The sequence below is a fragment of the Trichomycterus rosablanca genome, chromosome 6, assembly GCF_030014385.1.
Source record: "Trichomycterus rosablanca isolate fTriRos1 chromosome 6, fTriRos1.hap1, whole genome shotgun sequence".
Lineage (NCBI taxonomy): Eukaryota > Metazoa > Chordata > Actinopteri > Siluriformes > Trichomycteridae > Trichomycterus > Trichomycterus rosablanca.
Window position 1 is genome coordinate 24,190,242 of NC_085993.1, and position 462,009 is coordinate 24,652,250.

Below are 462,009 nucleotides of genomic sequence, written 5' to 3' on the forward strand. Positions count from 1 at the left end.
ACAAACTGTACGTGCCGAAGGGGGCGTATGTCAGTTGAGAGGCATTCTCAGTCAGCAGTGAAGGGTCGAATCAGTATAGAGGACGCATTCAGGGTAATTGGACACGACTAGATTAGGGGATACAATTGGGGGAAAAAAAGTGGGGAAAATTATTTTTTTAAAAAGAGATACCACGTCCAAAAATGCACGTCAACAAGTAGCGCGCAATCGAAGTTTGTGCGCTGATGTGCAGCGTAAAATCAAGTAGAAAAAATTGTTCTATAGTGAGATAGAGGTTAAAATATTTTTGCAATGCAACGTTGGTGTTATGTTTTGTAGAGAACGATCAGGTCAGAAATACTGTATAAAACGTGTGTGTGTCGACTTATTCTGATATAAACTATATTATGCCCCTGTCCCACCTTTTTACAACTACTCCCCTGCGTTTCCCCTCACCCCGTATCTTGCGTTCTCATTGGCTGTTCGACATAGCGCTGTACATTGCCAGTTGGGCAACTCAGATCCAGATATCTGGCAAGCTAGATATCTCTCTTCGAGTGCTCGACGAGCCGCTCGGATCGAGTTGTTGAGTAGTTCACACGTAGTGATTGAGAGCCGAGTTTCGATCGCAGAGTTTGCCCCCGAGCCGGCAAATCTAGCGCCGACCAGTCGCCAAGCAAAAATAAGGGCATAAATCGTGTAGTGTGAACTAGGCATTACGTGTGCGATAGGCTGTCTTACCCATGACAGCAATGAGGGATATATGTGCAAAGTGTCTTCCCTGGGGCAGATGGGATCTTCCAGCAAGACAATGCGACATGTCACATGGCTAGAAATGTTCGACATTGGTTGGACCTCCAAGTACTACCCAGGCCCCCTAATTCCCCAGACTTGAACTCAATTGAGCATCTGTTGGACCACTTTGATCGTCGAGTTTGCTCTATAGATCCTCCCCCATGCACCTTCCAGCTGCTGTGGGATGCACTGCAGTCAGAATGGCTCCATGTACCTGTGACAACCTACCAGGACCTTACTGAGTCACTTCCAGCCTGTCTAGCAGCTGCTGTCCATGCTGCACACAGCGGTTACTCTGGGTATTAGCTGGTGTTCATAATAATGTGACTCGACTGTGTAACTCTTCAGTTCAGTGTCAGGTTTAGTCGATGTAACAGTAGAGAATATATCACACTACCACCACTGTGTTTGATTGTTGGTATAATGTTCTTATGGTGGAATGTGGTAACAGCTTTACACCAGACCTAACAGGACTCATGTCTCCTAAAAGTTCCACTTTTGACTCATCAGTTCACAGACTATTATCCCAAATGTCTTTATTTAGACAATTTCTGCCAAATGCGAGACAAGACTTTGTCTTCTTTTTGGTCAGGTTTGCACCCTGCAACTTTCCCATGGATGCCATTGTACACAGTGATATTCATAATGTGGAATCATGTACAGTACATTGATTTTAACTGCATTCTTGGTGAAATTTTGGTAGGCTGGCCATTCCTGGGAAGGTTCACCACTCTTCCAACCTTTTTCTATTTGTGGATAATGGCTCTTTCTGTGATTTGCTGGAGCCCCAGAGCCTAAGAAATGGCTTTGTTACCCTTTCAGAATGATAGAATTTAATGACTTTGTTTCAGATATACAGTGGGGGAAATAAGTGTTTGATCCCCTGCTGATTTTGTAAGTGTACCACCTTACAAAGACTTGAACAGTCTATCATTTTTATGGAAGGTTTATTTTAACGGAGAGAGACAGAATATCAACAAAAAATCCAGAAAAAAAACATTAAATAAAAGTTATAAATTAATTTGTATTTAATTAAGGGAAATAAGTATTTGATCCCCTACCAACCAGCAAGAATTCTGACCCCCACAGACCGGTTATGTGCCCATGAGGCACACAAATTAGTCCTGTCCCTGTATAAAAGACTCCTGTCACAGAATCAGTTTCTTCCGTTCAAATCTCTCGACCACCATGGGCAAGACCAAAGAGCTATCAAAGGACGTCAGGGACAAGATTGTAGACCTGCACAAGGCTGGAATGGGCTACAAGACCATCAGCAAGAAGCTTGGTGAGAAAGAGACCACTGTTGGTGCGATCATTCGAAAATGGAAGAAATACAAGATCACAGTCGATCGCCCTCGCTCTGGAGCTCCATGCAAGATCTCACCTGGTGGGGTAAGAATGATTCTGAGAAAGGTGAGGTCAGCCCAGAATTACACGGGAGGAGCTTGTCAATGATCTCAAGGGAGCTGGGAGCAGAGAAATGCTGGATATGACCCCAAGAACACCATCCCCACCGGGCATTTCTTTGCCTCCAAACACGGCAAGTGGAGTTGATGCCAAAGAGCTCAATTTTGGTCTCATCTGACCATATCACATTCTCCCAAGCTTTCTCGGAATCATTCAGGTGTTCATTGGCAAACTTCAGACGGGCCTGTACATGAGCATTCTTGAGCAGAGGGACTTTGCGGGCACTGCAGGATCTCAATCCATTACGGCGAAGTGTGTTACTAATGGTTTTCTTGGTGACTGTGCTCCCAGCTCCCTTGAGATCATTGACAAGCTCCTCCCGTGTAATTCTGGACTGACCTCACCTTTCTCAGAATCATTCTTACCCCACCAGGTGAGATCTTGCATGGAGCTCCAGAGTGAGGGTGATTGACTGTGATCTTGTATTTCTTCCATTTTCGAATGATCGCACCAACAGTGGTCTCTTTCTCACCAAGCTTCTTGCTGATGGTCTTGTAGCCCATTCCAGCCTTGTGCAGGTCTACAATCTTGTCCCTGACGTCCTTTGAAAGCTCTTTGGTCTTGCCCATGGTGGTCGAGAGATTTGAACGGAAGAAACTGATTCTGTGACAGGAGTCTTTTATACAGGGACAGGACTAATTTGTGTGCCTTTTGTGCACATAACCGGTCTGTGGGGGTCAGAATTCTTGCTGGTTGGTAGGGGATCCAATACTTATTTCCCTTAATTAAATACAAATTAATTTATAACTTTTATTTAATGTTTTTTTTTTCTGGATTTTTTCTTCCATAAAAATGATAGACTATTCAAGTCTTTGTAAGGGGGTAAACTTACAAAATCAGCAGGGTATCAAATACTTATTTTCCCCACTGTATATTTGAATCTCTTTAGAATGTGGCATCTTGTGACCATCTAGCAGGCTTCACATTGCCAGACAGGTTCTATTTAAGTGATGTTTAGATTAAACAGGTCTGACTGTAATCATGGGTGTGGCTAGTAAAATAAACCCAACTGTCAATTTGAATTTGATAAACTGGTTAATTTAGTAGCCAAGGGGGTAATTATATTTTCACATAGGGCTAAACAGCATTTTCCTTCAAAAAAGAAAATGTTTAAAAACATTTTGTGTTTACTTGGGTTATCCTTCTCTAATATTAAAAGTATTTTCATTATCTGAAAAATTTTAGTGTGACAAATATCCAGTCACAGCACGGTTTCCAGTTTTTTAGGAAAAATACACCCCCACAACATTACAGACCCACGACCACTCTTAAAATTGGCACCAGGTTCTTTTCAATGTTGAAATCCTTTTTACTCCATTGCCAAAACCACCTCGAGCGTTTATTGCCAGAAAGCTAAATTTTTGTTTCACCTGACCAGACAACATAAGTCCAGTTAAAGTCCTAGTAGCATTAAGCAAACTCCAGACATTTAGTTAGTAGTTAGATGATGGGATATGCTTTTTCCAAACTGTCTGTTGGAATGAAGGTGGTGTTTGATGGTAGATTTGGAATCTTGGTGATCCCAAAATGTTTATATTTTCTGTAACTGTCCAACATTGATTTTTTCGCCTCTCTTCCCATCATCTGCACTGTTCGTGTGGGTAAAACATACTTGGGGGAGCGGCACGGTGGCTAAGTGGGTAGCACTGTCGCCTCACAGCAAGAAGGTCCTGGGTTCGATCCCCAGGTGGGGCGGTCCGGGTCCTTTCTGTGTGGTTTGCATGTTCTCCCCGTGTCTGTGTGGGTTTCCTCCGGGTGCTCCGGTTTCCTCCCACAGTCCAAAGACATGCAAATGAGGTGACTTGGAGATACAAAATTGTCCAAGACTGTGTTTGATATAAACTTGAGAAGTGATGAACCTTGTGTATTGAGTGACTACCGTTCCTGTCATGAATGTAACCAAAAGTGTAAAACATGACGTTAAAATCCTAATAAACAAACAAACAAAACATACTTGGGTCCTCAGTTTCAGTTGATTAGAACGTTTAGTTATTGCCTGTAACTGTAGATGTGGGCATTTTTAGGCAAATAACTATTTTTTAGCCATTCCTTGACTTAAAAAATTCAACACACTTTTTTTTTTGTTTGAATTGAATGTTCTTTTGTCTTTCTCATGTTAAAGAATGACTAATATAATTTAATCTCTGTGTCACCTCATATGTACAATGTTTATAGAAAATCTTCATACCCCTTTGAAATGGTCACTTTTTTGTCTGATAGCCTAAAATTAAAACTCACAAAAATATCTTTCTCCAGCTTTTTCTTAAACATTTTGCCCTGCCAACATTCAGGTAATGTGAAAAAATATACCTGTTTTTAAAAATAATTTAAAAAATGAAAAACTAGAATAACAAGATTAGAAAAGTGATCGGTTCCCTGATTTATTAAAGCTCTTGTGGGGTGTTCCCGGTCTGCAGTGGTCAGTATCTATCAAAAGATTCAACAGACGAGTTACTGTAGCTCAAATTGCTGAAGAAGTTAATGCTGGTTCTGATAGAAAGGTGTCAGAATACACAGTGCATCACAGTTTGTTGTGTATGGAGCTGCATAGCCGCAGACCAGTCAGGATGTCCATGCTGACCCCTGTCCATCGCCGAAAGTGCCAACAATGGGCATGTGAGCATCGGAACTGGACCACGGAGCAATGGAAGAAGGTGGCCTGGTCTGATGAATCTTGTTTTCTTTTACATCACATGGATGGCCGGGTGCGTGTGCGTCGCTGACATGGGGAACACATGGCACCAGGATGCACTGTAGAAAGAAGGCAAGCCGGCGGAGGCAGTGTGATGCTTTGGGCAATGTTCTGCTGGGAAACCTTGGGTCCTGCCAACCATGTGGATGTTACTTTGACACGTACCACCTACCTAAGCATTGTTGCAGACCATGTACATCCTTTCATGGAAACGGTATTCCCTGATGGCTGTGGCCTCTTTCAGCAGAATAATGCGCCCTGCCACAAAGCAAAAATGGTTCAGGAATGGTTTGAGGAGCACAACAACAAGTTTGAGGTGTTGACTTGGCCTTTAAATTCCCCAGATCTCAATCTAATCAAGCGTCTGTGGGATGTGCTGGACAAACAAGTCTGATCCACGGAGGCCCCACCTCACAACTTACAGGAGTTAAAGGATCTGCTGCTAACATCTTGGTGCCAGATACCACAGCACACCTTCAGGGGTTTAGTGGAGTCCATGCCTCGACGGGCTGTTTTGGCAGCAAAATGGGGACCAGCACAATATTAGGAAGGTGGTCATAATGTTATGTCTGATCGGTGTATAAAGAATTGGACAAAGTAACAGATCCCCCAACAATACCAAAAATCCTTGCTTTAGTTGTTTAGGAAATACTGTACTTGTTGGTTGTCAAAGCATTATTTGAGGATGAAAATCCTGTAGTTCTTTAAAGGATTATGGTGAATATCTGCATAGGACTTAATGTTTTAGGTACAGTATATTGTGCTGGTTATTGAAGGTCTAATGCACTTGTCCACCACCGCTGAGACCTGGTTTTAAAATTGAGCTGTGCCACTGGACTGGTCAGGTGCAAGGAAGGGACGGCTGAATGGAAGTCATCCCTTTTCTCTTTTTATCTACTGCCTGGTCAAGGTGCTGTCACAGGTGGAAATCTGCATCACGTCATGCAGCTCGGACAGTTTTGACATGCCATTAAAAAAGTGGGTGGAACCTTTATACATTCATGTGCCCCATATTATGGTTTGCTTTGGCCGCATACTTAGTATTGCACTGCATACTACTATGGTGACCAGTATGCAGTATACAGGATGTAGTAGGCGATTTCAAACACAGCCTGTATGTGCTTTATGCTTGACTTGCTTCAGTAAGCCAGGCCAAGCCAAGTTAATACCTGTTGACCAAGTTTTGAGTTCATATGACCTACAGGTTTGGTTTGTGTATTTAGTTTTAAAAGAATAATAATAATAAAAAAAAAGATTTTAAAAAATCATAACAAAAACCAAAAACAAACTTACTTTTAATATTAGCATCACCGTAACAAAGTGAACCTGAAATTAATTCTCTGTAAATACACCGTTCAGCCATAACATTAAAACCACCTCCATGTTTCTACACTCACTGTCCATTTTATCAGCTCCACTTACCATATAGGAGCACTCTGTAGTTCTGCAATTACTGACTGTAGTCCATCTGTTCCTCTACATGCTTTGTTAGCCCCCTTTCAAGCTGTTCTTCAATGGTCAGGACTCTCCCAGGACCACTAGAGAGTAGGTATTATTTGGGTGGTGGATCATTCTCAGCACAGCAGTGACACTGACATGGTGGTGGTGTGTTAGTGTGTGTTGTGCTGGTATGAGTGAATAAGACACCGCAGTGCTGATGGAATTTTTAAACACCTCACTGTCACTGCTGGACTGAGAATAGTCCACCAACCAAAAATATATCCAGCCAATAGTGCCCCGTGGGCAGCGTCCTGTGACCACTGTTGAAGGTCTAGAAGATGATCAACTCAAACAGCATCAACAGATGAGTGATCGTCTCTGACTTTACATCTACAAGATGGACCAACTAGTTAGGAGTGTTTAATAGAGTGGGCAGTAAGTGCACATGGTATTTAAAAACTCCAGCAGCGATGCTGTGTCTGATCCACTCATACCAGCACAACACACACTAACACACCACCACCATGTCAGTGTCACTGCAGTGCTGAGAATGATCCACCACCTAAATAATACCTGCTCTGTGGTGGTGCTTCTATATGGTAAGTGGAGCTGATAAAATGGACAGTGAGTGTAGAAACAAGGAGGTGGTTTTAATGTTATGGATAATCGGTGTATATACCAGCTCTGTTGTATTTTTTAATAACAACAATGCAAAGGTGCTGTGATGCAATAGTTAAATGAACTAATCTGATCCGTTTTTAAGTTCTAACAACGCTGCAAATCTACACTTATCTTTTGCCTGTATTTTACCTCCTCATCTGCTACACTTTCCTGGCTTCTTGTTCTAAAAGTCTCCAATGCGTGCTGTAAAAGTGATTTTTAAGGATCCTCTAACATGAACACTACTATTTATTTATTAATTGAAGATACTGTCTCAGTATGTCTTATTTGTACACCACCATATTAGCCTGTTATCAAGTTATATTGTTACGTTATTAGTCTGTAGTACCAGAAGAGGGCAGTAGCAGGCAGTTATATTTGTTTTATGTATTACAGTATAGTTCAGAGTTGTTCAGTTACAAAATACTGGAAATCAAAGTGCACAGCATAAAATACAAAAGTAGTATTGATATTATAATTAATTTTTTATTATAATTATTATCTTAATATGAGGAGGATGTTTAGAATACAGTTACTTTACATTTAAAATTAGTTTTTTATTTTTTATAATTTATGGTAATATCAGTAATAATACAAGATCATGTGTGCTAGAAGGTACACATATTTGTATATAAGAACATGAACGTTAGGTCACATATAGACACATTAGGGACCTATTTATCATTTTTAAATCTTTAACAGGGGCGCACGGTGGCTCGGTGGGTAGCACTGCCGCGCGGATCACAGCAAGAAGGTCCTGGGTTTGATCCCCAGGTGGGGCGGTCCGGGTCCTTTCTGTGTGGAGTTTGCATGTTCTCCCTGTGTCTGTGTGGGTTTCCTTTGGGAGCTCCGGTTTCCTCCCACAGTCCAAAGACATGCAAGTGAGGTGAATTGGAGATACAATTGTCCATGACTGTGTTTGATATAACCTTGTGTGAACTGATGAACCTTGTGTAATGAGTAACTACCGTTCCTGTCATGAATGTAACCAAAAGTATAAAAACATGACGTTAAAATCCCAATAAACAAACAAACAAACATAAATCTTTAACAGCAGCAACCATTTTGGTTTTTATTTTATTGAAGTAGTAATGTCAATTATATACTATGCTATTTTTGAATCACAATAGTATGGTAAAAAGCAATACACTATTAATCAAAATATTACAAGTACATACTGTCAAATTATACAGTGCTGTAAACATTTATTTGACCACCTCTTTTGAATTTGTTACACCTATTAACATGTGTGGAATATAAAAAAGAAAGAACTGGGTGTTTTTAGATGACTATTTATTGGAAAAGGTTATGCAAAGTTATTCAACATCTATCTCACTCACAAAATAATTGCCCATAAAACTAAATAACTAGTTTCGCTAGATCAGTTTTTCTAATTGCTGTTTAGAATTTGCAGAACTATAATTAGACACACTGAGGCAAGTGTGAACTGTTTAGGGTCCTGCCACAGCATCTCAATGAGGTTCAAGTCAGGACTTTGAGACAAGACCACTCCACTTTAATTTTGTTTTATTTATGTCATTCAGAGATGTACTTGCTTTTGGTTGTATTGTTGTGAAACAAGTTGTGTTTAAGCTCCAGATCACAGACTGATGACTGGACATCCCTCCTTCAAGTATGTTCTGTCACCCAGCCCCTCAAATAGCAAAACCTTCCCAAACAATATCATTACTCTCCACAATGTTTTACTGTTGGTATTTTGTATTGTTAAATGCTGTTTAAGCCTTATGCCAGATGTAACAGGACCCATTGGACCCAAGGTCAACATCAAGGTCAAATGAAAATGAAATGAAATTAGTTCATGAAAAGCTTCTCACAAGGCTTGGGGTTATCAAGGCAAATGCAAGGTAAGTCTTTAGTTTTCTCTTGCTTATAGCAGCTTGCCTTGCAACTCTTCCATAAATACAATTTTTGCCCTTTCTAATATAATTATTAATATTAACCTTATTTGAAGTTATTTTAAGTATTACAGATATTTAAATGGTTTCTTTTGTGACTTGCTGGATGTGTTGACCTTTTTCTGGAAGAATTTTTTAGGCTTTTAACTATAGTTTTCTGAAGTTTTAGTTGTTTATTTATTAGGATTTTAACATGTTTTACACACTGGTTACATTCATGACAGAAACGGTAGTTACTGGTTACTCAAGATTTATCAGTTCACAAATTTAATGTCAAACACAGTCATGGAAAATTTTGTATCTCCAATTAATCTGACTGCATGTCGTTGACTGTGGGAGGAAACCGAATTACAATACATACAGTAGTGTTAAAAAAAATAGCAGTGATTTTAAAAAAGTGAATAAAGCACAAAATCATTATAATAACTTTTATTTCCATAAATGCAAATGCACTAAAAATACTACACTTTCAATTCTAAATCAAAACATTGACAACATTTAGCCAGTTTGTGTCAATCCTTTACAGAAAGTTAAGAAAAATGAATATTAGGCTGTTCAAAAAAATAGCAGTGCCAGCATTTTTCTTTAAAAACTCAAAAAATTTATCTATAAACTGAAAATGTTTGAGGTTTCACTTTACTTTAAATTACTGAACTAATATTTAGTGGCATAACAATTGTTTCCGAGATCTGTGTTGCATGGAGTTGACCAACTTCTGGCACCTCTGAACAGGTATTCCAGTCCAGGATGATTAGACTACATTCCACAGTTCTTCTGCAATTTTGGGTTTTGCCTCAAAAAAACGCGTTTCAGATATCAGCCCACAAGTTCTCTATGGGATTGAAGTCAGGGAATTGGGCTGGCCACTCTATTACCTCAATCTTGTTTGTCTGTAACCAAGATGTTTTGGGTCATTGTCATGTTAAAACACCCATTTTAAGGGCATTTCTTCTTCGACATAGGGCAGCATGATCTCCTCAAGTATTCTGATATATTTAAACTGATCCATGATCCCTCATATGTGATAAATAGACGTAACACCATGGTATGAAAAACATCCTCATATCATCGTTTTGTACCACCATGCTTTACTGTCTTCACAGTGTACTTTGGCTTGAATTCAGTGCTCAAGGATCATCTGACATACTGTCCACGGCCACTAGACCCAAAAAGAACAATTTTGCTTTCACCAGTCCACAAAATGTTGAGCCATTTCTCTTTGGACCAGTCAATGTGTTCTTTGGGAAATTTGAACCCATTCAGGACACGTCTGTTTCTTAACAACGGGACTTTGCAAGGAGTTCTTGCTGGTAAATTGGCTTCACTTAATCATCTTCTGTACTCACTGCTAACTTCAGATGTTCCTTGATCTTTCTGGAGGTGATCACTGGCTGAACCTTTGCCATTCTGGCTATTCTTTGATCCATTCAAACAGTAGTTCCACGCTTCCTTCTGCGTCTTTCAGGTTTTGGTCACTTTAAAGCATTTGAGATCATTTTAGCTGAGCAGCCTATCATTTGCTGCACTTCTCTGTATGTTTTTTCCCTCTAAAATCAACTTTTTAATCAAAGTACGCTGTTCATCAGAACAATGTCTGGAACAACCCATTTTACCCAGTATTTCAGAAGGAAATGCGCTATGACCAACCTGTGCAACATTTATTACACTTCATTGTCTGCACAATCCAAGGCACTGGTCATAACAAAATAAATAAATAAATACACTGATCAGCGATAACATTAAAACCACCTGTTTCTATACTCACTGTTCATTTTATCAGCTCCACTTACCATATAGAAGCACTATGCAGTTCTACAATTACTGACTGTAATCAATCTGTTTCTCTACATGCTTTTTTTAGCCTGCTTTTACCCTGTTCTTCAATGGTCAGGACCCCCACAAAGCAGATTTTATTTGGCTGGTGGATCATTCTCAGCACTGCAGTGACACTGACATGGTGGTGGTGTGTTAGTGTGTGTTGTGCTGGTATGAGTGGATCAGACACAGCATCACTGCTGGAGTTTTTAAACACCTCACTGTCACTCCTGGACTGAGAATAGTCCACCAACCAAAAAAATATCCAGCCAACAGCCCCGTGGACTACAGTCAGTAATTGTAGAACTACAAAATGCTTCTATATGGTAAGTGGAGCTGATAAAAATGGACAGTGAGTGTAGAAACAAGGAGGTGGTTTTAATGTTATGGCTTATCAGTATGTATGTGCAAAAGAAAACATGTGATTCTTTACATTTTAACCAAACAGAAGCCAGCCTATAACATAGAAATGCTTAGACATTAGACTCTATAGTACATTAAACATCATAAAATTAATTGTGAAGAACAGGTTAAAAATTACATTCATTTCTTAGCTTTAGACTAATTTTCATCTTTCAGTTTAAATTAACAGAACAGGCATTTAACTAAAATTCTGTTTAGGAAATATTTTATTTCTATGTACAATGAAGGCACTGGCTGAAGTATGTTTAAACAGTACACAGATATTAGTTCTTAAACAAGTACAGTAAATGTTATAGCTAAATAACGTACTGGTAGTGTGTTTAAAGTACACACAGACATCCTAAACAACCTGCAATACATAATTGCAAATTATATTGTGATCCTTAAAACATGTTTTGTTTTTAAACAATTATCACTGCAAATTAATAAGAGAATTTATAATAATTTGCATATGCTCAATTTCAGAGGGAAAACATACATAACAAATCAGAATGAGCCACTTCAGCAACAAAAATTCAATATTTATATAACATGGACAAAAAAAGTAATATTTTGCACTAATTAAAGCATCCAATGATTAAGAAACAAAGAATGGTGTGCGAGTTTGATGACATTTAAAAGAACAAAAATGTTAATTATACAGTAAAATTTAGTGTAGATACTACACAGCACAGTGCAATTCTGCATGTTTGCAGCACATAAAACAATGTAAAAATAAACCAAGCACACTGAAATTACACAATTACAATAATCTTAACTGATACAAAATGTTTCAGCTTAACAACAGCCAGAACATGAGACTGTATTTGTACAATTCAAACAAACTCCGACAAATAAAATTGGTTCATTTATAGACGACATTCACACAGCAGAAAATATACATGAGCACCATCTTTGGTTAAATTGTGTATCAATACCTCTTATGTGCTCTTAAATGACTGAGAAAAATGAAGTTCATATCCACAAAGACCTTGAAAGCAAACATACCCCAAATGTTTTGTTGCTAAAAGAAAGTCATGATTCTTGGGTTTAGATCATTGACAAGCTTTTTGCAGATGCAGTGAACATGTTCTTTAAACGTAAAGGATCTGCTACCACATAATTGGGTCTGTGAATATAAAAAACACCTGGAACTGTGACACCATCTGTGACACCATAAAATGTCTCATGAGATGAGTCAGTGACTGGCTCTCTCGCTCACTACATCCTGAAGACGCTTGAGTAACACGTCCTCGCTCTCCTGATTCAGCATTTTGCTGGGAGACTCTGTCTCATCTCCCTCCATTGTAAAAGCTCTCTTCTTGCTCACACATCCCTGACGAATCATCCGGTTTATGTTACTCAGCTCCTAAAGACAAGCAGAGAAACTATTAAGCATAAAAATGACAATAATATGTGTTAGAGCAGGGATTTTTAACCCCCTGGGAAGTGTTTTGTAGAAGCCAAAACAATATATAAATGAATTGTTCAAAAATGTTAGATGTGGGACAGATCGAATTCCATCAACAAGTCTTTCATCAACAAGTGAAAGCTTGGAGATAAATTTTGTTTCAAATTCTAACCTTTACCATGCTATTTGGAAATAGTCAACTAATCTTGTTAACTGTGGTTTGATGTAGTGTCCTATTTATACATGTGCCAGTGTAGTTGCACTGTGTTAATTAGTAATTTAGTAAAGTTTCAGCTCAGCCACAAACATGCAGGTGCATTTTTCCCATGTCATGGTTTTACACTAATCCTTTGTCATGAATATTCTGTATTTACACACAGCAATATATTTAAGAAGTTGCTGTGTGTGGGGCTGGCTGCATAAAGCTGTGTGAATAAGTACTGAGAGCATGAGCAGCCAAGTTATGGTGTCTGCATAATATAAATGTGTAACAAATGTCCTGGTAATAATTTTCTTTACTAGTATGCATCTAGTGAACAATCTTTACAAAGTTACCAGTTTAACTTTCAACCAGTTTAACTTTATGGCCACATATAAAATCCCAATATACACCTCTGTCAATGGTACCTTCACACATTTCCAAATCACTTATGTCATGGGCACTGATTTCAGTTTATTCCAGCACCATTAGGAGGGCGTACACTTCAGCTTTGTGTTTAGGTTGCTCTGTTTGCATGTTTGCTAGCTACTACTGCTGCTGATACTTGGTTCTCAGTTTTAGAACCATCTATGTATATTAGTGAGTGGTATAGGAATCGTTCTCTATTATCAAGGAACTTCCTGTGGCATATGTTTGGGTGAGAGGTCAAGCTGTTGCAGGCAATGTCTAAGATTATGCTTCTTGAAGTTCCATGGCAGGACAAGAGTGGGGAGTGTTATGAAGTCCAAGTCTGTGTTTGGTTCGTATTCCAAAGGGTTGTGTGTGGTTCGGTTTTGCATTGTACATGGAGGGGTACAGTGAAGCATGTCAATTTACTTTTGGGGTTATGTCTGTTAGCCACATTTGCAGAAAGTAATGTTTCATCACCTTTACTCCCCACCAAACTTACATTTTGACAAAGGTCACAAAGCTGCTGACTTTTTGAATCCATTTTATAATTTTACAGTTGAATTAATTCATTTTTAATGTATTTTCTTTTCTTTTTTTTTACAGTTACAGGTACATGTACAGGGGTTGGACAAAATAACTGAAACACCTGGTTTTAGACCACAATAATTTATTAGTATGGTGTAGGGCCTCCTTTTGCGGCCAATACAGCGTCAATTCGTCTTGGAAATGACATATACAAGTCCTGCACAGTGGTCAGAGGGATTTTAAGCCATTCTTCTTGCAGGATAGTGGCCAGGTCACTTCGTGATGCTGGTGGAGGAAAACGTTTCCTGACTCGCTTCTCCAAAACACCCCAAAGTGGCTCAATAATATTTAGATCTGGTGACTGTGCAGGCCATGGGAGATGTTCAACTTCACTTTCATGTTCATCAAACCAATCTTTCACCAGTCTTGCTGTGTGTATTGGTGCATTGTCATCCTGATACACGGCACCGCCATTGGATGCACATGGTCCTCCAGAATGGTTCAGTAGTCCTTGGCAGTGACGCGCCCATCTAGCACAAGTATTGGGCCAAGGGAATGCCATGATATGGCAGCCCAAACCATCACTGATCCACCCCCATGCTTCACTCTGGGCATGCAACAGTCTGGGTGGTACGCTTCTTTGGGGCTTCTCCACACCGTAACTCTCCCGGATGTGGGGAAAACAGTAAAGGTGGACTCATCAGAGAACAAGACATGTTTCACATTGTCCACAGCCCAAGATTTGCGCTCCTTGCACCATTGAAACCGACGTTTGGCATTGGCACGAGTGACCAAAGGTTTGGCTATAGCAGCCCGGCCGTGTATATTGACCCTGTGGAGCTCCCGACGGACAGTTCTGGTGGAAACAGGAGAGTTGAGGTGCACATTTAATTCTGCCGTGATTTGGGCAGCCGTGGTTTTATGTTTTTTGGATACAATCCGGGTTAGCACCCGAACATCCCTTTCAGACAGCTTCCTCTTGCGTCCACAGTTAATCCTGTTGGATGTGGTTTGTCCTTCTTGGTGGTATGCTGACATTACCCTGGATACCGTGGCTCTTGATACATCACAAAGACTTGCTGTCTTGGTCATAGATGCGCCAGCAAGACGTGCACCAACAATTTGTCCTCTTTTGAACTCTGGTATGTCACCCATAATGTTGTGTGCATTGCAATATTTTGAGCAAAACTGTGCTCTTACCCTGCTAATTGAACCTTCACACTCTGCTCTTACTGGTGCAATGTGCAATTAATGAAGATTGGCCACCAGACTGGTCCAATTTAGCCATGAAACCTCCCACACTAAAATGACAGGTGTTTCAGTTATTTTGTCCAACCCCTGTAGTTCTCTCTATTTTATTTATTTGGGTCATTCTAAAAGATTATGCTTTGTTGTGATTGGTGTGATCTTTCGCAGGTTGGAGGATTTTCTGGCGCTGTTATTTGATCAACAGTGAGGTGGATATTTTTCTCTGACTTTCAGAAACGTATCAAAGTATACATCTGGATCTGTACTACATTTCTTTTTATTTATTTCTTTTTCTTATTTTTTCTATGTATGGTTTAGTTCGAATTGTGTTCGAAGTGTGGATTATGTTTTGTTTATTGTTTAGGATTGGCATTAATTTCTTTGCATTGGTTTTAGAATGTCAGCCAGTTAGCTCAGTTAAAACTATTGTAATAACTATAAAACATAATATTAAAGGTAGGAAGAGCTCGTACCTTAGATGGGCTGCCGGTGAACTTGTATGTGTAGGCAGAGTTGGGTGTAAGGCAGGATCCATTTTTGTGAGGAGAAAGATAGATGGAATGTCTTTGAGAGATTCGTCGTGGGGACAGAGGCTGAGATCGTACAGAGGGAAATGGAGATAATGGTGGAGCTTCCATCTGTAAGTAAGAAAGAGATAAGTAAAAATGCATGCCTTTAACACGCCACCATCACACATTACTGTACTGCAGTTATTGCTATTAGAGAGTAAGCTAAGTACTTTGGTTATCAGGCAATTAAAAGAACCAAGTTTTTAAAGCAGTATACATTGCTCAAGAAAGTTAAGGAAATGCTTAAATTACAGATCATTATTCTGAAATTTAACGGACTTGGCATAATACCAAAAATAAGTGTACCTTTCATTTTTTGAGCAGTGTCATTCTTTAAATATTCATAAGTATTTAACAGGAAGTGTGTGCACACAAGAAAATGACTAAATATCTACCATATCACTTTTCTTGTCAAGTGGTGGCTGTTATTACCACAAAGTGGAGGCATTCTATGATTCCCATGGTTAAAGAACAGAATGCCCATAGTAACACATCAAGCAACATCACAAGATTTGACAACAATACATTGCCAAATGGCATGTTGGCACAAGGTTTTACATTTGTGTAAGGCTAACAAACTTAGACAGGCTTAAGAATTTGGGCAGTTGTAGCCTAGCGGGGTTAGGGTACTGGACTAGTAATCGAAAGGTTGCTTGGTTCAAGCCCCACCACTGCCAGGCTGCCACAGTTGGGCCCTCAAGCAGGGCCCTTAAACTTCAATTGCTTAGATAATATATACTGTCACAGTACTGTAAGTCACTTTGGATAAAAAGCGTCTGCTAAATGCCAAAAATGTAAATGTAAATTTCACTTATAGATTAATGGTATACAATTCAATAATAACAATGTGATTTAATAACAAAAGAGAAAGACTTGTATAAACAGTACACAATGCATGCATGTTGTGAAGTCTATAGGAAAACTGCTACAATGCAAACAGAATAAGTAAGTATTGTACACACCCTACTATCAACAGCTGTAAGAGCGTATCTGAGTGCAAATGATTTCATCCTGTGGACGTAAACAGTGTTGTAGAACTGAATGAGGTCACCCCTTTCCTCATCCAAACTGCTGTCAACTTCGGCACTGGCATCATGCTCTGTCCTGTCATTGGCTAAATACCAATAAAAAGGATAAAATATATGATGGATTAGTTACAACAGGAGAAAAAATACTCATATGAAAACAAAACTAAAAATGAAATTGACTTAATAGCATGTTTGTATCATTACAGTGATCTGTTGATGGGTCAACCTCCATGTTCTCATCAGATTGCTGCTCTCTGATTCTCCTCCTTATTAACACACTGCGGTAAACCTTAAAGCATACCAAACAACCAAGACAAACAATCAGAACCAGTTTTCATCATTACAGCGCTGTATTTGCGATGACTTGTTACATACATGACTGCTTGCTTGAGGTTGACTTCGATAGCATTTCATAATGTCCTGGAAGGTGTGCTGCTCTTTTGAGATCTGGAGAAAAAGCAGACAAAACATACACTTAATTTCTAATGAACAAACTTGTAATGTGTTCGTTTTGTTTTTTACATTATCCTACTTAACTTCTGAACAAAACTTTGACATAAATGGGTGGACTAGAAAGAGTAACAATGTAAGAGTGAGAACAGCTCAGTGTAAGTTAGAATAAAATTGTCACTACAAAATTGGTCTTACATGAATGTGCATACATACCTTGGATATGATGTAAACAGCACAGAGCAGAAGCTGGTCCAGGTGTCTGTCCTTCATCATGTCTGAGCAGTAGACCAATGAGTGCTCAAAGCACGTCCAGATTTTACCCCTCAGTTCTGCAGGGATGTCCAACTTGAGGCACAAATCTCTTAAACGCACACTTGCTAAATGATACACCTGTGCCCCCCCCCCAAAAAAAAGATATGTATATTTTGAAAAAAAGAGACACTCTTGAACATCTAAAATTTATACATTTAGAAAGATTACCCAACCCTTTATGCATTCGTCTTTTAGTGAAATGTTAGTCAACAGAAGTCCATATATTGTCTTAGAACTCTACAATGTAGCTTACAAAAGAAAACACTTTTTCCCTAAGTGTTTCTGTTCCATGCGTCACACTGAATGACTTCAGGCCATATACCTAAATGTCCATGATATCATTTATTTTATTTATTTGGGTTTTAATGCTGTGTTTAACACATATGTGTCATCCATTATATCAAAGAGAACAAAGTACAATTATAAGAAACATCACTAAATGTATTTATTATAATTATGAAAACTGTCCCCTCAGTTACTAATCAACCAATTTTACAAATTTAACTGGTAAGCTAATTTTGCCCATTGAATACAGAATATTACAGCCTGCCTGTATAATATAAATCTTATTTATCTTGAACTTTAGCATTGAAGTACAACAGAAATATCACCTTGCAACCTAAGTTTGTTTGACTCTTAATGCAGTGTCAGCTTCTATGGCTATTATCATGGCTGAATAATAGGTTCTGTCCTTAAAAAGTCAAAGAGGTCGATTTGTTTCTTTACTTGTGTACATAGAAATCTTGTATGGCATTAAGTCGTAGTGCATTTAAGCAGTTTTTGGGGGTTTTGGAGGTAAAGATTTTACTGTGAATGTTTGTATTGCAGACTTTTGTTCTGGTGGTGTTCATCTTTTGGCTTGCATAGAGGATGTGTTTGAGGATCTTGATCCACAGAGGGGCAAGTGGGGGACTGAACATATTGCCGAATTCCTTCAAAAACTGTGCAAGTGCTCCTAAAAGAATTGATGCTGTTTTAAAGGCAAAGGGTGGTCACTTTGCAGCATTTTCCACACCTGCCAAAAACTTTTGCACAGTAGTGCATATACTTACCTTTTTTAAAAAATTTTTTATAAAAAAGATGTTAACACTTACCTGATATGGCATTATTGAAAACAATACATAATACTCAAAATTCACTTTTGTATTAAATGTTTTTTGTTTTGAGAATCAAGCTAAGCGTGGAGGTTAAGATAAGATAAGATAACACTGTATTAAATTGCAGAAAGTTAATTTCTTCTGAGTTTGTAATACTTCTCACCTTGCGAAAGAAAAGAGCGAGGGATCCTGTGCGACGTGGTGCGTTTGTGGTCTGTGTACTGCCAAGTCTTGCACCAGTGTTCCTGCTTGGTGAGGCAAGTAGCACCTGTGCTGTTAGGGGGATCAGCTCATTGGTCTGTACCTGGATCACTGTAATGCCACCCACCTCATTCTTCATTACTGCACAAAAATAGGGGGATGTTCTCAAAAAAACATTGCATAATGGTGGGACAGTGTTTCTTTATCCTGGAAAAGACACCTTTCCTTGAACATAATAGTATTTTTCCTGTTCCTAATATTCCTAAGTTAAGTGTTCCAGTTTTTGTTGTAGGAAATAATGCACAACACAAGCAGAGTAGTTTTTTAGGAAGCTCTACAACCAATATTACAACATTTTACATCTGCAGCAAGATTAAGCATTAAATACAGTAATCTAACTTGTGTATTATAATGTAAACTAAAAACCATAGTAGTTTTTATTATAGTAAGAACTTAATTTTAAAACATTACTGGCAGCAAAAAAATGTAAATGACCCAAAGATGCAAAACACTACAAAAATAAAAAAATTACCTGGCAATGGGATGTTGAGCTGCTGGCCATTAGAAGTAGACATTGAGAGGACAGTAGTGGCATGGCTCTGGTCACTGTTTTCTCTGGAGGTTATTTTTATGGGGTTGACCGAGATCCTTTTGACTGGAGAATGAGGCTGAGAATCATCTCCAAACAAACGCCTTTTGGCACTGCCTGCTGCTGGAGAACTGTAGCGGTCATGGAGAGAGATTGGAGATTGAGGGACATCTGAGAAATTTAAATGATAGAGAAATATTGTTACCAAGTATACTTCTTCCTGAAATTAATTACATATACACAAATTACATTATTACGAATTGCTTGTGAAGTGACTATAAAAGGTAAACTAAAAACAACATGTCTGATAAAATGATTTAGGGCATTGTAATTAACAATACTGGCATATTGATTGTTTAATATAAAAAAGCAAATATCCTCAAAAATGAGTGCATATGTACCAACTTGATGAATCTGTGATGTTAAGAGTTTTCTTAAATCTTTATTTAAAGTTAATTTAATGCCTGCAAAACACTCCAACACAATCGGGACAGAGGCACATTTAGCACTGTACTACATCACCTTTCCTATTAATGAGACTTTTTAATAGTTTGGGAACTGAAAACACTAATTGTTGCAGTTGTGCAAGTGGAATTTACTCTCCTTTCTTGCTTGATACAAGACAAAAGTCAGCTGGTCAACAGTCTGTGGTTGCCGTTGTCTGATACGTCAAACATTTTCAATAGAAGGCAAATCTGGGCTGCAGACAAGACAGTCAAGCTGTTGTAGCATGTGCAGAATAAGGCCTGGCATTGGTTTGCTGAAATAATCATAAACTTCCAGAAAATACATCACACGGCAGCATGTATCTCTCCAAAATCCCAATATACACCTCAACCAAAATGGTAATACACACACAAGTAAGTCACTTATGCACCCCATTCCATGACTAATGTTGGCTTTTGCCAACATCTTTCGCTAATCGCCAGTCTGGATGGGCCATTTTCATCATTGCCGTGGAGACCCCATGTTGTTTCTAAAAACAAGCTGAAATGTGGACCACAGCTCACGTTTTCACAGCTCTCTAGTCCTTGCCATTGTGAATAAGAAACAGCTATTAAAACAGGTGCCATTAATTGTGCCCCGACATGGTTTTCACTTTGTTCATTGTTTTCCAATTTTTATTGTTAGCTTTCTGTCTTGTGCTTTTTTTATATCAAACATATGATTTTACAAGTGTGTGGTACTATACCTTTGCGAGCACTGGATCCTAGGCCAGTGCGAACCTCTCGGAGACGAGGGTGCAAAATCGGCGACAGGGCCACCAGTGGGAGGTGATTGGAGCCACCACAACTACTGTTATTGCCAGAATCTAGACTACTAGGGAAATTAACCTACAGACACAAACAAAAACAGATATTGTTACAACAGTTAAGTAATGTATTGGATTAAAATTTAGTTAAAATTCATACTTAGTTTAATAAAAGTGTTAAAAAACAAGCCAGGTAGGTTAAAACGAATATAATAACTGAAAAAGTGACCTGGTCATTATGTGAGAGAATAAAAACAATACTTGATTGTATACCTCCTCTACAGTGGGGACTTTATTATTAGCATGCTGTAAAGATTCCCACAGTACAGAGTCTCTAGTCCAAGCTCTACTCTCCAGCACTTGCTCCTCTAAAGCATTTAGGTGTTTCACCATGTCTCTGGATAGGCCCTCCTCAGATCGGATGAACACCTCGATCACCTGCACATTTTACAGTGGTATTTCCACACATACTCAAACATATTCAGACATAACATACTTCAAATATAAATAATATTTTATGTTTTATTGTATTTTGTGACGTATTAATACATCTTTATGTAACAAATTATAAAATTAGTGAGTCACCAATATTTACTAGCCTACTCTAACGTCAGAAATGTAGGTTTTAAAAAACTAACCTTGTAGAAGTAGAAAGGTCTAAGCTGAAAGGTTTCTAAAATCCAAGGAAATGTTCGCTGTGAACTGTACGCAAACAACACAACCTCCATACAGCAGGCCAAAAGAGAGCAGAGGAACACATCCTGCTCTAACAGCACCTTATTGGGGAAAAAAGTGAAGACACATTAGACATTAAAGCTAAATGAAGACAATATATAAAATACACTCTACAGCAAAGCCTAGAACATTTTGCAGTAGCATAATGTATGCTTTTTAAATGCTTTTCAGCATAAACCATACATCTAAATTTAAACTTTTAAAAAGTGTAATCATTTAAAAAGTAAATGCTTTTTCTTTTGCTGTCACATTAATATATTGTAGAAGTCTGAATAAAAATGATATTATAATTCCAACACTTACAGTCATGTCTTTACCCTGAAGTCTCTTCATCTCCTGAGTTATGACATTTTCCAGTACCTTATAGTACAGGATCTCAGCTAGTTTTAGGCGGTTCTCTGCAAATTCTGTAGTCAACAATGAAAAATGATCATACTGATAATGACACCACCCTCAGTACGTAAAAATATAATTTTATTTATTAAGTAATTCTGAAGCTAGGACAACACTTGTGTCTCAGTGGATTACACACATTTCAATATAGCTGTGTGATAAAATTCAAATGGTCAAATGAAAAACCCAATGTCTGTGCTTGTCTTGACCCTGTAATTAAGTGGATTTTTCCCCCAAAGCAGACACCCAACTACAGGGGTTGGACAATGAAACTGAAACACCTGGTTTTAGACCACAATAATTTATTAGTATGGTGTAGGGCCTCCTTTTGCGGCCAATACAGCATCAATTCGTCTTGGAAATGACATATACAAGTCCTGCACAGTGGTCAGAGGGATTTTAAGCCATTCTTCTTGCAGGATAGTGGCCAGGTCACTACGTGATGCTGGTGGAGGAAAATGTTTCCTGACTCGCTTCTCCAAAACACCCCAAAGTGGCTCAATAATATTTAGATCTGGTGACTGTGCAGGCCATGGGAGATGTTCAACTTCACTTTCATGTTCATCAAACCAATCTTTCACCAGTCTTGCTGTGTGTATTGGTGCATTGTCATCCTGATACACGGCACCGCCTTCAGGATACAATGTTTGAACCATTGGATGCACATGGTCCTCCAGAATGGTTCGGTAGTCCTTGGCAGTGACGCGCCCATCTAGCACAAGTATTGGGCCAAGGGAATGCCATGATATGGCAGCCCAAACCATCACTGATCCACCCCCATGCTTCACTCTGGGCATGCAACAGTCTGGGTGGTACGCTTCTTTGGGGCTTCTCCACACCGTAACTCTCCCGGATGTGGGGAAAACAGTAAAGGTGGACTCATCAGAGAACAATACATGTTTCACATTGTCCACAGCCCAAGATTTGCGCTCCTTGCACCATTGAAACCGACGTTTGGCATTGGCACGAGTGACCAAAGGTTTGGCTATAGCAGCCCGGCCGTGTATATTGACCCTGTGGAGCTCCCGACGGACAGTTCTGGTGGAAACAGGAGAGTTGAGGTGCACATTTAATTCTGCCGTGATTTGGGCAGCCGTGGTTTTATGTTTTTTGGATACAATCCGGGTTAGCACCCGAACATCCCTTTCAGACAGCTTCCTCTTGCGTCCACAGTTAATCCTGTTGGATGTGGTTTGTCCTTCTGGGTGGTATGCTGACATTACCTTGGATACCGTGGCTCTTGATACATCACAAAGACTTGCTGTCTCGGTCACAGATGCGCCAGCAAGACATGCACCAACAATTTGTCCTCTTTTGAACTCTGGTATGTCACCCATAATGTTGTGTGCATTGCAATATTTTGAGCAAAACTGTGCTCTTACCCTGCTAATTGAACCTTCACACTCTGCTCTTACTGGTGCAATGTGCAATTAATGAAGATTGGCCACCAGACTGGTCCAATTTAGCCATGAAACCTCCCACACTAAAATGACAGGTGTTTCAGTTTCATTGTCCAACCCCTGTATGTCAGCCATCCAGCACAGGGCTAAAAAAGTTTTAATCCATGTGAATATAAGAATGGTTTCTTACCTATATGAGGTTCTGGAAAGTCATCTGTTTGTTTAGTGTAGCCCTGCTTAAAAGTATCTCCTAGAGTCTTCACACGATTTATTATGGCTTCAGTAGGGTCACGAGAACAAGACCTATTTGGGGAACAAGCAATAAGACAGAATTAAAATAAGACCATGATTAAAGGCTAGCAAAATGATAACAAAACTTAAAACAGAGTTTAAAAATAATCCACAGTAGTACAATTTTAATGTAAAACGTATAATTGTTAACAGCACTTGACAGGTGGCACAGTGGTCTTATGAGCTAGACCAGTGGTCCCCAACCACCAGGGGTTGTTTATTACTGGGCTGCACAGAAAGAATTAATAATTAGAGATTGCTAGAAAAGCAGTTTTCGTTGCTTCTATTTCGGGTGTTATTGTCTTACTGTCACCCCTAGGTGGGAGCAGTGTCTCGTTGCAGTGAAAAAAGCTAGAATTTAAAATATCAGCTGTGCTATTGACCAGCCATGCGACCAGACACACTATTGGCTGTTTGTGTCTGTTGTGAAATAAGTTGGTGCTGCTATTGCGGCCTCTGTTGACTGGTTAAAGCACCTGCAGGACAGATAATTAATTCACAGAGAGTAGTACGGCACTGCTTTCTGAAAGACCTTGTCAGATGTAATGAGGCGGTCAGTAACTGTGCACATGTTTAAGGGGGCACTTAATAGTTTGCAGCTCTCGTTGGTCAGGATGGGGACCTACTGTGTGCAATTACAATTGAGGAACTGAAATGTCTACATTAAGAGAAAAAGGGGGAAACAAAAAACCCACACCACACATTTCTGTGAAGGTTTTCATGAACTAAAAATGGTTCTTACTTGAAGATCTGGAGCAGGGCATCACTAGGGGAGTTGCGAAGGCCAGACACCATGCTTTGCAGTCGACTCACACTTTGAGTTGCTGAGGACACTGGTGTAATCAACACCTCTTTCTCCTTTAGGTACCTCCGCCCCGTAAGGGGAGTTGAAGGGGCCAAAGACTGAGTCTATAAATAAAAAAAATAAATGATCATAATAACAGTTCAATTCAGATTAAAAATTTGAAGCAAATTTCTAAATAGCTGTCAACGATAAAACACTTTTTGAAACTGAGAGAAAACGTCACTATACCAACAAATAATTAACATGATTACAGCGGTACCTTGAAACTCAACGTCAACTGGTTCTGGGACTGGCGTGGAATTTAAAAGGTGTTGAGTTTAAAAGGCGTTGAGTTTTAAGGTATTTTTTCCCCAGAAAGATGGGTTCCATGGTCCAGTGGAACTGCATAGATTTTAGGCAAATGTGAAATAATGGGGTTGTTTTTAACACTTATACACTGAACATAACACAAATATAATATAAAAACACTAAAATACAATTAAAAAACTGTTAAAAAAAAAATCTATCACAAATACAATAAAACCTGCTCTTTACTTTTACTTCTTTATTGTTTTCTTATGCTTTTTAATTAGTGGAGAGAACAAATAAGCAGTAATAATGAAGAGAGGATTAGTGCTTCTGTCATTCCTTTAATACATTAAGTATGGATGTCCCAATCCGATCTCAAAGATCAGAATCGGGGCCGATCAAGGCATTTTTTAACTGATCGGTATTGGCTTTACTAAGGCCGATCCTAAAGCCCGATCCTTTGTTTTACGTCAGCATGTCCGCTGTGTAGAAATACTTTAAATTGGAAAGTGAAACAAGTCCAACAGCGAAGTGTAATGTCTGCAATGCGAGCGTTTCACGAGTCGGTAGGAGCAGAGCTGCGTTCATTACTGTAGAATTTTACTATTTATATGGTGTGTGAGTCAAGGATCACACCGGTTTACGAAACAATAACTTTTAATCCGAGTATGAAAACTTCAGGACCATAACATACAGCTTTTACGAGTTTACGTGTTACAAGACTGAACGACATCTCAGTCATCGCGTTAGCCAAGCATGCCATTCCATGCACTATGGAAGCCCGAAAGGGTCAAAACTAGGGCTGGGCGATATATCGAGATTTTATAAAATATCGATATATTTTCATACGCGATATAAGATAAGACAATATCGCGTATATCGATATAGATGTTGCGTTCCAGTTACATCAGACAGTTCGTCTTTCTCTTCTCCCAGTTTGTCTCTGCACATGTTCACCTGCCCCGCCCCTCTCCCTCACTGAACACAACTCCCCCCTCCCCACCGCTTCACCAGTATGTCCTGCAGGCAGCGATAGCATGGAGACGGATAAAGACACGACAGAAGCTATCGAAGAGGAGCTGCTTACTAAAAATAAAAATAATGACTCTTTTTGGAATTATTTGGAGACGGTTCGAATTCAAAGTGTCAGATGAGCAGCAGAATAATGTATTTCTGTAGAGAATGTCGAAAACAAGTCCAGACAAAAGGTTCCAGCTCCGTGTACCTTCATTCGTTTTTCACTTCAAATCCCAAAGTTAAAAAACAAGAAAACGAGTCGTTATTTGTTTTAAAAATTAACACAAGCGCATGCACGCGCTGACATGCACGTATTTACTTCACATTAAGTGTTGAGAAAGTAATAATAACGTAGCGGTGCGTCTCCTGTTGTTCTGACTCTTGTGTTTGTATATGTGATGTGCATGTATAGATATTTGCTCTATCTGTAAATACAAACATTATGGTGATTTCTGTACTGGATGTTGTACGTGGTCGTGTTAGTTTATACTGGACGATCGCCCGACGTCCGACACGTCATTTATTTATTTATCTTCTATTATAGTATTACTTGTTGTCGGCCAGTAAACAACCAAACATTATTAAATTGCATGAACTAACTGAGTAAACAAGGAGCAAACAGCAATTAAACAACAAATAAAGCTGTTAAATAATAATAAAGTGCATGAAGAAGAACGCTAATTAAAATGCATTAAATGTTGTAATAGTTACACAGTAACATTAACGTTTAGTTCTGCCTGTATTACAGAACTGAGTTCTATACAGTAAAAGAAAATATGAATGTAAATGTTAATGTTGTGGCGACATATACATAAAATAATGTATAAAGTCCAAACATGGGGGGGTGGGGGGTTAACGAGGGGTTTACTTTAACGGGGTTTTACTTTTAATGTCACACAAGCTCAGCCGGAAAACGGTGTCATTCCAACATCTTCCCTACACACTCGCTCCCTGCGCCCTATAGTACACTTAACATTATTAAAGGGCCAGACAATATATTTGTAATTCACATTAGACGACAGGAGATGCCTTAGAAAACAACTTTTTTTTTTTTTTTTAGAATAGCTCTTTTTTTTTTTTTTTTAAGGAAAAATAATTCTTGTGTGAAGCTTCCCCAGCATGAATATTAATAAAAGTGCCTGTAAAAAAATTGGAACATGTAGCTTTGTCTCAGAAGTGTCTTTTTGTTATTACCTTATGGGATAAAAAAATATCGAGATATATATCGTATATCGCCATTCAGAAAAAAATATCGAGATATAATTTTTGATCCATATCGCCCAGCCCTAGTCAAAACACACTCACTTCGTGTAGAAACGTCCATCAAACCATTGTCACAATACAACCACAGAAAAGTTTGTTACAGTTACAACACACATACAGGTACGGTGGCTCATAAGAAACAAACCAGATGTCATTTAACCAAACGATCTACAATTACTACCAATTGGATACGGCACCTAAAAAATAAACACTCAGTCGAATACAGCGAGTTTATTATATGATGAGAAGAGGAACCGGCTGTCCGCTAACACGGCAGAAATGCTGATTTTCCTTAAAAAGAACCTTCACTTCATTTTGAGTGTTCTAGTTTACTACTACAATGCTGCACTAAGTTTGTTTACTTTTATTTTGTAAAAATAAAAGAACATAAAGCAATAGCTTGGATGCAGCCAATTTTTTTCCTACAGCACTGCAGAGCTATTCAGTTGTTAAACATATACATTGGATTAATCTGAATAACTGTAATGTACTTGAAGTGTGCACTGTGTGAACAGTGTTATCTAGTTCTTATCTAGACAATATCTAGAAAATACAAGTATCGGTTTGAGACTCGGTATCGGATCAGGATCAAAATTAATGATCGGGAACAAAAAAACTTGATCGGGACATCCCTAACATTAAGTTAATTTTTTTTTTTAATGACAAGCATTTTAGACTTTCTTGCAAAAGCACACTCACAATTTCTCAGAACCCCGACTAACACAAGTTTAAAAGTGAAACAAGAGAAACACAGCTAAACACAGATACATGTGGAGCTTTCAGAATTAATTTGGCGGTTGTTCCGCACAAATGCAGATTCGTCTCATATTCACATGACTTTTTAATGGCGTGGCCGATTCGGCACCTTGTGTATATGACTTGATCTATGCGTCGTCCCTGGTAAATTCTTGGTTAAGCAATGATGTTTGGGTGTATTTCACAGAGTTGTTGGTGGTCTGGGCGTTCCATTCATTTTGCCATTTTTCCTTGATGTAGAGATTTATTGATGGTTTTAAATCTGTTGATGGGATTTTAATGTTTGTTGTATTTTGTCTTGTTTTTTTCTCTAGCTAGCTGATCCGCTTTTTCATTCCCTGCAATCCCGCTGTGTCCTGGTACCCAGCATAGTTGTATGTTATATTCCAGTTCTGTTAAATTGCTGATTGTCTTCTGTATGTTATTAATGATGGGGTGGTCTGATGTGCATGATTCTAGCGCATTAAGGCATGATTGAGAGTCTGTGCATATTAAGATTTTGTGTTTTTGTTCTTTTTCTGCATATTTTAGTGCCATAAGTGTGGCATGGGCTTCTGCACTGTAGATGGAGCTGGGTTGGGGTAACTTTTCTTTGTCTGTGTATCTTTTTGTAAATACAGCTGCTGTTGTCTGGTCTGTGGTTTTGGATCCGTCTGTGTAGATTGGTAGGTGGTGGGGGTATTTTTCTTTGACTTTGAGAATATTGTTAAGATATGTTTGGATGTGTGGTTCCTTTCCTCTTGTCTGCAATGTCAAAGATGATGTTGGGTTTTCTGATTTCCCATGGCGGTATGGTATTTTTAGGGTTGTGGGCTATTATACAGTATTTGAACTTAGTTTTAGGTCATCAATGTATGGTCTGATTCGAATCCCAAATGGTTGAATTTTATTTTGTCTGTTGTGTCGGGTTGGGGACGTGATGGGTGTATTATTCTGTATACTGGGTTTCTGGGGTTACCCATGGTTCTGATTGTATATTGTAATACTAGTTTTATTCTTCTGAGTTCAAGTGAGGGTTCTTGTGACTCTATGTAGAGACTTTGGATGGGAGAGGTGCGGTATGCTCCTAGGGCTATTCTGATCCCTAGATGGCGAATTGTGTTCAGGCTCTTGAGGTAGGATTTTTGGGCTGATCCATATAAGAAGCATCCGTAATCTAGTTTTGTTCTAATGTAGTTTTGCAACAGTATATTAAGATCTGCTTCCCATTTAGTACTGTCTAGTACTTTTAGTTTTTTGAAACATTTCTTTAATATGAGGAATGAATGTGAGTCTTTGGTCTAGTGTTAGGCCCAAGTATCGTGTAGTTTCTGCTATTTGTATGGGTTCTGCATCTAAAAAGAGTTTGGGATCCGGGTGTAGTTTTCTGTTCTGGCAGAAATGGATGCATGTTGTTTTACTTTTGGATACTTTAAAACCATTTGTGTTTGACCATTTGTGTATTTTATTGATGCAGGGTTGACGTTTTTGTTGTACTGTTTTTATATCCTGATTCCTATAGCCTATACATAAATCCACATATAAGCTGCAGAAAATGCTGGGTGGTATTTCCTTCGTAATTTTGCTCATTTTGAGATTGAAAAGAGTTACCGATAAAATACATCCGAGTGGGACTCCTGTCTCTTGGATGTGGTCTGTGGAAAAGGTGTTGTTGACTCAGACTCTGAAGTGTCTGTCCTTTAGAAAGTTGTTTATAAAGGTTGGAAGTCGGCCTCTAAGTCCTATTTGGTGTAGATCTTGAATTATTCCATACCTCCAGGTAGTATCGTAGGCCTTTTCGAGGTCAAAGAAAATGACTGCCGTGTGTTCATTTCGGAGGAAAGCTTCCCTTATGTATGTTTCCAGTCTGGTTAGGTTGTCCATGGTGCTCCTGTTTTTCCGAAAGCTGGTTTGGATCTTGCTATGGACGTTGTTTGTTTCCATATACCACACCAGGCGATTGTTGACCATCCTTTCTAGTGTCTTGCTAATGCAGCTTGTCAGGGCTATTGGTCTGTAGTTTTCTGGATTTTGATGATTTTTCCCAGGTTTGGGGATAGGTATTACCGTTGCTTTCTTCCATGCCATTGGGATGTTTCCTGTTTTCCATATGTAATTGTATATTTTAAAGAGTAGTGCTGATGTTGTCGGAGGTAGTTTTTTCAGCATTTCATAGTGTATATTGTCAGGGCCTGTTGTGGTGTTATGTGATTTCTGGAAAGAGTGGTGCAGTTCCGGTGAAGGGCGTTGAGTTTCAAAGAATTAGAGTTTAGGGGACGTTGAGTTCCAAGGTACCACTGTATTTGCAATTCATTTTTCATAACTGCACCTACTAAGTGTAGATCAAATTAACAGTACCTAAAATGCCTTAATATGAATGCCCATTAAACATTCTTAATCAATTGGTCAATATTTTCAAATAAGCAACATGCAAAGGTTTTAAATGATTTAAGTTGAAACAAAGCAGCACTGTTAGATGAGTGGTACCTTTTTAATGTGTTGCTGCAGGTTGCTTTCCACCTGCATGCGGCTGGACAGTTGGCCTGCTGGTGGCTCAGAGGTGATCTTACGAGGCGTGCCAATCTCCTCATCCGCATCAGCTCCCAAAAAAACTCGCTCATCAAAATCTCCCTCAGTCAGGACATACTCTTCATATTCACGATTTATGGCTTTACTTCAGAAAATAAATTACAAATAGATTATAAATAGATAATAAATTATAAAAATAGGGAGTACTCACATACCCCTTTTCCACCAAAAAAAACTTGGTTCTTGAACAGGTTCTGTTCAGGTTTCTCTGAACCTTGGTGTTCTGTAGAGAACTGATGCGCGTTTCCACCAGTTTTTGAGAACCAAGCAGCGTCATCATCGGTGGGCGTTATTACTAAGAGTTAAGAGAAATAATAACATGGCGGAGTGTGTGGATTATGTGCGAGCATTTGTGCTGCTGTTACAGATGTTTGTTTTTATGTAAAAAGCAGCGATCTAACTATCGGTGATAAGACGTGACTTGTTTGTCTCAGTTGTTGTTTTCTTTAGTTTATTGACGTGAGAGGATTTTTGCGCTTCGCTTTCACCGCGACTCTCGGCGCAGATAGCCGATTTGCTCAGCGCTCAGCTTGAGCGGTGAAAGATCACTAAAGTTCCACAACATGAACATTAATCTGTGTGAAATAAACATCAAATCCACTCTAAAATACCACATGTATCTGTGTTTAGCTGGATTTACTTCACGTGTGTTTATGCAGCTCGGGGAGTTGAAAAAGCTTCATGCTTTATTTTTCATTTCATGCGTTTTTCGTTCTGTCCGGGTCACTTTTATCACGTAATATCACACAGTTCATCTTTTTAAAGGCGCTTTGAAAATATAAGCGGCAAACTGGTTCAAAATGTAATCAGGTGAAGTTTAAAAGATAAAAATGCAGCATTAAGCTCCATATGAGACACCAGCTGACGCCATTGTTGCTAACGCTATGCTGTACAACATGACACGCCCACTGACGGACGTCACAGTTCGGGCTGAAAAACCAAGTATTCTGTGGTGCCAGATTGGCCCGCTAGTTCACTGTCTGGAACCTCTTTTTTCCGGTGGAAACACGCGGAACCGGTTCAAAATCAAGTTCGGGAACGGGCTCCGTGCCGCGTCGGTGGAAAAGGGGTAACGGTATAAAAGAATAATTAAAAAAACATCTTACTTATTGTCTTGAAAATTGGACATGTCCAGGAACTCTGTGAGGTTTTCAAAATCTCCCTTCAATATCTGAAAGACATCAAGAGTTATTTCACTAAACAATGATGTAAAGAAAGAATGATTTATGATAATTGGAGAAGCATAATAAAGGCAAGACAAATATGGACATGATTTCTCACTTTTTTCTCCAACAGCCGCCTGATGTAGGGTTTAAAGTAGTGCTCCTTTATCCCTTTTGCTTCAACAACTAGACCATCGTGCAGTTCACACAACTTCACAAGCACACACTGAATATCTTCAGTGCCCCCATGATCCTTTGGCAAACCTGAAGGAAAGTAAGACTGTTGATTTGAGGTCTTTTTGTAATTAAGACAAGAAAGGTGTTGTATTATTGCACATAGCAACATACTGCCAGAAACCAATACTTTAACAAGATTTCAGACCAGATTAACTTTGATGTAGGGCTGCGCGATTTTCACGATTAATTCGGTTAATTCGCATGAACGTTTTCACCCGATGTTAGAATGTGACAATCGCGATGTGTTTACATACTTTTACTTTTATTTTAATTAAAATACCAACATGTCACGAAACAGAAACTGACCAGACGCTCGCGGAATATAAATCAGGGAAAGTTTAATATAAAAAGGGCAAAACAGAGTACAAAATCAGGTAGAGTCCAAAACCAGCGAAAACCAAAACAGTAAACGGAAGACAACAAGGATTATACACGGTAACGGTTAGATTCAGTAATAAGGAGCGCAAACACGATCGGCAAAACGAGACACAAACAGAAGAGTTTAATTAAGATTCACTGAATCAAACACCGCCGAACTGAATAAAAAATACGGAGCCGATGAGCGCGATCAGGATTGGCTGGAAAGTAACGAATTACATTTACTCGCGTTACTGTAATTGAGTCGTTTTTTTTGTGTACTTTTTAGAGTAGATTTTACAGCCTGTAATTTTACTTTTACTTAAGTAAGTTTTGTACTAAGAATTGTAATTCGCTACATTTTAAATAACATCCGTTACTGAGTAAAAAAATCGCGTCTGGGAAACTGCTGCAGTGAATTCTGCGATAGGGAGTCGGATCTTTTGTCTCGGTTCCTTATAAAGAGCCGTATGTATGTAACGACTCCCAAATGCGCGAATCGATTCCTTTATTTTGGCTTACAGGGCCGTTCAATAGAATCGAATCATTCTACGACACATAATAGTGGTTAATACAGTTTGAAAGTTTTATGGGACTAAAATGACACATTACACATCCTTAAATGTTTAAAATGTTGTATCCACCCCCCAAATCACAAGAGGACAAAATCAAAGCTGAGCTGAGTGATCACTTGATGCCCCCCCAATGTAGATACTGACACAGACTCACTCAGTGGTGGAAACAGCACAGTACAGGCTCGTGTTCCTTTTAAGAAATCTGTAAAGAACTTTTTGTAGTTTTTTTCCTAATGTAAGGAGGTTCTGCTGAACATTATTTAAAATAAAAGTTGTTTGTGAGCTATTCTTAGATATAGATAGATAAGGATATAGATAATTTTGATCTATTTTGTTTTAATTATTGTTAATTATTGTGATATCGATATTGTTATAAAGTTTAAGTCCCTTAAAAGGATAATTATAGGTGGTGCTGTTACTATTTTTGCACTTCTGCAGCCTTTAATTACAATGCAAAAAAAGAAATTTGAGTCTTATTTTAATTGCATTATACAAGAACAAAAAAAATCGTAATCGACAATCGGGTATAATTTTAAAATAATAGAGATTTTTTTTTTTTTTATGCAAAATCGCCCAGCCCTACTTTGGTGGTATTTAAAGAAAGCATGTGCAACACAAAAGCCATCAAGCTTCAATAATCTGGAAGCTTTTGCACAAGAAGAATTCCAGAAAAATGTGTTAGAAGCTTGTTAGAACTTACCAAATCAGGATGGTCCACCAAGCACTGAGGCAGGGGTTTGAACAACAGTGCAGATGGACATTTGATAAGAGAACTGAGAGATGCTTGTACGCATCAATAAAATGTTCTTATTCTGTTTACTGAGACCTCCTATTGAATATCATCAAATTCTATACATATCACCGTGATACTTTTTAAGTGGCTGAATATTTCAGATTGCAACTGTATATATACAGTGTATCACAAAAGTGAGTACACCCCTCACATTTCTGCAGATATTGAAGTATATCTTTTCATGGGACAACACTGACAAAATGACACTTTGACACAATGAAAAGTAGTCTGTGTGCAGCTTATATAACAGTGTAAATTTATTCTTCCCTCAAAATAACTCAATATACAGCCATTAATGTCTTAACCACCGGCAACAAAAGTGAGTACACCCCTTAGTGAAAGTTCCTGAAGTGTCAATATTTTGTGTGGCCACCATTATTTCCCAGAACTGCCTTAACTCTCCTGGGCATGGAGTTTACCAGAGCTTCACAGGTTGCCACTGGAATGCTTTTCCACTCCTCCATGACGACATCACGGAGCTGGCGGATATTCGAGACTTTGCGCTCCTCCACCTTCCGCTTGAGGATGCCCCAAAGATGTTCTATTGGGTTTAGGTCTGGAGACATGGTTGGCCAGTCCATCACCTTTACCCTCAGCCTCTTCAATAAAGCAGTGGTCGTCTTAGAGGTGTGTTTGGGGTCATTATCATGCTGGAACACTGCCCTGCGACCCAGTTTCCGGAGGGAGGGGATCATGCTCTGCTTCAGTATTTCACAGTACATATTGGAGTTCATGTGTCCCTCAATGAAATGTAACTCCCCAACACCTGCTACACTCATTTACATTTTCATTTACATTTTCAGCATTTAGCAGACGCTTTTATCCAAAGCGACTTACACAATGAGCAATTGAGGGTTAAGGGCCTTGCTCAGGGACCCAACTGTGGCAACTTGGTGGTGGCGGGGCTTGAACCGGCAACCTTCTGTTTACTAGTCCAGTACCTTAACCACTGAGCGATCACTGGCCCCTTGCAGCCCCAGACCATGGCATTCCCACCACCATGCTTGACTGTAGGCATGACACACTTATCTTTGTACTCCTCACCTGATTGCCGCCACACATGCTTGAGACCATCTGAACCAAACAAATTAATCTTGGTCTCATCAGACCATAGGACATGGTTCCAGTAATCCATGTCCTTTGTTGACATGTCTTCAGCAAACTGTTTGCGGGCTTTCTTGTGTAGAGACTTCAGAAGAGGCTTCCTTCTGGGGTGACAGCCATGCAGACCAATTTGATGTAGTGTGCGGCGTATGGTCTGAGCACTGACAGGCTGACCCCCCAACTTTTCAATCTCTGCAGCAATGCTGACAGCACTCCTGCGCCTATCTTTCAAAGACAGCAGTTGGATGTGACGCTGAGCACGTGCACTCAGCTTCTTTGGACGACCAACGCGAGGTCTGTTCTGAGTGGACCCTGCTCTTTTAAAACGCTGGATGATCTTGGCCACTGTGCTGCAGCTCAGTTTCAGGGTGTTGGCAATCTTCTTGTAGCCTTGGCCATCTTCATGTAGCGCAACAATTCGTCTTTTAAGATCCTCAGATAGTTCTTTGCCATGAGGTGCCATGTTGGAACTTTCAGTGACCAGTATGAGAGAGTGTGAGAGCTGTACTACTAAATTGAACACACCTGCTCCCTATGCACACCTGAGACCTAGTAACACTAACAAATCACATGACATTTTGGAGGGAAAATGACAAGCAGTGCTCAATTTGGACATTTAGGGGTGTAGTCTCTAAGGGGTGTACTCACTTTTGTTGCCGGTGGTTTAGACATTAATGGCTGTATATCGAGTTATTTTGAGTGAAGAATAAATTTACACTGTTATATAAGCTGCACACAGACTACTTTTCATTGTGTCAAAGTGTCATTTTGTCAGTGTTGTCCCATGAAAAGATATACTTAAATATCTGCAGAAATGTGAGGGGTGTACTCACTTTTGTGATACACTGTACATGCACACACACATGCGCAGTATGACCATCAACACCACCACCGTGCATTTTACTACAAGTGTTGTGCCAGAGTGAAACAGCTTTTCCCGAGTTGTAACCCATTACCTTCCCAACAGTTATGTGATTGTGGTGGGCAAATCTAAAGTACTATTTTGTACCTGCAGTCAGCTTTGGACCAAAAAGGCAGCAGCCTGCACAGTAGCTAAAGGTTGAAGAATATAAGCAAAATGTGAAACATTAGAAATTGGTATTTATGTATACATATCTATGTAGCTCCCCATGCACATCTGTGATGTGTTAATTTTAGTATACTTTTGTCAGATAAAGGCTTAAGCAAATTATTTTAATATTTTAGCAATTTAAGTGTATTTGTAAAGATAAATGTTGAATTTAATGACTGCAACTTTACACATTCTACAATATTCAAGTGAAGTGCAAAAATATGGGTCACTTAATGCAAAATTGCAAATGTAGGTCCTTCACCATATACTGTACGTCATATTGTGAAAAGATTTGGGTATCCAGAGAAATCTTAGTCTGTGCAGGGCAAGTCTGAAAACCAGAGTTGAATCTGCATTACTTTTAAAACTCAGACAGCATTGCATAAAAAAACTGTCATGTAACTTTGATAACCATAGCCACATGGGCTCAAAAGTAGTTTAAACAACCATTGTCTGCTGATTTTCAAAATCTACCGATTGATTAAAGGATAAGAAAAATGCAACATAAAAACTATTCTGCAAAGAGAAAGCCTTTAATCAATTCTTCGCAAAAACACAAGTCGATGATTATTTCAGCAAGACGTAGCCAGGCTTCTTTCTACGCATTTTACAACAGCATGGTTTTGTAGACAGTGCGCATGTGCTTGACTGGCATGCCTGCAGTCTAGATCTATCTTCTACTGAAAATGTGTGACGCATCATGAAGAGAATCAGACAACACTGACCACAGACGGTTGCAAAGCTAAAGTCTTCACTTGCAAAATGGCGACAATTATTATTGTTAGTTTCCAAATATTTAAAAAGTGTAATTAACAGGAGAGTTAATGTGTGTTACATTAACTCTCCTGTTAATTACACTTTTTAAATATTTGGAAACTAACAATAATGTTAGTGTTGAACATGCCTCTGTTCCAACTTTGTGTGTTGTATGTGTCAAAATCTAAACTTGTTTATTTGTTAAGTATCTGTCATATGGGGTCATCTGTGGAGTCTGAGCCACATGAGGACAGGCCCCAAAGCCAGTCCAGTGTTGTTTTGGTCATTAAAAAGTAAACTGTCAACACAGTCCAGGCTTGTATATGTTCTAGATGAGGTTTTCTTCAAGAATGTTCCAGTATTTAGTAAGAATTGAGAGACTAATTAATGCAGCCAATCTTTCTTTTCTTGCCACTGAGAAACATCCAAAACTGTAGACTTGGCAGTGCCTGTTTCACCCTGTTGGTGTAAAGTAGAGCATAGCCATAAACCATGCTCATTACACCTGATTTATGGAGTGTTGCAGTGATGGCTGTTTGTCCAAGAAATTCTCAAATTTCTGCACAAGACTTTCTGCTCGTATACAGTGACCGTATATAGTGTTCTTTACAATCTCCTTGACCAAAGCCTTTCTTGGCTGGATGACCAATTTGACTCAACCGCTATGAAATATACAGTCAGTTATGTGGTGTTTATTTAAATTTTAATGTAACTTTATGACTGTGTGCCTTACCTTTAAAATGTGAATTAATGAGTTCTTCCCTGTTGGAGCAGAGTAGAGCATTGCCATAAACCAAGTCCAGACAGCACAAGAGAAGATGGTAAGAGTTGACAAGATCATCTCCAATCATTTTGAAATTACCTGCAATCAAGCATAAACAGGTTTTAATATGCTGGAACTGACAGGATGACTAATTATTTTTAGTTAAGTGGATCTCTTAAAGCACCTAAAATTAATGCTCAGTTGTCAAGGCTTATCTAGTGGTTGATAAGGTGTTGCTAGGTGGTTGCTAGGGTGTTACTATGCCATTGGTAAGGCATATCTGGTAGTTAATAAGGTGTTGCTAGGTGGGTAATAGGATATAGGGAATGGTTGATAGTGTTCTTAGGAAGTTGTTGTGGTAATGGGTTGATTGCTAAGGAGTAGTTTTGCGGTAGCTAAGGTGCACTTAAGTGGGTGTGAATACTTTTACTCAGACTGATGACAGTGCAAGCACACAGTTTGTGGAGGTGTGAATACTTTTACTCTGACAGGTGTTTGTGTGTGGTTGCCAAAGTATTTTAGTTGGTTGCTAGGGTGAATAAAGAATTGTATAGGTGGATGGAGGAATAAGTAAAACGAGAAATAGAAGAGTGTGGGTCAGTGTTTGTAGATTGGAGGTGGACATGAATTTTGGTGGCTATTGTGTAAAGGAAAAATGATGTTTTTACAGGGGCAAAAATGTCAAAACGTCTTTAAATTTGTAGTGGTGGCGGTACCCCGAGATAGCAAATCCAAAACGGTGTCTATCGGTCAAGCAGAAATACATTCGACATATCTTTTAAAAAATAATGGAAGTAAATGGGACAAAACTGTAAATAAAAGCGGGCATGGATGGTGAACGAGTTGCTAGGGTTTTGCTACAGGTGTACAGAGATTGCTAAGCTGTTGCTAGGCAGTTGCCAAGGTGTATCGGGTGTTTGCTATTGTGTTGCTAGGTGGGTAGTAGGATAAAGTGTGAGGTTGCTAAGGTGGTCCCAGGTGGCTGCAGTGATATTTTGTTGATTACTTAGCAAACATATAACTACACCTAAGGCGTAGCTGGTGGTTACACATAGGAAAACTAAGCAATATTACAATTCTTTTGAAATACAACTACATACAAATTTTAAAGAGACAATAATACCCTATCAATACACCCTGTTAAGTACATAAACTGTTTTTTGTTTTTGTTTTTTTGTTTTTTACAATTATCCATTGTAAAATCCATTTATCCATTTTCTTTCATTCATCATTATCTCCCAGTTAATAACACCAGTAAAAGTCATTCCTACCTTTGGTATGCACAAATAGGGTCCAACAGAACTTAAAAACCTCACTGATGTGACATGGAAAACGCCTAGAAAAAAAGCAAACAAAGCATTTTGCTTCATGATATTTAACGGCTTAAACAACACACATGATCTTTTCACAATGAAAATATAATTCAACACATACTGAACAACACTCAATCAGAAATCGATTGTTGCTTCATGCCTTCATTTAGACAAGCATAAGATTAATTTGGGTGGTCAGAAAATAGCTTTGTATTGTAGATTCCGGGAGTTTGGAAATGCTATTATTGAAAGAAACTAAAAATCTTCATTTACTTCTGTAGTGTCTGGTTAGTTTGTTTGTTTGGATTTTAACGCCATGTTTAACACATTTGTGCCATTTAATGGCAACAATAGGTATTACGTATGTCTTTATATTTTGGTCCATTTTATATTTTCATCTTTATTTTTATGGTTGCGAGGTAGGTTAGGACTGTTCTTGTGTTGTCTTGTGTAAGAATTTCTTTTATGGTTTCAGGCATGTGCACTTGTTCTCTTTCCTTGGTGTACTTGGGGCATTCCATCAGAATATGTTTTATTGTTACAGGTGTTTGGCAGATTTCACAGGTTGTAGTTTTTTCTCCTTTTACCAGGTGTTGATGGGTTATTCTGTCGTGGCCAATTCGGCACCTTGTGTATATGACTTGATCTATGCGTCGTCCCTGGTGAATTTGTGGTTTAGCATTGATGTTTGGGTGTATTTCACGGAGTTTGATGGTGGTCTGGGTTTCATTCATTTTGCCATTTTTTCCTTGAGAGATTTGGGATTTTAATGTTCGTTGTATTTTGTCTTGTTTATTCTCTAGCTAGCTGATCTGCCTTTTCATTCCCTGATCCCGCTGCGTCCTGGTACCCAGCATAGCTGTATGTCATATTCCATGTGCACGATTCTAGAGCTTTAAGGCATGATTGAGAGTTGAGAGAGATTAATTTGTTCAAGTTGTCATCAAGTTTGTTCAACGTTTTCTATTTGGTTTGAAAAAGATATTGAATTATTCTCAGTTGTAGCTGTTTTTCCTTCAGTACCCATTTCCTTTCAGTTTGTAGCCATATAAAGGGAATATAAACTGCAGTAGGTGTCTGGTTGAATTGCATTGGTGATACTGTTAATGCTTAGACTTAAGAGAGTAACTGAAGGAATACTCCCTTGTGGGACTCCCACCTCCTAAGGTGTTTACTTGATAGGGTGTTGATAATCCTCATGGAACTCAAGATAGAGAGTTATCCTTTAAAGCCCAGTTGGAGATCTCTTAGGATTCCAAACCTCCATGTGGTGCCATGTGCTTTCTGAAAACTAATACAGCATGTTCATTTCCGATGAAGACAATACTGATGAATGAGGTTTTCCCCTATGGTCTGCATATGGGTAAGTCTACTGTTAAGTCTAACTTAATTGTGAGGGATGTTTGATCTTATTAGGGCTGTTTGGTCATATGGTTGGTGTGCACTCAGGTCATAGTTTTTGTTCATAGTGAAATCTTTATTTGCTGGGTTTTTTAGGCACTTTCTCTCACTTTCACCCTTTTTCTCCCAATTCAGCGCAGCCAATTAGTCTTCCGCTGCTGGGGACCCTGATCGCGTCCGAGGAGGGTATGTATGGTGGATTCGCACAGAGAGTCATGCACTGATTTCCGAATCCTTCTGCTTCTGTACAGATCTGAAAAATCGAACTCAGAGAAAATCCCAGTGCTCTTCTTGGCAGAATATTCTGTTGTGCCACCTAGGCACCCATGATGAAATCTTTTGATGATGGATTTTTGCATGGGGTGAGTTGAATTACCAGAAGGCAAATCGGCTACTGGGATAAGAAACATGACCAGTTGTCGTAGCTCAACAAAACTGTCTTACATGACATGACAGTTCCATTGGATGATGGGGTTTGCTTTCATTTGGGTTGAGATAATAGTACATGGCATACCTTTTGGCAACAAACTCTGGTTGTGGCGCAGTAGGCAGTGCTTCATTTCATTATTTATTATTTGGTCTGATTTGCTTAAGTTGGGTTCTTAATAATTTTTTCTTGGGGTAAGTTTTCTTTTTTTTACTTTGCTACTAGATGAATTATGGTTATTTGTTTGGGTTTGGTCTTAAAGCAGAGCTTTTTTGGCAGGTAATCAGCTGTGGTTAGTCTTTGGCAGCCTGCCAAAAGGAAGTTACATAACTAGACAATCACATTGACGTTACAACATTACATTTGATCTTTCAAACTTGAAGCTAGAGAACTCATTGACCAGTTTTTGTGCCTCCGGGTAGCTCACCTTTTTGGTGTGCATGTTTGTTTATTAGGATTCTTACGTCATGTTTTACACTTGGTTGGTTGGTTACATTCACATAGGTAGGTTACTCATGATTCATCAGCTCAAGTTCGATGTCAAACAGTCACAAACCCACACAGACAAAAGAGGAAAGTGCACACAAAGGACACAGGCCGCTCCACCTGAGAACTTAACCTTTTTGTTGTGAGGCGACAGTGCAACCCACCAAGCCATCCTCCTGGTGCTTTTAATTGTTTGAATCTCCTTCACCCTTGTCCAGAGCGGACATGCTTTCTTAAAGGCTCCTTGTGGGCCTCCCTGACCTGTTCTCATTTATCGCAGGAAATAGACAACAAACTACAAGGTCCTAGTCAGTATCACAATATAACATTTATCTTTTTGGGTTGAGTATGGAATGCATTGTTGTATGTTTAAGGCTCATCTTTCCTATTCCCCCATAGAGTTCTGAGCCCAACAAACAGAAGCACATAGCCGCAGAACTCAAGCAAATGTAGACCATGGATACAGGAAGATACACTCAAACAACAGAAGATAGATACAGCCCAGGGCAAATTTTGATTGGTCAATTCATTGGAATTGGACGTTGGAAGTTGAAATACTGTGTTGGAGCAGTGGTAGAGTAGCAGCAGAAGACTATGTCATGTCCCCAATGTTTCCAAGTACTTGCACATATCAAATAATACAATAGTTTGTAACAAAGTCACAATGGTTTAATTAGTTTGAAAAGAAAATGTGGAGGAAAATAGGAAATAATTACCTTATTATAATAATATAAAAGGGTATTTCCTCTCCTCTGTATTTACGTGCCCCAGACGTTTTTGCTGTACGTCATGGGACCGTCAGCCAATCAGGAACGGGGCTTGGGGATAAACAAGGAAGAGAGTGATTGGGAAAGGATGCATGGTGGCCGGCGTTGCGAACTTCTCCCACTTGCGGAATATACTTTTTTGACTGTCGTTTTTTTTCACGCATAAAAGTGTGCGCACACGCCACTCTTTTGTGGTGGTTTGGAATAGCGTGGACAGACAACAAAGGAACTGAGCGTCACGTTGGGAGCTGCAACGGACCCACACCACGCCAACGGGCTTAAGGTGGTGAGCTACCTGGGTTAAGGAGGGACCGCCGAGTCCCGGTTTAGTTGAATAAACTGTTGCCCTCCCTATCTTACTGGATTTTGCTCTCCTCGGTCCGCAAACTATGTGGTGGCCGCCGGGCCTTTATTAACTTTTGAACTTGGGAATGTGCATGATAACGTAGCTTGGTCTTTGTTTGTATTTGTATTTGTAGTGTATCTGTCAAAAGTGTCAGGTAATCGGGTTAAGAAATAATTTAGCTTAATAAATGCATTGTATAATTGTTAAAACTTTCTTTGTGTGGTGAGCTAGGGGAGAGGGAATTTACGTCACCCCATCCTAAAAGGTGTTTGTACGTACTAGCTTTTTTCCATTCCTTTGAACTAAATATATCAAGGATTAGAATTTAAAGTGTGAACGTTACAAGTTCTCAAGTAGAAAATCTGGCATGTCGAACTAAACAAAAATTATATTTACCTGTGTTTTCTGCCTCGTGGCTGACGTGGAGGTTCACCCCGAGGATTCTGAAACATGTCTGAAAAAATTGTCTCAAATTTGCGGAAGATTACAGTAGACACTTCGAAATTCCTCTCAAGTCGACTTATGCGGTTACAGAAATCCTCTGTAAGGTTTGACATGACTGCCCATTTCTTCATCTTGCTAAAAAACTCGATGAGACTGAAACAAAGTGCACATGTGAACACAAGCATTAATGAGTGATGTACAATATATATTCTGTCCTTTACCAAACTTTAAAACGATTATATATAGCATGTAGGGAACGTCACTATGTGTGCAGCCATCAGGCAACGAGGGGCACTCCACCACCATGCCATTCTTGGTCCCTTTAAAACTATACTTCTCCTTTTTCCTTGATGGTCTGAGAGAGTGTCTGTTTCAGCTTGACCAGAGAGAGCCAGCACCAGAGCAGCATTAATACATTGTCATTTGGGATCACATCAGCTTCTATCGTGATGGTGGTTCGTGACTGGTTTACCAATTACCCAAGATTTCTCAATATCTTTCTGCCTGCATACTCTCCCTTTCTAAACCGCATAATATAGGAGTTTTTTAGGCATGGCAATGGAAAGTGTATGACCGAGAACCTTGCATCTGTGTTCACCTCAAACAGGCCATGGAATAAGATTGTTTAGACATTTTAGTTGACGCGTGCCAGGCTCAGGATCGGGCATGCAGGAGGATTTTTTCCCCTGCTGCCTGGCTAGGGCTAATATTGTCTGTGATGTTGATGACCCAAACCAAAGACCATGTTTGTGTTGTTTAGTGTATTATATTGTACAGTAATTAAAGAAAAATATACAAATTTACACATTTGTTAAGTCTTTTGTTGGAATTATGTTTTCTTGAATTAGCTTCTTAAATACTGCTCAGTTATTTTGAGTATGTGACAAGTTGCAAGCCACGTGTATGCAAGAGATTTTTAAAAGGATTTGAATGCTGAAAAACATTTTTACCTTAATTTGGAGGAGCGCAGTATCCTGGTGAGTGAGACACAGTTGCCCTCAGCCATGCCACTTCCAATGGTGGGAATAGAAGCTTTGCGACAGGCAGCATACAGAGAACAGGCAAGCCAGTGCACAACCTCACCCTGTGAGTGTAAAACAATCAACAGTGTGTATGAATACATGAAATATAGTAAAATTCTGCACACAGAAGAGCCATCAAGAAATCTTATTAGTACAATGAGACATTACCTTGCATTCAAACATGTTTAATATGTTACACTGTTCATGAGGTGCTAAAAGCTATAGCTAGCAATAAGGGACTGCTACCCATCTGCACATACACACAACTCAAAGGACCTTAAAAACTAATCGATGTAAAAGCAATCACCGAAATATAAGTAAGTAAGTAAGTAAGTAAATTTTATTTATAAAGCACTCTTAAAACAACTTACGTTGACCAAAGTGCTGTACATCGAATAAGCATACATAACACAACAATATATTAAAAAAGTAAGAACCAAATAAAAATACAGAGTAAGAGACAAAATAAAACAAATACAAATAGACTAAACAATTAAAATTAACACAGCTCCTCACTGTTCAAATGCCAGCTTATAAAGGTATGTTTTTAGGAGTGATTTAAAAACAGCGGCCGAAGGTGCTTGTCGAATATTAGGAGGTAGAGTGTTCCATAGCCTCGGAGCATAAACTGCAAATGCACGATCACCTTTTAGCTTCAAACGAGCCCTAGGAACAGTCAACAAACTCTGAGTGGCTGATCTTAAAGATCGCTGTGCGGTTGCGGGAGAAAGCATACCACTGAGATAAGCCGGGGCTCGACCATTAAGCGCTTTAAAAACAAATAAAAGCACTTTAAAATGAATCCTGTGCTGAACAGGCAGCCAATGTAGTGAGGCAAGGACTGGTGTAATATGGTTTCTTTTCTTGGTATTAGTCAGTAACCTTGCTGCTGCATTCTGGACTACCTGCAAGCGCCGCAACAGAGACTGACTAATCCCAATATACAGAGAATTACAGTAGTCAATTCTTGCAGAAATGAATGCATGAATAACTTTTTCCAGGTCAGAATAGCAGAGAAAAGGCTTAATCTTCACAATATTTCTGAGCTGGAAGAAGCTATTCCTTACCACAGAGTTGATTTGTTTATCAAATCGGAGGTCAGAGTCAAAGATAACACCAAGATTTCTCACAGATGTTTTGACACATGTAGACAAGTGACCAAGGTTATTGGAGACACTATTGATGTGATGAGGACCCCCAAAAACGATAACCTCTGACTTGCTTTCATTCAGCTGAAGAAAATTGTCAGCCATCCACCTCTTTATGTCCTCAAGACAACTGCTAAGAGATGTTAACGAGCCATTGTCATTCGGTCTAATGGGAAGATAAAGCTGTATGTCATCAGCATACAGGTGAAAGCTGACATTGTGCTTCCTAATTATTTGACCCAATGGCAGCATATAGAGAGAAAAAAGGAGGGGCCCTAGTATGGACCCTTGTGGAACACCACAAGAGACATCAGCAGAAGAAGAGAAATAGCTGCTAATATTCACTGAAAAGGTTCTATTCTTAAAATAAGATATGAACCAATTCAGGGCCTCTCCCTGTAACCCCACCCACTTTTCCACTTTTTTTATAAGAATAACATAACATTTTTAAACTCACAAGCAGTATGTAGGGAGCAATAGTTTTTGCTTGTCTATACTACATAAGTAAAGTCATTTTAAATTCATCTTGTCAGCTTTTAGTGATTTACTAAGAAGTTTCACAACCTCAATTTAGTTTGAAAACTTAAAGAAAAAGTATATCGGATACATTAAAGGGGGTAGGGCTGAGCATTTTATATAAGCATTTTGTATAAGTTTTTACATCATAAATGGCCACAACACAACAAAATTCCTAAAAAAAACAGCTAGACTCAAATTGCATTACCCATTTCCCAATGCGTTCCATAATGAATGCACTAGCAAATCTAGTAAAACAAGCTAGTTTTACTAGCTAGTTGGGGGGACTCCCAGCATCATAAAGAAATAACCAATGCTATCACATAGAACTTGGCTAAATATATGGTGTTGTTTACAACAGAGCTACATTCCATACAGAGTAAGAACCCCACTTAGACAATCTTATCCAAGTACCTCCCCTGTGTTCAATCTGGGTTTAAAGAGTATACTCTTGCTTACTATAACAAACATATCCATTAGCCTTGGAGATATGCCTAAACATTTTAAATGTGCAGTTATTAAACACCTGATCATGAAACCTCATCTATAGGCCAAAACTAAACCTTTGTTTGGTTTACAAGATTCTAGAACAAGCAGCATCATGTTTTCATTTAAAAACAGTACTAAGGAATCATTTTAATCAGGATTTAGACCACACCATAGTACTAAAACTGCAATAATTCGGGTAGTTAACAGATAATGGATGGATCTCTGGTATTACTTTAAGGTGAAACCTTGATGCTTTCTCAGTGGCATCTTGCTTGGTTGTAAATAAATTATAAATAATTCTTTACAACATGGCATCATGTACTGCATTGAGACCTCCCAGCCAGCTTCACATTCCTAGACAGGTTCTAATTAGGCAAGGTGATTCAAAACATTCTGCTGTAATCACACCTCTGAAACTGAACCCAAATAAATTTGGTTAACTGGTTGATTTAGTAGCTAGTAGTTAAATTAGTTTTTTCCACACAGGACCAGGTAGGGCTAAACAACTCTAAACTATTCTAAAGCACTAGATTTTACTTCAACTTAAGCCTCAGTTGACTCACACAGCAAATGCACAAAGAAAATTAATGAAGTAATATTTTAGAGAAGCAAGGAAATTTGTTAATACTGCCATTTCTTTTGTTTAACCCCAACACAATACTGCTTATTTTTTAAGGAGTTATTACAAAAGCTGAGAGATGATTTAATTGCAACAAAAGGGCAATAAGTACAAAATCTTGAACATAACTAGACAGACCATTAGGGATATTATGTGGAAGTTCCGAACTTCCTGGCTATGAAAAAAAGCCCAAAATTTAATTCAAATGCCAAAGCAGAAAAAGCACTGTGTTTCATCAAAAGACTAACATGATAACATGAAAAGACTAGGATAAATACTGTACAACAGTGGCAACAATAAGATCACTAAACAATCAAGGACATCCAAGGCCAGACTTCATGACACACATCACACTTGACCATGAAGCACAGAAAGGGTTGACAAATAAACAGAAGGAATTCGGAAAGGCCAAAGTTCCCAGACACAGTTATATTAAGTGAAAAAACAAAACTGGAAATGTTTGGCCACGTTTGGCCACATCTGGTGCAAGAAAAGACTAGGCTTATGACCAAAAGTATACTATACCCAATATTTGTCACAACATAGAGATGGGTCAGTGATGATGTGGGGATGTTTTCTGCTGCAAGAACTGTCAACTGTCAATATTTGCAGAAATCCCTAGCATTATGATGAGGAATGTTATACCTTAGGTTGGTGACACTTGAAAGTTTCCATCAAGACAATGATCATATGCACACCTGGACAGTTTATCCAATAGCTATAACCAATCCTTTCAAGCTCATTAAGACTGAAATTTTCATTTAAAAACACCTCTGTAATTTTACATTAAAGCAGATTTTATTATTGATGACTGTGTAAGGAACCAGCTTGCATCATAAGGCTAAGTTCACACTACACAATCTTAGCCCTGATTTTCCACTTGCCAACAGGTTGTCGGAATCGCTAGTAATATACACTGATAGATAGATAGATATAGATAGATACTTTATTGATCCCGAAGGAAATTAGTAGCATTGTACAGAGTCCCAGTAGCATTGTACATCAAATCAAATACACACTATAAAGAAAAAAATGACAACAATATAAATTTGAGAGAGAATCAGACATTCGCTGTCCATGTTATCAGCTCCACTTACCATATTGAAGCACTTTGTAGTTCTACAATTACTGACTGTAGTCCATATGTTTCTCTGCATGCTTTGTTAGTCCCCTTTCATGCTGTTCTTCAATGGTCAGGACCTTCCACAGGACCCCCACACAGCAGACATTATTTGGTGGATCATTCTCAGCACTGCAGTGACACTGACATGGTGGTGGTGTGTTAGTGTGTGTTGTGCTGGTATGAGTGGATAAGACACAGCAGCACTGATGGAGTTTTTAAACACCTCACTGTCACTGCTGGACTGAGAATTGTCCACCAACCAAAAATATATCCAGCCAACAGTGCCCAGTGGGCAGCGTCCTGTGACCACTGATGAAGGTCTAGAAGATGACCAACTCAAACAGCAGTAATAGATGAGTGATCGTCTCTGACATTACATCTACAAGGTGAACCAATTAGGTAGGAATGTCTAATAGAGTGGACAGTGAGTGGACACGGTATTGACAAACTCCAGCAGCGCTGCTGTGTCTGATCCACTCATACCAGCACAACACACACTAACACACCACCACCATGTCAGTGTCACTGCAGTGCTGGGAGTGATCCACCACCTAAATAATACCTGCTCTGTGGGGGTCCTGATCATTGAAGAACAGGGTGAAAGCAGGCTAAAAAGTATGTAGAGAAACAGATGGACTACAGTCAGTAATTGTAGAACTACAAAGTGCTTCTTAATGTAAGTGGAGCTGATAAAATGAACAGTGAGTGTAGAAACAAGGAGATGGTTTTAATGTTATGGCTGATCAGTGTATCCTGTATGCTAAATAACTGGATCTATTGGCGAGTCCAAGTCCTGTAGTGTAAAAGTGTTGCGACCGGTTTGTGACCGGTAGTGAGCGCAGCGTCAAGCTACAGCCAATCAGAATGCAAGATACTGAATGAGGGGAAATGGGGCGGGGTGGGCGGTATTCGCTTGTTAAGTGTGACGTCACGCGTCATTTCCGGGGCCAAACGAACCTAATCGCAAACGCAAACAACTATGGCTAAACCTTTTTATATATATATTGTAAGATCAATATTGCACTAATTGTAATGATCTATGTTTATTGTCATAAATATTTTCTGTTTGGTTAAAGAATACTTATTTGAGGTGACTTGGTATTTCAGCTATTGATGATTTTTCCTGGTAATCAGTGTATGCTGTTATTCATTATTCCTCTTCGGTGGAGCCTGCGGGGGGCAGAATTGTACTGACTCTATATACCGACAATATTTATATAAATATACGGAAAGAAAGAGGACGTGGAGCAACAGATTTATGATCGTAGTTTTGTTTGTTATACGCCAATTGCGAACATAGTGAGTTTTTATAAGAAACTTGGATTAACGGATGAGTCAATGTAAGAAGAAAGTTAAAATAAATTCTGTTTGTGGAAAACTTAAGGAACTCGTGTTGCTGTCGTTGGAAATTGGATTTACAAACATTACCCGAGTCATAAATGTCTAGTCCTTCTCAATAGCGGTCTGGACGAGAAAAGGTCTTATTATATACATATATTATATATATATTAGAAACATACATTAAGATACAAATAAGACCAGATGTGCAGTACACTAGTGCACTTCAGGTAATCTGAATATCATGAAAAGTTCATGTCATTATTTCATTTCATGTCACCTCATCAAGAGGTAAGCGGTCATATTTTTAATTCATTACATGAAAACTGACATTTCTAACTCTTTGGTTTTACTTTTAATCAGTATAGCTTATAGCTTATATAGTAAAAATCCAGAATCTCACATTATTATATGAAATAAAAAAAAAAAGCTTGAAACACGTGTAATGAATATACAATGACAGTTTACCTTTTTACATTGAATTATGAACAAAAATATTACTTCATGATATCTAATCGCAAGGAAAGCGGTAATAAGACAGTTGGGTAGTTTTTTCTCGACTCGGACCTGTTGAAGCAGTACGGCACACAGCACTGTGGCTTATTGAAAATACGAGGGACTCGGCCAACTTGGACCCGGATGTGACGTTTCATAAGGTCGACCCGTCACCACTTAACAAGCGGATACAAACATCAACAAGTATGAAGTATCGCTACAGCAACATATAGTTTCTATTAGAGTACATTGGGATACACACACGACCACATAGCCTTTCGCTGATCGGTAATGTAGTGTGCAACTCCGGATAACAAGAGATCAGGCTGTGTGGTGTAAACAGTACATTGATCTGACCACTTTGAAAGTCGTGTAGTGCTATCGTGGCATAAGTCTAACTCAGGGTTATTTGGGTTTTCGTGGAGGGGTTATTTATTAGGTTGGATGGGGTGCAGTATATGAATACTATTAGTACTACAAACGCTGCATTAATCAAGACTATACGTACAGACAACTATCTGTATTAGTGACAAAACAACTATGTACAAAATCACTGTCAGTGCTGCTGTTGCGCTTTTACTGTCCAAATACACTTTCAGGTGCTTTTGTGATTCGGATGCAACCAAGTACACTATTAGAATCTGTACATGATACTGTATATTGGTCACAAATTACAGTTTCATATTTGTTTGTTTATTTGGATTTTAACGTCATGTTTTACACTCTTTGGTTACATTCATGACAGGAACGGTAGTCACTCGTTACACAAGGTTCATCACTTCTCAAGGTTATGTCGAACACAGTCATGGACAATTTTGTATCTCCAAATCACCTCACTTGCATGTCTTTGGACTGTGGGAGGAAACCGGAGCATCCGCAGGAAACCCACGCAGACACGGGGAGAACAGTTTCATGTGGTCTAAAAGACTGAACAAGTGTAAATAACGTGACACTGGCCAAGCAGATAGTTAAGCAAATAGAATGAGCTTTTGTCTGATTCGAAATTAGTATTTAATTAACGAGAGTTAACGTACATGCAGATGATCAAAATTACGCAAGCTTAATACTTAGCTAATGTTTCAGAACAACCCGCTACTTAAGCAGCATTAAGGACCTTATTTATATCACCAATTTAATCCCTAAATTACAGTGTAGTCTAAACTTAGTGTGTTTCAAAAATGTTAATGTTCCAAAACCAAACAAAGCCAGCGTTAGTGAAGAACAGCTGTGTGTTACAGCTAAGCACACGACGTTGCTCACCTCAAGAGTGTATGTGTTCCATACAGAAGTAAAGTTCTGATACGCCTCTGTCGCCGTCTCCTCGTCCATGTTTAATTCCTGACAAAGCATTTCGAGACTTCTCCGGATCAATCCACCATCGTCTGATTTCCCAGACTCAGACTCGGTATCTCCTTTCATGCTTAAATATGTAAATAATTACTATGCCCTCTATCAACAAATAAACGAGTAAGCAGGAGCGTCGTCCTCCAGATAATATCCCACAATGCCCGTAGCTCCGAGTGGCGCGAAATCTGCAGCCTTCCAGCCAATAGAAAAGAGGCGTGGGCGTTAACTTTTTAACACCCCTATCAGTCGTGTAACAACAAACATGGCTGTTGCATGTGTGCGGATGTGTTGGATGTTTGTGGCTGAAGCGCCACTGTAATTAAATATGTATAAATAAAAGTAGTTCTTGTCCTGGGTCTTTCAAATAACATTAATAAAATACTAAATTATAAATTTTAATGTGCAAAAACAGTATATTACATAAGAAGTTGAACAAATACATACTTGGTTTAGGACAAGCTGTAAAGATTATAATTACAGAATTATTACATATTACAAGAAATCAAACCATTGTTTTTATTATAATGGGTTTATGGTATATTTTCATGGCTGCAATCTAAACTTTTATTTCATTTTCATGAACCTCTTCATCCTGGTTAGGATATCAGTGTATCTCAGACAATAGACATAAGGCAAAAGGTGATTGTAGCCTAGTGGTTAAGGTACTGGACTAGTAATCAAAAGACACTGCCAGGTTGCCACTGTTGGGCCCTTAACCTTCAATTGCAAGTCGCTTTGGATAAAAGCGTCTGCTAAACGCTGAAAATGCAAATATACTCTGTACTAAACTCTGTGTAAACTGCAGTTCTAAATCTTTTATTCTCTTAGACCCCTTTCCTAAGGGGCAAATCAAATATGTGTCCATTCTCAAAGACCCAACATAGGCTATAGGTAGTTTAAAATATTTACATTTACTGCATTTTAGCAGACGCTTTTATCCAAAGCGACTTACAGTACTGTGACAGTATACAATCTAAGTAATTGAGGGTTAAGGGCCTTGCCCAACAGTTGCAACCTGGCAGAGGTGGGGCTTGAACCGCCGACCTTCTGATATCTAGTCCAGTATCTTACCCACTAGATAGGGCTACAGCTGCCCTTTCACAACAGAACTATATGACTTCTCAAGAAGTATCCCATTTGCTAATTAGCCTATTGATTTTCCTGTCCCATCAAATGTATAATGTTTTACTCTTCACAGTTAAATGCCCATTGTCTTTTTGCATGGCTGCCCAATCCCAGCATGGATCAGTTTACCATACCTAATGCAAATACAGACCAGAACTGGTTCAGATAGGCCCTGATCATTATTAAATCTGGCCCAGATCCAGCCAAAATCTGAATACATTTTAGACATCAGGCCCAAATGTGGCACAAACTCAATGTTCCATTTTAATATGAAGTGGTCCAGTTTCAACCCAGACTCCAGATGCCAGATCTGGGCATCTTAGCATTTTTTATTCAATTCAGTTCATGCAAAGAACATAGACACATTTAGCAATGTTGTATGCAATTTATTGGCAGGTATAAAGACAAGCTGGTAATGCTAATAGCCTGTTCATTAATCCAATTAACTGGGCAAAAAGGTAGGAAACACCCTGGACCAATCTATCACACGGCACACACACACACACACACACTCAGGGCAAACTCTAGTATATCAAATTGGCCTGACTACATGTCTTTGGACTTGTGGAAGGAAACCGTAGCACCCAAAGGAAACCCACACAGACACAGGGAAAACATGCAAACACATAGGAAGGACCCAGACCCCTCCACATAGGAATCAAACCCAGGACCTTCTTGCTGTGAGCTGACAATGCTCGAAAAAGAGTTATCTTATGTAATTGCAAATGAGACATTCGTAATATCATTAAATTTTTGAGATTCTATTGATGCTTCAACATCCAAAACATTTAATATAATAATATAATATAAAATGCAGAAACATATTATGTGGAGGACCTGAAAATAATGAAAGAGAAAAATAAATTAGTGTTGGGAATAATTTGTGGTCATAACAAATTAACCTCCATCCCCTTGTTTAGCTTTAAGATGTCATAAAATCCAAAGATCAACATTTAATGTCATTGTATGTAACAAGCAACACATAGCACACAGTCTTATTTTTTTTTGCACATTCTTTGGTTGGTATCTACAAAGGAAAGGTTTATATGACTCTGCATGATTAAAAATGTGAAAATTTCTACATGAAGCCTGCAAAGTTGAGAAACCTTAAGCCAAGGTAAACATTTATCATTATAATAATGCTCCTTAACTTTGTGTAATGAATTAGGCTGTGACACCATCTTTCACCAGCAGACAACTAACTGTAGTGGTTCACAAAGAAGTACAGCTCAACCCTGAGTGTTTGTTTAACATGGACACAGCCATTTAGGTAGACGACTGGTAAAATAACTTTGCAAAAAGAGAGATGAAGGAAAGAATATAACCTACTGCTTAAACTCTAATAATTCTAAGCGAATTAAAAATGTAAACCAATCAGTAATGTCAGCTTGTGTTTGTGTTTATTTGTTAAGATTAGTTAAGTCACTTTCTTTCATGTCACAAACTGAAATGGTTCCTTCACTTTTTCTTTCCTGCCTATACCACTCAGTTCATTGGTTTTCCGAGTCTTGTTTTATTGTTACTTTTAAATGACTTAGTTTGTGTGACAGTTCTTTTGGCACCTTCTGTTTAATTTCTGTTCGGCCACTGCACTTGGGTCCAGAATTAACTTGGCAGTGAGTCATTCCACTCCACCCAGTTACAGAAAGACTCAGCCAGCCATGGACCCAGCAGAGTTGGATAGAGTCAAACTAGCCATAAAGCAAGGGGTCATGTTAGGCCAAAATTAGACTGCCAATCCTGAAACTGACATGCCCAGAGCGCCCCCTACCAGTGAGCCTTACTTTGAAATGATTGAGATTAACTCCAACTAAGTGCGAGTACATGTATTTTTGTACTTGCCAATACCAATACCAAAACTACTTCGAATTAATCAAAAACATTATGGAATAGTGTAGCCGTTAGTGTAAAATAGTGCAGTACAACAGTTAACTTGTCTCTTTGGGTACACGCACTGAAGAAAAACATAACATAAACCCAACACGGACCAGTGAATGAATTAGAATTTATTTTAACATACACTCTTAACAAAGTGTCACTCAACCAAATATCAGAAAACATTTATAGCTTTTACAAAGGCTACCACAGTATGAGTAGCCGTAAAGATAAGACTAGGCCTAACAATGCAAACAAAGCCTGAAGTGTTTGTGCTAAGAAATATATAATGCTATTTAATATGTAATTTGTAAAAATGTAATATGTATATGTATGTGTATACTCGTGGAACACTGCTCAGTGACAGAGAAGCATGCTCATTGGCCTTTTAATAAATGGTTCTTGATACTTTTGCTCGTCTATATCTCTGCCAGATCTATACTTCTGTAGCACTGTCGCCTCACAGCAAGAAGGTCCTGGGTTCCAACCCCAGGTGGGGTGGTCCGGGTCCTTTCTGTGTGGAGTTTCCGTGTCCGCGTGGGTTTCCTCCGGGTGCTCCGGTTTCCTCCCACAGTCCAAAGACATGCAAGTGAGGTGAAATGGAGATACAAAATTGTCCAAGACAAGTGTTCAATATAAAACTTGTGAACTGATGAACCTTGTGTAATGAGTAACTACCGTTCCTGTTATGAATGTAACCAAAAAGTGTAAAACATGACATTAAAATCCTAATAAACAAACAAACTATACTTCTGCATCACTCTCTTTGGCATTCTCAGTGGTGCTGGAGCTTGAGAAAAATGATTCTTTTATCTAATCATTAGCAATATGTAACCACTTAAAAGTAAACAATGATTATTATAAAACACTGAGAGGCTAAGTGTAGTTGAAAGAACAAAATTTAAATTCATTATAGGTCTACACAGTCAATAAAAACAGTAGAATAACACCCCTGTTAAATCAGTGAGCATAGAATTTGCACTTGTGGGTCCACACATGTATGCTCATTCTCTATATTGTTAGCTAGCTAATTTTAAATAAAGTGCATTAGCTAGCTATGCTACATTAATTACCTTGGATTGAGTAGCGTTCCATTGTAAAATAGTTTTTTTCCATGTCAGAAAATTGCTTCTGTACAGCATTTTAATATTTTGATGCCATGCTCCTTGTCTGTTGCTTTTAACAGCAGTCTCTGTAGCACAGCAATAGTGGGTATTACATCTGAGGCTTAAGCATCAGAGGAGCTCACTTGTCGAGTCAGCTCTTCGAAGGACGCCAGAATTTTCAAAGCCTTTTCAGGTACTTTTCACTGATTAAGTCTGAGGCTGACAGGGAGCTAATGCTGTGATTTTTTATTATAGGAACTGTAAGTAACCCTGCTCCTTGTGAACATAGAAAACATGCTGGGTTTGTAGTGTACAATAAGTTCACTCAAATACTGTGCAGCCAGGCCATGTAGGATATAAGTTAGTAAAATGATTTTGTAATTAATGTGGAATTTAATTGGCAGCCAGTGTAGAGATGATAAAACAGAGTAATATGATCAAACTTTCTAGTTCTAGTTAGCACTCGAGCTGCTGCATTTTGAACCAAACTGGAGTTTGTTTATAGATCTACCAGAGCATCCAGTGAGAAAAGATTTACAATAATCTTACCGTGAAGTTATAATCGCATGAATCAGGTTTTTAACGTTTTTAACATAGTATATTTCTTATCTTAGAAATACTGTGCAGATGAAAGAAAGCAACTCCAGTAATATTATTAATTTGTGCATTAAAAGAGAGGTCTTAATCTGTTGTGACACCCAAGTTTTTTTTTTTTATTACAACTGGTGCTACATTATCTAAGGTTGTGCAGAATACGGACTCCAAAATTAATGTAGTTTAGTTAGTGAAGTTAGTACTATGGTTGGGTCTAAATCCTGATTGAAATGTTTCAAGAATACTGTTTTTGTGCATATAAGAACATAATTGTTGGGAAACTGCTTGTTCTAAAATTTTGGAAACAAAAGGAAGGTTTAAAATCGGCCTATAATTAGACAGCACGTGGATCAAGATTTGTTTTTTTTAATCAGAGGTTTAATGACAGCACTTTTTAACAATTTAGGTACATATCCAAGGCTAAGGGATGCATTCATTAAGGTAAGCAGGTACTCTACATTGGCAAGGAGTAAATCTTTAAGTAGACGAGTTGGAGCAGGGTCATATGTACATGATGATGACTTCAATGATTTAAGTAATGAAGTTTGGGAGTTTGAATTTTAAGGAATTTAGTTGGATATCCTTGTTAAATAAGTTTTGCACATACTGCTCCAAGTGAATTGCTGCTTAATATTGCCAGGTGGCACATTCTGAATTTAGAGTTGTATTTTTTTCTATCTCATCATTAAAGAACTAGTACAGTTGGGTGGTATATTGTATTCAAATTCTGTGACATTTCTAATAAGTTTGGATACTGTCTCAAAACGAAATATAAGATTATTCTTATTATTCTCTTTTAAAGTGCATGTTGATATTTAGTTAGGGCATCGTTCCATGCTATCTTTTACACTTCCAGTGTAGTGTGCCGCTATTTACACTCCAATTTTTGTGCTCCTTGTTTTAAAACAAGGAGCACAAAAATTGGAGTGTAAATAGCGGCACACTACACTGGAAGTGTAAAAGATAGCATGGAACGATGCCCTAACTAAAATTTAGAGCATGTGTCTGGTCATTATACCATGGAGCAAGCTTTTTCTCCCTAATCAGTTTAGTTTTACTTGGTGCTACATTATCTAAGGTTGTGCAGAATGTGAACTCCAAAAGTTGAGTTGCCTATTCTAGCTCTTCGGGCTCTGGTGGTGACAGTCAGGGTCACAGCTGTTAATTCTGGTAGGCTGTTTATGAATGCAGCTGCAGTTGCAGATGTAATAGTGTGCTTAAATTGATCGTGACATGGTAGTTGAACATCATTAGATAATCATTCTTCATATATTAGGAGAGCGTAATCTAAGAGTGATTTAAGATCAAGTTATTTTATGATAAAACAACATGTTAATACCATAAGTTAATATTAAGTCTAAGGTGTGTTTACAGCAGTGAGTGGGTACTGGTACATTTTGGGTAATACCTATAGATTCTAAAATAGAATCAAATACAGTTTTAAGCTGATGCTTATTTACATAATGAATATTAAAGTCTCCAACAGTTAAATCCTTTTTGGTTCATAGGATTAATTTGGAAAGAAAATCAGCAAATTAACTGTATCCAGGAAGAGCTGTTTCATTAAAACCAGTATTTAGTAGATTTGGAGAGGTATGGCCTCGAGGAGTGGTACTGGGTTCCATCCTGCCATATTCTGGACCCAGAACTGAAGGAATTCCACCTTAATTGAGCAGCAAACCAGGGAACAGTAGGAGCTATCTGCAACAAAGCTACCTGTGACATATTTTTCCACCAGCAGAGGGATGCACAGGACAACTAATAGTAGTAGCGGCGCTAATTGCACTGCTGGTTAATTTAGCATTAAATAGGCCGAATCTGAATTCAGCTTAATATTAAATCAGTTTGGTGGTGACCTATCGCACACCATCTCGTTACATGTTGTGCTATAAATATGAACAATTATGAGACATAGCCTAAGTCAGATATTATTAATGTTGTTTGATTAAAAAATTTTGAGCCAGATTCGAATTGGAATTTCCATCAATGTTTGTCTTTTAATGGCACAGAAGGTCCTTCAAGCTTTTTCTCTCGGTTCATTTACTGCCTGGTTAAAGTTTCCTGTTAAACTCATTTTTAGTCCAATTTGAATATGTGTTAGGTTCCCTAAGATCTGGGTCTTTTTTAGGTTGACTGTCAGGGTCCAGGTCTGAGAGTACTGCTGCAGCAGGTCCAGTTTCTGCTGTAGACCCTGAACGGTGAGGGACAGCAGGACCAGATCATCTGCACACAGCAGGAGTTTAATTTCTGAGTCATGTAGAGTAAGACCAGGCACTGTACTACACTCCAGGCCAGTTAATTAATACAGATGTTAAATAGAGTTGGAATTAAACAGCAGCCCTGTTTTGCTCCATGTTCCTGAGAGATGAAATGTGTTCTCTTATTGCCAATTCCTATTTCCATACTGGTTTGTTCACTATGTTCTCTTTGTTTTAATTTGTTCCAGTTGTCCCAGAACTGATGTGTGTAGATCGATTGTTCAATAAGTGTCAGTTGTCTTTGTCTGTACTGAGCTTTTTTGCTTCTGAGAGTGTGTTTATATTGTTTAAGGGTTTCACAGTAAATAAGTCATATGTTATTGTTGTTTGGATCTCTGTGTTTTTGGTTTAATACTTTTCTGAGTTATTTTCTCAAAAGTTGAGTTGACAGTCTTTGTCAAACCAGCTGTCATCTTTTGTTACTGTAGGTTTTGATGTAGATTTGTTTTTGCCACACACACATACACCCCCCTCCTTCTCCACATACACAATCACCCTTCTCTTTCAAATTCAAAGGAAGGTTTATAGACATGACAGATAAGGACATTCGTATAGTAAGGTGGATTTTTGTAAGGCATGCTGTTTTTTTACTCCAAAGAAAAGATCCTATCAGCTCATCCAAAATTACAAAAGAAAGATTTCATATATATATATATATATATATATATATATATATATATATATATATATATATATATATATATTTATTTTTTTTTAATTAAAAAAAAAAAATTTTTTTTTAATGCATTTTCTCCCCTTTTTCTCCCGACTTTATAGCGTGTCCAATTGCCCGATTGCATCACGCCTCCTCTTCACTATTGCTGACCCCCGCTCTAATTTGAGGAGAACGAAGCTAACCCACGCCCTCTCCGACACATGGGCAGCAGCCGTATGCATTTTGTCACCCACACTAGGCGAGTGCATATATGCGAATCAGCACTGTTTACAGAGACACACCCTGATCCACACCCTTTTCCCCGCCTCTGTCAGCCAGCAGAGGTTGTTGTGCATCAGTTACGAGGAATCCCTATCCGGCTTAATAACCCACCCCTATATGAACAACAAGCCAATCGTTGTTCATGTGGCCGCTCAGCCCAGCCGGATGGCAGAGCTGAGATTCGATATGATGTATTCGAAATCCCAGCTCAAGTGCGCTAATGTGTGTTTTTACCGCTGTGCTTCCTGAGCGGCACAAAAGAAAGATTTCTTAATAAAAGGGGGACATGTTGAAAAAGATCTGGGCAGGATAACCATTTTAATCAGGATCACTTTACCTGTAAGGGACAGTGGGAGGAAGAACCACCTGCAGAAGTCTGATATACTTTGTTTAATTAGTTGAATTTTTTTAATCAAAAAGATCCTTCAAAGAACTAGTGAAGAAAATTACCAACTGAAGACCAATTACCTCATATGAACAACCTCAAGTGAAATAAGGCGGCCCTCACTGCCCTAAAAGCTGCTCCCAACTACGCTCTCCCTTTTTATCCTTACACTTGTGAAGCCTTGAGCCATGGGATCAAGTGTTTGGAAAAATATGCCACAGCACAGTATCCACCCCCCTCCACATGTATTTAAGCCAGTACATCTGCTCAATAATCTGTATAAAACCCTGCCCTGATTGTTCTAATGGTTTGTCTTGTGTGTGTGCTGAACCTAAACGTATTCTCCTGAGTGCAGTAGGAATTAATGTGACTTTTTAGGCAGACATCTCTGATACAGATACTGACCTCTGGGTTGGTCTAGAGCACTGCAATCCAACTTTTATGTCTTACAATAACTGTCGGCCAAACTAGACAGCGCAGAGGGTTAGAAGGCACAGGTGACTGTCAGCTATGAGAAGTCAACATGCTGCTGTATTTATGTGTCCCCAGTTGCCAGTCAAACTAGACCATGCAGAGGGACACTATTCCAAACATGGAGCAGTTTTACACCCATATGTAGGGACACCCTTTATAGCACTGCAACCAATTTTATTGACTGGAGATGGCACCTCCCCATTAGAGGAGTATCTAATTGGGCACTTCATCATGCTTTGTCATCTGTAGGAGTACCCTATACAGCACTGGACCACTTGGGACACTGTAAAGAATGGTCAGCATAGAATATACTTTATAATGACACCTTTTTCTATTGGAAGGGCACGCATTAAGACAAATTATTGTTTCTTTGCTCTACAGGGCAGATTATCATTTTCTTTACTAAACGGACACGCAATTATTTTTTTTCCCATGTGAAGGGTAGCCAATAGGTAGTATGGAGGGCATTTTAGCAATGCTTTTTAAACTGTGGGCCATCCTTCTTCATGTTTGCCAGTGCTAAAATGCTTTTGTAATATAAATAGAACAATTAAATACTGCACAATTGATACTGGTAAAGAATTTTTTTTTCCTTTTTTCTCCCACTTTTAGCGCATCCAATTTCTGCCCATCAATCATCTTCTAACTAATGCTCCTGATTGGTCCCTGCTCCTGATTGAGGAGGACGAGGCTGCTCCACGCCCCCTCCGACACGTGCACAGCAACCGAACATCTTATCACCTACACTTGACGAGTGAAGTGCAGTACAGCGCTGTGTACGGAGAGCCACACCCTCTACAGCACTCCTTTCCCATCTCCGTGCAGGCGCCACCAACCAGCCAGCAGAGGTCGTAATCACACTAGTCTGAGAGAGAGTCCCCATCCGGCTTAATCCCGCCCCTATCTGAACAACAGGCCAATCGTTGTTCATGTGGCCACACATCCTCAGCCGGCAGGCAGAGCAGAGATTGGATATGATGTATTCGAGATCTCAGCTCTGGTGAACAGCGTGTGTTTTTACCACTGCACCACCTGAGCGGCTTGTAAATAATTTTTAATTGCTGTAGTGCACAATTATTGCACAAAAAGAATGATGGGTCTTAAATTAATTTTTTTTTTTTTAATTCAATTTATTTGTTTTTTATATCATTAAAAGACATTAACATGGTCAGTGCTTAAATTACATCTGTAATTAAACTGACTTTTATAAAATTCCACTAATCAGAAAGATTCCACTATTTAATTCTATGAAAGCCACTCAGATTCTTGTTTAGCTTCTAGTCTCTGCACTAATGCAGTTCCCTCCTGGTAGGTCTTTCCATGTCCACTATCAGACTCCTGCAACTGAATACATTGACCTATCTGCTTTTCAGTAAATTCAAACACTGTCACATTACCATACAGCTCCACTCTCTTTACTGGCTTTTTGAAGCTACCCCACAAAACCAAAAAAGAACCAACCCTAATTTACACTAGGAAAACCCCGTTTGGTACCACTTGCCCTTCAAGCCACACGTCTGGCTTGTCTTGATCCACAAATACTAAACTCAAAGAACAAAGGTTTCAGGGCTCTTCTCTGTATTAGCATTCGGGTGGTAGAATGAATCTCCCCTGTCTGTTTGAACAGCTGATTCTTTTGCTGTCTTCAAAATAAGACTCAAGGACTACCTTTGAACACTAACCTGCACTTTTATCTATCTTTCAAAAAATGCTCCTCTATCTATACTTTTTTTTCAAAATAGTTGTGTTTCATGGACTTTGTCTGTACTGCAGTAAGGAAGTGTTTATACTGAGGTAGCACTTCTGTTAGTTGCTTAGGATCAGAGCATCTGCTAAGTGTTGTAAATAAATTACAGAATTTAAATGGCAAAAATGTAAAGGTTCATGTGAGGGGAATGATTATTCATAAAACTGCATTATGTGATGTAAGATAAAACCATGGAACAATGTGATATTGACCTAAAAAGAGGCCTTAATCCTTTGGTTTACTTACTGTTGTTTGGCATTATGGGGTCTAATATCCCCTGTAAGAACTTCTGGTCAGTGTCATATAATATGCTAAATAGGCTTTAAGTGATTTTTTTCAATGTCACAAAGGGATTATTTTAAGTATTTGAATGGATGTATAATCTTTTAAGTGTTTGCTTTTAGTGCATTAGTGGCTCACATCCATGATAATGATCTAAGCTTATTCCCTGTGTCTTTTTACTGCTTTTTCATATACTTGGCATATGTGCTGACCCAGAAAATGTTTTATTGTATTTTGCAGCCATAGTTAACCCTACAGAGCTTAAAGCTTAACCTTTAGAGTGCTGCTGTTATAATAGATTTTAACAGCTTACAAACAATACATATACAGTACATCCTCTTTAACCTACCTGAGCTGCAGAAGTAATAGATATCACAATGACAATCCTGATATTTCATTTCTTTCATTACACAATGCTCTAAGCATAAATGACATAACATTAAATCACAATTTCAGGTACTGTTTTATATTACAGTAGCCTTTTACTGTTTTGCTAAAACATGTCAAATTCCAGTGACCTACACAGAGCCTTGACCATAAGTAACACATTTTGTAATTAATTTAAATGTTTATTGTCCTTGTCCTTGGCTTTCTTAACATATTGCCCTTAATGTCTCAGCCTAACCACAAATTAGTAATTTACTGAAAAAAAACCCCAACACATCCTGTCCCATTTCTTACATCTGTGTTTTGTGGATGCACAATAAATGTCACCCACATCAATATGGACTAGCAATAAAAGATGGATCCTCCTAAAGCTCAGGGTTGTTAATACCTCACACTGGTTTTATCCCTGTTTTTTGTTCTCTCACCTGTTTTTGTTTATATGCACCCATTGTCAGTTTTTTTCCACCTGTATTGTCTGTACACTCATTTTTCATTGATTTTGTTAATGCATTTCACCTGTGTTTTATGTGTTGTTCAGCACAATTTTTTAGCCTGTACTAAGTGGTGTATGTGTATTGATTGCCTCCTTATGGCTTGGTGGGTAGCACTGTCGCCTCACAGCAAGATGGTCCTGGGTTCGATTCCCAGGTGGAGCGCTCCAGGTCCTTTCTGTGTGGAGTTTGCATGTCCATGTGTCTGTGTAAGTTTTCTCCGGGAGCTCCGGTTTCCTCCCACAGTTCAAAGACATGCAGTCAGGTTAATTGGAGATACAAAATTGTGAATGTAACCAAAGTGTGTAAAACATGGTATTTAAATCCTAATAAAAAATGCCTTCTGATCTTGACCATAACCTGCCAATAGAGTGACCTGTGCCCCCGTTCTTAGACCACAAATATTTAAAATTGTGTTGTGTTTACACAGATTGTTAATAAAACCATGCTGGTTTATTACCCCAAAGAAAAGATCCTATTAGCCCGTCCAAAATTACAAAAGAAAGATTTTTTAATACAACCCCAAATCAGAAAAAGTTGGGACAGTATGGAAAATGCAAATAAACTAAAAATGCAGTGTTCCTCACATTTACTTTGACTTTTATTTTATTGCAGACAGTTTGAACCCAAGATATTTTATGTTCTGTCTGCTCAACTTCATTTCATTTGTTAATATACCTCCATTCCTGCATTCAAGGCCTGCAACACATTCCAAAAAAAGTTGGGACGGGGCCAATTTAGGGCTAGTAATGAGGTGTAAACACTGACTTTGGAAGTAATGATGCTGCATGATGAAGCTGTTAACAAAAAATAATTAGCTTTTCTGCTAATTCAGTTTGTAGCCAGAGAGTTTTCCAAAATGCTTTAGGATTTTAAGTATGAGAGGGAGAGAAAAGTTTGGAACGAGAAGTAAAGTAATAACTTCTCTGCATACAGGAAGAGCTTATGAACACAATCACCTCTCAGTATATCCTAAAACTCCTCTGGTTACAGAGTAGCAGAGCAAAAGGCTTGATGGCTAATTAAGGAGGAGTGGCGACAGAGGGCATCCCTGTCGGGTGCCTCGATGTAGAGAAAATGTGAAAGAGCACATGCCGTTTATATAAAAGGAAGCAGTTGAGGAGTTATGTAGAAGAGGAATCCAGTGTATGAAATCAGTGCTAAACCCAAACGTTCTTAAAATAAAGAAATTGTTAATCTGTTCTGACTTTTTCAATGGCCTTTTCTGCATCTATTGACACTAAATTTTTTGGGAAAACCAATAGAGGGAAATATAAGATGTTAAGCAATCATCTTGTGTTAAAAAAAAGAATGCCTTCCTTGAGTGAATCTAACCTGATCAGGTGCGATTATTTTGGGCATTACAGGCTGTAGGTGGCACGCTAGAACTTTAGCTAAAATCTTAACATCTACATTGAAAAGGGACATCGGTCTGTAACTACTACAGAGGCATGTAAAATTCTCCTGTAAAATAATCTGGACCAGGAGAATTGTTACTACACAGGGAACTTTTTGCCTCGCGTACTTCCAGGGTGGTGACAGTGCAGCCCAAATTTCTAGCAAGGGCTTTGTCTACTTTGGGAAAAGTCAGTATATCAAAATAATCATGTAGTACGTGAGAAGAAGGAGGTTTTCCAAGCTATACAAATCCACTCTGAAAGCTCTACATGTATCTGTGCTTAGCTGGATTGTCCTCACTGTTTTACTTTTAAACTTGTGTTATAGCTCGGGGTCCTTTTTTTCTAGAGAGTCTTAAACACTTATCGTTAAAAAAAAGCTTATCGTGAGCTAACCAGTGATGGCATAGTTACCTTGAAAAAGTAATCTGATTACTGATTACTGATTACTCCTTTAAAAAGTAACTTAGTTACTTTATATATTACTTGATTTTAAAAGTAACTAAGTTAGATTACAAGTTACTTTATTAGTTATTTTTATAATGCGGTCCGCTAATGTATCCCATAATGCAACTGGAGCTGCGTAGGCGATTGAAGCGGAATAAGAAACAAGAAAGATAGCGGAAAACGGAGTCCTCTGTTCACAAGTGTAAGTAAGATAAATAAAATAAAACATTTTAAAGACAAATAAATAACAAAAAGACGATAAATATCCTAAATTTTGACGAGTGGGGTTTGTAATGAGTCTGTAACTATGGTGATATTACGTCATCACGTCCTCACGTCATCACTTGACGTTGGTAAGATGTACTTCTTTACCAGCCGAGTAGTGCATACTTCTAAGTGTATACTACTAAGTATGCGATTCCGGACGCAGCCCGTGACTTAGTTGTCGCATAGGACAGACGTCACTCCCCGAGACGCAAGAAGAAAGCAAAAATATATCTTTGTACTAAGGAAAATGACAAAAATAGTAACGCACAGTAACTTGGATAAGTAACTTTAATCTAATTACTGGATTGAAAATAGTAACGCGTTAGATTACTCGTTACTGAAAAATGTGGTCAGATTAGAGTAACGCGTTACTGACCATCAGTGGAGCTAACGTATTAAAAGAATGACATAGAAACACTAAACATCTCTTAATTATTACTGCTCATAAGTTCTCTCCACTACTGCTCGTTTTAATACAATAAGTCACATTAAGCATTTTGCCGCTTCTCATGTGAATGCGCCTTTACTGAACGGAATACGGTATTCCAAGATCAAGCATCAACATGATTAAGAACCATAAGGAAACAATAAAAAAGTAAAGGTAAACTGCAGGATTTTGCTGATTTTTTACTGTTTTCAATTGTATTTCAGTGTTTTTATATCATATTTGTGTTATTTTCAGTATAAGTGTAAAAAACAACCCCATTATTTTACATAAGCCTAAAATATATGCAGTTCGACGGGACCATGGATTGCATTAACAGGTTTCCCATACATCCTTATGGGAAAAAATACTTTAAAACTCAATGCCTTTTAAACTCAACGCCACTCCCAGAAGAGTTTCAAGGTACCTCTGTATTTTATACAGTGGACAGGGGATAGGTGTGAAGCATATTCGGCACCCAGCTCACATAGCTCTTACAAAATCGCATTTATTTGAGATCTCTCTGCTGTCTTAACATGCGATGTATATATATGGTATAATCTGTCCTCGAATAAAAACTTTGAATGCTTCCAAGAGGGTGCCGCTGCTTACTTCTAAATTATAATTAAGGTCACAATATGAACTAATTTGTGTTCTTAGAAAATGCTTTGCCTGTTCATCAGAAATGAATTGAGAGTTAAATCTCTAAGGTCTTAAGGGTGGGTGGCTAAGGATGAAGTTGTCATCTACTGATGTAGGGGCATGATTCGAGATAACAATAGTATGATATTGTAAAGTTCTGACTGGTTGGGTAAGTCTGTTATCAGTTTAAAAAGGGTCAGTATTACTGGCATTCCCTGCAAAGCCTTTGAAACAATTATGTATCTGCCATTTGGGTCTACAATCAAATTTGATGGTTCCAAAATAGTGTTTTTGTCATGAATCAAGCCTCTTTGAGCTCCTGGTTTGTTACGATGTTTACTTGCACGCCCCTCTCTCCAGGAGCACATGTTAGAGGTGTTTTCGTTTAGGTTTGAAGTCAATGCCCCTCTCTATGATTAGTCTCATGCTAAGTATACAAAGCTGCACCTAGTTTGAGAGGTAATGCTTAGGACATTTAAGAGGTAGCTGTGGATCCTGCATGGGAGACTATTTGATTTGGTCGGCCTTGGCCATGTCAGTTTGTTCTAAGCTCATGTTCTTTTGGTTAGTTTGAGATTCTTGCTCCTGTCTGTTTGCTCCTGTTCGTTTGCTAATGTTCATGTTTAGAAGTCTTGTTTAAAGTTAGCCTTGTTCATGTTTTGTTTTTAGTCAGTCAATGTTCTTTGTTAGCTTAGCTTAGGGTTTAGGTTTCTGTTTATGTGTTTAGCTTTGTTCTTGTGTGTTTAGTTAGTTTTAGCATCTAGCTTAGCATAGGTCAAGTGTTTGTATCTGGTCGTGTCTTGTTTAAACCTGTCTTGTGTTGTCTTGTCTTTTTATTATTATTATTATTATTAAACAATTTGTTAGTTAACATCTCTGCATGTGTGTCCGCTCCTCTTGTCACGTCCAGCCCCTATTCGTTACAGTTTCATGGATAACGATTGCAGACTCTCTGGCCCTTTGTGAATATTTAGAATGGATAAGATGGACCATCCATGCCCTTTTGATGTGTGTTTTCCTAAGAACTATAGATAAGTTTGCTGGAGAAAAATAACGTCTCCTTTAAGATTCTTTATGTGCATTAAAGCTTTGCTAATTTTAGTGACATTGTTCATGCCTTTAATGTTCCACAAGACGAATCGCAGTGCCCTGCCTCCAATGCCCTGCCTGCATATAGCACTAATCATTTATAAGTTTTAGTACAAATTAAAACCTTTTTGGCCCACAAGGAAGAAAGATAAACGAGAATGGCTGTACCTAAAAAAAAAGGAGGGGGGGGAGGTTGGGGACCATATACCTGCAACCATACACTGGGTGAAGAAGTATTTTATGAGCCTTCTAGCTCGTTGCAAAGGGCTCCCAGCCATCTGCATTATACATCACAATAATCAGTCCCCTTATAAAGCAATACACATAAAGAGAAATATCCAGTTAATGAGAAACAAGCAATGTCCCTCAGACAATTTATAGAACCTATATAAAACATATCCAAAGAATTCTTTTCTAAGTAAATATGCATGCTTGGCCGATATAATAAAATAAACTAAAATACGTTTGTTGCAGCGACTGTAATAAAGAGCAAAAGAGAGAGAACAGATAAAGAAATCTATTCTCTTTGTGTACAGACTTCCAAACGTTAAAAAAGTAGAGAGAAAGAAAAACGAAAAAAGAACCGAACTTGTTCTCAGAATCTTTCTTATCAAATCGTCCTTTCAAATCGCCAGTAGCACAGAGGTCCACCAGGGCCCGTCGGCCTTGGGACATCAGTAATTCTTTCACTCAGGCCAGCATGAACATTCTTGAAATTCACACATGACGTTTAGAGAGCTTGTATATGATCCTTGACTGAGTTCGCATGATAATATAATAATAATAATATTTTTTTATTATGGTTCATCACCATGGTCTGAATCTGATTAAGTTTAGACTCCACCAAAGCACTCACAGCTTTAAACTCCACAGATACACCGACCAGCCATAACATTATGACCACTGACAGGTGAAGTGAATAACACTGATTATCTCTTCATCACGCCACCTGTTAGTGGGTGGGATATATTAGGCAGCAAGTGAACATTTTATCCTCAAAGTTGATGTGTTAGAAGCATGAAAAATGTACAAGCGTAACAATTTGAGAAGTCTGACAGGGCCAAATTGTGATGGCTAGACGATTAGGTCAGAGCATCTCCAAAACTGCAGCTACTGTGGGGTGTTCCTGGTCTGCAGTGGTCAGTATCTATCAAAAGTGGTCCAAGGAAGGAACAGTGGTAAACCGGCAACAGGGTCATTTATGCATGTGGGGAGCGAAGGCTAGCCTGTGTGGTCCGATTCAACAGACGAGCTACTGTTGCTCAAATTGCTGAAGAAGTTAATGCTGGTTCTAATAGAAAGGTGTCAGAATACACAGTGCATCACAGTTTATTGCATATGGGGCTGCATAACCGCAGACCAGTCAGGGTGCCCATGCTGACCCCTGTCCACCGCCGAAAGCACCAACAATGGGCACATGAGCATCGGAACTGAACCAAGGAGCAAAGGAAGAAGGTGGTCTGATGAATCACGTTTTCTTTTACATCACGTGGATGACCGGGTGCCTGTGCGCCGCTTACCTGGGGAACAGATGGCACCAGGATGCACTATGGGAAGAAGGCAAGCCGGCAGAGGCAGTGCGATTCTTTGAGCAATGTTCTGCTGGGAAACTCTGGGTCCTGCCGAGCATAGTTGCAGACCATGTACACCCTTTCAAGGAAACGCATTCCCTGATTGCTGTGGTCTCTCACTACTCACCACAGGCTATAGGTTTGCCACGCATATTGGGGTTCTAGTGGCTGCAGCAGAACAGTCCAGTATAGATTACTGCACATGCTTGGTTTTCCCTTTGGGTTCCTTCATGCCATGCCACCTCTATTTAAAGGGAAATCCAAGCAAATCCCTTACTCTCCAAAAAATGAAAGCCTCTGAACTAGGGTGACCATACGTCCTCTTTTTAATAAAAACTGTGTCTGGCCGGGGTTTATAATCACCAAAAATGTCCAGGATTCGGATTTTGTAGTCTGTGTGCGCTATTCTTTCCATGTTTTTGCACTGATTTCACGTTTCTCTTTAGATCCCGTCTTTTTGCACTTCTCTTAAAAATGCCCAAGTACAAATTAAAAAATTCACAGACAAATTACAGTAAAAAATCTATGTTTATGTCTTGGTCGTAATCCTTGGGAAGCAGAATGCATAACCTGCAAAGCTGCCACATACGTGTCAGTGTTAAATAAAGATGCCAGCTCAGCAACACACAAAACTGCAGCTAAAGGACAGAGTTCGTCAGGTAAAGACCGAGTAACCCAGAAGATGCTGTTACTACTGCAGAGGGAGTTTTTGCAATTCACACCACAATGCATCACAACATCTATAGATCAATGGACTGCTTGTGTGCCTTATTAAAAAGCCTTTTCCTGATTTTAAAACAGTGTGTACATTTCCAAGAGCGCGTACTAAGATAGAGGCTATTGTCAACGCTGTGATAGCACCACATTTTGTCAAAATAGCTCTACTGATTAACTATTTTATTTGTTATTATTATTGGATTCCCTTTTGTTCTGATTCTTTTCAGCCACTGCACTGGTCCAGAATCAGCTTGGTGGTGAGTCATCTGCACAGTCACTTCTAACCACCCAATAAAGTTTCAGATTTTAGGAACGATTTTATTCAAGGTCACATTTTTTACAATGACACCTCTTCCTCAACACACAATAATCTTGCATTTGGCATTTATGGGATCCTAAAATGATTCATGACTGCTTCAGTTCTAAAGTTTTCATTTCATTGTGGAAGTTGATGGCCCCGATGTAGGGGTCGGTGCAGTCCTATCCAAGGTCCCAATAAAACCTTACATGTCTGTGCCTATTTCATTGCCTAACCTTGGCCAAGAGAAACTATGATGTTGGGATTAGAGAACTACTAGCTAATAAGCTCACTCTGGAGTGTTTCTGGTTTGGATGAACTGCAAATCCCAGGAGTAGTCACACAGCAGCTCTAACTCTCAGCGCCCGATTGCAGGTTTATTAAGGAAATCCCAAATGCCCATACATTGCTGAGACATACTCAGTCAGTAAGATTGTTGGTTTTAGTGTGTTTTCTCTTGTCTTTTTCACTAATAGATCTTTTGGTTTTTATGCTTTCTTAAGCTTGTTTACCTTGCTCTAATTTTTGTATCTTTGCCATTACTTTCCTTAGTGATTTTTTTACCAAGTCAATTTCCTGAATCGACTCCTCACTGCATTTGATTTAAGATCCCTGCTCTGACTGAGGAGAACGAAGCTAACCCATGCCCCCTCCAACACGTGGGCAGCATGCCATATGCAACTTATCACCTACACTTTGACGAGTGCAGAGCAGCTCAGCACTGTGTATGGAGAGACACACCCTCAGAGCACTCTTTTCTCATCTCTGTGCAGGAGCCATCAATCAGCCAGCAGAGCTATGAGTTATGAGAGAGAGACCCTATCCGGCTTAATCCCACCCATATCTGAACAACAGGCCAATCGTTGTTCATGTGGCTGCTTTATTTGTTTATTTGTTTAAACACTTGGTGTACGTTTACAATACGGGCAAACCGAACAGCTCAAAATCAGAAATCAATGTCATCTTTAAAAGCCTGAACTCTATTCCACCGAAGATGCTGCAACCTGAAACTCCCAGCAAAAGAATCATCATCTCATCCATGAATTACTGGAGGTGGCATAAGGAAAGAAAGCAGAAACGGGACAAGAGAGCCTATGCACAACCTAGACTATAGGCTAAACCCCACAAAACAGCCCTGCAGAGTCTCTTTCTCGCCAGCTCCTGGTCAATGGTCAACAAGATGGACAAAATACGACTGAGGATTTTTTCTCACTACAAGGATGGCTGTCTGATGGTAATTACAAAGACTTGGCTGGATAGCAGCATCCCTAGCAGCATTGAGCTAGCGCTGTTGAGGCCGCTGTTTACCAGACAGAAAGGTCTGCCAACTTCGGTAAGAGCAAAGGTGGAGAAGTGTGCATAAACATTAATGTACGGGATACATACATGACTGGTGCACATCTATAGACACTCTTAGGACACACTGCTCCTCTGACATTGACTATCTGGCTTTGAAATGCAGACGTTTCTACACACCAAGAGAGTTTACTGCTATTTTAATCACAGCTGTTTAAATTCCACCACAGGCTAATTCTAAGTTAGCTCAGAAGGAGATGTATGATGCTATTACCAGCCAACTGAATACACATCCAGTGGGAGCTGTGATAATAGAAACTCCACAATAATGTACATTTTCCAACAGAGACAAAAATATCCTTGATCAGGTTTAGACCAATATCTCAGGAGCACATAAAGTTGTGCCATCTCCACATCTTGGCATATCAGTTTACAAATCAATAGAAATTATACCATCATACAGACTTCTAATCTGCAGACATGACCAGTTGTTAAAAAGTGTCCAGGTCTGGAGTAAAGAAAGATGGACTATTTTGTATGTTACCTGAGACTTATTTGCACAGAGCACAGAATACAACTCATTGGTTTTGGCTTACATAGCTTTCTGCACTGACACTGTGCTAACCACCAAGACCATTAAGGTGTTTCCAAACCAAAAGCCATGGATCGACAGAAATGTGTGGTCTCTGCTTAGTGCATGGGACACTGCCTATATGTCAGGGAACAGCATGTAGAAAGTCATTAAAACCATAACAGACTACAAGAGCAGCACCCCACTGACCAGCCATGATGCCACGCTTTCTGACACGTTGAACAAGTTATTCACACGCTTTCACAACCACACTGTGAGACTTCAAACACCACCACCATCCAAGGGGGCGCCTGCACTAGCCTTACAGCACCATCAGGTGTGATCCACTCTGAGAAAGACTGACATCACCAAAGCAGCAAAGCCAGACAAGGTGTCAGAATGCTCACTGAAATCATGTGCTGACCAACTAACAGGGGTGTTCACTAACATCTTTAACCTTTCCCTGCAGCAGGCGGTGGTTGTCACATGCCTCAAATCCACCACTATTGTCCCTGTGCCCAAAAAGCAAGTAGCCAGATGTCTCACTGACTATCGCCCAGTTGCCCTGACACCAATCATTATGAAGTGCTTTGAGAGACTTGTCCTAACACACATCTGAGCCAACATCCACACTAATCTGGACAGCCACCAGTTTGCCTACCATGGAAACAGATCAACAGAGGATGTGGTCTTGATGGCACTCCACACAACCCTGACCCTCCTGGAGCAGTCCAATACACATTATGATGCTATTTGTGGAATTCAGCTTTGTTTTTAATACAATAGCCCCCCATAAACTGGTAGGCAAGCTTAGAAACCTGGGATTAACCGCCACACTCTGTATATGTATTCTGGACTATCTCACTAACAGAACATCAGAGTGGGCAACTGCACATCGTCCAGTGTTACCCTGAACACAGGAGCACCTCACGGCTATGTCCTCATTCCATAGATTTACATATCACCATGTAAATATATGTACTTTTTAAATATATTTTTATCTTGTGTTGTACCTAGACAATAAAGTCTTATCTTGTATATGTATTATAACTATTATATATGTATTATAACTATATTTGGTTCTTTTGCTTTAAATGCCTTTCCAAATGTACTAGAATAAACACATAACATCAACAATGGTCATTCATAGGTGAGCAAAATAAGTGGTAATGAGAAAAGGATAAACATGTAGGAATTATGAGAAATTACATATGATTATCTATAGATAGTTTCTATGAAAAGTGGATCGAATTACAAATGGTGGTGGTGGAACCAAAAAAAAGTTTAGGACCTATTTGAAATGTATGTTACCAATTAAAATGGAATATAGTGAATAAAGCATATGAAGCATGTACCTGTTTGATGATGGAAGGATGGCTTGGAGAGGGTTAACTTGGCGCCTGTTTCAGTGGGGGTGTTGACTTAGTGCCTGCAGCATGCAGGCCAGGGACCTTCACTTAATGACTATTGTCACTTCTGAGGTGTTCCTAGCTGGACTGAAGCACTTCTTTTTCTTTGTCTCTGGAGGTGTGCAGATGCAGAACACAAAAGGTCAATATGCAGTTTGGTGAAGAGGATGGACTCTTTATTCTCAGCCAAATCGTAGTCAAAAACTTTACCTTGGCTGGTGGTAAAGTTTAGATGCTGACAATTTAGTTCGATTCCAAAACTTGACCAGGTACTATCAGTGCAAATAAAAGCGTAATTTGGAAACCTTCTGAAACAGAAGCTTTCACGCTCTGAGTAAAACACGAACTGTGAACTGAACTGAATTTTGAATCTGTGAATTTTGCAAATGACTTGGTGAACTTTGTACCAACTCTGGTTTCTGAAAGCAGGGATACCACTTCTTTTCAACTCAATTTGGTAGGTGTGGCATGCAGTGGATGTAGCCAATGATAAATGGACTTCTCCTAAAATCATGTGGCAAAATCTTTTTGCTTTTCTCTTGTTCCATCATGAAAACTATTTGGGGTTGCTAGATGGTGCTATAAGCTTAGTTTTAACATGAGTATCCTAAAGCAGCTCTAAGAGACGATAATAAAGGCTAATTCCTAGCCTACAATCACTCAAAATGCCAATATATAGATTCAACATGTATAAATATATCATGGAAATCATTGTAACAACAACCATACATATCTACTTTGTACAAAGTACAGTACAGCGTTCTTAATGCAGATACACTATAAGGCATGAAATACAGTTGGTTTTAAATGGTAATTAAACTTCTAACTAGTTAAATTTCTAATGAGCTAAGCAAAGTCATTTGTTCTGGTACTTTGTAATAGTTTATTATCAAATTCTCTGAATAAAACTTTTGTTGATGGTCTCTGAAGAATAAGAAAGTATGTCCAGATGTCTTACCTGTCTGCAGTTACTGAATGAAAGGCATTATAATTTACATGAGAAAAGGTGGAAGACAGGAGATCCCTGCCATTTGCTTTAGCCTTCTCTCTTTTTGGCTGATTAAAGTTGGTCTTGTGAATTGGCTTTCATGTTCCTCTTCCTTTCCAGAGAGGTTGTTAAAGTAGCTGAGGTGTCACTTCTAATGATAGACTGAGGGTGGTTCCAGACTAAAGAAGACATTCTAATGCTTGTGTAAATACTTATATGATTTTAGTCATGGTAAAAGGGATGTAAAACAGAGGATACAAACATTTTTAGGAGTGTAAGGATGGGTTTAAAATTAGTTGTTGAGTTGTTGTAAAATCTTGATGCTAAAGAGTATCTAGGATTAGCCCTTTTTGACCTAGGTGGAATGGGCTCCATTCCGGTTCACGAACCTGATTTTGAACCGTTTCAGCGTGTTTCCACCCAAAAAAAGCTTCCAAACAGCTGGAACCAAAGAAAACTAGGTTTTTTAGCGCAAATTGTGACCCTGTCCATGGGCGTTTAAAGTTGTAGGGGTTAAGGCGCATTTACATTTGCACCAGCAGTGCCATTGTCGCTCTTTTAGTACATTAAGCCATATTAAGCTGATTCTTAGCATTTCTCAGCCTGAGCTGCATAACACAAGTTTAAAAGTGAAACCACTACACAGTGAAGAAAATAAAGGTAAACATAGATACATGTGATGATGCTTTAAGAGTGGATTTGATGGTTATTTCACACAAATGGATATTCGTACCGTGGTACACTTTGATGTTTTACCGCACAGCTCAAGCCTAGCGCTGAGCAAAGCGACAATTTATGCCGAGACTCGAAGCACATATGAATGCACTAGTGAAAGCAACTATGTCGACAAACATGAGGAATGGAGTAACCTTCTACGTCTTCTGATCAATGCTTTTTGTATAAAATGAACATCTGTAACACAGAACAAACGCATGCAGGTAATCTACGAGCTCTGTCACCTTATTAGTGCGGTGTACTTCCGAAAACTGGTGAAAATGTGGGCCGCTTTTCTAAAAAGCGTCAAGGATTGAAGAAGCCCAAACAGAGTTTTTTTGGTCGAAAAGCGCCAGATGGCCCTGGAATGTAAAGGTGTAAAGGGCCTCCGATGTAAATTTACAAATTAGGGAATTAAGGAAATGTACAGATGAAGAGAAAATGAAGATTTATTCCTGGCCGGTGTGTTTTTAGCAGTGTTCCACTACAGATAACCCTAATAGATCACCTCTATGCTGCATTGAAGGGTCATTACCTGTAATATCTGATTATTGCAGTCGCTTGGGCTTGATTAACCTTGGCTTTATTCTGATCTGCATTTTATATTTCCCCGTACACTTTAACTACTTATTATAGTTAAACGTTTACAACAGTTGTTAATCTGGTTGTGTGCAAATGTAAAAGTTTTACTTACAGTCTCTGTACTATGGTATGTGTGTGTATGTGTGTCTGCCCTGCGATGGACTGGCGCCCCGTCCAGGATGCTACTGTGTGCCTTGCGCCCATTGAAAAGCTGGGATAGGCTCCAGCAACACCCCCACCCCCGCGACCCTAATTGGATAAGCGGTTAAGAAAGTGAGTGAGTGAGCTTAATCTTACAAAGTAAAACAATGAGAAAAATCTAACCTGTAATCAAAGTTAACTTATTCTGAGGGAAAAAAACCCTGATCGACAAATAATCATTTTAACAAAACCACATGTGCCACAATTATTGGCACCCCTGTCAAAACACTTCTTAGTTTTCTTTTGCATCTTATAAAGTTGGAGAATACAGAGCAGGGAATTTGGGACCTGGCAGGGACATTGCCCATCACCCAGTGTCCACTAGGGAGGATACTCAGCTTCAAGGGCCCACTGGGGATGTTGTTTTTCGTGTGCCCCCTAAAAAGCTGCTCAAATTCCAGTGCCCACTGAGGAAGCCACCAAGCTCCCACTCCTTACTGGGGAAATAGACCATTCCCCAGTACCCATTTTAAAGGTGGCCCAGTACTCTAAGCATATGAAGAAGAATCTTCCATCTGCTCAGCCACCTGTGAAATCTAAGGAACCCCAGATTCCACAGAATTCCTTAGCCACACCTATGTTTCAGCCAAGTTTAGAGGGGTTCCCTTGATCCTCAGCTTACCCAGGCCTGCTCTTTAATTTAGTCTGTTCCTATGAGTCCTTGTTTGTCTGACCCAGCTATAGCCATGTCTCAGCCTCAGCCAGTTTTAGCTGGCTCCATAGAGAACCTACCTGGTCAGGCCAACTCAACTGGGTCCAGCTGACTCTTCCACTGGTCTGTCTGTCCTAGCCGTGCCTCAGTCTCTAACAATTCTGGTCTGCCTCATAGCTTTTTACTTTGTTCCGACCAGCCTCCATACACTGCCTGTTAACGCTGGTTCTATATATTGATTTTAGCTGCTCAAGTCAGTCCCATGACCCTTTTGGTTTCAGCTGGCCCCCTAGATACTATGCTTCTTCCGGCAAAGACCCAGGCTCTCCTGAAATCAGCTGGTTTCATAGCTCCCCTTTTGGTTCCTGCCAGCCCTCTGTCTCTGCCCAGTCTAGCTGGCTCCCCAGTACTTCTGTTAACATCTGCCAAGCCCTTGACTCTGCCAGACCTAGCAAGCCCTCTGTTTTCAGTATCTTTTCAAGGCAGCTATCAGACTTTGCTTGGTTACTTTAGTTCTCAAACTCCCTCATGGACTCCTCCCCTACTGACTTCCAGGATGCCATGTCACTGCTGCCAAGTTCCTCCAGGGAGGTCATGCCACACTGCTGGGTGGTTCCACGGATGCTAAGTCATTGCTTCCAAGTTTCTCCAGAGAGGTCATGCTGCACTGCTGGGTGGTTCCACGGAAGCTACGTCATTGCTTCCAAGTTCCTGCAGAGAGGTCATGCTGCACTGCTGGACCACTCCATGTATACCACATTTACTTTAGCCATGCCTTAAGGCAGCGTTTCCCAAAGTGTGGCAGAGGCATAACGGGGAGGGGGGGATGGGCGTGTCTGACGGGCGGAGAAATGAAGCGCGGAACCAATGTTTTAACGTCGGAATCTTTTCACGGTGTACAATAAACAAACCGTGCTTTCAGGTTCAAAGTATTCATTCTGACAGAGTCTAGATCAGGGGTGCCCAATACGTCGATCGCGATCTACCAGTCGATCGCACTGTGCACGCTGGTACATCGTGCCTCATTCAAACAGGTCAACGTGACTGACATGAAATGTGGCCACTTTTTGTTTCATTTGCGGTTTGTTATCTGACATTCATATGAAACGCTGCACTTAGGTGAAACAAGCCACTTAAATTACAAATCTACATGAAAAGGTGCTGTAACCATAAAATAATTAGATTGCATCAATTTTGGAACTTCCACATATTTGACTGCCAAATATTTGACAGCTTTTTCGGATCAACCTACTTGTGTGAATCGACCTTTTCCCACATGAAAATTATGAAGTGTAAATATTGGTCCACCCTTACTGATGAAGACCTGAAAAACTGCTTGAGAATCAGTATCAGCAGCTCCTGTCCAGACCACATAAACCTGACTGATACCATTCAGAGCAAATAATCAGAATAAGGTCAGTGTGATTTTTCAGTCACTTGCCCTGTAAAGCTGAATATCAATACAGGAACTGAAGCGCATTTAAAAAGCTTCAAAGCTTTTTTGAAAAATGATGAGGCCAACCTTAAAAAGTAGATGGTGATGACCTGTAGACTGAAACAGTAGATCTCAAGCCATGAAAGTAAGACCTGAACTCTCACAAATCACGTTTTTGGCACAGATTCAACTTTATCTTTTTTGCAAAGTGTTTGCAAAATGTATTACATTTTTTTGATAATAGCAGACTGATTGAAGGAGCAGTTTAGTGATATGTCAAAATGTGGTTTGATAAAGTAAAACAGAAATGAAAGGAACATTCATGATCTTTGAAGTTATTTCAACAAAGTTAAATTTGACCTATTTTTGTCAGCATTTTGTTGGGGAGGGCATGAAAATTTTTCATCTTCCAAAGGGGGGCGTGACAGAAAAAGTTTGAGAACCACTGTCTTAAGGGATTGGGCTCTGTTACAGCTCCAGCCTTGCCCGGCTCACAGAGCACATGGACTTTTGTTTACTATTTGTTTCACGCCTTCTTTGTCTCCTCCACTGCCTCCTGATTTGCCCTCAACTTTATCATGTTAACCTGTTTCATGTTGTACAATTATTGTTATGTGTATAAGTTACCCATACTCCCCTGCACAGGTTGAGGGCTGTTGGTGTAAAATTAGTTTGAAGTTGGATAGTAAAGCTTAGCCTTACCCTTGAGATTTATGTTCTTTGTTATAGTAGCCTTAGACCATGGGCCTTATTCTATCCTCACCTTGTAGCTTAGCTCTAGTTTTACTTTGATGTGCATGTGCCTTGTTATAGCATATATATATATATATATATATATATATATATATATATATATATATATATATATATATATATATATATATATATGTGTGTGTATCACAAAAGTGAGTACACCACTCACATTTCTGCAGATATTTAAGTATATCTTTTCATGGGACAACACCGACAAAATGACACTTTGACACAATGAAAAGTAGTCTGTGTGCAGCTTATATAACAGTGTAAATTTATTCTTCCCTCAAAATAACTCAATATACAGCCATTAATGTCTAAACCACTGGCAACAAAAGTGAGTACACCCCTAAATGTCCAAATTGAGCACTGCTTGTCATTTTCCCTCCAAAATGTCATGTGACTCATTAGTGTTACTAGGTCTCAGGTGTGCATAGGGAGCAGGTGTGTTCAATTTAGTAGTACAGCTCTCACACTCTCTCATACTGGTCACTGAAAGTTCCAACATGGCATCTCATGGCAAAGAACTCTCTGAGGATCTTAAAAGACGAATTGTTGCGCTACATGAAGATGGCCAAGGCTACAAGAAGACTGCCAACACCCTGAAACTGAGCTGCAGCACAGTGGCCAAGATCATCCAGCGTTTTAAAAGAGCAGGGTCCACTCAGAACAGACCTCGCGTTGGTCGTCCAAAGAAGCTGAGTGCACGTGCTCAGCGTCACATCCAACTGCTGTCTTTGAAAGATAGGCGCAGGAGTGCTGTCAGCATTGCTGTAGAGATTGAAAAGGTGGGGGGTCAGCCTGTCAGTGCTCAGACCATACGCCGCACACTACATCAAATTGGTCTGCATGGCTGTCACCCCAGAAGGAAGCCTCTTCTGAAGTCTCTACACAAGAAAGCCCGCAAACAGTTTGCTGAAGACATGTCAACAAAGGACATGGATTACTGGAACCATGTCCTATGGTCTGATGAGACCAAGATTCATTTGTTTGGTTCAGATGGTCTCAAGCATGTGTGGCGGCAATCAGGTGAGGAGTACAAAGATAAGTGTGTCATGCCTACAGTCAAGCATGGTGGTGGGAATGCCATGGTCTGGGGCATGAGTGCAGCAGGTGTTGAGGAGTTACATTTCATTGAGGGACACATGAACTCCAATATGTACTGTGAAATACTTAAGCAGAGCATGATCCCCTCCCTCCGGAAACTGAGTCGCAGGGCAGTGTTCCAGCATGATAATGACCCCAAACACACCTCTAAGACGACCACTGCTTTATTGAAGAGGCTGAGGGTAAAGGTGATGGACTGGCCAAGCATGTCTCCAGACCTAAACCCAATAGAACATCTTTGGGGCATCCTCAAGCGGAAGGTGGAGGAGCGCAAAGTCTCGAATATCCGCCAGCTCCGTGATGTCGTCATGGAGGAGTGGAAAAGCATTCCAGTGGCAACCTGTGAAGCTCTGGTAAACTCCATGCCCAGGAGAGTTAAGGCAGTTCTGGGAAATAATGGTGGCCACACAAAATATTGACACTTTAGGAACTTTTACTAAGGGGTGTACTCACTTTTGTTGCCGGTGGTTAAGACATTAATGGCTGTATATTGAGTTATTTTGAGGGAAGAATAAATTTACACTGTAATATAAGCTGCACACAGACTACTTTTCATTATGTCAAAGTGTCATTTTGTCAGTATTGTCCCATGAAAATATATACTTAAATATCTGCAGAAATGTGAGGGGTGTACTCACTTTTGTGATACACTGTATATATATATACAGTGTATCACAAAAGTGAGTACACCCCTCACATTTCTGCAAATATTTTATTATATCTTTTCATGGGACAACACTATAGAAATAAAACTTGGATATAACTTAGAGTAGTCAGTGTACAACTTGTATAGCAGTGTAGATTTACTGTCCTCTGAAAATAACTCAACACATTAATGTCTAAATGGCTGGCAACATAAGTGAGTACACCCCACAGTGAACATGTCTAAATTGTGCCCAAAGTGTCAATATTTTGTGTGACCACCATTATTATCCAGCACTGCCTTAACCCTTCTGGGCATGGAATTCACCAGAGCTGCACAGGTTGCTACTGGAATCCTCTTCCACTCCTCCATGATGACATCACGGAGCTGGTGGATGTTAGACACCTTGAACTCCTCCACCTTCCACTTGAGGATGTGCCACAGGTGCTCAATTGGGTTCTGTCCATCACCTTTACCTTCAGCTTCCTCAGCAAGGCAGTTGTCATCTTGGAGGTTGTGTTTGGGGTCGTTATCCTGTCGTTATCCCAGTTTTCGAAGGGAGGGGATCATGCTCTGTTTCAGAATGTCACAGTACATGTTGGAATTCATGTTTCCCTCAATGAACTGCAGCTCCCCAGTGCCAGCAACACTCATGCAGCCCAAGACCATGATGCTACCACCACCATGCTTGACTGTAGGCAAGATACAGTTGTCTTGGTACTTCTCACCAGGGCGCCGCCACACATGCTGGACACCATCTGAGCCAAACAAGTTTATCTTGGTCTCGTCAGACCACAGGGCATTCCAGTAATCTATGTTCTTGGACTGCTTGTCTTCAGCAAACTGTTTGCGGGCTTTCTTGTGCGTCAGCTTCCTTCTGGGATGACGACCATGCAGACCGAGTTGATGCAGTGTGCGGCGTATGGTCTGAGCACTGACAGGCTGACCTCCCACGTCTTCAACCTCTGCAGCAATGCTGGCAGCACTCATGTGTCTATTTTTTAAAGCCAACCTCTGGATATGACGCCGAACACGTGGACTCAACTTCTTTGGTCGACCCTGGCGAAGAAACCTGTCCTGGAAAACCGCTGTATGACCTTGGCCACCATGCTGTAGCTCAGTTTCAGGGTGTTAGCAATCTTCTTATAGCCTAGGCCATCTTTGTGGAGAGCAACAATTCTATTTCTCACATCCTCAGAGAGTTCTTTGCCATGAGGTGCCATGTTGAATATCCAGTGGCCAGTATGAGAGAATTGTACCCAAAACACCAAATTTAACAGCCCTGCTCCCCATTTACACCTGGGACCTTGACACATGACACCAGGGAGGGACAACGACACATTTGGGCACAATTTGGACATGTTCACTGTGGGGTGTACTCACTTATGTTGCCAGCTATTTAGACATTAATGGCTGTGTGTTGAGTTATTTTCAGAAGACAGTAAATCTACACTGCTATACAAGTTGTACACTGACTACTCTAAGTTATATCCAAGTTATGTCTATAGTGTTGTCCCATGAAAAGATATAATGAAATATTTGCAGAAATGTGAGGGGTGTACTCACTTTTGTGATACACTGTATATACACTGATCAGCCATAACATTAAAATTATTTTATCAGCTCCACTTACCATATAGAAGCACTTTGAAGTTCTACAATTACTGACTGTAGTCCATCTGTTTCTCTACATACTTTTTTAGCCTGCTTTCACCCTGTTCTTCAATGGTCAGGACCACCACAGGACCACTACAGAGCATGTGTTATTTAGGTGGTGGATGATTCTCAGCACTGCAGTGACAATGCCATGGTGGTGGTGTGTTAGTGTGTGTTGTGCTGGTATGAGTGGATCAGACACAGCAGTGCTGCTGGAATTTTTAAATACTGTGTCCACTCACTGTCCACTCTATTAGACACTCCTACCTAGTTGGTCCACCTTGTAGATTTAAAGTCAGAGACAATCGCTCATCTGTTGCTGCTGTTTGAGTTGGTCATCTTCTAGACCTTCATCAGTGGTCACAGGACGCTGCCCATGGGGCACTGTTGGCTGGATATTTTTGGTTGGTAGACTATTCTCAGTCCAGCAGTGACAGTGAGGTGTTTAAAACTCCAGCAGCGCTTCTGTGTCTTATCCACTCATACCAGCAAAATACACACTAACACACCACCACCATGTCAGTGTCACTGCAGTGCTGAGAATGACCCACCACCTAAATAATACCTTCTCTGTAGTGGTCCTGGGAGAGTCCTGACCATTGAAGAACAGCATGAAAGGGGGCTAACAAAGCATGCAGTGAAACAGATTGACCACTGTCAGTAATTGTAGAACTTCAAAGTGCTTCTATATAAGTGGAGCTGATAAAATGGACAGTGAGTGTAGAAACAATGAGGTGGTTTTAATGTTATTTTTGATCAGTGTGTGTATATATATATATATATATATATATATGTATATATACAGTACAGGCCAAAAGTTTGGACACACCAGCCAAAAGTTTGGACACACCAGCCAAAAGTTTGGACACACCTTCTCTTCAATGTTTTTTCTTGATTATTTTTATTTTCTACATTGTAGATTAATACTGAAGACATCCAAACTATGAAGAATTATGTAGTGAACCAAAAAGTGTTAAACAAACCAGAATATGTTTTATATTTTACCAACTCTACCTCTGCACAACCCAACTGATGGTCTCAAACACATTAAAAAAGCAACAAATTCCAAAAATTCACTCTAGACAAGGCACAAACATTCATTGAAAACCATTCCAGGTGGAAACCTAATTAAGCTGGTTGAGAAAATTTCAAAGAGTGTGCAAATCTGTCATTAAAGCAAAATATGGCTACTTTGAAGAATCTAAAATATAAAACATATTCTGGTTTGTTTAACACTTTTTTGTTTACTACATAATTCCATATGTGTTCCTTCATAGTTTGGATGTCTTTAGTATTAATCTACAATGTAGAAAATTAAAAAAAAATCAAGAAAAACCACAGGAATGAGAAGGTGTGTCCAAACTTTTGGCCTGTACTGTATATATATATGTTCCTAGTCTGGCCTTAGTAGAATTTAGCCCTAGTTTCTGTCTTCTCCTTGTCTTGCTGCTTTCCAATGGTGTCTTGCCCCTCGTGTCATTGTTAGCAGTTAGCTTAGCTTTAGCTCAGAATTGAACATTCCTTGTTTACTACAGTTTAGGGTTCATGTTAGTTTCGGGATTGATTCTGAACACTCTAAAGTGTTAGTTAGCATTTGGTGTTATCATAGCTGTTAGCTTAGCATTAGCCTTTAGCCTAGTCATCCATGTTGATAGTGTAGCTCCCCCTTTGGTTCACAGTGTGTGTTGTTGTGTTCACATTGTTCCTTTTTCTGTAACTGTCTTGCCTTGTATTGTATATTTGTATTTCAAATAAAATGTGTATATGGTTCTCTGCACATGCGTCCAACATTTACATTTGCAGCATTTGGCAGATGCTTTTTTCCAAAGTGATTAACCCATGAAACCATTTAAAATTTGAGCACCTAGTGAGCCAGGGAGTGCCTCAAATTAGCAAGGAGGAAGTTAGGGAAGCTGTAAAGTAAATAAAAAGTAGAAAGGCAGCTGGTCCAGATTACATACCAGTGGAGGAATGGAAATGTTGATTATGGCAGTGGAGTTTAACTAGATTGTTTAATAAAATCTTGGAATATAAAAGTATGCCCGAGGAGTGGAGAAGAAGCATAATGGTTCTGATTTGAGTATTGTCCAGAGCTCAGGAAATGGCAAAGGCATAAAGTTGATCACCCACAGCTTGAAGCTCTGGGAAAGAGCAGTGGAAGCTAGGTTGAGAAATGAGGTGAGGATGTGTGGACAGCAGTATGGTTTATTGCCAGTATAGTGCACCACAGATACAATGTTTGCTTTGAGAATATTGATGGAAAAGTATAGCAAAGGCCAGAAGGAGTTGCACTGTGAAGATGTTATATGGCTTAGAGGTAGTGGCACTGACTAAAAAAAGGAAGCTGGATGAAGATGAAGACACTGAGATTCTTATTGGGAGTGATGAAGATGGGCAAGATTAGCAATCGGTTTATTAGAGGGATATTGCAGGTAGGATGGTTTGGAGACAAAGTTAAGGAAGAGAGTTTAAGATGGTTTGAGCTTGTGCAGAGAAGGGATGAGAGTTGAAGAAAGTGCTGAGGATGGAGCCGCCAGTACAAAAAAATAGGAATTCTAGTTCTTGGTTGTTTGGATATTTGGTGTTTTACCTTGCCTCTGTATGCTGTGATAGAGATTTTGTTTTCTGTAAAATGGTTTTGTTCTCTATTGTGAAACCACTATAAAATACATCTCATTTAATTGGTTTTAAACTATTGTGTACTGTAGACAAAAAGTGTGAACAAAAAGTATACACAGATGAGGCATAACATTATGACCACCTACTTGTTTCTACACTCACTGTCCATTTTATCAGCTCTATTTACCATATTGAAGCAGTTTGTAGTTCTGCAATTACTGACTGTAGTCCATCTGTTTCTCTACATGCTTTGTTAGTCCCCTTTCATGCTGTTCTTTAATGGTCAGGACTCTCCCAGGACCACTACAGAGAAGGTATTATTTGGGTGGTGGATCATTCTTAGCACTGCAGTGACACTGGTGGTGTGTTAGTGTGTGTTGTGCTGGTATGAGTGGATAAGACACAGAAGTGCTGATGGAGTTTTTAAACACCTCACTGTCACTGCTGGACTGAGAATAGTCCACCAACCAAAAATACCCAGCCAACAGTGCCCTGTGGGCAGCATCCTGTGACCACTGATAAAGGTCTAGAAGATGACCAACTCAAACAGCATCAATAGATAAGAGATCGTCTATGACTTTACATCTACAAGGTGGACCAACTAGGTAAGGGTGTCGGTGTGGACAGTGAGTGGACACGATATTTAAAAACTCCAGCAGCGCTGCTGTGTCTGATCCACTTACAGTATACCAGCACAACACACACTAACACACCACCACCATGTCATTGTCACTGCAGTGCTGGGAATGATCCACCACCTAAATAATACCTGTTTTGTGGTGGTCCTGACCATTGAAGAACAGGGTGAAAGCAGGCTAAAAGCAGGCTCACCAAATGGTCGCTGCTAGATGTGCCGACTTGGAAGCAAATCGGCGTTTGCTCAGGGATTGAAACTCGGCTCTCGTTCGTTATGTGTGAACGACTACATTTAAAAGGCTCACAGATCGCTCGCTGACTGAAGAAAAATATCTAGCATGTTAAATATCTGAATATGTCGGCGAATCAAAATCCTGTATTGTGTTGCGAGCAGGTTGCCAGTGGCAGTGAGTGCTATATTGAACCACTGCCAGTGAGAACGCAAGATACGGGATGAGGAAAAACCCGGGGGAGGAGTTGTACAAACGTGGGACAGGGGCATAATATGTTTTCTATCAGAATACATCGGCACACACAAGCTTTAGAGTATTTGTGACCTTATTGTCCCTGCCAAACCACAATACCAACTCTGCATTGAAAAAAATATTCATTTACCTCTAACTCACTACAGAACAGACAATCTCTGCTGGGTACTTTGCCAACTCCACTCGGATTAATTTATTTTTCCTACTTGTTTTTACGCAGCACATCAGCACACAAACTTTGAAACCTCGCTTCTTGTTGAGGTTTATCATCATACCATTTTATTATTAGACAAAAATAGCCTAAGTGAACTCAAATTTTTTTTTTAAATAATGATTTCATTTATTAAAGTAAAAATGCTGTTTAGCCCTACATGGCCCTATGTGAAAAATGTTATTGCCCTCTTAGGTAGTAAATCAACCAGCTAACCAAATGCATTTGGCAATTAGATACAATTTCATTATCCACACCCACTGCTAGACATGATGCCATGTTCTAAAGCCATTCAAATACAGATGAAAAACAAAGTAATTGAAATCTGCCAGCCTGAAAAGAGTTCCAAAGTCATTAAACTTGCTTAAAATGCATTATAAAGGGAATCTTTTACTATGGTAAAAGTAAAAAAGCATCTGGACTTGCCTGTTTCAGCATTATTCAAGAGAGAGAAAGAATCATCCTCTCCCCTGAAAATTCCACTTGCCTTTTTGCTGTCGTTTGACACTCTGCTAGGCCTTATTACAGTAATTTCTGTGAAACTGGAGGGAATAAGAGCCTGAAGGACATATGGTTTTCAGAAAGTAATTGCAAACAGGGGAGTCGTGCTCTGTTCTCTGAATTTTGAATAAGACCAGATTGCTATGAATATACAAAGATGAGCCCTAATAGCTTATCCATGAGTAAACATGGAAAATAGTTAGATAGATTTGTGGATCTAAAAAAAGAAAGCTTCATGCAAATGGAGGAAGACGATTATTTTAGGGTTATTTTAATGTTTTAAAAATAACCATTTGAAAAAAATAAAAGAAAACAAAACCCAGAAAAAATATGTGCATGTTAAAGAATGTTAACATATCACATGTACATGATGTATGGCAAGTTATGATTTGTTATTTTATGTAATACAACAGAACAATCTATCTATCTATCTGTCTGTCTGTCTGTCTGTCTGTCTGTCTGTCTGTCTGTCTGTCTGTCTGTCTACATGTAACAAATTAACAAAATAGAAGAAATATAGTGAGGTAGAACTAGTTTTCACAGCACTGTATATTTATTTCATTTAGCACAGTTAATAACTATGAAGTATTTAAGTAACAGATTCCAGATAAATCCTAATAAAGGTTGTTTGCAATTTTTACTAGGTTATTTTAAGACTTTCATTAAAAAAACTGTATATATTTGGTTATTTGAGACTTTTATTTCCTTGTTTCTTCCAGCCAACATATTTTTTTTAAATAAGGAAAAACCCTTAAACCTAATCCACATAACCAGGAAAAAGTTGCCAAAAGACCACTTTATAGCTTAGGATCTTTACTTTGTTTCACAAAATATGCCAGTATGACTGGCTGCTCTAGCTTGAATTGTCACCGGACAATAAACAGGGTACCAGTCACCTTAAAAATGTAACTTTAAATTTTTTGTGGTTAATTAATCTTATTTTAATGTTTAGCCTTTTCTGTAGACCTTTCAGGCACATATAACTAAGAAGAATAGCACCTAATTAAGTATCCATTTTTTTAAATAAGGGGCTAAAAAAATTCTTATTTTAATGTTAAGCCTTTTCTGTAGATCTTTCAGGCACATACAGCTAAGGTGCATAGCACCTAATTAAGTATCCGTTAAAAGAATCTGTTGCAATAGCTAAGTGTGATAAATGAATTTTATGTTTTTGTTAGACAAAAGTAAAAGAATTTCTTATTTACCTTAATGGTGCTCTTACTGATATAGGTGCGGTCTTATTTATTTCACTGGATTAAAACTCAGCTGCAGTTACAGTCAGTTTTATCCATACAATCATGGATAAACTGAATTGTGTGCTGAGAAAACAGCAGTGGTCACAGTAAAATATAAAAAAGAATCTGATCCTGTGAAAACCACACAAAAAAGCTTATGTTGGTTTCCAAGATCATTCCTGGATTCCGGTTAACCAATCTCATACCTGAAGTCATCAGTATTTAGTACACAACACTAGTGCTACCTGAGGTACTGTATATGCATGTCAAAAAGCTTCAGTTCACCTGCAGAATTATACATTCATCATTTTCAGCAACCACAACTATGCTGGTAGAGGAGCCTTTGTCTTAAAACGGAATATAAAGTAAAAAGGGCACCGGGCCTTAACACTCATTTACACAAAGGGGCAAATCAGATAATCCTAATCATCATGTTTTTGGAATGTATGAAGAAACCAGAGCAGTTGATGTCAAAACACACACTAAAAAAACCTTACAAAACTTTCAGACAGTAACCAAAGGTGGGGAAACATGGGTCATTGTATAGTGTTTAATTAATTAATTCACATGCTTTTCATGGAATTATTTGGTATAAAATGGTATCAATTAAATATTTTTTTAAAATATTTAAATGTGTTGCAGAAAATTCAAAATTTGTTAATACTCACAAAATACACTCGAGTTAGTCAGCCAAAACATCATTTCTTTGTACTTTTGTCAGTTAAATAAAGGTTTAAAGGTTTAACAAATCATTTTTGTTTGATTGTTTAGTTTTAAAAAAGAAGTGAAAAAATCACTTGTCTGCCCTGAAACACTTGACCCTTAAAAGTGAATGTAAATAGTTGATTTATTTAGTTATTTACTTCATTTACTTTACTTTTTTTAAATGACACTTAAAACTTTACTATACAAAAAAGAAGCCTTACATTAACCATGTCCAGAAGCGACATCAACTTCTCTGGGCTCAAAGGCATCTAGGATGGACCATCACACAGAGGAAACATGTATTGTAGTCAGATGAATCAGCATTTCAGGTCTTTTTTGGAAAAAATGGACACAGTGTGCTCGGGAGCAAAGACAAAAAGGACAGCAACAAGTCCAACAGCCAGGGTCTGTCATGGTATGGGGCTGTGTCAGTGCCCTTGGCAAAGGTCATTAACACTTCTGTGATGGCAGCTTTAATGCAGAAAAGTACATTGAGATCTTCGAGCAACATGTGCTGCCTTCAAGATGTCATCTTTTCCAGGGATGTCCATGCATTTTTCAACAAGACAATGCAAAACCACATGCTGCACACATTACAAAGGCATGGCTGCAGAAAAAAGGGTGTGGGTACTGTACCGGCCTGCCTGCAGTCCTGGCCTGTGCCCAATAAAGAATTTTGAAAGAAAAAATGCGACAACGACGACCCCGTACTGTCGCACATCTTAAGACGTGTTTGCAGGAACAATGTGACAAAATAAAAGCTGAAACACTAAATCACTTGGTATCCTTGGTGCCAAAACGTCTTTTAAGTGTGGTGAAAAGGAATAGCAACATTACAAAGTGGTAAATGCTTTACTGTCCCTGCTTTTTTTGGAATGTGTTACAGACCTGAAATGCAGGAATGGATGTTTATTAATAAATGAAATGAAGTTGACCAGATAAAACATGAACTATCTCAGGTTCATCCTGTCTGCAATCAAATAAAAGTTAAAGTAAATGTAAGAAACTCAGTTTTTTTTATTTGCATTTTCCATGAAGTCTTTTTCTGATTTGGGGTTGTACTTAATTTATGACCTAGCTGTCTGCTCCTTTAAAAAAATTTTTTTTTAAATAAATATTTAGTTATAAGACGTCAACTAATACAAATTCACAACCAAATAGATTTTTTAAAAAGCAGATTTTACCAAGCAGCCGAATATATATTCTGCAAGCAGGTAAAATTCAACAAACAGCCAAGTCAAGATTACGCACGCATGCTACATAGCATAAAAGTCACAATGATTCTTAGCAAAAACTAAGGGTTAAAATAAAAAGTAGACAAATATATTGCTCACCATATTCATCATCAAAGTATAATGCAATTTAGGATTGAATGAGGATAAACATTTAAAAAGGACCTACTGCTAATCACCTGCTAATTAGCTTAACTGTTATACTTTAAATAACAACCCTAATATATCAGATATGATGAAAGTAATGTAAGTAAGACTAGTAAAACAAACATTTTTACGAGCTTTAAAGAGTTTACTGATTAGAACAAATAAACAAAAAGTAAAAAAAAATTTTAAGCAGCACAACAAATGCTTAACCAACATTTACGTGTTCAGACTTCAAATTATCCAAAGAAAATAAATTCATATTTATTAGAAAGAAGAAAACACTAATGTTTTAACTTAGATAAGATATCAATATTTGGTGGATTTGCACTCTTGGTGCAAAGAATTAGTTTGATGGCTTGTAACCATTCTATTCCTCTTGATCACTTTTCAGAGGTTTTCAGTGTGGTTCTGGCCTAAAGATTGGGCTGGCCATGACAGGGTCTTGATCTGGAAGTCCACCATTGGCTTGACATTGCTGTCTGCTGAAGAAAATCCTAAAAGAGAAGAATATTGTCAGAGCAGAAGGAAATAAAGTTTTCTCCCTGGATAACCTTGTGTGTGGCTTGATATATGTGTCCTTCACAAAGCCAAATCTGCCCAATTCGATCATTGCTGAAGCAGTATCAGTTCATCACTAATCCTCAACCAAGCTGTAGTGGTAGCTCAGTGGTTACTGTTACTGGACTAGTGATCTACTAGTATTCTACTAGGTTGCCAGTACCATTGCCAAGTTGCCACTGTTGGCCCCCTGAGCAAAACTCTTAACCATAAAGATATATACTTTTTACAGTAGGTACAGGACATTGTAGGTTGTAGGCCTATCCAGGTCTCCATTTAACCTTTAAACAGACAGGTGCTGGGCAAAGTAAAAAAAATTGGACTAAGTTAGGAAAAAAAGATGCCCTTGCTCCACTGTCCAGTTTTTATTGTTTTTTGCTTTTTTCTAGCCCTGCCCATAGTAGCCTTTTTAAATCCATTTTAGTGTGCACTTCAATTTTGCTGTCTTTTACTATTCTTTTGTATTCTTTTTTTCATTTCACCTGCTCTTTATAGAATGTTTAAATATTGTGTAAAATTAAAAAAAATTACAAAAATGATGTATAATTGCTCTTATTTAGCGCTGTTCCAGGAGTGTTTTGTGTGTTGCAGGCATCAAATTCAAAATGAGTTTTTATTCAAAAAATGCAATAGTTTGTCAGCTAAAACATGATTTTGTCAGTTCAATAAAGGTTCAAAAGAATTAATATCACAGGACCTTTTTTTTATTGCATTTCACAAAATGACCCACCTTTTCTGGAAGCAGGGTTTGTATAATTTGATATACACCGATCAGCCATAAAAACCACCTCCTTGTTTCTACACTCACTGTCCATTTGATCAGCTCCACTTACCATATAGAAGCACTTTGTAGTTCTACAATTACTGACTGTAGTCCATCTGTTTCTCTACATACTTTTTTAGCCTGCTTTCACCCTGTTCTTCAATGGTCAGGTCCACCACAGAGCAGGTATTATTTAGGTGGTGGATCATTATCAGGACTGCAGTGACACTGACATGGTGGTGGTGTGTTAGTGTGTGTTGTGCTGGTATGAGTGGATCAGACACAGCAGTGCTGCTGGAGTTTTTAAATAAAATCGCTCATCTATTGCTGCTGTTTGAGTTGGTCATCTTCTAGACCTTCATCAGTGGTCACAGGACGCTGCCCACGGGGCGCTGTTGGCTGTATATTTTTGGTTGGTGGACTATTCTCAGTCCAGCAGGGACAGTGAGGTTTTTAAAAACTCCATCAGCGCTGCTGTGTCTGATCCACTCATACCAGCACAACACACACTAACACACCACCACCATGTCAATGTCACTGCAGTGCTGAGAATGATCCACCACCCAAATTATACCTGCTCTGTAGTGGTCCTGTGGTGGTCCTGACCATTGAAGAACAGCGTGAAAGGGGGCTAACAAAGCATGCAGAGAAACAGATGGACTACAGTCAATAATTGTAGAACTACAAAGTGTTTCTATATGGTAAGTGGAGCTGATAAAATGGACAGTGAGTGTAGAAACAAGGACGTGATAATAATGTTATGGTTAATCGGTGTATAACATAGGGCTGCATCAACTAATGGGCAAAATTTAATGTCAAAATAGTTACAAATGAATTTCATAAATATAAAACTGCTGATAAATTGTTGTAACAGTGCGGGAATGCCTAAACACTAGAAGGTATAGTCCTATAGCTGCAAGAATGGGACGGATGAACCCAGTATGCAGGATGCTTAACCAAGGTAGAACAATACTGTGGCTAAAAAGCCACAAACAAAAGCGAAGCTACAAAATAAAAGCAAAATAAAATCTAATTTGAGCAAATAAAATCTGCAGCCCAAAGCAGAAAGGCAGTAGAACTGATAAATGAGTGGAGTAAGGGAATAGGGGAGTAAGGGATATTACACTCCACACATTCACCCAGAAATAAAAAAAAGACATTTTCCGCACAGGGACATAAGTCTATGCTGTCCCCAGCATACGTGGGAAGACTCATATGGCCATGCACTACCTTACAGGGACATCAAAAGTACTCCCCCAGTGAAATACACAGCTTCAGATGAAAGTAGGAAATAATTAGATAAATGAACATCTCATGAATTATCTATAAATAATTAGATATTAAACTGAGTTATCACAATACTAGTTACTTAGTTCACTGGTGTCTGATAAAGAGAGATAAAAGAGAGGAGTTCAGTATACATAGGGGCAATAAAAAGGAGTGGAGTGGCCACTCCATTATCTGCATCCAGTGTGGATTCGTCTGTAGGATACATTCAAAAGGATGTGGTCACACCATCCATCTTTAAAGGCGCAAATGCCACTGAGGCACGGACACGATACAATGCAAAACCAATGAGTCAGCAAGCTAAAGCCCAGTGAAAACAGTATTTAAAGGTTCTTCCAAGTACAGTGCCTTACCACAGCTAAGACACAGATTATGATCACTGCCAAAGACAGTCATCTGCTTCTCTGTGCCACCTGCCAGCCATTGTTTATGGTGTTTATTTTTTATATTTTGTTTATTTTATTCTTAATGTTCAGTGCATATACACCGATCAACCATAACATTAAAACCGCCTCCTTGTTTCTACACTCACTGTCCATTTTATCAGCTCCACTTACCATATAGAAGCACTTTGTAGCTCTACAATTACTGACTGTAGTCCATCTGTTTCTCTGCATGCTTCGTTAGCCCCCTTTCATGCTGTTCTTCAATGGTCAGGACTCTCCCAGGACCACTACAGAGCAGGTATTATTTAGGTGGTGGGTCATTCTCAGCATTGCAGTGACAATGACATGGTGGTGGTGTGTTAGTGTGTGTTGTGCTGGTGGATCAGACACAGCAGCGCTGCTGGAGTTTTTAAATACCGTGTTCACTCACTGTCCACTCTATTAGACACTCTTACCTAGTTGGTCCACCTTGTAGATGTAAAGTCGGAAATTATCTCTCATCTATTGCTGCTGTCTGAGTTGGTCATCTTCTAGACCATCATCAGTGGTCACAGGACGCTGCCTACAGGGCACTGTTGGCTGGATGTTTTTGGTTGGTGAACTATTCTCAGTCCAGCAGGAACAGTGAGGTGTTTAAAAACTCCATCAGTTCTTCTGTGTCTTATCCACTCATACCAGCACAACACACACTAACACACCACCACCATGTCAGTGTCACTGCAGTGCTGAGAATGACCCACCACCCAAATAATACCTGCTCTGTAGTGGTCCTGTGGGGGTCCTGACCATTAAAGAACAGCATGAAAGGGGGCTAACAAAACATGCAGAGAAACAGATGGACTACAGTCAGTAATTGTAGAGCTATAAAGTGCTTTTATATGGTAAGTGGAGCTGATAAAATGGACAGTGAGTGTAGAAACAAGGAGGTGGTTTTACTGTTATGGCTGATCAGTGTATATATAGCATATATGCATAAAGTGCACAATGATAAATTGTTTGAATAATTAAGCATTTAATGCATTTGATGTACATATACATTAAATGCTGGGGTGCAACATTTCTATTTCTTAATTCAAAAAGAGGCATTGTACATTACAGTGAAATTTATTATTAACAACAAAAAACAGTTCATCAAAAATAATTGACATATTCATTTATTAAGGTTTGCATGGTGGCCCGGTGGGTAGCACTGTCATCTCACAGCAAGAAGGTCCTGGGTTGGATTTCCAGGTGGAGCAGTCTGGGTCCTTTCTGTGTGGAGTTTGCATGTTCTCCCACAGTCCAAAGACATACAGTCAGGTTAATGGGAGATACTAAATGTCCACCTAGGTATGAGTGTGTGTAAATGTGTGCATGTGTGTGTTTGCCCTGTAATGGACTGGTGACCTGTCCGGGGTGTTTTCTGCCATTTACCCAGTGAATTAGACCCACCACATCCCTGAATAAGGTGAAGCAGTGGTAAAAAAATAGATAGATTAGAGAATTTATTTTAGATAAAGAACAGAGAATTTATTATCAAAATAATTGTTAGTTACCGTCTTTTTCTGCAATTTGTAAATATAACAATTTGTTAGATATGCTTATGTTCCATATGCTTACAAACGTTGTAATCTGCATAAAATAATGTTTTAGGTTCTTTTAGTTCTTATTATTTTTCATATACCATCACTGGACTATAGTCGGTGTCTTGAACTGGTGTTCCTATTTCTTCTTTCCTCTTTAAGGCAATTTTATTTTTGCCATCCCCCACCTCCTCATCTCAGTGGTGTCCTGCTATAACTGTACCACTATGCCTCATAGGTATAGCTTTTTCAATTTCATCTGCACACAGAGAGAGCAATAACAGATGCTGCAGAAAGGCTGGTGATTCTATTCTCTTTAATATGTTTCCATTACCTGTAGCTCTGGGAAGCCTGGATGAGGACCACGGTGCTCCACATGCTCCCTGTCCTGGTTTGATAAAGTCACAAAAATAAGGAGGATGCAGCAGCCTCAGTCACCAGTGAGGGAAATCAGAGGTGCATGTTAAAATAACAACTGAAGGGCAAGGTACCCTGTCTGGTTTGAAAACAGAGAACTTATTTTTTAAGGGTAGTATTGCAAAATTAAGATTACAGCTGTGCAAACAAATGACAAGAATTATCCCTCCTTTTTTGGTAGACGGTTACCATATTTTTACTCGCCATGATTTTAGTTTTTTAGTTTCTTTCAACCTTATAAATAGGATGCATAAATAATAATTAAAAATAATTATTTGTCCAGTACTGGGTGTTTGACACTTGTGCATTAGTCAAACTACTGTACAGTAGACCCTTCACTTACGAATTTAATGGGTTCCGAAGGGCTGTTCTTAAGTCAAAATGTTCATTAGTTAAACCTATTTTTCCCATAAGAAAAAATTTAAATAGAATGAATCCGTGCCAGACCCCCCAAACCACCCCCTTACCTAACCTCTCTAATGTCTTAAATGGTCTTTTTTGTTATAAATACAAGTATATTTTCCCTTAAATCTTAAATGATAGAATAGACATTCCTGTAATAAACAATAATAAACAATACACAGTAGTACTGTACTGTACATAAAAAACCACACATCACATTTCAGTACAGTACGTGTGCAGTACCATACACCATAATAAATTTCCTTCTTATTTTTTTATAAAATGTATCTACCAGAAGCAACAATAACTCTCATATTTCTCTTTTATTTGCTTCTCTATTTCAATAATGTTGTATTTTGTAGGCGTAACTGCACGAAAGAAAGAATACTTTACTCAGCGATTTCCTTCTTCTCTCTCACTCACTGTCCCCTCTGTCTGATACACAGTGACAGCTACTGGCAGGAGTAATTATACAACAACAAATGTAATAGACTTTTTCATTTTCATTTTAAATTTTACAAAATATAAAGGAAACAGAGAAAAAACACTGTCTGCTGTCCGAGTGTTCGCTCACTGTATACATATATAGAGAGAGAGACGGTCGGAGGCAACTTTTTCGTGACGTCACGTTTCGCAAAATTTCACTTTGTAATCTGAAATTTGTTCATATGTTAAGTTGAAAAAGATCATTCGTAACCCAAAATGTTCATATGGTAAACCATTCGTAACTCAAGGGTCCACTGTATATGTGTTCATGATTGAACAAGGTTTAATGAAGAAATTTACCAGCATGTATCATCTGTTGGTACTTAGTGCCGAGGTCAGTGAATTAAATATTCAAATAATTTTGATATTATTATATATATATACTGTATATATATATACAGTGTATCACGAAAGTGAGTACACCCCTCACATTTCTGCAAATATTTCATTATATCTTTTCATGGGACAACACTATAGACATGAAACTTTGATATAACTAAGAGTAGTCAGTGTACAACTTGTATAGCAGTGTAGATTTACTGTCTTCTGAAAATAACTCAACACACAGCCATTAATGTCTAAATAGCTGGCAACATAAGTGAGTACACCCCACAGTGAACATGTCCAAATTGTGCCTAAAGTGTCAATATTTTGTGTGACCACCATTATTATCACTGCCTTAACCCTCCTGGGCATGGAATTCACCAGAGCTGCACAGGTTGCTACTGGAATCCTCTTCCACTCCTCCGTGATGACATCACGGAGCTGGTGGATGTTAGACACCTTAAACTCCTCCACCTTCCACTTGAGGATGCGCCACAGGTGCTCAATTGGGTTTAGTCCATCACCTTTACCTTCAGCTTCCTCAGCAAGGCAGTTGTCATCTTGGAGGTTGTGTTTGGGGTCGTTATCCTGTTGGAAAACTGCCATGAGGCCCAGTTTTCGAAGGGAGGGGATCATGCTCTGTTTCAGAATGTCACAGTACATGTTGGAATTCATGTTTCCCTCAATGAACTGCAGCTCCCCAGTGCCAGCAACACTCATGCAGCCCAAGACCATGATGCTACCACCACCATGCTTGACTGTAGGCAAGATACAGTTGTCTTGGTACTTCTCACCAGGGCGCCGCCACACATGCTGGACACCATCTGAGCCAAACAAGTTTATCTTGGTCTCGTCAGACCACAGGGCATTCCAGTAATCCATGTTCTTGGACTGCTTGTCTTCAGCAAACTGTTTGCGGGCTTTCTTGTGCGTCAGCTTCCTTCTGGGATGACGACCATGCAGACCGAGTTGATGCAGTATGCGGTGTATGGTCTGAGCACTGACAGGCTGACCTCCCACGTCTTCAACCTCTGCAGCAATGCTGGCAGCACTCATGTGTCTATTTTTTAAAGCCAACCTCTGGATATGACGCCGAACACGTGGACTCAACTTCTTTGGTCGACCCTGGCGAAGCCTGTTCCGAGTGGAACCTGTCCTGGAAAACCGCTGTATGACCTTGGCCACCATGCTGTAGCTCAGTTTCAGGGTGTTAGCAATCTTCTTATAGCCCAGGCCATCTTTGTGGAGAGCAACAATTCTATTTCTCACATCCTCAGAGAGTTCTTTGCCATGAGGTGCCATGTTGAATATCCAGTGGCCAGTATGAGAGAATTGTACCCAAAACACCAAATTTAACAGCCCTGCTCCCCATTTACACCTGGGACCTTGACACATGACACCAGGGAGGGACAACGACACATTTGGGCACAATTTGGACATGTTCACTGTGGGGTGTACTCACTTATGTTGCCAGCTATTTAGACATTAATGGCTGTGTGTTGAGTTATTTTCAGAAGACAGTAAATCTACACTGCTATACAAGCTGTACACTGACTACTCTAAGTTATATCCAAGTTTCATGTCTATAGTGTTGTCCCATGAAAAGATATAATGAAATATTTGCAGAAATGTGAGGGGTGTACTCACTTTTGTGATACACTGTATATATATATATATATATATATTATTTTATGCAATTTCTCCCTTTTTTCTCCAGACTTTTAGCGCGTCCAATTACCCAATTGCATTACGCTTCCTCTCCACTAATGCCAGTCCCCGCTCAGATTGAAGAGAACGAAACTAACACACGCCCCCTCCGACATGTGTGCAGTAGCCGACTGCATCTTTTCACATGCACTACGCGAGTACATACATATGCGGATCAGTTTTGTGTATGGGGAGACACACCCTGATCAATGCACTCTTTCCCCCTCTCTGTGCAGGCGCCATCAATCAGTGCATCAGTTACGAGGAGTCCCTATCCAGATTAATACCCCACCCCTATAGGAATAACAGACCAATCATTGTTCATGTGGTCACCCAGCCGGCAGTTAAAGCTGAGATTCGATACGATGTATTCGAAATCCCAGCTCTGGTGCGCTAGCGTGTGTTTTTACCGCTGAGCAGCAGATAAATTTTTTTATATATATTTTGTTTTATGCATTTTCTCCCTTTTTTTAATGCATTTCTCACTTTTAGCGTGTCCAATTGCCTGATTGCATTAAGCTTCCTCTCCACTAATGCCGACCTCTGCTCTGATTTGAGGAGAACGAAGCTAACCCATGCCACCTCCGACACGTGGGCAGCAGCTGTATGCATTTTGTCACCCACACTAGGTGAGTAAATATATGCGAATCAGCCTTGTGTACAGAGAGACACACCCTGATCCGCACTCTTTTCCTGCCTCTCTGCAGGCGCCATCAATCAGCCAGCAGAGGTCGTAGTGCACCAGTTACAAGGAGTCCCTACCCGGCTTAATACCCCACCCCTATATGAACAACAGACCAATCGTTGTTCATGTGGCCGCTTAGCCCAGCTGGATGACAGAGCTGAGATTCAATATGATGTATTCGAAATCACGCTCTGGTGTGCTAGCGTGTGTTTTTAACGCTGTGCCACCTGAGCGGCCGATTATTTTTTTAATATACATTTTGTTTTATGCATTTTCTCCCGACTTTTAGCGCGTCCAATTACCCGATTGCATTATGCTTCCTCTCCACTGATGCAAATCCCCGCTTCGATTGAAGAGAACGAAACTAACACGCCCCCTCCGACACGTGTGCAGTAGCCAACTGCATCTTTTCACCTGCACAATGCGAGTTCATATGCAGATCAGCTTTGTGTACAGAGAGCCACACCCTGATAAACACACTCTTTTCCCGTCTCTGTGAGGTCGTAATTGCTTCAGCCATGAGAGAGTCCCTATCCGGCTTCCCACCCTGTATGAAAAACAAACCAATCGTTGTTCATGTAGGCGCCCAGCCCAGCCAGATGGCAGAGCTGAGTCTCGAACCGATGAGTTTACAATGTCAGCTCTGGTGTGGTAGCGTGTTTTACCACTGTGCCACCTGAGCGCTTCAATTTTAATATTATTTACTTAAAATTGCATAAACAAGGTTTTTTTTTATCAGGTAAGAAATACCTGTGGCCCTTCAAACCGTGCAAAGTGAACTGGCTGTCAATCTACTACCCTGAAGTATAAATGTAAATAAATGATTTAATAAAGGATTTAGTTGTTTGACCAGATTGCTTAAACAATTTGCTGTCATTGTGTTTTGCAGATATTTTCAGCAGTACAATCAGCAGTGATGTAATAGTGAATACCAAAATTTATCAAAAATATAAAAACGGATTCATAATCAGGTGACATGCAGCTGACAGAAATGCTTTACTGCAAGTTATTAGACATAAATTTGCAGGGAAAATTGCCATGTATCATCATTATCTTTGTGACCTATCAAAGTAACTAAGTGTAAAACATTGCTGTCATATGTTATTATTAGCCAAGCAAAAAGCAAATATAATTAAACAGGATAGTCTGTAAGTGTTTAAAAACAGTTCCCTTTGACAGTGTGCAAAAGATTGTTTTTCAAACCAGCTTGATTTCAGATAAACTTCTACTTAGAGGCAATTTTCTGAAATTAGGTCACCATTTTTGTCATTTTGGCCTCATTATTGGTGTCATTGGAAGAATGACAAGTAATGACAGCAATGTTTTGTAAAAACATGCTAATAAGGAAGATCTGGGGCATGCTGTTCAAATCAAGAGCTAGGACCAAAAATCTGGCTGAACTGAATCCCAACACTTGACAGATTGTCATGCCTGGCAGGGTTTTTGCCCTTTTATAATGCGTGTTTTAGGTGGTGTCAGCTAAAGTCTCTAGAAGAGCATGAAGATTGCTACTGTTGGTAATGATTTGTCATTTGAAGGCTGGTCGGTGGGATCCTGATTGCTGCATTGCTCAGCAGTTACACCAATATAGAGCATGTGCCACTTTAACCTGTTTTTATTGTTTGTCTGATCTAATGACAGCCAACTCTCTATAGTTTGACACCTGGACTGTGCTTTTTCTGGTGGGAGTGCTTTCAGCCTTAGCTCTTTTGCCTAATTTATATTCCAGTTGTTCACTGCATTCTCTTTTCTTCTTGAGTTGTCAATTCCTCTCCTATCCATTTAGCAGAATCTGGCATTTTCCTGTGGCTATGGCCTTCATGCGTATCAAAGTCAGCCACCATCTGCAAAACCCAAAGCTTTCAGAAATATCACTGCCTAACTGTCAGTCCCTGTACACATCGCTAACTCTGCCAAACACTGGTGACAACCCCAAGCTTGTGGGTATACACAATGGTACACATTCAGTCTCAACCACTGCTTCTAACAATTATTGTCACAAATTAATTAAACCTTAAATAACTAAAATGTCAAATACACATTAACAGTTACATTTAGTCATTTAGCATATAGTGCTGCGTATGAACAGTAAGAAGTTAATTTAGGAAATAAATGATTAGGAATGCCATATATTGGCATATGTAAAGGTATGTCAATTCATTCATTATTTGTCCACTCATTCATTGTTGTGGGTCTGATTCATTGAACAAAAGGCTTAAATACTCCGGACATGTTGCCAATTTAAAGTGCAGACACACACCAGTGTGTCTAGAATGACCAGTGGTGTCTAATGTCCTGTCTAATGTACTGTATAATGTTCCTGTTTTCTAACATATCTTTCTTAATAAATTCATAGTTTTTGCCTTATAAAAATAGGTACAAAGTCAAGAGACATTACGTATGAATTTAAATTGTGCATACAGTATATGTGCTGGAGGTAAAATTTTGATTTAAAGGAAAATATATAAAATAAAAACAAATTGTGGTATTATAAGAGGTATTATTCATGTTTAAACAATCACCACATATGGTAAATAAATCCACAATTATAATAATTATAATTCTTATCAAAATTATTGGCAAATACACTTCATTTTTAAATAAGTACATTTTACCATCTGTTCACAGATTCACAGTTTGCTACCCCACAATGTACACAAAGTATAAATTGGATAGTAAATTGAATCATACTATATTGGCTCATACACTGCTAGCATTGTTAAACATGCTCACAACTATAATGGCTGTGGGGTCAGCCCATCTCCAGGCTCAGACAGCCCAGTCATAAAATAATAATGACCATAAACAGCATTAATATTTTACAGCAGTGGTGGCCTTGCGGTTGGAGAGAGAAGAGCTTTAATAATTTGTGGGTGTGAGTGAAAGCTTCTCAGGCTGACTGACAAACTGTGTACCTGCAACCTGACCAGTATAACAGATCCTCCAACTGAGTTGGCAGATTTTACAGTTTCAATTAGAGTTTAACCATGGGTCACAATAATATAGGGGAGATAAGGGTTGTATAAGGAAAAAGGTCTTTAGGTCAAACATTTACATTGCTAGGGGCATTTCAATGACCAGTATTTAGCAAGAAAAAGCCCCTTGATTTAATGAGATGGAAAATGTAGACCAGTTAACAAACAGTAGTATTTGGTAAAAAATACTACAGAGGTAGTATTTTGTACGGGTATTGGTACTGGTAAAATACTGCAGAAATGCATGTACTAGAGAAACCAAGTAGTTTCAACCAACCAATCAAGTATCAGATTTAATCCCATTGTCACCCATTGTTGCAAACCTGTACATGGAGGAAGTGGAAAAAATGGCATTCCGAGTCATTGGTTCAGATATGTGGACGACACCTGGGTGGATAAACACATCAAGTTCACAAGGAAGGATTCAAGTAACAACAGCTTGGCGTTCTTAGATTGTGAAATTGCAATTCAAGATGGGGAACTTTTGAAAGTACATGTGTATCGCAAACCGAAACATACAGACCAGATTTAAGGTTTGACTCACTTCATCCATTGGAGCACAAACTAGGAGTCATCAGGACGCTGCACCACTGGGTGAACAGCATTCCCACAGACACTACGGCCAGGGAAAGAGAGAAATCTCATATCAAAAAGGCCCTGGGTGAATGTGGTTATCCCAAATGGGCATTCGTAAAAGCTGGAAAAATGCCCAAACACGGCTCCAGTGGATCAAAGGGAGGAGAAGGACAACCGCGGTCTAAGCGCAAACCAGTGGTGATTCCGTATGTGGCGGGAGTAGCAGAACAATTGAGACGACTATTCTCCAAACACCGCGTTTCAGTTGCTTTCAAACCCCAGAACACGCTACGCCAGAAATTAGTTCACCCTAAGGACCAGGTCCCGCGACACAAACAGAGAAATGTAGTGTATGCTGTTAGGTGCCGGGAGAATAGCTGGAAACTGTACATCGGGGAAACTAAACAGCCACTGGCTAAACGGATGGCACAACATAGAAGATGATGAAGATGTGCAGATCCTTGACAAGGAGGAACGCTGGTTTGAATGGGGAGTCAAAGGGTGTGTTCGAAAACTTAGTGCGCTCTCTACATACAACATTTTACGTCATCCTATGCGCGCTCCCGAGAAGTAGGCTGTTCAAAATCCTAGATGCCTTAATATGTTGTCTACTTAGGTATCTTAAAATTTTAACATTATTTTGACTCAAGAACAAGTGAGCATCCGATGCTGCATTAGTGGCCAAGGCAATCCCAGCATTCATTGCGGCACAACTTAAAAAACATGGCGGACGGTGCGGAGAACCGTTATTTTCAAACGTAAATAAATTATTATTGATTTTTAATTTGTATAAACTTGTACAAGTGTATTTATTTGTAAGTTCGGGCTTTTCGGTACACGGAGGGAGATCTTATTTGACATGCTAGTGCATTGTGCCACCTCATCCCATTGGTTTGAATGGCATGATGCTAACTGTGTTAGCTTAGTAAGCGAAACCTGATGTGTCTAAGTAGTGTGTTCGAATAACCTGCCTTATGAGTCGATGACTTATTACAATCCTCTCTACTTTGGCAGCTGCCTATGTAGACAGTAAGACAGCAAGGCAGCTCCCTAGGTTTTCAAACACACCCAAAGAAGCCATCTATGTGAAGAGGGAACGGCCATCTCTGAACGGGGTGGGGGGTGGGGGGCTGAGAACACATCTCTCACCATCTTACAATGCCATGATGGGAGCTATACCCCAATCATATATGAAAGGCACACAGTCATTGTGATTTGCATATGGACCTGATCACTGGTTCCATTGTTATACAATGAGCAGGGATCTGTCGTTATGCAAATCGTCTGCATATAAGGTTGGCGGTATTTAACACCAGCTCAGACTGAAGAAGTCACTTGGATGAGTGATGAAACGTATCTCTATACCAAACTTTGTGTCCAGATGAACTGATTCCACTTACTAACTCACTCACACCTTGGGGCAAAACCAAACAAAAAGATTTAAAATATATGTCCCTTTTATTTGACGTTTTACCTAAGAAACAATAATGCCTCTCTTAGAGATATTTCAAAGAACTTTAACAAGAGGGGTTGTTTTATTCAATTAAATGTTTATTTTTTAACCATTAAAGCGTAGAAAATACAGTGTGTGGACACATTAGAGAAACACCAATTAAAAACATTATAATCACAGCTGCACAGGAGAGTTATATAAAGTTGACTGCCAAGTAAAGCATGTACCAGATTCTCAAAAGCATGATTACAGATTCTCAAAAGTCATGGCAGCATGTCTCAAACATAGACAAACATGATCAGAAAGGCAAAACAGTGATCGCAAACTGAGGCTCACTGAAAGATATACAGTAAATGTCACTTTACAGGATAGTCGCTAAATGCCCCAGAGGTACAGCCACAAAATTAGCCACTTAATTGGACCACCACTTTACAGACACAGTCCCAACAAAAAATTGTATATTGTAAGCTTTATAAAGCTGGAACTTATTGTGAGGATGCAAACTGGAAACTTTTTTGGATTAAAGGCCAGACTGTACATATATGTAAATAACACGTAAATAATACATAAGCACAAAATCTGAAAACCTGTTAGCAATGAAAAATATGTTTGATGACACACCTTTTACTACATTTACTACATTCACTATACTTGCTACTTGTGAAATGTATGTTTGGAACACAATAGATAATTTATGAGTGCATAGTAGGGACACTTTTCCATAGCCACTTGGGTATTAGTCTGCAAAGATTAAGCCTGCAAAAACATATTATGCCACAAAAAAGTGTGTTTGCAATTATGTGTTGATTATAGTCTAAAGTTTACTTTCACACAATATCTTTAGGAAGGCTCTTTCTTTCTACTAACTCTCCCTTTAAAGTTTAATTAAAAACTTCTCTCTTTACTGCTCATGAAAAGCTTTTCCCTCCAAGTTCTAGTTTTATTGTTTTCCTCTCCCCATTGTTGTTTTGCCTCTTAATGTAAAGAGTCCTTGAGTATGCGAAAAGTGCTATATAAACTAAACTCTTAAATTAAATAATAATAATCATAATAATAAATAATAACAATAATAATTATTATTATTTCTAGGGATTTTAGACATTAAAAAGTTTAGTAGTAATTCAGCGGTTCAGTAATTCACTTTTTGTAATGTTTTGGATTTTATAAAGTCTGACATTTTGCATTTATGCAATGTGGATTACATTATAGGGGTTGCATTATCATTTTTTGATAATAATTTTGGGGATAGAATTCTTAAATTATTAGCAAGCTAGACTCATTTTATTATAAACAAATAGGGTTAGGATTCTAAATAAAAAAAAAACTGGTCCAAGATTGGCCTTGATTACTGACAGCTGAAACAATCTTGATCAGTAAAACACTTGCTGTATATTGTGGAACATTTATTGGCTTTATCATAAATTCAGACACAGATCAGTTTTTTTTTCTTGTTTTAAATGCATTTTCTCCCCGTTTTCCTCCTGATTTAGTGCACTCAATTTGTCTTCCGCTGCTGAGAGATACCAGATTGCATCCAAGGAGAGCATGTTGCTGTACACACCTCTTCCGACACGTGTACAGCCCTCCTCTTCTCACCCCTGCATTTTGCACAGGCGTCTCTTCCGCCAATCAGGGTCCTTACACAGAGTATGAAGACCCACACATAAGCTGCGTCCGGAATCGCATACTTCCATACTCAATAGTACGCGAAATGAGTACGCGAGAGCGGTTAGTATGTCCGAATACATAGTATAAATAAAAAGGTACGCGAGAAGTACCCGAATGACCTACTTATTGGGCAGCCATGTTTGAGTATGCAAGCGACGCACACTTGTGTCCGCTAATGTATCCCATAATGCAACTGGAGCTGCGTAGGCGTTCAAAGCGGAATAAGAAACAAGAAAGATAGTGGAAAACGGAGTCATCTGTTCACAAGTGTAAGTAAGATAAATAAAATAAAACATTTTAAAGACGAATAAATAACAAAAACACGATAAATATCCAAAATTTTGGCGAGTGGGGTTTGTAATGAGTCTGTAACTATGGTGATATTACGTCATCACGTCCTTACGTCATCACTTGACGTTGGCAAGATGGCGTATGTAGTACGTAGCGGTGTTTAGTGCATACTGCACACCTCTGTACTGAAAGTATGTACTTTTTTACCGGCCGAGTAGTGCATACTTCCTCCAATCTAGTACGTACTCTGTAAGTATGCGATTCCGGACGCAGCTATAGATGCTGTGGCCAATTAGTATCTGCTGCAAGCACTGCCAATTATGCCTGCCAGATGGCGCCCAGCCGATCGGTGGCAACACCGAGTTTCGAACCGAGAACTTCAGAAACTTGGTGCTGGTGCGCTAGCAGAATACCCCACTGCACCACCTGGGCGCCCCCTAACTCAATTACAATTCTATAGATAAAGTAGTTATAAATAATAAAATACAAATATAACAAAAGTAAAAAACTAAATAAAAATAAAATCTGTAAATTTATGAAATTCTTCAGCTGTATGACTTTTTTACTCACTGCACTGTGCTTTTGAACACTACAGTGCAATTAAGTCCAGTTTGGAGTGGCATTGTCTGTTAAATTTAATTATCTTAAGATGAAATGTAAATGATTGTAATTGATGTTTATTTCTTGTGTTAAATCTTAAATCATCATTGTAGGTGAAATGAGGTGCCATCAGTTAATTTCAGAGCACTGATGGCATCTACCATTAATATTGTATATTTCAGTACTTCAATAACAGAAGAGAGCAATCTCAAAAAAGAGGCAAAAAAATCATGGCCTATGATAAAAAAAACTATTTTCATGTATTTTTTTAAAATATTAGATTAAAATATTTAGATGCCTTCAATAATTTTGCAATGATTTACATTCCCATTATTTTAGAAAGTAACTTGGTTTTAGTCATGTTGATGCCTATGGCCTGTCAGTTTAACAAATTTCATTTGAACGCAGAAAAGTGGGCCTCTCTCTCATGACTGATGCAATTACGACCTCTGCTGGCTGATTGATGGCGCCTGCACAGAGATAAGAAAAGAGAGCTCTTAGGGTGTGTCTCTCCATACACAACGCTGAGCTGCACTGCACTCGTCAAAGTGTAGGTGATAAGATGCATACGGCTGCTGCCCACGTGTCAGAGGGGGTGTGGGTTAGCTTAGTTCTCCTCAATCAGAGCAGGGATCAGCATTAATGGAGAGGAAGCATGACGCAATCGGACAATTGGACGTGCTAAAAAAAGGGAGAAAAAGGGGAGAAAATGCATAAAGAAAATATATATTAAAAAAACACAGAAAAGTGACAAGAATTCTATATAAATTAATCATACATCTTCATCACAAAACATTAACTTATGCTCAGGAAGAAACAAACATTAATATTGAAGTTGCAGCTGCTTGAGAATGCAATTAGATCCAAACTTTACACTACACAAAACAAAAAAACTGCTTACCTTTTAAACTCTATATGTTTATGATAAATACAAATTGAAAGAAAAAGAAAGAACCACAGTATCATCACAACAACAAAAATAACAAGCTTCTTTTCAAACACATTTAAGGACTGATTGGCGTTTCTTTAGAAGATGTACAGGGCTTAAGGAAAGGTTATTTAGTTTGGCTTAATGCACATTTTTTGGATGGTATCAATGCCATATGTAAATAGAAAAGAACTTCACGTTTTATTTTCCACTCTTTGTGCACTAACTTACAGAGGCTCATGTAAACAGTGTAAATCATCCTTTTGTTTACTGTGCTGCTAACAAGAACAACATGGCTAGTGGGTTAGTCTGTAATGTGGCTTTTTGATTCTCATGACTGCTCCTTTGTTTTCTTGTTAATCTGCTCACAGTTCTTCTTTCAGAAGGAGTTAAGGTTTTCCAGAGCTACCTCGTAGCAGAATTTGTACTGCTCCTAAACAAAAATGTTAAAAGGTTTATTATTAACTTTGAGACACACAGCAAAGACATTGGTTTCTATTCTTGTCATTAAGTTGACGGCTTATTTGTTGTTCTGTAGCCACCAATTATTCTACCATCTGTGGTTTTAGTGTAATCATTTGAAACATGTAATTTATGTTCTGAGTAATAAACCATTTAAACAGTGAAACTAAATATTCCATCTTTATTATTCAGCTAAGCATTAAAAATTTTACATAACATACATTTAACAATACAATAAAAGAAAAGAAGTATTTATAAAAATAATACAAATAAATCTTTTAATCAACACATCTTTAGCAGTACAAAAAAAAAGTACAGAAAAAGTTGGGACAGCATTTACTTTTCTTACATTCACTTTGACTTTTATTTCATTGCAGACAGGATGAACCTGAGATATTTCATTTTTTATCTGCTCAACTTCATTTCATTTATGAATAAACATTCATTTATGTATTTCAGGCCTGCAAAACATTCCAAAAAAAGTTGGGACAGTAAAGCATTTACCACTTTGTAATGTTGTTATTCCTTTTTTACTACACTTAAAAGACGTTTTGGCACCGAGGAGACCAAGTGATTTAGTGTTTCAGCTTTTATTTTGTTCCATTTTTCCTGCAAACACGTCTTTAGATGTGCAACAGTACGGGGTCGTCGTCGTTGTCCCATTTTTTATTTCAAAATTCTCCACACATTGTCTATTGGGGACAGGTCAGGACTGCAGGCAGGCCAGTCCAGTATTTGTACCCTCTTCTTCAACAGCCATGCCTTTGTAATGGGTGCGACATGTGGTTTTGCATTGTCTTGATGAAAATGCATGGACATCCCTGGAAAAAATTACGTCTTGAAGGCAGCATATGTTGCTCTAAGATCTCAATGTACTTTTCTGCATTAATGTTGCCATCACAGAAGTGTAAATTACCTTTGCCAAGGGCACTGACACAGCCCCATACCATGACAGACCCTGGCTTTTGGACTTGTTGCTGATAACAGTCTGGATGGTCCTTTTCATCTTTGGTCCAAAACACACGGGGTCCATTTTTTCCAAAAAAGACCTGGAATGCTGATTCATCTGACCACAATACATGTTTCTACTGTGTGATGGTCCATCCTAGATGCCTCAGAGCCCAGAGAAGTCGATGCTTCTGGGCATGGTTAACATAGGGCTTTTTTTTTGCACAGTAAAGTTTTAAGTGGCATTTGTGCATGTAACTCTGTATTGTAGAGCTTGACAAAGGTTTGCCAAAATAATTCCTTGCCCATGTGGTTATATCAGCTATTGTTGAGTGGCGGTTCTTGATGCAGTGGCGTCTGAGGGATGGAAGATCATGGGCGTTCAGCTTAAGCTTGTGCCCATGGCCTTTACACACTAAAATTCCTTAAGATTCCTTACATCATTTAATGATATTATGCACTGTAGAGGGAGAAATATGCAAATTCCTTCCAATTTTTCTTTGAGGTACATTTAAATAATTTTCCCTCTTTGGCCCTCTTTGCTCATCAAAGACTCTCAAGGCAAGGCAAGGCAAGTTTATTTGTATAGCACCTTTCATACACAGTGGCAATTCAAAGTGCTTTACATAAGGAAAAAATTAATTAAAAGCATTAAAACATTCCTGAGATCTAGAACCTCAGAAAGACTTCTTGCAAACATTTAGTTACAATTAAGACAACATGAAATTCAAACAAGAGAGATCAAAAATTAAGGACATGAAAACTAAAAGAAAATATAGTAAAATATACACTACAATTTAGAAGAGCATGAAAAACTAAAAGAAATATGGTAAAATGAGGGTAATAGCAAAAATTTCAAGCTCAATCATAGGCACAAGAAAAAAGAAAAGTTTTTAACCTGGATTTAAAGATTTCTACATTTAAGGAACATCTAATATCTCCTGGCAGTCTGTTCCAGTTATATGCAGCCCAACAGCTAAATGCTGCTTCACCATGTTTAGTTTGGACTCTGGGCTCAACTAGCTGACCTGAGTCCATGGATCTAAGAGATCTACTGGGTTTATATTCTCTAAACATTTCTGAGATGTATGCTGGGCCGAACCCATTCAGTGATTTATAGACCAGTAGCAGCACTTTAAATTCTATTCTGTAACTAACTCATCAGCCAGTGTAGAGATTTTAGAACTGGAGTGATGTGCTCAGTTCTCTTCGTCTTAGTTAAAACTCTAGCAGCAGCGTTCTGAATGAGCTGTAACTGTTTAATGGTCTTTTTGGGAAGTCCAGTTAAGAGACCATTACAATAGTCCACCCTACTGGAGATAAAAGCATGGATCAGCTTCTCTAGGTCTTGTTGGCACACTAGACCCTTGATTTTGGCTATATTTCTAAGATGGTAGAAGGCTGTTTTGGTGATGGTTTTTATATGGAGATCTGAGTCTATTAGAACGCCAAGATTTCGGACTTGGTCTTTGGTTTTTAGAGCCCGGGAACTGAGGTGTTCACTGACACTGGTCCTCTTTTCTTTGCTGCCAAACACAACAATCTCTGTTTTGTCCTTATTTAACTGTAAAAAATTCTGGCTCATCCAGTTATTGATGTCCTCCAGACACTGACACAGTGAATCTATTGGGCTGTATTCATCTGGTGAGAGAGCCAGATATATCTGTGTGTCATCTGCATAACTATGGTAATCAATGTTGTTAGCCTGTAGCATTTGGCCTAATGGCAGCATATAAAGATTGAACAGAAGAGGTCAGAGAACTGATCCCTGGGGGATTCCACATGTCATAGCCACCCTGTCAGATTCACAGCTGCCAATAGTGACGAAGTAACTCCGGTCTTCTAAATAAGACCTGAACCAATTAAGGACTGTTCCGGAAAGTCCAACCCAGTTTTCCAACCTATCCAGCAGTATTCTATGATCTTCAGTGTCAAAGGCAGCACTAAGATCCAGTAAAACAGAACTGATATTTTACCCGAGTCATTATTCAGCTGTATGTCATTTAACACTTTTATGAGAGCCGTTTCAGTGCTGTGGTGAGCTCGAAAGCCTGACTGAAATTTGTCAAAATAACCACTGGAATTCAAAAAACTGCTGACTTGATTGTAAACAACTTTCTCAATGATCTTAGCTATGAAAGGAAGATTTGAGACCGGCCTGTAGTTGTTTAACACAGACGCATCCAGAGTTCTCTTTTTTAGGAGTGGCTTAATGGCAGCTGTTTTCAGTGACTTTGGGAAAACGCCTGATTCTAGTGAGCCATTAACTATTTGTTGCAAATCAGTTTTTACAGAGTTAAAAATAGTTTAAAAAAATTCAGATGGCAGTATGTCGAGACAACATGTCGATGATTTAAGATGCTGAACTGTTTTCTCTAGTGTTTTTTCTCTCATGTTATTTTTAGGTGTCTGTAGGGGCAGCATGGTTTCATCGTTTGACTGAGTGGCGTTGATGGTCAGTCTAATAGTTTTGATTTTTTCACAGAAGAATTGAGCAAACTCATTACATTTCTCTGTGGACAGAAGTTCTGGCGTGATCTGTTTTGGAGGATTTGTAAGCTTGTCGACCACGTTGAATAGAGTGCGGGTGTTGTTGATGTTCCTGCCTTTTCTGGATGCTGCTTTTGTACTAAACCATGATTACAGTCACCTGTTGATATCACCTGTTTGGAATCACATAATTATTTAGTTTTTTCACCTCATTACTAGCCCTAAATTGCCTCCGTCCCAACTTTTTTTTAGAATGTGTTGCAGGCCTGAAATGCAGGAATGGAGGTATATTAACAAATGAAATGAAGTTGAGCAGATAAAACATGAAATATCTTCAAACTGTCTGCAATCAAATAAATGTCAAAGTAAATGTAAGGAGCACTGCATTTTTATTTTATTTGCATTTTCCATGCTGTTCCAACTTTTTCTGATTTGGGGTTGTATGTTTGTAAGATACAGTGTATGTGCAATAATTAATAAAAGAAAATTTTAAACATAATTTATTGTGAGTCTGACTATATTATTATGTTATATTAATATACTTTACGCAGGACAAAAAATAAATGTTACAATTTTTATGGACTTTGTTTTGTGTATATTATTTCTTTTATATGATTGATTTTATACTAGGGCTGTCAAACGATTAATTTTTTTTAATCGCGATTAATCTCAGAATTTCATGTAGTTAATCGCGATTAATCGCATTAAAAAAAATCTGTGTAAATGTTATAGAAAAGAAGGATTTTTAAGTGAAATGTTACAATTAAAATGGTGAACACATTTTATGCTAAATGTACTGATGTTAAAAACTGCTGGGACAAGAGAAATCTGTAAGGGAGTTTTTGTAACAGACTTTTCTGTGGTTGTATCGTGACAATGGTTTGATAGATCGATAGATCGATAGATAGATAGATAGATAGATAGATAGATAGATAGATAGATAGATAGATAGATAGATAGATAGATAGACAGACAGACAGACAGACAGATAGATAGAACCGAGTCTTTCTTGTTATTTACATAAAATGAATAACTGTAATGATGCATAAAGTATATTGCTAGTGTAAAAATTGAATAGTAATTAAACTATCAGATTATTAAATAGTAAAGTGACATGTGACAATATTGCACAATTAGGCCAATATAGCCACATATATACAGTACATGCACATATATACCCATATTCATACATATTCACACATGTAAATACCCATATACATATTCACATATGCAAATACATACACACATACTCAAGTACACATATGCAAATACATACATACTGTATATATACTGTAGTATGGACGTTTCTACACGAAGTGAGTGTGTTTTGACCCTTTGGGGCTTCCATAGTTCATGGACTAGCGTGCTTGACTCAGCTGTCCGGTATTCGGTACTCGGTACAATACCACGCTGGGTTATATTATTTTAACAAACCGCAAATAAACAACGGTGGCAAGTCTGACATTAAATCGTTTGTTCTACCAGTCAAGTCTCAACATGAAATACAATTTGCGTTAACGGCACTATTTTTTTTAAATCGCGTTAAATTGAGATCACGTTAATGCGTTATTATCGCGTTAACTTCGACAGCCCTATTTTATACACATGCTAATCCTGTGTGGGACTAAAACACCTAAATCCAATAAATAGGCTTGGTGACCACCTACTTATGGCTATAAAGTGTATGCATGGACAGATATGTAACTCACCATAGTCTCGACCATGTTGGCCTTGTTGTTTCTAAGCATCTTCACTGTGTGGAACACATCAACAATGTTCTGCTGCTGAATCATCTCACAGATGCTATGTACAGCACAAAATGTCCCACTACGCCCTCCACCAGTCCTTTAGAGAAAGAGGGACAGAGAGTTGACAAAGTTCTGCTATAATGTAAAAAAATATCTTTTATATATCTTTTTTAGTGTAATTTTTAGTGGGTTTGTAGTTCATATTAAGCCTAACACACACACAAAACAAACAACAAACAACATTTTTCTACTACTCCCACATTACGATCTTTTAAAGTAATTATTTTAGCAGGTCCACATTGCACAATACATTGTAAATAAGAAAAAAAAGTATATAGTCTGTTTTGTTCAAATCATACTACATTAATAGCAAAATGTCTACAAAATTTAAATTAAATAGATTATATTAAATGAGTAAAATTACTAAATTATGTATTATAATCTTGCATATCACATTTGGTTTAAGAAAATGAATAAATAAATAACACTCTAGCACACCAGAGCTGACATCTTGAACTTACAGGTTTAAATCTCAGCTCTGCTATGGCTGGGTGCCTATACAAATGGTATACAGAGTATACAGAGCCTATACAGAGTATGATGGGGATCAGCTACGCGATAGTGAGTGACATATAAAATCAGGTGTCAGAAGAGGTGTGTGTTAGTTACAGCTCTCCTCCGGCAGCAGTAAAGAGGAAGCAAAATGCAATCGGGTAACTGTATATGACTACATTGGGAGGAAAATTGGGGAAATGCATAAAAAGCTGGATCATTGTAAAATACATACACTGATCAGCCATAACATTAAAACCACCTCCTTGTTTCTACACTCACTGTCCATTTTATCAGCTCCACTTACCATATAGAAGCACTTTGTAGTTCGACAATTACTGACTGTAGTCCATCTGTTTCTCTACATACTATTTTAGCCTGCTTTCACCCTGTTCTTCAATGGTCAGGACCCCCACAAGACCCCCACAGAGCAGGTATTATTTAAGTGGTGGATGATTCTCAGCACTGCAGTGACACTGACATGGTGGTGGTGTGTTAGTGTGTGTTGTGCTGGTATGAGTGATCAGACACAGCAGCGCTGCTGGAGTTTTTATATACCGTGTCCACTCACTGTCCACTCTATTATAGACACTCCTACCTAGTTGGTCCACCTTGTAGATGTAAAGTCAGAAACGATCGCTCATCTATTGCTGCTGTTTGAGTTGGTCATCTTCTAGACCTTCATCAGTGGACTATTCTCAGTCCAACAGGGACAGTGAGGTGTTTAAAAACTCCATCAGCGCTGCTGCGTCTGATTCACTTATACCAGCACAACACACACTAACACACCACCACCATGTCAGTGTCACTGCAGTGCTGAGAATGACCCAACACCTAAATAATACATACTCTGTGGTGGTCCTGACCGTTGAAGAACAAGGTGAAAGCAGGCTAACAAAGCATGCAGAGAAACAGATGGACTACAGTCAGTAATTGTAGAACTACAAAGTGCTTCTATATGGTAAGTGGAGCTGATAAAATGGACAGTAAAAGTAGAAACAAGGAGGTGGTTTTAATGTAATGTAAAAGAGCCATGTATTATACTACTAACTATACAGTGCATCATAGGCTTTAGCTCTGCCTCTGCTTTAAATGTGTTTCAGATTAATGCTGTGTTTTAAATATTTTACCCAAATGTTATAATGAATTATTTCATATACCCGATAATACGTAATAATTCATATGCTTAGGTCTTTATTTCAATCACTTTCAATAAGTAATATTCTAAGAAACCTAATTACTTTTAGAGAGTTATATTTTATGCAACTTTTCATACCTTTGTGCTAACAGCCAATCTAAACAGAATTAGATGATTACTGAAGATGAAAATAAATTAATTATGAATTTCTTAAAAAGCCACAAAGTGCAGCGGGCATTCATTACAATACACAGTTTTTCTTTTGGACAATGAATGTATTATGTACATTATGCTTCATATTTGGGTGATTTTCATTTAATTAATATTCTCTTTATCTTTTTATTCATATTTCTGTGTTACCCAAAAGCATACTTTTTTACTTCTCTCAAGGTTTCTTCCTCAAAATGTTTCATTGCCACTGTTACTGTGAGTTTGCTCATTACGATCTTAAAATACACATTACACTGTGTACATTAATTGTTTATATTTTTAGTAGTGCTGTGAAAATACATGTGGCTAGATTAATCCTGACAAATGATTAATAAATTATGACTATACAGCTCATCAAAGCTGCAGGTGCTGCTCCTAATTCTCAGTAAAACAGCCATTGTTTAAGCAGAGCACTTCCTGGCCCTTTAGTGCCACAATGCAACACATTATGCAATGCTTTAGCATTCTAGCTATTACCTCATAAAAAAGCCTATAACAATTTAACTAGTGGATTTTAAGCAAAACAGGGCATCTGCTAAATAAAACATGGCAGAGAAAAAAAGGCTTGAACTAGTGAAGCACAGCCAACAAGAGCACAGGTCTCTGAATGAAGCATTAGACCCATCAACAACATCTATAAAGCAATGCATAATAGTACAACAATAGTTGAAGGTATATCAACCTTTTTTCTTAATGCAGGTTTATTCAATAATTTCTTACTTCTTACAGCATGAATGAATGTATAAGTGTATGTATGTGTGTGGAAAATAGACTGGCGGAGAGAGCAATGAAATGTGATGAACAGTTTATCAGGAATCACCACTGAATTAGACACGACATTGTAATAATACTTCATTAGTGTGCATGACAATAATTAAAATAAACTGAACTGAGTTTTATTAAAAATGCCTTAATTTAATAGTCAGCCTCATCCTTTGACAGTTATGGACAGAATGATGAATGTGTTATGGGTTGGAGTTTTCTGTGAGTATCAATATATCTGTATTGTGACACCTTGAAAAGGTTTTGGCTGATCTCACATAATCTTCTATACTATATACTTCTACAATGGTTTCACATCAGCATTAAGTGCAGAGGTTTGTGTATGGATGGAATGCCAAAGTACAAATCTCAGTGTTATTGACATTCTTAAGTATATCATGTATTCATTCATCTTTTGTAACTCATAATGCCAGTGTCAACGTTGGTGAGTTTTTCCTGGTCATTTCAAAAAGTACCAAACTTAAGGTAAAAACATTTGCTCCAAATATCATTCACAGTGTGCTTAATATGCTTTCAGTGCATATGTCCTCTTTTACTCTGCACACGTTGTATGGAAAAAGTACAAAATCAAAAGTAGACTATGCAGGATCATGCAAGCACCTTCATCTTCTTTTTACAACATCATTCGTAAGTTATTCTGGCTTTGTTTTGAGTGGCTCTCTTGGTAAAACAGATATTTAAATTGTCAGATTTACTCTTTTGACGGATTAAATAAATTCTTCTCTAATATTACAATAATTTGATGACATGCAATGTCCCAGTACCTTTATATATATATACATTATGACCACCTTCCTAATATTGTGTTGACCCGTCAAGGCATGGACTCCACTAGACCCCTGAAGGTGTGCTGTGGTATCTGGCACCAAGATGTTAGCAGCAGATCCTTTAACTCCTGTAAGTTGTGAGATGGGGCCTCCATGGATCGGACTTGTTTGTCCAGCACATCCCACAGATTCTCGATTGGATTGAGATCTGTGGAATTTGGAGACCAAGTCAACACCCCAAACTCGTTCTTGTGCTCCTCAAACCATTCCTGAACCATTTTTGCTTTGTGGTAGGGTGCATTATCCTGCTGAAAGAGACCACAGTCATCAGGGAATACCGTTTACGTGAAAGGGTGTACATGGTCTGCAACAATGCTTAGGTAGGTGGTACGTGTCAAAGTAACATCCACATGAATGGCAGGACCCAAGGTTTCCCAGCAGAACATTGCCCAAAGCATCACACTGCTTGCCTTCTTTCCATAGTGCATCCTGGTGCCATGTGTTCCCCAGGTAAGCAATGCACACGCACCCGGCCATCCACGTGATGTAAAAGAAAACGTGATTCATCAGACCAGGCCACCTTCTTCCATTGCTCCGTGGTCCAGTTCTGATGCTCACGTGCCCATTGTTGGCACTTTTGGCGGTGGACAGGGGTCAACATGGGCAACCTGACCCTATACTCAACAAACTGCGATGCACTGTGTATTCTGACACCTTTCTTTCAGAACCAGCATTAACTTCTTCAGCAATTTGAGCTACAGTAGCTCATCTGTTGGATCAGACCACACAGGCCAGGCTCGCTCCCCACGTGCATTAATGAGCCTTGGCTCATCGCTCGCTCAAATCCATTTTTCCTGCTTCTAACACATCAACTTTGTATCACCACCTGTATTACACTTAGCTTGGTATTTTGGTAAATATTGAATGTTAAAATCTTATAGTTTTTTACTGTCTGAGCATTTTGGTATGTAAGGTTTATACTTACAAGCAGTGGACTACAGTGCGCCCATCTCCTCCATCATACTGCTCTTGCCACTTAGCCAGGCGTGTGACCAGCTGCAGAAAAGAGCGTTTGGACAGTGGAATTTCTCTGTATGCTGGCCAGCCAATGAATTGGAAGTGTTGGACCAGTCGGTATCCACTCTGTGGCTATTTAAAAGGAAACAAAGAGAAATATGGTAAGATACTTATGTTGCAACAAGATAGAGTAAGGCTTGTTTGGTTTTAATCAATATACAGCATTAGATTAGATTTACACCGCTTGAGCTGAAGCAAGTTAAAAAGTATGGCAAATGTATTTGTACATACAGTAGGACTTTTTATGGTCTTGGAATTGCTTTGAAGCAATGACAATTGTAAACATATAAAAATACTTTTTAATTAATTGATTGTCAATTCTTTTAAAACTTTAGTTAATTGACTAAAGTACAAAAATTAGTGTGAAGTTTTAATTGCCCAAAATTATTTTAATTTGTAAATCAAATTTTAAAGCCTCTAACAAATTTAGGAGTTGAAACAGGTGCAAAAAAGTGTATTCATGTTAGAAGGTATTGAAAAATTCCACAATGAGCAGGTAAATTGGTAACAGTTCATGGTAACATGATAAAATGTAAAAGAAATGCAATTACGTTTAAAAGGAACATCTGTCACAACCCAATACTGCAAATAATGTAGGTATTATCCAGTTTGTGACCTACATGTGTGTGAAAGTACCGCTGACATGGAGAGAGATATATGCTGCTATCACAGCTTTATTCGAAAAACATATTGTTATTTTAGCTAACCAATGCCAGACCTCATTCTGCAAATGCTACAACAGTGTGGCCTAAAAGACTTTAACAATCTTAAACAGAGACATCAGATCACTCTTTGCTGCAGGCAGGGTGAGGGCCTTATTACATGCTACTTACTACTGATGGAGCAATTTCATGGTAAATTTGTGATGTCTATGCTTGTTTACATGCCATGGCACTGTACCTGTGCTGATGGGCAAGCTGTTAAATCTTGTCTGTTGCCAACAGTAAAGGAGAAAAAGCAAAAAGGAATGAAGAAGGGTTATGGCTGTTCTAGTTTTGTTTTTTTGTTTCTGTCTGGGCCAGTTAAAGCTCCTGTAATTAATGCTTAGGACTGCTAATCTATAATAGATAATAAATATTGGTATGTCAATGCCTTTATCAATTTCTATTTATAATAACTGTGTATCAGACCAGAATTAAATTTACTAGGTAAAGAATACACACCAAAATATCATTTCATTTTCCTCACCTGCTTTATCATTATCAAGATTGTAACAGGTCTGGTTTCACTGGGAAACCCCCTCAAATTAGGGTGAAGTAACTAAAGCAAGCTGTTGGGTTTGAGTCAGTTTCAAGTAGACATTTGTTCATTTTAACAAGAACTGATGAATTTGCAAATCCGACATCTTACTCTTAATGATTCCACATTTTAACTTCATTACCCCGAGGTTAAAGGCTGCATGTTGAGACTGCTGTGCCAACAATGCTGCTCCTGCTATATATGATGGAACCTGGCTTGTTTGCACCAAAAATGTAAAGAACTCACTAAGGACTTTATCACAGACAAATAATAAAGAACTCCAAATATTTTTTACTAGTTATAACTTTTACTTTAATTTAATTTTGTGTATGTATGATCTGTGTAAATCCTATTTATTAAAATTATCCTCCAGGCCACCCAAGGAGGATGGGGGTCCTTGCTGAGTCTTGTTTCTCTCAAGGTATTTTTAAGGGAGTTTTTCTTTGCCACTGTTGCCCTCGGCTTGCTCAACAGGGGTTTTTGGTCTGTTGGTCCTGTATTCTGTAAAGTTGTTTAGAGACAGTGTTCATTGTAAAAAGCGGTATACAAATAAATTTGACTTAACTTGATGACTATATATGGATTTATTTAATAAAAAGGCTGAGCTGTGTGTGCTGCAAAGTGCTCCGCCATTCTGAGACAAAACATCGAAGCTCATTTAAATAGAATAGAATAGATTGCCTTTATTTGTCATATATACATATACACATGTACAGTACAATGAAGTTCTTTCTTCGCGTATCCCAGAGCGCAGGGTCAGCCATTGTACGGTGCCCCTGGAGCAGAGAGGGTTAAGGGCCTTGCTCAAAGTCCTTACAGTGCAAGCATGGCAGAGCTGGGATACGAACTCTCAACCTTTCAGTTGATAGCCCAAATCTCTACCCACTAGGCTACCACTGTCCTTAAGGATAATGCTGACATAAAGTAATCAATTAATCAAGCAATTATTTAAGGTACAAGAGACAAGTGTTCTTCAAAGTTACAAAATAGCTCTAAATATGGAAAGCCCTTCACTGACGAATGATATACTATATGGCCAAATTATTTGGACACCAGACCATGAGCTTGTCGGACATCCCATTTCAAGCACAAATCATATTAAAAAGGTCAACCTCTATGTGATCTTTTCAACTACAACAGTCACTCTTTTAAGAGGATTGCTCACTAGACCTTGAAGTATATCTGTGGAAAAAGAGCATTTGTATTGCTGGGTACTAATTTTGGTCAAGAAAACCTCAATTGATGTTCAAGTTCATTCCAAAGCTGTTTAGTAGTGCTGAGGTCAGGGCTCTGTGCCATTGGTGTATCTTTAAACCAAGCTTTTCTTCATGTTTTATACCTTCATGACCTTGCTTTAAGCAAAGGGGCACATTCAAGCAGGAACAGTCCTTAACTATTGCTGCAAAGAGGGAAGAATATAATTTTCTTTTAATATTTAATTTATTAATTCTCTTAGAAATTGTTGTGGAACACAAACACTCGGTAATTTGAAGGGGTGTACCAATACTCTTGTATATGTAGTGTACATGCTAACAGTTTGTGTTATATGCTGTAAATCACTCAAACATCTAATGACAGTAAAGCACTAGACAGTCAAATAAATCAACACATTACCACATACACTGATCAGCCATAACACATTAAAACCACTTCCTTGTTTCTACACACTGTCCATGTTATCAGCTCCACTTACCATATAGAGCACTTTGTAGTTCTACAATTACTGACTGTAGTCCATCTGTTTGTCTACATACTTTGTTAGCCCCCTTTTATGATGTTCTTCAATGGTCAGGACCCCCACAGGACCACTACAGAGCAGGTATTATTTGGGTGTTGGATCATTCTCAGCACTGCAGTGACACTGACATGGTGGTGGTGTGTTAGTGTGTGTTGTGCTGGTGTGAGCGGATAAGACACAACAATGCTGATGAAGTTTTTAAACACCTCGCTGTCACTGCTGGACTGAGAATAGTCCACCAATCAAAAACATCCAGCCAACAGCGCCCTGTGGGCAGCGTCCTGTGACCACTGATGAAGGTCTAGAAGATGACAGCAGCAATAGATGATTGATCGTCTCTGACTTTACATCTACAAGGTGGACCAACTAGGTAGGAGTGTCTAATAGAGTGGACAGTGAGTGGACACGGTATTTACAAACTCCAGCAGCGCTGCTGTGTCTGATCCACCCATACTAGCACAACACACACTTACACACCACCACCATGTCAGTGTCACTGCAGTGCTGAGAATCATCCACCATCTAAATAATACCTACTCTGTGGTGGCCCTGTGGGGGTCCTGACTATTAAAGAACAGGGTGAAAGCAGGCTAAAAAAGTATGTAGAGGAATAGATGAACTACAGTCAGTAATTGTAGAACTACAAAGTGCTTCTATATGGTAAGTGGAGCTGATAAAATGGACAGTGAGTGTAGAAACAAGGAGGTGGTTTTAATGTTATGGCTAATCAGTGTAGGTTGATGTAAGATTCAAGCAAAGTTATTTCCTATCACCATCATTTAATATTTTGTTATGTATCCTTACCTGTGCTATGTTGCAGATTCTGAAGACCCGATTAATGATGTCTTCATCAATGTCAGCAGACATGAACTCCACTTGAATGGGGCCATAACAACATGAGTTCTTCTCTGGCCAGTATTGCATGCATAACTATGTATAAAGAAAAAATGAGAACATACTGGAAACTTCAGCTTCTGCAACAAAATTCACTGTTAAAGCTATATTCGTCACCATTTCATCAGATACGCCAACATCTACAGTTAAATAAAAACATGTTAAGCCTTTGAAAAGTACTTGATAAAAAATATAAATAAATAATTAAATGCTGCCTAAAGCCACTTTAGTGTTGTTTTGGCTGTATGTTTCATCCCACTGTTATGATGAATCTGTATGTTTTATGTCATTGTTGCGTTGTATCTGTTTCTCACTACCAATCTACCTGTTAAGTACCTCTATAGAATAATGCTGCCAACATCGTATTTTACAGGAAAGAGTTATTAGCCAGGTGATGTACATTGCCTGTTTTTGCCAGACACAGTGCTTGCTTTTCTGATCAAAGTGTTTTATTCTAATCAGACCAAATAATCTTTTTCCTCATGTTGTTGTTGTAAAGCAAAACTGTCAAATGTCAAAGCAGTCTGTCAAATGTCTGTACTTAAAAGTGGCTTCACTTTTACCTCCCTGACCAAAAACTTTTTGCCCAGGTGCCCAATTTGGTGAGATGACCAACGCTAGTAAGGTTCATGGTTGTAACAAGCTTTGCCATTTTATTGTGTTACTGTTTAAATTATTGATGCCACTTTGGTCCTGAAAATACTCAAACCTTTAGATATTGTTTTATTTTCTTGCCAAAATATATGCATACGCCGATCAGGCATAACATTATGACCACTGTCTTAATATTGTGTTGGTCCCCCTTTCTATCAGAACCAGCACTAACTTCTTCAGCAATTTGAGCTACAGTAGCTCGTCTGTTGGATCGGACCACACAGGCCAGCCTTTGCTCCCCATGTGCATCAATGAGCCTTGGCCGCCCATGACCCTGTCGCCGGTTTACCACTGTTCCTTCCTTGGACCACTTTTGATAGATACTGACCACTGCAGACCGGGAACACCCCACATGAGCTGCAGTTTTGGAGATGCTCTGATGCTCGTCTAGCCATCACAATTTGGCCCTTGTCAAACTCGCTCAAATCCTTACGTTTGCCCATTTTTCCTGCTTCTAACACATCAACTTTGAGGATAAAATGTTCACTTGCTGCCTAATATATTAAACCCACTAACAGGCGCAGTGATGAAGAGATAATCAGTGTTATTCACTTCACCTGTCAGTGGTCATAGTGTTATGCCTGGTCGGTGTAAAGGTACAGCACATGACCACCATTTAGATTATTACAGCAAGGGGTCTGAATACATTTGTGAATAAGACATTTTTTTTATTTTTAATTAATTTTTTAAAAACTAAAAGCATTTTTAGTTCATCATTGTGTATATTGTGTAATAATCAGATTGATGCCTAAAAATACCACAACACAATGAAGTGTGCATAAATCAAGGGGTACTGCAGAAGGTTTCCCAAGATTTTTAAACACCTAAAGGTCAGTGCAGAGATACAAATTGTTAGAAACAATGTGGACCACTATTGATAAAGGGCTACATTTTGTGTAGTTAAAAAGTAAAACTAATGTTCATAATACACCATAAGTAAACAAACAACAATGTTAATAACATGTTTTGTTTCTGTGAAAGACATGTGATGCTGATAGCTTATGCTGATTATTTCCTAAAATACATCATACATGCCAGTTTGAAATGCTTCTGATCCAAAATGCATTGCAAATAGACACACACAAATATTAAACATTACACCCACACATACCTGAGCAGCATCCATTTCATTTAGCATCACGATGGAGGAGCAGTTGTAGTCAAACACTAGCCTCCAAAAGTCTGACACTGTGTTGGGTAGTGGGTGCTGGGTCACAATGAAGGCTGCTGGTTGTTTATGACTCTGTAAACAAATTGACAGAGAGATAAATGTCTGAAATGGTGGGACAAATCACTGATACCTTCTTTAACAACATATTAGTGTGATTATGCACAATATACAATAAAAAACACCCTTTTTAAGTACACTTACAATAAGAAAATAAAAACCCTTTCTGGCAGCACTTTTTTACTATGGTACACATATCAAGGAAAACACAGACCAATGATGCTTAGTGTTTCTATAAAAAGATCAGAAAATACTCCAGGGCAACCAGGGCAGAACCAGCCTGAGAAAGGACTTAAGTGGTGTTTGTCAGCACTGCACAGTGGGGGCAATTATAAAGGACTTCTATATCTGTATAGATCTTTATAAATATATATTTTACAATGATCCCTAGTGCCTAAATTTCACAAGAAGCTGGTTCTTTGTTCAGATGGAACAAAGCTTTTTGGTAACACATTGTGTGCTTGGCATAAAGATAAAAAACGCTAATAAGTAAAGATCTGTTATGAATAGTGAGGGATGTTTTGGGGCTGGATTACCCCTGGGAACCTTTTAGGAATGCATAGCATATTGAGCTCTATTAGTACCAAAGGATTTTAAATAATATTTATTCACTCATTCATTCATATTTTATTGCCAAAAAGTCAAAATTGTTTAGTGACTAGATCTTCCAGCTGGCCAATAATAATCAATATACACTATATGGTCTGTGTATGTGCACATTTAGCACTTTTCCACCAAAAGAACTTGGGTTCTTGAACGGTTCTGTTCGGGTTTCTTCGAACCTTGGTGTTCTTTAGAAAACTAACCCACGTTTCCACCAGTGTTTGGGAACCAAGCATGCGTCATCAACGGTGGGCGTTACACAATGAAAGTAAAGAGCGGTAACATGGTGGCAGAGCGTGTAGATCACCTGCAAGCAGTTATGCTGTTCTTACAGATGTTCATTTTTATTCAAAAAGCATCGCTTAACTATTGGTGATAAGAAGACGTAGACGTGTTTGTCGCCATTGTTGCTTTCTTTAGTGCATTCACATGAGAAGCGTTTTGCACTTCGCTCTTACCGCGACCCTTGGCGCAAATAGCCGCTTTGCTCAGTGCTCGGCTTGAGCTGTGCGGTGAAACATCACTAAAGTTCCTTCTCATGTGAAAGCACCCAAACCTTTACACTTTGACTTGCCCACATTTGATGTCACAGTTCGTGCTAAAAAACCCAGTATTCTGTGGTGCCAGATTAGAACGCAAGTTTGCCGTCTGGAACCTCTTTTTTTGTTGGAAACACGATTCAAAATCAAGTCCGCGAACCGGAACTGTTCCGCGTCAGTGGAAAAGGGGTAATTGTTTTTAATTTTCTGCACCGGTGTTTTAGCCCCTCCAATCAAGCAGCACAGAGGGAGTCTGTGTCACCTGTATAATAATTACTGCACCTGAAACTAATCAAGAGATGTGTATTTCGGTTATGATGCGTACCATGCTACCTTGCGAGGTATTGCCACTTCTTTTTCCTGCGTACTGAGCGTTTACTGTGTGCCTAGTATTTTGTGTACGACTCTTTGCCTGTTTATTTTGACCACATATTGTGTGCTTGCCCTTGTATCCTGTTTGTCAGTTTTTATTATGTGTTGATCTTTTGCCTGTTACTGACAACTCTTTGGATTACCCTTTGTGCATTGTATTGATTGATTAAACATCTCATCATTATGTGTGAGCATCTGATTTTTCTGTTCACATGTTTGACATTCTCACATACACCAAAATCTTGTGGAAAACTTGTCCAGATAAGTGGAGGTTGTGACACAAGGCAAAAAATAACTCCATATAACTGCATATATAAGAAATGGGATGTCAAAAAAGCTGCTTGTCAGGTGACTACAAACTATTAGCCATAGAGTGTATATTCAAATCTACAAAAGCATAGGTTGATGATCATAGTATAAAGCTTTTATCATTGATATCCCAGTACTTTGATCTAAACCCTATTAAATGAATCAATGTATGTATAAAATGTGGGCATTCTGTTTTTAAAAAAAAAATTTTTTATTGGCCTTCGGTTCGATCTCGATCCATGGCGACTTGATGGATGAACGATCTGTAGGAATATCGATCCCGTGCAAGTCTAGATAGGTCCACCACGGTCTTCTCTGCCGTTACTGTGATTGTGTCGAGCCATCGAGTTGCTGGTCTTCCTCTTCGCCTTGTTCCTTCTATTCTTACGAGCATGATGTCCTTCTCCAGTGATCGCTCTCTTTGCATGATGTGTCCAAAGTAGGCAAGTCGTAGCTTAGTGATCCTTGATTTGAGTGACATGTCTGGCTTGATTTGTTCCAAAATTGATTTGTTTGTTCTTCTGACCGTCCAAGGTATTGATAACATCCTTCTCCAACACCACATTTCGAAGGCGTTGATTCTTCTTCTGTCTTGTTTCTTTATCGTCCAGGTTTCACATCCGTATGTTATCACAGAGAAGACTAAACTATGTACAAGGTGTATTTTCGTCAATTGTGAAATGTTCCTCGATTTGAAGACCTTGTCCAGCGACTTCATTGTTGATTTCCCCATACCTATTCTCCCTCTGATTTCCGGTGTCATTTCAGCATCTTGAGTGATCAACGCTCCGAGTAGGTTGTAGTCCTTTACAACCTCCAGTTTGTCGCCATCCATCTCAAATGTGTCCCGGTCGTATCTGGCAGTAGTCAATATCTTTGTCTTCTTTGTGTTGAGTAACAGCCCCATGTTCGAGCTTTCCAGCTTGATGCTCCATAATAAGTCCTTCATTCCATCTGCACTTGTTGTTATCATCTGCGTATCTAAGATTGTTGATGATTCGTCCAGCAATTTTAATTCCTTCTTCTTTTTCAGTTAGTCCAGCCTTCCTGAAAATGGCTTCTGCGTACAAATTGAAGAGAAATGGCGACAGGATGCATCCTTGTCTGGCGCCCCGCTCTACTTTGAACCATGCCGTGTCGCCGTGTTTTGTTCGGACTGTTGCTTCGTGGTCGATATAAAGGTTCCTAATGAGGCTGATCAGATGGCTCGGCACACCCATATCCTTCATGGTAATCCAAAGTTTCTGGTGATCAACACAGTTGATGGCCTTTTCCATTATCCACCTAATGTTAGCAATCACATCTCTTGTACCTCTGCCCCTCCTGAATCCTGCTTGTTCCTCCAGCAGCTCTCTGTCAAAGTAAGGCTGCAACCGTCTTTGTAAGATCTTCAGTAGTATTTTGCTGGCATGAGGTATGAGCGCAATAGTACGATAGTTTCCACAGTCAGTAACATCTCCCTTCTTCGGAATAGGAATAAACACTGATCTTGTCCAGTCCTTGGGCCATTTACCAGTTGTCCATATCTGTTGACACAGGCATGTGATTACATCAACTGCTGCTTCAGAAGACTTTATTAGCTCCAGTGGAATATTGTCACATCCAGGCGATTTGTTGCTTGACAGAAGTTTAATTGCAGCGATGACTTTATCTTTCAGGATGTTTGTCTCCATTTCTTACCATATCACTGAGTCGTTCTTATAGAGGTGCTCCGTGTACTTTTTCCATCTTTCCTTGATCTGTTCTGGCTCAGTTAGTTTGTTCCCATTGGCGTCTTTTAGCATGCCCACTCTTGGTTGAAACTTTCGTCGTATCTCTTTGATCTTTAGGTATACCTTCCTGGTCTTTCCCTTCAGATGTTCACTTTCTATCTCTGTACATATCTTTTGGTAATGAAGTTCTTTGTCTGTTTGAATGGCTCTCTTTAGTCTTTTACTGATGTTGTCCCTGGCCTGCTTGTTACCTTTTGCCTTTGCCCTTCGTCTTTCTTCAATGATCTTTAGAGTCTCTTCTGTTATCCATGGCTGCTGGGGTCTTTTCTGTCTCTTGTTTATTGACTTGCTAGCTTCTTCGGTAATAATAGTCTTTATATGTGTCCATAGTTCCTCAGGCTCATTTTCATCCGTGTCCAGAGATGTGAACCGGTTGTGCAGACTATTCCAGAAAACTTCAGGTATTTTGGTCAAGTCAAAGTTAGGAACAGCCTGTTGTCTAGTCCGTTTGCGCAGCTTGACTCTAATTTTTGATGTTAAAAGTTCATGATCAGTTCCACAGTCAGCTCCTGGCTTTGTTTTCACGGTAATGATAGACGACCTCCATCTTTGGCGAACACATATGTAGTCAATCTGATTCTTATAGGCCCCATTTGGTGATATCCACGTGTAGAGTCTTCTTTTGTGATGTTGAAAGAAAGTGTTCATGATGGACAGTTGATTTGTTGTACAAAAGTCAATTAATCTTTCTCCAGCTTCATTTCGTTTTCCAAGTCCAAACTTTCCAACAACAGTTCCTTGTTTGCCATGGCCCACTTTGGCATTAAAATCTCCCATGATAATAAGTAAGTCTTAATTTGGCGTCCTGTCAATTTCCTCTTGAACTTGTTCATAGAATAGTTCAACGTCCTCCTCCTTGGCATCTGTTGTTGGTGAGTAGACTTGTATGACTGTGACATGGATTGGTGCTCCTTGTAGTCGTATCGAGATGACTCTATCGCTGACTGTGTTGTACTTCAGGACAGTATTGGCCAGTCTTCGATTGAGAATAAAGGCGATGCCATTTCGTCTTTGGTTATCATTTCCAGAATAGTAGACCCAGTGTTTGTTTGACTGGAAATGTCCGGATTGAGTCCACTTTAGTTCGCTAATTCAGAGTAAATCAAGTCCTGTTCTGTCTATTTCGGCTTTGACAATGTCGAGTTTGCCTTGGTTCATGGTTCGTACGTTCCAAGCTCCTAGTCTGATAATATCTCTACAGCTTTTGATCTTCCCTTTCGACCAAGCGACATCAGCACCAAGACGACCTTGCGGCTTTGATCCTGGCGCATCATAAGCATTGATCCTACTCAAGACGACCATCAGCTCTTCCCCAGTAGCTTGTTGAGTGCCTTCCGACCTAGGGGCGCATCTTCCAGCACTATATCACATTCCTTTAGTTGTACGCTCCATCAAGTTTTCTTGGCATAGTACGGAAGTAGATTGCCAGGCCTTTCTCCCGCGCAGTAATGTGGTACCTGTGAGGAGCCACACTGGATCAGTGTTGTAGCCATTGTCAATACGAGATTGATCATTTGCTTCCATCACGCAACGTCCTGCTGCCGACGTTGGGCTGTACGTTTAGTCTGGCACCTCAGTTGAGACCTATCCGCCTTGGGGGCCCCTGCTAGCAGAATACACTTAGCTCTAAACATCACCGATGCACACAAGCCCCGCTGGTGTGACAAATCAGTACAGCCATAAACCTACTAAAAACAACCCTAAATAAACTAACCAAACCCTGGTCTACACTATATTACCACAACCAACCCCAAACAAACACCCCAACCCTGGTCTACACCACACTACTATAACAACCCCAAATAAACATGTTAAACCCTGATGTACACTACATTACTATAACAACCCTAAATAAACATGTTAAACCCTGATGTACACTACATTACTATAACAACCCTAAATAAACATGTTAAACCCTGATGTACACTACATTACTATAACAACCCTAAATAAACATGTTAAACCCTGATGTACACTACATTACTATAACAACCCTAAATAAACATGTTAAACCCTGATGTACACTACATTACTATAACAACCCTAAATAAACATGTTAAACCCTGATCTACACTACATTACTATAACAACCCTAAATAAACATGTTAAACCCTGATGTACACTACATTACTATAACAACCCTAAATAAACATGTTAAACCCTGATGTACACTACATTACTATAACAACCCTAAATAAACATGTTAAACCCTGATGTACACTACATTACTATAACAGCCCTAAATAAACATGTTAAACCCTGATCTACACTACATTACTATAACAACCCTAAATAAACATGTTAAACCCTGATGTACACTACATTACTATAACAGCCCTAAATAAACATGTTAAACCCTGATCTACATTACTATAACAATTCTAAATAAACATGTTAAACCCTGATGTACACTACATTACTATAACAATTCTAAATAAACATGTTAAACCCTGATCTACATTACTATAACAATTCTAAATAAACATGTTAAACCCTGATCTACACAACATTACTATAACAGCCCTAAATAAACATGTTAAACCCTGATGTACACTACATTACTATAACAGCCCTAAATAAACATGTTAAACCCTGATGTACACTACATTACTATAACAGCTCTAAATAAACATGTTAAACCCTGATCTACATTACTATAACAATTCTAAATAAACATGTTAAACCCTGATCTACACAACATTACTATAACAGCCCTAAATAAACATGTTAAACCCTGATGTACACTACATTACTATAACAGCCCTAAATAAACATGTTAAACCCTGATGTACACTACATTACTATAACAGCTCTAAATAAACATGTTAAACCCTGATCTACATTACTATAACAATTCTAAATAAACATGTTAAACCCTGATCTACACTACATTACTATAACAGCCCTAAATAAACATGTTAAACCCTGATCTACATTACTATAACAATTCTAAATAAACATGTTAAACCCTGATGTGATCTACATTACTATAACAATTCTAAATAAACATGTTAAACCCTGATGTACACTACATTACTATAACAATTCTAAATAAACATGTTAAACCCTGATCTACATTACTATAACAATTCTAAATAAACATGTTAAACCCTGATCTACACAACATTACTATAACAGCCCTAAATAAACATGTTAAACCCTGATGTACACTACATTACTATAACAGCCCTAAATAAACATGTTAAACCCTGATGTACACTACATTACTATAACAGCCGTAAATAAACATGTTAAACCCTGATCTACACTCGCATTCTGGCATTCTGTACTTGTTAAAATGTTAAAATCATATGCTCCGTTACTACTGTAACATTAAAAACTAAACTTGCAAAATTCTGCAAAATAATTTCTTCTTCTTTTGTTCATTAAGTGCATGTGTACTAATTTCAAGCAAATTATTCCTCATAAATCACCTGCAACATGCCCACCAATCATCCACACATCTGTCAGAAAGCAAATATGCACTGTTTAATCAAGTAATCAAGTATTTTATAATAATAAATAATAATAATAATAATAATAGAAATCTTAAGCTGTCGATTCATATAAAAGCATAAATGTGTTAGGTTGAAGTGGGCCTCTACTTTGTCACTGTGATCTTAAGACTTATGTCTAATGTATATAGACAAATGTCAATTTGTCAAAAGAATTATATTTGCAGCAAAGTCACACTGCAATCACACAAACACAATGCAACAGAAAACTGTGAGTGCTGACTAGCAATCAATGTAAAGCTCATTGAATTAGTAGGCAAATGCTCTTACATCCATTAGTGCTGCATTAATGTAGTTGGTTGATTCCCCATCCATGGAGATAAGAAAAGGGAGACAGCGATCAACAGCTACTATATCCATGTTGCGATTTTTATCATGGTTACGGGGTTGGAGTCCCACGCTGCAGTCTTCCGGACGAACATGTGGTGTGACAATATTTAGTGTCTAAGAGAAACGGAAAGATAGATGCTTTAAAGCATTTTCAAAAGATGTTTATACACTGACCAGGCATAACTTTATGACCACTGATAGGTGAAGTGAATAACACTGATAATCTCTTTATCATGGCACCTGTTAGTGGGTGGGATATATTAGGCAGCAAGTGAACATTTTATCCTCAAAGTTGATGTGTTAGAATCAGGAAAAATGGGCAAACGTAAGAATTTGAGCGAGTTTGACAAGGGCCAAATTGTGGCACGTCCTGATATTGCAGAGTGAGATGTGGCCCTGGATCAACAAGGGAGGTGCTTCAATCAAAATCGTTCAACCAATCACAAACTAGCCGCCCGCTATGACATCACCACATTTGCCGGGCCTTTCTCGTTTTTCTCGTTTTTTTTCTATTTTTCTCAATTTTTTACCTCAACCAGAGAAAAAGGTCTGTGCCACTCACGCACTGAATCCCCTTGTTATAATACATGCTTAACATGTAGTAGTACCGTTTTTTTTTTTGCTTACATAGAATAATATTTTACATATTGTAGCTAGCCTTGGCTCGGCTAATCTCTCATAGCTTTTTGCTATGGTAGCTAGTAGTAGTTAAGCTAGCTGGCTAACCTAATGGTAAATCTGAGAAATTTATTTCATGCTTTGCACACATATTTTGCTTGGAACAATGATTTCCAACATTCTTTCAAATACTGAAAGTAACACAGTTGCCGGATCTTTTAGCTTGCATACTCATTACCTAGCTAGGATTAGCTAGCCCCGGTAAATGTGGTGATGTCATAGCAGCAGCTAGTTTGTAATTGGTCGAACGATTTCGCACCTTTTAAGCACCTCCCCTGTTGACCCAGGGCCACATCTCACTCTGCAATATCAGGTTGTGGCCAAATTGTGATGGCTTGACTGGGTCAGAGCATCTCCAAAACTCTTGTGGGGTGTTCCCGGTCTGCAGTAGTCAGTATCTATCAAAAGTGGTTCAAGGAAGGGACAGTGGTAAACCGGCGACAGGGTCATGGGTGGCCAAGGCTCAGTGATGCACGTGGGGAGCGAAGGCTGGCCTGTGTGGTCTGATCCAACAGACAAGCTACTGTAGCTAAGATTGCTGAAGAAGTTAATGCTGGCTCTGATAGAAAGGTGTCCGAATACACAGTGCATCGCAGTTTGTTGTGTATAAGGCAGCAAAAGGGGGGGACAACACAATATTAGGAAGGTGGTCATAATGTTATGCCTTATCGGTGTAAAACACTACATACATCAAGATTGTTTACTTAACTAAGTGTTCTTCATTCTACAGATTAAATCTCCACTACAGATTAAATCTCTGCTAAAATTAAAATGAATAACGCAACAGATTAAATTAGGAAAAGAAAGTAAAATTTGGCCTATAATAGAGAACAAAAAAAAAAAAAGATGGACAGACGACTGAGGCCTTGTGATGAAATAAGACAAGTTATGCATGGTGTTACAAAACACCTGACAGATCTGAGAGTTTCTGCTCTTTCAGACACTGGAAAACATTATTAATCTCAAAGGGATTATAAAACACAAAGCTGCCTTCAAAAATAGCTACACTCTAGGGTTTTACAGGCTACTGACAGCTTGTCAGAACCCTGTAAAGAAAGGCTTAAAAAGTCTGATACTGCACTCGTATGTGCCATTACTCACCCACTTTATTTGAAGGCACTATACTGGCCCAGCACTTTCACAGTAATTCTTTCTCTCTGTCATTCTGCTACTTCAAACATGCTGAATTGTGATGAAATACCAGTGCATAGAAAAGTCACTCAGAAATACAGAGCATTTTTAACAAGAACGTCTACAAACATTTGATTGAAATTTTGTAGGTGATTTGCTGGCTGCTGCCAAAACAGTGCAGTTTTTGTGTGAATTTTATTTGTATTATAGTAGCCTTAAAGCTTACATTTTAAGCCATCTCTGGGGAGATGACGAGAGAATTGCACATTTTAGAGCAAAAAGACACATTTTGAGAAAGACAACATGTAGGGATTATAAACTGTGTTGACTGCGGCCTGCCAAACAAAACTCCTTAACACGTCACGTTTTCATTTTGAGGCTTTTAAACACCGTATTAGTTGTTAGGATTTACTCAAAGTCACTCAAAGTCCCGTCCTTTGAGCTTATATAAAGAACTTAACCAGGAGAAAAATCATTTGTTGAATCTCGTGTATGAGGAAAGCACCCAGACACCAAGTCAAATTATGAATGTCTTAGATTATTGAAAGAAAACAGGGTTTTTATAAACACAAGAAAAATGTGTGTGTCTGTGCCTTTGTGTCTGTGGCTTGGTAGGTAACACTGTCGCCTTACAGCAAGTAGGTTCTGGGTTCGATCCCCAGGTCCTTTCTGTGTGGAGTTTGCATGTTCTCCCCGTGTCTGCGTGGGTTTCCTCTGGGAGCTCCGGTTTCCTCCCACAGTCCAAAAACATGCAGTCAGGTTAACTGAAGGCACTGAATTAGCCTATAGGTGAATCGGTGTGTGTATGTGTGTCTGCCCTGCGATGGAATGGCGCCCCGTCCAGGGTAGTACTGTGTGCCTTGCGCCCATTGAAAAGCTAGGATAGGCTCCAGCACCCCCCCGCGACCCTAATTGGATAAGTGGTTAACAAAGTGAGTGAGTGAAGTGAGTGAGTGTGCCTGTGTGTGTGCGTGAAATGGCTAAACTACATGAGAACGTTTCAGAGAGAAGAAGAGTTTTGATAAACAAGAACAAAACTAGCAACAATGTGCACAACTGCATGCTCAGCTCTTAAGCTATGCAAAGTGGAAAAATACTAGGCCCAATACCATAAGTATATGGACATAAGTATAACTAACATCTAACATTATTATTATTATCATTGGGCTTTTTGTGTTTTTGTGTGTTTTTAAAAGTATTTTTATACTATACTTTGATTATACTGTTCATTTTAAGTAACTTTTTATTATTAATTATCTTTTAATGATAATCATTGCAGATGTTCATATTGTTTAAACGAGAATCATTAGCTTTGCAGTGTAGTAAAGGGAATTTTCATGCACAGGTTTAAACACTCACATATTTTAAATTTACCTGAAACTCGTCTTTGATCTGGCTGGAGTTGGTTTGGGGATCCAATCTGCTAATGTTGTAGTAGATGGCTCTAAAGTCACAAACAGGGATGGATGTGTTCCCACACAGACAAGCCTCTAAGATAGCATCGTGTACAAAAACATACTGCTCCTAAAAGGAAAAAACACACACAACAATAAACATAGCTTCACAATTAAGGGTTTACAAAATTCTAACCCTCACCTTGAAAATCCCATAAAATACTGCTCATCTAAGCTAAACATACGTCTGCACAATAATAGCTTAAACAATAATCACTATAATAATGCTGTTACTAGTGGTGTGCGATACTGCAAAATTTGGATCGATCCGATACTAAGTGAATATAGTGCCAGTATCGCAGATACTGATACCAATACAGATACTTTTTAATAATTAAAGTAGATGCATCATCAAATTGCTAAATCTGAATGAATTTTCATGACCTTTAAGTGTATTATTGTTATACATCAATTTTTTGTAAGTAGCTGCTCTCAGTAGGGTTGTAAATAAATTCAGTTGTTTAAAGCGGTTTGATTTCTTGTTTCTGGGTGCTTTACTTTCTCACAACGTTACCATCATGGCATATCACCACAAAGTGGCAAACTCATACCACATAGTTGTGTTTGCTGGGTGAATACATTTGTAAATTTTTAATAGTGACCAAATATATGTGTCCTTGTTCATTTAAAATAAAAAATCGATGCTATTCTGTTTACATAAGCACACAGTCAAAAGAAAAGAGCTCTCATTCACCAAAACACAAACACACAAAATAAGAGCCTCACTACGCATGCTCCGATTCATTTGTGCAAAGTGCGTAAGTTGCGTCCGTACTTTACGTATGTATGGTTCACACTATTAAAATTGACCCTATTTCTGTATCTGCAAAGCAAGGTATTCAAAAACTTACAATCTTCCAATGCCTACCAATGCACTGATGTCTGTTAGGATTTAGGAGGGGAGGAGCGAGGTGCGGGCCTGTACAGACATGGTCTTTACTTTTTGATGAAACAGGAGAAACGTGCTGAATGTAGCGGAGAAAAAGTAAAACTAAAGTATAGATCCTATCACACTAGTATCGATCCAATACCAATACCAACGTTGGTATCGATAATATCGATATTTGGATCGATCCGCCCACCACTAGCTGTTACTATTAACAGTTCTGCTCAACATTGAATTAGTGATTAATGTGGTTTATGTTTTATTACAATGTAAAGCTTTGAAAACATTACATGTGGCCAAAATCAGTCAAACACAATAATTATAAATTGTTCAACTGTTATATACTCATCAAAATGCATTCATTTTAAAAACATATATAAAAAAAACGTATTATTTTTAAGCTTGTTGGATATTGAATTCAAAAACCTTCCACATGAATACATAATAGTTTGTGCAGGACATTGAAGTTTTCCCACACCAAACTCATCAAGCCCTTTAATTATGAACGTTGTTTTGAGGCACAGCCATACTGGAACAGAAAAGAGCCTTCCCCAAATGAATTGATTTTATATTATTGATTTGTATAATGGTGAATGCAGCTAAAACACCTTAACTCAATAATTAAGTGGGGTGTCCACATACTGATGGTGTATTTGCCATAACAGCATACACATGGTAGGTTCTAATAATAACTGTACCTAAAAGAGTCACAGTTCTTACAAAATAAATCCTGCACTGCCAACAACTTGAGACTTTTTACAGGAAAAGTAGAATTGTATGTCATTAATGCACTAACGCCTGCAGTTATTGGGTTCTTGGTGTATTTACTGTAATGCAGACACCTCAAATCATTGTAACACCATTATCAATAGAGTAATAACAAACATGTTACAAAGACATTGCTATAGTCACAGTTAAAAAAACTGCTGAAATAAACATGGCCATTAAATTAAGAATAAGCATATGTACATCTTGTGGCAAAGTCTTTTTCCTGTGCCCAGCTCAACACACAAATCCCTCAGGCTATGCCCTCAGACTATGTAGCACTCTGTTCTCAGTCCCCATGGAGCTTCTTTACACTGCCGAGCTCCTCCTATTCATCTCATCAGCTGGTCAATCTTGCCAATGAGTCGCTATACCACTTCTGATACCAGTGTAGTGTATTATTAAAAATAAAATTAATCAAAGGATAGGGATGAACAAACAGACAGACCATGGAGGCAAACCAAGACACACACAAATGGACTTCATGAATGCACCAGGAATGTGTAGTTTGGAAAACACCCATTTTCACAAATGTTTGCTTGTGTACCCTGTTTTTCAAAGGTAAGGACCCCCACAGGACCACCACAGAGCAGGTATTATTTAGATGGTGGATGATCTCAGCACTGCAGTGACAATGACATGGTGGTGGTGTGTTAGTGTGTGTTGTGCTGGTATGAGTGGATCAGACACAGCAGCACTGCTGGAGTTTTTAAATACTGTGTCTACTCACTGTCCACTGTATTAGACACTCCTACCTAGTTGGTCCACCTTGTAGATGTAAAGTCAGAGATGATCGCTCATCAATTGCTGCTGTTTGAGTTGGTCATCTTCTAGACCTTCAACAGTGGTCACAGGACGATGCCAACGGGGCACTGTTGGCTGGATATATTTGGTTGGTAGACTATTCCCAGTCCAGCAGTGACAGTGAGGTGTTTAAAAACTCCATTAGCATTGCTGTGTCCTATCCACTCATACCAGCACAACACACACTAACACACCACCACCATGTCAGTGTCACTGCAGTGCTGAGAATGATCCACCACCTAAATAATACCTAGAGAACAGCATGAAAGGGGGCTAACAAATCATGCAAAGAAACAGATGGACTAGAGTCAGTAATTGTAGAACTATAGAGTGCTTCTATATGGTAAGTGGAGCTGATAAAATGGACAGTGAGTGTAGAAACAAGGAGGTGGTTTTAATGTTATGGCTGATCAGTATATATATATATATATATATATATATATATATACAGTGTATCACAAAAGTGAGTACACCCCTCACATTTCTGCAAATATTTTATTATATCTTTTCATGGGACAACACTATAGAAATAAAACTTGGATATAACTTAGAGTAGTCAGTGTACAGCTTGTATAGCAGTGTAGATTTACTGTCTTCTGAAAATAACCATGCAGACCGAGTTGATGCAGTGTGCGGCGTATGGTCTGAGCACTGACAGGCTGACCTCCCACGTCTTCAACCTCTGCAGCAATGCTGGCAGCACTCATGTGTCTATTTTTTAAAGCCAACCTCTGGATATGACACCGAACACGTGGACTCAACTTCTTTGGTCGACCCTGGCGAAGCCTGTTCCGAGTGGAACCTGTCCTGGAAAACCGCTGTATGACCTTGGCCACCATGCTGTAGCTCAGTTTCAGGGTGTTAGCAATCTTCTTATAGCCCAGGCCATCTTTGTGGAGAGCAACAATTCTATTTCTCACATCCTCAGAGAGTTCTTTGCCATGAGGTGCCATGTTGAATATCCAGTGGCCAGTATGAGAGAATTGTACCCAAAACACCAAATTTAACAGCCCTGCTCCCCATTTACACCTGGGACCTTGACACATGACACCAGGGAGGGACAACGACACATTTGGGCACAATTTGGACATGTTCACTGTGGGGTGTACTCACTTATGTTGCCAGCTATTTAGACATTAATGGCTGTGTGTTGAGTTATTTTCAGAAGACAGTAAATCTACACTGCTATACAAGCTGTACACTGACTACTCTAAATTATATCCAAGTGTCATGTCTATAGTGTTGTCCCATGAAAAGGTATAATGAAATATTTGCAGAAATGTGAGGGGTGTACTCACTTTTGTGATACACTGTATATATATACTGTATATACAGTATATACAGTATATATATATATATATTAGGGATGCATCAATACCATTTTTTCCCAACCGAGTACGAGTACAAGTACATGTATTTTAGTACTCGCCGATACCGATACCTATTTAGAATGATGCAATCTGGAGCATTATGGAATAGTGTAGTTTTTAGTGTAAAATAGTGCAGTGGAACAGTTGCTTGGGTTGCCATCACTAATTGTAAAAAAAACAAAAAACACCGCACAGCCATCATTGAGAAAGCTTCTGACAAGCTAACGTTAACGTTCATTAATAAACGCACGTAATTAACGTTGTGCACATCATACATGCGATGCGATTCTGCTGATTGAAATATTTACTTTAAAAGGATAATACAGTCCGATCCCATCTGAGCCGATTCTATCAGCACATACAGTACATTCGTGGTTCACCTCGGTAAATCGTAAACGACTCTGAGTCGGCTCCCGCTCTGTGGTAATAACCAGTATAATTAAGCCTGAGCTTTATAATGTAAGCGAGTCACACAAAATGTTCTGTAGTAGTTGGTGTTTATTTACAACCGCATCATTCATTATAACAGTAAACACGGAGAGATGACTGAGAAAAGAAGCTTAAAATGAGTCGACTCCTGAATCACTTGTATCGACACTGAACAGAGTATTGAACACAAACACGTCCTATAACAGCGGTCGCTGCTTTTGTAACCGGTTATCTTCGCTGTTAGCTCTATTTTGAAGTTTTTGTTTTTTTTCAAACGGAACTAAATGACATTAAATGTGCGTGTGAGCGTGGTCAGTAAGAATAATTCAATCTGTCTCCCGTGGGTGAAAAATGAATTGCTTTAGTTTTAGAAGTAAAAAAATCTCGTAATGTCACGCCCCCCGGTCAGGCACTCGCGCCCCACAGGTTGAAAATCCCTGCGTTAACGCAGCAACGTGCACTAGGTACAAGGTATCGGATGTTTAGTATCGGAGCCTCGTTTGCGAGTACGAGTACGAGTTAATGAGCGCGGTATCGGGCAAATACCCGATACTAGTATCCGTACTCATGCATCTCTAATATATATATATATATATATATATATATATATATATATATACAGGGGTTGGACAAAATAACTGAAACACCTGTCATTTTAGTGTGCGAGGTTTCATGGCTAAATTGGACCAGTCTGGTGGCCAATCTTCATTAATTGCACATTGCACCAGTAAGAGCAGAGTGTGAAGGTTCAATTAGCAGGGTAAGAGCACAGTTTTGCTCAAAATATTGCAATGCACACAACATTATGGGTGACATACCAGAGTTCAAAAGAGGACAAATTGTTGGTGCACGTCTTGCTGGCGCATCTGTGACCAAGACAGCAAGTCTTTGTGATGTATCAAGAGCCACGGTATCCAGGGTAATGTCAGCATACCACCAAGAAGGACAAACCACATCCAACAGGATTAACTGTGGACGCAAGAGGAAGCTGTCTGAAAGGGATGTTCGGGTGCTAACCTGGATTTTATCCAAAAAACATAAAACCACGGCTGCCCAAATCACGGCAGAATTAAATGTGCACCTCAACTCTCCTGTTTCCACCAGAACTGTCCGTCGGGAGCTCCACAGGGTCAATATACACGGCCGGGCTGCTATAGCCAAACCTTTGGTCACTCGTGCCAATGCCAAACGTCGGTTTCAATGGTGCAAGGAGCGCAAATCTTGGGCTGTGGACAATGTGAAACATGTATTGTTCTCTGATGAGTCCACCTTTACTGTTTTCCCCACATCCGGGGGAGTTACGGTGTGGAGAAGCCCCAAAGAAGCGTACCACCCAGACTGTTGCATGCCCAGAGTGAAGCATGGGGGTGGATCAGTGATGGTTTGGGCTGCCATATCATGGCATTCCCTTGGCCCAATACTTGTGCTAGATGGGCGCGTCACTGCCAAGGACTACCGAACCATTCTGGAGGACCATGTGCATCCAATGGCGGTGCCGTGTATCAGGATGACAATGCACCAATACACACAGCAAGACTGGTGAAAGATTGGTTTGATGAACATGAAAGTGAAGTTGAACATCTCCCATGGCCTGCACAGTCACCAGATCTAAATATTATTGAGCCACTTTGGGGTGTTTTGGAGAAGCGAGTCAGGAAACGTTTTCCTCCACCAGCATCACGTAGTGACCTGGCCACTATCCTGCAAGAAGAATGGCTTAAAATCCCTCTGACCACTGTGCAGGACTTGTATATGTCATTTCCAAGACGAATTGACGCTGTATTGGCCGCAAAAGGAGGCCCTACACCATACTAATAAATTATTGTGGTCTAAAACCAGGCGTTTCAGTTATTTTGTCCAACCCCTGTATATACACATACATATATATATACACCCTGCCTGTTTAATAAATGTGTGGGCACTCCCCTAAGCTGGACATTGAATGAACTCAGCTGTGCATAATAGTGGAGAAGCTGTCTGATGTCATGCATGAGTGGCACACAGTATTTAACTCTGTATTTAGAGGACGAATTTGGCTGGCATAGCCCTCGTGAGCTGCTGGAGACTCACAGATAATCGGAACTGTTTTGTTCAACGCCCACAGCACAAATAAGGACTCAATGGACTCTGAATGGTTTCATTCCTTGCCCGTAGCTCCTGACAAAAAAACACCAGCCCACCAGTGTGGAAGGCGGGTCCAGAGACCCTCCAGCAGATTTTTGGAGGACGCTGCCTAAAGACAAAGGGAAGGGCAATGTAGCGACTGCAGTGCTCTGAGGACTTGATAAACTGTGTGACTGTTTGGCAAGTACTGCAGTATGCTGAGGCATCAATACAGCACTGTGGGTATTGCAAAATGTACTGTAAATAGATGCAGGTGTGTAGTTCTTGGGGTATCACGGGTATACAGTATGGGTCTAGTGAGTTTGTTTGTGCATTAAGGGGATGTGTTCCACTACTTACAGCTAGTCAGACTCTCGTTAAAATTTTGTGTGCTTTAACCTTGCAAATTTCCTTCCTCTGTAAGACTAGTTTAAACTGTTAAATATTTGAATTAAAACCTTTTAATCACACTTTACTAATTTTTACTGTTTTACTTTTGAGACTAATGATAACAATTAAGATGATTTCTGCTAGTCTGTTGTTGTAAAATGTAAAATAGCATGGGAATAGTAATATTAAAAACGCGTAGCCACTAATGCACCGCTGCTTTCACATCATCACATGAAAATCTTCTTCCTCTTAAAGCTTCTTTGAGCAAAAAAAGGTGGAAATCAGATGACTTAATTAACATATTATTTCTCATAGTCATTAAAAAAGTTGATACCATCGATACACACAACACACACATCACTTGTGCTATGTTTTTGCAAAGAAAGAGTACCAAGACTATTTATTTTGAGCTTAGTGGATCACAGGCATTCAATTCCTTGAATTAAAATACAAATTTGGAAAATTTGAGTATACTGCATAAAAGACAAATACAGTATAATGAATAAAAATATATAAGTAGGTAAGTGAATAAAAGGTGAGTGAAATTATTCACTTTGCACAGAAATAGGAAAGTAAATGAAATGAAACTAGTGATTTCTTACCTCAGTTTGAACCATACTGACTCGCTGTGAGCGTAACTCTCTTATGCAGTTAAATATGTCCACCACTCCCTCATTTTCTGCCATGTCCAACATAATATCAACTGCTATAAAACAACCTGTTCTTCCTGCCCCAGTACTGAGAGAGAGAGAAAGAGAGAGGTGATGGTAGATGTAGATTGAGTCAAAAATATTGAAAGTTTTCTACACAATAATACAATGTCAACTTAAGCCTCATTTAATATTTTACGTTTTTAATTGAAATTTGAAGAACACTGGAAAATGTGCAAGTAGTAGTGTTACAGTATCTAAAGCAATATGGCTAAAACTAAGTTGATTCTAAAGTTATCATTAAAAGCTTTGGACAACTGGACAAACATAAACAATATTTAAAGAATCAGCAGTGTGTAAAGCGCTAGGTTCTGGGGTTGAATGTAGGTAGAGCTGTGGGGTGTGGAGTCTAAGGATTTAAGTTGAGAAATTTGTTGTTGCTAAAGTGAGCAACAAGGTCCATGATGGTTCATGAACAAGTGTTGCGCTTTTGCCTTGTTAGGGATGTAAACATGTGTTAGGAGATGCTAAAGTGGGGTTGGAGATAGGCATTGGAATGTATGTGATTAGCCTGAAGAGAAGGACGGGTGGTATTGGATAAAAAAGTGGTAGGGTGTGGATGGAAGGAGGTTGGGATGTCTGACATGATAATGGATATTTAAATCTTATGAAACTGTCCATCTTGAAACTGGCATGAACTTGGCATGGATTTTAAGATCATGTTGTGGTTGTTTGGTGGTTGAGGTCTATTGTAAAACTGTTGGCCTGGATGTTAAGGTCCTGTTGTCGGGCTGCTAGCAAGGATTCATCAAGGTAAATATAAAGTATGGTAAATACATAGGCAGTCGAATAGAAATTGGAAGTAGTTTTAGCCATGTCCTTTCTCTTAAACTTATTATTCCATAACTCAATTTATTATCATGCAAAACCTTTCAAAGCTTTCAAAGGAAATAGAAATTATTTTTTAATCCAGGATTACATACTGTAGTATCAGGAGCAATGAACCAGCTGGGCAATTTAACAGCCCCCTACTGAGTCCACCCATTAGAAATAAAGATGCCTCTTTCTACTGAGTGACAAGTTTGGATGGGATGTGAATGTTGATAGGCTGTATAAGAAGGGCCAGAGCCAACTCTACTACCTGGGGAAGCTTAGGTCCTTTGGTGTGAGAGGATATCTGTTAAGAACATTTTTTGAGTCTGTGGTGTTGAGTGCCATCTTTCATGCCATAGTGTGTTGGGGCAGCAGTATCATAGCCAAGGACACCAATAGACTCAACAAGACCATTAGGAAGGGACAGCTCAGTACTGGGGGTAAAATTGGATACAGTGGAGGTGGTGGTGGAGAGACAGATGTCAGCAATCATGAAGAATACCTTCCACCCACTCAATAAAACACTACAAGGATAGAAACATACACTGAGCAGCAGACTGCTCCTGTCCCGCTGCAGGAAGGAATGTTTCCGCAGGTCCTTCTGAATGTGTAACTCCAGAACACTGTAATTTCCCGTCGGGATTAATAAAGTGTTATCTCTTAGGTAAAGATAATGTAAAAGGATTTTCCCCTTTCTTTTCTTTTAGATTTTTGCTTTATGATAATTGAGAAGGGAGGGAGAGGTGAAAAACAGCATTATGTTATAAGTTAGAGTTATTTTTAATACTAATGAGTGGATGTACACTGTTGCACTGCATTTTGATGTAAGAAAACAGAAAAATAACAAAGTTTGTTGTTTAAATAAATAATACTGGTGAATTAGACCTAACTCAAACAGCTTGATATCTTTATGCTTGCAACTCTATAAAAGGAAAAAGAACAACACAAGACATCTATATGAAAATGTACAAGCTAAAAAGAGAAACAGGCAAAATCAACAAAAAGATATGTACCTGCAGTGGACAACCATAGGCCCAGAATCAGGTGGGTTGAGAAACTTGACTTGCCGGATAAAGCCAAGCAGCCCAGTAGAATAGCAGGGGACACCATGATCTGGCCAGCTGGTGAAATGGAACTGACGGATTTCCCGGATCTCATGATGTCCCTTCTTCAAGAAAGAGTGTGTAAGAGTCATCAGAGCATAAAGAATGATGTTTATTATATTTTAATACATAAAAGTTTTTGTGTCACTTCAAATGATGACAAAACAACTGACATTAAAGGTACAGTAATAAATTGCTAAAGTGCAACATTTTGGAGCTTATTTGAGCTAAGGGTTTGAATGTCAGCTCCAACAAGTAACTACTGTTGGGCCTTAAGCAAGGTACTTAACATTTTCTGTTTCTGGTGTGTTGTGTCATGGCTGACCCTGCTCTCTCACTCTCCTCTCACAAGCAAATAATTTTATTGCACTAAATGCCTTAGTATTTTCTTTATATATATATATATATATATATATATATATATATATATATATATATATATATATATATATATATACAGTATATATATATTAGGGCTGTCGAAGTTAACGCGATAATAACGCATTAACGTGATCTCAATTTAACGCGATTAAAAAAAATAGTGCCGTTAACGCAAATTGTATTTCATGTTGAGACTTGACTGGTAGAACAAACGATTTAATGTCGGACTTGCCACCGTTGTTTATTTGCGGTTTGTTAAAATAATATAACCCAGCGTGGTATTGTACCGAGTACCGAATACCGGACAGCTGAGTCAAGCACGCTAGTCCATGAACTATGGAAGCCCCAAAGGGTCAAAACACACTCACTTCGTGTAGAAACGTCCATACTACAGTATATATACAGTATGTATGTATTTGCATATGTGTACTTGAGTATGTGTGTATGTATTTGCATATGTGAATATGTATATGGGTATTTACATGTGTGAATATGTATGAATATGGGTATATATGTGCATGTACTGTATATATGTGGCTATATTGGCCTAATTGTGCAATATTGTCACATGTCACTTTACTATTTAATAATCTGATAGTTTAATTACTATTCAATTTTTACACTAGCAATATACTTTATGCATCATTACAGTTATTCATTTTATGTAAATAACAAGAAAGACTCGGTTCTATCTATCTGTCTGTCTGTCTGTCTGTCTGTCTGTCTGTCTATCTATCTATCTATCTATCTATCTATCTATCTATCTATCTATCTATCTATCTATCTATCTATCTATCTATCTATCTATCGATCTATCAAACCATTGTCACGATACAACCACAGAAAAGTCTGTTACAAAAACTCCCTTACAGATTTCTCTTGTCCCAGCAGTTTTTAACATCAGTACATTTAGCATAAAATGTGTTCACCATTTTAATTGTAACATTTCACTTAAAAATCCTTCTTTTCTATAACATTTACACAGATTTTTTTTAATGCGATTAATCGCGATTAACTACATGAAATTCTGAGATTAATCGCGATTAAAAAATTTAATCGTTTGACAGCCCTAATATATATATACAGTATATACTAAGGCATTTAGTGCAATAAAATAGTTTTAATTGTTTCGAACCGAGGAAAATCCCGCTGCGCCACATGGGCGCCTGCCTTAGTATTTTCAGACATGTTAACACCCCCCCCCCAAAAAAGAAAATAGGGGTTTATAGGCATATCTTCATCAGTAATAGAGCAATCTAAAGCTGTGTTACAACATGATTCATTTATTGGGAAGTCAATAACAACCCTCAGTTTGCTTCAGCTGTAATGTCAAATATACACAACACCAAAAAAAAATTTGTGTTGCAATAAAAGTGAGAACTAAGAAGCTGTTACAAAAGCTGAGAGAGGAAATTGTACCAAACAAGCAATGGGTATAAGAAGATTCCCAAAACATTGAGACACTGTTGGGAGAACTGTCCATTCCAAACTTGCCTGGCCATAGAAATTTCATCCAGAGTTCTTAGCAATCTCATCAGCACAACAGAGAAAACCCCTTTCATTATTGCAAAAGATTTACAGAATGGCCTAATATAAACTGGGACAAATGTGACAGTGGTAACCATAAGAAGATTACTTTACAACCAAGAACTTAATGGTACATGAGACATGCCACTCTTGACCAAGAAGCACAAGAAGTGTCAGGTTGAACATGCCAGAAAAAATAGATATGTCTGCAAAATTCTATGAATTAACGAATCAAAACTGGAATTTTATGGCCATATGGATCAGCGATTTGTCTGGCACAAGAAAGGCAAAGCTTATAACCAGTAGAAAACTATCCTCATGGTCAAGCATGGTCAGAGATAATTGGGGATGTTTATCTGCTGCAGGAACTGGCAATCTTTTGACTGTGTGATGCTTCCAGAAATACCAAGGTATTTTAGGAGGAATGTTATGATTCCATGACCTCAAATATTAACACTTTTTTAAAATCTTTGAGACAAAAGGGAGGTTTGAAATTGGCTTATAATTAGCACATGAATCAGTATTAGGTTTTTTAATCAAGGGTTTAATAAGTACACATTTAAAAGATCTGGGTACATAGTCAAAACCAAGGAATGAATCTAAGATAGTAAGCAATGGCTTGATCATGACTAATTATTTAACTAAATGTTAAGTAAAAAACATTTGATTAACGTGATTGATCAAAACTGAAACTGTTTGCCCATTTGGATCAGCGTTTTGTTTGGTGCAAGAAAGACAAAGCTTATTCCCAGAAAAATACTACAGTTAAGCATGGATGTGGGTCAGTGATTATGTGGGGATGTTTTCTGCTGCAGAATCTTGACTGTGTAACTGGCATCATGAATTCACAAAAATACCAAGAAGATGGAATTTTATATCTTCTGTGGTGAAACGGAACCTTGGTGATTGGACTGACAAGATAATGATCTCAAGCACAACTCCTTCCAAAGCTTGGTTAAGGAAGCAGTCCTGGAACATCCCGAAGTGTCTTCTTAGTGTCCAGATTTAAATCCCATAAAATCTTCAATAGGATTTAAAGTTGTTTAAGAACAAAAGCCATTAAACCTCAATGAACTGAAAGCAAAAACAATGGGCAAAATATTCAGTGAAAAAGATGTCAAAAGCCTATTAACACTTACCAAAATTGCCTATTAAAAGTATTTAAGGCAAAAGTACTGACACTAGTGGTTGAAATTTACTGCACATGGACATTTGGAACAAGAAGTTTTTCATTTAAACTTAACATTATGCCCACTTATGTTATCAAATTGCTTGCATGTATCAATATTATTTCTTTGTTTACTAAGATTTCAGTACATATCTCAGTACTGAGATATTTTTATTTAATTCTATACACATCACTATAATACATTGTAAGGTCCTCACCCCACAAAAAATATTTCTTATTGCAACTCTATGTACTTTATATATATATATATATATACAGTGTATCACAAAAGTGAGTACACCCCTCACATTTCTGCAAATATTTTATTATATCTTTTCATGGGACAACACTATAGAAATAAAACTTGGATATAACTTAGAGTAGTCAGTGTACACCTTGTATAGCAGTGTAGATTTACTGTCTTCTGAAAATAACTCAACACACAGCCATTAATGTCTAAATAGCTGCCAACATAAGTGAGTACACCCCACAGTGAACATGTCCAAATTGTGCCCAAAGTGTCAATATTTTGTGTGACCACCATTATTATCCAGCACTGCCTTAACCCTCCTGGGCATGGAATTCACCAGAGCTGCACAGGTTGCTACTGGAATCCTCTTCCACTCCTCCAGTTTTCGAAGGGAGGGGATCATGCTCTGTTTCAGAATGTCACAGTACATGTTGGAATTCATGTTTCCCTCAATGAACTGCAGCTCCCCAGTGCCAGCAACACTCATGCAGCCCAAGACCATGATGCTACCACCACCATGCTTGACTGTAGGCAAGATACAGTTGTCTTGGTACTTCTCACCAGGGCGCCGCCACACATGCTGGACACCATCTGAGCCAAACAAGTTTATCTTGGTCTCGTCAGACCACAGGGCATTTCAGTAATCTATGTTCTTGGACTGCTTGTCTTTAGCAAACTGTTTGCGGGCTTTCTTGTGCGTCAGCTTCCTTCTGGGATGACGACCATGTAGACCGAGTTGATGCAGTGTGCGGTGTATGGTCTGAGCACTGACAGGCTGACCTCCCACGTCTTCAACCTCTGCAGCAATGCTGGCAGCACTCATGTGTCTATTTTTTAAAGCCAACCTCTGGATATGACGCCGAACACGTGGACTCAACTTCTTTGGTCGACCCTGGCGAAGCCTGTTCAGAGTGGAACCTGTCCTGGAAAACCGCTGTATGACCTTGGCCACCATGCTGTAGCTCAGTTTCAGGGTGTTAGCAATCTTCTTATAGCCCAGGCCATCTTTGTGGTGAGCAACAATTCTATTTCTCACATCCTCAGAGAGTTCTTTGCCATGAGGTGCCATGTTGAATATCCAGTGGCCAGTATGAGAGAATTGTACCCAAAACACCAAATTTAACAGCCCTGCTCCCCATTTACACCTGGGACCTTGACACATGACACCAGGGAGGGACAACGACACATTTGGGCACAATGTGGACATGTTCACTGTGGGGTGTACTCACTTATGTTGCCAGCTATTTAGACATTAATGGCTGTGTGTTGAGTTATTTTCAGAAGACAGTAAATCTACACTGCTATACAAGCTGTACACTGACTACTCTAAGTTATATCCAAGTTTCATGTCTATAGTGTTGTCCCATGAAAAGATATAATGAAATATTTGCAGAAATGTGAGGGGTGTACTCACTTTTGTGATACACTGTATATAGTTCATAAAATTTTTAAGCACATGGTCTCGCTGTTTGTTTTGTGTAACACATAACACATCCCCTATTCTCTGCCTCTTCTCCCTGATAAGTCCTTGTAATTATCAACCAAGCTGTTCCTCATGTCTCGATTAGTACTCAGTGCATGTATATAGGTCCCTTTGTCTGCAGACTTCTATAAAGTATTGATTAATGGGTCCTGATATGAGATTTCTATCTAGAATATAAAATAAAAAACATCCTAAAAACATGTTTTTACTTCATTAATATTGGTGATCAAGATTACTAATGGGTTAAAATTCAATTAATTAAAATCAAATCCACAAAATAAGTGTGCATTACCAACAAATCCTGTAAATTCTGTATGTTGTTGCTGAATAACGTAATTGTATTTTCAAAACATGAACACATTTTGAATTTGATGCCTGTAACACATTTGGGATATTATAGTCAAGCCAGAACCTAGCTGCATTCATCTTTCCCTCTATCAGGACTAGTCACCCTAGTCCCGCTGCTGAAAAACATCCCCACATCATGATGCTGCCACCGCCATGCTTCACTGTAGGGATGGCATTAGCCAGGTGATGAGCGGTGTCTGGTTTACTCCAGACGTGACGCTTGGTATTCAGGCCAAAAAGTTCAATTTTGATTTCATCAGACCAGAGAATCTTGTTTCTCATGGTTTGAGAGTCCTCTAGGTCTGTCATGTGCCGTCTGGCCACTCGACCATAAAGGCGTGATTTGTGGAGTGCTGCCTGGATGGTTAATCTTCTCATAGGTTCTCCCATCTCCACAAGGATATGCTGGAGCTCTGTCAGAGTGACTTCTCAGGTTCCTGCTCACCTTCCTGGCCATGTCCCGTCTTCCCCGATCGCTCAGTTTGGCCGGGCATCCAGCTCTAGGAGGATTTTTGGTGCTTCCAAACTTCTTCCATTTAGGAATGATGGTGGCCACTGTTCTCTCTGGGACCTGTAAAGCTGCAGCAATTTTTCTGTACCCTTCTCCAGATCTATGCCTTGACACAATTCTGTTTCTGAGGTCTGCAGATAATTCCTTGGAGTTTGCTCTGATATGCACTGTCAACTGTGGGACCTTAGGCAGGTGTTGGCAATCCCCAATCATGTCCAGTCAATTGAATTTACCACAGGTGGACTCCAATTAAATTGTAGAAGCAGTATCAAGTGAAAACAAAATGCACCTCAGCTCACTTTTGGGTGTCATATCAAAGGGTGTGCACACTTATGTACATATGATATTTTACATTGAAATTTTTACTAAATGAGCACAAATGTCTAAAAACCTGCTTTCACTTTGTGATTGTGGGCTATTTTGTGTAGAATTTTGTGACAAGAAATAATCTCAAATCTCAATGCTTAATATTCTACATGTGGTGTATGAAAACACAAACACATCACAAAACACATATACTGTACTTATACAGGGTAAGGTTCAAAACATAAAAAAATTAAAAAAGGATTTCTATATTAATTAATTTATACAAGCAAGTTTTGTACCTTTTGGACAACGAAGGTGCGGATGACATACTCGGCCAGAGGTTCTGTCTCAGTGAGAATCACTTTAATATCACCATACACTTCAGTTTCATCAGGCCAATATCGGACACACTTCGCCTATGAAAAAAGTAAATACACTTTTACCCTACAGCGATTTTCACACTGGAAGCCTTATTATCGCTTGTGGGTGTTTGTTTGCCATGGTTTCAATGACGCCAAGCAAAAAAAGCAAATGCCATGGTAGTACAGCGTGCTTCACTAATTAGTATCTACAGAGCGTATAGAAAAAAAAAACTATTTGATCACAAAATAGACCCCTTCTCACACTATTTTTTTTTTTTTTTACCACAAATCAGTTGTGTTTTCACTAAAAATAAAAGTCCTGAAGGGAAATCGCTCATCTACAAATTTCATCTCTGAGTACTCCATCACTGTATGTGCAGCTAATTTGACAAGAAAACTGTCCTTTGCAATTGCTGCTGTCTATTTGTGGAAATGTGACAGTCTCTTCCATCTCGAGTAGAAACTATACCCCTTTGCTTAATGCTCAATTCCTCTTGGTAATAGCCACATAATTTTGCTACTAATTTGCATAAAGTTAAACTAAAAAGCTAAACTTTTTCCTGTTGCCACCTCCACCCACTTCGCCAATATTTGTTTGAAAATATATCGCTTTGTCGCATTACTTCACTGCCAATCTGAATATACCTTTAGGTAAACACATGGCAAATTATAACAGATTGGTGGTACAACCCCAAATCAGAAAAAGTTGGGACAGTGCAAATAAAAAAAATCTGCAGTGTTTCATACATTTACTTTGACTTTTATTTCATTGCAGACAATATGAAGCCAAAATCTTTCAGCATTTACACCTTTGAAATCTGCTATTTCTTTTTACAACCCTCAAAAAAACGATTTGGCACTGAGGATACCAAGCGATAAAGTGTTTCAGGTGTTATTTTGTCCCATTCCTCCTGCAAACACGTCTTAAGGTGTACAACAATAGGAGATTGTAGTTGTAGCATTTCTGTATTCAGTCTGAATGAAAATACATTTTTATTTTTGTTCAGGGACATTTTCTTCCAAACTCTTATACTCATTTGTCTGACCACAATACACAGTAAAGTTTAGGGTAGCATTTGTGAATGTAAATTTGCTTTCTAGTGCTTGACAAAGGTTTGCCAAAATAATCATATGCCTAGGTGGTTATATCAGCTATTGATGAATGACAGTTCTTGAAGCAGTGCAGTCTGAGGGATCGGAAGATCCACCAAAGGTCACAGTCTTTACAAGCAAAAATGGGTGGTAGTTTAACCACTTTGTGCTAAACATCATGAGAGAATTATCAATTATCGTCTAGGTCTTTTACCATATATTGTATTTAATATTATGGAAAGATTCAGGGAAATCGGACAGCTCTCAGTTCATGTAGGAAAAGGCTATAAACCACTGCTAAATATACAGGTACATGACCACTGAGCCCTCAGACGTCACTGATATATAACATGGGCTCGGAAAAACAAAACATTGTCAACACAGTCTGCCACTACATCAAGCGATGAATGTTTTTATGCAAAGAGAAAGTTATGCATCACTTCTATGAAGTTCTCTTGGTCAGAGTTCATCTCTGATGCACTGAAAGACTGTATGCTGTAATCAAATGAGTCCACATCCAGCGCTTGTTTTGGAGAAAAACAGGGTTCTTCATGTCAAAGCCAAAAAGGAACATTCTGGCTGTAAGCACTGAAAAGAACAATCATCTGTCATGAAATGGGGATGCATCAGCAGCCACATCATGGGTGGCCTGCATATGTTATGGCTATTGACGTGGAGGTGTATATTGGGATTTTAGAGAAACATTTGCTGCCATCAAGGTGACATCTTTTCCCATGAAGTCTGTTATTTTTTCAGCAAAACAATGCCAGTTCTCATTCTGCCTGTGCTACAACAAGCATGTCTTGTAGACACAGATTGCATGTACTTGACATGGCTAGTGAAAATGTTTGTATCAGGCAAGAATACTTAGTTGCCAAACAGGTAAACAAGTGTAATTAATAGGAGATGCAATGTAACACTGTTATAAACATTTACCAATTTGTAATATCGCCATTCCTCCTCGCAACACTTAAAAGACATTTGGGGCCAAGGATACCAAACAATGAAGTGTTTCAGGTGATAAATGAAGTTGAGCAGACAAAACATGAAATATTATGGGTTCATGCTGTCTGCAATCAAATAAAAGTTCAAGTAAATGCATTTTGCGTTTTCCCACACTGTCTCAACTTCTTCTAATTTGAGGTTGTTGTTCTGGGTTAATCTTATCAAAACATGTTAATGGAAATTAGAAAAATAATTTGCTCTGGTAAGTAAAGTATCAACCTTTTAAAAATAGTGCTAAATCAGAAGAAGCACCCAGACTGGGCAATATTAAGTCGAGAGCAACTTAAAACCATACTTAATTGTGCATCAGTCAGACCAGACAGCACAAGCTGGAAATATTGTATTGCACATACAGGGGTTGGACAATGAAACTGAAACACCTGGTTTTAGACCACAATAATTTATTAGTATGGTGTAGGGCCTCCTTTTGCGGCCAATACAGCGTCAATTCGTCTTGGAAATGACATATACAAGTCCTGCTGCATACACACATTTCTGGCATTATGAGCTATGCTTACATTATCACCAAATCAAAGCCAAAGGTATAATAAAAGCCAAATATGTTCTTAATTAAACATTTAAAATCTATATTAAGCACACAAACCTACCCTGCCTACTTCCACCAGGTTGGTTACCATGACAATGCTGGCAGAGTTCTCTTGCCAGACCATTCTCCAGAAATCTCTCACTGTCTCTTGCATGGGACCTATGAAATAACAGAGGAAACAGTTATATTATAATTTTACCAAAGCCCACTATAAGTCAGATATATCCTTAGTTTATGTTCTTTATAACTGAACTGGAAGCATTTTACTGTTTGAATGATGGTTAGAATAAAACTGTCCATGTTTGTAAAACGTTTTGTGTTATGCCTCTGTTTTAATTACCTTGTGTAGCAATGTAATGCTTTGGTCTGTGGTAACCCTACAAAAGAGGAGAAAATGAACTGAGTTTTATACCCATTCATATGATTGCATTCTACAAGACTGTTAAAGATTTATTAAATAGGCAAACCAGTATGTCACTTCTTTTTATGGTGTATTTAGAGAAGGCTACCTCAATAGATACAATATATACAATACATACATGGAAAAAGTTTTCAATATTCAGTGTAAATGCTAACATAATTTTCTGTCTGTTGTAGTGGTTGTCTGTTAATATGAGAATAACTAATATGCAGTAAAAAGTAAACGTTTGATCCCAACAGTAATAAAAAGTCAATTTTGGATGCATGTTGAACACACAGCTCTCTTGACTAGACTTGTGTCCACTGATAATTCTAGGGTCTGTATATAAATGTACAAAGTTTCAGCATTAACTCTATTGTATTAATTCTACATTCAGACCTTTGTTCTTAGCTAACTGCGAAAGTTGTGATGATAAATTCCCAGGAAACTTTTGCATAACAGCCATTGCTGGACCCCTCACTGGCAGGGTCTGTAAAAACATGGCTAGAAGACATTTTCTCAAGTGCAACAAACATTCTTGTAAGCAAACTTTTGATATAGAATAGAATAGAATACATGTGTACAGTACAATAAAATTTTTTCTTTGCATATCCCAGCTTGTTTTAAAGAGCACAGGGTCAGCCATTGTATGGCGCCCCTGGAGTAGAGAGGGTTAAGGGCCTTGCTCAAGGGCCCAACAGTGGCTGCATGGCAGAGCTGGGATTCAAACTCTCAGTCTTTTAGTTGATAGTCCAAAGCTCTACCCACTAGGCTACCACTGTCCCTAAAGACACTCGTCACTGGGTGGGCTCGAACCACCAACCTTTTGGTTAACAGCTGAAATACCCAAATGTATTAGAAATATCCAAATGTAATAAAGTAAAATACATTTTTAACATATATTATTACTTTAGTTAGGGAATTTTTACATTTATTCTTCTGATCTGGGTTTGTCTGGACCGCTAATTTAGTAGATTTGGACCCATTTCCAGTCTTTCTAAAATAGGGGTCTGGGGGTTGCTTTAGGTAAGATTGGATGTGCATCACATTGTGTATAAATGATGTGCTTAAAACCAAGAAATGAGTAATGTATGCAGAGCATCATGGAACTTTTTCTTTAAAAGTTTACACTGGTAAAAGTTTACACAGGATGCTGTAGTCAGCAAATAAATCACAAAGACTTTATATTCCACCTCTGATTAAACAGACAAGAAAGACTTCTGATATTACACACAAGTAACTACATGTAGTTACCACTGATAAAACAATTATTTATTATTCTTTATAAGTATGCTGTTTGACTGAAATATTTTACCAGTATTTTGTTCAGTGCCAGCAAGTCAAAGAAGCATTAAGTTAATTATGAAATGCACTGATTAAATAAATAAAAAAAATATGAGAACGATAAAGAGATTTATTTTTAAAACATTTTCTGTGCATTTAACACTGCATTAAATATTTGGGAGCCTGTCAAAAGCACCCAAGTAAAACATTCAAGATATTTTTTGAGAATATAATTTTAATAAAATATGTCAGACAAATATAGCACATTTCCATCAGACTGTGTACATAATTACTTCACATTGTTTACCTCACTCTAAATGTCACTTATCTTTTTACAACACTTACCAGCAATTAAGAAAGTCGAACAATACTTGTTTTTTTTTTTTTTTACATCACAATGTGCCAAAAAGAATCATTGGTGCACATTTATTATTTTTTCCGTGGGATAAGAGAGGGGAAAGCAGCATAAGTGGAAAAGAGGATACGAGGAAATGCAGCAATTTTGGTTGCAGCATAAGTGGAAAAGAGGATACGAGGAAATGCAGCAATTTTGGTTGCAGCATAAGTGGAAAAGAGGATACGAGGAAATGCAGCAATTTTGGTTGTAGCATAAGAGAAAAAGCAGATACAAAGAAAATGCAGCAATTTTGGTTTTACTGCATGAATAGTGGCTTACGTGTATTGTTTTTAGGTTATGTAAATAGTTATTGTAAACCAGATGTGGTAGCCAAAAAAGTATGTCTGAGAGAGTTGGTGGCTGATGCCTGGTGATGGACTGCTGCTTTGTCCTGCCGCAAACTCGACAAACACATGATTAAAAAGTTGTACACTCTGAGACATGATAAATATGTACTCACATCTATATAGTTGGCGTTGATATAATCGGAGTGCGAGTCAGCTTCCAGCAGTTGCATCCTAACTCGAGTGTGTTCATCTGTGGGGTCAAACATCAAAACTTAATATATATATATATATATATATATATATATATATAATTACACAAGAAACACTGTTCTGGAATTTTGCTGGCAAGGTGCTTACACAGACACACGATTGGCTGTGTGTGTAAGGGGAGGGACAATGGCAGAGCAGGGTTTCCTCAATTTGTGGCCTCTGCTGGCTGACCAGTGGTGCCTGCACAAGTAGACGAAGGATAATGAAGATTGGTGTGTTACTCTCTGTGCTTGAAATGGATCGCCATATAAACTTGTCTCATGTACGTGATAAGATGGGTCGTGCACATGTTGAAGGGGGCGTATGATGGTTGTGACTCTCAGGAGTGGAGAACAACTGTCAGGACTGTCTGTGGCAGTAGGAGTGAATTACAATTAAGCAATTGGATATGACTACATTGAGGAAAAATTTGTGGGTGAACAAATTGGGGGGAAAATTAGAAACCCTTATGCTATCGTGATGGACATAGCCTCAGTTTTGCAAATGTTATTATTCTTTAACAAATAAAACATTAAATAGGCCATATCTGAAATTTATAATGTTAAATTCTGCATATTAATAAATGCTCATAACTGCATATCAGTAACTATTGCAAAACTCATTCATAATATCCACTAAAAAAACTCAAAATATAAAATTAAAAGCCTAGTAAACTATATATATATATATATATATATATATATATATATATATATATATATAATATATACAGTATATATATATATATATATATATATATATATATATATAACTACAATTCCAAATCAGAAAAAGTTGGAATAAAATAAAAAATGCAGTGTTTCTTACATTTACTTTGACTTTTATTTGATTGCAGACAGTTTGAACCCAAGCTATGTTATGTTTTGTCTGTTCAATGTCTTTTCATTTGTTAATATACCTCAATTCCTGCATTTCAGGCCTGCTGGGATGGGGGCAATTTAGGGCTAGTAATTAGGTGAAAAAACTAAATAATTATGTGATTTCAAACAGGTGATTGTAATCATGGTTTGGTACAAAAGCAGCATCCAGGAAAGACTGAGTCTTTGATGAGCAAAGATGATCAGAGAATCTCCAGTTTGTCAACAAATGTGTGAGAAAATGAAATGTTTAAAAACCTCAAAGAAAGATTGGAAGGGATTTGCATATTTCTCCCTCTACAGTGCATAATATCATTAAACGATTCAAGGAATTGGAGGAATTTCAGTGTGTAAAGGCCATAGGCACAAGCTTAAGCTGAATGCCCGTGATCTTCCATCACTCAGAACCACCACTCAGCAATAGATGATATAACCACATGGGCAAGGGATTACTTTGGCAAGCCTTTGTCAAGCACTACAATACTGAGTTACATGCACAAATGCCACTTAAAACTTTACTGTGCAAAAAAGAAGCCTTATGTTAACCATGTCCAGACGCGGCGTCGACTTCTCTGGGCTCTGAGGCATCTAGGATGGACCATCACACAGTGGAAACGTGTATTGTGGTCAGATGAATCAGCATTCCAGGTCTTTTTTGGAAAAAAATGGATGCCGTGTGCTCCGGGCCAAAGACGAAAAGGACCATCCAGCCTGTAAGTCCAAAAGCCAGGGTCTGTCATGGTATGGGGCTGTGTCAGTGCCCTTGGCAAAGGTAATTTACACTTCTGTGATGGCAGCCTTAATGCATAAAAGTACATTGAGATCTTAGAGCAACATATGCTGCCTTCAAGACGTCATCTTTTCCAGGGACGTCCATGCATTATTCAACAAGACAATGCAAAACCACATGCTGGACACATTACAAAGGCATGGCTGTGGAAGAAGAGGGTATGGGTACTGGACTGGCCTGCCTGCAGTCCTGACCTGTCCCCAACAGAGAATGTGTGGAGAATTTTGAAAGGAAAAATGCGACAACAACGACCCTGTACTGTTGCACATCTTAAGACGTGTTTGCAGGAAGAATGGGACAAAATAAAACCTGAAACACTAAATCGCTTGGTATAAGGAATGGCAACATTACAAAGTGGTAAATGCTTTACTGTCCCAACTTTTTTTGGAATGTGTTGCAGGCCTGAAATGCAGGAATGGATGTTTATTAATAAATGAAACGAATTTGAGCAGAAAAAAAAAATCTCAGGTTCATCCTGTCTGCAATCAAATAAAAGTCAAAGTAAATGTAAGAAACTCTGTGTTTTTTATTATTTGCATTTTCCATGCTGTCCCAAATTTTTCTGATTTGGGATTGTATAATTCTGCCTCTAGAAGAAAAAAACCCACCAGATTTCACAACTGGAGTTGTTACACATTCAACCCTCCCAATCAGTAAATGAGCCAGCTCCTCTAAGTATTCTTCAACAACACATAAAAAGAGTTGACTTTATTGTAGCAGGTCCAGTTTAGAAAAGAAAAATACAACCAAAAGACACAGTGTTTTGACCACTAAGTCATGAGTGAGACTCACAAAGAATATAAGTTTATTGTAATTTATAAAAGGATATAAAAAAAGAGTGGTACCTGTGAAATATACATAAATATAACAAAATAAATAGTTTTCACACTGGAGCTTACACTGTCCTACAAGGTGGGTAGGGACAAGATCTGAACTGTCTGTCTGCCGATGTGAAAAACTAGTGGAAGATTTGTTCACCACTACCTCATAACACTGAACAAAAAATACAGTTAACCAACAAACTGAATAACTACTTTTAAAATGCTTAGTTTCTTCTCGATCTGAGACAAGGGATATCTTACATATATGTAGTTAAATGTGAACATAGAGAGTAGAGTCCTATAAGCACCACTTTGTAAAATAAAATGCTTCTGAAGGTCTTTTTTTCTGCACAGATGTTTGGCTCAATCATTTCACAACCAGTGGAAACAGAAAAGACCAACAGTAAACTGACTCAGTAGCAAACTTACTCAGTTTCTCCTGCTGCTGTATTATGCTTTTAGAATGCTTTTGAGAATAGCAATTTACATGGAACTGCCACCCAGTTGGACAGAACTTGAAAGATCTGCCATGAAGAATGGGATAGACTGCCCAAATCCAATTGTGCAAAGCTTGTTAAAACATACCCAAGAAGACTCTCAGCTGTAATTGGTGCCAGAGGTGCTTCTACAAAGTAATGAATAAAATTAAAATAAATACATTTAAAATAAATGTAAAATTTTAGCTTACATTTTTTTTTAAAAGCTCTAAAACATGTTTTAACTATTATTTTGGATGTTTAAGTGTAAATCGATAGGCAAAAAGACAAGGGGTCTGAAAACTTTCTGAATTCACTGTATAATTGAGCAATTATTGTACATTGTAAAAATAGAATTATTTAAACAATTTCCAACATATAAATGAAGCCATGGCATTTCAGTCAAAGTCAAAGTAGGTCAAAGCGGAATCTCTTCTCTCATTTCTCTGTCTTAATTAAACAGTGATGTAATTCATAATTCCTTATTTCAAAATAACAAAATAAAATGAATTAATAAAAACAGATTTTTATATATATACACACGATCAGCCATAACATCACTGTCCATTTTATCAGCTCCACCTACCATATAGAATCACTTTGTAGTTCTGCAATTACTGACTGTAGTCCATCTGTTTCTCTACATACTGTTCAATGGTCAGGACCCCCACAGAGCAGGTATTATTTAGGTGGTGGATGATTCTCAGCACTGCAGTGACAATGACATGGTGGTGGTGTGTTAGTGTGTGATGTGCTGGTATGAGTGGATCAGACACAGCAGCACTGCTGGAGTTTTAAAATACCATGTCCACTTACTGTCCACTCTGTTAGACACTCCTACCTAGTTGGTCCACCTTGTAAATGTAAAGTAAGAGATGATCGCTCATCTATTGCTGCTGTTTGAGTTGGTCATCTTCTAGACCTTCATCAGTGGTCACAGGACGCTGCCCATGGGGCGCTGTTGGCTGGATATCTTTTTGGTTGGTGGACTATTCTCAGTCCAGCAGGGACAGTGAGGTGTTTAAAAACTCCACCAGCACTGCGGTGTCTTATTCACTCATACCAGCACAACACACACTAACACACAACCACCATTTCAGTGTCACTGCAGTGCTGAGAATGATCCAACACCCAAATAATACCTACTCTGTAGTGGTCCTGTGGGGGTCCTGACCATTGAAGAACAGCATGAAAGGGGGCTAACAAAGCATGCAAGTGAGTGTAGAAACAAGGAGGTGGTTTTAATGTTATGGCTGATCAGTGTATATACTGTACCTACCTACCTACCTACCTACCTACCTAATCTATCTATATCTACTGTATATCTACTGTATACAGTGTATCACAAAAGTGAGTACACCCCTCACATTTCTGCAGATATTTAAGTATATCTTTTCATGGGACAACACTGACAAAATGACACTTTGACACAATGAAAAGTAGTCTGTGTGCAGCTTATATAACAGTGTAAATTTATTCTTCCCTCAAAATAACTCAATATACAGCCATTAATGTCTAAACCACCGGCAACAAAAGTGAGTACACCCCTTAGTGAAAGTTCCTGAAGTGTCAATATTTTGTGTGGCCACCATTATTTCCCAGAACTGCCTTAACTCTCCTGGGCATGGAGTTTACCAGAGCTTCACAGGTTGCCACTGGAATGCTTTTCCACTCCTCCATGACGACATCACGGAGCTGGCGGATATTCGAGACTTTGCGCTCCTCCACCTTCCGCTTGAGGATGCCCCAAAGATGTTCTATTGGGTTTAGGTCTGGAGACATGCTTGGCCAGTCCATCACCTTTACCCTCAGCCTCTTCAATAAAGCAGTGGTCGTCTTAGAGGTGTGTTTGGGGTCATTATCATGCTGGAACACTGCCCTGCGACCCAGTTTCCGGAGGGAGGGGATCATGCTCTGCTTCAGTATTTCACAGTACATATTGGAGTTCATGTGTCCCTCAATGAAATGTAACTCCCCAACACCTGCTGCACTCATGCAGCCCCAGACCATGGCATTCCCACCACCATGCTTGACTGTAGGCATGACACACTTATCTTTGTACTCCTCACCTGATTGCCGCCACACATGCTTGAGACCATCTGAACCAAATAAATTAATCTTGGTCTCATCAGACCATAGGACATGGTTCCAGTAATCCATGTCCTTTGTTGACATGTCTTCAGCAAACTGTTTGCGGGCTTTTTTGTGTAGAGACTTCAGAAGAGGCTTCCTTCTGGGGTGATAGCCATGCAGACCAATTTGATGTAGTGTGCGGCGTATGGTCTGAGCACTGACAGGCTGACCCCCCACCTTTTCAATCTCTGCAGCAATGCTGACAGCACTCCTGCGCCTATCTTTCAAAGACAGCAGTTGGATGTGATGCTGAGCACGTGCACTCAGCTTCTTTGGACAACCAACGCGAGGTCTGTTTTGAGTGGACCCTGCTCTTTTAAAACGCTGGATGATCTTGGCCACTGTGCTGCAGCTCAGTTTCAGGGTGTTGGCAATCTTCTTGTAGCCTTGGCCATCTTCATGTAGCACAACAATTCGTCTTTTAAGATCCTCAGAGAGTTTTTTGCCATGAGGTGCCATGTTGGAACTTTCAGTGACCAGTATGAGAGAGTTTGAGAGCTGTACTACTAAATTGAACACACCTGCTCCCTATGCACACCTGAGACCTAGTAACACTAACAAATCACATGACATTTTGGAGGGAAAATGACAAGCAGTGCTCAATTTGGACATTTAGGGGTGTAGTCTCTTAGGGGTGTACTCACTTTTGTTGCCGGCTGTTTAGACATTAATGGCTGTATATTGAGTTATTTTGAGGGAAGAATAAATTTACACTGTTATATAAGCTGCACACAGACTACTTTTCATTGTGTCAAAGTGTCATTTTGTCAGTGTTGTCCCATGAAAAGATATACTTAAATATCTGCAGAAATGTGAGGGGTGTACTCACTTTTGTGATACACTGTATATATACTGCTGCTGGTCATAAAATTAGAATATCATGAAAAAGTTGATTTATTTTAGTAATTCCATTCAAAAAGTGAAACTTGTATATTATATTCATTCACTACACACAGACTGATATATTTCAAATGTTTATTTCTTTTAATGTTGATGATTATAACTGACAACTAATGAAAACCCCAAATTCAGTATCTCAGAAAATTAGAATATTGTGACAAGGTACAATAATGAAGACACCTGGTGCCACACTCTAATCAGCTAATTAACTCAAAACACCTGCAAAGGCCTTTAAATGGTCTCTCAGTCTAGTTCTGTAGGCTACACAATCATGGGGAAGACTGCTGACTTGACAGTTGTCCGAAAGACGACCATTGACACCTTGCACAAGGAGGGCAAGACACAAAAGGTCATTGCTAAAGAGGCTGGCTGTTCACAGAGCTCTGTGTCCAAGCACATTAATAGAGAGGCGAAGGGAAGGAAAAGATGTGGTAGAAAAAAGTGTACAAGCAATAGGGATAACCGCACCCTGGAGAGGATTGTGAAGCAAAACCCATTCAAAAATGTGGGGGAGATTGACAAAGAGTGGACTGCAGCTGGAGTCAGTGCTTCAAGAACCACCACGCACAGACATATGCAAGACATGGGTTTCAGCTGTCGCATTCCTTGTGTCAAGCCATTCTTGAACAAGAGACAGCGTCAGCAGCGTCTCGCCTGGGCTAAAGACAAAAAGGACTGCTGAGTGGTCCAAAGTTATGTTCTCTGATGAAAGTAAATTTTGCATTACCTTTGGAAATCAAGGTCCCAGAGTCTGGAAGAAGAGAGGAGAGGCACAGAATCCATTGCTTGAGGTCCAGTATAAAGTTTCCACAGTCAGTGATGGTTTGGAGTGCCATGTCATCTGCTGGTGTTGGTCCATTGTGTTTTCTGAGGTCCAAGGTCAACGCAGCCGTCTACCAGGAAGTTTTAGAGCACTTCATGCTTCCTGCTGCTGACCAACTTTATGGAAATGCAGATTTCATTTTCCAACAGGACTTGGCACCTGCACACAGTGCCAAAGCTACCAGTACCTGGTTAAAGGACCATGGTATCCCTGTTCTTAATTGGCCAGCAAACTCGCCTGACCTTAACCCCATAGAAAATCTATGGGGTATTGTGAAAAGGAAGATGCGATACGCCAGACCCAACAATTCAGAAGAGCTGAAGGCCACTATCAGAGCAACCTGGGCTCTCATAACACCTGATCAGTGCCACAGACTGATGGACTCCATGCCATGCCGCATTGCTGCAGTAATCCAGGCAAAAGGAGCCCCAACTAAGTATTGAGTGCTGTACATGCTCATACTTTTCATGTTCATACTTTTCAGTTGGCCAACATTTCTAAAAATCCTTTTTTTGTATTGGTCTTAAGTAATATTCTAATTTTCTGAGATACTGAATTTGGGGTTTTCATTAGTTGTCAGTTATAATCATCAACATTAAAAGAAATAAACATTTGAAATATATCAGTCTGTGTGTAATGAATGAATATAATATACAAGTTTCACTTTTTGAATGGAATTACTGAAATAAATCAACATTTTTATGATATTCTAATTTTATGACCAGCACCAGTATATACTGTATACACACACACACACACACACACACACACACACACACACACACACACACACACTGATCAGCCATAACATTAAAACTACCTCCTTGCTTGTACACTCACTGTCCATTTTATCAGCCCCACTTACCATGTAGAAGCACTTTGTAGTTCTACAATTACTGACTGCAGTAAATCTGTTTCTCTACATATCTTTTTAGCCTGTTTTCACCCTGTTCTTCAAACCCTGTTAAAAAAACTCCATCATACCACTCATACCAGCACAACACACACTAACACACCACCACCATGTCAGTGTCACTGCAGTGATGAGAATGACCCACCACCCAAATAATACCTGCTCCGTAGTGGTCCTATGAGAGTCCTGACCATTGAAGAACAGCATGAAATGGGGCTAGCAAAGCATGCAGAGAAACAGATGGACTACAGTCAGTAATTGTATAACTACAAAGTGCTTTTATATGGTAAGTGGAGCTGATAAAATGGACAGTGAGTGTAGAAACAAGGAGGTGGTTTTAATGTTATGGCTGATCAGTGTATATAGTGGGAATGGAACTGACTGACAGCAATATCCTCTCTTTCTGCCTTCCTTCTTATTTTCTACAGTTTACCTTTCTCTTTCTCTATCTCTTTCCTCCTACCATCCTATTAAAGTTTGCCAATAAAGTTTGTACTGTTTATTTTGGGTGAACAATTTCATGAATTATTGATGACCATATGGGGAAGTAATTCTAGACACAATTCAAAATATCACAGGAAGGTAAATGGTGGGGCATAATCTTTAGAGTATTTACATTTAGTCATCAAACAGATGCTTGTATATTACATTTCAGAGAAGATGCAGTCCAAACAACTGAGGTTTAGGAGCTTTGCTCAAGAGCCCAACAATGGCATATTAACAGTGGCTTAACCCTAAACTTCAAACCAGTAGTGTAGCACTCTGGAGACTCTCTCACATCCTAGGACAATTGTTTGTTCTTCTTTCTTTTCTCTATATTTTTGTGGCAGATACAGACACAGAAAATAAGCAAATTTATCTCCATTTATACTAGTTGCCAGCTATATTGTTTCAGCTATATAGTTTCTATATTGCCAGCACCTATTACCTACAATGGTTAAGTTAAGTACAAAGTAAAGGAGCATCACATGATTAAAATCTAATTATTCCTTGCAATTTTGAGAAGGTGCCAATAATTTGTTAGTTTTAAATAAAACTATTTCTAGAACCATGAGTGTATGAATTGGATTTTTGTGTGGTTCCAATGCAAACATATTTAAAAAAAAGAAATAAAATAAAAAAGAAATGAACATATGACACCAAAACAATAACAAAACATTACCAAACCATTTGTAATTGCAACATTTTTATGGTATGAATTGTGCATTTTCTAAATAAAATATGCCAGTATTTTTGGGATTGCAGGGTTTCAATATTTATTTCTGCTCTGTCATTACTAACACACTTTAGAGAGGTTAATGGTAAATAAAATGTTCTTTTCAGTATCTCCTTATTTTAAATACAACCCCAAATTAGAAAATGTTGGGACAGTGTAGAAAATGCAAAGGTCATTTACACTTCTGTAATGGCAGCATTAATGCAGAAGAGTACATTGAGATTTTAGAGCATCCTTTGCAGGGATGTCTTCCGTTGTAGAAGAAGACAGTATGGGTACTGGACCTGTACTGTTACACACCTTAAGACATGTTTGCAGGAAGAACGGGACAAAATACACCTGAAACACTTCATCGCTGGGTATCCTTGATACCAAAACGTATTTTAAGTTTTGCGAGGAGGAATGGCAATATTACAAAGTAGTAACAGCTTTACTACTGTTTATATAGGCCAAGACACGCAGTCTGTGTCTACAAAGCCACGCTGCTATAGCACAGGCAGAATGAGAACTGACATTGTCTTGCTAAAATAATCACAGACTTCATGGGAAAAGATGTCATCTTGATGGCAGCAAATGTTTCTTTAAAATCCCAATATAATTCCAGTATACACCTTCATGCCAATGGTACCTTCAGACATATGCAGGCCATTTATGGTGTGGGTGCTGATGCATCCCCATTTCATTACAGCCTGAATGGTCCTTTTCGTCTTTACCATGGAGAATCCTGTTTTACCAAAACAAGCTGAAACATGGACTCATCTGATCACAGCACACATTTACATTGCCTTTTTAGTCCATCAGAGATTTGATGTATGGCTTTTTCTTTGCATGACAGTATTCATTTCTTGATCCAGTGGCAGACTGTGTTCACAAGCCCATGTGGCTATATATATACAGTATATATATATAATTGATAATTGATAATACATGATAATTGACAATTCTCTTATGAAGTTTGGCACAAAGTGGTTAAACCACCACCCATTGTTGCTTGTAAAGACCGAGGCTTTGCTGGATCCTCTGATCAATTAACTTAGAGTGCTAAAATGGAACAACTATTTTTGTACTTATTATACTTTAATTTTACAAAAATAATACAGAAGCCTGACTTTGATTGTATTAAGTGTACTAAACTGTACTAAATTGGGACTATTTTAAGTACATTTAATTCAACTTAAGTATACTAATTAAAAGCACATTTAATCAGTATTCCAATGGCACTTGGAGTACATTAAAAATATTTTAAAAATATACTTCTAATATATTTACTTTAGAGTAAAAATATACTTGGACTTATATACTTTCTAGATCTGATTCTTTGTAGTGCATAGCAAAACATTTAGCAGCCATGCATTAATCTCTCTCACTCTCTCTTTTTTTGGTGTAGGAACTAACAATTACCAAGGCTTTGCTGGATCCTCTGTTTACACCTAATCATGTTACCAATTTACCTGCTTATTGTGGAATGTTCAAAAACAGTGCAATTTAAAATATTCTATAATCTTTTCACCCTGTTTTTGCCCCTAAGCAAACTTTTCTGAGTGTGTTGCAGGAATAAAATTCTTAAAATATTTATTTTTTTACAAAATGCCTTGAGTTTTACAGACTATTATTAGTTCTACCGACTTCTATATAAAATATGTATTTAAAAAAACTTGGGTGTCCATGAGAAAGCTCAGTAATAATCTATTATTATTCATGAATTCTCAGTACATTTTGGTAAATGAATGAAACCAAATGAATTACAAAAGGGTCTTTTTAGGACTAATAAAATTTCAAGCTCAATAAGTAGAGATTTTATATCTGGATTTTTAAAAAATCCTATATAGTTTGCTTTTTAAGTGTAAATTAAAACATTATTCAGGACAAATGAGTGCTTAAAATGGCAATTTTATATAAAGTACATTGGTTAAATATGCAGGAGCTAAAACATTTAGGTCAGTATAAAAACTTTGCTGGCAGCTGAACTTAACAGACAACCAGTGTAAAAAAAAAAAAGACAGGTCATATCAGAGTTTGAGTTTCTGGTAAGGATATAAGATGCAACATTGTAAACAAGCTGAAAATGATTTAAATAAACTGCCCAGCAAGAAGTCAGTATGATGTTCCAGTAGTATTATCTTAAAAAGCCCAAATTTCTCAGCTTCATGAAAGGGTAACCTTTTTTTTTTTGCTTTTACTATGCAATAAAACATTAGTTTGAATGTTTCTTTTTAAAAGCTGTTGCTTTTGTCCTGGTATTGGTGGTTACAAATATGCCCCTAAACGAAGGCTTGTGATTATGTATCTTAGTAAACCCAAAGTATTGCTTAACTTTTAATAACATTTTATAATTTTTTTAAGTTCAGCTCAGTAATTTTAGCCAAATTATATTATCTATCATAAAACATCAACAACAGATGAAAATCCCACATCTAGAATCAACAGTGACAATTTATTTTTTGCTTTGGTTCTACACTCAGCACATGTGTAATAAAAAGTGAATATAAATACATACATGCAGTAAAAAAGTTTTGCCCCTTTTTTATTTTCAATGGTATTACATACAGCATGTCACATTCCAATCATTAAACAAAAACACAATAGAAAGTTAAAAACACAACACATTTTTTGTAACACAGAAGTGTTTATTCAAGAGACAAAACATTCCAATATTCACATAACCCTTGTGAAAAAGTAATTGCCCTCTTAATTTACTAACTAGTTGCACCACACTTGTCAGTAGTGATAGCAGAGTGTTTGTGCCTGGCTGTGTTCACTTAAGTAGACTTAAGTATACTAATATTTAATATGCTACTGTGCACTATGGTGTATTGTTGTCACACTAATGATCAATGCACTTAAAGAGTGCTAAAATTAAACAACTATTTTTGTATGTAATACAGAAGCCTGACTTTAATTGTATTAAGTGTACTAAACTGTACTAAATTGGAACTATTTTAAGTATATTTAATTCAACTTAAGTATACTACTGCATGTGTATTTAACTCCATGTTTCACATGTTTCATGAAATTATAGCACATTTAATCAGTATTCCAGGTGCACATGGAGTACATTAAAATATTTTAAAAATAGACTTCAAATATATTTACTTTAGAGTAAAAATATACTTCCACTTCTTGTCTTTCTAGATCTGATTCTTGTAGTGCATAGCAATATATTTAGCAGCCATGCAGTAATCTCTCTCTCTTTGTTTTTGTTTTTTGGTGTAGGAACCAACAACCAACAAGGGTCATTGTTGCATTAGTTTTGAGAAGGTTATGAGCGGGTGGGTAGCAGACGCGAGATTCAATCGTGCAAAGTTTGACATTTTTGTTTTACCGCTGTGCCACGGTAGCGCCGTACTCCATTTGAAATCCATTAATTACATGCAAAGAATTTTTTTTATTAAAAAGTACCTGAATATGTTCTTTAATATGATTTTTTTTTTCCATATTAGGATTAAATAACACTGAAATATATTTTTAATTATTACATTTTAATTTAACAAAAAAAAAACGTTTTACTATTGTATCAATATGTAACTTTCTAAAAAAAAGAAACTTAGGTAAACTTTTGTATAATGCGTTCAAAGTGTGCTTTAAGTGAATTACTAAAGCAGTTCTTTAACATACATTGCAAAAATATACCAAACATCTATTTGAAAACAAGTATTTGAGAAGTAAATTTAATTAAATGAAACTTCATTTTAACTAAAAGTATATTGGTATATATGGTAATGTATTTATTAAAAGTATACATTTTATAATTTGTGAAAAGTATCATACAAGTGTACTTGCAATCATTTGATTAAAGTATGACATTAATATATTTTAACACGTTTGAAATAAGAAAAGAATGCTAGTTTATTTATAGTACACTTCCACAAATCTTAATATATTTTAAATACACTTAAGTGCATTTTTAGGGCAGGTAGCTTTATACAGTATGTGTCCTAAATACATTTGTGAACTGACTGATGAATAATGAAGAGGGCAAATACGTTTCACAAGAGCGGTGCTCATGTTGGACAAATCTTTTTCATTAATTGATAAAGCTGTATTAAAAAAAATATGATTTTATTCAAGTTCTGAAGATTTCTAATCAGATATCCTCATTGTAACAACTGAAAGGGGCAATTACTTTTTCACTGCACTATATTTTAGAGGGCCCATATAGAAACCACTGTTATTTTAGTTATATTCTTTTATATCTATAAATAAAAAATAGTAAAATTGATAACATTCCACATTCCACAGCAATTTCCAGACATTAGATGCTGATATCGTCTCTGGTGATTCTCTGACATACCAGTAATGTAGCCAGTTTCAGTTCCTTTTGTTTAAGGGGCTTTCAGTCTTATCCACATAAAATGAAAAATCTCACTTGGTGAATCGCTTGGCCAGTGAAGAACTTTCCACTTTGTTGGCTCATGGTTGCTCTAGTATGACGTTTCAGGTCATTGTCCTGCTTCAAGCAATGAAGTTATAGTTTCTTGAGGGGATTTATTTACTTATCTATTATTTTTTTTAGTCTTAACAAGCAGTTTCCACGTTGTATTGATACTCACAAGCAATGATGTTGCCATAGCGATTCTTGTTGCGGTTCTCCTCCTTTTTGGCTGTATCCCATGGAGCAGTTTGTCCATCTGCTAGACTCTAAAAGATGGCATTATATAAAGTCATACAACAAACAGTACCAAAAAAAAAAACAACAACTTTGAAAATCTACCCCCAGTATGGACCCAGTTCTTTGATACTAACTCAAGTTACAGCGGGGTCAAAAAGTATTTAGTCAGCCACTGATTGTGCAAGTTCTCCTACTTAGAAGGATGAGAGAGGTCTGTAATTTTCATCATAGGTACACTTCAACTCCACTCGTTACCTGTATTAATGGCACCTGTTTGACATCGTTATCTGTATAAAAGACACCTGTCCACAGCCTCAAACAGTCAGACTCCAAACTCAACCATGGCCAAGACCAAAGAGCTGTCGAAGGACACCAGGAAGAAAATTGTAGACCTGCACCAGGCTGGGAAGAGTGAATCTACAATAGGCAAGCAGGTTGGTGTGAATAAATCAACTGTGGGAGCAGTTGTAAGAAAATGGAAGACATACAAGACCATTGATAATCTCCCTTGGGGTCAAGATCTCATCCCGTGGGGTCAAAATGATCATGAGAACGGTGAGCAAAAATCCCAGAACTACACTGAGGGACCTGATGAATGACCTGCAGAGAGCTGGGACCAAAGTACCAAGGCTACCATCAGTAACACACTACGTTGAGAGGGACTCAAATCCTGCAGTGCCAGGCGTGTCCCCCTGCTTAAGCCAGTACATGTCCAGGCCCGTCTGAAGTTTGCCAGAGAGCTTATGGATGATTCAGAAGAGGATTGGGAGAATATCATGTGGTCAGATGAAACCAAAATGGAACTTTTTGGTAAAAACTCAACTCGTCGTGTTTTTAAACACCATACCTACTGTGAAGCATGGGGGTGGAAACATCATGCTTTGGGGCTGTTTTTCTGCAAAGGGGACAGGACGACTGATCCGTGTTAAAGGAAGAATGAACGGGGCCATGTATCGTGAGATTTTAAGCCAAAACCTCCTTCCATCAGTGAGAGCATTGAAGATGGAACGTGGCTGGGTCTTCCAGCATGACAATGATCCCAAACACACCGCTCGGGCAACAAAGGAGTGGCTCCGTAAAAAGCATTTCAAGGTCCTGGAGTCTCCAGACCTCAACCCCATAGAAAATTTGTGGAGTCCGTGTTGCCCAGCAACAGCCCCAAAACATCACTGCTCTAGAGGAGATCTGCATGGAGGAATGGGCCAAAATACCAGCTACAGTATGTGCAAACCTGGTGAAGACTTACAGGAAACGTTTGACCTCTGTCATTGCCAACAAAGGTCATGTTCGAGTCAGGAATTGCTAAACTCTCCTGCTGACCACCACTGGTCCCTCTCTTCCTCTTTTTCCCCATCATTTTCACTCTTAACCTTCTCTCTGACTGATTCAGCCAATATTGTCAAAATCATAACAAGCTCGAAGTCCTCATCCTCTCGACTTGACCCAGTCCCTACCCATCTTCTTCAATGCTGTGTCTCTGTCCTATCAGAACCTATCTGTCACCTAGTGAATCTTTCACTCTCCTCTGGTTATGTTCCTGTTCCATTAAAAACTGCTGCTGTTACTCCGATCATTAAGAAACCTGACCTGGACAGGTCAGTTCTGAGTAATTTTAGGCCTATTTCAAAAGTTCCCTACATTTCCAAAGTCCTTGAAAAAGTCTTGACTTTATGAACTCTAATGAACTCTTCGAAAAATTTCAATCTGGCTTTCGTTCTCACCACAGCACAGAGACTGCTCTTCTGTGTGTCCTAAATGACCTCCTTTCATCTGCTGATTCCGGTTGTGCGTCCATTTTATTGCTCCTGGACCTTACTGCTGCCTTTGATACAGTCAACCATAGCCTTCTTCTAACTCGGCTCACTGAGATTGGTCTCTCAGGGACTGTACTATCCTGGTTTAATTCGTATCTGACTGACAGGCATCAGTTTATCGCAATCAGGAATTATGTATCGGATACAGTGTCCATCAAGCAAGGTGTTCCTCAGGGGTCCGTCCTTGGTCCCCTTCTCTTTATTATCTATATCCTCCCACTCGGCAACATTTTTCGCAGGTACAAGTTACATTTTCATTGTTACGCTGATGACACTCAGGTTTATCTTAGTTTCAAACCAACAGATCTTTTTCCTCCCGCTCACCTAACTAGGTGTCTTAATGAACTAAACTCCTGGCTTTGGGCAAATTTTCTTTTACTGAATGCTCAGAAAACAGAGTTTCTAATTACTGGTACAAAGTCCACCGTCCACTCTCTCTCTAACTCTGTCCTTTCTATCAATGACATCATAATCACACCCTCAGACACTGTCCGCAATCTCGGTGTTCTGTTTGATCCCCTTCTGTGTTTTAAACCGCACATAAAATCTCTATCCAGGTCTGCATTCTTCCATCTCCGCAACATCGCGCGTATCCGCCCTCTACTGTCCTCTGCGGCAGCTGAGACGCTGGTCCATGCCTTTGTGACTTCTCGGCTGGACTATTGCAATTCTTTGCTCCATGGGCTTCCCTCTAAATCTATACGCCCCTTGCAAATAGTCCAGAATTCTGCTGCACGGATCTTAACCCATACAAAGAAGTTTGATCACATCACCCCAGTCCTGGAGCAGCTTCACTGGCTGCCCATTACCATGCGCATACAGTACAAAATTATACTTCTCACCTATAAGGCACTACATGGGTTGGGTCCCCGTTATCTTTCAGACCTCCTAAAATTTTACAATCCATCCCGTAACCTAAGGTCATCAGATGCCGGTCTCCTAGTGGTCCCCAGGTTCAGACTGAGCACCATGGGTGGCCGATCTTTCAGTGTTGCTGCCCCTGCGCTTTGGAACTCTCTTCCATCCTCGTTACGGTCTACTACTTCTCTATCCAAATTTAAAACTTTACTAAAAACCCATCTCTTTTCTCTGCACTTTTCCCCTTCCTCCCCTGCTATTTTGGTGTGATTGTTATTTTTTGTTATTTTTGTTTGTAAAGCGACCTTGGGTTTTTGTGAAAGGCGCTATATAAGTGTAACTTATTATTATTATTATTATTATGTTACAAAGTATTGAGTTGAACTTTTGTTATTGACCAAATACTTATTTTCCACCATCATTTACAAATAAATTCTTTAAAAATCCTACAATGTGATTTCCTGCATTTTTTTTTCTCATTTTGTCTCTCATAGTTGAAGTGTACCTATGATGAAAATTACAGACCTCTCTCATCTTTCTAAGTAGGAGAACTTGCACAATCAGTGGCTTACTAAATACTTTTTGACCCCAGTGTATGCTACTATAAACTGAAAATAAACTAATATTTATTTAAATGTAAATGACTTTTGCATTTGTCAAATTGTTGTAAGGCTCATTGAAAACAACAAAAACACACAAAAAGTGTATTAATTGCTATTCTTTGCAGCAATGTTAATCTTGAACTTAGTACTATGTTCAATCTATGGCATCTAACTTGGTTTACTAATCTAGATGCCTTCTATCTCTATGAAAATGACAGAAGAAAGTGTTAAAAAGGAATGGAAATCTTTTTTTATACATCTATTGTTAAATCTGTGTGCAATACAGTGGGGCCAAAAAGTATTTAGTCAGCCACTTATAAGTTCTCCTACTTAGAAAGATGGTAGAGGTCTGTAATTTTCATCATAGGTACACTTCAAGTATGAGAGACAAAATGAAAAAAAAAATCCAGGAAATCACATTGTAGGATTTTTAAAGAATTTATTTGTAAATTATGGTGGAAAATCAGTATTTGGTCACCCAAAAACAAGCAAGATTTCTGGCTCTCACAGACCTGTAACTTCTTCTTTAAGAAGCTCTTCTGTCCTCCACTCGTTACCTGTATTAATGGCACCTGTTTGACCTCGTTATCTGTATAAAAGACACCTGTCCACAGAATCAAACAGTCAGACTGCAAACTCAACCATGGCCAAGACCAAACAGCTGTCGAAGGACACCAGGAAGAAAATTGTAGACCTGCACCAGGCTGGGAAGAGTAAATCTACAATAGGCAAGCAGGTTGGTGTGAATAAATCAACTGTGGGAGCAATTGTAAGAAAATGGAAGGCATAAAAGACCATTGATAATCTCCCTCGATCTGGGGCCCCACGCAACATCTCATCCCGTGGGGTCAAAATGATCATGAGAACGGTGAGCCAAAATCCCAGAACTACACGGAGGGACCTGATGAATGACCTGCAGAGAGCTGGGACCAAAGTAACAAAGGCTACCATCAGTAACACACTACGCCGAGAGGGACTCAAATCCTGCAGTGCCAGGCATGCCCCCCTGCTTAAGCCAGTACATGTCCAGGCCCATCTGAAGTTTGCCAGAGAGCATATGGATGATCCAGAAGAGGATTGGGAGAATATCATGTGGTCAGATGAAACCACAATGGAACTTTTTGGTAAAAACTCAACTCGTCGTGTTTGGAGGAAGAAGAATGCTGAGTAAACACCATACCTACTGTGAAGCATGGGGGTGGAAACATCATGCTTTGGGGCTGTTTTTCTGCAAAGGGGACAGGACAACTTTTCCGTGTTAAGGGAAGAATGAACGGGGCCATGTATCGTGAGATTTTAAGCCAAAACCTCCTTCCATCAGTGAGAGCATTGAAGATGGAACGTGGCTGGGTCTTCCAGCATGACAATGATCCCAAACACACCGCTCGGGCAATGAAGGAGTGGCTCCGTAAAAAGCATTTTAAGGTCCTGGAGTGGCCTAGCCAGTCTCCAGACCTCAACCCCATAGAGAATTTGTGGAGGGAGTTGAAAGTCCGTGTTGCCCAGCAACAGCCCCAAAACATCACTGCTCTAGAGGAGATCTGCATGGAGGAATGGGCCAAAATACCAGCTACAGTGTGTGCAAACCTGGTGAAGACTTACAGGAAACGTTTGACCTCTGTCATTGCCAACAAAGGTTATGTTACAAAGTATTGAGTTGAACTTTTGTTATTGACCAAATACTTATTTTCCACCATAATTTACAAATAAATTCTTTAAAAATCCTACAATGTGATTTCCTGGATTTTTTTTTCTCATTTTGTCTCTCATTGAAGTGTACCTATGATGAAAATTACAGACCTCTCTCATCAATCTCGTCAATCAGTGGCTGACTAAATACTTTTTGGCCCCACTGTATGTAAATTTTGTTTGGTTTTAAATACATTCCTAAAGGATGCTTAAAACCGTACATCTAACAGTCTATCCACGACCACTGATCACCAATTTTCTAAATCTCAGCCAGTCTCCATTATCACAAAATTACTAGGGAGTTCTTCTGAGACTTTGATGAGAGCGCAACTAGACTTTTAACAGCTGCTTAAGCCACACTGATCTTACTCTGCACCATTACAAGAAGAGGATGCCAAGGCAAAACAATTGTCACTAAAAACCTATGCACATCATGAGTTTCTGAGACTTTACTTGCAATTCCCAGAAAAGCAGAACTAACAGAACTCAGGCCAGCATAAATTGCAGCACAGCTAAATTTAGCACAGTAGGACCCGAACTGTTTTAATAGTGGTTAAAAATGAAGGATAGTGGTGCCCTACCCACACACACACACACACACACACACAAACAAAAGCAATTGCTTTTTAAAAAAAGTTGTATTAAAAACACACCTCATACTCCTCCTTAAACCCATAGCCTTCACCACGCTTCATTTGTGTGATGTGCTGGAGGAGGTCAGCTACACGTATGGCGGGTTGGATCTTGCCTGCCTGGTAGGACATCTCCATTGACTCACAACCCCCATATGGGTATGACTGAATGGTTAGAGATGGCTGTGATATTTCACTGTGGCTGCCCTCTGTAGATGCAAAAAGAGAATTAAAACAGATAAGTAAACCATTTGTGTTTAAATCCCAACAGTAAATTATTGGTCTTTTTAAAAAAAAGTCACAATTTGCATACTTGAACAAAAGCATTGATACCTTTAAGTTAAGTTAAGTTAAGTTAAGTATTTTAACCTTTCAGTTAAAATATTTCTTTGCCACTGTCACCTTGATCTTGCCTTTTGGAGAACTGTTGTGACAGCATAAATGTTCAGTCCATGATAGTGGTAAAACAGCCTGATTTCTACATATATACAGTATATACACTGCCTGGCCAAAAAAAAGGGTCACCACCTGGATTTAACTAGGCAAATAGGTAAGAGCCTCCCATTGGATAATTACATAATCATTATAGGTGATTATGTTTCAGCTGGCAACAAGTTATTTACCCCTAACTGATGCAGTGAGTAGCTTCTTATTTGTTAAACAACCGCGTCGAAAGACACATCCTGTGGTCTGTTAATCTGTTTCAGAAGGGTCAAATTATTGGCATGCATCAAGCAGAGAAAACATCTAAGGAGATTGCTGAAACTACTAAAATCGGGTTAAGAACTGTCCAACGCATCATTAAAAAGTGGAAGGACAGTGGGGAAACATCATCTTCGAGGAAGGAATGTGGTCGGAAAAAAATCTGGAATGATCGTGAACGGCGATCACTTAAACGTTTGGTGAAATTAAATCGTAGAAAAACAACAGTAGAACTCAGGGAGATGTTTAATAGTGAGAGTAAGAGCATTTCCACATGCACAACAAGAAAACCTTAAGAAAACCACTTGTCAGCGAGGCTAACCGGCAAAAATGGCTTCAATTTGCTAGGGAGCATAAAGATTGGACTCTGGAGCAATGGAAGAAGGTCATGTGGTCTGATGAGTCCAGATTTACCCTGTTCCAGAGTGATGGGCGCATCAGGGTAAGAAGAGAGGCGGCTGAAGTGATGCACCCATCATGCCTAGTGCCTACCGTACAAGCCTGTGGGGGCAGTGCTATGATCTGGGGTTGCTGCAGTTGGTCAGGTCTAGGTTCAGCAACGTTATGTGCCCAAAGAATAAGGTCAGCCTGAATATACCTGAATATACTGAACGACCAGGTTATTCCATCAATGGATTTTTCCTTCCCTGATGGCACGGGCATATTACAAGATGACAATGCCAGGATTCATCGGGCTCAAATTGTGAAAGAGTGGTTCAGGGAGCATGAGACATCATTTTCACACATGGATTGGCCACCACAGAGTCCAGACCTGAACCCCATTGAGAATCTTTGGGATGTGCTGGATCTTCCATATCAATACAAGATCTTGGGGAAAAATTAATGCATCTCTGGACAGAAATAAATGTTGCAGAAGTGAAATTGCAGAAGCTTGTGGAAACGATGCCACAACGAATGCGTGCCGTAATCAAAGGCGGTCCAACCAAATATTAGAGTGTGTGACCTTTTTTTTGGCCAGGCAGTGTATTACACATAAGCATGATGTATTAACCAAATGTCAGGTTAAAAATTACCGAATCTGTTGAGTTCTTGATTGCTGGTGGAGAAAGGGTCTTCCTTCTGGAGAGTGCTAACTTTTCCAACGCTTTTATCAGCCATGCTCACATGTTCCATCTCTCTCTGTGTGCTGCTGTTGGTTGTATCCTTCTGTTTCTTTGCCAGTTTCCTTTAAAATGTTTCACAAAAAAGATGTCTTAAACCATATCCAGAAATCATATATGTACAGCACATTTATTTAAAAAGTCTATAAAAGGTGTTAGACTAAAGAAACTCAAAAGCTGTCTGCACTTCTGTTATGAAAAAAATAAATTAACCAAAAAAAATAAGAGAAAAAATAAAAAACATTCACATTATTAAATAATACTTGTAACCTGTTTTTTTTTTTTTTTTTTTACCTAATATTAAATATGCTTATGTTTAAAGGGGTAAAACTTATTTGTGCCTTCACTTAGGAAGATTAGCATCATGGAAACTGTCGCTGAAATCTTGTGACTCAATTAACAAATGAAGCATGCTAATGATCTGTTATTATTATTAAGATTATTATTATTATTGTTGTTGTTGTTTTGTTTGTTATTACTATTATTATTATTATATTATAAGAACAAATTTTAACAGAAAAGTTTAAAGCTTCTGTTTGTTCTAAATTTTAAAAACATTTAACTATACTGTATAAATCTGTAAATGCAGTTTAGGCATCACAATGAGTTTAGCATGGCTAGGACATAGTTACAAACAAAACAGATGAATGATTGAATGAATAAATGAATGAATCAATGAATGAATTGATGATCACATACATACAAACATACATAATACAGAACAAATAACACAGACATACACAAGCCAAACACTAGAAGCACAAAGAGAACTGCTAAAGGGGGAAAATAAACTATGTTTTCAGCCAACAATGTTTATACAAAATATTTAAATGGTTAATGGAATTGGCAAACACTGAATACTATTCAGACAAATTCTAATTTCCTTATTAATGTTATTATTTACTTTTTATAATTATGATATAATTATTATCCACTCCAAAAAGGAATGGAATAGGCTATTTGAAAAAAAAAAAAAACTTAATTAATTAGCATGACTACTGATAACAAATTAAAGAAAAAAACCCTGTAATGAATGAGAGGGGGGAAAATACAGATGCTTCCAGCATTAAACATTAAAAAAATTAACACCCCAATATGCTCTGGCATGTAATCTTTTGAAAAAAAGATTATCTAAATGACTTTGAAAGCAGCTTCATCATTGCTACAGGGATGGCAGCAGCTACAGTCACAAAGACAGATGAACTGGCAGGTGTTTTAACTGGAACAAAGGCTTAAGTAATATTTATTTGTATTCAAATGAAATGTATAAAGAATAACAGAAGAGCAACTGTTTTAATAAATGTAAATATCAAAAAAATTAATAATTTAATTAATTAATTAATTAGTTTAAATTTTTTACAACCATAAGACTCAATAAATGGTTTGGTTATTAAAATGATATAAATAATATGTTGTGCCCCCCCCCCCCTCATTTTTGGAATATTACATCTACTAAATCTACCTACTAAATTACTAAGTGCAATAATTAAATTAATCGCTTAGCTGAAAGTTAACTTTTCAGGTGACAGGTGGAAGCTGTTTTTTTTCTTTATTTTTTAAAATAATATCAATAACAAAATAGATAGTGTAAATGTATAAACACCATTTCTTAAAAAAATAGGGTATTTTATAAAATTAATTAAAACAAGAATCTGTAATATTTTCCAATATCTGAAATATTTTCCAAATATTAAACTACGCAACTCAATAGTATTTTGCAAATGTAAAAAAAATTCAAATTTCATACTTGCAACACACTTAAGTTGGGAAAAAGCATTGTTACTAAAAGCATTACCTTACCATTATTAATTTTAATAGTTTGGGAACTGATGATACTTATTTTTGCAATTTTTTTCATATTTTATCTTGATTAAAGACTTCACCACCTTAACAGTCAGTGGTGGCCATTGTCTGATTTTCCTCTCCATGATGTGCTATATATTTTTTAATGGTGGCGGACTGGGATTGCAAGCAGATTAGTCAAGCACATGCTCTCTGTGTATGCAACGCCACATTGTTTTATTAGGTGCAGAATGAGGCCTAGTATTGACTTGCTGAAATAACTATGGATTTTCTAAGAAAATATGTTGCCTTTAAGACAGCACATATCTCTCAATATATGCCTTGATGACCATAAAACCTTCACACATTGCCTTCTTCCAAATTTTGTCACGTTTAAACTAATTTTAATATCACAACAGCACTAGTAAACACAAAATGGCTTTTAAATGATCATTCCATTTCACTGATGATGAATATTTTATCCATGTGTTATTACTGCCAGAACATCAGTTAGATAGAACCTTACTGGCAATGTTAAGCAAGCAAGGTTTCAAAAGCAGCACATGATGCTACATTCTAAAGATGGTCAAATACAGATGCAAAACAAATGTATTGAAATCTACCAGTTTTGAGAGGGTTACAAAGTTTAAGACCCTGGGACAGCAAACCACAGTAAGATACATTATTCATAAATGGAGAAAACTTGAAGCAGCCTACATGCCTCTGTTAAGGTCAATGCACACAATTCCATAATTAGAAAGACACTGGGCAAAAATGCCATCCATGGAAAAGTTGCAAGGTGCAAACCACTGCTGATCAAAAAGAAGATAAAGTATCATCTTGCATTTGGTGAAATTATTTTGTTGACCCTCAAGACTTTTGGGATAATGGTATGTGGACTGAAGAGTCAAAGCTGGAGCTGTTTGGAAGACATGGGTTTGGTTATATCTGGCATAACGCTAACACCGCATTTTACCATTATACCTAGAGTCAAGCATGGTAGCGGTATTGTGATGGTGTGGGGTTGCTTTATTTGAGGTCAGTTCAAGTCACTCAGTTCACCTAATGTTCAAGCGCAGTTCAAGTCTGACTGGAAAAAAACAGCCAACTCAATGTCTGTTTTTCATTAAAACAAGTTGACACATGGACTACAGCACACTGCCATTTGTCCATCTGAGCCGAGTTATGCTCAAATAAAAAGTTATTACATGTTACTGTATAGAATCGTTAATAGTGTGTTTGTATAGAATCGATATATATGGTTTTCTATTCACATAACAGAGTTTCAGGTTACATTTCTTGATGCACTGACAGACTTTTTTAGGTGACAGCTTTTTTCCAAGGATGGTTTCTTATGCAATGCCATCTGAGACCTCGAAGGCCACATACATTCTGCAGTGGTTTCCAGCCTTGACCTACATGGACTGAAATATCTTAGAATTCCCTGAATCTTTGTACAGTATATAGTGGTAAAACACATAAATAATTTGCATTTTGGATTAAGAAATGCTCTTTTTGAACTGATTGGCATTAAAGCTTGCCACAAAGTGGTGAGTCATGGCCCTTCTTTGCTTGCATCCCTTTTTAAAAATTACTCTCACTTATACCAATTTTTCTGCATAGTGTAGAATTTTTCCAAATTGTTTAACTTGAGTATTTTATAAAGGTTTCATTTTCATTTTGCCTTTGTCCCAACTTTTTAGAGCGTGTTTCAGGCATTTAAATCAAAACATATAAATTATTAAATCATAATTATTATTAAAAAAAACAATTAAGGATTTATTAAGGAATTAATTATTAGGAAATCTTTTTTTGTACCTGTACACATTTTACAACAATTATGTTTGTAAAATCTTAAAATTTGCAATGATGTCTACTAAAAGTCAGAATCTAAGAGTAGCATAACAGGGGGTACTGTCATTACCCAAAATTCAATGCTGTACAACAATCTACAAAGAACAATTAACAATAAAACAAGGAATTTTTAAAATAATGTACTACACTTTGAACAATCCATAAATCTAAATTTTAAATATTTTTATTAATCCATGACAAAGCCCAATAACACTTTATTTTCTTGTTTACAGTCAATGATCAGGAGTCAGAAAAATGTATGATGTGGATAGGTTTGCTGCCTGATGATACTGACCAAGTATACTCCAAATTTAATATTCTGTTGGTCTAAGAACTTGTGACTCTCACACAGTCCTGTAAGCAAGGCTTGTGCCTTGACAATTATTCTGTAATCGCAATATTACATAGAACTGTATAAAATAATTGTAACAGGGCTGACTCCCACACACCTGCAAGAAAGGAAATAGAACCTATTTGCAATTATTAAATTAAGGTAGAACAATAGTGTGTCTAGAAAGCCATTAACAAAAGGCAGGAGACAACTGCAAATAAATAAGTGGCCGAATGAATAAAAACAAATAAAAGACATGAAAACATTCACAACTCGCAACAGATGGTAAAGGGAAAGTGCAGAAATGAAAACTGGATGTTGCAATAAGACAGGCTACTCGACAACAAAGTCAGCTCATGGATAACAGGAAAAAGAGATACTTGTTTAAACCTGACAGTTCCGGCATTATGCGAGTGATTCCCCTATTATACCAATTGACGCTTTTTCTGTGCTTAACCATGGTTTTTTTTGCCACCTCTGGGGCAAATGCCGACATTATACTTCAATGAAAACCTGATCAAGCAATAAGAGAAAAGCAGGCCAGGCAGACAGAGAGAAGCCATGATATTTGGGAAACTTTCCACCTGAGATGAATTCAGGTCTATAAGGTACAGGTGACTGTCAATCAAAAGAGACTAATAAATCACACACAACTGAAATCTCTAACCCAAACTGCCAGCCAAACTAGGCAGCAAAGAGGGATAAAAGGCACAGGTGAATGTCAGCTATAAGAAGTTAATAAATCAACATGCTTCTGTGCCCCCAACATGCTTCATTCCCCTTAAACTAGGCCACATAGAGGGACACGACTTCTAAGGTGGAGCAGCTCTTGACAGTTGTTATAGATAGTATAGGACTATCAGTGCATACAATCTCAGCAGTAAACATAAGTGTTAAACTAAGCTGTTATCGTAAAATTTGAATTATTTAAAAAGTTAAACAGGGAAAGTCTACTGTTGTCTTCTTTTTATATTTGGCATTGTGACTTAAAACTTCTTTAACATGTAAATTAAACATTATTAAAAATTAATATCGTAGTATTATTACAAACCCCATTTTCAAAGAAGTTGGAACATTTTGTAAAATGCAATAAAAAAAAAGGATCTGCGATTTGTTAATTCTCGTGTATCTTTATTTAACTGACAAAAATAATAAGAAGACATTTCCGATTTTTTTTTTAATGCATTTTCATCCATTTTTCTCCCAATTTTTAGTGCATCCAAATTTTTACCTAATTGCGTCATACTTCCTCTCTACTGGTGCTGACCTCCGCCCCGATTGAGGAGAGCAAACTGACACACGCCCCCTCCGACACGTGAGCAGTAGCCGATTGCATCTTTTCACCTGCACGAGCAGCGAGTTTATATGCCGACCAGCCTTGTGCACGGAGAGCCACACCCTGATCAACATTATTCCTCTTTCTGTGCAGACAGAAATCAATCAGCCAGCAGAGGTTGTAATTGCATCAGAGGTCCCACTGTTGTAGTGCATGCAGAATAAGGACTGGCATCATCTTTTTTAAAATATCTACAGACCTCCTCAGAAAAGACATTGCCTCGATAGCAGCATGTGTCTTTAAAATCTAAATCGACACCTTCACATCAACAGTACCTGCACAAATATGCAACATAACCATGCCGTGGGCACTAATGCACCCCCACACCATGACAATACTGGAATGAAGAAATGTTATTTTTAAAGTGACTGACAGTTCTCTTGTGAGGTTTAGCACAAAGCGGTGAGCCACAAGCCATCTTTACTTACAAAAGACTGAGCCTTTGATGTCTGAACTTTTCTGGAAATGGGGCATACATGCTCAACATTTTATCCACTATTGTGCTATATCCACTCTGTCTCATCCACTGCTAATTTACAGTAGTGCGTTTTGAGTTTTGCTTTTCATTTGATGTTACAATAAAAATTTTGCAATAAAGCAACTTTATTCGCAATTTCTTTTACTGACCTTTCTGTAATTGTCTACAAGAAAAATTAAGGGTTTTTATGAAAAACCCAGTTCACAGCTAATCATGAAAACAAGCTGTCAGGGGCTTTAAAGATGAAATGCCTTCTCAATAAGAGAAGGAAAGTTCTTGACCAATATACTCATGATGTAGTTTAAGTTGGCAAATAAAAAAAATAGACTATAATGTGAAAATGTAGATTAAGTGGTCTATCTAAATTAAATTATTATTCAATTATTCAAGTAGCTGGTAAAAAAAAATATATATAACTACCAATTTAAATTGGGAAGCAAATTTGGTTATTAGCAGAACAACGCAAAATACAAAAGCATAAACATATGAATGACGGAAAGGAAATAGCTTGAACCAAACAGAGAGGGTGTGCTGCAACCTGAAACCATCTGTGTCTGATTTAAAGAGTGAGCTAAATTAGTAAGATTAGTAATATTGCAGAAAATGTTTATATGCAGTTGTTGCTGATAAAATTGGTGCAACTAGTTATGTATGTATCTTTGTTATGTTTAGTAATATGAAATTATTAGATTAGTATGACAAATATGTAATACCAGACACAGTTGGGAAAGCGAGTATTTACTTTTTAGCACCACAACAGCACAAATTAGTATAGTTTAGATTAACATTAAAGCAATAACAATACAAGTGTAAACATATATTACTTAGATTTTAGAAAAGTATTTGTATTTAAACCATGGTTGATAAAAAATTTACAATGCTATGGTTTTAGTGACATGCTACTTACAGGTAATAAGAGTAGGAATACTCATTTCTTCTGAAGCATCAAGACAAAGCAGTAGAAAAAAAGAAACAGTGCCAAAGAACAAACACTGATTAGTGATCAGCAAATGAACAAAAAGACTAGTAGGGAAATGCGAAAGACTTAGGTCCAAAAAGCAGTTTTAGTCAAGAAAACTTTTAATTATTTTTATATTATTATGTAAAGTTTCAGACACTGCTTAAAGATATACTTATCTAAAATTAGAACAATAAAAGATTTGGTAATTTAAGTGATCCTAATCACATCATGTATTGCTGGGCATGTTAGATTTTTGCAAGAATTTGCACATGTAATAAATCTAATAACAATTACATACCAAGTTTCTACTATCCTACATTTTATAATAGTCAATCTTCTATAATTTTTATATTACATTTAATAAAATTGACTGTAAATACTAAATGTAAAGAAACTGCACATCTAACTTTCCAGAAACAACAAAAAATAGAAACACACAGTGATGGAGAATAAGTTGGAAAAAGGTATGCATGCATGTGGTGTGTCAGAGTGCAAGGGTTGTAAGGGCAGCAGTGGATATTGCTGTAACTGACTATTGTGCTACTAGCTAAATGGACACAGTGAGAATGGAAGAAAATAGAGGAGACAGGTGAAGTGAGACAGACAGAGAAACAGTATGTAATCTTAATGAGGTTTATACCTCTAGTTAACAAAAAGACTAGTATTGTAGTGGTTAAATGCACCTGTAATTAAAAAGTAATTAAATGTTTTAATTTTTAATTTATTGCTAAACAAATAGAAAGAATTTAACTCCAAGACCACTTTTAAATATATTACATCATAATATATTCAATCATAAATAAGTATGATAATAAACATGTCACTGATTAAATATTCAGCTGTATCACAGACAACAATACTGTTTCCCCTCACACACTCATTCTACCTGATGCCAGTACCTCCTAATTTTTTAAAATTCATGTGTTTACATTATTTGCAGGTGTAATAAATCAACTAAATAAAGGAAATTATATGTTTCCAACTTTGCAGCAACAGTTCAGGAAATGTGTGTTCCAGCATTACTGTGCCAAAAGTTCACTTGACAACTGTTTATGTACACTATTATATGACCAACGGCCTCAGTACTTTGTACTTCAGTACACTGTAAGTTGTATTTTGATAAGTTCTAACAAGCTTTGCCCAATCTTCTTAAGCAGAAGTTTCCAACTCATTGAGATTTCATGGTATCCATGCTGCAACTGCTTTCTTTTAATCTCACTAAAAAATTTACGTGATCAGATTCAAATCTGGAGCGGCCATTCCAGAATATTTGTTGACTTGGAATTGTGCTTGGGATCATTGATCGCCAAGGTTTAATTCACTACAGAAGACTTCTTCCCCAGTGCCTTGGTATTTCTGTGAATCCATAATGCCAGTCACATGGTCAAGTTCCTGCTGCAGAAAAACTTCCCCACTTCACTCACCCTCCTCTATAGTGTGGGTCTCGACTTTCTTGTGCCAGACAAACCACTGATCCATCTGGCCAAATAGTTCATGTTTTGATTCGTCACTCCATAGAACTGTGTCCCAGAACTCTGAAAGCCAATCCAAATTAATTTTTTGTGTATTGTAGTTAACCCCTCCTTTGCTATTTGGTCAGCAGTGGCGTGTTTCATGGAGGCTGGCCATGAACTCCACTGTTATTGATCCTTTTTTTATTGGTGCCGCTGACACATTTGTGCGTTTCATCAGGTAATCCTGTAAGACCTGTAAGTTTTCCTTCCAAACTTTTCTCTAAATTAAATTTAGGGTTTTCTCCTAAGCCAGGATGGTTTGCTGCTGAAAAAATTATTTAAACAGTTGAACATGACTGATTGCAACTGTACACCCAAACACTTAGCACTTTATAAGGCTATTTGGTATGTACATTCATTGTTTTAAAATTTAGTTATGCCATACAGAAAATATGCAGTTTTACAGATATTATTAATGTGATTTTTAAAATTAAACTTATAGTCAATTAACTCCCAGATCCCAGCATCACCTACTGACCACAAGTAAATTGCATGGTGACCTACTTTGTTACAAGATCTCCTATTGTCTTTATTCTCTGCATGCCACACCTCTCTAAGTAAGTTAAAAAGAAGCAGCACAATCATGCAATGTAGAGTTTTTAAAGGACAGTTTCGAAGAGAGTTTTTCAAAAAAGTTTTTCAGAAAGAAGTTTTAAAGTTTTGGAAGAGTTTTAGAGCTCTTCCAAAATTTGCATCAGCCGCAGGATGCAGAATGCAGCTCACTCAGAAAAGAGTACACGCAGCTGATGCTGAATGACTCGGCTCAGTTGTTCAGTTCAACATTTTGCAAGTTTGGATTCAGCTTGAATTGTCCATTCTGAACATTACCACTGGTCAAGGTAAAGTGCCTATTCGACTGTGTATAAAGAATCCAGCCTCTTCACCAAATTGCACAATTGCAACCTTTGTGCTCCCCATCTGCTCCCCATCTTTTGTTCAGTAAACATTTTAGCGATTCAGAATTTAGCACTGTGAGTTTAATTACCTTGGTGAGAGAAATAATCGACCTAACAATCGACCCACTACTGTAACAGAGAGTGACTGATCTGTTATGAATTCGGTTTTCCTGGTAATTTCTCCTGAAAAATGCCAGTGGTGCCCCGTAATTGATTATTAGTTTTTAATTATATAATTAAATAATTGCCAACCTCTTTTCTCCAACAAGTTCAACAGTGTGCTGATGGAAATGCAAGCATTTGGTGCTAGGGATAAAGCTGTGTATCATCTGCATATTGGTGATGACCAATGTTATGCATCTTAATTACAGCAGGAAGTGGAAGCATACACAGGTTGAAAAGCAGAGGGCCTGAAATTCCTGGGGGACTCCACAGGTTATTGCATGACGTTTTGAAGCTCAGGTCCCCAGTGCAACATAATAGTCACAAACACTTAAATATGATCGACCATATGTTTGACCAAACCAGTCCAAGACACCCAGTTTTGCAGCTGAATTTCATGATCAGCTGTATCAAAGGCAGAACTTAAATCTAGCAGAACCAAAACAGAGATGTTACCCATGTCTCTGTTGTTACTTAAATCATTTAAGACCTTGAGAAGTGCAGTTTTAGTGCTGACAGGCCCTAAAGCCAGACTGAAACTTTTCATTGTGGTGGTTTGCATTGGCATTTAATTGGATACTACTTTCTCAATAATTTTGCCAAGAAATGGAAGCTTGAGGATTAGCCTGTAATTGTTAAGCACAGAGGAGTCAAGAATTCTGATCAACAGTCTGACAGCTGCTGTCTTCAGGGTTTGTGGAAAGTTTCCCTGCTGAAGTGATCAAAACATCAGCAGAGAGTGAACTTAAAATGTTCTTTTAAAAAGTGTGTAGGTAAGGAATCAAAATCACAAATTGAAAGCTTTAGTGATGAAGCTAAAGACTTTCTTGCTGTGAGGTGACAGTGCTACCCACCAAGCCACCGTGCCGCCCTTTTTTTTTACATCTACGAGATGCTTGTGAGTGGGAACAAAATCAGAAATTATTGTATTCGTGTGCACATCAATGTGCATATTAATAAAATCTCCAGCAATTAAAACACTGTCAAATCTGTTGTAATCCAAGAGAGCATTCCCAAACTCATCAAGAAAGTCTGTATGATGGAAATCAAGTTTTACAAACAAGCCACACCACTAGTTTTCTTTCTCTCCCTAGTTACACTAAAATAATTAAAATGTGGAGGCAAGGCTTCATTGAGAACTACAGCACCATTACTATCAAGCCATGTCTCTGTCAGGAAAAGAAGGTCAATGCTGTAATTTTTGATTAATTGTGCAATAATAAAAAATGTGTTAGTTAGCAAACATTTGGCACAGCTGATTTAAGGACCCAGTGGTGTGGCAGCTCTGTGTTATTTTATACACTATTTGAACACTTACTGTAATTAAATTCCGGTGATCAGAGCACCCCCCCTCCCTTCCCCGTTAGTTTCTTATGGCCATGCCAATGATGACTGGAATGTTTTGTATATAGTGAGCATCGAGTCCAGGTATTCTTCATCCTGCTTTATGGAATGTAAGATTATGTCCTAAACTTTGGCTACTCTTTGAGATAGTTTCCAGTATTCCAAACAGCTGGCAGACACTGGAGGAGTGGTGGGAGACATGATAATAAAAGTCGTATATTGTATAAAATTACTTCGGCCAGCTGTGGTATTAGGCGGCCAGGTGGCGGAACGGGATGTTTCACTACCACACCAGTGCTGAGATTCTAAAATCTCCGAATCTCAGCACCCCTTAGCATGCAGACAAAACTGGCCACCAGTCTGCTGGGTGGGAAAAGACCAGACTTAAAGGGGGTGGGGTCTTTAACACTGTGAAGAGCCTATATAAATAAATATGATTATAATGATTAATTATGCACTGAAGTTCCTCCAGATTACTTGAATTGTTTATAGTATAATGCACTGTAGAGGGAGAAATATGCAAATACCTTTCAATCTTTCTTTGAGGAACATTGTTTTTAGACTCTTCAAAGACTCAGCCTTTTGTGATTACTGCTTTTATATAAATATCTTGATTATAATCACCTGATAACATTACCTGTTCTGTTTGAAATCACATTATTAAATCACATACTTTGATTGTTATTTATCTCTAAATTGCATGGGCTGAAGTATCTTTGGTTCAAACTGTCTGCAATAAAATAAAAGTCAAAGTAAAAAACACTGCATTTGTTTTTTGTATTATTATTTGGATTTTCCATGTCCCAACTTTTTCTGATTTGGATTTGTACAATGTTGGGCTGATGGTTGTAGCTTGTAATACACATGTTACATACAGCAGAAATGCAAAAGCATAAGGAGCTACGTGCCTTTGACAGGGGCCTAATCATCATGGCCCGGCAGCTGTATATATTAAAAACAGCAAAGGGTGCTCACAGGGCACCAGTGGCAAGGCCAAGAACTGCCGACAGGTTCATGGGCTACCAAGACTCACTGATACCAGAGGTAATGTAGGCTAAGGCATCTGGTACTGACTAACAAAAAAGGCTACCGTGGCTCAAATTTCAGATAATATTAATAATGGTGATGAGGTGAATGAGTCACAACAAACAGTGCATTCAACATTTCTGTGTATTGTGTCATGCAAGAGTGTGGGATTTGGTCAGCCCTGCTAAAATAAAGTACATTAAAGAGGTGTCAGGAGTATACTCTGTTAATATACTGTCTGGGTGAGGAATTATTAAGTCAAGAACTCCTGGGCTAGGCTGATATTAAAATGGCAGTGTTCAAGGGCAATCAAGCAAATTGTAAAACACATAATAAACATTAAGGTTATAATTAAACATGGAGGATACAAGGTTCTGTTAGTAAGGTCATGCAAGGCTGTGCGCAGGTATTAGGATAATACAGTATCAATGGTAAGCAAGATATAAGTAACACTAAAAAAATATGATTAACCCTCATTTAAAACTGTACAATTTGGCACTAAAATATTCTTATTTGAAGATCAACCTGACAATAGGATAGTATATATTTACAGATTAATTGGAGGTTTTATGTTGAGTATTTTTATGGTCTAAGGAGCATCTTTCATTTTCATACTGAGTATATGAGCCGCATATAAGCATCTCTTGTCAAGTCCTGAACATATGACAGTATATTATAAATTATTCAAATTGTGTTGTTTTTAAAACTGCAGAAAATTAATTACCGCAGAAAATTAAATGTTATAAACATGTATCAATTAGTGACTAAAAACAAAAACAAAACAAAAAAAAAACAATAGGTGACAGCAAATGAAACATAACACACAACTTCATAGATCATGATAATATAGAAGTGTAGTTTTACATAGCTACTTATGTATTTAGCTCCTCCATGGATTTATAATATATATACAATAATAAATTATATTAAGTTATTATACAGAGCTCTTTAAGCATAATCATGCACATTTTGAAAATGAATTGATCAAAATGTAAAAATATGGTTAAAACTGTAAAATTGTAAAAAAAACAAAAAAGGGCAAACATTTAAAAAACATACAATACCCCACATTCATTGTTCTCCAGGTGTGGATTTCTCTATCAGAGGCAAGCCAAAAGAGGGGAAATATGAGATAAAGCATTATAAGACTAGAGGTTGAGGAAGAAACACACAAATCATTTCTAACTACACGTCAGCCCAGATAATATGATCATCATGATTAATAGAGCATGTGAAATAGCTTAATGATTTTAAGGTCTGTATTTATGACAGTAATTTATACACACACCACACACATTTATTCACACACCACACACATTAGTTTAGATGGTTGTATCTGAAAACCCATTTACACAGTAGATTAACATATTATTATAAGCAGGGCTGGATAAAACACTTTATTAAGGGTTCTGTGGTAAGTTACATATTCAAATTACTTTTAATACATCTGGGAAAGAAAGTTATAAGCGAGACTGCTCCCTATTTTCATTATTAGAGGCAGTTCAGAGCAGGGGGTGGGTGGAAGAAGTGCTACTGTGGCACATAACTTTTAGCCTTCCATGGTCCTTATATAAGGTTAATTTACAGACCTAATTTCTGCAACTGGTGACATAATAAATCAAGGGAGATGTGAGCAGAATGAAGCAGAATTTTACTTTAAAGTCGAGCAAATGTCCTTAATAAATGAAGCAGATAGCATCACAACGCATTGGGCTATTTATAAAAAAATATGGCCAATTATGGCTTTTTTGTTTGTTATTCTGTGACAAAATAAATGTATATAAAGTACAATATGAATATTTAAATAACTTAGAGATTAACAAAACCTTATTACCAGTTTAACTTTACTAACATGTAAGATCTGATACATTTCAAATAGATAGGAACAAAACTGTAGGTCTGCTTATTGAATACATTGTGCACTACACAAGGCCTAATCTCAAATCATGTGTAGCACACAAACACATACTGTACGTCAAAGAAATACATAAGGAAAGTAGTAGTAGTAGCATTGTTCTTGTAACTATTTTGAAAATACTAATAGCAAAATGATAGACTCAAAATTACACACTAATGAAACAGAAATGTTGTTATATGGATGCATTTCAGACAAAAACCTTGTTTTTATAACCTTTGTTTTTGTGAAAAAATGTGCATTAAACAACTTTAAAGTTAGAACAAAATGACTTTATAAGATGTATAATTAGGTAAGTGTTACATAGTAATAATTATATGTTCTACAGTATTTGTTCCTTATATTTTTTCATATTTGTCACAATTACATGTTTCAGATTATCAAACTACATTCAATATTAGAGAATTGATGATTTCAATTATTGACGAGAAAAATACTGTTCAGCCCTAACTGGCCCTATGTGAAAAAGTAATTCGCTTAGCTACTAAATAACCACGTTCAGTTGACAATTGGGTTCAATTTCACTATCCACATGCAGTCATGATTATTGCAAGACTTGTTACTCTAAACAGATGCGAATGTCATTGAAATCTGCCAGTCTGGAAAGGGATAAAAAGCCATTACTTGTAACGGGCGAGCGGCTTCTGTCGCTACTGTGGGAAGTAGAAAGCGCCCAGCAGCGAGCCGTAGTTTTAAATAATTATGTTTTTCACAGGCCACCGTGCTCATCAATAAATATTTGCAACATTTAGGCTCAGTACTATATTAATGTGCATACTCAGCAACGAGGTACTGAGTCTTTCATATTCACTGGCTAAGCCAGTATGCTGTTGGGTATTCCCAAGAGGTGTTACTGGGTGGGATATATTAGGCAGCAAGTGAACATTTTATCTTCTAAGTTGATGTGTTAGAAGCAGAAAAAATGGGCAAGCGTAAGGATTTGATCGAGTTTGACAAGGACCAAATTGTGATGGCTAGACGACTGGGTCAGATCATCTCCAAAACTGCAGCTCTTGTGAGGTGTTCCCGGTCTGCAGTGGTCAGTATCTATCAAAAGTGGTCCAAGGAATGAACAGTGGTAAACCGGCGACAGGGTTATGGGTGGCCAAGGCTCATTGATGCACGTGGTGAGCAAAGGCTGGCCCATGTGGTTCGATCAAACAGCTGAGCTACTGTAGCCCAAATTGCTGAAGAAGTTAAATGCTGGTTCTGATAGAAAGGTGTCAGAATACACAATGCATCACAGTTTGCTGTAAATGGGGCTGCATAGCTGCAGACCAGTCAGGGTGCCCATGCTGTGTTCATCGCCGAAAGCGCCAACAGTGGGCATGTGAGCATCGGAACTAGATCACAAAGAAGGTGGCCTGATGAATCATGGTTTTTTTTTTACATCATGTAAATGGCCGGGTGCATGTGTGTTGCTTACATGGGAAAAAGGCAAGCTGGCTGAGACAGTGTAATGCTTTGGGCAATGTTCTGCTGGAAAACCATGTGGATGTTACTTTGACACGTACCACATTCCTAAGCAATGTTGCAGACTATGTACACCCCTTCATGTAAACGGTAATCCCTGATAGCTGTGGCCTCTTTTTAGTTTTAGGTGTTGACTTGGCCTCCAAATTCCCCAAATCTCAATCCAATCGAGCATCTGTGGGATGTGCTGGACAAACAAGTCCGATTCACGGAGGCCCCACCTCACAACTTACAGGAGTTAAAGGATCTGCTGCTAACATCTTGGTGCCAGATACCACAGCACACCTATATATATACAGTGTATCACGAAAGTGAGTACACCCCTCACATTTCTGCAAATATTTCATTATATCTTTTCATGGGACAACACTATAGACATGAAACTTGGATATAACTTAGAGTAGTCAGTGTACAGCTTGTATAGCAGTGTAGATTTACTGTCTTCTGAAAATAACTCAACACACAGCCATTAATGTCTAAATAGCTGGCAACATAAGTGAGTACACCCCACAGTGAACATGTCCAAATTGTGCCCAAATGTGTCGTTGTCCCTCCCTGGTGTCATGTGTCAAGGTCCCAGGTGTAAATGGGGAGCAGGGCTGTTAAATTTGGTGTTTTGGGTACAATTCTCTCATACTGGCCACTGGATATTCAACATGGCACCTCATGGCAAAGAACTCTCTGAGGATGTGAGAAATATAATTGTTGCTCTCCACAAAGATGGCCTGGGCTATAAGAAGATTGCTAACACCCTGAAACTGAGCTACAGCATGGTGGCCAAGGTCATACAGCGGTTTTCCAGGACAGGTTCCACTCGGAACAGGCTTCGCCAGGGTCGACCAAAGAAGTCGAGTCCACGTGTTCGGCGTCATATCCAGAGGTTGGCTTTAAAAAATAGACACATGAGTGCTGCCAGCATTGCTGCAGAGGTTGAAGACGTGGGAGGTCAGCCTGTCAGTGCTCAGACCATACGCCGCACACTGCATCAACTCGGTCTGCATGGTCGTCATCCCAGAAGGAAGCTGACGCACAAGAAAGCCAGCAAACAGTTTGCTGAAGACAAGCAGTCCAAGAACATGGATTACTGGAGTGCCCTGTGGTCTGACGAGACCAAGATAAACTTGTTTGGCTCAGATGGTGTCCAGCATGTGTGGCGGCGCCCTGGTGAGAAGTACCAAGACAACTGTATCTTGCCTACAGTCAAGCATGGTGGTGGTAGCATCATGGTCTTGGGCTGCATGAGTGTTGCTGGCACTGGGGAGCTGCAGTTCATTGAGGGAAACATGAATTCCAACATGTACTGTGACATTCTGAAACAGAGCATGATCCCCTCCCTTCGAAAACTGGGCCTCATGGCAGTTTTCCAACAGGATAACGACCCCAAACACAACCTCCAAGATGACAACTGCCTTGCTGAGGAAGCTGAAGGTAAAGGTGATGGACTAAACCCAATTGAGCACCTGTGGCGCATCCTCAAGTGGAAGGTGGAGGAGTTTAAGGTGTCTAAAATCCACCAGCTCCGTGATGTCATCACGGAGGAGTGGAAGAGGATTCCAGTAGCAACCTGTGCAGCTCTGGTGAATTCCATGCCCAGGAGGGTTAAGGCAGTGATAATAATGGTGGTCACACAAAATATTGACACTTTAGGCACAATTTGGACATGTTCACTGTGGGGTGTACTCACTTATGTTGCCAGCTATTTAGACATTAATGGCTGTGTGTTGAGTTATTTTCAGAAGACAGTAAATCTATGCTGCTATACAAGTTGTACACTGACTACTCTTAGTTATATCCAAGTTTCATGTCTATAGTGTTGTCCCATGAAAAGATATAATGAAATATTTGCAGAAATGTGAGGGGTGTACTCACTTTCGTGATACACTGTATATATATATACTGTATATACTGTATATACACAGTGCTGTGAAAAAATATTTGCCCCCTTACAGATTTCTTTGGTTTTTGCTTTTTTGTCATACTTACATTTTTCAGATTATCAAACAAATTTCAACATCAGACAAAGATAACCTGAGTGAATACAAAATGCAGTTTTTTAATTACTTTTTCACATAGGGCCAAGTTGTTTGGGATAGCTTTTTTCCCTTGATGAATGAAATCATCATTTAAAAACTGCTTTTTGTATGTACTCAGGTTATCTTTGTCTGATATTCAAATTAGTTTGATAATCTGAAACATTGAAATGTGACAAATGTGCAAAAACAAAAAAAAAATCTGTAAGGGGCAAATACTTTTTCACAGCACTCTTTTCTAAATCTTATATATATATATATACAGTATATATATATATATATACAGTGTATCACAAAAGTGAGTACACCCCTCACATTTCTGCAAATATTTTATTATATCTTTTCATGGGACAACACTATAGACATGAAACTTGGATATAACTTAGAGTAGTCAGTGTACAACTTGTATAGCAGTGTAGATTTACTGTCTTCTGAAAATAACTCAACACACAGCCATTAATGTCTAAATGGCTGGCAACATAAGTGAGTACACCCCACAGTGAACATGTCCAAATTGTGCCCAAAGTGTCAATATTTTGTGTGACCACCATTATTATCCAGCACTGCCTTAACCCTCCTGGGCATGGAATTCACCAGAGCTGCACAGGTTGCTACTGGAATCCTCTTCCACTCCTCCATGATGACATCACGGAGCTGGTGGATGTTAGACACCTTGAACTCCTCCACCTTCCACTTGAGGATGCGCCACAGGTGCTCAATTGGGTTTAGTCCATCACCTTTACCTTCAGCTTCCTCAGCAAGGCAGTTGTCATCTTGGAGGTTGTGTTTGGGGTCGTTATCCTGTTGGAAAACTGCCATGAGGCCCAGTTTTCGAAGGGAGGGGATCATGCTCTGTTTCAGAATGTCACAGTACATGTTGGAATTCATGTTTCCCTCAATGAACTGCAGCTCCCCAGTGCCAGCAACACTCATGCAGCCCAAGACCATGATGCTACCACCACCATGCTTGACTGTAGGCAAGATACAGTTGTCTTGGTACTTCTCACCAGGGCGCCGCCACACATGCTGGACACCATCTGAGCCAAACAAGTTTATCTTGGTCTCGTCAGACCACAGGGCATTCCAGTAATCCATGTTCTTGCACTGCTTGTCTTCAGCAAACTGTTTGCTGGCTTTCTTGTGCGTCAGCTTCCTTCTGGGATGACGACCATGCAGACAGAGTTGATGCAGTGTGCGGCGTATGGTCTGAGCACTGACAGGCTGACCTCCCACGTCTTCAACCTCTGCAGCAATGCTGGCAGCACTCACGTGTCTATTTTTTAAAGCCAACCTCTGGATATGACGCCGAACACGTGGACTCGACTTCTTTGGTCGACCCTGGCGAAGCCTGTTCCGAGTGGAACCTGTCCTGGAAAACCGCTGTATGACCTTGGCCACCATGCTGTAGCTCAGTTTCAGGGTGTTAGCAATCTTCTTATAGCCCAGGCCATCTTTGTGGAGAGCAACAATTCTATTTCTCACATCCTCAGAGAGTTCCTTGCCATGAGGTGCCATGTTGAATATCCAGTGGCCAGTATGAGAGAATTGTACCCAAAACACCAAATTTAACAGCCCTGCTCCCCATTTACACCTGGGACCTTGACACATGACACCAGGGAGGGACAACGACACATTTGGGCACAATTTGGACATGTTCACTGTGGGGTGTACTCACTTATGTTGCCAGCTATTTAGACATTAATGGCTGTGTGTTGAGTTATTTTCAGAAGACAGTAAATCTACACTGCTATACAAGCTGTACACTGACTACTCTAAGTTATATCCAAGTTTCATGTCTATAGTGTTGTTCCTTGAAAAGATATAATGAAATATTTGCAGAAATGTGAGGGGTGTACTTACTTTTGTGATACACTGTATATATACAGTATATATATATATATATATATATATAAGATTCAGAAAAGAGTGATAGAAAGAAAAGAGTGATAGAAAAAAACAATTATACCAAAAAAAGACAGAAGAAGAAATGAAATAATCCAGAAATTAGTTTCAAACATGAGCAGTGTTGCCAAGGTGATTCGGGGGCTCTCTCATTTAGTTACATGCAGCAAGCACGCCCCTGCGACCAGCGTGGTTGGGATGTCTCACACTCTGATCACTCATTTTGTTCGTGTGAGTTTTGGGATTACTTTAAGTAGTGTATTCAGTGTATTTATTAATCATTCAGTCACACTGCTATCTGTGTAGCCCAGTGGGCAGAGTACAGTTCTTACATTCTTCTGCCCTGGGTTCAAATCCAGCTTATGCTAAGTTCACACTACATGACTTTCAAGGTGTTCAGATTGCTGTACAGTTCACACTAAACGACTCAATAGGGGGTCACACACTACATGATCTAACACCAAGAGAAATCTTAAACAAGTCTGGCTGGTCTTCCAAACTCTGCTTTGTTACAAAAACACACGCGAGAAGTGTCAAGGGGTGTAATGATACCATGTCCAAAAATGCACAGCAACAAGAAGCAATCCCGATCTCCTGTGCTAGTCTTGCCACCCTCCGCTAGCCCTGTGGAAGCAGCAGAGGAACACATGCAGTTGGGAAATACCAATATGCAGGGACCTGGCTCAATTCTATCCAGGGACCCTGGTTAAGCCCTGCGAATGCCTACCATTCTACCATCAATGGGGGGTTGGGATCTGGGACAGTGAACCACCAAACCCGTTCCATCACCCTGTGTCTAGGGAGCCATGTAAAAAAAAAAACTTTCTACTACTGACGAAGGCCCCAGATTTACCCCTCAACCTGGGGTTCCCCTGGTTGCAGCAACACAACCCCAGAATCCATTGGTGCACTAGGTCGATCTCCCTATGGAGGCCAGTCTGTCAAAGGACATGCTTAGTAGGAGAGACGCCTTCTCTATACCATCCAAAGCACCAAATGAAAGTAACCAGAGTACCATGACCTCAGAGAGGTATTCAGCAAGCACAGGGCCCAGATCCTACCTCCTCATTGCCCCGTTGATTGTGTGATCAACCTCCTTCTGGCAACAACACCACCTAGAGGGAGTTTGTTTGCACTCTCAGTACCAGAACCAAAGGTGATTGATGAATAAATACAGAAGGCTTTGGCCCTTGAGTTCATTAGACTGTCCACCTCAGTTGTGAACAAAAAGGATGGTACCCTGCACCCTTGCATAGACTATCAAGGTCTGAATTGCATTACCATTAAAGATATCCTTCCACTGATAAACACAGCCTTTGGGTCGCCTTTGAATCAACCTCCCTCTAGGCATCAGTATTCACAAAACTGGACCTGCGCAGGGCCTACAACCTCATCAGAGTTAGACAAGATAAGATGGATAAGTGGAGGACAGCCTTCATCACCTCGTTGGGCCACTATGTATATAGAGTGATGCCCTTTGGCCTCATGAATGCACTCGCCGTTATAAACAAGGTACTCTGGAAAGCACTGGGGCAATACGTGTTCGTATATCTTGATGATATCTTGACATACAGTAAAAACCTCTTTGTAAAACTGGAAAAATCCCAGTTTCATATAAACAGCGTATCCTTCCTGGGATTTGTGGTCTCCAGAGGAAGTCAGCAAATGGATCCTGCCAAAACCAAGGGCATTTCCAACTGGCCACATCCAACCTTGGTAAGGCTGGTCCAGCGCTTAGGCTTTGCAAATTTTTTCTGCCGCTTTATATGCAACTTCAGCTCCATCGCAGCACCACTGACTGACTTAACCAGAAAGAATGCAGATTGGTCCAGTGGACATCCAAGGTCCACAAGCTTTTGACACTATTAAGACGTGCCTCATGTCAGCTCTAGAGCTCAGACTGCCAGACCCTGAGGTCTCTTTCATCATTGAGGTGGACGCCTCTTATTTAGGGGTTAGAGCAGTTTTTTCCCAGCATGCAGGCACAGACAATCTCCAACATCCCTGCACCTATTTCTCACATGGACTGACCCCGGCTAAGAAATTATGATTATTAAACTACTGGCAACCAAGCTTGCTCTTGAGGAATGGAGACATTGGCTGGAGGTGGCAAAACATCAGTTCCTGGTCTGAATGGATCATAAGAACTTGGCATACATTCAAGGCCCTCAACCCAGGCCAGGTGGGCATTGTTCTTGGCCCGATTCAACTTTATCTTATCCCACTGGCCAACACTAAGCCTGATTCTCTCTCCAAACATGTGCTTGCAACATGGAACCTCAGTCTCATCCAGCAGGTCTCCTGCACCCCCTACCTATCCTCTTTCATCCCTGGTCACATCTGTCCCTAGATTTCAAAACAGGTCTGCCACCTACAAAGGGCAATACTGTGATCTTGGTTATTGTGGATGGATTTTCAAAGGTCAGCAAATTTGTCGCCCTACCCAAGCTCCCCTCAGCTAAAGGGACTGCAAAGATACTCCTGGACAAGGTGGTTAGAGTAAGCAATCTGGTTTCAGAATGGGGACCCTAGTTTGCTAGTCAGTTCTGGAAGGTCCTTGTTCAGCTTTTAGTGGCCTTAGTTAGCCTTTCCTCTGGCTTCCACCCCCAGTTGAATGGCCAGACAAAGAGGGTACACCAGGACTTAGAGCAGACCCTGCGATGCCTGGCTTCAGCCAACCTGTTAACCTGGCCAAACACCTGCTCTGGGCAGAATATACCCATAACTCACTCTGGCACTCATCCATTGGCATGTCTCTTTTTGGGTGACAATTTGGGTGCCTACCACCTATCTTTACAGAGCAGCACAGCAGCTGGTTAGACGTTGCAAACAATCCTGGTGGAGAGCACAAAATATCCTTAGATGTACCACCACATCCAGCACAGCGATAGCAAACATGAGGAGACACTTGGGCCCTTCTTTACTACCTGGATGACACGTCTTGTTATTAGCCAAGGACTTGCCATTGTCCATTGAGTCTCGAAAGCTGAGCCAGAAATTTGTGGGACCGTTCAAAATTCTAAAAAGGGTAAACCCAGTATCATATGCCCTAGGTATGAGAGTAACAGCCCTTATATTACAGCCCTTATATTCTTCTGCCCTGGATTCAAATCTAGATTAGGGCAATTCTTGTCAGTGAAGTAACACACGCACTACCTAACTACACTTTTTTTCTTTTCTGCACAGTGGGTCCTAACCATGTGTGAGTGAATAATAACAGTAAAAGCAATAAAGGTCAACTTCATTATTATTCACCCTGCACAACCCTTACAATTACTAAGGCTGAGAAACTCCTGCAAAGCATTGTGAGAGCCATTATCCACAAATAAAGTAAACTTGGAACAGTGGTGAACCTTCCAAAGAGTGTTCGCCCTACCAAAATCTCACGAAAAATTCATCAGTTCTGTTTTGCCACTGCCTCATCCTTGTTGCAGAGGAGAAAATCTGCCCATCAGTTTGTGAGCTAAAGCTCAAGTGCAGTTGAAGCAAGCAAGTCCACCTCTAAATAGCTTAAAAGAAACAAAATTAGGGTTTTGGGGTGTCTGAGTCTGTCTTAACTTGAATCCCATTGAGATGCTGTGTCAAAAAAAGCAACATTAAGATTTTGAAGTGGTTTAAACAAATTCCTGACTTGAATCCTACAGAGATGCTGAGGCAGGAAAATGGGCAGTTAATGCTTGAAAACCCTCCAATGTAGCTGAATTACAACAATTTTGCTAAGAAGAGTTGGCAAAATTTCCTCCACAGTGATGTAAAAGACTCCTTGCAAATTACTGCAAAATGTTTGATTGCAGTTGTTACTGCCAAAGATAGTACAAACAGTTTTCACAAGAGTGATATAGGTTGTGAATTAATCTTTATCTTCATAAAATAAAAACAATCATTTAAAAGATACTTTTTGTGTTTAGCAAAAATATGCAAAAATAATTAAAAAATAGTATTATGCAAATTGCATCTGGTTTCATTATAAAAGATCCTGCTATTGGTTAAAACAATTTTATACAACAGGTAAAATTATTTTGGTAAAACAGAAATATTTTGGGTGTAAAACTTACAATACTGAGGTTGCATAAATTTGCACACCCTTAAATTAATACCTGCTCCACCACGAGTATGCCACTGTGCACACAGCTTGGTCAGTAAAGACAGGTTGGAAAAATCGAGTGGCCTGCAAAGAGCCCTAACATGAGCCCCACTGCAAACCCTTGGAATTAATTAGAAAATTGATTTAAATCAATGGCTTTTTGCTCAGCACATGTTCTCATGGACCCACTCCAAAATCTTGAAATGGAGCCTTTCCAGAAGAATGGATGGTTGTATAGCCACAAAGGAAGATATCAACATATACTAACGCTTACAGTTTAAAAAATGATGTGCTTTGAAAAAGGTCTGTTACACCGGATTTGTGCAAGACTTGCTTAAACATTACATATATACAAAGTATGAGTTTGATTCTTGGAAGCTTGCTAATATGTATACAATCAACCTTCAATCACACCATTCCATTTGAAATGGTGAAGATCATAGAATTTGACAAACATAGACATTATAATTTAGCATCATCAAGGCCATTCTCAAAGGGAAATCAGCAAGCAATGAGTGAGTGATTGCGGCCTTTAGTGAAACACGGTGAAGAGTTTGTCCTGGTTTGGGGGTGCATTTCTGCCAGTGGTGTTGGCGATACTGTCCAAATTGATTAGATCATGCTGAAAAGTACAGACATGTTTTAATTCATTCATCATGCCATTCCTTCTGGAAAGCGCCTGATTGGGAATGGTTTTAATTTTCAATCCCACACTAAATACAGTGTTTTGCCTTAAGAAGCCATTTTGTTCTGAAAATTGTGGGTTTTTTTTATTTTTTATTTTGTGCACATATTTCCTGTTTTGTCTGTTTGTAATTAAGACCTTGAATATTTCTAGATTGATCATTGGGAACTTTGTCTAGAGGTTCCAAACCTGTCCAAACCTGCCATGGGAGAAGACTTATTGTTTCATCCAGAAGCCTTAGCAATCTCACTAGGACAGTAAAGAAAAACCTCCATGTTACTCAAAATCAAATCTGTCAGTGGCAACCATAGGAAGGGTCAAGGGGAACATGCTAGAAGGAAATTTAATAGGCCTGCAAAGTTCTGGGACACAGTACTATGGAGTGACACATCAAACCGGCAACCATTATGGCCCTCTATCCCCTCAGAAATGGGTTAAGATATTCTAAAAATTGTTTTAAAAGTGAGGAGTTTTATTTTGTCTACTCATAATTTGACAATCAACATTTAAACAAATACAAATCTAAGCAATTAAAATCTTCATACCTGCCTATTTAATTTGTGTTGTAATGTAAAGTAAATAAGCCATTTTGCTGCCTCTGCTGTTGCTGAAAGGAATGTTGGTGATTAGTGTTCAAGCTATAAATTTACAGAGGACCAAGCAATAATAATTCATTAAGAAACCAATTTCAAATGGCAGTAAAATTGACCAATCATATCATCCCTCTAAATGGGTCGGCTTTCTTCATGATAATTTTTCCACCTGTCAGAGGGCCGAGGTTTAAGAATCACGGTTCGCTAGTGCAAATAGACATTATCCACTTTTTGTTAGATCAACAGAAGTTTATTTCATTTAATTTTGGTATTCTCTGATCTTTTCCAAGTTGAATAATAACCATGGAAATTTGGTTTCTTTGTCATCTCAGTGTCTATGTTTATACCACAGTTGAGACTTCTGAACATTAAGTATTACAGTGCTGTTAAAAGTATTATCCACTTACCTGATTTCTAATTTGTCAGAATTCAATGTTTCAGCTCCTTCAACTTCAATGTTAGTGTCAAACAAGAACAACATGAGTATGCGAAAAATGCAGCTTTTAATGATCATTCCGTTTAACAAAGAAAAAAGGTTTATTCAAAACCAATATCACCCATGTGAAAAGGCAACTATTCCCCTATAAGTGGTTGTGTCTTCCTTGGCAGTAACAACTGCAGTCAATTGTTTGCATATCTTGTGAGGAGTCTTTTGCATAATTGTGGAGATATTTTGGTCAACTCCTCTTCGCGGGAGTTTTAATTTAACTACATTGAGAGTTTTCAAGCTTTAACTGGCTGCTTAAAGTTTTGCCACTGCATCTCAATGGGATTAAAGTTAAAACTGACTTTGGTCACTCCAAGTCCTTAATTTTGATACTTTTGAGCCATTTAGAGGTAAACTTGCTAGAGTGCTTTGGATCATTGTCATGCTGCATAGCCCAACTGCTCTTGACCTCTAAATCACAAACTGAAGGGCAGACATTCTCCTTCAGGATGTACTAATAGAGAGCAGAATTTATGCCTTGAATTAATTATGACAAGTTGTTCAGGTCCAGCAAAATTAAATCAGCCCCACTACTACCACCATGTTTGACTGTTGGTATGATGTTCCAATGGTGGAATGCAGTGTTAGCATTATGCCAGATGTGATGGGACCGCTGACTGACAGATTATTATTCAAAATCTAGATCTTTTTTGGCAAATGTGAGACAAGACTTGTTTTGTTTTGTCAGTAGTGATGTGCATCTTGCAGCTCTATCGTGAATGCCATTTTTGCCCAGTGTTTTATTGTGAAATTGTTTACATTGACCTTAACTAAGTTATGTGAGGCCCGAAGTTCTTTAAATGTTTTTTTTTTTTTTTTTTTGACCTCCTGAATGAATTGCTGATGCAAATTTTTGTAAGGTGATAAGGTTCACCACTGTTCAAAGTTTTCTCAATTTGTGGAAAAGATACTCTGATGTCCCAGAGCCTTAGCACTGGCTTTATAACCCATTTTAGAATGGTAGATATCAATAACTTTGTTATGGCTCTGTTTAGAACAGGTCTGGCAGTAATCATGCCTTGGTGTGGCTTGTAAAAATTAATACAATTGTTAATTGAATTTGATTGAACTGGCTGATTTAGCAGAATACAGAAATACAGGTAGTCAGGTAGAGTCAGGTAGAGCTGAACAGTAAATAAATGAAATTATATTTTTTAGAAAAAGCATTGCAAATTTACTTGGGGACAAATACTGTTTCACAGCACTGTAAGTACATGTAAAATAATATGTTTTGGCTAAATCTGTTAATTGTAAAATTGTAAAAAATACAAATAAAATAATAATCAACAATATGAATATATCTTTTTAAATACTACACATTAAGATTGACTATGTTAATAACTAAATAAAAACTGCTTGCTAATATTAATTTACATGCAACCCATAACACTGTGGCAATATGCTTTTTACTTCAACACAAAGACTGTGTCTGGTTAATTAATTGTAACATTAGATTAGAGGTCAATGGATTAAAGCAGAAAGCAGTGGTGGTAGCTTGATGATGGGAAGGAAAGAGATGAAGGGAAAACTTAAAAGAGACAAGTGCTGGTTCTGAAGCTGGAAACAAGAAAACCTTTTTAGAGTTTACAACAAGAGCCAAATCATTATGAAATCAAATGTGACTGCTGCTTTAAGCAATAAGTATAGAGTATTTCTTTTTAAGGCATTTATAACGTGATACCAACTAAAATGAAATCATTCTTCATTTATTTACATTACGAAGTTACTCTCATAGGCAAGCAACAAGTACATTATATACAGTACATCTAAGCTTTTCAAAAGTTTGCTAGCATTTCAGTTGAGCTATTGATCCAGACAGTTTAAGATTACCAGCTTTTTGGTGCCAGAAACAGACTAATGATGTTACCCACTGTTTGTGATAAAAAAGTTAAAATGGTTCCAAATCAGACACCAGTACCCTGTCACTGTAAATGTGTTCAGTGATGCAATGAAGGGAAGCCATTGTGCAAGTTTCAGAAAAGGGTCAACTTTTTAAGAAAAGCACTGACACTTGTTAACTGTATCCTGCCGACCAAAATGAAGCCTCTTTAATGGGAACTTTTAATTTTGTAGAAACCTTTTTAGACATCATTGTTGTCTAAAATCATTGTACTGAATGGTGCCATTTTCTTAACATAGCAAGCTAAATCATTAATTCATACAAACGGTTAAGGTTAATTTTGTAAAATGCAATAATAAGAAGAATTTGTAGTTTTGTTAGTTCTCTTAAATCTTTACTGAACTGAGAAAAGCACACCTAAAAATAAAATTTCACTAACCATTTTAATTGTATTTTGAATATATTATTAAATTTAGAATTTGAAGCTTGGAACACACTCAAAAAAGCCAGGACAGAGACATGTTTACTGCTGTTACATGTGCCCTTTCCTGTTGGGATACTAACTGTTGCAGCTTTGTGAATGAAATTTTTGTCAATTTCTTGCTCAACAGTCTGTGATCACAGGGGCGTAACTACCGGGGGGGCAGGTGCACTGGTGCCCATGGTGCGGGGGGCCCTCCACGACATGAACTCAACCCCCCACCGCACTTCGCCCCCATTGGCTGCACTCGCCAGTTCGTTATTATTATATTGCAATATTTTCGCTAAGTAAAATATTAAAATAACTAGTAGACAATGAAATATCAGTATACATGTAATCAAGATATACAGTGAGTGCACAGCAAGGGATTTTGGGAATCTGTGTAACCTGCTTAACGTTACTAGAAGGCACACCGCATGAACTTCTGATATATAATGAAATTTGTTGAGGGGGCCCAAAATTTTTTTGCACTGGGGCCCATGAGCTCCTAGTTACGCCACTGTGTGATCACCAGTTTCTGGCTACCCTCTTCATGATGTCCCAAATATTTTTATTAGGAGACCGATTTGCACTGCATAAAGGCCTATCACGGATTCTGTGTCTACAAAGCCATGCTGTACAAAATGAGGGCTGGCATTGTCTTGCTGAAATAACCATGGACTTCTAGGAAAAGATGTTGCCTTGTGGGTAGCATATGTCAAGTCACTCAGGCTGTGGGCACTGATGTATTAATGAAATACATTCAAGTTGGTCATCCAAATTATTAGTTCTGTCAGTTAAATTAATTTATAGATCACAGATTCTTGTTTTTATGGCATTTTACAAAATGGAATAGGGGGTTAGTAAATTAAGAAGATTTTATAGTAGTTATGCTACAGGAGTAGAGGAAAAGGGATGTATAGAAATAGTGTCATTACCTGCGCTTGAAGGTAAGAATCACACCCAAGAGAATAATGATAAACATAAGGATGCCAGCAATTACACCTGCCATTTTTACTGTGCTGTCCACCTGTTTTTCAGGCTCCAGAGCATTGGAATTATGGGTAGATGCACCTGTAAAAATGAAATGCATGTATGTTCAAAAGAAAGAGAGAAAAAGGAAAAAAGATACATTTAAATCAGACAAGAGCTGGTCAAAATAGTATAGTTTTAGTTATCCATACACAAATACAATTCTTTTAAATTTTTACACACATATAGACACAATTCACACACACACACACACACACACACACACACACACACACACACACACACACACTTTCCTGTATACCAAACTGTTAATTGCAGCATGGTTTAGTTATGGCTACAATCATGTGATTAAATATAAGATAGCAACTTTCATGCAAAAGAAAACACAAAATCCCACAAAAAGTTTGAGAAACATTCATTTTTGTCACAATTTGACATTATATGGACTTACTACATGAGTGTGAGGTGAAAGCAAACACTTGGATGAGGATGAATATAATCATGCAGGTAATGTTGCTCATAGTAGCACAAAAAATTGATCTTTACAGTTCACATTATTTTCACAGTCTGATTTTTATTAAACAGTTACTTTGACTGCACTATTAAGAACATTAACTCTCATTACTTTTTAAATGACTTACAGAGTGGAATAAATGAAAAGAGGAAAAATCTTTGTGCAGTTTTTTATCCCGAAGACCAGTCCACAAGCAAATTTAAAATCAAAATGTCATGTTTAGCCTTTTCATACACATAAAAATCCTATCTATTTTATTTATGCATTTTCTCCCATTTTATTTAGCGTAGTCAATTTGTCTTCCGCTGATGGAGGATCCCTGACTGCAGTCGAGGTGGGTATATTGCTGATCACGCCTCCTCCGACTCACGTGCAGCCCTTAGCGGAACCCTTTTTCACCCATGCATTCTGCACAGGCGCCACTCTATCTGTCAATCAGGGTCCTTACACAGCGTTTGAAAACTTCACCCACATAGTCTGGTTATCCCTCCCTGCAGGCACTGCCAACTGTGCCCGCTAGATGGCGCCCAGCCGACCGGTAGCAACACCGAGTTTTGAACCGAGGAGTTCAGAATCTCGGCACTGGTGTGCTAGCGGAATATCCCGCTGCACCACCTGGGCGCCCAAAATCCTGCTTTTAACCCTAAAAACATACTTTATATCTTCACTTCAAAGTGATAAAACCTGAAAACCCTATTTTAGCATTTCAGTGTTGATAAGGAAACAGCTTTTTAAAACTCTGATATATTTTAATCCTCGAATGTATTTTAATATTAGTGTATTTGGCTAGATATGATGTTCACACTTCACATTTGTTTTTTCAGCATACATAAAAATGGCTCAAAGGGTAGCATTGTTGTTTAACAGCAAGAAGACCCTGGGTTCAACTCCCAGATTGAGCAGTCTGGGTCCTTCCTGTGTTGAGTTTGATTGCTCTCCCTGTGTCTGTTTTTTCCAAATGCTCTAGTTTCCTCCTCCAGTCCAAAGACATGCAGTCAGGTTAATTGGATATACTAAAAAAGTGTGTGCATGTGTGTTTGGCCTGTGATGGACTGGTGACCTGTTCGTGGTGTTTCCTGCCTTTCACCCAGTGAATCAGACCCAACCCTGAATAGGATGAAGCAGTGGTAAAACAGACAATGTAAAAAAAAACTAATCTTTGGTAAATACTTGTTGGCTTTTTTGGTAGTAAGCATAGCCCATAGAGCAAAGTTAAAAAAAAAACCTTCATATTAGTAACACAGTACATGTTATAGTGTGCAGAGGTTATTAATTAATTGTTTGTTTGTTTTATTAGGATTTTAACGTCATGTACACTCTTTGGTTACATTAATGACAGAAACGGTAGTCACTCATTACACAAGATTCATCAGTTCACAAGTTTTAATATCAAACAGTCATGAACAATTTTGTATCTCCAATTTACCTCACTTGCATGTCTTTGGACTGTGAGAGGAAACCAGAGCACCCGGAGGAAACCCACGCAGACATAGGGAGAACATGCAAACTACACAAGGAAAGGACCCGGACCTTCTTGCTGTGAGGCAACAGTGCTACCCACTTAGCTACCATGCCGTCCTATTAATTAATTGCATACAAAAGTTTAAAATATTGAGAGCTAAGCATGAGTAACTAAGGAAAATGTATAAATGTCTATAATAGTTTTGACTCACAAACCTACAGTTTAAGGTCATATAAAATGTACAAGTCCAACAGGTTTTTTTATTCTTTTATCTGTCAGGTTGAAATTAAATCATGTTTAAAAATCTGATTATTAAAAAAAACTTATTAAGCTACACCTGCTGCGAGTTAAGATTTAGACTGCACAAGTTGTAACAAAGTAAATTTATGTCGTCCTAAACTCACAACAATTTGTATGTTAAAGTAAATTGTAAACTGTGCTAGTCCCTTACAGCTGAGATTGTAATAAAATCTCCGAATGCAGATCACCTCAGAATGCAGACATAAAGTCAGGAATGCTATTTGAAGCTATACGATTCATTACCTGTACAAACAACTGTTCATATATACTGTACAATTACCTAATTTATCTTCTGCACAACCTTCAGCCATCAGCAAATAGTAAAATATTTGACACAGTTAGGCATTCTATCAGGGCAATGACCAAAACACACATCAACATTTACTTTGGATTAGCTAAATAATTAGAACCTTTTGAAATATGTGGCATAGTCTTTGTAAATCTACAAATGTGGTTAAACCAACTCTGGCAAATAGTGTAGTCAAAATAACAAACCACAGTCATACCAGAAGTGTGTTTAAGGTTATCAAAAACTCCCTGTTAAAATGCTATAAGACTAATATCTAATATTGTCCACAACTTTAGTTTGTTGAGATTTGTAGCGCCTGGGCAAGCACAGACATGACTTTGGAACTGAATGCTTTAAAAAATGCTTCGAGTGCCAGCTCTTGTTGCATGTCAGCGAGAAAGCCGTCAAACAGCAGGTGGGTGTAACGGTCAGGTCTATTGGCCGTCTTCCTTTGTTGTTATCCGCATTTTCATTGAGTGGGAGGAGCCACGACCCATCGTCTGTGATTGGCCGTTTTCTTTCACTGTCATTAGCGCCATCAGCTGCGATTGGGCGTCGTCTTTCGCCGTTGTCATCCTCCTCTGCCAGCGTCTCACTCCAGCGGCCTTGGGCGGGGCAAGCTGGCTCTATCAGGCAGAACCAGGCAGGCAATGAGCTTGGTACCCGGTTTCCGTGTGCCTTCGATCTGATCCTTCTTCTTGGGCTTCACCCCCAGGAGCTGTTCGATCTCGCTGATCAGTTTTTTCACTTTTCCAGCTTTTAATTTATCCGGTTTCTGACACCAGTGTGGTATCAGCGAGACATAAGGAAGCATAATGCTCTTTTACTGTAGGAGGAGGCTCTTTTGTTTAAAAATTTAATGGAAAAAAAAAAAAAAGACCAGATCTGATATACGGCAGATCCCTCCCACTATGCTTGAAAAAGCAAACAGAACAGGATGGTCACTGAATACAAAAACAGTAACTTTATACAGTCTCTACAAAACTAACACAAAATCTGCTATGCACTACATTACATCAAACATATCTCATTAAGCATAAACACTTCTTCAACAGTTCGACTATTAACCCATTTTTAACCCTGATTAATGTTCCGGACTTGGGCACACTGAATCGTGGGATACGGCTGATGATATAACTAACAAAACCATTACATGATACAAGTAAGTTACCACAACCATATAACTATGAAGAAATAAAGTTACACAGGCTGGAGGGGTATGAGTATATGAATGAGGTAATGTAAGCAAAACAGTAACTTTAGGAAAGTAGAATTTTATTTCTTTATTTATATTTTAGCTCCTTATTTATATACACTTTGCTCAAAAACTGACTAATTTAAAGTCAGGATAACAACAGACCTGACTAGATACAGCTGTAAGAATTAACAGTTTGGACATGAAATTCCTTGTTTTTCTATCTTTACACATGAAATGTAAATACAGTCACATTAAAATATTTTTTTAACAGGAAAAAACCCTGTTTAACCCTGTTAAATTCTAGACTACAAACCCTATTTTCAGAAAAGTTGGGACACTTTCTAAAAAGGCAATAAAAACTGAAATCAGTATTTTTATAATTCACTTGAACCTTCTTTACTAGATAAAAAAGATTTTTCATTATTTTCAATGACAAAATTCTATTTCTTAAATATAAACAAATTTAGAAATTAAAAAGCTGGGACAGATACATGTTTACACCTGGATCACATCACCTTTTCTATTCATTATACTTTTTAGTAATTTGGGGGAAAAAATACTAGTTGTGCTTTTATAAGTGGAATTTTTGCCCATTCTTGCTGTATACAAGACTCGAGCTGCTGAACAGTCCATGGACACCGTTGCTCATTGTGGCTGTTTGAAGCCATTAGCAGCCAATGAGCTAAGTAACTTTAATGTTCAAACTTAAAATTTATCTTGCGCTGGTAATTAATATAACATGTTCAGATTTATACTGTTTTACTTTGTTTATCTTAAAGCAGAGGTCGTATGCTCTGATGTAAATGCTGACCGGCATCAGAACAAAGCAAAACAAATGTAAAAATAACTCTAAACTCATTTGAAATGTCTTAATTTGCAAACAAATAAATAGCTTTAATTGTTGGAGACTTTAATATTTATTATGAAAATAAGCATGATCCACTCAAAATCGCATTTGCTTCTATTTTAGAATCTATAGATATTACCCAAAAGGTAACAGAACCCACTCACTGCTGTAAACATACCTTAATTTCAACTCATGGTATTGACATTGACCATCTGGTTGTTTTATCACAAAATGACTTTGTTCTTAGATCATTCTCTCATAATACTGTATATGAAGTGTGTTTATCTAAAGATGCTACCACAACTTTCAATCTACGCAAACTATTACAGCTGCACCTGCAGCACCGCTCATAAACAGCCTACCAAAAGTAACAATTGTGTCACCATCAGAGAGTAAAGATCTAGAAAAGGCTACTCAACATTTAGAGTCCATATTTCAAACAACATTAGATAGTGTAGCACCAGTTTCAATTCGCTTGGAGCAGCATGGGTGATAATAGTGACTTATCCATCAAGGATATCCATATGAATTTCTTTAATCCAAACTCCCAAACTGAGCTGACTGCATTGATTAAATAAAAAGTCATCACCATGTATACTTGACCCTGTTACAACTTATTTACTTAAAGATTTATTCCCTGCCATTGTAGAGCCCTGCTAACCTAAATAAATGCTTTCCTTAGACTTGAATATGTACCTAAATTGTTTAAAAGTGCAGTCATTAAACCTCTGATTGAAAAACCTAATTTCGATCCACACGTTCTGTCTAATTATAGAACAATTTCAAACCTTCCTTTTGTCTCTAGAATTTTAGAAAATGCAATTTCCCAACAATTATGTTCTTATCTGCACGGAAACAGTATTCATTAAAAACATTTCATCAGGATTTAGACCCAATCATATATTGAAACTGCATTAATTATGGTAGGAAATAATGTATTAATGTCCTCTGATAATGGATGCATTTCTTTGCTTATTTTATTATTTGATTTTATTAGACTACACACTGCTGTGTGCATCAGCCAAACCCAATGACATTAACACAATCAGTAAAATTGAGGATTGTGTAAAGAAAATAAAAGAATGGATGACATGCACTTTACTTCTACTTCATTCAGATTAAACACATTTATTACTTGTTGGATCTAAGGTTGCAAGAAACAAGTTGGTAATGTCTGTTTTTTTTTTTAGAACAAACTGAAACACAAAGCATGTTTCCACTGTCTTTTTGGTCCATCTCAGATGACTTTGGGCCCAGAAAACTTGCCAGTGTTTTTGTGCAAAATTAATATGTGGTTTCCTCTTTGTATAATACAGTTTCAGGTTGCATTTCTTGATGCAGCAATGGCCTGTATTAAGTGACAGTGATTTTTCGAGCCCATGTGGTTATGTCCATCATGGTGGAATGACAATAAGCAGAGGTTTTCACCCTTGGCCTTTAAGCACAGAGATTTTACCACACTCCCTCAATATTTTCTTGATGTTATGAACTGTAGATAGTGAAAGATCTTAATTGTTTGTAATTTCACACTGAGAAATGTTGTCTTTGAACTAAGTGACAATTCTCTCAAAAAGTAGTGAGCTATGACCCATCCTTGCCTGCAAAGACTAAGCTTTTGGTAGGTCTTCCTTTAATATTCACCTTTTACCAGTTAAACTGTTAATTGTGAAACCTTCAAGTTACTTGTGTAACCATAGCCTTTTTCTGCCTCTGTCCCAACTGTGTCTTTTTATTTGCAAAATGCAATAAGGTTTGTCCGTGAAAACAATATTTTTTTGTACTTTGATCAGATAAATAAACAGTTTAACAAATTACAGTTTCTAGCTTTTGTTGTACATATACCAATATATACCAATCAGCCATAACATTAAAACCACTTCCTTGTTTCTACACTCACTGTCCATTTCATCAGCTCTACTAACCATATAGAAGCACTTTGAAGTTCTACAATTACTGACTGTAGTCCATCTGTTTCTCTACATACCTTTTTAGCCTGCTTTCACCCTGTTCTTCAATGGTCAGGACCCCCACAGGACCACCACAGAGCAGGTATTATTTAAGTGGTGGATCATTCTCAGCACTGCAGTGACAATGACATGGTGGTGGTGTGTTAGTGTGTGTTGTGCTGGTATGAGTAGAAAAACTGTGTCCACTCACTGTCCACTCTATTAGACACTCCTGCCTAGTCCACCTTATAGATGTAAAGTCAGAGACGATCGCTCATCTATTGCTGCTGTTTGAGTTTGTCACCTTCTAGACCTTCATCAGTGGTCACAGGATGCTGCCCACGGGGTGCTGTTGGCTGGATATTTTTGGTTGGTGGACTATTCTTAGTCCAGAAGTGACAGTAAGGTGTTTAAAAACTCCAGCAGTGCTGCTGTGTCTGATCCACTCATAACAGCACAACACACACTAACACACCACCGACATGTCATTGTCACTGCAGTGCTGGGAATGATCTACCACCTAAATAATACCTGCTCTGTAGTAGTCCTGTGGGTGTCCTTACCAATGAAGAACAGGGTGAAAACAGGCTAAAAAGGTATGTAGAGAAACAGATAGACTACAGTCAGTAATTGTAGAACTTCAAAGTGCTTCTATATGGTAAGTGGAGCTGATAAAATGGACAGTGAGTGTAGAAACAAGGAGGCGGTTTTAATGTTATCGCTGATTGGTATATACAGTATATATATACAGTATATATATACACACACACACACACACACACACACACACACACACACACACACACACACACATATATATTCTACATGCTTAACAACACCATGAGCAAAACCATATCATGTCAGGGGATCTTTTTTAACTACAGAGACACTGGGACATGAAGCATGTACATAAAAAGCATACATTCAAAAGTTCGAAAACATTTGAGTAAATGAGATTAGATACAGTCACTTTTTGTGAATTAAACATGCAACCCATTCCATAAATATGTTTACTAAAAGCAGAACAAAAGTTTAAAAAAGGAATGAAAAAAATGAAGGATAAATAGTGTGGATGAGAGGAATCAAAAAGAAAGAAAACTGAGTATGAGCCATGGTATAATATTCACCTTCACTTGGAATAACAAGTATGTAGGGTGTGGTATTTTGTCCCCTACCTATTACCACTAAGACAAGGTTTAACGTTCCAAGTTGCATGCATGAGAAAAGAAACAAAGAAAAATTGTCTAAAAAATGGTGGCTTGTTTTAGACTCTTTACATCGGCTGTATCATACATGTACCCAAATCAGAAAAAGTTGGGACAGTTTGAACCCAAGATATTTCATGTTTTGTCTGCTCAACTTTATTTCATTTGTTAATATACCTCCATTTCTACATTTCAGGCCTTAAACACATTCCAAAAAAATTGGGATTGGGGCAATTTAGGACTAGTAATGAGGTAAAACAACTATATAACGATGTGATTCCAAACAGGTGATGTCAACAGGTGATTGTAATCATGGTTTGGTACAAAAGCAGCATCCAGGAAAGGCTGAGTCTTGGATGAGCAAAGATGATCAGAGGATCTCCAGTTTGACAAATGTGTGAGAAAAGTATTGAAATGTTTAAAAACAATGTACTTCAAAAAAAAAAAAAAAAAAGATTGAAAGGGATTTGCATATTTCTCCCTCTACAATGCATAATATCATTAAACCATTCAATAAATTGGGAGGAATTTCAGTGCGTAAAGGCCAGGGGCGCAAGCTTAAGCTGAATGCCTGTGATCTTCGATCCCTCAGACGGCACTGCATCAAGAACCGCCACTCAACAATAGCTGATATAACCACATGGGCAAGGAATTATTTTGGCAAACCTTTGTCAAGCACTACAATACAGAGTTACATGCACAAATGCGACTTAAAACTTTACTGTGCAAACAAGAAGCCTTATGTTAACCATGTCCAGAAGTGGCATCGATTTCTCTGGGCTTGGAGGCATCTAGGATGGACCATCACACATGTGTATTGTGGTCAGATAAATCAGCATTCCAGGTCTTTTTTGGAAAAAATGGATGCCATGTGCTCCAGACCAAAGATGAAAAGGACCATCCACACTGTTATCAGCAACAAGTCCAAAAGCCAGGGTCTGTCATGGTATGAGGCTGTGTCAGTGCCCTTGGCAATGGTCATTTACACTTCTGTGATGGCAGCATTAATGCAGAAAAGTACATTGAGATCTTAGAGCAACATGTGCTGCCTTCAAGACGTCATCTTTTCCAGGGATGTCCATGCATTTTTCAACAAGACAATGCAAAACCACATGCTGCACACATTACAAAGGCATGGCTGCGGAAGAAAAAGGTACGGGCACTGGACTGGCCTGCTTGCAGTCCTGACCTGTCCCCAACAGAGAATGTGTGGAGAATTTTAAAACAAAAAATGCGACAAAGACGACCCCGTACTGTTGCACATCTTAAGACGTGTTTGCAGGAAGAAAAGGACAAAATAACGGTGCCAAAACGTCTTTTAAGTGTGGTGAAAAGTAATGGCAACATTACAAAGTGGTAAATGCTTTACTGTCCCAACTTTTTTTGGAATGTGTTGTAGGCCTTAAATGCAGGAATGGATGTTTTTTAATAAATTAAATGAAGTTGACCAGACAAAACATAAAAAAAATATCTCAGGTTCATCCTGTCTGCAATCAAATAAAAGTCAAAGTAAATGTAAGAAACTCTGTGTTTTTTATTATTTGCATTTTCAATGCTGTCCCAAATTTTTCTGATTTGGGGCTGTACATACATACATACACTGTATATAAACTGATTTAGTGTTTTAATTTTCTAAAAAAAACACAACTGTGTCATGTCTATCATATCCAATAAAAATACAGTAAGATCAACATAAAGTACATGATTGCAAATCACAAACTATAAGCTGTTGAGCTGTTGATTATAAAAATACTTAATGGAAAATGTAAAACAAAACATAATTCTTTGTGCTTTTTGACAAGAATTTTATTATTAGTGATATACAATTAGCAATCCCATTTCTCACTTCTTTAAAAAACTATTTTTATTTAAATGGTGCCTGGTATGCTGCAGTGGCAAGCTTTGGTGGTCACAATATGGTGTATTAAGTGTAATATAATCACCATGTACAAAGTGTGGCCACATTATATATCTGGTAAAAAGTCAAATTCCTCAAAAAGCAATTAAAACATCTTGACTAACAGCAAGTAGTGATAAAAGAATTGTCATACCTTTGGCTGCAAGACGTACACAGTTGATCTTGGTTTCCTAAAGGTATTAAAAAGAGAAATATATTATTTAATAAACTTTTCTAATTTCACAGAAAAAGAAAGAGTTTTGGCTTCTATATTGTTAAATAATTTGGTTAAAAAAGTTTACTTTGAGATCTTAATCTAAATAATTTTAAGAAATAAGAAGGAAGTATAAAGAGACATTACTGGATTTTCCAGTATTGTTATATAATAATTACGTCTGTAATTTAAACAAAAAAGTTTGCCCAATTACAATGAACACATTAAGAAGTAGCAACCTGAGGTTGTAATCCATTTAACAGGTACAAAATGAACCGTTCCGAAATAGTTTATTTAAATTATAAAATAAATGAGTTAGAGTAGATCTAAATACTATAGGTGTTTTTTTTTTTTATTCAGCAAAACATCATCTTACAATAATCAAATCAATAAATTGTACAGGTCTGGAACATGGTATTATAAACGACAGTTTCAGGTTAAGCACTAGCTTCTAAATGGAAGGCTTTATACTCTGAACACGTCCCAATATGTCAAAATGCACTTTAGTACATCGTATTTCCAACCACACAGAAGAAGTAATATTGGCTCATCAGTACCACTTGTGTCCTGATCGCTGTTGTGACCTTTCGTCTCCATAGGTCAAGCCAATTTGGTATGGCACAGTTATCTCCTGTATCCTGCACACTTTTTTGTGATTTTGTATTAACTATTGACTAAACTTAGTACCAACCAGTTTATACATATCTACTATAGTAAATTAAAAAATACACTAATATTGTAATAGAGTGTGTTGTTCCTCACCACTGAGGCACCAGGTGAGACTACAGCATGCAAAAAAAGGGTAATGGGAAAATAACTGAGGTGGCTAAAATAAAGGAAACAAGTAAATAACAACTGTAAGAAAACAATATCTGCAACCCACATAAAAAGAAAGTGGATAGAAAAGGGACTGAGTAGAAACAAAAACTTATTGTCACAATATGGCAAGCTGCTTAGAGCGCCTGTGACAACCAAGTTCTTGAATAAAGAGTAAAGGGTGGTTCTCTCAGGTTGGCCTGAAAGATGCCAGCACCGACTGAGTTCCCCAGAAAATATGAGGAGTGCCAGCATCTGCACCAGCAGAAAACTGGACTGCATCAAGCCTGGCATTATGGTTTCAGAGAAAAACAGGTTGCCAAAAAAGGAGACAGCAATTCTGTGAGGGAGAAACCATGATAAATAGAAATACTTCCATCTGGATCAAATTGATGTTCAACAAGGCACAAATAGCTGTGAGTTAAGATGAACTGACAGGTCAATAATCTGGGCTGTCATGGCACCTCTGCCAGCCATAATTTGCATCCATTTGACCTGATCACTCAGTAAAAACATAGACAAGACAAACAGTCACGACTGAGTCAAGATCGGGTCTAAAATGGGTAAAGTCCAGGTTTTAGAACCAGCTTGTTGGAATTAGTTGATCAAGGTGAGGGCGTGGTTCTGAGAGTTCCCTCTGTCTCGGTCCCTGCAATTTGCCCTCACATTCATGAACACCACCTGTGTGTATAAGTTTCTGCTGTTTCTTTGCTCATGTTGAGGGCTGTTGGGCTAAGGTTAAAGTAGGATGTATGATATAGGATAGACTAGCCTTAAACCCTTGTTGAGGTTATGATAGATTCCTTGTATCTTGTTATAGCTTAGCCATAGTATAACCTTAATATCCTTGTTCCTTGATATAGCCTAGCCATAGAAGAACCTTGATACCCTTGTTCCTTGTTTTAGCCTAGTCTTAGTAAAACTTTGAGATCCTTGTACCTTGTCATCGCCTAGCATTTGTACTACCCTAATATTTGTCTGTGTCATAGTCACAGTCACAGCGTTGTCTTTGTTTTGTCCTAGTCATAGTTTTGTATTTGTTCTTGTCCTGGTTTCCTGGTCCTGGTTACTATACATTTAATCTAGTTTTGCTGGAGCATGCACTTTATTCTAAACAGTTACACATGCTTACATTTTAAAAACATAACCCTAAAGAGGACAACGGTCAATGTTTTATTGTGTTGCACTTTACCGATTATGGTCCCTCATGCCTTACAAGTACTAATTGATTGGACAAGCATGATTCCTTTTGATGTGCTATCCCACTGTAATTATTCCAAAAAATATAACTTAAAATTCACTTTTCTGCTGCTCAGGTGACGCAGCGGTAAAATACGCTAGCACACCAGAGTTGGAATTTGGAATACATTGTATTGAATCTCAGCTCTGCCATCCGGCTGGGTTGGGCGGCTATATGAACAACGTTTGGCTGTTGTTCATTTAGGGAAGGGAGCCAGATAGGGACCTCATAATTATGGCAATTACGACCTCTGCTGGTTGATTGATGGCGTCTGCACAGAGTAGAGGAATAATGCAATCAAGGTGTGGCTCCCCGTGCACAAGGCTGATCCGCATATGAACTCGCCTTGTGCAGGTGAAAAGATGCAGTCTGCTACTGCACACGTGTTGGAGGGGCGTGTGTCAGTTTGCTCTACTCAATCGGGGCGGGGGTCAGCACCAGTAGAGAGGAAGCATAATGCAACTGGGTAAAAATGGGACGCGCTAAAAATCGGGAGAAAAAGCGAGAAAATGCATTAAAAAAAATCACTTTTCTGTTGCAGTAAATATTCCACACAGTGTCACAAAGGTCTACTGTTATTACTAGTGGTAAAATGATGGTGTGGAAGTGACTAGAAAGAGGTGTTGCTGTTAAAAGAACAAAGACACGCTCTTACTGAAGACATTTCCTATCAGAACATTATAGAGAAAATGTAAGATAATCTGTCCACTAACTGAAGCTAAGTTGTAATTGCAGCATGACTTTGATGCAAAACAGAAAGTAGTTCAGAGCTAAAATCGTGTGTGTGTGTGTGTGTGTGTGTGTGTGAGAGAGAGAGAGAGTTACAGGATAAGGGGAAAAACAAAGCTTAATATGCTTTAGATCTGTAAGACAAACAGTGAGTGGCACAAGCATGTTGTATTTAACAATGCCAATCAGGAACTAAGATGCATGGGTCTACACCCTAACACTAAGTATTTATTTTACTATGTACAGTGGACCCTTGACTTACGAATTTAATTGGTTTCGAAGGGCTGTTCTTAAGTCAAAATGTTTGTTAGTTAAACCTATTTTTCTCATAAGAAATCATGTAAAAAGAATTAATCTGTGCCAGACCTCCCAAACCACCCCCTTACCTAACCTCTCTAATGTCTTAAATGGTCTTTGGTCTATTTTTGTTATAAATACAAGTATATTTGCCCTTAAATCTTAAATTATGGAATAGACATTCCTCTAATAAACAATAAAAAACAACAATACACAGTAGTACTGTACTGTACATAAACACACATCACATTTCAGTACAGTACGTGTGCTGTACCATACACCATAATACATTGTATCTACCAGAAACAACAATAACTCTCATATTTCTCTATTATTTCCTTCTTTATTTCAATAGCGTTGTATTTTGTAGGTGTAATTTCATGAAAGAAAGAATACTTTACTCAGCAATTTCCTTCTTCTCTCTCACTCACTGTCCCCTCTGTCTGATACACAGTGACAGCTACTGGCAGAAGTAATTATACAACAACAAAAAACTGTGCTTTCTCTGCACCTTCTCTGGGGACATTTTAATATAGAATTTTACCAAATATAAAAAAAAAATCGGAAAAAAACCGTCCGCTGTCTGAATGTTCGCTCACTGTATATATACAGGTCCTTCTCAAAAAATTAGCATATTGTGATAAAGTTCATTATTTTCCATAATGTAATGATAAAAATTAAACTTTCATATATTTTAGATTCATTGCACACCAACTGAAATATTTCAGGTCTTTTATTGTTTTAATACTGATGATTTTGGCATACAGCTCATGAAAACCCAAAATTGCTATCTCAAAAAATTAGCATATTTCATCCGACCAATAAAAGAAAAGTGTTTTTAATACAAAAAAAGTCAACCTTCAAATAATTATGTTCAGTTATGCACTCAATACTTGGTCGGGAATCCTTTTGCAGAAATGACTGCTTCAATGCGGCGTGGCATGGAGGCAATCAGCCTGTGGCACTGCTGAGGTGTTATGGAGGCCCAGGATGCTTCGATAGCGGCCTTAAGCTCATCCAGAGTGTTGGGTCTTGTGTCTCTCAACTTTCTCTTCACAATATCCCACAGATTCTCTATGGGGTTCAGGTCAGGAGAGTTGGCAGGCCAATTGAGCACAGTAATACCATGGTCAGTAAACCATTCACCAGTGGTTTTGGCACTGTGAGCAGGTGCCAGGTCGTGCTGAAAAATGAAATCTTCATCTCCATAAAGCTTTTCAGCAGATGGAAGCATGAAGTGCTCCAAAATCTCCTGATAGCTAGCTGCATTGACCCTGCCCTTGATAAAACACAGTGGACCAACACCAGCAGCTGACATGGCACCCCAGACCATCACTGACTGTGGGTACTTGACACTGGACTTCAGGCATTTTGGCATTTCCTTCTCCCCAGTCTTCCTCCAGACTCTGGCACCTTGATTTCCGAAAACAGTACTTTGGACCACTGAGCAACAGTCCAGTGCTGCTTCTCTGTAGCCCAGGTCAGGCGCTTCTGCCGCTGTTTCTGGTTCAAAAGTGGCTTGACCTGGGGAATGCGGCACCTGTAGCCCATTTCCTGCACACGCCTGTGCACGGTGGCTCTGGATGTTTCTACTCCAGACTCAGTCCACTGCTTCCGCAGGTCCCCCAAGGTCTGGAATCGGCCCTTCTCCACAATCTTCCTCAGGGTCCGGTCACCTCTTCTCGTTGTGCAGCGTTTTCTGCCACACTTTTTCCTTCCCACAGACTTCCCACTGAGGTGCCTTGATACAGCACTCTGGGAACAGCCTATTCGTTCAGAAATTTCTTTCTGTGTCTTACCCTCTTGCTTGAGGGTGTCAATGATGGCCTTCTGGACAGCAGTCAGGTCGGCAGTCTTACCCATGATTGCAGTTTTGAGTAATGAACCAGGCTGGGTTTTTAAAAGCCTCAGGAATCTTTTGCAGGTGTTTAGAGTTAATTCGTTGATTCAGATGATTCTGATGATTCTAGTACTCTGGCACCTTGATTTCCGAAAACAGTACTTTGGACCACTGAGCAACAGTCCAGTGCTGCTTCTCTGTAGCCCAGGTCAGGCGCTTCTGCCGCTGTTTCTGGTTCAAAAGTGGCTTGACCTGGGGAATGCGGCACCTGTAGCCCATTTCCTGCACACGCCTGTGCACGGTGGCTCTGGATGTTTCTACTCCAGACTCAGTCCACTGCTTCCGCAGGTCCCCCAAGGTCTGGAATCGGCCCTTCTCCACAATCTTCCTCAGGGTCCGGTCACCTCTTCTCGTTGTGCAGCGTTTTCTGCCACACTTTTTCCTTCCCACAGACTTCCCACTGAGGTGCCTTGATACAGCACTCTGGGAACAGCCTATTCGTTCAGAAATTTCTTTCTGTGTCTTACCCTCTTGCTTGAGGGTGTCAATGATGGCCTTCTGGACAGCAGTCAGGTCGGCAGTCTTACCCATGATTGCAGTTTTGAGTAATGAACCAGGCTGGGTTTTTAAAAGCCTCAGGAATCTTTTGCAGGTGTTTAGAGTTAATTCGTTGATTCAGATGATTAGGTTAATAGCTCGTTTAGAGAACCTTTTCATGATATGCTAATTTTTTGAGATAGGAATTTTGGGTTTTCATGAGCTGTATGCCAAAATCATCAGTATTAAAACAATAAAATACCTGAAATATTTCAGTTGGTGTGCAATGAATCTAAAATATATGAAAGTTGAATTTTTATCATTACATTATGGAAAATAATGAACTTTATCACAATATGCTAATTATTTGAGAAGGACCTGTATATACAGTGTATCACAAAAGTGAGTACACCCCTCACATTTCTGCAAATATTTTATTATATCTTTTCATGGGACAACACTATAGAAATAAAACTTGGATATAACTTAGAGTAGTCAGTGTACAACTTGTATAGCAGTGTAGATTTACTGTCTTCTGAAAATAACTCAACACACAGCCATTAATGTCTAAATGGCTGGCAACATAAGTGAGTACACCCCACAGTGAACATGTCCAAATTGTGCCCAAAGTGTCAATATTTTGTGTGACCACCATTATTATCCAGCACTGCCTTAACCCTCTTGGGCATGGAATTCACCAGAGCTGCACAGGTTGCTACTGGAATCCTCTTCCACACCTCCATGATGACATCACGGAGCTGGTGGATGTTAGACACCTTGAACTCCTCCACCTTCCACTTGAGGATGCGCCACAGGTGCTCAATTGGGTTTAGTCCATCACCTTTACCTTCAGCTTCCTCAGCAAGGCAGTTGTCATCTTGGAGGTTGTGTTTGGGGTCGTTATCCTGTTGTAAAACTGCCATGAGGCCCAGTTTTCGAAGGGAGGGGATCATGCTCTGTTTCAGAATGTCACAGTACATGTTGGAATTCATGTTTCCCTCAATGAACTGCAGCTCCCCAGTGCCAGCAGCACTCATGCAGCCCAAGACCATGATGCTACCACCACCATGCTTAACTGTAGGCAAGATACAGTTGTCTTGGTACTTCTCACCAGGGCGCCGCCACACATGCTGGACACCATCTGAGCCAAACAAGTTTATCTTGGTCTCGTCAGACCACAGGGCATTCCAGTAATCCATGTTCTTGGACTGCTTGTCTTCAGCAAACTGTTTGCTGGCTTTCTTGTGCGTCAGCTTCCTTCTGGGATGACGACCATGCAGACCGAGTTGATGCAGTGTGCGGCGTATGGTCTGAGCACTGACAGGCTGACCTCCCACGTCTTCAACCTCTGCAGCAATGCTGGCAGCACTCATGTGTCTATTTTTTAAAGCCAACCTCTGGATATGACGCCGAACACGTGGACTCAACTTCTTTGGTCGACCCTGGCGAAGCCTGTTCCGAGTGGAACCTGTCCTGGAAAACCGCTGTATGACCTTGGCCACCATGCTGTAGGTCAGTTTCAGGGTGTTAGCAATCTTCTTATAGCCTAGGCCATCTTTGTGGAGAGCAACAATTCTATTTCTCACATCCTCAGAGAGTTCTTTGCCATGAGGTGCCATGTTGAATATCCAGTGGCCAGTATGAGAGAATTGTACCCAAAACACCAAATTTAACAGCCCTGCTCCCCATTTACACCTGGGACCTTGACACATGACACCAGGGAGGGACAACGACACATTTGGGCACAATTTGGACATGTTCACTGTGGGGTGTACTCACTTATGTTGCCAGCCATTTAGACATTAATGGCTGTGTGTTGAGTTATTTTCAGAAGACAGTAAATCTACACTGCTATACAAGCTGTACACTGACTACTCTAAATTATATCCAAGTTTCATGTCTATAGTGTTGTCCCATGAAAAGATATAATGAAATATTTGCAGAAATGTGAGGGGTGTACTCACTTTTGTGATACACTGTATATATATATATGTCATTTTAGTGTGGGAGGTTTCATGGCTAAATTGGACCAGTCTGGTGGCCAATCTTCATTAATTGCACATTGCACCAGTAAGAGCAGAGTGTGAAGGTTCAATTAGCAGGGTAAGAGCACAGTTTTGCTCAAAATATTGCAATGCACACAACATTATGGGTGACATACCAGAGTTCAAAAGAGGACAAATTGTTGGTGCACGTCTTGCTGGCGCATCTGTGACCAAGACAGCAAGTCTTTGTGATGTATCAAGAGCCACGGTATCCAGGGTAATGTCAGCATACCACCAAGAAGGACAAACCACATCCAACAGGATTAACTGTGGACGCAAGAGGAAGCTGTCTGAAAGGGATGTTCGGGTGCTAATACGGATTGTATCCAAAAAACATAAAACCACGGCTGCCCAAATCACGGCAGAATTAAATGTGCACCTCAACTCTCCTGTTTCCACCAGAACTGTCCGTCGGGAGCTCCACAGGGTCAATATACACGGCCGGGCTGCTATAGCCAAACCTTTGGTCACTCGTGCCAATGCCAAACGTCGGTTTCAATGGTGCAAGGAGCGCAAATCTTGGGCTGTGGACAATGTGAAACATGTATTGTTCTCTGATGAGTCCACCTTTACTGTTTTCCCCACATCCGGGAGAGTTACGGTGTGGAGAAGCCCCAAAGAAGCGTACCACCCAGACTGTTGCATGCCCAGAGTGAAGCATGGGGGTGGATCAGTGATGGTTTGGGCTGCCATATCATGGCATTCCCTTGGCCCAATACTTGTGCTAGATGGGCGCGTCACTGCCAAGGACTACCGAACCATTCTGGAGGACCATTGTATCCTGAAGGCGGTGCCGTGTATCAGGATGACAATGCACCAATACACACAGCAAGACTGGTGAAAGATTGGTTTGATGAACATGAAAGTGAAGTTGAACATCTCCCATGGCCTGCACAGTCACCAGATCTAAATATTATTGAGCCACTTTGGGGTGTTTTGGAGAAGCGAGTCAGGAAACGTTTTCCTCCACCAGCATCACGTAGTGACCTGGCCACTATCCTGCAAGAAGAATGGCTTAAAATCCCTCTGACCACTGTGCAGGACTTGTATATGTCATTTCCAAGACGAATTGACGCTGTATTGGCCGCAAAATGAGGCCCTACACCATACTAATAAATTATTGTGGTCTAAAACCAGGTGTTTCAGTTTCATTGTCCAACCCCTGTATATATATATATATATATATATATATATATATATATACTGGTGCAGGTCATAAAATTAGAATATCATGAAAAAGTTGATTTATTTCAGTAATTCCATTCAAAAAGTGAAACTTGTATATTATATTCATTCATTACACAGAGACTGATATATTTCAAATGTTTATTTCTTTTAATGTTGATGATTATAACTGACAACTAATGAAAACCCCAAATTCAGTATCTCAGAAAATTAGAGTATTGTGACAAGGTACAATATTGAAGACACCTGGTGCCACACTCTAATCAGCTAATTAACTCAAAACACCTGCAAAGGCCTTTAAATGGTCTCTCAGTCTAGTTCTGTAGGCTACACAATCATGGGGAATACTGCTGACTTGACAGTTGTCCAAAAGACGACCATTGACACCTTGCACAAGGAGGGCAAGACACAAAAGGTCATTGCTAAAGAGGCTGGCTGTTCACAGAGCTCTGTGTCCAAGCACATTAATAGAGAGGCGAAGGGAAGGAAAAGATGTGGTAGAAAAAAGTGTACAAGCAATAGGGATAACCGCACCCTGGAGAGGATTGTGAAACAAAAATGTGGGGGAGATTGACAAAGAGTGGACTGCAGCTGGAGTCAGTGCTTCAAGAACCACCACGCACAGACGTATGCAAGACATGGGTTTTAGCTGTCGCATTCCTTGTGTCAAGCCACTCTTGAACAAGAGACAGCGTCAAAAGCGTCTTACCTGGGCTAAAGACAAAAAGGACTGCTGAGTGGTCCAAAGTCATGTTCTTTAATGAAAGTAAATTTTGCATTACCTTTGGATCAAGGTCCCAGAGTCTGGAGGAAGAGAGGAGAGGCACAGAATCCACGTTGCTTGAGGTCCAGTGTAAAGTTTCCACAGTCAGTGATGGTTTGGAGTGCCATGTCATCTGCTGGTGTTGGTCCACTGTGTTTTCTGAGGTCCAAGGTCAACGCAGCCGTCTACCAGGAAGTTTTAGAGCACTTCATGCTTCCTGCTGCTGACCAACTTTATGGAAATGCAGATTTCATTTTCCAACAGGACTTGGCACCTGCACACAGTGCCAAAGCTACCAGTACCTGGTTAAAGGACCATGGTATCCCTGTTCTTAATTGGCCAGCAAACTCGCCTGACCTTAACCTCATAGAAAATCTATGGGGTATTGTGAAGAGGAAGATGCGATACGCCAGACCCAACAATTCAGAAGAGCTGAAGGCCACTATCAGAGCAACCTGGGCTCTCATAACACCTGATCAGTGCCACAGACTGATGGACTCCATGCCACGCCGCATTGCTGCAGTAATCCAGGCAAAAGGAGCCCCAACTAAGTATTGAGTGCTGTACATGCTCATACTTTTCATGTTCATATTTTTCAGTTGGCCAACATTTCTAAAAATCCTTTTTTTGTATTGGTCTTAAGTAATATTATAATTTTCTGAGATACTGAATTTGGGGTTTTCATTAGTTGTCAGTTATAATCATCAACATTAAACATATACTGTATATACAGTATATATATATATATATATATATATATATATATATATATATATATATATATATATATATATATACATACAGTGTATCACAAAAGTGAGTACACCCCTCACATTTCTGCAAATATTTTATTATATCTTTTCATGGGACAACACTATAGAAATAAAACTTGGATATAACTTAGAGTAGTCAGTGTACAGCTTGTATAGCAGCATAGATTTACTGTCTTCTGAAAATAACTCAACACACAGCCATTAATGTCTAAATAGCTGGCAACATAAGTGAGTACACCCCACAGTGAACATGTCCAAATTGTGCCCAAAGTGTCAATATTTTGTGTGACCACCATTATTATCCAGCACTGCCTTAACCCTCCTGGGCATGGAATTCACCAGAGCTGCACAGGTTGCTACTGGAATCCTCTTCCACACCTCCATGATGACATCACGGAGCTGGTGGATGTTAGACACCTTGAACTCCTCCACCTTCCACTTGAGGATGCGCCACAGGTGCTCAATTGGGTTTAGTCCATCACCTTTACCTTCAGCTTCCTCAGCAAGGCAGTTGTCATCTTGGAGGTAGTGTTTAGGGTCGTTATCCTGCTGGAAAACTGCCATGAGGCCCAGTTTTCGAAGGGAGGGGATCATGCTCTGTTTCAGAATGTCACAGTACATGTTGGAATTCATGTTTCCCTCAATGAACTGCAGCTCCCCAGTGCCAGCAACACTCATGCAGCCCAAGACCATGATGCTACCACCACCATGCTTGACTGTAGGCAAGATACAGTTGTCTTGGTACTTCTCACCAGGGCGCTGCCACACATGCTGGACACCATCTGAGCCAAACAAGTTTATCTTGGTCTCGTCAGACCACAGGGCATTCCAGTAATCCATGTTCTTGGACTGCTTGTCTTCAGCAAACTGTTTGCGGGCTTTCTTGTGCGTCAGCTTCCTTCTGGGATGACGACCATGCAGACCGAGTTGATGCAGTGTGCGGCGTATGGTCTGAGCACTGACAGGCTGACCTCCCACGTCTTCAACCTCTGCAGCAATGCTGGCAGCACTCATGTGTCTATTTTTTAAAGCCAACCTCTGGATATGACGCCGAACACGTGGACTCAACTTCTTTGGTCGACCCTGGCAAAGCCTGTTCCGAGTGGAACCTGTCCTGGAAAACCGCTGTATGACCTTGGCCACCATGCTGTAGCTCAGTTTCAGGGTGTTAGCAATCTTCTTATAGCCCAGGCCATCTTTGTGGAGAGCAACAATTCTATTTCTCACATCCTCAGAGAGTTCTTTGCCATGAGGTGCCATGTTGAATATCCAGTGGCCAGTATGAGAGAATTGTACCCAAAACACCAAATTTAACAGCCCTGCTCCCCATTTACACCTGGGACCTTGACACATGACACCAGGGAGGGACAACGACACATTTGGGCACAATTTGGACTGTGGGGGACACATTTGGGCACAATTTGGACAATGTTCACTGTGGGGTGTACTCACTTATGTTGCCAGCTATTTAGACATTAATGGCTGTGTGTTGAGTTATTTTCAGAAGACAGTAAATCTACACTGCTATACAAGCTGTACACTGACTACTCTAAGTTATATCCAAGTTTCATGTCTATAGTGTTGTCCCATGAAAAGATATAATGAAATATTTGCAGAAATGTGAGGGGTGTACTCACTTTTGTGATACACTGTGTATATAGTATATATATACACATACACTGGTGCTGGTCATAAAATTAGAATATCATGAAAAAGTTGATTTATTTCAGTAATTCCATTCAAAAAGTGAAACTTGTATATTATATTCATTCATTACACACAGACTGATATATTTCAAATGTTTATTTCTTTTAATGTTGATGATTATAACTGACAACTAATGAAAACCCCAAATTCAGTATCTCAGAAAATTAGAATATTACTTAAGACCAATACAAAAAAAGGATTTTTAGAAATGTTGGCCAACTGAAAAGTATGAACATGAAAAGTATGAGCATGTACAGCACTCAATACTTAGTTGGGGCTCCTTTTGCCTGGATTACTGCAGCAGTGCAGCGTGGCATGGAGTCCATCAGTCTGTGGCACTGCTCAGGTGTTATGAGAGCCCAGGTTGCTCTGATAGTGGCCTTCAGCTCTTCTGAATTGTTGGGTCTGGCGTATCGCATCTTCCTCTTCACAATACCCCATAGATTTTCTATGGGGTTAAGGTCAGGCGAGTTTGCTGGCCAATTAAGAACAGGGATACCATGGTCCTTTAACCAGGTACTGGTAGCTTTGGCACTGTGTGCAGGTGCCAAGTCCTGTTGGAAAATGAAATCTGCATTTCCATAAAGTTGGTCAGCAGCAGGAAGCATGAAGTGCTCTAAAACTTCCTGGTAGACGGCTGCGTTGACCTTGGACCTCAGAAAACACAGTGGACCAACACCAGCAGATGACATGGCACTCCAAACCATCACTGACTGTGGAAACTTTACACTGGACCTCAAGCAACGTGGATTCTGTGCCTCTCCTCTCTTCCTCCAGACTCTGGGACCTTGATTTCCAAAGGTAATGCAAAATTTACTTTCATCAGAGAACATAACTTTGGACCACTCAGCAGTCCTTTTTGTCTTTAGCCCAGGTGAGACGCTTCTGACGCTGTTTCTTGTTCAAGAGTGGCTTGACACAAGGAATGTGACAGCTGAAACCCATGTCTTGCATACGTCTGTGGAGAGAGGAGAGAGAGGAGAGAGGAGAGAGGAGAGAGAGAGAGAGAGAGAGAGAGAGAGTGTGAGAGAGAGAGAGTGTGAGAGAGAGAGAGTGAGAGAGAGTGAGTGAGTGAGTCACGTGTGTCACGAATTTCGGTTCTTAAGTTGAAAAAGATCGTTCGTAACCCAAAATGTTCGTATGGTAAACCGCTCGTAACTCAAGGGTCTACTGTACATTGAACTTTTACTTGTCAAATGACAAGGGATATTTAATTTCACATAGTAAGTGTGGGAGTTTGACTGTTTGACAAAATAATAAAAAGATTACTGCATTCACTCAAACATTTGCATTATATATAGAGAGGTAATGCATATGCTACAGAGCTAGAAACAGAGATTCACATTTTTTCAACATTTAAAAATCATATTTTTACACTCCAGTAAAAGAGGGGGATGTGTGTAACTCCAACCTGGAGTGACTAACCTTATAAAACTCCATATTAAGACTCCAAGATTAAAAGGCAGATGGGCTGCTTTGATTTTTTGAACTTTAGCAAGTGAATGCAGTGGCAATTATTCTAAACTAATAAACTGCATGATTTTTTTTAATTCTACCAACATTTATTCAACACTGGATGTGACTAGAGTTGATTTCATTGTCTACTGAAGAAAAAAAATACTCAATGAAAATGTTTTTCTGTTTTAATATTCTACCACTGAAAAAAATATAAATTCTAATGCTCACAATGTTTAAATAACAAATGAAAAACATTGGTTATAAATTGTTGATAAAAAACAAATGATCTTTCAGTTAGAACCCACCTCATTGGCTCTGCTCATAGCCTGGAAGTAAATGCTGTAGCTCCTGGCAGGAGACAATGGGGCATTCCAATAACCATTGTATGTCTTGTTGTCACCTATGGTGAAAGGTTGTACTACCGGTAGGTTAACTGGGGTGAGCTCAGCTGCAAAGTAATATGCTGAGTTTAAGATGGAAGCATTGCGGAAGCTAACAGGTTTTGAGAAGCATTCTGTGGATTCTGTAGTCCGTCGTACCCTTTGCTTTCGGTCTTTAAGGACCACCACTTGGTATGCACTAGAGAGAAAGAAAGAGAAGTCCAAAACAATACTCTTGTTAACATTTACTTTGACTTTTAATTCATTGCAGACAGTATGAAAAATATGTTTTGTCTTGACAACTTAATGTTATGTTTTAATATTAAGGCTGTCACATGATTAAATTTTTTAATCGAGATTAAAGAACTAAATTAATCGCGATTAATTGACTGCAAAAATAACTAAGCAAATTTTGAACAGTTATGCAAATTTTTATTGCAGGAAAATTTTTACCAATAAAAAATTTAATAAAATTATGATAAAATAATTCAATCTAAATTATATTTAGAAAGCCAGACAATGTCTATATAGAGTTGTTAACAGCTACCCATCTTTCAGCCAGTTATTTAAAATGTCTGTTCACATTATCTGGCAAAAGTGAAAATCTTTTCCTGTTCGTAACCCTGCCACTGAAAACATAGAAATAAAGTTGTCTGATCTCATTTTGCTTGTAACACGTATTCATGCGTGCAAATGCATGACGAGACAAAGGCGTGCAACATGAAAAGATTATATTGAAGCGTCAATTAATAACTGTAATTTTGTCTAGTGATGAATTCTCGCGCTTTTTGAAATGTAAAATGTAAATGTAAAAGCAGCGCAAATTACCATAGTGACGTATGTTTAAAGTGGCACAAACAAACAAACATAGCCCAATAAAAATCGTTTCATTAAAAATTTTATTCTCGATAAATTTTTTTAATCGCGATTAAAATTTAATCACATTAATTAATGCAATTAACGACAGCCTTAATTAATATACATCTATTTCTTCATTTCAGATGTGCAACACAATCCAAAAAACATTGGGACTGGGGCAATTTAGGGCTAATAATGAGGGGAAATAATAATAATAATAATAATGTGATTTCAAACAGGTGATGTCAACAAGTAATTGTAATCATTATTTGATTCAAAGGCTGCATTCATGAAAGGCTGAGTCTTTAAGGAGCAACAAAAGGATGATAATCTTCGGGTTGTCAACAAAAGCGTAAAACATTTTTAAAAACAATGTTTCTCAAAGAAAGATTGGAGGGGATTTGCATATTTGTCCCTTTACAGTGCATAATATCATTAAACAATTTAAGAAAGCTGGAGAAATTTTAGTATATAAAGTGCAAGGGGCGAAAGCCTAAGCTTGAACACCAGTGATCTCCGATTTCTCAGACGGCACAGCTTCAAGAACCGTCATTCATGAATAGCTGATGGGCAAGGGATTACTTTGGCAAACCTTTGTATAGCACTTCAATACAGAGTTGCATTCAAAAATGTCACTTAAAACTTACTGTGCAAACAAAGTCCCAGTTAACCATGTCTACAAGCGGCATTAAATTATCTGGGCTCAGAGACATCTGGACCATCCAGACTGTTATCAGCAACAAGTCCAAAAGCCCCTCTCTGGTGTTGTCCCAGTGCTCTTGGCAAAGGTTATTTACACTTCTGTGATGGCAGCATTAATGCAGAAATGTACATTGACATTTTAAAGCAACATATGCTGCCTTCAAGACGTCATCTTTTCCATTCATTTTGCAACAAGACAATGCAAAACAAAATGCTGCACACATTACAAGGCATGGCTGCAAAAGAAGAGGGTATGGATACTGGACTGGCCTGCATGCAGTCCTGACCTGTCCCTATTAGAGAATGTGTGGAGAATTTTGAAATGTAAAATGTGACAATGTGAAGTGTTTCCTACTGCACAGCTTAAGCCGTGTTTGCAAAAAGAATGAGACAAACACTTGAAGCACTTCATCGTTTGGTATCCTTGGTGCCAAGTGTTGTGAGAAGGAATGGCAACATTACAAAGTGGTAAATGCTTTGCCATCACAACTTTTTGAAATGTGTTGCAGGCCTGAATGCAGAAATAGATGCTTATTAACAAATATTAACAATTTTCTACTGTGCTAATATAGGGCTGCTTTAAGGCTTCATGAAACAGCTTGGAAAACAAGATGCCACTGTATATCCTATTAATAAAGTATTATTAGGCTAACAATGCATTACAGGGCAAGCAAAGAGAAAAGCTGTGGCAATTAGCTTTAGAAAAAAAGGGTTGGGGCTGTCTTGAACAAGGCTTTTAGAAAAAGGTTGTCAAAGGGGTCTGAGGACATCAAGAGGGCATGACTGTTTCTGTGTCTTCCTGAATAGATAATGACCCATTAAAGCTTTGATCATGAATAGTGCTTGTTTGCAATTAAATCTGCCCATGCCATGAACATATTTCACAAATATGTGCAATTAGGACAAAGATAATTGCAAAGAATACTAGCCTGTAATTTGGCAACTTTCATAAGAGATAATCACTTATGACCATAAACGGGTATTGCCATATGCAATTACCCTACTTTTAAACCTAAATACATATTTAAATACATTAAAACCAGAGAGCTACATTTTGAAATTTAGAGTAGATTTATTGTAAGTAATTAAAGTACATATATAGTATTTAGCAGACACTTTTAACCAAAATGTCTTACAAATATGGCAGTATACAATCCATGAAATTAAGGGTCTTACTTAATGGCCCAAACAGTGGCTACTTGGTGGTGCTTGAACCATAACGTTCTGATTTATAGTCCAGTAGCTTACGCTGAGCTATCACTGCACAAGGTCATGTATAATAGATGTGAGGGGGTAGGTTGGTCTTTTCATTGTATTTTCCATCTTTTTTGTTATCTTTTCTCATTCTTTTATGTACGTGCCCAGACACTAGCATAAATTATAGTACTGTGGGCAAAAAAATCTCACATGAAGTCTTGTAACTAAAAAGTAGACTAAATGTAAATTTTGCTCCTTATCATACTCTAGATATGGTGTCACTGAAGTTAGGTTTTTGTGGTCTGAAAGCAATTTCTTCAATTATTTTTATTCTTTCACTTTTACTACCTGCCTAAAACTGTGTTGCTGGGTCTCTGTCAACAAAATGACCTCATCTTACAACTTTCATGCAGAATTAGAAAATCCTACCAGTCATAGTGTCACTATATTATACATGATCACCAAGAAAAATCATCTTTGACCTAATGTGTCATCCAGCTGGGATGCCGCAGAGGTGAGAGGACATATTTTATTAATCTGTTTAAAAATTGATAAAGCCCTTCTTGCAGGCTTTGTCAATAATAAATTACATTTAAAATCCACTTTACACACTACTTAATGACATTGTACATTGTATGACAATGTGTAACATCTGGTCTAAACATATTTAAATAATATTACATTTAATTGTTGGATATGTTTAATTTTTTATCCATTTTATTGGTCATATTGAGATATGCTGCTTATTATCATTTTAGAATAAGTAATACACAACCTTAATAATATGTTTATTTACTGTTGGCAAAATTATAAATGGCTAATAATTCTACTAGTTGGATTGGAATTAGTACTGATGCAAGTAATCTTAATATTATTATAGCTGTTAAATCCTTGTTTAAAATAAGTTTCTAATTAATTTATTAAATCACAGAAATTTTTATATTTGTGTTTTATTAATTAATTTGTTTGTTTATTTGTTTGTTTTAATTAATGTACTTATTTTTTGCCTAAATCTGACTTTAAATCAGCACAGAAAGAAGCTCTGTTGCATTGCCAATGCACACCCAAATTTGACCAGTGCCCTCTTGAAGGCTTAGCATACAAATGATGCCTATATGAATGAGGGCCTTTAAAACAGAGTTTGCAACTCAACTAATTTGTTCCTGCTTTCAGGCTACAGCCAAATCTGGATGCCTAAAGAGAAGAAAGATTCTCATTCCTAAGGTCAATATATATCAAATGCTTTCATACAAAAATAGTTCTACACTGAAACCAGGTAGTCAGTTTGTTTACTTGTTTATGCTTACATATACAAATCTAAAAGTTTACACACCCCTGTTAAAAATCCATGTTTTGTTTGGGAATAAATAAATAAAAAATAAATAAAACCATTTAAAAACTTGTGCCACCTTTGATGTGACCCATAATCTGTACAATTAAGCACCCCCTTAAACTAATACTTTGTTGACGCAACTTGGCACATCTTGACTTAGCAATCGTTACTCACTCTTCCTTGCAAAAATGCTCCAAATATAGGACATAGGACATCTTCTGAGCACAGCCCTTTTTATATCATCCCAAAGATTCACAATTGGTTTCAAGTCTGGACACTGGCTGGGTCATTTTATTGCTTTTTTCCTTTGGTGAAACCATTCTTTTGTTAATATAAAGGTATGTTTTGGGTCATTGTCATGCTGAAAGGTAAAATTCCTCTTCACCATCAGCTTTTTAGCAGAGGCCTGAAGGTGCCCAAATTGACTGTTTTTGAAACTGTTTAAAATTCCCTCCCCCTTGACTAAAACCCCCGTTTTAGCTAAAAAAAAACTGCCCCAAAGCATAATGCTGCCACCACCATGCTTCACTGTGGGTATGATGTTCTTTTGGTGATACGTCGATGGGCTGAAGGTTTCCTTCTGTAATTTTAGGGGAGTTTTTCCTTGCCCCTATTACCCTTGGCTTGCACAACACAGAATATGGGAGATTGTTGTGTATGTAATACACACCAGTACTTGCAAGACATTCCAGAAGCTACTTTAATATTGCTGTAGGCTGTTTGGCAGTCTTCTAGACTAGTCTTTTCCTTGTCTTTCAGAGAGACATCTAGTTCTTGGTAATATCACTGTTGTGCCATATTTTTCCACTTGCTGTTTACTGTATTCACTGTGTTTTATGTTTTGCCTTGAACTTTTTGTACTCTTCTCCCAACTTTTACATTTTAACTATGAGATCTCTTTGATGCTTTGTAGGCTCTTTGCAGACCATGGTTTTTGCTGTAAGATGCAACTTAGTAAATGTCAGAAAAATCGTAGTAGAAGAGCTGAACTTCATACGGGGTTAATCAGATTCACTTTCATTGATGGCAGGTGTGTACAGACTACTATTTGTTTGTTTGTAAGTTTAAATGTGATTGGTTAATTCTGAACACAGCCACATCCCTGATTATAAGAGAGTATACACGTACACAACCACATTATTTAAATTTTCTCTAAACAATTTGTTTGTTCAGTTTGTTTTTCAGTTGAATTGCACAGATTATTGGTCAGTTATTGTGCAATACTTGTTTTTTTTGCCTCACAAATTTTTTGTTGTTCTACCCAAAAAGTCATTAATTAATTTTCATCTAAGTAGGCAATAGAATTTTTTTCATGTTGCCAGCAACTGCCAAACAGATGCTATTCAGCAGTGGATATGATTATGGATATTGACAGAAAAGATCTTGGACTCCATGTCTTGTCAAATCTTTTTGTGTAAATTGTGGGTATTTATAGACCAGGTGTATGCCTTCCCAAACCCGGTTCAATCAAATTAAATAGCAACAGGTTGACCCTAATTTAAGAGTCTTACTTATCAAGGACAATAAAGGCAAACCAGATGCACCTAGCCACATTCCAGGTAAAGACTTTTGCAAAGAGATTTCAGTTTTTGAGTTTTAATGAATTTTTTAAAGCTAAAGTTTTCACTTTGTCATAATGGGTGATTAAGTGTAAACTAATGGGTAAACATTTCAATTATATTTATTTGAAATTAAATTCACAACAGAATAAAGTGTGCAAAGTCATGGTGTCTAAACACTTTCTGAATCCATTGTATATAAATGAAGGTGCTCAGATGTTTTCTTACCTGACAGGAGCACCCCGTGATTTAGCAGGTTTTAAAAGGACTGTAATTGTGGTGTCTGTCTCATTAAGAGGAGAATCAGTTTCATAATCAGGCATTGATGGAGCTACGGATGCAAAAATATGTGAATATTACTGTCATAGTAATACTGGTATTAAAACATAAAATAAATATGAAAATAATAGTTGCAATATGCTGGACATTGTTAAGTATACATGTTTCTGTTACTGTTGTTATTATTGGAAATGTAAGTACAAACCCTATCTCCATATGTTCTAACACTTTCTAAAAATGCAATAAAATCCTAAAACTGTAATTTGTCAAAATGCTTAAACTTTTATTTAACTGATAAAAGAACAGTACACAGTACAGAGAAATAATTTAAATTTTTTTCACTTATCAACTTAATCGTATTTTGTAAATCACATTTAGAATTTGATGCCTGCAACACACTCAAAAAAGCTTGGACAGAGCCATGTTTAGCACAGTGTTTCATTAAGATTCCTACTAATAAGTGTTTTAATGGTTTGAGAACTAGACACACACATTTTTGCACTTTTCCAAGTGGAATTTTTCTTCATTCTTGGTTGATAAAAGACTTTATCTGCTCAACAGTCTCCTTCAATGTCTCTCAAAGGGATACCGTAAAACAGGGTTTGGACGCACACTAAAACTTTGTCATGAGCGAGCTTTTTTAAAGTGCAAATGGCGTGACCACGATATACATTTAGCTAGAGCATAACTGCAATATGGTGCTAACCTGAGTGCAAGTAGTATCTAGTGCTCACTTCAGGAAGGGACATGGTGTATTTTTTTTTTTTTTATAAAAAATTTAAAAAAGTGGTTCAAACCAGATACAATTTCGACCTCTGCTGGCTGATTGATGGCGCCTGCGCAGTGTTGAGGAATAATGCGTTGATCAGGGTGTGGCTCTCTGTACACAAAGCTGATCCGCATATGAACTCGCTTTGTGCAGGTAAAATGATGCAGTCAGATACTGCATACCTGTCGGGGGGGGATCAACATCAGTAGAGAGGAAGCGTAATGCAATTGGGTCATTGGACATGACTAGATTGGCAAAAAAAAAAAAATACACAATTTTTTTGAAAATACACCTACATTTTTTAGGGGCTCCATAATTTGCAATTTTTCTTTGATACATTTTTTTTTTATTGAAACTGATTGAAAATTCTATCACAGAGTTTGGCCAAGTAGTGAGCCATGACCCATTTTTACCTACTAGGACTAAGCTTTTGGTAGACCCTCCATTTATGCCAAATCATGATATACACAACAGCTTATTTTAAAACAGTGTCATTTTAAACTTTTAGGTTTCTGCCCTAATATTTTGTGTTGCAGGTATCAAATTCTAATTTGTTTGTTTTTTGTATTTAGTCATTTGGTAAAAATGGTTTCAGTAATTGGAAATATTTTCTTTGTTAAGCCCACTCTACTGAGGAGCAAGATGGAGAGCGCAGGGGTGAATCACCATCTCACCATATGGACAATGGACTGTCTTACAAATATCTTACAAAAGAGAACACCTCCCACCCACTGCATGAGATAGTTGTGGCACTAGGCAGCTCCTTCAGTGATAGGCTTTTCCACCTGTGGTGCTCGAAAGAAAGATATTGCAGCTCTTTCCTCCCTGCTGCTGCCAGACTTTACAATCAGCACTGCCCCCAGCAGCACACTAGACACTCTCTTTCACAATAAATAATTAGTTCTCATATTTGCACTACTTTAAAGGGAACCTAATCCAACACACAACGTGCAATACTTTAACCATTCTACTTCTACTTCATTACTGTGCAATACCTTTAAGAATTGTGCAATATATACTATAATAATACTATACTTTTGAAGCTGCTGTAATGTTGCAAATTTCCCCTTGTGGGATAATAAAAGGCTATTTTATCTTATCTCATCTCATCTTAGTTAAATAAAGGTTCGAAAGAATTAAGAAGTCACAGATTCTTGTTTTTATTGAATTTTACAAAATGTCCTAACTTTACTAAAATAGGGTTTGTACATACACTGATCATCCATAGCATTAAAACCACCTCCTTGTTTCTACACTCATACTGCTGGTATAAACGGATCAGACACAGCAGCGCTGCTGGGGTTTTGAAATACCATATGCACTTACTGCCCACTCTATTAGACACTCCTACCTAGTTGGTCCACCTTGTAGATGTAAAGTCAGAGACGATCACTCAACTATTGCTGCTGTTTGGTCTTCTAGACCTTCATCAGAGGTCACAGGAAGCTGCCCACAGGGCGCTATTGGCTGGATGTTTTTGGTTGGTGGACTATTCTCAGTCCAGCAGTGACAGTGAGGTGTTTAAAAACTCCAGCAGCGCTGCTGTGTCTTATCCACTTATACCAGCACAACACACACTAACACACCACCACCATGTCAGTGTCACTGCAATGCTGAGAATGATCCACCACCCAAATTATACCTGCTCTGTAGTGGTCCTGTGGGGGTCCTGATCCTTGAAAAATATCATGAAAGGGGGCTAACAAAGCATGTAGAGAAACAGATGGACTACAGTCAGTAATTGTAGAACTACAAAGTGCTCATATATGGTAAGTGGAGCTGATAAAATGGACAGTGAGTGTAGAAACAAGGAAGTGGTTTTAATGTTATGGCTGATCGGTGTATAGCAGCTGTAGTGCATCAGGTAATTTATCCTTTTTGAGCACTCACCAAACTTAATGCTATTATTATGATATTTCTTGCAAAAAATACCTTAACCACACATATAACTTAACATAGCTAGTCAGAAATGCAAACTGCTTCTCTTACCTGCAATCTTGGTGGTTATGCGTGCAGTAACAGGTGGTCCAAAACCTTTGCTAGTGCTAGCTTTTAAAGTGAAGTAGTAGGTAGTACCAGGGTACAGTCCCACAAAGAGATGATGTGTCTCATTTTGTAGCTTGAATACCCGACCATGCTGGGTGCTCAGATGAACACTGGGGTCGAGAGAGCTTAGAGCCTTATATGTGACCTGTAAAAAGTAAACATCAAATGCTTAGCACATGCATTAAATTAGGACCTGAAATAAACTATACAGTTGTGACACTGGTCTATTGTATTTCAGGATTAGAACTAATTCATTGTTTACAGCTTTGCTAATATACACCAATCAGGTAAAACATAATAGACACCCACAAAAATGTTTATGGTAATGCCTATTTCATAACAATTGTGCATTTAATAGTGAAAGACATATTGTAGTGTTGGTGACAGTACATGTGTTTATTTCAGCAGATATGGGCAGGTATAAAGACCTAAGTGACTTTAATAAGGACCACATTGTTATAGCCAGATAACTGGGTTAAAGTATCTCTCAGACAGCATAGAGTGCTCACAGGCAGCCATGGTGAGTACCCACTGACAGAGGAACAAACATGAATTGCCAACAGGTTGTTGGCCAGTCAAGTCTAATTGATGCCAGAGGACATGAAGCAATGCCAATAAAATGGCTACTGTGGCTTAAATTTTGGATAAGTCTAATACTTTAATGGGGTAACTGTGGCATAGTTCATCAGTGTATACACTTGGCCAAAAGCATGTGGACTTTATTTTTAATTACTAACTTGAAATGTTTTAACCACAACCATTTGCTATAATGTACTGGTGCTATCACTAGACCCATTTCACTGAACAGTGACTCCACACAGTTAAATGAAGAGTCATTGGTTACTTAACAGATAAGCATCAAAGACTTAAACACCTATAATCAGTGCCCCCTTTTTGTCGTATCCAATTACCCAAAACTAACACGCCCCCTTCGACACGTGCAGTAGCTGAGTGCATCTTTTCACCTGGAAGAGGGGGGTTAATATGTAGATCAGCTTTGTGTATGGAGAGACACATCCTGATCACATTATTCACCGTCTCTGTGCAGGTGCCATCAATCAGCCAGCAGAGGTCATAATTGCATTAGTTATGAGAAATCACCTCCAGCACCCCCCCCCCTTTGAACAACAAGCCAATCATTGCATACCTCTGTGATAGTATAGTATAATTTAGTATAGTATCTTTTATTTAATTTACAACCCCAAATCAGAAAAAGTTGGGACAGCATGAAAAAAAATAAAAAAATAAAAATAAAAAACAGTCTTACATTTACTTTGACTTTTATTTCATTGCAGACAGGATGAACCTGAGATATTTCATGTTTTGTCTGCTCAACCTAATTTCATTTATTAATAAACATTCATTCCTGCATTTCAGGCCTGCAACACATTCCAAAAAAGTTGGGACACTAAAGCATTTACCACTTTGTAATGTTGCCATTCCTTTTCACCACACTTAAAAGATGTTTTGGCACCAAGGATACCAAGCGATTTGGTGTTTCAAGTTTTATTTTGTCCCATTTTTCCTGCAAACACGTCTTAAGATGTGCAACAGTACGGGGTCATCGTTGTTGCATTTTTTAGTACAAAATTCTCTTTTGGGAGAAAACTGCAGGCAGGCCAGTCCAGTACCCGTACCCTCTTCTTTTGTAGCCATGCCTTTGTAATGTGTGCAGCATGTAGTTTTGCATTGTCTTGTTAAAAAATGCATGAACGTCCCTGGAAAAGATGACGTCTTAAAGGCAGCATATGTTGCTCTGTTGCACTGACACAGCCCCATACCATGACAGACCCTGGTTTTTGGACTTGTTGCTGATAACAGTCTGGATGGTCCTTTTTGTCTTTGGTCTTTTTTCCCAAAAAAAAAACCCGGAATGCTGATTCATTTGACCACAATGCACTTTTCCACTGTGTGATGGTCCATCCTAGATGCCTCCAAGCCCAGAGAAGACGCCACCACTTCTGGACATGGTTAACATAAGGCTTCTTGTTTGCACAGTAAAGTTTTAAGTGGCATTTGTGCATGTAACTCTGTATTGTAGTGCTTGACAAAGGTTTGCCAAAGTAATCCCTCACCCATGTGGTTATATCAGCTATTGCTGAGTGGCGGTTCTTGATGCAGTGCCGACTGAGGGATCGAAGATCACAGGCGTTCAGCTTCAGCTTGTGCCTTTGGCCTTTACTCACTGAAATTCCTCCTGATGCCTTGAATCGTTTAATGATATTATGCACTGTAGAGGGAGAAATATGTAAATCCCTTCCAATCATTCTATGAGGTACATGGTTTATAAACATTTCAATAATTTTCTCAAGCATTTGTTGACAAACTGGAGATCCTCTGGCCATCTTTGCTCATTAAAGACTCAGCCTTTCCTGGATGCTGTGTTTGTACCAAAGCATGATTACAATCACCTGTTGACATCACCTGTTTAAAATTGCATCATTATTTAGTTTTTTCACCTCATTACTAGCCCTAAATTGCCCCGTCCCAACTTTTTTTGGAATGTGTTGCAGGCCTGAAATGCATGAATGGAGGTATATTAACAAATTAAATAAAGCTGAGCAGACAAAACATAAAATATTTTGGGTTCAAACTGTCTGCCATCAAATAATAAACCTGAGCCTAGAAGTCCAATGCGCTATCCATTGTGCCACAGAGCCTGTAGATAGTGAGCTTGTGGCAGCTTTTTCTCACGTGGCTGTTTAAGCTACTTTTACAAAACACTCGACTCTGGTGGGACTCGAACCCACAACCTTTGAATGGCCACAAATCTGAGCCTAGAAGTCCAATGCGCTATCCATTGTGCCACAGAGCCTTTTGGCAAAAGACTTGTGCCAGCTTTTTCTCATGTGGCTGCTTAAACTACTTTAGCCTACTCATTTTAATTTTGGCACAAAACACATGACTCTGGTGGGACTTGAACCCACAACCTTTGAATGGCTTTTCCATACTGTCCCAACTTTTTCTGATTTGGGGTTGTATTTTTTCTTCTGAGGGGTCTCTTTTTTGTAAGTCTTAACTTGGTGGGACAATTAGTGTAGAGTGTTTTGGTTGTGCAAACCCCATTTCTGAAAAAAATTCTGATTTGTCAATATAAACACTTAGAATTTGATGCCTGCTACACACTTTAAAAAATAGGGCTGCAGAACAGGAGAGTACTAGAGGTGGACTGACCTGCCTGCAATACTGACCTGTCCTCAATATACTGTAGAATGTCTGGAGAACAACAACCCCATACTGTTGCACACCATAAAACAAACAAAAATTTTTTGCAAAATAACACCTGAAGCACTTAATCACTTGGTATCCTCTGTGCCAAAACGTCTTTTAAGTGATGTGAGAAGGAATGACAACAAAAAAGTGGTAAATGCTGTGCCATTCCAATTGTTTTTTGAATGTGTGGCAGAAATAAAATGCAGGAATGAATGTCTATTAAAAAATGAAATAAAACTGACCAGACAAAACCAAAGAAATCCAAATCAAATCAATTATTTGTGTGACCACAAAACAGCCTCAGTTATTCTTGGTACACTTGCACAGTTTTCGAAGGAACTTCGCAGGGAGGTTGTTCCAAGCATCTTGGAGAACTAATCACAGATCTTCTGTGGATGTAGGCTTGCTCAAATCCTTCTCAAAATCTCTCTCTTCATGTAATCCCAGACAAACTTAATGATGTTGAGATCTGGGCTCTGTGGGGGTCATATAATCACCTGCAGGACTCCTTGTTCTTCTCTACGCTGGAGATAGTACTTAATGACATTAGATCTGTGGTCGTTGTCCTGCTGCAGAATAAATTTGGAGCCAATGAGACACCTCCCTAATGGAAACGCACGATGGATAAGTATCTGTCTGTATTTCTCAGCATTGAAAACACCATTAATCCTAACCAAATCTCCAAATCCATTTGCCAAATTTTGACTAATCACAGAGCACGTGCTGCCATTTTTCTGCACCCCAATTCCTATGTTTTTGTGCATAGTTGAGTTGCTTGGTCTTGTTTCCCTGTCAAAGGTCTGGCTTTCTGGCCGCAGTTCTTCCATGAAGACCATTTCTGGCCAGACTTCTCCAAACAATAAATGGGTGTACCTGGGTCCCACTGGTTTCTGCCACTTTTGAGCTGATGGAACTGCTGGACATCTTCCGATTTTAAAGGGAAGTAGGCATGATACATGTTTCCTTGGCCGACCACTGTGTCTATGGACCTCAATGTTGCCCGTTTCTTTGAGCTTCTTCATAAGAGCTTGAACAGCACAACCCCAGTCTGCTTTCAAAGTTTTGTCTGAGAGAGACCTTGCTGATGCAGTATAATTAACTTGTGTCTTGTTGCTGTGCTCAGTCTTGCCATGGTGTTTAACCTGTGACATAAAACTTCCACAACCTCACTTTTGTAGCAGTCTGTCTGTTCTTCACCCAGTTTTAAGCCTCCTACACAGCTGTTTCTGGTTCAGTAAATGACTGAGATTCAACGTGATTATAAAAAGAATGATGACTAAAATCCTATATATATACAGTATATACAGTGGGGCCAAAAAGTATTTAGTCAGCCACTGATTGTGCAGGTTCTCCTACTTAGAAAGAAGAGAGAGGTCTGTAATTTTCATCATAGGTACACTTCAACTATGAGAGACAAAATGAGAAAAAAAAATCCAGGAAATCACATTGTAGGATTTTTAAAGAATTTTTTTGTAAATTATGGTGGAAAATAAGTATTTGGTCAATAACAAAAGTTCTCAACTCAATACTTTGTATCATAACCTTTGTTGGCAATGACAGAGGTCAAACGTTTCCTGTAAGTCTTCACCAGGTTTGCACACACTGTAGCTGGTATTTTGGCCCATTCCTCCATGCAGATCTCCTCCAGAGCAGTGATGTTTTGGGGCTGTCGCTGGGCAACACGGACTCCACAAATTTTCTATGGGGTTGAGGTCTGGAGACTGGCTAGGCCACTCCAGGACCTTGAAATGCTTTTTACGGAGCCACTCCTTCGTTGCCCGAGCGGTGTGTTTGGGATCATTGTCATGCTGGAAGACCCAGCCACGTTCCATCTTCAATGCTTCAATGATGGAAGGAGGTTTTGGCTTAAAATCTCACGATACATGGCCCCGTTCATTCTTCCCTTAACACGGATCAGTCGCCCTGTCCCCTTTGCAGAAAAACAGCCCCAAAGCATGATGTTTCCACCCCCATGCTTCACAGTAGGTATGGTGTTCTTGGGTTCTTCTTCTTCCTCCAAACACGACGAGTTGTGTTTTTACCAAAAAGTTCCATTTTGGTTTCATTTGACCACATGATATTCTCCCAATCCTCTTCTGGATCATCCATATGCTCTCTGGCAAACTTCAGATGGGCCTGGACATGTACTGGCTTAAGCAGGGGGACACGCCTGGCACTGCAGGATTTGAGTCTCTCTCGGCGTAGTGTGTTACTGATGGTAGCCTTTGTTACTTTGGTCCCAGCTCTCTGCAGGTCATTCATCAGGTCCCTCCGTGTAGTTCTGGGATTTTTGCTCACCGTTCTCATGATCATTTTGACCCCACGGGATGAGATCTTGACCCCAAGGGAGATTATCAATGGTCTTGTATGTCTTCCATTTTCTTACAATTGCTCCCACAATTGATTTATTCACACCAACCTGCTTGCCTATTGTAGATTCACTCTTCCCAGCCTGGTGCAGGTCTACAATTTTCTTCCTGGTGTCCTTCGACAGCTTTTTGGTCGAGTTTGGAGCCTGACTGTTTGAGGCTGTGGACAGGTGTCTTTTATACAGATAACGAGGTCAAACCGGTGCCATTAATACAGGTAACGAGTGGAGGACAGAAAAGCTTCTTAAAGAAGTAGTTACAGGTCTGTGAGAGCCAGAAATCTTGCTTGTTTGTTATTGACCAAATACTTATTTTCCACCATAATTTACAAAATATTCTTTAAAAATCGTACAATGTGATTTCCTGGATTTATTTTTCTCATTTTTTCTTTCATAGTTGAAGTGTACCTATGATGAAAATTACAGACCTCTCTCATCTTTCTAAGTAGGAGAACCTGCACAATCAGTGGCTGACTAAATACTTTTTGACCCCACTGTATATATACACCGACCAGGCATAACATTATGACCACTGACAGGTGAAGTGAATAACACTGATTATCTCTTCATCCCGGCACCTGTTAGTGGGTGGGATATAATAGGCAGCAAGTGAACATTATCCTCAAAGTTGATGTGTTAGAAGCAGGTAAAATTGGCAAGCGTAAGGATTTGAGCGAGTTTGACAAGGGCCAAATTGTGATGCTAGATGACTGGGTCAGAGCATCTCCAAAACTGCAGCTCTTGAGGGGTGTTCCCGGTCTGCAGTGGTCAGTATCTATCAGTGGTAAACCGGTGACAGGGTCATGGGCAGCCAAGGCTCATTGATGCATGTGGGGAGCAAAGGCTGGTCCGTGTGGTCTGATCCAACAGACGAGCTACTGTAGCTCAAATTGCTGAAGAAGTTAATGCTGGTTCTAATAGAAAGGTGTCAGAATACACAGTGCATCACAGTTTGTTGCATATGGAGCAACATAGCCGCAGACCAGTCAGGGTGCCCATGCTGACCCCTGTCCACCGGCAAAAACGCCAACAATGGGCACATGAGCATCGGAACTGGACCACGGAGCAATGGAAGAAGGTGGCCTGGTCTGATGAATCACGTTTTCTTTTACATCACGTGGATGACCGGGTGCGTGTGCGTTGCTTACCTGGGGAACACATGGCACCAGGATGCACTATGGGAAGAAGGCGAGCCGGCGGAGGCAGTGTGATGCTTTGGGCTATGTTCTGCTGGGAAACTTTGGGTCCTGCCATCCATGTGGATGTTACTTTGTCACATACCACCTACCTAAGCAATGTTGCAGACCCTTTGTACACCCTTTCATGGAAACGGTATTCCCTGATGGCTGTGCCCTCTTTCAGCAGGATAATGCACCCTGCCACAAAGCAAAAATGGTTCAGGAATGGTTTGAGGAGCACAACAATGAGTTTGAGGTGTTGACTTGGCCTCCAAATTCCCCAAATCTCAATCCATTCGAGCATCTGTGGGATGTGCTGGACAAACAAGTCCGAGTTGGAGGCCCCACCTCTCAACTTATAGGAGTTAAAGGATCTTCTGCTAACATCTTGGTGCCAGATACCACAGCACACCTTCAGGGGTCTAGTGGAGTCCATGCCTCGACGGGTCAGGACTGTTTTGGCAGCAAAAAGGGGACCAACACAATACTTGGAAGGTGGTCATAATGTTATGCCTAATTGTGTGTATATATATATATATATATATACAGTATATACAGTGTATCACAAAAGTGAGTACACCCCTCACATTTCTGCAGATATTTAAGTATATCTTTTCATGGGACAACACTGACAAAATGACACTTTGACAAAATGAAAAGTAGTCTGTGTGCAGCTTATATAACAGTGTACATTTATTCTTCCCTCAAAATAACTCAATATACAGCCATTAATGTCTGAACCACCGGCAACAAAAGTGAGTACACCCCTAAGAGACTACACCCCTAAATGTCCAAATTGAGCACTGCTTGTCATTTTCCCTCCAAAATGTCATGTGACTCGTTAGTGTTACTAGGTCTCAGGTGTGCATAGGGAGCAGGTGTGTTCAATTTAGTAGTACAGCTCTCACACTCTCTCATACTGGTCACTGAAAGTTCCAACATGGCACCTCATGGCAAAGAACTCTCTGAGGATCTTAAAAGACGAATTGTTGCACTACATGAAGATAGCCAAGGCTACAAGAAGATTGCCAACACCCTGAAACTGAGCTGCAGCACAGTGGCCAAGATCATCCAGCGTTTTAAAACAGCAGGGTCCACTCAGAACAGACCTCGCGTTGGTCGTCCAAAGAAGCTGAGTGCACATGCTCAGCGTCACATCCAACTGCTGTCTTTGAAAGATAGGTGCAGGAGTGCTGTCAGCATTGCTGCAGAGATTGAAAAGGTGGGGGGTCGGCCTGTCAGTGCTCAGACCATACGCCGCACACTACATCAAATTGGTCTGCATGGCTGTCACCCCAGAAGGAAGCCTCTTCTGAAGTCTCTACACAAGAAAGCCCGCAAACAGTTTGCTGAAGACATGTCAACAAAGGACATGGATTACTGGAACCATGTCCTATGGTCTGATGAGACCAAGATTAATTTGTTTGGTTCAGATGGTCTCAAGCATGTGTGGCGGCAATCAGGTGAGGAGTACAAAGATAAGTGTGTCATGCCTACAGTCAAGCATGGTGGTGGGAATGCCATGGTCTTGGGCTGCAGGAGTGCAGCAGGTGTTGGGGAGTTACATTTCATTGAGGGACACATGAACTGCAATATGTACTGTGAAATACTGAAGCAGAGCATGATCCCCTCCCTCCGGAAACTGGGTCGCAGGGCAGTGTTCCAGCATGATAATGACCCCAAACACACCTCTAAGACGACCACTGCTTTATTGAAGAGGCTGAGGGTAAAGGTGATGGACTGGCCAAGCATGTCTCCAGACCTAAACCCAATAGAACATCTTTGGGGCATCCTCAAGCGGAAGGTGGAGGAGCGCAAAGTCTCGAATATCCGCCAGCTCCGTGATGTCGTCATGGAGGAGTGGAAAAGCATTCCAGTGGCAACCTGTGAAGCTCTGGTAAACTCCATGCCCAGGAGAGTTAAGGCAGTTCTGGGAAATAATGGTGGCCACACAAAATATTGACACTTCAGGAACTTTCACTAAGGGGTGTACTCACTTTTGTTGCCGGTGGTTTAGACATTAATGGCTGTATCTTGAGTTATTTTGAGGGAAGAATAAATTTACACTGTTATATAAGCTGCACACAGACTACTTTTCATTGTGTCAAAGTGTCATTTTGTCAGTGTTGTCCCATGAAAAGATATACTTAAATATCTGCAGAAATGTGAGGGGTGTACTCACTTTTGTGATACACTGTATATATATATACATATACAGTCGGGTCAAAAAGTATTTAGTCAGCCACTGATTGTGCAAGTTCTCCTACTTAGAAAGATGAGAGAGGTCTGTAATTTTCATCATAGGTACACTTCAACTATGAGAGACAAAATGAGAAAAAAAAATCCAGGAAATCACATTGTAGGATTTTTAAAGAATTTATTCGTAAATTATGGTGGAAAATAAGTATTTGGTCAATAACAAACAAGCAAGATTTCTGGCTCTCACAGACCTGTAACTTCTTCTTTAAGAAGCTTTTCTGTCCTCCACTCGTTACCTGTATTAATGGCACCTGTTTGACCTCGTTATCTGTATAAAAGACACCTGTCCACAGCCTCAAACAGTCAGACTCCAAACTAAACCATGGCCAAGACCAAAGAGCTGTCGAAGGACACCAGGAAGAAAATTGTAGACACCTGCACCAGGCTGGGAAGAGTAAATGTACAATAGGCAAGCAGGTTGTTGTGAATAAATCAACTGTGGGAGCAATTGTAAGAAAATGGAAGACATACAAGACCATTGATAATCTCCCTTGGGGTCAAGATCTAATCCCGTGGGGTCAAAATGATCATGAGAACGGTGAGCAAAAATCCCAGAACTACACAGAGGGACCTGATGAATGACCTGCAGAGAGCTGGGGCCAAAGTAACAAAGGCTACCATCAGTATACACACTACGCCGAGAGGGACTCAAATCCTGCAGTGCCAGACGTGTCCCCCTGCTTAAGCAAGTACATGTCCAGGCCCGTCTGATGTTTGCCAGAGAGCATATGGATGATCCAGAAGAGGATTGGGAGAATATCATGTGGTCAGATGAAACCAAAATGGAACTTTTTGGTAAAAACTTAACTCGTCGTGTTTGGAGGAAGAAGAAAAACCCAAGAACACCATACCTACTGTGAAGCATGGGGTTGGAAACATCATGCTTTGGGGCTGTTTTTCTGCAAAGGGGACAGGACGACTGATCCGTGTTAAGGGAAGAATGAACGGGGCCATGTATCGTGAGATTTTAAGCCTAAACCTCCTTCCATCAGTGAGAGCATTGAAGATGGAACGTGGCTGGGTCTTCCAGCATGACAATGATCCCAAACACACCGCTCGGGCAACGAAGGAGTGGCTCCGTAAAAAGCATTTCAAGGTCCTGGAGTGGCCTAGCCAGTCTCCAGACCCAACCCCATAGAAAATTTGTGGAGTCTGTGTTGCCCAGCGACAGCCCCAAAACATCACTGCTCTAGAGGAGATCTGCATGGAGGAATGGGCCAAAATACCAGCTACAGTGTGTGCAAACCTGGTGAAGACTTACAGGAAACGTTTGACCTCTGTCATTGCCAACAAAGGTTATGTTACAAAGTATTGAGTTGAACTTTTGTTATTGACCAAATACTTATTTTCCACCATAATTTACAAATAAATTCTTTAAAAATCCTACAATGTGATTTTCTGGATTTTTTTTCTCATTTTGTCTCTCATAGTTGAAGTGTACCTATGATGAAAATTACAGACCTCTCTCATCTTTCTAAGTAGGAGAACCTGCACAATCAGTGGCTGACTAAATACTTTTTGGCCCCACTGTATATGTATATATATACATATATATATATATATATATATATATATATATATATATATATATATATATATATATATATATATATATATATATATATATACATATATATATATACATACATATATATATATATATATACACTGTATATATATATATATATATATATATATATACATATATATACAGTATATATATACAGTACATACATACACTAGATATACATATATATACAGTATATATATATATACACAGTATATATATACAGTACATACATACACTAGATATACATTTTCTTACTTTGTTGGTCTGTATTTGATTCTTACTCCCTTTGGTTGTATTTACAAATTTACAAAAACACTCCTGCTGACATTTACATCCATTCGTGTATCCACCCATCCATCCCTTCATCTTTTTTTTTTCTGATGCTTTCCTCTCTGTTCTTTGTGAGCCTAGTCTAATGAGCCTGAATCACTAAAAGCACACATGAGATGCATCCATCTCCTCAGATCTGTCTGATAGTTCAATTGAACACTTGTAATTAAAATCAATGAAGGCTATTACAGCAATTATCTCACATAATGGGACTATATTGTGTCCCATAGTTCTCTTACCATGGCAGTGGCACCTAATTTCATAGTACCTGAAAACAAAAGCTATTTACAATAGCTTTCCTGTGCTTCATACATTACACAGATCTAAAGCTGCTGCTGTTTCCTCAGATTTATGTGACATATTAAAGCAATAGATAAAGATTTTCTATTTGACTTAAGTTGTGTGGTGATGGTGAGACTGAATTTTATTTATCTGCAAAAAAACTTATTAATTAGTAGCTTAATAGAGACTGAAAAGTAACAAGCAATCTAAGACTTTTGTCCAACTATTTTCCCCTTATTTAGTTTCCTGTATTCTAACATTAGTAAGGGGAACATAATATCAGTAAATACATTTTATAAGCTTTGGATTTAGGACATACCTCATAAAGGGTGATAATGCCATTGGTCTCATTGGGAGCCTTCCACTGCATGAAGATCTTCTCCTCATATGGGCCTGTCTGAATGGACTCCATAGGAACAGGGCCAGGCACTAGAGAGGACACACACACACACACACACAGTAAAAAAATTTTTTTTATCACAACTTAACATACTCTGTAAGGTGGAATTGTCATTTTGTTTATATCAGACGTCATGTTTCCGATCATTTAGCACAAAAGGGTTTTAGGTGCAACCGGTCACATTCCACATTCCAAAATGCAAGCTGCACCCGGACAGTGGTAGCGTATTGGGTAAAGCTATCAATCAAAAGGTTGAGGTTTGAATCTTGGCTCTACCATGCAGCCATCGGTGGGCCCTTGAACAAGACCCTTACCCTCTTGGCTACAGAGGTGCCGTACAATGGTTGACCCTACTCTCTGACCCCAGCTTCCATAGAAGCAGGGAATCTCATATTACTGTGCATGTTTATATGTATTTATGACAAAGAAAGGCTATCTTTTTTTCTCTCATGCATTAGCATATGAGGAGCATCATAAAAGTGGGAAGTCCTGAGTTTCAGCAATTGACATTTTATTCATTTATTTATTTCTAGACCATTTTCAAAGAAATTAGATAAAGCTCCTGGTTTTAACACTTCTTATCAATTAAGCTTTTTATATTGAAAATTTTTATTTTCACACTGTAGTGGCTTCTTAAGAGTTTTAATGACAAATGGGAGTCTGTATGGGTTACCTAACATACATAAACAGGATGAACCTTTATGACCCATTGTTAGTATGATTAACACTGTGACCTATAACATCACTAACTTTCTGGCTGTGCTGATTTCATATGTGGCAGGAATAGCAGAACAATTAAGACACTTTTTTTTTTCAAACACCGCGTTTCAGTTGCTTTCAAACCCCAAAACATGCTTGGCCAGAAATTTGTTCCTCTAAGAACACAAACAAAATAACATAGTGTATGCTGTCAGGTGCCTGGAGGATTGCCGGAAACTGTACATCTGGAAAACTAAATAGCCACTGGCGAAACAGATGGCACAACATAGAATATCCACATTTTCTCGCCAGAACTCACCTGCAAGTCAGCGGGCACTTATTTAATAATGAAGATGTGCAGATCTTTGATAAGAAAGATGGCTGGTTGAACAAAGTCAAAGAGGCCATCTATGTGAAGAGGGAGCAAACATCCCTCAACCGAGAGAGCTGAGAGCACATCTTTTACCATCTTACAATGACGTGATTGCAACTATACCCCAATCATATGTGAGTAGCACACATGGCCACTGTGATTAAGGGTCATTGTAATTTGCATATGGAACTAGTCACCTGTTCCATTGTTATGCAATGGGTTGGTTTTGTTTGTTATGTAAATCTGCTGCATATAAGGTTGGGGTATTCACCACCAGCTCAGACTGAAGAAGTCACTTGGATGAGTGACGAAACATGTCTCCACACCAAACTTTGTGTCTAGATGAACTGGTTCAACTTTGTGGATTTGTGTACCTGGATTATTAAGCATGCATGAAGATATGGGAGATTGTACAAAATATGAAATGCAGGGGTAGCACAAGTGTAGTTTTGTTAAAAAATAATTAGTTTCTGATAAGTGTTTTCTCTGAATACATTTACTGCAATTAAAAGTTGGATTTTTCTTGTTTTTCGGGGTAATATTAAACAAATTCACCAAAATGTGATTTTTTTCTATTGCCATTTTTACTAGGGGTGCCAATAATTGTGGATGGGTCTATATAATATTGAAGCAATTTAAAGCTAGTAATGGGGTAAAAAATATGATGTGATTTGAAGAGATAATTTAAAGAGGCTATTGTAATCATGATTTGGTACAAAAGCAGTATTCTTGAGTCTTTGAGAGGCAAAGATGGGCAAAGCATCTCCAGTCTGTCAACTAATGCGTGATAAAATATTATTGAAATGCTTAAAAGCAATGTCACATCGTTCACATTCACAACTGCAAATTAAAACTTTACTGTGCAGAAAAGAAGCCTTGTGTTAACCACGTCCAGAAGTGTTGTTGAGTTCTCTGGAATCAGTGGTATCTGGAATGGAACATTACACAGTGGAAACGAGTTTTGTGGTCAAATGAATCTACATTCCAGATTGTGGACGAAATGTGCTCCGTGTGCTCTGGGTCAAAGATAAAAAAGACCATTCAGATTGTTATTAAGTCCAAAAGCCAGGGTCTGTCATGGTATGGGGTTGTGTTAAAGCCCTTGGCAAAGGTCATTAACACTTCTGTGATGGCAGCATTAATGCAGAAAAGTACATAGAGATTTTAAGACAACATATACTTTAAGATGGCATCCTTTCCAAAGACACCCATGCTTTTTTCAAAAAGACAATATAAAACCACATGCTGCACACATTACTAAGGCATGGCTGAGGAAGAAGAGAGAAACTGTCCCCAACAGAGAATGTCGGGAGAATTTTGAAATGAAAAATGCAACAATGACAACCTTATACTGTTGCACACCTTAATGAGAATGAGACAAAATAACATTTACCTTTTCTGCATTTAGCAGACACCTTCCAAAGCGACATTACAGAATACAGTCAGAGCAATTAAGGGTTAAGAGCCTTGCAAGGGCTCAACAGCAGCAACCTGGCAGAGGTAAGGCTCAAACCAGCGACCTTCTGATTATTAGTCCAGTTCCTTAACCACTAGGCTACAGCTTGCCCAACACATAACACACTTCATCTCTTGGTATCTTCAGGAAGGAATGGCAACATTATAAAGTGGTAAATGCTTTACTGTCCCAACTTTTTTGGAATGTGTTGCAGGCTTGAATTGCATATTGTCTGCAATTAAATAAAAGTAATGTAAGGTAAAAAAAATATTTGCTTTTACTTCTGATTTGAGGTTGTAGTTTAATTGCTTTACTTGTGGTTTATGATAAAAATACTGCTGGATTAATAAAAATGTAGAAAAAAAACTCAATACACAATAAACCTAGTGTTATGCAAAACACTTTTGGGAACACATTTTTTACAGGAATTAAACTAATGCAATTCTTGCATATTTTAGTTCACACAAACATGTGCCATAACCTTTGCACATGCCACATCTTTCTCTTAACCTTTTTTTATAATTATATAATGTTATTTAATGGAGCAAATAAACAGTGATGCATTAAAACATACACAAATTTGTTGCCTGTAAAGTGTTTGTCAAGCTTTCCACTGTAGATACTGCCTTTGTGGACTACAACTACTTGGTCAGTTCTTTGGAATCTCTAGAGAATGCTGTGGACTCCATTACACAGAATTCTGCTGAGAGTCACATTTGAGTCCTTTCCATCTTTCCTTCCTTCTCTTACTCCACCAATCCAGACACACATTCTTCCTCATTATTACCTGATTACTGATAATTTTCAGCTGTTTCCACTTAACATTTCTTCATATATCTTCATATATATACAGTATATATACAGTATATATATATATATACAGTGGGGTGAAAAAGTATTTAGTCATTCATCAGGTCCCTCCGTGTAGTTCTGGGATTTTTGCTCACCGTTCTCATGATCATTTTGACCCCACGGGATGAGATCTTGCGTGGGGCCCCAGATCGAGGGAGATTATCAATGGTCTTGTAGGTCTTCCATTTTCTTACAATTGCTCCCACAGTTGATTTATTCACACCAACCTGCTTGCCTATTGTAGATTCACTCTTCCCAGCCTGGTGCAGGTCTACAATTTTCTTCCTGGTGTCCTTCGAGAGCTCTTTGGTCTTGGCCATGGTTGAGTTTGGAGTCTGACTGTTTGAGGCTGTGGACAGGTGTCTTTTATACAGATAACGAGGTCAAACAGGTGCCATTAATACAGGTAACGAGTGGAGGACAGAAGAGCTTCTTAAAGAAGTTACAGGTCTGTGAGAGTCAGAAATCTTGCTTGTTTGTGGGTGACCAAATACTTATTTTCCACCATAATTTACAAATAAATTCTTTAAAAATACTACAATGTGATTTCCTGGATTTTTTTTTTCTCATTTTGTCTCTCATAGTTGAAGTGTACCTATGATGAAAATTACAGACCTCTCTCATCTTTCTAAGTAGGAGAACTTGCACAATCAGTGGCTGACTAAATACTTTTTGGCCCCACTGTATATATATTTATATATATATATATATATATATATATATATATATATATATATATATATATATATATATATATTTATTTATTTATTTCATTCCACAGGGTCCTTAAGCAGTGCACTCAGATTGCCCTGCAAGGTCATCACAGAAACATCAAAGCATTGCGTTGACAGCCATCTTTTACTGATTCTTTGATTTTTAAAGTAATTAGCAATTCAATGAACCACAGCCATGTATCATATTGTGTATATACCGATTAGGCATAACATTATGACCACCTTTCTAATACTGTGTTGGTCCCCCCTTTGCTGCCAAAACAGCCCTGACCCGTCGAGGCATCGACTCCACTAGACCTCTGAAGGTGTGCTGTGGTATCTGGCACCAAGATGTTAGCAGAAGATCCTTTAACTCCTGTAAGTTGTGAGGTGGGGCCTGCATGGATCTGACTTGTTTGTCCAGCGCATCTCACAGATGCTTGATTGAACTGTGATCTGGGGAATTTGGAGGCCAAGTCAACACCTCAAACTCGTTGCTGTGCTCCTCAAACCATTCCTGAACCATTTTTGCTTTGTGGCAGGGTGCATTATCCTGCTGAAAGAAGCCACAGCCATCAGGGAATACCGTTTCAATTAAAGGATGTACATGGTCTGCAACAATGTTTAGGTAGGTGGTACGTGTCAAAGTAACATCCACATGGATGACAGGACCCAAGGTTTCCTAGCAGAACATTGCCAAAAGCATCTCACTGCCTCTGTCGGCTTGCCTTCTTCCCATAGTGCATCCTGGTGCCATGTGTTTCCCAGGTAAGCGGTGCACAGGCACCCGGTCATCCACGTGATGTAAAAGAAAACGTGATTCATCAGACCAGACCACCTTCTTCCATTGCTCCGTGGTCCAGTTCCGATGCACACATGCCCATTGTTGGTGCTTTTGGTGGTGGACAGGGGTCAGCATGGGCATCCTGACTTTTCTGCGGTTATGCAACCCCATACGCAACAAACTGTGATGCACTGTGTATTCTGACACCTTTCTATCAGAACCAGCATTAACTTCTTCAGCAATTTCAGCTACAGTAGCTCGTCTGTTGGATCGGACCACACCGGCCAGCCTTCGCTCACCACGTGCATCTGTTGCCGGTTTACCACTGTTCCTTCCTTGGACCATTTTTGATAGATACTGACCCCTGTTGACCGGGAATACCCCACAAGAGCTGCAGTTTTGGAGATGCTCTGACCCAGTCATCTAGCCATCACAATTTGGCCCTTGTCAAACTCGCTCAAATCCTTACGCTTGCCCATTTTTCCTGCTTCTAACACATCAACTTTGAGGATAAATTGTTCACTTGCTGCCTAATATTTCCCACCCTCTAAAAGTTGCCGTAATGAAGAGAGAATCAGTGTTATTCACTTCACCTGCCAGTGACCATAATGTTATGCCTGGTCGGTGTACAGTATAATATGAAAAAGTGTGATTTTATGGACATACAACAGGTTTGTGTCATGCTTACATTATGTTGTACTTGTAATTTGCTATGTAAAAGCTAATATAACCCATAACAGGCACAATGATGGATAAACTTTACTGTCGACTTCCTGTGTAGAGATGAACCATTACTCACTATTTCCTATGCAGTTTGAATTTCCCTTTCACTCCCTGTGGTTTGAAATCTCACCTAAAATTTCTGCATTTTCTGTGTAGTCCACTTCACAAAAAACTACTGTGGTGATTGGAATGCATCTATAGTCTGTTTTCTTTTGTACTGCCCTTATTTTCTCAGTGTGTAACTTTTTGTCAGTTTGTTTCTGATTTTTGCCTAGAATTGTTTTTTCCTCCTAATTTTATGACTTCAGCTTTGTGCATTATTATTTATTATTTTTTTTACTTGTGTCTTTTTTGCAAGGTAAGGGATTTATGTTAAAGTATGAAATGGCCTGGCATACAATGTACTTATTCATCTTAACAGTGTTTGTGGGCACTCAAATTTCCACCAGGAAAAACATTATACCTTGACAAGCTGTTAAATATACAAAAGAAACATCTGTAATATAAACTAATTAAATATCTAAGTGGGCAGTAAGAAGTGAATGTGTGCAGGATGTGCAACTTAACAAGCCAGCTGTAACACATCAGTAAAATACAGGTATTTAAACATGCTGATGCATAGGCACAGAGTTTTTTTTTTTAGCTATCTCTTTTCATCATCCAGATGCATATAAGGAATAACACCGCTGCTTCTATAATGCAGCAAGTATAATCCTGGCCTTATACTGATTGTTAGGGCATGTCATTCTCATGTACTTTACTAATAAGGGTAAGTTTTAAATATTTTTAAACCTGAGTTACCTCATTTAACTTCTATAACCCTGAAAACTTAACAACATTAGACATACCAACGTAAAATAGTTTCTTTTAGAAAAAGAATTACGTAGCATGACAATGTTGCTGGGCAGAAGATAAAGTCTGGAAAGCAGTCAGAGACTGCATAAATTGCTAAAACCATGTCAAACACACTTCAGCTGCAACGTAGGAGTGTGAATTGTAACAGCTTTTCTGAAACTATCTTTCAGCACAGAGAGGTGATAACAAGTGCTATGATTACATCTGTGGTGTGTGTGGTGTGTGAGAGGGAGGGGCAAGAGACTGAGAGAGACATAGATATGTGCATGCATGTATGTAAGTGAATGAACAAAAGATAAGCCTAAATCAAATCAATATTTGTGACCATTTTTTGCCTTTAATGCAGCATCAATTATTCTAGGTAAACCTGCACACAGTTTTTTTAAGGAACTTTGCAGGGAGGTTCCAAACATTTTGTGGAACAAACCACAGATCTTCTGTGGATATAGGCTTGCTTAAATCCTTCTGTCTCTTTATTTAATCCCAGACAGACTTAATGATGTTGTGATTAAGGCTCTGTGCTATGTGGCCAATGTTAAAAACAGTTAAATCTGACATGTGGCCACTGAAAAACAATATAAACAAAATGTTAATGAACCAGACACAGAAAAGTGATGAGTGGAGAAGACAAAGGAAGCAAGGCTAAGTAAACATTCAACAAAATAACTAAAAACACTCTTACAAGGTATATCAAATCAGAATAAAAACATTTGTATCACAGATACAAACTAATGTCACACCTAGGTACACAAAGAGCAGAGGAGCGACACTGATTATTGATTTTGAGATAGTAGTATCACAATAGAAGGAGATGTCTTAAAGCAAGTTTAGATATGGAAAAGAGACAGCACAAATCTGAGAACTGGTTGTCATAATATCTCAAGCTTCCCTGGCTGTCTGCAACAACCCAGTTTTTGTAAAAAGGAAAGACAGGAAAGACTAAACACAAGCCACGGGTAGCAAAACACAAACGGTAAGCCCACTACCATCAACTCAAGCACCCAGCATGGGGACAGCTTTAGAAAATTGGTCGTCACACCGCTTCTGGGGCAGGTCCCTCATTCAGGGCGGTTCCAAATGTGACACCCACAAACTGCCACGATGCTAGCTGAGTTCCTTGAAAAAAGTTTGTGTGCTAGCCTCATATGCCAGCAGAACACCAGACCAAGCCCGGCATCACAGTTTCAGAAAAAAGCAGGTTTACTAGACAGAGGAACTGGCCAATGAGAAAGAGAAACTGTGATAAAAGCTCCCACCTAAAGCAAATAAACCTTAACAATGCAAAGATGTCAATTAATAAGAACAGACACATCAATCATCTGTACCTTGGTGCCCACTCTGCTGGTCATTCTTAAATATTTTGCCTTTTTTCCACATTTTGTTGAATTAGTAACTTTTGGGCTTTGTATGTGAGCATGAAGAAGGCCATGTTTCACTACATTACAAGTAAAGAGCACATTATTATATTGCATCCTATAATTTTTTTTTCTTCAGACAGAATGATGACAGAATGACACATGGGAAGCTTGTTGTATATATTACTGTTTGTTGCTTTTATTTTATTTATGTTTATATTATAAACAGATTTTAGAATTCTGATTTTAGTGTTTGCTTTCCTAATAAAGTAGGAACTGTTGCATGGTCCTCATGCTAATTTCTGCCTTCTGCAATTATAACCAAATAAGGTTAGAGGGAGATGACAGGTCTGCTTCAAAAGAAATGTTGCAAATTTCCATCAATTTACCAACACAAAGGCCTGCAATTATGGGTTTTCATATGCAAAAAGATAACACAAGAAGACAGAAAACCTTAGTCTCAGAAGCGGTGATTGGATAATCAAGAGAAACTAATGCATAATAAAAAAACATGCAAAAAATGTGAAAAAATCCCTAAACCTGAAACTATCCCTGTTTTGAATGCATACATTTAAATGCAATATACTTTTGTAATATCCATTGTAATGTCTTTATTTTTAAATATTTAATAAAAATCCATCACTTGAAATAGTAAATGTATGTAATGTAATCGAAAAGCATTAATAAATCACTAAACTGGTAAGAAAACAAACACAGAACGAATTACCAACATAAATAAAAACAAACATTGCAAAAAAAATTGAAACTTGTCAGGTCATGAAATTTCTTCACATCCTAGATATTCCATGATCAACTGTGAGTTAAAGTATTTAGGAACCACAGCAACTCAGCCACATAGTAGCAGACAAACAATTACAGTGGCGTTGCCAAGTGCGGAGGAGGGTAGTGGATAAAAGTCACCAACATGAGTTCCAAACCTCCTCTGGCATTGACATCAGTACAAAAACAATGGGGCAGAAGCTTGATGGCATGGGTTTCCATGGCCAGGCAGTTGCATGCAAGCCTCACATCACCAAGCACAATACAATACAAGCGTTGGATGTCACTGGAGCAGTGGAAACGTGTTGTGTGGAGTGACGAATCATGTTTCGCTACTGCCAGTCTGGGTTTGGCGAATGCCAGGAAAACATTATGTGTCTGACTGCATTGTGCCAACTGTAAAGATTGGTGGAGGAGTGATGATGCTTTGGGGTTGGTTTTAAGGGGTTGGTCTAGACCCCTTAGCTCCAATGAATGGTATTGTTTGTTTGTTTGTTTTGTTTTATTAGGATTTTACCGTCATGTTTTACACTTTAATTACATTCATGACAGAACAGGTAGTCTCTCGTTACACAAGGTTAATCAGTTCAAAAGTTTTAATATCAAACACAGTCATGGACAATTTTGTATCTTCAATTCACCTCACTTGCATGTCTTTGGACTGTGGGAGGAAACCGGAGCTCCCGGAGGAAACCCACACAGACGCAGGGAGAACATGCAAACCCCACACAGAAAAGACCCAGACCACCCCACCTGGGGATCGAACCCAGGACCTTCTTGCTGTGAGGCGACAGTGCTACCCACTGAGCCACCGTGCCACCCGAATGGTATTGTTATTGTTTTAGAATGCCAATACCTTTTATACAGTTTGGGGAGGGCCCTGCTCTCAACCCCATCACAGACCTTTAGGACGAACTAGAACAGAGAATGCAAGCCAGGCCCTTTTGTCTCACCTAACCTCACAAATGCTCTTCTGGATAAATGGGCAAAAATTCTCACAGACACACTCTGAAATGTTGTAGAAAGCCTTACCAAAAGAGTAAAAGCTGTTAGAATGGCAAGGAGGACAACTTCATATTATTGCTTATGGGGTGTCATAAACGCTGTAGGTGTAATGTATAGATGTCCCAATACACACACACACACACACACACACACACACACACACACAAAGGACAGATGCACAATAAGAGTGAGAAGCTTGTTTAATATTCAAATTATACAGTTTTGAAATATTTTACAATAAGCAGATGAACTGGTAACAGGTAAGTGGGGCATCAGTGGCCAGATCTGTTTCCCACTAAAATGTAAATGTGCATCATGAAGAGAATTAGATAATGGTGCCCATGAACTGTTGAGCAGCTAAAGTCTGAAACAAGAATGGAGAAAAAAAGTCCACTTGCAAAACTGCAACAACTATTGTCCTTAGTTCGCAGAGTTTCATTAATAAATGGCACTGATAGATAAAGCTGACAGAACACAGTGCTTTAAAGCTTATTACAAAAATATCCTTTAGATGAGTCTAAATTTAACTATAATCCACTTTTTGCCTTTTTGGAACTGAATTTATCAGACTCAGTTCAGAAGGCACTCACATACCCCTTTTCCACCGACATGGTTCCGGTGTTTCCACCAAAAAAAAGAGGTTCCAGAAAGCGAACTAGGGTTCTAATCTGGCACCATAGAATACTTGGTATTTCAGCGCGAACCGTGACATCATCTGTGGGCATGTCACAGTGTAGAGGTTTGAGAAACTGCTAAACCGCGTTTGTGCTGCACTTTCATATTTTAAAGTTCACTTAATTAAATTTTCAGTACGAACAGTATGAACACCGCTTAACGTGAAAAATAAAGCGTAACATAGCTTGTTGTACTAAAACAATGACAAATGAATTTGGCAGTACAGAGCACTTATAACCAGTAATAATGGAGATAAATTGAGTGTTTCTGTGTCGTACTTTTAGTACATTAAGCCACGTTACACTTTATTTACGTGAAGCTATTTGTGGATTCAGAACCCCGAGCTGCATAAACACCACACGTCAAGTTAATAAGGCTAAACACAGATACATGTGGAGCTTTTAGACTGGATTTGATGGTTGTTTCACACAGATGGATGTTCGTGTTGTGGAACTTTAGTGATGTTTTATCGCTTAAGTCGAGCGCTGAGCAAATCGGCTATTTACGCCGAAAGTTGCGGTGAAAGCAAAGCGCAAACCGCTTCTCACGTCAATGAACTAAAGAAAACAACAACTGCAACAAACACAACTACATCTCTTTTTCACCAATAGTTGAGCAATGCTTTTTGTATAAAAACAAACATCTGTAACAGCAGCACAAATGCTCACAGGTAATCTACACGCTCTGCCATCATGTTACTACTCTTTACTTTCGTTGTGTAATGCCCACCGTTGATGACGCAGGCTTGGTTCCCAAAAACTGGTGGAAACGCGGGTCGGTTCTCTACAACACACCAAGGTTTGATGAAACCTGAACAGAACTGGTTCAAGAACCAGAGTTCTCTTGGTGGAAAAGCGCTAACAGTCTTTAAGAACTCACACTTCTAAGGAACTGTTTATGGTGCTGAAATTGTGACAGGGCTTGGATCAGGGCAATGGTATTAAACAGTATCTAAGGCTAAACGGAAAGAACAGCAAACACTATGCATGGTTAAAAACAGGCACTATGAACCACCTAGCTAATATTATTCCTACAGTGAATCATGGTGGTGGAACTATGCACGTTCAACATCACAACAACCCTAAATCAGCACTAAAATGCCTCATGTCCTTGAGTGAACCATCAAACATCTCTGGGAAGATCTGAAAATGGCAAATGCATGCCATCCAATCTCTTATCCAATCTGACATAGCTTGAGAGGACCTGTTATGAAGAATGGGGCAAACTGTCTAAATCAGGGTGTGGAAAGATTGTAGTGACATATGCAAGAAGACTTGCAGCTGTAACTGATGCCAAATCACTCCACAAAGTATTGAAAAAAGAGTCAAAAAAATGTTGTAATTTTTTACATCAATGGATTGGTGCCCTATCCCGGGTACTTTTGCCTTGAGCCTAGTGTTTCCTGGTAGAAACAGACCCACCATGACCCTGACCAGGATAAAGTGATTAATGAAATAAAAATGATTATGATTGAGTAAAAAAGAGGTCTATCATGAAATAAATTCAAAGCTGCTAAATTAAGAACCAAAGCCATTCTTTTGCTTTTCTCTTTATCCATTTGCTTAAAACAAACTAGAAACAAAACGTAAACATTGTCACTGTGATCCAGCAGCTCCTAATTCATGTCAGACCTGTTTTTGATGGTTCTTTTTTTCTTTCAAATTTTAAAGAACAAAAACACTGTTTAAGAACAATGCAAGTAAAATCTGTAAAATTAAAAACGTGTAAGTGGTATAACTCAACAATAATTGCAAGAGATTATGTGTACAATGTCAGTTCCAGACATTGGACAGTACAAACCGCCAATCAAAGCCCTGTTATTCCGAAATGCTTTTTGTCATAGTAAGTTTTGTGACAGTAAGTTTTCAAGGATGTTATGGTGTTTATGTGTTATAAAGAGGTAGAATTCAAATTGATGTGTGCACAGATGTACAAAGAAGAGTTGTTGCAGTGTTTCAAGTACTGCTACTGTTTTAGTAATTATACATTTTGTTTTTTTTGTTTGTATGTAAACACACAAACAGAATATCCTGAAATAGGGGAGATGATTTGTCTGCAGAAGAAAAGCCCTTAGTACAGGCCAATCCACAGTAATTGTTGTCTCTGTGAGCTTCTTAGAACAGCTCCCAATTGAAAAATGAAAGCACATCACAAACTGTGATGTCCCTGAAAATGCACTGTTACACATCACCTATGTCAAAATGTCTGAACTCAAGGGTACTCAACTAACAGATAAAGCCATTCTGCTTTGCCATTGCTAATGCATGAAACACAACCTTGACTGACACATCACGACAGCATAACAAGTTATTACTGCATAAAGGACTTTGGTTTTTCATACCACACAAAAAATTAGAGTAGGTATGCGGTAAAAACTCTTCCAAACCTAAAAATAAATTTCCAATGCAGACCGGCAGGTCCACTACCTTTACCCTCTTCTTTCTCAGGCATGCCTTTGTAATGTGTGCATGTGGTTTTTTATTGTCTTTTCTTTTATGCATAGACGTCCCTGGAAAAAATGTTGCCTTGTAGGCAGCATTTGTTGCTCTAAAATCTTAATGTACTTTTCTGCATTCATGCTGCCATTATAGAAGTGTAAATGACATTTGCCAAAGGCACTGACACATCCCCATACTTTGACAGGCCCTTGGGACTTGTTGCTGATATAGTCTGTATGGTCCTTTTCATATTAATTTCATTAATTAATGAATTAATGCATTAATTTCTCCTAAAAAAGCTGAATCATTTTCTTCAAAATCATTCTGAAATAATTATTAATCTGACCACAATACACATTTCCACTATGTAGCGGTCCATTCCATACAACTCTATGCCCGGAGAATTCCACACCATTTCTGGACATGGTTTATTTTTTGCACAGTAAATTTTTAAGTGGCATTTGTAAGTGTAACTCGATATTGTAATGATTGACAAAGGTTTGCCAAAGTAATTTCTTGCCCTTGTGGTTATATCAGTGGTTATACGTGAATATATCAGTGAACATGGTATCTTCCTAAATCTAGAGTCTTGGCAAGACAATGAGGTTAGGACACCAATATACTTACAAAAGTATATGTAGATTCTAGTAATTCTCCCATAGATATGTTATAAGTACTACTTAGTTAATAGTGAAGAATTTATTTGTTATTACTAAGCAATCAACCAGCAATGTTTATGCATTATAGTAACTTTAATGTTAACATACAGTATAACTGTTGATTAGTTTCTGTGTAGTTATCTACAAGCTAAGGAACAGTATTGTAAAAAGTTACCATCCTAAAAGCAAATACTTGGCACAGAAAAGTCACCGGGTATAGTCGATCATAATCATTAAAAATAATTAGGAGACATTTCATGAAGGTTGCAGAAATCAGAAATGGTTGCAGAAATATTATAAATTACAAGATTAGCATGACATATAATACAGTGGATGCCTCTGACAATTGTATGTAAACCTTTGGTTTTAACTGTGTATTTTTTTAACTGACTAAAACAAAGCATTGCTGTGTGTCTTTCTGGTAACGTTTTGACTTTTTATATTCAGAATTTTTTATTTCTAATTTAAGTGGGTATTATATCCCAAGACACCAACTTTAACATAGCGGAACACGTTTTAGTTAGCAAGTTTGTATTCTATCTCCACTGTTGGCTGGAAGCCTTGTGGTTACAAATTCAAATCTTGGAACCTTGCAGGCAACAACTTTGCACATATTTCATAAATTGTGTATATATGACTCACCATCTTCCTCTGTCTGTTTGATAATCTCCTCACTCTCTTTGCTGCCCTCTGGGTTTGCTAACACCATTCTTAGTCTGACAGTCACAAAGGGCCGAAGTCCTTTTAGGATGTAGTGGGAGGAGGTGGGAATGAGCTCCTCGGCTACAACCTCCTGCTGGTTATAGATGTACTGATACTGCACAGTCAGGTTGAAGCTGTGGCAGCGTGTCACAGCATATGTAAACAAATCCCACTCCAATCTCAGTTGGCGTGCGCGGACATCAACCACTTTTACGTTCTGAGGGCCATTTACTGGATCTAAACAAAGAAAAAGAAAATAAATAAGCAATAAATATGTGCATTGTAAAGATCAAGCATTTATTTAAAAAACTTTCTTTCATTTCAGCTTTACCTCCACATCTAGTGAGCTTTTTAAGTACACCTATCTGGTATGTAACTTTTTATTATGTTATTAGCTACAGCTTCCACGAAGATGAAACTTGTGGGTATACAATTACTGACCATAGCCCATCTGTCATGTGCTTTAAGGGTGCTATACCCTATTTATCAAACAAAAGAAACCCCCATAGGACTCCCACTGACCAGATGCTATTTGGGTGGTGGATCATTCTTAGCAATGCAGTGACACTAGCATGGTAATGACATGGTAGTGTGTGTTGTACAGGGTTAGTGATGCAATGGACTAATGCTATGTGAAGGGTGTAGCTCTTGGTTTCTTGGTGTTATTTTTAAAAGGCTCTTAACTTTTAGTTGCTTACATTGTATTCAGTTGAAATTATACATGGCTTTGGATAAACAGAATCTGCCAAATGCCATAAATAAAAATAAATGAAATGTCAGTGTAAATTGAAATGTAGTTACAGCTCTATGCAAACTAAAAAGTTATATAATGTTAAATGATATGTATTTTCAATTCTTATTCATAATGATACAAAATAGTTCATGTTTAAAAATTGTGTTATTATTTATTTATTTACATAGTAGATATGGATATTGTAACGGGGGATTGGGGGGGGGGTTGGGGCTGGTGAGCTGGTATCACTGAAATCCAGCAATCCAGTGGGAGGCAGGACCCAACAGCAGAGCTAGGTAAAAAAAGAAAAGGATGGAGAGCCTAACAACTAAAAGGGGAAGAAAATCAGTCAGCCAACCAGCTACTCCAGGGGTTCTCAACCTGTGGGGAGTGCCTGACCAGGGGGCGTGGCATTACGAGATTTTTTTTTTACTTCTAAAACTAAAGCAATTTATTTTTCACCCACAGGAGACATGTTTGATTAGTCTTGCTGACCACACACACACACGCACGTTTAATGTTATCCAGTTCAGTCTGAAAAAAACTTTAAAATAGGACTAACAGTGAAAATAAACCAGTGACAAAAGCAACGACTGCTGTTATAGAACGTGTGTGTGTCTTTAAGAGAGATGCTCTGTACACAGTATCGATATAAGTGGTTCAGGAGTCCATTCATATAAAGCAAAGCGTAAGTTTATTTTCTCAGTCATCTCTCCGTTTTTACTGTTATTAGTTAATGTTGTGGTTTTAAATAAGCATCCAGCTACAGAACATTTTGTGTGTCTCCCTTACCTTAAAAAAATCAGGCTTAATTAAACTGCTATTACACAGTAACCGAGTCAGACTCATTCTGCCTGTGGAGCTAAAAGTTTTCTGTCAGTCAAAGCAGATGATCCTGAACTAACGAACTTAGTAACTGATGAACTTTTGCCTCTGCTTGGCTCTGTCAAGTAACGTTTTCTGCTCTCATCTACATCAAAAGCAAGAACCACTTACGATTTACGAAAGTGATCCACAAATATATATATAATGTGCTCATAGAATCGGCTCAGATGGGATCGGGCTGTATTATGTTTTTGAAGTAATTATTTCAATCAGCAAAATTGCATCGTATGTATGATGTGCACAGTGTTAATTATGTTATTTTAGGTTGTCAAGAGCTTTCACAATGATTTCTGTGCGATGGTTGTCGAGGCGCAAGTTCGAGTTGGGGGGGTGGGGTGCGCAAGTTTGAGTTTGCGCAAGTTCGCGGTTGGCACACAAAGGGGGGGCGGGCACATGTCCAAAAAGGTTGAAAACCACTGAGCTGCTCGATCCACCAATCAGCTGACTTGCAGCCGAGGCCCCAAATGCTTCTCCCAAAAAGCTAAGCTGTAAAAAAGAATAAATGCTGGTAGGGTGAGTAGTTGACTTGCAAATCTTGGCCTTCTTTCTGTCTTTCTAGAAATGCTGGATAAAGGTAATCAACCTTTTACAGAGCCTCTTCATCTAAGAACAGCTCCTGACATTTCAAGGCCTGCTGTCTGGTTGCGGAATACAACACGTCCTGTTTGGCATTTTTCAAAACAAGGCCCACCTGGTCTGCCAGGGGTTAAGGCAATTGGCCTTTTAAATGTAGGCCAGATTTTTAGTCCACTACTAAGGTAGTGCCCTCCTCCCAATGTCTCTATTCCTCCAAAGCGAGCTTGACAGCTAACAGTTCTCTGTTACCATTGACATAATTTCTCTCAAAAGAAGTTGATCTCACAAGTTTGCAGCATATTATTAGGTCCCGACATTTGGAGAGAACTGCTCCAACCCCTTTATCTGAGGCATCAACCTCTACAATAATAGGGACATCAGGATCAAGTAATTTTAGACAAAAAACAGTCACAATGCGTCTTTTGATTTCATCAAGAGGCTCTTGGGTCTCAGGCTTCCACTGAAATGTGCTGGTCATTTTTCTAGTTAGGACTGTAAGAGGTGCAGCCATGGTGCTAAAGCACCTAAAAATGGGCAAAGCCCGGGAAGCACTGGACCAGCTTAATCAAGGTTGAACAAAGCCAATTTGTGATGGCCTCGGTTCTGGCTGGATCCTTTCGCAAGCTGCCTCTGGAGACTACAAAGCCAAGAAAGATGATCAAGATGGTGTGGAACTCGGACTTCTCAAGCTTAATGTAGACATGGTGACTCAGTAGCAGCTGCAGGACTCGCCTAACATGAGCTACGTGTTCGTCTCAAGTCCGAGTATAAATCAGAATGCCGTCTAGATAGATGAACTCATATTGCCCCAGGGCCCTTAGAGTGCCTCATTAATGAATCTCTGAAAGACAGTGGGGAAATTCATGAGCCCAAAGGGCATCACTTGGTATTCATAGTTACCCAGAGGACGTGATGAAGGCTATCTACCATTCATCCCCATCTTGAACTCGAATGAGGTTATAAGCTTTGAGCAGATTAAATTTAGTAAAAAAAAGGATGCCTGCTGTATTTACTTAAACGCCAAGTTCATATTAGGCAGGGGATAGCAATCGTTAATGATGATCTCATTCAGTCCTTGCTAGTAAATGCAGGGACATAAGGTACTGTCCTTTTTTTCTAGAAAAAAGAAACCAGCTCTGGCCAGAGATGATGATGGGCAAATATGACCCAAGGCTAGGGAGTCCCCTATGCATTCCTTCATTGCCTTCATTTCCAGAGCTGATAACAAAAATAAATCTGCCACAAGCTAAAAACGCACCAGGAAAGGGTTTAATGGTGCAGTGAAAAAAAAGGTGAGATTGCACCTTGTGTTTGCAGAAAACTGACTGAAGACTGTGGTAGTCCTTTTGAATCTTCAACAAGTCAACCAGTTCCGGTGCTCCCCTAGTGGAAAGAGGAAAACTCTGGTCTTCCCTGAGACACGTCTTGTGGTGTCCAAAGGTATACTGAGCATGTGCAGTAATTGATTCTGGGGTTGTGCTGCTGGAGTCACAGGAAGCCCAGGATGATAGGAAGACCCAGAGCCTGGGTTAGTAGAAAAAACATTTCCTCAGTGTACTTACTCAGACTCCAGGTCGAGTGATGGCTCAGGATCCTAGCGATTGTTCGTTACCGCTGGTTATAGATAACGGTACATTCAGGGGTGTTTTGGAGATACCGAGTGCTTTATGTGATCTATGAAATGTCTAACCCGGAATCAACAAAAACCCTACTTTTTTTTGCTGATGGATTTTCCAATGGAGCATGACCTCAAGAAACTTCCTTGTGGACTGTGGGCAGCTGACTGACCCATCACAGATACCCCTGCATCTGGGCATGTGGGAGTCCAGTGTTCCTATTTGCTGGTGCTCCTCTTCTAGGTCAGTAGACCCGATGGCGGTGGGAGAGGGAGCAAAGAGGTGTTGTGTGGGTACTAAGCATGGCTTGTGTGCCACAGGGCCCTGGCCCCACGATTGCTTGCTGCTCCCGAAGGCGGTTGTCTAAGTGGATGGTTAGCTAATAAAGCAACTTCAAGGACATTGGAGGATCCCTGGTGGCCAGTACATCCCTGGTGGCCATCTCAAGTGTTCAGGCGAGGGCAACTGGAATATGAGATGGTGACAGAGCAGAGGCTCACTGGCAGGTACACTGGTAGAGGGTCACTGCCACAGTCTGTGTTTTGGTCAGAATCTGCAGCTGGGCAAGGATCTGACTCAGTATTTCGTCATGCTGGCCCAATGGAAAACCCTCCCGCTAACTGGCCCCATTGATTTTCTCTAGCTTTGCTGAAGAGCAGAGGGAGCAGGACCCAATAGCAGAACAAGGTGAAAAGAGAAAGAAAAATGATGGAGAGACTAATTACAACCTAAATGGGAGAAAGTGCTAGGTGGAATTGCGACTACAGTTAGCCAACCAACTAAGAGTAAGCTTATTGGTGGATCAAGTAGTTGGCTAACTGTAGTCGCAATTTCACCTGAGGCCCCAAATGCTTCTCTCCAAAAGTTAAGCTGTAAAAAAGAAACAAACGCTGTTAGGGCAAGGAGTCGACTCACAAATTTGATTTAGAGGCAGAGTCGATTTGCAAAAAAAAGAAGATCCTGCACAATTTCAAAGAAGATCTTGCACAGTTTTAATATTATTTAATTACAAGTCCACAATGACTAGGGTGACATATTACCCCATGAGGAGGCAACCTCATCACAAAGTCAATTGACAGATGGGACCAAGGACAGAAGGGCATAGGAAGGGAATGCAGGAACTCGCAGAATGTGTCCTGGGCTCTTTGTTACGGACACAGACCTTGCAAGCCCCAATGTAATCCTGCACGTACCGTTTCATCAAGGGCTATCAGAATTGTCCGCACAGAAGCTCATGTGTCAAAAAGACCAATGTCTGTAATATGTTTAAGTATACCTGTACATTTTTTATATTGAATAAGGTATTGAGTACCATTACAGTATAATAGTCTTTTTAATAACATTGTATGGAGGGTGTTAATATAGCATTTCTTAGATTAATTCATTTGAAATAAAAAAAAAATAAGTACACATTCAGCATATTTTGTAAATGAATGTGATGACTGTGTAGTTCATATTTTATATTAATCTTGCAAAAATAAAAATGCAAAAACACTTAAAAAAAAGTCAGAGATGAGCAAATCAAATGGGAGACCTGGAAACCATTCACAGCAACATGGTTCAGAATGGTTTAGACCTGCTTTTGGTAGGCAAAACAAATCATGTTCAAGACACTTTTAATTACCCAAACTTGGATGAAAAAACATGCTATAAACTAAACTTTCAACACATGCACTCTTTATTTATCTATTTAACCAATCATCCCAAACCAATAATAATGTATCTGAATGTCCCAGTAACAAATCCCACATGTCCTAAAATAAACATTTTAAACCCTAAAAAGGGCATATGCAAACATTCATACACATGCACACAGACACACAAAGCATACTGTTTTTTAGAGAAGAAACAAAATGTAATTTATTCATGCACAGGCAGCATTTTTCAGACTGAAGCATATCTTAATTTTTTGTTCCTATTTTCATGTATTCATTTTTTCTGCATTTTGCAGGAAATTACTACAGCTGTGTGCAGAAGGTGGTGTCACTGCTAGCCAAATTATACCAAAAATATCAAATATCAATCTATATCAAAAAATAGATTTGATTAACATTATAATCCTAACTTTATTTTGTAACTATACACTGTTTACATTATTATAAACAATTGATAATGCAATGCTTGCAAAACATTTAAATGTTGGGACAGGGGTAAGGTAAGACTGAAGATTTTGTAGAATGATCAGAAACACCTGCTATTCACTAGGTAAAAAGGTAAACTGGTAACAGGTGAAGCTATAACTATTGGGTATAATGGGATTATTAACATGGGTTGCAGTTTGCCACTTTGTGAAACTGTGTAAGTTCAATTAAATTTAAAGTTTAAACCTGATTTCTCATTACACAACTGCAAGAAATTTACAGATTTCACAATCTGCATTCCTAGGTTAAAAGGTTAAAACAACTTGCTTTTGACTCCAGACAGTATAATTACAAGCATTTTTCTTTAAAAACTAAAAAAATGTATCTATAAAATGAAAATGTTTGAGGTTTCACTTTACTTTAAATTACTGAACTAATATTTAGTGGCATAACAATTGTTTCCGAGATCTGTGTTGCATGGAGTCGACCAACTTCTGGCACCTCTGAACAGGTATTCCAGTCCAGGATGATTAGACTACATTCCACAGTTCTTCTGCAATTTTGGGTTTTGCCTCAAAAAAACGCGTTTCAGATATCAGCCCACAAGTTCTCTATGGGATTGAAGTCAGGGGATTGGGCTGGCCACTCTATTACCTCAATCTTGTTTGTCTGTAACCAAGATGTTTTGGGTCATTGTCATGTTAAAACACCCATTTTAAGGGCATTTCTTTTTCGACATAGGGCAACATGATCTCCTCAAGTATTCAATATATCCTCAAGATATATTTAAACTGATCCATGATCCCTCATATGTGATAAATAGACGTAACACCATGGTATGAAAAACATCCTCATATCATAGTTTTGTACCACCATGCTTTACTGTCTTCACAGTGTACTTTGGCTCGAATTCAGTGCTCGAGGGTCCTCTGGCATACTGTCTATGGCCACTTGACCCAAAAAGAACAATTTTGCTTTCACCAGTCCACAAAATGTTGAGCCATTTCTCTTTGGACCAGTCAATGTGTTCTTTGGGAAATTTGAACCCATTCAGGACACGTCTGTTTCTTAACAACGGGACTTTGCAAGGAGTTCTTGCTGGTAAATTGGCTTCACTTAATCATCTTCTGTACTCACTGCTAACTTCAGATGTTCCTTGATCTTTCTGGAGGTGATCACTGGCTGAACCTTTGCCATTCTGGCTATTCTTTGATCCATTCAAACAGTAGTTCCACGCTTCCTTCTGCATCTTTCAGGTTTTGGTTGTCACTTTAAGGCATTTGAGATCATTTTATCTGAGCAGCCTATCATTTGCTGCACTTCTCTGTATGTTTTTTCCCTCTAAAATCAACTTTTTAATCAAAGTACGCTGTTTATCAGAACAATGTCTGGAACAACAACAAGGTGGTAAGTCAACAATGCAGCTATGATCCGATTCTCCATCTTAGTGTTCAGGTGCTGCTAAGTGGAGTTCAGGGTGGTTGCATTGGGGGTCCCCTCTGATGAGGGAGAGGGTTGTTTGCGGACATGCGAGTTAAGGGGTGGTCCATGTGTGGGTCCGAACACATGACCTTTTTGCTGTGAGGCAACAGTGCTACCCACCGAGCCACCATGCCACTTCTAACAAAGATAATTAGTGGAATTTGTCATTGTACAAACCCATATCTAATTAAAATAAATCTCAATTCAAATGCCACACATTGCTCCATCTTTTTGTTGATTGCCGCTGTCACTGGAATCACAGATTCATGAAATGTGTTTAGGGATTGAATGGTCTGCCACTTATTCATGTAATGTAAACCAAAAGATATTTTTATTTTTATGCTTAATGTTAACTAGTTTGGTGTCTCAATTACGAATATTTTATATTTCTCATTAGGTTAAATTATTAGTTTAAAACATGCTGGCTTACTTATGTACTTAATAAGATGTTAGCAGTGTGCCTGTTTTACACTGATTAGCAGAAACAATAAAAGTGTTCCGCAATTCACCTCAAATTCTATTTTGTATTATCTTGATGTCTTTTACCTTTGGCAAACCAAAAAAGATCACATTTCATTCTATTCCTAATGAAGAGTTATTTATGAAGAAATAATATGCCCATTAGCTGCATGTTTGTTAGGGTGCCTGCGACGTCTGGTGAACGTAACACCAGTTCCCAGCGTTGCAGGCGTTACAGAACAAAGAACAGCATGGCCTCAAATAGGAGGCCAGCTGATTAGGGCGAATGACCTGCAGCTGCGAGCTCCCTATTTAAGGGGGCGTTGCTAGACTGCAGGTGTCGCACCTTTTGTCTTTGTTTGGTGGGTTATGCTGCACTGCACCAGCCTGTACCTTTATCAGGGCCAGTTCGGTTACCCCCGGCGCTAAAAGGGCGCAAGGGTGTGTAGATCGCAAGGTCGAGGTATTGAGGTTTTTATTTCTCTTTATAGGGAAAGACGGTGCGATCGGTGCAGCCCGCGAGCTGCGGTTTGTTTTTAGCGTTGCTAGGCGCCCGGCTAACGTGAGTAGCATCGGGCTTATGCTAGACGCTTCGCTGCAACTACCTCAGCCCCTTAAGGCATTAAGCGGATTCTGGTTTCAGCTGTGCCAGTTTGGCTCAGCGGTTTGAACGCCGTGTTAGCATCGGCACAACTCCGGTTCGAATCCACGCCTCACCTCTTTTCTCTCTTTTAGTTAGATCGGCTCCTTCCCAGAGCGTTGTTGGTGACACAGCCGATTATTTACGCTTTAAAAGGCGTTTACCTTATTCTGCGCGATTTCTTCGGACAGTGTCTGAGGTTTCGCTTTCCTTAAACGCTCCTTATAAGGCGTAGGCGCAGCGTCACTCTCAGCTACGGGATAGCGAGGTGAGATACGCATTCGCTTTGCGAGTGAGCGACCAGGGTTCGCGCCTCGCATAGGTAGATTGTTTCTTTTGTGTTTTGTACTGTTCTTTTTCTCTTTTTCAGTTGCCAGCAAGCCAGCGGCTCCGTTCGGGCTTTCCCGAATTGTTTTCTGTTTTGCCAGTTTCCGTTTTTTATTTTCATTATTATCATTTGTCTTGTAAAAATTATTATTTATTGTAAATAAATATAATTTTTCTCTGCATCCTTGGGTCCTAAAGCCTCTCTTTATAACAATGTTAAGTTTATATACATAAAACCACACATCTAAAAAAGTTGGGACAGTATGGAAAATGAAAATAAAATAAAAATGCAGTGTTTCTTACATTTTTACTTTGAACCCAAGATATTTTATGTTTTGTCTGCTCAACTTCATTTCATTTCCATTCCTGCATTTCAGGCCTGCAACCCCCAATTTAGGGCTAGTAATGAGGTGAAAAAACTAAATAATGATGTGATTCCAAACAGGTGATTGTAATCATGGTTTGTACAAAAGCAGTAACCAAGAAAGGTTAAGACTTTGATGAGCAAAGATGGACAGACGATCTCCAGTTTGTCAACAAATGTGTGAGAAAATTATTAAAATGTTTAAAAACAATGTACCTCAAAGAAAGTTTGGTAAGGATTAGCACATTTCTCCCTCTACAGTGCATAATATCATTAAACCATTCAAGGAATCGGGAGAAATTTTAGTGCGTAAAGGCCAAGGGTGCAAGCCTAAGCTGAACGCCTGTGATCTTCCATCCCTCAGACGGCACTGCATCAAGAACCGCAATTCAACAATAGCTGATATAACCACATGGGTGAGGGATTACTTTGGCAAACCTTTGTCAAGCACTACAATACAGAGTTACATGCACAAATGCCACTTAAAACTTTACTGTGCAAAAAGAAGCCTTATGTTAACCATGTCCAGAAGCGACGTCGACTTTTCTGCGCTCTGAGGCATCTAGGATGGACCATCACACAGTGGAAACGTGTATTGTGGTCAGATGAATCAGCATTCCAGGTCTATTTTTTGGAAAAAATGGAGCCGTGTGCTCCGGACCAAAGATGAAAAGGACCATCCAGACTGTTATCAACAACAAGTCCAAAAGCCAGGGTCTGTCATGGTATGGGACTGTGTCAGTGCCCTTGGCAAAAGTAATTTACACTTCTGTGATGGCAGCATTAATGCAGAAAAGTACATTGAGATTTTAGAGCAACATATGCTGCCTTCAAGATGTCATCTTTTCCAGGGACGTCCATGTTTTTTTCAACAAGACAATGCAAAACCACATGCTGCACACATTACAATGGCATGGCTGTGGAAGAAGAGGGTACGGGTACTGAACTGGCCTGCCTGCAGTCCTGACCTGTCCCCAATAAAGAGTGTGTGGAGAATTTTGACACGATAAATGCAACAACGACGACCCCGTACTATTGCACATCTTAAGACGTGTTTGCAGGAAGAATGGAACAAAATAAAACCTGAAACACTAAACCGCTTGGTATCCTCAGTACCAAAACGTGGTGAAAAGGAATGGCAACATTACAAAGTGGTAAATGCTTTACTGTCCCAACTTTTTTTGGAATGTGTTGCAGGTCTGAAATGCAGGAATGGATGTTTATTAATAAATGAAATTAAGTTGACCAGACAAAACATAAAATATATCAGGTTCATCCTGTCTGCAATGAAATAAAAGTCAAAGCAAATGTAAGATGTTTTTTTTTATTATTATTTGCATTTTCCATGCTGTCCCAACTTTTTCTGATTTGGGGTTGTACAATCACAGTTGTTTTAGTATATTATTAGCCTGTTTGGCTTTTCACCAAAAAAAAATTACTTCGCCTTAATAGCTCTTATGCTATATACTTGCAAGCTGCTGCTAGCCTGTTTATGATAATATTTCTCACATAAATGTAATATATTTAGCTTATTCTGAACATTACCTGTTTAGACAAGTATCAGATACAGTGCACAATAAAACATAAAAATAAACAGTCTAAAACAACTTCAGACTTAAGCAAAAACCTGAATTTTAATGATAATCCTGTGCAGATGAAATGTCTTTATTTGTAATATATACATATACACATGTACAATACAGTGAAGTTTGTTTTCTGCATATCCCAGCTTTTTTTAAAGCATGGTTCCCTGTACATCAGTGGCCTTGGGCCAGTACCCATAACCTCTTTCATAACCTCAGCCATGCTTTTGTAATGTGAGCAGCATGTGGTTTTATTAAAAAAAAATGCATGGACATCCCTGGAAAAGATGTCTTGAATGCAGCATATGTTGCTCAAAAGTCTTAATGTCCTTTTCTTTTCTTTTTTTTTCTTTCTTTTTGTGCTGATGCATCTAAAACATGTTTTGCAAAAAAGTGTTTATTGGATTTAGAAACTTGTGCAGCTGGCAAATAGTTATCTGAAATGTAATTCACTTTTAATGAAAGTGTCTCTCAGCAGGACAAATAATAATGCTTAAGTCAAAAGCATTTAGTATTATTTCTGGCAGAGAGCATCTTTATTTAGTCATTCTATATTCATATATTTTCTTATATATACACTTATTTTGACAGTTCATCCCAATAAAGATAAGCGTACATCTTTATAGACATTTATGTTAATATATTGAGGCACATCACAAACAAAGGAATTAAAAAGGAAATTGATTTCTGCATGTGTTTGTCTGAATAAAAAAGAGAGCAATTAACATTAGCAATATAATATTTATTATGAGTTTTCATATTCTCACTCTGTCTCCTCTTCCCACCTAAATTGCTTCTTATTAACGTTATTCCTTTTCCTAAAATGTATTTTAAAATAACAAAGCATTAATTGCCAAGCATAGCATAAATGCTCAAAATGTATCTTGATTTACTGGAATATAATTTATGATAAAAATATATTTTAATTGATGCTGTGGTCCAACCAGAATCAATCTTAATAATTCATATCACATAATTATTTACCATTTACAGCATAGAACCTTAAACAAGTACCCATCCACATACAGTATATGCATGCACCCACACAGTTTGTCAAAAGAGTGGTCTGAACTTTTGGACCTAGCATGGTTGTTTTTTCTTTGGTGCTGTCACTCTGACAGGATTCTTTGCATTATGCACATCTCTCTGAGTCATGGTTAATGATCGTGCTAAGAAAGACAATAAGCCTGTTACCGTGTGTCCTGCTTGCTTTACATGTGTCCACCTTGCTCAAACATCCATATATATACACTATATACTCACTGTCCATTTTATCAGCTCCACTTACCATATAGAAGCACTTTGTAGTTCTACAACTACTGACTGTAGTCCATCTGTTTCTCTGCATGCTTTGTTAGCCCCCTTTCATGCTGTTCTTCAATGGTCAGGACTCTCCCAGGACCACTACAAAGTAGTTATTATTTGGGTGGTGGGTCATTCTCAGCACTGCAGTGACACTGACATGGTGGTGGTGTGTTAGTGTGTGTTGTGCTTGTATGAGTGGATAAGACACATCAGTGCTGATGGAGTTTTGAAACACCTCACCGTCACTGCTGGACTGAAAATAGTCCACCAACCAAAAATATATCCAGCCAACAGCGCCCCGTGGAAAGCATCCTGTGACCACTAATAAAGGTCTAGAAGATGATCAACTCAAACAGCAGCAATAGATGAGCAATCGTCTTTTACTTTATATCTACATCAAGGTAGACCAACTAGGTAGGAGTGTCTAATAGAGTGGACAGTGAGTGGACACGGTATTTAAAAACTCCAGCAGCGCTACTGTGTTTGATCCACTCATACCAGCACAACACACACTAACACCACCACCATGTCATTGTCACTGCAATGCTGAGAATCATCCACCACCTAAATAATACCTGCTCTGTGGGGGTCCTGACCATTGAAGAACAGGGTGAAAGCAGCAAAGTATGTAGAGAAACAGATGGACTACAGTCAGTAATTGTAGAACTACAAAGTGCTCCTATATGGTAAGTGGAGCTGATAAAATGAACAGTGAGTGTAGAAACAAGGAGGTGGTTTTAATGTTATGGCTTATATATTTATATATACAGTATATATATACTGTATGTACAGTGTATCACAAAAGTGAGTACACCCCTCACATTTCTGCAGATATTTAAGTATATCTTTTCATGGGACAACACTGACAAAATGACACTTTGACACAATGAAAAGTAGTCTGTGTGCAGCTTATATAACAGTGTAAATTTATTCTTCCCTCAAAATAACTCAATATACAGCCATTAATGTCTAAACCACCGGCAACAAAAGTGAGTACACCCCTTAGTGAAAGTTCCTGAAGTGTCAATATTTTGTGTGGCCACCATTATTTCCCAGAACTGCCTTAACTCTCCTGGGCATGGAGTTTACCAGAGCTTCACAGGTTGCCACTGGAATGCTTTTCCACTCCTCCATGACGACATCACGGAGCTGGCGGATATTCGAGACTTTGCGCTCCTCCACCTTCCGCTTGAGGATGCCCCAAAGATGTTCTATTGGGTTTAGGTCTGGAGACATGCTTGGCCAGTCCATCACCTTTACCCTCAGCCTCTTCAATAAAGCAGTGGTCGTCTTAGAGGTGTGTTTGGGGTCATTATCATGCTGGAACACTGCCCTGCGACCCAGTTTTCGGAGGGAGGGGATCATGCTCTGCTTCAGTATTTCACAGTACATATTGGAGTTCATGTGTCCCTCAATGAAATGTAACTCCCCAACACCTGCTGCACTCATGCAGCCCCAGACCATGGCATTCCCACCACCATGCTTGACTGTAGGCATGACCCACTTATCTTTGTACCCCTTCACCTGATTGCCGCCACACATGCTTGAGACCATCTGTACCAAACAAATTAATCTTGGTCTCATCAGACCATAGGACATATTTCCAGTAATCCATGTCCTTTGTTGCCATGTCTTCAGCAAACTGTTTGCGGGCTTTCTTGTGTAGAGACTTCAGAAGAGGCTTCCTTCTGGGGTGACAGCCATGCAGACCAATTTGATGTAGTGTGCGGCGTATGGTCTGAGCACCGAAAGGCTGACCCCCCACCTTTTCAATCTCTGCAGCAATGCTGACAGCACTCCTGCGCCTATCTTTCAAAGACAGCAGTTGGATGTGACGCTGAGCACGTGCACTCAGCTTCTTTGGACGACCAACGTGAGGTCTGTTCTGAGTGGACCCTGCTCTTTTAAAACGCTGGATGATCTTGGCCACTGTGCTGCAGCTCAGTTTCAGGGTGTTGGCAATCTTCTTGTATCCTTGGCCATCTTCATGTAGCGCAACAATTCGTCTTTTAAGATCCTCAGAGAGTTCTTTGCCATGAGGTGCCATGTTGGAACTTTCAGTGACCAGTATGAGAGAGTGTGAGAGCTGTACTACTAAATTGAACACACCTGCCCCCTATGCACACCTGAGACCTAGTAACACTAACAAATCACATGACGTTTTGGAGGGAAAATGACAAGCAGTGCTCAATTTGGACATTTAGGGGTGCAGTCTCTTAGGGGTGTACTCACTTTTGTTGCCGGTGGTTTAGACATTAATGGCTGTATATTGAGTTATTTTGAGGGAAGAATAAATTTACACTGTTATATAAGCTGCACACAGACTACTTTTCATTGTGTCAAAGTGTCATTTTGTCAGTGTTGTCCCATGAAAAGATATATTTAAATATATGCAGAAATGTGAGGGGTGTACTCACTTTTGTGATACACAGTGTATCACAAAAGTGAGTACACCCCTCACATTTCTGCAGATATTTAAGTATATCTTTTCATGGGACAACACTGACAAAATGACACTTTGACACAATGAAAAGTAGTCTGTGTGCAGCTTATATAACAGTGTAAATTTATTCTTCCCTCAAAATAACTCAATATACAGCCATTAATGTCTAAACCACCGGCAACAAAAGTGAGTACACCCCTTAGTGAAAGTTCCTGGAGTGTCAATATTTTGTGTGGCCACCATTATTTCCCAGAACTGCCTTAACTCTCCTGGGCATGGAGTTTACCAGAGCTTCACAGGTTGCCACTGGAATGCTTTTCCACTCCTCCATGACGACATCACGGAGCTGGCGGATATTCGAGACTTTGCACTCCTTCACCTTCCGCTTGAGGATGCCCCAAAGATGTTCTATTGGGTTTAGGTCTGGAGACATGCTTGGCCAGTCCATCACCTTTACCCTCAGCCTCTTCAATAAAGCAGTGGTCGTCTTAGAGGTGTGTTTGGGGTCATTATCATGCTGGAACACTGCCCTGCGACCCAGTTTCCGGAGGTAGGGGATCATGCTCTGCTTCAGTATTTCACAGTACATATTGGAGTTCATGTGTCCCTCAATGAAATGTAACTCCCCAACACCTGCTGCACCCATGCAGTTCCAGACCATGGCATTCCCACCACCATGCTTGACTGTAGGCATGACACACTTATCTTTGTACTCCTCACCTGATTGCCGCCACACATGCTTGAGACCATCTGAACCAAACAAATTAATCTTGGTCTCATCAGACCATAGGACATGGTTCCAGTAATCCATGTCCTTTGTTGACATGTCTTCAGCAAACTGTTTGCGGGCTTTCTTGTGTAGAGACTTCAGAAGAGGCTTCCTTCTGGGGTGACAGCCATGCAGACCAATTTGATGTAGTGTGCGGCGTATGGTCTGAGCACTGACAGGCTGACCCCCCACCTTTTCAATCTCTGCAGCAATGCTGACAGCACTCCTGCGCCTATCTTTCAAAGACAGCAGTTGGATGTGACGCTGAGCACGTGCACTCAGCTTCTTTGGACGACCAACGCGAGGTCTATTCTGAGTGGACCCTGCTCTTTTAAAACGCTGGATGATCTTGGCCACTGTGCTGCAGCTCAGTTTCAGGGTGTTGGCAATCTTCTTGTAGCCTTGGCCATCTTCATGTAGCGCAACAATTCGTCTTTTAAGATCCTCAGAGAGTTCTTTGCCATGAGGTGCCATGTTGGAACTTTCAGTGACCAGTATGAGAGAGTGTGAGAGCTGTACTACTAAATTGAACACACCTGCTCCCTATGCACACCTGAGACCTAGTAACACTAACAAATCACATGACATTTTGGAGGGAAAATGACAAGCAGTGCTCAATTTGGACATTTAGGGGTGTAGTCTCTTAGGGGTGTACTCACTTTTGTTGCCGGTGGTTTAGACATTAATGGCTGTATATTGAGTTATTTTGAGGGAAGAATAAATTTACACTGTTATATAAGCTGCACACAGACTACTTTTCATTGTGTCAAAGTGTCATTTTGTCAGTGTTGTCCCATGAAAAGATATACTTAAATATCTGCAGAAATGTGAGGGGTGTACTCACTTTTGTGATACACTGTATATATATATATACTGTATATATACAGTGGGGCCAAAAAGTATTTAGTCAGCCACTGATTGTGCAGGTTCTCCTACTTAGTTAGATGAGGTTCTCCTACTTAGTTGGGGCTGTCGCTGGGCAACACGGACTCCACAAATTTTCTATGGGGTTGAGGTCTGGAGACTGGTTAGGCCACTCCAGGACCTTGAAATGCTTTTTACGGAGCCACTCCTTCGTTGCCCGAGCGGTGTGTTTGGGATCATTGTCATGCTGGAAGACCCAGCCACGTTCCATCTTCAATGCTCTCACTGATGGAAGGAGGTTTTGGCTTAAAATCTCACGATACATGGCCCCGTTCATTCTTCCCTTAACACGGATCAGTCGTCCTGTCCCCTTTGCAGAAAAACAGCCCCAAAGCATGATGTTTCCACCCCCATGCTTCACAGTAGGTATGGTGTTTACTTAGCATTCTTCTTCCTCCAAACACGACGTTGAGTTTTTACCAAAAAGTTCCATTTTGGTTTCATCTGACCACATGATATTCTCCCAATCCTCTTCTGGATCATCCATAAGCTCTCTGGCAAACTTCAGACGAGCCTGAACATGTACTGGCTTAAGCAGGGGGACACGCCTGGCACTGCAGGATTTGAGTCCCTCTCGACGTAGTGTTACTGATGGTAGCCTTGGTACTTTGGTCCCAGCTCTCTGCAGGTCATTCATCAGGTCCCTCTCATGATTATTTTGACCCCACGGGATGAGATCTTCACCCCAAGGGAGATTATCAATGGTCTTGTATGTCTTCCATTTTCTTACAATTGCTCCCACAGTTGATTTATTCACACCAACCTGCTTGCCTATTGTACATTCACTCTTCCCAGCCTGGTGCAGGTCTACAATTTTCTTCCTGGTGTCCTTCGACAGCTCTTTGGTCTTGGCCATGGTTGAGTTTGGAGTCTGACTGTTTGAGGCTGTGGACAGTTGTCTTTTATACAGATAACGATGTCAAACAGGTGCCATTAATACAGGTAACGAGTGGAGGACAGAAGAGCTTCTTAAAGAATAAGTTACAGGTCTGTGAGAGCCAGAAATCTTGCTTGTTTGTTATTGACCAAATACTTATTTTCCACCATCATTTACAAATAAATTCTTTAAAAATCCTACAATGTGATTTCCTGGATTTTTTTTTTTCTCATTTTGTCTCTCATAGTTGAAGTGTACCTATGATGAAAATTACAGACCTCTCTCATCTTTCTAAGTAGGAGAACCTGCACAATCAGTGGCTGACTAAATACTTTTTGACCCCACTGTATATATATATATATATATATATATATATATATATACAGTATATATATAATATATATATATAGATAGATAGATAGATAGATAGATAGATAGATAGATAGATAGATAGATAGATAGATAGATAGATAGATAGATAGATACTGTAGATAGATAGATAGATAGATAGATAGATAGATAGATAGATAGATAGATAGATAGATAGATAGATAGATAGATAGATAGATAGATAGATAGATAGATAGATAGATAGATTCGTTTGTCAGCAAAAACCGGAGCAAACCTCACATCCTGGCATTGCAACTTCAAGAGAAAGTGTGTGTCAGCAAATTTGCTGACGAAGAAAACAGGGTGAAGCTGAGAAATAAATAGAAGGCCTTGCCACACAAATTAAATCAGTGCTCATGAGTCACAGATGGCTGTCATTAAGAGAATGACAAGCCACCCATGTGACTCTGTGCTTCTTTTGACAGGCAAAAAGAGCCATGCAGAATGGCATGACTGCATTGTGGGCAGACTGCTGGCTATCACTTTGCAGCTGCCTGTTGGACCATACCTCCTTGATATAAAACTTGCAAGCTGTTCGACAGTCTGTGGTCACCCATGTCTGATTCTCTACTTAATGATGAAGCATACATTTTGTTAGGAGACAGATGTGGATTGCAGAAAGGCCAGTCAAGCACACACATTATTAAGGCACATTGTTGTAGAGTGTAAAGAATGAGGCGTGGTATTGTCTTGTTAAAATAATCACAACCTCTCAAGAAAATGTGTCGCCTTTTCTCTCTATGGGTTGGGCCCTGATGCACCCTGATTCCATGACAGTTGTTGCAGCCTTTATTGATAACAGTCTGGCTGGTCCTTTTCATCTTTGTCACAGAGAACCCAGGGTCATTTTTCTTTTAATCCATTGCTGAGCTTGGGCTCAGACAACTCGGCAGTGTTTCTGTGTAGAATTAATGTATGGCTTGAAGGTCACAGACGTTCAACAGTGGTTTCTGGCGTTACCATACACGGACTGAGATTTCTCCAGATTCCCTGAATCATTTATTAACATGTACTATAACAGATGGTTAAAGACCTATGTTATTTGCAATCCTGTGTTGAGAAATGTTCATTTTGAACTCAGATTATCTGTAAAGTTTGGCCACAACCCATCATTGCTTGTACAGACTGAGCTTTTGGTGGATTCTCTTTTTATACCCAGGGATGATTTCCCCACCTAAATATTCTATCATGTTTTTATTTTATTTTGCCTCAGTCCCAACTTGTTTTGAGTGTGCTGCAGCCATCATATTTTTAATGTGTTTCTATTTACAAAATACAATGAAGAAGATCAGTAAAAACATATATTTTTTACTCTTTATATTTATTTATCAAATAAAGATGTAGGAGAATAACCAAATCACAGACTCTTATGATAAATATGCTACACATTCTGAGGTAAATAAAGCTCATTCAGGTAGGGCTTTACTTAAGTCTATGTCAGGATCTTTTTAACTTAATTGCTTTTAACCAAAATCTGCAGACATAGATTACAAACAACAGTATGGGAGCATCGTTAATTGAAATTAACCCAGACTGCAACGTGACTCATCTACTGAATGAATTTGCCAGTAAGTCACCTTAAGTGTTGTGTCCTTCTGCATTACCATTGTGCCTGGCAGAAAAGACACAGAAGTGCAGATGATTGATGTGCCAGTCTTTCTTGACTGACAATTACCTTATAAAAAGTCAATTTGCTTTAGATAAAAGTTTTCCCTATCACACTTGCCATTTCCTTTGTCGCCACACTTGCATTTCTCTGAAACCGTGGTGCTAGGCTGCTTGGTCTGGTTGGGTTTTCTGCTAGTATGAGATGCTAGTATTCTGTATCTTTTTGGGAACTCACCCCGTTGTTGCGACATTTTGAACCTCTGGAATTGCCCCGGGGGAGGAGGTTGTCCAGGCACCAAGATGTCCTTTTTCCGGAGTGGATCCTATCCATAAACCCAAATTATGTACGAGGCACCAGTTGGTGAGGTCCGGTGCTGTTCATGCATTGCCGGGACTGGCAGGCTCTGAAAGTTTTCTACATTGTCAAAGACAACCAGAGCAGCCTGTCATATTGTCACATTCAGTTCTCAATCTTCAAGATACCTTTCCCATTCTCTGTTTAGGGCTGCGCATGTTGTTGCTAATGGTGTACTTAATTTGTTATTTTGTTTCTATTAATTTAGCCCTCTTTTTATTTGTGATTGTTGGCTTTTTGTTGGTGGCTTTTTAGCCACAGTGTAGTTTTATCTTGAGTAGTAAAATTTGCAACATGGTTTATATTTTCATTTTTGCATGTGTGTGGATTTGTCTCGTTCTTCAATAGAGATGTGCCTCCAGCCCGGTTACACAAACATACACAAACCATGTTATTACACTGTATTTCTTCAGATATCTAAATAACACTGGTTATTCGTTTTTCCTTCTGCTTGTCTGCACATCTACATTAATTTTAGATTTTTATCAGTTTAAAAAGTCCTGACAGAGGACTTTGTTTCTTTTCAAGGAGGATACTGAAAATAAAGCTGGAGTATCAAACTGTGAGACAGTGTCAGAGAGACTGCTATATGTGTGGGTGTACTGGGAAAAGGGAGGCAAAGAAGAGGAATGAATGCCTCCAGAATGTGGTCTGTGCCCTGCTGAGCCACTGGTGACTGCATGAGCTGCTTCATCATAAAGTTCAACTGGTTTGTCCACACACACACACACACACACACACACACACACACACACACACACACACGCACACACAGAAAGAGAGAGAGAGAGAGAGATAATTGCTACTTCCTGTGGTTCTCTCATCTGCTCCCCCACTCTCTCTCACCTGTCATCATATCAAATCAAGTGTGTCTATCTTCTTCCCTGCAGGCTGCCCCACTGTGTTTATAATTACACTTTAAAATTACTTGAACCCTATCCCCATCCTAATATTTTTCACCCATGTGTTCCTTCTGATCATACTCCTCTGCAGATATTTTCCTATCTTCATCATTAGCAATGGTGTTAATGCTTGGGTGCAGGCAGGACATAACATACTATTAAATCGTTTCTTATTTCATGCATAATGTGGGTTAATCTACATCTAGGCTTATAAATGTGCTTTTAATAACAGGACGCTAAAGACAGTATTTAGTTGGATTTTTTTTCTACACACATTACAATAAAGTGTTAAAAAAATCCCACACACTAATCCCACATTAGTATTATTGCGGTGCTGAGAATGGACCACCACCCAAATAACATTTGTTCAGTGTGGGTCCCTTTCAATTAATAAACAAGGTACATATGATTAACAGTATAAAAAGTATAAAAAGCAACAGATGTGCTACAGTCAGTAAATGTATACCAACAAAGTCCATCTGGATGGTAGCTGTAGCTTATAAAATAATTACTGAATGATCATACCACATAGGTGCATAGGTCCAAATTTCTAATTGCTTCAGCAAATGCGACCTCCCACTGCTGGTTGAGGCACCTGCACAAGGGGTGGAAAACTCGGAGAGCAGTATAGCATGTCTCTCCATGTGCAATCTAGTCATTTGTTGGTTAAGAAAGCCTGAAGGGTAAATAAAAAGTGGCTACCAACTTTACAAGTTTCAGATGGGCCATGGAATAACCTGCTGCAAATGAGGAATTGGAACTGACTAGATTATCCATTACCAACAAGGTTTTTTTTTGTTTTTTTAAGTTGCCCTAATTTACTAAGCTACCATCAAAACTGGGGTAGTCAGCAGCAAAAGGAAACAATCAGAAAATACAGCTGCAACAATTGCAGCTACCTAAGAAACAATGTTGCAGAATGCAACATGCACAACTGCATTCACAGTTACAAGTCTGTGAATGCAATAATGATGCCAAGGAAAAGCATTCAGGATATCACGCTAAATACATTAATTCAAGAAACTGAAATCACAGAAGTGAAAACAGCGTGGATGTATGGTCTCAATTATCAAAGTGTCTAACAAATGATTTTCTACTTACCAGCGCACTTGGTGCGTGTGATAAGTGGAGGTCCTGGAGGGCCAGTACCTCCTTCTCCTGGTCGTGTCAGTAAAACCTTTATTTCATATTCCACATCCGGATCTAGGTGCCACAGTTTGTATGTTGGTGCATCCACAATGTGAGTCTCAGCCCAGTTGCCAGTGGTTGTGCGGTACTCTACCTCTTTGAGGATGATGGGCCCATCACCAATGATAGAGTTAGCATTTGGCTTGATCCACAAGTAGGTGGCACCAACTGAAAGAAGTTCAGGAGGGGCAATTGGAGTTGGTGGAGCTGAAAAATATAATACATTTTTAGTTAAGGTTTTAATTTTTTCTTTTTTTACTAACATATTTGTGTTATAATGCAAGTTCAGCAGTATCATACACTAACTGAGCACTTCATTAGGCACACCTATCTGGTACATACATTCGTTGATTATTTTATAAGCTACACATACCATACAGATAAACTTATATACTGTAGGTATACAATTAATTGGTGTTCTCCATCTGATGCTCTGAAAACTGTTACCCTCTGTATCCCATTTATTAATCAAAAATGAACTACCACTGATCAAACTTTGCTTGAATGGTGGATCAATCTTAGCAGTGCAATGACACTAACAAAATAAAGTGGGTTGTTATGGTATTAGAGAACACCTGGTCACTGTACGGCTGCCCGCGGGCCACATCCGTCCCTTTGGCTGTCCACAGCCCACATGAGATCAGTGGCAATTAAAAATCAGATTGTATTTAGCTTCACCGTAATGTGATGGCAACAAAACTGAGTGTGATTAATAGAAACGGTCGAGTTTTAACAAGACATGAAGTATTTATTTACATAAGTCAGATGTACAGCTGTTGAATGAACACAATTTAAATCTAGGTTTTAAATCACCGTTACGGTACTACACATGGAGAAATACAAGAACGATGCAGAGCGTCACATCTTAAGCTTTGCTAGCTAAACTGCAAAAGCAACAAGGACTTGTTTTTACACATCCAGGGCTAGCTTAGTGATTTCCAAAAAGAATATCCAACAATAACAAAGGACTGAAAAACAGCAAATAAGGTAATTTAAAAAATAGCAATAGCACTTTGTGTAAAGTTTATTTAAAACCTGCACATTTTGTTCACACCTATTTTCTGAAAAAATTTTAATTACGATTAAATAGTGAAATAATGTTGATGTTTTTACTCACCCTGCTTCTCATTTTCATTACCTGATTGTAACATCAACTCTTAAATACAGCTTATCATAACTGTACAATTTCCTGCTTTTTATAAAGAGATAAAATGAATATTGAGCATAATTAAGGTCCAGCCCTCCACAACAGTGTACAGTTAGAGACTAGAGGTATTTTATTTATTCATTCACTATGTGTGTCAATCTACTTCTAGTTTTTTTTTTATTACTGAAGACTTTCTGATCACAAGAGCATGGTGATAATCAGCCATAACATTAAAACCACCTCCTTGTTTCTACACTCACTGTCCATTTTATCAGCTCCACTTACCATATAGAAGCACTTTGTAGTTCTGCAATTACTGACTGTAGTCCATCTATTTATCTACATACCTTTTTAGCCTGCTTTCACCCTGTTCTTCAATGGTCAGGACCCCCACAGGGCCACCACAGAGTAGGTATTATTTAAGTGGTGGATGATTCTCACTGACATGGTGGTGGTGTGTTAGTGTGTGTTGTGATGGTATGAGTGGATCAGACACAGCAGCGCTAATGAAGTTTTTAAATACCGTGTCCACTCACTGTCCACTCTATTAGACACTCCTACCTAGTTGGACCACCTTGTAGATGTAAAGTCAGAGACGATATATTGGCTGGATATATTTTAGGTTGGTGGACTATTCTCAGTCCAACAATGACAGTGAGGTGTTTAAAAACTCCATCAGGGCTGCTGTGTCTTATCCACTCATACCAGCACAACACACACTAACACACCACCACCATGTCATTGTCACTGCAGTGCTGAGAATGATCCACCACCCAAATAATACCTGCTCTGTAGTGGTCCTGTGGGGGTCCTGACCATTAAAGAACAGGGTGAAAGCAGGCTAAAAAAGTATGCAGAGAAATTGATGGACCTCCAAACTTCATGTGGCCTTCAGATTAGCTCAAGAACAGTGTGTAGAGAGCTTCATGGAATGGGTTTCCATGGCCGAGCAGCTGCATCCAAGCCTTACATCTCCAAGCGCAATGCAAAGCTTCAGATGCAGTGCTGTAAAGCACGCCGCCACTGGACTCTAGAGCAGTGGAGACGTGTTCTCTGAAATGACAAATCGCGCTTCTCCATCTGGCAATCTGATATACGAGTCTAGTTTGGCGGTTGCCAGGAGAACGGTACATGTCTGACTGCATTGTGCCAAGTGTAAAGTTTGGTGGAGGGGGAATTATGGTGTGAGGTTGTTTTTCAGGAGTTGGGCTCAGCCCCTTAGTTCCAGTGAAAGGAACTCTTAATGCTTCAGCATACCAAGAGATTTTGGACAATTTCATGCTCCCAACTTTGTGGAAACAGTTTGGAGATGGCCCCTTCCTTTTCCGACATGACTGCACACCAGTGCACAAAGCAAGGTCCATAACGACATGAATGAGCGAGTTTGGTGTGGAAGAACTTGACTGGCCTGCTTGAGTCCTAACCTCAACCCGACTGAACACCTTTGGGATGAATTAGAGCGGAGGCTGCGAGCCAGGCCTTCTCGTCCAACATCAGTGTCTGACCCCACAAATGCGCTTCTGAAAAATGGTCAAAAATTCCCATAAACACACTCCTAAACCTTGTGGAAAGCCTTCCCAGAAGAGTCGAAGCTGTTATAGCTGCAAAGGGTGGGCCGACATCATATTAAACCCTATGGATTAAGAATGGGATGTCACTCAAGTTCATATGCATGTGAAGGCAGACGAGCGAATACTTTTGGCAATATATATATACTGTATATATATATATATATATATATATATATATATATATATATATATAGTATATATATATATATATATATATATATATATATATATATATATATATATATATATATATATATATATACGTATATACGTTGTCTGACGCTAAAATACATATTTGTATGTTGGACAATATCATTCACTTGTGCTTAAAAAAAAACATTTTTTTCATTCTTTCCACTCTTTCTGCTGATTCACAACCCTTTTACTCACTTACCTGCTTCTCTTACCTACTTACAATTTTTCATCTACAACAAGCCCAAAATCTGTCCACTGGATTCTGTCACATCTACAATCCTTCAGAAAATATTCTAAAACCTTCTTCCCTTCATAACACCCAGTAACAATTCATTCACATCAGGTACTGTCCCTATAAGCAAAGGGTTTTTTCCACTTCCTAGAAAGTGGTTGTGGTGGATGGCTTCCTATAACAAAGGTAAATCCTACCAGGTGTAAAAGAAGAGATCTACAACGCCAAATCAGAAAAATAGCTGTGACAGTTTTATGAATGCAAAATGAAAGTGCAGTCTATCTCACGTTTACCTTTGTTTCATTGTAGCAAACCCAAGATATTTGACATTTTGTCTGGTCAGCTTTAATTCATTTATTAATATACATCCATTGTTGCATTTCAGGCCTGCAAAGCATTCTAAATAATAAAAATATTATTATTATTTATTTGGATTTAAATGTCATGTTTTACACACATTGGTTACATTAATGACAGGACAAGTAGTTACTAATTACACAAGATTCATCAGTTCACAAGTTTAAAGTCAAACACAGTCATGGACAATTTTGTGTCTCCAATTCACCTCACCTGCGGACTGTGGGAGGAAACTGGAGCTCCTAGAGGAAACCCACAGTGATGTCAACAGATGAATCATGATTTAGTACAAAAGCAAAATCCGCAAAAGGCTGAGTCTTTGAGGTGCAAAGATGGGCAGGGAATCTCCAATTTCCCAACAAATGTGTGAAAAACAATGTTCCTCAAAGAAACTTTGGATGGGATTTGCATATTTTCCCCTCTAGAGTACATGATATCATTGAATAATTCAAAGAATCTGGAGGAATTTTAGTGCATAAAGAGCAATGGCACAAACCTCAGATGCCTCACAAATGCCAGTTAAAATTTCACTGTGCAAAACAGAAGTCATGTCCACAAGTAGTGTTAAGTTCTCTGGGCTTTCATGCATCAGGAATTGATTGATTGGTAGATTGATTACTTTATTGATCCACAAAGGGAAATTGCAGTGTTACAGCAGCAGTTCACAAACATCACAAGTTCCACACAAACAAGTCCATGTAGAGCAATAGAAAATAAAATACAATTACAAAAGTAATGTAATGTAAATAGAAGCCATAAAATATAAATGTATACAAGAATATAAAGAATATAAAAGACAAAATGCATAACACAGTGGAAATGTGTATTGTGGTCAGACATATCAGTATTTCAGATCTTTTTTTAGAAGAAATAGATGCCATGTGCTCGGAACAAAACACGATAAGAACTTTTATCAGCAACAAGTCCAAAAGCCAGAGTCTGTTATGGTATGGGGATGTGTCAGTGCCCTTGGCAAAGGTAATTTACACCTCTATGATGCCAGCATTAATGCAGAAAAGTACACTGAGATTTTAGAGCAACATATGCTGCTTTCAAGATGGCCCCTTTTTCAGGGACGTCCATACATTTTTCAAAAAGGCGCAAACCACATGCTGCACACAGGCCAGTACCCATACAAGAGGGTACAGGTACTGGCCTGACCTGCTTGCAGTCCTCAGTGGAGCATATGTGAAACTTTGTTTTGTTTTGGCTAGCCAGCTATTATTTTTGGCTCATGTTGCTAACTTTACTCCATTATGCCAGTTGTTTTTCTACAACATCAAAAAAATGGGCTTTTCCTCTGTATGGAAGCTACACAGATTCTTGTCCAGTTTCTTGTCATATTAAGACTGGACCACGGCAAATACTTTCTGGCAGTTTTTTTCATGGCCAACATCAGACCTCTGCAAAGGATTTGGTTTATAATCTGAACGATTATTTACACATTGCCTCACTGCTGTGCTTTCCAAATAGCACCGTGTATGGCTGCCACAGTGGGTTGTGGTTTTTTTTTTTTGCTTGTAAATGTAGTATTATGCTATAGTGGCATGAGATCTTACACCAGAGAGGAACTCATTAACATTTCCCAACTTTCTCACATCATCTGTGGAATTACTGGACATTTTAGTCAAAGGTGCAATCTCCATTGTTCACACAATGAAAGACAGAAGAAAAGGAAAACATGTCTGTGCGCTTGTGTGTCTTTGCAGATGCAATTTGCTAACTCCATTACTGGAAATATTTATCTCGAAAATGTGTTTACTATGCAACAAACGAGAAGAATTTCAGCTGCTGGTGAGCAAAAATATAGACATCTTTTTTTCCTTATCTTCTGTTTTGTGCCTCTTGGAAACTTGGCTGTGTCAATTTATACCAGACTCTGTGCTGCAGCTGGCAAGCTTCTAGCTGTTCAGAGCGAATCATGACACATAGCTATCCGGCAAAGTAAAGGGTGGAGGTATCTGTTTCTATATCAACAGCTGCTGGTGCAATGATGTGACAGTGATCCTGCAAAACTGTTCTCCTGTCCTGGAAACTTTAATAATTAACTGGAAACCATTCTACTCTCTCGGTCTCTAGATTCCACTGCATGCAGACGTGCAGCACACAGAGGAGGCACAGCACATGCTTGCCAAACAGATAATGGAGGTGGAACAAACGAATTAACTTCTATATTATTATTCTTGGCGATTTTAATTCTTGACTTCATCAATCCAGTCAGACAGATTGTGCACAAAGGGAGAAATTTCAAGACCACTGTTACCCTAACCAGGTGTGGTCGAACAACAAAGATCACATGAAGAGCAAGGCGAATAATAGTCTGCGAGATCACAAAGGAACCCAGGGTAACTTCTCTGCAACTAAAGGCCTTTCTCACATTGGCTAGTGTTCATGAATCAGAAGAACACTGAACAATAATGGTGTGCACGGAAGGATTGCAAGAAGAAAGCTGCGGCACTTCAAAAAGAATATTGCTGCCCGTCTGCAGTTTGCTAAAGATCACATGGACAAGCCAGAAAGCTACTGGCACAATGTTTTGTAGACGGATGAGACCAAAATAGATCTTTTTGGTTTAAATGAGAAGTGTTGTGTTTAAAGAAAAGTAAGCACTGCATTCCAGCATAAGAACTTTATCCCATCTCTAAAACAAAGTGGTGGTAGTATCATGGTTTGGGCCTGTTTTGCTGCATCTGTGCCAGGACAGCTTGCCATCACTATACCAGTATATCAGTATACCAGCAAATTCTGAAGGTTATTCAAAGAACTTTTGTCCATGAGTTGCATCTCAAGAGAACGTTGGTTATGTAGCAAGACAATGACCCTCAGCACCCAAGTCTTTCCACAAAAGTATGGTTTAAAAAGAGTAAAGTTAATGTTTTGGAATGGCCAAGTCAAAGTCCTGACCTTAATCCAATAAAATGTTGTGAAAGAATGTGAAGCGAGCAGTTCATGGGAGGAAACCCACCAACATAATAGAGTTAAAGCTGTTTTGTATGATGGAATTCCTCCAAGCCAATGTACAGGACTGATCAACAGTTACCGGAAACATTTAGTTGCAGTAATTGCTGTCCAACATCTGCAACACCTGCAGTCAAAACTTTTCAATTATTTGCAATGAGTTTTTTTTTTTACATTGCTATAACAGAATGTCACCCTACTCTTCTTTGAAATATTGTTTTAATTCTGGTTTTGAGTATAAACTGCCTGTTTAAGGTCCTGCCAGATTAGTCAAATTAGTCAAATCAGCCCCAGACCATTACCACCACCATGTTTGACTGTTAGTTTGATGATGATTTTATGATGATTTTTCATTGTGGAATGTAGTGTTAGCTTTATGCCAGATGTAATGGGATCCACGTCTACCAAAAATTTCCACTGTTGACTCTTCAGTCCACATAATACTATCCCAAAAGTATTGGAGGTCATTTAGATATTTACTGGCAAATGCTCTTTGTTCTTTTTGGTCAGCAGTTAATTGCTCCCTGCAGCTCTCCTATGGCTGTCTTTTTTTTGCCCAGTGTCTTTCTTATTGTGAAATCATGTACATTGACCTTAACCGAGGCAAGTGAGGCCTGCAGTTCTTTAGGTGGTCATCTGGGTTCCTTTTGTGATGCCCGGCTAAGTAATCTATGTGTTTTTGATGAAATTTTGGTAAGCTGATCACTTCTGGAAAGGTTCCATGTTCACTCCATTTCTGGATAATGGCTCTCATTGGGGTTTACTGTTGTTCCAGAGACTTAGCAATGGCTTTGAAAACCCTTTCCAGACCCTTCCCTTTATATGTATTTGACTCTCATTAGAATGTATCATCATATGCTACTTTTGAGACCTGCTGCTTAGTCTGTTTCACGTTGCTCGACAGGTTCTGTTTACGATGTTTAGATTTAACAGGTCTGGCAGAAATTACACCTGGGTTTGGCTAGTGAAACTGATTCCAATGATTAACTGAATTTGGTTAACTGGTTTATTTAGTAGCTAAGGTAATTAGTTTTTCATATATAGGACATGGTATGGCTGAAAAAAGTTTTTACTTCAATAAATGAAATCATTTTCAAAAGCATTTTGTGTTTGCCTGGGCTATATGTGTTATCTATTTTGATGATATAAAACATTTAAATGTGACAAATATGCAAAAAAAGATGACATTCTTTTTCATAGCACTGTTGCCAATCGTGTTTGTGTAGACGCCTGGCTGACCAATAGCACCTGCTGAGATTCTAACCTAGATGTCAGCAGTGACGGGCCAATGTACTAATCCACTCAGCCACCCAAGCCATTATTAAACCCAGAATTTTAATTTTGGTAAAGTAAGAGTTTTAAAACTAGTCAGAATACCAGGCTAAATTACAGTGTACCTGCAACATGCCCAGCTGCTTTGCCCATGCTGATCGGTACGTTGGGTGGAGATTTAATGCAGATTTAATATAATTCTACACAGAGCTCCAGAAATGGACTGGACAATATTATTGGCACTTTTTTAAAATTGTAAGAGACAATCAGATTTCAATCATGTGATTCTCCTTTAATTTGTCCTTAAACTCATCTGGCAAGTAATAAGTGCTGGCATTAATGAAATCACACTTTCAATTAGACTGAATGGAAGAAAGTGACTCAATCTTTGTTTCTGTATGTAGCACACTAAGTGAAATAAAAGCAGTTAATGAAATAAAGCAATTGTTCAAGCATAGACAAGTTCCAAAGAATTTAATGTTCCTGTCTTTTAATGGGCCAATCTGCAATACAGATTGACAGGGGGTGCAAGTTACAGTATCGTGTACAGCTGCCATGCCATTATGCCCATGCAGGGGGCATGAAGTTGCAGGTGATTTAAAGTGCCAGTTTCTGAAATTGGAAGTCTGTCTCCGATGCAACTGTGAGGGTGCTTTAAATATTGACTTTGCTGGCTCCCCTCACCCCTGGCTCATTGTGTTGAGTGTGTTTCAGTCAGTTGCACACTCCGTGAGGCCGGTGTGCTAGGCTGGACTATGCCCGGCTTATTTTTCCTCTGTCTTTTATACCGGCATTCTTTTGATCCTATTCCTAAGAGCTCAGCTGGCATCCTGCTATATTTTGTTTCCACACAATATGCATCCTTGACATCTGCCTTTTCTGATGTTTGCTGGGGGCTGTGTATGCTGAAGTCCCTGTGGGATCAATGTCCCTCTTTTTCTGGGCAAGCTTGTAGAATATGATGTCCCTACTCACACTTGCACTTGTCTATCTGTACTATCGCTTGTCCACTTCAGGCTCCAGATTTTAATTTGGTTTTGTAATTCAAAGGCTATGTAATCGAAAATGTTGGGGGAGGGGGTGCTTGCAATTTATTTGGACAACAAGTTAGAATGCTGCTTTAAAATCGCTGGGGCGTCCGTTATTCGTACTGTTTTGAGATGTTCGACTGTTCGGATCACATATAACGGTGTAGCGGAAAGCTGCTAGAGAAATATACCATGAATTATTCTTAAATATTCTCTCTTCATCTGGCCTTCATCCATTCAAAGGACCTCTCATGCCAGGGTCTGTTTAATCTCTGGATCTTACAACCCCAAAAGAGAACCTGAAGCTTCTTCCTCCACACTCATAGGCACCAAGAGCCATAAGGGTCACAGCTCTGTTCTTTCTTCTTAAGTGATATCCTAACTTCTTTTACAACCTCTCTGGGGGTAAGGGACACCAGACTGGTACCAGAAGGAATAAACCCCCAATCTACTTCCTTTCTTTGGGTATGAAAATCAAGCATCCCAAGTCTAAACTTTCAAAGACAATTTACTTTCCTTAACCAAACACACACACACATACATACACTCATTTTAAATTTCAGTGACCTGAAACGGGATCTGGGCCATGATCTACTCGATTTGGAAAAGAACTAAGCCAAGTTAATTCTACCAAAGACAATCCAACAACTGTCGTAATGTCTAGGAATAGTATTTTCAGACATACTGTCCCCATGAGTATTCTTTTATGTATTCTTTCTATTTTGCTTACCGTCTTTGCTTCAAATTATAGTGTTAAGAATTATGTTATACCAGTACCCTGTATACAAGGCTAAAAACATTTGTAATACATGCTAAAATCACATATGTAACTATGTCTGTGTATAGGACCTGTTTAATCTATATATTGGTATTTACATTTTGTTATTTTATTATGTTAGTGATATTAAGAGTTAACTTTTACAATAATATAAGTTCTTTTTGTGAGCTAACTTAGAATGTTTTTGTCACAACTAAGCTTTTAGCATCACCTACTGACCACAAGTGGTTAACCTGCATGGCGTGGGCAGCACCAATTACGTCACGTGACCTCAAGGAAAGTTAATCTCCTATTGGCTACCTCCACTAAAAGCCACACCTCTCTAAATGAGTTGAAAAGAGGCGGCACGGCCATTCAAAGTTTCATGCTTTTAGAAAGAATTATTAGCTCTCTCCAGAGTTCAGAATGCAGCTTACTCAGAAAGTGTTCGCGCAGCTGATGCTGACACACGAATCGACTCAGTTGTTTGGTTCATCATTCATGTTTTTGCAAGTTTGGATTCCTCTTGAATTGTCTGCTTCTGAACTTTACCACTGGTCAAGGTAAAGTTCCTATTTGACTGCGTGGAGAGAATCCAAACTCTTTAACGAATTGCACAGCACGTGCAGACCTTTGTGCTTCGCATCTGTACATCTGCGGTGATGAAGAAAAATTGCCAGTGGTGCCCTGTAATTGATTATTAGCAATCAATTATATAATTAAATAATTAATTGCTGACCCCTTTTTCCCAACAACAAAGTGGAAAAAAAATTCACAGAAGCAACTGAAGCGATGGGTTACTTTAAGTAAAATAGTCCCAGTGACAGAAGAGAGACTAGAGACTAAATGTTGTGTGTTTATATGTTACAGTCTTCTCAGTTGGGGTCATAAGTTACCTGTGTGTAGTTATGATGTTAAGATTATTTTGTCCACTCCTTTACTGACTTTTATTTTGAGATATTTCACAGTCTATCTGGGTGAGTGTACATGTATGTGGATGAGTGAATGTATGTGGATGAGTGTATGTATGTGGATGTGTGTGTGTCCTGGCTTGGGTGTATGCATGTGTATTTATGCATGAGGCCAGGCATGTGTACATCTTGTGGGTGTGTGTGCATGTATGTGTGTATGTAGGTGAGAACATACAGTGTATCACAAAAGTGAGTACACCCCTCACATTTCTGCAAATATTTTATTATATCTTTTCATGGGACAACACTATAGACATGAAACTTGGATATAACTTAGAGTAGTCAGTGTACAACTTGTATAGCAGTGTAGATTTACTGTCTTCTGAAAATAACTCAACACACAGCCATTAATGTCTAAATAGCTGGCAACATAAGTGAGTACACCCCACAGTGAACATGTCCAAATTGTGCCCAAAGTGTCAATATTTTGTGTGACCACCATTATTAGCACTGCCTTAACCCTCCTGGGCATGGAATTCACCAGAGCTGCACAGGTTGCTACTGGAATCCTCTTCCACTCCTCCATGATGACATCACGGAGCTGGTGGATGTTAGACACCTTGAACTCCTCCACCTTCCACTTGAGGATGCGCCACAGGTGCTCAATTGGGTTTAGTCCATCACCTTTACCTTCAGCTTCCTCAGCAAGGCAGTTGTAATCTTGGAGGTTGTGTTTGGGGTCGTTATCCTGTTGGAAAACTGCCATGAGGCCCAGTTTTCGAAGGGAGGGGATCATGCTCTGTTTCAGAATGTCACAGTACATGTTGGAATTCATGTTTCCCTCAATGAACTGCAGCTCCCCAGTGCCAGCAACACTCATGCAGCCCAAGACCATGATGCTACCACCACCATGCTTGACTGTAGGCAAGATACAGTTGTCTTGGTACTTCTCACCAGGGCGCCGCCACACATGCTGGACACCATCTGAGCCAAACAAGTTTATCTTGGTCTCGTCAGACCACAGGGCATTCCAGTAATCCATGTTCTTGGACTGCTTGTTTTCAGCCAACTGTTTGCTGGCTTTCTTGTGCGTCAGCTTCCTTCTGGGATGACGACCATGCAGACCGAGTTGATGCAGTGTGCGGCGTATGGTCTGAGCACTGACAGGCTGACCTCCCACGTCTTCAACCTCTGCAGCAATGCTGGCAGCACTCATGTGTCTATTTTTTAAAGCCAACCTCTGGATATGACGCCGAACACGTGGACTCAACTTCTTTGGTCGACCCTGGCGAAGCCTGTTCCGAGTGGAACCTGTCCTGGAAAACCGCTGTATGACCTTGGCCACCATGCTGTAGCTCAGTTTCAGGGTGTTAGCAATCTTCTTATAGCCCAGGCCATCTTTGTGGAGAGCAACAATTCTATTTCTCACATCCTCAGAGAGTTCTTTGCCATGAGGTGCCATGTTGAATATCCAGTGGCCAGTATGAGAGAATTGTACCCAAAACACCAAATTTAACAGCCCTGCTCCCCATTTACACCTGGGACCTTGACACATAACACCAGGGAGGGACAACGACACATTTGGGCACAATTTGGACATGTTCACTGTGGGGTGTACTCACTTATGTTGCCAGCTATTTAGACATTAATGGCTGTGTGTTGAGTTATTTTCAGAAGACAGTAAATCTACACTGCTATACAAGCTGTACACTGACTACTCTAAGTTATATCCAAGTTTCATGTCTATAGTGTTGTCCCATGAAAAGATATAATGAAATATTTGCAGAAATGTGAGGGGTGTACTCACTTTTGTGATACACTGTATCTTGTAAATGAGTATGTAGGTAAGTTCACATATCCTTCAAAAATAGCTTGGTTGGATGTGTCACTGTTTGTACCACTACAACCAGTTTTGCAGTGGAACTCTCTCTCCCTATATATATGAAATGATATAATATTATTATTCCACAATGCACTAGTTGACTCATTGTCTTTCAGGATGCTCTGCAGGGGGCTCAAGCAGCAGATTTCTGTAATATGAGCACTTGATGTGTGGATTTGTTTTGAATAGGTATTATGTTCACTTAGGTGTTGTGGGGGGATATGCTAGACCTTTTTAAGTATGTTTTTTTTCAGGACTTAATAGGCCAGTTTTCAGTTCTGCTTTGTGTTCATTGTCATGCTGTGGCTCTCATTGGTTTCAAGCCCATAACTTTGAGCACTTAACATGACAAACACTAATACTGCAAGAGGGTGGGAGGGCTGCTCGGTCAACTTTGTAAATTGAAAGATTAAATCGCTTAGTGACCTGGTAAAGCGTTAAAAGGGTGTTACTCATTTAAAACATTAAGGTAGATATTGCATATCTTCAGGACACTCATTCAACAGACCACCTTCAATTAGAAAGAATCTGGACATGATAGATATATCACTCTAATTTTCTCAAAGGCTGGGGAGCAGTAATACTGATTTAATAAAAAATATACCCTTTACAGCAACGAGTGTAAAGGCTGACCTTTCAGGGTGTTACATTATTGGGGTAGGATAACTCTATGCATTTCCAGTTATATTGGTGAATATTTACACACCAAACTGGGACAATCCCACATTCTTTACCGACCTATTTACCAATTATGACATCTCACCACGTCATGTAGGGTAGCTAACGTGTGGCAGTTTCGTAATCTTACGACTAGAGGATACTCCTTTTCCTCTTCAGTTCATGGGACCTACTCTTACATAGATATTTTTTCTTTGTAAAATATTTCTACCTTTAATCACTGAATGTGAGAAGAGAGCTATATTTATTTTCTGATCACGGCCCCTTGACTACAAAAATGAGTATTCCTAACACACTATCCAGTTCTTGCCCCTGGAGACTCAATTCGTTGCTCTTATTAGAGGAAACATTCACTACCTTTATTGCATCCAAGATTGCACCATTTCTTGATAATAATCCAACCCCAGGAATGTTTCTCTCTACTGTTTGGAATTACTTAAGGCATATATTTGGGTATAAGTCATCTCATATTGTGCTAATAAAAATCAAACACTGCATGCCTTAAAGAACTAACAAATGAGTTACTGACAATAAAGAGGCAAGATAATCATCTGCCCTGCGAATATGTAAGGAAAAAAACATATGTCTTTGCAAGTCAAATTCAATCTCCTATCAACAAGACCGGCTGAATACTGTATTACTAAATCGCAGCATGGATCATACAAACATGGGGAAAAAGCTAGATGGATACTTGATCCATCATCTCACCTGATCAAATAAATTTTACAAAAAACCTCTTTTCATTTTAAATTAAAGTATTGGAGAGGTTTGGATTTAATCATAAGTTTATATCATGGGTCAAAATATTATACATGTTCTTGATCGCACTAATAATAATCTGTCTACCTACTTTGAACTTTATTGTGGAACAAGATAGGGTTGCCCCTTATCCCCACATTATTTGCAATAGAACCACTTGCTTTAGCCTTAAGGCAGAATAACAACATTAAAGAAATCACACAAACTGGGGTGACATAATCTCAAGTGTTCTCAAACTGATGGATGTGATCACAGAATTTGGTAAAATATCAAAATTTTAAAAAGTGAGTTGCAGTCTACAGATAATGGGGATGATTAAATGTATTTATTCTCACTTTCCTTTAGAATATGGATTACAAACAGAAAATAAAGATCTTTTTTTAGCCAATTATCAGCCTCTGCTCTACAATCTGAGAAAGGACAATGAGCAATGGAACCCCCTAGCCCTCTCTATGGGTGGAAAAATTAATTTAATAAAGATGAATGTTTTACCCAAATTTTTATGTCTTTCAATGTTTTCCAGTCTTCTAAACAAAATCTTTCTTCTAAGCCTAATAGCTTAACATCAACTTTAATTTGAAACAGAAGGACAAAAAAAAAAAGTATACTACAGTCATCTCGTACAATGGGAGAGATGGCACTACCAAACTTTCTGTTTTTTACTGGGTGACCGATATAAGGCCATGCTATATTGGGTAAAAATGAAGACATACCACTCCTGAATGGCTAAAATTGAAAGAAGTAAAAGTAAATGGGAGTTAGATCTCAACCAAACTATATCAGAAGAAGTTCAATCATTTGTCTAAGACACTCAGTTATTCAATATAAAAGTAGTGCATTGGCTGAATCGGACTAAAGCCAGAGTGTCCAAGATTAAGGCAGATATAGGGTGTGTTCGAAAAGCTAGGGAGCTCTCTACATAGGCAGCATTTTACGTCATCCTATGCGCGCTCCCGAGAAGGAGAATGTTCGAAATCCTAGATGCCTTAATATCCTCCCTTCTGAGGTATCTTAATATTTCAATGTTATTTTCACTCAAGAACGAGTGAGCATCCGACGCTGCCTTAGTGATCAAGGCAATCCCAGAATTCATTGCGGGTCGGGTGCTCTTCTCTCACAGAAAAATAAACATGGCTGACGGTGCGGACAAACGAATGGAGTTATTTTCAAACGTAAATAAAACATTACTGATTTTTAACTTGTATAAACTTGTACCGAGTGTTTTTATTTGCAAGTTGGCTCATCAGGAAATGTAACTGTTATCGGTACATAAAGGGAGATGCTATATTGACATGTTAGCGTGCTGTGCTACGTCAATCCATTGGTTTTAATGGCAAGATGCTAAATGCTAAACGCGAAACCCGATGGAATCGCTGTCTAAGTAGCGCGTTCGAATAACCTGACTTATAAGTCATTGACTTATTAGAATCCTCTCTACTGAGGCAGCTACCTATGTAGGCAGTAAGACAGCAAGGCAGCTCCCTAGGTTTCTGAACACACCCACAGATTCTACATGCAATCAATGCAGGCAGGCCACAGCCTCTCTGCTGCATATGTTTTAGACATGTCATAAGCTCTACATATTCTGATGTACAATCTTTAGGATTTTTGGAATAGTAATGAATTAATATTCATGTATTGCCTTGTTCAGTGTGGCACTGGAGAATATTACCTTCAGCAGAAAAAAAACAGAAAACTGGCTTTCTGTTCTCTCCTGGCAAGGAGACTGTTATTGTTTAAATGAAATGACCCTGCTCCACCTACATATGCCCAGTGGTTTACTGAAATCATTTATCACCTCAAACTAGAGAAGATTAGATATATAGTCAGTGGGTACAATAAGAAGTTTTATAGTATATGGCAGCTTTTTCTGGCATTCATTGTGGATATGTGAGTTAACAGCAGAACAATATAATCAATACTATGTAACTTCACTGTACTGGTGCTCTTTATCTTGTTTTGATTATATACTGGCTTTGTTTAAAGTTTATATATGCATGTCTGGTATTAAAGGATGGGGATTTAGTCCTTTCTTTTTTCTCTTTATTATTTATAGTGTTACACAAATTTGACTTAAACGGTGGAAAAACTCTATTGCTTTTAACAACCTAAGATATCTTTATGTAAATTGTGTGTGCATGTTTGTAAATGTTCTTGTACACTTTAAAGTACAAATCCCATTTCTGCATAAGTTGGAACTATATGGGGAAAATGCAATAAAAAAAAGAATTTGTGATTTGTTTATTCTTTTGGTAAATTTTTTAAACCTTTGTTTAATTTACTTAAATTTGTCTTTATTTGTCTACACTTTTGTAGCAGGTGCAGAGGCCTGGCATTGTCTTGCTGAAATAACCATAGACTTAATGGGAAAAGATGTTGGATTGGTGACAGCATGAACGTCTTTAAAATACCAATATATGCCTCTGCATCAGTTGAACATTTACAGATATGCACCACAATACTGACAAGTGTTGGCATTGGTACCTTTCACTGTCAAATACTGGTGTGTCTTGTTAACTCTGCCATGATTAATTATCTGTTTACTACCAAAAATGTAATTGAGAATATAGAAGGGAGATGAGGGGTTGCATTTTATTTGTAAACGTTATATAACGTTTATTTCGTGTCTATAATTACTTAATGTAGGTCAGGTGTTGAAAGGCTCAAAAGCATCAAAATGCTTGTAGATGTCTGTGCACATTTGGAAGTCTTTAGGGGCATAATATACAGTATTGCTGAAGGGACAAAAACAGATGGCAAGTTGCTCTGTGATGGGAGCAAGTGATATACTGTATTAGGTAAAAAAAATTATTCATGCTTGTGCATCAGTGTTTACAAATTAAGAGATACTCATGTGTATGGTATTATTTTAACACCCAATCTAAACAAGTATTTCCAGATCAAACTAAGATATTTTGTAGTAATGTTGTTTAACCTTTTAAAAGTGCTTCTTTCACCTATTATGTCTGCAAATCTTTAAATTCAGCCTTGTTGCACATAGGCTTGGTGCAATTTCGCAGACAACAAAACTAGGTGTTGAGCAAAATGTCGACAGGCGACGCCCATCAACAAACAGTCCAAGTACTCTACAGTAATTAAATCAAAGTGCATCAGAGATGCTAAATTACACTTCACTTTCATTTTCTGCCTGTTTGTTCCACAATCAAGAAAGACAGCTAAAGTTATGAGTTTGTGAATGTATCAATATGAGAAACTGCAAATTTGTCTTGTAATTGACATCTTCATGAGAAATTGTATGTATTGCCAGGTGCATTGTCAAAATCACCATGCAGTATAGCTTTATATAAACAAAGAATGGAGTTGGATATAGAAACAGTGTGCCTACATACAAACCCCATTTCTGGAAAATAATGCAACACTTTCTAAAACTGTAATAAAAAATAAAATCTGTAAGTTAAGTTCATTTGTAAGTTCACTTAAACCTTTATTTAACAGACAAAGGGATAAAGAAAATATTTTAAATACTAACTTAATTTTATTTTTTAACTATAAACAAATTTAGAAATTGATGCCTGCAATGCAGATTTATGCAGATTTATGCAGATCACCCATGCTGTGGACACTGACACACCCTGAAGCCTTAAGAGCTGCTGATTTTTGCACTTTTCTTTGCTAACAGTCTAGATGGTCTTTTTCACCATTTACAGATTTTGATTCAAAGACCTTTTAGGTCAATGTGTTTGACTGTGCTGTCTATTATTGATAGCAGAAAGTGATGACAACTTTTTACTTAGAGTTGTCAGTTGTTGCTTATAAACCGGGGCATGTTGACAGTTTAGGTGATGGCTAGATAAAATAAAGAGTCAGAAGGGATTTCCTAAGTCACATATAGAGGACTGCTGCTGAATGGTGTGCTGTGAAATGAAAAATAAAAAGGTGAAAAACTTGAAAATACTTTGACTTGTTTCTCTTAAGGATTGTGTGGTTGCACTGAAGGTTTCTTTCTTTCTTTCTTCGACATTATATTTACGATGGCGCCGCGGATGGCAGCCTCGGCACAGCGCTCTCTGCTTTTTTCTTTGTTTTTGTTTATTTTATGTGTGTTTTGTCATGCAAACCCGATAACATACTCCAGGGAAGAGCTGCTTAACATCGGGCAGCTTACCGCTAACAGTTTCTCACCAATTTTTACAAACTCTGATAGTTTTATGGACATTTTTGTTTGTGGAGCAGCGGCTCTATGCGCGGCATGGAGGAGACGCAGACGGGGAAAGCGCGCCGGTGCGCTAGTGAAACTCAGACAGCGAGGATTTCGAACTGCGCTTCCATCGATTCACTTGGCGAACCTCCGCTCTCTAAACAACAAAATGGATGAGCTGCTTCTCCTGAACAAAATTAAAAGAGACTTTGCACATTCCTCTGCACTTTGATTTACTGAAACTTGGCTCAGCGAATCCGTTCCTGACAGTGGATTACTTCTGCCGGGCTTTCATCTACACCGAGCGGATCGCGTAACGGGACTCTCAGGTAAAACTAAAGGTGGTGGAATATGTTTTTACATCAATGAAAACTGGTGCACAGATGTCACAGTATTAAACAAACACTGCAGCCCGGATTTAGAAACATTGTTTATTAACTGCAAGCCGTTTTATTCACCGCGGGAGTTCTCCTCCTTTATCTTGGTCGGTGTTTACATCCCACCTCAGGCTAAGGTGGATGCTGCACAGAAAAGCCTGGCTGACCAGATAACCTGTTTGGAGCAGAAATATGCGGACTCACTTTTTATCATACTTGGGGACTTTAACAGGGCAAAACTGAACCACGAACTTCCAAAATACAGACAACACATCAATTGTCCCACCAGGGGCAATAATACATTGGACCACTGCTATACTGTAATTAAAGATGCGTACCGCTCTGTGCCCCGTGCAGCTCTGGGACATTCTGATCACTGCTTGGTTCATCTTGTTCCAACATACAGGCAGAAACTTAAATCAGCTAAGCCTGTGGTTAAAACTGTGAAGAAGTGGACCAGCGAGGCAAAGCAGGAACTGCAGGACTGTTTTGACTGTACTGACTGGAGTGTTTTTGAGACTGCAACCAACAGTTTGGATGAACTCACTGACACTGTGACATCATACATTAGCTTTTGCGAGGACGTTTGTGTGCCCACCAAAACCTTCTGCAAATACTGTACAACAACGACAAACCATGGTTTACAGCAAAATTAAGAAAACTTCGTCAAGCAAAGGAGGATGCCTACAGAAGTGGGGACAGATCCCTGTACACACAGGCCAGGAACATGCTGAATAAAGAGATCAGAGTCGCCAAAAACAGCTACACTGAAAAGCTGAAAAACAGGTTTTCAGCCAACGACTCTACATCAGTATGGAGAGGCCTGCAAGAGATAACCAACTACAGGAGATCACCCAACCCCATTGAGGCAAACAAAGACCTGGCTGATGACCTTAATGTTTTCTATTGTAGGTTTGAGAAGGACACATTCACACCCACCCTCCACCCCTGCACATCAACAGATTATATCACACCATCAGCTATCACCACACATTCCCCCATGGATACACAATCTGCATTACAAATAGGTGAGATGGACGTGAGACGACTCTTCCAAAGACAAAAAACCAGGAAGGCACCAGGCCCAGATGGAGTCTCACCGTAATGTCTCAAAGCCTGTGCGGACCAACTGGCTCCTATTTTTACAAAGATCTTCAACGAGTCACTGGAGCTGTGTGAAGTCCCATCCTGCTTCAAACGCTCCACCATCATCCCAATTCCCAAGAAACCCTCCATCACAGGACTTAATGACTACAGACCCGTTGCTTTAACATCTGTGGTCATAAAATCCTTCGAACGACTGGTTATGACACATCTGAAGAACATCACTGGTTCCCTGCTGGACCCTCTGCAGTTTGCCTACCGGGCAAACAGGTCGGTGGATGATGCAGTCAACATGGGATTGCACTACATCTTAGAACATCTGGACAGCCCACGGACTTATGTAAGAATCCTTTTTGTGGATTTTACCTCAGCGTTTAACACCATCATACCAGAACTCCTCCACCTCAAACTGTCTCAGCTCAGTGTGTCCCCCGCCATCTGTCAGTGAATCACCAGCTTTCTGACAGACCGGACACAAGGCTGGGAGATATTACATCTACCATAAGAACAGTCAGCACTGGTGCACCACAGGGCTGTGTCCTCTCTCCACTGCTATTTTCTCTCTACTCTAATGACTGTACCTCTACAGACCCAACAGTGAAACTTCTAAAGTTTGCAGATGACACTACGATCATTGGACTAATCCAGGATGGAGATGAGTCTGCATATCGGCAGGAGATTGATCGGCTGGTGCTCTCGTGCAGTCAGAACAACCTAGAGCTGAACACACTAAAGACTGTAGAGATGACAGTGGATTTTAAAAAGAAACCTTCGACACTGCTCCCCATCACCATATTCAACAGCACTGTGTCTACTGTGGAGACCTTCAGGTTCTTGGGAACTACTATTTCCAATGACCTAAAGTGGGAGGCCAACACCAACTCCATCCTCAAAAAGGCCCAGCAAAGGATGTACTTTCTGCGTCAACTGAGGAAACACGGTCTGCCACAGGAGCTGATGAAACAGTTCTACACCACAGTCATTGAATCTGTCCTGTGCACATCCATCACAGTGTGGTTCAGTTCAGCCACAAAACAGGACAGATGCAGATTGCAAGGAGTGGTGGATAGAGCGGCAAAAATCATCGGTGCTCCTTTGCCCACCCTCCAGGACTTATACACAACAAGGACCAGAAACCGGGCAGAAAAAATTATCACAGACTTCTCACACCCTGGACACAAACTCTTTAACCTCCTACCCTCTGGCAGGCGCTACAGAGCCCTGAATACAAAATCAAACAGACACTGTAACAGTTTCTTTCCAAATGCCATCAAACTCATCAATAACAAAAATTGAACTGCTGTTTACTGTTGTTTACATGCCACACTGCACTTTATACATGCTGTATAATACCGTAACTGCATCTTACCTTACTCAACTATTTATTTTATACTATTTTTATATTTTCTGTACATATGCAAATTCAGCTGAACATGTAAATTTGTACATTGTCTACATAGTCTTGTCTGTATATTGTATTGTTTGTAAATTGTAGAGTCTACATAGTCTTGTCTGTATATTGTGTTGTTTGTAAATTGTAGAGAGCTAACAACAGCCGGAAACAAATTCCTTGTGTGTGTAAACATACTTGGCGAATAAAGCTGATTCTGATTCTGATTCTGATTCTGTAATTTTTAGAAAGTTTCAGAATTTGCCCTCGGCCTGCTTATAGGGGGTTTTGGTCCTGGAGTCTGTAAAGCCATGATGTTGTAGACAGCACATGCAGATCAAGGGCTGGCATTGTCCTGCTGAAATAAACATTGAGATCCTGGATAAAGACGTCATCTTGACAGCAGCATATGTCTCCCCAAAATGCTTTTTTTTGTCATCTTTGGCACGTAGAATCCGACATAATTTTTCCCAAAAACAAGCTAAAACATGGCGTGTGTTCAAAAAACTAGTGAGCTGCCTTGCTGTCTGACTGCCTACATAGGCAGCTGCCTCAGTAGAGAGAATTCTAATAAGTCATTGACTTATAAGGCAGGTTATTCAAATGCGCTACTTAGCGATAACATCAGGTTTCGCTTACTAAGCTAACACTGTTAGCATCATTCCATTCAAATCAATGGGATGTGGTGGCACAGCGTGCTAGCATGTCAACTAACATCTCCCTTTGTGTACCGAAAACGATTAAATTCACTGACAAGCCAGAATTTGCAAATAAACGACACTTGTGCAAGTTTATACAAATTAAAAATCAATAATAATTTATTTACGTTTGAAAATAATTCCATTTGTTTCTCCGCACCGTCCACCATGTTTTTTTATTTTTCTGTGAGAAAAGTTATGCCGCACTGAATGCTGAGATTGCCTTGATCACTAAGGACGCCTCCGATGCTCACTTGTTCTTGAGTCAAAATAACGTTGAAATTTTAAGATGCATGTCTGTTTCCGTTTCCGGTGGTATGCACGCACGCTAAAACCGTAGCTAGTTGTTTGTAGCTGTTAGCTAAATAGCTTTTATGTACGTATAATTTAAATGTATAATTTTAAAGTTAATCTTGCGCTTGTAGTTATTATAGAGTATCTAGACTTATACTGTTTTATTGTGGTTATCGTAAAATAGCGCTTGTGTTTCCTAACGTAAATCCCTGCTTGTTTTTGAAGTCTGTTACTAGGAAACTTCTGCTATCTGCGTCCGAACGAAGCGCGTTTTCATTCGTTTTTTACTCAAGCGCATAAACACCTTTGTTTTGTGGAGAATTAAAACCGTTTACTGTCTAAACGAAGCACGTTTTCATTCGTTTTTTACTCAAGCGCATAAACACCTTTGTTTTGTGGAGAATTAAAACCGTTTTCTGTCTGAACGAAGCGCGTTTTCGTTCGTTTTTTACTCAAGCGCATAAACACCTTTGTTTTGTGGAGAATTAAAACCTGTCTGTAGGAACTGCGTTTGTGTTTGTTTGTTTTGTACGCCAGCGCATAAACACCTTTTTGTCCAGAATTACAGCTGTTTTTTGTCCGAACGTAGCGCGTTTGTGTTTGTTTGTTTTTTGTATTCCAGCTTATCAACACCTGTTTCGTCTGGAATTAAAGCTGCTTTTCTGTGACTACCAGCAAAGCGCCGGTGAATTGAACTTAAAGAGCAACTTCAACTCATCTTCTAAAGCTAAGTACATTTCTCTGTTATTATGGCCCCAGCAGGAGCTCTGTATCCATGTGTCGAGTGTGCAATGTTCAGTTATTCTTTCTCCGTCGTTACTGATAACTTTATATGTGATAAGTATAGATTAGTTGTTAGTCTGACGGAGAAGATTTCAGTATTAGAGGGGCGCATTTGGGCTTTAGAACAGACTACTACTAGTGAGTGCTTAGATTTAGCTGTAGCAGTCCCGAATGCCAGCAGTTCAGGTATTGAACCCCAGACTCCGGCATTAGAGCCCTCACAGTGGGGCGACTGGGTGACATCTCAGCGACATAGTCGTAGGGCAAAGCACCGATCATCTCAGTTGCACGTGTTCAACAGGTTTTCCCCATTTATTGACCCACCCACTGAGAAGCCTGTTAAAGAAAGTGCTCTGGTTATAGGAGATTCTCAGCTCCGACACGTGCGTATTGCAACCCCCATAGAGACACCAGCAACCATAGTCACCTGTATTCCGGGGGTCAGGGCACCCGACATCAGAGCAAATCTAAAAGTGCTGGCTAATGCTAATCGTAGATTTTCGAAGATTGTTATCCATGTCGGCACTAATGATGTTCGTTTGCGGCAGTCTGAAGTTACTAAGAGTAATGTTAAAGAGGTCTGTGAGTTAGCTAGGTCGATGTCCGAGGCAGTAGTGTGCTCTGGCCCCTTACCGAGTCGACCCAGTGGCGAAACCTACAGCAGGTTATTGTCGCTAAATCGCTGGATGTCTAAATGGTGCTCAAAAAACAGCATTGCTTTTGTAGATAATTGGTCCACTTTTGAGGGAAGGCCTGGTCTTTTGAAGCGGGATGGTGTCCACCCCTCGCGGGAGGGTGCTGCTCGCATTTCTTGCAGCATAGGTGACAGGCTTCACCACCGCGTCAGTGTAGCGGCAGATAGTGTTAAAAGACCAGGCAGCAGACAAACGGGCCTAACCGACTGTCTGCGAATCGCAATCGGACGTCACCCAAAATCCTTAGGTCACAAACTATTGAGACTGTGTCTGTTTACCGTGGCAGTTGTAAGCAAAAACAATATCAAAAAGTATGTCATAATAACTTAATTAAAATTAATCTAAATGAGCATCATGAAAACACTAGTAAAGCTAAACTAAAGTTAGGACTTCTAAACATCAGATCGCTTGCATGTAAAACTGTAATTGTAAATGAGATTATCACAGATAACTGTCTTAGTGCACTTTGTTTAACTGAGACCTGGGCTAGACCTGATGAGTATTTAGGTTTAAATGAAGCAGCTCCTCCGGGTTACAGTTATGAACATATCTTAGCGGTCGTGGTGGAGGAATAGCCACAATTTATGACAAAGACATAGGTTTTACTGTAAAATCAACTCCTATAACAAACTCATTTGAAGTTCTTATCTCTGACATAGCCAATAAATGTTCATCTGATAAAACTAGTACGTTTAAGCTGGTTACTGTTTATCGACCTCCTGGTCCTTACTCAGAGTTTCTTCATGAATTTGCTGATTTTCTTTCTAAATTAGTCTTATCAACTAAAAAAGCTTTAATTGTTGGTGACTTTAATATTCATTATGAGGATAAGTGTAATCCACTCAAAATTGTGTTTGATTCTATTTAGAATCTTTACGTATTACCCAAAATGTAACGGGACCCACTCACCACTGTAAATATACCTTAGATTTAATACTTACTTATGGTATGAACATAGACAACCTGATAATTGTACCACAGAATGACTTAATTTCTGATCACTCCATACTAATATATGAAGTGTCCCTATCCAATAATATACAGCAACCACATCGTTTTAAATGTAAGCGCACTATTACATCTGCAACTGCAGCAGCGTTCGAAAACTACCTACCAGAATTACCAAATATATCAGCATCAGAACCTAAAGAACTAGATCAGGCAACTCAACACCTAGAGACCGTATTGCGCACAACCTTAGATAACGTAGCCCCACTCAAAACTAAACTGATTAGGGAGAAAAAGCTTGCTCCATGGTACAATGACCACACGTTAAACAAGCAGCACAAAAATTAGAACGCAAGTGGCGGCACACTACACTGGAAGTATATAAGATAGCTTGGAAAGATGCTCTAACTGAATATAAACATGCCCTTATAAAAGCTAAATCTTTATATTATTTGTCACTAATAGAGAAAAATAAAAATAATCCTAGATTCCTTTTCGAGACAGTGTCCAAACTAACTACTAAAAACGTCAATGAAACTGAATCTCATATACCACCTGACTGTACCAGCGATGATTTTTTAAAATTCTTTAATGATAAGATAGAAAATTACGACTTCAGAGTCAGAGTGTGTCACTTGCCAATGTTAAGTATGAACTCACTTTGAGCAGCATTGGTGATAATAGTGACTTATCTAACAAGGTAATTCAACTAAATTCCTTTAATCCAATCTCCCAAAATGAACTAACTGCGTTAATTAAATCATCAAAGTCATCGTCTTGTATACTCGATCCTGTTCCAACTCGTTTACTTAAAGATTTACTCCCAGCTATTGTAGAGCCCCTGCTTACATGAATGAATGCATCCCTTAGCCTTGAGTACGTACCTAAATTGTTCAAAAGTGCTGTTATTAAACCCCTGATTAAAAAACCTAATCTTGATCCACATGTTTTATCTAATTATAGGCCAATTTCAAACCTTCCTTTTGTCTCTAAGATACTAGAAAAAGCAGTTTCCAAACAGTTATGTTCTTACTTGAATGAAAACTGTATTCATGTAAAATTTCAATCAGGATTTAGACCCAACCATAATACCGAAACCGCATTAATAAGAGTAGTTAACAAGTTGTTAATGTCTTCTGATAATGGATGTGTCTCTTTTCTTGTTCTATTAGATCTTAGTGCAGCGTTTGGTACCGTCGATCATAACATTTTACTGGATAGGCTAGAAAATACAGTAGGTGTTAAAGGAGTTGCACTCTCTTGGTTTAAATCCTATTTAACTGACTGCTCTCAATTTGTTTATGTACTGGGACCGCTATTATTTACACTCTATATGCTTCCATTAGGAAAAATTATTCATAAACATGGCATACATTTTCACTGCTATGCAGATGACACACAGCTGTATATATCAGCCAAACCAAATGATACTGACACAATCAGTAAGATAGAAGATTGTGTAAACGACATAAAAAACTGGATGTCGTGTAATTTTCTTTTACTAAATTCAGATAAAACAGAGGTCTTACTTGTTGGATCTAAAGCTGCAAGAGACAAGTTGTCTAACCTGGTGCTAAACCTAAACACTTTCTCTGTTACTCCCAGCTCAGATGTAAAAAACTTGGGTGTCACAATAGATTCAGATCTCTCATTTGATACACACGTTAATAATATTACTAGAGTTGCTTTCTTTCATCTGCGTAATATTTCTAAAATAAGAAATATACTATCTGTTAATGACGCCGAAAAACTGATCCATGTGTTTATAACTTCTCGGTTAGATTATTGTAATGCTCTTCTAACTGGATGCTCTGGTAGATCCATAAACAAACTTCAGTTGGTTTAAAATGCAGCAGCTCGAGTGATAACTAGAACTAAAAAATTTGATCATATTACTCCTGTTCTATCATCTCTACACTGGCTGCCAGTTAAATTCCGCATTGATTACAAAATACTTTTACTAACTTATAAAGCGCTACATGGTCTGGCTCCACAGTATCTGAGTGAACTTATTAATCACTACAACCCAGCGTGTCCACTTCGCTCACAAGATGCAGGGTTACTTGTAGTTCCTAAAATTAAAAAGACCACGGCTGGTGGAAGAGCATTTTCTTACAAAGCTCCACAACTTTGGAATAATCTTCCTGCCTCTGTTCGGGATTCGGTCTCAATGTTTAAGTCTAGACTAAAAACATATTAATTTTCTTAGGCTTTTGATTAGTATAGACAAAGGCGCAGAGCTTGGGGGTTCTTGGTTATAGAAACTTGTGGTGATCAGGGATGTTGGGTTGCTGTTGTTCTGCCTCTCTTATCCGATCACTCAGGTTTGATGACGGTGGGGAGATGGGCACTGATATCCTGTGAAAGCCTTCATGACCTTGTTACCTGCTCGCTCTCCCTTTTAGTTATGCTGTAATAATTAGGGCTGCCAGAGTCTAAAACTCTCTGTAAAACTTATATTTTTTCAACTAGCATTGTACATTTTTAACTACAGTTTCTGTTGTTTTACTCCGAGGTGGTTCTGATGGAAACCTTTTTAACTGCCTGAGGTTAAGGATTGAAGTCGAGACGACCGTGCAAACGATGCTGCTCCTGCCGGATGTGATGAGCCTGAAGTATTTGCACCAAGAATGACAAGAACTCACTACAGACTTCATTACATTCTGAACTGAATAATAACTCTATTATTATTAATAATTCTATTATTATTTATTTACTTATTGCCAGTTATAACTTTTAGTTCATTTACTTCTGTGTTTGTATGATTTGTGTAAATCCTATTTATTTAAAGTATCCTTCAGGCTACCCAAGAAGGATGGGCCCTGCTGAGTCTGGTTCCTCTCAAGGTTTCTTCCTGTAATTTTCAGGGAGTTTTTCCTTGCCACAGTCGCCCTCGGCTTGCTCAACAGGGGGTTTTTGTATCTGTTGTCTATTGTAAAAAGCGCTATATAAATAAAGTTGATTTGACTAACTAGACAGCATATTAAGGCATCTAGGATTTCGAACAGCCTCCTTCTCGGGAGCGCGCGTAGGATGACGTAAAATGCTGTCTATGTAGAGAGCTCCCTAGGTTTTCGAACACACCCCCAGACTCATCTTATTACAGAACACATTTCCACTGTCTTTCGGCCCATCTCAAATGACTTCAGCCCAAAGAACTTAAATGCGAAGGTAGCATATCTTGATGTAGCAGTAGATTTGAAGTGGCAATGACTTTCCAAAGTACTTCTGAGCCCATGTTGCTATGGCTTCTCAACCAATAATTTCTTGAGAGCTTAATGTAGGGATGCAGGAGCTTCCCAAAAGATGCTGGGTCCAGACCATGAAGGGCTTTATATGTAATAAGCAATATTGTTAAGAGCAGCTTGTTAAGAATAGGGGTGATGTGGGCAGATTGTTTGTTGTATTTCAGCACTCTTAATGCAGAGTTTTGGATGTACTGAAGCTTGTTGATTGTTTTGGCGGGTAAGCCAGAGTAAAGAAAATTACAATAATGTAGCAGGAACACTGCTAAAGGAATATAGAACTTTTCAAAATTCTCTCTTTATCTGTCTATTTCATCCTGAGGCCCTCACACTTTTAAAGGACCCACATGCCTAGGGTCTGCTTAATCTCAGGGTTTTACGACCCCACAAGAGAATATCAAGCTTCTTCCCCAAGACAAGCATCCTACACCTATTTTGTAACCACCCAACACTTCACACTCTCTCCACAAAGCTCTTTTAATTTTATCGCCCCACAAGGACTACAAGCCAGATCTTGAAACAAGTCTCTTCTTTCACTTCAAGTGATATCTCAGCTTCTTTCTCTGGGGAAAGGGAGACCAGGGTAAGTTACCAACTGGTACAAGAGGAACAGACCTCCAATCTACTTTCTCTCCTGTGCATGCAAATCAAGCATCTGGACTTTAACAAACAACAAGGAATAATTCACTCACAGATGTTAATCTGCTTCAGATTTCACAAAGACAAGATGACCACATAATTATATCTTTTATGTATCCTTTCTATTTTGCTTACTCTCTTTGACTCAAAATATAGTGTTGAGGATTATGTTATACCAATATCCATAGTTACTGTATACAAGGCTAAAGAACATCTGTACTGCATACTTAAATCATTGATGATTTCTGTGTATTACACCTGTTTAATTTATATATTCGTATTCATATTGTTTTTACTATTTATTAATTCATCAGAAGTTTCTTTTGTGAGCCAACTCTGAATGTTCTTGTCAAAACTGAGCATCATCTACACAAATAGTTAATCTCCATGGTGGGCAGCAGGAAAGGTATTCAATTTCGTCTGTCACAATGAGCTCCTGTGTGCCACGCCCCCTCTCCGTGAGCACATTCTGTCTCCTGCCACAACCCAGCGCATGATTGGTTCTCCTGCACTAATTATCTCCAGCTGCTCCTTATTTAAGGGGGCAGCTTTTGTGGAGACTTTGGGAACTATTTGGCTTGGTTTGGCTTTGTTTGACTACTATTTTGGCTCTGTATGGATTCTGGTTCCTGGCTCTGTATGGATTCTGGTTCCTAGCTCTGTATGGATTCTGGTTCCTAGCTCCAGGTGGTTCCTAGCTCCAGGTGGTTCCTAGCTCCAGGTGGTTCCTAGCTCATGTTCCTAGCTCTTGTTATTAGCCATGTTCCTAACTCTTGTTACTAGCCATGTTTCTAGCTCTTGTTACTAGCCATGTTCCTAGCTCTTGTTACTAGCCATGTTCCTAGCTCTTGTTACTAGCCATGTTCCTAGCTCTTGTTACTAGCCATGTTCCTAGCTCTTGTTACTAGCCATGTTCCTAGCTCTAGTTATTAGCCTTAGTTAGCTGTGTTTAGTTTAGCTTTTTTTGTTCGGTCTTGTCTTTTTATAATAAATCTTGGTTTTGTTCTCTCATCTCTGCGTGTGTGTCCGCGCCTTTGTCTCGTCCTTAGCCCCGCGTGACATCGTCACATGAAGAAAAGTTCAAAATCTCCTACTGGCTACATCCACTGCACTGGTCAAGATAAAGTTCCTATTCGGCTGCGTGTAAAAAAATCCAACCTCTTTACTCACTTGTGTGGTGATTGCTGACCTCTGGACTCCGCATCTGTACATCTTCGGAGACGAAGAAAGGAAAGTGCTTCCAATTAAAAACACTGTTGTGCAGCTACTACTTTTTCCATTACTTAGGCTAGGTTTGAAATCGGCCTGTAATTTGCAAGACATGTTGCATCAAGGCCAGGTTTCTTTAGAATAGGTGTGGCTGTTTTGAAGGCAGTCGGGAAGGCAGTCCGAAATAAGAGACAAGCACAAGCTTTAGAAGTCTAGTTAAGATAACCATATAAAAAGTTACAAAAATGTAAAAATTTGAACAAACATTGAATGTTGTCAACATTGTTGGTTTAATATGATAAAACAATATCAGTATTGTTTAATATGAGACGATGTAGATTGTCTGGTGCGCTGCTTGGGGCAGTGCTGATTGTAAAGCCTGACAGCAGCAGAGAGGAAGGAGCTGCGGTATCTCTCCTTTGAACACAGCAGGTGGAAAAGCTTGTCACTGAAGGAGCTGCCCAGTGCTGCGGTGGGTGTGAGGTGCTCTCTATTACTGATGACCAGTGTTAATTTTGACAGCAAATTTTGATTTAGTTTGTCATAGTCTTTTGACTAAAATGTCATTTAGTTTTAGTCGTAATTTAGTCATCTGAATTGTTTTAGTTTTAGTCTAGTTTTAGTCGACTAATTATCATAAGACTTTAGTCGACTAAATCTACAGTCGATTCAGTCGACTAAAATACATGTTTGTTTGTTTGTTTATTAGGATTTTAACGTCATGTTTTTACACATTGGTTACATTCATGACAGGAACGGTAGTTACTCATTACACAAGTTTATATCGAACACAGTCACGGACAAATTTAGTGTCTTCAATTCACCTCACTTGCACGTCTTTGGAATGTGGGAGGAAACCGGAGCACCCGGAGGAAACTCACGCAGACACGAGGAGAACATGCAAACTCCATTTTGGAGTTTATATAAGAAGTCCTTATATACACTTACACAAAATTAAACATTTTTTAACCAGTTATGGAATATTATTAATGTTTGAATGTGCAACACACACAAAACCAGATTTAACTTATTTCAAACATCTTTATTTACCTGACCTTGCTTATTAAGCATAACAATAACAAAATATTAATGACCAGTAGGCTTGCTCTGCCTGAAAAGTATATGCATTGTTTATAACAAATTGCATATTACATTCTTTATAAAACTGGGTACCGTAAAAGCAGCAGTGCCCCACATGGTTTACACATCGTCTTGTTTTTCACGACGTCAAATGAGAAATGTGTCCATATATCGGCTCTCCTCTTTCTCCCTGTTGACATTGTGGAGTTAATCTAGTTCCATGAGTAAAGAAAGTTCACAGGCTAGTCTGGTCTTCCCGGGTTTAGATCAAATATGTGCGAGTGTGGTCTTACCGCGGTACTGCAAAAGATTACTGATTGGATGAGTACTGATTGGATGGCTAATCGGCTTGTCCCACCTCTCCTCATACGCTAAAGTAGTTCTGATTGGATCTCTTCCTTACTTGTCCCTACCTTCCACAAAACTAAATCAGTTCTGATTGGATGTCGTCCCTGCCAAACATTTTTGTCTCGTTTTTATTCGTTGACAAGTGTCGATTCATTTCGTCATAGTTTTTATCTTTTTATGTAGTTTTTATTTAGTTTTTGTCTCGTTTTCGTCATGGAAAAAAAGGTTCGTTGACGAAAACTATGACAAAAATCATTCGTCAACGAAATTAACACTGCTGATGACAGCTTGGCCATCATCCTACTTTCTCCAACTGCGTCCACTTATTTCAGAGCTCAGCCCAGAACAGAACTTGCCTTCCTGATTAGTTAATCCAGCTTCTTTCTGTTTGCTGTACCGCTACCCCAGCAGACAACTCTATAAAAATGGCTGATGCCACCACTGAGTTACAAAAAGAATTGTAAAGGGCCCCCTGCATTCCAAAAAACTGGAGCCTCCTCAACAAATAGAGTCTGCTCTGACCTTTCTTATACAGTGCCTGTATGTTGTTGGTCCAGTCCAGTTTATTATTTAGGTGAAAACCCAGGTACTTATAAGTGCTGCCAATCTCAATATTCATTCCCTGGATGTTTACTGGTTTTGGTGGAGTAAACTTAGTCCTGCAAAAATCCACCACAGCTTTTTTGTTGAACCAGTATTAATCTGGAGGCAGTTCAGCTGACACAGTCCACAAAGTTCTTGGTACACTCCCTGTCATCAACATCCAAGATGTATCCGACAATAGCAGAGTTGTCAGAGAACTTTATATAAAGAAGCATATATCATGTTATACAATTTCATTCCTAACCAGTTATTACGACTGACTATAGTTAGTGACTTCACTCTGCTCATATTAATAGAGCTTTTTTGATTGCACCCATTAGGGTGGGAGGATAGTCAGATGTAGTACAAGAACAACTAAAAACAGATTTGCTATAATAGTTACTGGAACATGAGTGATACTGTCCACAGTCAGCCAAGCTTTAGACTGTTTAAAATATTGAAGTCTTTCTTCATGCTTATCAACTTTAGTTAAGTTTTACGCTGCCCATTAAAGCAGTTCCAGTAATACCTCTGACCATCTGGACACATTTGCTTTTAGCGTGTATACAATATACAGTTGCAATATGAAATATTCAAACCCATCACCTTAAATGATCTCCTTAAAATTATAGTGTTGTGTACAAAAGTGAAAAGGAGTCTCAGTAAACAAAGTATTACTATTTATTAATGCAGTAAAGTAATTATGATGACCTCTAATAAGCGATTTTAACAAGTGAGTGCTAACAAGTTTTTGACATCTCATATGGAATCTTTACCCAGTCTTCTCATGCAAAAGCTTCCAGCTCTTTGAAGTTTGATGGCTTTCATGTTGCGACTGCTTTTTTTGAAATCCCATAATTTTTCAATAGGATTTAAATCTGGATACTGAGAAGACCACTCCAAGATATTCCAGGACAGATTTCTAACCAAGCTTTGGTTGATGTGAAAGTGTGCTAAGGTTCTTAGTTTTGCTGGAAAGTCCTATTATCACCAAGGTTCAATTTTAACACAGCGGAATTTAACACAAAGAATTTAATAACAGTTCCTTGTTATTTCTGTGAATCCATAATGACAGTCATATACACTATTATGCCAGTCACAAACAAGACTCCAGTTCCTGCAGCTAAAACACATCCCCACATTATCACTGAAACATCTCCATGCTTGACCATAAGGATAGTATTTTTCTGGTGAGAAGGCTTGCTTTTCTTGTGCCAGACTAACTGCTGATCTATATGGTAAACAGCTTTAGTTTTGATTGTTCTCTAAATAGAACTGTGCCCTGAAACTCTGTGGGCCTATCCAAATTCTTTTTGGCATACCTTTTCTGTGTGTCTTGAACAAGAGTGGCATGCACCATGGAGTCTTACCATGATTAATGGTTGCTTTATCAGGTAATCCTGTTAGTCTTTAGCAGTAACACAGGGTTTTTTTCTTTGCTGCCATGATAAGACTGCTTAGGCCTCTGGATAAAATGTTGTGCGTTCTCCCACGGACAGGAAGGTTTGCTGCTTTGCCAAAAGTGTGGAACTTTTGAAGAACACTACCAATGATGTCTCTTGAAATGTTCAAGGTTTTGGAAATCTTTTTATACCCATTGCCCTTTTGCTTCAATGAAATTATCTCTTCTGTCATGTTTTGTGACAGCTCCTTAGCTTCCACCATGGTTGCATCACACTGTGAATGTTTTTTATATAACACATCCCAACTAAAAGAAATTAAGTATCTTTATTGGGTTTCCAATGGTTTAATCATGTTGTAACCCACCTTAAGGTCATCTATAGGGACAATGATTGACTTGTCTAAAAGGTGAGAATGCTGGAGATTTCTCATAACTGCTTTATTTACAACCTTTGCTGGCTGGTTGATGGCACCTGCACAGAGAGGGGGATAATAGAGATCGGTGCATGATTCTCCATGTGCAACACAGATCCTAATATGAGCTCACTTTGTGTAGGTGAAAAACAAGTGGTTAGCTGCAGCATGTGTCGGAGGAGGTACACGTTGGTGCTGCCTCACTCAGTCAGGAGTAGAGGTGAGCAGCAGCAAAGGTAGTGAAATATAATCATGTAATTAGATATGACTAGACTGGTAGGAAAATTGGGAAAAATGCAACAAAAAAAAAAGATTAGCAATATTTTGTAGGTGTTGATAAATCTAGGCCGTATTTGGAAAATATCTTGCTACTTCAAATACTACATCATTAATTTCCTGTATAATTTCACTGATTATGACTCAGTTGCAAACCATGACTCTAAAACCTTGGTCTTCTGACCCCCTCTTTTCTCGTCTGATAAAAACCCAGCCTAGTTTACTGTGTCCTCTCCTAAAGCACTTCAAAGCACAAACAAAAATTACAGCGGCAGAAATGCAACGAGCAAACAGCACAAAGTGGCTTATCACCTAAAAAATAGCAATTTTTTGAAGCAAAATGCAAATCATTCTTACAAATAATCGCATTATCACACAAGCTCCACGTGCACTTCAGTTGTAATATGGAGACAACGATGGCCCTCCTGCCACACACCAACAAAATTGCATAATAAGCCTTCACATCTCAACAGCACAGACACAGCCAAGCAGCTATTAGTGACAGACACATTAGCCTTAGAAAAAATGTAATATTCTGATTGCAACTGTATGTAAACTGTATATGTAACCATCAAAATGGTTCAAAAACTAAGTGTAACAAAACAAAGAAGCAGACAGTGCAGAGGCTAATTCAAACCAAAGCAAAAATCTAAGCAATAGTGAACAGTTGTCTAAAAATAAATCAAAATAAACTACAAAGATATAAGGACGAGAGTTTTAGAGTACATGTACTGAAAAAGTAAACATTTCACTAAACATTAAACAACGTTTAATGTTTTAAACTTATTGCATTTTTTTTCCCATTAAAATCATTATTAGGATTATAAGACAAAGAAACTGGATTAGTTATGCCATCATGTCTATCATATGGGGGGAGAACTTCTCATCTGATAAAAAGCAGTGTCTAAGATATATACCATGAATTCAGAACATTGTGTTTTGTAATTTTGATTTTGAATGAATATAACTGCCACTTAATCACACATAATAGTGAAACCTGAAACCTGTTTTCAAAAACAGACCTACCAGAAGACCACAAGCTGTCACAGCTAAATAGTAATCACTTTTGCCAGGTTTATACATGATGTAAATGTAATGTAAATGTATACATAATCAATAACAAAAAAAGGGATTATCGATGGTCAAGTATTGTTTGTATTTCAGGAATCTCACCAGTGAGCTCAACTTTGTGAGCTTGGGAATTAATTTGCAATACCCTTTTTTGTGGCCTTGTCATGTTCAATATGGCACTGATGTTTTCTTTATCAGATTTGATTCCTTTTGCTGTGAGTTTGTCTTCTAGGAAAGGGATTTCCTAAACACCTAACTGTTATTTGGTTTAATTGAGTTTTAGTCCATTTTGTCAGATTTTTGTAAGACTATTATTTGTCTCTCATTATGGTCCTTGAGTGAGCCCCATGTAATTATGTCATCAATGTACACATGAACTTCATCCAGTCCTTCAATGACATGTTCCATGGCTTTATAAAAGATCTCTGATGCAGACACAATCCCAAAAGGAAGTCTGAAAAAGCTGTATCTACCATATGGTGTATTGAACCGTGTGAAGCATCAAGTTTATATTTTGCAAAATATGTTGCACCTGACATTTCACTCAAGATTTCTTCACGTTTGGGAATCTGGTAGTGTTTACACTTTATGTTTTCATTAAGATCTTTTGAATCTAAGTATATTCTTAAATCTTCTTTTTCTTTCTAACACAAACCATAGAGTTCACCCAGTCTGTAGGTTCTTCTGTTTTCTTTATCACTTCAAGCATTATCATTCTGTCCAGTTCCTTTTTAGTTTTTTTCACAGTGGCGCAGGAACTCTACGTGCAGGATGCACTACTGGATGTGCATTTTCCTTCAGCTGAATTTTGTATGTGTGTGGAAAAACCTTACATGATGGCATTTACTGAATCAATGGTTGTGTTCATGACTGTACTGTCTCTGTTGATATGATAAACCCTTTTGACAAGGTTCAGCTCTTCACACGCTTTGTCATCTAATAGTAAATTAAGTCCTTCAGCAACCAAAAAAATAGCAAGTGCTGCACTTTGTCTTTTATGGTTACTCTCAGTCTGCATGTGCATAGACAACTGTAGAAGTACTGATCTTTTCTGTATTTTTTGTTTTTTCTCTCATTAATGTCAGACATGCTAATTAGGTTTGCCTTTGCACCTGTGTCCAATTTAAGAGCAACTACAGATCCATTTACATCTAGCGACGCAATCCAATTGTCTTTAATTACTTGCTTTAGATTTTTTACAAAGATGGTCTCTGATTGTTGCATTTGACGTTTCAGGTGAGTTTTCACGTCAGCATACCAACGAAAAACAATTCATTCAGAACTGTGTCTTCAATAGCATTAACACATTGTGTTTTCTTGTCATCTTTTCCTTATGAGAAAAATTGTTTGGCAAAGTGATTTTACCATGACATTTAGATTACTGCTTACCAAATGCTGGGCATTGTTTTGGAAGATGCTGGTAGTTCACTTGCTTGACATATCTTAATAGCTCCCTCCAGGATAAGCTCTGTTTCCATTAATAGACGTTCTCTTATGTTTTTTGATATGCACTGAATCCCTAAGAATATCAAAACTGCATGTCTGCGTTTTGAGCTTAAGGTCAGTCAAGAAGTTGTCGAATGATTCTGGTTCTGAGAACGTACCTTTCACCTTATGTTTTGTTTTTTAGGAGAACAGTGAGCATGAAACTTGTTAAATACATCTTCAAATGTATATTTATTTACACCTTTTCTAAATACCAATGTGTTGTAGACCTTGTTGGCTTGTTAACCTGCAACAGTAAGCAGTACTTGTGTCTGACTCTGTGTTCAGTCTGATAGCCAAAATATATAGCAGAAACTGTTGCTTGAAATTGCGGCAATTGCGGTTGACATTACCAGTGAGTTTTAGGTTCTCCTGAGGCTTTTACACCTGGTACCATGTTTTGTTCATCATCCTTTATTCAACAAGATAAAATGAACAACCTTACTGCGTGAACCTTGTGTCTACTTTATTTAAATTTTACTTATCTTCTCGTTCCTCGCTGTCCATACATTACAATCAATTCGCTTATGACCTCTAGGGGCAGTTATTAATCTTATTAAATAACTGAATATCAGTACACTACATACAGTGTATCACAAAAGTGAGTACACCCCTCACATTTCTGCAAATATTTCATTATATCTTTTCATGGGACAACACTATAGACATGAAACTTGGATATAATTTAGAGTAGTCAGTGTACAGCTTGTATAGCAGTGTAGATTTACTGTCTTCTGAAAATAACTCAACACACAGCCATTAATGTCTAAATAGCTGGCAACATAAGTGAGTACACCCCACAGTGAACATGTCCAAATTGTGCCCAAATGTGTCGTTGTCCCTCCCTGGTGTCATGTGTCAAGGTCCCAGGTGTAAATGGGGAGCAGGGCTGTTAAATTTGGTGTTTTGGGTACAATTCTCTCATACTGGCCACTGGATATTCAACATGGCACCTCATGGCAAAGAACTCTCTGAGGATGTGAGAAATAGAATTGTTGCTCTCCACAAAGATGGCCTGGGCTATAAGAAGATTGCTAACACCCTGAAACTGAGCTACAGCATGGTGGCCAAGGTCATACAGCGGTTTTCCAGGACAGGTTCCACTCGGAACAGGCTTCGCCAGGGTCGACCAAAGAAGTTGAGTCCACGTGTTCGGCGTCATACCCAGAGGTTGGCTTTAAAAAATAGACACATGAGTGCTGCCAGCATTGCTGCAGAGGTTGAAGACGTGGGAGGTCAGCCTGTCAGTGCTCAGACCATACGCCGCACACTGCATTAACTTGGTCTGCATGGTCGTCATCCCAGAAGGAAGCTGACGCACAAGAAAGCCCACAAACAGTTTGCTGAAGACAAGCAGCCCAAGAACATGGATTACTGGAATGCCCTGTGGTCTGATGAGACCAAGATAAACTTGTTTGGCTCAGATGGTGTCCAGCATGTGTGGCGGCGCCCTGGTGAGAAGTACCAAGACAACTGTATCTTGCCTACAGTCAAGCATGGTGGTGGTAGCATCATGGTCTTGGGCTGCATGAGTGTTGCTGGCACTGGGGAGCTGCAGTTCATTGAGGGAAACATGAATTCCAACATGTACTGTGACATTCTGAAACAGAGCATGATCCCCTCCCTTCGAAAACTGGGCCTCATGGCAGTTTTCCAACAGGATAACGACCCCAAACACAACCTCCAAGATGACAACTGCCTTGCTGAGGAAGCTGAAGGTAAAGGTGATGGACTAAACCCAATTGAGCACCTGTGGCGCATCCTCAAGTGGAAGGTGGAGGAGTTCAAGGTGTCTAACATCCACCAGCTCCGTGATGTCATCAGTGAATTCCATGCCCAGGAGGGTTAAGGCAGTGCTGGATAATAATGGTGGTCACACAAAATATTGACACTTTGGGCACAATTTGGACATGTTCACTGTGGGGTGTACTCACTTATGTTGCCAGTCATTTAGACATTAATGGCTGTGTGTTGAGTTATTTTCAGAAGACAGTAAATCTACACTGCTATACAAGTTGTACACTGACTACTCTAAGTTATATCCAAGTTTTATTTCTATAGTGTCCCATGAAAAGATATAATAAAATATTTGCAGAAATGTCAGGGGTGTACTCACTTTTGTGATACACTGTAGCTCACATGATGCTGCATCTTAAATCTTAATGAACAAGACAGTATTGTGACTCCCTGTATGTGTCTACAGAATGTGTGTTTGTGTGAGCAATTCACCTTTCACGCTAAGTTCAGCATAGTTTGACACTCCGGAGCCTCCATCAGAGTGGATGATGCAGCGGTACCGACTAGTGCCACGGTGAGTTGTGTCAGCCACACGTACTGTGGCGGAGAATCGCCGCTGGTTCATAGAATGAGTCATCATCAAAGAAGTGTCCTTCCCATTCCATTGCTGTAGAAGTAACACATGCATACAACGCACTTACATTATACAAAATGTACTTAGTGAGTATATTATAATCTTAGCTTTTAAAAATGTGAATTTTTTAGTATTAACAAGCAATGCTGACTGTGGTCTACAAACTTTTACATTTAAACGACAGACCCACAGTAAACATATAAACAGTGACTGTAGCAAGAAAGGATCATATTAATGCCATATCAGTGAGCATTCTTTTGCATTCTAACCATCAAAATGTATTTTATTTTAATGCTCCTTAGCTCTAGCAATGCACCAAACAAAGTTTCTGATGTTTTAAGTTATGATACAATAGACTGTGTATAGTACTTACCTGAAGCCATAATTTGTCCTCTTGTGACCACTTGCCCCCTGCTATGCACTGGAAGGTAGCATTCTGACCCACATTCACCTCAATATTTTGAAGCCGAAGAAAATGAGGTGTCTTTCCTGTGAAACCCACAGAAATTCATACATTACAGTTTCTAGTTATTAATACTCTAAGTGGCAGATTAAGTGGAAAGGATGCATTAATAGATACAGATACACTAGATGTACTAACATTGTGCATATTATTAGCAGAGGTGGAAAGTAACGAATTACATTTACTCGCGTTACTGTAATTGAGTAGTTTTTTTGTGTACTTGTACTTTTTAAAGTAGATTTTACAATCAGTAATTTTACTTTTACTTAAATATGTTTTGTATTAAGAATTGTAATTCGCTACATTTTAAATAACATCCGTTACTGAGTAAAAAAAACCGCTAAAAAAAATAGCGTCTGGGAAACTGCTGCAGTGAATTGTGCAATGGAAAATAAACTGGTGCTAAAATAAAGGAGCTGTAATCTAGGTATAGAGTAGGGACGGGTGATTTTTAAAAGTTTAACATGTTTAGAGTTTGATGTTTCGTTATTTGACAACATAGTCTGATGTCAAAGAATGGCAAAGTTTTGTCTTACATCTTGAAGGTTTTCTTTGGGTCATTTAGTGAAAGTCACAACACCTGTAACCTTGACTTGTTTTGAGTTATGGGATTTGCAGTATGACTGTTGTTTGGTATTTGTTGGTGATGAAAAGAAGGCTGGTCTATAGAATCCACAATTAATGCAAGCTTCAGTGGTTATACAGTTTGAAAAATGACTAAAATGACACATTACACATCCCTAAATGTTTTAAATGTTGTATCAACATGTTTTTTTCTATTACATTTTAATTAAAAACAACTATTGTGAGATATATCCACTAGTCCTGTTTGCATTACACAGGAGAGACACCCTCTCCTGTTAAACAAGTAACTAAGTAACGTTTACTCTGAGTACATTTTAAATGAGTTACTTTGTACTTTTTACTTGAGTAGATTTTTAGACTAGTAATTTTACTCATACTTAAGTAAAAATTCATTAAAGTAATAGTACTTTTACTTGAGTACAATATTTTAGTACTCTTTCCACCTCTGATTATTAGTATGCAGTTTACACCTTTTAAGATTTATAAAAATCATATTTAGTTGGTGAATTTTGCTGGATCTCATTAAGCACTTATCTGCCTATTGTTATGAACCAACAGCCACAGAAACTAAGTACAAAAATATATGAGAGATTTAAAATTTTTATTATAGGAATTGTTTTTTAATTAAATGAAACAAAATGCTAATGGTTGACTGCACACATGCATCTAATAATGATGCCTGAATAATTCACAAGCTGATAAATCAGTTTCTTTGAAAAGTATGATTTGAAGGCTGAATATTTTCTGCTCTAGTAGGCCTTTAAATGAAACATCAAAAGGATGTTATGTGGGGGTATTTTTTTTTTTTTTTTTTTTTTTTTTTTTTTTTTTTTTTTTTTTTTTTTTTTTTTTTTTTTTTTTTATTCATTTACATCAGAAAGTGTCTGCTGGGAACAGAATACTTATTTCTCATGGTAGAGAGGAACGGTTGGTTCTAATGGGCAGAGATAATCATATTGCTACTGACAAAACATTAATGATGGTTTCAGCTTTGCAATCTGTTTCTGGTCTTGTCTGTTTCTTCCTCTCTCCCCCTTTCAAACAGATACACACATTCCCATGTTCATCCGCATGGTATGCTTTATAGAACTGGCTAGAGTCAGATCCCCTGCAGTGTAGCCTGGAGTGAGAGAGAGAGCTCTGCTTTGGGTAGGGGTGGGTATATGCATATGTACACTTACGGCAGGGGTGAGCGAGAACATGGATCTCATCCACCGAGATATAGCCACTATGTCCTTGCATTGACACTGCTTCAATAATGACCTACAGGAGTGAGGAAAGGAAACAAAGAGTGGAAGAGAATGAAAGAGTAAAAAAATGAGATGGACAAAAAAGATAAGTTATAACTAGGGTCCTACCAAATTCATGAAAAACTGTGCTTAATTTCATGGACCTCATTTTTCAAAAATCACAGATTTCACACAAAAAAGTGCCACATTTCACAGCAGTCATTTCATTAAATGACACTCATAAATTGAACGATGGAATCAATGGAAGCTACAATGCACAGCACAGCCTACCATAATACTGTAGCTCCCTCTCGAAGACCTAAATACTCGTCTGTGTTTTGACACACCATCCTCTGCGTCCACAAATTCGGTTGGGAGTTTTCCAAACTCAGTTACCCGAGTAGTGTTTGTAGCTGCTTTAAAATTCAACATCTTGGACATTTTGTCTAACCGATTTTGCTAGTGTAACCGAGTTTCTTTAAAGTTTGCTAAGTTTATAAAGAAAGAAATAAACTGTACATTAACAAACTATCAGGACCATAATACTTTACTGGCTTGTTCTTTTGAGCACACATTTAAGAGAGATGATCACGTGTGTTGAGCACACTTTTTTATTGACTATGGAATCCCCAAAGGGACAAAATGCACTCAATACTTAAACACATACATCAAACACTGTCAGCACACTACACCACAGATAAGTCTGTTACACTAACTTAATTACGATGCTAGGACCGCCCCATATTGCACCTCATATTTCATATGCTACGCAATTAAAAATGTTAAATCGCTAAACACAAACCTTATGTTTTCAATATTTCAGCAAATTGCATATTTCATGGGAAACGGCTGATTTCACGGTCCGTGACGCAATTTTCACAGCAGTGAATTATGTAGGGGCTTAGTTATAAGACTAAACAAAAACCTCTGGCTTTTCAGAGTTAAGCTCAGCAAAGGTCATTTTCTGTACAAAACGCATTTCCAGAATGTACAAACCTCATTTCCAAAAAAGTTGGGACATTTTGTAAAACTCAGTAGAAGAATCTGTGATTTGTTAATTCTGTTTAATTATTATTTAACTGATAAAATATTTACGATGTTTTCACTAATCTACTTTCAGAATCAGAATATCTTTATTGTCATTATACCAGGTATAATGAAATTAATACTCTACAGTGTTACAAACAATAATTTTAAAAAACTAGAATTTACAAAATACCAAAAATTTGCATTTACAAAATTTACAGAATTTACAATAACAATAATGACAATAACACAATAACAATAACACACAAATAGACCTTCTGTCAGTAACAAGCTGGTGGAAATTGCACATTACCCTCTGTAAATATTGTAAACATTTGTAAATATTGCCTGAAATTGCACAGTCCCATGTGTTAGTGAAATTGCACAGTCCCATGTGTTTAATGAAATCACCTTATATAGAAGTATTTAGAGTTCGTACTGCGGTGGAGTAAAAGCTATTTTTGAGCCGGTTTGTCCTTGTTTTGATAGTTCTATACCACCTGATGGTAACAACTCAAACAGATGGTGGCCGGGGTGAGACTTGTCCATTACAATTTATTTAATATAATTTGTTGTGTTTTGTAAATATAAAAACATTTAGAATTTGATGCCAACTTAGAGTGTGGCATGTTTAAAAATACAAATGCATGTTTACCACAGTGTTCCATCACCTTTCCTATTAATGAGGCTTTGTAATGGTTTGGAAACTGAAAACACTAATTGTAAAAGTTTTGCAAGTGCCATTTTGCATCATTCTTTTTTTGACATGAGACTTCAGCTGCACCTACATTTTTTACTGGAGAGAGCAGGCATGCCTGTCAAGCACATGCTTTTTGTGTTAATGAAGTCACGGTGTAGTAGGGCATAAAGAATAAGGTCTGGCATAATCATGGACTTCCCAGGAAAAGATATTGCTGTGATGGCAGCATGTGTCTCTCTACAGTATCAGTATACACCTCAGTGTCAATAATACTTTCACACATATGGAAATCACCACGCCACTGATGCACCCCATATCATGACATATGCTTTGCACCATTCACTGATAACACTCTGGATGGTCTTTTTCATTGTTGACAAGAACTCAACATCCATTTTTGAAAACAAGCAGAAGTGTGGACTCATCTGACCACAGACCACTTTCCACTGTCTTTCGGTCCATCTTTGATGAGCTAGAGCCCAGAAAACTCTGTATGTATGGCTTTCTCTCTGTGTATCAAAATTTCAGGTTGCAATTCTTGATGCAGCAGCAAACTGTGTTAAGTGACAATGCTTTTCTGAAGTACTCCCAAGCCCATGTGGCTATATTTATCACAGTAGTGTGGTGGTTTCTCATGCAATGCTGTCTGAGAGATCAAAAGTCATGCACATTTAACAGTGTTTTTGGCTTTGCCCTACATGGACTGAGATATATCCAGAGCAGTTTTAAATGATTATGCATGGTAGATGGTGAATGACTAAAGTATTTATAATCTTACATTGACACATTTTTGAACTGACTGAAAATTCTCATGAAGTTTGGCACAAAGCTGTGAGCCACGACCCATCAATGCTTGTAAAGACTAAGCCTTTGGAGGATCTATATTTAAATACCCAATCATGATTTCCTCACCTGTTACCAATTCACCTTCCCTAATATGAAATGCTGTAACATGAATATTCCATAAACCTTTCACTCTTATTTTGCCCCTGTCCCAACATTTTGGAGTGTGTTGCAGGCATCAAATTCTAAATGTTTATATTTACAAAATTAAATGAAGTTGATCAGTGAAAACACTGGACATCTTGTCTTTCTACATTTGTCAGTTAAATAAAGATTGAAGACATTTAACAAATCACAGATTCTTTCTTTTACTGTGTTTTACAAAATGTCCCAACTTTTTCAGAATTTAGGTTTGTAAATTTTTGTACTCGAAAAAGTGTTGTTGTTGTTTTGTTTTTTTTGCATTTTTGGTTAAGTTACCACTAGCTACTAATCAGAACAGGATCTCCATAATCAGATATTGTGCTTCATAATGTGCTACACATTTTCAATGAGAGACAGATCTGGACTGCAGATAGGCCAGTCTAGCACCTGCACGTTTTACTATGGAGCCACAGCTTTGTAAAACATGAAGTATAGCTGTGTATTAGCAGTGTCTTGCTAAAACAAGCTGAGATGCTGTGAAGTTGCTTTAAGACAATGTCTATTGTAAAAAGCGCTATACAAATAAGTTTGACTTGACTTGATGTCCCTGAAAAAGATGTCATCTAAGTGAAAGCATATGTTGCTCTGAAATGTGTATGTACCTCCAAGCGTTGATGGTGACTTCATAAATTAGCATGTTACAGATGACACTGTCACTAACACATCCTCTTACCATAAACTTGCATGGTAACAAATGTGATTGTTTTTTCTTTTATTTCTGGCCTGGAGAATACAACGGCTATTACTTTAAAAACAATTTAAAAGGTGAACTCGTCAGACCACAGCACATTTCCACCTTCCACCAGTCCATTTACATTTAAAGACTTGAGTCTAGAGAATCGGGCAGCTTGTTTGATATGTGACTTCTACTTTGTATTGTAGATGTTTATAAATTGTGTTTATTGAGAAATGCTTTCTGGTCTGCTATTTGTTCTTTAAGTTTACTTTTAATATTTATACATTGCACATTCAAAAATGTTTTATCTAAGTTTTTAATATTTTAATAAATCTTTACAACAAAAAGAACAAGACAAATACAAGAGAAAAGGGTCAGAACATCTGAAATCTATGTTTGAAAGTGTTTCTACCATGTCAATTTGGTGGAGCAATTAAGGTACAGCAGAAATTGCAGGGATAATTGGACTCGGAGACTGCTAACCCCTTTTTGTGCCTTTCAACAAACCTACAGGACTGAATATATTTGGACATTGGAAAAAAACGAATTATTTGAATACTATAAGAATACTTATATCACTTTTCACCAGCTGGCAAATAAAATGTGATTGCTTTTAGTGCTGCAGTGTAAAGATACTGAGTTACTTTTTGTAACCACCACTTATTTGACTAAGACTGCTTTGTTGCTGAGCAATCTCAGAGGGACTTCTGTTACAAATGATCAATGTTTTTATCATTAATATTATTTCATTTTGAACATTAGAATTATTGAATAATTGTTAATGTTGTAGTTTTTTGCTTAATAAAACACTTCAGCCATTTAACAGTCCAGTATCTTCATTGTATACTACATTGGACAGGTCGTGATTTCAGACAGGCCACTTGACACAGTCTAGCACTTGCTTATTACAAAGCCATGCTGTTGTTACACATGCAGCTCAAACAAACAGGAAAAACCTATAAAAAGATGTCTAAATGCAAGCATATGCTGCTCCAAAACATATATGTATGGCTCAGCATTAATGGTGACTTCACAGATGTGCCAGTTACCCATGCATTTGGCACTCAAACAACCCCAATGTTATGAGTCTGAATTTAAAAATTTATATCATACCATATCATATTTCAAGCTTGTATCAATCCATCTCAGATAAGCTTGAGTGACGTTTCTAGATGTTGTGTGTATTTGCCTTCCACTTTGCACAATACAATTAAACTTGTATTTATAGATGCAGAGTTAAACTGTATTATCTGACAAGTGTTTTTAAGTATTCCAAACCCAAATCAGAGATTTTTTTTTTTTGCATTTTACAAATGGTTTTAGGTCACAGGCATTAAACAATGATTTTTAATTCTTGCTAACTATGTATCCAGATTCTCTGAATATTCTAATTGTGTCATGGACTGTAGATGGTTATATCATGAAATATATAATTTAAATATAAGTTATAAAAGACAGATTTGTAAACAATAAAGCAAAATAATTTCCATCTCTGTCACCTAACACCTCTAACCACCGGTCTGCCGCTGCATCAAGGAATGGAAACTGAAACTCTGTTACACAAAGAGAAAGTCATACATCAGACATGCTGCCATTAAGATCTAGCTCTGTCTTTCACTAAAATGTGGGGTGCATCATAAAGAGAATAACCAGAAACAGTGACCACAATCAGTTGAGAATCTGAATTTCTGTATTTAAGCACGAATGGCCAAAATGCCACTTGTAAAACTGCAACAGTTAGTACCCTTAGTTCTTAAAAAGTGTAATTAAAAGTGAAGGTGATTCAATACAGTGGTAAGCATGCCTCTGCCCTGACTTTTTTAAGCGAGTAGTGGGCATCAATTTCTAAATTTGTTGGTCAGTAAAAACATTGCAACTCATTGTACTTCTGTCTTTAAATAAAGGTTCAAGAAGATTTAAACAAATCAGAGATTTTTTTTGCATTTTACAAAATGACCCCCTTTTCCAAAAATGGGGTTTGTATTATGCTGTGGGCAAAATGATGCCAAATATGCACTGTTTCCTGCTGCATTACTGTAACAGTGACACAGATCTTTTTCATAGCAGTTTAAGTATTACACTGAATAAAATACTTCACATTTCATGGGGGTCAAAGGTGCAGTTGAAAAGAGTCACACTACACTGCATTCCCTATGTCTCATTAAACGTAGGGACAACACTTTATAGGCTTACTCATGAATGAGCTTTAAGCTCTCTTGCTAGTATGTTTTTGTTCTGGTTTCCGAGAGCACAGTCGGTAAACTGCAGTGACATCCTTGTGCTGTAGCTGCTGCAGGCACCCTGCTACTTGAGTTTTGTCCAGGGGTGGTGTGTTTTATCTGCTACTGGCTGTCTGGGCTTCCCTGTCTGTCTCTTTGGTGAGCATTTGGGTTATGACGCACTGGTGAATTAAGTGGCTGGTAAAGAAACACCCAAATGCTCCTTTGTTTCTTTTCTTTCTTTGTCCCAGTGACTCAAGTTTCCTTGTGATGACGACTCTGATCAAGCCATCATCCCTCTTCTCCTCACAACATACTGAACGCACACACATGCTGCTAAAGCGAAAATGACTTTTCCTGACAGATGATGCTCACATCTGAAGGGAGCCCTTTGAGCAGGTGTAACAAGGTGCTAATGGACTGAAACACACTAATAAGGTAAAAAAAAAAAAATGTACGTACTTGTCATTAAGTCCAGAGAAGAAAATGAGGGAAACCTGAGCACAGGTAAAATTCCATCCTTTGAGAGGGCAGGCAAGCTAACTCTCTCAGAGAAGGAGGGGGGGGATTTTACCTGTATCCGTGCTGTGCATCGGCACATTGAAAGTATGACTGATAATCACAGTGATCGGACTATTTATGATGTAATTAATTATGGTGATATGTCTGTGATTGATAGCTGACTGCATTATGTGATGTACACCTACTGTATGTAATGGGCACTGATGTATTAATGTGTATACCGTTAATCGTTAGAGCACTCCATTCACGCTTGGCGTACACCACCGCTTCTTAAGCAAGCATGCAGTAACATGCAGTAACACCGATGGGCACAAGGCACACAGTAACACCCTGGACAGGGCGCCAGTCCATCTCAGGGCAGACACACACACCCATTCACCTATAGGGTAATTCAGTGTGTTTTGGACTTTATCTTATCTCCCTGGGTTTTTCCTTGTTTTTCCTCTTGACCCCTATATCCACACATTTTTACATCTGCCTAGTGGCCAGCACACACTAGTTTTACTTAATGTCAGTGGGGTCACGCTTAAAATCATGTTATATGGAATGCAGTTATTCTGCTCCAGTGATGAGGTTGACTGTCTTTGTGTTTCCACCTATCGATTGTTCTGTTTTGGTTAAGCATCCTACAATTAGATCCTGTAGCATCACACAAATGTGTGGAGGAAGTTCTGTAAGGTACCCAGCTGCCATACCAGTACTGGTCAACTGACAGGGCAAAGGCACAGTTGGATGGAATGTTTATTTCTTTTTAAACTACACTTCAAAGCTTTACCTCTGGCTCATCACATGTTATTTGCAACATTTGGGGGCAATTCTTTATAGGTATATACAGTGGGGTCAAAAAGTATTTAGTCAGCCACTGATTGTGCAGGTTCTCCTACTTAGAAAGATGAGAGAGGTCTGTAATTTTCATCATAGGTACACTTCAACTATGAGAGACAAAATGAGGAAAAAAAATCCAGGAAATCACATTGTAGGATTTTTAAAGAATTTATTTGTAAATTATGGTGGAAAATAAGTATTTGGTCAATAACAAACAAGCAAGATTTCTGGCTCTCACAGACCTGTAACTTCTTCTTTAAGAAGCTCTTCTGTCCTCCACTCGTTACCTGTATTAATGGCACCTGTTTGACCTCGTTATCTGTATAAAAGACACCTGTCCACAGCCTCAAACAGTCAGACTCCAAACTCAACCATGGCCAAGACCAAAGAGCTGTCGAAGGACACCAGGAAGAAAATTGTAGACCTTCACCAGGCTGGGAAGAGTGAATCTACAATAGGCAAGCAGGTTGGTGTGAATAAATCAACTGTGGGAGCAATTGTAAGAAAATGGAAGACGTACAAGACCATTGATAATCTCCCTTGGGGTAAAGATCTCATCCCGTGGGGTCAAAATAATCATGAGAACGGTGAGCAAAAATCCCAGAACTACACGGAGGGACCTGATGAATGACCTGCAGAGAGCTGGGACCAAAGTAACAAAGGCTACCATCAGTATACACACTACGTCGAGAGGGACTCAAATCCTGCAGTGCCAGGCGTGTCCCCCTGCTTAAGCCAGTACATGTCCAGGCCCGTCTGAAGTTTGCCAGAGAGCATATGGATGATCCAGAAGAGGATTGGGAGAATATCATGTGGTCAGATGAAACCAAAATGGAACTTTTTGGTAAAAACTCAACTCGTCGTGTTTGGAGGAATAAGAAAAACCCAAGAACACCATACCTACTGTGAAGCATGGGGGTGGAAACATCATGCTTTGGGGCTGTTTTTCTGCAAAGGGGACAGGGTGACTGATCCGTGTTATGGGAAGAATGAACGGGGCCATGTATCGTTAGATTTTAAGCCAAAACCTCCTTCCATCAGTGAGAGCATTGAAGATGGAACGTGGCTGGGTCTTCCAGCATGACAATGATCCCAAACACACCGCTCGGGCAACGAAGGAGTGGCTCCGTAAAAAGCATTCAAGGTCCTGGAGTGGCCTAGCCAGTCTCCAGACCTCAACCCCATAGAAAATTTGTGGAGTCCGTGTTGCCCAGCAACAGCCCCAAAACATCACTGCTCTAGAGGAGATCTGCATGGAGGAATGGGCCAAAATACCAGCTACAGTGTGTGCAAACCTGGTGAAGACTTACAGGAAACGTTTCACCTCTGTCATTGCCAACAAAGGTTATGTTACAAAGTATTGAGTTGAACTTTTGTTATTGACCAAATACTTATTTTCCACCATAATTTACAAATAAATTCTTTAAAAATCCTACAATGTGATTTCCTGCATTTTTTTTTCTCATTTTGTCTCTCATAGTTGAAGTGTACCTATGATGAAAATTACAGACCTCTCTCATCTTTCTAAGTAGGAGAACTTGCACAATCAGTGGCTGACTAAATACTTTTTGGCCCCACTGTACATGACCAAGCTTTAGACAGAGTCCTTGTTTGTTTGTTAGTTTCCTTGTTTGTCTCCCTCAGGGCCAACTGCTCTCCCACTGTTTTCTCCCACTGGATCTTGTGCTAGCGTGGTTCTTTTTTGGTTTCTTTGAACATGGCAGCTTTGAACATTACAAATAATCAAATTTAAACATAATATACTAATGTCTTAAAGCTGAATAAAGAATTATCACCTGGTAGGAGTTTGGCCAGAAGGTGCTAATGGCCAGCTCAGCCTTGACCCATCCTTCACTCACGGGTGCTGAAGTGTTCCACACAGGGTTTCCCAGTGGCCCATTGTCCACCTTGACGTAAACATTTAGTACTCCAGGACTGAGTCCATCCCAGTTTGAGAGTGAATAATGAAAGTTGATGCAATGTGTGTCATTTTCTTTGAGCGTTGGAAGGAGGAGATGGGCCCTCTGGCCTGAAACACGGCCAGATGTATTCACCATCATAAAGGAGCCTGAAGAGAACACAAACACAATTACAGTAAGGTAACATTAATGACAAAGGTTTTATGAGCAGTTAGACATACCGTGAATAAAAAGATATATGTAAAAATAAACCCATAATGTAAAAAATATTATGATTAGCAATAGTTCATAAGGTATAATAGCTTTAAGGTGTCTTAAACATTCTAATAAGGACATTTCCTACCTACTATTAAGCACAACTGTGTTGACAAAAGCTGATCACAAAAATTATTATGGATCAGTTAGGCAGTTTGTCCAGAAATCATTAGATTTTATCTAATCACTATTTTATTTCTGCATTAAATGTGTCATTCAGCAAATACGAAAATAAAACCCACAATAAACCTATTTTACAACCCCAAATCAAAAAATGCAAATAAAATAAAAATAATGTTTTCCTACTTTGACTTTTATTTGATTGCAGACAGTTTGAACCCAAGATATTTCATGTTTTGTCTGCTTAACTTAATTTCATTTATTAATATACCTCCATTCCTGCATTTCAGGCCTGCAACACATTCCAAAAAAAGTTGGGACGGGGGCAATTTAGAGCTAGTAATGAGGTGAAAAAACTAAAACTAAATGATGTGATTCCAAACAGGTGATTGTAATCATGGTTTGGTACAAAAGCAGCATCCAGGAGGTGACCACGACTTCTCTGGGTTTGGAGGCATCTAGAATGGACCATCACACAGTGGAAACGTGTGTTGTGATCAGATGATTCAGCATTCCAGATCTTTTTTGGAAAAGTACATTGAGACCTTAGAGCAACATATGCTGCCTTCAAGACATCATATTTTCCAGGGACGTCCATGCATTTTTCAACAAGACAATGCAAAACATGCTGCACACATTACAAAGGCATGGCTGCGGAAGAAGAGGGTACGGGTACTGGACTGGCCTGCCTGCAGTCCTGACCTGTCCCCGATAGAGAATGTGTTGAAAATCTTGAAACAAAAAAAAATGTAGTCACCCCAGCATTTGGAGGGCAAGCCTTTAGTTAAATCACCACAATTTCTGCATTAAATGTTTAGTTTAGCAAAAGGCTTTTATAATCATTGTATGTGGCTGTTGTAAAAGATGCAACCAAACCATGAATAATGCAGAGATATTTTTTTTTTTACCAAAGACTGTTTTAAAGGATAAAGCAGTTCCTGAACTGTTTACAAAAAAGTATACCATGCTCTAATGCATGAAAGGAATGTCAGAAATATCTTGCAGGATAAGATATTATGAGTTTGCACCCACCGCCCTGTATAGCTACAATAGTCTTTATTATTCTGAGAAGGCTTTTCACAGGATTTTGTCCATCTAATTCAAATCATCACTGTGTGGTCAGGTGCTGATTTTGGACAAGAAGGCCTGGCTTGTGATGGGTATTACAGTGAATCCAAAGGTGTTCATTCGGGTTGAGGATAATAAGGCTGTGTAAACCACTAGGGTTAAAACCATGTTTAGTCATGCTCAACCATGTTTAGTCATGCTGGAACAAAAAAGGGTCTTCCCCAAACTGTTGCCACAAAGTTGGAATCATATAATTTGTCTGTTAGCATACCTTTTTGACGAACTAACAGAGGCATTTTAGGCATGTTTATTGAATGAAGACAAGACCAGAACAGAAACACATCCTTAATACAAAAGCACATGCAATAACAAGCCCTAAGCTAGGGCTAAGCTACACTAATGCTAATTGCTAAATGCTAAACTAATATATGGTATAACAAGGACCACTAGACTAAGCTATACACACCAGGAACTAAAAAACAGGAATGCTAACCAGGATGCCAACTGCTATGCTAAACTGACTCTAAGCATGGACTAAGGAAAGTATCAAGGGAGAGAGCTAGATCACATGACTATCACAGAACTGTAACACTGAACTGGACCTAGAAACTAGGAACAGATACAAGTATATCTATATAGACAGATACAACAGTATATTTACACAAAGACTGACAAGGATTACAATCACAGGGGTATATATGCAATAAGTGCTAATGAGACCAGCCAGAGTTTGGGCAGGGCGACTGAGAACGGCCAGAGTTTGGGCAGGGCGACAGGGACCGGCCAGAGTTCGGCAGGCCGGCTGGGACCAGCCAAAGTTTGGACAGGCCGGCTGGGACCAGTGGAAGGCCCACAGTAGAGCCATCCAAAGTCTACACAGAGGACCCTGAAGAGCTGTATAGTGGCAGGTCCGTGGTGCGGAGCCTGGTGAGCTGTCTGGGGTCAGCAGCATGGAGTCTGGAGAGCTGTCAAAAGTAGGCGTCGAGTAAAGAATAGCTTGGGTCAGACAGACAAGGTTTAGAAACGACTGAATCAAAGTATAGGCTGGAACAGGGACAACTGTAAAACTTAAGATGGGCGACAGGCCGTGACAGACGAACTAGAAACCATGGAAACTGACAGAGGTACAGGACAGACTTGGATGGACAAAAGACAACTAGATGTAACTGGCAGAACCAAGAGACAGACTTTGACTGGAAGAAAGATAGGAGGACCCTGAGGAGCCAGGGGGTCAGACAGCAGTGGAGAAAAAAATGGAGGACCCTCCCCAGTGGAGACTAGTTGTGGGGCCACATCCATAGTGAGCACCAGGTGACAGGTGCAGCATGCACTGGAGGCAACTCCTAAAGTGAAAGCTGGGAGATAAGAAGCATCCTCAGTAGACACTGGAGACTGGGCCACATCAACAGTAGGCACTGGGGGACAGGAAGCATCCCCAGCAGGCATTGGAGGCCAGGCATCTGCTGCAGTGTGCACTGTGCTACAAACAGCGTCCCCAAAGGGCACAAGTGATCAAATGATTTTAGTAGTGGGCACTGGGCAAACAAGCAACATCCCCAGTGGGCGCTGGAGGTCGGACCGCTTCTAAAGCGGGCACGGGTTGATGAAAGATGTCCACAGTGGACACTGGAAGTGGGGTCATATTCATAATGGGTGCTGGGTCACAAGGAGCGTCCCCAGCAGGCACTGGAGTTTTGACAGAACTCCATACATATCCCTGTATGGGTTCCTCCCCGGGTATTGGGTTCACATGAGGTTCTCAAAAGCCTGGACTGGGTTCAGTTCAACTTCACAGTCAGACCAAATCTGCTGAGCATATATGGGAGCAGCACCCTTTAGTTTTGATATCGTAAACCGTCCCAACCTTTTCTGATTTGGGGTTGTACATGCAACAGTGCTCTTTTGCCAAAATCGTAAGGAACACCCAAACTCTCAACTACTGCTGAAAGGGAATTTTTTAAAAATGGGTAAATACACTGATCAGCCATAACATTAAAACCACCTCCTTGTTTCTACACTCACTGTCCACTTTATCAGCTACACTTACCATATAGAAGCACTTTGTAGTTCTACAATTACTGACTGTAGTCCATCTGTTACTCTGCATGCTTTGTTAGCCCTCTTTCATGCTGTTCTTCAATGGTCAGGACTCTCCTAGGACCACCACAGAGTAGGTTTAATTTGGGTGGTGAATCATTCTCAGCACTGCAGTGACACTGACATGGTGGTGGTGTGTTAGTGTGTGTTGGGCTGGTATGAGTGGATCAGACACAGCAATGCTGACGGAGTTTTTAAACACCTCACTGTCACTGCCGGACTGAGAATAGTCCACAAATCAAAAATATCCAGCCAACAGCGCCCCGTGGGTAGGGTCCTGTGACCACTGATGAAGGTCTAGAAGATGACCAACTCAAACAGCAGCAATAGATGAGCGATCGTCTCTGACTTTACATCTACAAGGTGGACCAACTAGGTAAGACTGTAATAATATGGACAGTGGGTGGACACGGTATTTAAAAACTCACACTAACACACCACCACCATGTCATTATTACTGTAGAGCTGACAATCATCCACCACCTAAATAATACCTGCTCTGTAGTGGTCCTGTGGGGGTCCTGACCATTGAAGAACAGGGTAAAAGCAGGCTAAAAAGGTATGTAGAAAAATAGATGGACTACAGTCAGTAATTGTAGAACTACAAAGTGCTTTCTGTGTGAAGTTTGCATGTTCTCCCCGTGTCTGCGTGGGTTTCCTCCAGGTGCTCCGGTTTCCTTCCACAGTCCAACGACATGCTGCTGGGCTAATTGGAGACACTGAATTGTCCCATAGTTACCTAGCCGCTGGGATGCACAGACCAGTGCATTGTAGTGCCGGTCCCAAGCCCGGATAAATAGGGAGGGTCGTGTCAGGAAGGGCATCCGGCGTAAAACTGTGATAAATCCCGCCAGCGACCCCTAACGGGAAGAAGTCGGAAATGCCGACCCCGTAACCGAAAAACGGGACAAAGGCTGAGGAACAAAAAGAATGTTTCAAATCTCTCAAATGTTGATGCTGCAAATTTAATCACATGGCAGCTACCAATTTAGAAAGACTGAGGCTAGCACATGTTTCCTCCCAAAGAAGAGGGTCAATCACCTTTTTGCATCGTCAGATTTAAATATGTATATTTTTGAAAGGGACAATAGTTTTCTGCTCCTCTGGAAGCAACAAGCACAGTTTTTATAGTTCTGTTGCGACACCCTTCACATCACTCAAAACAGTCTAATCTGCAACAATCCCTGCAATATCCAGGTAAAACAAGGTGGTAAAACAGATCGGTTCTTTGTCACATTCACAGCCTAAATTTAAACATCACATCTTTTAACATCTTGACAACAAATCTTCAGGCAATCCATCAATGGGCCAAGGAAAACAATGCCCTCTCCCTCAATCCATCAGGTGCATTGTGAAAGACATAACAACACATCAATCACTCATGCCCTGGTTTCAGTTCCAGAATGAAATCAAGCAGTTCTGCACACCGATCCTATCTAGGCAAGGACCACTAAACAGTGGCACATTTACCGACAACAATTTAGGCTGTTTTAAAACAAGCATGTACTAACAGCCTAATAAACACAGAATTATTCACAGAATTAACTTTACTACCATTCAGTCATAAGTAAATATAAATCTTATTTAGCAAACAGTGTTAATTATCTCTTACATTGTGATTGTGATAAACTCAAAAATAAATACCTTATCTAAAACTATCAGCCAGTAAAAACAAAGAAGCGTTTTGTATTGTTCCTGTAAAGAAAAGGTAATTTATGAATCAATATTCAGGTCCAGGGCCAAGAGTGTTGAGTCTTAAGTCCAACTACTAATGTTTAATGATAACAGGCAGGTTGATATATTTAAAATTCTTGCTGAGTATTGCTAGACTGCCACCCCTGTCCTCTGTGACTAGTTTAGAATATTTGCAATGGTATAATTTTGCAGATTTATTGTCAGACAGCCTAGGCATATTAAGAAATGTTATGTCATCCATTTTAAACCAAAAACATTGGATTGTTTTTGCCTTTAAAATAAGCTGTTCACACTTGGTTTGTAGAACAAGTGAGGCAAAAAGTTCCACTAGCTGTCACACTTATATGCAGTTTGACAGGTCCTGTTAAGTACAAGCATTTGTTATAACCTTTTCTGTTTGTTTGTTTGTTTTTTTGTAGTTTGCCAAGTACTTATATTGTCAAAAAACATAGGTTGCAAAACCAGTGAATTATTAGCATTCTAGTCCTTACTAGAACTATAATTTATCTAGTCTGAAAGGTACAGACTATGTCTCGTTGGGGTGAAGTGTGGCACCATACCACCTCCCTTCTGATGAGAAATGGCAGATGGGCCACCCTTATGTCACATACACACACATTTTAAAATAGTGCTGGTTAGATTACTATATCAGTCCATTTGTATGCCAAATTCTAACCCCTCATTCCAAATTTATTTTGTTAATTACCTACATGCAGTGAGACTAAAGATCTGCACCTTCCTTCTCCTTTTCAGCCCCCTACCAGTTTAGTTTATTCCAGTCTTTGACCAGATAAAGAAGAAGGCAGATAAACTTTGACAGAACAGTTGCTAATAAAGTAAATGTGATTTCAGTATACATACACACCCTATTTCTGGAAAAGTTAATACATTTTGTCAAATGCAATAAAAACAAGAATGTGTGATTTTTTAATTTTCTTGTACCCTCTTGTTAAGATTGCTCTTGTGCAATTTTGCCCATTCTTGCTTAATATGAAACCTCAGCTCCTTAACAATCAGTGGTCACCATTGTCTGATTCTCACCTTCATGATGCACCATATACTTTCAATAGTAGACAGACAATTGCAGGCAAGCTAGTCTGCATGCACTCTATTTTTACAAAGCCTCATATGCACAGTAAGGCCTGGTATTGTCTTGCTGAAATAACCATGAACCTCCTGGAACAAGAGATGTTTTGATGGCAACATATGTCTCTCTAAAAACCCCAATACACCTCTGTGTCTATAATACCTTCACACATATGCCAGTTACACATAACAGATTGTGGCTTTTGCACCTTTCTCAAATAACAGTCTGGATGATCCTCTTTGTCTTTGGCACAGAGAACGCAACATCCATTTCTCCCAAAAAACATCAATTTCTCCCAAAAACTAGCCATAATGTTGACTCATCTGAACACAGCACATTTCCACTGTCTGCTGGTCCTTCTGAGATCAGTTCAGGCCCAGAGAACTTGAAAATGTTTCTGCATAGAATCAATGTTTTTTTTTCTAACAGATTCTTGGGTTGTATTTCTTGATGCAGCATTATATTGTGCTAAGTGAAAATGATTTTTAAGCCCATGTGGCTATATTTCATTAAAATGGCGGTTCCTCATGCAATGCCAGTCTCGCCTAAAACACTGAGATTTCTCCAGATTCGCCAAATCTTTTAAAGACTTTTATGCACACTACATGGTGAAAGTATCTGTAATTTTGCATTGAGTTTTTTTGTGTTTTCAAACTGATGGTTATGTTTTGTTGAGTGTTTTGCTAACATGAAATTTCATTTACAAAATACAAAGTTGTCAGTAAAAACTTTAGAAACATTTTCTTGGTACTTTTGTTAGTTGAAGTCTAGTAGCAAATCACAGATTGTTGATTTTACTGCATTTTACAAAATGTCCAGTGGGGTTTACAAAAAAATGGCAAAAGTCTTAAATACTGTTTGACAAGTAGCTCTGATATCACACATAATTAAGACTTTGGCAAGGCTAAAATTAGCTAACAATTGGCCACAATAAGAATAGGCCTGGACCGCCACAGATTGCTTAACCAGATGGCATTGTAGCAAAATGTTCACACAATTTATGACGGTGTAAATTAAAAGGGTGTAGTAAATCCTACGTGTCTACTGTGCTTATTGATAAAAAAAGATGAAGAGATAGTAAGTGTTAGTTAAAACCTTTGTATAACTTTGTAATAGGAAAAAAATATTGTATTGTTCCTAATTCTTTACTACACAGCAATGAATGCACTGTTGTTTTCTAAGTAGTAAGTTGTGAACAAGACAGTATAAAATGAACTTAATTTGCAGGATGCTTAACCAAGGTGGAACAATACAGTGGCCCAACAAACAAAAGGGGTAAGAGGAAAATTAAGGTGGTTGACAAACAGAAACAAATATAAGTAATAAATAAAAAACACAAAACATCTACAGCCCCAAGTAGAGAAAGGGGATAGAACAGGGGTAGAGTAGAAATGAAAATGACTTAGCTTCCTAAGTGCATCAATTAGCCTTAGCCACCCATGACCCTGTCTCCAGTTCCTTCCTTGGACCACTTTTGATACTGACCACTGCAGACCAGAAACACCCCACAGGAGCTGCAGTTTTGGAGATGCTCTGACCCAGTCGTCTAGCCATCACAGTTTGGCCCTTGTCAAACTCGTTCAAATCCTTTTTTCCTGCTTCTAACAGATCAGCTTGGAGGATAAAATGTTCACAAAATGTTCCCACAAAATGTCTTTTGTATCTGTTGATCCTGGATTTTGTAAAGTTGCTTGGAGACAATGTCTATTGTAAAAAGCGCTATATAAATAAAGTTGACTTGACTTGACACTTGCTGCCTAATATATCCCACCCACTAACAGGTGCCGTGATGAAAAGCTAATCAGTCCACCTGTTAGTGGTCATAATGTTATGCTTAGTCGGTTTATATACAGTATATATATATATATATATATATATATATATATATATATATATATATGTATATATATATATATATATATATACAGTGTATCACAAAAGTGAGTACACCCCTCACATTTCTGCAAATATTTCATTATATCTTTTCATGGGACAACACTATAGACATGAAACTTGGATATAACTTAGAGTAGTCAGTGTACAACTTGTATAGCAGTGTAGATTTACTGTCTTCTGAAAATAACTCAACACACAGCCATTAATGTCTAAATAGCTGGCAACATAAGTGAGTACACCCCACAGTGAACATGTCCAAATTGTGCCCAAATGTGTCATTGTCCCTCCCTGGTGTCATGTGTCAAGGTCCCAGGTGTAAATGGGGAGCAGGGCTGTTAAATTTGGTGTTTTGGGTACAATTCTCTCATACTGGCCACTGGATATTCAACATGGCACCTCATGGCAAAGAACTCTCTGAGGATGTGAGAAATAGAATTGTTGCTCTCCACAAAGATGGCCTGGGCTATAAGAAGATTGCTAACACCCTGAAACTGAGCTACAGCATGGTGGCCAAGGTCATACAGCGGTTTTCCAGGACAGGTTCCACTCGGAACAGGCTTCGCCAGGGTGGACCAAAGAAGTTGAGTCCACGTGTTCGGCGTCATATCCAGAGGTTGGCTTTAAAAGATAGACACATGAGTGCTGCCAGCATTGCTGCAGAGGTTGAAGACGTGGGAGGTCAGCCTGTCAGTGCTCAGACCATACGCCGCACACTGCATCAACTCGGTCTGCATGGTCGTCATCCCAGAAGGAAGCTGACGCACAAGAAAGCCCGCAAACAGTTTGCTGAAGACAAGCAGTCCAAGAACATGGATTACTGGAATGCCCTGTGGTCTGACGAGACCAAGATAAACTTGTTTGGCTCAGATGGTGTCCAGCATGTGTGGCGGCGCCCTGGTGAGAAGTACCAAGACAACTGTATCTTGCCTACAGTCAAGCATGGTGGTGGTAGCATCATGGTCTTGGGCTGCATGAGTGTTGCTGGCACTGGGGAGCTGCAGTTCATTGAGGGAAACATGAATTCCAACATGTACTGTGACATTCTGAAACAGAGCATGGTCCCCTCCCTTCGAAAACTGGATCACTTTTGTGATACACTGTATATACAGTGTATCACAGAAGTGAGTACACCCCTCACATTTCTGCAGATATTTAAGTATATCTTTTCATGGGACAACACTGACAAAATGACACTTTGACACAATGAAAAGTAGTCTGTGTGCAGCTTATATAACAGTGTAAATTTATTCTTCCCTCAAAATAACTCAATATACAGCCATTAATGTCTAAACCACCGGCAACAAAAGTGAGTACACCCCTAAGAGACTACACCCCTAAATGTCCAAATTGAGCACTGCTTGTCATTTTCCCTCCAAAATGTCATGTGATTTGTTAGTGTTACTAGGTCTCAGGTGTGCATAGGGAGCAGGTATGTTCAATTTAGTAGTACAGCTCTCACACTCTCTCATACTGGTCACTGAAAGTTCCAACATGGCACCTCATGGCAAAGAACTCTCTGAGGATCTTAAAAGATGAATTGTTGCGCTACATGAAGATGGCCAAGGCTACAAGAAGATTGCCAACACCCTGAAACTGAGCTGCAGCACAGTGGCCAAGATCATCCAACGTTTTAAAAGAGCAGGGTCCACTCAGAACAGACCTCGCGTTGGTCGTCCAAAGAAGCTGAGTGCACGTGCTCAGCGTCACATCCAACTGCTGTCTTTGAAAGATAGGCGCAGGAGTGCTGTCAGCATTGCTGCAGAGATTGAAAAGGTGGGGGGTCAGCCTGTCAGTGCTCAGACCATACGTCGCACACTACATCAAATTGGTCTGCATGGCTGTCACCCCAGAAGGAAGCCTCTTCTGAAGTCTCTACACAAGAAAGCCCGCAAACAGTTTGCTGAAGACATGTCAACAAAGGACATGGATTACTGGAACCATGTCCTATGGTCTGATGAGACCAAGATTCATTTGTTTGGTTCAAGCATGTGTGGCGGCAATCAGGTGAGGAGTACAAAGATAAGTGTGTCATGCCTACAGTCAAGCATGGTGGTGGGAATGCCATGGTCTGGGGCTGCATGAGTGCAGCAGGTGTTGGGGAGTTACATTTCATTGAGGGACACATGAACTCCAATATATACTGTGAAATACTGAAGCCGAGTATGATCCCCTCCCTCCGGAAACTGGGTCGCAGGGCAGTGTTCCAGCATGATAATGACCCCAAACACACCTCTAAGACGACCACTGCTTTATTGAAGAGGCTGAGGGTAAAGGTGATGGACTGGCCAAGCATGTCTCCAGACCTAAACCCAATAGAACATCTTTGGGGCATCCTCAAGCGGAAGGTGGAGGAGCGCAAAGTCTCGAATATCCGCCAGCTCCGTGATGTCGTCATGGAGGAGTGGAAAAGCATTCCAGTGGCAACCTGTGAAGCTCTGGTAAACTCCATGCCCAGGAGAGTTAAGGCAGTTCTGGGAAATAATGGTGGCCACACAAAATATTGACACTTCAGGAACTTTCACTAAGGGGTGTACTCACTTTTGTTGCCGGTGGTTTAGACATTAATGGCTGTATATTGAGTTATTTTGAGGGAAGAATAAATTTACACTGTTATATAAGCTGCACACAGACTACTTTTCATTGTGTCAAAGTGTCATTTTGTCAGTGTTGTCCCATGAAAAGATATACTTAAATATCTGCAGAAATGTGAGGGGTGTACTCACTTTTGTGATACACTGTATATATATATTTACAGTGTATCACAAAAGTGAGTACACCCCTCACATTTCTGCAGATATTTAAGTATATCTTTTCATGGGACAACACTGACAAAATTACACTTTGACACAATGAAAAGTAGTCTGTGTGCTTATATAACAGTGTAAATTTATTCTTCCTTCAAAATAACTCAATATACAGCCATTAATGTCTAAACCACCGGCAACAAAAGTGAGTACACCCCTTAGTGAAAGTTCCTGAAGTGTCAATATTTTGTGTGGCCACCATTATTTCCCAAAACTGCCTTAACTCTCCTGGGCATGGAGTTTACCAGAGCTTCACAGGTTGCCACTGGAATGCTTTTCCACACCTCCATGACGACATCACGCAGCTGGCGGATATTTGAGACTTTGCGCTTCTCCACCTTCCGCTTGAGGATGCCTCAAAGATGTTCTATTGGGTTTAGGTCTGGAGACATGCTTGGCCAGTCCATCACCTTTACCCTCAGCCTCTTCAATAAAGCAGTGGTCGTCTTAGAGGTGTGTTTGGGGTCATTATCATGCTGGAACACTGCCCTGCGACCCAGTTTCCGGAGGGAGGGGATCATGCTCTGCTTCAGTATTTCACAGTACATATTGGAGTTCATGTGTCCCTCAATGAAATGTAACTCCGCAACACCTGCTGCACTCATGCAGCCCCAGACCATGGCATTCCCACCACCATGCTTGACTGTAGGCATGACACACTTATCTTTGTACTCCTCACCTGATTGCCGCCACACATGCTTGAGACCATCTGAACCAAACAAATTAATCTTGGTCTCATCAGACCATAGGACATGGTTCCAGTAATCCATGTCCTTTGTTGACATGTCTTCAGCAAACTGTTTAACGGGCTTTCTTGTGTACTTCAGAAGAGGCTTCCTTCTGGGGTGACAGCCATGCAGACCAATTTGATGTAGTGTGCGGCGTATGGGCTGAGCACTGACAGGCTGACCCCCCAACTTTTCAATCTCTGCAGCAATGCTGACAGCACTCCTGCGCCTGTCTTTCAAAGACAGCAGTTGGATGTGACGCTGAGCACGTGCACTCAGCTTCTTTGGACGACCAACGCGAGGTCTGTTCTGAGTGGACCCTGCTCTTTTAAAACGCTGGATGATCTTGGCCACTGTGCTGCAGCTCAGTTTCAGGGTGTTGGCAATCTTCTTGTAGCCTTGGCCATCTTCATGTAGCGCAACAATTCGTCTTTTAAGATCCTCAGAGAGTTCTTTGCCATGAGGTGCCATGTTGGAACTTTCAGTGACCAGTATGAGAGAGTGTGAGAGCTGTACTACTAAATTGAACACACCTGCTCCCTATGCACACCTGAGACCTAGTAACACTAACGAGTCACATGACATTTTGGAGGGAAAATGACAAGCAGTGCTCAATTTGGACATTTAGGGGTGTAGTCTCTTAGGGGTGTACTCACTTTTGTTGCCGGTGGTTTAGACATTAATGGCTGTATATTGAGTTATTTTGAGGGAAGAATAAATTTACACTGTTATATAAGCTGCACACAGACTACTTTTCATTGTGTCAAAGTATCATTTTGTCAGTGTTGTCCCATGAAAACATATACTTAAATATCTGCAGAAATGTGAGGGGTGTACTCACTTTTGTGATACACTGTATATATACCGTATATAGTGGGGCCAAAACGTATTTAGTCAGCCACTGATTGTGCAAGTTCTCCTACTTAGAAAGATGAGAGAGGTCTGTAATTTTCATCATAGGTACACTTCAACTATGAGAGAAAAAATGAGGGAAAAAAAATCCAGGAAATCACATTGTAGGATTTTTTAAGAGTTTATTTGTAAATTATGGTGGAAAATAAGTATTTGGTCACCCACAAACAAGCAAGATTTCTGGCTCTCACAGACCTGTAACTTCTTCTTTGAGAAGCTCTTCTGTCCTCCACTCGTCACCTGTATTAATGGCACCTGTTTGACCTCGTTATCTGTATAAAAGACACCTGTCCACAGCCTCAAACAGTCAGACTACAAACTCAACCATGGCCAAGACCAAAGAGCTGTCGAAGGACACCAGGAAGAAAATTGTAGACCTGCACCAGGCTGGGAAGAGTGAATCTACAATAGGCAAGCAGGTTGGTGTGAATAAATCAACTGTGGGAGCAATTGTAAGAAAATGGAAGACATACGAGACCATTGATAATCTCCCTCGATCTGGGGCCCCACGCAAGATCTCATCCCGTGGGGTCAAAATGATCATGAGAACGGTGAGCAAAAATCCCAGAACTACACGGAGGGACCTGATGAATGACCTGCAGAGAGCTGGGACCAAAGTAACAAAGGCTACCATCAGTAACACACTACGCCGAGAGGGACTCAAATCCTGCAGTGCCAGGTGTGTCCCCCTGCTTAAGCCAGTACATGTCCAGGCCCGTCTGAAGTTTGCCAGAGAGCATATAGATGATCCAGAAGAGGACTGGGAGAATATCATGTGGTCAGATGAAACCAAAGTGGAACTTTTTGGTAAAAACTCAAAAACTCGTGTTTGGAGGAAGAAGAATGCTGAGTTGCATCCCAAGAACACCATACCTACTGTGAAGCATGGGGGTGGAAACATCATGCTTTGGGGCTGTTTTTCTGCAAAGGGGACAGGACGACTGATCCGTGTTAAGGGAAGAATGAACGGGGCCATGTAGATTTTAAGCCAAAGCCTCCTTCCATCAGTGTGAGCATCGAAGATGGAACGTGGCTGGGTCTTCCAGCATGACAATGATCCCAAACACACCGCTCGGGCAACGAAGGAGTGGCTCCGTAAAAAGCATTTCAAAGTCCTGGAGTGGCCTAGCCAGTCTCCAGACCTCAACCCCATAGAGAATTTGTGGAGGGAGTTGAAAGTCCGTGTTGCCCAGCGACAGCCCCAAAACATCACTGCTCTAGAGGAGATCTGAATGGAGGAATGGGCCAAAATACCACCTACAGTGTGTGCAAACCTGGTGAAGACTTACAGGAAACGTTTCACCTCTGTCATTGCCAACAAAGGTTATGTTACAAAGTATTGAGTTGAACTTTTGTTATTGACCAAATACTTATTTTCCACCATAATTTACAAATAAATTCATGAAAAATCCTACAATTTGATTTACTGGATTTTTTTTTCTAATTTTGTCTCTCATAGTTGAAGTGTACCTATGATGAAAATTACAGACCTCTCTCATCTTTATAAGTAGGAGAACTTGCACAATCAGTGGCTGACTAAATACTCTTTGGCCCCACTGTATATATATATATATATATATATATATATATATATATACAGTGGGGGAAATAAGTATTTGATCCCCTGCTGATTTTGTAAGTTTACCGCCTTACAAAGACTTGAACAGTCTATAATTTTTATGGAAGGTTTATTTTAACAGAGAGAGACAGAATATCAACAAAAAATCCAGAAAAAAAACATTAAATAAAAGTTATTAATTAATTTGTATTTAATTAAGGGAAATAAGTAGTTGATCCCCTACCAACCAGCAAGAATTCTGACCCCCACAGACCGGTTATGTGCCCATGAGGCACACAAATTAGTCCTGTCCCTGTATAAAAAACTCCTGTCACAGAATCAGTTTCTTCCGTTCAAATCTCTCGACCACCATGGGCAAGACCAAAGAGCTATCAAAGGACGTCAGGGACAAGATTGTAGACCTACACAAGGCTGGAATGGGCTACAAGACCATCAGCAAGAAGCTTGGTGAGAAAGAGACCACTGTTGGTGCGATAATTCGAAAATGGAAGAAATACAAGATCACAGTCAATCACCCTCACTCTGGAGCTCCATGCAAGATCTCACCTCGTGGGGTAAGAATGATTCTGAGAAAGGTGAGGTCAGTCCAGAATTACACGGGAGGAGCTTGTCAATGATCTCAAGGGAGCTGGAAGCACAGTCACCAAGAAAACCATTAGTAACACACTTCGCCGTAATGGATTGAGATCCTGCAGTGCCCGCAAAGTCCCTTTGCTCAAGAAGGCTCATGTACAGGCCCGTCTGAAGTTTGCCAATAAACACCTGAATGATTCAGAGAAAGCTTGGGAGAATGTGATATGGTCAGATGAGACCAAAATTGAGCTCTTTGGCATCAACTCCACTCGCCGTGTTTGGAGGCAAAGAAATGCCCGGTGGGGATGGTGTTCTTGGGGTCATATCAAGCATTTCTCTGCTCCCAGCTCCCTTGAGATCATTGACAAGCTCCTCCCGTGTGATTCTGGACTGACCTCACCTTTCTCAGAATCATTCTTACCCCACGAGGTGAGATCTTGCATGGAGCTCCAGAGTGAGGGTGATTGTGATCTTGTATTTCTTCCATTTTCGAATTATCGCACCAACAGTGGTCTCTTTCTCACCAAGCTTCTTGCTGATGGTCTTGTAGCCCATTCCAGCCTTGTGCAGGTCTACAATCTTGTCCCTGACGTCCTTTGATAGCTCTTTGGTCTTGCCCATGATGGTCGAGAGATTTGAACGGAAGAAATTGATTCTGTGACAGGAGTCTTTTATACAGGGACAGGACTAATTTGTGTGCCTCATGGGCACATAACCGGTCTGTGGGGGTCAGAATTCTTGCTGGTTGGTAGGGGATCAACTACTTATTTCCCTTAATTAAATACAAATTAATTAATAACTTTTATTTAATGTTTTTTTCTGGATTTTTTGTTGATATTCTGTCTCTCTCTGTTAAAATAAACCTTCCATAAAAATTATAGACTGTTCAAGTCTTTGTAAGGGGGTAAACTTACAAAATCAGCAGGGGATCAAATACTTATTTCCCCCACTGTGTACAGGGTGGGCCATTTATATGGATACACCTAAATAAAATGGGAATGGTTGGTGATATTAACTTTCTGTTTGTGGCACATTAGTATATGGGAGGGGGAAAACTTTTCAAGATGGGTGGTGACCATGGCGGCCATTTTGAAGTCGGCCATTTTGGATCCAACTTTAGTTTTTTCAATGGGAAGAGGGTCATGTGACACATCAAACTTATTGAGAATTTCACAAGAAAAACAATGGTGTGCTTGGTTTTAACGTAACTTTATTCTTTCATGAGTTATTTACAAGTTTCTGACCACTTATAAAATGTGTTCAAAGTGCTGCCCATTGTGTTGGATTGTCAATGCAACCCTCTTCTCCCACTCTTCACACACTGATAGCAACACCGCAGATCAGGTGCTGCACATCTCGTATCTTCACAGCATAGACAATTGCCTTCAGATGACCCCAAAGATAAAAGTCTAAGGGGGTCAGATCGGGAGACCTTGGGGGCCATTCAACTGGCCCACGACGACCAATCCACTTTCCAGGAAACTGTTCATCTAGGAATTCTCGGACCTGACACCCATAATGTGGTGGTGCACCATCTTGCTGGAAAAACTCAGGGAACGTGCCAGCTTCAGTGCATAAAGAGGGAAACACATCATCATGTAGCAATTTCAAATATCCAGTGGCCTTGAGGTTTCCATTGATGAAGAATGGCCCCACTATCTTTGTACCCCATATACCACACCATACCATCAATTTTTGTGTTCCAACAGTCTTGGAGGGATCTATCCAATGTGGGTTAGTGTCAGACCAATAGCGGTGGTTTTGTTTGTTAACTTCACCATTCACATAAAAGTTTGCCTCATCACTGAAAAAAATGTTCTGTGTAAACTGAGGGTCCTGTTCCAATTTTTCTTTTGCCCATTCTGCAAATTCAGTGCGCCGATCTGGGTCATCCTTGTTGAGATGCTGCAGCAGCTGGAGTTTGTAAGGGTGCCATTTGTGAGTAGCTAATGATATCAGGCAGGTTTACTTTAACTATTCCATGGTTACTGCACATATGGTAAAAACGTCTTGTACATAACAGAAATATTACATTAACAGTTTCACTATTAACAGAACGATTGGTTGTACCTTGAGTTATAATGATGCTGATGTTTGGCAATGGCACTGGGACAAAAAAAAACTTTTTCAGTCTGGAGGTATGAGTCCTTGAAGCCCTATAATGCCTTCCAGACGAAAGCAGAGAAAAGAGATGTGTCTAGGGTGAGTTGCATCCTTCGGAATCATTCTGGCTCTTAAATGTGGGCAGGGACTGTCCAATTATTTTTGGGCGTTGTGTATGGCCCTCTGGACAGCTTTTTTCTGCTACTGTGCAGTTGGCATACCATTCTTTGATACATAATGTCAGTATGCTCTCTACAGAGCAGTAATAGAAGACCACCAACAGCCAGGTTGGTTTCCATGGTGCCCCCTAAATCTACAATAAGTTTCTTTTTTATACGTTAATTGATCTTAACACCTCTGTAGGCAGTCTCATTCCCATTTGAGATCAAGGCTATCACTGTTGTGTTATCTGCAAATGTAATTATTGTGTTAGACTGGTATGTTGCAGGGCAGTTGAATGTGTAGAAAGAATATAAAAGAGGAATCAGTTCACATCTTTGTTGCATTCTGATGCTGAGGGTCAGGGTTGAGGAGGAATCAGGGCTAAGTTTGAAGTTCTGTACACGGTTAGAGAGAAAGTCTTTATTTCACATGCACAGGGAATTTCTGAGACCAAGGTCAAGAAGTTTGGTGTCCAGCCTGCTGGGGATAATAGTGTTAAATGCAGAGCTGTAGTCAATAAAGAACATCCTGGCATATGTCATCTGCTGTTCCAGATGGGTTAGTGCTATGTGGAGAGCCATGGCAATTGCATCCTCTGTGGACCTAGTTGCCCTGCAGGCATATTGATTCTGGTCCAGGGTTGAAGGCAAGATGGCTTTAATATGTTTTAAGACCAGTCTTTTACAATGTTTATTGTTAAATGCTACTGGCCTATAATAAATGTAATAAGACAGCTGATGTTAGCCTGCTTAGGGATTGGAAATAATGAGGCTGACTTCAGACAGGTAGGAACAGTAGCAAGGGATAAGGATGTGTTGATTTTACTGAACACCCTCACCAGCTGGTGGGCACAGTCACTTAGCATCCTTTCTGGGATCCCATCAGGCCCTGCAGCCTTTCCGACATTCATAGATCTGATGATTCATGTCACTTGTCTGTACAGCATAAGTGTGCACATTGGTACCTGGTGTGAGTATAGCAGCAGTGTCCATCCCTTGTGTCTCAAAGCGAGCAAAGAAACAATTTAGATCCTCTGTCATTGAGACCCTGTTATTTGTCTGTAGATCCATTTTTGTAAAATGTTCCTCTGTCCTTTACTTATACATAGCCTTGGCCACTCTAATGACTACCTTTAGGTTGTGTCTTGCAGTACTGTATAGTTCTCAGTCTCCCAATCTGAAGGCTGTGTTTCTGTCTTTTGAAAGGTTCTAAATCTCTTTTGTCATCCATGGTTTCCAGTACTGGTGTTTGCTATGATCAACTTAAACTCAGTTCACACGTCTTGTTGGAAAGTAATATGATGTTTGCAACAAACAGACTTAGTAACCGTAATCTATATGAGGCTTTCCCAACAAGATACCAGACCAGCATTCATGTTTCTGTCTCTGATCCCTCCATCAAAAGAACATTAATGCATTTCTTACTTTTTCCCCTGGTCTAATCATTTCCAAATCTTAACTGCTTTTCTGACCCCAACTTATTTCCCATACAACAAAACCTGGAAAAGGAATGAAAGCTGAAGGTGCCTCCATTTCTTAGCCAATTACATTTATACTAAATACTATATACCTTTTTTACAATGGATATACAGTGTATCACAAAAGTGAGTACACCCCTCACATTTCTGCAGATATTTAAGTATATCTTTTCATGGGACAACACTGACAAAATGACACTTTGACACAATGAAAAGTAGTCTGTGTGCAGCTTATATAACAGTGTAAATTTATTCTTCCCTCAAAATAACTCAATATACAGCCATTAATGTCTAAACCACCGGCAACAAAAGTGAGTACACCCCTAAGAGACTACACCCCTAAATGTCCAAATTGAGCACTGCTTGTCATTTTCCCTCCAAAATGTCATGTGATTTGTTAGTGTTACTAGGTCTCAGGTGTGCATAGGGAGCAGGTGTGTTCAATTTAGTAGTACAGCTCTCACACTCTCTCATACTGGTCACTGAAAGTTCCAACATGGCACCTCATGGCAAAGAACTCTCTGAGGATCCTAAAAGACGAATTGTTGCGCTACATGAAGATGGCCAAGGCTACAAGAAGATTGCCAACACCCTGAAACTGGGCTGCAGCACAGTGGCCAAGATCATCCAGCGTTTTAAAAGAGCAGGGTCCACTCAGAACAGACCTCGTGTTGGTCGTCCAAAGAAGCTGAGTGCACGTGCTCAGCGTCACATCCAACTGCTGTCTTTAAAAGATGGGCGCAGGAGTGCTGTCAGCATTGCTGCAGAGATTGAAAAGGTGGGGGGTCAGCCTGTCAGTGCTCAGACCATACGCCGCACACTACATCAAATTGGTCTTCATGGCTGTCACCCCAGAAGGAAGCCTCTTCTGAAGTCTCTACACAAGAAAGCCCGCAAACAGTTTGCTGAAGACATGTCAACAAAGGACATGGATTACTGGAACCATGTCCTATGGTCTGATGAGACCAAGATTCATTTGTTTGGTTCAGATGGTCTCAAGCATGTGTGGCGGCAATCAGGTGAGGAGTACAAAGATAAGTGTGTCATGCCTACAGTCAAGCATGGTGGTGGGAATGCCATGGTCTGGGGCTGCATGAGTGCAGCAGGTGTTGGGGAGTTACATTTCATTGAGGGACACATGAACTCCAATATGTACTGTGAAATACTGAAGCAGAGCATGATCCCCTCCCTCCGGAAACTGGGTCGCAGGGCAGTGTTCCAGCATGATAATGACCCCAAACACACCTCTAAGACGACCACTGCTTTATTGAAGAGGCTGAGGGTAAAGGTGATGGACTGGCCAAGCATGTCTCCAGACCTAAACCCAATAGAACATCTTTGGGGCATCCTCAAGCGGAAGGTGGAGGAGCGCAAAGTCTCGAATATCCGCCAGCTCCGTGATGTCGTCATGGAGGAGTGGAAAAGCATTCCAGTGGCAACCTGTGAAGCTCTGGTAAACTCCATGCCCAGGAGAGTTAAGGCAGTTCTGGGAAATAATGATGGCCACACAAAATATTGACACTTCAAGAACTTTCACTAAGGGGTGTACTCACTTTTGTTGCCGGTGGTTTAGACATTAACGGCTGTATATTGAGTTATTTTGAGGGAAGAATAAATTTACACTGTTATATAAGCTGCACACAGACTACTTTTCATTGTGTCAAAGTGTCATTTTGTCAGTGTTGTCCCATGAAAAGATATACTTAAATATCTGCAGAAATGTGAGGGGTGTACTCACTTTTGTGATACACTGTATATATATATACATATATCCATTGTAAAAAAGGTATATAGTATTTACAGAGAGAGAGAGAGAGAGAGAGAGAGAGAGAGAGAGAGAGCCATTGTTAAACTTGCAAACAATTTTTTGTATAATTAAAGATCAAACTAATCAATAACCGAACTATCAATCAAATTTCAGTAAATTATGCTGCACTTAGATTACCATTACACTAGATCTAGTCTATAAGTTTTAATTTCTTAATTAGCTAATTATGGACATTGTTTACTTCAAAATAAACTTATCATAAAAAATTATTCATCATAAGTACATCACCAAATAAATTGCTTCGTTTCAGCAACTAATTGCACAGTCAGTCATTGTGTGCCTGTCATTTGCAACTGACAAGCCCCAAATCATCTTCATTTATCTTTATTAGTCTCTTTAAAAGGGTGAAAGTTGCTTAGTTGACTGTGGTTACAACCCACCAACAATCGATACAGGAGGGACAGTCCACAAACTGTAAACAAGGCTAACCACTTGTGGCTGATATTTTTGATACTGCTCATAGGGAGAATGTGTCATAACACACTGCATCAAACCTATTTAAATAAGGGTATACAAAGTCACAGGCTAGTCAAGTCCTGTCCACAGTAAAAAAAAAAATGCTTACAATTGACACACAATTTGAAGCAATAAATCCCATTTTCGCCTATATCCTGTGAACAGATGTGTATCATTTAATCAGACGATGGCACCAGGATGCACTGAAACATTATCCACTTTGCAAAGTACAGGTGTTGAAGGACTTGCTGATAACATCCTGGTACCAAATATCACAGGAAACTTTTATTCCTTGGTAAGTTAGAGCTGTTTTGACAGCATATTAGGTGGGTAGTCCTAATGTTTTGACTCATCAGTGAATAAAGTAAATGCTGTTCATAATATGTTCAAATATGCCAATTAACTATTACAATGTATAGCAGATGTCTAACAGTAGTGTCTAAATCATAAACATGATGATAATTTCATCTGTTGCTGTTGTCCAATGGAATTCATTTTAATATTAATATGCAGTATATCTTAAATGCTGTTTTCAAATTAACCAAATCTGAATTGTATAAATAAATCCCTGACATGCACTATTGTTACAGATTAGGCATTGTATTGAACATTTGAGGTGACCCTAAAGATTCAGCTTGATTTAATTTTAGACAAGTAATGTAAATCATGAAAGATTCGGACCATTTAAATAGCTTTATTAAATTAATTATTAAAACCTAGATTTAAAGAAGTGTTTTAACATTGATCACGTACTAGTTAGGCTAATCAACAGTACCAGTTGTTCAACTTAGTTCACATGCAAACCAACAGAAACATTTTTTATATGTTTGTCAGTCAAAATATGTATTTAATGGCATGTAGACATTAAGGCCTACAATCAGAGTATTTAAAATGTTTTTGAATCAAATTATTTAAATTATATGAATTAAAATTCTGACAATGTAGAACAGCTTAACTGTATTTAATTTTATTTAGTGAATCTGTATTGGTAAACATGTTAGTATGGCATTCTGTTTTACTGTTATACATAAAATAGTATACTGTATTTATATAACATTAATTAGGCAAGTGGACTTGTTCAGCATTTGAATGCTTCTGCAGCATGTAAACTAAAATATCAGCTTTAATAGATACTTCAAGTTACAAGTAATTGCTGTACAATTATTTTAAATGATGATCTATATTAGCTAGTTACATAGTCCTTTTAATATAGCAATTTATTTGTTTTATGTTATTAATAGCAGTTACATGAATCTTTTAATATAGCAATTAATTTGTTTTTATGTTATTAATAGCAGTTACATGAACCTTTTAATGTAGCAATTTATTTATTTTAATGTTATTTCAAAAGCTGTTTTTAATAAGCTCTATTAAAACAGAATACAGTGGACCCTTGACTTACGAATTTAATTGGTTCCAAAGGGCTGTTCTTAAGTCAAAATGTTCGTTAGTTAAACCTATTTTTCCCATAAGAAATCATGTAAATAGAATTAATCCGTGCCAAACCTCCCAAACCACCCCTTTACCTAACCTTTCTAATGTCTTAAATTGTCTTTTTTATTATAAATACAAGTATATTTTCCCTTAAATCTTAAATTATAGAATAGACATTACTGTAATAAACAATAATACACAGTAGTACTGTACATAAAAAACACATCACATTTCAGTACAGCACATGTGCTTTACTATACACCATAATACATTTCCTTCTTTTTTTTACAAAATGTATCTACCAGAAACAACAAATCTTATATTTCTCTATTATTTCCTTCTTTATTTCAAGTGTTGTATTTTGTAGGTGTAATTGCACGAAAGAAAGAATACTTTACTGAGCCGAATTCCTTCTTCTCTCTCACTCACTGTCCCCTCTGTCTGATACACAGTGACAGCTACTGGCAGGAGTAATTATACAACAATGAATAGTAATAGATTTGTTCATTTTCTTAGCACTATGCTTTCTTTGCAACTTCTTTGAGGCCATTTTAATATTGAATTTTACAAAATATAAAGAAAACACCTAAAAAACACTGCCCGCTGACCGAATGTTCGCTCACTGTGTATATATATATATAGAGAGAGAGAGGCGGACGGAGTTAACTTGTTCGTGACGTCACGTGTTTCACGAATTTTGGTTCATTATCCGAAATTTGTTCATACGTTAAGTTGAAAAAAATCGTTCATAACCCAAAATGTTCGTATGGTAAACCATTTGTAACCCAAGAGTGTACTGTATTATTACTAATAAATACTAATATTTTACTAATAGTTTTACTCAGAACTCAGTACTGGTCATAATGCATGACTGACGCAACTGTATTTTAAATGTGAAACGCTGGGCTAGACGAGACAAGAGGGGGCGGACACACGCAGAGATGATAAACAAAGTTTAATAATAACAAAACACAAACAAGACAAGGGTACACAAGATAGGACAAGACACAAACACACGACCTAGGCTAAATGCTAATCTAAATGCTAAATGCTAACACTAATCTAAACACACATGACATGAACAATGCTAAAGCTAAACTAACTGCTACGCTAATGCTAATCGCTAAACATATGAAACATAACCCTAAACCCTAAGACAAAACACAAAAGCCTAACACAAAAGTTAAAACACCACATGGACTAGACAACATGAGACAAGACAGCATTAGTAAACAAGAATTATAACTTGACACATGAACCAAAATGTAAGACAAGAATCATGAACATAATAACCACACTACTCATAAATATCCACAAAACCCTGAACCACAAAGTCAAAATGGCCTCTGCTGAATGACCTGCAGCTTCTCCCTTAAATACCATGAGCATATTACCTGAGATGAGGTTCAGCTGTGGATAATTAGCAGTCGACCAATCCCAATGAGGGGACGTTGGCTTGAAACTAAAAACAAACACTTCAAGCATGTGCTTCTGGATTGGTAAGCGATTATGAGTTGTCTTTTTATGACACTACAACTACTATATATTGACAGTGGATTAATTATCATTAATGCTTTGGGTTTTTATTTAATTTTATTATTATTTTGGTTCCAGTGAAAGTTCCAGGTGTTCCAGAACACTTTCTGTCACATTTAGATATGGTCAGAGACCATCCCCAAGGAGCCTCTTAAAATATTAAAAATGTAATATGTACTGAATTTGAAATGGCACTCCAGTGCAGCATAAGTTAAAGAATGTATTAATGTGCACCACATGAAGTGTGCTTATAGTGAGTAAAGAGACATTTGGGATGCAGCCAGTTCTGTATTTGTTTTAGACAATCTATGCTTTATATGTCCAGAACAGTAAAGGAATTTATTTCTAAACAGCATATTTGTGACAGTACTATATCTGGCATTAAAAGAAATGTGAAACTATACACGTTTAAGCAATGAGTAAATAGTTACATTAAGTGTGATGCATAGAAGACATTTAATAAAAATGGTAGATATATAACACTATGCAAAACAGATATTAGAACTTAATGCTTAAACTCATGCCCAATGTTTAAAATCAATGCACAATAAATAGCAGGAGTCTAATTTCATTTCTATCACTGTGATTAATATCAGCTTAAATATGCATGATTACTCGGAACCTGACTGTTTATTCTCCACTTTGGAAGTGACAGCTTATTCTTTCTCATTGTCTATTCATATTTTTTTTTTTTTTACAAACTGGTTAAGGTAGTGGTGGGCTCAATTCCATCTGGTAACTCTGGATTTGAATACAAAATTCTACACAAGGAAATCTATTGCAGCGCAGCACACATTCACTTAGTCATTTATTTACTCATTCCAAGGGTTTTAGAGTAGCTAGTCCTCCTACTACATGCGTTGAGAGGTGGGAGGAAACCCACACAGGCATGAGGTGACCATACATATACAGTCACTGACTGAAGGCAATGTTCGAGCCCATGAGGCTCATGACTCATGTTGCTGTTTGACACCCACTCTACTAGATGTTCTTTGATACCACCTTTTTTGTGTAGTTATCATTATCTTTCTTTCTCATCTCCCCTCCCTCAGAAAAAAGGGCCCAAATGTGTGTGTTTGATTACTAAATGTACAGCAACCCTATAGGAATTTGCCCTGCCTAGCAGCCAGTGCAGTAAAGTACAACCCCAAATCAGAAAAAGTTGGGGCACTATGGAAAATGCAAATAAAATAAAAATGCAATGCTCCTTACATTTACTTTGACTTTTATTTGATTGCAGACAGTATGAACCCAAGATATTTCATGTTTTATTTGCTCAACTTCATTTCATTTGTTAATATACCTCCATTCCTGCATTTCAGGCCTGCAACTCATTTAAAAAAAAAGTTGGGGCAAGGGCAGTTTAGGGCTAGTAATGGGGTGAAAAAACTAAACAATGATGTGATTCCAAACAGGTGATGTCAACAGGTGATTGTAATCGTGGTTTGGTACAAAAGCAGCATCCAGGAAAGGCTTTGATGAGTCTTTGATGAGCAAAGATGGACAGAGAATCTCCAGTTTGTCAACAAATGTGTGAGAAAATGATTGAAATGTTTAAAAACAATGTACCTCAAAGAAAGATTGGAAGGGATTTGCATATTTTTCCCACTACAGTGCATAATATCATTAAACCATTCAAGGAATCAGTTGGAATTTCAGTGCATAAAGGCCAAAGGCGCAAGCTTAAGCTGAATGCCTGTGATCTTTGATCCCTCAGATGGCACTGCATAAAGAACCGCCACTCAACAATAACTGATATAACCACATGGGCAAGGAATTATTTTGGCACACCTTTGTCAAGCACTACAATACAGAGTTACATGCACAAATGCCACTTAAAACTTTACTGTGTAAAAAAGAAGCCTTGTGTTAACCATGTCCAGAAGCGACATCGACTTCTCGGGTCTCTGAGGCATCTAGGATGGACCATCACACAGTGGAAACATGTACTGTGGTCAGATGAATCAGCGTTCCAGGTCTTTTTTGGAAAAATTTACGCCATGTGCTCCGAACCAAAGACGAAAAGGACCATCCAGACTGTTATCAGCAACAAGTCCAAAAGCCAGGGTCTTTCATGGTATGGGGCTGTGTCAGTGCCCTTGGCAAAGGTCATTTACACTTCTGTGATGGCAGCATCAATGCAGAAAAGTACATTGAGATCTTAGAGCAACATGTGCTGCCTTCAAGACGTCATCTTTTCCAGGGACGTTCATGCATTTTTCAACAAGACAATGCAAAACCACATGCTGCACACATTACAAAGGCATGGCTGTGGAAGAAGGGGGTCCGGGTTCTGGACTGGCCTGCCTGCAGTCCTGACCTGTCCCCAACAGAGAATGTGTGGAGAATTTCGAAACAAAGAATGCAACGACGACGACCCCATACTGTTGCACATCTTAAGACGTGTTTGCAGGAAGTATGAGACAAAATAAAAGCTGAAACACTAAATCGCTTGGTATCCTCGGTGCCAAAATGTCTTTTAAGTGTGGTGAAAAGGAATGGCAACATTACAAAGTGGTAAATGCTTTACTGTCCCAACTTTTTTTTTGGAATGTGTTGCAAGCCTGAAATGCAGGAATGGATGTTTATTAATAAATGCAATTAAGTTGAGCAGATGAAACATGAAATATCTCAGGTTCATACTGTCTGCATTGAAATAGAAGTCAAAGAAAATGTAAGAAACTGTTTTTTTTATTATTTGCATTTGCTGTACCAACTTTTTCTGATTTGTATTTTGTCAAAGTATTGCTTAAAAAATAATTATACAGTGTTCAAATCTAGGAGAAATTTGCTCATTACTTATGCCAGCTTATGTTAGCAGGTTTGAGTTATTTGTGTATGGTTATTTAGTTAAATTTAATATAACTACAAACATGTGCATTTTATTTCATAACATTTCATAAAAAGTCATGGATATATTAAAATCTGGGCTGGTCTGTCACACTTGGAGCTTCAGTGTGCTCTGGAGCTCATGTGTGCCATGCCCTTCTCTCCTCGGTCTCCAGCCAGCCCCCTCTCTTGATTGGTTCTCTGGGCTAATTAGCCCCAGCAGCTGCCAGTATTTAAGAGAGACTCTGGGAAAGGCTGGTTGGAGACTATTCTTGGTAACTCTGTCTGCTTTGGTGACTCTGTCTGTCTTGGTGACTCTGTCTGTCAGGTTTCTGAACCTTATTCTGCTCATGGTGCCTTGCTCCTTGTACCTGTCTGTCTTCTGGTTTGTTTGATTTATTTAGTTATATCTGTTTAGCTTTTGTTTAGTCTGTTCTGTCCTGTTTAGTCCTGTTTGGTTTGTTTCACCCAGTTTAGTTCTAGTAATCCTGTTTAGTCTTGTTTAGCCTTTGTCTCTGTTTGTTAGCCCTAGCCCTTTGTTTGTTAGCTCTGTGTTTTAGTTCTGTTTGTTAGCCTTTGTTTATTAGTGTTAGTTCTGTTTATCTCTGTTTAGTCTTTGTAGTCCTGTTTAGTTTGTGTTGCCCTGTCCAGTCCTGTCTAGTTCCCGTTTAGCTTAGCTTAGGGTTTAGGTTTGTGTTTCTTGTGTTTAGCATTTAGCTTAGCATAGGTTGAGTGTTTGATTTTGCACCTTTGTCTTGTCTTGTTCTTTCCTGTCTTGTCTTGTTATTAAAATATATCAGTTTATACATCTCTGCGTGTGTGTCCGCCCCTCCTGTCCGTCTAGCCCACATAGCGTTACATAATAGTCTCCCATTATAGGACACAGCGAGATGTTTCTTGTTCATGTTTTCCCGGATATCGGCTCTATGAGGTTTCCTCAGGTCTTCCCGCTTAGTAGGCCAGCTCCTTATGATGGAAGCAACCACAGTGTTGAAGGCTTCCTTCTCCAGAGCCAGCTCTACCTGCAGAACCTTCTGGACCCTCAGCCCACTGAAACAGAAAAGATACTGTTTATGATGTCTCGGCTGAGGGGTACTGCTCGTGAATGGGCTAGGCAGCTTTGGTCTGACAGGGGAGTCCAGCTGAACTCGGTTAAGGATTTTGAGGGCCTCATGAGAGCTGAATTTTCACGAAAAAACCCTTACGGGTTTGGTGTAGGGAAGTTTTCCCAACCTCCCATGCCCATAGGAGACGCTACATGCAGCAAAGCGCCGACTGCAGCTTATACCCAGCATCCAGTGCACACTGGGGATGTTAAATTTCCCCCAGTGCCCACTGCTGGTGTGGTCCAGGTGCCAGTGCCCGCTACTAATGCTCGTGACCGTCCCATGTCCACGTTAGGAGCCAGCTAAAAATCTTTTGGTTCTGTTTCTTGTATCGACCCCAAAGGCTCCGGGGGTCCTTTTGTTTGTTTGCCGGCTCCAGTTCCGTGTACTCAAGTTCAGGTCAGTCCTATGCCGGTTCCGTCTGTTTCCTTGACTCATAGTCAGTCTAAGTCTTTGTCTAGGAAAGTTTATGACTGTATCCTGCCAGTTCGGTCAGGTTCGTTAGTTCAAACTCGTCCAGCCACTGTGCCTAGTCCAGTTAATTCTACTAGTTCGTCGATCTTGCCTGTTCCTAGTCCGTCTTTACAGTCTGTCCAGTCTTGTCCAAGTCAGTCTGTCCAAGTCTGTCCTGTTTCTAAGTCAAGTTCAGTAAGTTCAAGTTTGTCTGGTCATGCTTGCGCAGTCAGTCAGCCTGTCATGCCCTGTCCATCTGTCCAGGTCCGTCCTGTTTCCAAGTCATGTTCCAGGAGTTCTAGTTTGTCTAGTCATGTTCCTTGTAAAGATCCCAATGGCTCCAGGGATCCTTCTGTCTGTTCATCGGCTCCAGTTTCAGGTACTCAAGTTCAGGTGAGTCCTCTGCTGGTCCCGTCTGTTTCCTTGACTCATAGTCAGCCTAAGTCTATGTCTAAGAAAGTCCATGGCCGTACCCTGCCAGTTCAGTCCATGTCATGTTCGCCAGTTCCAGGTATTCAGGTTCAGGTCAGTCAGCCGGTCATGTCTTGTCCGTCTGTCCAAGTCAGTCATGTCTAAGTCAGGTTCCATGAGTTCTAGTTCATCTAGTCCTGTTCCTTGTTCGTCTGTCTCTGTCGGTCATAGGTGTCAGTCAGCAGGTCAGGGTTTCAGAAATGGTCTGTCTTTACTTTCTGGCCCTCCTGCCGCCCAGGCAGAGTCAAACAGTTCCAAGTCCTCTCCAGTTTTGTTTCCTGTTAAAGTTCCAAGCTTTATGTTCCAGTCTGCAGAGTTCAAGCCACAGTCTACTACAGACAATTCTCCTTCAGCTCTGCTGCTGCCGCCACCAGGTTCCAAGCAGCTGATTCACGAAGCCTCTTCAGGTTCCAAGCAGCTGATTCAAAACAAATCTTCAGGTTCCAAGCAGCTGATTCACGAAGCCTTTTCAGGTTCCAAGCAGCTGATTCAAAACGAATCTTCAGGTTCCAAGCAGCTGATTCACGAAGCCTCTTCAGGTTCCAAGCAGCTGATTCAATAAGCCTCTCCAGGTTCCAAGAAGCCTCTCCAGTTTCCAAGCAACTGATTCAAGAAGCCTCTTCAGGTTCCAAGCAGCTGATCCAAGAAGCCTCTTCAGGTTCCAAGCAGCTGATGCAAAACGAATCTTCAGGTTCCAAGCAGCTGATTCACGAAGCCTCTTCAGGTTCCAAGCAGCTGATTCAAAACGAATCTTCAGGTTCCAAGCAGCTGATTCACGAAGCCTCTTTAGGTTCCAAGCAGCTGATTCAAGATGAATCTTCAGGTTCCAAGCAGCTGATTCAAGATGAATCTTCAGACTCCAAGCAACTGATTCAAGACGAATCTTCAGGTTCCAAGCAGCTGATTCACGAAGCCTCTTCAGGTTCCAAGCAGCTGATTCACGAAGCCTCTTCAGGTTCCAAGCAGCTGATTCACGAAGCCTCTTCAGGTTCCAAACTGCTGATTCAAGATGAATCTTCAGGTTCCAAGCAACTGATTCAAGATGTCCCTCCAGTGTTAAAGCAGCTGATTCCAGACACCTCTCAAGGGTCTAAGCAGCTGATTCAAGAACTGTCTCCAGTGTTTTCGCAGCTGATGCCGGACGCCTCTCCAGGGTCCTCGCAGCTGAGTGATGTTTCTCCAGTGTTTCCACAGTTGACTTCGGATGCCTCTCCAGGGTCCTCACAGCTGTTTCAAGGAGTTTCTCAAGGATTTTCGCAGCTGACTTCGGACACCTCACCAGGGTCCTCGCAGCTGGCTCAAGGAGTTTCTCAAGGGTTTTTGCAGCTGATTAGTGATGTTTCTCCAGTGTTTCCGCAGCTTATTTTGGATGCCTCTTCTCAAGGGTCCTCGCAGCTGACTCCGGACGCCTCTTCTCAAGGGTCCTCGCAGCTGACTTCGGACGCCTCTTCTCAAGGGTCCTCGCAGCTGAATCCGGACGCCTCTTCTCAAGGGTCCTCGCAGCTGAATCCGGACGCCTCTTTTCAGGGGTCCTCGCAGCTGACTCCCGAAGCCTCTTCGCCAGGCTCCATGCAGATGACTCCCGAAGCCTCTTCGCCAGGCTCCACGCAGATGACACCTGGTGCCTCTTCGCCAGTTTCCATGTCTGCACTTCTAGATGGGATTCCAGTCCTCTTGTTGGCACCCCCTGACAGCGCTTCTGTTTCCTCGTTGGCGCTTCCTGACGGCGCTTCTGTTCCTGAGTTGGCGCCCCCGGATGGCGCTTCTGTTCCCAAGTCGGCGCTCCCCGATGGCGCTTCTGTTTCCTCATTGGCGCTTCCTGATGGCGCTTCTGTTCCTGAGTTGGCACTCCCCAATGATGCTTCTGTTTCCTCGTTGTCGCTTCCTGATAGCGCTCCTGTTCCCGAGTTGGCACCCCGAGATGGTGCTTCTGGCTCCCTGTCAGTGCCCCCTGATGGCGCATATGAACTCTCATTGGCACCCCTAGGTGCTTTTGGCTCCTCTACGGCATCCCTCGACAGCGATTCTGAACTCTCGTTGGTGCCTCCCGACGGCACATCTGGATTTCCATCGACAGCCCGCATTCAGGCACTTATCACGCCTGCCTCAGAACCTCTTTAATGACTTTGAATTTGCCCCTCAGGGTCCAGGACTTTTTTTTTTTTTTTTTTTTTGGGCACGCCAGGAGTCGTGCCTACAGGGGGGGCTACTGTCACACTTGGAGCTTCAGTGTGCTCTGGAGCTCATGTGTGCCACGCCCTTCTCTCCTCGGTCTCCAGCCAGCCCCCTCTCTTGATTGGTTCTCTGGGCTAATTAGCCCCAGCAGCTGCCAGTATTTAAGAGAGGCTCTGGGAAAGGCTGGTTGGAGACTATTCTTGGTAACTCTGTTTGCTTTGGTGACTGTCTGTCAGGTTTCTGAACCTTATTCTGCTCATGGTGCCTTGCTCCTTGTACCTGTCTGTCTTCTGGTTTGTTTGATTTATTTAGTTCTATCTGTTTAGCCTGTTTAGCCTTTGTTTAGTCTGTTCTGTCCTGTTTAGTTCTAGTAATCCTGTTTAGTCTTGTTTAGCCTTGTTTAGTTTTTGTTAGCCCTAGCCCTTTGTTTGTTAGCTCTGTGTTTTAGTTCTGTTTGTTAGCCTTTGTTTATTAGTGTTAGTTCTGTTTATCTCTCTTTAGTCTTTGTAGTCCTGTTTAGTTTGTGTTGCCCTGTCTAGTTCCCGTTTAGCTTAGCTTAGGGTTTAGGTTCGTGTTTCATGTGTTTAGCATTTAGCTTAGCGTAGGTTGAGTGTTTGATTTTGCACCTTGTCTTGTCTTGTTCTTTCCTGTCTTGTCATTAAAATTTATCAGTTTATACATCTCTGCGTGTGTGTCTGCCCCTCCTGTCCGTCTAGCCCACATAGCGTTACAGGTCTACGTCAATGTAATGAGCATATAACATTTTAACATTTTCTTTTTATTTCTTTACATTTACAGATCTGTATTTTGGTGGAATGCAGTAGTGAAAATATATTGTCTAATTTTCACTGTGTAAAAACAATAAAACTCAACTTCTAAGCTGTTGTGTATACTGACAATTAATTACATCACAGTACATATACAATTTAATACTAAACCCCACCCTTGCTAAATTATTATTTATGGTGGGGGAAAATGAATCAAAATATCTGAATAAATTAATGAACATATAATATATTTCATATTATTAGTATTTTCATCCAATAACACAATAAAGCTGACTCATCAAAGCAAGACATTGTTACAATCAAGAGGTAATTCTAGGTGGTTACAAGTGTTATCAGGACAGATTAGAGAACCTGAATGGCCAAACTGTGATATGGTGATTCAACAGTTAATGTACTGAAGTACAGATGGAATTTTAGGGTTTATGCTCCCTGATGTCTTTTGGAATGTGTACTGTCTCTACTGTAAGACAGTGAAATGCCTACATGTTCTCTAGGAGCACTCAACAGACCAAAAAGTTTTATACATATTTTTATTTGTTTTTGCTTAGTTGGTCCTTAAAACTGAGAGGCTAATAAACTTTTATTTCCTTTTTCTACTTAGTTTCCCTCAACAAAATAAAGACTGCTTATTGCAATAATTATGTAAATGTATAATTACTCATTTTATATGGCTTCTTGTGAATAAATTATGTATTTGCTATAAAACAAATATAGCAATCAGAAAATGTTACATGAACAAATGAACCCTGCTTTACACAGCTGCTAACCTCATTTCCATGAGCATGTGAGAAGCAAGATAAGAGTGATTTTGGCAACCTTGAAAAAATGAGTTGCTTTGCTTTAGAGGAGCATATAAGTTACCACCATCTGTGTATCATCCCTTTTACTGTAACACTTTTTTAAACAGGCATTCTATTATTAGTACTGCAATCATTTGTTCATTGTAGTTATTATTATATACTTATATACTGTTTATTATATATTATATACTGATATTATACACCGACTAGGCATAACACTATGACCACTGGAAGGTGAAGTGAATGACACTGATTATCTCTTCATCCCGGCACCTGTTATTGGGTGGGATATATTAGGCAGCAAGTGAACATTTTATCCTCTAAGTTGATGTGTTACAAGCAGGTAACTGGGCAAGCTTAAGGATTTGAGCGAGTTTGACAAGGGCCAAATTGTGATGGCTAGACGACTGGGTCAGAGCATCTCCAAAACTGCAGCTCATGTGGGGTGTTCCCGGTCTGCAGTGGTCAGTATCTATCAAAAGTGGTCCAAGGAAGGAACAGTGGTAAACCGGCAACAGGGTCATGGATGGCCAAGGCTCATTGATGCACATGGGAAGCAAAGGCTGGCCCGTGTAGTCCGATCAAACAGACGAGTTACTGTAGCTCAAATTGCTGAAGAAGTTAGGTGTCTGATAGAAAGGTGTCAGAATACACAATGCATCGCAGTTTGTTGCGTATGGGGATGCATAGCCGCAGATCAGTCAGGGTGCCCATGCTGACCCCTGTCCACCGCCAAAAGCGCCAACAATGGGCACATGAGCATCGGAACTGGACCACGGGGAAATGGAAAAAGGTGGCCTGGTCTGATGAATCATGTTTTCTTTTACATCACGTGGATGGCCGGGTGCGTGTGCGTCGCTTATCTGGGGAACACATGTCACCAGGATGCACTATGCACAGGCAAGCCTGTGGAGGCAGTGTGATGTTTTGGGCTATGTTCTGCTGGGAAACCTTGAGTCCTGCCATTAATGTGGATGTTACTTTGACACGTACCACCTACCTAAGCATTGTTGCAGACCATGTACACCCTTTCAAGGAAACGGTATTCCCTGATGGCTGTGGCCTCTTTCAGCAGGATAATGCACCCTACCACACAGCAAAAATGGTTCAGGAATGGTTTGAGGAGCACAACGAGTTTGAGGAGTTGACTTGGCCTTCAAATCCAATCGAGCATCTGTGGGATGTGCTGGACAAACAAGTCAGATCCATGAAGGCCCCACCTCTCAACTTACAGGAGTTAAAGACAGATACTACAGCACAGCTTCAGGAGTCCATGCCTCGACTAGTCAGGGCTGTTTTGGCAGCAAAAGGGGGACCAACACAATATTAGGAAGGTGGTCATAATGTTATGCCTCATCGGTGTATACTCACTGGTCACTGATTCTGTATTCATTTGACATAATATAGATGGAGCTACACCAATGATATAGATAGTGTGTTTAACAAAGATGCCAGGAAGTGTAAAAGTACAATGCTGTGAAAATGTTGATTTCTTCTATTGTTGCTTGTCACATTTAAATGTTTTATGTCTTCCAACTAATTTCAAAGACAATATATGTAAACTGAAATTGAGCGTTTACGTGATCATAAAAATCTATTTAAACCTTAAAGATTTATTTAAACCTATGCAAAAAAGTAATTCCTCCTAAACCTAATAACTGTTTGTGCAACCCTTGGCAGTAACAAACGTAATATGTAAAACATATTGTAAATTGTAAAGCCTGCCATGAATGTACTTAACCATTGTGCAAGTATTTTATGAAAACTTTAGTTTCTTCTATATATCTTAGTTTCATCTATCTATTTTAGTATCATATACCATGCTCACCTTTAATCACTCATAGGCAGTGTTTTAGATGGCTGAAAATCAGTTAATGTTCATCCAGCTGGTGTAATTAAAAGTGAGCATGGTCCTGGACCTACTAAATTTTTACTTTAGACTTGTCAAACACACTAAGGCAGGAGGCATGACTTTATTGCCTGGCCCTCTGACTAAATTGGCACAAATTCCCACAGAAACGCTCAAAATATTGTGACTAAGTTGTATTTGTTTGGTACATTCAAGAAGATTGGATGCTAGGCAGTTATCAACTGTTTTTTGCCTTCATTAAATATGTTCCTATCATTCATGACTGTTATTAGTTGAAAATAACAATAAAACAGGTGGGCAAATCAGCAAAGTTACAAATGAAAGACCTTTCCGATTCTGGTTTCAAAAGATCTCCCAGCCTGTAACACCATCCTAAAGATAAAGTTATGTGTGAAATGAAGACATGCTGGGGGAGTCTGAGGTCAAAATAACAATCCTCTTTGACAACAAAGGGAATGAATCATCTCTCAACATTTTTTTCTGTCCTCTTTATTTAACTCTCTGTTAAATATATTCATGATTTAGTCCTAAATGAAAGCCTTTCATTGATTATGTTGTTTGAATTAAATACTACACAGTCAGTATTTTTGACAGTAACTAAAACTTTCTTGGCTAGACTGAGTTGATGCAGGCAATAAAAAGCACAATAAAATTTATGGGCCATATACTGTAAGTTCTCACAACCATAAATATTTTCGACTTGTATTTTGGCCACACAAAGTAGACCAAATGTGTCTAGCTTTTGCTGTGTTTATTTCTGTGTATGTGTACATTTGTCAGCTGTTTTTTTAATGTAAATTTATTATAATTTAAATAGTTCATTGCACTTGGCAGAGAAAAATATCAGCCATGCAATCAAGGCCCACTGTCTACAAGAGCACTTAAATCATCACCAAGATCACAAATAAGAAGGCAGACTTGTTAACCCCTTGACTCTCATCAGCCATCATCAACCAGCCAGTCCACAGGATTCATGCAATTTTGCCCAGGCACACTATAATTCTGAACTCTATTACCATTTAGAAAGACATTAAGTGCAGAGAGAGAGAACTTTATGTAAATAATATGTCCAGTAAAAATAATTGAGTTGCCTTTTTCTTGGTATGTTGATGGTTCTGAAAGCTCCACCCAACAATTAAAAGTAAATGTTTAAGCAGAATTGTACCATAAAGCTGACAAAGACAAAAGTCTAAATATTTAGATCATTTATATTTTTCAGTCAGTGTAAACAAAATAATTACTTTTCAGCAATGAACAGAAACCATGGGGAAAGCTTATTCCTGATGAAGTTCCTTAAAGCTACTTGTCATTTTAGGGCATTTTAAAATCTGCAGATAATTGATCCATCTAAAATGATTTAGCTGTTTAGCTGATTTTCATAAAACCAGTGACAAGTAAATTATACTCTGAATTTATGCACCAAAGAGGATATATTTCTAACATAAAACATTTTGTAAATCACAGTGCCTGACAGAATAGTTTTAGTGGATTTCCTCAGCTTAAACTCTAAATGTAATTTAGCCAGTTCCAGAGACAAAATGCTGGAAAAAGTGTGTATGTATATGTATAGCCTAGTTTTATACTGAAAACCTATTAAAAATCCTGAATCCAAAATGGTTTTGACAGTAGATTAAGTGCAAATAAAAAAGAAAGCAGTAATTTTCAGACTGTACTTTACAGAAATTTAAATGAAACTAAAGAGCTACATTTTATGAAAAAGAAAATTGATTGTGGCTCTGCAGAGGTATGGGGGGGGGGACTTTTATCCACAGGCAGTTAAACTGGTAACTCCTACAATTCCAACCAGAACATAAGCATACCTCTCATTGCACCTGAACTTTACTGGGACTTTATAAACTTAAACCTAAGCTGCTAATCCACTACCTCAGTCCTGTCTATGCACCTATGCACCTTGCCTTGTCTATGCACATTGTCTATAATTTTTTTTGTCTTTTGTCTTGCACTATTGTCTTTCGTTGTCTACACTGGAGATGTAACCTGACAGTGTTTTGTTATACTGTACAACCCTGTATTGTATAATGACAATAAAGTTGAATTGAATTGAATTGAAATGACATTGTGTGGGCAAGTATGTGTTTGGTGGGGGTGTGAATACTTCTGCTCAGATATCTGAATGTATTTATGTGTGTGTAATGTCACTGTGTTTGTGATGAATAGTCATGAATGGGATTAAGGAGAAATGAAAAAGGAAGAGTGCGAGTCAGTATGGCTATGGATTAGAGCTTGTTGACCTGCACTGAAGGACTACATGTTGTTTGGTGGCTGTCGGGTAAATTAAACTCTAGGGCATAAAAAAATTATTAAAAATAAGTGAAAAAGAGTGAAAAGGAAGGAATAAAAGATAAAGAAAAAAAATAAACAAGTGCGAGTCAAATGACTTTGAATTTGTTCTGGGTTGCCTGAACTGAGATAGTATGTCTGAAATGGTGTCTATCAATTGAGCAGAACAAAAAATGAATGGGAGTGAATGGGGCCAAAATAGGGATAAAAATGGGCATGGCAGGTGTACAAAAGCTGTATAAATGCCATAGTGTCATTAATAGGACCAACGTTTTAGAGTCGTCAAAGTGTTAATATCTCATAAACTGAGAAAGAAAAAGCTGTACAAAATTTTAGATGAATAATAAGAATAAAAACTAAAGAGGTGCATTTCTTGAAGAAAATGTGACTGTGATTAAAGCATAGCAGCGGTAGAGTATGTGGTGGGTTAAAAACTTTTGGTAAGAAATGTGATTGTGTAAATGTATGTATGCAAGAAGCCGGGTTCAATACTTATGCTCAGAGAGGTGATTGTATGTGTGCAAGATGGTTGATAAAGTATTGGACGGCAAATGCTTATTTGTTACAAGGTGATGACCAAGATGTACTCTTTGATTGTTAAGATTTGGTGGTTGCTAGACATATAGCTAGACAGTTGTTATGGCAACAGGTTAATGTTAAAGGGTTGCTAGACAATGATGCCAAGGGGTTGCAAAGATGTTGCTAGGTAAATGCTATGGTAGCAGATCAACTGCTAACGTGTTCTTACGCGGCTGCTAAAGTGTTGCTGGGTGGTTGCTAATCAGTTACTATGCTAACAGGTTAGTTGCAAAGGGTTTGCAACTAACCTGTCTAGGTGATTGTTAAGGTGTTCCTAAGCAGTCCCTAAGCAGTTGCCAAAGAGTACTGAATGGTTGCTAAGCTGTTACTAGATGATCCCTAGAGTGCTGCTAGGCAGTTGTTAAGGTGTATTGGCTGGTTACTAAGCTGTTACTAGGTGGTTGCTAAGGTGTTGCTAGGTGGTTGGTAGTATATAGGGGTGGTTGCTAAAATGCTCCTAGGTGGTTGCTATGGTAATGGGTTGATTTCTAAGGTGTAGTTAAGCAAGTGTTAGGGTGTAGAAAATTGTTCCGTGTATGCAAGCAAGTATGCAAGAATGTTTTTGGGTGGGGGGTGTAAATAATTTTACTCAGACAGGTAATTGTCTGTGCAAGCATGAGGGTGTGAATACTTTTAGTGAGATATATAATTGAATTTATGTATGTGTAATTCCAGTGTGTTTTTGTGACAAATAAAAATTGAGGAGTGGGTCAGTACAGCTGTGGATTAGAGCTTGCTGACCTGCACTGAAGGGGTACATGCATTTTGGTGATTGTCAGGTAAATATAGGGTTCTGATAGGGGTGAAAACTAATGGGAGTGAATAAAAGGAACAAGTAATCAGAGAAAAAAAGAGCATAGCAGGTAAACAAGTGTGTGTATCAAAAAACTGTATTCAAGCCATGGTGTCATCAACAGAACGGATATTTTAGAGTTGGAACGGCGTCTCGAAAATTGCAGACAAAGAAAGCTGGACCAAAAAAGGTGTATTAATAAGAATAGGAAAAAGAATAAGAAATAGAAGTAGATTGCAACTCTGCAGAGGTATAAGTACTATAAATAAATACTATATAAATAACCATATTATATATGGTTATAAACTCATTAAGAGGGCCAGCTCTGTCCTGGGGAGCCCCCTAGACCCAGTGCAGGTGGTGGGAGACAGAAGGATGTTAGCCAAGCTGGCATCCATGCTGGAGAACGACTCCCACCCCATGCATGAGACTCTGGCAGCACTGGGCAGCTCCTTCAGTGACAGGCTGCTTCACCCCAAATGTGCGAAGGAGTGGTACCGCAGGTCCTTCCTTCCTGCTGCTGTTAGACTGTATAACCAGCACTGCTCCAAGCAGATCACACACTCGCTTTAAATTATTCATAACAATGTTTAACTTTTTTCCCCATGGAAATTATTACAATGTGCAATATTTCTCCCAGGTGCAATCATTTGTAATTATTGTAAATATTTTTCAGAGTTTTTTCCTGACTTCTTCTTATTATTATTATACTGTACATTGTTTTTCTTATTGTCTATTTTTTTATACTGAGTGCTGTACTATCCCTTTGCTGCTGCAACGATGTGAATTTCCCCACTGTGGGACAAATAAAGGATTATCTTATCTTATCTTATCTTATTATTATTATTATTATTATTATTATTCTCCACTATACTTCTGCTCAACCGATAGCTTGGTCACCTGCATGAGCAAACATATTAACACCCCTACCACCCCTACCAAGTACACACTATTGTTATCCGTCAGTCTGATTTTTATTGTTTCTTATTATTTCACCTGTTTTTGTTCGTCTTTCTTCTTCCGTCCATCACGGATTGTCTCCCATCATTCCTCGTTCTTCCTTTTCACTCTTATTCATTTTTGCCTCTATTAAGAACACTATATTTACCTTTACCCGCAAGGCAACAAAGGGTTCATGTAAACATTTGTGCATGTCATCAAGCTCTAATCTACAAACATACTGACGCACACTCTGAGCAAACACCTGTCAGAGCAAACACTGAGCAAACACCTGTCTAAGCAAAAGTATTTGCACCCCACCAAATACATGATTACACACACACGGTCACCTGTCTAAGCAAAAGTATTCACATCCTTTCCAAATACATACTTGAACACACAAAATCATGTATATCACCAAAAGTATTCAACCTCCCACACAACCCACCACTGCTGAGCTGCAATCACACTTTTCACACATTTTCTTCAGGAAATGCACCTCTCTAGTTTAATTATGCTATTGGTGGAGTGAATGGGGGTGCAATCATAAGTGTATATGGCATAAAGGGGGTGAACTTAGCTCACAATCTTTCATGTTTTGTTAGTTCTTTTCTTTAGCGCCGCCTATTGTCCAGTTTTCCTTGTGTAAATAGCAACGTTTCTAAATACTGTAAATAACTTATTTTCTGTTACTACACCTTTGATGTAAAAATATAATTATATTTTGTGATTGTTAGCTGGTATGATTTTACTCTACACGATTAAACATTAAATGTTTGTGACTCCACCTCAGGGTCATAATAGGGTAGTTTTGGTTGAAGGCTATTATTCTAATAGGGTAGTTTTGGTTGAACGCTTTTAGGATAATGGGGTATTTGTTGTAACTGACAGGGTAGTTATTAAGGGGCTGTTAGGGGGTTATTGGCTGTTATAGTTGAGACAGAGGGGTTAATTAGCTGTTGGGTTAATTGGCTGTGGGGTAGTTAAGGCTGAGTGCTTGTTAAGCTGTCCATGTAGTTCTGTTTGGAAGAATGAGAAGGGATGGGTCAAAGTCTGTGTTCTGTGAAAGTGACATCACAGAATCTTGCATTTATGAACATTTTGCAATTTACTTCCAATGGGAAAAATGTCAATCTTGCCAGGACGTCAATCAAAAACTGAAAGTCTGATCTTTCCCTAAAACACAAGCACACTGTTGCTATATGGAGTCTACATTTGTGGTTTAATTGCTGAAACTGTGGACTGTGAAAATAGTAATAATAATAATACTATTATTATTATTATTATTATTATTATTATTATTATTATCATAAAAACTAGAAAGACAAAGTTTGTGAACAAACTTTGTGTTTGCAATTACTAAGATGGTGCCAAGTGGTTGCTAAGGTTGCAGGATGACTGCAAATGTGTTGTTAAGTGTTGCCTAGAGTTTTTTAGTAGGCTCCAAATCCACTACAACCTTAAGTAACATGACTATTACTTAAGATTAATAAACATTTTCCATATTAACAGTTCACAATGTACATACTCTATATGGAAAAAATTTAATGGGACACCATTTTAATTTCTGAAGTCATTAAATCAGTCACAACAACTAACAGGTGTAATAAATTCTGTATATAAATGTTTGGTTAGGGAAGGCCCTTTTCCAGCATTATTCTATAAAGACATAAAGAAAAGCTTGGTTTAAAGAAATTCCAGTGGCCTGAACAGAATCCTGACCTCAGCCACACTGAAAAGATTTTGAATGAACTGGAACATCATTTTAGGCTTTCTTGACCAACATCAGTGCTTAGCCATACATATGCTCTTTCGACTAAATGGGAACAGACTCCTACAAAGATAGGTCTAAAAGATTACTCCACAGTTCACTCCTTTTTGACATGACTTTCAACAAGCACATGGACATGTGTCCAAATACTTTTGGCCATATAGCATACAATAATTGTCCCACACATACACACACAATCATTTTGTGGAATCTGTGTTTAAATCACTTTAAAGTGATTTACTTAACACCACTGTACTAAAGTGATTTACTGCTAATTTACTCATTAGTGATTCATAACTTACAAGCAACCAGCACAAGAATTTGTGTGTTTTGTCAGTCAGCCCAGACACTAGAGGCATTAATCCAGTTCAGAAGAACTGACGTCTTGACTATCAGCTAAACCACATAGATATCTCAAATATACAGTGTATCACAAAAGTGAGTACACCCCTCACATTTCTGCAGATATTTAAGTATATCTTTTCATGGGACAACACTGACAAAATGACACTTTGACACAATGAAAAGTAGTCTGTGTGCAGCTTATATAACAGTGTACATTTATTCTTCCCTCAAAATAACTCAATATACAGCCATTAATGTCTAAACCACCGGCAACAAAAGTGAGTACACCCCTAAGAGACTACACCCCTAAATGTCCAAATTGAGCACTGCTTGTCATTTTCCCTCCAAAATGTCATGTGATTTGTTAGTGTTACTAGGTCTCAGGTGTTCATAGGGAGCAGGTGTGTTCAATTTAGTAGTACAGCTCTCACACTCTCTCATACTGGTCACTGAAAGTTCCAACATGGCACCTCATGGCAAAGAACTCTCTGAGGATCTTAAAAGACGAATTGTTGCGCTACATGAAGATGGCCAAGTCTACAAGAAGATTGCCAACACCCTGAAACTGAGCTGCAGCACAGTGGCCAAGATCATCCAGCGTTTTAAAAGAGCAGGGTCCACTCAGAACAGACCTCGCGTTGGTCGTCCAAAGAAGCTGAGTGCACGTGCTCAGCGTCACATCCAACTGCTGTCTTTGAAAGATAGGCGCAGGAGTGCTGTCAGCATTGCTGCAGAGATTGAAAAGGCGGGGGGTCAGCCTGTCAGTGCTCAGACCATACGCCGCACACTACATCAAATTGGTCTGCATGGCTGTCACCCCAGAAGGAAGCCTCTTCTGAAGTCTCTACACAAGAAAGCCCGCAAACAGTTTGCTGAAGACATGTCAACAAAGGACATGGATTACTGGAACCATGTCCTATGGTCTGATGAGACCAAGATTAATTTGTTTGGTTCAGATGGTCTCAAGCATGTGTGGCGGCAATCAGGTGAGGAGTACAAAGATAAGTGTGTCATGCCTACAGTCAAGCATGGTGGTGGGAATGCCATGGTCTGGGGCTTCATGAGTGCAGCAGGTGTTGGGGAGTTACATTTCATTGAGGGACACATGAACTCCAATATGTTCTGTGAAATACTGAAGCAGAGCATGATCCCCTCCCTCCGGAAACTGGGTCGCAGGGCAGTGTTCCAGCATGATAATGACCCCAAACACACCTCTAAGACGACCACTGCTTTATTGAAGAGGCTGAGGGTAAAGGTGATGGACTGGCCAAGCATGTCTCCAGACCTAAACCCAATAGAACATCTTTGGGGCATCCTCAAGCGGAAGGTGGAGGAGTGCAAAGTCTCGAATATCCGCCAGCTCCGTGATGTCGTCATGGAGGAGTGGAAAAGCATTCCAGTGGCAACCTGTGAAGCTCTGGTAAACTCCATGCCCAGGAGAGTTAAGGCAGTTCTGGGAAATAATGGTGGCCACACAAAATATTGACACTTCAGGAACTTTCACTAAGGGGTGTACTCACTTTTGTTGCCGGTGGTTTAGACATTAATGGCTGTATATTGAGTTATTTTGAGGGAAGAATAAATTTACACTGTTATTTAAGCTGCACACAGACTACTTTTCATTGTGTCAAAGTGTCATTTTGTCAGTGTTGTCCCATGAAAAGATATACTTAAATATCTGCAGAAATGTGAGGGGTGTACTCACTTCTGTGATACACTGTACATTCCAAACCACATAGACTGGCTCTTCCGAGTCTATTTCTCACAATCTTCAGGTAACTCATTAGGAAGATGTATGAGATACGGTTGAGAATTATATAGCATAGTAAGCTGTGTGATGGTCATTACAAAGACTTGGCTGGACTACAATGTTCCGGACACGGCTATTAAGCTAGTGAGGCATTCCGTGTCCCGAGCAGACAGAACAGCCAGTATCGAACAGGTGACATGCTGGCTTACAGTAGGGCCAGGAGAGACCTAAAGAAGGACATAAAGAAGGCAAAATACAGGAACAAGCTGCGCATAGAGGAACAGTTTGACAGCAACAATGCCAGGAGCATGTGGAGAGGCAGATCATGACGGACTACAAGTGCAGCAACCAAGTGATCAGCCACGACCCATCACTACCCGACATCCTGAACCAGTTCTTTACATGCTTGTGCACAAGGAAGCAGAGGGATGGCCCAGCCGCCAAGCCTGAAGAGCAACAGAAGTAGTTTTTCATCCTACAACATCACCAGGTGAAATCCACACTGAGGAAGATAGACATTACAGGACTGGGCAGGTGTCAGCACAGACACTAAAGTCATGTGCAGACCAATTAAAAGGAGTATTTCTGGACATTTTTAATCTCTCCTTGCAGCTGTCCGTAGTCTCCACCTACCTTGAATCATCTACTGCTGTACCTGTGCCCAAAAAGTCAGCTGTTATATGCCTTAACTGTCCAGTTGCGCTGACCTCTGTCATCCTGAAATGCTTTGAGAGGCTCATCCTGAAACACATCAAGAACAGTATTCCCCCTGATTTGGACAGCCATCAGTATTCCGTCTCCATAGCATTCCACACAGCCCTGTCTCACCTGGGGCATCCTATGATCCACCTTTAACACAATAATCCCCCATAAATTGACAATTAAACTCAGCAATCTGGGACTGTCCACCTCACTGTGTTCATGGATTTGAGACTTTCTCACCAACAGACCACAAGTGGTAAGATCAGGGGATATACATCTGCACCGCAGGGCTGTGTGCTTAGCCCAATCCTCTTCACCCTTTTCATATATGACTGTACCCCTATCACCTGGCCCGGTGGTGCTCGGACAACAACCTGGTTCGGAACACCACCAAGACTAAAGAGGTCATGGTGACTACAGGACAAACAGAAGAACAAGGCATGCCCCCCGCTTCCTTATGGGGTTTAAGTGGAGCGTGTGAACAACCTCAAGTACCTGGGACTCATTACAACTGACCTCACATGAAAACTAAACACCTCCCACATGGTAAGTAAGGCTCAGCAAAGGCTTTTCTTCAAGCTTTTCTCAAGCAGGCCAGACTCCCCTCTCAGCTACTGGTGAACTTTTACAGAAGCACCAATGAAAGCATCCTCTGTCTCTGTATAACTATCTGGTATGCCAGTTGTACAGCACAAGACAGGAAGGACCTAGCCTGGGTAGTGAAAACAGCACAGAGGTTCAGAGGAAGTACGCTCCCAGACCTGGACTCAGTGTATGTTGGCTGCCTCCAGAAGAAAGCTAGCAGCATTACAAAAGATCCCACCCACCCAGGTCACAGACTCTTCGTCCCCCTGCCTTCAGGACAGAGATACAGAACAATAAAAACTCAGACTAACATCCTGAGGAACAGCTTCTTCCCCAGAGCTGTGACCTCCATCACCCCCTCTGCACACCCCCACTCCAGCTTCTAAGAACTCACACATTTTCGCACCTCATTTTTTGCTGCTATTTGCACCTTATATGTGCTGCTATTATTGAACTGTTTGCTGCTGTTACTGACTGCATGTTTTGCATCTGTCTGTGTTGTCATGTGTTGTTTTCTTTTTTATATGTTGAGAAGAACCATACAGTATTTAATTGTACTATGTACAATGACAAGGTGTCTATTCTATTATATTCTAAGTTTATGTTTGCAGTTTAAAGGAAAGCAGTTTCCTGTTTTAGAATGACGCTGTATACAAAGTGAGATACAAACCCCATTTCCAGAAAAGTTGGGGCATTTTGTAAAATAAAACAAAAAGAATGTGTTAATTATCTTGAATTTTTAAGATTTCACTGGTGAACTTCAATGTATTTTGCAAATGCAAACAAATGTAGACTTGATTCCTGCAGCACACTCAAAATCATTCATTATTAATGAGACTTTTTAATGATTCAGGAACCAAGAATACTAATTGTTGCAGTTTTACAAGCAGTATTTTTCTCAATTGTTTCTTTATATGAGACTTAATATGAAACTTTAGTCAATTATCATTGTCTGATTCTTCTGTTCATGATGCAGTATACATGTACAATAGACATGATATAGACAAATATAGACTGTAGGCAGGCCATTTAAGCACACACACTCAATGTCTACAAAGTCTCTCTAAAATCTCAAAATACATTTCTGTGCCAATGGTAAACTAAATAGCAAAAACTATTTTGACACCTGACCATAAGCTTGTTAGACATCCAATTTAAAAAACAAAACAAATGGTATCAAAATAGAGTGACTTTTATGTGATCTCCTCAGCTATAACTACAGCCACTCTTCTAAGAAAGCTTCTCGCAGGAAGCATATCTGTGGAAATTTGTGCCCATTTAGCCAAAAAAGCATTTGTATGGCTGAGCACTGATGTTGTCAACAAAGTCTTCATTGATGTTCCAGTTCATTCCAAAGCTTTTCAGTAATGATGAAATTGGGGCTCTTTGCAAGCTACTGCAGTTTCTTTAAACCAAGCTTTTTACATGTCTTTATAAATCTTGCTTTGTGCACAGATGCACAGTCATGCTGGAACAAGAAATAGCCTTCCCTAAACTGTTACTGCAAATTTGGACACATAATTTTCTTTATATAATTAATTTATTACACCTGTTAAAAACTGTTGTGAATGAATTAAATAATGAGGGGTGTCCCTTTCTGATTTAGGGTTGTATATTTACCTTAGTAAGATGACGGTTTATCATGCAACGTTGTCTTAGACAACAAGTGTTCAAAGGTCATGCACTTTTAACAGTGTTTCTGGCCTTGAGCACCAAGTGAGCGCAAAAAGATATTCTGAGTGAATAATAAAATATTTACTTGAATACATTCAAGTCTTGGTAGTGTTCTTATTTCAGGTAAGATTACCACCACAAAAATCCCAACGCCTTTCTTAAACTCAACGTTTTTTTAAAACTTAACATGATCAGTTTTTTTTTCATATAAGACGAATCTGCATTTGTGTGGACTAACTGTCAAATTACCCTGAAAGCATCCACATGTATCTGTGTTTAGCTGGATTTTCCTCACTGTTTCACTTTTAAACTTGTGTTATAGCTCGGGGTGCTGAGCAATTGTAACAATCCGCTTTTTTTCCGATGGAGTCTAAAACACTTATTGTTAAAAAAAAAAAACTTAAGTTGACAATGTATTAAAAGAATGACACAGGAACACTAAACTTCTCTTAATTATTACTGCTCATAAGTTCTCTTCACTAATGAAATTCCTCGCTCATTGTTTTAGTACAATAAGTCACATTAAGCTTTGTGCACCGGCACAGTCAAATAGCAAAAGCTACTGTGCCACTTCTTATGTGAATGCGCCCTTACTGAACAGAACACGGTATTCCAAGATCAAGCATCTCTACAATTAAGAAGCATGAGGAAACAATAAAAAAGTAAAGTGCTGGTTTTATTGTGTTTAACTGTTTTTCAATTGTATTTTAGTGTTTTTATATTTGTGTACTTGTGTTATACCTGTGTATTTTCAGTGTATAAGTGTCAATAACAACCCCATTATTTTACATTTGCCTAAAATATACGCAGGACCATGGAACACATTAACAGGTTTCCCTTACATCGTTATGGAAAAATTACCTTGAAACTCAATGCCTTTAAAACGCAACGCCACTCACAGAACCAACTGACACTGAGTTTCAAGGCACCACTATTAGTTTAAGGTTGTTCATATTTATGCAATCTTTTGTTTTTATCCCCCATCTCTAAATATCCACATGGATGGCAGGACCCAAGGTATTCCAGCAAAAGATTGCCCATAGCATCAAACTGCCTCCGCCGGCTTGCCCCAGGTAAGCAACGCACATGCACCCAGCCATCTACGTGATGTAAGAGAAAATGTGAATCATCAGACCAGGCCACCTTCTTCCATTGCTCCGTGGTCCAGTTCCGATGCTCATATGCCCATTGTTGGCGCTTTCGGCGGTGGACAGGGGTCAATATGGGCACTCTGACTGGTCTGCACCTATGCAGTCCCATACACAACAAAATGCGATGTACTGTGTAGTCTGAAACCTTTCTATCACAACCAACATTAACGTCTTCAGCAATTTGAGCTACAGTAGCTCGTCTGTTGGATCGGACCACACGCTCCCCATGTGCATCAATGACCCTGTCACCAGTTTACCACTGTTCCTTCTTTGGAGCACTTTTCATAGATACTGAGCGGCAGTTTCGGAGATGCTCTGACCCAGTCGTCTAGCCATCAAATCCTTACGCTTGCCCATTTTTTCCTGCTTCTTACACATCAACTTTGAGGATAAAATGTTCACTTGCTGCCTAATACAGTAGACCCTTGTGTTATGAACGGTTTACCATACGAACATTTTGGGTTACGAACGATCTTTTTCAACTTAACGTACGAACAAATTTCGGATTACGAACCAAAATACGCGAAACACATGATGTCACGAACAAGTTCACTCTGAGTGTCTCTCTCTCTCTATATATATACAGGTGCTGGTCATAAAATTAGAATATCATGAAAAAGTTGATTTTTTTCAGTAATTCCATTCAAAAAGTGAAACTTGTATATTATATTCATTCATTACACACAGACTGATATATTTCAAATCTTTATTTCTTTTAATGTTGATGATTATAACTGACAACTAATGAAAACCCCAAATTCAGTATCTCAGAAAATTAGAATATTGTGACAAGGTACAATATTGAAGACACCTGGTGCCACACTCTAATCAGCTAATTAACTCAAAACACCTGCAAAGGCCTTTAAATGGTCTCTCAGTCTAGTTCTGTAGGCTACACAATCATGGGGAAGACTGCTGACTTGACAGTTGTCCAAAAGACGACCATTGACACCTTGCACAAGGAGGGCAAGACACAAAAGGTCATTGCTAAAGAGGCTGGCTGTTCACAGAGCTCTGTGTCCAAGCACATTAATAGAGAGGCGAAGGGAAGGAAAAGATGTAAGATGAAAAAAGTGTACAAGCAATAGGGATAACCGCACCCTGGAGAGGATTGTGAAACAAAACCCATTCAAAAATGTGGGGGAGATTCACAAAGAGTGGACTGCAGCTGGAGTCAGTGCTTCAAGAACCACCACGCACAGACATGTGCAAGACATGGGTTTCAGCTGTCGCATTCCTTGTGTCAAGCCGCTCTTGAACAAGAGACAGCGTCAGAAGCGTCTCGCCTGGGCTAAAGACAAAAAGGCTGTTGAGTGGTCCAAAGTTATGTTCTCTGATGAAAGTAAATTTTGCATTACCTTTGGAAATCAAGGTCCCAGAGTCTGGAGGAAGAGAGGAGAGGCACAGAATCCACGTTGCTTGAGGTCCAGTGTAAAGTTTCCACAGTCAGTGATGGTTTGGAGTGCCATGTCATTTGCTGGTGTTGGTCCACTGTGTTTTCTGAGGTCCAAGGTCAACGCAGCCGTCTACCAGGAAGTTTTAAGTTTGCTGCTGACCAACTTTATGGAGATGCAGATTTCATTTTCCAACAGGACTTTGCACCTGCACACAGTGCCAAAGCTACCAGTACCTGGTTTAAGGACCATGGTATCCCTGTTCTTAATTGGCCAGCAAACTCGCCTGACCTTAATCCCATAGAAAATCTATGGGGTATTGTGAAGAGGAAGATGCAATACGCCAGACCCAACAATTCAGAAGAGCTGAAGGCCACTATCAGAGCAACCTGGGCTCTCATCACATTTGAGCAGTGCCACAGACTGATGGACTCCATGCCATGCCACATTGCTGCAGTAATCCAGGCAAAAGGAGCCCCAACTAAGTATTGAGTGCTGTACATGCTCATACTTTTCATGTTTATACTTTTCAGTTGGCCAACATTTCTAAAAATTCTTTTTTTGTATTGGTCTTAAGTAATATTCTAATTTTCTGAGATACTGAATTTGGGGGTTTCATTAGTTGTCAGTTATAATCATCAACATTAAAATAAATAAAGATTTGAAATATATCAGTCTGTGTGTAATGAATGAATATAATATACAAGTTTCACTTTTTGAATGGAATTACTGAAAAAAATCAACTTTTTCATGATATTCTAATTTTATGACCAGCACCTGTATATGTATAAAGAGAGAGAGAGAGTGAGCGGAGAGCGGACAGTGTTTTTTCGGTTTTCTTTATATTTTGTAAAATTCAATATTGAAATGGCCTCAAACAAGGTGCAGAAAAATCGTAGTGTTGAGAAAATGAAAAAATCTTTTACATTTGTTGTGTTGTATAATTACTCCTGCCAGTAGATGTCACTGTGTATCAGACAGCGGGGACAGTGAGTGAGAGAGAAGAAGGAGATCGCTGAGTAAAGTATTCTTTCTTTCGTGCAATTACAATTACAATTATTGTTGTTTCTGGTAGATACATTTTATAAAAAAAGAAGGAAATGTATTATGGTGTATGGTACAGCACACGTACTGTAGTAAAATGTGTTGTGTTTTTTATGTACAGTACTACTGTGTATTGTTGTTTATTATTGTTTATTACAGTAATGTCTATTCTATAATTTAAGATTTAAGGGAAATATACTTGTATTTATAACAAAAAAGACCATTTAATACATTAGAGAGGTTAGGTAAGGGGGTGGTTTGGGAGGTCTGGCAAAGATGAATTTTATTTACATTATTTCTTATGGGAAAAATAGGTTTAACTTACGAACATTTTGACTTAAGAACAGCCCTTTGGAACCAATTAAATTCGTAAGTCAAAGGTCTGCTGTATATCCCACCCACTAACAGGTTCCGTGATAAAGAAATAATCAGTGTTATTCACTTCACCTGTCAGTGGTCATAATGTTATGCCTCGTCGGTGTATATTCAAACATAGACACATATAAAATAGACATTCCTTCTATTTTATTTGTAAATTTCTACTTTAGTTTTCTACAGAACACAAGGCATTGTCCACACACCATATTTCTTCAAAAGTCATTAGTTTCTTTAAAAGTTTAAAATCAACTTTCAGAAAACAACTTTCAGTCTTGCCCAAATTGAGCTTTGAACATTTTTATTAAATCAGTAAAGCCTCCCACTTTCATCTTAAATTTTCTTGTAAGCCAGGTTGCCAGTTTTGCCCGGCCAAACATGAAGTTGAGCAGGCAGCATTTGTATTTGTTTTTGGCTTTATAGTGTGGGCCGAGAATGAGCATGCAGGTAGTTAAGTGAACACCCACGTTTTTATATATTCCGTTCAACATCTCCACCACAGAGGGGTACGTCTATCACATTTTGCAAAAGGTGCTCTGTTGACTCTGTTTCTGGGCAGTAAGAACATTGTACAATTATGTCTGGGACAAAGTGTGCAAGATGTTTTAGTTAGGATTATTTCATGTATTATCCTCCATTAAAGATCTCCTGTTTTTTGGGTACAGGAGGTTTATATAATATTCTCCCCTGGGCAGTTGCTACACTTTGGTCACTTAGGAGTCTCATCCATTCATGTTTTCTTGCTTCTGTTAGGTCTTTCAGGTGGTTGATAATTGTGCAAACAGTGTAGAGTGCTTTTCCTATGATTGTTTCAAAAGTACCCATGGTTGGTGGGTACAGTGTTTCTAAATCCTCAGTAAGGAAAGTAGCTATTGGCTGTCCTAAAAGTCGCTAGAAGTCGCTAAATGACGTCATCGCCTAATTTACATAAGGTACATTTGCATGTAATTGACGCTGTAGAAGAGAGGAATAACATCGTGGGAGAGACAAAAGTGGGTAAAAAACACCCTAAATATGTTTAGAACTACAAATGAACATTCTTCTGTTGATTCGTGGTTTGTTTTTGTTTTTTTAAATACAACACTGAGCTACTCTGGGCAGGGTTGCCAGATTGTCGCAATCTGGCAACCCTGCATGAATGCATGAAATGCATGAAAAAACGCCCAAAACACAGGATAAGCAGATGATGTTTAGCATTTCACAAATAATAAACCAGTTAAACCATCATGACCTACAAATTAATATCTTAAAATATACAGATCAGTAATTATACATTATAAAGGACAAATTATTTTTGCTTGCATGCCTTTGAAGTATCCTACCAAGTTTGTAAAATGCATTATTTATGATAGGACACACAACCCTTTGCGAGTAAATAAAAAATAAACTTGCAAGCAATGAAAGTTCAACCTCTCGTATATATGAGAGGTTATATGTACGAGACTTGCTTACCTTCATATTCAACTCAAATCACTTGTCTAACATATGAATCACTGTATTGACGGGCGTGGCAACAGTGTTTTGGACTGGAAAGAATAACCTGTCAATCAAACTTTTGACAACGGGTTGGATGTGGTGGGAGAAGGTAGACCTATTTATATTCCACCTGCTTTAGAAAGCAATAGTTTTTTTTATTTACATTTTAAGCCGCCAAAATGATTACAAACCAGCCCAAAATTTGCCACCTGTCAAAGTGTGTTTTTCCCTGCCAATTTCCAACAAAATCCGCCCATTTTGGTGAAAAACCGCCCAATCTGGCAACACGGACTGTGATACTGACCGCCCGTGAGTGCTTTGGGACAGCGGAGGGGCTCACGGCAGCTCGACCCGCTGCTTGTTGAGGACAGTAACTGCAGAACAATCTGTTTTCACGCTCGAGTCTCCAAAAGTCTCTAATAACACCAGAAAAAGTCGCTAGATTTGTCGCTAGTCGCTTTTTTGAAAAAAAGTCGCTAGAGGGGTCTGAATACTCGCTAAATATAGCGACAAAGTCGCTAAGTTGGCAACACTGGGTGGGTAGAGTGAAGTACCTTCATCTTCCTGCCAATCTCTGTTTCTGTTTTTTTAATAGGAGGAAAGCATTTCAGGAGGAAAGCATTTTACGTTGTAATGTTGTTGGTGTTCTGTTTGCTTTGTGCTGTTTGGGGCAATACTTTTTGATTTCACTCACTTGGCCTAATTGACAGAATTTTCCTTTGCTGAGAGATTTGTTGTGCTGTCTTTCAAGACCTAGTATCTGAGTTTAGAAGGTGACTTATTTTTGATATTCCAGTCTTTAAAAAAAAACATTTAATCATTTCATTTGAGTAACTTCTCTGGATGGGGATGACTGGCTTGTAGACGATTCTTCTTCTGTTCACAGTTTGGTTTGGTTCATTGCCATCTTTACGTGTTACTCATCTTAGTCTCCATGCTTTTAGTACTTTTAGTGAGATTTGTCAGTTCAAGTTTTCCAGTATTTACAAGACACCACTGTTTATCCATTTCCAGGCCTCCTGCTCTTCCTAATATGGCACAGGCTGTTTGATTCCAGCAGACCTGCGGATTGTATAACAATTTCTACACTGTCCCCGCTGTTCTCACAGACAATTTCTACAAAGTCTGAAGGTTGCAATTCTGCTTTCTAGATCTACCAGCCCTAGCACTCCCTCATATTTAGGCAGGTAGAGGACTGCTGGTTTTAGCCAATAATAGCCTGTCCATAAAAAAATCTATAAAAAATCTATCTCCTCTAGATGCATTAGGCCTGCTGGAAGGCGGTGGCAATCTTCCATGATATGACATCGTTGTAAGGAGCTATTTCCACTTCCCGAGTTCTATAGTTATTAAGTCTAGGACTCCTTCCCAGTTTTTTCTTTTCCACCTCTTCTATTCTTAAGTGCACTCAGGCCTGCCTTTTCCCATTGTCACCTGGTAATTTTGGGGGTTATTTTTCTCTCCAGGGTCCACACAATAGAGCCTCACTTTTTTTTCTTGTTCACTTCTGCAGATGAGGTGTTGCTATACAGTTAAGCTGGAAAGTCTGCACACCCCTTTCACCTTCTCCACGTTTTATTACATTACAGACTCATTTTTATAATAGATTGAGTTTGTTTTTTGCCTTAAACATCTACACACAATCACCAATAATTACGAAGTGAAAAGAGGGTTTAGAAAATATGCAATTTTATTTTACTGACAAAAATGGTTTATTTAGAGGTTACATATCTGTACACATCTTTAGCCTAAAACTTGGTTGATGCACCTTTGGCAGCAATTACAGCTTCAAATCATCTTGGGAAAGAAGCTACGAGCTTGGCACACTTGTTTCTGGACATTTTTGCCCATTCCTCTTGGCATATCCTTGCGAGCTCTGTCAGGTTGGATGGGGAGCATCGGTTTTTTCACACACAGCCATTTTCAGCTCCTTCCACAGATGTTCGATTGGATTCAGGTCTGGGCTCTGGCTGGGCCACTCAAGGACATTCACAGACTTTCTCCGAAGCCACTCCTTTGTTCTCTTGGCTGTGTGCTTCGGGTCGTTGTAATGTTGGACGGTAAACCTTCACATCCCAGGCAAGGTCCAGAGCACTCTGGAGCAGGTTTTCTTCAAGGATCTCAGTGTACTTAGCTACATTTATCTTTCCCTCTATCAGGACTAGTCGCCCCGGTCCTGCTGCTGTAAAATATCCCCACATCATGATGCTGCCACCGCCATGCTTCACTGTAGGGATGGCATTAGCCAGGTGATGAGCGGTGCCTGGTTTCCTCCAGACATGATGCTTGGTATTTAGGCCAAAAGGTTCAATTTTGGTTTCATCAGACCAGAGAATCTTGTTTCTCATGGTTTAAGAGTCCTCTAGGTGCCTTTTGGCAAACTCCAAGCGGGCTGTCATGTGCCATCTGGCCACTCAATCATAAAGGCTTGATTTGTGAAGTGCTGCCTGGATGGTTGATCTTCTGATAGGTTCTCCCATCTCCACAAGGCTATGCTGGAGCTCGGTCAGAGTGACCCTCGGGTTCCTGCTCACCTCCCTGGCCAAGTCCCGTCTTCCCCGATCGCTCTAGGAGGATTTTTGGTGGTTCAAAACTTCTTCCATTTATGAATTATGGTGACCACTGTTCTCTTTGGAACCTGTAAAGCTGCAGCAATTTTTCTGTACCCTTCTCCAGATCTATGCCTTGAGATAATTCCTTTGACCCCATGGCTTGGAGTTTGCTCTGATATGCACTGTCAACTGTGGGCCCTTATATAGAAAGGTGTTGGCAATCCCTAATCATGTCCGATCAACTGAATTTACCACAGGTGGACTCCAATTAAATTGTAGAAACATCTCAAGCAGTATCAGTGAAAACAAAATGCACCTCAGCTCACTTTTGGGTGTCATATCAAAGGGTGTGCACACCTGTGTACATATATTTTACATTAAGATTTTTTATAAATTAGCACAAATGTCTAAAAACCTGCTTTCACTTTGTCATTGTGGGCTATATTGTCTGTAATGTAATAAAACATGGAAAAAGTGAAAGGCGTGTGCAGACTGTCTGGCCTGACTGTATATGTGCAAACTGCTTTGGAGTTTTCTGAGATCTTTTTTATCGCTGACAAATACAGTGACATTGTCTTGTATGCTGAAACAATTGTTTTTGAGACTGGTGATCCTTGTATTGTTACCCCTTTTAATTCTTTTTGCAGCAGTTCTGTTGTGAGTCTATATAGTTGTACAGATTGGAGACAACCTTGTCTTACACCCCTTTTTAGTGGGATGGGTCTGCTTAGGCCTCCTCCCATTTTTATAAGACATGTTCCTTCAGTGTAAAGAAATTTTACATATTTTATGAATTGTCTCCAAAACCAAAACATCTTTGGAAAGGTGGTTATGGTCTACTCAATCAAATGCCTTTTCTTGATCAAGCGATATAAGTTCACAGCACATTTTTTCTAGCTTTGTGATGTCCAGGATGTCCCTTATTAAGATTAAGTTATATATAATGGATCTATTTGGGATGCAATATGTTTGGTCCACATTTAATATATGTCCTAATAATCCCTTTAGTCTATTTGCTAGTGCTTTTAAAAAATCTATACCAAGAAGGGCAACTAGTGTCCAATTTTTAGATCACAGAGATCTCCATTTTGGTAATAGTGTAATTACAGCCCTTCTGTAGCTAAGGGGTAGAAGTCCCGTCATTTCCCATTCATTCAACATAGGGTATAAGTCTTCTCCTTACATGTTCCAAAAGGTTTTATAAAACTCTACTGGAAGTCTGTTAATCTCGGGAGCTTTTCCAGATTTTATTTGGGAAACAGCAGTCTCTAATTCTTTCAGGGATATTGGAGTATCTAAACACTTTCTGTCTTTTTCGGGGAGCTTTGGTATTTTTAACAGTATTTGTTTTGTACAGTCCTTTTCATAGTTTATTGCAGTGTATGATCTGACTAGAATTGTTCAGCTCTTTCAGCAGTTTCTTTGTTATCAGATGAGAGTTGACTGTCTGCCATATAAAATACATGTATTTGTTTTCATTGTATTGTTTTTCCACATTAAAAAGAATGTACTGGGTGCATGCGTCCATCTCCGTTATCCTCTTGGATCTGACTCTTATCACAAGTGAACTGTTTGTGGCCCATGTCTCAGCATTCAAGTCTCATTTTTTTTTTTACCAGATTTTCCTGTTTAAGAAAAACTATAATTACTCAATTTATTCTGGATGCTAAAACAATTGAACTGCATCCCACCTTCTCGCCAATGGCAATTAGAACATCCTGGACAAGCACACCACTTTCTGGTACACAACTGACTCCACTGCATAGAGACAGCATCTTCATGGAAGCCTCTGCGGCCATGGAATTCGGTGTTTGTAGATTACTATCTGTCTTCTATTTTGTTTTATCTTTTTCTTCTACATTTTGGAGTGTTAATTGTTTTAAAGAGAATAATGAGTATAATAAGTTTTCAAAAAACAGCTGTGAAACATTTGGCTAGATAGCTTCACACATCCCTCCAGCTCAGAGTAAGAGAGAAAGAGAGAGATCACAAAATATAACATACCTGTGGGAACAGTGGCATCCATGGTAGGCCTCTCCCAGGTGTTGACTTGCTCCCAGGAGAAGTCATTGGTTCCTAGAGCTACACTGTAGCCACAACTACTGTAGTGATCTTCAAACGAACAGCTGCCTGTTACACACACAAACAAAGTGAGTAGAAAAGACTGCATATGTATGAGAGTGAAATCACTGATGCTTACACAAGTAGATCTAAGTTTTCATAAACTTTTGTTGAACTTCAAATTCTACCTAAAACTAATAATGTATTTTCTGATGTACTTTTAGATTATTTTTTTGCAGACATAATATAGCTGCAATTTCCAACAGCTGTGTGAAAATAGTTTTTTATTTGTGGTTTATGAATCCACAATTTATTTAATTAAAATTTTTACATTTCTTTTTTCATGCTTAGAAATGCATATTTTGCTCATTTTTCTAAGTGTGAATTCAAATGGCTTTGTAAATTTAAAGTGGATATATGCATTAAAAGCAGGGGTGTTTCTATACTACTGGTACACAGAATTGAGAGGGACGCAGCCATACCTCTCTGCTCTACTCGATGGTAAAATACCTGTTAAAACAAAATAGATTAAATGACCTAAACCCAGAAGAGGAACAGTACAATGACAAATTAAGAACAAGAGCTGAACAGTGACTAGGCTAATGTCTATGCTAATGCTTATGCTAATACTAATCTAATGCTAAACAAAGAAAAGACTAAACTAAGCTACATTAACCACCAAACTACCAGAAATGTAAATACTAACCTTATACTTCATGTTTTAAGTATATTCTTTGCTGTAACTTGTATTAGAATCTATCTTTGTAACTTTGACTAGTAGCTTGCTTAATTGTGCTAGAATTTAACTATTTGTAAGAAACTAAAGCTAGTCTGTTGCTGCATTAATCTGTGTTTTGCTGATTGGTTGGGTGGTTTCAGGTGTCTATTGTTAGAGGCCTAGCTGTGAATTGAGGGACAGGGCTAAGCTTAGTATAAAATTAAATAAAATTAAATAGTCTTTACTATTACTAGGTTTTTAATGTCTGTCTGGATTGTTTAATCTGTCTAACTTTTACTACACAACTAATTTTGGGTAAGTACTATCAGTCTCTGTCATTGATTCATTTACCAAACTTATCTTAGCATGTGCTACTCAATCATCCCTGTGCTCATATCTCACAGACCATGCACACATCACAAGTCAAATTACAGGAACAGCAACGCCAGCAACCTCATCTACCTCCAACTGTTGCAACAGTCTCAAACAGTGGTGGTAGGTGAGGTCTGGAACTGTCAATCAGCTGTCCAAAAAGTTGACTTCATCTCAGCTTTTGCACTTTCCCACAGCCTTGACTTCCTGGCACTGACTGAGACGTGGATCACTACCGAGAACTCAGCAACACCAGCAGCCTTATCCTCTGCCTACACCTTCTCTCATACACCGAGAGGATCTGGTAGGGGTGGCGGTACAGGTTTGCTCTTGACCAGGAAATGGCACTTTACTCCTGTGAATGTTTCTCACCTTAACATTTCATCCTTTGAATTTCATGCTATTACTGTTACTTTTCCAATTACCCTTCATATCATTGTCATCTACAGACCACCTGGCTCATTGGAAGACTTCATAGAAGAGCTGGATGTTCTTCTGAGTGTTTTCCCTTCAGATGGAACTCCTTTGACTCTTCTTGGTGACTTTAATCTCCCTACAGACAAACTTCAGTCGTCCTGTCTTCTTCCTCTTCTTTTATCTTTCAACCTCCTCTTTAACCACAGCCCTCCGACACACAAAGGAGGCAATCTTCTGGACCTGGTCTTCAGCCGTCCAGCTTCTGCTCTGGACCTCATCGTCACCCCACTTCACCTCTCCGACCATCACTTTTTTGTCCTTCTCTCTCTATCTCCCAACCCTTTCTACTTCCAACCACACTTACACCCTTAAACACGCCCTAATCTTCACTCTTTATCTTCCTCCTCGCTAATCTCCAACATCCTAACTTCACTACCTCACCCTGAAATGCTTGCTACCCTTCCACTCAACTCCGCAACCAATACTCTACTCTCTTCTCTTTCAACATCCCTCGATCAGCTCTGTCCTCTTACCCTCAAACGAGGAAAACCTTCTCACCCTGCTCCTTGGCTTTCAGATGCATTGCGCAGCAACAGAAGAGAATTAAGGGCAGCTGAGAGAAAGTGGAGGAAATCTAAGCTCAGTGTTGATCTCCACTCCTACCACAATCTGCTGTCCAGGTTCTCAGCCAACGTGACTGGAAAAAACATCTTTTTACAAAACCAAGCTTGAACAATCTGCTGCTGACCCACGTAAGCTTCATGCTATCTTTTCTTCACTTCTAAATCCTCCTCCTCCTCCCCCATCTGCCTCTCTTACTGCTACTGACTTTGCAACATTCTTTCAGGAAAAGATTGACAAAATCAATCAATCCTTCTCTCCGACTGACCCACTTTCATCTGACCCTCAACCCACCAACACACTCACCAGCTTCACCCCACTCACCATGGACGAGGTTGCACAGCTCCTCTCATCCAGCAATCCCACTACATGCACACTCGACCCTATACCATCCACCATCCTCAAAGACATCTCACAGGACCTAATCCCCTTCATCACACCCATCATCAACAACTCCTTGACATCAGGTGTTGTCCCTACTGCTTTTACGAAGGCTCAGGTCATTTCCCTTCTTAAGAAACCTACACTAGACACTACAGACATTAACAACTACAGACCTGTCTCACTCCTCTCTTTTCTATCCAAAATTCTTGAACGTTCTGTCTATAACCAACTATCTGCCTTTCTCACTCAGAATGACCTTCACGATCCGTACCAGTCCGGCTTCAAGGCAGCGCATTCTACGGAAACAGCACTTGTAGATGTTACTGAGAAGCTTCATGCAGCCAAACTGTCATCAGTCCTTATTCTTCTTGACCTCTCTGCAGCCTTCGACACAGTGAATCACAGCATTCTCTTGTCCACTCTCTCCAACCTTGGAATAACAGGTTCAGCATGGCAATGGATGGCCTCCTACCTCGAAGGGCGCTCCTACCAAGTGTCATGGAGGGGATCCATATCTCCTCCATGCACTCTCTCAACCGGTGTTCCTCAGGGCTCTGTACTTGGCCCACTTCTTTTCTCTATCTACACCCGCTCTCTGGGTAAGGTCATAGCCTCCCATGGCTTCTCCTACCACTCCTATGCAGATGACACTCAGCTCATTCTGTCATTTCCTTCTTCAGACACACAACTCTCAGCTCGCATTTCAGCATGTCTGCGAGATATCTCACAATGGATGTCAGCTCAATCCCAGCAAGACAGAGATGTTGCTCATTCCCGGAGATCAGTCTCCAACCCAGGACCTAGTCATTTCTCTTGATGACTCCCAGATCAGACCATCTGATAAGGTAAGAAGCCTTGGTGTTGTCCTGGATAACCAGCTGACCTTCTCTCCTCATATAGCCAACATGACAAGATCGTGCCGGTTCCTCCAGTACAACATCAGGAAGATTCGACCATTTCTCTCCATGGAACAGTGGCGGCTGGTCAATAGGGGGCACCGGGGCGCCACCCCCTTAAAATTATTAAGATGTTAAAACAAGTAAATTATATGCTGCAAAATAGTTATGAAATTAATTAGTCTGTTTGTCTAATGGTCATGATAGCATTTTTTAAATAAATAAATATTTGTATTTAATTGCTTACATCGTGCACACGGCCCATGCGCAGGGCGCCGGTCTAATGAGTGTGTATGTAAGTGCACAAACTTTTGGCATGCACATGGTCTGAGGATGCTCTTTCATTGGTTGTTTTACATTTTTCCCCCGGGGCGCAGCTCTCTGCGCCCCATATACACCCACTCTTATTAGAAGTGTGTCACTATTGGCTTATTTTTTTTAAATGCCGTGTGATTGGACAATCCCCGAGTCGACTCATTAACTGATGAATCAGCTGCGGTTTGTCAACTCGGTTCACGTTAAACAGTCAGTTGCAGATTGGAGCAGCATTTCTTCCAAAGTGAGAGATAATTCAGTCTTGTCTTTACAAAAAAAACGCTTTCACAAAGTGTTCACTTGACGAAAAAAGGGGCAAAATTCATGTTCAAATAGTGCTAATTTTAAAGGCTTGTTTTTTATTGTTTTGTTTTTAATTTGTTGTTTTGTTTGCGCCCCCCTCAAATTTTTTAGCACCAGCCGCCACTGCCATGGAAGCTACCCAGATTCTGGTCTAATCACTTGTAATCTCACGGTTGGACTACTGGAACTCCCTCCTGGCAGGAGCTCCCATGTCTACTACTAAACCCTTGCAGCTCATTCAAAATGCAGCTGCCCGTCTGGTTTTTAACCAGCCCAAACACTGCCACATCACCCCACTGCTGCATTCTTTTCACTGGCTTCCTGTAGCTGCACGCATTCAGTTTAAAACACTGATGCTCACCTACAAAGCCAAAAATGGACCAGCCCCAAGTTACCTTCACGGTCTAATCAAACCCCGCTCTGTACCGCGCAACCTCCGAGCCACTAGTCTCGCTCGACTTGATCCTCCACCCAAGACTAAAGGAAGACAAGCATCAAGGCTCTTCTCTGTTCTAGCACCCAAGTGGTGGAATGAACTTCCTCTGTCTGTCCGAACATCTGAGTCTCTTGCTGTCTTTAAAAAAACGATTAAAAACCCACCTTTTTACTAAGCACTTAAACTGACTTGTACTTATTTACAAAAAAATGTTTTCCATTTCAAAAAAACTAAAAAAGAAAAACACTTTGGTTCTAACAGGTTTCAGCAGATTTGTGTTCTTCGACTGTTGTTTACTAAAACTTGAGAAATGAAATGTTTACTATGGAAGCACTTCTGTGTAAGTCGCTCTGGATAAGAGCGTCTGCTACATGCAGAAAATGTAAATGTTATACTAACGGCTGCGCTAAGCTAACACAGAACACAAACTAGAACTAAGAATATAACAAATATGGACAGTAAAGACATTAACAAGGACAATAGGACAAGATATTACAGGAGACAGGAGTCAAAACAGAAACCAAGACAGAAACCAGGGCAGGAACCAATACAGGTTTATAAATACATCCACACAATCTCAGATTCAGATTCACAGATATTCAAACAATGACTGACCAGGGAGATTGAAAACAGAGGGAACAGACAGAACTAATGAGAACATGGGGAACACCCAGTGATTAACACAAGGACAAATCAGGGACAAGAGGCAGAGACCAGGGGGTGTGATACAAAAACAAACACAAAGACACGATGTGCAGTTTTTTCCGAGATAAAATGCACATGCCTTGGTGAATTGGCTAATAACACCCATGATTAAAAGTATACTAAACACTAAAAAAAAATTGAAGTTACTAAATATGTGTCCCATCACTACATAGTTGAATCAGAAAGTAATCAGACCCCTTTACATTTTGCACATTTTTCTGTGCTGTGGATCTGACTTAAATATAACTAAATATTAAGTCAAAGATCTTTTACTTATATAAAGGAATGATTCAGTGCACTGTATATCAAATCATTTGTCATTTAATTCATTTTCATTCTAAACACACAATGTCAGGAAATGTTTTATCTATGTCCACCCGACTCTTTCTTAACTTATGTGTACACATGTACACAAACACACTGTTTTAATTGCATATTTCAGATTTTACTATGTGCTAGGATTAGACATGTCAAATTTAATAAGTTAGAGAAAATAAATTAATCAATAAATCACAGCTATATACTAATAACCCACATTAAGTGCTTTAAAAGTAATCAGCAGATACAGTAGAATGTAAAGCCAATAATAAAATATATTCTTTGTGAAAATTCTTTTATTAATTTTTAGGTCATAACTTGAATATATGGGAAAAGGAATTGTGCCCTCTTTTACAAAGTAAAGTGTAGATCATCAAACAACTTTAAAAATATTCTCTTTTAAAATAATATTTTAAGCTCCAAATGTTCCTCCAGAAAGCTAAAGCATGCTAATGACAGTGTAATGCTTTGCCTCTGCTTCTTGTCTACTGATGAAGATGTTAGTTATATCATATTACATTTACTGTCATCTAAGATTGTATAATTGGGTTAGTGATAGGAATCATGTGTCTTCTAGAGTCCACCCTGCTGGGTGTCTTTATTGAGTAAGCTTACATATAGTCAGAAACTAAACCTATTATGTTCAATTCAATTAACACAGATAATAGCAGACAACAAATGCAGACCATAAGATATACTCCCAATATGAAGATGTTTTTACTTCATGACATGAAGATGTTTTACTTTACTTTGTGAAGATGTTTATAATATTTTTAATATTTACTTTAAAGAGATGGAATTTAGAATGAAAAGGACATATAATTTTGATTCCTTTTCTTTACAGCGAGAACATTAGCTTATATTAGTTTACATACAGCTTTCATACAGCCTAATAATCTGTTAGGAATATAGGACTGAGCCTGAAATCACTTTAGAATAAAATTCATTTCTATTAAACTAAATAAGGTATGTAATTTGGTAAATATAAGAATAATAACCATGTAAACTCCTATTTCTGCACACGCTTGCAGTTTTAAAGTTATAGAGAACACCAAAGACAATTGTAAGGGCCTGTAAGATAAGATGATTTTACTAAAGGTACTGTAACTATTTTTGGATCTTTGATTATGATTAAACTTTTAAATGTCAATTAATCTAGAGTAAAATATTTGTGACATATATTTCTTCCCTTGTTTCTTGTTTAAATTATCTGCATCAAAACAAATAAAATTGGTAAATGTCTAGAAAGAATAGAAATTAAAAACGAAAAGATGATGCAGTCTGGTGCAAGACTGCATTAAAAAGCTGACTGCAAAAATAATGTATTTGATAGATCAAAAGCATCATTCTTTTTATTTTTTTTATTGGTAACAGGTGGATTGGGTATAAAAGGAGGATCCCCCAAAGGCTCAGTCAGTGCAATCAATGATGGGTCATGGCTCACCACTTTGTACCAAACTTCATGGTAGAATTGTCAATCAGTTAAAAATAACACTCCTCAATGCAAAATTGCAAGTAATGTATTTTCTTTACCATCCACCATACATAATATTGTAAAAAGATTCAGAGAATGCTGAGAAATCTCAGTAGTGTTGGTAAGACAAGAAACCACTATTGAATGTACATGACCTTTGAGCTCTCAGACAGCACTGCATGAGAAACCATGATGCTACTGTGAGACATTAAGCTACCTGGGCTCGGGATTACTTTAAAATATAGTCCACTGCTGCATTAAAAATGCAAGCTAAACTTACATAACGTACATAAACTCTTATAAGGAGAAAGCAGTATATAAATTCTATGCAAAAACACCACAGAGATCCTTGGGCCCGAGCTCATCTCAGATAGACCAAATGATAGAGAAAACATGAGCTGTTGTCAGATGAGAGCATGGTATGGGATCATCAGAGCACACGACATGGGTAACTTGCAAATGTGTGAATATACCATTGATGCAGAGATGTATATTGGGATTTTTGCAGTAGCAAACCATGACTCTTGGCCCTTAATTTGTGTTGGGACGGGAAGGGTTAGGTTAAAGAAGCCTGCCCTCTGATGACCGTAGAAAAAATGTCAGGTCATCTATAAATTCTGAGAGGCCTTGATAATAGTTTTTCTACTATTAGTTTTTTTATTTCCAGGAAGTCTATGGTTATTTCAGCAAGCCAGGCCTCATTCTGCATATGCTACGACTGCATGACTTTGTAGACACAGAGTGCATGTGCTTGAATTGCTTGCCTGCAGTCCAGATTTATCACAGACTGAAAATGTATGGTGCATCATAAAAAAGAGACTCACAGAACAGCAAACACAGACTGTTGAGCAGCTAAAGTCTAAGTTTAAGCAAGAATAACAACAAATTTAACTTTGCAGAACTGCAACAATTCATGTCCTTAATTCCCAAACCATTAAAATATCTCAGGAATAGGAAAGGTGATGGAACTTAGTGCTTCTGTCCCAACTTTTTGAGTGCGACCATCTTGCCCTATCCTGACCATCCTCCACTGTCAACCCAACCTCCTGCATCTCTTGATGCATCTATAGTCCTCATCTTTGGCTTTCATCTCCACCTCCTGCCTGGTGGCTCTATCCTTAGCACCCTTTAGATATAAATCTCATCCCTCCTCTGCACATGCCCAAACATCTCAATTTATACTCTCTAATTTTGTCTCCAAAGACACCCTACCTGCATTGTCCCTCTAATTAACTTGTTCTGTCCATCCTTGTCACGTCCAATGAGAATTACATCATCCTCATTTGTGCCACCTCTGGCTCCCTCTTCTGTCTTTTACTCAGTGCCACTGCCTCCAAGCCATTTAACATAGCAGGCCTCACTACTGTCTTGTAAACAATAGTGAGACCTGCTATCTTGCAGATACCCTTCTATTGCAAATCACTCCTGCCACTCTACCAGCTTGCCTGCTCTCTTCTCTTTACCTCTATATTACACTGTCCATTACTTTGTATACTCCACCCCAAGTATTTAAACCAGTTCACTTTCATCACCTCAACTCCTTGCAACTTTATCTTTTCTCCACACTTCCATTCATTTACGCACATGTACTTCATTTTACTCCTGTCAAACCAAGATATGTTTAAAGAAATATTCCTTTTCCCCTCTACTTTCTACTTTTGTACTTTCCCTACTACTGTGTTTTAAGTAAATAAAAAATTGTGTTTCCATGCTACAACCTATCAAAGATAGGCACAAATAATTTTCTTACCAGTTACAAATGCATGTACTGCTTTTACAAAAGAAAAAGCTCATAAGGGTAGTTCAACAAAAGGATGTGTTCAACTCTTAGGACTGTTTTCACTGTTTTTATATAGCTTCATTAAAAATGCAGAACCAAAAAAGTCCTAATGAGTTTTATTTAGATATACCACACACTATTTACACTGGCTTTTAGAAAGCTTAGGTTTCAAATAACCAAAATAAAGAAACTTTAAGTACATTTAAAACCCTGAATAAAGCCATGCTATAGCATCTCAGTGCTGTGGTCAATACTGACAGTCAGCTTAAAAGGGAGAAAAATGGTAATAGTGGGATTTATTAACAAAATGACCTCTTGATATTAACTTCCTGTTTGTGGCACATTAGTATATGGGAGGGGGAAAACTTTTCAAGATGGGTGGTGACCATCGCGGCCATTTTGAAGTCGGCCATTTTGGATCCAACTTTAGTTTTTTCAATGGGAAGAGGGTCATGTGACACATCATACTTATTGAGAATTTCACAAGAAAAACAATGGTGTGCTTGGTTTTAACGTAACTTTATTCTTTCATGAGTTATTTACAAGTTTCTGACCACTTATAAAATGTGTTCAAAGTGCTGCCCATTGTGTTGGATTGTCAATGCAACCCTCTTCTCCCACTCCTCACACACTGATAGCAACACCGCAGAAGAAATGCTAGCACAGGCTTCCAGTATCCGTAGTTTCAGGTGCTGCACATCTCGTATCTTCACAGCATAGACAATTGCCTTCAGATGACCCCAAAGATAAAAGTGTAAGGGGGTCAAATCGGGAGACCTTGGGGGCCATTCAACTGGCCCACGACGACCAATCCACTTTCCAGGAAACTGTTCATCTAGGAATGCTCGGACCTGACACCCATAATGTGGTGGTGCACCATCTTGCTGGAAAAACTCAGGGAACGTGCCAGCCAGCTTCAGTGCATAAAGAGGGAAACACATCATCATGTAGCAATTTCAAATATCCAGTGGCCTTGAGGTTTCCATTGATGAAGAATGGCCCCACTATCTTTGTACCCCATATACCACACCATACCATCAATTTTTGTGTTCCAACAGTCTTGGAGGGATCTATCCAATGTGGGTTAGTGTCAGACCAATAGCGGTGGTTTTGTTTGTTAACTTCACCATTCACATAAAAGTTTGCCTCATCACTGAACAAAATGTTCTGTGTAAACTGAGGGTCCTGTTCCAATTTTTGTTTTGCCCATTCTGCAAATTCAGTGCGCCGATCTGGGTCATCCTCGTTGAGATGCTGCAGCAGCTGGAGTTTGTAAGGGTGCCATTTGTGAGTAGCTAATATCTGCCGAAGGGATGTTCGACTGATGCCACTCTCCAGTGACATGCGGCGAGTACTACACTGTGGGCTCTTGCTGAATGAAGCTAGGACAGCCACTGATGTTTCTTCATTAGTGACAGTTTTCATGCGTCCACATTTTGGCAAATCCAACACTGAACCAGTTTCACGAAACTTGGCAAGCAGTTTGCTAACTGTAGCATGGGAGATGGGTGGTCTCGTAGGGTGTCTTGCATTGAAATCTGCTGCAATGACCCGGGTACTGCGTTCACCAGACATCAACACAATTTCTATCCGCTCCTCACGTGTTAACCTTTGCGACATGTCAATGGCTGTAAACAAAGAGAAGCTTGTAAATAACTCATGAAAGAATAAAGTTACGTTAAAACCAAGCACACCATTGTTTTTCTTGTGAAATTCTCAATAAGTTTGATGTGTCACATGACCCTCTTCCCATTGAAAAAACTAAAGTTGGATCCAAAATGGCCGACTTCAAAATGGCCGCGATGGTCACCACCCATCTTGAAAAGTTTTCCCCCTCCCATATACTAATGTGCCACAAACAGGAAGTTAATATCACCAACCATTCCCATTTTATTTAGGTGTATCCATATAAATGGCCCACTCTGTACTTATATATGTGAACATGGGGCAACTAATGGAGTTCCAGGGAAGCCAAAATGATTCCTGAATTGCAGGTGCATTACTTAAACTTATGAATATTTCAAAAGGAATTAAAAAAAACATAACAGTGCAAGTTAAGCATTAACAAACAATACTAGCAAAAACGAAATGGCAATGGCTATGTTTACATGCAAAGATTTTCCCCAGTCCAATTTAATTCATTCCAGTGACAGAATAAGACTGCTGTGTTTATAGGTACTGTATATTATAATCAACAATATCATAACATTCTCTGTTTACATGCTTTTTGTTTGTTTGTTTATTAGGATTTTAACGTCATGTTTTACACTTAGGTTACATTCATGACAGGAACGATCGTCATTCATTACACAAGGTTTATCAGTTTACAAGGTTATATCAAGCACAGGCTTGGACAATTTTTAGTATCTTCAATTCACCTCACTTGCATGTCTTTGTACTGTGGGAGGAAACCGGAGCACCCGGAGTAAACCCACGCAGACACGGGGAGAACATGCAAACTCCACACAGAAAGGACCCGGACCGCCCCACCTGGGGTTCGAACCCAGGACCTTCTTGCTGTGAGGCGACAGTGCTACCCCTGTTTACATGCACGCTACAAGTAATCCGATCCAAAATGACACACATGTGTAGAGTGCCACTTATTGTACACCTTACCACGACAACGAGCAACACATGAGTCCAGTCAGAGTAAAAGGAGCAGTAGTATATTACTTGTTTTTTTCAGTTGATGTGTATGGTTTTTTAAATGCTTTGAAGAGGAAGATGTCATGTCCTGCAACATTCCATCCTGCAACCACTTGCTCTAATAGTTCGAGCCAGTGTCTTTTATTTGCTCAAATACTTGTCTGAACAACTCTTTATTGCATGCTTTATTGTCGTCCATCCTGCAAAATATTTTTAAGTCTTTTAAAGTTTGCAGCATAAAAATGCTATGACACAAATGCATATTTGCAGCACATACTTTCTGATTGGGAATGTAATCGATTGCAGATGTTTACATGGCTATGTAAACAAACATCTAACTAAAAATATAATTAAACATGACGACATTCTTCTTCTTTTTTTCTATTTTATTTATGCATTTTCTCCCAATTTAGCGTAGTCAATTTGTCTTCTGCTGCTGGGGATCTCTGTTTGCAGTCAAGGTGTGTGTAGGCCTTAGCGGAACCCTTTCTTCACCCATGCATTCTGCAAAGGTGCCTCTCTATCTACTAATCAGGGTCCTTACACAGCATTTTGAAGACCCCACCCACATAGTCCTGTCATCCCGCCGTAGCAGAACCGTGTCTGCTGCAGACACTGCCAATTATTCCCGCTAGAGAACCGAGGAGTTCAGAATCTCTGCGCTGGTGTGCTAGCAGAATATATGCGCCACCTGGGCACCACTATTCTTCTTTTTAACAACTTATTTAATGAATTAACCACTTCATTCAACTGGAAAGAAATTGTATTCGAAGCGGCCTTGATCAGACTATTTCGACTGAGGTGTATTTATGGACATATTTTATTCTGGTTGGGCTATTAGTCAGATTATTAACGGATCATCAAGCTGCATGTAAACATGGCTATTTATAAGCATTTTTGTGACCCAGTTTTATGGTAAGTTTTACAAAGCAAGAACTAATGGCAGGAAAACCTTTCGTATAAAAGTCAGTAGTAATATATTGTTCTTATTTATGTTCAACCTTAGTATGTCTTTAAAAATAAGAACTCAGTCACTGAGAGACAGTTGTGTAGGATGCCAGTAATACAGAATAAAGCTTAAAGTTTTTTGTAACTCCAGTTTTCGATGTAAATTTAGCATTTGCAGCAGACATTTTAAAAACCCCAAAACATTCTTTATGCAAATTGAATACCTGTAGTATATTTTTTTGTAAGTCAGATAAACTGCTCTGAATTTGTTTACCAACCTGTATGTATTGATCTGAGCTACAGAAAATAATAGTACTTTTAAATCTGCACACCAGCTTAGCACAAAGCTTATTGACTCACCAACTACAAAATCAGGGCCTAGTCTGTTCATCATTTGTACTAAAAATGCTATTAACACTGTCTTACAGGCAAGACCAAGACTTAAAAATAGCATCCTATGGATAAATACAGGATGGTGCTTAAACTCATCTAATAGCAGAGGGGAAGTGTCATGGCTTTCCACAGCCTCAGAGATTTTCTAAATATCATATTTTGAATAGATTGCATTTATTTTTTATTTATACATATACATGTGTACAGTACAACAAAGTTCTTTTATTCAAGTATCCCAGCTCGTTAGCTGGGGTCAGAGCGAAGTGTCAGCCATTTTACGGTGCCCCTGGAGCAGAGAGAGTTAAGGGCCCTGTTTAAGGGCCCAACAGTGACTGCATGGCAGATATGGGATTCTAACTATCAACCATTTGACTGATAGCCCAAAGCTCTACACACTAGGCTACCACTGTCCCTAAAGCAACTAATTCTAATTTTATATACTCATAATTTGACAATCATCATTTAAACAAATACATATCCATGCAAGTAAATCCTGCCATACCTGTCTATTCAATTTGTGTTGGAATGTGAAGGGCTAAACTAAAAAAGCCTCTGTGTCTCCCTATCAGGATCACGTCACCTTTGCTGTTGCTGAAAAGAATGTTGGTAATTGGTGGTCCAGCTATAAATTTACAGATGTAGTATTTTAATGAGAGACCAATTTCAAATGACTATAAAAATGACCAATCATATATTCCCTCTAAATGGGTGAGCTTTGTTATCGCTAGTGAACGGACTTGGGCACAGTGTACTGCATACAGCGCTTGTGTGGTGCTGCAATTATTTGTAATTTGCATTTTGTTTAAGGAATTAGCTCATCTGTTTAGGTGATAACTATCTCTGTGCTGTTGGCTTGTTGCATTTCTCAGTCTGAACTTTCATCTTAATTTTTCTTTCTTAATTTCTGCAGTATGTTAGGAGAGGACACTGTAAACTAGGCTGGTTTTTGATTAGGGATGTGGGTTAAGAGGGTAGAGTCAGGGTTTGCTGTTATCTAACAGCATTATATGGTAATAACTGCAGTTCAAGTTCAAAGATTGCACACACTTATAAGGGACAGATCCACTTTCCAGAAATGTTGAAACTTTATGTTGGTTTTTCCTGAAAACAAGCTGAAACTTGGACTTATTTAACCACAGAACACGTTTCATTGGTCTTTCATCCATCTGAGAAGGGCTTGGACCCAGAGAACTAAGTGCTATTTTTTTCATAGAATGGCTTTCTCTTTGCATAATAGAGTTTTATTTTTTTCAATGCAGTAGTAGACTGTGTTAAGTGACAACAGTTTTTTTTTAAAGTACTCCCAAGCCCATATGGCTGTATATTTATCACAGTATTAGTCTCATGCAACAGTGTCTAAAGGCTCTAAGGTCTAAGGTCACATTAAACAGTGACATCCAGCCTTGCACTACAAGAAATTAAATTTTGTTGGATTTCCTAAATCTTTTCACAATATCATATTTGTTAGAACATCAAGAGATCTTGCTGCTCAGATCTTCTACCCCAGTGTCATTTGCTAAGTATGAGAGAAGTCCTTCAAAACCGTGTGCATGGGAAGAAACTCATGAGTGTTCGTGAGAATGTGAGCCTGAAACTGAAGAGCGAGAAAAGGATTATTTACGAGCACAGCCCAGAACCAAGTTAATGGTGTGGGGCTTGTTAGGATTCGGGGGGGCATAAAACCTGCTTAAACAGGTGCTGTGGTTAACTATTGCTGAAATGAGTACCTCTGTTGCAACACAGAGGCTAGAGGAGAAGGGTAAGTCACCTAAAGTTTACGGACACCTTAATATTTTACCTAACAATGTTTAACAAATTTGCAGTCCTCCTTTTCCCATTCCTAAAGCTTGTAAAGCTTATTAAAATCGCAAAGCTACCCAATCATAATAACCTCACCTGTTAACAATTCAATAGTGGAATGTTTCAAAATGGTACAATTTATTTACATATTTTTTTATCTAAAACCACTTAATACTTTTATTACTGCCCCATCTCGACATTGAGTGTGAGTGTGTTGCAAGCATCAAATAAAAAACTAGTTTATATTAACAAAACACAATGAAGTTGGTCATTCGTAGCATTGAAAGTCTTTTTTTTTTTGTAATTCAGTGAAATGTCAGTGAAATAAAGGTTCAAGAAAATTAACAAGTCATCGATTATTTTATAATTGTGTGTTTTATTGTAATGTGTTGTCTTTAAGAAGTTTATTAAGTGTTTAAAAATATGACACAATCTACTGGGTTAAAAATAAGTCTTTGGAGTAACTCTGGTCTTAACCATTCTACTTGGGAAAACTGCTGTTCAATCAAGTTTGTTGCTTTTCTGGAAGGTCTTCATTTTATGGTACAGTCTACATATTCTTAATAGGGCTGAGGTCAGTACGTTGGGAAGGATATTACAAAAGCTCAGTTTTAGACCAATTCAGCTTTGATGCAACTGCTTTAACAACCAATTGCGTTCAAAAGTCAAGAATTCTTGACTTTAACAGTGTTGTTGAGTGTTATTGGCTTAACTTTAGTCAAGCTTTAGGGTGCGGGTTTTTTCCTTGCATGGCAGTCCATGACTGCTATGACATACGTCGTTAACAAGTATATGTAAACATATGATGTTAGCTGAAAACATAGTAGTTTTTTATAAACAGTTAAATTAGATATCCATGCCAAGCCATTCTCCAGTTTTAGCTAGTCAACAGAAACATGATTCTGATATTTTTAGAGAATATCTTGTGCATTATAAGTGAAATTATTAACTTTTTTGTCTTTACTATCCAAATTTTCTGTAATTAATGATTGTATTCACTCACATATTGGAGGTATGAAAAGTGGATGAGATATATTGCTTTGCTGGTATTTCATCCAACCAATGGAACAAGCTAGATAAAAAAATAAAACTAAACTGTAAAGCATGGTGGAGGAAGCACCCCTAAAGCCCAGAGTGTTGAGGGCCCTGCTCAAGGGCCCAGCAGAAAGTCATGGACAGTGGTAAAGCAACCATTGAGCTACCACCTGTCCCTGAATCGAAGTGTGAACAACTGAATAAACTGGGATGTAAGATCAGCCATCCTAAAGCCATTACAAAACCTAAGTGTACTGATTTAAAAGTCAGTGAAAAGTCAGTAAAAGTACTGTTTAAACTTTAATTCCCTTGCTCTTAACATTAAGTGGATTCATTATTCATTTATTATTCATGTTTATTATTCATTTGTACAATTGTACTGTACTGTACTTTTTTGCAGATAATGTTCTTGCAAATATTGCAAGATGGCACTGCTGCATAGACATTGTTAAAATGATATATGAGAGGTTTTATTTTTTTTAATCCTTTGACGATCTTAGCATCTAATCTAAAGTATTGACGAACAATAAACCTTTTCCATCCTCAGAAACGACATTTACTGAGCCTTTAAGTAAACTTAAGTGCAGATATGCTACTGATATATTACTACATTTTGGCTATTTAGAGTGACAACACAGTGCTAGTAGGAACAGCACTTTAAGATGTCTAAATGCCTTCTAAGAACCTTCAAATGATGTTACTGGATTTATCATTTAAAGAGACACAAATCCTGAATTATAATTAAAGATATCTCTATTTCAATTATGACTTTTTTAGCTATATGAATTATAGACTTTGTGCCTTGTAACTCGGTGTCCCCTAAACTCTACACCAGGGGTGTCAAACTCATGGCCCGCGGGCCAGATCCGGCCCGCCGCGTCATTTGATCCGGCCCGCGAGAGCTTAAACGACTGTATGATTGTTGTGATGGTTCGAGTCGTTACAGAGACGCGCTTATAATTTAATGCGCTCCTGCGCCTTTAAGAGACAACGTGACATCGTAGTCATGACAACTAACTTTAACCTTCGCTAAGAAGCCATGTGACTTTTACGGCAAAAGAACGCGGGGTAGCGTAGTCAGTAACGTAAACAATAATAAATAAATACAGATAATTATCTTGCAATATAATACCCAAACATTGTCTGTAAGTAGTGGGTTTTATATTCTCAGTTGTTAGTAAATGTTTAGTGAGTATATCACAACGTTTTAGTTACAAATTTACCGTAATTAAATACCGTTGTTACGTTACTTTAGCAATTAGTATCTTTACACACAATTTTAACTCGTTATTTTACGTTTGGTTAAATCTCATATTGTACCAGATGTAACACTTGACTACAGCTGTGTGCTTTTACTGTATTAGGTTCTTTATTGTTTTTATTGTTTGTATTTTTACTTTTTGATGCACACAGCTGGGGAGCAAATAAACCGACTGTATTCTGAAGGGAGCTGTCTGTCTGTCTGTCTGTCTGTCTAGCTGAGAAAGGGGGATAAACTATTAGTGAGGGCAGAATGTCTTAAAAATACACTGTAAAATCCTAAATAAACTGCATCTTTCAAAATGCATGCTGATTTTGTGACCTGCAAAGTGACACATCCCGCCAGTAGATGATGTTACAAATATTTGCACATGATCCTAAAATGTACAAAAAGATAATTAAGAAAATTAAGCATGAGGAGGAAATTTAATGAAAGTGAAAACAAGTTTGTGCTTCAGGAAGAGAAACCGGTGCGTCTCTTGTGTTATGAGACCGTGTCTGTGGTAAAGTAGAACAATATAAATGCAGAATTCAGCCTCCAAGAAAAACAGCAATGTGACTGCAATCACAGCAGGATACGTTACAATCGGTCCTTTGAGGGCCACCAAAATGCTGATGTGGCCCTCGGTGAAAATGAGTTTGACACCCCTGCTCTACACCCTTTGTCGAGAAATTTGTACCCTTAAACTCGATGTGTGCGACTGCCGTTTTGTTCGGCGCTTGGCTTGGGTGGTGCGGTAAAACGTCATCACAGTGCGAATATAAGACAAATCTGCATTTGTGTGGAATAACCATTGAATCCACTCTGAAAGAATCCGCATGTATCTGTGTTTAGCTGGATTTTCCTCCTGTTTCACTTTTAAGCTTGTGTTATAGCTCAAGGTTCTGAGAAATGGTGAGAATCTGCTTTTCCGAGAGAGTCTAAAAACACTTATTGTTAACAAAAAAGCTTAATGTGACAATGTATCAAAAGAATGACATAGGAACACTCAACTTCTCTTAATTATTACTGCTCATAAGTTCTGTTTTAGTACAATAAGTCATATTAAGCTTTGTGCACCGCCACACTCCATAGGAAACAACGGCACAGCCAGCACAAAAGCTGTTATGCCTCTTCTAATGCGAATGCATCATTACTGAACAAAATACGGTATTCCAGGATCAGGTATCTCATAAGGAAAGGAAACAATCATAAGGAAACAATAACGCAGTAAAAGTAAAGAGCAGGTTTTATTGTATTTAACTAGTTTTCAACTGTATTTCAGTGTTTTTATATATTTGTGTTATTGTTAGTGTATAAGTTTCAAAAACAACCCCATTATTTTACACTGGTCTAAAGTATATGTAGTTCTATGGGACCATGCATTAACAGGTTTCTCATACATCCCTATGAGAAAAAATACCTTGAAACTCAATGCCTTTTAAACTCGATGCCACTCACAACCAATTGACATTGAGTTTCAGGGTACCACTGAATGATTAAAATATCCAACAATAATAACTAGTCTGTATGTTCTGCAGATCGCTACTAGCTCCACACAGTTCACACAATGTCTTCTTTGCATTCACGCTGGGGGAGATACACCGCAACTATAAGCACAGAGGTGAATTTTCGTGCTAATAAAAAGGTCTGCATCTAACAATAACAAACTTCACCAGCTGAGAACAGTACTAAGTAACAAGCACAGAGTTCATGCAGCATTCTATGTTAATGTAAACAGATGCCTTCTCCTTGTGTTTTTCCAGAATGAGCTGCACACCTATCAGTGCGCTAATAGCACTGTCTGGAATATTGTCACTAAGCCACATTCCAGTGAGAACTAAAACACAGCAGTCTCTGAACTCAAGCTGGGTAGTTTGCTGGAACCGGATGTAGTCCTGTTTATGCTGTAGAGAGCATTTAATCAAAGGATTGGGAACCATGGTGGGCGGATTGATTTACAGACTGGGTTTTAAGGATTGACTTTGTGTATTGTTGTAAAGCTAGTTGTAAAACTGGTGACTTTAATTGTGGAAATTGTAAAGCTAGTTTTAGTTAAGGGTTCTAGTAGGAATGTGCAGAGGCAAGAGTAGGAATTAAAGTCCGCACCCGGTGCCAGTCTGATGCCCAGGTGATGGACTGTGTTCAGGCTGTTAAGGTAAGATTTTCAGACTGATCTGTAAATGAAGCACCCATAGTCCAGCTTTGTTTTCATTAGTATTACGTGTATGCAGATAAATATAGGGAGTTTTGCACTTCATTTGGGGCTAGCTAGGATTTTCATGATGTTAAGTTTTGAGACATTTTTTAATGCCTTAATGTGTGGTATGAAAAAAAGCTTTTTGATGTTTCAAAACTATTTGTGGATTTTGTTGATACATGGTTGAAGTTTCTGCATAATTGTGCTTACGTCTTGTTTTATACAGACAATACACAAGCCATACATATAGGCAACAAAATACTAATTATAAATACTAAACAATACTAATTCTGATAGAAATTTGGACAGAATGTACCATTGTGGTGTTACTGATTCAAAAGCCAGGGGCGCAAGCTTAAGCTAAACACCCGTGATCTTCAATCCCTCAGCTGGCACTGCATCAAGAACCGCCACTCAACAAAAGCTGATATAACCACATGGGTGAGGGATTATTTTGGCAAACCTTTGTCAAGCACTACAATACGGAGTTACATGCACAAATGCCACTTAAGACTTTACTGTGCAAAAAAGAAGCCTTATGTTAACCATGTCCAGAAGCGACGTCGACTTCTCTGAGCTCAGAGGCATCTAGGATGGACCATCACACAGTGTAAACGTGTATTGTGGTCAGACAAATCAGCATTCCAGTTCTTTTTTGGAAAAAATGGATGCTGTGTGCTCCAGACCAAAGACGAAAAGGACCATCCAGACTGTTATCAGCAACAAATCCAAAAGCCAGGGTCTGTCATGGTATGGGGCTGTGTCAGTGCCCTTGGCAAAGTTTACATTTCTGTAATGGCAGCATTAATGCAGAAAAGTACATTGAGATCTCAGAGCAACATATGCAAAACCACATGCAAAACCACATGCAAAACCACATGCTGCACACATTACAAAGGCATGGCTGTGGAAGAAGAGGGTACGGGTACTGGACTTGCCTGCCTGCAGTCTTGACCTGTAGCCAATAGAGAATGTGTGGAGAATTTTGAAAATGAAAAATGCGACAACGACGACCCCGTACTGTTGCACATCTTAAGACGTGTTTGCAGGAAGAATGAGACAAAATAAAACCTGAAACACTAAATCACTTGGTATCCTCGGTGCCAAAACGTCTTTTAAGTGTGGTGAAAAGGAATGGCAACATTACAAAGTGGTAAATGCTTTACTGTCCCAACTTTTTTTCAAATGTGTTGCATGCCTGAAATGTAGGAATGGATGTTTATTAATAAATGAAATGAAGTTGAGCAGACAAAACATGAAATATCTCAGGTTCATCCTGTCTGCAATGAAATAAAAGTCAAAGTAAATGTAAGAAACTTTTAATTTTTTTTATTATTTGCATTTTCCATGCTGTCTTAACTTTTTCTGATTTGGGGTTGTATGTTTCTTGTCTGATACATTGTCTTTGGTGCTTCTATTGTTTTGGAAGCTGCTTTGAGTCTAACTTAGATTGGTATTTGTTTCTGTGTACCAAAACAAGTGATTATTGGCCATACTTTTATGTTTTTTTTTTTTTTTTTTTTTGCTAATGTAGCTTGTCAGAGTTATGGATCTGTAATTATTGGGGTTTTGGTGATCTTCTTCTGGTTTAGGAATAAGTCCATAAGACCATAGCCCCATTTCACGTGGTTGGAATTTTTGAGTCCCAAAGATTTCTGGGGGTAGTTGCTTCAGCATTTGATGTCTGGGCCTGTTGCTGTATTGTGAAATTTTTAACAAGAGCGGTATAATTCTTCTGGAGTGATGCCTTGGTTATATGGTTCTTTATTATCTCATAGGAATTCTATTTTTATCTATTCTTTTGCACTCAGATATTTTAGAAGCTGTGGGTATAGTTATTGTTTGCTAAGACTTATTCAAAAGTTCAAGGCAGGGGTTATTTTGACAAACCTATGTCAAGCACTACAATACGAAGTTACATTCACAAATGCCTCTTAAAATTTTACTGTGCAAAAAAATTTGTTTGTAGTTGGCAGTAGTCTGTTTTACTGCTTATGTTTTATTAGTTCATGTAGTACATGTTTCATCTTGCTCTTTGCTTGTACTGGGGTGGGTTGTAAAGGCATGTCTGGGCTTTAGAAGGGGTTGGATCTTTGGTTGAGTTGATAAATCGTGGTTTATCTCTATTAATTTTTATATATTTAGTTTGGCAGCCGCTTGACAGATGTTTTTACTACTTGGTGAATCAATGATTTGTTTTTTGTATTTTTTCTTAAACTAATTTTAACTAAATTTATTTGAACCTCCATTTGACTTGTCTGAGGCTGCATGTGGCAGGTAGCTGCAGGTAGCTGATTCGTGCCTGAATTTCAGACATTTTTAGCACCTGGTGGGGTTTGTAAAATTAAGATCAACATTCACCCTTTAATATCCTATCATGAGCTTGCTAGGGGGTGTTGCTCTGCTGAATGTTACATTGTATGTGCTGGTTTTGTCTTGTATTCTGATTTAAGATTTGCCCTGATCATATTTTTTGGCATCTTTAACAGTGCATGCTTTTTGTATAGTACAGTATGATAGTCTGCTTAGCACCATATCAGCTGGTGTTTATCCATGATCACAAATATAGACCATTTTTCCATTAATCCATAAGGGGTTAATCCGGATGTCAGCCTTAAGCACCAGGATCCCTTTCTCCACAGACACGGGTCACACCTCACGGCAAAAAGTAGCCTCATTTGCTCTCCTTTCACAAGCAGCATGAGGAGGCTGAGGACCTATTCTACCCAGGATCCTCACAGGGGATTACTTTAATAAACTTGCCGCTAAAATAATATGCTCAAACTGCAGCCAGGGGCGTTAACGTTTTAACATACCCCCTGTCTTCATCCTAAACCTTTTTCAAAAATATCATATAAAATTCTGCTACATCTGGACTAGTCAAAATGATCATTCAAAATTAGGTAAATACAAAAGCCATGTAGCTAAAATTTGTTCAATATATCTGTAATTTATTTGGAAATATAATACATTTATAAAATTTATATTTAACACAGTAATTTATTATTTAATAATTCAGTCATTAATGGTCAGTTATCAATAATGTAATGTTCGACAGACAGACCTTGACGTGAGCAGAGCTAAAAGATAGATCAGCTTTATTCTGATAATAAGCAATACAGCCTGGTAGCAAAACCAAGGCGAACATAACCGAGGAGAAAGAGACAAAGCCAGAAACCAAAATACAAGCCAGGGTCAACACCAAATAACAAAGAGAACAGGCTACCAGACAGATCAGACAGGAATGCAAATCAATTGCTTAGTAAGGCAACGGAGTTGGCACTACCTCGCCAAGAGGCATGACAAACGAAGGAGTATATATATGTGGCGAGTAATGACAAACAGGTGTGAATGATTAGTATTCCGGGGATGAGGAACAGGAAGGCTGTTCGTGAACATGTGGTGCTGACATCATAAGGCAATGGATCGTGGATAGTGTAGTTCGGAGTGTCAGAGGTAGGGGAAGAACCTGGAAGCGTGACAAATAGCAGATGTCTTAAACTGGAGATCCATACAGCTTAAATACACTGATCAGCCATAACATTAAAACCACCTCCTTGTTTCTACACTCACTGTCCATTTTATCAGCTCCACTTACCATAAAGAAGCACTTTGTAGTTCTACAATTACTGACTGTAGTCCATCAGTTTCTCTGCATGCTTTGTTAGCCCCCTTTCATGCTGTTCTTCAATGGTCAGGACCACCACAGAGTAGGTATTATTTGGGTGGTGGGTCATTCTCAGCACTGCCGTGACACTGACATGGTGGTGGTGTGTTAGTGTGTGTTGTGCTGGTATGAGTGGATAAGACACAGCAGCGCTGATGGAGTTTTTCCACCAACCAAAAATATCCAGATAACAACGCCCCGTAGGCAACGTCCTGTGACCACTGATGAAGGTCTAGAAGATGACCAACTCAAACAGCAGCAAAAGATAAGCAATAGATCATCTCTGACTTTACATCTACAAGGTGGACCAACTAGGTAGGAGTGTCTAATAGAGTGGACAGTGAGTGGAAACAGTATTTTTTTAAAAAAACTCCAGCAGCGCTGCTGTGTCTGATCCACTCATACCAGAATAACACACACTAACACACCACCACCATGTCAGTGTCACGGCAGTGCTGAGAATGATCCACCACCCAAATATTTCGGACATTCAGTAAGTATGTGTTTGATAAAAACAGGTATTTACCAGGTATCACAGGTGGAGGAGTTTCCCCCCTCACAATATATGAGTGTGTTAAGCGTGTATGTTCAATGTGGCATCTGGTACAGACCAACTGATCAAGTTTCTCAGGCTATGTTTGTACTTGTGGGAAAATGTCAGGACATATTTTATGAAGTTTATTTTTGCTTTGTGTGTTCCATTTTATTTGCCATATATTTTTCATGTAGCCAGATATTAGGGGTTTGGCATCTAATTGGGGAAGTTTACAGTCTGTTGTTTGTTCTCCTGCTGTGCTTCTTGCTAATCGGTCTGCCTTTTCATGGCCAGAAATGCCGCAGTGTCCCAGAATCCAGCAAAGTCTTATGTCGTAATTTATACTGGTGAGTTCTTGTATTTTTCTCAAATAAGCAAGCAGGACCTGGAGTCAGTACATATCCACACAAATAAATGTTAAAACGGCTTGCCATGGTATACCATTTATGACTGATACACTAACACCACTCCTCCATGTTATCTTACAGTCCTTATCCAGAGAAAGGAATGATTCAAAATTAGCCATTAATTGTTATAAGTCTGTGTTTAAGTGTTTACATGCAGAGATCTCTGATTATATATGAAAACCGAGGTGTTTATAAGTACACTCCACTCAGTAACCAGATGAAAATCTCAGTTTACATGCACGCTACAATCTGATCCAAAATGACACACATGTACCACTTAGTGTACACTTTACCATGTCAATAAAGCATGGGTGTTTTTAATTTTAGTAAAGAAATGACAGTTCTGGGTTAACAGTGGTTAATCGTCAACAATATGTACACTAGGTTAGTATCAACGGATAGCTGCAGTTATCATTATATTTACAATGATCAGCCATAACATTAAAACCACCTCCTTGTTTCTACACTCACTGTCCATTTTATCAGCTCCACTTACCATATACAGTGGGGGAAATAAGTATTTGATCCCCTGCTGATTTTGTAAGTTTACCCCCTTACAAAGACTTGAACAGTCTATAATTTTTATGGAAGGTTTATTTTAACAGAGAGAGACAGAATATCAACAAAAAATCCAGAAAAATAACATTAAATAAAAGTTATAAATTAATTTGTATTTAATTAAGGGAGATAAGTATTTGATCCCCTACCAACCAGCAAGAATTCTGACCCCCACAGACCGGTTATGTGCCCATGAGGCACACAAATTAGTCCTGTGCCTGTATAAAAGACTCCTGTCACAGAATCAGTTTCTTCCGTTCAAATCTCTCGACCACCATGGGCAAGACCAAAGAGCTATCAAAGGACGTCAGGGACAAGATTGTAGACCTGCACAAGGCTGGAATGGGCTACAAGACCATCAGCAAGAAGCTTGGTGAGAAAGAGACCACTGTTGGTGCGATAATTCGAAAATGGAAGAAATACAAGATCACAGTCAATCGCCCTCGCTCTGGAGCTCCATGCAAGATCTCACCTGGTGGGGTAAGAATGATTCTGAGAAAGGTGAGGTCAGTCCAGAATTACACGGGAGGAGCTTGTCAATGATCTCAAGGGAGCTGTGAGCAGAGAAATGCTGGATATGACCCGAAGAACACCATCCCCACCGGGCATTTCTTTGCCTCCAAACACGGCGAGTGGAGTTGATGCCAAAGAGCTCAATTTTGGTCTCATCTGACCATATCACATTCTCCCAAGCTTTCTCGGAATCATTCAGGTGTTCATTGGCAAACTTCAGACGGGCCTGTACATGAGCCTTCTTGAGCAAAGGTACTTTGCGGTCACTGCAGGATCTCAATCCATTACGGCGAAGTGTGTTACTAATGGTTTTCTTGGTGACTGTGCTCCCAGCTCCCTTGAGATCATTGACAAGCTCCTCCCGTGTAATTCTGGACTGACCTCACCTTTCTCAGAATCATTCTTACCCCACCAGGTGAGATCTTGCATGGAGCTCCAGAGCGAGGGCGATTGACTGTGATCTTGTATTTCTTCCATTTTCGAATTATCGCACCAACAGTGGTCTCTTTCTCACCAAGCTTCTTGCTGATGGTCTTGTAGCCCATTCCAGCCTTGTGCAGGTCTACAATCTTGTCCCTGACGTCCTTTGATAGCTCTTTGGTCTTGCCCATGGTGGTCGAGAGATTTAAACGGAAGAAACTGATTCTGTGACAGGAGTCTTTTATACAGGGACAGGACTAATTTGTGTGCCTCATGGGCACATAAGCGGTCTGTGGGGGTCAGAATTCTTGCTGGTTGGTAGAGGATCAAATACTTACGTATTTCCCTTAATTAAATACAAATTAATTTATAACTTTTATTCAATGTTTTTTTTCTGGATTTTTTGTTGATATTCTGTCTCTCTCTGTTAAAATAAACCTTCCATAAAAATTATAGACTGTTCAAGTCTTTGTAAGGGGGTAAACTTACAAAATCAGCAGGGGATCAAATACTTATTTCTCCCACTGTAGGAGCACTTTGTAGTTCTACAATTACTGACTGTAGTCCTTCTGTTTCTCTGCATGCTTTGTTAGCTTCCTTTCATGCTGTTTTTTAATGGTCAGGACTCTCCCAGGACCACTACAGAGTAGGTTTTATTTGGGTGGTGGATCATTCTCAGCACTGAAGTGACACTGACATGATGGTGGTGTGTTAGTGTGTGTTGTGCTGGTATGAGTGGATAAGACACAGCAGCGCTGATGGATTTTTTTAAACACCTCACTGTCACTGCTGGACTGAGAATAGTCCACCAACCAAAAATATCCAGCCAACAGCACCCTGTGGGCAGCGTCCTGTGACCACTGATGAAGGTCTAGAAGATGACCAACTCAAACAGCAGCAATAGATGAGCGATCGTCTCTGACTTTACATCTACAAGGTGGACCAACTAGGTAGGAGTATCTAATAGAGTGGACAGTGAGTGGACACGGTATTTAAAAACTCCAGCAGCGCTGCTGTGTCTGATCCACTCATACCAGCACAACACACAATGACACACCACCACCATGTCAGTGTCACTGCAGTGCTGAGAATGATCCATCACCCAAATAATATCTGCTCTGTGGGGGTCCTAACCATTGAAGAACAGGGTGAAAGCAGGTTTAAAAAAGCATGCAGAGAAACAGATGGAGTACAGTCAGTAATTGTAGAAATAATAAAAATGGATAAAATTGACATTGAGTGTAGAAACAAGGAGGTGGTTTTAATGTTATGGCTGATATGTGGTATGTGGTCATGTAAAAAGCATACTACAATACCTGAACTCTGATGCATGTTGACATTGGTCGAGTTTGGCTTTTCTTTATCGTCAGTGAATCAGATTAAGTCAGCTGGATTTTTGCCCCATCCTCAGGTTATTCAGTACATGTAACTGAAAGTCATATTTCTAAAACTGTGCAAAGTGAAATGTTTCCCCTAATAACCAAGATAGTTTTGATTTTAACTAAACAGCAAGAAATACAAAACTTGATGGATTTAAATATAACTGTAATAACAAATTAAAGGATTATTATCCACAAAGCGGATTTCCCACATTACATTGTATGTATTAGATAATTAAAAAACTACAAAAAAGACCCTTTTTTTTTTTTTTTTTTTTTTTTTTTAAAGACACATTTTAAAGGTCACCCTGGCAACATGGAAATGTTACACTCAAATACTTCTGTTTGTGTGAGTCTAAATGTTAATGCTATTTAAAACTTGCTCAAAACATGGCAAGAAGAGACATCCTGAAGATGAAACTTGAAATTTACATAGAGTACAGAGCCATGGAGCATTGATGTGATGTGTTTAACACAGCTGCAAATTTGCTGTAACCTAAGAAGTAGGGTTGATTTTTACATCAATTTTCCTTTTTTTCTAAAGCTCTCTTATTACAGAGAGTTACAGGTCCTTTTCTACCAGGAGTACAAAAATTCAACTCATCTGTACTCACTTTTTGCCCTTTCTCTGGCATTGTTTCTCAAAGGCTGCCATGTGTGCAGTCAGAAAAGAGCACAGGAGGGACTAAAAGATAGAAGAAGCCATTAAACAAGAAAAGAGATGAATAAGAGGACAGCAGGATTAATGAGATGAGGGCAGTGCAAGGTCTGCAGTAAGAGGAAGCACCCATAGGAATTTCACTGCAAAAGGAACAGAGTAGGTGAAAAGTAAAATTGTAGTGTTCAATAAAAGAAGAGACAGAGAAGCTTGGTGCATTTAGAAAGAACAGTATTAATGTTGTGTGTATGTGTGTGTGTGTGTCCTACATTCAGACCTTCATATTTCTCAAGTGTGAGACAAGCGCCCTAGTATAAAATCAGCATAATACAGCATGGTAACATGTTTTGATAAATATGGCATAACCAAAGATGTGAAACATGCAACTGCCAGCTATAAGATGCATATCCATTAACATATTCACACACACACACACACACACACATCTGTGTTTTTATTAAAATGTAGACAGCTTGCTGACTGGGTGGTGCATCAGTTAAATGCTCTAGTCCACCACTGCAATGACCCAGGTTAGAGACTCAATGTTCCTATGTACAAATCCGCCAAAGGTTGTAGGAGAGGAGGACAGGAAAAACAAATCTACACAACATTCAGGAGACTTGCTCTGTGTATGAAGTGCTAATGTAAAACCTAACAGAAATAAACCTTAAGCTTTAAAGAAAGTTTATGTGAACTTATATGATTGATATAGCCAAAATATTTCATCACCATAAACAGTACAAATATCCACCACAAGTGAACGAGACATGTGAAGTAAAGATGCTTTTGTTTTTGCATTTTCTTGAATGTTTTTCATTACAAATCCAAACAATTAAAGTAAAAAAATCTTTGAAAATATCTCCTCTGAAAACCAATTACATTAGTGAAATTTACCATATTAATTCCTTTGTAAAAAATAAAATATTCTTTCCTTTCAGTAAAGAACATGCTCAAAATACCTTGAGCAGGTGGATTTTATATACTCATCAGAAGAATGTATAAGTCAATACATTTGCAGCCATAGTTCATTGTTATAAATATATGCATACCAATTATTAAGACGTCCTGAAATGCAAGTTAAATTATGATTATGATATGATGAGAACCAGGGTGGAACGGTGGCTTGGTGGGTAGCACTGTTGCCTCACAGCGAGAACATCCTGGGTTTGATTCCCAGGTGGAGCAGTCTGGGTACGTTCTGTGTGAATTTGCATGTTCTCCCTGTGTCTGCATAGGTTTCCTCTAAGTGCACCGGTGTCCTCCCATAGTCCAAATAGTGTGTGTGTGTGTGTGTGTTAGCCCTGTGTTGGACTGGCAAACTGTCCAGGGTGTTTCTTACCCTTCGCTAAGGGAATCAGACCCACCGCAACCTCTATTAGGATAAAGCAGTGGTAAAACAGACAATAAACAAATGAAAATAGAACCATTCTCACTAGTGGCCTTTTGCCCCCCATTATATGTTACTGATGTTGTTGTTATGGGGTTTTTGACAGAATTTGTGGAGGAGAATTGAATACCTAATTTATAAAAAAAAAAGAATATATATAAGCTGTGTATGTTGGGAAGGCTTTTATAATTTGAGCTGACACTCATTTTTTTAAAAAGAACATTTTAATTATGTTCCTGCATTTTGTGCCATGGCAAGTATTTACATTCCCTAGACACCCTGACACCCAAAATTCTAAGTACACATTCATTAAATCTAACTGGATTTGGAGTAATATCTAAATGTGCATGCAAGACAGAGAGAGGAGCTCAACAGGGAGCTCCACCTAGATCAACCCTGATGCCAAAATTCAACCCCTACCTTCAACTTCTATCAGCTCACAACAGCCAAAACAGACAGGCACACTAACACAGCATAACCAACCATTCAATGAGCACACCAAGAACCCAGCAACCGACCCAGCCAACAAACATATCCAAAACCCAGAAACCAAGAGGAATATAGAGAAGAAAGAAACTCCAAACATATGCACATCGCACTCCTAATAGGCAACAGCAAATTCATAAATGAGAAAAAAACACAGTGACTAAGCTCTGATGCCCTTCTAAAAAAGAACTAGAACTACTCACGACAGAAAAAATAGGATCACCAAGTCATATCATAATCCACATGGGAACAAACAACCTCAGGACTCAAAAAGAGCAGTCATAGAGAAAGCCAGCAACATGTTCTCCAAATCAAAAATCATCTCCACCCTGTTACATCGAAAAGATTTTCACCCAGACACCATTCAGATCAATGCTATTCTCCAGAGACTGCGATCTTTGATCAAACAACCACCTCACCCACCACCCTACTCTCAACACAACCTACCACGACCATGTACATTTACTTCCTTACCTTCCAGCACAACAATGGCCGAAGTACAAACAACCCAACATAAAAACTGTAATTTCACATGGAAAGAACCTAATGCTGCACATCTGTACATAGTAAACAGACGACAGTGAGGAGACTCATTTGGTCTGTTCACAAACAGCTCAGTTCTCAGCAGCAGTACCATAGACTACAACATTACCGACCTGGACCTGATTTACCTCACAGGCATGGTGGCTCAGTGGGTAGCACTGTTTCCTCACAGCAAGAAGGTCCTGGGTTCGATCCCTAGGTGGATCCTTTCTGTGTGGAGTTTGCATGTTCTTCCCGTCTCTGCATGGGTTTCCTCTGGGAGCTCCGGTTTCCTCCCACAGTCCAAAGACATGCAAGTGAGGTAATTAAAGATACAAAATTACAGCTTTTACTGTTAAACAGTTAACAACATTGTCTGACCACAGCCACATTTCAGTCTATCGGAACAGACCAGTGACAGACGATGAGCCACCACAGGACACTAAACTGTACCCTTATAAACAAGCTCCCAGATAAACTCAGGACAGCATTGAAAAATATCTAAACATCATCAACAGCAAAGAAATCCACACTCCTCCATTCCTATCAGACAAACAACTTTCCTCATAATATGCAGCCGTAGTCAACTTAAATAACATCTTCCAACAAACGATTCACATACCAAACATAACTGTTAGAAAAAAGAAACTGAAAGAAAACTGAGCATGACAAATTGTTGGATACAGACTGCAAGACAAAAAAAAGAGGTTAGAAACATGTACTAAAACAAAAAAGTACAAATATCTACAAAACCAATAAATGACCTAGTAAAGTCAATTCACTTAAATTCATTCTAGGAAAAATAAAAATAGTGATATGTGGACAAATCACTTCTAGAAATTATACAGCAAACCTCAAACAAATAAACAACAAAAAGAAATATCCCAAAAAATAGAAACACTAGAAACAAATCAAAACCCACAAATCTTGAACTTGAAGAACAACTCACAAATCTGAAACACAGAAAAGCCTGTGGAAGAAACAAAATCTTAAACTAAATGATAAAAAACAATTAAAAAAACAATTTAAAAAACACCTCAAATTAAAAACCTCTCCGGAAGTACATGTTGTTTGCGTTCAGTGACAAGCCAACACTCCCTCGTCATGATTGGTCCACTTCCAATTATCCACAGCTGCACCTTGTTTAGCAGTAATGCTCAGGGAATGTAAGAAGGCAGCTGCGGATTTTATATCAGAGACTATTTCGAATTTGGGTTTGGTTTGGTTTTTGACCTTGCTCATGTTAGCTCCTGTCTGTTAGCCCTGGTTCGTTTGCTAATGTTCATGTTTAGAACTGTTGTTTAAAGTTAGTCTTGTTCATGTTTTGTTTTTAGTCAGTCAATGTTCTTTGTTAGCTTAGCTTAGGGTTTAGGTTCATGTTTCATGTGTTTAGCATTAGCTTTATCATCTAGCTTAGCATAGGTCATGTGTGTTTGTATCTGGTCTTGTTTAAACCTGTCTTGTGTAATCTTGTCTTGTCTTTTGTTATTATTAAACAATTTGTTAGTTAACGTGTGTGTGTGTGTGTGTGTGTGTGTGTGTGTGTGTGTGTGTGTGTGTGTGTGTGTGTGTGTGTGTGTGTGTGTGTGTGTGTGTGTGTGTGTGTGTGTGTGTGTGTGTGTGTGTGTGTGTGTGTGTGTGTGTGTGTGTGTGTGTGTGTGTGTGTGTGTGTGTGTGTGTCCACTCCTCTTGTCACGTCTAGCCCAATTTGTTACAATCTTATATTAAGTAGAAATCATTTCCCATTAGTGTGGAATGAAGAACTTAAACCCCCATATTAAAATCAGGCGATAAATCCCAAGCAATTACAGGGGATTGTGTGTGGATTGTGTGTAACCAGGGAAAAGTGTTTTGCAGCCATTTAAACACAAGACTCACTAACTGCCTAAAAGAACATCCTCAGCAAAAAAGAAAATCAGATTTCTACCAAACCATCAAACATCAGACCATAACTTCACCCTCCACACACTGATTGGTAAATATGTCATTCCACAGAAAGAGAAAATCTTTGCATGCTTTGTTGATTTGTTGAAGCATTTGACTCAATCTAGCACAAAGGACTTTTCTATAAACTCAATAAAAATGGTGTAGGAGGAAAAGTTTATGACATTATCAAGTCAATGTATTCAGACAGTAAATGTGGGGGGAAGATGGGATCCCTCAGGACTAAATTATTCCTCCAGTCATGAGGAGTAAGACAGGGCCACTCTGTTTAATATCTATAGAAGAGTTCACTAACACAACTGGTCCTGAGACTCAGAAACCTGAAACCCACAGACATCACACACACAACACATCTCAGCCGAACTCATTATGACCAAACAACAACAAAAATACATCATACACTGGAATGAAACCACAAAACAACAAAGCAAACTTCAGTACTATCTGACCTTAAACCGAGACTATACACTCTCTGATAAGCTGACTGACATTAAAAACTACAGACAACAAAACACTGACCAAGTACAGACTCAGCAATCACAGCCTGGCCATCGAAACAGGGCGGCGCAGACAGTGCTGGACACACAAGAGAGTTCAGACTGTGTTCTGTGGAGACAGAGCTGCACTTCATAACAGAATATAAACCTATTCTACAATAAAATCAGCAGCTTCTCCCAAGAGTTTCTCCACATGAAGAACACAGAGAAACTGGGCTAGTTATTAGGAGAGAAGAGGGAAGCGAGTCTGATAGCAGCACAGTTTGGAACAGCCTGTCACAAACTGAGAGGCTCTCGCTGACCTCTAATAAAACAACATAATACTGCAATTAGTGCAATATTACCTACTCATGCTCTATTTCTTTATTATTCTTTATTACTGTTTACTTTAGTTTTATCTTCAGTTTATATTAATATTTTACACATTTACACATTTTTATTTACATTTTATATACACCAATCAACCATAACATTAAAACCACCTCCTTGTTTCTACACTCACTGTCCATTTTATCAGCTCCACTTACCATATAGGAACACTTTGTAGTTCTACAATTACTGACTGTAGTCCTTCTGTTTCTCTGCATGCTTTGTTAGCACCCTTTCATGCTGTTGCTGGTCAGGACCCCCACAGGACCCCCACAGAGCAGGTATTATTTGGGTGGTGGATCATTCTCAGCACTGCAGTGACAATGACATGGTGGTTGTGTGTTAGTGTGTGTTGTGCTGGTATGAGTGGATCAGACACAGCAGCGCTGCTGGAGTTTTTAAATACCGTGTCAACTTACTATTATGTCTATTAGACACTCCTACCTAGTTGGTCCACCTTATAGATGTAAAGTCAGAGACGATTGCTCATCTATTGCTGCTGTTTGAGTTGGTCATTTTTGAGATCTTCATTAGTGGTCAAAGGACGCTGCTCACAGGACGCTGTTGGATGGATATTTTTGGTTGATGGACTATTCTCAGTCCAGCAGTGACAGTGAGGTGTTTAAAAACTCCAGCAGCGCTGCGTGTCTTATCCACTCATACCAGCACAACACACACTAACACTCCACCACCATGTCAGTGTCACTGCAGTGCTGAGAATGATCCACCACCCAAATAATACCTGCTCTGTGGGGGTCCTGACCATTGAAGAACAGGGTAAAAGAAGGTTAAAAAAGTATGTAAAGAAACAGATGGACTACAGTCAGTAATTGTAGAACTATAAAGTGCTTCTATATGGTAAGTGGAGCTGATAAAATGGACAGTGAGTGTAGAAACAAGGAGGTGGTTTTAATGTTATGGTTGTTGATCGGTGTATGTTGATAATGTATATATATATATATATATATATATATATATATATATATATATATTGTTCATTATTGTTTGTGACTGCTTTAGCAATAATGTACATTCAACGTTCATGCATTGTACATTTACGAGAGAGAGAGATGGAGAGAGAGTTCTAGAAAGCAATCAGCAGCCTAGAAATTTAAACAAATTTAGAAACCTTTTTGGACACTGTATACAGTTGAGAAATGGAATCAGGCAGTATCAGAGTATTACTCTCATCTTTAAACACACAAGATGTATGTACTCACAAAAAATGATAGATGGTTGACAGTCATATGAGTAAAATGATTGGATTTTTACCAAATGACCATACATATTCACACCCTACTTACCCTGATCAAAAAATACATAGCTCATAATTCTAAAATATTTGCATGCTTTATTGACTTAAAAAATGCATTTGACCCCATTTGGCAGCAAAGACTGTTTTATAAAACATTGTAAAGTGGTGTAGGGGGTAAAACTTAGGATCTCCTTATATCCATGTACATAACACATCATCGCTCAGGAATGTAGAGTGAGACAGGGCTGCCCCACTGTATTTAACATCTGTATTAATGAATTGGCCTTCACTGTAGTGCAGTGCCTGCTCTCACTCTACATGACTCAGATTAAACTCCTGCTGTATGGAGATGATCTGGTACTGATTTTTCCCAACGCTCAAGGTCTACAGCAAAAACTGGACCTGCTGCAGGAGTACTGTCACACCTGGGCTCTGACAGTCAACCCCAAAAACATTATTTTACAGAAAATATCCAGCTCTTGGGGAACCAAACACACACACACACACACACGTATGGCAGAATTAGGCCAAGTTCTATTCATTATACACATACAAAAAGCAGCAAAGAAATTCTGGCAACATCTAAAAAAAACATTTAATTGGATTTTTACCACCATACAGCTGATCATGTTTACACCCTATAAACCCTGATCATACAATATACAGTTCAGAATAATTCTAAAATATTTGCATGTTTTATTGATTTAAAAAAGGCTAAACGACATCTAAAATAGAGCAACCCCCAATCTTATCATTATTAAGCTCTACAACACCAAGATCTGAGCAAAGACACCAGTCCCCTTATCCAACTGGTCCTGAGTTACTGCACCGACACACCACCAACACACGCCAGCACACCACTAACACACTAGCACAATAAAGACTCAGAAACAGAAGAAATCTGCAAACCCAATAAGAATTAACCAAATTACACAAACACTCAGAATAAATGATCTGCATTACTGGGAAACTAAAACTAAAGTCCAAAAGAAAATGCAGTGTTAGTGGCCTTAAACAGACACTACAGCATGACAAATTATTTGAGCACAGTGTCTGCACTGCACTCTCAATACAGTAGAGACAGAGCTGCACTTCCTCACTGAATGCACCAACTACGACCACATTCTGACCCAATTCTTCCCCAAATTCAACACCATCATTCCCAACTTTAATTCCCTCCCAGACCCCAATGAACTAGGGGAGCATAAAGTGAGCCGCACACTAGCATCACTGTACACACACCTAACAGTAGGTGAGGGACAATCACACACATACAAACACAACCACATACACACAACAGTTTTTTTATTGATATTACATATAGTATTATTACTGTCACTGTTACTATTATATATTATTTTATTGTTTTTTAATAAATCTGTAATTTTATATGTATCGGTACATTATTGTTATTATTTTCTTTTTATTCTGCTTCCAAAATATGTAACTGAGCTTTGGCATTATGAATGTTCATAATTGTCATGCCAATAAAGCTACCATTGAATTGAATTGGAATTAATTTAATTGACAGATCTGCATTTCCTCACTGAATGCACTAAATACCACCATATTCGAATCAAATTCATGTGCTGGAATTGAATTCACTGAGAAAGTAGGCGTGTGCAAAGTTTCACTGACAAGTCAGATACTGCCCATACAAAGCTTATTGTTCCCCACCAGGATTTCTGTGCCAGAGACGCCACTGCAAATAATTCATCTTACATATTTTTTCAGCAATATAGTCTGGTTTTTTTTTTTTTGTTTGTTTAAAGGTTTGGAGACATTTGGAGACCAATATGCTCTCTCTTTACTCCAACTTAAAAAACTCCAGATCAGAGTAGTTATTAAAAATTTGGTATGGTGATAGTAAACAACTTTTGCCACAGAAATGAAATGTTGATAATGACATTTAAGACCTGCACTCCTACCTATACTCACTGAAACTTTGGATTTCATCAAAATTTGAGCATTGTCAAATATCATCATGGCCTTTAGTTTTTATACTTTAAGGGTGTAAGCATGACCCTGATGCTGTTTAGTAAAACTAGTGCACGTTGGCCACTAGGAGGATGTAAAATTGTGTGGCCATAGGGGGCAAGAGCAGGAACAAGGAAAAACCCAAGGTGATGAGGTGAGGGTCAAAGTGCAAAATGAGTTTGATAAGTCCATCAAGTGCTCCAACAAGGTGATTACTAATTACAAGTAATTATTTGTTTGTTAGTTTATTAGGATTTTAATGTCATGTTTTACACTTTGGTTACATTCTTGACAGGAGTGGTAGTTACTCATTACACAAGGTTTAGCAGTTCACACAAGGTTATATCGAGCACAGTCGTGGACAATTTAGTATCTCCAATTTACCTCACTTGCATGTCTTTGGACTATGGGAGGAAACCGGAGCTCCCAGAGGAAACCCACGCAGACACAGGGAGAACATGCAAAATCCACACAGAAAGGACCTGGACCGCCCCACCTGGGGATCAAACACAAGACCTTCTTGCTGTGAGGCAACAGTGCTACACCACTGTCGCCTTACAAGTAATTACAACTGTACAAAAATTATATATGGTGCATAGCAGTCTAAACTAAGTTGATAAATAACAAATAAATTCATATACTAGGACTGAGTAAAACCCTGAACAAATGACTCAAATACTCAAATAGGCTTATTATGCCCGAAAAGGTATACATATTAATACCATAGTGATAATTACACCAGTGTACGTTCTATAATGCATTCTTCAATTATCACCATCATCTTACAGTGTATCACAAAAGTGAGTACACCCCTCACATTTCTGCAGATATTTAAGTATATCTTTTCATGGGACAACACTGACAAAATGACACTTCGACACAATGAAAAGTAGTCTGTGTGCAGCTTATATAACAGTGTAAATTTATTCTTCCCTCAAAATAACTCAATATACAGCCATTAATGTCTAAACCACCGGCAACAAAAGTGAGTACACCCCTAAGAGACTACACCCCTAAATGTCCAAATTGAGCACTGCTTGTCATTTTCCCTCCAAAATGTCATGTGACTCGTTAGTGTTACTAGGTCTCAGGTGTGCATAAGGAGCAGGTGTGTTCAATTTAGTAGTACAGCTCTCACACTCTCTCATACTGGTCACTGAAAGTTCCAACATGGCACCTCATGGCAAAGAACTCTCTGAGGATCTTAAAAGACCAATTGTTGCGCTACATGAAGACGGCCAAGGCTACAAGAAGATTGCCAACACCCTGAAACTGAGCTGCAGCACAGTGGCCAAGATCATCCAGCGTTTTAAAAGAGCAGGGTCCACTCAGAACAGACCTCGCGTTGGTCGTCCAAAGAAGCTGAGTGCACGTGCTCAGCGTCACATCCAACTGCTGTCTTTGAAAGATAGGCGCAGGAGTGCTGTCAGCATTGCTGCAGAGATTGAAAAGGTGGGGTCAGCCTGTCAGTGCTCAGACCATACGCCGCACACTACATCAAATTGGTCTGCATGGCTGTCACCCCAGAAGGAAGCCTCTTCTGAAGTCTCTACACAAGAAAGCCCACAAACAGTTTGCTGAAGACATGTCAACAAAGGACATGGATTACTGGAACCATGTCCTATGGTCTGATGAGACCAAGATTAATTTGTTTGTTTGGTTCAGATGGTCTCAAACATGTGTGGTGGCAATCAGGTGAGGAGTACAAAGATAAGTGTGTCATGCCTACAGTCAAGCATGGTGGTGGGAATGCCATGGTCTGGGGCTGCATGAGTGCAGCAGGTGTTGGGGAGTTACATTTCATTGAGGGACACATGAACTCCAATATGTACTGTGAAATACTGAAGCAGAGCATGATCCCCTCCCTCCGGAAACTGGGTCGCAGGGCAGTGTTCCAGCATGATAATGACCCCAAACACACCTCTAAGACGACCACTGCTTTATTGAAGAGGCTGAGGGTAAAGGTGATGGACTGGCCAAGCATGTCTCCAGACCTAAACCCAATAGAACATCTTTGGGGCATCCTCAAGCGGAAGGTGGAGGAGCGCAAAGTCTCGAATATCCGCCAGCTCCGTGATGTCGTCATGGAGGAGTGGAAAAGCATTCCAGTGGCAACCTGTGAAGCTCTGGTAAACTCCATGCCCAGGAGAGTTAAGGCAGTTCTGGGAAATAATGGTGGCCACACAAAATATTGACACTTCAGGAACTTTCACTAAGGGGTGTACTCACTTTTGTTGCCGGTGGTTTAGACATTAATGGCTGTATATTGAGTTATTTTGAGGGAAGAATAAATTTACACTGTTATATAAGCTGCACACAGACTACTTTTCATTGTGTCAAAGTGTCATTTTGTCAGTGTTGTCCCATGAAAAGATATACTTAAATATCTGCAGAAATGTGAGGGGTGTACTCACTTTTGTGATACACTGTACATCATTCCTCATCAGTCTGATCACAGTCAGTGCACAGCGGGAATGCAGGTATAATTCCCTCCTCCTTCCTTGAGAGAGTGAGCTTACCTGCTCTCTCAAAGGATGCGGTTTTATCTGTGCTCAGGTTTTTCGCGGGTCACCGATGAAGAGTTCCAACATTTTATTTATTTACATTATCAGTTTGTTTCAGTCCGTTCACTACACCTGCTCAAAGCACTTCCTTCAGGTGTGCGCATCAGTTGTGCATGTACCAAGTGTAGTAAGAGGAGCAGGGGTTGACCGCTTGATCAAAGTCGTCATCACAAAGGGGTTTTCTGTAACATTAAACCATACATTTCCTCTTACTTATGCACTTTCTGAATAAAAAGCCTTAAGCTGGGTATGTCCTTTAGGCAGAAAATGTGCAAGAAAGGCCTGAAAGTGAAATAATTCCTCGCTGATTTAGTTTTCTCAAGGGTACATCACATATTACCAGGCATTTCGCTGATTCAGAACAGCATGACGGAAAAACTACAGCTTCCATGTCTTCCTTAGGGACTAAAATGACATGCACTTGAGTGTGAGAGCAAACTCTGGAGATTTGTAAAAGATCTGTCAGGACACTTTTGATCCTCATTTCATGTGGTGGTGAAAGACACGACTGCCAAACAGTGCTATGACTAACACACTGAACACACTTTAGAGTTAAAATGAAGTTGCTTCTTTAACACATGCAGCAGAATTCACTGAGTAAATTAGCAGGTACCTTTCTTTCTTAGATAAAAATCACTTTACTTGTACAAATAAAAACCACAAGATATTTGCTAAAATTGCTGTTTTAATTTTGCTCATCAGCTGCACCTTTTCTCTGATTAACAGCGGGTTATGAAAGTAATTCACTTAAATAACCCAATACCATTTATTTCTCTGCAAAGAGTTTTTTTTCCAAGAACCTGGAGTGCATTTGGGAAATCAGGCACCGATGTTAGATGAGAAGGCATGACTTGCAATATATGGTCCAATTTATCCTAAAGTGTTTAACAGGGTCTTGAGGCCAGGGCTCTGTGCAGGCCGCTTGAGTTCCTCCACTCCAAATTGGTCATCCCATTTATTAGTGCTCCTCACTTGTGCACAGGTTCAAAGTCTTGGTGGAAAAGGGCATTCCCAAAGTTATACAATTACTTTTATAAACATTTCATTGTTATAGCTGACACACCTGAAATCAAGTATAGGAGTCAACATACTTTTGGCCATATAGTGTATAATTACCAAAGAAAGGTTGTTTTCCCACTAAGTCTTAACTGTCTCCACCTAGGACCAAATCCAGGCTTTAGGGAAGAGCACTGCAGGATTGTCTTGATACAGACACAGTCTATTAGAATCCTAGCTGGATTAAAAAAAACTCTCATGTCATGTGCACAGTATTAATAAAGTACATACCATATCTGTGAAACTCAAAAAAGTGACATGTCAGTCACATGACTCTATTCCCATTTGAATCAAATCAGTTTTATAGTTGACTATACCCCAGAGATCTATTACATGAGCCCACCACTGAGCACCAGGTTCTAATCTTAGCAGTACTATGTGCTGGCCAGGCATCTACGTAGACATGATTGGCTGAGGGGGCCTACTGTATGTCTGAGTGAAGACAAAAGTGTTTAAAGCAGGCTTGTTACAATGTACGCAATCACACAAGATGGCCTTCCAGTTCAAAGGCATTCAACAGGGTTGAGGTCAAAGCTTTGTGCAGGCCACAGGATGTCCACCACACCAAACTTTTTATGGACTATTTATGGACCATGATTTTTGCACAAAGGCACAATCATGCTGGAACAGGAAAGCTGGAATGATATTATTTATTTTATATACACCTGTTTGTAACAGGTGAGGCTGAGACAGTCAAACTAAATAATTAGAAGGGGGGTTGATGCTAACAGCTACTTTAAACTATTTATAGGAAGTAGTGTGAATTGTTTCATAAAACATCAATTTAGTTTTACCCAATTTCCACCAAGTATGGTAAATACTAATACCATGTTACAATTCCTCTGCCTTATGCATCACATCCACAATGGTCTAGGAGGGCCACAGGCTAGCACACTCCCACACTGACTAAAGCCACTGACTGCCTCTACACACCGGTGGTGATTTTTATAGAAAGCTCTAAAACATGGAAAGTCATGGTATTAATTTTAGACTTTTCTTCTACTCGTGCCAAGCAGCAGTTGATGTCTGTGCGCTCCCAGGCACTCCTAGGTGTGAGTAAGTGATTTTAGGTGTGTACTGCTATTGGTTGGCACTCTGACTATGACTGACTAATGTTTATCGAAGCACAAAATCTGTAGGATAAAAGGGATTTAAAGTTTAAAACTTTAAATTAAAACTCAACAATTAAGATTCATATATTTTATTCATGGCTTATAAATTTAGGCCACAAGATTATAGTACTGTTAACAAAAGAAAAGTCAGTGGTGCAAGCAAAATCTACATCTAGAGTGGAGCTGACATACTCCATTTGAACAGCTGCGTCCTGCCTGTGTGTGCGTGTGAGAGAGAGAGAAGTGGAGACGGAATGCTTCATTAAGCAGTGTGCTCTAGCAGAGAGAATAGACGGCTTTAGCCCCAAAATTCAGCTGCACCCAGCTGCTTTTCTGCTCATTACCCCATTTAACATTAGAGATAGGCACATTAATATGCAAGAGCATTTTAATGTCTTCTTATTGGCCCCTTGTGTGTGCATCGGGGTTGAAGAGAGAGGGGTCAGCATGGCAGAGAATTTGATATTTTTAGATGTGTGTGTGGGTGTGTGAGCGAAGGGATGTCAAAAAAAAAAACACACAGCACCTCTGTCTGATAGACAAGGCTGAATAAATGCGGAAAAAAAGTATTACAAGTCTACAATGTGGAGAAGATCTACAAAGCTTTATTACAGATATATGTTATTCTTACACGGAAATTTATCATGTTATATATAAAATTAAGTAATATAAAATAAAGTACAATCATTATGACTTGTAAATGATAAGATAGCAAATGAAATACCATACAATCATTAAATACTCCAGTAGACTTTTATATATAATATTACAAAAGATTAAATATATGGCCAAAAGTATGTGTATGTGTATTGTGGCAGAAAAATTTTTATTTACTCTAGAAGTATTAATAAATATTTAATTACTATCAATTACATGCTTAGAGCATGATTGCCAGTAGTCATATTTCAATATTCCAAGAATACTGCTACAATGGAATGTTACTGGATGTGTATGTCAAGAAGTGCGTCAAATGCATTGTATGACCACCAAAACTCAGTTGTAGCTGGTTTAGACCAGTTCCTGTGTTCTCGTTAATATATTCTGTTAATGGTGGAATCTCCCACTGTCCTACAAGGTCACTGAAGGAAGTTTATGTACGTAATTATTTTCTTTTTTTTTTATCGCTTTTCTACTCATAATCCAGTCTCTAAGGCAGGGGTGTCAAACTCATTTTCACCGAGGGCCACATCAGCATTATGGTGGCCCTCAAAGGGCCGATTGTAACGTATCCTGCTGTGATTGCAGTCTGTTGTTTTTCTTGGAGGCTGAATTCTGCATTTATATTGTCCTCCTTTACCACAGACACGGCCTCATAACACAAGAGATGCACCGGTTTCCCTTCCTGAAGCACAAACTTGTTTTCACCTTCATAAAATTTCCTCCTTCTGCTTAATTTTCTTACTTATCTTGTTGCACATTTTGGGATTATGTGTAAATATTTCTTAACATCATCTACTGGCGGGATGTGTCACTTTGCAGGTCACAAAATCAGCATGCATTTTAAGAGATGCAGTTAATGTAGGATTTTACAGTGTATTTTAAGACAATTGTTTTGCCCTCACTAATAGTTTATCCCCCTTGCTCAGCTAGACAGACAGACAGACAGCTCCCTTCAGAATACAGTCGGTTTTATTTGCTTCCCAGCTGTGTGATACACTGTGTGCACTAGAATGAAGTAAAAATACAAACAATAAAAACAATAAAGAACTTAATACAGTACAAGTCAAGTGTTGCATCTGGTACAATATGAGATTTAACCAAACGTAAAATAGCGCTAACGAGTTAGCATTGTGTGTAAAGATACTAATTGCGATAGTAACGGTAACAATAGTATTTAATTATGGTAAATTTGTAACTAAAATGCTGTGATATACTCACTAATCATTTACAAACAACTGAGAATATAAACGCCACTACCTACAGACGATGCTTTGGTATTATACTGCAAGATAATTATTTATATTTATTATTATTGTTTACATTACTTCCTGCGTTCTTTTGCCGTAAAAGTCACATGGCTTCTAGCGAAGGTCAAAGTTAGTTGCCATGACTACGATGTCACCGGTTGCCCTTAAAGGCGCAGGTGTCCCATTAAATTATAAGTGCGTCTCTGTACCGACTCGAACCATCACAACAATCATACAGTCGTTTAAGCTCTCGCGGGCCACATAAAATGCCGGATCTGGCCCGCGGGCCGTGAGTTTGACACCCCTGCTCTAAGGTATTTCATTTAGGGTTTCCACCACAGTATTCCTATTATTAAGGTGTTTTAGCATTATATATTGATAACAATTGTAAAAATAAGTAATACATGCTTCCAGTCCAACATTTCTGTCCCTCTGTCAATAAAGACATGGTTCGACAAATTTGGTATGGAGGAACTCCAGTACACAAACCTGGCCTCATCACTCAGCATCAATTCCTGACTCAACAAAAGCTCTTTTGACTGAATGGGCACACACTCCTACAAGAAAGAAGACTGTTATGGATCAAAATGTGGCTAACTCTAATAAATGTTCATAAATGTCTTATATGATTACTTATAAAATTACATTAACCGCCATAGTTGTGTATCTCCAAGATGTGTTTACATTTTCTGCTATGTGTTTACTACTATTTCTACATATGTGGAATTAGCCTACTGAATGGTTTCGCATTTCTACCTAATTTGAATGTTTTATAATTTTTACCTCTATTATCCTCTAGGGAGCTGTCCATCATATCAATCTGGCTTATGACTCACTCATCCACTCATTAACTCATTTACTGTTAGCAGGGGGGAACATATAAGCATTTAGTAGTTTACGACAAGTTCGGGACCATATGCACTAGTAATTCTCTTCAGTGACATTGTTTGCACTTCTTTACTCGCTGTTGGACCAGGTAGGGGGGAAATAGCAGGGCTAATGACAATTAGTAACATATAATAACAATATTATACTTTTGAATAATGCAACTTTTGAAACACAAAATAACCTAAAGAATGTGGATCTTAATCTTGTTGGGCATCCCATTACAAAACAATGAACATTTATTAGAGACACATTTGTTAGCCACATTTGTTATCTAATAAAGACTATGGACAGGATTGTACTAAACCACCTTCGACCCCTACTGAGCCTAATACTGGACCCCTAGGAAATTGCCTACAAAACTGGCATTGGTGTGGAGGATGCAGTCATCCACCTGCTGCACAGATTCCTCTCACACCTTGACAAACCTAGGAGCACTGTGAGGGTCACGTTCTTTGTCTTCTCTAGTACACAACTATGGCGGTTAATGTAATTATGTAAGACATTAATATACTGCACCCATAACCTATACACAAAATATATGCAAAAAAAATTGTTCACATAAAAATGTCACTTTTTATTTTAATGCTAAAACCTACTACATATTTTTAATTGTTCTTAAAATGTTACAATTTATAAACCTGGTTTATTTTTTAATGAAATACAATTACATTAAAACAATCTAAGACTACAATCTTTCGAGCATACAGCTTTGGTGCAATCCTGGAGCATTTGCCACAGATAAGTGACAGGTCTGGCATATTTCAAAATATTTGTTTCCTGAACATCTGCTGATTTGATACAATAAAAAAATAATTATCTGACAGTTTCTTTGTGCCACTGTCAACTGTAACTGTTTAAAGCATTGTGCTTGCATGACCACATCAGCAAATCAAATGATTCACAACCAGCTCAAGCTAAGTTCCCTTCAATATAATGAATAGTGCTCAGGATGTGTAGAGCATTTTATCAACATTTCAAACACAGCTTTGTGATCTTGAAGCACTTGCCGCAGATGTTGTAAGTTTTGTTCCCTGAACATCTGCCAATTTGACACTGTCAAAATTTTAAATAAAAGTTGCTTACATGCTATGACCCCGCTGCCTTTTCCCATACATGGGGGGCATCTCTCGTCTGTCTTTTTTCTTATTATGCCAACAATGGTGGTTTACTATTTGCCAGTGCCAATGAGGTGATGAATTTGTCTGTCATTATATTTCTTCCTTTTCCCAGGAAAGGCTCCACCAGATGCATCACAATAATGTCTGATAACCAATGATCAGCCAGCCTGCTGTCATTCTTTCCTAGATAGGGAATTGTGTTGAACATGTCAATGGCCACATAATCATCAGCATCAAAGGCCACCCAGAATTTTATACCAAATGTGTCTGGTTTAATGGTTGTGTACCGTATGAAATGACAGCACATCTAATATAGAACAGCTACATTCACAGTTTTGTTCTCACCGGGTGTGTAAGAAGCAAAACTGTTTTAACAAACTTATCAAATATCTCTGATATCCTGGCAAATTTATGTCACAAGGTGGGCAGCCCTTGTGGTCTTGTCATTAAAGTGCATCTAGCACATGATGCTCTGAATTCTCTGAAGACATTGTACCTAAGAAAATAGGATTTCAGCAGACTAGTAATCATCCTGTTTCATGCTTTTAGCACCTACAAGACCTCTCAAATAAACAAGACCACTTTGTCACACGTCAAGATTCAGATTTAATTCACTTCTGTCCTCTCCCTGATCATCTCTATCTGCCGCCACACATTGTTCGCCCGTTGATTCCATCTCTTTAATATTCCACAGCAAGTGTAGTACTTGCTGTAGAGTACATAGCATTTTTTGAGCCATGGGAATTGCCAAATGCCACCCCACTACACAGTAAGCTATTGACATACTAACAACAAATCTATAGCTCTCAGTGTCTCAAAACAGCCCTGCCCCATCGAGGCATGGAGTCTGACACCTTTCTATCAGAACCAGCATTAACTTCTTCAACTACAGTAGCTCGTCTGTTGGATCGGACCACACAGGCCAGCCTTCGCTCCGCACGTGCATCAATGAGCCTTGTCCGCCCATGACCTTGTCACCAGTTTACCACTGTTCATAATGTTATGCCTGGTCGGTGTATATGTGTGCTAGTTCTCGGGTCCCATCTTTCTTTCTGTCTTTTGTTTTTTATGAACAAATGAACAGAACAATATATTTCAGGGCTTTACATACTCAAAGGACTCAAACTGTTATGTTCTGTAGGCTGTTTGATGGGACGGCATTGAATTTCTTAACCATATAGTTTTTTTTGTTATTCATCAGTATGTTGTTTCAAAATTTAATTTGGCTGATAAATATGACAGGCAAATGAACTTATTATTTCTTTCTTTAACTTTTTAAATATTATTTCAGAAACTACCTCAACTGGAAGGCAGTGGATGATTAAGGTCTACTGTGTGTGGCTACAGATTAGTTCAAGCTAATCTTTGTGTCAAAGTACTCTCAGGAAAGTGAGTCATTACAGTGCATGTTGACTTTTCTTCTGCTATGGCAAAACCTTAAACCAATTATACAATGGTAAAATGACGTGTGTATGGAACACCATTTAGTGTTTGTCTAGTCAGAGTGTAAAAGCATGGATATTAAAATGTTTTATTTACAGTGCCTATAGAAAATCATCGTAGTGATTTTAAAGTTACTATTTATATCAAATGCCTAAAAGGTTTACAGATTAAAACATTCCATCTTACAACGTTTACATGACAATAAAAAAGCAATAGTTCTGATAAGTAATTAAAAAAACACTATATGAGATGAGACAAGAAAAAACCTTTACATTTTTTTTATGTAAATACAGACTTGTTACTTAACATTGCACACCTAGTGTGTAGTTATTCACACTTAGTTTTTAAAACAAGGTAATGAACTTATATGTTATTTTATATTAAATTTGATAATATATACATATATAATATGTATATATACTGTACATACACAGATCAGCCATAACATTAAAACCACCTCCTCGTTTCTACACTCACTGTCCATTCTATCATCTCCACTTACCATATAGAAGCACTTTGTAGTTCTACAATTACTGACTGTAGTCCATATGTTTCTCTACATATCTTTTTAGCCTGTTTTCACCATGTTCTTCAATGGTCAGGACCCCCACAGGACCAGCACAGAGCAAGTATTATTTAGGTGGTGAATGATTCTCAGCAGTGCAGTGACACTGACATGGTGGTGGTGTGTTGGTGTGTGTTGTGCTGGTATGAGTGGATCATATCACACAGCAGCGCTGCTGAAGTTTTTTTTTAATACCGTGTCCACTCACTGTCCACTCTATTAGACACTCCTACCTAGTTGGTCCACCTTGTAGATGTAAAGTCAGAGACGATCGCTCATCTATTGCTGCTGTTTGAGTTGGTCATCTTCTAGACATTCATCAGTGGTCACAGGACGCTGCCCACGGGACGCTGTTGGCTGAATATTTTTGGTTGGTAAACTATTCTCAGTCCAGCAGTGACAGTGAGGTGTTTAAAAACTCCATCAACGCTGCTGTGTCTTATCCACTCATACCAGCACAACACACACTAACACACCACCACCATGTCAGTGTCACTTCAGTGCTGAGAATGATCCACCACCCAAATAATACCTGCTCTGTAGTGGTCCTGGGAGAGTCCTGACCGTTGAAGAACAGCATGAAAGGGGGCTAACAAAGCATGCAGAGAAACAAATGGACTACAGTCAGTAATTGTAGAGCTACAACGTGCTTCTATATGGTAAGTGAAGCTGATAAAATGGACAATGTGTGTAGAAACAAGGAGGTGGTTTTAATGTTATGGCTGATCAGTGAATATATATTAATAATAAATGTCATATGTCACATATTATGTATACTTATGTTATTACACCTTATATTGCAGTTATATTGGTGATGGGGTGACGTAATAAAACATGTTATGGAGAGTTATAAAGTCTGATGGATGGTCATTTTTTATAGGGTCTGGTTATTATTGTAGACTCTGATTGATTCTGGAATTAGGGGCCCGCAGTAGCGCTCCTTCTTACATAGAGGGTGAAGTAGTCGAAGAAGCTGGTTAGAGCCCATACAGCTGGGGTGCACAACTTCTTTTTACCAAGGGCCGATTTCACATAAACACTTAAACCAGAGGGCCACAAATTTCATTTTTACAGACCTGTCCACATGAATTTGTAATACAGTTAGGGCTGGGTGATATTGCAAAAAAAAAAAAATCTCGATTATTTTTAAATGTATTATCGATTCTTGATTACGATTGTGATTTTTTTTGTTTTTGTATAATGCAATTGAAAAAATTTTATTTAAAAGACTGCAGAAGTGCAAAAATAGTAACAGTACCACCTATAATTATCCTTATAAGGAAATCAAACTTTATAACAATAACAATATAACAATAATTAACAATAATTTAAACAAAATAGACAACTTAATTAGCTATATTCTTTATATAAATAACTCACAAACAACTCACTTTAAATAATGTGCAGCATAAGAAAAGTGCAAAACCACAAATAGTTCTTTACAGGTTTTTTAAAAGGAACACGAGCCTGTTTACTGTTCCACCATATAAATGAGTCTGTATCAGTATCTACACTAGGGGCCATCAAGTAAGCAGTCTGCTCAGCTTTGATTTTGTCCTCTTGTGACTGGGGGGTGGATTGACAGGGCACATTCTGTTTCTAACAATATGGACTACAATTCCCATGCTCCCACGTACTCTCACGTGACTATCACATGTCCCCGGTCAGCCAATCCTGATCGCGCTCACTGTCTTCGGAGTTTTGATTCAGTTCAACTGTGTTCAGTTCCATGCGCATCTTATTTAAACTCTTCTGTTTGAGTCTCGTTGTAAAGTTTTGCCGATCGTGTTTACGTGCCTTTTTTCTGAATCTAACCATTACCGTGTATGATCCCTGTTGTCTTCCGTTTGCTGCCTGTCTGTTTATCCTCTGGTTTTGGACTCTACCTGATTTTGTACACTGTTTTTGCCCTTTTTAATATTAAACTTTCCCTGATTTATATTCCGCGAGCGTCTGGTCAGTTTCTGCCTCATGACATGTTGGTATTTTAATTAAAAGATAAAGTATGTAAACAATCGCGATTGTCACATTTCTAACATCGCGTGAAAACGTTCATTCTAATTAACAGAATTAATCGTGAAAATCGCCCAGCCCTAAATACAGTTAAATAAAATCAGGTAGTTAGAAGAAATGTCTTGGTCAGTGGGAGATACTGCAGCGTCTTTCTGACACAAACTGATTAATGTGGTCGCAAGCAAACCAGACATGAGAAAACACCATGGCCCGTTTAATAAAATAATACTTGTATGTCCATTCAGGGTTAAATTTCCTATGCTCGAGATCCACTTTTCTTTTTTTACTCGTACTTGGTTTGGACAAACATGGTACCACTGAAGTAACTTCTATTTACATTATTTACTTTTCAGTCGCAAGTTCGTGGAATTAGCCGGTGAATTTAAAGTGACAGCATCATTTATTTAAAAATGCATCAGCACTTCATCTGGCCCGCGGGCCGTATGTTGTGCACCCCTGCCATACAGTCTTGTGTAGTGAATGTGAGGTGTTGTCCAGAATGGATGACAGCTTGGCTTTCATCCTCCTTTCTCCACTTCTTTACAGATTTGAGAGGACCAGCTTGTTTAGTCTTTTTCTGTCTCTTTTCCTATCTCTCTCCAAGATTGTACCTCCCCAGCACACCACTGCATAGAAGATGGCTGATGCTACTACAGTGTCATTGATGGCACACTCCAAAGGACCTCAGTCTCCTCAGAAGGTGAAGACTACTCTGGACCTTTCTGTACAGAACATGTCAATTGCTAGACCAGTCCAGTTTGCTGTTGAGGTGAACACCCAGATATTTATACTCTCTCACCTTTTCAATGTCCAATCCCTGGATGTTTACAGGTATCTTGTGATGCAACCTTTCTCAGAAGTCGATCACCAACTTTTTTGTCTTACTAGTGTTAATGTGAAGCACATTTAGTTCACACTGGGCAAGTCTTTGATGACCCTTCTGTATTCCAGTTTATTCTCATCAGATCCATCCAATGATCATCCAATGATTGCTTAAGCATCCGAGAACTTTTGGGGGTAGCAGTTTTCCATATTGTGTCTAAAAAAATAGAAAGAGGGGAGTTCTGTCCTTTGTGGGGCCACTGTACTGCAGACCACCACATCAGACATACAGTCCTGAAGCTTCACATACTGTGGTCTGTTGGTGAGGTAATCCATCGTCCATGCAAGAAGGTGGCAGTTAACTCCATCAGTCTCCAACATTTTCTCAAGCTGTGATAGCTGTAACATGTTGAAGGCACTAGAGATGGCAAAGAACATGACTCTCACAGTGCTCCTAGGGTTGTCAAGGTGTGAGAGAAATCTGTGCAGCAGGTGGATGACTGCATTCTCCACACCAATGCCAGTTATGTAGGCAAATTGCTAGGGGTCCAGCATTGGGCTCACTAATGGTCGAAGGTGGTTGAGTACAATCCTCTCCATAGTCTTTATTAGATAAGAGGTTAAGGCCACTGGTCTGAAGTCGTCCGGAACCACACTGGAAGTTTTTTTACAGAACTGTGGCACTCTCTTCAAACTCAGGCTCTGATTGAACATGCACAGAACCATCCTTTAGAGCTGATCTGCACAGTCCTTTAGCAGTCTAGAACTCATGCCACCTTGTTCCTACTGAGTTCCCTCTTCACTTGCCCAGCTGTGATAAAGATACATGGGAGTGTAGGGGGTCTAGGAGTGAAGGGGGTCTAGGAGTGGTAGACAGGGGAAGGGGTAATTCATATCTATGTGAATGGGGGACATGGAGGAGCATGAGTCAAATCTGTTGAAAAACAAATTAAGCTCATTAACCCACGTCTGGTCTCCACATACTAATCCATTTCCGCTGCTACTTTGTCCTGAGATTTTATTTAATCCTCTCCAAGCCTCTCTTGCATTATTCTGTTGTAGGTGCTCCCCCGTCCTTTCCCTGTAGCTGTCCTTTATTTTTTCTCATCCTTATTTTCTTTTTGATTTCTTTTTGGACCCTCTTTAGCTCCTCCTTATCTTTCATTCTAAAAGCCCTCTTCTTTTCGTTAAGAAGGGCTTTAAGCTCTAAAGTCACTCAGGGCTTGTTATTACAAAAGCACTGTATGGTTCTTGTTGATACAATAGTCTCAACACAGAAGTTTATGTAATCTGTAATGCAGTGTGTCAGACTGTCAGTGTCCTCCTCATGTGGTCTGTATAGGACAGACTTCCAGTCTGTAATCTCAAAACAGTCCTTTACTGTCCTTCTGGCCTCCGCAGACCAATTTCTTACATATCTTGTGGTTGGGGTTGTTTTTTTAATCACAGGGGTGCAGACAGGCAGGAGGTACAAATCGGCCAAGTGGGGGGAGGGGTAAAGAGCTGTACACATTCTTTGTGTTTGCATACAATAGATCCAGTGTTTTGTTGCCCCTTGTATAACATTAAACATACTGAGTGGAATTGGAGAAAGTGGAAGACAGGGAAGCATGATTAAAGTCTCCAGAGATAAGGAGGAGGGACTGTGGGTGTGAGGTCTGTAGCTGTGATACTGTGGTGTGTAAGAGCTGCAGCAGTGTCGGCAGAGGAGGGATGATCACAGTTATCGCAATAACGTGAGAACTATCTCGGTACGCAGTATGGCTAAATGCTTACAGCTAGCAGCTCAATGTTTTTGTACAGCACTGTTCTTTAACAATTATGTGTCCAGGTTTAGACCATCTATCATGTGACTGGTATTACGGAAGCAAGTTTTTAATAGTTACTTTAGGGGTAGATCACTTATTTTCGTATTTTTACTTATTTTCAGTTCGATGTGAAAGTTTATAATGTGTAACATTTATATTTTATTTATTTGGAGTCCAATATGACAAAAGATAAGTATTTTGACAGTACTTTAGGCACTGTATATACACAGATCAGCCATAACATTAAAACCACCTCCTTGTTTCTACACACACTGTCCATTTTATCAGCTCCACTTACCATATAGAAGCACTTTGTAGTTCTACAATTACTGACTGTAGTTTATCTGTTTTTCTGTATGCTTTGTTAGCCCCCTTTCATGCTGTTCATGAATGGTCAGGACCACTACAGAGTAGGTATTATTTGGGTGGTGGATCATTCTCAGCACTGCAGTGACACTGACATGGTGGTGGGGTGTTAGTGTGTGTTGTGCTGGTATGAGTGGATAAGACACAGCAGCGCTGCTGGAGTTTTTAAACACCTCACTGTCACTGCTGGAGAATATTCCACAACCAAAAATATCCAGCCAACAGCGCCCCGTGGGCAGCATCTTGTGACCACTGATGAAGGTCTCAAAGATAACCAACTCAAACAGCAGCAATAGATGAGCAATCGTCTCTGACTTTACATCTACAAGGTGGACCAACTAGGTAGGAGTGTCTAATAGAGTGGACAGTGAGTGTAGAAACAAGGAGATGGTTTTAATGTTATGGCTGATCAGTGTATATAGTAACTATCAGAATCAGAATCAGAATCAGAATCAGGCTTTATTGGCCAAGTATGCTCACACATACAAGGAATTTGTTTTTGGTTACACAGATGCTTGCAGTGCACGAAAAATACAGTAAAGACAATCTTATTCACACAGCTCACACTCTCCTTACACACACATTCATACCCGTAAACATAGAAAACATTTGTAAACATTTAGCATGTGCAATTTACATTGTGGTTTTAAAAAAGGTGCAGTTTTGTGCAATATAAAAACTATAGAAAATAGAAAAAATATATAAATAAAAAATGGAAGTAAAAGTGAAAAACCTGTGTATGCTATTACATAAATTAAATAGGTAGTTTTGATGTGCAAGTGTCCCGGGCATTAACAGTACAGTAGTGTTCAATTGTTCATGAGCGTAATGGAGTTTGGATAAAAGCTTCTCTGTAGCCTGGTTGTTCGGGTCTTCATGTGGCTAAAGCGTCGGCCTGGTGGAAGGCACCGAAACAGGTGATGACCAGGGTGAGACGGGTCAGTGATGATTTTCTCTGCACGCTTCCTGGTTCTGGAGGCATGCAGGTCCAGCAGTGTGGGCAGCTTTACACCGATGGTCCTCTCTGCAGACTTGATGATGCGCTGCAGTCTCTTGGTGTCATGTTTTGTGACAGCGCTGCCCCACACTGTGATGGATGTGGTGACGATGGACTCTATGATGGCTGTGTAGAACTGCACCATCAGCTCTTGGGGTAGGTTGAACTTCCTCAGCTGGTACAGGAAGTACATTCTCTGTTGAGCCCTCTTGATGATGGAGTTGATGTTGCTGTCCCACTTCAGGTCCTTGGAGATCGTTGTGCCCAGGAACTTGTAGGACTCCACAGCCATCACAGTTCTGTCTAGGATGGTGAGTGCTGGCAGGGTTGGGGGGCTCCTCCTGAAGTCCACGGTCATCTCCACTGTTTTAGCTGTGTTCAGCTCCAGATTGTTCTGACTGCTCCAGAGGACAACCTGATCAACCACCCGTCTATAGGCAGACTCATCACTGTCACTGATGAGACCAATGACTGTAGTGTCATCTGCAAACTTCAGGATTTTAACAGAGGAGTCCATGGAGGTACAGTCATTTGTGTATAGCAAGAAGAGCAGTGGGGAGAGTACACAACCCTGTGGGGCACCCGTGCTGATGGTTCGGGTTCCTGAAGTACACTTTCCCAGCCTCACCTGCTGTTTTCTGCCAGTAAGAAAGTCAGTTATCCACTGGCAGGTGGAGGCTGGTATGCTGAGTTCAGTCAATTTGCTGTGTAATTGTCCTGGAATAATTGTGTTGAAGGCTGAGCTGAAGTCCAGGAACAGAATTCTTGCATAAGTTCCCGGGTGATCAAGCTGTTGAAGGATGAAGTGGAGACCCATGTTCACTGCATCATCCACCGACCGGTTGGCCCGATAGGCAAATTGCAGGGGGTCTAGCAGGGGGTCCGTGATTTCAAAGGACTTCATGACCACAGAGGTCAGGGCAACAGGTCTGTAGTCATTTAGTCCTGTGGTAGTTGTCTTTTTGGGAATGGGTATTATTGTGGAGCATTTAAAACAGGATGGAACCACACACAGCTCCAGTGATCTGTTGAAGATCTTAGTGAAGACAGGTGCAAGCTGGTCTGCACAGGTCCTCAGGCAGGAGGTAGAGATTCCATCAGGACCTGGGGCCTTCTTGACTTTCTGTTTTTTAAAAAGTCTCAGCACGTCTTCCTCGCAGATCTTCAGGGCAGGCTGGATGGTGGCTGATAGTCAGATGGGTGTGAAGTGGTGTTGGATGGGAGCTCGTTGCTGGGCTGTTCAAACCTGCAGTAGAATCTGTTAAGGTCGTCGGCCAGTTGACGATCTCCCATTGTCTGTGTAGGTGGTCTTTTGTAGCTGGTGATGTTCTGCAGACACCTCCAGGCGGTTGATGGCTCATTTGTGGACATCATACTGCTTAGCTTGTTGGAGTAGTTCTTCTTTGCAGCCTTGATCTCTTTGGTTAGGATGTTCCTTGCCTGGTTGTACAGCGCCCGATCCCCACTTCTATATGCTACCTCTTCAGACCGGCGCAGCTGTTTCAATTTGGCATTAAACCAGGGCTTGTCATTATTATATTTAATGCGAGTCCTGGTGGGAACACAGATGTCTTCACAAAAGCTGATGTATGAGGTCACAGTGTCCGTGTATTCATCCAGGCTGCTTGTGGCATAATCAAACACACACCAGTCTGTTAATTCCATGCAGTCCTGAAGCCTTTCTTTAGCCTCATTAGTCCATTTCTTCACCGTGCTGACTACAGGTTTGGCACACTTGAGCTTCTGTCTGTAGGTCGGGAGAAGATGAACTAAACAGTGGTCAGATAGTCCCAGTGCTGCACGAGGGACAGAGCGGTACGCACCTTTAAATACAGTATAGCAGTGATCTAAAATGTTGCTCTCCCTGGTGGGGCAGGTAACATGCTGTCTGTATTTAGGTAGTTCGTTGTTAAGTTTTGCTCTGTTAAAGTCTCCTAAGATGATGAAAACAGAGTCTGTGTGTTTGTGCTCGGCGCTGAGAATCTGATCAGCGAAAGCGCTCAGTGCCTCGCACGTGCACGCTTGAGGTGGAATGTAAACAGCAACAAGCACAACTGATGAAAACTCCCGCGGACAATAAAACGGTCTACAGTTCAAGAAAAGTGATTCCAGATTAGGGCTGCATGTTCTCATTAACACTGTGACATCTGTACACCAGCCTTGGTTGATATAAAAGCAAATTCCGCCGCCTTTTTTCTTGCCGGAAAGCTCAGCGTCGCGGTCCGCTCGGTGAAGATGAAAGCCGTGCAGGTGGAGCGCGCTGTCCGGGACGGAATCGGTGAGCCAGGTCTCAGTGAAGCACAGTACAGCAGAGAGAGAAAAGTCCTTGTTGGTATGGTTTAACAGTGAAAGTTTGTCCATTTTATTTCCTAAAGAGCGAAGGTTTGTCATGTGGATGCTGGGTAGCGGTGTACGAAGTCTGCGCTGTCGGAGTTTGACGAGCGCTCCGGCGTGCTTCCCACGTCTGCGCATCCGCCTGCGTCTGCTCAGGAGCGCAGCCGCTCCGCTGACCAAAATGTCCAAAAAACTGTCCGAAAATGACAAATCTGGAAATATACCTGGTGGCATGAGCTGCCTGATGTTCAGCAGATCTTCTGTGCTGTATTGGAGTGTGTTTGGGTCACACATGCCAGAACAAACAAACAAAAACAAACAAAGCACTACGGAGCTCCTAACCAGTGTCGCCATCTGCGGCGCCATCTTGGATGTATAATAGCTAATAGCTAAACAAACTACTGCTTGTTTAGATATTAGCTAAGTGTTTAATAGCACAACTTATCTTCTAATTGTATTAGTATTAGCAAACTCTTTTAAAAAATCCTTATTAAACAAGAACGGAAACATAACAGTATCTAGCATCATTCTTTTCCAAAATACTAAATTGATTCCACATGTACTTTCTCAAACCAAAGATTAATTTGGACACATACGTAAGTATGTTTGTTTACATGTAAAAAGCAGTTATAAATGCTGTAATTAATGTAGTAAACAGAACAACATGTACATTATGTAAAAACATTAAATACAAATAACATTACAAACATACAGTATGTTTTTAACCTTAATGACATTTAATAAAATTAAATGCAACTCATACATACTTTTCAACTATTTTGTATGTAAATAAGCAGCTTTAGTAAAAAAGAATAACACACACAAGTGCCCTAACATTGATCTGTTGCTCTGTGAACACTGTTTTCTTTTTTCTTAAGAATTAAAAATACAGTTTGCATGGTTGTTTAAAAGACAACAAGCAAAACGCATATCAACAAATGGCAAACAAATTTAGTAACAAACATTCTGGTTCGAGCAAGGTTCAACCTACACACTTTCACCCCCTACACACAAACAGAAGAATAAACAGTAAAGAATGTAGAAAAATGTAAAGAAGACATGTTTACAGCTGGTGAGGTTATCTATCTTCTTTGTTGTGCTCAGATGAAACAGCATTACACTCTTATTCGAGCAACCAATAAAACATGCTAAAAAGGTCTGAGTATATATTAGAACACATGACACTTATATGATAGATGATGACAGTATATGTAAAATTTTAGGGGTGCTAATAGCACTGTGACAAACAGTTCAATCACTTAAAAAATACTCTATCTACAGTAATTACAAAAAATATCATTGAATTCTTTAATACATGTACAATCAAACCAACACCACACACACTACCATAATACTCTTATTTTAGTACCACAGTACCATTTCAGCACCACACACACTACCATAATACTCTCATTCTAACACCACAGTCCCATTTCAGCACCACACACTGCCATAATACTCTCATTCTAACACCACAGTTCAATTTCAGCACCACAAACTGCCATAATACTCTCATTCTAACACCACAGTTCCATTTCAGCACCACACACTACCATAATACTCTCATTCTAACACCACAGTCCCATTTCAGCACCACACACTACCATAATACTCTCCTTCTAACACCACAGTCCCATTTCAGCACCATACACACTACCATAATACTCTCATTCTAACACCACAGTCCCATTTCAGCACTATACACACTACCATAATACTCTCATTCTAACACCACAGTCCCATTTCAGCACCACACACTGCCATAATACTCTCATTCTAACACCACAGTCCCATTTCAGCACCACACACTACCATAATACTCTCATTCTAACACCACAGTCCCATTTCAGCACCACACACTACCATAATACTCTCATTCTAACACCACAGTCCCATTTCAGCACTATACACACTACCATAATACTCTCATTCTAACACCACAGTCCCATTTCAGCACCACACACTACCATAATACTCTCATTCTAGCACCACAGTCCCATTTCAGCACCACACACACTACCATAATGTTTTCATTCTAACACCACAGTCCCATTTCAGCACTATACACACTACCATAATACTCTCATTCTAACACCACAGTTCCATTTCAGCACCACACACACTACCATGATACTCTCATTCTAACACCACAGTCCAATTTCAGCACCACACACACTACCATAATACTCTCATTCTAACACCACAGTCCCATTTCAGCACCACACACTACCATAATACTCTCATTCTAACACCACAGTCCCATTTCAGCACCACACACTACCATAATACTCTCATTCTAACACCACAGTCCCATTTCAGCACCACACACTACCATAATACTCTCATTCTAACACCACAGTCCCATTTCATCACCCCACACACTACCATAATACTCTCATTCTAACACCAGTCCCATTTCAGCACCACACACTACCATAATACTCTCATTCTAACACCACAGTCCCATTTCAGCACCACACACTACCATAATACTCTCATTCTAGCACCACAGTCCCATTTCAGCACCACACACACTACCATAATACTCTCATTCTAACACCACAGTCCCATTTCAGCACCACATCCACTACCATAATACTCTCATTCTAGCACCACTGTCTCATTTCAGCACCACATCCACTACCATAATACTCTCATTCTAACACCACAGTCCCATTTCAGCACCACACACACTACCATAATACTCTCATTCTAACACCACAGTCACATTTCAGCACCACATCCACTACCATAATACTCTCAATCTAGCACCACTGTCTCATTTCAGCACCACACAAACTACCATAATACTCTCATTCTAGCACCAGTCCCATTTTAGCACCACACACTACCATAATACTCTCATTCTAACACCACAGTCCCATTTCAGCACCACACAAACTACCATAATACTCTCATTCTAACACCACAGTCCCATTTCAGCACTATACACACTACCATAATACTCTCATTCTAACACCACAGTCCCATTTCAGCACCACACACTGCCATAATACTCTCATTCTAACACCACAGTCCCATTTCAGCACCACACACTACCATAATACTCTCATTCTAACACCACAGTCCCATTTCAGCACCACACACTACCATAATACTCTCATTCTAACACCACAGTCCCATTTCAGCACTATACACACTACCATAATACTCTCATTCTAACACCACAGTCCCATTTCAGCACCACACACTACCATAATACTCTCATTCTAGCACCACAGTCCCATTTCAGCACCACACACACTACCATAATGTTTTCATTCTAACACCACAGTCCCATTTCAGCACTATACACACTACCATAATACTCTCATTCTAACACCACAGTTCCATTTCAGCACCACACACACTACCATGATACTCTCATTCTAACACCACAGTCCAATTTCAGCACCACACACACTACCATAATACTCTCATTCTAACACCACAGTCCCATTTCAGCACCACACACTACCATAATACTCTCATTCTAACACCACAGTCCCATTTCAGCACCACACACTACCATAATACTCTCATTCTAACACCACAGTCCCATTTCAGCACCACACACTACCATAATACTCTCATTCTAACACCACAGTCCCATTTCATCACCCCACACACTACCATAATACTCTCATTCTAACACCAGTCCCATTTCAGCACCACACACTACCATAATACTCTCATTCTAACACCACAGTCCCATTTCAGCACCACACACTACCATAATACTCTCATTCTAGCACCACAGTCCCATTTCAGCACCACACACACTACCATAATACTCTCATTCTAACACCACAGTCCCATTTCAGCACCACATCCACTACCATAATACTCTCATTCTAGCACCACTGTCTCATTTCAGCACCACATCCACTACCATAATACTCTCATTCTAACACCACAGTCCCATTTCAGCACCACACACACTACCATAATACTCTCATTCTAACACCACAGTCACATTTCAGCACCACATCCACTACCATAATACTCTCAATCTAGCACCACTGTCTCATTTCAGCACCACACAAACTACCATAATACTCTCATTCTAGCACCAGTCCCATTTTAGCACCACACACTACCATAATACTCTCATTCTAACACCACAGTCCCATTTCAGCACCACACAAACTACCATAATACTCTCATTCTAGAACCACAGTCCCATTTCAGCACCACACACACTACCATAATACTCTCATTCTAACACCACAGTCCCATTTGAGCACCACACACACTACCATAATACTCTCATTCTAACACCACAGTCCCATTTCAGCACCACATTCACTACCATAATACTCTCATTCTAGCACCACTGTCTCATTTCAGCACCACACACACTACCATGATACTCTCATTCTAACACCACAGTCCCATTTCAGCACCACACACACTACCATAATGCTTTCATTCTAACACCACAGTCCCATTTCAGCACCACACACCCTACCATAAAACTCTCATTCTAACACCACAGTCCCATTTCAGCACCACACACACTACCATAATACTCTCATTCTAGCACCACAGTCCCATTTCAGCACCACACACCCTACCATAAAACTCTCATTCTAACACCACAGTCCCATTTCAGCACCACACACACTACCATAATACTCTCATTCTAGCACCACAGTCCCATTTCAGCACCACATCCACTAGCATAATACTCTCATTCTAGCACCGCAGTCCCATTTCAGCACCACACACACTACCATAATACTCTCATTCTAACATCATAGCCCCATTTCAGCACTATACACACTACCATAATACTCTCATTCTATCATCACAGCCCCATTTCAGCACCACACACACTTCCATAATACTCTCATTCTAACACCACAGTCCCATTTCAGCACCACATCCACTAGCATAATACTCTCATTCTAGCACCACAGTCCCATTTCAGCACCACATCCACTAGCATAATACTCTCATTCTAGCACCACAGTCCCATTTCAGCACCACATCCACTAGCATAATACTCTCATTCTAGCACCGCAGTCCCATTTCAGCACCACACACACTACCATAATACTCTCATTCTAACATCACAGTCCCATTTCAGCACCATACACACTACCATAATGCTTTCATTCTAACATCACAGTCCCATTTCAGCACCACACACACTACCATAATACTCTCATTCTAACATCATTGCCCAATTTCAGCACTATACACACTACCATAATACTCTCATTCTAACATCACAGCCCCATTTCAGCACCACACACACTACCATGATACTCTCATTCTAACATCATAGCCCCATTTCAGCACTATACACACTACCATAATACTCTCATTCTAACATCACAGCCCCATTTCAGCACTATACACACTACCATAATACTCTCATTCTAACATCACAGCCCCATTTCAGCACCACACACACTACCATAATACTCTCATTCTAACATCATAGCCCCATTTCAGCACTATACACACTACCATAATACTCTCATTCTAACATCACAGCCCCATTTCAGCACTATACACACTACCATAATACTCTCATTCTAACACCACAGTCCCATTTCAGCACCATACACACTACCATAATACTCTCATTCTAACATCATAGCCCCATTTCAGCACCACACACACTACCATAATACTCTCATTCTAACACCACAGCCCCATTTCAGCACCACACACACTACCATAATACTCTCATTCTAACACCACAGTCCCATTTCAGCACCACATCCACTAGCATAATACTCTCATTCTAACACCACAGTCCCATTTCAGCACCACATCCACTAGCATAATACTCTCATTCTAACATCATAGCCCCATTTCAGCACTATACACACTACCATAATACTCTCATTCTAACATCACAGCCCCATTTCAGCACCACACACACTACCATAATACTCTCATTCTAACACCACAGTCCCATTTCAGCACCACATCCACTAGCATAATACTCTCATTCTAGCACCGCAGTCCCATTTCAGCACCACACACACTACCATAATACTCTCATTCTAACATCATAGCCCCATTTCAGCACTATACACACTACCATAATACTCTCATTCTAACATCACAGCCCCATTTCAGCACCACACACACTACCATGATACTCTCATTCTAACATCATAGCCCCATTTCAGCACTATACACACTACCATAATACTCTCATTCTAACATCACAGCCCCATTTCAGCACTATACACACTACCATAATACTCTCATTCTAACATCACAGCCCCATTTCAGCACCACACACACTACCATAATACTCTCATTCTAACATCATAGCCCCATTTCAGCACTATACACACTACCATAATACTCTCATTCTAACATCACAGCCCCATTTCAGCACTATACACACTACCATAATACTCTCATTCTAACACCACAGTCCCATTTCAGCACCATACACACTACCATAATACTCTCATTCTAACATCACAGCCCCATTTCAGCACTATACACACTACCATAATACTCTCATTCTAACATCACAGCCCCATTTCAGCACTATACACACTACCATAATACTCTCATTCTAACATCACAGCCCCATTTCAGCACTATACACACTACCATAATACTCTCATTCTAACACCACAGTCCCATTTCAGCACCACACACTACCATAATACTCTCATTCTAACACCACAGTCCCATTTCAGCACCACACACTACCATAATACTCTCATTCTAACACCACAGTCCCATTTCATCACCCCACACACTACCATAATACTCTCATTCTAACACCAGTCCCATTTCAGCACCACACACTACCATAATACTCTCATTCTAACACCACAGTCCCATTTCAGCACCACACACTACCATAATACTCTCATTCTAGCACCACAGTCCCATTTCAGCACCACACACACTACCATAATACTCTCATTCTAACACCACAGTCCCATTTCAGCACCACATCCACTACCATAATACTCTCATTCTAGCACCACTGTCTCATTTCAGCACCACATCCACTACCATAATACTCTCATTCTAACACCACAGTCCCATTTCAGCACCACACACACTACCATAATACTCTCATTCTAACACCACAGTCACATTTCAGCACCACATCCACTACCATAATACTCTCAATCTAGCACCACTGTCTCATTTCAGCACCACACAAACTACCATAATACTCTCATTCTAGCACCAGTCCCATTTTAGCACCACACACTACCATAATACTCTCATTCTAACACCACAGTCCCATTTCAGCACCACACAAACTACCATAATACTCTCATTCTAGAACCACAGTCCCATTTCAGCACCACACACACTACCATAATACTCTCATTCTAACACCACAGTCCCATTTGAGCACCACACACACTACCATAATACTCTCATTCTAACACCACAGTCCCATTTCAGCACCACATTCACTACCATAATACTCTCATTCTAGCACCACTGTCTCATTTCAGCACCACACACACTACCATGATACTCTCATTCTAACACCACAGTCCCATTTCAGCACCACACACACTACCATAATGCTTTCATTCTAACACCACAGTCCCATTTCAGCACCACACACCCTACCATAAAACTCTCATTCTAACACCACAGTCCCATTTCAGCACCACACACACTACCATAATACTCTCATTCTAGCACCACAGTCCCATTTCAGCACCACACACCCTACCATAAAACTCTCATTCTAACACCACAGTCCCATTTCAGCACCACACACACTACCATAATACTCTCATTCTAGCACCACAGTCCCATTTCAGCACCACATCCACTAGCATAATACTCTCATTCTAGCACCGCAGTCCCATTTCAGCACCACACACACTACCATAATACTCTCATTCTAACATCATAGCCCCATTTCAGCACTATACACACTACCATAATACTCTCATTCTATCATCACAGCCCCATTTCAGCACCACACACACTTCCATAATACTCTCATTCTAACACCACAGTCCCATTTCAGCACCACATCCACTAGCATAATACTCTCATTCTAGCACCACAGTCCCATTTCAGCACCACATCCACTAGCATAATACTCTCATTCTAGCACCACAGTCCCATTTCAGCACCACATCCACTAGCATAATACTCTCATTCTAGCACCGCAGTCCCATTTCAGCACCACACACACTACCATAATACTCTCATTCTAACATCACAGTCCCATTTCAGCACCATACACACTACCATAATGCTTTCATTCTAACATCACAGTCCCATTTCAGCACCACACACACTACCATAATACTCTCATTCTAACATCATTGCCCAATTTCAGCACTATACACACTACCATAATACTCTCATTCTAACATCACAGCCCCATTTCAGCACCACACACACTACCATGATACTCTCATTCTAACATCATAGCCCCATTTCAGCACTATACACACTACCATAATACTCTCATTCTAACATCACAGCCCCATTTCAGCACTATACACACTACCATAATACTCTCATTCTAACATCACAGCCCCATTTCAGCACCACACACACTACCATAATACTCTCATTCTAACATCATAGCCCCATTTCAGCACTATACACACTACCATAATACTCTCATTCTAACATCACAGCCCCATTTCAGCACTATACACACTACCATAATACTCTCATTCTAACACCACAGTCCCATTTCAGCACCATACACACTACCATAATACTCTCATTCTAACATCATAGCCCCATTTCAGCACCACACACACTACCATAATACTCTCATTCTAACACCACAGCCCCATTTCAGCACCACACACACTACCATAATACTCTCATTCTAACACCACAGTCCCATTTCAGCACCACATCCACTAGCATAATACTCTCATTCTAACACCACAGTCCCATTTCAGCACCACATCCACTAGCATAATACTCTCATTCTAACATCATAGCCCCATTTCAGCACTATACACACTACCATAATACTCTCATTCTAACATCACAGCCCCATTTCAGCACCACACACACTACCATAATACTCTCATTCTAACACCACAGTCCCATTTCAGCACCACATCCACTAGCATAATACTCTCATTCTAGCACCGCAGTCCCATTTCAGCACCACACACACTACCATAATACTCTCATTCTAACATCATAGCCCCATTTCAGCACTATACACACTACCATAATACTCTCATTCTAACATCACAGCCCCATTTCAGCACCACACACACTACCATGATACTCTCATTCTAACATCATAGCCCCATTTCAGCACTATACACACTACCATAATACTCTCATTCTAACATCACAGCCCCATTTCAGCACTATACACACTACCATAATACTCTCATTCTAACATCACAGCCCCATTTCAGCACCACACACACTACCATAATACTCTCATTCTAACATCATAGCCCCATTTCAGCACTATACACACTACCATAATACTCTCATTCTAACATCACAGCCCCATTTCAGCACTATACACACTACCATAATACTCTCATTCTAACACCACAGTCCCATTTCAGCACCATACACACTACCATAATACTCTCATTCTAACATCACAGCCCCATTTCAGCACTATACACACTACCATAATACTCTCATTCTAACATCACAGCCCCATTTCAGCACTATACACACTACCATAATACTCTCATTCTAACATCACAGCCCCATTTCAGCACTATACACACTACCATAATACTCTCATTCTAACACCACAGTCCCATTTCAGCACCATACACACTACCATAATACTCTCATTCTAACATCATAGCCCCATTTCAGCACTATACACACTACCATAATACTCTCATTCTAACATCACAGCCCCATTTCAGCACTATACACACTACCATAATACTCTCATTCTAACATCACAGCCCCATTTCAGCACTATACACACTACCATAATACTCTCATTCTAACACCACAGTCCCATTTCAGCACCATACACACTACCATAATACTCTCATTCTAACATCACAGCCCCATTTCAGCACCACACACACTACCATAATACTCTCATTCTAACACCACAGTCCCATTTCAGCACCACACACTACCATAATACTCTCATTCTAACACCACAGTCCCATTTCAGCACCACACACACTACCATAATACTCTCATTCTAACACCACAGTCCCATTTCAGCACCATACACACTACCATAATACTCTCCTTCTAACACCACAGTCCCATTTCAGCACCATACACACTACCATAATACTCTCATTCTAACATCACAGTCCCATTTCAGCACCATACACACTACCATAATACTCTCATTCTAACATCACAGCCCTATTTCAGCACTATACACACTACCATAATACTCTCATTCTATCACCACAGTCCCATTTCAGCACCATACACACTACCATAATACTCTCATTCTAACATCACAGCCCCATTTCAGCACCACACACACTACCATAATACTCTCATTCTAACACCACAGTCCCATTTCAGCACCATACACACTACCATAATACTCTCATTCTAACATCACAATCCCATTTCAGCACCATACACACTACCATAATACTCTCATTCTAACATCACAATCCCATTTCAGCACCATACACACTACCATAATGCTTTCATTCTAGTAGCACAGTGCCATTTCAGCACCACACAAACCCATATGAAACAGACACTCAGCAGACACACACTTACATGACACAGACACTCCAGTACAACACACACTAGCATGCACACTTATACCCTCATCACCTACACTCTACCATGACACATACATCCCAGCTCCACACATTACCATGACATACCATCAGCACACACAAACACACACACATCCCAGCACCACGCACACTACCTTGAAACACATATACTCTCAGCACACACACTACCATGGCACCCAGATCCACATCATACCCACCATCATTTCATTTTCATGTTTTACCACCACTTATTCCTCGTCCGGGTCATGGTGGGTCAGGTTTCTCTGGGTGCAATAATTCACCAGGTGCCATGAAGTAGCACAACTTGGGCAGGACACCAGTTCACCAGAGGGCCTCAACCACATCCTGAGCCCCCTCCCCTGACTACTATACCTTGACCCTAGGAGTAAGTTTGTTTTGTTTGTCTGTTTGATGTCAGCTACTATGGCTATTATCATGGCTAAATAATAGAATTTGTCTTTAAAAAGTCGAAGTGGGGGTCGATTTGTTTCTTTACTTGTGTACATAGGAATTATGGTGTTGCATGCATGACTGTGAGGGTGTAGAGTTTAACTGACTTATCATATTGTATATGGTTCTAGTGCTTCTAAGAATTTAAGCAGTTTTTTGGGGTAGACTGGGATGAAGATTTCCTTGTAGTTGTTTGTTTTGTAGAATTTGTTCTGGTGGTGTTCATATTTTGGCATGCATAAAGGTAGTGTTTGACAGAAATTCGTAATCCACAGAGGGGGCTGTGGGTCACCAGTGGAGACCAGTGTGGGCCTGATTGAGCAAGGCCTGATTGAGCAAGGCCCTTAACCCTCAATTGCTTAGACTGTAAGTCGCTTTGGATAAAAGCGTCTGCTAAATGCCGAAAATGTAAATGTAAATGATCTCCCTTTAGCAGGTAGGTATGAATAAGTTTGGTGTGTCTTATGTGGCATCTTGTGTAAATAATTTGTTCCCATAGTTTTTTGGGGGGTATTGGGTTCTATGAGATTTTATGGTAGAGTGGCTCTTGTAAAGTTTATTGATGGTATAAGTTTCCCATTCTTTTTGCCAAGCATCTGTGGTGTATGCTTTTATGGCTGGTCTGAGATCGGATGGTGGACAGGGGCATTGTTGGATCAGGGATGTTACGGCTTGCTCTGCTGCCAAGTCTGCTTGCTCATTTCTTTTAAGACCGCTGTGTCTAGGGATCCAGCAGAACTTGGTTTTGGTCGCTGCTTTTTAGTTGCTTTAGTTTTTAGGTGATGATTGCTATTATCAGGTGTGTGAAATTATAAGATTAAATCCTGAATGCAGGCTTATGAATTTGTTCAGATTAAAAGGTTGTTCTCTTGTATAGGGTTAAGGCTGAATGACTCCTGGCTCTGTCATAAAGGTGGAACAGTGAAGTATTTAAGGGAGACAGGACTATAGGTATATTTGGGATAGTTGATGGTGATTGGGGTTTATTTTGTTGATGTGGGGGCTTACTCACAGGCCTAGGGGTTGAATCCTTCTAGGGTTTAGTACATCAATGTGGCTAGGTTTTGGGCGAATGACTGTTGGTTATGCTGGGTTTGATCTGTTGGATATTTTGACAGCATATTTAAGAGCTAGTTCCAGACATTTGATTTTGAGAGGTAGCTCATTTGCTTCAGTGTAAAGGCTGTGCACTGGGGAGGTTCTGAAAAGTCCCAAGGCTAGGTGGTTAATGGGGTCCAGCATTTTGATGTAAGATTTTCAAGTTTTGGATGAAAATACCCTAGGAGTAAGTAAATGGGTGAAATGTTTTGTTTGTTTATTAGAATTTTAATGGTTACATTTATGACAGGACAGGTAGTTAGGTTACACATTTCATCAGTTCAAGTTCAATGTCAAACATCGTCAAGGAAATTTTGTATCTCCAATTCACCTAACTTACATATATTTGGACTGTGTGATAAAACATGAGCTTCCAATGAAAACCCACCCAGACACAGGGAGAACATTAAAGATCCAGAAAGAAAGGACCCAGACTGCTCCCCCTGGGAATCGAAACCAGGACCTTCTTGCTGTGAGGCAACAGTGCTACTAACCAAGCCACCATGCCGCTTAAATGGGTGAAATATTGTGTAATTGATTCATGCCCTATCTAAAATTGTGCATTGTGGTCAGTGTTGGCCAGGTATGATCCAGTCCCACCACAATCACAACCCTGATCAGAAAACTGTTATATATAATTAAACTTTTACAGACAATAAATGAAAAGAATGAATAAATAATGAATGATTCATAATGAATTAATGAATTAATGACTCTGTTTGATATTAACTCTGCATTTTTCAGTTACCATGACTGCTGTGTGATGTGAATGTCCAAAGGAAACAAAATGAACTGTGACACCATATGAGGTTCTGAAAATGCTGTAATTGTTTGTGTGATCACTCTGCTGATGGAAGATTGTGACAGATCTAAGTCATCACTGCTGAATTGCTGCATTTGCTGGGTAAGAGATGTGAGCACATCTCTAATAAGCTGTAGCATTTGATTAACTCACTTCAGTGTTTGGAGCACATTCTTTATTCTTTTACCACTTCATCTTTCTGTTATTTTCACCTCTGCTTAAGAAACTTCCAAGCCTCTTAAAAGCCCTCCTACCTACTCTTAACAGTTTTTAACTTTAGGAGTTCTTTCACAGGTTAAGATGCTTTGTGAATAACTTTTATCTTTACTAGGATTAACTTTTAAGTTTAAGGTGAAATTCTTGAGAAACGCCCATAATTCTATGAATTCTAGTCAACCTGCCACAGCAGCTTCTCTGTAACTTCTACAGATCCACTGTAGAGAGCATCCTGACAAGCTGCATCACGGTCTAGTATGGCAGTGCCACTGCTGCTGAACACAAGGCCCTTCAGAGGGTGGTGAAAACTGCCCAGCACATCACAGCAACCGCACTCCCACCCATACTGGACATCTACAGTAAAAGATGTCTAAGGAAAGCCAGGAACATTTCCTCTGACCCCACACACCCCTCCCACTTCCTGTTCCAGCCACTGCCATCTGGGAAGAGGTACCGGACCATCCAAGCCAGAACCACCAGATTTAAGAACAGTTTTTATCCACGGGCAGTTAAACTGGTAACTCCTACAATTCCAACCAGAACATAAACATACCTCTCATTGCACCTGCACTTTACTGGGACTTTGTTTACTTAAACCTAAGCTGCTAATCCACTACCTCACACCTGTCTGTGCACCTATGCACCTTGCTTTGTCTATGCACATTGTCTATGCACATTGTCTTTGCACCTTTGTCTTTGTCTATGCACCTTTATCTATGCACCTTTTTTTTTCTCTTTTGTCTTGCACTATTGTCTTTGGAGATGTAACCTGACAGTGTTTTTGTTATACTGTACAACCCTGTATTATATAATGACAATAAAGTTGAATTGAATTTCTTAGAACTTTGTCACTAAGAGCAACTCTTTGCACTAGGAATCTGCACTAAACGACATGTGAGAAGTTTTATGTTTCCTCTATGTCCACATGGGGTTTATTCTAAGAACTTTGGTTTCCTCCTAAAAAATTGAAACTGTGTACTGCTATTCTAAATTGCCCCCTCTGTATGAGTAAGTAAAAAATGTGTAGCCCAGAAATAATTCAGTGCTCCTGCCAGGATGCATTTTTGGAAATGTTAAATGTAGTTAATCTCTTAAAGACATCAGCAGTGTTTATGAAATTCAGCATTATTTCTACAATTTGGGGGATTTTGATCTAGACCTTACGAGCAAGGCAATAGTTGTTGTTACAGGCACAATCTCAGCTTTAACCAATGTATTGTTTCTGTTTTTATTTGTGTACAGCTGGTCTTATTTAAACAGTAACTGTTGATATCACATTTTTTCCCTTACAAGCCCAGTAGCCTAAAAGCAAGTTCTCAAGAGAAAAATATTAATCCCTATTATGCATACAGTTACACTGTTTAACTATCAGCCATAACTCAAAGAAACAATATAAACCTTCTGTGCAAAAGCATCCCTGAAAATAGAAAACGTTAATATAGAAACGTTACTTAGAAACGTTAATATAGCATTATTTTGAGATACGAAGACTAGAGTTTGCTCTATGGACTTTCTAAGGTGTGTAAGGAAAAAGATAGCTAGCTAGCAGTAAAGGTAGTTCATGCATAGCTTACTTGCTTAGACAGCTTAGACACCCCATTGTGATGGTTAAATCAACATCAATAGGTTCAAATTAGCAACACATTTTTGACTAGCATACGATTATTGTTGTTTTTGTTTTGTTTTTTAGCACATCAAATTTTCACCCAATTGCATTACGCTTCCTCTCTACTGATGCTGACCCCTGCCCCAATTGAGGAGAGCGAACTGACACACGCCCCCTCCGACACATGAGCAGTAGCCAACTGCATCTTTTTCACCTGCATGCGGCGAGTTCAAATGCGGATCAGCCTTGTGCACAGAGAGCCACACCCTGATCGCATTATTCCTCTACTCTGTGCAGACGCCATCAATCAGCCAGCAGAGGTCGTAATTGCATCAGTTATGAGGTCCCTATCCAGCTCCCTTCCCTGGATGAACAACAGCCAAACATTGTTCATATAGCTGCCCAGCCCAGCCAGATGGCATAGCTGAGATTCGATACGATGTATTCGAAATCGCAGCTCTGGTTATTGTTGTTATTTTAACCTGAGTATTTTATTGGTCTGTTAAAAGATCAGCCAGTTTTTCCTCTTTTAACAGCAACAATGGAATTTAGGATAAACATGTAAACTTTTTAATGCATTTCTGCTATATGCTAGCAGTTCACAGTAAAACAGATTCAGCAAAGTTCTACAGTTTGCCACAGTTTCTAGAAAACAGGTGTTAAATTCAGTAATCTAATGATGAAGAAATCTGATGATAAAGACCTCTGGTGGACAGGTAGTAATAATACAGTGGACCCTTGACTTATGAATTTAATTGGTTCTGAAGGGCTGTTCTTAAGTCAAAGTGTTCATTAGTTAAACCTATTTTTCCCATAAGAAATAATGTAAATAGAATTAATCCGTGCCAGACCTCCCAAACCACCCCCTTACCTAACCTTTCTAATGTCTTAAATGGTCTTTTTTAAATACAAGTATATTAGCCCTTAAATCTTAAATTATTAATATTATTTCCTTCTTCATTTCAATAGAAGGAAATAATAATTGTAATTTCACAAAAGAATAACTTCCTTCTTCTTTCTTACTCAATGTCCCCTCTGTCTGATACACAGTGACAGCTACTGGCAGGAGTAATTTTAAATATATATAGAAAAGGTATAGATAGTATTCACGTGCTTAAATTATCATTTAAAGTTTTCCTTGTCCTTTTTTGTTTTCTTTAACTGTGTTATCCTGGTCAGGGTCATGGCGGATCTGGTTCCACCTATGATGTGTTGTCATTAGATAAAGCATTTTGATGTGTGGTGAGGCTTTCATACTGATCAGAGAAGTGCTTAAGCGAGTGTAAACATTGGCTAGAATAAAGCACACAGTTTTAGTATCCTGTCTCCAGGGTCTATGATTTTACATGGAACATGGAACATGGAACATGGAACCAGAAAATGTCTACTGTATAATTTGAGCACACTAAAATAGACTGGGATTAAGCTGACTTATATTAAGAGTGTAAATGATTTTGAAGCCATGTGACATTTGTATTTAACGGCCCCCTTTAGAAGTTAACAGCTAAACGATCAGCAGGCGGGCTAGGCACTGGTGAGCAAGGCAGAGAAATATACTAAATGCTCAAACGAAGCAATAGAGAAATGGACGACCTCTTAAAGATGTTTAACAAGTTTGCTAATTATATGAGACCACAGAAAAATAAGAGAATGGCCAGGCGTTGTTTCAAGCCATGGAAACAAAGCGCAAACAAAGCAGAGTTTTGACCACTTTGTGAAGGAATTTGATGCTGACCCAGACGACATGCTTATTGATGCCATTATAGCGGAAATCTAAAAAAGTGTCTGCAGCAAAGCCTGTTAGACAAAGGTGAAGACCTGAAATTACTCTGAAGTTGGAAATGTCGCAAAACAGATAAAAATTGTCAGAGAGGAGGATACACAAGTATCTACAGTATCTAGTAACTACATCTTGAAAACAAATACACTTTCAGAAGCAACAAAAGACAGACTGTGATTCCTCCTGATGGTAGATCATGTAGTATAAAAACCCCTATTGCCGATCAGTCGTGTAGTGTGAACTTGGCATAAGGAAAGAGTGTTAACGAGGCTGACTGAATGGGAAAAGCAGACTGGTTGCTTTAACTCCTATTATGTTACTATTTGACCCATTTCCACTTTTGAGTTGTCTAAAATACTGGTTGCCCTCTCTTTTTCCCCATGAAATTCTTTGACTTTTCGTTAATCAGGGTCCTGAACTTGCATGCACACTGATGTTTTGTTTATGGTCTGTACAATGTTTGTGTACAAAGGTCATAATATAACATGTGACAACTCCTTCACATCCTACCGCCTTGGTGTTGAACTACAAAAGAATCAGCTCTTAGGAAAAAATGAAAAAACAAGCCAGAACTTCCCAATTAGTTAGTAAAGATGCAGGGAAAAGCAGTGCGTTCATCAAAATTAGCTTTTCTGATAATGCAACTATAGTTTTATACTGCGCAAAGAAAAAAAACAAGAATGTTCTTGTTATGAGCACAATGCAGAAAGATGCAGCTCTGAGTGCAAGACATGACATGAAGTCACAAATTATTCTGGACTACAATCCAACCAAAGGAGGAGTTGACAACCTTGACAAAGTCACAGAGGCATATAGCTACCAGTGCATTACTGCATGTTACAACATTGTAGATGTGTCAGCTTACAATGCCTGTATAAATTGGACTGAAATCAACCATCAATGGAATGAAAGCAAATTGCACCGACATTAGATTTTTCTGGAGGAGCTTTGTGAGGGAATTGTTTGACAAAAAGTGTGAAGAACTAGCCATACCTGAGAAACTACAAAATCCAAAAAATTAAACAGAATCAACAAATTCCTAAATCTCTGTTGCCATGTCACCATGTTATTAACAGCAGTTTCACAATGCTACAGTTTATTAATTTTTATTAAATAATTGTTTTAAATATTGTATTATACCATATGTTTTCATATTTCATGTTTCTAAATCAACTGATAATTCTTAATAAAGTTTACTATTTTAACTTGACCATTTGCATGCTTTTGAGTGTATTTACACTGTGTCGGTCAATTTAACATAATAGATGACATTTTCTTTTTAACATAATAGGAGGGTTAAATGGGGTGTGGTGCTTGAAATCATTGTCTTCTTCTGTTAACCATGGTTACCTACAAAGAAACATGTGCAGTCATCATTGCTTTGCATCAAAAGGGCTTTACAGGCAAGGACATAGCTGGTTGTAAGATTGCATCTATATCAACCATTTATTAGATCATCACGAACTTTAAGGAGAAAGGTTTAATTGTTGTGAAGAAGGCTTTAGGACGCCCAAGAAAGTCCAGCAAGTGCCAGGACCATCTTCTAAAGTGGATTCAGCTATGAGATTGGGTCACAACCAGTGCAGAGCTTGCTCAAGAAAAGGTGTGAGTGCATCTACACACACAGTGAAGCGAAGGCTATTGGGGGAAGGCCTGATGTCAAGAAGGGCAGCAAAGAAGCCTCTTCTCTCCAAGAAAAACATAAACAACGGACTGACGTTCTGCAAAAAGTACGTGGATTGGACTGCAGAGATACAGTTATTTTCTTTGATGAAGCAATCTTCAGACTGTTTGGAACATTTGGAAAAATAATTGTCCGGAGAAGAAAAGGTGAGAGCTACCATGAGTCCTGTGTTATGCCAATAGTAAATCATCCTCAGACCATTCATGTGTGGGGTTGCTTCTCATCCAAGGGAGTGAACTCACTCACAATTTTGTCCAAGAACACTGCCAGGAATGAAAAATGGTATCAAAAAAATCAAAGAGCAACTTCTCCCAATGATCCAGGAGGTGGTGATCCAGGTGATGAACAATGCTTTTTCCAGCATGATGGAGCACCATGTCACAAGGCAAAAGTAATAACTAAGTGGCTTAGTGAACATAACATCGAAATTTTGGGTCCATGGCCAGGAAGCTCCCCAGATCTCAATCCCATTGAACCTGTGGTTAATCCTCAATAAGCGGGTGGACAAACAAAACACTGAAGTTGTGATAAACACCAAGCACTGGTTAGGCAAGAATGGGTTGCCATCAGTCAGGATTTGGCCCAGAAAATGGCAAGGGCAAATTGCAGAAGTCTTGGAAAAGAAGGGTAAACTCTGTAAATATTAAGTCTTTGCATAAACTTGATGTATTGTAAATAAGTAAAAAAAAAAAAAAAAATGCTGAACTTGAAATGCTAATAATTATACTTCAGTATACACTGCCTGGCCAAAAAAAGGTCACCACCTGGATTTAACTAAGCAAATAGGTAAGAGCCTCCCATTGGATAATTACTGCATGAGTGATTATGTTTCAGCTGGCAACAAGTTATTTAATCCTAACTGATGCAGTGAGTAGCTTCTCATTTGTTATACAACCATGTCGAAAGACACATCCTGTGGTCGTGGAAAAGATGTTAATCTGTTTCAGATGAAACTACTAAAATCGGGTTAAGAACTGTCCAACACATTATTAAAAAGTGGAAGGACAGTGGGGAAACATCATCTTCGAGGAAGGAATGTGGTCGGAAAAAAATCTTGAATGATTGTGATCGGCGATCACTTAAACGTTTGGTAAAATCAAATTGTAGAAAAACTACAGTAGAACTCAGGGATATGTTTAATAGTGAAAGTAAGAGCTCAAGGGATTGGGACTAAACAGCTGTGTAGCCTTAAGAAAACCACTTGTCAGTGAGGCTAACCGGCAAAAACGGCTTTAATTTGCTAGGGAGCATAAAGAGTGGACTCTGGAGCAATGGAAGAAGGTCATGTGGTCTGATGAGTCCAGATTTACCCTGTTCCAGACTGATGGGCGTATCAGGGTAAGAACAGAGGCGGCTGAAGTGATGCACCCATCATGCCTAGTGCCTACCGTACAAGCCTGTGGGGGCAGTGCTATGATCTGGGGTTGCTGCAGTTGGTCAGGTCTAGGTTCAGCAACGTTATGTGCCCAAAGAATAAGGTCAGCTGACTACCTGAATATACTGAACGACCAGGTTATTCCATCAATGGATTTTTTCTTCCCTGATGGCACGGGCATATTCCAAGATGACAATGCCAGGATTAATCGGGCTCAAATTGTGAAAGAGTGGTTCAGGGAGCATGAGACATCATTTTCACACATGGATTGGCCACCACAGAGTCCAGACCTGAATCCCGTTGAGAATCTTTGGGATGTGCTGGAGAAGACTTTGTGCAGTGGTCCAAATCTCCCATCATCAATACAAGATCTTGGAGAAAAACTCTGGACAGAAATAATTGTGCCGTAATCAAAGCTAAAGGCGGTCCAACCAAATATTACAGTGTGTGACCTTTTTTTTGGCCAGTCAGTGTATCATAGAAACATCTGACAAAAAGCAGCAAACTTTGTGAAAACCAAATTTTGTGTCTCAAAACTTTTGGCCACGACTGTACAGAATGAAGGAAAGACGATTAGTGCTAGTGCATCTTTTACAGTGCAAATTGTACCGGTAGCACTGGATGATTTCCCCAGGCTGGCGTATGCCACTGGAACACTGCCAGGCAGGTACACATTTTAAAATGATCCAGGTGCAAAAGAAAGAGAAAAGTTTATGCCATTCACTGCCAGCTCAC

At 39.2% G+C, this 462,009-nt stretch overlaps 2 protein-coding genes, 1 long non-coding RNA gene and 1 other non-coding gene across 7 annotated transcripts; 1 reads left to right on the forward strand and 3 right to left on the reverse strand.

Moving 5' to 3' along the window:
- Positions 1–11,386: 11,386 nt before the first annotated feature.
- On the reverse strand, positions 11,387–50,218 carry rbl1 (retinoblastoma-like 1 (p107)). Its single transcript, XM_062996748.1, has 22 exons — positions 49,992–50,218; positions 42,932–43,065; positions 41,934–42,134; positions 38,069–38,133; positions 36,768–36,896; positions 31,259–31,404; positions 31,084–31,148; positions 29,876–30,062; positions 24,023–24,189; positions 23,180–23,292; positions 21,500–21,603; positions 21,100–21,237; positions 20,735–20,899; positions 20,402–20,543; positions 19,153–19,380; positions 18,583–18,761; positions 17,224–17,400; positions 16,933–17,004; positions 16,762–16,846; positions 16,492–16,643; positions 15,434–15,598; positions 11,387–12,535 (listed from the first exon to the last, which is right to left on the reverse strand). Exons 1-22 carry the CDS (start codon positions 50,148–50,150, stop codon positions 12,365–12,367), a joined length of 3,144 nt encoding a protein of 1,047 aa, XP_062852818.1. The 5' UTR covers positions 50,151–50,218; the 3' UTR covers positions 11,387–12,364.
- Positions 50,219–105,641: 55,423 nt separating this feature from the next.
- ptprt (protein tyrosine phosphatase receptor type T) lies at positions 105,642–386,995 on the reverse strand. 4 transcript variants are annotated; one of them, XM_062997566.1, is made up of 31 exons: positions 386,927–386,995; positions 331,067–331,338; positions 322,268–322,349; positions 320,412–320,527; positions 319,897–320,071; positions 281,636–281,929; positions 260,156–260,452; positions 246,066–246,175; positions 234,490–234,691; positions 231,681–231,783; positions 225,729–226,002; positions 211,974–212,010; positions 202,107–202,242; positions 180,704–180,733; positions 178,937–178,945; positions 173,929–174,080; positions 172,214–172,401; positions 166,539–166,626; positions 152,963–153,039; positions 150,762–150,798; positions 150,483–150,580; positions 147,715–147,831; positions 141,352–141,506; positions 139,418–139,553; positions 131,989–132,138; positions 128,746–128,919; positions 121,249–121,380; positions 119,394–119,519; positions 115,521–115,684; positions 111,047–111,182; positions 105,642–105,870 (listed from the first exon to the last, which is right to left on the reverse strand). In XM_062997566.1, exons 1-31 carry the CDS (start codon positions 386,946–386,948, stop codon positions 105,817–105,819), a joined length of 4,143 nt encoding a protein of 1,380 aa, XP_062853636.1. In that variant the 5' UTR covers positions 386,949–386,995; the 3' UTR covers positions 105,642–105,816. The 4 variants fall into 4 exon arrangements, with proteins under 4 accessions (XP_062853636.1, XP_062853637.1, XP_062853634.1 ...); XM_062997567.1 differs by lacking the exon at positions 178,937–178,945 and adding an exon at positions 186,764–186,796; XM_062997564.1 differs by lacking the exon at positions 178,937–178,945.
- trnar-ucu (transfer RNA arginine (anticodon UCU)) lies at positions 237,272–237,361 on the reverse strand. The gene is given in 2 exon segments: positions 237,272–237,307; positions 237,325–237,361. It is a non-coding gene; the product is annotated as a tRNA-Arg (tRNA).
- LOC134316976 (uncharacterized) lies at positions 268,503–269,196 on the forward strand. Its single transcript, XR_010013149.1, has 2 exons — positions 268,503–268,955; positions 269,058–269,196. It is a non-coding gene; the product is annotated as an uncharacterized LOC134316976 (long non-coding RNA).
- Positions 386,996–462,009: the final 75,014 nt, after the last annotated feature.

Excerpts from the sequence above, each read along its gene's own strand:
- rbl1 (XM_062996748.1), bottom strand. The coding sequence starts at position 50,150 with ATGAAAGGAGATACCGAGTCTGAGTCTGGGAAATCAGACGATGGTGGA. Across the intron at positions 20,544-20,734 it reads AAGTCCCCACTGTAGAGGAG|GTTAATTTCCCTAGTAGTCT; the intron begins GTATACAATCAA and ends TTGTGTCTGTAG. Across the intron at positions 12,536-15,433 it reads TCACCGGCAGCCCATCTAAG|GAGCTGAGTAACATAAACCG; the intron begins GTACGAGCTCTT and ends GCTTGTCTTTAG.
- ptprt (XM_062997567.1), bottom strand. The coding sequence starts at position 386,948 with ATGGATGCCACTGTTCCCACAG. Across the intron at positions 320,072-320,411 it reads AGGACAAATTATGGCTTCAG|CAATGGAATGGGAAGGACAC; the intron begins GTAAGTACTATA and ends TTACTTCTACAG. Across the intron at positions 180,734-186,763 it reads TGGAGAACAATGAATGTGGG|AAGAAATGAGTATTCCTACT; the intron begins GTATTGTATGTT and ends TTGATGCTTCAG.